Below are 576716 nucleotides of genomic sequence, written 5' to 3'. Positions count from 1 at the left end.
ACAAGTAAATTTTCCAACTTGATTTCTTAAGTTGAACATAGTGAACATAACTGTATGATTACTAATGGCTTCATATATTTGCAATTGGAATTTTTCATTTCTTTTATCTGCTATTCTTGAACCATATACACTATATACATGTATATACTGTGAATTTCAGTCAGAGTATCTTAATGTTTTATTTTACAATATGTTGTCTCTTATCTCAACCCCTAAAATCCCAAACTCCAAATGGCTGCCATAATGACCATTTCTAAGATATAAATTTGATTTTCTCATGGTCTTGCTTAAAATCTTGCAATGGCTTTTTACTGGTTCCAAGACAAAAATCCCAGATTGTTAGATGACATAAAAGAAAAGTCTGAGGCCATTTTCTAGAAAGACCACCAACCCTACATATCAGCCACATAGGACTTAACTAGAGTATGTTCAAAATGATGACCTAAAATCAAAGTAAAAGTACAGTTCTAGTCACCATATTAAATTTAAGGAGTTAAGAAGGTTCTATTTGAAGAGATTTCCTGGAGAAGTGTTCACACATGAATGGCAAAATAAATAAATGCCAATAAGTCAGAAAATCATGTCACTGTACTTTCAGATTTTATAAGATAGAAAAATTTGCATGAGAAGTTAAATGAATTATTTTTTAAAAAAATACAAGATTAGTCTGGAATTGTAAGAAATGCTGAATGCAGCTTATAAGGAAAATTAAACATTAAGTGACTTAGACCACACTTACACAATATAGGAAACACTGACAAAATTATGAAATATAAGACATTAAAAGTTCTTTAGTATCTAATTTAGAGGTCACAACTGAAGGCTTCAGATCAGATTTTGCCTGAAGGTAGATTTTATCTGGTTTGTACATATTTTAAAATTTTCTGAAATTTAATATCCTTAGCCTGCTCAAGATCAGATCAGATCAAATCAGTCGCTCAGTCATGTCCTACTCTTTGTGACCGCATGAATCGCAGCACGCCAGGCCTTCCTGTCCATCACCAACTCCCAGAGTTCACTCAGACTCACGTCCATCGAGTCAGTGATGCCATCCAGCCATCTCATCCTCTGTCGTCCCCTTATCCTCTTGCCCCCAATCCCTCCCAGCATCAGAGTCTTTTCCAATGAGTCAACTCTTCACATGAGGTAGCCAAAGTACTGGAGTTTCAGCTTTAGCATCATTCCTTCCAAAGAAATCCCAGAGCTGATCTCCTTCAGAATGGACTGTTTGGATCTCCTTGCAGTCCAAGGGACTCTCAAGAGTCTCCTCCAACACCGCAGTTTAAAAGCATCAATTCTTCGGCACTCAGCCTTCTTCACAGTCCAACTCTCACATCCATACATGACCACAGGAAAAACCATAGCCTTGACTAGACGAACCTTTGTTGGCAAAGTAATGTCTCTGCTTTTCAATATGCTATCTAGGTTGGTCATAACTTTCCTTCCAAGGAGTAAGCGTCTTTTAATTTCATGGCTGCAGTCACCATCTGTAGTGATTTTGGAGCCCAGAAAAATAAAGTCTGACACTGTTTCCACAGTTTCCTCATCTATTTCCCATGAAGTGATGGGACCAGGTGCCATGATCTTTGTTTTCTGAATGTTGAGCTTTAAGCCAGCTTTTTCACTCTCCACTTTCACTTTCATCAAGAGTCTTTTGAGTTCCTTTTCACTTTCTGCCATAAGGGTGGTGTCATCTGCATATCTGAGGTTATTGATATTTCTCCCAGCAATCTTGATTCCAGCTTGTGCTTCTTCCAGCCCAGTGTTTCTCATGATGTACTCTGCATATAAGTTAAATAAGCAGGGTGACAATATACAGCCTTGATGTACTCCTTTTCCTATTTGGAACCAGTCTGTTGTTCCATGTCCAGTTCTAACTCTTGCTTCCTGACCTGCATACAAATTTCTCAAGATGCAAGTCAGGTGGTCTGGTATTCCCATCTCTTTCAGAATTTCCCATAGTTTATTGTGATCCACACAGTCAAAGGCTTTGGCATAGTCAAGAAAGCAGAAATAGATGTTTTTCTGGAACTCTCTTGCTTTTTCGATGATCCAGCGGATGTTGGCAATTTGATCTCTGGTTCCTCTGCCTTTTCTAAAACCAGCTTGAACACCTGAAAGTTCACGGTTCACGTATTGCTGAAGCCTGGCTTGGAGAATTTTGAGCATTACTTTACTAGCGTGTGAGATGAGTGCAATTGTGCAGTAGTTTGAGCATTCTTTGGCATTGCCTTTCTTTGGGATTGGAATGAAAACTGACCTTTTCCAGTCCTGTGGCCACTGCTGAGTTTTCCAAATTTGTTGGCATATTGAGTGCAGCACTTTCACAGCATCATCTTTCAGGATTTGGAATAGCTCAACTGGAATTCCATCACCTCCGCTAGCTTTGATTGTAGTGATGCTTTCTAAGGCCCACTTGACTTCACATTCCAGGATGTCTGGCTCTAGGTCAGTGATCACACCATCGTGATTATCTGGGTTGTGAAGATCTTTTCTGTACAGTTCTTCTGTGTATTCTTGCCATCTCTTCTTAATATCTTCTGCTTCTGTTAGGTCCATACCATTTCTTTCCTTTATCGAGCCCATCTTTGCATAAAATGTTCCTTTGGTATCTCTGATTTTTTTGAAGAGATCCCTAGTCTTTCCTATTCTGTTGCTTTCCTCTATTTCTTTGCATTGATCACTGAAGAAGGCTTTCTTATCTCTTCTTGCTATTCTCTGGAACTCTGCATTCAGATGTTTATATCTTTCCTTTTCTCCTTTGCTTTTCACTTCTCTTCTTTTCACAGCTATTTGTAAGGCCTCCCCAGACAGCCATTTTGCTTTTTTGCATTTCTTTTCCATGGGGATGGTCTTCATCCCTGTCTCCTGTACAATGTCACGAACCTCATTCCATAGTTCATCAGGCACTCTATCTGTCAGATCTAGGCCCTTAAATCTATTTCTCACTTCCACTGTATAATCATAAGGGATTTGATTTAGGTCTTACCTGAATGGTCTAGTGGTTTTCCCTACTTTCTTCAATTTAAGTCTGAATTTGGCAATAAGGAGTTCATGAGGTCTGAGCCACAGTCAGCTCCTGGTCTTGTTTTTGCTGACTGTATAGAGCTTCTCCATCTTTGGCTGCAAAGAATATAATCAATCTGATTTCGGTGTTGACCATCTGGTGATGTCCATGTATAGAGTCTTCTCTTGTGTTGTTGGAAGAGGGTGTTTGTTATGATCAGTGCATTTTTTTGGCAAAACTGTATTAGTCTTTGCCCTGCTTCATTCCGTATTCCAAGGCCAAATTTGCCTGTTACTCCAGGTGTTCCTTGACTTCCTACTTTTGCATTCCAGTCCCCTATCATGAAAAGGACATCTTTTTTGGGTGTTAGTTCTAAAAGGTCTTGTAGGTCTTCATAGAACCGTTCAACTTCAGCTTCTTCAGCGTTACTGGTTGGGGCATAGACTTGGATTACTGTGATACTGAATGGTTTGCCTTGGAAACAAACAGAGATCATTCTGTCGTTTTTGAGATTGCATCCACGTACTGCATTTCGGACTCTTTTGTTGACCATGATGGCCACTCCATTTCTTCTGAGGGATTCCTGCCCTCAGTAGTAGATAGATATAATGGTCATCTGAGTTAAATTCACCCATTCCAGTCCATTTGAGTTCGCTGATTCCTAGAATGTCGACATTCACTCTTGCCGTCTCTTGTTTGACCACTTCCAATTTGCCTTGATTCAGGGACCTGACATTCCAGGTTCCTATGCAATATTGCTCTTTACAGCATCGGACCTTGCTTCTATCACCAGTCACATCCACAGCTGGGTATTCTTTTTGCTTTGGCTCCATCCCTTCATTCTTTCTGGAGTTATTTCTCCACTGATCTCCAGTAGCATATTGGGCACCTACTGACCTGGGGAGTTTCTCTTTCAGTATCCTGTCATTTTGCCTTTTCATACTGTTCATGGGGTTCTCAAGGCAAGAATACTGAAGTGGTTTGCCATTCCCTTCTCCAGTGGACCTCCAGTCAGGTCTCTCCACCATGACCTGCCCATCTTGGGTTGCCCCACAGACATGGCTTAGTTTCACTGAGTTAGACAAGGCTGTGGTCCTAGTGTGATTAGATTGACTAGTTTTCTGTGAGTATGGTTTCAGTGTGTTTGCCCTCTGATGCCCTCTTGCAACACCTACCATCTTACTTGGGTTTCTCTTACCTTGGACGTGGGGTATCTCTTAACGGCTGCTCCAGCAAAGCGCAGCCATTGCTCCTTACCTTGGACAAGGGGTCTCTCCTCACCGTCGCCCTTCCTGACCTTCAACGTGGGATACCTCCTCAAGTTTCATCCATAAACTGATGTCAGTCCATGAACTGTTAATTGCCTGCAACAAGTAACAATAGAAACTGAGCCTCAGCTTTTAGGAACTTTTATAGCAATTTAACAAACTGATCATATGTCTTTTAATCCAAAAAGGTAGTTTGAAATGCACTGATCTGGTTTACCACAATCTCCTCCATCTCCTATTCTTATTTTCACCCAATTTCACTTGAATGCCAGATCCCTGATGGCATCTTACATTAGGCTTTCTCTCTTACTCAATGAAATTCATTCACACATGAGTCTGCAGACCTTCAGTGGTTATGGTAAATGTATTGCCAAAATCTCAAAGATCTGCATCTTAACACATTGGATAAACTCCGTAGCAATTGTCTGATGACTTAAAATTTCTAAGCCCTAAAAAGATGTATAGTAAGACAGATCTCTAACTGAAAGCTGTTAATAATACATAACATTACAGTTATATATGCACCATGGGCTACCTCTTTCAGGCAGACAGTGAGACCAGAATTCATGAAGAAGTAAGGGGATGTGGAAAGGATTAGAAAAAAATTCATAATTGGGGAATGTTTCTCGGACAGCAAGTATAAGTCCAAAACCAATTTAATTCCTCTTTTCTTGATTTATCCATTCCTCAAACCATGTGATCACTTGATTCCAGTTGTCAAAAGTTTATTTCCCTATAATGATTTTCTTTACTACTTAGGCTTACTGAAGCAATTCATAGCTCTAAATGCTACAGTGTACAGGACAATGCTCTGATCATGTAGAGCAATTACCTTACCCATAACCAAGGCCCATTCTGGCTTACCGAGAAATCTGAGGACAGGAATCTTCCCTAATGATTTCCCAGTCTTTTCAGCTGTGTTAAATACAAGCTTCATCATTTGACTTTTCTCCCTTACCTGCCATCCTCATAATTTTTGAAGACCTCTCTGCATACACACTGATTCATCTCCAGCTTAAGTTTGAGAATGTGGACTTGAGATTCATGACTGACCATATTAGCCAGAGTAAGAAAATCAAGACTAAGAGAGAATGGATGGCTAATCCTTCAAACTTAATTCCAGATTTAAATCCATGAGTGTTTTGGAAAGGGATTGTAAATTTTAATATTGAACAGAGTTATAGGAAACATTGGTTCTCAATTCAGAATGAAGTCATCATAGGGTGAGTGTTCAGGCATAACACTTGTCTATATACTAACACACAGAAAGCACATGAGACATTTATTTAGTGAATACACGGATGTATAAATTAATCAATGAACATGCTTTAAAATTCGCTTGAAAGATTCCCCATGAGGTATGAGGAAATCACCCCTCCTCTCTCAAGCCCAGACTCTGTACCTATGTACCTCACTTCTACATGCCAGACATTTGCTGACAGCTCTCCATCAGTTATTGCAGTGCCATAATTGGGTACCACAGGCCTGCTGCATTGAGGGTAAGTGGAACTCTGTCGTGCCTGGCAGGGAGCTTTGCCTGGGAGCTGACAACTACATGGAATTGACTGACACCTTCTGCAGGTGAAGAATCTTACAATATTATCCAACTTACCAAGGCAATCAAGAGAAGGGATATGGTCAATTTAAAAAAATAACAAAGAAATTTCCCATATCTGGATTCATGTTTTTTAGATTCTTCTCCACTCATGGTCTGCCTCTAAAAAGCCATTATGTAGGAAAAACTAATTTCATTTTCATCATCAATGAAACAACCCATACCTTGAAGTAATTTTAAGCCAGGTAAATTTAGGAAAACTAAAATTAGTTGAATCAGTCCTGGCCATTAAAGGAGTAACAGATGTTATAGCCAGGCTGTCCTCACATTTTGCCAGAAAATCAAGTCATAAATTTAGACAGATTGCAAGATGTTCAGCAATATTCCAATGGAATCATTCTGATCTTAACAACTAATACTGCAGAATTGCTGAGGAGGGGCTATGCATGGAGGGGAAAAAAAAAAAAAAGATTGCTTTAGAGATGACAAAGAATTCCAGCATCAGGGTCTTTTCAAATGAGTCGATTCTTTGCAGCAGGTGGTCAAAGTATTGGAGCTTCAGCTTCAGCATCAGTCCTTCCAATGAATATTCAGGACTGATTTCCTTTAGGATGGACTGATTGGATCTCCTTGCAGTCCAAGGGGCTCTCAAGAGTCCCAGGACTTTGTCCTGGACCCTTTCCTTCTACTTACATTTCATTAGCACTTGTGCGGTGCTGTGCTTAGTCGCTCAGTTCATTAGCACTTCAGATCAGATCAGATCAGATCAGTCGCTCAGTCATGTCCAACTCTTTGTGACCCCATGAATCGCAGCACGCCAGGCCTCCCTGTCCATCACCAACTCCCGGAGTTCACTCAGACTCACATCCATCAAGTCTGTGATACCATCCAGCCATCTCATCCTCTGTCGTCCCCTTCTCCTCCTGCCCCCAATCCCTCCCAGCATCAGAGTCTTTTCCAATGAGTCAAGTCTTCGCATGAGGTAGCCAAAATACTGGAGTTTCAGCTTTAGCATCATTCCTTCCAAAGAAATCCCAGGGCTGATCTCCTTCAGAATGGACTGTTTGGATCTCCTTGCAGTCCAAGGGACTCTCAAGAGTCTTCTCCAACACCGCAGTTCAAAAGCATCAATTCTTCGGCACTCAGCCTTCTTCACAGTCCAACTCTCACATCCATACATGACCATAGGAAAAACCATAGCCTTGACTAGACGAACCTTTGTTGGCAAAGTAATGTCTCTGCTTTTCAATATGCTAACTTTCCTTCCAAGGAGTAAGCGTCTTTTAATTTCATGGCTGCAGTCACCATCTGTAGTGATTTTGGAGCCCAGAAAAATAAAGTCTGACACTGTTTCCACTGTTTCCTCATCTATTTCCCATGAAGTGATGGGACTGGATGCCATGATCTTCGTTTTCTGAATGTTGAGCTTTAAGCCAACTTTTTCACTCTCCACTTTCACTTTCATCAAGAGGCTTTTGAGTTCCTCTTCACTTTCTGCCATAAGGGTGGTGTCATCTGCATATCTGAGGTTATTGATATTTTTCCCGGCAATCTTGATTCCAGCTTGTGTTTCTTCCAGCCCAGCGTTTCTCATGATGTACTCTGCATATAAGTTAAGTAAACAGAGTGACAATATACAGCCTTGATGGACTCCTTTTCCTATTTGGAACCAGTCTGTTGTTTTATAGCTGTATATAAAGTCACATGTTTTATTAATTCCATTAGGTCACATCATAGTATACGAAATGCACTGTCTTGATGAAGACCAGAGGTTCCAGATGAAATGACATACAAAAAATGCTATCAAGGCAAGAAAATGCCCTGAAGAAAAAGTATTTCTATGACCAAGCACCTACATGTATTTATTGAATGTGTATTATGTAAGAGTAATTTGGTTACACCATTATGCAGCCCATTAAACATAGCAGCAATTCTAGAGTACATTTAACTTGCTCTTTGTATCCCTTAATTTCAGATTCCTTTTGCTCTTTTTTCAGAATTATTGAGCATTCCAAAATTCAAATGTATCAAGGAGAAGGTATCCCAGGAGAAACCAAAATCATAAATCAGAGTGAAATGCTTATGATATTCATTATCTGCTTTTTATTGTAATTTGTTGTGATTTATCATTTCAAATAAATGTTCATTTTCATATCTAATTTTCTATTTGCAGTTTTATATTCTTTTTCTTATATGGGGTCCAATCAAGTTAAGTTTCAGAGCGCAGGAAATCTGAATCTGCCACGAATGACACCAACTGCAAAGGTCCTGGTTTAGCTGGCCTGCTGGGTGGAGCATGGGTGACTTTTGGGAAGACAGGCTCAGGCCATGCTTATTTCGGGTTACAGTCCCGTAAGCCTTTATTTTAATGACACAATTCTAAAAGTTCTGAAAACCTAAAGATACAGTTATTATTTGGCATCAAAATTTATTTGGCAACAAAACCCAGCTGGAAATGATATGAAGCTATTTATAACTTTAATTTATCTCATTGAGTATGAATATTCATATATTCTGTTGTTGGAAACATGAAAATTTGAATTTTATATAATGCATAATTCCCACAATCGGGATTTTACAGAATTTATTTTCAACATTAAAAGAAAATTTTTTTTCAATTCTGAAACACATCTGGCTCCCGCAGTTGCCTCCCATAGGCAGGAACCTATGGAGTCAAGCAATCTCCTGAGGATTATGATAAAGTTTTTGACAATATTTGATGATATCTGACTAGTAGGTTCATGGCTATCCAACCCCTGCCCTGGGTTCCTAAAGATACTATTCACAAGAGAAATGGTATTTGATGATGTTTGACCAGTAGGTTCATGGATATCCAATCCCTGCCCTAAAGATACTATTCACAAGAGAAAACTGATAGAATGGAAGACAAACTGTTATCTTATTATTGAGGGTTGCTTTTGAGGGAATAACACTAACGATACCGGGATACAGAGCATGTGACTTGGGCTTGAAGTCTACCTTAGATGTACAACATCTGTAAACCCAATGTAAAGGTCAGCCACTCAGGCCCATACGATTAATATCATGGGACCATGGGCAAAACCCTCCCTGTGAAAAAATAAGATTATCTAGATATATAACATACGTAAGTTTAAATGTTTTACCTGCTTTATGGATTTGTTTGAGCTTTAAATGGCATAATACAGGTAACATACTTAAAACAGTATCAAACAAAATATATAGTAACCCCTTAGAAAAGCTAGCAATTTTTATTTTATTATAGATGTGGACAGAAAGTGATGACAAGGTCCCAAGAAGGGCCTGCATCCACTTACAGAGGCCATGGTCTCAGTGCTATATTGCTAAGTCATCAAACGGTAGCCCTAACTCAAACAGGTATTTGTAAATCAATGTTCACAGCTGATTTACTTACAATAGGCAAAAGGTGGAAAGAACCCAGATGTCCATCAATGAATGGATGGGTAAACAAATGTGATATATACACACAATGGGATTTTATTCAGCCTTAAAAAGAAATGAAATTCTGACGCCTGCTACAACATGAACAAAACTTAAAGACCTTATGTGAAATAAGCAAGGCACAAAAAGACAAATACTGCAGGATTCCACTTTGATGGAACCTAGAGTTGTCAAACTCACAGAAACGGAAAGGAGAACGGTGATTGTTAAGGGCTAAAGGGAAGAGGGAGAGGGGAACTGGTCTTTAACTGGCACAGGGTTTTAATTCGGGAAGAGAAAAAATTTCTTGAGATGGATTGTGGTGATGGCAACACAACAGTGTGAACGTACCTAATGTCACTAAAATGGACACGTCAACTGGTTAAAACGGTAAGTTTTATGTTACCTTTAACCACAATTTTTAAATAAATAAATAAAGGTTAGCCCTAGCTCTTTCCTTGACCTGCTTGTGAAGGTCCTCCAGCTTTCTGATTAAATTGGGAGAGGAAGCAGAAATCAAATTGCCAACATCTGCTGGATCATCAAAAAAGCAAGAGAGTTCCAGAAAAACAGATTTCTGCTTTATTGACTTTGCCAAAACCTTTGACTGTGTGAATCACAATAAACTGTGGAACATTCTGAAAGAGATGGGAATACCAGACCACCTGATCTGCCTCTTGAGAAATCTATATGCATGTCAGGAAGCAACAGTTAGAACTGGACATGGAACAACAGACTGGTTCCAAATAGGAAATGGAGTACTTCAAGGCTGTATATTGTCACCCTGCTTATTTAACATCATGAGAAATGCTGGGCTGGAAGAAGCACAAGCTGGAATCAAGATTGTCAGGAGAAATATCAACAACCTCAGATATGCAGATGACACGACCCTTGTGGCAGAAAGTGAAGAAGAACTAAAGAGCCTCTTGATGAAAGTGAAAGAGGAGAGTGAAAAGGTCAGCTTAAAGCTCAACATTCAGAAAACTAAAATCATGGCATCTGGTCCCATCACTTCATGGCAAATAGATGGGGAAACAGTGGACACAGTGGCTGACTTTATTTTTGGGGCTCCAAAATCACTGCAGATCGTGATTGAAGCCATGAAATTAAGACGCTTACTCATTGGAAGGAAAGTTCTGACCAACCTAGACAGCATGTTAAAAAGCAGATACATTACTTTGCCAACAAAGGTCCATCTAGTCAAAGCTATGGTTTTTCCAGTGGTTATGTATGGATGTGAGATTTGGACTATAAAGGAAGCTGAGCACCAAAGAATTGATGCTTTTGAACTGTGGTGTTGGAGAAGACTCTTGAGAGTCCCTTGGACAGCAAGGAAATCCAACCAGTCCATCCTAAAGGAGATCAGCCCTGGGTGTTCATTGGAAGGACTGATCCTGAAGCTGAAACTCCAATACTTTGGCCACCTGATACAAAGAGCTGACTCATTTGAAAAGACCCTGATGCTGGGAAAGATTGAAGGCAGGAGGAGAAGGGGATGACAGAAGATGAGATGGTTGGATGGCATCACCGACTCAATAGACACGGGTTTGGGTGAACTCCGGGAGTTGGTGATGGACAGGGAGGCCTGGCGTGCTGCGGTTCATGGGGTCAGAAAGAGTCGGACACGACTGAGCAACTGAACTGAACTGAATTACTCCTGAAATTCATGAGGAGTTCCTCATGTGTGCTCCAGAACTGTTCTGTTGAGCTGTAACAGGGTATATGTGAATTTTTTTCTGTTCTGTTCTCACTATTCACTAAGCAACAGCATCTCCTGTTGGAGTACAAAGTCATGGACCCAAGATGTCAAAACTAAATTGAGAGTAAATTATCTCCTTCTGGCTATGCCTTCCATAAAGTGTATATAAAAGTTATGATTCTTCTTTAATCATAAAGAGTGTTTAATAAAAAAAATAATAATTTTTCCAGTTTTGTTTAAGATCCGCCAGTCTTCGCTGCAAACCTCCCCACCTTGTACTCAGACACATTGAACTAATTACCACTATACTCAAAATTACTTTTCTCTTCACCTTCCATTTCATTAGTCTTGTGAATCCGATTCTCTGTTCCTTAGGATGAGACATGGCTGATATTCTGACACTAGACTGAACCATTTTGGACACGCAGTTGATTTATATGGAATGATCTTCCTGGGTTGCAGATAGCTGCTGTTCTGTGAACCTGAGTGGAGTTCTTCCTCCTACATCCCCAGCCAACCCAGGCCTCCTCCAGGACCACTCAAACCTGGCAAGGTCAGTGCATGGCACAGACCAGGTTAGTGCCCGGCACAGACAGGGCTTACACAACCTTAGTTCATTACTCTGAGCCAGCGACCATTCTGATTGACCAGTTCTGTGTCCTACCGGTTGTTAAGCATTTTGAACTTCCACTGAAAGAGATATTCCCTTAGCTGGTTCCTTGGTCTCTTAGAGATGACCCTATTAACTCATCAGGCATGCTCTATTTCATTAGCTATCAGGGGCAAGCAAATCCAAACTGCAATGAAACACTACTACCAATTGTACAGAATGGCTGAAATCAAAAATTCAGAAAATGCCAACAGCTGACAAGAATACAGAGCAACTGGAATGTCATTCATGGCCAGGTGATATTTACTAAAATTGAACGTGTACACATTGGCTCAGCCCATGGCCCAGTGTTTCGGACTGCCCTGGTGGCTCAAATGGTAAAGCGTCTGCCAAAATGCAGGAGACCCGGGTTCAGTCCCTGGGTGGGAAAGATACCCTGGAGAAGGAAATGGCAACCCACTCCAGTATTCTTGGCCTGAAGAATCCCATGGACAGAGGAGCCTGGTGGGCTACAGTCCATGGGGTCACAAGAGTCGGACACGACTTCACACACTCACTCGTGGCCCAGTAATTCTATAGTAAACCTCTCTTTCCCTACAATCCTCCTTCTCATCTTTTAACAAAGGGACATTTAATCAGGGCAACTGTCTACCTACAAGGAGGCCAGGAATACTGGTTGCACTTCCTTCTCTGATCTGCAGTAGGAGAGCATTTGGACACACACATCTTTAGCTCATTTCTCATGCCTTACAGGCCTCTCTATAATGCATCTTTCCTACATCAAAGTGGAATTTTCCACCCTTTCCTGCCTGGTTTCCTGATTTAACAAAGTTTGTAAAAATACCAGCATCCAGTGTGGATCGCTGCCAAAGCTCTTTCTTCTTATGCTCCAGTTTTTTTTTTTTTTAATCAACCAGGTTCCAATGTTCACTCTTCGCTCCTTTCTCTCTTTCTGAATGAAAAGATGAAGCAGGGATAAGCATTCACAATACCTTAAAAAGCAGAATTCACACCTTACAGGGGTACCTGGACAACTTTCTGGTGGGTAGAGGCCAGAATAAATGTGTAACTTAACTATTTTTTCTCAATACAGCTTCACCTTCTTCCTATTTGGTAAGAACCTGTCTCGGACTTTGACATTAAGTTTTCTGTCAATCTTAGCTTTCAGTAGCGAGCTATACCTTCTGTGCTGGTTGTTCGTTGTCCCTCAATCACGAGACCCCATGGACTGTAGCCCACCAGGCTCCTCTGTCCATGGGGATGGATTCTCCAGGCAAGAATACTGGAGTGGGTTGCCATGCCCTCCTCCAGGGGATCTTCCCAACCCAGGGATGGAACCCAGGTCTCCCGCATTGCAGGTGGATTTTTTACAGTCTGAGCCACCAGGGAAGCCCCTACACCTTTTTCTAGTCTCTAATAATATTTAGCAGAAATATGAGGGAAACTGCATCGAGTACTCCAAGCCAGACACCATTCAAAACCAAACACCTTTCCCTTTTTAGATTATCCCACCAAAGATCACAAATTGCTGTCTCATACACTGATACCTTCCCCCTCCCCACAACCCTAAAACCTTTCTGATCATGTTTGATATAGCTATTTGGTTTATGAAACTTTGTGTTGGATGAAAATTTTTATGGACTCAGTCTCTTTTAGAATTTGATGCGTTATGTTTCTTCTAGGATAAATCTTGAATATATTCTATCTGCCCACACAACATACTTGCATGTATTGTCCTTGTCCTCGCCCTTCACACATGTGTAATACAGCACGTTCCCATTTGAGACCCAGAGCCCTTCCCTTTCCAACTATTCTGAGACACATTTGCCAGTTGGCTGTCCACCAAGATTTAAGCTTCACTTTCACTTTTCGCTTTGCTTTGGAGAAGGAAATGGCCACCCACTCCAGTGTTCTTGCCTGGAGAATCCCAGGGACGGGGGAGCCTGGTGGGCTGCCGTCTATGGGGGCGCACAGAGTAGGACACGACTCAAGCGACTTAGCAGCAGCCGCATAGTGTTGGTTTGTTGCTGGGCAATACTTCGCATTCCTTTTTGCATCTTGATGAGGTTGTGTGACTACAGCCTCTAATGACATATGAAGAAAAGTGGTAAGTATGACTCTGGGACCAAGGAACATAAGCAGTAGGCGCACCTTCTCAATCCTTTCAAAAGTCTCCTTTCACTGGCTGAAGTAGAAAAGTCTGAGTTCCTTGCTGACGGTAGAGCTATGAGATGAAAGGGGTCTGTGTTCCAGAATCATTATGTATTGGAAAGAATCTTGCCTACCTGAACCATCTGTAATGGACCATTATGAGAAGGAGAACGAGGTTTCCATTGTTAAACATGATTTAGGAGTTTACTTGTTATAGCTACTAACTTAATTCTAAGTAAGCACTGAGGCTCACTCCATCCTTCACCTTTTGTTCTAGCCGGTATCTAGGGTGGCTTCATTAGAGTCCGTGGGTCATAGATGCCAAACACATTGTCTCAGCAGACATACGTACAGCTATCTCTTCTTCTGAAGCTTGTCCTCTATTTGATCTTATTTCCAGCTCTGTTTTCAAAACAGAAGGATCTGGCATTCCAAAGACCAGTAGCTGACAAGTCCTTTCTGATGGATATTTCTTAAATCACCACTCCTTACTCACCCCTCAGGGGATACCTCCCACCAGCCACCCCATGCCAAGGGAATGATCTTCTCCAGTATTAAAACACATTCAAATCACAGTGGCCACAACAGACTCAATTTCCACTGAGTGCCAAAAATAAGTGTCTTCCTTGCCTTGAGTAATTTGAATATCTTCCAATAACCTAGCTGTTTAGATATTCAGGGCAGCCCTTTCATCTTATGATGGTTATAAGAAGCTATAATTAATGCTCCAAAGGTATCAGTGCCATACACAAGCCTTTACATAAGTCAGTCACATCCAGATATGTCAGGCAGAACAGGACTGCTTGGACATGTTAGTCATCACAAAAGCCACTTTCACATACGTAAGTTAGAGAGCAAAGGGTAACATTGGCTTCAACTCTAAGGTATGGCCATATTCCAGCACCTTACTTTTGGAAATCTGGTCTCACCATTTGAAATCAAAGTTGGTATGCAGGAGGTGCCAGTGGAATTCTCCCACCAGCCAACTGTGCCCGTAAGGGAGGTAGGATTCGGACGCAGTCTTACAGGCATGGGCTGTCATCCAGGGCTTCTGTGCATAGCTGTCCTTCCCTACTCGTTGGCCTTCCAGAAGACACAGTGACTTCCATTAGGTAAAGTGACATGACAACAGTTTCTACAGGAACCAAGAGTCATTCGTCCCTGGAACATTTTAGCAAATGGATCAAAACAGTCTGATGGCACAACGCACGTTCTAAGGCCAAGAATAAGAATTACATGGTTTATTTTAAGACAGCAGAAGAGTTAAAAACAGATTGAAAAACATATGATATCCCCTCCAGCTCAAAGCTCTACAAACAGCAATGGCATTTGCAGAGTTCTGCATGTCTTCTCAAATGTGGTTTCAGCTCTAATGTGTGTTGACATCTTTCTCTGTGTGCAGAATTAACTGGAAGAACAACAGTTTGTGCTCTTTTTTTTTTTTTTTTTTGTCCTTTTGCTCCAGGAGGAGAAGAATAGGGAAAGAACCCAGTAATCTGTATTTACATTAAGCTGCCATATATTGTGAATGGACTCGGAGACACAGTTTTCCTTCAGTTACTCCAAATTAGCGTAATGAAAACATTCTTATCCCTTGAGTCACTAAATCAGTATAATGCAGAAGAGACAAAGTAACTGTGATGCCTCCCTATCTCCTCTGGAGCAGAGGTAAATGAAATAAACAATGAGATGATTGAGGGAATATCTTCTTTTCCTAAACAAATAAATAGTGAAGAAACTAAATGAGTGTCAAACTTCACAGAACCACGCAGAGAACTGGAGCTTCAAACTGTAATTTTAAAAATAGTGGGAAGAAAAATGAAGGAGCTCTAACATGAAACAAATTTAGAGAGAAAGAGAAAGAAATGGCAAGCCAAGAACTGTACTGATTAGGAAGTGGGCAATTTAATTTCTTCAGGAGAGTAAATCTCCAACATGAATTAGTTTGTTTCATGCTGAGTCCTGCTGGTTTTTCTTCTTCCCTCAATCACTGTTTATTTCACAAAATCAGCACTCACCTATCTTCTTTAATTATTTAATTTCAGGAGGATTTTCTCTTCACCAAGCAGTTAGCACAGCTAAACTGGGCTCTGCATGTAATGTGTAAACACATTATATTGGCCTGCCTAGGTGTGGAGATAATTTATTTCATCTTGGAGACAACAGTGCTTCAGGGCTCCATTTCCCCTCAAGTGACATCTCTCAGTGACATGCCTGAGTCTACTTCCCACCGTGTGCATCTTCGTTGGCATTTACCAAACGCACAAGTGCTGATACGAAATCAGGAAAGCATGTATTCTTCCTAACGGAGAGATGGGTCAGGGAATATAGATGATGCACATAACACACAAAATGGCACTTACAGATGAAAATGGCATCGATTCCTTTGTTACTAACATCTCTGTGGCTGTCTGAACTCTTCTGCATTCTCATTTTATGCACAAGGTCGGTGTAATCACAAGGTTTACTTGGATTCAAGGCTATAACATTAGGGAAAAAAACAAGACTGGTATCTCAATGGGCTTCTTTTGGTAGACTATTTAAATAAAGATTATTTGAAATATGGTAAGAACATTTAGAAATAAACAGCTAAATATTCTCTAAGTAGCATCATATAGTGTGTTTTTCACTTTGCCTCAAGGACAAGCAGGATGCATGTAGCCTTTTCCTTCTATCTTTATTTCAGCTTCCTTACTGCTTCTGATTAGTGACCTCAATTGAGACTCATTGCTCATTGCAAAGGCTGCTAATAGATTGTTTGAGCCTGAATATGTTAGCATGGAGTATTCCTTCTTCCCAGACAGAAGGCCAGGGTTCTTCCCCACCCCAGTCCCTTCTACCCAGAGTCCTAGATGATGACTGCCAGGTTATTCAAACTGATAATAGTGTTTCCCACCTTTTAAAATAGACTTCCCTTTATCATGTCCTTTGTAATGACATCTGAAGTCTTTATATTCAATAGCAAGCTTTTGTGCTGCCTCAATTTGAGCCAAGGCGTTTTCCAATCAAATCCCATCACAGAAGAGAGGCTCATGAAACCAAGGTTCATATAGATCTTCACAGTGAACTCTAGCCATAAGATAACCTTTTAGATTACTAGCCTACTGGGATTACATTTATATTTTTCACTCGCGTGCTCTGTCACTTTTAGAGACCTGAAAATGCTATTCATCGTTGCTAGGAGATGGGTGACTATGGCAACAGTGGGGACCGAGCCAGACGGAGTGCCTCAAGCATCGCTGGGTTTCTGCTCTTTTTTGATCGCTAAATGACTCCACGGCAGTCCTGAGCAAGGGGGCCCCAAACCACTGCCTCTTCGGCTTGTTTCAAAAGATAATGCCACCTGGTTTCTGCTCGCAGGTCGGCTGTCCCCATTTAACAAGTATCTTTCGGTGGTTAACTATACACCATGAGGTTGTCTGGAAAAGGAACAAAGCTGGATAACAAGGGAGATTATCACTATTTAACTGTGTTTTCATACTGCTATTAATTTAGCTCAGATCGAGGGCCATATGCTTCCCTTCATCATTCCACCGAACTCCTAGTGACTTCCATAGAAGTCCCATGCAAAGAACGACGGCAGCATATGGCTCTTTACTGGTATGTTCATTCCTCAAAGATTGATGGGTGTTTTAGAGCCATGAATCATTATCCTTAAGACACCCTTCAATGTCTTCAGAAAGGAGCACTTTCAGGGATCTGAAGGAGCCTCGCCACACAGCTATAATAAGTATGAAACATTCTTTTTGCTTTAAGAACTCAGAAAGGAGAAAGAATATTGACTTGTTTCTCTTACAATAGACTAAGAAGCAACAGAGTATAGTCATAAATGGTGATAGTGATATAGCTTTTATTTGGTCCTCTGTGATAACCTAGGAGAGGGTGCAATGGCGGAGGGGGGGCGGGCAGGGAGACCCAAGAGGAAGTGATATGTGTATAACTAAGGCTGATTTGTGTTGCTGGGTGGCAGAAACCAACACAACATGGTAAAGAAATGTTCCTCCAATTAAAAAATAGATTTAAAAATAATTTGCTTATTGGATCGTGGAAGTCTCAATCTATTAGCCTGACATCTTTTCTCACTCCTCAGTAAACTATCGTTCCTCATTACCCACATCAAACCCGGATTCCCGGTCCTCCTCTGCCTGTGCTTCATCAAGCCCCGCAGCACAGCTTACGCTCCTGTGCACGTCTTTCCTCTCACCAGATCAGAGGAGCTGTTTTGTTCCCTCTTCCCTCCCACTTTCACTACTTTACTCACAGATTATCTCTGTTTCTGAGTCTCCACTGCTGCCGTGTCGTAAAATGCCTTCTCCATCTCAAATGCTCATTTTGGTTCGAATATTTTCCAGGGACTCTGGCCTCAGACTAGGTGCTGCTGCTGCTGCTGCTGCTGCTGCTAAGTCGCTTCAGTCGTGTCCGACTCTGTGCGACCCCGTAGACGGCGGCCCACCAGGCTCCCCCGTCCCTGGGATTCTCCAGGCAAGAACACTGGAGTGGGTTGCCATTTCCTTCTCCAATGCGTGAAAGTGAAAAGTGAAAGTGAAGTCACTCAGTCTTCCGACTCTTAGCAACCCCATGGACTGCAGCCTACCAGGCGCCTCCATCCATGGGATTTTCCAGGCAAGAGTACTGGAGTGGGGTGCCATTGCCTTCTCCTAGGAACCACTAGAGAACAGAATGACCCAGCTCCATTTGGAAGAGTTAGAAAATAATTCATAGGGCTTAGAAAGGGTTAAGTTATAAATAAGGAGCTTAACAGTGAGCAGAGTAGGCAAAGGACATTTTTTGGAAAAGGTTGCACTTAGAATTTTAAGTCCTTTTCTGCTTCTTGTAAAATGAGCCCTCTCTTTCACCCACTTCCCTGTTCCAAAGTGCAGCTGAGGGCCTACCTCCTTCATAATGCTGTCAGTCTGGGTGTTAACCCTTGCTCATCTCATGCTTCTCTAAGCCCGGGTGGTAATTCTTTTCCATCAGCCCTCTTAGGTCTGGACTTAGGTTCTATCTCATGCCGCTCTCAGTTGTCTGAAGTGTGTAGATGTTGAGCGCAGGAGACACACCTCTTACCTCTTCTGTATCTTCTAAAAACCTACAGCTGTATCAGTAACATCACAGGTGATCTGCACATACTTCTTATTGGCAGAAAGTCTTCACACCTGTATCATATTTAAACTTTGTAAATTCTTTCATTTATGCATTCTTTTTAGGTCCTTGTAACACCCAGTGAAGTCAGCTGGCTTGCTGTTTATAATGCCCATTTTGTAGATTAAAGGAAACTATAATTCATTGGAAAGCCCAAAATCACGCTGGTGATAAATAAATGATATGTCCAAGAAAAGAATTTAAGTGCTTTCTCCACTACACAATTCTTAATTCAAAGAATGACTGATAGATGGATTAACTTCCAGGTTTTAGCAGATACACTAAGTCTCATGTCCATGCTGTCACTACAAAACCTGACATGCAATTTTTCTGTCTTCACATAAATGTCCAATCCCTTTTATCTCAGAGAGACCTGCAAAATATTTCGCTTGAGCCATTCAACCGTTTGATAGTTGAACCAAGAGCAAGAAGGCGTTTTTGAAAATGTGCATAAAGTAGTGTGGGAGCTACTCTTGTCCACATGAGATTCCTGGAAGAATCAGCTTAACAAGCCTCAGACTGACTGTAAACAGCAGGTGGGTATTTCCCAGCCATCTGTTGACTTCTCCAGTTGAGAGCCCTTGAGAAAGTCACTAACATGGTTGTGAATGGGATGAATGGACCTGCTCATTAATCAAAGACTGCAGGAAAAAAAAAAAAAACAAACACGTGATTCTCCCTGCTGAAGGCTGGGCACACTGTCAAAGCCCAGAGGGAGGGTACAAAACAGGGCAAAATGTCTCCTCTACTTTATATTTTGCTTTCCCTAAAATGCAAAGACCTTCAGCCAGTGGCCTCGGGAATATCCACTTTGAACAGAACTGTGCTTTATCTCATTGGAAGTGAAACCTGAAATCTTCCTGACATTTCCAACTCATGAGCCAGCAGGTAAACATGTTATAAAGCATTCACTGAATCTCAGAGGGCTTCATGGATTGTCCATCTGTCCTGCTCTTTCCACCCCCAGGTCCAGACGTATTTCTTCAACACTGACCACTGGGACGGAATTCAAAGGAGGTGTGCAAGTTCCACTCACCCGTCGTGCCGCTTAGACCCTTAAAGAGAGCTGCTCTGAAGTGTGTCTTCATGAACATTCTCCCTTCTTTCCCCATTTCCTTCTTTTTAAAAATTTCTATTGGAGGATAGTTTATTTACAATGTAGTGTTAGTTTCTGCTGCACAGCAAAGTGAACCAGTTATACATACACATATACCCACTTTTCATGGAACCTTTTCCCATATAGTTCATTGCAGAACATTGAGTAGAGATCCCTGAGCTATACAGTAGGTCCTTAGTAGTCACCTATTTTATGTAGAGTAGTGTGTACATGCGGAGAAGGCAATGGCACCCCACTCCAGTACTCTTGCCTGGAAAATCCCGTGGACGGAGGAGCCTGGTAGGCTGCAGGCCATGGGGTCGCACAGAGTCAGACACGACTGAAGTGACTTAGCAGCAGCAGCAGCAGTGTGTACATGTCAGTCCCAATCTAAAAGTTTACCCTCCCGCCCTTCCCCAGCTGGAACCCATAAGCTTGTTTTCTATATCCGTGACTCTGTTTATGTTTTGCAAATAAGTCCATTTGTACTGCTTTTTAGATTCCTCATATAAGTGATATCATACAATGCTTGTCTTTCTCTGTCTGGTTTACTTCACCTAATATGATAAAGTTTAGGTCCACTCATGTTTCTGCAAATGCAGTGTTTCGTTCTTTTTCATGGCTGAGTAATATTCCACTGTATATATGGGCCACATCTTCCTTATCCATTCTTCTGTCGATGGACATTTAGGTTGCTTCTGTGTCTCACATATTGCAAACAATGATCCAGTCAACATTTGGGTGCAGGTATCCTTTCAGATTATGGCTTTCTCGAGATATACGCCCAGGAGTGGAATTGCTGGACCAGGTGGTAGTTATATTTGAAACCTCCATACTGTTCTCCACAGTGGTTGTACCGATTTACACTCTCCCCAGTAGTGAAGGAGAACCGCCTTTTATCCACACCCTCTCCAGCATTTATCGTTTGGAGATTTTTCATGATGGCTATTCTGACCAGGATGAGGTGATACTTCATTGTAGTTTTGATTTTCATTTCTCTGATAATTAATGATATTGAGCATATTTTCATGTACTTCTTGGCCATCTGTATGTCTTCTTTGGAGAAATGTCTATTTAGGTCTTCTGCCCATTTTTTTAGTGGGTTGTTTGGTTTTTTTTGACACAGAGTTGCATGAGCTGTTTGTATATTTTGGAGATTAATCCCTTGTTGGCAGCTTCATTTGCAAATATTTGTCCCATTCTGTGGGTTGTCTTTTTATTTTGTTTATGGTTTCCTTTGCCGTGCAGAAGATTTTATGTTTAATTAGGTCTCATTTTTTTATTTCAATATTTTTTTATTTCATTTATTTTTCACTCATTTATTATTTCATTCACTAGAAAGTGGATCCAAAAAGATATTGCTATAATTAACATAAAGAGTGTTCTGCCTATGTTTTTCCTCTAAAAATTTTAGTGCCCAGCCTTACATTAGGTCTTGGATCATTACATTAAGTTTATTTTTGTATATGGTGTTAGGGGGTGTTCTAATTTCATTTTTTTTTAACATGTAACTTTCCAGTTTTCCCAGTCCCCATTCTTTCCTTACTTCCTTCACATTATTCTGTACAAACTGTTCTCCACCCAGTATATGGTTTTATTTTTTTATTATTTTATTTTTAAACTTTACAATATTGTATTGGTTTTGCCAAATCTCAAATTGAATCCACCACAGGTATACATGTGTTCCCCATCCTGAACCCTCTTCCCACCTCCCTCCCATACCATCCCTCTGGGTCGTCCCAATGCACCAGCCCCAAGCATCCAGTATCGTGCATCGAACCTGGACTGGCGACTCATTTCATATATGATATTATACGTATTTCAATGCCATTCTCCCAAATCATCCCACCCTCTCCCTCTCCCACAGAGTCCAAAAGACTGTTCTATACATCAGTGTCTCTTTTGCTGTCTCGTATACAGGGTTATTGTTACCATCTTTCTAAATTCCATATATATGCGTTAGTATACTGTATTGGTGTTTTTCTTTCTGGCTTACTTCACTCTGTATAATAGGCTCCAGTTTCATCCACCTCATTAGAACTGATTCAAATGTATTCTTTTTAATGGCTGAGTAATACTCCATTGTGTATATGTACCACAGCTTTCTTATCCATTCATCTGCTGATGGACATCTAGGTTGCTTCTATGTCCTGGCTACTATAAACAGTGCTGCGATTAACATTGGGGTACACGTGTCTCTTTCAATTCTGGTTTCCTCAGTGTGTATGCCCAGCATTGGGATTGCTGGATCATAAGGCCTAATAGACATTTCTCCAAAGAAGACATACAGATGGCTAACAAACACATGAAAAGATGCTCAACATCACTCATTATCAGAGAAATGCAAATCAAAACCACTATGAGGTACCATTTCACACCAGTCAGAATGGCTGCGATCCAAAAGTCTACAAGCAATAAATGCTGGAGAGGGTGTGGAGAAAAGGGAACTCTCTTACACTGTTGGTGGGAATGCAAACTAGTACAGCCACTATGGAGAACAGTGTGGAGATTCCTTAAAAAACTGGAAGTATATGGTTTTAAGAACAAGGATTTGTCATTTCTTTTATTTCTTCAAAGCCCCGTCTCCAAATCATCAGCTCCCTGCCTTACATGTAAACGGGAGGTAAATTACATTTACTAAAATTAAGGCATCAAGTTCAATTTGAAAAGGAAAAAGGAGCAAAAATTTAAAAGTACGGAAAATAATTTTACCAGTAAACAAGCAAAAAGCTATAGACTATTTTCACCTATATACTTGGCAAAGACCGTTTTCATTTTTTTCTTCCTTTGAAAAATATATTTTGTATTTTGTACTGAGACCTCTCAGTGGTTCACGCAAGAGTACCACAATTCAGGGCTGCAAGAGTCACTTTGTAAGTAAAGCACCAGAAGTTATTCAGTCCTGATCAGATTCTTAGTGACACGCTGTTCTCTGCTTCATGATCAAATACCCACCCCAGGGATCTGGCTTCTTATCCCTGACTTTGCCACAGCAGCTTTCCAAGTCGGCCCTGTCCCCATCTCTTTGGGTCCTGGTGACAACCTCTCTCTCTGTCAGTCTCTCAGCCATCCAATCCTCACCATCTGCACCGCAGCTCAGGAGAGTTTAGAGCTGACTCTGCACACAGCCTGCTCCCTCCCCATTTCAACCTATTACCTTCTACTGGCCGCGGAGACTATCAAAGCGTCCTCCTCATAACCACTTTTAAAGTGACTACCTAGTGCCTAATGAATCCTGATTTTTCTCGACTCTACTAAGCAAAAAATCACTCACATAAAATGTAATGTTTTTAAAATGCCAGAGCAATCCTGGTTTTCTCAGTAAACGTATCCCAGTTTGGGGAGGGGGAGTGTCTTCAGAGGACAGTTGAAAATCCTTTCAACCTACCTGTACAAGAGTTATTGGCAAAAAAAAATTAAGTTGCCTCATGAGCACTTCTGGAGAAGGAAATGGCTGCCCACTCCAGTGTTCTTGGAGAATCCCATGGACAGAGGAGCCTGGTGGGCGACAGTCCATGGGGTCACAAGAGTCAGACACGACTGAGCGGCTAAGCACACAAGCACTTCAGTTAGTTCTTAAAGTGTGTCTTTCTTGCACCGCCTTCTCTGCGCTTTTTTCCCATGCAGAATATGTTATTTTCTCCCTTGAACGTCTGTGGCAGTAAGAAATGAGATGAAAGACACAGGACGCATTTGTGTTACCTTGGAAATTACTGAACGTGCTTCTGCCCGAGTTCCCTTTCCTTTGAGTTTCAAGCTGTTATAAACATTACTTTCCATAGACCACTAAAGATTCTCTTTAAGGTGACCTGGGCACTTTCAAGTCAGACAAAGTCTACTTTTTAAAGATGGCCAGAATATTTCGTCTTTACATTTTGCAATACATTTTTATGAAACCAGGTTTGATTGTACCATGGATCAGTTTTTTAAATTTCATTGTCAGAGCCTCAATTTTATTTACGCCAAATTGGGAATATAAATCTTCTATAAATGAACCCTTAGAAAACCTATGTACCACATTACGTACGTTTTTCAACTTCTTTCCTCTCCACTAACACATGCACAGACAGAGGAAGCCCTGAGAAATTCATATACTCTTTTACTTTCCTATTCAATCTCTGGCCATGACAATTACAAGCAGGGAGGATTACTCAAGGACATGTAACTGCAGGGAAAACAGGAAAAGCAAAGAGCCGATATAATCTGCATATTAGATAATGAGTTAAAGTATACTTTTTGTTGCTTGTGTAGATTAATATTTCCCATTAATAATGCACTCCAAAGCATATACCTAAAAAACCTCACATTTTTAAGTTAGGAACCTTTATTGTTATTATTCACACTGATTCAATGTAACCTCTTAAACCTCGCTTTGCTTCGTAAACATGACTTTAGTAATAGTTTCTATTTACCACTTTTTTCTTTATTTCTCAAAAAAAAAAAAAACAAAAACCTTTTTAAGTGGGTAGATTCACTCAGTAAAGCATTAAAACACATTCTCAAATGAACCTACGGTTGAAAATTTGATTGAAGAAAAATGCACAGTTAGCCTCCTAACTCTTATTAAGCGTAAGTCACTCAGTCGTGTCCGACTCTCTTCGACCCCATGGACTGTAGCCCTCCAGGCTCCCCTGTCCATGAAATGCCCCAGGCAAGAATACTGGAGTGGGTTGCCATCTCCTTCTCCACCTAACCCTAATTAAACTAACCATATATTCTAGCTATAATGTAATAGCCATAACTTTAAATATTCAGCCTGCTGATGTGTCTCAATTTGGGGTTCATGATATATAATTATTCCATCTATATGATTGTGCAGGTTAACTTTGGCTGGTTTACTTCCAGTTAGTACAGAAATATTCATATCTGAAGATTTGTTAGAGAGTAAAATCTGTCAACTCTATATGAGGCAGTTCTTGGATAACCTTGTAATTCCTGCACTGTAGTCTCACTATCCTCTTATATGGACAGTTTCTGATTGCAGAAATAAATTGAAAAAAATTTTAAGGCAATTCATCTTGGCTCTGCATACTAAAAACTAGCAAGATGGGATGCGCAAAGTACATACCATCCTGTGATTAAAGGAGTTTAATTCAAAATGTTCAAAGCAAATTTTTAACAGAGCAAAATAAATCACATGTTCAAATGTCAGGTACTTTAACAACTTTTCTCTTTCCTACAGCAAGATAATGGACTTTGAAGCCAGAGAGTCATGGCTCCATCTTTTTCCTAGCTGCAGGATATGTGTGAAACTTACTTAACCTCCAGAACTTTGTTTCTTTGATGGTAAAATGAGGTGAAGAGTTTACAGAATTGCTGGCAGCTGTAAATGTGCTAAAGAAGTGTGAGGCTGCCTGGCACATTTCCTGGCATACAATACCCAATAAATGTTATTTTCCTCTTCTCATTTCCAAAATACTTCAGTGGTATGTCCCTTAATTGTAATTCTGACCTTTCATTTTACATAAGTCCCTAACGTGGAGATACTTTTACAATTTCAATACCCATCTTCTCAATAAAGTTGACTGCTAGCTCATTTTGTGATTTCAACAGTAACAGAAAGTCCTCAACCCCAAAAATACTTCTCTTAACTATGCTCATGCCTAAATCTTCTCTTGCAGAAGACAAAGGCATTTATTCCAGAACCACAGATGAATCCAAAATTATAAATCCCCCGAAGAGAGATAACAACACCATGACTTAAATTCATACCAGGTTTCGCATGACTGACAGCAGATACTTTCCTGTGATTAACGGGGGAGAGCAGAAGTGAGAACACGAGGGAGACGCGGGAACCTGGGCTGGGAATAGGGTCCACAGAGGAAGGAGAACGATTTTGAAGTTAGAGGTAAATTTGAAGACAAGTTTCAACCACGCATTTTTTCCTTCATACTAGATCCTGCAAAAGGAGACTTGATTTACAGCGCAACTTAAAAAAGAAGTTTTGGCTGATGGTGGTAGAAAATCCAGTTTAAATTATAGACTTATTTTGATCATGGTGACATTTTCTGTTTTTCCTGATCAACCCAGGGTATGTATATGATCAGAGATGTAGAGTTAGAAATATGTCAGTGTCCACAGTATGATCGACTCTGCCCATGGGTGTTGCTGGTAGGTAGAGAGCTGTGTGCGTGTTTAACATTCATAATTTAGTGTTAAGAACTGGTGTTTTTAGGCTTGTTTTCCCTATAGTTGGAGGAATAAATAAATGAACTATTGAGTCGAATGCACAGAGAAGCCAGCAAAAAGTATTAGACAGCAAGGTTTTCAAATCAATCAGTGTTTCCAACCCTTTGCCCTCTGCAGTATTTAGTGGCTCTACTGGATGCTCTGAAAGTGTTCTGGGCTCACCAGGCAGTCAAGTAAAGAAAGAATCAAAGGAAGGAAGAGTTTTGTTTTGTTGTAAGCTTCACATCAATGACTCTGTGGCATGCTTCAGCCCAAGATACATAACCCATTGCTTTCGTCAAGAGCAGTAGCCTGGTTAAAAAATATATCAGGTGACTTAAGCAAATTCTGAAAGCACTGAGCTGTCAGACTTGAGTATTTATGGTCTTTGATTGCAAACTTTCAAAGAACAAAAACCATGTCATGTATTGATATATTCCAAACCAGCACTCTATGAATACTCAGGGAATATTAAACAGTTGCATTTTATTGCAGAAGGCCTTTAAATGTCCTCTCTTACAGGCCAGGATCCTTAAGCGGTGTTGCCTATTTTGTATACATTCTGAAGCCAGTGCCATCCTTGTGTTAAAATACTCTTCCCTTTACCCTTCCACTGAAGTTTAATAAAAACCCTAGTTACCCTTCATGCTGGGAAAGATTGAAGGCGGGAGGAGAAGGGGACGACTGAGGATGAAACAGCTGGATGGGATCACCGACTCAACGGACATGAGTTTGAGTGAACTCTGGGAGTTGGTGATGGACAGGGAGGCCTGGTGTGCTGCGGTCCATGGGGTCGCAGAGTCGGACACGACTGAGTGAATGAACTGAACTGAACTGAAGTCATCCTTCAGTAGGAGGCTAAATACAGTTTCTTCTTAGAAGCTGTCCCTGGTTTTTCAGGTCACACTTACAACTTCTTTTGTAATTAAAGACAGCATGATAATTTAGTACTTTGCACTTTTATTGCCTGATATTAATTCATTTTTCTTAGCTGTGTTATCACTTCACCATAGTGAAGATCATGCTTTATTATTTTAATACCAACCCCATTCCCATGTATTCTCAGCCCACGGTATGTGATTTTTTAAAAATTGTAATAATTTGATTGACTAACTTACAAAGTTGAATAATTAAAATTCACAAATCAGCATTTTGCTGTCTGTGTCCTCCATCTCCAAATTCATACTTGAAGCCCTAACCCCCTGTATAACTGCATTTGGAGAAAGGGCCTGTGAGGTGAGAGCCGTTAACTGAGGCCACAGGATGAAGTCATAAGCCGAGAGTGCCCACGTTAGAAGAGGAAAGTACTAGAACGCTCTCCTTCTGCCAGTTAAGAACGTCAAGCTGGGAAGAGAGGTCTCATCAGAAATCGACCCTGCCAGACCCTGACCAAGACTTCCAGCCTCCAGAACGATGAGAATAAATTTCTGGGTTTAAAACACCCAGTCTGTGGTATCTTTTTCTGGACGCCCCAATAGACTTGATACATCATAAAAACAAGACAAAAGAGAAAGGCATTCAAAGCCATAAGAAATCAATTTCTTGGTTTCGATGTACAAGAAAGAAAACCTTTGTGCAATTCTGGTAGAAAACTTGGCTTTGCACTTTCAGTAATGCAGTGACAGTTTCTGAAAAAGATCAGGACTTGAAGAAATTCCTTAGAAATTTATGAAGAAAATCAAGTTAAACATTAAAAAAAACAAAGCCACTAATTATAAATAAAATCACTCCATAATGTTTATATAATTTTTAAAAAACTTTATAAAACAATTCCATAGGAAGTACCTATCAAATATTGGCATGAACTTCAAAGATCTAAGGTTGTCTTCTCGAAGGCCCAATTCCAACAGTCTCTGGTTACCAGTAGGGGGCAGCAAGGCACACGCGATCCCTCAGTGTCTGAAACTCAAGGGAGGCTTGCCAGGTTAACCAGGAAGTGTCTGGGTAAGACGCAAAAGCATCAGATATGCAACAACAACAACAAAAAACCCAACTCTTACAAGTCAGGGCTAAGCCCTAGAAAGAGGAGACAGTAGGAAGACACAATTCAAAATTTTATGTACACCAATGGAAAACTTTGGGTTGGAAATGAGAATGTTTATCCTTCTAGAAATCAGCATATACCAGCAATTTCTTAACGCTTCCACCAAAATCACTAAAATAGCACAGAAGGTTGGAGTTATCCTGCCCTGACTTCTCTCAGTTAAATCTGAGAGATTTTTCTTTCTATTCATTGACTTTAAGCCTTCATGGAAAGCAGTTCTACAACATTTTGAATAGTTTGGTGGTCTACAATGACTATTGACTGTTTTTCTCCCAGGGAAAGAGAATAATGACTTTTAATTGTGTATAACTGCAGAAAAATAGTTTGGTCTAAAAGTAGTCTAGCCTTTGGCTATCAGAATATGCCCAGAGTTAGACCCTAAAAGAAATTAAGCTAGATCTAAAAGATATCAGGCAATACGAAAATATTGAATTGTTTAATTTCTTACTAGTTTCACTATATTAACACGAGGCCCCTTTGTAGTTACCATGCATTTGATAAATGCAGAGCCAGGCTCCTCTGTCCGTGGGATTCTCCAAGCAAGAATACTGGAGTGGGTTGCCTTTTCTTCCTCCAAGGGATTTCCCGATCCAGGGATCAAAACCCCATCTCCAGTGTTTCCCGCATTGGCAGGCAGATTCTTTACCACTGTGCCACCTGGAAGCCCAAATGTAGAAAAAGTTAACAAGTATTTTGCTGGGTAGTCAAAAAGGTTTTGAGCTAATAGATCAATGTTCTCACCTCTCCACAAAGTAAAACCTTACAGCTTTTCCTACTTGAGGTAACGTTATAATGTTTTCGTGAAGAACATTCCAGTGCTGAAAAGATTATAGGGAGCCAGAAAGTACACTGGTTTGGAGCTTATTTTCTGATAAATCTATATAAACTCTGACTTCCTTGTTCTTTCTCCACTGAGAAAAATCCACATGTTAATCATTTTAGAAGGATCAACTTCCACTTAGGATGGAGATACAAAAAAGAAAAAGGAGTAAGTAGAAGAGAGGCTGAGGAGAGAAGAAGAAAAAGCAAGCCAACAAAGTACCAGCACATATCACCGCGTCCGACAGCACCAGGACTGATGCTAAATTTTCAGAAATGGAAGTTTATACATGGTCTCCCTTTTCTGGTCTCTGACTATCTTTGCATCAGAAACATGAGCAAATTCTCCTGTTGGGATTCAAGAAAGAGATTTTCCTTCAAGACTTGATTTCTGCCTGCAGTGAATTTTTATGACCAAGTTATTAACCCCTGAAAAATGGGGTTTATAATGGAAATGCTGATAGATTCCTAATGGTAGCTATGCTGGTAGGCACCTATATATTAGCCTTAATAATGTCAAATTGTGAAACTAAAGCAATTGAAAATCTACTAACTTACACTTACGGAATCTCTGCTTCAGTAGTTTTTGATATCTCCCTCATTTGAATGATATTTTCAGGCTGTTCTAAAGACTAGTGTCCTATATTTGTGAGAACGAGAGTTACGATACTATAGGGTTTTGTGAGCATCATAAACTTAAAACAGCGTATTTATTTCTGAATAGCCCGAGACTCTGTGGTCCTTTTCTATTTAGGAAATTTACCTGCATAAAAATCTTGAGTTCTGCAGCCATCAATTCTATAGCCTGAGCCCTTTCTCCTTTTCCTCCCATTTTTTATACATTTTATTCTGCTTTCTAGTGGCTCATTGAACAGCTGAGGGGGTTAACAGTGTAATTTCATGAACAGTGACTATATATATATATATATATATATATATATATATATATATCTCCTTAACTTGGATGGATAAGCAGACTCCCCTCACTGTTAGTAGAATTACAGTTGGATGCCAGATTTCCACTGGCTTGATCTCATTACATAACCTACTCCCTGCAACTGTCTTCTGTTATGGCCTGTTTTATGCGAGCTGACAGCCCGTATATAGATGTAGCAGTAAATACGTTCTGCCACTGCTTAAACAAAAATTTTCCTATCATCATGTTTATCAGGATAAATGTGTTGCCAGATATATTCTTCTTCCTGAGTTGATATTAGCAGAGCTCGGCAAATGTCATCTCTCCTTTCTCAAGGGGCTCTTCTCAAGCTCTCATTTGGCATCTTAAAAACACTGAACATGGTTGAATGGATCCAGATGCATTCTCTAACAGAAGTTATGGAAACATGGAGAACAGCTTCATTCTATCAAGTGTAAGATTATTTCAAGGCAATTCTGACACAGAGCAGGAAACTCGAAATACTTTTGCCCTGAACCAGTTGTAGCATACAGCACAAGAAGAAAAATCAAATCAGTCATTAGAGAAAATTTTGAAAACTCATACGTAAAAGCTTTTGGGATGTGGGAAGCCATTTCTCACTGATATTGTGTTTTTTAAGAACGATTTGAACAAAATCATGTAAGCATCATAGATGGAGAAATATAATGCTGGTTCTGATTTCAGAGGCCTGTGTTTAAAAGTCAAGCACAGCATATATGGAAATAGCAATAGTACCCAGGATGCAAGCAATGCATTTACACAGCTCCATTACAAACACTATACTAAACAGAATTTGTGTGGATAGAGTTTTCCCTTAGCCTTTATAAGCCACTAGGAACAATGCAAGAATTTCAAGTACGCAGCCATCTTCCCATTTAAATCACTGAAAGCCTTACCCTTTTCTGCAAACCTCTAGCTGCCGCTGACGGCTGCAAGCCCGTTGTATTTCAACTGCCATCTGGCAGTCGAGATTCAATCCATTGCTTCAGCCACAGTGGCCTGTCTCCTCTAGCTCTGGGAATTGCACTAAAGTGCATGATTTAAATGTCTTCACTGTCAAATTATTGCTGTTCAGTTCATTAAGACAAATTTTTAAAAACCATAGGGGGGAAAGTATCCCCTAAAGAGTATTATTTGTTGTAGGGAAGAGAAGTCTTGAAACTCAACAGTTGCTGAGAGACCTCAAATTAGTTTTATTCATAATGCTAGGTCTTCTAAATGTGAGGTAGCAGAACAATAATTACCAAATAAGCCAAATTTTTAATGTATAAAAGGCCCGATTCAAACTTTCGGGTAGGAAAATGCAGTGTTTTGAACAATTAGAAGTTTATTAAAATCTTTGCCTTCCTCCTCACTCCCCTCTCAAGATCGTTTCTCATTCATTTTGCAGTCATTCGCTGGGCCATTGTTCCATACCAGGCACTGGGCAAGGCAGTGGGACTAGAAACGTAACTAAGACATAGTCTTCGCCTTCTGAAGACTAGCAAGAGAGCAGGCTTTGGTTTCCGATCCGCTGTAAGTCACTACTTCTCTGTCACACACACACACACGCAGCTCAGTTGACAGTGGGAACAAGGAGAACCACGGCTGCCAGCTTTGTGTGATCACGTCTGGTTTCTGGCAGGTTTCCCTGCAAACCACGGCATACACCCCTGAGGGTGTCTACAGTTGTCCTCAACTCTTTACTCACCCGGATGCACCTGATCGATGTGACACACTCCTATCACCAGTTGTAATTCACTTTGGCAATAACTTTCAGTGGGGGTTGTTGTGGGTGTGTAGGAGATGCGGGTGGTGGGAGAGTATTTATAAAATTCTGTTTGGAAAAGGCCCAGAGCTGGTTTTGATTATACCCTTCAGCCCCCTTGAGAATCGCTCTTCCACCGTGCAGAACTGAATAGTGCAAGGTGGGTGAGTTTCCACGTGTGCCCTTGTGTGACCGAGAAAGACAACTCAGAGGCCATCCGTGAGCTTTACGAGGAGCTTTATGTATAAACTGGCCAACTTCACCTTCTCTTCACTAGGGAACACAGGCTTTCTGTTTACGAAGGGCAGATTTTCTCTCTTCCCTTCTCACATCCCTCTCCTAAGCTCTTGGCTTCAGTATTTTTCAAGGCTTCATGGCAAACAACGCAGACAATTTTCAGATATGGGGTGTGGGAATTCTTATTCTGCTTCTGAGAGAATTCCATCAGAATATCTGGTGAAGCCCAGGTCTCCCGGGTTAGTCAGAGAATGAGACTCACTCAGACATGACTACCAAATAGAAGCTTGAATAGATCAGACTGAACCCACAGAAGGCCCGAGAAAAGAAAGCAAGGGGCAGAAGATGCCAGAAGTCACCATACCTAGTTATTAAATTCTGAGGTCCCCGTTGGATTGTAGGGACAAAGGCAGAGACAGACGAAAGGAAAAAAAAATAACAAGGGAATGAAAAGCTTCCACAGAGGATACTGGTTGATAAAAGGGAATTCAGGAAATAAACCGTATCCCCATCATGTCTCCATTCTCCACAGTGAAGCCAGGAGAGCTGACCATTTCACTCCTTTTCAAGATTTTTTTTCATCTGGACCATTTTTAAAGTCTTTACCCAGGTTTTTTTACAATATGGCTTCTGTTTTATATTTTGGTGTTTTTTTTTTTTTGCCTCGAGCCATGTGGGATCTTAGCAACCCATACCCCCGGCACTGGAAGATGAAGCCTTAACCACTGGACCGCCAGGGACGTCTGTGTTTCATTCCTTCTCAATTCTTCTTTAGTTCCCATCTCTGCAGAACAGTCAGCCAGCCAGACTATTCCATGAGAGAGTGTCTAACAGTTCAGGCCTGTGTCCCACCCGCCTGCTCTGTCCCATGTCCGTTTGTACCTGGAAAGGCCCAGTTGTTGCCTTCTGCCCAGCACTGAGCTTGCGGTTCCGTGCCGTTTTCTGTCCCCAGGCTTTCACTCTTGCCGTCCCTTCTGCTGAGTGTGGTACCCACTCTCCACTTTTCCTTGTCTGGCTGATTCTAACCTACTCATTACAACTTATTATGATCATCTCCTCTGGGAAGCCCCCTCTTCCTCATATTCCCATAGCAACCCAGATACATTTATGTTTTTTCCCTTCTTTACGTACATTTAAATGGTCTGTTTCTGCATGTGTTTCTTCATCTGTACTGTGAGCTCTTTGAGGCTGAAAAGCTAAGTACAATGCCTGGGCATAATAGACTTCAAATAAGTTGGTGGTTTGGTCTTTTGTTCACTAAACTGAAAAACAAACATCAAGGGGAAGATCCTGTTTTAATATCTGGGCAAAACTTGTGGATAAGATAATGTTGAGCACATTAATGAAATTCTATGGATTTTCATTTCTAAATAGCACAAAAATACAAAACCAAATAACATCAAAGCTCAAGATTCTCAAATGTATACCCCCACACCCGTGTCTCATAACCAGAGTAGGCGGCCTGGACTGCAGGTTAAGGTGAGCTCTAGAGACTGCTCACTGACTCCATCTGCTCAACCACGGCTAGCTGAACATCCTTCGCAAGCTGCTGAGACACTTCTGCCTCAGTTTTACCTCTGTGAAGCAGGAGCAATAATTGTGTTGTCATGAGATTTAAACAAAACAATGCGTGTAAAACATTATTAAAGCTTATCACTACCACTGTTGTAGTCTTTATATTGCTTTCCCAGTGTATTTCCATCTGTTTCAATGACCGAAGATTGAATGGTAACAAATGGTAAAAATATTGAATGGTAAATGCATACATTACTGCTAATCCTCACAGCCCTGTAATGGAAGTATTGTTAGCTTCCATTTTATAGATGATGACAGAGAAACTCAGATTAAATATAATACACACAGTCTCACTACTAGTGACTGGTAGATCCAGGAACTAAAGCCAAAACAAGCCAGAGCCAAGTACAGCACTTTTTCACAACAAAAAGATGCTTTCTCAACATCTTGAAAAATGGAACTGTGTTGATTTTATAAATTCTATAGTCTCCTGTGGTGTTGGAGAAGACTCTTGAGAGTTCCTTGGACTGCAAAGAGATCCATCCAGTCCATCCTAAAGGAAATCAGTCCTGAATATTCATTGGAAGGACTGATGCTCCAATACTTTGGCCACCTGATGCAAAGAACTGACTCATTGGAAAAGACCCTGATGCTGGGAAAGATTGAAGGCAGGAGGACAAGGGGACGACAGAGGATGAGATAGTTGGATGGCATCACCAACTCGATGGACATGAGTTTGAGTAAGCTCCGGGAGTTGGTGATGGACAGGGAGGCCTGGCGTGCTGCAGTCCATGGGGTCGCAAAGAGCTGGACATGACTGATAGTCTCCTGGAGTGTATCTGTATGATTTCAACCAGTCTAGAAAATTTTTCTACCCGAAGTACCACCTTTCTCACATCCTAAAGTTTGATAGTCCTTAAACAGGCAATGACATTTATAGTCCCACCATCAGAAATTAACCAAAAAAGAGCAACTATTCCTGAGAAGTACCACATTAATGTTCACCTCTAGTGTAAATGACAAATATGAAGATCATTTTCCTGAAATCAATGTTACTAGAAAATATCAAAAGAAAAAAAGGAAATATACAAATTTACTGCTGAAGGCAGAAAAAAATGAAAATCAATTTTTAGTAGCTCTTTTTTAACCTTTTTTATTATCTCTGATGATTTGCTTAAAGCTATGAAAAGCTTTTCATAAATATGCTCAACAGCACACATATTCACTCATCCCAACTTCCGAATGTCTTGTCAGAAGATTCACAACTCATAAAGCCCAAACCTAGGTTTTAGCCCAAGGGTCCCTAGCTGCGGGGCCAGTGAGGTCAACATAAGGATTTTGCACCAGAGAAACAATATGGGGAAAGGAAGGATTAAAATATCTTAAGGACGCAAATTCAAGCTGTCCCCATAGCTCACAGACTTGCTACCAATGTTACAGACTCTTCACTAATTTTGAAATGACCCATACGTTTCCATGTTATCATCAGGTTAAAACCTAATGACCCAAAACATTAAACTATATCCACCTCCCACAACTCTTAACACTTATCTATTATTCTCCAAAATGTGGGATAAAATTTGTTTTAAACAAGGCTTTCTTGGCCATATGTAACATTCTGCTAAAGCTTAAAAAAAAATGGGAGTATAGCATTGGACTTTGGGGATTATGTGAATATTAATTGTCTGCTGCTGCTACTGCTGCTAAGTCGCTTCAGTCGTGTCCAACTCTGTGCGACCCCATAGACGGCAGCCTACTAGGCTCCCCTGTCTCTGGGATTCTCCAGGCAAGAACACTGGAATGGGTTGCCATTTCCTTCTCCAATGCATGAACGTGAAAAGTGAAAGTGAAGTCGCTCAGTCATGTCCGACCCTCAGCGACCCCATGGACTGCAGCCTACCAGGCTCCTCCGTCCATGGGATTTGCCAGGCAAGAGTACTGGAGTGGGGTGCCATTGCCTTTAGGCAGACTTTATTTTGGGGGGCTCCAAAATCACTGCAGATGGTGATTGCAGCCATGAAATTAAAAGACGTTTACTTCTTGGCAGGGAAGTTATGACCAACCTAGACAGCATATTAGAAAGCAGAGATGTTAACTTTGCCAACAAAGGTCCATCTAGTCAAGACTATGGTTTTTCCAGTAGACATGTATGGATCTGAGAGCAGGACTATAAGGAAAGCTGAGCGCCAAAGAATTGACAGTTTTGAACTGTAGTGTTGGAGAAGACTCTTGAGAATCCCTTGGACTGCAAGGAGATCCAACCAGTCCATCCTAAAGGAAATCAGTCCTGAATATTCATTGGAAGGACTGATGCTGAAGCTGAAACTCCAATACTTTGGCCACCTGATGCGAAGAACTGACTCATTGGAAAAGACCCTGATACTGGGAAAGATTGAAGGTGAGAGGAGAAGGGGACGACAGAGGATGAGATGGCTGGGTGGCATCACCGACTCATGGACATGAGTTTGAGTAAACTCTGGGAGTTGGTGATGGACAGGGAGGCCTGGCATGCTGCAGTCCATGGGGTTGCAAAGAGTTGGACATGACTGAGCGATTGAACTGAACTGAACTGAGGAAGAGAGAAGTGTCTGGGTTTCCTCTGTTAGGTGGAGCCAGTTTCCTCCCTCCAGTCAACTCCTTTGCCCCTTCTCTCCCACTCCAGCTCCAAACACTGCACTTGCTATGGTACTGCCCTCTAGGGCCCATTGACTCACTCTGAGAAACATCTCTGTTTATCCATTCATTCCACTGGAAAAACTGAGCAAATATGCCATCAGAGTTGCTGCTAACTTCTTTTCATTCTGTGTTGCTCAGAGACGTCAAAACCGAATAGGTTAAGATAGAAGCTCTTCAGCCCTTTGAAAGTCAGATGCTATCTAGGGAGCATCATTGACAGCTATGGTTTACCACTGATTCAAATATAAGATACTACTTTTCTCTGGCTTTACTACGTATCCTTAACCTAACCACAGAGAGATGTGTCAGACGCTGTCACAACCATGGTAACTACAGGCCAAGTTACAGGAAAAAGAATACTCTGGGCACACCACAATTTTTGCAGTCTTGAAATTATAATAAATAGGATTGATCCATTTTTATTAAGCATTCCTGACTCTGCTCTGAACCAGAGCAGAGTCAGGAATGCTTAATGTGCAGGAACCTAAGAAACAATGTAGCCATTTAGTAAGGGAAATGGTATCAAAACATGAGCTAGAATTTAGCCTAAATGTGAAGAACATTTAGAAGAAGCACTTACAAGGTCACAAAAGTAATCCCCCCAATTAAAAAAGAAAAACACACAGTTCAAAAAGCTATAGCAATCTGTCAATGAAAGAAGTATCAAGTAGATGTTTCCCTCATTTCCAAATATATTTAGAATGCTGAGGGAAAACCTCCTTGGATGTTTTTATTGTGCACCTGTTGTGGCCAACATCTGGCACCAGCTCTTGCAAATCCATCAATCCCACCACACTGTGTCTCCTTTCAGCTCACAAAGAGACTGTAAATAACCCACAGGGTACAGCATGAATTTTATTTTTTTTTCTCCTTCTTTCCCTCTTTTTCTTTCTTCTTGCTTTTCTTTCTGGTTTCTTTCTTTCTTTTTGATAGATGAAAGCAGCACAGAAAACAGAAGAAATCTGTTTGAACCATTCATAAACTGTATAGGAAATGTGCCTCTTAAAAAAGGAATTATAAATGCAGTTAGAGGAAGTAAGATGAGAGAATTTAAATTCTTTTTAGAGAAAATGAGTTGTCTTGCATCCGCCAATCTCCCATCATTCATTCGTTCATTCAACAAGTATATTTTAACTAACCAAAAAGCAGACATCGCTTTGCCCAAAAAGGTCCATCTAGTCAAAGCTATGGTTTTTCCACTAGTCATGTATGGATGTGAGAGTTGGACTATAAATAAGGCACAGCATTGAAGAACTGATGCTTTTGAACTGTGGTGTTAGAGGAGACTCTTGAGAGTCCCTTGGACTGCAAAGAACCCAACCAGTCCATCCTAAAGGAAATCAGTCCTGAATATTCATTGGAAAGATTAATGCTGAAGCTGAAACTCTAATACTTTGGCCACCTGATGCGAAGAACTGACTCATTGGAAAAGACCCTGATACTGGGAAACACTGAAGGCACATGGAGAAGAAGGCAACAGAGGATGAGATGGTTGGATGGCATCACTGATTCAATGGACATGAACTTGGGCAAATTCTAGGGGCGTGGTGAAGGACGGGGAAGCCGGGCTTGCTGAGGTCCACAGGGTCACAAAGAGTCGGACACAACTTGGTGACTGAACAACAGAAAAAGTACGCAGTACATAGATCATAGTACATAGTACAGCACTTTCGGTCCTATGACGAGCTACCCAGATTAAAATAGCCAATCTTTCTCTTATGCAAGAAAAGGCATGCACTCAAAGAGCTATTTTAAAGATCTGCAAGTCAGGGGTCAAGACCTGCTGCTGATCTTGTTTTTGAGACTTTTATTTATGTAAACTGGGAGGAATATTTTCAGGCATCAGCACAGGAGATAAGGAGAAACTTTCTACCAGTAATCCCAAGGAAAGAGAGAGAGATTAGATTCCATTACAAAGAACGTAGTTATCTTCCAAATTATTTTGTGTTTTAGACTTTGGGTAAGCAGCTCATTGACTAAAGTTCAGAATTCTATTTTTGTAAAAAAAAGCACTTCATTTTCACACTTGTTATACTGGATATCTTTGCACCACAGATTTTTAAAGCCACTTTTTCTCAACTCCCTAAAATTTTAATGGAAATTGTAGATAAGTGAACAGATCTGACTTTCATTAATCAGTCATTTGTGAGAACCTATTTGTACACATGTTCACACAGTTTCTAGATAGAAGTTCAGGATGTGTGGTATGGCTCTTAATTTCAAGTGAAGAAACTTGAGTTAAACTAACTGGAGCAGAAACAGAGGAATTATTAACTCATGACAAAGGAAAAAGCAGGAATGGCTGGACCAAGGGACTCACCTACTCTTCAGGACTCCTTTGCTGTCTGATCTCTGCTTCTTTCTTTGTCGGCCACTGCTAATTTCTCCTAGGTCAAGATGATATTTCCATGGCTGTAGGAGACTTGAATATTGGCAGCAAGCTCTGAGTTCAGATTAGCCCAGATTCACCATCAAAAAGAATAAATTCTTTTCCACCATTCTTGACTCTTTCTCACCCTAACCTTAGCCTGAAACTTTTCCAAGTTGAAGTATTAACCTCCAGCTCATTACTAAAGTCTGTGAGACAGTGTTGAGAAGGAAGGAAGCCTCAATTCAAACCACTTGGTGAACTGGGATTGGGGATGGGGTCAGGGGGAAGAAGAAGAGGAATGGCACCCCACTCCAGTACTCTTGCCTGGAAAATCCCATGGACGGAGGAGCCTGGTAGGCTGCAGTCCATGGGGTCGCTGAGGGTCGGACACGACTGAGCAACTTCACTTTCACTTTCATGCATTGGAGAAGGAAATGGCAACCCACTCCAGTGTTCTTGCCTGGAGAATCCCAGGGACGGGGGAGCCTCGTGGGCTGCGGTCTCTGGGGTCACACAGAGTCAGACACGACTGAAGTGACTTAGCAGCAGCAGCAGCAGCAGGAGGAGGAACTGGTCCTCCAAAGAGAGGGATGATGGATACACAAGTAATTAAAATGACTCCAGGTATGACTAGATATCTTAAAACATTTTATGCTATTGTGATTGTATTTCTCTGGGCTTCATATTATCTGTACACAGTATGTGTTCATTTAAAATTGATAAAAGAGCTCTAATTTCCCTTTATTTTTCTGTTCTGGCACAAAGTACATTATTTGTGATTGGAAATAATGGAATTCTACCTGGGTTTAATTGTATGATTCTTTGTATATTATAACATTTTGGTGAAAGGCAAAGAAAAAAAGGAAAGATATATCCATCTGAATGCAGAGTTCCAAAGAATAGCAAGGAGAGATGAGAAAGCCTTCCTAAGTGATGAATACAAAGAAATAGAGGAAACCAATAAAATGGGAAAGACTAGCGATCTCTTCAAGAAAATTAGAGATACCAAGGGAACATTTCATGCAAAGATAAGCACAATAAAGGACAGAAGCAGTATGGACCTAAAAGAAGCAGAAGATACTAAGAAGAGATGGCAAGGATACACAGAACAACTGTACAAAAAAGATCTTCATGACCCAGATAACCATGAGGGTGTGATCACTCACCTAGAGCCAGACATTATGGAATGTGAAGTCAAGTGGGCCTTAGGAAGTATCATTGCAAACAAAGCCAGTGGAGGTGATAGAATTCCAGTTGAGCTATTTCAAATCCTAAAAGATGATGCTGTGAAAGTGTTGCACTCAATATGCCAACAAACTTGGAAAACTCAGCAGTGGCCACAGGATCGGAAAAGGTCAGTTTTTATTCCAAACCCAAAGAAAAATAATGCCAAAGAATGTCCAAATTACCACACAACTTCACTCATTTCACATGCTAGCAAAGTAATGCTCAAAATTCTCCAAGCTAAGCCCCAACAGTATGTGAACTGAGAACTTCCAGATGTTCAAGCCCGATTTAGAAAAGGCAGAGGAACCAGAGAGCAAACTGGCAACATCCGTTGAATCATCAAAAAAGCCAAAGAATTCAAGAAAAAACATCTATTTCTGCTTTATGAACTATGCCAAAGCCTTTGTGTGAATAGCAACAAACTGTAGAAAATTCTTAAAGAGATGGGAATACCAGACCACCTTAACTGCCTCCTGAGAAATCTGTATGCAGGTCAGGAGGCAACAGTTAGAACTGGACATGGAACAACAGACTGGTTCCAAATTGGGAATGGAGTACGTCAAGGCTGTATGTTGTCACCCTACTTATTTAACTCATTTGCAGAGTACATCATGAGAAATGCTGGGCTGGATGAAGCACAAGCTGGAATCAAGATTGCTGGGAGAAATATCAATAACCTCAGATATGCAGATGGTACCACCCTTATGGCAGAAAGTGAAGAAGAACTAAAGAGCTTCTTGATGAAGTTGAAGGAGGAAAGTGAAAATCTCACTTAAAACTCAACACTCAGAAAATAGAAGATCATGGCATCCAGTCCCATCACTTCATGGCAAATAGATGGGGAAATAATGGAAACAGTGAGAGACTTTATTTTGGGGGGCTCCAAAATCACTGCAGATGGTGACTCCAGCCATGAAATTAAAAGACGCTTACTTCTTGAAAGAAAAGTTATGACCAACCTATACCACATATTACAAAGCAGAGACATTACTTTGCTTACAAAGGTCCATCTAGTCAAAGCTGTAGTTTTTCCAGCAGTCATGTATGGATGTGAGAGTTGGACCATAAAGAAGTCTGAGCAATGAAGAACTGATGCTTTTGAACTGTGGTGTTGGAGAAGACTCTTGAGAGTCCCTTGGACTGCAAGGAGATCCAGCCAGTCCATCCTAAAGGAAATCAATCCTGAATATTCATTGGAAGGACTGATGCTGAAGCTGAAACTCCAATACTTTGGCCACCTGATGCAAAGAATTGACTCACTGGAAAAGACCCTCATGCTGGGGAAGATTGAAGGCGAGAGGAGAAGGGGACGACAGAGGATGAGATGATTGGATGGCATCACTGACTTGATGGACATGAGTTTAAGCAAACTCCAGGAAATGGTGAAGGACAGGGAAGCCTGGCGTGCTGCAGTCCATGGGGTCTCAAAGAGTCAGACACAACCAAGAGTCTAAACAACAACAACAGTACTATACTCAGTTACTGCAGTGATATAATTGCTAAAAAAAAAAATGCTTATAAATGCCAGTAATTAAAAGAAACATATTAGAGATTTTGGCCATTTCTAGTAGAGTCTATTTCTTTAAACAGCTACAGTGAACTTAATTTTTTTTTAAGTGATTCTAATAAATTCAGACAGACCTAGTCTTATAATGCAATTTCTCTCTATATTGTTGCAATCAAAATGTCTTGCTCAAACTACACTTACTACTATGATTTAAGGCGAGAAATCATAGATAATTTGGGCTTTCTAGATGGCAGTTTCTATTCAGGATCAAATTGGAATTGGTTCAAGTGAGGGAAATTAGTTCCATTATTTTCCTTTTCTACAATGTCCTTCTGCTATTTGTTTAATGCCATGAGTTATTCATCCTCTATTTTCTTCTATTTTATTTCAAGTATATTCATATGCATAGTTTCTATTTCCCATATCTGCTATTTTTAATTTCAGAAAGTCTAGATTAGATTCTTAAATTTGAACCTTGTAGCATAAAAAAAAAATCTAGAAGGGGTCAGACAGCTGAATGTAATTAAGCTTGATTGGCCAATTCAACAGCAAAAACAAGCCAGATAAGGGGTTTAGTGGTTGTGCCAAGCAAGCAAGAAAGAATCAAATTACCTAGTAGTTGGAATGAAACCCTTGAATTTGGAAAACTAAGACTGGTGATACAATAAACTCACAAGTGGGATGTCAACATCTATTAAGATACTACAATGTGCTCTCTTTGGGCCCAGTAAGATATAATACACTAGCTAGGAAGATCATGGGAGGTGCGTTCAACTACAAATAATCAACTTACTCCATACTGACCGAGCAACTAAAGGATATTTCAGCATAGACACAGAGCCTCTGGGTCTCAGAATTCTATGTTGCTGTTTTCATGAAACCTTCACATATTGTTCCATTAAATTCAGCATGCACACTGCTAGAACTTCCCTGGTTGCATTAGTGGTAAAGAACCTGCTTGCCAACACACAAGACATAAGAGATGCAGGTTCGGTCCCTAAGTTGGGAAGATTCCCTGGAGGAGGGCATTCAACCCACTCCAGTATTTTTGCTTGGAGAATCCCACAGACAGAGGAGCCTGGTGGGTTACAGTCCATAGGGTCACAAAGAGTTGGACATGACTGAAGCGACTCAGCACAGACAGTGGTCATGTGATAATTTTAGGTGGTACACTGAACATTTTTCTCTACCATTACTCCGTTTTTGTACATTTATTCTAATGTAAACATTAGGATTGTGTATTAGGGAAAATGTAGCATTTATCACACCCACATAATTTGTTAGGACTAAGAGTGAAGAAGATATTTAAGGGGAAAAAAAGGAATTCAGAGGAAAATATTTCGTGTTCAATTGTTCATTCTACAAGAATTATTATGTTAAGCGAATGGTCAGAGCTGACCTCTTGGGGAAGGTGAGATTTGAGGAGACTTGGAAAAGGTGAGGGAGTGAACTGTGTACATATCTGGGAAAGAGTGTTCCATGTAGTGGGAAGAGTTAACAAAGAATCCCTAAATTAGGAGAGCCCAGTGTGTGTGAGGACCAATACAGAGGCCATATAGCTGGAGCTAAGAAAGGAGGCCAAAGAGATTACATGGGGCCAGATGAGAGAGGTGGTGACTGAAATTTAACATACAATCTGGGACCCTGACTGGAGTGAAAGAGGACACATTTCTTTAATAATCACGTGCGTCGTGCATGCTAAGTCACTTCAGTTGTGTCCAGCTCTTTTGGTGACCCCACGGACTGTAGCCTGCCAGGCCCCTCTGTCCATGGGATTCTCCAGGCAAGAATACTGGAGTGGGTTGCCATGCCCTAAAACAGTATGGAGGTTCCTCAGAAAACTAAAAGTAGATCTAAACCTATGATCCAGCAATCTCACTCCTGGGCATATGCCCAAGCAAAACTATAATTCAAAACAATACATGCTCCCTATGCATGTAGCAGCCAAAACGTGGAAGCAACCTAAATGTGCATAGAAAGATGAATGGATAAAGAAGACATAGTATATACATACATGGTGGAGTATTACTCAGCCATAAAAAAGAATGAAATAATGCTATTTTCAGTAACATGGACGGATAATAGAGATTATCATACTAAGTGAAGTAAGTCAGGAGGAGAAAGACAAATACCATATCATATCACTTATATGCAGAATCTAAAATATGACACAAATGAATTTATGTAGAAAACAAAAAAAGACTCACATAGAGAACCGACCTGTGGTTGCCAAAGGGGAGGGGCATGGGGGAGAGCTGCATTGGGAGTTCGGGATTAGCAAATGCAAAGTATTATATACAGAAAGGATAAACAACAAGGTCTTATTGTATAGCACAGGGAGCTATATTCAATATTCTGTGATAAAACATACTGGAATGGAGTACGAAAAAACATACCTGTGTGTATAATGGAATCACTTTGCTGTACGGCAGAAATTAACACATTGCAAGTCAACTATACTTCAGTGAAGTAAATTTAAAAAATAAATTACACCAAACCAGCATCCTTAAAGGAGATCTACCTGAGGCAAACTAGAACATAGGTTTAGTCTACTTATAGGACAGTGAGTATAAGGACTTTGGCTTTTACCCTGAGTAAAATGGAGAGCCACTGAAGACGTTTCTAAAGGACTGTCCTTGTTGCTATGTTAAGAGCAGACTATAGTGGAGCAGGAGTGAAAACAGACAGCAGGTGATAATTCAGCCAAGTTTGGGGCCACTGTTTTAGCACACGTGGCTACGTTAAATTCTCTTGACGCAGGATAATTCTGTCGGGTGTCTTGAATAGGTGATGTCAGGATAAGGTATCATCCTGAGTTTGTTCCATACCCAAGAGACCCCCACCTACCTTCTATACCACTGGGCTGGATGCTAGAACTATAATGATTAAAACCATACACCTAAACTTAGGAATTTCGACTGGAGAGATGGAACATATATTTAAATAACACACACTAAACCCCCAAAGATTATGATTTGGGAACACTCACAGCCTGATATTCTCCTCCTAAAGTTAGAGGAGGCAGGAGAAAGGACATTCTAGACAGGCTTTAGCAGATGAACTGTCTCAAACAACTCTTATACCATTTCTCTTCTGAAGCTTCTGATAACACCCCCAGAGAAAGTGTGTCTAGTTTTCAAAGCTTAAAGAAATCTTCCTGGGCAATTCCAATATCAGCCTTTAGCTTGAGACCCACTCGACATAGTGATAATGTACTGAATTACAGGATATTCTTTGGGGGGCCTGTGTTCCTCATTTCAGAATTAAAAATTAGTGTATAGTTATACCTCACTGTGAAGTATTAAATATGGAAAAACTGGGGGCAAATAAATAATAAAGTGACAAATAAAGTGGGCTGGATAAAAAGCTCAATTGTATAAGAAAACGTAACCAGATAGAGAAACAGGTTATGGGTGAGTAGATAGATGGAAGATAGATAGGTGGTTGATAGACTGCAGACCTAGGCAGATGATGCCTATGTACTAGTCAGGCCACAACAAGTTGCCACAAATTGAGTGGTTTAAGCAACACTTATTTTCTCACCGTTCTGGAGGCCGGAAGTCTAAGATCGGGGTGACTTCAGGGCTGGTTTCTGGGGAGACCTCTCTTCCTTGGCTTCCACACACTGTCTTCTCACCGGGTCCTCACATGGCATACTCTCTGTATGCGTAAGGAGAGAGATATCTCTTAATATCTCTTCCTCTTCTTAGAAGGACACCAGTCTTTCAGATTAGAACCCCATCCTGTGACCTCACTTAATCTTAATTACTCCACTAAAGTCCTTCCCTCTGAATACTGTCACATTGGGGGTTAAAGGTTCAACAGACGAATTTTGAGGGGGACACAGTATGGTCAATAACAAGATACATCTATTAATGTCTATATACCTCTCTGTATCTATAAACCTGTCTACTGAATTGCTAGATACAGGTAATCCACTAGGGAATAAGTGCTTTGAACTGCTAGGTCTAAGCTGGTTGTTGCAGCTCTTCTGATAGGTAGCAAGCCTGTCACTTCGAGAGGGAATTGATTTCACTTTGACTGCTTTTAATTAACACAAACCCAAAAGAAATAAATTTTGTGCGTGTGCTTGTCCAAGAGTTAATTTTGGGAAAAGAGCTCTGACTCAGAATGTCTGCCAAGTTATATAGCCTGACTGCACTTCAGCAGAGAGTTTCGGGCAAAAGCTTCATCTCAGAGCCCTTTCAGTTCTAGACAAGTGTGTGGAGCCTAACAAATGCACTTGCATTTATTACTGGTAAAAGCAAATGTTTGTCTCCTCATCTTTCTCCAGCATAAGATGATAATTTCAGTGACCTCTGTCCTAACCACCAAACCCTGTTCCCCATTGCTATGCAGTGTGATTGTACAGTTCACCACCTTTTTCCCAATTTGAGTCTTAGTTTTCACTTTAATTAGTTTTTGTTGTACTAGAATGAACTGAACTTGCGACCTTTAAGCTCTTATTTTAAGTTGATCTAAACCTTTTTGCATGATACATGCTATTTCTCTTTATTTCTTCAAATGAATCTTACAAACTGAATATTATCTGCATACTTAAAAGAAGAATTTTCAGGGCCTCTCTCTGAAGTTCTTCTGTCTTGCAGATAACAGTGATCCTAAAGTGTGTTCATGATGAATCTTTCCTTGAAAGGAATTTAGAGAATGTTCAAGTTGGCATGCATGTTAAGTTCTTCATTTTATAATGGAGGAAACTGTGGTCAGTAGAGATTCTACGGTCTGCTCAGAATTATTCGGTTAATTAATGTCAGAGCAAAAATCAGAACTCAGGGAAGTTAATTCCCAATCAAAACAATGTTAAATTAAGACGGTCATACTGAAAATTTTGAATCTCATGTTTTAAGAGACACTCATTTCCTAGATTAGAAATCTAGAGACCAGTGTTTCATCGTCCCTATTAATGGGTTTCCACTGAGAAGTATGTTCTTTTGCTATCTTTCTTTTACCTGCAAAATGAAATAAACAGTCTTTTCAGCCACCTTAAAGGGATATAGAAGTTCACAGTACAAGTATTATGTTCTTTGGTATGCATCTCCCCAGAGTAGAGTTGATAAGCACAATCTATATTACATTTTTTAAATGGAATGCACTGCGAAACATAGACAGTCATTCATACAAAGAGCAACGTATAACCTGTCAAGAAGTGATATCCCAACCAAATAAAAGTCAATTCACAAATAAGCGTTTCTAGAAATTGAAGTTTCAGTGGATTTAAGTCTTCAAGTGTGTGACCTGATTACTGCAATGAGTAACGTGGAAAGCATGCCGATGGCAATGACAAAAATTAACATTAACGTGGTACAATATGCCAGGCACAGTTTACATTCATTCAGCCCTCAGAAAAGCCAAATCATACAAGTGTCATTGTAATCATTTTGTAAAAAAAAACTTCTTCATAAACGGCTTGGCTGTGTGTGGGTGGGTGGGGAAGGGGGGATTTTTTTAAGATCAATGTAAAATAGAAATACTCCAAGGGGTATTTTTGGCAAGGAAACCTATCGAATAATAGGGCTTGGCTACGTGGGAAGAACATTCAGCTCCAATCAGCTTAGTGAAAATGGTGTCCTCAGCATTTAGCCTCTGTATTTTGTGTCCGCTTGCCTTTGTGGTGGTTTTTCTGGAGGGCTAGAGAGATTCAGGCCCAACTCCAGGCTTAGGTCTCATCACTTTAGGAATCACACCTTGAAGAGAACTTTCTCGTTTCACTCATCAAAGTCATAGTACTAAGTTGGAGTCTCACTGAACACATGCCGATCAAACGGGGCCCATGCCCGTGGCCATGGAGCTGGACCAGAACTCTGCCATGCCCATTCCTATCATCCTCCAGAGAAAGATTAGCTTATATCACTAGATGAAGGGAAAATGATACCAGAAAAGCCAACCTCAAAGCTGACCACCACAGAATAGAAACGGCAGTACAAATAAGCAGAGGGAGAAAGAAATCATAAAATACTGGTGAAGGAACGCCAGTAAGAAAGTCAGTTTGAGATGGTACAAAAAGCATACAGAAGAGAAAAGAAAAATTAGAGTACCATACAAGGGATGTTCTTATCATTAATGGATATTAAAATCACAGTGGGGTTTAAAAGAAATCTGGCATTGCGCTTTGCTCTCATTCCTGGATGTTACTGAAAGCCAAAGAATATATTTGATTGGGATCTGCATTAAGTAAGCTAATAGAGTGTACCATCAACTCCCAAATTCAACCCAATCCAACAACCAAAACTGTTTTTGAAGCCCTGTGTTAGATGTTAACTGATCGATTAGAAAGACAGGCACAGAACCTATTACAACTCAGAATAGACTATGATAAGTACTATAACAGAAAGCTGATAAAGCTCTTTGATGGCAGAATCTAGAGAGGCTACTGAAGAGGGACAGAAAGTGACAGGCGAAGACACCATGGAAGAAGGCCGTGAAATACTGAGGCATCTGGACGTGAGAGATCACAGGGACTGTGTTAATGGAACGAGAACAAAGGCAAAGAGGGTATAAGGAGTGTCTAGTGGTTTGCGAGTAAAACACTATAAAAGGAGATGAGTGTATAATGTAGTTGGTGACTAGAGTATGGATGTTATATTGTGGGGTGTGGCTAAAATTCTTCAGGCAAAGAGGGACACTTGCAGCAGGTCTTCAAGTATCTCAGTGTCATAGGTTGTGCAGAGTGGCTCAAGCTGTCCTATGAAAAGAATGTTCTGGCAGGAATGGTGTAAAACGTAGACTGGTGGAAACAAGCCAGAGGCGAGGAATCCCACTGAGAGGTTATGGCCAAATTTTGAGTGGAACAGTAGTGGAAAGGAGGGAAGTAATAAAGGAAAGAAATGGAAGCAAGAAGTATTTCGGAGCAGAATCAATAGGGCTTGTCAGTAATTGGTTGTGAGAACTGAAAGAGGAAGAAATAAAAAAACATTTTCAAAACTTGGAATTTAGGAGAATGGTGACACTGGTAACGAAGCTGGGTATCACAGAAGGGAAGCGGGTTTGTATGTGTGTGCCTGTGTGGGGGGTGTTAGTGGAGTGGGATGGGGGTACAGACAAAGGAAGAATAATTCCACAGCAGAGAGGAAATAAATGATGATGGGAAGTTTAATGATGCATTTAAAAAAGGCAACCTTCTACAGGATGTGAATGTTAAGATACAATTCATAGTATATTTAGACTTTTTCAAGTGTTATTTATGTCTTCTCATCACTAGCTCTGAATTGGTTCATATAAAATGAAAGTTTTAAAGTTTTAAGTGTATAAATTAAATCTACTTGTATTTCCTGACCATACCTTTTAAATGATCCCAAACCCCTGCCATCTAGATTTGCTGCTTTTCTGCATTAAATAAGCCTAAGCTTTTAAAATTCAATTCTATAATCTGCAGAAAGTTTCATTCATTTCCTTTTATTTCCCCAAAAAAACACCAGATTCTTGACTTGTACAGTAGCTACTTTCTTTTCTCTAAAGATGTTGGAGAAGTAAATATTTAGTGAATGTGCCCTATCCTCTGACACAGACTCTCTAGTCTGCTTTTAAAACACCCAGCAATTTCTTTCATCTTAAGACTAGTCAGGAGGAGAGAAATAAGTTGGATGTGATCGCTTGAAATCAAACATTTTTGAAAAATGTCAAGCACTTGTTTTTGAGTGAGATTCTAGCTGGACAGGAAAGGGCAGCAAATGACGTGACAACAACATTCTTGGGGGATGGTTTCAGTGAGTACAGTGCCCTAGCACATCTTTTTTCTTTGGCCTCTGCGTTCTCAAATCAGGAATATTCCCTGACGAGTTCATCTCAGATTTAACAAGATAAACAGCATGCACTGAGAAGAGAATGCATCGGGGAGCCTGACGTGACTCTAGGGTAACTATCAAAGCTAGAAATGCTCATTAAAGCTGTAACTTCCTTCCCCTAATTCAAGAAGTGGGGGTATTAACTGCAGACTCTCGGTGAGTGGGAATACAGCTGCAAAGACAAATCAGCCAAAAAAGAAAAAGAAAAAGAGAGCTGGGAATAAGGGAGAATATGGGATAAATGGTCAAATAAAGATGCTCTTAAAGATATTCACACTTACAAGAAGAAATTGTTCTACATGTTGCAGATCTTGCCTTCTCAATCACCTCTTCCTTTTTCATTTCATGAAGGTCTACTTTTTTTTTCCCCGCTTCTTACACGACTTTGAGTTAAGTCCTAATGACGTTTACCAATATCCAAAAAAGTCCAAATGATTGGCTTCAAAGTGAACATGCTGTATAATTCTGCCCCATCAGAGGAGGGGAAACCTGCTGAGTGGCTTCTGGGTGAGGTCTCCTTGCTGCTGAGAAGAGGAGCACCCAAAGGGAGGTCCGCATCCCACACCCCCTTTTCCTTTGAGGTGGTACCAAGTCTCAACGTGATGGCACCTAGAACTTGAGCCTTCATCTCCTCTCTACTGTCAGAGGCATAGTCAGGTGGCAGGGCAGAAACTAGGGGAGGTTGGGTCCTTGCAGATTTCATTTAATTGTTGAATTAACCGATGTAGATGTCACTGTGAAAATTTTTATACTTAATACTTCAGCATAAACATTGCGATATTATGTAAGTGTAACTTGGGTTGAGCTCCAAGCATTCTTGTCACAGATTCCTCGTCCAGGACCGGTCAATGAACGCAAGAGCGCAGGAGCAGTTGCTGGCACTCGTATCCAGAAGTCTAAATTCCAGAAGGGCTCTTACAAGAACTTCTGTTAGCTGTATCTTCCTCAGTAACCTACACTTGGCTAATTAACATACTGAATGCCAGAAAAGGGCTTTTAGTGATAAAAATAGCAGCCTGTTGACAAGCATGATGCATGTTAAAATTGGGCTCTTACTGGTGAAATTAAAAGTATTTAAAGTTATATGCTTGGGGCTGGTGCACTGGGACGGCCCAGAGGGATGGTATGGGGAGGGAGGAGGGAGGAGGGTTCGGGATGGGGAACACATGTATACCTGTGGCAGATTCATTTTGATATTTGGCAAAACTAATACAATTATGTAAAGTTTAAAAATAAAATAAAATTAGAAAAAAAAAGTATTTAAAGTTATATGGACTCGCTAAAATTATTTTAGAGATCCTTCCTTTCATAAAGAGAGAATAAGAATCTAGTAAGATTAGAAGCCTATACTCCTTAGGACTTTGCCCCCGGCTAAATTTCTAAGCAAGCTAGTTTCTGGGCTTCCTGGGTGGCTCAGTGGTAAAGAATCCGTCTGCCAAACAGGAGACCCAGGTTCCATCCCTGGGTCAGGAAGATCCCCTGGAGAAGGAAATAACAACCCACTCCAGTATTCTTGCCTGGAGAATCCCCATGGACAGAGGAGCCTGGTGGGCTACAGTCCATGGAGTCGCAAAAGAGTCAGACCTGATTTAGTGACTACACGACAACAGCAACATGCAACCAGCTGTAAGGATGGCAGAATCTTATCTCAGGAATCTTAATATTGCCTTCAGTGATTCTCTCACACAAGAAGGTGGGCTGAGGTGTTAGAGGGGTTGGTAGGGGGGACTTATCCGAGCCTGAACAACAGATTATGTAACTCCTTTCATTCGGTTGCTCATTGATAAAAGTTCAGCACTATAAATATCTGTAGGAGTGTCAGTGTATTTAGGCTGATTTTCAGCACCACTCATTTTTGAGGTTACTTGTTTTGAGTTACAGGGTATTTTATTCATTGTTTAAACCAGCTGATTCAGGATTTCCTATTACTTGCTGCTGATAGCATCCTAACCTATGTGCCCTACCAACACCACCAGCTGATTCCAGTTATCTCTGTGACTTAGGTTGTAATTTGAGGGGCAGGTGTTATAGAAAAGGCTTTTTAACTCAAAAAATGTATTATTGGAGAAAACATAATACATCTGAAAATCAAGAGATAAACTTCGAGACCCTATCACGTGACAGTCTAGGATATGTCATCCAATTTCTTTGAGCCAAAGAGGAAGCCAAAAGGGACAGCTAAAGTAGAAAATGAGAAAGGATAAGATGGACAGCCTGGGTTTAATCCTAGCTTTATCACTTACTAGCTGTGTGAACCTTCTTACGTCTCATTTTTCTTATCTATACAATGGGATAGCACTTATTTATAGAGTCATTACGAGACTTAAATAAGACATGTTCAACCCTTAGTACAATGGTCAACTCATTCCTCTTCTTTCTAAAATTTTGCAATTTTACTTTCAATGTTGTATGATTCAAAGAAAACATTAGTGAAGAAAGATAAAACTGGTCTGTTCTAAATACAGTATCAATTGCTTGTGTTGCTGCTGCTGCTGCTAAATCGCTTCAGTCGTGTCCGACTCTGTGTGACCCCATAGACGGCAGCCCACCAGGCTCCCCCGTCCCTGGGATTCTCCAGGCAAGAACACTGGAGTGAGTTGCCATTTCCTTCTCGAATGCATGAAAGTGAAAAGTGAAAGTGAAGTCGTTCAGTCGTGTCCGACTTTAGCGACCCCATGGACTGCAGCCCACCGGGCTCCTCCATCCATGGGATTTTACAGGCAAAAGTACTGGAGTGGGGTGCCATTGCCTGTTAGGCAAGGCCATTCGCTCCTTTATACAGTCAAACATTTATTGAGTGCCGACTATAAGCAAGGCACTGGGCTAAACCCAGTGGATATCTCTGAGGAATTCTCAGCTCTATAGGAAAACCAAGAATGTTTATCTTTTCCTAAAAATGAAATTTCTACTACCCAGGTATCCTCAACTTTCCCAATAGTTCTTTCTCAAAACAGGATTTTGATACAAATGTGTGTCCAACTTTGGATCCCTCACTCAATATGGAAATTAACATTCAGTTTGCCAGTGGTGAGGATGATAACTGTGACTAGTGAAAAGCCTGCAGAGACTTAAGGGAACAGGGAACCATTGCAATCACAAAGGATTTGGGTGCTACTGCCCACAATCACAGTTACTTCAGTTCAGTTCAGTTCAGTCGCTCAGTCGTGTCTGACTCTTTGCGACCCCATGAACCTCAGCATGCCAGGCTTCCCTGTTCATCACCAACTCCTGGAATCTGCCCAAACCCATGTCCATTAAGTCGGTGATGCCATCCAACCATCTCCTCTTCTGTCGTCCCCTTCTCCTCCTGCCTTCAATCTTTCTCAGCATCAGGGTCTTTTCAAATGAGTCAGTTCTTTGCATCATTTTTGACCAAAGTTTTTGGAGTTTCAGCTTCAGCATCAGTCCTTCCAATGAATATTCAGGACTGATTTCTTTTAGGATGGACTGGTTGGATCTCCTTGCAGTCCAAGGGACTCTCAAGAGTCTTCTCCAACACAGTTACTTGTAATCTGACAAAGCCTAGTAGTGAGACCTCCTGTACTAATGAAGTGAAGTGACAAATGAGGATCTAGGACTAGCTACTTCTTTAAAATTAGTGACTCTTGCTTCCTCTAGTCTTCAGAGGGCTCAGTTTAAATTTGCTTCTTGGCCAAGAAAGGCAATATTTCCCGGCTCTAACCATGAAAACACTGCTTATACTTTTAATCAGATGCATCTACTACGAGGGAGAGCCCCACGAGTTTTGGCAAGCTGAATAAAGGCCCCATGTGTTTGGAGCCCACGGTACTGCACACACTTGAAACACCATCTGTAGGCAGCTTCTTCTGCTCCAGCTTGTCAGAATGAGCGGCAGGAGAGATTCATGAGCTGAGATGCTTCGTTACATGGCAGGGACACTGCCAGTATAAGCGAACATCTGTATCAGCTGAACTTGGTAAAACTTAAACCGTCCACTGAGTCTAGACACATATCCAAGTAAGAATACCAGAGTCATTAAAGCAAGACCTGTGCCTCTAAGACTCCTAGCTGATGTCTCCCGGTCTTAGCAGTCACTGAAAGCACCAGGGTCTCTTGCGTGTAAATCTCAAACCTGTGAGCGCATCTTGGAGGTGATCCTTAGATCTTCCCATTGTCTGTGTCTTAAGGGGAAGGTGAGAAGGTGAGAATCCATGAACCTTATCCTTGCCCTCAGCATTCATCACCTTTTCCATGAATTATCTGATGAATTTTATCATGAATTTTCCAATGAATTATCTCAGCATGGACGGCATTTAGAAATCTTCCCCTGAAACAATCTCAAAAGAAAAAGTGTATATGGCAGGAGGCTTTTTGACCAAAAATTTAAACTTTTTAATCTCAAAATCCTCTACTTCTGCACAAATTGAAACAGGCTGATCTCTCAGTATGATTCCTGAGTTTAAGTTTGTTCAGAAAGCTGGCTGAAGAATTAAAAAAAAATTTGTGCATGTATCCAGGATAAACTGGACAGGTAGAATGGTAGCCAGCCAATGAATCTAGGTGGACTTATCCATGCGGCATATTGAGATGTCAGTTAATGATGGTTTCTGGGGAAACGGAGTCAGGAAGGGCCAGAGTCCAAGGTTCAAAGAGTAACTGGTGCTTCTTTAAACCGTGGTTGCCAAAGTATCAGAGTGAACTCTGGGTCCAACCAGACTAGAACTAACACCTAACAGACTCCTGACATAAGAGACAGGAGTTTCCCAGCTATGAGTGGCAATTCTGGTTGAGAGAAAGATCTGAACTAGTTACCGTAGATATAGGAAGAAAGGAGCATTCAGAGATAACCAAGATACCCAGTCTCCAAATAACTAAGTCAGCTGGTGTTAGAGCTCTCTTCCCAGTAAGTATTTGTAATGCAGACAGAGCATCTGATGAGTTAAGTATGTCACAGTGTAGACTGGGAAGAAAGCTGTGATATAGTGATCAGGTGATTAGGAGCTCATCTCAGGGACCCCTGCGTACAGAAGCAAGATAAATTCCAAAACCCCACTGGTGGGAAGCAGAAGCATTTTATTGTAGGTATTGAAAATTTTAGCCAGTATTGGCCCAGGGACTAGATGTTTCGAACATGTCTGCAGCCCTCAATGAATGCTGGTAAGCAAGATCTGGAGAGGAAGATCTGGAGAGCCCTACCATTTGGCAGGGCTTTTTTCCTGGACCTCTCCACACCCACAAGCGTACTGCCCTTGGCCTAAGTCTTCCTTTGTCTCCATGTTCTTGGTACTTGGCCACCACCCTACCTACCAGATCAAATGTATTACAATTTTCACTTTGAGCTTCCTGACTGCGTCTATCCCCACCTGAGGAAATTGTCCTTAAAAAGTTATCCGTCATTCTAATTCCAGATCTCAGCCCATAATAATTATACCGACCCCACTCTCAGCAAGAATCTAATTACCCAGTGTAATCAGTGACCTCACACAATTATCGGTCAATAGGAATAGTTAGGGTGAGGCCTTGCTGTAAGATGTCACAATCAACATTTTGTTCTCAAGTAATTAGAGAAGAATAGAAAAATCTAGAGATAACACAGTGGATTGAATAATATCTCCATGAGTCATTGGCCTGCCTCTAAAAATAACTTGCAAAAATAAGTTCTGAGCTCTATAAATGTTTATTTAGCAAATACTTGAAAAAACTCAGAAGCTTTGAGGATGAGGTCAACTCTTTGTGTGTCTCTTTCCTATTCCACGTGATCTGTTGATGATTCAACGTGCTTAACAGGGTGAGTTACTACAAAAAAAAAAAAAAAAAATATTGGTTTTAGCTTGTGGTTCATTCACACCCACTCTTAAAGAGGAGAACGTGGTGTTCCTAAAAAGAATCTCTCAACATGAGAGATTATGTTGATTGACTCCCGAGGAAAGGAGGTTGAGAAGAAGCTACAAAGAGAAATGTCCAGGTAGGAGGTTTTTGGGGGGTTTAGGGAAGAGGCAGAAACTGCACTCAGTATCTGGCAGGGCCCAGAAGAATGAATTGGTACTCCCCTTAACCCCCTAGAAGAGCTGCACCCCAGACTGAAACTGACAGCCTCATCACAGATGCATCACATGGGCAAGCAGGACAGATGAAGAGTCACAGAAGGTCATCCAGTGCTGGGGTCCCTGAGTCTAATGGGGAACAAAACTGAGAACACTCCATCTCCTCTGCTGGACTGCTTCGCACTGTCTCACTTCAGCATTGTCTTGAAGGAAAAGGAGTCATATTCATGACTGGGACTGAACTTCTAGCCATCTCTGAAGAATGGAGCTTTATAAGCGAATGTAATCTGGTTTTGAAAAACAAAGGATTGTAAAAAACGTTTCACCCAAGTTTTGAGGATGGTAAGATTTATACCCATTGCCCATGTTATAGACTAAAAATATCTTCCAACTTTGTGTGTGTATAAGGACACAAATAAACTATCCTGAAAGGTAGGCAAAGACCTGGAAAAGAATTAAGAAATGTAGGGAGTGGAATATTACTCAGCCATTAAAAAGAATGCATTTGATTCAGCTCTAATGAGGTGGATGAAACTGGAACCTATTATACAGAGTGAAGTAAGCCAGAAAGAAAAACACTAATACAGTATACTAACGAATATATATGGAATCTAGAAAGATGGTAACAATGATCCTGTATGTGAGACAGAAAAAGAGACAGAGATGTAAGAACAGTCTTTTGGACTCTGTGGGAGAAGGCGAGGGTGGGATGATTTGAGAGGATAGCGTTGAAATGTGTATATTATCATGTGTGAAGCAGATCGCCAGTCCAGGTTCGATGCATGAGACAGGGTGCTCGGGGCTGGTGCACTGGGATGACCCTGGGGGATGGGATGGGGAGGGAGGTAGGAGGGGGGCTCAGGATGGGGGGAACACATGTACACCCGTGGCTGATTCATGTCAATGTATGGCAAAAACCACTACAATATTGTAAAGTAATTAGCCTCCAATTAAAATAAATTAATTTAAAAAAAATGCAGGGGAATGCCTTCTCCATGGTGCCTTGGCAGCTTAGCAAAGATCCACAGGAGGCGTCAGAGGCCTGGAAGGAGGACTTCAGATTCACCCAGAAGGGTGTGAATGGGGGTAGCTGATGACGTATCACTTCAGGCATCTTCAACCCCGCTTTCTGTCTCCCCTGGAATGTTGCCAAGACACAGGGTCTCATTGCTCCTGATGAAGTGTGAGAGTTTCGGCCTCACCTTCTTCAGGTTATGATGGCAGCCCATCCCCTTGCTAGCTGCAGTCCAGATTGGGCTGCCCAGTGATGAGGTGCCCATGACCCCTGCTCGGTGTGCAGAAATAGACCTTGGCAACTGGCATCTGTGCCACTCTTCCTTCCCCTCTCCATGTAAGTAATGCATTCTCTAAATCTAAGAGTGGCTTGCTGTCAAATCAGTGTCAGATCAGTCAGGTCTCGGCCCTGGCCTTGTGGTGTTGTCTGGTTGACCAAAAGGGGCAAGAAAAACTAGAAGGCACGACCACAGTTTAGAAAAGGAGCATGGAAAGCTATGCGAGAAATTCACTTTATCGGAAAGTTCTTATATCAGCAGTAGGAAAAATGCAGTAAAGAAAATGGCTCTTGTTTTGAACTCCCACTGTGTCTACACTCCTGAAATGCGTAAGCCATCCCGGTGAAGTGGACACAGTAGGGTGGTCTCTCAAGTGGGTTGAAAATGGGGAATCACACCTGGAATCAGGAAGCGCCAGCAATAACCAGGACCAGAGGTCCCGACGCCTGCCTGCAAGCATCCTGGGTGTTCTCCCTGTGTCTTAACTTTTTCTTGCTTTTTCTGTTTGAGTGTTCAATGCAATAAGATAGAAAGAGACTTTGCTAAAAGCAGATTCTTCTTGTTTTCTTGTTCCTGTGTTCCGATGGGCATAATGAAGGTTCGGGTGATGACAGGAAAAGGCGTTAAAAGCCAGGGGAGAGCACAAGTTCCTAAAACTGCGCTGCTCACTTGCCCACATAAAAAGAGTCAAACCTCAAGAGAATGCCTTGGATTTGTTTTTAATATTCTCTCTGCAGAAAACCCAAAACCATGGAGGAGGCATATTCACAGTGAAAGGGCAGCACTATAATATTTAACACACTATTAATATTTGCCAAACTCATGAAACATGCCAGACTTTGTGTTATGTGCTTTACTAAAAAACAAAATCAAAAACAAAACAACAAAAAACACAAGCAAAAACCTTATTTAATCCTTATGACAATTTTGTGGGATAGTCGTTAGTAGACCCTCTTACCACATTCTTTCACATCTATTCAGTTTAGCTGGTGGCAGAGGTAAAGAAGAACACTAGAAATTTAGACAGAGAAAAACCCTAATATACACACACACACATTCATATCCATAAACATACATATATTTTGGCATTTCACTTATCTCAAGGAATAAGATATAAGAGAAATATATATACTTTCCTAGAGGAAGTGTAAATGTATACTTCTTTTCCATATGAAGTGGTATTCTTTCTTCTGAAGTATAGTCCCATATGCTTTTACATGTTGGGTGACTAATAGTGAACTTCTTTTATATTTTCGTTATTCCTTTAGAAAGATTAAGTTGTTGCCGCCACTCAGTACAGATTTGTGGCAAAGTTGCTTTCACCTGTACTGGGAAACTAACAATAATTTTTAATCCAGAAGTTACCACTGCTTCTGTACAGACCACCCCATTCCCCAGCCCACCAGCAACACTGGCTGATGGACGTTACTACGATGTGAATGGAAGCAAAAGAGAAATGAAGCCAAACAAAGCCTATGAACGTGAATTTTTCCAACCTGCCTTTGGCACCCTGCTGCTGCTAAGTAGCTTTAGTCGTGTCCGACTCTGTGCGACCCCATAGACGGCAGCCCACCAGGCTCCCCCGTCCCTGGGATTCTCCAAGCAAGAACACTGGAGTGGGTTGCCATTTCCTTCTCCAGTGCATAAAAGTGAAAAGTGAAAGTGAAGTCACTCAGTTGTGTCCAACTCCGAGCAACCCCATGGACTGCAGCCTACCAGGCTCCTCTGTCCGTGGGATTTGCCAGGCAAGAGTACTGGAGTGGGGTGCCATTGGAGAACCCTAACCTCCTTTAAATGCTCTGACATAACAACTGAATGATAAAATATCCCATCTGCCATTAAGTTGTTACAAAATTTCTTTGGTTTTACATCAAATGTCTCGACAGAAAAGCACAGGATATTCACTCATTCATTCACCCACTAGCGAATGTTTCTTGAGCCCTTGTTATATTCCAGGTTCAGCCAATTTTAAAAAAATTAAAAGGAAGAAACAAAACACTGGGAACTGTTGCTGAGTTTGGATTATTGACAGTAGGTGCAAGGCCATCTTAAGAAGCCTAAGAAATGAGAAGATAACCCCAGAAAGCTTAAGTCTCTGCTCTCAAATCCAGTGAATTTATAAGAAAACTACTATGGCTCTGGAGAAGGCAATGGCACCCTACTCCAGTACTCTTGCCTGGAAAATCCCATGGGAGGAGGAGCCTGGTGGGCTGCAGTCCATGGGGTCACTAAGAATCGGACACGACTGAGCGACTTCACTTTCACTTTTCACTTTCACGCATTGGAGAAGGAAATGGCAACCCACTCCAGTGTTCTTGCCTGGAGAATCCCAGGGACGGAGGAGCCTGGTGGGCTGCCGTCTATGGGGTCGCACAGAGTCGGACACGACTGAAGCGACTTAGCAGCAACTATGGCTCTAGACGGAAAACTCCATGTGTCATGTTCTTAGTGGGAATTCCTCCACCTTCTGTTGTTCACTGGGTATAGGAAAGGCAACATAACTTCATTAATGAATCAGGTGGCTAGAGCACTTAAATATTCTTAGGTTGGCCAAAGGACACAGGACAAATACATCGCTGCTATTCCGAATAGTTGCCAAATGTGGTGATATTCCAGATTTCCCAAGTGAAGAGAATGTATAGTTCTTCAACATATCACTAATAAAAGTGCAAAAACAAAAATGTTGGTTTATTAGTCATTGTTTAATGTGCACGTCATTGTGCAGAGCTTTGCTTTCAATCCTAACTCGTATAAAGAAGGAACGGTATCTTCTGACCCTAAACAATAAATGTAAAACACATTTTCACTAGGGACTCTATTTCTTTATATCTTTACTGAGCTGCCTGGGCAGCCTTGTGAAGATGAGTAAGACCAGAACTACCTTACATATATGACTCCTGAAACACAGGCCCATGAAGGGTCACTTACACATGTGGAAACAGGGCATTCAAAATACAAATTATCATCAGACCAACCAATCAGAGCAAGAGTCGTTAAGTGACGGTGACTTCGCCTTCAGGAACTAATGGGTTTGAAACCACACACACTTTGGTGCACTCACACATGTACCTAGAATTACTGACATTTTTCAACATATAGCTTAAAATACAAATTACTACTCTCTACTCTGATACTCAAGTTTTTAAGTTATATATACTTCTATTGTCTAACTTTGGCACTTAAGAATTGACAAGTAATAAGCAGATTTGGTTTTTTTCTTATTTAGAAGTAGAAGGGAAAAAACATAGTTCTAGTCTATTTTTAATCTTGAATATTCTTTCAGTTCAGTTCAGTTCAGCCGCTCAGTCGTGTCTGACTCTTTGCGACCCCATGGACTGCAGGAGGCCAGGCCTCTCTGTCCATCACCAACTCCCAGAGTTTACTCAAACTCATGTCCAAAGAGTTGGTGATGCCATCCAACCATCGCATCCTCTGTCGTCCCTTTCTCCGCCTGACCTCAATCTTTCCCAGCATCAGGGTCTTTTCCAGTGAGTCAGTTCTTTGCATCAGGTGGCCAAAGTATTGGAGTTTCAGCTTCAACATCAGTCTTTCCAATGAACATTCAGGACTGACTTCCTTTAGGATGGACTGGTTGGATCTCCTTGCAGTCCAGGGGACAGTCAAGAGTCTTCTCCAACACCACAGTTCAAAAGCATCAATTCTTTGGCACTCAGCTTTCTTTATAGTCCAACTCTCACATCCATATTCTTTAACAACATTAAAATAATTAATTAAGGCTGCTTGAAAAGCAAATAAAAAGGAGAGCTCTACTTTCCTTGGAATATCTGGGTCCTCATGTTGGGCAGAGTGTATGATTCTTCATGTTAAGTCTCAGAAACGAAACTATCATTTGAACTTCAAAACAAGGGTCTAATTTGTTTCTGAACTGCAGTCCAGCATTAAATATGACAGTGCCAGGCATCATATTTGATTTTGGTCTGAGTCACATTATTTAATGGAATTTAGAGATTAAGGAAGCTAGAAATTGATTCATGTACACCAGAAGCTAGAGATGTAGCAACTTGTTTCAGAAATGTGATTGCTTTAATCTTTCCTCCGAATGCCACTGTACAAAAATTGCATACACATTTAACACAGATTTAAACCAATAGTTAGGCAATATTAACAAATATTTGCTAAAAGGATTATTATTTCTGCTAAATCTGTTAAATGATCCAGCCAACTAAATGAGTAATTTTTCAGAATATTTATACGTGTCAAGCCTCGTATATAACACATACAGTACAGTACATTAATTCTCTAACATGTCTCCATAGGTCAATGGAATAATAAACCTAGTCATTCATTATAAAGATAGGACGCTGATGCAATTTTCTTGTGACTCTAAACCATATGACTTTCACCCTGAAAATACTGAATAATTTATACTTCAAAGATAAATTATCAACACATAGATTATGCTTCCTAGTGTTGTGAAATAACAATGAGGCAGTGGTCACAAAGCTGTATTTCTTGGCTTATGTTATGTTATGGATATCAAAGTAAACCCTGGGACTTCAAGAAAACTTCAGAAGGTTTTAGAACCTCTTATATCTGTGCCTCTTTCTTCTGTTCCAGTTTATTTGGTTTTCATAAGATCCTGTTTGTGAGATATCCTGAGAGCCTTTTCTGCAGAGTGCCTTTAGTTTTCTTGATCTAGTGACATGAAAATGAGATGAATATAAAGGACGTGGTGAGAGGAAGAAAAATACCATTCATTTGAGATAATATAGAATTTCTTGCTCTAACGAATTATAGGATTAATGATTTTTTGACAATAATTCCAGGACCAAAGAAATTCTTTAAGGGCTGATAGAAAAAAATTTCTGGCTGTTTCACTTGTCCTCAAGGTTCTAATTATAGTGGACAAAAATTTTTACTCTTCAGAAATAGAGAATTAACAGTTTAAATTGCCTCTAATACATCCCCTACAAATACAAATACTAGCATGAAGCAGAATCATAGAGTCCAATCCTATCACATCTTACTATGATGGAAATGAAATAGATTTCTAAACCAGTCCTTGTAATTTTAAGTATATTCTTTTGACATGTATTGTTAAACCAGCTTATAAACACTCCTTCCAAACATTTATTGAGCATCTACTATGTACCAGATACTGGTAGCCTCAGCAATGCATGGCTTACCGCTGCTGCTGCTGCTGCTGCTAAGTCGCTTCAGTCGTGTCCGACTCTGTGCGACCCCAGAGACCGCAGCCCACCGGGCTCCCCCGTCTCTGGGATTCTCCAGGCAAGAACACTGGAGTGGGTTGCCATTTCCTTCTCCAATGCATGAAAGTGAAAAGTGAAAGTGAAGTCATTCAGTCGTATCCGACTCTTCGAGACCCCATGGACTGCAGCCTACCAGGCTCCTCCGTCCATGGGATTCTCCAGGCAAGAGTACTGGAGTGGGGTGCCATTGCCTTCTCCATGGCTTACCTTACCCTAGCACTTTTCGAGTATTATAAGAATGATTCATTCTCTTACCTGCCTTTTCAAGTAGACTTACATTTCTTAGGGCTTAAAAGCAAAATCACTGTCGGCAGTCCTTGCGGGTAACAACTTCCCAAAGGAGGAGATATCTGAACAAAATTTTGAAACTCACTAATGGTAATTATACTATTAATGATAATTACAATATTAAGAAAGAGGATGGAAAGGAGACAGGGAAATCTGAAGGGATTCCTAATTGCCAGTGTTTCTTTTCCTGTTTAATCCTTATCCTAACTCTAAGAGGTAGGTAACACTACAGACCCCGTTTTACTTATTAGTAAATCAAGATGCAAAGGTCACTTGATCAAAGTCATTTGAGAAGCAGAAGTGAGTGAGTGGAGAGAGGCAGAGGAGGGGGATTGGTGTCAGTGGCCTCTCCATCAGGGCATTTAAACATGTACACCCCAGTCTTTGGAAGCCAGGGTCTGCAATGCAGACACGGATTAAAGAGTCCTTCACTTACATGTAATGGTCACATCCTGTAACATGTATAAAGAGGACAACAAGAAAGAATAAGGTAGGGTGAATAGAACAGTTAAAGAATACAGATGGGACTGCATCATGAAAACCACCAAAGAAGGAAATGATGTCAAGAAAGACTGATTGAAGTGTCAGATTCTGCAAGAGCGATGAAGCAGGGTGAAGGGGAAAGGACACGATCATTTAAGACCTAGAGGTCTATTTGTAAAGTCATGGAAGTGACTTTTTAAGCTGAGAGCTCTGGAGAAAGACAATGGAGACATGGAGTGAAAAGTTTTCTCTCAAGAAACTTGGATACAAAGGAAAGAGTGTAGAAGGAAGGGCAGTGTAAGATACAGACATTTTGTGCGTTTGAGACAGGAGATGTGTAAATATGCTTATGCACTGAGGGTAATTCAGCAACTTCCAGCAACAAGGGGGAGACATGAGATGGAGAAAGGGAGTGACTAACACAGGCCGCTGTGGGTCATGGGATCCAGAGCAAAAGGGGAGAAATTAGAAAGAGCTGAAGCCCCTGCAAAGAGACGCCTCTGACATAAATGTGGATGAGTTACGCCAAAGCTAAATAATCAAACCACATACTGGAAAGACTGCACATTTTCATGTTATAAATGACGGTGGTGGTTTAGTCGCTCAGTCGTGTCCAACTCTTGCAACCCCATGGCCTGTAGCCCTCCAGGGTCCTCTGTCCATGAGATTCTCCAGAAAAGAATACTGCAGTGGGTTGCCATTTCCTTCTCCAGGGGATCTTCCCAACTCAGGAATTGAACCCGGGTCTCCTGCATTGCAGGCAGATTCTTTACTGACTGAGCTACTTTTAGAAACAGCTAATCTCCCAACGGGCTTCCCAGATGGCATTAGTGGTAAAGAACCCGTCTACCAACACAGGAGGCTTAAGAGACCTGTGTTCGATCCCTGTGTGGGGAAGATCCCCTGGAGAAGGGCATGGCAACCCACTCCAGTATTCTTGCCTGGAGAATCCCATGGACAGAGGTGCTTGGCAGGCTACAGTCCATGGGGTCGCAAAGAGTTGGATACAACTGAAGCGACTTAGCACAGCTTACACAATCTCTTAATATATACAGGGCTTCTGGAACTCCATAAAAACATGACCAACAATCAAAAAAATTGGTATATTATATGAGCAGACAGTTCACAGGAAAGCAAATATAACTGGCTTTTACACCAATATACAAAAAGATACTTAACCTCACTTACAACAAGAAAAATACAAAGTATACAAAGAAACTGCTTTTTACCCATGAGATTGGCAAAAATGCAAAAGTTTGACAACTTTGAACTCCTGTGTTACTGTCAAAATCTTAAGAAAGGGACTTTTGCAATATATAAAAACTACAAATTCATCTACCCTTTATCAGCAATTCTACTTCCGGTAGTTTATCCTGTACTGATCTATAAAAAAGGTCTTAGCCTGTCAGAATAACTTTTCATTTTTCAGATTCTGGAACTTCTTGGAACCCAAAACCCATGTTATTTGAACCACTTCTTGCTTTTTAACAAGAATATATTCATATCATTCGCTTAAAAAAATAACATATCTACACGGTTATTTATTGCAACATTACTTATAATAGTAAAAGATTAGAATTTTCCCGTGTCCATCAATATTGAATTGATTAAATAGTTTATGATAGAGACTGTGTAGCTGTAAAAAAGGAAATTATATACATGTAATTTATTACATATGTATATTATAGGTTAGACTGTTTAAAAAAATTTTCTTCTGTAACATCTTAGAAAATCCCAGATGAAACTTTGGACGAACCCAATAGATAAAGAAACACAAAATGAAAGCAAAAGTCCTTCAATCCTGCACAACTCTTTGCAACCCCATGGACTGTAGCCCGCCAGGCTCCTCTGTTCACGGAATTCTTCAGGCAAGAATACTGGAGAGGGTAACCATTCCCTTCTCCAGGGGATCTTCCTGACCCAGGGATCGATCCCAGGTCTCCTGCATTGCAGGCAGATTCTTCACCATCTGAGCCACCAGGGAAGCCCAAAGAAACACAGGCAAAAATCTTTAAAAAGGTTACCAAGAGAGCAAGAAAGTGAACATGATTAAAGGGAGCAGATGTGAGAATTAGACTTCTCAGCGTATAGATTTTGACATCAACCTGATTTTTTAATACTACAACCATGTTATTTATTCAAAAGTAAGAAATGCTGAAAGAAAACTGAAACTAAATCTATTGTCTGCACTCCTAACCTTTTTCAAGATCTATTTAGTGAATGCAGCACCAAAGCTGTTCTCAAGCATAATGCTCCGAAATACTTTGTCCCTATTAGATATGAAGTATTCTGTATAAGGAAATAATATCAAAGTTTACAAATGATTAAAAAAATAAATAAACTATAGTAGAGCCAGTGTTTTCTCCAATACGCTCATGCACTTGATGTCCAATGTACTTTCCAGACCAGGAGAGAAAGAAGAGCGATTGCACCTGCTTGCTAGAATTTGGAAGTGATGTTCCTTTGGTCTTTAATGGCCTGCAGGGCAGGGCTTCCCTGCAGTCCAGTGACTGAGACTCCATGTTTCTATTGCAGGGGGCACGGGTTCAATCCCTGGCCCAGGACCTAAGAACCCACATGCCACGTGGTGTGGCCAAAAAATAAAAATTAAATTAATGGCTACAGGGCAGTCTGTAAACTGGATGTACAGTTGGGAATGTGACTCACATGTAAATATTACAGTCACATTGACTGTAGAATGGCAACAAGTTTAGCAAATGCTGCTTGTGTGTACCAAAAAAAAAAGAGATACTTAATCTACAAATCTCAAAATTTTGGTATCAGACTCTTACAATGTGAGAGACAATTCCTAGCAATTTCTACCATCAAAACAGGAAATACAAGTGCTGAAAGCTTAGCTGGTACTGAACCCTACATATACTGCGCTTTTGCCTGTCCACACACACCTATGCGTTCACGCTTAGTCCCTTCACTGGTATCTCACTCTTTGTGACCCCAAGGGTGGGAGCCCACCAGGCTCCTCTGTCTATGGAATTCTCCAGGCAAGAATACTGGAGTGGGTTGCCGTTTTCTTCTCCAGGGGATCTTCCTGACCCAGGGATTGACCTTGTGTGTCCTGCATTGCAGGCAGATTTTTTTACCTACTGAACCACCTAGAAGTCCTATACGTATGCATGATAAATTCTAATTTATAAATTAGGCACAGTAAGAGATTAACAACAACAATAATAATAAAGAATAATTATAACAACATACTGTAATAAAGAAAAGTTAGACGAATGTGGTCTCTTGCTCTCAAAATATCTTATTGTACTGATGTAATGCTTTTTCCACCTTAACTAAGCACTTACCAAGGCCGTGACTTTTGCAGTTTGAGGTGCGAAAGCAAAGTCAGCATGAACTTCTTTTTCCTTCTGCACAATTTCACAGGCAGAAGATTCCTTCTTACCTTAGATCTTAGTCATTTCAGCATATGAAAGAAAACATATGAAAGAAAACATTTTCTTTCCTCTCTTCATTAAGCCGAGAATGTCCACTTTTCACTTAAAGAAAGCACTTTACCACTTCTCTTTGGCATATCTGAATTGCCTGCATGGCTACTCTTGCACTTTGGGGCCATTTTTAAGTAAGTAAAAGTTACCTGATCATGCTACTTAGCACAGCTGCACAATTTAAAACTAAGGAGTCGTTTACTTCTGAAATTTCTATGTAGTATTTCCAGTATGTGGTTCACTGTGGGTAACTGGAACCACAGAAAGCAAAGCTGCAGATAAGAGGAGACCTCTATATTTACTCTTGAAAGCATAAAGTTCCACAGACCAAATAATGTTTTTAGTCTTACATCCAAATAATTCTGAGGGAGAGAAAAGGAGTCCCTTTTCATAAAAGTTGTTTGTATAGCAGTCCCAAAGAATAAGTGCTTTCAACCCTGCCGCATAATAGCTGCAGCAGACATTTTCCTCCAGAAAGTGCAAAAACATGAAACAAAAAAAAACCCCATCTCAGTATGTCTGAAGGATTAAATTCGAGGTAGCAGCCTTAATTTAGAGTTGCAAATTAACTTAGCTCTGTAGACCCAAAACCTGAAAGAAATTGAATAGTAAATAAATGAGAATTTACCCCCCAAATGGAAAAATTGATCTACAGCACCAGTTCGGATATGGGTTCCTTAAACTGTAAAAAGAAGGATTTGGACTAGATTAAGTCTACAGTTCTCATGAGTTTAAACACTCCATGTTTAAACATTCTGAATTTAAACACTTTTCCTCTTGGTTGAGCTAGGTAACAAAGCTACAGGTGACCCTAACTCATGAGACCTACAGCTCAAGTCATGCTACTTCCTGCAGTAGACAAGAAAGTATAAGGCTTAAACCTCATGCGAAGAAGAATTTTCAGAAACATATTTTTGAATGTAGGGGAGCCCTTCACAAGGCAGAGCTCTGAGAAATGAGAATCTTCTTTTTGTTCCAAGGTTTTCTAGACTTCAGAAGCATTATTGTTGTTTATTAGGTTTCTTTTCACAGCCCAAGTTGAAAAATACCATTATGAGGGGAAAAACATCAGAGTTGTCCAGCCGTGTTCCTCTACGGTGGTCTGCAACTTTTGCCTTTCCTTAATTGAATATTGAGAAATCTGAAAAAGCACAGCTGGAAGAAAATAGGTTTTTATCTCTTTATTAACTTTAGATGTTTTTCGCAGGAAGAGAAAGAGATTGTTGGCAGAAAATAATGAAAACGCAAGGGCTGTGCTGAGTACTGGAAGAACTGCTCCTGAGACGATAAAGGTGAAATGCAGATAAGGAACGTCAGCATGCAGCCTATTTGCTTTTTTATTTAAAGAAAATTGTGTTTCATTCCATTCCTATCCATCCTGGCTATGAAATAAACTGTCAACTCAGAGATCTGGAAGCTCCAGTTAAATAATGTAAACTTAATTACTTCGGTCCCTTTTAAGTATCTAATGCATGCTATAGATGATTGCACTGCCATTTTATGACTGGGAGGCACAAAATAATAAGTCCATTTTTAAGAGATGTGGCCTTAACAGAACTAGTATTTTTAATTTTAGTGTCCATAGTACTGGAGTAAAGGAAATTGCTAAAGACAACCGGCTGTAGAAATGTGTTTACATTTAGTCATCTCAAGCACTAAATCACTTAGGGTACTTCTTTTAACGTTACCTGTTAACAGAACCAGAGTTTCCTACCATAAATGAGAACTGTATAATAGCCATACTGTTAATAGATGAGAAAGGAAGTTCTTGAGCCATCTCTGTGCCGTGCAGTCCACTAAAACCACAATGTCAAATATTTCATCCATTTTAAGATATATTTTATCACACTTTAACATGTATCAAATCAAAATGCATCTTAGGGAGTGAATCCGTTTGTTAGGCAGTGTTGTATTCTTTTCTTTCAGCATAAAATAATGCTACATTTTCATGGTCAGAATGGATGGTAGGTTATTAATGATTTTGCTGTCTCATGTGGTAAGAACCATTCATAAGAGAGCATTACTTATTTCATGGAATGGACCAAACAGATAAAGAACTAAACTCAGCATATGTTTTCTCCTAGTACTTAAGGATACTAATGACAAACCGCATAATAGAGACCACAACACAACATTCTGTGGCAAGCTGAATACTGGCTTCCTATAGGTGTCCACATACTGACTCCCCAGAATTTGTACTATTTATTTTACTTATCAAAAGGAACTTTGCAGGTGTGATTAAATTAAGGATGTACTATGGGAAGACTGGGCTTCCCTGATGGCTCAGATGGTACAGAATCTGCCTGCAATGAAGAAGACAGGATTCCATCCCTGCGTCAGAAAGATCCCCTGGAGAAAGAACAGCTACCCACTCCAGTATTCTTGCCTGGAGAATTCCATGAACAGAGGAAGCTGGTGGGCTATAGTCCATAGGGTCATTAAGAATTGGACATGACTAAGCGACTAAGCACATATCACGATAGAGAAATTATCCCAGACCATCTGGGTGGGTTCAATCTAATCATAAGCGTCTTTATAACAGGGAGGCTGGAGGATTAATCATTAATACAGACACACACTTAGAGCAAGGAAGAAAAGGTTAGAGGAGAAACTAGCTCAATATTGTAAAGCAATTATCTTCCAATTAAAAAAAAATGTTTTTAAGAAAAGGTTAGAGGGATGTACCTTGAAACTGGATGAAGGGCCCATAAGCCAAAGAATGAAGCAATCCTTTAGAGGTTGGAAAGGACAAGAGAACAGATTTTCCTCTCAAGTTTTCAGCAGGAATATAGCTCTACTGACACTTTGATTATATCCTGTTAGGCTCATTTCAGATCTCTGACCTCCAGAACTGTAAGGGAAATAAATTTGTGTTGTTTTTAAGCCTCTAACCTTGTGTTTGTATAATTTTTTATAGCAACAGTAGGAAATTGATACAATCCTCCGTAAGAACTATCCTCTGAAAAATACAAACTATTTTTGCAGTCCTTCTGATTAGTCTCAAATACATGCACATATTAGTAATTTTATTGCTATTTTATAAAAGAGGCAGAGCTCAAAAAAGATTAAACAATGAATGAATAGAAGGATGAACAGATGAGTAAGTATATAATAAAGCAAAAATAGCAACATGCTAAGTGTAGGATCTGGAAAGTAGATATATGATTGCTTATTGTACATCTTTTCTTTTAATGTTTCTAAAATTTTATTGGAAGGGGGAAATGATGCATATTTGACAACCCTGAAATAGAGCTGATGTCATTCTGTTAAAAAAAAAAAAGCTTTAGCCAAGTGACTCCAAAATAAGTTTCTGCATGGCTAGTACCATGCAATTGGATTAAATTGCATCTTTTGTATTAGTGGTCATTTTCATTTATGGAGTTTTTAATATGTAAAGTAGAAAACCAAAATGAAAAACTGAGTTTTTTTTCATTAAAAATAGGTTTTCGAACTTTAAGGATGGTAAAAGAAATCACACGGAAAACGTAACAATGTGGACAGAGGAATATGCTTGCTTGCATTCTTATGTTAGCAAAAGAATTAGAAAACAACCTTAGTGTTTCCTAGTCCTAGAGAAAAATGTGAAGTAGAAATATGCCTTTAATTCTCTTCCGTGTTCCCACCAGTACCCACTCCTTGACTTCCCTCTTGTTCTCTCTCTACAAAAGGATTTGCTCTGTATCACAGCTGGAAAATGAACATGTAGCTCTTCGTCAATCCAAGTTGCTCTTTAGCAAGACGGTTTTCCTCTAACAGGCTTCTCTTAAAATTTTTAGTGCTTTCAGTACCTACATGAATGAGTTCCAGGTCCTGCGGGTTCTCTGAATTTCTGAAACAAGAAGCCAGGCTTGTTTCCAAAATCAGGTCGTGAGGTTAGAACTGAAGGCTGTATAAGGTCAGTAGTTCCTGCTATCTGGTTAATAAGTGATATCATGTAGAAACTGTGAAGTAGGCGATTGCTTCCTGATCATTTCCATGTCTTCTCATTCCCACTATGTCCGCAATCCACAGCACTACGTCTGAAAGTTTAGGAAAAGCAAAACACAATTAATAGGAGCAATAATGTACAAAACCTTTATCCCGCCTTTAAATTCAAGGACTGATTTTAATTATCAGGCTTATATGTCAACTGGTTAATTGTATTTAAACTTTTTCACATTTCTGCTACTCGTTTCATATTATCTATTATCCTCTTAAAATTGCCTATAACCTACAGTAGAGTATTTTCAGAAATTAACCAATTAAACAAAGCCACAGACCATTAAGTAACTTAATTGTTTGTTCAATGGATTTTGCCAGTTTATTTTAGATTATCCTATTTCAAAAATTCACTTACCTCTTTCCCAGCTGCAACCTCGGAAGGTGCAGAAAAGAAGAAAAAAGTTCCCGCTGTGCCAGAAACCATTAAGAAAGAGGGAATGAAAAATAGGGAAACAGAGAGGTTTAGCAACTTGTCCTAATACAGATTGTAAGGATAGAGGCAACAAGAGAGGTTCCACGGTATTGTGGTTATCACCGGACACCGAATCCAGCAATTGGGGTTCAAATCTAAGTGGAATATTTTTCCTATTTCTTGGGCTTTCCAGGTGGCACAATGGTAGAGAATCTGCCTGCCAACATAGCAAATGCAGAAGGTGTGGGTTCAGTCCCGTAGCCCGGAAGATCCCCTGGAGAAGGAAATGGTAACCCACTCCAGCATTCTTGCCAGGAAAATCCCATGGACAGTGGAACCTGGTAGGCTACAGTCCATGGGGTCGCAAAGAGTTGGACAGGACTGAGCATGCATGCAAGCACACACAAGGATGGAGGCAAGGATTTATGCGTAAGCATCAAACTCCAGTGTTCACGTCTCCTACAGTAATCTCTTTCATTTACAAGCACTCCATAACACTGATTAGCATTAGAAGTGAATTAGCCTTTCCATTGAAAACAAGATAAGCTTTATCTCTCAACTGTATTTTAAAAGAAAGGGAAGACTGGACTTTAAAAATAAAAGATATCAAAAAACCCACTGCAAATCCAGGACTTCAACCAATACAATTTACAGGAAAAAGCATGGTTTGGGTTCATTCAGGATATCAGCATAAGGGTTATTGGCTTGGAGTTTAAAATTTTTATGAAAATAATAAATAAACACAGAAGACATATTTTCATGAGACACACAGACACATTCATGCACAACTAAATTATGTTAACAAGTCTCTGAGCAGAGTATGTTACCCAGTTGTCATGTTATTTAACCTTATCAGTAAACAGTAGTGCAGTTCCATTCAGTTCAGTCACTCAGTCGTGTCCAACTCTTTGTGACCCCATGGACTGCAGCACACCACGCCTCCCTGTCTATCACCAACTCCTGGAGTCCACCCAAACCCATGTCCATTGAGTCAGTGATGCCATCCAACCATCTCATCCTCTGTCATCCCCTTCTCCTCCCACCTTCAATCTTTCCCAGCATGAGGGTCTTTTCCAATGAGTCAGCTCTTCACATCAGGTGGCCAAAGTATTGGAGTTTCAGTTTCAGCATCAGTCCTTCCAGGACTTCAGGACTGATCTCCTTTAGGATGGACTGGTTGGATCTCCTTGTAGTTCAGAGGACTCTCAAGAGTCTTCTCTAACACCACAGCTCAAAGACATGACTTCTTCATCGTGGTGGCTTCTCTTCTATGGAGCAGGTGCCAGGGCATGCAAGCCTCAGTAGCTGTGGTGCACAGGCTAGTTGCCCCACAACAGGTGGGTTCTCCCCAGACCAAGGATCAAACCCGTGGCCCCTGCACTGGCAGGGGGATTCTTTACCACTGAGCCACCAGGGAAGTCCTGTATCAAATATATTTAAATAAATGTCTCATTTTTCAAATTAATTTGCATATAATTGCTCCTGTTTTCCTTTGAGTGCACTTTAAAGCAAAACTAAAATGGTGAAAACTACCTTAGCTGGTATACATAAAAAAAAATTGTTTTCCAGATGTTTATGAGAGATATATGAGATACATATTTCACACCCCTCTTTAACTCATTCCAACATCTCCTCCACTTTTTCTGCAGGGCCTTACCAGTGCAGATACCAAAAACAAAATAGGAATATAGAAATCCTATAGAAGCCCTAAACACTGTTCTTAAATTCACAAAATGTGCATCTTATTGACTTTTTAAAATCAATGTTTCTCTCCTTAGTATCAGTGGCTCAGCACATCCGTTTAGGAGAACTGGGCCCTGATGGATAGAGTGTGGATCTCAGCAGGTTCTCCTTCTACTGGAAGCAGGGAAATTCAGGATGAGCTAATAGGATGCAGGGTGGAGTGGGGGAGCATGGAAGACAAAGGTGAGGGCGTGCAGAGAAAATAGGAAGGGTTCCTCAGCCTGCAGGGACTGATGGGATAATTTCCATCCTCAGAAGAGATCTTTGAAGATTCTCCTGCTTTCTTGTTGCCAGCAGGGTCTTCTGTTGAAATACGATAAACTCCTGTGTGTTTAAACCTCAGAAGAGCAATAGAAAAAAACAGAGACATTGGCATATTTCTTCCTAAGACACCAAACGGTAGAGAATGACAGCCCAAGTTATGGTAGAGAAAAGTGGCACGCATTGTACATGGCATGGCCTCAGATGTCCTCTCATGAATTTAGTTGTGTGGGTGGTATCGATATGCTTGTGTGAGCCAATTACATAAAGCATGATAAACGTGATCAGAGTTTATTGGTGAAGGACTTAACGGAGCAGAAGTCTTTTTTTTTTAATGTCTGAGAAGTAATTTGTCTTTTACATAAAGAATGGTGTGCGGGTCTAAAAATATTCTGAATCTTAATAAAATGAAAAATGCCTGTTTTTTTTTTTTTTTTTTCTGAGGAAACAACAAAGCTGAGGGACCGAAAAACAGGGCGTGAAATGCTGTTGCTAATTAGTTTCATGAAATGGAAGATTTTAAGCTAATATTAGATTTTAAAGCATATACATTTCCACAGATGGTATTATTAAACCCTCCAAAAATGGCACACTTTTGTTTAGGAATCTGTTTCTTGAGGTTTTTTTTATTCAGACTTGTATCCTTATGTGATTTAGGCAAAAACTGAGAAACCTTTATTAATGCCTAAAATATGGCTCATCTCACTCCAGTGACATGAACGTCAAAACAAACAAAAACAGAACAAAACAAAACCCAGACACTGCATTTTCCATCAAATAGAAATAGAGATTATCTAGTAAATGCAGTTTTTCCCCAGGAGCTTATGTGAAAGTGATTTGTATATATCTGACAGAGATCTGGGCATTTTTCATTGTGTGTGTGTGTGTGTGTGTGTGTGTGTGTACACTTATACATAGTTTAAAACAACATCGCTGTCCTGGCCGCAATGTTCTGGCCTCCAGGCAAACTGACAGACACATTACTTAGCAAGCCACATCAGGCCGTGAAAAACACAATGAGCTGCCAAATAAAGAGCAGACGTGCAGGACCACATCCTCTATTTCCCTCTCCCCTGCTGCCTTTGGGGTTCTTTAATGCTGTTCACATGAATATTCTTCCAGAAATTCCACAGGCTTTAGCTGTCTAGCTATCCAATAGTGCGTACCTGCCCACCTGCTTTCTATTAACGGAGAGTCTGCCTCCAAGCGTTCTCATGAGCCTGTCACCTTGACAAACTTCTGTGCTTCCCCTGATCCTTCTCAGGGATGGATAAATCCCCAGCTGCTCAATATACTCTGAGACAGGATAGGATGTCGTGTTTTATGCATTTCAGCGTGCTCTTAGTTAGAATATAAAAATAAGAGCAGATAGGTCAAAGCAGAAATTCTCAAAAGTTTTGGTCTCTTAAAAACCACTGGGGACTCCAAGGAGTTTTTGTTTCTGTTGACAAGGTCTATATTGTATTAGAAAGTAAAGCAGACATTTTAAAAAATTTATTTACTTATTCATCTCAAAAAATAACCATAGTAAACCCATTACAGGGTAACACTAATAATGTATTTATGAAAATATATCCTGTATTTCCACAGTGAAAGAAATGTAGTGAGAAAAAGGTCATTATTTACATTTTGGCAAATCTCTTTCATGTCTGACAGAATGGCCAGAATTAAATGAAAGTTCTGACTTCTCTTAATCAAATAACTGCCTTGTTGTAACTTAACCTCACAACCGTGGAGTCTTATACTTTGCGTGGCATCCCTCAGGTGACCTTGGATCTCATTTTGAGAAACCCTGGAATAAGGAATTTAAGAATGGAACCGCGGAGAGTACAGGGCTGTGTCTGCTAAACGTGAACAGAGAATAGAATCCTCTTGAAGCAAGAGTAATTCCAAGGACTCTCCAGTGCTTCCTTAAATTTTCTCCATCATAATATAAACTAAAAACTAGGTGGAAACCCCATTGCATAACCACTTGGATAACAATTATAATAAAATTTAAAGGTATAAGTATATATAACCAAAAAACCTCTAATTTTTTTTTTTTTTTTTTTGCAGGGGGCAAGTCACAAGACGTGGGATTCCCTGACCCAGGATTGGGCCTGTGTCCCCTGAGGTGGAAGGTCAGAGTCCTAACCACTGGATTGCCAGGGAATTTTCATCAAATTCTTAATATTGACTTAATGTGACAGATGATTTTTGCTGAAACAAAATCACCACATCTAACAAGAATACAATATTGATCTGGTAGCACACTTCTTCAGCATGTATGTACTACCATTTGCCACGTGTAGCACATTTCTCTCTCTCTCTTTTTCATTGGAACTCAGATACACAAAATTAGATGAATTATTATCTTTAGTTCAGGACACATTCTCATCATTGATCTCTTCATGTTCCCCTTTCATTTAGTTGTCTAGTTAATTTGCACCGTTTTATATGTTTGCTTAGATGCTCAGCAGCCCACCAGGTTCCTCTGTCCATGGAATTCTCCAGGCAAGAATACCGGAGTGGGTTGCCATGTAGGCAAGATCTCCAGGAGATCTGCAGGAAGATCTCCAGGGGATCTTCCCAAGCCAGGGATCGAACTCAGGTCTCCCACATTGCAGGCAGATTCTTCACCAACTGAGCCACCAGGGAAGACTTACATGTTATAAGACACAGTAAATGCACAACTCAAAAGAAAACAAGATCTTGACAATAATTTTCTCTAACAATACAGTCCTCTCATTCTATTCCCTGCTGCTGCTGCTGCTAAGTTGCTTCAGTCGTGTCCGACTCTGTGAGACCCCATAGATGGCAGCCCACCAGGCTCCCCTGTCCCTAGGATTCTCCAGGCAAGAACACTGGAGTGGGTTGCCGTTTCCTTCTCCAATGAATGAAAGTGAAAAGGGAAAGTGAAGTCACTCAGTCGTGTCTGACTCTTAGCGACCCCATGGACTGCAGCCTACCAGGCTCCTCCGTCCATGGGATTTTCCAGGCAAGAGTACTGTAATGGGTTGTCATTGCCTTCTCCGATTCTATTCCCTAGGCTCCTCCTATCCATGGCAACTTTCTAAATGCTACACTTGTCATCCTTTTTGCTTTTTAAAATATAATTTTATTTTAATACACAGTTTTATGTATGCTTTTAAAAGGTTTATGTATTTCTAAAACATACTTATTTTAATTTTATAGGTTATAACTTCATAGAAGGAGAAATATGATATTTTAATATTTGGAGACTTTGTTCCTTTATTATTAGATTGCAATATCCATCCATATGATATTACTCTGTGATACTTCACTTTGTCCATTTTAAGTACCATATAATATTTCATTGAATTAATATGTATAAAATAAGTTGTTTATTTTACCATTTTTCTTTATTCAAACTATGGCAAAACTTATAGCATATCTGATGTTACATGTTTTCTTGAGTCAAAAACATTATCTAATAAGAGAACTTTATCGAGTATTCACTAAATGTGTGGTTAGTCTCCTAGTCATGTCAGACTCTGCAATCCCATGGACTGTAGCCCACAATGCTCCTAGGTCCACGGAATTCTCTAAGCAAGAATACTGGAGTGGGTAGCCATTTCCTTCTCGAGGGGAGCTTCACAACCCAGGGATCAAACCTGGGTCCCCCACATTGCGGGCAGATTCTTTACCATCTGAGCCACTACGGAAGCCATTTACTATGTGGCAGACAATATTCCAAGATCGCTACACATATCAGCTCCTTTAAAATTCACACCAATCTTATCAGATTAGTACGATCATTCTCTGCCTTTTACAACAAGGATAATAACAATAAAAGGGTAGAGTCAATTATAAAAAAGATACTGTTCTGATTCAAACCCAGGCAGTCCAGTTCCAGAGCTGGATATCTAACTAAACCATAAGTATTTCTCCTTGGTTTACAAAAATGACTTGTGACAAACAAAAGCAAAGAAATTAATGTTAGTCCTCAATTATACCTGATCATTCTTACAATAATTATTTTAAGTTAGAATTGAAACAAAAATGAGCATTTTAATATTTGTATAGTTTTCTGGACATTCTAAAAATGTGTCTGTAGACATTTAGTTCAGTTTACTTCAGTCGCTCAGTCATGTCCGACTCTTTGCGACCCCATGGACTGCAGCATGCCAGGCCTCCCTGTCCATCACCAACTCCCAGAGTTTACTCAAACTCATGTCCATTGAGTCAGCGATGCCATCCAACCATCTCATCCTCTGATGTCCCCTTCTCCTCCTGCCTTCAATCTTTCCCAGCATCAGGGTCTTTTCAAATGAGTCAGTTTGCATCAGGTGGCCAAAGTACTGGAGCTTCAACTTCAGCATCAGTCCTTCCAATGAATATTCAGGGCTGACTTCCTTTAGGATGGACTAGTTGGATCTCCTTTCAGTCCAAGGGACTCTCAAGAGTCTTCTCCAACACCACAGTTCAAAAGCATCAACTTTTCGGTGCTCAGCTTTCTTTATAGTCCAACTCTCACATCCACACATGACTACTGGAAAAACCATTGCCTTGACTAGACGGACCTTTGTTGACAAAGTAATGTCTCTGCTTTTTAATATGCTTTCTAGGTTGGTCATAACTTTTCTTCCAAGAAGTAAGCGTCTTTTAATTTCATGGCTGCAATCACCATCTGCAGTGATTTTGGAGCCCCCCAAAATAAAGTCAGCCACTGTTTCCACTGTTTCCCCATCTATCTGCCATGAAATGATGGGACCAGATGCCATGATCTTCGTTTTCTGAATGTTGAGCTTTAAGCCAACTTTTTCACTATCCTCTTTCACTTTCAAGACGCTTTTTAGTTCTTCACTTTCTGCCATAAGGATGGTGTTATCTGCATATCTGAAGTTATTGATGTTTCTCCCAGCAATCTTGATTTCAGCTTGTGCTTCATCCAGCCCAGCATTTCTTATGATGTACTCTGCATAGAAGTTAAATAAGCAGGATGACAATATACAGCCTTGACGTACTCCTTTTCCTATTTGGAACCAGTCTGTTGTTCCATGTCCAGTTCTAACTGGTGCTTCCTGATCTGCATACAGATTTCTCAAGATGCAAGTCAGGTGGTCTGGTATTCCCATCTCTTGAAGAATTTTCCACAGTTCATTGTGATCCACACAGTCAAAGGCTTTGGCACAGTCAACAAAGCAGAAATAGATGTTTTTCTGGAACTCTCTTACTTTTGCCATGATCCAGCGGATGTTGGGAATTTGATCTCTGGGTCCTCTGCCTTTCCTAAAACCAGCCTGAACATCTGAAAGTTCATGGTTCACGTATTGCTGAAGCCTGGCTTGGAGAATTTTGAGCATTACTTTACTAGCGTGTGAGATGAGTGCAATTGTGCAGTAGTTTGAGCATTCTTTGGCATTGCCTTTCTTTGGGATTGGAATGAAAACTGACCTTTTCCAGTCCTGTGGCCACTGCTGAGTTTTCCAAATTTGCTGGCATATTGAGTGCAGCACTTTCATAGCATCATCTTTCAGGACGTGGAATAGCTCAACTGGAATTCCATCACCTCTGCTAGCTTTGTTCATGGTGATGCTTCCTAAGGCCCATTTGACTTCACATTCCAGGATGTCTGGCTCTAGGTCAGTGATCACACCATCGTGATTATCTGGGTTGTGAAGATCTTTTTTGTACAGTTCTTCTGTGTATTCTTGCCATCTCTTCTTAATATCTTCTGCTTCTATTAGGTCCATACCATTTCTGTCCTTTATCCAGCCCATCTTTGCATGAAATGTTCCCTTGGTATCTCTAATTTTCTTGAAGAGATCTCTAGTCTTTCCCATTCTGTTGTTTTCCTCTATTTCTTTGCATTGATCACTGAGGAAGCCTTTCTTATCTCTCCTTGCTATTCTTTGGAACTCTGCATTCAAATGGGTATATCTTTCCTTTTCTCCTTTGCCTTTCACTTCTAGTCTCTTCACAGCTATTTGTAAGGCTTCCTCAAACAACCATTTTGCCTTTTTACATTTCTTTTTCTTGTAGATATTAGTTTGAGAAATATTTTTGCATCTTTTTTTTTTGTAGACATTAGTCTGAGAAATAATTGTCGTGGTCCAGGCACGGGTTGGAAAAGTATTTCCAGACATGAGACCAGAATGAAAGGGAAAATAAAGTTTATTAGAGTGGGAGATGCTGTTAGAACAGTGAGCCAGCTCACTGTTGATGTTGAACAGGAGTCCTTAGTCCACTTTTATACCCAGGGTACAAGGAGTGGGATAGGAGTCTTGTTGGTAATTTGCTGATTGGATGAGACTTGTATACTGGGTTGGGGAGAGTAGGGAAAACACCTTCTCCCTATGAGGTAGGAGGGGAGACAAGTTATACTGTTCCATTAATAGTTACAACATGGGACAGGGAAGGATGATCAGGGTCTGATTTTTCCGTTCCTGCGTTCCCAGACCCTACTTGGCTTTATCTGCTCTTTCGTCCTTGGATCACCACAATAATGTTACCAGGGAATGACTGTTGAAGCTCTGCTTCTGTCCAGGACTTAAGTTAAATTTACTGTAAGTGGTAGAAATGCAACTGAAACTAGAATAATAATGAGATAATTCATTGGCTCACAGATTTGGGAAGGATGTGGAGTTTTCAGGAAGAAAAGAAAAGAAATGTTGTGGGAGAAACAGGTAAAGCCACGAGATAGAGATTTCAACATCCCTCTTTTAACAGTTGATAGAACATTTAAATACAAAGGAGAAAAAAGAAAAAAGCAGGAAAACAAACAAACAAACAAACCTGAATTTGAAGCACAATCTCCCGGTCTGAGATATTAAAAAACAGTCCACACAGCATTTCTTTACACCAAAATCAACTAGTCCATCTTCATTCTAAATGCATCTTTTACCCCCAAATCATTCAGTAACATCACAGGTGGTCATTTGAAAAATATTGGCTCACTGAGTTATGCAAATCTTTCAAATGTTGACTTCATAGACCCTCCAAAAGGGGGCACGAGACCCCCAGGATTCTAGGGACTACATTTTTGATAGTTATTGCTCTGTAAGAACAAATCTTTTGCTTCTTTAGTTCAACTAGAATTTCCCAGTTAGTTGGACAGTAACTACCACACAGTAGGTACTCCATAAATATTTGTTGGATAAAGAATGAATGGATGGATGAATGAATTATCCCTGCAGACATTTGGTTGAAATTTCTTTACCACTCTATCTTTGAGAATAAAATGTACCTGCAGTTTAAGTATTCATTTCCTATCTCCAAACTGATGAGCTCTAAATCATGCATGTTTTAACACTCCCAATAAAAACAGTAGAGAAGACTTTTAAGATTTAAGTTATCAAGCTAAATAATGGATTAATTGCAATTTACAAACCTCTGATAAAAACACTTACTGGACATTTAATAGCTAACAACTATCTGAGACCATATTAAGATAATGTATTTTGTCCTCCTTTTAAAATATTTTTTGCATGAAAAGTATGTGTATCTATCACACAGTCAATTATCTCCCACAGCATGAGACCATTCCCAACATACGCACAGGAGAGTAATAACAGAGTATTTGGTTTGTTTTAAAGCAATAGGTACACTAGAATATTCTACCTTATCGAAATACCTTTAATGTCCCAGTGTTAATGTCTTTAAGACTGTGAACTAGCAAGAGTGTGTGAATGCTCCAGTATATTGTACTGATTCAATGACTCAGAATGTTAAATGCATTGGATAATCTTTCTTTTTATTTTGTTTTCCTCCCAAATGTAGGGGGATGGGGAAGCTATGGGGATTGTTTCTTTTCTTAGCCTGAGCACCCCTGTGGAGAGGATCCAAGCGTGAAGTTTCCTTTGAAGTGAATGGAATCTCCCCACTCAGATGAGTTCTGAGGATACACAGAGGAGAACAAGAAACTGGCCGAATGAAAACAGACACTAGCATTTAAATGAGGCTAGGCTTAAAAGAAAATGTATGCGTCAAAAAAATGCCCAGATTTGAAAATTAAGACGCAATTTTTCAGCAATCCTAGGTCAAACCATCTTGTAGGTCTTTCTTAAGTCTAACACAAAGGAAACAACAGTAGCAAATATTCAAAAAAACATAATGATTAGGTTAGCAATAGGGAAACATATCGAAACAGCACAGATGCCAAGTATATAATACTGTGGATATAATAGAAGTCTGGCAACATCCATGGATTGTATGTGCCCTATATCCTGATTTTCAGTATGTCTTTAATACCAGCAGGTTGGTAAAGTAAAAAACAGAATAAAAATAACCATTACAAAATAATATTCCAGATAAGAAGTCAAGCATAAGTCTTGCTGATGTGAGTAAATCCAATGCAGGAAATATAATCTTCTTTGAATGTAAAATGTATCTGCCATCTATAAAACCAAAATAGAAATCAGAATCAGAGTCATTTCCACAGTATCCATCATCTGTCAATCCAGAGTTAGTGTCTTTGAATAATACCACTGTTCAAGACTCTGTTCAGCTGAGGTTAAGTCATGGTTTCTGATTTTGACATTTATACCTAAAAAGACAGCTAACTATGCAAGGCAATATATGCTGAGCACCAAAAATTCTTTGAGAGAAAATGATCACGGCCTGGAGAGGCTTCCTAGACAGTTCTTATGTGGTGGAGAGTGCTTAGCTGGGCAGGGTGGAATGTTGAGGTCCTCTGTTTAGAGGGAGATGCCTAAGCAGAGCCTTAGATATAAGCCAGAAGAATTAGCTTAGAAGATAGCGTTGCAGCAAGGGGGACCCCTTCCAGGGCCCAAAACTGGGCTCTTGTCTAACACTCGGGAATGAATTGTCTGAGGAGACACATGTGCTGAGAAAGCAAGAGATTTTATTGGGAAAGGGCACCCGGGCGGAGAGCAGGAAGGTAAGGGAACCCAGGAGAACTGCTCTGCCACGTAGCTTGCAGTCTCAGGTTTTATGGTGACAGGATTAGTTTCCGGGTTGTCTTTGGCCAAACATTCTGACTCAGCATCCTTCCTGGTGGTGCCTGCCTTGTTCAGCCAAGATGGACGCCAGAGAGAAGGACTCTGGGAGGTGGTTGGACACTTGGTGTCTCCTTTTGACCTTTCCCAAATTCTTCCAGTTGGGGATGGCTTATTAGTTCCATGTTCCTTAGCAGGACCTCCTGTCGTAAAACAACTCATGCACATGGTTACCATGGTGCCTGGCCAGGGTGGGCGGTTTCAGTCAGTGTGCTTCCCCTAACAACAGGAAGAAGACCAATTGGGATGAGAGCACATGGTCCTGTTAGGGCCTGCTGACAGAGGAAGATGGAAAGGAGGGCTGAGACCAGAATACAGAGGGCTCCCTGCCAGGTCTCTCAGTCAAAGAGCCATAGACTCACACAGTAAAGGGAACAGTTGTGACGATCAGGTCCAACTTACCACATCACCCTGGGTTCCTTCTTTAAGACTCCATGACAGAAGACCACCTAGCTTCTGCTTAAAGAATGATGCATAACTGATGGGCATATTGTTCTGAAAACAAGATCCTTACTTTGTTTAGGTCCTTGGTTTTTCTCTTTGTATATGTCATGAATTCGTATAATATGAACCCCCAAATTGTGTTAAAGGTGCTTTAACCATTAAAACACAATTTGGGGGTTCATATTATACAAATTAGCGATGCCACACTTCAGGGAATGCAGATGGAAATCGCCAGGGAACATATCACAGAAAAGCAGGCATTAAAGAGAAAACCACAAGCCTAAAATCGCTTGTGCCAAAAACCCACGATACCAAATCCAGATTGAATACCTGACCTAATGGCAGTTTCAACCTTCCCTGGAACTATACTCTTAAACCACCAGTCTAGAATTTTCTGGCCAGCATCAGTGAGATAATCATGTGAGCCTCTGCCCCTCAGAGGCAGAAGAGGTAATCTTCTTGACAGAACTCGCCTTTTCATCCAGAGACGGGTGAGCAGGCTGGAAACAATTCATTCTTTTCTTTTGCTAATGACATCACTGCCCCACCCTCCTTCCATAAAAACCTTCCATTTTGTGTAACTCCTCAGAGTGCCTTTGATTTATTAATAGTGCCTTTGATTTATTAATAGATTTATTCCATGTTGCCAACTCAGGCAACATGGAATAAAGTCAATGGATCGTCAAATTGCATCAGCTGGGTTTTGAAGAACGGGCAGTATTTAGGAGGCAGAGAGGAAAGGGATGGATTCTGGGCAGGGAGTTTCAGTGGCAAAAGTGAAAAAGAACATGCACTAAAGGGGAAAAAACCACAAAGATCAGTCTATTCAGCACAAAGAATTTTCACTGAGAAGTCAAAGGAACTTTGGAAAGATGTCAAGAGTTTGGACTTGTTGATGTAAACATGAAGTTCTGTAGTAAAATCAGCATCTAGGTGTGAGGACAATATGCTGAAAGTAGTATTTTAGGTGAACCAGACTAATGGTAGATTGATTTAGAGCAAAACTGAAGGCAGAAATATCAGTTAAACGTCTTTAAAGAATGTGAAAGTGAAGTCGCTCAGTCGTGTCCAACTCTCTGTGACCCCATGGACTGTAGCCTGCCAGGCTCCTCCATCCATGGAATTTTCCAGGCAAGAATTTTGGAGTGGTAGCCATTCTTTTCTCCAGGGGATCTTCCCAACCCAGGGATCAAGTCCAGATTTCCCACTTTGCAGGCAGATTCATTACCATCTGAGCCACCAGGGAAACCCCAAGAACACCGGCTGCTGCTGCTGCTGCTAAGTTGCTTCAGTCGTGTCCGACTCTGTGTGACCCCATAGACGGCAGCCCACCAGGCTCCCCCATCCCTGGGATTCTCCAGGCAAGAACACTGGAATAGGTTGCCATCCCCTTCTCCAATGCATGAAAGGAAAAGTGAAAGTGAAATCGCTCAGTCGTGTCTGACTCTGTGTGACCCCATAGACGGCAGCCCACCAGGCTCCCCTGTCCCTGGGATCCTCCAGGCAAGAACACTGGAGTGGGTAGCCATTCCCTTCTCCAGGGAATCTTCCCAATCCAGGGATTGAACCCAGGACTTCCACATTGAAGGCAAATTCTTTACCTTCTGAGCCACCAGGGAAGCCCCTTAAGACTCTTAGAAAAGTAATAAGAATGAATTAGTGCAACCACTTTGGAAAAAATGTACAGCAGCACAGGAACAGCAATTCTGCTTCTTGGTGTAGTCCCTAAAGAAACTCTTCATATATGCGTTAGAAAACCTGGATGTGAATGTGTGCTGCCATATTATTCGTATCAGTAAAATCTTGGCAATCACTCATACCTTAAGAGTTGAATCAAGGCATTGTAACATATTAAGACAAAGCAATGCAAATGAGCGAACTACAGTTCCATCAGTGGCTCAGGGGTAGAGAATCTGCCTGCCAATGCAGGAGCTGCAGGTTTGATCCCTGGGTCAGGAAGATCCCCTGGAGGAGGGCTTGGCAACCCACTCCAGTAGTCTTACCTGGAGAATCCCATGAACAGAGGAGCCTGGGGGGTTACAGTTCATAGGGTCGCAAAGAGTCGGACACAAATGATGTGACTGAGCACACGCACACACACACAAACACACACACTTTCATCATCATGTTAGAACCACCAGATCATAACACTGACTAGAAAAAAGACAATTCACAAGAGAATTTTATATATAATCTTGCTAATTATATAATACACACTTAAATGTATTTATATATTTATGTGTGTATGCATATATAAATTGTCTTATAAGAACTGTATATATTACTTTGTTAATTATACAGTTACAGATTTATATGTTTATGTGTATATACATATATAAATTGTCTTGTGAATTATTTTATTAGCATGTTTTAGTTTTATAAATTTCAAAGACATATGAACAACTATACTTTGATTGAGGAATACACACAAACGTGGAAAACCTACAAGGAATAGTAAGGGAATGGCGTAAAGTTCAGGGTATTATTCACTCCTGGGGAAGGCAGGCAGGTGAGACTGAGGACGACCACACGGGGCCTTTCTGAGATTTTGGCAAAATCCCACTTCTTAAATGGGGCATGCGTGGTATTAAAAAATAAAGCAGAAGTTTGCAAATAAAAAAAGGGTTTATCTGGGGTCTTAAGAATTGCAATTCAGGGGACAGATTCGGGCAACCCAGAAAGAATGTTCCCAGGAAGACAAAGAGTCGAGGGCTTATAAAGACAGAAAGCCGTGAGGTTGTTGAATGTTGCCTGGCTAGAATTGTTCACGGACTCTGACTTGAGTCAGAAAATATTTAAAACAGCTTAAAAAAATCACAGGTTGTTTTAACAGAGAAGTCTGATAAGTAGATCGATGGTCATCAGTTATTTTAGGGTAAGAGTTCAACAAGTATCGTGAGTTTCTGGAGGTGTTCTGATGACTCAGTCAGAAGGTCAAGTTCCATCCAAGCTGATATACACATAAATCTCACTTCCTTAGCAGCCTCCCAGATCCATTTTAGAGGACTCTGTTAGCAATACCAACTCCATTTTTATTTTCTTTCAAAATAGATGTGTTTATTTTGTCGATATTTAACTGTATAGGTCCATTTTATACATACTTTGGTAAGTTGTGATACATTTCACAAGCTGAAAATTTGAAAACAAATAAGGACTTGATCTAAGAGGGTCATATTGGGCCTATGAGGAAATACATGTGTGATGTGAAATTCTTGATCCACTCCGGTACGATCATATAACATCAGTTAATATTCAACTAGCACCACTGGTGCAGAGGACAAACGATGCAAATCAGCAACAGCGCTATTCACACAAGCCAAGACATGGAAACCACCTAACTGTCCATCGACGGAGGAACAGGGAAAGACGTGATTCATACACACAATGGGATGCTAGTCGGCCACAAAAAGGAATGAAATACGCCAGTTTCAGCAGCATGGATGCAACTAGAGAGTATCACACGAAGTAAGTCAGAAAGAGAAAGGCAAAAGTGGATATATGTGGAATTTAAAATATGACACGAACGAACCTACCTATGAAGCAGAAAAAGAATCACATACATAGACTGGTGGTTGCCAACCAGGAGGGGGTTGGGGAGGGATGGAGGTGGGGTTAGCAGATGTAAGCTTTTATACACAGACTGGATAAACAACAAGGTCCTACTCTACAGCACAGGGAACTATATTCAATACGCTATGATAGACCATAACAGAAAAGAATACGATTGATGAAAAAGAATATTATATATAGCTGAATCACCTTGCTGTACAAGAGCAATTAACATATTGTAAATTAACTGTACTTCAATTAATTCCTTTAGTTATGGAAAAAAACATCTAGTGTACTGCTTTTCTATTGCTGATGTAAAAAATTACTGCAAACTCAGCACCTTGGAAGACACAAATGTTTTATCTGTAGGTCAGAGGTCCAAAGCGGGTCTCACCAGGCCGAAACCCAAAGTGTTGGAGCGCCGTGTTCCTTTCTGGAGGCTCTCGGAAGCCTTCATATTCTTGAGCATTGATGTTGCTGGCAGACTGCAGTCTCTTGGGATTGTAGGAATGAGCACCCTAGAACAAGTTTCCTTGCTGGCTGACGGCCAGGAGTCATTCTCAGCCTCCAGACCCACGTGGCTTCCAACTCCGAAGGAGCAGTTGAGTCATTCTCCTGTCTCGTCTCTACTGAGTCTTCTTCCCTCATTGAATCTTTCTGACCAACCTTCCTGCCTTCCACTTTGAAGGACTCATATGATTAGGTTGGGAGCACCCTGATAATCCAGGAAAATCTCCCTAAGTCATTACTAACCCTAACCCCAACCTTAATCACATCTGCAACGTCCCTTTTGCCACATAAAGTAACATACTCATGGGCTCCAGGGATTAGCGTGTAAACATCTTTGAAAGACATTGTTCTGCCTACCACAATGGCATTTTTAAAAACTGCAAAAACTGAAAAAACAAGAGCGACATACTTATTAATATATACCATGGATTGATCCATATTCTATTAGGGAGCTCAGGTAGTAAAGCATCTGCCTGCAATGCGGGAGACCCGGCTTCAATCCCTGGGTCGGGAACATCCCCTGGGGAAGGAAATGGCACCCCACTTCAGTACCCTTGCCTGGAAAATTCCATGAATGGAGGAGCCTGGGGGACTACAGTCCATGGGGTCACAAAGAGTCGGACACGACTGAGCGACTTCACTTTGTACTTTGTATGGATTGGTGACTCATGGAGCAGCCATGGTAAGAAAGGATGAGAACTATCCTTTGAGAGAGTATATTTTTCTAATTTTCTTTTCTGGAAAGACAGCAAAATGCAGTAAATGAGGGACATAGCACGGTGCCTGACACATAGAAAGCATTCCACAAATAGGCTGTCTCTTGTAACTCAAATTCCTCAGTGATCAATAATCCCACCTTCCAGTGCCTTCTCTTAAGTAGTCAAACCAACAGTCCAGTCCTCCACTTGCGTGGATTGACAGGAAGGGCTGCCTTTGGCCGTGTTCCCCTTCTCGGGCGATTCGAGGACCACTTCGTGGCCTGCAGGCCATGGCCGGGGGTCCCCTTGCCTCTCCATCTGCACTGCAACCCCGGTTGCCCTGCAGGTCACACCAGCACTGTTTCCCCTTTGCTGCAGCTGTTTACACACGTCTCTGCCAGCTCCTACCTAATCAATGACCCACGCCTTTCCCTGCATTCACTAAAACTCAGCAAAGCTAAGATATGGGGATGAGAAACCAGATACAATGTAGACAGGAAAAATAAACGTGAATATTTGCTATTATGATTCACAGAGTCTACTTCCTGTACCCCAACACAGTGACACCGCCACCCCCTTAACCCCCCACCGCTGACCATCTCTCTCTCTCTGATTGCTCTGCTGCTGGGACCAACGTGGCCGCCTCTGACCAATCCCCCCAGACCTGCCTCAGGTATTCAGGCGTGCAAGGCCTCAGGTGTCCTTTCTGGAGGTTCAGGCCTTCATCTCAGGAGGATGGACTCAGCAGAGCCTCCTCCCAGCATAGCAGCCTCCTCCCACAAGGGCCAGAGTTTAGTACCCAGCTTCTCAAGCATCAAGAAAATGCTGGCATTTAAAAAGAGTTGCTTGTTGTAGCCATCAGTATTTCAGAAATATAGGGGTCTAATCTCCAAGCATCTCTTCGTGTTAATGCTTGTGCATCTTTCACAAAGTAATCTCATGTTATTCTTGAACAAAGTTTTCAGGCCTCGAGGCCAACCCCTCACTCTGTTTTGGAAAAACTGAGACCTGGAGAGGAGAAGCGATGTGCGTGTCACATAATTCGTTAGCAACATATGCACGATACTGAGAGTCAGGTGTTCTGACTTCCTGTGTGCTCCTTTGAAAACCTTTTTTTTTCTATTTATGCTGAAAAGCAAAACTTTTCCATTTTACAAAGTTTTCTTTTGCTTCTAAATATGACTGAAAAGTCTGTGTCATTCTTCACACATTGGAGGCTTTTCTTATTGAAACCAAATCTCCAATTCCATCCCACTAGGAACTTAAATAGAGATGCAAATCTACAGCTGCAAAATGAAAATAAAATACAAATATGATGGGAAAGAAAGCTATTTGTGTAGCAAATGTGTTTCATTTTCAGTTTTCAAGTCACTGAAAAGAAACAGAATGCTATTTCTGTTTAAAAGGCCATAGATTATGTCTTTTAAAAATAACACTGAACATTTTTCTAACAATAAATGTATTACATACTTATTTTGGAAAGTCCAGAAAAGTACAATATATTTTTTTTCTTATTCAACAAAATTGAGATCATACACTCAAGTGTTTTTGAAGAGTCTTTTCAGCCTACTAACGTCATCTACATGTACTAATAATTCTGTATATTTTTCACTTAAAAAAATACATGGGATATCCACTTTTTAATTAGGAAATTAAATTACTCTATCTGGTGAGGAATTCCCTAAATTAATTTCTTGTTTTAAAAAAAATCAAAGTCTATGGAGCAGTATTGGAGACATTGATTTGCAGAAATTTCTAGTGATTCAGTGGCTACCGCAGCCCTTGTCTCTGCCATATCAACTTCTCATCCTACTAGTAACTTTCCAAAAAAGGCAGTGGAGAACAGCAGTATTCACTGAGCCTCTGTGACTTGGTTGACCTTGTAAACTCTACCGTCCAGTCAAATACTATTAGCCTCTTCAACTTTCCCAGTAAATCCATTTCCTATTAATTGATTTCCTTCTTATATCCCCCCATTCCACCTCCCTCCATCATATTAAATTGTGTATGGGGAAAGTTTTTATAGCTTACATCATAATAGTACATATAAAATCTATTACCTCTTCTCTTTGGGGTCAGATTTATTTTCATTTCACAAGCATACTCAAAGTATTAACTACTTATGTGATATTACTGGTAGCATTTCAATACTCTTTTTAGAATCAAATGTTTGGTTCTTCATTAGCACTGACTCTACATAAAATTGATGATCCTGGTTGTCTTTGTAATTATTTTGTTTCTAAACCTTGGACTTTACAGAGAGAATTAATTATAACATGTATCTGTTTTTTAACTATTAAATTGGATAATGGTTTAATAGCTAAGTGTATTACTTGTAGGAACTTAAGACTTATAAGTTTCAATTTCCCACAAGTCTGTTTTCCTGCAGTGATCTATGTCTTTGATTTTAGTAACAAACCCACTAAAATGAGAGTAGGCCATGGGTTTTGTGAGCCAGCCTTGCTATCTTAGCCAGAAAGCTGGGGAAAGAGAACATAATCTGGTATGAAAAACTTAGCATGTCAAAGCAAATGAAGTTTTCTTGATTCAAAAGCAGTAAAACAAAACAAAAAACAAAACTGCACCTAATAGGTAGATGAGCTCATATTAAATAGCATATTAAACATATAAAACAAGAATGCTTTATTTTTATTTGCAAGGTGTTTACATTCTACCCTGATTGCACATAAAACTACTTAGAGAAATAAGTGAACATGTATCCTCACACCCCACTCCCAGATAGTCTTGATTATTTGGTCTGAAGCAGAGTTGCGGAGAATTTGAAGTGCCCCAGATAATTTCATTGTGCAGTCAGGATCAAGAATCACTGTACGTATTCAAGTGGGGGGATTGGGGTTGATAAACAAATACCACCATGTATAAAATAGATGAATAAGGAGAACCTACTCTGTGGCTCAGGGACTGCTCCTCAGTGCTCTGGGGTGACCGAAATGGGAAGAAAATCCAAAAGAGGGGAGATACATGCATACGTATGGCGGGTTCACTTTGCTGTAGAAACTAACGCAACATTTTAAAGAAACTATAATGAAAATTAATCAAAAACAAACCAAAGCAAAAAAGAATCGCTATGCTTAGCCACTAAGACTGAAATTTATTTTTGTCCTATGAATAAAGGGATTGTGTGAAATTAGACGGACCAGTTTCTAGGACTTCCCTGGTGGCTCAGACAGTAAAGCGTCTGCCTACAATGCGGGAGACCTGGGTTCAAGCCCTGGGTCGGGAAAATCTGGAGAAGGAAATGGCAACCCACTCCAGTATTCTTGCCCAGAAAATCCCATGGATGGAGGCGCCTGGTAGGCTACCGTTCATGGGGTCACAAAGAGTCGGACACAACTGAATGACTTCACTCACTCACTCATAATGAAAATTAATCAAAAACAAACCAAAGCAAAAAAGAATCGCTATGCTTAGCCACTAAGACTGAAATTTATTTTTGTCCTATGAATAAAGGGATTGTGTGAAATTAGATGGACCAGTTTCTAGGGAACGTGGTGCATATATGAATCATAATTAGGCCCTTTAAGTGTCAACCACAGCTCCGGCAGGGAACACCTGTAGAGCCAAGAATTAAAAATGAATGATGCCCCTTTATACCATAATGATAATCCATTCTACTCTCTGGGAAGCTATCAAAATATTCTTCTTAAAAATTATTTCAAGTCTATGTTAAAGTGCCACAAGACCAATACAATATTGTAAAGTTTAAAAATAAAATAAATAAAAAAAAAATAATAAAGTGCCACAAGATAGAGTAAGATATTCAAGAAGGCTCTGTGTACCTAACCTGGCAGAGCTTGCTGCAAAATATTTTGGCATTTTATTTATGTGTGCATCAGGCAGTGAAAGGCAATGGCACCCCACTCCAGTACTCTTGCCTGGAAAATCCCATGAACGGATGAACTTGGTAGGCTTCAGTCCATGAGGTCGCTAAGAGTCGGACACGACTGAGCGACTTCACTTTCACTTTTCACTTTCATGCATTGGAGAAGGAAATGGCAACCCACCTCAGTGTTCTTGCCTGGAGAATCCCAGGGACTGGGGAGCCTGGTGGGCTGCTGTCTGTGGGGTCGCACAGAGTCGGACACGACTGAAGCAACTTAGCAGCAGCAGCAGCAGGCAGTGAAAGAAGGGAGAGTGGGAGTTGGCCTGAGAAAACAGAGAAGGGTTTCACATTTGCATTCCATCAATGAAGTTTGACTAAAAACCAAGCTACTGGAGGTCATGGAATTCCAGCTGAGCCATTTCAAATCCTAAAACATGATGCTGTTAAAGTGCTGCACTCAATATGTCAGCAAATTTGGAAAATTCAGCAGTGGCCACAGGACTGGAAAAGGTCAGTTTTCATTCCAATCCCAAAGAAGGGCAACACCAAAGAATGTTCAAACTACTGCACAACTGCACTCATTTCACAGGTAAGGTTATGCTCAAAATCCTTTAAGCTAGACTTCAGCAGTACATGAACTGAGAACTTCCAGATGTACAAGCTGGATTTAGAAAAAGCAAAGGAACCAGAGATCAAATCGTCAACATCTGTTGGATTATAGATAAAGCAAGAGAATTCCAGAAAAACATCTACTTCTGCTTCATTGACTATGCCAAAGCATTTGACTGTGTGGATCACAACCAACTGTGGAAAATTCTTTAAGAGACTAGAATGCCAGACCACCTTACTTGTCTCCTGAGAAATCTTTATGCAGGTTAAGAAGCAACAGTTAGAACCTTACATTTTCTTGGGCTCCGAAATCACTGCAGACAGTGACTGCAGCCACGAAATCAAAAGACACTTGCTCCTTGGAAGGAAAGCTATGGCAAACCTAGAAAGGGTATTATAAAGCAGAGACATTTTGCTAATGAAGGTCCAGACAGTCAAAGCCATGGTTTTTCCAAGAGACATGTCCCATGTAAAAGTTGGACCATAAAGAAGGCTGTTGCTACTGCTACTGCTAAGTCACTCAGTCGTGTCAGACTCTGTGCGACCCTTGGTGGGGCAGCCCATCAGGCTCCCCCGTCCCTGGGATTCTCCAGGCAAGAACACTGGAGTGGGTTGCCATTTCCTTCTCCAATGCATGAAAGTGAAAAGTGAAAGTGAAGTCGCTCAGTCGTGTCCGACTCTTAGGGACATCATGGGGCAGCCTACTAGGCTCCTCCGTCCATGGGATTTTTCAGGCAAGAGTACTGGAGTGGGGTGCCATTGCCTTCTCCAAAGAAGGCTGAGAGCCAAAGACTTCATGCTTTTGCACTGTGGTGCTTGAGAAGACTCTTGAGAGTCCTGTGGACAGCAAGGATATCAAACCAGTCAGTCCTAAAGGAGATCAACCTTGAATATTCATTGGAAGGACTGATGTTGAAGCTGAAGCTCCAATACTTTGACCATCTGATATGAAGAACCAACTCACCGGAAAAGACCCTGATGCTGGGAAAGATTGAGGGCAGGAGGAGAAGGGGACGACAGAGATGGTTGGATGGCATCACTGACTCAATGGACATGAATTTAAGCAAACTCTGGGAGATAGTAAAGGACAGGGATGCCTGGCATGCAGCAGGTCATGGGGGTCTCAAAGAGTCAGACATGACTTAGGGACTGAACAACAACAAACTACTTCTTTTGCACTTTTTACATCTTGAGATCTGTTTGATGCATAAATTTCTTAAAAGTCTGTGTGTGGTGGTCAGTTGCCTCACTTGTGTCCGACTCTTTGTGACCCCATGAAACGTACATAGTCCAGTAGGCTCCTCTGTCCATGGAATCTTCTGCTAAGAATACTGGAGTGGGTTGCCATGCCCTCTTCCAGGGGATTTTCTGGACCCAATCTCCTGCATTCTAGGTCAGTTCTTTTGCTGCTGAGCCACCCCTTAGAAGTCTAGCCTCATTCAAATGATAATTTATGTACTTAGAATGCCATTTCTAGCCTTGGTCTTCTGCATACTTCACAGCTGGTCAGAGTGTGGTGACCCCTTTGTTTTCAAAGGAAACTTCATGTTCACATTCCCTCTACAGGGGTTAGTAGAGGAAGACAAGAAAACAGTCCGCTGGTATTTCTGGCAGTTAATGGGGAAAAAAAAAGTTTCCTCCTATGTATATCACAATAGGTAATTTAATTAGTACACAGAGAGGAAAGGGTTTGCTACTTCATACTCCTATAGTTTTTTCTTAACACCATGAAATTAAAGGCATGCCAGTGTTCATGGTATTCCTGATTACTTTCAAATAAGCAATGCAGTATATTATTTCTTTTATGTGCTTTTATAGCACATGCTGTGCAAGATAATTGACTCCATGACTGATGTCTGTATTTCAGAGGAAAATTTACTTGTGAAAGAACAAACATATATTACTAATTTAACATGAGGCTATTCATTAAGTGGCCCACAAGGTGCTTTTTGACGACTTTCAAATTGAAATTAATATTTTTTCTCTTGTCATTCTGAATGTGCATAAGCAAAGTTGACTGCTTGATACAACCAATTTGAAGCTTGTTATACCATTTGGATGTACCTTTCTGTTCTCAATAAAAGTTGGGAACTCTTAGATTTTATTGGAAGCGCTGTGTAATGAGGAAGGGTGCATTTTTATTTCTTTTCAGGGAAACCTACAGGCCAGCACATTCCTGCAACTGCCCAGGTTGAGTTTTGACCACTGGACCCAACTTTACAATGAAATGACTCCCGGAAAAGTCTAAAACTAAGGAGTATGAGAAAGATTCTCCATGGATCTTCATTTACTCTGTTACTTGTGCCCAAAATTCTAAGACACTGTCTTTTCCAAGACCAGCAGTTGTAGGCACCAGCATCTGAAGACCCTGACTCTTTGCTGTGAGGGGGGCTGCCTCGGAGAACCGGCAGGGTTCGGTGGCCAATACTGCTGTGAAGGTCAACTGAGGAAGCGGGAGGTTTATGGACAAATGTCCATCTGCACCAACTTTTAACACAGCCTGAGACCAATTCTGCTGCAGACAAATGAACTTGCTCAGCTTCTTTTTTTTTTTTTTTCCCTACCAGAATTTTTCCCAGGGGAAAACAGGACTCTTTATCCCCACTAGCTGCCTGGACATTTTTCACAAGATTGTATGTATTCTTTATATAAAATTACGATAACTACTACATACAGGGGGATTACCATATTCAGAAAGGATGTACATGGCATAAGGTTCCATTTCAGAGAGGATGTTTCTTCTAGTGAGAAGAGAAAGAACAACTTTATACAGGTCTCTTTGAGCCTCTTGAACTTTCAAAAGCTTACCCTTTTGGACACTACAGGAAACAAGAGAAGGAAAGGAGATTTTACAATTAAATAGGAAGCAGTCTTTCCAAAAAAAAACAAAACTGGGACACTAAGGATCAGTTTTACGATGATGCTTCTAGAGCGCAAAAGTGGACCCCAGGCAAGCGGTTCCCGGAGGCTGGGACAAAGGAGTCTTCTCCTCACTTTTGAAGTGGGGCTGGCAGCTGGCTCACTAAGTACATGCCAGGCTTCAGCGATCAGTGGCTGGACTGTGTACAACCAGCAACGCCCTGAGGCTGGAACCCTCTGGCATCCAGACTTGGTGGTGGCTTCCTCGGGCACACTGGCTCCCTATGAGCGCGGCTGAAGCCGTGGCAGGGTCTAGTAGGACCTCAAGGGTGTCAGAGAAGGCTGCCCAGAGGTAACACTGGTGCTGTTGTCCCAAACGTCCTCCTACATTTTAAAGTAAAAATGTGGTCAACCCATTGGACAGGAAAATGACCTTGACATTACAAATGCACTGAACTTAAGAATAACAACCACTACAAACTTAGGACTCCAGTCCCTCCCCATTTCCTTCTTTTCTCACCTAGATTGACTTATTTAAGGCGGGGGTGGGGGGGGTGGGGAATCCCAACTCCTTGCTTCAGTTAATAACTCAGGGCAGAGGAGACAAAAAAGTGTCTTCAGTTCAGTCGCTCAGTTGTGTCTGACTCTTTGCGACACCATGGACTGCAGCACGCCAGACCTCCCTGTCCATCACCAACTCCCGGAGTTTACCCAAACTCATGTCCATCGAGTCGGTGATGCCATCCAACCATCTCATCCTCTGTCATCCCCTTCTCCTCCTGCCTTCAATATTTCCCAGCATCAGGGTCTTTTCCGAGTCAGTTCTTCGCATCAGGTGGCCAAAGGATTGGAATTTCAGCTTCAGCATCAGTCCTTCCAATGAACACCCAGGACTGATCTCCTTTAGAATGGACTGGTTGGATCTCCTTGCAGTCCAAGGGACTCTCAAGAGTCTTCTCCAACACCACAGTTCAAAAGCATCAATTCTCCGGCTCTCAGCTTTCTTTATAGTCCGGGAGGCAAAGGCAATGGCAAAGTGCGGCTCTTGAGTTAAAGGCGTCTGTTAATTTGTGTGTGTCTCTGGTGGGTGGGGAGTCAGTAATGCACAGCGTCTGGCTGCTGCTGCTACTGCTGCTAAGTCGCTTCAGTCGTGTCCGACTCTGTGCGACCCCACAGACGGCAGCCCACCAAGCTACCCCATCCCTGGGATTCTCCAGGCAAGAACACTGGAGTGGGTTGCCATTTCCTTCTCCAATGCATGAAAGTGAAAAGTGAAAGTGAAGTCGCTCAGTCGTGTCCGACTCTTCGCGAGGCTACTTGGATATAAACCCTTCCGACTGGAACATTCCAGATCCCTGGCGCCCAGTTTTGTCCTGCTTTGGTGGAGGGTGGGGCGGAGGGAAAGGGGTTGATTCCTGGGTTCCGTGTCTGCAGTTTAGGGGCGAACGTGGTCATAGAGTGCGCGCTTGGCGTCGTGCGGGATGAAAAGAGTTTCGGAAAAAAAAAAAAAAAAAGGATGGACAGAAGTGGGAAGCCACGCTAGGCAAGGGCTCCCCGCTAAGGCCAGGGGTGCGGGGAGGGACTGCGCGAACCAGGTGGCCAGGCACGTGCACGGGAAAGGAGACTGCACTTTTCCCGCAGGGTCCACCCGGTGGCCCCGGTTCGCCGGTTCCGCGCGCTTTCTTGGCAAGAGTCCCTAACCCGGGGCGGGAGGAGGAGGGCGAGGGGGTCCTGAACTCTTTCGGGAACAGTCGTCCCAGCCCGGAGCCGGGCGAAAGGAGCCAGTCGGACATTTTCCGCGGCCTCGCTCCGGGCAGCCGGCCCGGCCACCTCGCCTGGCGGCTCCTTGGGCCTCCGGAGCCTCTCGGTCGCGGCCTTGACCCCTCTTCGTGCCCCGGGCGGGAGCCCCGGGTGGCCGCCGCCTCCGGGCCCCGCGTAAGTGCGAACCCCCGGGACGGAGGCCCCCGCGGGGAGACCCCAGGGACGCGGCGCGCGACCGCGCGGGGACCGCGTTCCGCAACCCTCTGCGCGCGGGAGGACAGGCGCGGGGCGGGCCCGGGAGCCGCTCCCCGGAGCGGAGTGCGCGCGGCGGGCGGAGTCACCGGGAGCCCCCGCCGCCCCCGCCGCCGCCGCGCGCTCGGCCTGTCCCCGCCCCGGGTGCCGGAGCCTCGCGACGAACTCCGCCCGCCGCTCGCGCTTCCGTCCCGGGCTGCGCCCGCCGCCGCGCAGGTGGGTGCCGCGGCCGCCGACGGGCGCGCGGGGCGCGGGCGCGGGTGGGGGCGTGGGAGGGGGCCCGGGAAGTTACGCGGATGCCCGCGGGCGCCCGGAGCCCGCTGTCTCGGCTGCCCGCGCGCGCAGGCGTGGGTTTCCACCCGGGCTGCTCGGGGGTCGAGGGGGGGACCTGGCACCGCGCCCAGGGAGGGTCTCGGGGACCGAGCGCGCCTCGCAACCCCTGCGAGCCCCCCCAACTTCTCCGCCCAGCCCTCGGCACCCCTGTGAGCCGAGGCCGTGGGCGAAGGGTCACCCTCCTATCCGGGGCTCCTCACCTTCGTGCTTCTCCTGGCGCCCTCGCCCCTCTGTGGGTGAGATAGTTCTTTCGCCCTTTTCTGCCCCCCCACCCCCCCAACTTGGAGAGCTCTCCCTGCTGGTGAAAAAGGCTCCCCGGTTCCCGGATCGCCACTCCCCCTCCACCCGTCCCTCGCCCCGGACTGGCTTCGGGTGGAAGCGCGGGGCTCAGCCCAGTGGCTGCCCGAGGTGCCCGGGTGTGGGCGAGAGCCGGGAAGCGGTGGAAATTCCCTGCACTCTGGTCTTTCGTCCTTGCCCAGCTCCGCACGCCTTCCTGCCCGTTTTCTGCCAGCCGGAGAGGATAACACACCCGCGAAGGGTGATTGCAGAGGCGGGATGGAAAGTAACCACAGCTCGGATACTTGGAAACTAGGCAATGAAGCCTGCTTCTAAGTCTCCTTCCCATCAAGGTGGCCTTGGGACGCGACCTTTTCTGGACATCCTGTGCTCTCATCTGTAAAACGTGGGTCCACTTTGTCCACTGCTGAGGGTCGGTGTGAGGATCCAGTTGGATGATCTAGGTGTGTTACTTGATTTTGAGCCACGGTCTCTGGTCTCCTGAATGTCCTGTGTTCCAGTTATCTGAGTTCAGGTCCTTCAGCTAAGACAAGATTGATTATATGTCCCTGACTGCTCTGGGTAAAAACTCGTGTTTCTGGGTCTGATATTTAGTGTTCCGAATTGAAATCATCTCTTCCTCACCCAAAGGTGCAGAGCTATGGATCTTACATATTTCCTCTGTGGTCATAGGATTTCAAATAACAGAAGGTTGTTATTGGCACACGTCTTTGGAAATAAGTTCTGTGCTGGCTTAGGCTGCTTGACAGTCTTTAAAACCTCTTTTTTCCATCTTAGGTGCAAATTTAAATTTGATTTTAATTTTAACAGTTCAGGAAGTAGACCTATTTTAGTAAAGTAAGTTCAGAATTTAGCTCAAACAACTTACATGTGCACTATCATTTGTAAAATTTCTGTTTAAAATCACAGGCACAGGAAGCATTGTTAGCACCATTCTTATTTATGAAGAAAGCAGTTAAAAGGCCTAAGAAGCCAGCTTTAGACTTGAGGTTCAATAGCTATGGCCCGTTGTTCATGAATTCCTGATTTAATAGGCGTTTCATGAGTTCCTGTATTGTGCAGTGCATTGTGCTTTTAAGTATAGCCATGCCAAAACCTTGATTGTGTGGATGACAACAAACTGTGGAAATTCTTAAAGAGACGGGAATATCAGACCACCTGACCTTCCTCCTGAGAAATCTGTATGCAGGTCAGGAATCAAAAGTTAGAACTGGACATGGAACAACACATTGGTTCCAAATCAGGAATGGAGTACGTCAAGGCTGTATATCGTCACCCTCCTTATTTAACTTATATGCAGAGTACGTCATGCAAAATGCTGGGCTGGATGAAGCACAAGCTGTAATCAAGATTGCTGGGAGAAATATCAATAACCTCGGATACACAGATGATACCACCCTTATGGCAGAAAGTGAAGAAGAACTAAAGAGCCTCTTGATGGAACTGAACTGGAAGAAGAGAGTGAAAAAGTTGCTTAAAGCTCAACAGTCAGAAAAGTAAGATCCTGGCATCCAATCCCATCAGTTCATGGCAAATAGATGGGGAAACAATGGAAACAGTGTCAGACTTTATTTTTTGGGCTCCAAAATCACTGCAGATGGTGACTGCAACCATGAAATTAAAAGATGCTTACTCCTTGGAAGGAAAGTTATGACCAACCTAGATAGCATATTGAAAAGCAGAGACATTACTTTGCCAACAAAAGTCCCTGTAGTCAAAGCTATGGTTTTTCCAGTAGTCATGTATGGATATGAGAGTTGGCCCATAAAGAAAGCTGAGCACCAAAGAATTGATGCTTTTGAACTGTGGTGTTGGAGAAGACTCTTGAGAGTCCCTTGGACAGCAGGGAGATCCAAGCAGTCCATCCTAAAGGAAATAATTCTGAATATTAATTGGAAGGACTGATGCTGAAGCTGAAACTCCAGTACTTTGGCCACCTGATTCGAAGAACTGATTCATTGGAAAAGACCTTGATGCTGGGAAGGATCAAAGGCGGGAGGAGAAGGGGATGACAGAGGATGAGATGGTTGGATGGCATCACCGACTCAGTGGACATGAGTCTGAATAAACTGTGGGATTTGGTAATGGACAGGGAGGCCTGGCGTGCTGCAGTCCATGGGGTTGCAAAGAGTCGGACACAACTAGTAACTGAACTAACTGATAGAATATATTCCTTGCCCTAGAGAAACTTTCAATCTAACTTAAATACTAATACTTTTATTTCATATTTTATATAAATATCATATATTCTAATAACTACATATGGCAGTGTAGTCAAGAATACATTACTGAAGGCCCTTTAAGACCACTTTTTGGTGAGTATACTCAATAGATTGGAAGCAATAAAGTTAAGCCAGTGTTTTCTGAAATAAAATTTCAAGTGCCTCTACATCATCAAATGGGAGCCATCCTCAGAAATAAAATCTATATTTTTAGAATGAAAGCTCAGAAAAGCATCCATATATGTATACGTAGGAATAAATGTTAAAAACTCTTAAAATGCCTTTCTCTTCTCAGGAGCTCTTCCCAACCCAGGTATCGAACCCAGGTCTCCCACATTGCTGGCAGATTCTTTACCAACTGAGCCACGGGGGATGCCCATTAAAAACTGTAGAAATTTCAGTTCTAACTTTAGTCAGTTAGTGAATCTATGATGTCCATATACAATTTTTTCTCAAGTTCTTGAGAAAAGAAATTATAATGCCTAGGAAAAAAATATAGAGATTGAAATAAGTTGAAACTTGAACACTTTGTGGCCTGGTGGGCCCTGGATTGGTTCTAGAATTTGGCTTAAAAAGTTACAAGATTTGGAAAAAAAAAAAGGTTGCAAGATTCTTAGTGAGACATTTTTAAAGAAACCATTTAAAGAAGGTTTGACTTGGTGCAAAGAAGGGGCAGGAATTCCACCTGGAAAAACCAGATGGACCATCACGTTGTATTTGGTGTGACTTGGTGACATTTCTGATTCTTTTCCTGCTCCTTGGAAGAATTCATCCATCTGCAGGATATGTGTAGAATTTCATAGACATGACCTACCAGTACTTGGCTTTGAGTGGAGAAGGAAATGGCAACCCACTCCAGTATTCTTCCTGGAGAGTCCTATGGACAGAGGAGCCTGGTGGGCTACAGTCCATAGGGTCACAAAGAGTCCGACACGAATGAGCGACTAAGCCACCACCACCGCTTGCCTTTGAGAGCTTGGGCTCAGCTCACACAGGGAGGCAAGGTGGGTTTCTGGGCAGCCTGAGGAATATGAAGTTAACTTTATGCTTTACGCTTGGCCTTATTGCTCAGTACCTTTATTTTCCTATTTGTGACCTGAGGTTAAAGATTGTGTCACTGCCCTGGATCTGTGTGATTTGGTGTAATGGTCATAAAGCCAGAAAGCTTCTTGTGCATGTAAGAACTTTCTCTTGCCTTTTAACTCCTTCAGCCAGTAAAAGCTGATTGTGAAAAGCATGTACAAATAGCCAAAGAGAAGGGCTGTCTGCATTATGTTGCTAGTTGGTGGCCTGTGCTCTCAAGTCTCTTGAGAGTTCAGTTCAGTTCAGTCGCTTAGTCGTGTCCAACTCTTTGCAACCCCATGGACCACAGCACGCCAGGCCTCCCTGTCCGTCACCAACTCCTGGAGTTCACCCAAACTCATGTGCATTGAGTCGGTGATGCCATCCCACCATCTCATCCTCTGTCATCCCCTTCTCCTCCCACCTCCAGGAGAGAAGTTGGCATCATCTTATCTCTACAGTTTACTGTGCTGATGTAGAGAATAAGAGCTGCTTCTTAGCCAAGGTTGAACAGCTAATGCCAGGAGCAGAACTATACTTTCAACAGCCTGAAAATAGTTCTCTGGTTTGTCCTTACCACACGTGGTCTCTTATCATCCAGGGCGCATCAAAAATCTCACATTTATAAATTGTGTATGGTTAAGAATTTTGGCTTTGGGGTTTTGATGGGCGTGGGTTTGAGTCCCACCAGGCATTTACCAGTCTTGTAACCCTGGGTCAGTTACTTAATCTCCTAAGTTACTAGTTTCCTCATCTGCCAGATAGTAATAAAGGAAGTACTTAGCTCAAAGGGCTACTGTAAGGATTAAATGAACTAATCAATGTGAAGTGCTTATTAGCACATTGCCTGTTACTTGTTTCATCCCTATTACGCAGGTAGTTATTTCAGTTTTCTGGGGGGAGGAGAATGACAATTCAGAGGTCCAAAGTTTTAAAATAAATAAGTGCATAAAAATATGAATACATCGCCACCTTCAGTATTTTGAATTAGCCATTCCCAATGGCTTTATTAATTTATTTAACAAGGGTTTATTGAGCTCCTACTATGCATTGGGCCTTCGTAGGCACTGGCATGCAATGGGATACAAGCCAGTTAGTGTCACTCTCTTAGGACCTAAAAGTCTGGGGCAGGGTACAGACTTGTAAACAGAAAATCACAGTCTTGGGTGATTGGTGTGTGGAGTAATACAGAGACCCACAGACGACAGACAGGATGATAGTGGAGGCCTCAGTGGATGGGTGTCATACAGTGGATCGCCTGATCCTAACTGGGGTTGGTGGTGGTCCGGGAAGACTTCCTGTCTTCATCTGGAGAGTGAGTGATAGTCCGAGACTGAAGAAGTTGGAGGACTGAAGAGTGTCCCAGACCAAGGCGAACACAGCCTGATGCTTGGAACCGAAGTCAGGTGGATAATGTACAAGCGTAAAGAGGGGAGAGCTGGAGCGGCGTGGCAGCCAGAGAACCCAGGCTTCGTCTAAAGGGATCAGTAGAAACTCAACTGCAGCCCAGCGTTGTCAGGTTGGGACGCAGCCAACTGTTGCCAGACGCCCTGATTTTTAAAGAGGAGCTTAATATTCATATTTCATAAATGTGAAATGGCCGAAATGTTTTTAAAACTTATCGTGGGGGCCATAACAGACGCATTTTGTAGTTGGTATTCAACCCGGGGCCACCCCTGTTTGGCCTGCCTTTTAGGGAATGAGAGAAGTTTAGTGCGGCTAAAGGAAAGCATCTTAGAAGAGGCGATGGAAGAGCCCGTAGGTAGGGGCAGACCTGCTTCCTTCAGGGCCTCGTGGCGCTGGCTGAGGAGGGCTGGCTTCATCCGGAGCGCGGCGGATGACCCCGAAGGCTGGACCGAGAGCGCTGATGAGGTTTGTGTTTACGAGGTGCATTCGGGCTGTTTCTGCGTGTGTGCGCGTGCGCGCATGTTCCATCACTCATTCAGGTCTGATTCTCTGCGACCCTATGGACGATAGCCCGTCCATGGGATTTCCTAGGCAAGAAGATGAGTGGGTTGTCATTTCCTACTCCAGGGGATTTTCCTGACCGAGGGATCGAACCCACGTCTCCTGTGTCTCCTGCGTTGGCAGGCAGATTCTTTTTTACCACTGTGCCACCTGGGAAACCCCTATTCCAGCTACTGTATGGAAAAATGCCTGGGAAGAGGCTGTAGTGATAACTGTTTCTAAAGCTGTCACAATGGTGCTATTAAGAAATCCGTCTTGGGGCTGGTGCTCTGGGACGACCCAGAGGGATGGTACCGGGAGGGAGGAGGAAGGAGGGTTCAGGTTGGGGAACACGTGTATACCTGTGGTGGATTCATGTTGATATATGGCAAAACCAATACAATATTGTAAGTTAAAAAATAAAATAAAATATATATATATATAAAAAAGAAATCCGTCTAGAAGCAAATACTCAAGCAGGATTGGAGAGAGATGGGTAGATTGCAGAGATGTGTTTGAACTTCCACTGTTGGGAAATAGCTCTCCCTTAGTCCCTCAGGTGTCCGCACATCTTGTGAGCAGAGGCGCTGACTATTTTCATTCCAGACTATCTTTTCAGGGGCTTTGGTACAGCATATAGCTATGGAAAATAGAAGTAGTCTTTGTCTATGGAGCAAAGCATAGGTCAGTTTACTGTGCGTTGTAAAAGATTTGGTACACTCTAAGCTCAGGAACCCCCTCTCTAGTGCAAATCATTGGGTAGATAGGTATTGCCTGCCCTCTGCCCGTCATACTGTGGGAATTGGGTTTCATAGAATGGCATAACTATGCTAATACTCCTGCTACTGGTTTTTTTGTTTTTTTTTTTTTGAGTAATGTACTCCTTTGTCTCTGATCTAGTAATCTCATTCCTTGTGCCAGCATCCATGAAACTGTGGCACGCTTATTTGTTAGTACTAGTCGTGGAGCTTAGCCATGGGTCACATTGTTTAGACTTGTTTCGATTAATTAAAATGAAAAAGTGTTACTTCCTCAGTCACTCTAGCCACATGGCAAATGCTTAATAGCCACAGTGATGAGTGGCTACTGTAGCAGGCAGAGCAGATAATAGAACATTTCCATCGTTGCAGAAAGGTCTGTTGGATGTCGCTGGGTTAAAGCTTCAGACTTTTTGTATTCTTGGATGAGTAGAGGCCAACGCTGTTGACTATGGCAGCATACAGATGATGCCTGTTAGATGGTGTTAGATTCATAGAGGTTCCTTTGTACAAAGGAAATATTTCCGCATGAATAATTTGTACAGTATTTAGTTCGTACCTGCTGGGGAAAAAATGTAGAGAATTGTCTGCCGTGTCGGCTTGGAGACTGGGCAGACTGGGGCCATGTGGCTATTCAAGTTCTACATACAGGTGGCATTCCTCAAAATCACACATGACCATGAGCTAGAGGTCTGGGCTGAAAGGAGCTGGAGCCTCTGAACGCTGCCTTCAGCTCCACCTCCCAGCCGTGCCTAACGGGCAAGGACAAGAGTCGCACGTTGGCAGTGAGGTTCCGGAACCCAGCCGGTCCAGCAGCCCCCAGACAGCGCCCGCTGTCACCCAGCTGTGCCACCTGCATGCAAGGAAAGAATGGGGGGACAGGGAGATTTCCACGTGGCTCCTGTTCAGGGAGTTTATGAGGACGGCCTCAGGAAAAGAAGAAACTGGACTCCAAAAAAAAAAAAACCCAACCCACAAAAACACAGAAGTGTACATCACAGCCTTGAATGACACAGCGGAGGTCGGGGAGAACTCCAGGACCCAAGAAAAGCAGCAGATCCGCGCCGCTATCAGATGCGGGCAGCTCGTGTTGAGGAGGGTGTGGACCACAAGCTCTGGAAGAGAAAGCACAACTTTCTTCCTGTCCTTCTGTAATTCTGTCCGTCTAGCCAACAGCTGCAGCAGCCACAGGGGACACATCTTGACCCGTACTGAGGGTGCCATTGACTGCTGGTGCTGCGGTTACAATGTGAGCAGAACAAGAGACGGGTAGGAATTCTAAAGAGTACAGGTGGAGACCCTTATGGAAGAATCAGGCTACCATCTGCTGTTTCTATGGGTAGAAATGACTTTTCAAAAACTTCAGATATTGTGAATTTCACGTACCTGTGCTGGAAGAAATTTGCTTCACGATGGTCGTTATTTGTAGCACAGTCAAATTTCACTTATATGAAGACTAATTCATGTTTTTTTAAAAAAATCAAAGTTTTAGACTGTTTTAAAGATTGATCTTATTGAGTGCTTATATTCATGACCCAGAACCTGCTAAGGATGCCCCCTTGTAGAACTCCTTTGAAGAAAGTTTTCATAAAGAGGAAATGTTAATTTTGAAGTAGAAAGATGATCATTTGCATGTAATTGGAGAAGGCGATGGCACCCCACTCCAGTACTCTTGCCTGGAAAATCCCATGGATGGAGGAGTCTGGTGGGCTGCAGTCCAGGGGGTCGAGAAGAGTCGGACATGACTGAGCGACTTCACTTTCACTTTTCCCTTTCATGCATTGGAGAAGGAAATGGCAACCCACTCCAGTGTTCTTGCCTGGAGAATCCCAAGGACTGGGGAGCCTGGTGGGCTGCCATCTATGGTGTCCAACAGAGTCGGACACGACTGAAGCGACTTAGCAGCAGTAGCAGCAGCAGCAGGAGAAGGAGACGGCAACCCACTCCAGTATTCTTGCCTGGAGAATCCCAGGGACTGGGGAGCCTGGTGGGCTGCCATCTATGGGGTCGCACAGAGTCGGACACGACTGAAGCAACTTAGCAGCAGTAGCAGGAGGCTTCTATAGTGCTTAAAGAAAACTTGCATGAGTTATACATTTACCTCTTGCTTGCCCTACTAATTTCCACAGATAATCCTTCTCCAGTTGCAGTAACTTCTGGGAGAGTCAAGGTCAGCTGCTATCAGGGTTTGTACTAATGTACAGTCCCTTCATAAAGGTTTCAGTTAGGGAGGTTTTACTCCATTTAGTGTTTTAATGCTACTTTGCTAAATTTTTTTTTTTTAATTGTGAGTTAAAAATATTTTATTTTGGTAGGAGTGGAAAAGGTTGGTGACTCCCCTGGCCACATTCTCCCCTCCTCTGCCCCCCAAAATATGGCCACATCAGTCGTCAGTATGCTTTCCTTTTTCTCTTCTGGCTTCTTTGCCACGGTTCCTAACCCGAGCTTCAGGCTTGCGTTGACTCGTGCCTCCCCTCTCTTTATACAGACAGTGTGGCATTATAAATCATTGTCTGTTGTATTTCTGAAGATCAGAATTTCACCAGTTTCATGCTGTCCCTTCTCAGGCTGGGTGTGGTAAATCATCTTTGGAAAACTGGCTCCAGTAGCGAAACAAACCAGGAAACATGCTGTTTATTGCATGAGTCACTGATGGATTCACGTGAAAGGAAATGATACCAGATTGCTTTTCACCCACGTCACTGTTAACATCTTATTTTAAAATCGGCCTGAAATAAGGAAATCAAAATAAAGCTGTCAGCTCTTTGTTGCCCTAGAGAATTTAGAGGGATCTGGATTCTGACGTTAGGTGATTATAACAGTAACCCTGAGGTCACATATTCGGCTTCATCTTTTAACCTGTGACTTCCTGTCATGCTCAGAACTTTTGAGGGTATGCATTTTGTCAAGTTGCACACCAATAATTTTAATCAGGAGCAAAGTAGGTTCATTCTATTATAAACCATTTCCTCCATGGCCAAGTTGCCTGACTTAGCTATTCAGTTCAGTTCAGTTCAGTTCAGTTGCTCAGTCGTGTCCAACTCCAATTTTTGACCCCATGAATCGCAGCACGCCAGGCCTCACTGTCTATCACCAACTCCTGGAGTTCACTCAGACTCATGTCCATCGAGTCAGTATGCCATCCAGCCATCTCATCCTCTGTTGTCCCCTTCTCCTCCTGCCCCCAATCCCTCCCAGCATCAGAGTCTTTTCCAATGAGTCAACTCTTCGCATGAGGTGGCCAAAGTACTGGAGTTTCAGCTTTAGCATCATTCCTTCCAAAGAAATCCCAGGGCTGATCTCCTTCAGAATGGACTGGTTGGATCTCCTTGCAGTCCAAGGGACTCTCAAGAGTCTTCTCCAACACCACAGTTCAAAAGCATCAATTCTTCGGTTCTCAGCTTTCTTCACAGTCAAACTCTCGCATCCATACATGACCACAGGAAAAACCATAGCCTTGACTAGACGAACCTTTGTTGGCAAAGTAATGTCTCTGCTTTTCAATATGCTATCTAGGTTGGTCATAACTTTCCTTCCAAGGAGTAAGTGTCTTTTAACTTCATGGCTGCAGTCACCATCTGCAGTGATTTTGGAGCCCAACTTAGCTATTACTGCATGCCTAATCGACCACAGTGAAATGTCTTTAAAACATTTTCCAGGGGACTAAGGACTTTGGGGAGAATTTTTATAAGGGAAAATGCCAAGGAGGAGAGTCTAAAGGGTTTCTTTGCAGAGATAAATGTCTCCAGAGAGACTGATGAGTCAAGGAGTCTGTTAATAGGATATGTAAAGGTAACCTTTCACCTAGTTACTGCTATTACCTAAGTCATAACTACGTAGTTTTAGCAAATTGTTTGAACTCGTTCCAGTTACTTAATAAAACAGAGCATATTGGTCCCATTCTTTTCTAGTCTGCAGTCAGCCCCACTTCAAAGTTTGCATTGCCCTGGACTTTCCCTGTCTCCTTCTGTTTTAATAGCAGCTTGTCATCCTGTTAGAGTTTCCCACTAATTTCTTTGTCTTCGGCTTTCGTTAAGTGTTTGTGGAAAGTTTTTACATCTGTGTATTCAATATTAACTTCTAGCTTTTTGTTCCTGGTAGGGTAGGCTTCCCCGGTAGCTCAGCGGTAAAGAACCTGCCTGCAATGCAGGAACCACAGGAGACGCAGGTTCCATCCCAGGGATGGGAAGATCCCCCGGAGGAGGGCATGGCAACACACTCCAGTGTTCTTGCCTGGAGAATCCCATGGACAGAGGAGCCCGGTGGGGCTACAGTCCATAGGGTTGTGAAGAGTCGGACACCACTGAAACGATTTGGCACACACGCACACATCACTTATTCAACATCACTTATTCTGTGCCAGCCATGTTCCCAGGGCTACTCTTGACCCTAGAGATCCGAGAGGGAGCAAACCATTCATGATCTGTGGCTGTCGTGGAGTGTAGAGTCCAAGATGAAGACAGTCATTAACTTTTTAAAAAGAAAGCAATTAATAATTGCGTGATTACAAACAGAGGTAAATGCTCTGAATACCGCGGTAGGTTTTGTGGGTTTGTATAACAGGAACCCAAGGAAGTGATGTTTGCATGATAACAGAAGCATGAGTAGGAGAACGTGAGAAAAAGTGGGGAAAAGAGTGTTGCACACAGCAGAGGGAAGTTAGTGCGGAGGCCCCGCAACAGAAGGGAGTAGACTGGAATCAAGGAACTGAGGACTTAGAATTCAGAGGGGAATGGAGTGAGGTGAGGCTGGACACTCAGGCTGGGGCCAGTTAGGAGTTTGGTATTTATCCCAAGGACCATGGAGAGTATTGAAACAGGAGTTGCTGACCCCATGAGATTTTTGTTTTGGTAGGGTCATCTGTGGGGGAGTGAGTTGGACTGGGGGCCCAGGGTGGCGGTGGGGAGTGGTGGGTGGCTTCTGCACTAATCCAAGTGGATTGACAAGAGGCGCTAAGCCTGCTGTATGTACTGGGAGGTGGCAGTGGCAATGGATTAGAAGTGTTTCAGGGGATAAAGCAATTATACTTGGGAAGAAGATGGGATTTTCTTTTATTCATTCAACAAATATTTAGTGAGTTTTAAACTTTATGCCAAGCTTTGGGATGATAACTATGACCAAGATACACAAGATCCCTGTACTCATGGAGTTTGCATATTAATGGGCATGGTGGCTAATCAGTAAATCTAAAAATATATAATAAATATAAATAATAGTATAATAAATATAAATTAAATATATAAATATAATAAATATATAAATATTCAGTTCAGTTCAGTCACTCAGTCATGTCTGACTCTTTGCAACCCCATGGAATTCAGCACGCCAGGCCTCCCTGTCCATCACCAACTCCCGGAGTTCAACCAAACTCATGTCCATCGAGTCGGTGATGCCATCCCACCATCTCATCCTCTGTAATCCCCTTCTCCTCCTGCCCCAATCCCTCCCAGCATCAGGGTCTTTTCCAGTGAGTCAGTTCTTCGCATCAGGTGGCCCAAGTATTGGAGTTTCAGCTTCACATCAGTCCTTCCAATGAACAGTCAGGACTGATCTCCTTTAGAATGGACTAGTTGGATCTCCTTGCAGTCCAAGGCACTCTCAAGAGTCTTCTCCAACACCACAGTTCAAAAGCATCAATTCTTCAGTGCTCAGCTTTCTTCACAGTCCAACTCTCACATCCATACATGACCACTGGAAAAATAATAGCCTTGACTATACAGACCTTTGTTGGCAAAGTAATGTCTCTGCTTTTTTATAAATAAATAAATATATATGTATACATTATTATATATATAATTTCAGATATGTCCTGTAATGAAAAGTGAAGCTGTGTAAGGAACTTGAGAGTGACTGAGTAGGGCCCCTCATATAGGATAGTCAAGAAGGACCTCTTTGAAGATGTGGCGTCTGAACTAAGACCCAAATGAAATGGGAGAACTCACAATGCACAAACCCTCTTCCAAACAGAGGGAAGAGCAAGCACAAGGTCCTGAGATTGGCATGGGAACCCCTCTCCCCCAGAGATTGCCAAGGAGGCCAGGGTGTGTAGAAATACAGGCAGAAAGAAGAAAGATGTCAAGGATGCCTTGCCAGTGCTTGAAACATAGTGTCTAAATAGATTCATTACATTCTCTTCGGTCATAACCAGCTTTTCAAAACCGCACAACTCCAGGTTGCTTAGCCACTCACCCGAATTTAATACTGCTCCTGGGACAGCTTCCTTCTTCACACCTTGCTAAAACCTGATAGTGATGTCTGCATGTCCATTCTCTTGATGGTGACCCTTCTATGAGCTCAGTGGAAGAGCCTGTCTCTTACGTTAAGCCCATTTCAGCTCTCCCTGGACTTCTCAGTCAGTCAGTTGAAGGCCTTCCTCGTGTTCGTTGAGACCTTCCATTTACTTTACTGTTTATTTCCTTGGTGTTTCATGTGTCCACCGTGGTGCTGTGCTGTGCTTAGTTGCTCAGTCGTGTCCACCTGTTTGCGACCCTGTGAACTGTAGCCCACCAGGCTCTTCTGTCCATGGGATTCTCCAGGAAAGAATACTGGAGTGGGTGTCCATGCCGTCCTCCAGGGGATCTTCCCAACCCAGGGATGGAACTCAGGTCTCCTGCATTGCAGGCAAGTTCTTTACCAGCTGATCCACCAGGGAGGCCCATGCACTGTGGGCTTAGTCGCTCAGTCACCTCTGACTCTTTGCAATCCCCACGGTACCTCTTTCCTATTAGTCTCTTTCCATCTCTTCCTTCAAGGCCAAGTTCACAAGTTATGTGTTACCTTTTCTACCAGTTTCTTCTGATCTGCTCCACCTGGCCTGGGTCACGGAGGTCCTCAGCCTACTCAGTCTGCGTGAAGTCATTCTTTTTCTTCCTGGGGTCACTTGGAAAGGCACCACTTCAAAGTGCCACCGTCGTTCCAAATGAAAATACTTAGGATTATATTCTTCCCTACTAGAGAAAAATTGATGTGAACGGCAGCTCTGCCCTGGTGTTCATGTAACACTGGCCAGAACATTTAGCTAGCCGAGGTTTAGTTTCCTTGTCTGCTCACCTATTTCTTCCCCAGCATGGTTGTATGGAGGAAGGGAAGTAAAACATGGAAAATGTGTTTTAAACAAATGCAGGACCTCTTTAACATTTCAGAAGGACGTATTTCCTACCCTCGTCTCCAGGTTTTTCACATCAGTTTGCACCAGGGTGGAATCGTGTGTGCTGCAAGGGTTCAGGGAGCGCCCAGCCACACCCTGCAAGCTGGGGACAACTCAGTCCACGGCCTGTGTGTTCATCTCCTGGGGCTGCTCCAACAAAACCCTACAAGCTAATGGCTTAAACCTCAGGAATTGACTGTCTCAGACTTCCAGAGGCTCTGAGATCAGTGTATTGGCAGGGCTGCTTTCCTCTAGGAGTGTGAGGGAGAGCCCCTCCGCCTTCTTCTCTCTGAACTTTTGGTAGCTCCAGGCGTCCCCTGGCTTGTCGATAGAATTCTCCCTTTGTCTTCACCTGGCCTTTCTTCTGTATGGCACTGTGTTTCCTGTGTTTATTGAGGACACAGTCATTGGATGATAGCCCACTCTTGTGACCTAATCGTAGCTTGATCACCCGCATAGACCCTGTTTCCAAATAAGGTCACATTCACATGTACTAGGAGTTAAGACTTGAACATTTTTTTAGGGCTACGATTCAATTCATATTGACCTGATTCAATACACACTTGAGAAAGGGAAGCCACAGACTTGCTGAACTAGCTCTGTATTACTGGAATGACTCATAGAGGAGCTGCATTAGGTATGTTAGAGCGAGTTTCCTGTATGATACAGGGCAAAATAAGTACTTGGTGAAAAACTAGGTGTGAAATGCTTATTTTAGAGTACTGCAAGTCCTGTTCATTTCAAATTGGTATAACTTAGAGCACAGAGGGCCCGCCAAGAGAAGGAACAAAAGAACCCAATAACCTTTCTTCTGAATTATCATAGTACATCGGTTGTTGTACTGATGTGAATGAAAAAACTGTGCAGTCCGTGTGTGTATTCATATCACCTTTATGTGAACTTTTTTGTGTGGCAAATTTTATTGCTTCTATTGATTTTTTTTTTTTTTGGCCCAGACTGCTTCTCTTTGACTTTCTGGAAGGACACATGTGGTCCTATGACAAACTTATCCCTTCTCTGCTAAACACCCAAAAGAGTCTGCTATTTTTCTCTTATTGGGTGCTCCAGCCCTGCTAATACAACTCATTCCTCTCTTAGACTTAAAAAATAATCACCAGTATTTTTTTTCATCAGTGTTTTTGGTTGTTGCTGTTTTCTTATTTTTTGATAGTGCATGGGACAGTTTGATGCCTTGTTAATCATGGGACAATTTGATGCATTGTTAATCTGTTGATGTTGGAGGATACTTAAGTGCACCCTAGTAGAGTTTCACAGAATTTGACATTACGGTGTTATATTTTGTTTGGTGAACATGTTAATCTTCATAGCCTTTCTTATTCTGGCATGTAAGACAGCCTTTACCTTAGGAACATTGAGGAAGGTTCCTGAAGTTGGTGTGGTAGGATTTTCCTGTACTACTTGGCTGACCAATTTAAAACTAACCATTTTTTATTTCCTAACAGTTTGGCACAGAAGTTTCTTATAGTAAGTTAGTGAGCCTTGGTGAATACTTGACTTTGACCTAGAAAAGTGGCTGTTTTTTGGTCAACTGGAAGAACACAGCTCCCGTGTTCTAAAAAAACATCTGACATACAAAGTTTTTAATTGTTGCATTCCATTAATTTGCTTCATTCTTACTGTTGCATTGAGATTTTCACTAAAGGAAAAGACAGCCATAAGTTGTTAATTTTGCTTATGTAAAAAAAAATAAAGACAATGAATTGTAGAAATACATTCCCTCTTGATGTATTATCAAGAAGGTGTCAAGTAGGAGAAAAAAAATACTTTGATCTTGCTCTTCCACATGCAAGAAGATACCTTCTTTCTGCAACAACAGAAGGGTTAAAGGATATGAACAGGGTAAAATAAAAGAAGATTAAATTTATTGCTACCTTAATCTTCATCGTCTGCAAATCTTGATTCTTCCTTGTTCTTTTTTTAAAAAATAATATCATCTATTTATGTATTTTCGGCTGTGCTGGGTCTTCCTGGCTGTGTGGGCTTTTCTGCAGCTGCGGGGCACAGCCTTCTCATCGCAGTGGCTTTTCTTGTCGTGGAGCAGGCGTTCTAGGGCACACGGGCTGCAGTAGTTGAGGTTCCTGGATCAGTACCTGTGGCCCCGGTCTCTAGAGAACAGGCTCAGTACTTGTGGAGCCGGGCTAAGGCATGCGGGACCCTCCCGGGACCAGGGGTCGAACCTGTATCGCCCGCACTGGCTGGACACCTCTTTACCCCAGAGTCACCAGGGAAGCCCCCTTCCTTGTTCTTAAGTAAATGACGTTTTTGACAAATGTTTTCCCTCAAAAACATAAATACCAGAAGGTCAAAATAGTTACTGAAGTGATAAGATCAACCAAAAATATGTTGAAGAGAGAATGTGTCAGAAAATTTCATGGCTTGAGGAGTGACGTAGATGGTGGTGCTGGGGGCGGGGAGAGTTAGGGCAGGATATTTTAAAAGGTATATTTATTCCTGGAGTCAGGAAAAAACCTTGTTTCTGACTGTTTCAATTTTTTTTTTTTTTTTGCTATTTCTGGTTTTGCAATCTTCCATTGTTCCAAGTTAAAATATTTATGTGTGTGTTCTTTCTCCCTAAAACATGACCTTCAGGCCACACCTGGGACTGTCTGTGTTTTGTGTAATTTCAGCATCCAGTGGGGTTTTTGACCCTGGGGTGCTTAGCCAGTAGGCTCCAGCACAGTTGTTCATCTCCTGGTACCATTTACCCTACTTGGTGAACTCCTTACACATTTCCTGAGACGCAAATACAAATATATACATATATTTATATACATCAGTTCAGTTCAGTTCAGTCACTCAGTCGTGTCAGTTCAGACGCCATGGACTGCAGCACACCAGGCCTCCCTGTCCATCACCAACTCCCAGAGTTCACTCAAACTCATGTCCATTGAGTCGGTGATGCCATCCAGCCATCTCATCCCCTGTTGTCCCCTTCTCCACCTGACCTCAATCTTTTCCAGCATCAGGGTCTTTTCCAATGAGTCAGTTCTTCGCATCAGGTGGCCAAAGTACTGGAGTTTCAGCTTCAGCATCAGTCCTTCCAGTGAACACTCAGGACTGATCTCCTTACTTATATACTTATAAATAAGTGTGTGTGTGTGTGTGTATATATATATATATATATATATACACAATATACTTGAAAGCTACAGGGGCTTTTTTGAAGAGGTTAAGTATATGGACTTAAGAGTCAGCCTTGGGCTTAAGCCCCAGGTGTGACATCACCAGCTGTGTGATTCTGGAGAAGTGACTCACTCTGCCTCATTTCATCATCTCTGAAATCAGATCATAATAACAGTAAACTGGCCCTTTGGTCTTTATTATGGACCAGACGCTGTTCTAAGCATATCACGTATTTTTAACGGCCGAGTCTCACAGCAACCCTTTGAGGTAACTTCTGTTATCTCCACTTGCAAGTAAGGAAAATGAGATAATTTGCCCAAGGTTGCGTAGTATTAAGTACTGGGGCAAGGGAATCTGTAGACTGCCTTAGGGGCCTTGTGTCACCTGGAAAGCGACGGGATGACCGTGTAATGCCCTTAGATCGGAGCCTGGCACAGAGCAAGCACTCGGACAGCTGCCCCTCCCTACTTCTGCCGTACCTGTTAGGGTGGCTGCTCTCACACCTGTTCTTACTGCCGTGCAGGCCACGGGGCTGCCTGTGCGGCTGGGCAGCACCCGTCGTTGGTTAGTGTTGCGTTCGTTTCAGGGGTACAGCATGGTGATAGATTCTTTTTCAGATTCTTCTCCACTGTGGAGGCAAGCCCACCTGCACTTGCGCTCCCCTGGGGGCTCAGACTGTAAAGAATCTGCCTGGCATGCAGGAGACCTGAGTTCCACCCTCGAGTTGGGAAGATCCCCTGGAGAAGGGAAAGGCAACTCCAGTGTTCTTGGCTGGAGAGTTCCATGAGCAGCAGAGCTTGGCTGGCTGCAGTCCATGGGGTCGCAAAGAGTCGGACATGGACTGCGTGAGTAACACTTTCACTTTCCATTACAGGTTTTTACAAGATGCTGAGCGTGGCTCCCTGTGCTGTACGTGGGTCCTTGGTGTTTGTTTTATATGTACTAGTGTGTGTATGTTAATCCCAAACTCCTGATTTATCCCCCTTTCCCTTTCCCCTTTGGTGACCCTAAATTTGTTTTCTGTGTCTGTGAATCTATTTCTGTATTGTAAGTACGTTTATTTGTATCATTTACTGCTCTTCATATTGTCTACTCTGATTCATACCTAACTGCATCTTAATAGTAGTTAATAATTTTCCTAAATACTCTCTACAGACTCTGAAAAAATGGCACTAATAATCTCTCTCTCATGTTTTTTCTACCAATGAAGTCATGCTTAGATTGGTTCTCAAAGGGAACCAATATTTATATTTGTTTTTAAACCTAACATTTTAGCAGGGCCATATAATAAAGTATTTTGGAACATTTCAAAGTTGCAGCTATGCAGGGCCAAAAAAAAAAAAACACCAAAACTGTAGGGCTTTGGTTAAACGTTTTTGGGAGTTATAAACTGCTGGTGGCTATTTAGATTTTCTCCAAAAAAAGTTAGGCCCTGTTACAATGTAAAACATTTATTTTTTGGTACACTGTGTACTTGATTCTAGGGTTTAAGGTTTGAGGGTGGTTGAGAACTATTATCACCTTATAACATTTTTTTCTGAAAATTATCTATTTCATCATTCTATTATAATACTCATTTGAAAAATGAAAATAAGCCGATTTGCCAGTTGGGAATGAACTTGAAAATCTTTGCCATTTTTGCTCCATTCTGGACAGGAGAAGGGCTTCCCAGGTGGTGCTAGTGGTAAAAAAAACAGGCCACCAACGCAGGAGACGGTAAGAGATGCGGGTTTGATCCCGGGGTCCGGAGGATCCCCTTGAGGAGGGCAGGGCAGCCCACTCCAGTATTCTTGCCTGAGGAATCCCATGGACAGAGGCGCCTGCGGGCTGTAGTGCATGGGGTCACAAAGAGTCGGACATGACTGAACTGACTTAACACACACAAGCGGGAGGAACACAGAAGATGAGGAGAAAACAGGGTCACTGTTTACAGCGTGGCCTTCCTGGGGTGTAGGCTCACCAGCTGTGTACCAAGCAGTTTTTCATCCGTGTGGCGTACTTGGTGCTGCTGATGTCTCTGTCTCCTTCCCGCAAGCGCTGCATATGTGCACCATGATGCCTCGTGGCTTAGTCTAGAGTTTCCAAATGGGGGACATGGAGGAGGAGAGGCTCGGGAGAGGCCGTTTAGCACCCTGAGAAGAGGACATTGACGTTGACACTGCTGTCAGCTAAATTTTGAAGCCTTTCAAAAAGAAGAGTACACTGTATGCCCCCGATTTTATAGAGAGAAGCTTAACACCAGTTGAAAAACTTAACATTCCAGAAAGGTTTATGATCCAAGTGGCTGGAGGACCCCTCAGAGGCTGCAGTGCCCTGGATCATCTGTGGCTGGATTTAAGAGAAGCAATGTTTGTGTGTTCTTATTCTGGTAAACTAGGGACACCGATATCATCATGATTGTTTCCACTGATTGAGGTACTTTCGTGTGGAGGAGAAGAAAAACAGCTTCCTAGTGTTAGACGTTACGGGCAGGTCTTGGCCTGGCCTCTCACTGGCTACGTGACCTTTGGGCAGATGACTGAGCATCCCAGGGCCTCAGCTTTAGCATCGTTAAAACCGGAGATATGCTGGGACCTATTTCAGAGAGTGTGGTGACTCTAATTATTCTTTGAGTGATGTCTATAAAGTGTTATATGCCTAAAAATGCATGAAAGCAGCAGCAGAAATGCATGCATTCTGTATGCAACTGCATACAAACATGCAGCAGATTGCATGCGTGTCTGGCACGTGGTTAACTGCCCAGTCACTGTTGGGTGTGTTGATTCGATGTTATGTGCTTTCCCTGGAGTACCTCTGATGCATTCTATAACCCCACAGTGTAAACCATTATCCCAGTTTTACAGAAGAGAAAATCGAGGCTCAGAGATGACCGCTTTGCTTTGAATGTGACGGCTTGTGAGAATGGTCTTTCTGTTGCCACCCCCTCGCCTGATGGTTGTGCTCTGCTGTTAGCTATTAACACCTGATTTGTGAGACAGAGTGGAAGTGGGTTGTGATCTGTTTTTTTTTTTTTTTTTTCTCCTCAAAATTGTGTGCTAGGATGCTTTTGATGTTCACGTGATACACACAGTGTCCTCAAACTTTGGAAATAGTTCCTTTTCCAAGGGAAACATCCTCAGTTTGACTTAATTGTGTCTGTCATAATGTTACATACATAGATGCCAATGCAGAATAAATGTCAGGTTATAGCACTTATGCAGGAGAAGGCAATGGCACTCCACTCCAGTACTCTTGCCTGGAAAATCCCATGGATGGAGGAGCCTGGTGGGCTGCAGTCCAGGGGGTCACTAAGAGTTGGACACGACTGAGCGACTTCACTTTCACTTTTCACTTTCATGCACTGGAGAAGGAAATGGCAACCCACTCCAGTGTTCTTGCCTGGAGAATCCCAGGGACGGGGGAGCCTGGTGGGCTGCCGTCTATGGGGTCGCACAGAGTCGGACACGACTGAAGCGACTTAGCAGCAGCAGCAGCATAGCACTTATGAAGTTATAAAAGAAAACAAATTTACAAATTAAATGCCAACAGAACTATACAATCAATAAAAATTCAAGTAATTACATTAATTTATGCGACAGATGTGCTGTTTTGCTGAAAGTAAGCTTTCGATTTTGGGCTTATCCATACTCAGGATGGATTTTGTTTGATCTGTGCCTACTTTTCACTTTATGATATTAGGTAAGTGTTAGTCACTCAGTGGTGTCCGACTCTTTGTGACCCCATGAACAGTAGCCCACCAGGCTCCTCTGTCCATGGGATTTCTCAGGCAAGAATACTGGAGTGGGCTGCCATTTCCTTCTCCCGGGGGTCTTCCCAACCCAAGGATCCAACGCAGGTTGCCTGCATTACAGGCAGATTCTTTACCGTCTGAGCCACCAGGGAAGCCCTATTGCTCATATTGTAAACCTTTGAATATCTGTAATTTCATATAGTTTAACCTAAAAAATGTCTTTTAAAATAAATATATAACTTGGTAGTAATCACTTTAAGGTGTTATTTGTTAGTTCAGAATAATAGAACTTTAGGAATACCAGTTTTAACGGTTGTTACTTGATGAAACACGAGAAGCTGTTTTATTCTCTTTGGTTCAGTTTTTAAGTGTAGACTGCGCCTTAGTCTTAGCTCTGAGCTTAGGGTCTGGAATCAGACTTCCTGGGTTCATCTTGCTGCAACAGTTTGTTTTACATAAAAATTGCTGTGAGTTTTACATTTCTTTCTGATAAACTAACACTGCTGGGTTAACAGGTATGGAGATGCAAAGTCCTTGCTTTGTGTTGTATTTCCTTGCCATTTACACTCAGCATGCAGAAGAGAGCCCAGTCTCCCACACCCCATATCAGGAATTATAAAACATTCCCCATGAAGCGCCAGGAGGGTAAATACTTTAAGCTTTGCTGACCACATGCACACATACACTCTCTGAAGCAGCTATGTAGCCCTGCTGTAAGAGCAAGAAGGCAGCCTTAGGTAATACATAAAACTTTACGGATGGACGCTGACATTTAAACTTCATCCAGTTTTCACGTGTCTCAAAATATCACTCTCTAAAGTTTTTTCCAACAATTAAAAAACGTGAAAACCATGCATTCTTAGCTTGAAAGCTGAACAGAAGCAACAGCAGGCATTTGACTTGGTAATTTGGTGAAATGTGAGGCATTTTGTGTTACTTTAAGAATTTTTTTCAACTTTTTAATTGTAGTAAAACACACACATCACAAAGTTTACCATCTTAACCATTTTCAAGTATAAAGTTCAGTAGTCATAATATAACAGATGTCCAAAACTTTTTTATCTTGCGAAACTCTACCCACTCAACCAGTTCCCGCTTCCTCCTCCCCCCCGCCTGGGTAACCACCATTCTCCTCTGTGTTTCTATGAATTTGACTACATACCTGATATAAATAGCCTCATCCAGTGTTTGTCTTTCTGTAACTGGCTTATTTCACTTAACATAACGTCACTTAGAACTTTTTGCACACAGGCTTTCCTTTTTTTAGGTGTCTTGCTAATTCTGGATCAAATAGAAATGTTTTAAATCTAGTCTGATCTGTTGGGATTGTGAATGTTCTTTATGTTTTGTAGCTTTGGGTTTATCTTAGAGCACACATACATTTTGTAGGAAAACAAAACAAAACAAAACAATGCTTCGAGAATGTCTGTGTTGGACATTCAGGTTGTTCCTGCTGATATCTTAGGGTAGGACCCTTAAACTGGTGAACAATCTTATTCTGACTCATTTATTGAACAGTTATTTACCAGGTCCCCTGAGGCCTGAGTTCGATTTCCTGGGTCTGGAAGATCCCCTGGAGAAGGAAACAACAACCCACTCCAGTAGTCTTGCCTGGAAAATCCCATGGACAGAGGAGCCTGGCAGCTGCATACAGTCAGTAGGATCGCAAAGAGACGTCACTAAACAATGACACTTTCTCCGTGCCAAATTCGATTATCCTCTGTTGTATTAATAGAAATTTGGTTTGCTCCAGTATATCCTTTTTATTGAATACTCAGTTGCCATAACGTACTGCTGTTTGAACAATTAGTTATTCCAGTTTAAAAAAACTACAATCTATTAGAGCAGAAATTTTCTGCAGACTGAAAATTTATAAGAAATAACAAAGCAGTGTTTAACATTTTTTAAGATGAACAAAATGCTTAAAACACACGTGAAGAGTTTAAACCTACACTATTACGTTCACTTTTCACTTTCATGCATTGGAGAAGGAAATGGCAACCCACTCCAGTGTTCTTGCCTGGAGAATTCCAGGGATGAGCGAGCCTGGTGGGCTGCCGTCTATGGGGTCTCACAGAGTCAGACACGACTGAAATGACTTAGCAGCAGCAGCAGCAGCAGCATTATGTGCCAAAATTGCCATTATTTGAAAAAAAAAAAATCAGTGAACAAATTAAATAGCTTTGAAAAAGTTATCATTTAAAAATATTTAAATGTGATACAAATTTACTGCCTGACGTTAAGAAACTGAACATAAAAGAAGGAAAAAAATCAACCAGAGTCAATTACTGTTGGCATTTGAGTGTATATCCTAACAAATAGGTGAGCGGATAATAGAGAACAGAATCATATTCTGTTTGCTGTTTTATAATCTGTCATCTGTTTACTCACTGTTTGCATTCTAATCTAATTTGTGGCTCTATGTCTGTTCCCCCTTTTTCTTCATTTTAAGTGACCTGGTAAAAAAATAACTAAATTTTCTTATTTTTTCTTTTTCAGTCATTTCTTTAGTTTCTATCTTTTTGACCCTCCACCTAACTTAGTTTTTAATACACCTGGTTGTGTGTGTGTGTGTGTGTGTAGGCCTTTGTAGTGCAAAGTATAGCTGAAGTTTAAGCTCCTCCTCAGTTTTCTTAAAACAATTTAGATAACAGCCTATTTCTCCCTGTTAGTTTATGACTTCTCTTTTATCATATGCGAGTACAAAGCATTCCTGGGAAGTTTAGAAGTTTATTCTTCCCCTTTGATGTGTTTATCTATACTTTATAGATACTGCCCTGATCTTATTTTTGTAGCTTGAAAATAGATTCATATCCTTTTTCTTTCAGTTAGCTTTCCTTTTATTTATTATTCCTGATCATCTCTTCTTACCCAGTGCTGTGTATCAGTTATCTGGGCAGCTGTGGCAGAATATACGTGGTCTTTACAAATTGCAGTTCAGTGAGTCTAAGGAGGGACACAGCGGGTGTAGTCCGAGAAAACTCTGGTGGGTTCTTACACGGGTCCATATGTAAGAGGCCCTGTTCAGTGGCATTAGAACTGTTCTACTCAACCTTGATACTTTTAATGGAGTTGCATTAAACTTAGCAATTAATTTTGGGAGAAATAACATTTTTGCCGTCTTTATGCTTCTCATACTGGCTAACAGTATGTATTTCCCATTGTTCCATGGCTGCTTTTATAGTTCTCAGCAAAAATTTTTCTCCTTTTCTTTGTTTGTATTCCACACATTTCTTTTTTTCTTTTTTTTTAAATTTTATTTTATTTTTAAACTTTAAAATATTGTATTAGTTTTGCCAAATATCGAAATGAATCCGCCACAGGTATACATGTGTTCCCCGTCCTGAACCCTCCTCCCTCCCCATACCATCCCTCTGGGTCATCCCAGTGCACCAGCCCCAAGCATCCAGTATCGTGCATCGAACCTGGACTGGTGACTCGTTTCATACATGATATTATACATGTTTCAATGCCATTCTCCAAAATCTTCCCACCCTCTCCCTCTCCCACAGAGTCCATAAGACTATTCTATACATCAGTGTCTCTTTTGCTGTCTCGTACACAGGGTTATTGTTACCATCTTTCTAAATTCCATATATATGCGTTAGTATACTGTATTGGTGTTTTTCTTTCTGGCTTACTTCACTCTGTATAATAGGCTCCAGTTTCATCCACCTCATTAGAACTGATTCAAATGTATTCTTTTTAATGGCTGAGTTTTGAGGATTATGCCAGTGTTACTTGTTTCTTTCTTTATTTTTTTTTTAAAATGTGTATCGGCTCTGTTTCTGTCTTGCTCCATCATATTTCTAATTTGTTTTTGTGAGTATGCAGAAAAGTTTTGGGGGGAGGAAAGCAGGAACCGTATACTGTAACGTCTTTATGTGGGGCTTCATCTTAATTGAAATGGATCTTTTTCAGAATTAACATGTAGCAATAAAAATTGAAATATGAAGATGGAAAAGGTGAAGCAACATATGAATTGACTTATAATCTAGAGAGAAAGGGGATTTTATATTGATTGGAGACTGTTCTAGTCACTTTTTCACTGAGACCTTCTTGACTAGTCTATCTAAATTCGTAAACCTTCACCTCTAATTCTTGATTGCTGTACCTGGCTCTCATTTTTTCCCATAGAACTTATTAGTGTCTAACATATTGTATAATTTACTTTAAAAATTTCCCTTTATTGTCTACCTCACTAAAATCAAAGCTTTCCTGGGCTGGGATTTTTAGCACAGTGCCTAGAGATACATTTTAGTTGAATGAATAAAATGTTAGATGGAGAAAAATCAAGTATTTAAGTGAAAGTTTCTGAAAATAGTGGCTTACGTGTGTGAGTAAGGGTGAGAAATCTGATTCTACCAGAGAATTTAACAGTTAGTCCAAATTTGGCTTTTTCTTCCCAGAAGAAATCTGTGGGTAAAAAGCACGTTAAGAAAAGAGCTTTGCAGCTAAGAGGTGAGAGATTTATATTTGAACATGTGAGGAACGGGGATGCCGCTGTTCATTCCCAGGGCCCCGCTTACCATGTGGAAGTCTTTTCTTTTTCTCTCCGAAATGGAGAGGATGTCGGCTTCACCTCTTCTTTTACTTTTTCTGCAAAATAGAGGTCACTGAAGTGATCTTTCTCCATTTTTATAGGTGAAAATAAAAGAGGGGAAAAGTTGTTTTGCTAGATTAGAGACTCGTATGGGATGGTTGTTTATGTCTTCTGTGGTGCTGTAAATGCAAGGTCATCTGCCAGATTTCTGTCTGCCCTCGAAAGACCTGCAGTCATTTATTCTGCGGGCAAAAGTGTGTTAATTATGACACAGCATTTGAATGGCATTGTGCCATTTAGGTGTGAGCAGACTGGGCATCTTCTTAAATATGTACAGATATTACGTAGTCTCTATTTAAGTATAATACAGATATAAAATATACATATTTAGATATAGATTATGTATATACCGCACTGTAATATAAAAGGCAATACAGATCAAGTAGCTTGTAACAAAGTGATATTTCAGTATGTGAAGTGCTTAGTTCTGATTACACAAGAAGATGGGACGAAGTATTCAGAAGCCCCTGGGGGACGCCCCCACTAGATTGAGTAAGTTCAGAGGAGAAAGCCTGCATCACAGAAAATTAAAAAAGAGACTTGGGAGGAGGACTGCCTTTCAGCTACTCAGTTCCCCACATGAGTTTTGTGGTTGCTGTTTAAAATCTGATCTGTCTTCCCCTTTAAAACTTGCGTATCGCTCTCCTGCAGTCTCCTTGATTTTACCCTGTACTTGTGTTTGTGTGTTTATATTTGTTCTGTCTCCTTTTTTAAGGTAGTGGCATTGTCAAAGGCAGGCGGTTTGCCTCATGCTTTATAATTCCCTAGGGCACTCTGTACAATGTTTCAGCTGTACAAGAAGCACTCAATTAATGTTTGCCTCACAAGTAAACAAGAGGGAACATTAAGGTTTCAGGAAGGAGATTGTTATATTACCAAAAATCATATTAAGGAGTCAGAGTAATCAAAACAGGCATTTGGTCTCCGTGGTATTTAGAGTGAAGTGAAAACTGGACCCCACATGAATGGATAAAATGAGTTATGGGACTGCTCAAGTAGCTTACTGCTATTGTTTCCTTCCAAAGCCTGGTCTGTGGCGTTTGGTGCCAGGAAAATTCTAGACCTGTGGTGATTTAATGTTGCCAAATTAGAAACCTCTGAAATGAGTCATTCTCGTTTTTCTTCATTTTGGTTTTACATGGAAAATTATATAGACAAACAGCCCAGTGAATGAAGCTTAGTTTTCCTATGGGTGGACGATGGCAGTTTTCTCAGTTAGTCCTTGGTATGGTCCCCATGGTAGCATTTTGTCTGCTGATGCTGTACGGGTCAGGCTTATGTTGTGTGTTTGGAGGGAGTATTTTGTGTGAATGTGAAATCAGGCAGTCCCTAGAACTCACATGTATTGAGAGCGTGGATCTAAGATCAGAGCAGAAGAGAATTACCTGTTGTGGAAATGCCCTGTTCTTGCCATCGGAAGACCCTGGGCTCCTCTCTGTGCCTCCAGCTTGACTTCCATAAAGTGAAGGGGTTGAATCAGTTAATCTGTAAAGCAAGTATTCATTGGATCCTATTGGATCCAATGCCTCTTTTTTATACCATGTATTTTTTTTTTTAGTTTTTTTTTAATTTTTATGTATTTATTTTATTTTAATTGGAGGCTAATTACTTTACAATATTGTATTGGTTTTTGCCATACATTGACATGAACCAGCCATGGGTATACATATGTCCTCCATCCTGAACCCCCTCCCACCTCCCTCCCCATCCCATCCCTTGGGGTCATCCCAGTGCACCGGCCCTGAGCGCCCTGTCTCATGCATCGAACCTGGATGGCGATCTACTTCACATATGATAATATACATGTTTCAATATAGCATGTATTTTTTAGTGCCCTCTTTATTACACTGGAATGAAATTCATATATAATATAACCTGCCTACATGCATAATTAAAATACATGTTTATATCAAATCTCTAACCATAACATAAAAGAGCAATACAGATCAAGCAGTTTATAATAAAATAATATGTATTTTAATATGCAAATATTTAATTATTACATGGGAAGACATAATGAAGCGTTCAGAAGCTTGCACCTATATGCAGAATAACAGTGTATAAGAAGGTTACAAATGCAGGAGGGTCTTGATGTGCTGCCCAGTCAAGTACTGGCAATGGCGCTGCTGGTTGGTGATGCTATTTTTGCAGAATGACGAGCAACTCTTGGAGAAGCTCCACATCAGACAAAATAACCATCTTATCTTGATTTACACAATTTCATTTCTAAACACAGAAGTTTTAAAAGTATGCAAAAAATTCTTTGTATGCAAAATGGAATTGGGTTCTAGGCTTGGATAATCATAAACAGGCATATCACTTGCATGGTTCATGGGACATTTGTAAGTTGCACAGAACGTGGTACGGTATTTCATCAAGAACTAATAACGCGCCTCGCATGATGTGGCTATGGACTCCTGTCTGCTCGGGCTGATAGCTCTCTCCCCACACCAGCCCGGATGACCAGGTTTCCAAACTGCTCTCTTGGCTGCAGTGCTGGTTCCATGGAAAGCCATTGCTCTGTTGTTGCTTAGTCGCTCAGTCATGTCCGACTCTTGTGACCTCAAGGACTATAGCCCTCCAGGCTTCTCTGTCCATGGGATTCTCCAGTCCAGAATACTGGAGTGGGCTGCCATTTCCTTCTCCAGGAAATCTTTCCAACCCAGGGATCAAATCTACATCTCCTGCATTGCAGGTGGATCCTTTACCACTGAGCCGCCAGGAATTCTCAACACCCGCACTTTCAGTGTTTTGAGTCAGTGAATCCTTTGTTGTGGGATCTGTCTTTTGCACTGCAGGATGTTTAGCAGCATCCCTGGCTTCTACTTTGCCAGTGCACTCACTTAATTGTTACAGCCAAAAATGGCTCCAGACATTACCACATGTCTTCTGGGGGAGGAAACTTCCCCAGATTGAGAAACACTTCTCTGAGGTCTTAACCAGCTCCAAAAGATGTGAATTTGGGACACTGTACTATTCATTAATATGGATAAAACCATTGCATACCACAGTAATTAGTTCAGTTCAGTTCAGTCGCTCAGTCATCTCCGACTCTTTGCAACCCCATGGACCACAGCACGCCAGGCCATGCTATCCATCACTACCAACTCCCAGAGTTTACTCAAACTCATGTCCATTGAGTCAGTGATACCATCCAGCCATCTCATCCTCTGTCGTCCCCTTCTCCTCCCATCTTCAGTCTTTCCCAGCATCAGAGTCTTTTCCAATGAGTCAGTTTTTCTCATCAGGTGGCCAAAGTATTGGAGCTTCAGCTACAGCATCAGTCCTTCCAATGAATATTCAGGACTGATTTCCTTTACCACAGTAATAGGCATTATTAATTTTTCTGCCCAGCTGTGCTAGTACTGGATACTTTAGCTAATGCCTCATTCTTGTGTTTCTGGTCATTTAACATTGGGGTTATTTTACAGCCTGGCGTTGCAGGGATGGGAAGAATTTACAGTATAGGAGGATAAATTTTGAAGTATGAGAGCCTAGGGAAAGAGAATTTCAAGAAAAACTGCCAGAGGAAGGTCCTTTTATAAGCAGAAGTTCACTGAAATTACTTTCCGACAAGTTTGACATGAATGTTAAAGGTTACAAGACAGAATTTTAGGTGTGCAAGAAATGTTAGAAATTCAATGGATACCTTCTCATTTTACAGATGAGAAAAGAGCTGAATGCTAAAGTGCAGTCACAGCTTGACCGTGAACCAGGACTTTAATCCATGTCTTGGATGTCCCCCTGACATTATGATGCCTCTCAGCCAGGCTGTATTTGTAAAATAATTTTAGCTTTCTGTAAGCACGAACTCTTGGTAGGAAATAAAAGACAAGATAATGGTTTTCTTTAAACTCTTGATCTCTAATGCAGGCCAGGAAACATAAGTGAGAAGGTTAGCTATTATATAGTGAGTCTTGCATTCACACATTGAGCCCAGAAATGTTTTCAGTACTAATGTAATTGCAATATTTTTTATGGTGTTTTTGTGGACTAGGCATTGTTCTGAGAATTGTATCTTCTAATGCTTACAACAGCCATATCACATAGACACTGTTACTGTTATCTAGCATACGTGGATGAGGTGCGAAGAGTCTCGGAAGCTGGTCCAAGGTCATAGGGCTCATCAGTGGCTGAGCTGGGGTCTGAAGCCATGCGATGTGTTGCCCATGTCCACGCTACCTTCTCGACTTGTCTGCTACCTACTCGAGTCTACTCGCTTTAAGCCTTCAGCATGGAACTGACGAAGGATGGGTTGCTGTTATAGCTTGCTTGTGAAATTGACATTCTTAAGAGCTAAACATGCAGAGAATTTCAAACCTGAACACTTTCAGAACCCAGTATATTTTCCTCCAAGACTGAATCACTCCTCACTCATCTCCAACATTGACGCCAAAGGTGAACGTGCTCTTTATAGGATGTAAAAGCTTCTTTCATCGTGTCGGTATCTGAAGCACAGTAACGCAGACCTTTGGCATGAAGTTCATAGCAGAAAGGGGCAGGATCTGAAATGAAAGGATTATATAAAGTCGTTTTTTTTATTTGTTTCACCCTCTGTGACTCCCCCGAGGAGGGAGAGAAGATTTTGAAATCCTTTATTGCAAAATGAGTTTGAAGTAGACACAAATAATATATATGATTGACAGCTATACAGAAGAAAGGTAAAAAAAAACAACCCAGGCCTTATTTTAGCAAGACGCTTGAAGGAAAAACATCTATATTGAGAAGTGGATGCAAACCTTTCAAACATAATATTTAAAAATGAAAATAGCATCGCAGGGTTTAGAAATATTTCCAAAGTCAATATTAGGTTTTTAAGTTCCAGGTAGTAGAAAAGGCAGAATCAATTAAATTTTATATTCCCAGGGCTTGCTGTCTTTCTCTCATTTTATTTTTTTACTGGTGATATTGGCAGAGGCAACACTATGACTTCTTTTTTCCACTTAACTCTTATTTTTAAGAAGCTGCTCTTGTGAAAAAAGCATTTCTTTTTAAAGTTTTCTTTCTTTCTTTCTGTTATTCTCATCATATTGGTTGGTTGTAGCTGGAACTCAAATGTGCCTTCATTTCCAAGTTTTTATTTCCTCGTTGGTAGCACCACTTTAACACATTCTCACAGATGGAGACTTGGCAGGACAGCTGTGCATCAGGGTGTGTTTGTGTGGGGAGTGTGAGGGCAGGAAGGGATGAGGCTCAGATAAAAAGCAAGAAGGCTTCTCATTCAGTGTAATCTTAGCTGATGTCATGTATTACTCAGTTCATCCATTTGCCTTATATAATGAATATTTAAATTTGTTGTCATGATCAGGATTGGTTACATGTTTTATAGGACCCAGTTTGAAATGAATATGTGAGTAGGCTTGCCAGATTTAGAAAATCAAAATAGAGGACACTTGTTAAATGCGGCTTTATTTCAGCCTTATTGAGGCATAATTGACAAATAAAAATTATATGTAAGGCATTTAACCTGATGTTTCCCTGTATGTATTGTGAAATGGTCACCACAGTCAAGTTAGTTAATGTATCCATCACTACATCTTGCTGAGTATGGCGAGAACATTTACGATCTACCCTCTTAACAAATTTCAAGTGTACAATACTCTTTGCAAACCAGAATTACTGGGAAGATCGGAGAAAAAAATCAGTGCCTGTATGTAATTGGTTTGGAGCGTGGCAGGGCACTTTGCAAAACTTTCCCAAGTAATTTTAAGGCCCAGGATCAGCTGAGAAGCTAAAGTGTGGTTGCTGGCTTAGTAGCATTAGCACCACTCAGGAGCCTGTAGGAAATGCAGCTTCCTGGACCCCCTCCCAGTCCTGTTGAATTGGAAAGTTGGTGGGATCTCCCTAGCAATATCTGTTTGTTTTCACAAGCCCTTTAGATAAATCTCAGTTCGGTTCAGTTCAGTTCAGTAGCTTAGTCCTGTCCGACTCTTTGCAACCCTCTGAATCCCAGCACGCCAGGCCTCCCGGTCCATCACCAACGCCCGGAGTCCACCCAAACCCATGTGCATCGGGTCAGTGATGCCATCCAGCCATCTCATCCTCTGTCGTCCCCTTCTCCTCCTGCCCCCAATCCCTCCCAGCATCAGAGTCTTTTCCAATGAGTCAACTCTTCACATGAGGTGACCAAAGTACTGTACTTGCAGCTTTAGCATCATTCCTTCCAAAGAAATCCCAGGGCACATCTCCTTTAGAATGGACTGGTTGGATCTCCTTGCAGTCCAAGGGACTCTCAAGAGTCTTCTCCAACACCACAGTTCAAGAGCATCAATTCTTCAGCACTCTAATATACTTTAAATTTGGAGCTTTTGCGATACACAACTGGAAATTGTTAAAAGCATATTAAAAAATTGTTTTAAAAGAAAAAGACACATGTATACCTGTGGCGGATTCATTTTGATATTTGGCAAAACTAATACAATTATGTAAAGTTTAAAAATAAAATAAAATTAGAAAAAAAAAAAAAGATACTTCTGCTACTGTCTTCCATAGAGGCTGTATCAGTTTACATTCCCAACAGCAGTGCAAGAGTGTTCCCTTTTCTCCACACCTTCTTCAGCATTTATTGTTTGTAGACTTTTTGATGAGGACTATTCTGACAGGTGTGAGAAGGTGATATCTCACTGTACTTTTGACAGGAGACAGGGAATCAAGACCATCCTCATGGAAAAAAAATGCAAAAAAGCAAAATGGCTGTCTGAGGAGGCCTTACAAATAGCTGTGAAAAGAAGAGAAGCAAAAAGCAAAGGAGAAAAGGAAAGATATAAGCATCTGAATGCAGAGTTCCAAAGAATAGCAAGAAGAGATAAGAAGGCCTTCCTCAGCGATCAATGCAAAGAAATAGAGGAAAACAACAGAATGGGAAAGACTAGAGATCTCTTCAAGTAAATTAGAGATACCAAGGGAACATTTCATGCAAAGATGGGCTCGATAAAGGACAGAAATGGTATGGACCTGACAGAAGCAGAAAATATTAAGAAGAGGAGGCAAGAATACACAGAAGAACTGTACAAAAAAAGATCTTCACGACCCAGATAATCACGATGGTGTGATCACTCACCTACAGCCAGACATACTGGAATGCGAAGTCAAGTGGGCTTAGAAAGCATCATTATGAACAAAGCTAGTGGAGGTGATGGAATTCCAGTTGAGCTATTCCAAATCCTGAAAGATGATGGTGTGAAAGTTCTGCACTCAATATGCCAGCAAATTTGGACAACTCAGCAGTGGCCACAGGACTGGAAAAGGTCAGTTTTCATTCCAATCCCAAAGAAAGGCAATGCCAAAGAATGCTCAAACTACTGCACAATTGCACTCATCTCACACGCTGATAAAGTAATGCTCAAAATTCTCCAAGCCAGGCTTCAGCAATATGTGAACCGTGAACTTCCTAATGTTCAAGCTGGTTTAGAAAAGGCAGAAGAACCAGAGATCAAATTGCCAACATCCGCTGGATCATGGAAAAAGCAAGAGAGTTCCAGAAAAACATCTATTTCTGCTTTCTTGACTATGCCAAAGCCTTTGACTGTGTGGATCACAATAACTGTGGAAAATTCTGAAAGACATGGGAATAGCAGACCACCTGACCTGCCTCTCAAGAAACCTATATGCAGGTCAGGAAGCAACAGTTAGAACTGGACATGGAACAACAGACTGGTTCCAAATAGGAAAAGGAGTCCATCAAAGCTGTATATTGTCACTGTGTTATTTAACTTCTATGCAGAGTACATCATGAGAAACACTGGGCTGGAAGAAGCACAAGCTGGAATCAAGATTGCTGGGAGAAATATCAATAACCTCAGATATGCAGATGATACCACACTTATGGCAGAAAGTGAAGAGGAACTAAAAAGCCTCTTGATGAAAGTGAGAGTGGAGAGTGAAAAAGTTGGCTTAAAGCTCAACATTCAGAAAACGAAGATCATGGCATCCGGTCCCATTACTTCATGGGAAATAGATGGGGAAACATTAGAAACAGTGTCAGACTTTATTTTTTTGGGGCTCCAAAATCACTGCAGTTGGTGATTGCAGCCATGAAATTAAAAGATGCTTACTCCTTGGAAGGAAAGTTATGACCGACCTAGATAGCATATTAAAAAGTAGAGATATTACTTTGCCAACAAAGTCCGTCTAGTCAAGGGTATGATTTTTCCAGTGGTCATGTTTGGATGTGAGAGTTGGACTGTGAAGAAAGCTGAGCACCGAAGAATTGATGCTTTTGAACTGTGGTGTTGGAGAAGACTCTTGAGAGTCCCTTGGACTGCAAGGAGATCCAATCAGTCCATCCTAAAGGAGATCAGTCCTGGGTGTTCATTGGAAGGACTGATGCTAAAGCTGAAATTCCAATACTTTGGCCACCTCATGTGAAGAGTTGACTCATTGGAAAAGACCCTAATGCTGGGAGGGATTGAGGGCAGGAGAAGGGGACAACAGAGGATGAGATGGCTGAATGGTATCACTGACTTGATGGAGGTGAGTCTGAGTGAACTTTGGGAGTTGGTGATGGACAGGGAAGCCTGGAGTGCTGCGATTCATGGGGTCGCAAAGAGTCAGACACGACTGAGTGACTGAACTGAACTGAATAATGAGGGATGTTGAGCATCTTTTCATGTGTTTGTTAGCCATCTGTATGTTCAATAAAAAAATTAATTAAAAAAGGAAGATACTTCTCCTAGATATCTGGGGAACTTAAAAAACAAACCAGAGGATAAGGCAAGCTGTTAGAAGCTGCTACCTTTCCAGGATCATGGGGGTGGGAAGATGGGGTTAAGAACTACAGCACTGAATATAGGAATGAAAGTGTAAGTCACTGAGTCGTGTCCGACTCTTTGTGACCCTATGGACTATATAGCCCATGGAATTCTCCAGGCCAGAATACTGGAGGGGGTAGCCTTTCCCTTCTCAGGGGGATCTTCCCAACCCAGGGATTGAATCCAGGTCTCCTGCACTGCAGGCAGATTCTTTACTAGCTGAGTCACCAGGGAACCCCATTGGAATTAAGGGATCAGCAGTCATTTCAGAGACACAACTGGTGGAATTTTGTGATTGACTAGTTGAATTGAGGTTGAAAGAGAGAACTTGGTCAAAGAGAATATGTTACTTTCTGAGTGGATTAAACCATGCCATTAAATGAGGCAGGAATATCTTTAGACAGTGTAAGCTTGGGGAAATGATAAAACTATTGAATACGAGGTGCTCTTAATCATTCAGGAAACATTTTGCCCAGTTGAAAATTTGGTTCTAGAGCTTTGGAAGCAAATGGAGATGAGGGTGTGGGATTGGGAATTTTCACTATGGTATTTATGTTTTAAAATCATTCTAATGATTATATATGCATTTATTTTTAAACACCTGCGTTTCATTTCAGATGGAGCCAAGGGTGATGAATTTTAAACAAATCTATAATCTCTTATATTTGGATCATTTGTATGAAGTTGTTTTCGGTAGGTAATAGAATCTGTAGAATACGTTAGCAAAATTATAGTAAAAGTCAATTTTTTATAAGCTTACTATTCCATTCTTGTGTCAAGTGTACACCAAACACATTCATTTTCACAGAAAGAATTGAGGTGGGAAAAACAACAAGAATACATTTCTTATTGCAGCTGTTAAAAGAGGCAGTTTTCTGTCATGATTAAGCCTATAGGTTCTGGAACAGAGTTCCATTCACTTAGAGGAGGTTTCACTTGGGACACGTTACGTAAATTCTGTGTGCTTAGCTTTCCTCATCTGCAAAATGGTTAGCTTGATATTGCCCATCTTATAGGGTTTTTCTGTAAGAGTTGAATGAGTAAGAGTGAAAGTTCTTTGTAAAAAGTACTTTGAGAAGCGGTTCACAGTTAGTAATCTATAAATGTAAGCTCTTATTAATATTGAAAACAATTTTTCTCAGTGTCAGTCTTATTTTCTAAATTGTTGTTATTGATAATTTCTGGTCGTATGTGATTTTTTTTTCAGATTTTTGAACTTTTGAACATTGAAGGGAAAGATTACAAACCAGTAGATTTCTAGGAATTTAATTCTGAAACATTCATGGAGAAAATATAGATATGTACCAAAAATATAGTATACTTTCTAAACATATAGAAGTTAAACTGTACCTTTTCATTTAGAAATGAGCTAGATTTTTGACTCTAAGTTGAGGGCTGGCGCAATGAGGGTCCATATTCTTTACAATTTTAAATTGTGCTTCATTAATAACACATTCTGAGCATAGCCAGGAGCAAGTCAATAATTTACTCTGAACAGGAATAAGTAAGTTACTACTCTTTTGATGCATAATATAAAGGTCAAGAATATATTGTAACAGTCTCTGCATCAAAAATTATATGAAGGAAAGCTACCAAGCAATGTGTGATTTTAATTAGTAATAACAATGGTAATTCCCAGCTGACACATTTGACCCTTGCAGTACAATGAGAGGAAGGTAGTGCCTCTGCAAGCATCTGAGATTTGTAAATTAATTCTGTGTCTAACCACTCTTGAATTGTAATGATCTGAATTTCACTTAAAATCTTCCCTTACTTGAGAAATCATTACGCTGGTGTCAAGGCCGAGGAGAAATGCTTCATCTTTGACATTTTACTTATCCTCCTCGAAACAGCGATACAGTCCACATTTTCAACCTGTGGGTTTGGGAGCTGGCAGCAGAGGGTTGGATGTAGTTCAGGATACTGTGTCTGCGTGCTAATTCGCTTCAGTTCGTGTCTTGACTCTGTGCGACCCCATGGACTGCAGCCCACCAGGCTCCTCTGTCCATGGGATTCTCCAGGCACCAATGCTGGAATGGATTGCCGTGCCCTCCTCCAGGAGATCGTCCCAACTCAGGGACTGAACCCACATCTCTCTTGTTTCCTGTGTTGGCAGGTGAGTTCTTTGCCGCTAGAGCCACGAGGGAAGCCTGTACTCTGTCTCGGCCCGGGCAGATCCATAGAGATCTTTAATTTAGGCCTATGTTCAGGAAAGTTCTAAACATAGCTGACCGTCTCCTCTGCTACTTGGAGTTCTTATGTTCTAGGAATGGCCCATGGTTGGGACAAACTTCCTAGACTCAGTAAAAGACATTGAAAATATGCCACTTTATGGTCTAAAGACCCCAACCAGCTTTACTCCTGGAAGGGAACTATTGTGCAGTTTTCAGCAAGGAAGCCCATATTTCATGATACTCTTGGGGGCAGGGGGCAGTAACTCTTTTTGAGGTGTGGATTCCTTGATGAATGAATGGAAATGTCTTTACACAGGTAAATACCCATCTTGGATATTCTCAAGAAATACTGGATATTTCCAGTATCAATTTACAGCTCCCTATCTAAGAAATTGTACTTCTCTGTCTTGATTTAACAGGATTTATTAAATGATAACGTGTATAGGCATTTCAGGGCTCCTAGTGTCCTTGTTGACAGTAGACAAAATAGATACATTAGTTTTTTATTTAAGAAATAAAATTGGATCACATCTGTGAAAAACCTTTTGCTCCTTCTCACTAGAAAAATACCTGAGGGAAATCCTGTTTCCGTTAATCTGTACTTCCACAGTTCTGATTGCCTTGAAACAAATCACTGGACCCTAGTAACAGAAATTATATGTTTGATGTCGTAGATGAGAAACGAACAGATTGGAAGTAATTTTCTTTTATAATTTAATCACATAATTCAGCCTACACTGAATTGTTTGTTAACTAAATGTGGCAATTTATGTGTTAAAAATAAAAATTTATAAGAAGGAACTACCCACATACTTCACTTAAAGGGTAATTACCTTTCATATACTCCATAACTCACTAGCTTTGATGAAGGTGGCAGTGAGTTATTACGGTCTTTGCTTTGTCAGAAAGACTTTAATAACTTCATCATGCTACTGGTGTCTTAAAGTTATGGATCGTACGCAAGGTCTAATAACTCTCATTCTTTTTGATAGGAACTACATTTCTCTTTTCAAGTGGTCAGTTATTCACAGTTAGGATTTCAAAAACGGTGACTTTGCATCTCTGGATTATTCCTCTACTCATAGTAGCAGTGAAATGCCTTGTTTGTGTTTATATAATTTTTAAAAACTACTCACATGTTAATGTGAGTGGAATCCCCACATACTAATTTTTTTTAGATAAGGTGGAATTCATTTGTAACACTACTGAGTAACAGATGATAATGTCTGTGTTATGGGCCAGTTGTGTTACATTTGGTTTTTATGATGGAATGAAATCAAATACTGTGTTCAGAGGCTCATCGTTTTACCTGAAGCATACTGCTTTGTTTTCATTGCATTTGGCTGGAATTCTTCCAATTAAGTGATTGTTATTTTCACACTAGAATCGTGAGCATTGTGGTGGCATTATTAAAGTAAGTATGTGCTCTCAGGAAGTGTGAGGTGAGAATGTGTTAATAGTGGGAGGGGAACATACCAATTACAAGAACAGAACAGTTTGGTGGTTAAGTGCCCTGATGGGGGACACTCAAGGGCAGAAGCTGGAAGGTGTGGGAAACAGGAAGAATATTTATAGATGTCTTTACTAAAGAGTGATGCACTTTGCTAGAGGGAACTCGGCTAACCCTGGCATTATGGGGAGATTCACCTTCCCGTCATAGGTATGAAAAGTACTTTTATTTTTAACTTGGGCTTTTAAAGCATACAGTGAAAGGGAATAAAAGAGCTGTTTTGCCATTAAAGTTCAGAGACTGAATTTGATGGTCTTGATTTTTAAAAAATTAAGACATATGTTTATTGCAAGTTGGATTTTTAAAAGCAAAACTTGTCTAGCAGTTCCACTTCTGGGTATATTCTCAAAGTTTGAAAGCAAGCATTTGAGTGGATATTTGTACACCGATGTTCATAACAGTGATGTTCACAAAGCTAAAAGATGTAAGTAACCCAAATGTCCATTGATGGGTGAATGGATAAATAAAGTGTGGTATATACATGCAATGAAATATTACTCAGCATTAAAAAGGAATGAATTTCTGACACATGCTACAGCATGGATGAATCTTGAAGGCATTATGCTAATGAAATAAGCCAGACGGAAAAGGACAAATATGGTATGATTCCACTTACACGAGATACCTGGAATAGTCTTAATAAAGATAGAAAATAGGATGGTGGTTGCCAAAAGTGGGTGAGTGTGGTGGAGAATGGGGAAAATTATGTAAAGGGTACAGAGTCTCAGTTTTCGAAGGTGAAAAAGTTCTGAAGATGAATGGTGATGATGGTTGCATGACAATATATTTAATGCAGCTGAACTGTGTACCTAAAAATAGTTTAAAATGGTACATTTATATTATGTATATTTTCAGTTCCATTCAGTCACTCAGTCATGTCCTACTCTTTGCGACTCCATGAACCGCAGCACGCCAGGCCTCCCTGTCCATCACCAACTCCCGGAGTCCACCCAAACCCATGTCCATTGAGTCGGTGATGCCATCCAACCATCTCATCCTCTGTCGTCCCCTTCTCCTCTTGCCCTCAATCTTTCTCAGCATCAGGGTCTTTTCAAATGAGTCAGCTCTTCACATGAGGTGGCCAAAGTATTGGAGTCTCAGCTTCAACATCAGTCCTTCCAATGAACACCCAAGACCGATCTCCTTTAGGATGGACTGGTTGGGTCTCCTTGCAGTCCAAGGGACTCTCAAGAGTCTTCTGCAACACCACAGTTCAAAAGCATCAATTCTTTGGTGCTCAGCTTTCTTTATAGTCCAACTCTCACTTGTATATTTTACTGCACTAAAAAAAGCCAAACTTACTAAAAATGATAATATAAAGTAATGAAATGCTCCCAGTTACAGAACAAACTAATGAGACAAATGTAAGGGTTAGCTAGTTATTTGTATTCATAAATATTCATTAGTCATCTGTAGACTAAATTTGGGGAAAAGAGAGTGCCTTATCTTGTGTACGATCTGGGGACTGATTTGCCCATATTTAAAAATACTGTCTTTCAGTACTTGATGTCATTCTTGGAACATGGAAGATGCTCAATAAATACTTGTTGATTGATATTTGTTTATTCGGGAAATTATAGCATCACGTGCAGAATAATGAACTTAACTGTTACCCATTAAGTCTACTTACAAGCTCAGTGAACCGGTAGCAAGTAATAACCTTTAAAATACAGGCAATCGAAAATTAGATTATGGGAACTAGTGTGTCTTACTTATTATAAAATATGCCACAAATTTTTGCTGTTGATATAAAAACAATTTTGATAATTGTCTCGAGAAATGGACAGATTTTTGCTTGAAAAACTGCTGAGGAATCAGTAGGGCTAGTATCTGGGTTTTATATCTGTACAAAGATCACGGTGGATCTCGTATTTTGCTGTGACAGGATCTTCTTCATTTAAGCCTCTGCTGAGGTCTTATTTGACTCTTATCCTGGGATCCAAGTAGTGGGGTAGAAAGAGTATTGAAATAGAATGGGATTAGATTACCTGGGTCTTCCCAGGTGTCTCAGTGGTAAGGAGTCTGCCTCCCAATGCAGGAGATATAAGAGATGCCGGTTCAATCCCTGGGTCAGGAAGATCGCCTAGAGGAGGAAATGGCAACCCACTCCAGTATTTTTGCTTAGAAAATCCCATGGACAGAGGAGCCTGGAAGGTTACAGTCCCTGAGGGGGTTGCAAAAAGTTGGGCACGACTGAGCGTGCATGCATATGCATAGATTATCCATCATTGCTCAGTTGCCTGCATTCGCGAGGTTGAGAAGTTGATGCCACTCTATTCGTTTCTGTGGGTAGGGTTTATTTTAAGCCTCTTATAGTAACATTATTTTCATTATTCTGAGCAGCTTTATTCTAGTTATTCAAAACTGATCATCACCAGTATAAAAGGCTATCCAGTTTTATTTTTGTGAGTGACTATATTCCCCTTTGCCTTTGACTGTGTAGATCACAATAAACTGTGGAAAATTCTGAAAGAGATGGGAATACCAGACCACCTGATCTGCCTCTTAAGAAATCTGTATGCAGGTCAGGAAGCAACAGTTAGAACTGGACATGGCACAACAGACTGGTTCCAAATAGGAAAAGGAGTCCGTCAAGGCTGTATATTGTCACCCTGCTTATTTAACTTATATGCAGAGTACATCATGAGAAATGCTGGACTGGAAGAAGCACAAGCTGGAATCAAGATTGCCAGGAGAAATATCAATAACCTCAGATATGCAGATGACACCACTCTTATGGAAGAAAGTGAAGAGGAACTAAAAAGCTTCTTGATGAAAGTGAGAGTGGAGAGTGAAAAAGTTGGCTTAAAGCTCAACATTCAGAAAACGAAGATCATGGCATCCAGTCCCATCACTTCATGGGAAATAGATGGGGATACAGTGGAAACAGTGTCAGACTTTATTTTTTTGGGCTCCAAAATCACTGCAGTTGGTGATTGCAGCCATGAAATTAAAAGACGCTTACTCCTTGGAAGGAAAGTTATGACTGACCTAGATGGCATATTCAAAAGCAGAGACATTACTTTGTCAACAAAGGTTCGTCTAGTCAAGGCTATGGTTTTTCCTGTGGTCATGTGTGGGTGTGAGAGTTGGACTGTGAAGAAGGCTGAGCGCCGAAGAATTGATGCTTTTGAACTGTGGTGTTGGAGAAGACTCTTGAGAGTCCCTTGGACTGCAAGGAGATCCAACCAGTCCATTCTGAAGAGATCAGCCCTGAGATTTCTTTGAAGGGAATGATGCTGAAGCTGAAACTCCAGTACTTTGGCCACCTCATTCGAAGAGCTGACTCATTGGAAAAGACTCTGATGCTGGGAGGGATTGGGGGCAGGAGGAGAAGGGGACGCCAGAGGATGAGATGGCTGGATGGCATCACTGACTCGATGGACTTGAGTCTGAGTGAACTCCGGGAGTTGGTGATGGACAGGGAGGCCTGGTGTGCTGTGATTCATGGGGTCGAGAAGAGTCGGACAGGACTGAGCAACTGAACTGAACTGATATTCCCCTTCCCCCGTTGTTTCCTGAATTATATTTGTTCAAAAAAAGCACGAAGGTGACAGTATTTTAGAAACTACGCATTATTGGGAGTTCCCTTGTAGTCTAGGATTTGGGGCTTTTACTGCTATGGCTCTGGGTTCAATATCTGGTCGGGAAACTGGGATTTCTACAATCCAGCTGGTGCAGTCAAAAATGAAAAAGTTACCCATTATTCTACCACGTAGAGTTAGGCATTGATACCATTTGTTTGCATGTCAGCAGTTCTACTGTTCTGTCCATGCATATATGCACATACACGAACAAGCAGAGATACAAAGCTGAGAGGCATAAAATTAGGATTGTAACGATTATTCTGTTTCATAACCTGCATATTTTTTCACTGAGCATTAAATGGTAACATTTTCTCATGTCACTAAATATTCTTTCACAGCTGCTTTCTAAGTAGCTGCATTCGCTTTTATTTTATGCCTGCACCAGCCCTCTATTACTAGGATTTTAGAATATTGTTCTTTTTCTTGCTATTATACGTGACACTGTGATGAAAATACTTTTAATCTTTTGCCTATCCCTATTTTAAAAAATAAATCCCTAGGTGTAAAATTTAGTAGAAAGATATGAACGTTTAAAAAGGCGTTTGATATATATGCACCGAATTGTCCTTCAGAAAGACTGTGCAGCTTTATACTGCTCTATAAGCCATGATATTAGTATAAACTATACATGATATATGGTCTGTATCAGACCACCTATTGCCCATCCTGGAATTAGTTATTTTTAAATAACACCAATTTGAGACATGAATAATTATTATCATTTATTTTAATTCGCATTGGTGGTGAGTATTTGTATATGATTGTTTAGCAGATGTATTTCTACATGTCATGATTAACCTGGTATGTTCCTTTTTTCTGTTTGTGAGATGTATTTATGTGTAAAAGATATTATTAACCTGGTTGTAAATTTTGTTATTTCCCCCCCAATGGATTTCTTTGTTTTTCAACACTTTGCCAAGTATTACCAAGACAAAGAAAAAAAAGCCTTTTGGGTAGATGACATAATTCTGTTTGGGGGCTGTTGCTGAATGCCAGATAGGTTAAGTAAATGACCTTTCTTCAACCTCGGGTGAGAAAAACTTACCCTGTCAGTCAGTTTTAAATCACCCTTAAAATATGCAACCAGATAACTTCAGATAACTTGTCTTTATGTAGGATATGCTAGGAGTCTCTTGAGGGAAAGTACAGCTGTAGTCAACATTTCCATTTGGGTGTTCTCCATTAAGCCAAGTATTGCTGAAACCCAGCAACAGTTGACATTTTTACTGAGCAATGTGCAAACATTGAGAGAAGTTTTTCCCATCCTCATAAGGAAGATAATAATAAACTAATTATTGAGAATTTCTTGCAGCAAAGTATTTGAGCAACTCTCTGGCCCTATTTTCCATGAATGAAGATTATAACCATATGTTGTTTGGGAGTTATAATTTCTGTTTCAACATACTATTATGGGATTTAAGAAATTCACTTCAGATGTATCAAAGTTAACATTGGTGTGTGTATATCTGTGGGTTTGTGTGTATGTTAAAGGATATGTGAGGTGGCAGAAGTAATGCCAAGATCACAACTTTGAGAAAACCCTTCAAGGTCAATGAAATCTGTGTTGACATAAATTGCTCTCCAATTCAACAGTGATAAAAGACACGTGAAAAGACTATACGGTTACTTTCAAAACAAGCATTTACCAAGTTCCAGAAAATGCATGGATTTCTATAAAAACATTTGACAATTGCAAGAGCCTTTTTATCAGTTTACCAAACAATTGACTATTAAGATCTCTTTGCTTGCCTAAGCTTTCAACAACATATCATATATGGTCACCCATTTGCCACCGATTGGTGTTATGAAGAGTTGGAGGGGGCAACGTACTATTATAATTTTATGGCAGATTTAGTTTTGGTAATTTGAGATCTCTTTGAAATACACTCAAAGTGCTCCCTATCTAAAGGAGCTCTACAAACCATAATTTTGTCCAGTGAAGGATTTGTAACATATAGTTACCACTGGTTTATTCTTCTTGCAAATCAGAGTTTTTGAGGTTTTTGGTAGTCTCATGCTGGCTGAAAAATTGATTGTGAGCAGGAAATGTTCTTTGTTTAGCCATCCTAGAAAAAAAAGTGGTACCACAAAAGTCTCTGGTGGCAGATAAGAGTGCTGCCAAGTGGAACCATATGTTGTTTGGTGATTATAATTTATATTTCAACATAGTATTATGGAATTTAGGAAATTCATTTCAGATATGTCAAAGTTAACATTGATGCGTGTATATATGTGGATTTGTGTATATGTTAAAAGATATGGGAGGTGGAAGTTATATGGAAATCAATTTATTTTCTCTAAAAAGAAAGCTCCCTCTTTGCATCATGGTCAGGAGTCTTAGTCTTCATAGGAACTGAATACATATACTTTTTTTTCTTTCTACACTAAAATAGTGTCTTAGACTTCTTTCTCCTTTCTTCCTTTTAAAATTATGTAAGTTAAAATTATGTAAGATACCTTCTGTGAACTTGTACATTTTTTCTGGAATACCTGCTTCTTTGCTTTTAAAATTCCTAGAAGAAACACATAGATAACATATTTAAATATCTATATGAATTAAATCTAAAGTGTCTAGGTGTTTCTGTTTTTAATGTTTAAATGAAAGCTTTTCATAAATGGAAATGTAAAAAATTTTGAAATTATTGGGAAATATTTTAAAAAGTTGGTTAGTGCGGTATTTTAGGTATATCATGGGGATTTCCCTAGTGGCTCATATGGTAAACAATCTGCCTGTAATGCAGGAGACCTTGGTTCAAGCCCTGGGTCAGGAAAATCCCCTGGAGAAGGGAATGGCAGCCCACTCCAGTGTTCTTGCCTGGAGAAGTCCATGGACAGAGAAGCCTGGCAGGCTACAGTCCACGAGGTCAGAAAGAGTGGGACACGACTTTTGACTGATACTTCAGGTATATTATATACACATATATACCTCACTATATTAAGTATGTAAGTAAGTACTGGCTTTATTTTAAAGCTCATTTTGATTAAGTGATATAATAGTATCCTTTCTCATTTAAAAAATCGAACTACTAAAAGATTTTAAAAGAATTTTGAAAATATTAAATGAGTTAAGTAATTACAGCAACACCTTTATCTTAGATTTCTATACAGAATTAATTTATCAATTTTGTAAAGTGATTAGAGTTAGAGAAGATGATTTTTACATTTAGAACTTAAAAATTAAGCAATATGTTATATGGAATATGTTGTATTATATTTACCTAAAAATTTCTGATTTAACACATTAAATGCACATTTCTTTCTTTTAAAAAATTCATTAAGCATATTCATATACCCACTGATCTCTTCACTGGGGAACTTTAAATAAAGTTCATTATTTATTTACTACTTTTCAATTTAGGATATACTTGAAGTGATTTATTTATCCTTGGCCAGTTGCCACTTGAGACTCTTTCTGTTTTATGAAACTAACTTAAATGATCATTTAAGCAGGAATTACTGGTATTCAGTTCCGTTGCTCAGTTGTGTCTGACTCTTTGCGACCCCATGAACCACAGCACGCCAGGCCTCCCTGTCCATTACCAACTCCCGGAGTTCACCCAGACCCATGTCCATTGAGTCAGTGATGCCATCCAACCATCTCAACCTCTGTATTAGTTATGTTTTGTTTTATTTCTAGTATATGGAGGATCATGCAGCCCTGAGACGACCAGGTTCCATGGAGGTGGTGGGGAGGCCGTCATCTTGGAGAAGGCTGGGCAGGGCCAGCCTGGAGTGGAGGTGGGATTTGGGCAGATGGAAATGTTTTCCTGGAATGAATTGGCAGAAATACGTTCTTACCAATTTAAATACATTTTTGACCAATTGAAGGGAGGCATTACTAAACTAAGGGCTGAGTAAAGCATTTCACACATCCTGTAAGGAGTGATTAAATCAGAGGAGCTTTGCTACTTTAAAATCAGAGAGAAGATATAAATGTAGACTTTCAGGAAAAGTTTAATTTTTGTATAAAACTGAAGACATTTTGATAAAATATGAAATTTAGTAAAATTTACAATTTTTAGTGTTACTTCCCACCAAAAAATTGTGTATGAGTTTTTTCTTCTTTTTTAACTCTTCACCTGTTTATTCAAACATCAGGTACTATAGAGCAGAGGTCCTAACCTCCAGGTTCTGGACTGGTACCACCTGCCACATCAGCGTTGGCTTTAGATTAGAAGTTAAATGCACACTATTTACAGTAGCTAGGACATGGAAGCAAGCTAGATGTCCACAGGCAGATGAATGGATAAGGAGGTTGTCGTATATATACATGATGGAATATTACTCAACTGTAAAAAGGAACACACTTGAGTCAGTTCTCATAAGGTGGATGAACCTGGAGCCTATTATACAGAGTGACGTAAGTCAGAAAGAGAAAGACAAATACTGTATATTAATGCATATATATGGAATTTAGAATGACAGTACCAACAATCCTACTTGTAAGGCAGCAAAGAAGATGCAGATGTAAAGAACGGACTTTTGGACTCAGTAGGAGAAGGTGAGGGTGGAATGATTTGAGAGAATAGCATTGAAACATATACATTGCCATAAATAAAATAGATGACCAGTGCAAGTTTGATGCATGAAGCAGGGCACGCAAAGCTGGTGCTCTGGGACAACCCAGAGGGATGGGGAGGGGAGGGAGGTGGGAGGGGGTTCCTGTGGCTGATTCATGTTGATGTGTGGCAGAAACCACCACAATATTGTAAAGTAATTATCCTCCAGTTTAAATAAATTAATTTAAAAAGAGAAATGCAGAATAAATGTAAGGTGTTGTATCATCCCCAAACCACCCTCTCCACGCCTGAGGTGTGGAAAAACTGTCTCCCACCAAATCAGTCCCTGGTGCCAAAAAGGTGGGGGACCACTGACGTAGGGGATAGAAACCCAATTGTATATGAGTTGAAAGCAAAAAAAAAAAAAAAATTGAAGATCATTTTCATGCATTGGAGAAGGAAATGGCAACCCACTCCAGTGTTCTTGCCTGGAGAATCCCAGGGACGGGGGAGCCTGGTGGACTGCCATCTATGGGGTCGCACAAAGTCGGACACGACTGAAGCGACTTAGCAGCAGCAGCAGCTTTAAAATTACATACCTATTGATCATATAAAATGTAAACATAAACACTCTGCTCTTATGGTTTTTTTTGGTTGGTAACCATGTGCTTCAAAATCTGGCACCATCCTTCCTGGGATTTACAAGGCCTAGTTCCAGTGTGGTGTTTATTTAGGCTTTGCGGCTCGTCTCAAAATTAAACAACTGTTTATCTGGTTCCTTCAAACACTGACAAGCCAAAGAAGATACAGAAAAATGGTTGGAACAGAAGAAAGCTTATCCTGCTCTGATGCTTCCTCTGTTTCCTCTTTTTTGCTGCCCTTTTTTTGTCTTCACATACTTGAAAGCACTCAGAACTTACCGAGATTTTGTGGGAACCAAGTGAGACGAGGGAAAAAGGTTACAACTGCTGTCTGACCCCTAATGCTGTGGTGCTCAGTTTTTTGAGTACTGCTAGCAGTTTCGAGTTAAAAGTGCTTATCAGAGCAGCTCTTGACCTCCTTAATTCGTGTGTACAGACTGTTAGTGTTGTTACTCTCTGCTTTGTATCAGGCTTGCTAGCTAATTTCCTTGTTTATTAGCTAAGTGATTTTCTTAATGGCTATCCTTTTGACAAACAAAGAAATCTTCACTGCTCCGAGAGGGAAAACTGAGTTTGAAAACTCATGTTGAAAGGGAGAAGGAACATCTGTATTCATGCTGCTGCTGTGTTGATGTGGGGGAAAATCTGGTGACTGACCTTGATTCTTGACTGAAGTCACAAAAATATGCATGATTTGGCCCTTTTCCATAAGACAAATAGCAACAGTCTCCAGTTAAAGCAGGGATTCAATTTCCTTTGTTTTGAGTGTGGAAAAGGGAATTGTTTCCAAACCTTAATATCAGCGGGCTTAGTGAATTTTTTTTTCCTGAAATAGTTTAGATACTCCATTTCAACAGAAGCATTTTGTTTGAATTCATATTTTATTAACTAGGAGTTATTTTGTTTAATTTATACCTGAAGATTTAGAGGCCGGCAGTGTCGTTTTTAAGGGAGAAACGTCTTTTTAATAAGTAATTAAACAAAACCCAAAAACCCGGGAGCATCAACAGAAACTCCTGAAGTCTGAGAATGGATTTCAGAATAGGGCCCCTGGAAGGGACACTGGCAATTATACTGTGGAGCCAGCCTAAGATTTGTGCAAACAGATTTAGATTGGCTCGAGTCCATGAGAACCTCTAGAACTAGCCGTCTGTGACTCCACTGACCCTTTAGGAGTTCAGTCATCAAGGGTTGCCCTGGATCCATATTAGGAACCACATTTGTAGGTGAATAGTCTGGGACTCTTACAGACCCATCTCTGCCCCTACACCCAAGAATCTGAATCTGTCATGGCACCAGAATGTGTATCTCAGGGCTTGGACAGTGAGATTGGGTATTTGCAGCTCCACACAGCAGAAGTCCGTCTTTTAAGTAAGGCAAGAAAATGTGAGCTTCCCAGTTTTTAAGTAGGAGACATCTTTGCTATCGCACACCAGGTTCTGATTCTGCTACCTTTTTATTTTTGTTCATTGAGAAAATAGCGAAAGAAAAAGCATCTCTCCATCCTCGCATTTGACGCTCCTTGTACGTTTGCCCCTTGAGTTTCTTTCCCTTAGTTTCCCCATCCTATTCAGGACCTCGCCGCTTATAAACTGTGTTTCCCTCACTGGAAAGTAGCCACCTGCTATCTATACAACGAATCTTTTAAGTAACTGGGCGATTTTAAACAAATAACCTCCTTCCATGAGGCTTACTAAGAAGACCTTACATATTTTAGTTACCAAGGGACTTCTCTGCATATTTTCAGAATCTCTAAAACAAACAATAATAAAAAAAAAAAGACTACCCCCCAAAGAGACTTTTGATGCACATATGCACAATTACTGTTAAGGAGACAATCTAGTGGGCAGGGCGGATTCCATTGCTGTGTTAAACTCATGGTAAGTAAGGTTTTGCCTAGTTGTGTGCAGATCTGATTTCTGGAAACGTCTTCTTACTTGTAAGATGGCAGTAGGATGTTACCTCCATCATAAAGTTGTTATGAGAATTAAATGCATTAAGACGCATCAAGCACTTAGCTTCAGATCAGTTCAGTCGCTTAGTCGTGTCCGACTTTTTGTGACCCCATGAACCACAGCACGCCAGGCCTCCCTGTCCATCACCCACTCCCGGAGTTCACCCAAACTCATGTGCATTGAGTCAGTGCCTGGTTGTATGAAGTGCCAAGTGACCAGTTATCTAATAATTCCTTATAGAATCTATTAGTAGAAAACCGATAGAAAGCCATTCACTTCATTGCCAAGTTTCAAAAGGTTAAATGGGATAGACTTGTGAACTCTATTTACTGTCCAGTAGCACAGGGCCTCTTGTGTGGCTTCTTCTACCCAAACAGACTTACAGAATGTATTAAAGACTCAAAGGGACTGTTGGATCGGTCCCCAGAAGACTGTTGAATGGTAGGCGAGACTTCCTAAGTATCCCTAGAATCACATTGAGTCTGTTCCTTTCATCGGAAGTGGAGAGAGAAATATAATGTAGGATATTCTGTGTATTCTTTTCTCTCATAGTAGACACGGTACTTTGTTTCTCTAATGTGAATGTTCTAAATTATATGGCCATTATTAAATCTGTGTTCAAATTAATTTCTGACATGGTAAGTGTATTTCTTTTTGAGATATCACATTTTTAGACATTTAGAATATGACCTCACCCATTTTACTTTGGAAATACCATATGTGAAATAATTTTGAAGGGCATTTTATTTCCTAGGATGTATTTTCAGCAGGTGGCTAATGGCTTTTGACCTGCTGTAGCAGCATACAGAACTGAATGTCAGACAGAGTGTGTTTTAAAAGCTCCATTTTCATTTTACATAATGAAGCACAGTAATTCTTTTTGAGATTGCCTTGCCTATTTTTCTAAGTGGTTATTGATGGAGATGTGTCAGTTGGGTAGGAGAGAGAAGAAAAAATTGTGATGTTTCAGCATGTAGATTTGAAGACTATTTAAATATATGCAGATTGGTAAAAATGCAAGTATTTTCATTAATAATATCAGATCTAATATCGTTACACGTTAAAAGCCATATAAAGTACATGGTGTCCACCTTCCACCTTTCCCGTATCTTTGAGCCATTGCTATGAAAAGTCACACATTTTAATCCACTCAATTTTCCCTTTGTAATTTCCATTTTCTCTTGAAACATATACAGTTTATTCCATGGGCTGTTTTCATATGCCTTTAAGAATTATCCATACTAAATAATAATTCGCAGCTCTTACGCGAAAGCAGACTATGGCCGAGATTGCTCAGGGTACCCAGGCTGGCAATTTTAGGTCATTGTCAAGGTTAGTTTCAAATTCAGTATTGACACAGGCTTTTATACAATCACAGTCTTTGCAGTCCTACGCCACATCATTTATACATTGAATAACTCTCCAGTTTATACTTAGATGGTTTTTTGAGGTGAAGATGTGTATGCAGCTTGGTTAATGCCCAGAGGCCTTGTGGAGGGGGTGACTGTGAGAAAATGGCAATATCAAGAGTTATATTTCCCGTACTGAACATATTAGAGCTGGCATTTTGCCACCGAACTATATGATAAGGGAGGAATATGGTTTGTGTACTTTGCATTTAAGACTTAATTTCTGAGGCTGAGTTCTAATTTATTTATTCCCTTAGGTAATTACTGATTTTCAAGATGCAAAAGAAGTATATTATTGGATTTTTTTTAATGATTAAACTTGTATCATACATGTCCTTTCTTTAAATTTAGGCACTAAAAATCCTTGCACATCAAAGTAGCTGTGCTTCTCATTTGCGGCTAGAGAGTTAATCATCTTTCAATAATGCTTTGAAGTTGGCTTTTCTTCCTCTTCTTTTTTTCTTAGCCCAGCATGAGTTCATGAATAAAACTAACCACTCTGATAGGTATAGCATATTATTGCTCTTGCCTATGGGTCTTGCTAATAAAAATTCAAATTCTGGTTAGTTTGCTGGAATCAAATCAAGGTGGTACATGGCATACTTTTCTCCTTTATGAAGCCTTCTTGCAGAAAATAGAAGCGGGCTGGGGGGAAAGAAAGCATGGGGTGGAGGAAAAGGACAAAGCAATTCAGGGTTAAATATATTTTAGCTTTTCTGTCTGTGTTGTGATAAGTCTGGAGGTTTTTACTTCTCATTGTCCTGGAATCCTTAAAAATAAAATTCCTATTTAGGACTAACCTCTGAAAAATTGCTATTCTTTAGTTAATGTATATGAATCTGCTGTTGTGTGGGTGAGGTACCAATAACAACAGAGGCACTAACTTAATTTGATAATCTGTATGTGTGTATTTTTACATGCAGCTAGATGGGATGCCTGTCAGCTGAAAAATAGAGTAGGTGATGACTACTAGGTAGGTGATTGCTAAAATAATCTGAAATTCTGGCGGTTGCTAAAATCGTCAGCTTGCTTATAAGATGACCTCATCACTAAAGCAAATAGGGTTTGGCATTTTAACGAATGTTTTCCACCAACATCAGTACAGAAAAGAATTGTGCCTGGATGCTTCCTTCAGAAAATGGCATGAGAATTTAGAAACTAGAGAACATACCGGAACCAGAGTGATGACAGTACAAGACATCCCATCCCAGAATCAAGCCCCGTTGGGAAGACCTTCAAGTACAGTTGTTGTTCTGTTGCTTAGTCGCCAAGCTGTGTCCGACTCTGCGAACCTGTGTAGCTTGTCCGGCTCCTCTGTCCATGGGATTTCCCAGGCAAGAATACTGGAGTAGATTGCCATTTCCTTCTCCAGGGGAAGGATCCTTGGTGAAGGACCCCTGCATGCGTCTCCTGCATTGGCAGAAAGATTCTTTACCACTGTGCCACCTTAGTGGAGTGCAAATAAGGAGCGTATATAGCAAATTACTTGTATATGTGACAGTAGATAGGAGTGTGGTCTCAGGTAGAGACACCCAAGTTTGGTTCCCAGTTCTGACTATTTGGGTACTTTGGGCAAACAAGTTATTCTTTCTGAGCATCAGATTTCTTACCTGTGAAACAGGGGTGGTGATGGTATCTAATCATATTATTATGCTGAGAAATAACAAATACTTGAAACAAAATAAAAATATTTAAATAAAGAAAAATACTTAAGAATATATTTCAGTTCATTTCAGTTCAGTTCAGTCGCTCAGTCGTGTCCGACTCTTTGGGACCCCATGAATCGCAGCATGCCAGGCCTCCCTGTCCATCACCAACTCCCGGAGTTCACTCAGACTCACGTCCATCGAGTCAGTGATGCCATCCAGCCATCTCATCCTCTGTCGTCCCCTTCTCCTCCTGCCCCCAATCCCTTCCAGCATCAGAGTCTTTTCCAATGAGTCAACTCTTCACATGCGGTGGCCAAAGTACTGGAGTTTCAGCTTTAGCATCATTCCTTCCGAAGAACACCCAGGGCTGATCTCCTTTAGAATGGACTGGTTGGATCTCCTTGCAGTCCAAGGGACTCTCAAGTCTTCTCCAACACCACAGTTCAAAAGCATCAAGTCTTCGGCGCTCAGCTTTCTTCACAGTCCAACTCTCACATCCATACATGCAGAATATATTTACAAATATTTAAAACTTACAACAAAGAAGTGTAATTCCAAAGCCTCAGAAATCTGTCACATTTATGTATTTTGCAAATAGTGGGACACATTGTTACACAGGCCACAGCTGGCCTCAGAATTCTGCCTAACTTGAAACAGCAGGAAGCTTCTCCTATTTTGTAGAAGTTGGTACTCAGCATGCAACATCTGCGTTCTCCCTGAGCCAATCCAGCGCTACCTGTCTTCCTTCTTTTTTCTGTCTTTGCTAACAGTCTCCCTAATGCAAATATCAATTCAATTACTTAGAAAAGTGGGAATGGAGAGATTCCTACTTGCTTATCCATAATTATAATTTTCAGACACCGTGGTGAGTACTTTGCAGAAGATTGTGTTGACGTCCAGATTTATATTTCTAGATCTAGTCTCTACCCCAAGCTCCATTCATTAGTTACTTTATTACTTTGACTCCATTTATGAACAGATGTCCACATTTGTTGGTCACTGTTCAGGCTCCTTCAATCACACTGGGCTTCCTCATGTTCCTTCAACATTCTGAGCTCATTTTTGTCTTGGGACCTTTGTTCTTGGTGGTCTCTGAGTCTGGAAGGACCTGTGATTTTATTTTATGCATCCTTCTCCTTGTTCAAAGGCCATTTCTACTGAGATGGAGGTGACAATTCTAAGTCATTCTCCCATCTAGTCAGTTTCTTATCCTGTCATCCTATGATATGTTTCTTCAGAGTCTTTTCGCATATATATCAGGTTATGTTGTTCATTTAATGGCTTGTTGTTTTCTCTCCTGACCCAGAATGCAAGCTCCTTGAATTCAGCGCCCTTGCGTGGTTCAGTCAGCACTCTATCCTGGTACCTGCCTCTGCGCCTGGCTCACAGGAGTGCTCGGAAAAACATTGAGAGGTATGGTTATTCTCTCCTTTATTTCATGGTTGAGAGACTCAATGCCCAGGAAGTTTCAGTATCAATAGCTTGCCCAAGACCACAGGGGTTAGAGGTGCCTGAGCTGGGATTTAGACTCGGTGCTATGCTCTAGAATCCTGCGCCACAATGACTGCTTTTCCTCCGCTGAAGGTCGGAAATGTCAGTTGGAGGCATGGGGCCCTTTTGGTTCCTGGAACTTCCTTTGAATCCCAGGGCCAGTGGTTATTGTTTTTTCTACAGCTTTGTCAGAGACACGTTGGTCCTAATGACTTTATATTCTAGTATCCTGAGCTTATCTTCTCTTCCCTTTTCCTCCTTGACTCAGTGCCCAAGACATGGCTGGTTAATATTTTATAAGAATGCATTCAATCCTTTACTGCTTGGGAAAACCAATGAAACACCAGATTTTAAAGACGCTCCCTAAGGGCTGGAATCCATGGGTTTGAATGCAGATGGAATTTTCCACCGGGCCAGTGTCCGTCTTTTTTATTTCCATGCTTTTTTTTGAGCATTTTTTTTTCTTAACTTGACAATGGTTACAGCTATATGTTTCTTTTTCTGAGTTTGTGCTAGCAACACAGGTAATGCTTTGGTTGTACTTGGCCCCTACTGAATAAACAGTTCCACCTCCATGCCTTTCTGCCCCATTGCCAGACCCCCTTGCAAGATGGGTGCGGAAGCTGGGCTATTTATGTTGTCTTAACCAGATATTCTATAGAATAAACAGGCAGTCTTGCAATGTATATCGTTCAAAAGTATAAATGTGTTTCAGCTTTTGGAGGAAAGAGGAAAAAAGAAAAATCAAACCAGGACAGTTGATTAAAAAGGGATAATCCCCTGCATTTCATAAGTGACACCCAGCAGATTATAAAGGGGGCAGTTACTGGTGCTCTTTATGCTAGGACCTTATAAAGGGGCAGTTACTGGCGCTCTTTACGCTAGGACCTTATAAAGGGGGCAGTTACTGGTGCTCTTTACGCTAGGACCTTATAAAGGGGGCAGTTACTGGTGCTCTTTACGCTAGGACCTTATAAAGGGGGCAGTTACTGGTGCTCTTTACGCTAGGACCTTTGGTGTATGTTGCTGTATTTAACCTTTTGGAAGCTATTGACATCATTTGGGAACTTCAGGTAAACGTGCCTTAATCAGTTGAACAGAAGGGACCTTAGCTTTGTGGAACTGACCGGTTGATTAGTTTAAATCCAAACACACACACACAGGCCTGCCTGGTTGCTCTTTTGACACCCTGGCACAAAAGGATTTCATTCGGGGGCCTTGTAACCCGCATCCTGCATCAGACCCTTTCAGCTCTGCTGGTCTTCTTAGGCTGCAGGCATCATCTTTAACCCCTCTTATGCTTCCTTTTGTTTCATGAAAACAGTATCTGTGCTTGGATTCATACAAACACGTTACTTTTTCCTCACAGTTCTCTATTTATATGCCAGGGAAGAAGGTCTTTTCAAGTTCCACTAATTGAGAGACAAAAATGGGAACTTATCTCCAACTGGCTTCTTTAGAAAAACTGTATTAGAATTTAATCCAGTGCTTCCTTTGGGAATTAGAATCAAAATTAGAATCATGAAATGGTGAAATAAATTCTCGATATTAGAGTAAGCCATCATCTGTAATTCCTTTGACTTTCAGATTCAAAACACTGGAGGATTTTATAATCAGTGTTTAGTTTTGGGAAAACATTTAAGTTAATGGGCTCATGGGTGAGTTTAGTGGTGGTATAGAGCTCTAGTCCTGGGTGTTTAAATGAAAGCAAAGTTTAAATTCTTTAAGGATAAAACTTTGAATAATTTCAGGCTATTACATGGACTGATGAAAGTACCCATCCATTGGACACTCACTTGAGCTTGCTCATAGAAGAGGGCAGATGTTTGTGTGGCAGAAATGAAAGTATTGCTATAGAATGTTAGACTGGAAAAGATCAACACCCTCATTTTCAACAACAAAAATCTAAGGTCCCCATTTAATTATTCAAGCTCATACTTGGCCAATTTCTGCTTCCTCATCACCCAGTCGCAGCACTGTCCTTGAATACAAATGAAGCCTTTCAAAGAAGGTGGTATAATCTGATTCTCTCTGGTTTTGTTCATTATTATTAATTGTAATAACTTTTTAATTGAGAGGCTTTTGATGTGCCAGTACTTTATACATTATCTTTATAACTACAGCATGAGGTCGTATTACTGTTCTTCTCTTTTTGACAATGAAAATCTGATATTTAGAAAAGTCAAGGATTTCAGAATAACTGAGCCAGTGAGATAAGATACTTTTTTTTTCCCTTAGAAAAAATAGGTTTGTCACTGGATATAGGGAAGAGAATTGGGTAATAAGAAACATTTCTTCCAAGCCTCATGAGTTGCCTTGAAAATATTATGTTGATGTGAATGACTCTGCCATGGATCATTGGTAAGGAAGAAAAATTAAGGCCATCTGGCCTCAATTCTTTGGAAATAGTGGATTTGCTGGGAGGCAGTATGAGAGCACCCCCTTTCTGGCTGTAGTCAGAAGCAGTAGATATCCAGGTGAGGAGCCTATTGAGGTACCAGAGGACCTAGAAGCTCTGTGGTTCAAGATGAATCACTGCATCATTTTGAGACTCTTTTTATTTTCATTTCTGAAGGTAAAATTCCAGTTCCTGCCTTACCTACCACACTGGCAAACTGGATGCTGTGGCTGACTGGTCAAGGCTTTAGAAATCCTGGCCACATATCCCCTTAAAAGTGGCACTTTTAACTTCCATTTGCTTCTAAATGGGCACTTGCCAACACGAATTTATTTTAGTTTAAAAAATAAGTTAAGCTCCGAGTCTTGTTGAACCCTATCAACAACCCGACTCGATGGACATGAGTTGGAGTAAGCTCCGGGAGCTGGTGGTGGACAGGGAGGCTGGCGTGCTGCAGTCCTTGGGGTCGCAAAGAGTCGGACACAACTGAGCGACTGAACTGAACTGAACTGATACTTCAGTTTAAGGATTAAAGTGGTTTGTCGATGAGATTTACAATACTTTTGACAGTCAAGGGTAGATTTCTTTCGTGTGTCTCTCCTGTGAAAACGGTATTTTTACCTTCGAACTTTTGTTTTAAGTCTGAAAAATTGTAATATTATCTGGATGTCTGTGAAGCCTTCGGTTCCACTGGGAAATAAGAAGTGACATTTAGGACAGATGAAAAATTGGTGTGGTTCTCCAGCAAGAAGCTGCCAGGGTTTGGTGGAGCTAGCGCTGTTACTTGGCATTTCGGCCCGGCTCCCTGCCCTGTGTCGTGAGTGGCCTAGTGTGGGTATGTACTTCATATGGCCTGTCTGGGCGTTCCTGGGGAATCCAAGGAAAGGAGGTAGTTATCAATTTGAGAGAGAGTTTCTGATCTTCTCTAAGAAGGCGGTGAGACTGCATGGAGAGATTTAGTGGAGTGGCAAGAGGAAATAGAATCCTCATGAGAACATGACATAATAGGTTGTTTTTGTAGAATAAGAGGAGAATGAAAGCTCAGTAAAGCCTGGATTTAGGGAATGAACGTTGGCGACACGAGGCCCCTTTTCCCTAAAGTAAGCATCTTTAATAAGATATAAAACCTGGCCACCTGGGACCGTTTGTCTTACCGACACTTGATTTCCTGCCTGAGGTCTTCCATATTCCCATCAGCCTCTCTAGTGGTTGGAGACCTCTTGGCTTTCTCTTATTTTTGGATAGGCACTTTTTTTTAATGATGTATAAATTATTTAATTAAATTAAACATAATAAAAAGAACCAGTGCAATAAAAAAATCAAATTAATTAATAGAGACAGTTAAAAAACAATTACAGTATTAAGATCAAATTTGAGAACAATCAAAAGTAACTTTGGGTTAACGGGCCACGGGGTCGGTGAGTGCTCAGCGCAGGAGCTGTGACCCAGGGCTCCTTGCTTAGTCTCAGCATTCAGCATGGGAGGGACTTGGAGATACTCCTTTCTAAACTCTACCTTAAAAGAATAAACCTAACAGGCTAGCTTTCCTGTTGCATTCTTACTCTCTAGCCATCCCATCTCCGGAGCGATCCATCCATACCTCCTCCCTTTGGTGTGCGTGTAGTAAACAACCTGTATTTGCCTTTCCCAGCCTCAGTTTGTTTAGACAGGTGGATCTTCTCCCAGGAAGAGTTGCCTGAAACACCTAGGAGGTAGTCTGGCTAGTGGGTTAGGGTTTAGGCTACTGCGGCTGTCATTGGCCTTCCCTGAGGGCAGGTAGATCAGGACTGCAAGTTCAGAACACATTTAGATGAATTTCCATCTTTTTCAGTTACACTAGTAATTCATATCCATCATTAGAAAAACTTTTAAAAGTTTAAAATTATGTAATATAAAAGTTGGAGGACTCTCTCAGTCTGTAATTGAAACTATCAGAAGTAACCACTCCTAGAAATTGGGTGTATATCTTTTAGGCATTTTTCAATGCATTTTCAAATAAGTTAGTACATTTACTTAAAAATTTGAATCATATGTATTATGTATACATATATATGTAGAGGTATATATACCTGTGTGTGTGCTCAGCACTCAGTCTTTCCAACTCTTTGTGACCCAATAGACTGTAGCCCACCAGGCTCCTCTATCCATGGGATTTCCCAGGCAAGAATACTGTATGTGTATGTATGTGTATACATATATACTACTACTACTACTAAGTCACTTCAGTCGTGTCCAACTCTGCTCGACCCCATAGACGGCAGCCCACCAGGCTCCTCTGTCCCTGGGATTCTCCAGGCAAGAACACTGGAGTGGGTTGCCATTTCCTTCTCCAATGCATGAAAGTGAAAAGTGAAAGTGAAGTCGCTCAGTCGTGTCCAACCCTCAGCGACCCCGTGGACTGCAGCCTTCCAGGCTCCTCTGTCCATGGGATTTTCCAGGCAAGAATACTGTATGTGTATGTATGTGTATGCATATATAGACACACACTATTTTCATGAATTTCAAGGTAAACTTTGCATGTTTTGCTTCTCAAACTCGGTATCTCAGACAGAACAAGTGAGGATGGAAGTAATTCATTTTGTTGGAAAGTCTTTTCACTTTGCCTACATTAAGCAAAAACTGAATTATTATGTTTTTCATGAGAGTTGACTTACTATTCTTCTTCTGGAACTCTCTCCAACCTCTACAGTAGTGAAGAGTCCAACTTGTTAGTTAGGTTAAAATTCTTTACATTTTTCCAGATTGTAAATTGGTGCTGTGGTATTTCATTTTGCTATTTTTGTAAGCAGTATTATTGCTATACATTTGTACAGTATTTACTCACGAGGGAAGCATTAAAAGCCAGGCTTAGCTTCTTCTGAATCGAAATAGAGATAATAATAGTTTATTTGTAATAGTTTTAAAGAAGCTGAAGTTGAACGGTTCTATGAAGACCTACAAGACCTTTTAGAACTAACACCCAAAAATCCCAATAATGAAAAATCCTTTTCATTATAGGGGACTGGAATACAAAAGTAGGAAGTCTAGAAACACCTGGAGTAACAGGCAAATTTGGCCTTGGAGTACGGAATGAAGCAGGGCAAGGCTAATAGAGTTTTACCAAGAGAACGCACTGTGATAGCGAACACCCTTTTCCAACAACACAAGAGAAGAAATGGTCAACACCGAAATCAGATTGATTTTATTCTTTGCAGCCAAAGATGGAGAAGCTCTATACAGTACAGTCAGCAAAAACAAGACCAGGAGCTGACTGTGGCTCAGACCATGAACTCCTTATTGCCAAATTCAGACTTAAATTGAAGAAAGTAGGGAAAACCACTAGACCATTCAGGTATGACCTAAATCAAATCCCTTATGATTATACAGTGGAAGTGAGAAATAGATTTAAGGGCCTAGATCTGATAGATAGAGTGCCTGATGAACTATAGACGGAGGTTCATGACATTGTACAGGAGACAGGGATCAAGACCATCCCCAAGAAAAAGAAATGCAAAAAAGCAAAATGGCTGTCTGAGGAGGCCTTACAAATAGCTGTGAAAAGAAGAGAAGTGAAAAGCAAAGGAGAAAAGGAAAGATATAAGCATCTGAATCCAGAGTTCCAAAGAATAGCAAGGAGAGATAAGAAAGGCTTCCTCAGTGATCAATGCAAAGAAATAGAGGAAAACAACAGAATGGGAAAGACTAGAGATCTCTTCAAGAAAATTAGAGATACCAAGGGAACATTTCATGCAAAGATGGGCTTGATAAAGGACAGAAATGGTATGGACCTAATAGAAGCAGAAGATATTAAGAAGAGGTGGCAAGAATACACAGAAGAACTGTACAAAAAAGATCTTCACGACCCAGATAATCATGATGGTGTGATCACTGACCTAGAGCCAGACATCCTGGAATGTGAAGTCAAGTGGGTCTTAGGAAGCATCACTACAAACAAAGCTAGTGGAGGTGATGGAATCCCAGTTGAGCTATTCCAAATCCTGAAAGATGATGGTGTGAAAGTTCTGCACTCAATATGCCAGCAAATTTGGAAAACTCAGCAGTGGCCACAGGACTGAAAGAGGTCAGTTTTCATTCCAATCCCAAAGAAAGGCAATGCCAAAGAATGCTCAAACTACTGCACAATTGCACTCATCTCACATGCTAGTAAAGTAATGCTCAAAATTCTCCAAGCCAGGCTTCAGCAATATGTGAACTGTGAACTTCCAGATGTTCAAGGTGGATTTAGAAAAGGCCGAGGAACCAGATATCAAATTGCCAACATCCGCTGGATCAAGGAAAAAGCAAGAGAGTTCCAGAAAAACATCTATTTCTGCTTTCTTGACTATGCCAAAGCCTTTGACTGTGTGGATCACAAGAAACTGTGGAAAATTCTTCAAGAGATGGGAATACCAGACCACCTGACCTGCCTCTTGAGAAACCTATATGCAGGTCAGGAAGCAACAGTTAGAACTGGACATGGAACAACAGACTGGTTCCATATAGGAAAAGGAATACGTCAAGGCTGTATATTGTCACTGTGTTATTTAACTTCTATGCAGAATATATCATGAGAAACGCTGGGCTGGAAGAAGCACAAGCTGGAATCAAGATTGCTGGGAGAAATATCAATAACCTCAGATATGCAGATAACACCACCCTTATGGCAGAAAGTGAAGAGGAACTAAAGAGCCTCTTGATGAAAGTGAAAGAGGAGAGTGAAAACGTTGGCCTAAAGCTCAACATTCAGGAAACTAAGATCATGGCATCTGGTCCCATTACTTCATGGGAAATAGATGGGAAAGAGTGGAAACAGTGTCAGACTTTATTTTGGGGGGCTCCAAAATCACTGCAGATGGTGATTGCAGCCATGAAATTAAAAGATGCTTACTCCTTGGAAGGAAAGTTATGACCAACCTAGATAGCATATTCAAAAGCAGAGACAGTACTTTGGCAACAAAGGTCCATCTAGTCAAGGCTATGGTTTTTCCAGTGGTCATGTATGGATGTGAGAGTTGGACTGTGAAGAAAGCTGAGCACCGAAGAATTGATACTTTTGAACTGTGGTGTTGGAGAAGACTCTTGAGAGTCCCTTGGACTGCAAGGAGATCCAACCAGTCCATCCTAAAGGTGATCAGTCCTGGGTTTTTATTGGAAGGACTGATACTAAAGCTGAAACTCCAGTACTTTGACTGCCTCATGCGAAAAGTTGACTCATTGGAAAAGACTCCGATGCTGGGAGGGATTGGGGGCAGGAGGAGAAGGGGACGACAGAGGATGAGATGGCTGGATGGCATCACTGACTCGATGGACGTGAGTCTGTGAACTCCGGGAGTTGGTGATGGACAGGGAGGCCTGGCGTGCTGCGATTCATGGGTCGCAAAGAGTAGGACACGATTGAGTGACTGAACTGAACTGAATTGAGACCTGAGTCTACAGTGCAGAATGACAACCTTCATTTTTCTTGTGTTAGGAATATCTTAAGGAGGATCCTGAAGTTACTTGATTATCCTTGCAATTACAGTATTTGTAGTAGAAAAATTAGACTATGGTATTGTTTAAAAACATGTCAATCTAATACTCATAGAGAAGAGAACAATAGTTTTTACAGTCCAGATGTAAATTATATACTTATTAAAACAGTGCCCTGATCAAATAAGCATGATATATCATTACAGACTCAGTTTGATGTTGAAACACTGTTATTTTAAGCTATTGCTTTAAACTTGGTATTTTGAAGAAGGGTTGTATTCTTGTGAACAAGGAGACAGATGCAGGCAGGGACGAGTAGTTCAAAGGGAAGATTTAAATTATGTATAGGTGTAGGGGTGGTTAGAAGTAATTCTGCCTGTGATAGAAAACTTAATCAGGAAGACTCTGGAGCAGGGAGACAGCAGATTTCTTCTGACTTTATCTGGGTGTCCTAATTGGATCTTTCGCTGTGGGTGTTTTCTGGAGAAGTGATGTATTGGCGGGGATTTAGTGGAGCTTGGAAATGAATGGACTGGGCAGCTGCCGCCTCCTGGAGAAGTAAATAGAGAGCCTGGGTTCTCATTGTTATCAGGACTCTGACCTCTGAAGGCGCAGATGTGAGCTTTCTTTTCAAAGGGAGTCAAGTATTCCCCTTCAAGGAAAAGGATGTTTGTAACGTAATAATATCAATGCTTGTTAAGTGAGAGACCCATCTATGAATACTTATGCCGTTGCTACCTGGGAGGATTATTTATTGACCTGTGACTCCAGCAGAGCTTCAGCTGTGAGGCGAATATTGCTCATGGGGTCATGGCATGGCATTTGTCATTCAAAAGTCACACTGCGGTGAAGAGATCCCGAATTCGTTGAGAGTCCCCTGGCTCCGTGTCTCACGCGCCGCTTCTGTGACAGCCTTCATCCCCTGCTTAGCAAACCCAAGCCTGGTAGCTCGAGCCCCAGGAAGTTGTTAAAGCAATTAAAGGCTTCTGTCTCCCAGCACATCGCTTGGTTACCATAGTATCCTCTGCCTCCAAGTCTCTCCTGATGATGTCAGTATGCATACAGGGGTTGTTCAGAGCATCTGCGTGGGGATGAGTCACCCCGCAATAAAGCCCCTCACCCGGCGCTCGGTTTCCAGTTCGATTTCAGATGTCCCTAGGCATGGAAGGTAAGTGCCTCGGTGTGCGTGCCGGAGAATCACCAGATGCCTGTGTTCTTCTCTTTCAGGTCTCTTTCAGGTGTGTGCGTGGGGTCTTGCTTTCTAAGATATGCACTGACCGAGCTCATGGTGCACGGTAGCCTTGCAGCCAGTCACCTAGAGTAGACTTACAGTTTGTACTTTGAGTGTGTGTACACATGTGTGTGTGTGTGTGTGCACATACACATGGGTGGGCTCATAAAAATAACTGAATGCACAGTGTAATGCTGGCTGGCTACTCTCCTTGGTAGGCAGCAGTAGCAGACACAGTAGAGCTTTTTGCTTCAAACGATTCAAAATATATACATTTCTTTAAATATTTTGACAGGTGTCACAGGACAAATGCGGCTTGCTCGGAGTGTGAATTATGTTATTTTTTACTGATACTTCATATGTTTTATCCTGTTTTGAATAGCATTAACATTTGAAAGGTCTAAGAGGTTATGAGAAGATATTATTAGAAAGAAGGACCAAGTTACATTGAGAATTTGCATGTTAAAGAAATTAAAACTGAAATTGTAAAACAAAGGTTTGATTACAGGGAGGGTATATGAAGTTTAAAGTTTATTGATAGCTATCGTTTCAGACTAATTTCATACTTTGAGTGTTTTTCAAGATATCTTGCAATTTCATAATAAATGACAATGCTCCTATTATTGTGACAAAGGAAATCAGTGCTTCATAAAAGTTCTCCTTCAACACATATCCGTGCTTGTTAAGGATAAGCAAACTGTGTTCAGCTTTATGAAAAGAATACTGTGGAACCACTTACAGCATTCAAATAGAGGAGCCATGAATGAAGATGTCCCTTGGAAAGTTCGTTTTCTGTTTCAAGTTTTCTGCCACAATGTGCCCATCGGTACATACTTTAAGAGATGGATTTCTCTCTGCTGCTTATGTCTGAATCCCTCCATCCTGAGAGTTCTGTCCATGTGAAATGTTAGCTGTGCATTTATTTCCTCCTCTTGGTTCCCACAGTGTATTCCGTGACGAATGTAATAATGTGTTCAAATGAAGGTCATAAGTAAAGGCAGTTTCTGATTCATTAATGGATAGCTTTGCAGGAGAATAAAGCAAAGTGGAGTGTGTAGGTTGAAGACTCTCCTGTTGTTTTAGGTAGCTGAGTCTTTATTCTATGTAGGAGGTAGACAGGTGGCTCTTTTGAGAGATCAGTAAACGGTTTAGATTGCCCATTTCTAGAGAAACGTTGATTAAAACTGGCAGTTTTTCTTTCCTTTGCTTTTGGAGTCCTCTGAACTAGACCCTGCTCTCTCCCTTTGCGTTGTTTTGTGTGATGTGTTAGTGGACAGAGGATGTTCTTCATTCTCCTTTCTTTAAAGAATCAGTGAAAGACATGGTTGTAAGAGTATCAAATAAGGTTAAGGATTAAAAACTAAGTTACTTTAAGGGTTTAATCTATCATCTCAAATATCATAAACGCTTACTTATGAATTCTTTTCTACCCTAAAATGTGTTAAAATGCTTTGATTTTTAATTTCTTTATTGTTTTGAATATTTAATGCTACTTATGTATTTGATGCTACTTATATATTCTTAGACACGTTACCAAACTCTTTCTGGTATAGGAATCAGTGCAACTTCCCTTGTAACTCTGTCGGTAAAGACTCTGCCTGCAATGCAGGAGACCCAGGTTCGATTCCTAGATGGAGACGATCCCCTGGAGAAGGAAATGGCAACCCATTCCATATTCTTGCCTGGAGAATCCCAAGGACAGAGGAGCCTGGCAGGCTACAGTCCATGGGGTCACAAGAGTCGAACACAACTTAGCGACTAAACCAACACCATGTATTTGAAAATTTGCTAGTCAATTTAAAAAATTCCTGAAAAGTGGAAAGAAATTTATGATACTATCTGTTTTAGATTATGGTTGTTAAATAGTAAAGAAATTAAGCTAATTGAAACTGCTTCTATATCTTTTAAAACCTTTTCACTGAAACACTTTCATAATGTTTGTGTTGGAAAGAAGACTTATATTCTGGGCTATGTTACATCAGGCTTTTGCTCTTGTATTAATGTTTTGGATAATGTAATCTATCAAGTAGCTAACTCTTTGTAATAAGAAAAATACTTCTGCAGTTTTGAATCCTTAAAATATGCATGTATTGAATATATATCCATCCTCCTGCTGATAACCAGTACAAGTAGCATTTTATATAGAGTGCACTGTAAAGATTACAGGCTCCTTCTTGCTACCATTGGGAAGTGGTTCCAAGCAGTTTTGGGCAGGGGTAATTTTAAAAATTGGTTTAGCAGAGTTTTCATTTTATTTTTATGTCGTGATAAGCATGTTTTAAGTTTTACACGTAGTTGAACTTGTTCCTGCTGATATATGGAAATGCCAGTTCTGTACACTTTCCCAATGTGAGACGACAAAACACGCAGAAAAAGGATCACTTTGGCTTCCAGTAGAGTGAAAGTGTTAGTCACTCAGTCGTGTCCAACTCTGCGAACCCGTGGGCTGCAGCCCACCAGGCTCCTCTGTCCATGGAATTCTCCAGGCAAGAGTACTGGAGTGGATTGTCATGCCCTTTTCCAGGGGATCTTCCCGACCCAGGGAGCGAATCCGGGTCTTCTGTGTTGCACACAGATTCTTAGCATCTGAGCCACAGGGAAACCAGGAATGAGAGCAAGCTGTCTGAAGTACACGGCCCTGGAAACGAGCAATTTGTCCAGTGAGAGGAGAGGAGCTCAAGTTGTAAGAGGTTGGTTTAAGTGCTTAGCCTGATTTTTTGTGTTCGTTTAATATCTGAGCCAGGGCTGGGCCTGGATTCCTGCACTTAAGCAGGTTGGTTTTCATTTACAGTGTCTCATGCGCCCCAGCTGGAGGAATACTTTTTCCTAGTCCACTTTTCCTTTCTCTCACAAAAGGAGTGATAAAAATAGTATAATAACTAGGAAAATGTATCATTTTTCTCCTGTTGCTATAAAAAATTACTGCCAACTTGGTGAATAATATTTGTTGTCTTAGAGCTCTGTGGGTTAGAAGTCAACGAGGTCTCGATGGGCTAAGAAAAGGAAGGCTTGGGGCTGTGTTCCCTTCTGGAGGTTCTAGGGGAGAATCCATTTCTTTGTGTTTTTCAGCTTCTAGGGACCACCTGCATCCCTTGGCTTATGGCCACCCTCCTTAAATCTCACCAGCCAGAAAGTACAGACTGAATTCTTATGTGGCTGTCTCTCTGGTTCTCTGAGCCCAAGGAGGGCCCTTCGTTTTAAGGGACTCATGTGAGGAGACATGGCCCAGCTGCATAGCGCAGGATAATCAGCTCATTTTAGGGTAAGAGCCTTGTCCTTAATCACATCCCTGTCATGTAGGGTGACATACTCACAGGTTCCAGGCATTAGGATTCCAGGCATTAAATGGTCCTCTTTGAGGACCATTTTTCTGCACTGCCCCCTCAGAGACTGCAGAATATATGGCTGATTTATCAACGTTAAGGGCTTCCCTGGTGGGTCAGCTGGTAAGGAATCCACCTGCAACGAGGGAGACCTGGGTTTGATCCCTGGGTTGGGAGGTTCATAAATCAGAAATTTTGTACTTAAACTCGTGATTGCCAACACAGGCCATGAAATCTTGACCTCATGCAGTCATCCCCAAGAATATTAAAATGCCTCATGATCATTAAGGAGGGAAAGTCACATTAGGAAGAAATGTTTTGCCAAGTCAAACGTTCAAGAATCTGAGGGACAGATGTGAGCCTTATAAAGTGACACTGTTCTCAGCTTATTTTAGTGAGAGGCTCACATCAGATGAAGTTAATTAAAACAACTGATTTGGGACTGTGAAAATTCCGTGAGTTAACTCCTGTGTGAATGAGCCGGGGTTTGTTTAGAAGCTGAAGAAGGTAATAGCTAGGCCACTAGAGACCAAAATGTGAGATCTGGTATCCCTGAGTTTTGAATAACACTGTCGTTCATTGATCCAGCATTAAGCCATCTGACTCACAGGACCCAGCAAATGAGCCTGGCTGGCGTGCCCTGCTTGATTTCCTAGGAAAGACACAATCTGTCACCCTAATCAATATTGCTCGACTTGAGGCCAGCAAAATAGTTTCTGTAGTTGTTTATGTCCTGTATTTATCTAGAGTTTTAGCCAATTCCTGGCATATGAACCCATCTGTACTAAGCACAAGATAATTTATATCTAGTCGTGGGTTTTAAACCTTCTTTGATGAGCACTAGTGGTCAGAGACGCAGAGGATAACATTCTCAAGCACGTCACTTTGAGACCGGAAACCTGAAATTACATCTTGCCGTGGTTCTCTCAAAGAAAGGAGATGGAAAGAAAACCAATCGTTCTCCTTCTTAGTTTTGGAATAACTTTCTGGAGGAAAACCAAACAGTATCTTAAGACCCTTATTTAGAAGAAAAGGACTTGTGGGTCACCACACATTTCTTTGCAAGAGGTAATTATTTTGACATTGATTCTTTTTGGTTGTAGAGAGGTAAAACTAACTTAGGCTTCTACATGAAAGCGAAATCTGATTTTATGTCATCATGGGCTTTGTCAATCAAAATATCATTAAAGGAAAACTGTTATGTGACAGTGAACTTAAGAATTAAAATCAATGTTATACAGTTTGACAAATGATGTAAATAAACCCAAAATATAAATAAATAAAGCCCAGCACCTTTAAACCTTTAAAAAATGCATACAGAATATTCAAATTAATGCTGAATTTTACCAGCTAAATTAGATAAGTAGAGATGAAATCTCTGTTTCTTTAAAGAAAAAAAAAATAACTACTTCACAGAGCAGCTGCCTTCTCTGTGATAGAAGAGACTGTTTAATCTTTAAATCATTTTGAACTGGCTCGGTTGCTTTACCGATCCTTTAACTTTGTTAAAAATTATCTTTAAAGTTTATCTTTGAAAAAAATCAGAGATAAAGGAACTAATGGAGATGAGAGTTTTGAGGTTCTGAATTGTATTTGGTCAGTGGGTGGTGGATAAGATGGAAGGAGACTTCAGAATCAGAAACTTCAAAGGTTGTTATGATTTCTCATTGACTGTTTTGAACACTAGCTCAGGGCTTTATGTCTCGGGGGATTTTCCCGGTAACAGGAGTAAAGGCAATCAGCAAATAAGTGATGGAACTGGGAGATCTCCCTAAGTCTTTCCTGCTCTAAAGGCTTTGCAGATCAGAGTAGTGCAGTCTCTGTTCATTTTCCACACTGACCTTGCATTCCCTTGTTTTCCTTTAGTTTTTGGGTATTTTTTTTTAATTGCTTTAAATTGACTTCCATCTTTAAAATGGGTCAAACGTGCAAAAAGAAAAGCAATGATTGGAATTATTTCAGGCGAAAATCATGCTCTTTTAATTTGTGGAATGTCTCTGTTTCTGCCTGTTTCTGCTTTGGATGTGAGGTCTCTATAACAGGACCAGTTTTTTTCATTAACTCCTCTAAAATAGTCAGCTTTGGAGTGAGGATTAATAGAAAGAAAGGGTATCAGTTTTGCATGCAGAATCTGCGGCAGGGGGCAAATAGAAAGAAGGGCAGCAGTCCTTGAAATGGCACCAGGGGACCGATGCTGTCTTCTGCATGGGGGTGGAGGATGGGGGGGGGGATGTGTTACCATGGCCACTGCAGTGTGGGACCAGCCAGGAGGTGAGGAGGCTTCATGAGAGTTGTGCCCCCGGCCTGGTGCTTCCCGTCTGTCCTAGAGAGCTTTCTCCACGAAGGGTGCGAGAGAGGGGAGGTACCCGGAGACCCGTCAGACAGCCTTCAGGATTCATAAGTTTAGGAATGAGCTCACCAGCCCAAAGAAGAAAAGAAAGTGAAGTCACTCAGTTGTGTCCAACTCTTTGCGACCTCATGGACTGTAGCCCACCAGGCTCCTCCATCCATGGAATTTTCCAGGCAAGAGTACTGGAGTGGGTTGCCATTTCCTTCTTCAGGGGATCTTCCTGACCCAGGGATTGAACCTGGGTACCACCAGCCCAAAGGCTTCTATACATTCAGACCTTCCATAACAAATATGTATCATAGTTTAGAGGAATGTGACTTATCATTGGAATATCAGAGCACGCCAGGAGTCAGGCATGGTTTCCCTTACTGGCAAAGGTCAGCCTTGTCCTCTTCAATCAGAATGCAGTCTCAGTAATTACTATTGAATGCCCTCTCGTCTGTGATGGTGCAGCAAGCGCAATGCAGAATTCATCAAAGGGCAGCGTGACCTCAAATTCCAAGGAGTTGCCGGTAAAGGACAGAATAACACATAATGAGAATAGCTTTCTTATCACTTCATAATTATTGTTTTATTTTCATGTTAATTTTTGCCAAGTGGCAAATTCCAGTTTGCCAGGTTGGGACTTAATAAATTCATTTTATTTGCATTTTACTAAAACGTAAACTTTTCTGAAATTGTATATATGAACTGATACATTTACTTGATGGCAGACGTATTGTTATCCTGCTAAGTTTTGTACTCCCTTACTTATCTTTTAGTCCCGTTTGCCTGACTTTAAAACACTTACCTTTCTCTTACATTCTATCATAAAATGTCTTTTTCGTACGCACCCACATACGCGGCACACACACCCAGAGTTACTCTACAGTGGACGAGTCCTGACCTAGTCCTTCTCTTTACTCTTGTTTCCATCTTCCTTCAGCCTCTCGATAACGTTTGTTTTAAGCACCTCAAATCTGGTTTCTTGAAACCCTGCTGAGTATAAAGCGTCGTGTGCCCAGCGAGGCCCCTGCCCCTCCCTTGCCCCTCTGCGGTCCCTTGCCTGTACAGTTGTCGGTGTTTCCTTCTGATGGGTAGGAGGTTGGTAAAATTAAAGGGCACAGTGGGCAGAGGGAAGGGATGTGGTTGCTTATGGCCAGAAATTGAAGTTAGAATTTCTGTATCAGGAAAAAGGGGAATGGAAGCAGAGCACTGAGATTGTGCTGGGAAATCGGAGCCTTGTTAGGTCCATCGGACCAAGAAAAGCAGCAGCAGCAGCAGAATTGTTTTGTGTTTTATTAGGCCTTTTATGGTGAGCAAAATAGTTTGCAATATGTACACACAGAAACCTCTGCACTGAGTTACCAGTTTACCCTTGTCAACAAACGAAAATTTAAGTTTACAAACCTCAGAACTTGACATTTCTTGGACATCACTACAATTATTGATTCTCTGGTCATCATTTCTCTATCTTGGGTGCTAAATTTTTCAAATAAGTCCCTATATTCTATTTAGAAACAGACTGTGTTTTCTAAATAAATCTTAGAGAGGAAGATGTTCTTATGCCAAGATTCAAATATACTGAACTTGATAATTATCTAGAATTCAGTTCAGTTCCATTCAGTTCAGTCACTCAGTTGAGTCTGACTCTTTGGGACCCAATGAACTGCAGCATGCCAGGCCTCCCTGTCCATCACCAACTCCCGGAGTTTACTCAAACTCATGTCCATTGAGTCGGTGATGCCATCCAACTATCTTATCCTCTGTCCTCCCCTTCTCCTCCTGCCCTCAATCTTTCCTAGCATCAGGGTCTTTTCAAATGAGTCATCTCTTCCCATCAGGTGGCCAAAGTATTGGAGTTTCAGCTTCAAGATCAGTCCTTCCAATGAACACCCAGGACTGATTTCCTTTAGGATGGGCTGGTTGCATCTCCTTGGAGTCCAAGGGATTCTCAACAGTCTTCACCAACACCACAGTTCAAAAGCATCAATTCTTTGGCATTTAGCTTTCTTTATAGTCCAATTCTCACATCCATACATGACTACTGGAAAAAACCATAGCCTTGACTAGACAGACCTTTGTTGGCAAAGTAATGTCTCTGCTTTTGAATATGCTATCTAGGTTGGTCATAACTTTCCTTCCAAGGAGTAAGCATCTTTTAATTTCATGGCTGCAGTCACCATCTGCAGTGATTTTGGAGCCCCAGAAAAATAAAGTCTTCCACTGTTTCCCCATCTATTTGCTGTGAAGTGGTGGGACCAGATGCCATGATCTTAGTTTTCTGAATGTTGAGCTTTAAGCCAACTTTTTCACTCTCCTCTTTGACTTTCATCAAGAGGCTCTTTAGTTCTTCACTTTCAGCCATAAGTGTAGGTGTCATCTGCACATCTGAGGTTATTGATATTTCTCCTGGCAATCTTGATTCCAGCTTGTGCTTCTTCCAGCCCAGCGTTTCTCATGATGTACTCTGCATATAAGTTAAATAACACAATGACAATATACAGCCTTGACAGACTCCTTTTCCTATTTGGAACCAGTCTGTTTTTCCATGTCCAGTTCTAACTGTTGCTTCCTGACCTGCATACAGATTTCTCAAGAGGTAGGTCAGGTGGTCTAGTATTCCCATCTCTTTCAGAATTTTCCACAGTTTATTGTGATCCACACAGTCAAAGGCTTTGGCATAGTCAAGAAAGCAGGAATAGATGTTTTTCTGGAACTCTCTTGCTTTTTCCATGATCCAGCAGATGTTGCCAATTTGATCTCTGGTTCCTCTGCCTTTTCTAAAACCAGCTTGAACATCTGGAAGTTCACGGTTCACGTATTGCTGAAGCCTGACTTGGAGAATTTTGAGCATTACTTTACTAGGGTGTGCTGCTGCTGCTGCTAACTTGCTTCAGTCTTGTTTGACTCTGTGTGACCCCATAGATGGCAGCCCACTAGGCTCCCCTGTCCCTGGGGTTCTCCAGGCAAGAACACTGGAGTGGGTTGCTGTTTCCTTCTCCAATGCATGAAAGTGAAAATTGAAAGTGAAGTCGCTCAGTCATGTCCGACTCCTAGCGACCCCATGGACTTGCTGCCTACAAGGCTCCTCCATCCATGGGATTTTCCAGGCAAGAGTACTGGAGTGGGGTGCCATTGCCTTCTCCTTTACTAGCATGTGAGATGAGTGCAAGTGTGTGGTAGTTTGAGCATTACCTTCTAACATGTTAGTTCTGTGATGATTTTTCCAGGTAGGTTGAACTGCTGTTGAAAGACTGATTGTGCAAAACTAGAGCTTGGAATTTGTCCAGACTTAGTAAAATGTTGAAAATTTGAAGAATAACTGATTTTTCTAGTCAGGATATTTTTCACTGCATCAATCTGCTGTATTGATCTGGTTTGCAATCTATGGTCTTCTGTGTTATATAGATATTTCACTGTTTTATCTGTCTGAAGTTTCAATATTTGGATTTTTTTCATCTTTACAGTAATGTCAAAGATATGTAGGGTTTAGTGGTTTTTAAACTTGGGATTTGGCAAAAAAGTAAAGATCATTCTTGATGAAAGCTTTCACTGAGTTACAAAGAGATGTGTACTTTGCCTCCTTGACAGCCAGTAATTATCAGATTTCAGTTACTTTTCCGAGGTGTTTATCCTGAGTTGAAGGCTTCCCCTATTGATGACCTGAATCATGAATTAACTCTCATGGTCATCCAGTCGTTTACTTCAGCAGTCAGTCTGCTAGTCTGCATAAAATTGCTGTTACTGCTGGACATATATATTTTTTTTGTCACAAAAGTAATATGGAGCTCAGAGAATTAAGGTGTTCCCCGCCTCCAGGGACTTAAATTAGAGTGGGAGAGATGAGAACACAAGGAGTATGCAATCAGACTGATTCAAACACCCCTATTTTTTGCCCCCCCTTCACAGCAAAACTGCTCATCTAGGAGTGCAGTTCATCTCCTAACTTGTCTTCAGCGCACTTCTTTCAAAACCCACCTCTCCAATAAAACTGCTTTGGTCAGGATCATGAGAGGCTTTAGTCATAACCGGGGTCGGTTCTCAGTCCTCTCATCTGGGGCTTGTAGGTATCATTTGAAGCAGGTGGCCTTTTTCTACTCCTTCAAGCACCGTCTCTTCTGGTTTTGCTTCAGCTTAACTTGCAGTTCTTTCCAGTCTGCTGGTTCTTCATCTTACTGACTCTGAAAGTGGGTATATTCTAACTGAAGTCCCTGGTCCTGGTCTCTTCTCTGTTGAAACTCACTCTTCCCATGAGAGTGGGCAACTCATCCGGTCTCTTTCTTGGCTTTAAGCTCCATAATACGCTGACAGTTTCCAGATTTACATTTCTCATCTGAACCTCTCTCTTGGACTCGAAACAGCAAATTTCCACTTGGGATTATCTAATAGGCATCTTAAATATAACATGTCCCAAACTCCTGATGATTCCCTATGTCCAGCCTACAGTCTTTACCGTATCAGTTATCTGACAAATACTCTGTTACCATTTTGAGATATGCCTTTCCAGGTGTATGTGGGCGTGTATTTTTTATTCCTCACTACCACTCATGAGATAGTTTTGTGTGCATTGTTTTCTTTCTCTGACTCCATCTCACCCCCTTTACTATGAACATGCTTTTATATACCCTCATATATTCTTTGGAAATCTAGTTTTCAGTAGCTACTTGGTTGTACCGTCATTTACTAACTAACATTTTCGGTGAATATTGCATTGCCTTCCATGACTTACTATTAAAATTTAAACTATGACTTGTATACCTGTTACATTTAGTATCCCTGTTACAAAAAAGAAAGAAAAAACAACTTCATCATTTCAGTTCTGCACTATCCCATCATGGTCGCCACAGACCGCATGTAGCTGTTGAGTGCTCAAGCGTGGCTGGCTCAATAACCTGTACTATATAAAATGTAAAATATAGATTTCAAAGACTTAGTTTGAAAAAAAAAATCTTAATAATTTTTTTGTATTACTTGTTGAAATATTTTCTTTTATTGGACTAAATAAGATATACTTTAAAAATTGACTTCATCTTTGTCTTTTAACTTTTTAAAATGTGACTATCAGAAAATTAAAAATAATATGTGTGACTCATATTATGTTTCTTTGGACCAATGCTGTTTTAGTCACTCAGCTCAAAAACTTTGGAGTCATCCTGTCTTCTTCTCTTCCTTGTGTACTCCATATTCTGTTAGTGCTACATTCAGAATATATCCAGACTCTGACCACTTTTCACCCCCCTACTACGTCCATTCAAGTCCAAGCCATCATTAGATTTTGCTTAGATTCTTGAAATAGCCGTTGACTTGGCTCCAGGCTCCTGCTGTCTGATCTCAATATAGTGGCCAAAGTGACTTTTGAACCACATGTCAGGTCATGTCTCTCCTCTCCTCAAAACCTTCCAATGGCTTCTCATCTTATTCACAGTAAAAGTCAAGTCCTAACAAAGCTAATGCCCATCTACCCCTTGGACTTATTTCTACATAATTCTTCCTGTCATAAGCCAAACACATACCCCACTTGGATCTTATATTTCCGCTTCCCAACCTGGAGTGCTCTTCCCCCAGGCAGCTGCCAGGGCCTGTGCTTTTATTTCCTCCAGGTTTTTGCTTCTCTGTGAAACATGTGCTGAATCCCTTGTTTAGAATTAGGAGCCTACTTTGCTCAACAGCACACCAACAATCCCTAACTCCTTTTCTTGCTTTTTCCTTCTTCTTTGCATTTGTTAATATCTAACAATATATATTTCACTTTGTTGTAGTTTAGTTGCTAAGTTGTGCCTGAATCCTTGCAACCTCAGGAACTACAGCATGCCAGCCTCCCCCATCCTCCAATATCTGTCAGAGTTTGCTCAAATTCGTACCCATTGAGGTGGTGATGTTATCTAGCCATCTCATCCTCCATTGCCTCTTTCTCCTTTTTCCTTCAGTCTTTGCCAACAATAGCATCTTTTCCAGTGAGTCGGCTCTTCACATTAGGTGGCCTAAGTATTAGAGCTTCAGCTTTAGCCTCAGTCCTTCCAATGAATATTCAGGGTTGATTTCCTTTAGGATGGACTGTTTTAATCTCCTTGGTGTCCAAGGGACTCAAGAGTCTTCTTTAGCACCCGAACTTGAAAGCATCACTTCTTGGGCACTCAGCCTTCTTTATGGTCCAACTCTTACATCTGTACATGACTATTGGAAAACCCATAGTTTTGACTATACAGACCTTTGGCAGCGAAGTGATCTCTTTGCTTTTTAATATGCTGTCTAGGTTTGTCATAGCTTTCCTTCCAGGGAGCAAGCGTCTTTTAATTTCATGGCTGCAGTTACTATCTACAGTGATTTTGGAGCCACCCAAAAATAAAGTCTGTCACTGCTTCCACTTTCTCCTCTTCTATTTGCCATGAAAGATACCATGATCTTAGTTTTTTAATCGAATTTGTTTTCTGTCTTTCTCTATCGGAGCATAATTTCTCTGAGGGCAAGAACCTTTGTTTTATTCACTGCTATATCTATAGCTTTAAAAACAATGCTTAGCACATATTAGGTGATAGTATGTATGGTGTGTGTAATAACTACTTGTTACTATGTATAGGTATGTATCTATAGTATAGTAACTACTTGTTGAATAGATGAGTAATTGAATTTATTAGTACTACAAGCATTGTAGTGATTTGATGAGAATAAGGATGGGCGTTTGGGGGCATAAGACCACTACTTCTTCCTAAACTGAAATTAACTAGAAGGAGAAAAGACTGGATGGTCGGGGTAGGGCGTTGTTGAAGAGGGACTTAAATCCTGGGCCAAGGAGTCTATATTTACTTCAGTGGAAAATAAAGTGCCATTGAAATTCTTTAAACTGCAGATTGAAGTTTACTCTCGTAGCTGAGAGAATAGACAGATTGACAGACAGTTAATAACAGTGCATGAAAGAATCATTGATCAGATTGTGGCGAGAGTGTCGAATGGATAATGCAGTCATGCAGTTGAGAGAAGGAAAGATCCCACCTCTCCCTCACCCTTCCCCTGTCTCCTCTCTTCTCTCCACTGCCGAACTGCTACCTACTTCTTTGCTTCTCACTCAGTTATACTGCTGCCCACTTCTGCACTTTCCATCCTCTCATTCACTCTTTTCAACCCGATCCAAACCTAAAACTGTTGGGTAAAAAGTCACTAATCACCATCAAATGACTCAACATAAAATGCCCTTTTCAGACCGTATCCCAAATAACCTCTTGGGAGCATTTGACCCTGTCGATAACCATTCCCAAGAGGTGGGTGTCGTGAGGAACCTGATGAACTGTGAAGCGTCCCTGCCTTTCCACATGCTGGCCCTGCTTGCTGTATTCTTCCCCTCTCTTTATTTGTCCCAGTGAAAGCCCACATATCCCGCTCAGAGTCTCCCCCCCTAAATCCCAACAAGATTAATTCTTGCCTCCTCTCTGCCACCAGTCATGCCCCTTGTTCATATATCTTATGTATGACTTTGTGTGGCATTCAGTTACTTACGGGGTTGGATGCTTGGTAAGACCCTAAGATCCTGTAGGGCAGGGATTGCTTTATTCACCTTTATACTCCAACTCTCAACATATAATAAGCACTTGATAAACACTTATAGGAAGAATGAATTAATTTTGTTATGATGCACATTTAGGGTTCAGTTCAGTGCAGTCGCTCACCTGTGTGTGACTCTTTGCAACCCCATGGACTGCAGCATGCCAGGCCTCCCTGTCCATCACCAACTCCCGGAGTTTACTCAAACTCATGTCCATTGAGTCGGTGATGCCATTCAACCATCTCCCCCTGCCATCAATCCTTCCCAGCATCAGGGTCTTTTCCAATGAGTCAGTTCTTCACATCAGGGGAACAAAGTGTTGGAGTTTCAGCTTCAGCATCAGTCCTTCGAATGAACACTCAGGACTGATCTCCTTTAGGATGGACTGGTTGGATCTCCTTGCAGTCCAAGGGACTCTCAAGGGTCTTCTCCAACACCACAGTTCAAAAGCATCAATTCTTTGGCACTCAGCTTAATGTTCCATCTCTCACATCCATACATAACTACTGGGAAAACCATAGCTTTGACTAGACGGACCTTTGTCAGCAAAGTGATGTCTCTGCTTTTCAATATGCTGTCTAGGTTAGTCAGAGCTTTTATTCCAAGGAGCAAGCGTCGTTTAATTTCATGGCTGCAATCACCATCTGCAGTGATTTCGGAGCCCCAAAAAATAAAGTGTGCCACTGTTTCCATTGTTTCCCCATCTATTTGCCATGAAGTGATGGGACCAGATGCCATGATCTTAGTTTTCTAAATGTTGAGCTTTAGTCCAACTTTTTCACTCTCATCTTTCACTTTCACCAAGAGGCTGGTCAGTTCCTTTTTGCTTTCTTCCAATAAGGGTGGTGTCATCTGCATATCTGAGGTTATTGATATTTCTCCCAGCAATCTTGATTCCAGCTTGTGCTTCATCCAGCCCAGCCTTTCTCATAATGTACTCTGCATATAAGTTAAATAAGGGTGACAATGTATAGCCTTGACGTACTCCTTTCCCATTTTGGAGCCAGTCTCTTCTTCCATGTCCAGTTCTAACTGTTGCTTCTTGATCTGCATACAGATTTCTCAGGAGCCAAGTAAGGTGATCTGGTATTCCCATCTCTTTATGAATTTTCCACAGTGTGTTGTGATCCACACAGTCAAAGGCTTTGGCGTAGTCAATAAAGCAGAAGTAGATTTTTTTTTTTTTTTGGAACTCTCTTGCTTTTTCCATGATCCAGAGGATGTTGGCAATTTGATCTCTGGTTCCTCTGCCTTTTCTAAATCCAGCTTGAACATCTGGAAGTTCTCGGTTCACGTACTGTTGAAGATTCACCTGGAGAATTTTGAGCATTACTTTACTAGTGTGTCAGAGAAGGCATGGCACCCCACTCCAGTACTCTTGCCTGGAGAATCCCATGGGTGGATGAGCCTGGTAGGCTGCAGTCCATGGGGTTGCAAAGAGTTGGAGACAACTGAGCAACTTGACTTTCACTTTTATGCATTGGAGAAGGAAATGGCAACCCACCCCAGTGTTCTTGCCTGGAGAATCCCAGGGATGGGGGAGCCTGGTGGGCTGCCATCTATGGGGTGGCCCAGAGTCCGACACAACTGAATCGACTTAGCAGCAGCAGCAGTTACTAGCGTGTGAGATGAGTGTGATTGTGCGGTAGCTTGAGCATGCTTTGGCATTGCCTTTCTTTGGGATTGAAATGAAAACTGATTTTCCAGTCCTGTGGCCACTGCTCTTTTCCCAGTTTGCTGGCATTTTGAGTGCAGCACTTTCACAACATCATGTTTTAGGATTTGAAATGGCTCAACTGAATTCCATCACCTCTGCTAGCTTAGTTCATAGTGATGCTTCACATTACAGGATGTCTGGATCTAGGTGAGTGATCACACCAACATGGTTATCTGGGTCATGAAGATCTTTTTTGTATAGTTCTTCTGTGTATTCTTGCCACCTCTTCTTAATATCTTCTTCTTCTATTAGGTCCGTACCATTTCTGTCCTTTATTGAGCTCATCTTTGCATGAAATGGTCCCTTGGTATCTCTAATTTTCTTAAAGAGATTTCTAGTCTTTCCCATATTATTGTTTTTAGTCTTTCCCATTCTGTTTAGTGCTCATAAATCTTGATATCATCAACATTTGTGTATATTCATAGCTTTTCTCAAGTTTCAAAACATAACTAAAACTTTGAACTTGGTATGAATCTCTGAACTTACTCAGTAATCCTTCCTGCCAGAAATTTGTTGCTGGTGAGAGAGTGAAGACAAAGGAGAGCTTTATTCCTTTCTGCTCACTTGCACGTCCCAGTCATAAGTTCAGTTCAGTTTAGTCGCTCAGACGTGTCCAGCTTCTCCCTAAGCCTCCAGAGCAGAAGCGCCAACTTTGTTATGTTTGTTCTCTTATATTTTCCGTTTCAGTGATGAAATAAGGTGAGTCTTAGAATAAACTCGTTTATGATAACAATAGCAAACAGAAAAACAAAGTAGACCAGCAGTGAAACAACCCAGTATCATTTGGGAGAAAAGGGAACAGGGTGGCCCTTGCTAGAAAAGTTCTGAAGTTTTTTATTCCTTTTAGTGAAATAAGTGTTTATAATGATATACGAATGTATTAATAATATAGTACTGTGTGATTATCGAGTAAAATATAAAATTGCATATTTATAAATTTGTAAATTTTTTAACTGTATTAAATTTGTGTGGGATTTCTATTGTGCTTAGTCACTCAGTCATGTCTGACTCTTTGCAATCCCATGTAGCCCACCAGGCTCCTCTCTCCCTGGAGATTCTCCAGGCAAGAATTCTAGAGTGCTTAGCCATTCTCTTTTCCAGGGGATCGTCCCAATTCAGGGATCAAACCCAGGTCTCCCACATTGCAAGCAGATACTTTACCATCTGAGCCACCAGGGAAGCCATATATTTAGTTGTCTAAAATATTTAGGTGCCCACAATATTTGAATAATATTTTTTTAATTTTATTTTATTTTTAAACTTTACATAATTGTATTAGTTTTGCCAAACATCAAAATGAATCCGCCACAGGTATACACGTGTTCCCCATCCTGAACCCTCCTCCCTCCTCCCTCCCCATACCATCCCTCTGGGTCGTCCCAGTGCACCAGCCCCAAGCATTCAGTATCGTGCATCGAACCTGGACTGGCAACTCGTTTCCTACATGATATTTTACATGTTTCAATGTCATTCTCCCAAACCCTCCCACCCTCTACCTCTCCCACAGAGTCCAGAATAATATTTTAACTTTAAATTTTCGCATCTTCACTTTTGTGTATATAATCCTTTAATATACTAGAACTGCCTTCAAGAAACAGTATACATAGAACTGTGGCAAAATAATATTTTGAAGAGAATATTCATGTTGTTACTAGATTTTATTCTAAATTGACAGTACTCTTTTTTGATTTGTTTTGTTTTCTGGCCAGTACTGTATATGGAAATTTCTCCTTTCACTTATGAAAGAAAGTACGTGTTCTGTCTCTTGTACTCTGAAAATGTGCAGCTCTGGCAGTTACCCTGGATGGTTTTGCTGGAGTAATTAAAACACAGATGGAGCTCATTTCTTTCCCAAGTGTTTGATTGGCAGATACTTTGTGATCAACACTCCTTTCAGCTGAACACGTCGGCACCATCTGCCTTCAGTTGACTTAGTGACTGGTCGCAGCAGAGTTTCCTAATCATCACATGGGCCACTTTAAATAGCGTGTATTTCTCTTGCTGAAGGCATCAGATGATTTATGAAAAAATTACATACAATATATAAGAATTTTCATGAAGTTGGTGTGCAACTTAATGAAATACTCATAAATATTTTTTGAATCTACTATTCCCTTGCTCTGATTAAAATATTTAAAGCGTAAAATAAATCACTCATCTTAAAAAGTTGACATTTCTAGACAAAGATAGCTTATTGTTAGAGATTATTTCAGATCGGGGTCCTGTGTTTTGAGCCATCAGTGCAAGTACTAATTACAAATAAAACATACTGTATTATGCTGTCCCCAAACCCAACACAATAGCACAGAAGGGTTTGCTAACTTTAAACATTTTTTATATTTATTACTTTTGGAAATAGTTCTTTATTACTGTTGGAAATTACTTCTTTATTTAAATATCAGGATAAGAATTAGATAGAAATTTAGGTTCATTCAGTTTTGTTGCAAGTAAGTGGATGCGGGTTGATTATTTTGTGGAAGAGCATACATTCAAGATATGGAAAGAATGGCTTTTTAACAAAAAGAAAGAGATAATTATTTTATTTATCCTAGAAATATGTTTTGAAAGGTGTACTTGTGCAAACATATAATCTAGAGTTATGAGGAATATACATTTATTATGCATAAAACATGAATTATCTATATAATTAATTAATGGAAAACTTTTCTGTCCAAATGGATACATAGTTATGACTGCTGCTGCTAAGTCACTTCAGTCATGTCCGACTGTGCGACCTCATAGACGGCAGCCCACCAGGCTCCCCCGTCCCTGGGTTTCTCCAGGCAAGAACACTGGAGTGGGTTGCCGTTTCCTTCTCCAATGCAGGAAAGTGAAAAGTGAAAGTGAAGTCGCTCAGTCGTGTCCGACTCTTAGTGTGGACTGCAGCCCACCAGGCTCCTCCGTCCATGGGATTTTCCAGGCAAGAGTACTGGAGGGGGGTGCCATTGCCTTGACTGCCAAGATGCAAAACATGCTATGGAGTACTTACTCGGGAAACTGAATGAATACGACTGTTCCTTCCAGAATGCTGGAACAAAGAATGAAGGAATGAGATTGAGAAACATTCTGAAGAACCCTGGAGTACACTCACTGCCTTCGGTTTCTTTGGAAACACAGCTATGGTAAAGGGCAGGAGCAAGTTGGGACTTTGGCAAGAATTTTAAGATAAATTTATGAAACTTATCACTCCACGTGAAGTGAAAAATAGGATGAATTTTGAAGGTGAACCAACAGCAAAGAAGGAAAATAATTACGAATGTGTAGAAATGTATCATCTCCTAGTGCCAGAAATCCTTAAAGATAAACTTTGAATTAGCTTCTTATTTTGTTTGAATATGTAATCACCTCTATTCAAGCTTGGAACTTTTCAAGGTAAGGAGTGGGGTTGGGAAGAAAGAGTTTTAACTTTATTTGAAATGCATTTCAGTTTATTGGGTAAATATTTATCCTAGATGTCTACATTCTCCCGAGGGGAAGGATATGACTAATTTTGATACAACGGACTAGGATGTGTCCCATAAACAGGGCACTGCAGAAGTTCCAGTAAGGGAGTTCCCAAATCGAGAGGAACCCCCTGACCACCAGCACATAAATACATACGCTCATTCACTTGGTTCTCCTGCTCTAACTTTCTGTGTCTTCTTCCCCAACCTGTTTCTTCTTCCTGTGCCAGTTTTATTGTGTCAACATTTGCTGTATAGTTTTGCATTTGTATACACCCTTTTTATGGAGAAGGAAATGGCAACCCACTCCAGTGTTCTTGCCTCGAGAATCCCAGGGACAGGGGAGCCTTGTGGGCTGCCGTCTCTGGGGTTACACAGAGTCGGACATGACTGAAGTGACTTAGCAGCAGCAGCAGCACACCCTTCTTATATTATGATTGTATAATAAGAATAGAATTGATGCTTTTGAACTGTGGTGTTGGAGAACACTCTTGAGAGTCCCTTGGACTGCAAGGAGATCCAACCAGTCCATCCTAAAGAACATCAGTCCTGGGTGTTCATTGGAAGGACTGATGTTGAAGCTGAAACTCCAACACTTTGTTCCCCTGATGTGAAGAACTGACTCATTGGAAAAGACCCTGATGCTGGGAAAGATTGAAGGCGGGAGGAGAAGGGGACGACAGAGGATGAGATGGTTGGATGGCATCACTGACCCAATGGACATGGGTTTGGGTGGACTCCGGGAGTTGGTGATGGACAGGGAGGCCTGGGGTGCTGCGGTTCATGGGGTCAAAAAGAGTTGGACACGACTGAGCGACTTTCACTTCACTTCACTACTGTGTGTCTGATGCTTTTCGAAATACATTCTCATTTCCTCCTCAGCTTATTTTGCAAATGAGGAAACTACCTAAAATAACTCACTTAAATCAGTAGAAGGATTGGGGTTCCTCTAGACAGACTGACTCCAGATGAGTGCGGTTCCAGTGCTGTTTCAACCCATGCGGCTCCTAGAATTGCCCCGAGTGTAAAGAGTTGAGTGTCCCCTCTACCCTCAACCATGCTGGATTAAACCCAAGAAAGGGGCCACAGAGGCTGAGAAAGACAGCCTCCAGGGAAGACATTAAAGTAAAAAGAGGGTCAAGGAGCTGAGAAGGGCAGTTACAGTCCAGAGAGTCTGGGTGGGGAGAGCCTGTTTATACTCTACTTCCCTGGCACAGCTCCCACTGTTGGTACACAGACTGCCTGCCAGGCTTGCCCATCAGCTCCTACCACCTCGTGCCACTCTGTGCCCCTCTAACCTGTGTCTGTGGGCTTCCCTGGTGGCTCAGAGGGTAAAGCGTCTGCCTGCAATGTGGCAGACCCGGGTTCAATCCCTGGGTCAGGAAGATCCCCTGGAGAAGGCAGTGGCACCCCACTCCAGCACTCTTGCCTGGAAAATCCCATGGATGGAGGAGCCTGGCAGGTTATAGTCCTTGGGGTTGCAAAGAGTCGGACACGACTGAGCAGCTTTACTTTCTTTTACTTTTCACCTTTGTCTATTCTGAAGGCCAACGGGCAGCTGAGAGACAGGTAAGGAAGAATATTCCCAAGTGGAACACAAGTTTCCCTTCATTAATTTTTTTTTCCAATAAAAGGATTTCTGAACACCCGGACTAGGTATGGGATGAGGTGTGCAAAACTGAACCTCCTCCTTCAAATACGATAGAAGGCGCACAGGTCTGAGAGGGCATTTCCTTGTCTCAGTCCCAGGTCTTACATTAACTTTGCTGGTTTCTTTATTTCCTTGTGTGAAAGGAGGGAACGGGGTTAAAAGTTCTAGCTGCTGCTACTGCTACTAAGTCGCTTCAGTCGTGGCCGACTCTGTGCGACCCCATAGACGGCAGCCCACCAGGCTCCCCCGTCCCTGGGATTCTCCAGGCAAGAATTCTGGAGTGGGTCGCCATTTCCTTCTTAAATGCATGAAAATGAAAAGTGAAAGTGAAGTCAATCAGTCGTGTCCAACTCTTAGCAACCCCATGGACCGCAGCCTACCAGGCTCCTCCGTCCATGGGATTTTTCCAGGCAAGAGTACTGGAGTGGGGTGCCATTGCCTTCTCCAAAGTTCTAGAGTCCCCACCAATTCTGAAAAAAAAGTCTGGTGATAAGGGGCTAATTGTCTGAGCAGACATGAGAAATGCATGTAAACAGTTAAATATAGGGAAGAGCCGACATCTGTTGAAAGAAATAACAATAGAGGCTGCCCATGTGGATGTGGAAATAGACTGGAGTGGAAGTTGCTTCCTGACATGGTGGTTACTCATCAAACTGTATATCTAAGGTGTGCATTAAAAATAAAGTACACTCAAAAATAAAGCAAAGCAAAAAAACATATAATGATACATAAGGGCTAAAAGTTTTTGAGGGGTGCTACATTAGGAAGCTGGTCTAAGCCCAGTAACTGAGGCTGGTTTATATGTGTAAACTGTTATTTTGCTTCCTTAAATATTTTTGTTTCATGAAATACGTTTGAGATTTCTTGATTTTTCTTTTTCCGTTTAAAAGTCTTTTAAAAATTGCATCACATTTTTCTTTGTCCTTCCTTTTTTCTTTTTTTAAAATTAGCTGCTGCCATTTCTTCAAATGACCCTTCTTAGTTTCTCTCTTTTTTATTTTTTATTTTATTTTATTTTTTTTCTCTCTTTTTTAAAATCTGGCAGTGACTGTGTGAAGCTTACATATCTAGACAGTTCTTGGCACATAGTTAACACTTCATAAATATTAGTTACACAGAACCGTTGAGTTTATTTCACTATTTGCGCTTCAGCATGCTACATGTTTTTCTGTTTAATCAATTAAAACTCCATCTACTTTTTTATCCTTTTTGTATAGAGATATGTTAGTATACTTTTGAGTATTCATTAAAAATTTTCATTGGTTCTTTCTTATTTAAAATTCTTGTCTTTGTTAAAAATCTTGAACGGTTATTTTACTGCCTCCTGTCACCCTGGTGGTCAGCTAATTTATCCAGGGATGCAGAGAGCAAATTAAGAGTGATGGGGCTTGAAACGGACTCTTTTGTTATATCCTGTCGAAAAGTTAAAAGAGTGATTGGCCATGAATGATCTGCTGTGTTAGGTGACACCAGTATTAGAATGTAATATAATCAAAATGCATTACACTAAAATGTCCTGCATTAAACAAGATGGAAAGATTGAAGGAAGGGGAAGAGACGTAAGAAGTTGGAATAATGCTCATCTTAAAAAATGAAATATTTGGACTTCCCTAATTGTCCAGCAGCTAAGACTCCGTGCTCCCAATGCAGGGGGCCTAGGTTCGATCCCTAGTGAGGAAATTATTCATAGATCCCACATGCTGTAACTTAAGAGTTCTCATGCCCCAACCGAGACCTGGCATAGTCAAATAAATAAATGTTTTTAAAACATGAAGTATTAAGTTTGTTAAGAAATGTGAGATAAGGGAGGGCTGATCATTTTCTGCACTGCTGTGATGTCCCTTCCGTTCTATACTATCCCAATGCCATTGACATAGTTGACCAATCACGGTTTTGCTTGTTTGAATTCATTTTGGGCCATTCTGATTTAGTGTTGATTATTTTTGGCATTCTTTTTCTCCTCAGTCCCCTAAATTCTTAAAAGTTCATTCTCAGTGTTGCTTACTTCCAAATTTGAAAGGCACACTGACCCTAGCGAGTGAGGGTAAGAACAGAAACTGAAGCAGTGGTCTGCTGTGCTGTGCTTAGTCGCTCAGTCACGTCTGACTTTTTGCGACCTCATGGACTCCTGCCAGGCTCCTCTGTCCAGGGGATTCTCCAGGCAAGAATAGGAGTGGGTTGCCATGCCCTTCTCCAGTGGGTTGCTCTGCCCTCCTCCAGGGGATCTTCCCAATCCAGGGATTGAACCCAGGTCTTCCACATTGCTGGCGGATTCTTTACCATTTGAGCCACCAGGAAAGCCCAAGAATACTGGAGTGGGTAGCCTATCTCTTCTCCAGGGGATCTTCCTGACCTAGGAGTTGAACTGGGTTCTCCTGCACTGCATGCAGATTTTTTTTTTTACCTGCTGAGCTACCAGGGAAGCCCAAAACAGTGGCATAGGTATGAGGAATTGGGATGTGGCAGAAAAAACTGAGGTGGGCAGGGTGGACCGTGGTTTGGTCCTAGAAGGCAGTGCCTGACTTCCCATTCTCCAGCAGGTAAAGGTAGGCTGGATCCATTTCCTTAGGCAGGCAAGAACGAGGAGGATTGAGGCTCAGTAACTTATAACCCTGGCTCCCAGGAGAGCTAACTCCAAGCTGCCCAAAGGGCATAGTGGTTTAATTTGTACTGGTTTTGATAATTAGGGGTATTTAACCTAAGAGTGTTGATAGAGCACAAATAGGCAATGGTAGTAGCAGTGTCTCTGAGAAGGCAATGGCACCCCACTCCAGTACTCTTGCCTGGAGAATCCCAGTAGGCAGGAGCCTGGTAGGCTGCAGTCCATGGGGTCGCTAAGAGTCGGACACGACTGAGCGACTTCACTTTCCCTTTTCACTTTCACGCATTGGAGAAAGCAATGGCAACCCACTCCAGTGTTCTCGCCTGGAGGATCCCAGAGATGGGGGAGCCTGGTGGGCTGCCATCTATGGGGTCGCACAGAGTCAGACAGGACTGAAGCAACTTAGCAGCAGCAGCAGCAGTCAGATCAGATCAGTCACTCAGTTGTGTCCGACTCTTTGTGACCCCATGAATCCCAGCACACCAGGCCTCCCTGTCCATCACCAACTCCCAGAGTTCACTGAGACTCACGTCCATCGAGTCAGTGATGCCATCCAGCCATCTCATCCTCTGTCATCCCCTTCTCCTCCTGCCCCCAATCCCTCCCAGCATCAGAGTCTTTTCCAATGAGTCAATTCTTCGCATGATGTGGCCAAAGTACTGGAGTTTCAGCTTTAGCATCATTCCTTCCAAAGAAATCCCAGGGCTGATCTCCTTCAGAATGGACTGGTTGGATCTCCTTGCAGTCCAAGGGACTCTCAAGAGTCTTCTCCAACACCACAGTTCAAAAGCATCAATTCTTCGGCACTCAGCCTTCTTCACAGTCCAACTCTCACATCCATACATGACCACAGGAAAAACCATAGCCTTGACTAGATGAACCTTTGTTGGCAAAGTAATGTCTCTGCTTTTTAATATGCTATCTAGGTTGGTCATAACTTTCCTTCCAAGGAGTCAGCGTCTTTTAATTTCATGGCTGCAGTCACCATCTGTAGTGATTTTGGAGCTCAGAAAAATAAAGTCTGACACTGTTTCCACTGTTTCCCCATCTATTTCCCATGAAATGGTGGGACCGGATGCCATGATCTTCATTTTCTGAATGTTGAGCTTTAAGCCAACTTTTTCACTCTCCACTTTCACTTTCATCAAGAGGCTTTTTAGTTCCTCTTCACTTTCTGCCATAAGGGTGGTGTCATCTGCATATCTGAGGTTAGTGATATTTCTCCCGGCAATCTTGATTCCAGCTTGTGCTTCTTCCAGTCCAGCGTTTCTCATGATGTACTCTGCATATAAGTTAAATAAACAGGGTGACAATATACAGCCTTGACGAACTCCTTTTCCTATTTGGAACCAGTCTGTTGTTCCATGTCCAGTTCTAACTGTTGCTTCCTGACCTGCATACAAATTTCTCAAGAGGCAGATCAGGTGGTCTGGTATTCCCATCTCTTTCAGAATTTCCCACAGTTTATGGTGATCCACACAGTCAAAGGCTTTGGCATAGTCAAGAAAGCAGAAATAGATGTTTTTCTGGAACTCTCTTGCTTTTTCCATGAGCAGCAGCACTAGCGGTGTCTAAAGTTATGGGAATAAAGGGATGGGATTAGAAAACTTTATAAAGAAGATAAACATGTTGCCAGCGTTCCTTGTACAATATCATTTCAAATTCTGGATTCTTTATAGTATAGTTTGATGGGAGGCCAGATTAGATTCTAAGCCTCAAGATTAATGAATTCCCAAATGGACATTAACACCAAGTTCTCTCAAATGAAGAGAAACAGAGCATCACTTACATTTTTAAAGAATCCTGGACTATTAAAATCTAAATGCCAATGTTAGATTACAAAACTGCAATATATTATAAATGTTTACATTAAATTCGTTAGACTCCTGTTAACATGGTTACAAAGTATTGCCTGGATATGTAACGGAATTTGAGGATAACACTAGAAATCCAAATTTATGGTTTCCTCCTAGCCAATTGCTTGCTCTTTTTCCACTGCCAATCTTACAAAATTTCTGAATAATTAATATTTAAAATTTTCCAAATAGATGTGATAGAAGTTATTTTTATAGAATTGTACAATATTTAGAACCAAAACGTCCTCAAAAGTTATCTCTTTGAAATAGAAAAATTGAAGAAGAGAAGAATTGAATGAAGGTTAGAGTCACAGAAAAGACAGAGAAAATATTTTTAAAAAGCTACTCAGAATTCCTAGATCCTCCACATTTAAAAATTTTATCACCAAAACGGAGAATTTTAACAGTATCACAGTTTGTTATAGGCATGAATAAAATAACAATGTTTGGTTAGCAATGCTGAATTGAAATAGAGTTACAAATTGCTATAAAGTCTTACTACACTCGAAGGAAGAAAAGTTACAAGAGAATTAAAATAATTTTTTAAAACAAAGTAGGGATGAATGGTACATTACACCCCCAATATTAAAAAGTACTAATCTGAGGTTAAAATATTTTTTCTCCTTAATAGGTTTCATTTTGAGTATCTGATTGTCATGTTGACCTTGGGTGGGAAGTAATTAGACACGCAAGACTGAGCAACTGGATGGTTCAGCCTTCTTGCATCTGTGACTTGCTTCCTGGAAGGAACACTGGAACAGATGTCAAACTACAGTCAGGGTGAGCAATTAAAATCAAGTAATCTTAGGGCACCCTGGACTAAGATTTATAGAGTTTGGATCCTCTCTTTCCCATGGGCCTGTTTTCCGAAAAATGGGTATGAAGGATGAAATGGAAAATAACCTAGAAGGAATCTCTGAACTCTGGTGGGCCTGAGGTGAAGTTTACTATAAACCCTAAGATCCCATGCTTACTCACTTTTAATGGACCTGTCCTCACATTTAATTTGTAAAGCAGTTTCTGGCCTAAAGGGACTGACTGTATCTCAGATAAGACTCTGACCATGCAAAAGATATCAGTTCCACCTCCTTCTCTCTTAAAGAGGAATGAGCTTTCATTATTATCTCTTTTTTGTGTGTGTTTCTAGTTTACTAAGCCTTAAGTTAATTTTACTTAACAGTTATTTTATTGTGGTTAGGAGCACTGGAAACATTTAAAATGACATTTGGTTTGTTAAAACCCCACAAAGCTAGCAGATGGTTGAGGGAAGCAGCACTCAGGATGCCACTTGATCCTTAATTCAAGACCATACTGGATGCTGCATCTGGAAGAAGAGCTGTGCCAAGAACATTGCTGTCGAATGAGAGACTCTGTTATTCATAAATATTTAGGAAAAATCAGAAGCAAGTGTTCATGAGCATAGTTCATTTCAGGCCAGTTCAGTCGCTCAGTCGTGTCCGACTCTTTGCCACCCATGGACTGCAGCACGCCAGGCCTCCCTGTCCATCACCAGTTCCCAGAGTTTACTCAAACTCATGTCCACTGAGTCAGTGATGCCATCCAGCCATCTCATCCTCTGTCGTCCCTTTCTCCTCCTGCCTTCAATTTTCCCAGCATCAGGGTCTTTTCTAATGAGTCAGTTCTTTGCATCAGGTGGCCAAAGTATTGGAGCTTCAGCTTCAGCATCAGTCCTTCCAATGAGTATTCCGGACTGATTTCATTTTGGATGGACAGGTTGGATCTCCTTATACTCCAGGGGACACTCAAGAGTCTTCTCCAGCACCACAGTTCAAAAGCATCAATTCTTTGGTGCTCAGCTTTCTTTATAATCCAACTCTCACATCCATACATGACTACTGGAAAAACCATAGCCTTTACTATATGAACCTGTGTTGGCAAAGTAATATCTCTGCTTTTTAATATGCTCTCTAGGTTGGTCTAGCTTGGTATATGAAATGAAACAGATATCCCATTGGAGGAGGATTCTGCAAACACTTCTAAATCTGTAGTATTTGGCCCTGATGGTAAAAAAAAAAAAAAAAAAAAAATCTGCCTGCAATGCAGGAGACCTGGGTTCAATCCCTGGGTTGAGAAGTTCCCCTGGAGAAGGGCATGGCAACCCACTCCAGTCTTCTTCACTGGAGAATTCCGTGGACAGAGGAGCCTGAAGTATACAGTCCATGGGGTCTCAAAAGAGTCAGACACAACTGAGCGACTAAGCGTAGCACAGTATTTATTCATGTAACATTTTAATAAACCTATGGAGAATAGGCTTTTATAATGTAAATTTTATAGCTCTGTTGCTTTATTTTATTCATTCTGTGTACAAATGGAACTTTTCATTTGTAATAGTCCCTGAAATAGTCATTATGTGTTTAAACCCCTCACACCAAATGTAGACTCTCCAAGTTTTTGTCTTTAAATATTTCCCCAATGCTTACAATATTAAAAAGCTGAGTATAATTAATTGGTAGCATGTATAATTGTGATATCTGGCATCTGGTGACTTTTCCTGTTATTCTTTTTGTTCTTTTATTATAACCACTTCATTTGTGAAATTTTTTATGCTTCCTGCTTAATACTTGCTAAGAATTATTTTTTCCCCCAGTGAGGTAAAGAAAGAGGCTTCAGAGCAATGTTAAATACAGGTGACAGCGTTTCCTAATTAGTTTTATGAGCGCAGAAATAAATCACTTAAAAATTCATGAGCTCCTTTGACCTCATTTTTTTCATCTTAAGGAATGTAAACTTTCTGGAGTAAGGATTCTCTCTATACGTTTTTGTGTTTTAACCCATGTAGTTAGCATATTGTTGCAAGATCTAAAGACCCATGTCTAGATGCCAAATTAGACTTCAGGAGACCCTGAAGGACACTGAATGGTCAGGAAATAGGAAGTCATCCACTCCTGAGGTCGGTCCCCAGTTTGAGGACCGGCCTGTGAGGATGTTCTAAGATGGAAGAGACTTGCAGCTGGAGAGGAAATGCATTTTTACTGAGCATCGGTGCTCAGTGGCAGACCTGCTGACTCCTGACCTGTAATATGTCAGCCTTGTGTGGAAATGACCAGAAAGAAAAAGAACCTTAATTTAAGCCATTTTCATATATGTGCATTGATTGGCTTATAGTTTTATTCTCATCATCAAATATTTCCTTTCAGAACTCCTTAGAAGAAATTTTGGGTACATGTGTGGTTTCGGATTCTCTAATAATCCTTTCCTTCAGGATTTCAAGTTTTAGATCTATGCTTGGGGTGGGAAAGTAAATGTTGCCCAAATCAAATAAACTGTGGAAAATTCTGAAAGAGATGGGAATACCAGATCACCTGACCTGCCTCTTGAGAAACCTGTATGCAGGTCAGGAAGCAACAGTTAGAACTGGACATGGAAAAACAGACTGGTTCCAAATAGGAAAAGGAGTCCGTCAAGGCTCCTTTTGTCATCCTGCTTATTTAATTATATGCAGAGTACATCATGAGAAACACTGGACTGGAAGAAGCACAAGCTGGAATCAAGATTGCCGGGAGAAATATCAATAACCTCAGATATGCAGATGACACCACCCTTATGGCAGAAAGTGAAGAAGAACTAAAGAGCCTCTTGATGAAGGTGGAAGAGGAGAGTGAAAAAGTTGGCTTAAAGCTCAACATTCAGAAAACGAAGATCATGGCATCCGGTCCCATCACTTCATGGGAAATAGATGGGGAAACAGTGGAAACAGTGGCTGACTTTATTTTTCTGGGCTCCAAAATCACTGTAGATGGTGATTGCAGCCATAAAATTAAAAAATGCTTACTCCTTGGAAGGAAAGTTATGACCAACCTAGATAGCATATTCAAAAGCAGAGACATTACTTTGCCAACAAACGTCCATCTAGTCAAGGCTATGGTTTTTCCAGTGGTCATGTATGGATGTGAAAATTGGACTGTGAAGAAAGTTGAATGCCAAAGAATTGATACATTTGAACTGTGGTGTTGGAGAAGACTCTTGAGAGTCCCTTGGACTACAAGGAGATCCAACCAGTCCATTCTGAAGGAGATCAGCCCTGGGTATTTTTTGGAAGGAATGATGCTAAAGCTGAAACTCCAGTACTTTGGCCACCTCATGCGAAGAGTTAACTCATTGGAAAAGGCTCTGATGCTGGGAGGGATTGGGGGCAGGAGGAGAAGGGGATGACAGAGGATGAGATGGTTGGATGGCATCACCGACTCGATGAACGTGGGTTTGGGTGAACTCTGGGACTTGGTGATGGACAGAGAGACCTGGCCTGCTGTGATTCATGGGTCGCAAAGAGTGGGACACGATGAGCGACTGAACTGATCTGAACTGAGGGATTTAAAATAATGACACAGAATTTTGTTTAAAGTTATTTTAAGTCTATCCCAATAGATATTTATTTTTACTTGAAAACCTGGTACTCTTCATACTTTCCCATAAATTAAAATAACTTTTAAGCTGTTTGTATGTAGAATGAGAAATTTGCTTCCTAAACAAATAATGTCCCCTCGATATGTAGTGTTTTAACTTTCTGATATAAAGGACTAAGAAGGAATGGGTGTCTAGGATACTCTGAGGTTTTTTTTTTTTTTTTTTAATTTTGAGAGGAAAAAAACCTCTGAGGGCCCTGTGGGTTGCTCATGCTCTCTCTAGAGAACGAATTTGAGATGCACCAGCGATTGCTTTTGGAGAAGACAATGGCACCCCACTCCAGTACTCTTGGCTGGAAAATCCCACGGATGGAGGAGCCTGGTAGGCTGCAGTCCATGGGGTCGCTAAGAGTTGGACAGGACTGAGCGACTTCACCTTCATTTTTCACTTTCATGCATTGGAGAAGGAAATGGCAACCCACTCCAGTGTTCTTGCCTGGAGAATCCCAGGGACGGGGGAGCCTGGTGGGCTGCCGTCTATGGGGTCGCAGAGTCAGACACGACTGAAGCGACTTAGCAGCAGCAGCAGCGATTGCTTTACCTCTTACATTCCATTTAAAGAGTCAGCCTCAAACCTTTTTCCTCAGGTAGTGGGGTTAGCAGGCCGTTGGGACTGCAATCCTTGAGGATACAAATTTGTTTCTAAATGTTCTAGCTAGTAATCCTATGCTCCTGGACAAGTTGTACCGTGTAACTGACACTCTTGGAATGGAAAACATAGACCTCGGACCTCTTTCTGTCAGCCTGATTAGAAACTCCAAAGGCTTCAGCCAGAAGTATTCTGTCTTGAAATACTTCAGCTGCTCCTCGTCTTTTTTATTTGATGTTGGTGTCATTGAGGGAACGTGATGGTACCTGAATTTAAGAGTACAGTAATGGTGCTTTCCTAAGCCAGTCAACAGTACATGAAAAATTCTCCTTTTAATGTCCTTAATTTTTTTTACTACTTTTAAAATAAAAATATGCTAAGAGATATTTTCAGTTTAAGTGTATCCCTTGATAATTAAAAATGTTCTGAGGCAATTTGTTTGGTTGGAATTCATTACAAAAGGCGTGAAGGTCAAGAATCAGTCTGTTCTTTTCTTTTCTGTCCTCTTTCAACAAGCTAGCTGTTAATCCCTGGAATGATGATATAGGCAGGTTGAAACATTATGAGCCTTAGAAAATAAAAACAGATAAAATATTAGTAAACTTGTTTTCTGGCACCGTCCTGATCATATTCTATTACTCTTATTCTCTTATTTTAAATTATATCCTAATATCAATAATGAGCAGTTTGAATAAATATTACTAATTTTAGAAAATGTCTATGAATTTGAAACATCCCGAGTCTGTTTTTGTGAAGCACACTTTTCTATAGCTAGGATTTAATGGAATGTAAAATATAGATTACATATCTTTTGAAGGTCACTATGAGTTTAATATCAAAACTGCTCAAAGTACACTGAATAATTTAGAAAAACTTCTCAGTTTTTTTTCCTAAAATGTTATATTTATTGCCCTTCTTGGATGTATTTTACTGACTCTACATTTACCTTGTCTTGATGATGTCTGGTCATAACTTTGAATGCCGGTTGTGTCTGTGCTGTGGAAACCACAGAGTGCAGCCTAGAGAACACTGATCTCAGCACTGGAGCTCTGATTTACTATCCACTCTTTGACTGTCTGCTGCTGCTGCTGCTAAGTCACTTCAGTCGTGTCCGACTCTGTGCGACCCCATAGACGGCAGCCCACCAGGCTCCCCCGTCCCTGGGATTCTCCAAGCAAGAACATTGGAGTGGGTTGCCATTTCCTTCTCCAGTGCATGAAGGTGAAAAGTGAAAGTGAAGTCGCTCTGTCGTGTCCGACTCTTAGCGACCCCGTGGACTGCAGCCTACCAGGCTCCTCCGTCCATGGGATTTTCCAGGCAAGAGTACTGGAGTAGAGTGCCATTGCCTTCTCCACTCTGACTGTCTAGGGTAAGTTAATACTCAGCCTTTCTGAGCCTCAGTTTTCTCATCTGTGAAATGGGGCTAGAAATACCCTTCTTACGGTGGTGGTGAGGATTCCATGAGATTAAATCGTGTCTAATGATGTCTGGCATATGGAAAGCTCTCAGTAAGTTCAGTTCCCTAGTTCATGGTGGATGAAAATAAAAATGCATATGGTTGGGTTTGGGCTTCAGCTGTGACCTCAGCTGTTGACTGTTGTTCATGTCTTTGTTTGCTTTTTACTTTAAAAAAAAAGTGATTGAAGCTATGTAATTTCCAACGTAGATATGACTTTCACCCTAGGCTTAAAACATGTATGAGTAAATCAACTGCATTTACAGATAATAAACTCTTACCTCATAGAGTTATTTTAGAGACTCCAAGATATACAACAGTTCAGAGACCATAGCACATGCTATGTTTTTACTAAAGGAAAGATCTTTGTGATAGAGGTTGGGTACTCCAAACTTGGCTAAAAGTCATGTGTACAAAGCATTTTCCAGGTATTCCAATTTAGGTTGATCCTTATGTATTTCATTAGAAAAAACTAAGCTTTAAATGATTACTATTAATAATCAAATTAGCTGGACTTAGAAAATATATTTGAGAATATATTCATATAAACAGCTGCTCCTTTTGGATCTTTACTATGTAGTATTTAAAAAGCAAAAAATTAGCGGTTAAGAGTTTTTAGCTTTTAGAAAATTGTACTTGTGAGAAATAATTCTGAATATACCATATCTTTTATTCAAATGTAGACAGATTGTTCATGTACATTTTACCTTTAGAAATCTCAGAATCCAGAGAAGAGTAATTAGTCCTTCTTTCTGGGCTCTGGCATTGTACAGCTCAATATTCTGCAATATGTATAAATTTCTTTTTATATATCTAGCAATATATATATAAATTTCTTTCAGTCTACTCAATCAATATTTCTGTGTATAATCAGAGCTTATATCTAGCTGGCATGCGGTGGTGTGACTGTCATAGCTCTGTGGCTGGCTTTCTTCTGATTGATCAGTACCTATGTCGTAGCTGTTGTACAATGTTTTGAATATTACTCCTGCCCGGAACTATTTATACCTACATCCCTGTTTTCTCATGTAAGACTAATATAATCTTGTTCTGCATTCTTTCTTCATCTTTTACTCCAGGAAGGTTGAAGTCACTAGAGTGAGAGGGTTTTTAGCTTTTGGCCAGATCTTTCTGTTGAAGAGCTGCAGTATCTGCTGGCTTATGGCTTAATTTGTCACTGTACTGAACTTCAGGACCTTATACAGGGTATGGCTTGCCAGCTCTGAAATGTGTTATTAGGCCACCTTCATCATGGTTTATTGACTTTTTCAGAGTATTTTTAGATACAGACTCATAACTACTCATCTGTCCTTCTCCATGACTCGCCTATTACCGGAAATTCCTCTGATGAGAAGACACGTTGGAAAGTCCATCATTAAGCTTGAGTGGCAGAGGTCTTTGTAGGGGATTTGCTAATGCTAGAAATCAGGTTCACGTCATAAGGAACGTTTAAATCATCCTAGGTCACATCCTAACTGGTCATTTGATACCATCAAATGCCAAGGTTGCTAAGATTGTGGCCCAGTCTACTGCCCCTGTTGTCTATTTTACTGAATGATATTCTCCTTCTGTTAATTAAGAATATTGTAGTACATGGCAACTTAAGGATTTTTGCTTTGAAAAAGATGGAGGCTGAGGCTAAAAGAGTCTCACAGATTTAATAGGAACAGTGCTTTTAACAGAGCTTCCCAGGTGGGCTAGTGGTAAAGGACCCATCTGCCAATGCAGGAGACGTGAGACACAGGTTCGATCTCTGGGTCAGGAAGATCCTGTGGAGGAGGGCATGGCAACCCACTCCAGTATTTTTGACTGGAGAATCTCATGGACAGAGGAGCCTGATGGACTATTCTTTGTGACCAACTAAAGTCCATAGGGTCGCAAAGAGCTGTACACGACTGAGCGACTGAACTGAACTGAACTGATAGTCCATAGGCTTGCAAAGAGTCGGACACAACTGAAGTAACTTAGCAGGCAGGCAGGTGCTTTTAACAGATTAGATCTCTGACTCTGACGTTTTGGTAGTCTGAGAGGGTTTGCAAAGTAACTCAGATGCAAGTAACTCTCTTGATTTATAGTTTAGAGAAAGTTCAGCACAGGTAACTTACTAGCCCAGGGATGGATAAGTTTCAACTTCCATGTCAGATATAATCAGTTGGGATTTGGACTTTTGGAAGTGATAGGCTTGATATTCTTCAATTTGTCAAGGTCACATAACTGATCTGTGGTAGAGTCTGGACTGAAATCTAGTTCTTTGGTTTCTAATCTCGTTTTCATTTCTCCTAGTCATTTTATTATAAACCTCATGAAAACCTTTATATTGAATACATTTTTATAACCTTGTAATCCATTGTGTAGGCATGAAAAGTTAAGACTCTGACATTTTTATTATATGCAAAGAGAGTGAAAATTATCTTGTTAAAAATATCATGGTTATTATTCAATTTGGAAAATGCAGAATTAATGTGAGAAAGAAAAATACAGTTTCATATGCACATCTTTTTAAGCATGACCCTTCATTATTAAGCTCTTTTTTTTTTTTTTTTTTTTTACAAAGTGTGCCATCAGCTTTTTAAAGGACACATTTCAACAAGGATTAAATTTTTGGGGAATTAGCTGAATTATTTATAAGTACAGGCATACCTCAGAGATACTGCGGATTCAGTTCCAGACCACCACAGTAAAGTGACTATCACAATAAAGGGAGTCACACAATCTTTTTTGTTTCCCAGTACAGAAAAAGATGTTTATATTTCACTGTAGTCTATTAAGTGTGCGATAGCATTATGTCTTTAAAAAGTACATACTTAATTAAAAAAATACTTTATTGCTAAAATATGGTAACTGTTATCTGAGTCTTCAATGAGTCTTGATCTTTTTGCAATGGTAACTTAAAGATCACTGATTGAGTGAAGAAAGTCAGAAAGAGAAAACAAATGTTTATTAATGCATACCTATAGAATGCAGAAAAACGGTACTGAGGAACCTATTTGCTGGGGAGGAATAGAGATACGGACATAGACAGCAGACCTGTAGGCACAGCCTGGGGAGGAGAGGATGGGATGAACTGAAGTGAGGAGCACCGAAACACACGTTACCATCTGTAAAATAGGTAGCTAGTGGGAATTTTCTTCATAACATAAGGAGCTCAGTCTGTTGCTCTGTGACAACCTAGAGGGGTAGGATGGGGTGGAGGTGGGAGCTAGGTTCAAGAAGGAGGGGACATGTATACCTATGGCTGATTCATGCTGATGTATGGCAGAAACCAACACAGCATTGTAAAGCAAGTATCCTCCAATTAAAAATAAATTTTAAACAATTGACAAGGATATCAATTTAAATTTGAATTAAAGTTTTAAAGACCCTTCTCGCATCTTAAGTAATAATAAAAATATGAGTTTGATATGCTAAAGAAGATCACTGATCATAGATCATCATAACAAATACAATAATTAATAATGAAAAGCTTGAAATATTACAAGAATGATTGAAATGTGACACAGACATGCAAAGTGAGCAAATGCTGTTGGAAAAATGGTGCCGATAGGTTTTGCTGGATACAGGGTTGCCACAAGCTTTCAATTTATACAAAATTATCTGCAAATCATGGTAAAACAAGGTAAGCCTATAATTGCCAAAGCATGCACAGATATATGTGTGTGGATAGAAATATATTTATCAACACAGAAGAGAAATGTTCGTATTGTGATGATATGCATGATACAACTGTATTTCATACCATGTTTATCCCTGTGCACGTGGTTTGTGTGTCTCCCTGGATAACATTGTTGGCACACAGCAAATACCTAACGAAAATGATAACTCTTTTCCCATATCGTACTTCCCTTAAGTAGAAAAAATTTACTGCAGTGCTCACGTGGTAGAATTCTTAAAGTCTGTTAAGATGCTAAGTGAATTTCATGGCATTCTGCTACGGCATTTATCCTTCTTAAAATAGAACTAGTCTCTCTTCCTCACTGCCTCCCTCTCATGCACACTATACCTTCCTCCAGCCATTTCCCTTTCCTGAGACATGCTCTGTTTTCAGCTTATCACTTTAGTAACCACAGGTACCAAAGTCCTACATCCCATTGAAACCCAGGCTTTAAAGATTATCTGCAGTGGCTCCCTCTCTTTTGCGGTTCTCTGTAGCTTGAAAAATTGGGGAATGTCCAAATTAAACCATGATCACGACTTTCCAAACTTTTCTGTGTCCTGGCATTTGAGTTCTACTTTGTGTCTAGCCCTGTGTTAATTATTTCAGGGATATACAGTAATTCCTTTTGAACATGAATACTAAGATATTATTGGAGCTGCTAAGTCGCTTCAGTCGTGTCCGACTCTGTGTGACCCCATGGACTGCAGCCTACCAGGCTTCTCCGTCCGTGGGATTCTCCAGGCAAGAACACTGGAGTGGGGTGCCATTTCCTTCTCCAATTACTGGAGCTAGCATCCTCTTAAGGCAGGCTTGACACTAACCCTTGCTCACACCTAGGACAAGGTCAAGCTAATCCAGTGTATTTTCAGGGGCTTTCCTGTTCTCTTTGTTTCCAAATATTATCTCCATTTTCTTTATTCTTATATACTGCCCTTTTTTCTGTAATTATACGCCAGCTTTCTTGTACAAACCGGTTGGAGTGCTAAGTCATGGGAAACTCAATCACATAAAAGTGTGTAAGCCGCACAACTGGACATATAACCAACTCTAGACAGGCAGGAGGCAGAACAGGTACAGGACTGGGGCGTAGGCTTTGCGTCAGTCAGGCCTGACGTGAAGCCTTTTCTTTGAGACACTGTGTCACTGAACAAGTTAAAGTTACATCACTTCACTTAGACCACTGTTTCCTCATCTGTACAATGGAGGTAATACTGTCCCATTAACTGTATTGTCAGATTAAAACAAAAGCCTATGAAAAAATTGAGCTACTTGCTTAGTTTTTAGTCAGTGAGAATATCAGTTAGTGTAACAACAAAATGGCAGCCCAGTGGACAACAGGAGGAGGCGGGAAGATGAAGAAAGGAGCAGGTGAGGACTCTGAAGGCAGATGTGACGGGATCGTGATGAGGCCTCTGAAGGCAGATGTGATGGGATCGTACCTTTACGCGAAGTCCTTCCTGTTCACCTGCTGTTAGCGGAGGGAGCCTAGCAGCTCTGCCTGTTATTACACCCTGCTGGCGCCTGCAGCTTCGCTTCCCATTATTGATAAACATTTTAGCTTGTTTTTCTTTGATGATATTATAAACAGGGACTCATCCTTGTCAAATTATTTATTAATTGACGGTTTCTTCCCTCAAGGACCTCTTGGGTAGAAATAATATGGACACACAGGAAATGAAGCACAGAGCTTGTTCTCGAAAGATTGTCAGGGCTACAGGCTGCTGGGGAAGGGAATGAACACGTTGTGGAGGTCAAACCTTGTACGAATGACAACTCTTCTTTTCTTGATGTGGCCATTGAAATAAAATGGCATAAAAGTATGTTTGACATAAGGATTCAGATAGTTTAATCCTGGAACAGCTACTATAGAAGTCATAATTTTGTCAGATCTTGTTTGTGAGATTTTGGTTTCATAGAAAAGATTGTGTGTGTTTTTTTTTTTTTTAATATTTGACTTATTTGCCATCAGTACTTGAAAGGCAGCTAGAGACTTGGCTTCTTCACATTCCAATGAGTGGAGCCCAGAACTACCAAGGTAAAGGCTTCCTGCTCTGGTCCCTCAGAAACCCACATTTTCTGGCAGTAGTTTCTGCACTGAGCTATTTGTGATCATCTACTAAGCACTTACAATACAATGGCCAAAGTACAGTATTTGTATGTGTAGGTGTTCATGGGACCAAAATGAAGAGGTACTGGTATGTCCTTATTTTCATGACAATTCTGATTCCATAGAGAAGAGAATCAAAGGCATATATAACTAATTTAATTACTGAATGTGTTTCACATTAAAGACTTCTTATTTTTGTTTTTGAAATTTTTGGTCAAAGATGGATTTGAAATTTATTCTCTAATTTCACATCGAGCATTTGGTTAAATAAAAGATTTTTTGAATATGTGGAAATTCTCCTGAGTTTAATCAACTTACTGATTCACTAGGCATGTGATGATTTTTTAAAAAGAGAAAAATCTCATTTCCATTCTGCATTATTTAGGCAATCTTTTCCCCTTCTTTTAGGAGCATTTGGCTTGAACCTGAGTTTAATAGAGTTTGCTATATCATAGAGTTACCGATGTCCTGCTATGTCCTGTGCTAAGTTTTAGAGGTATAATATTGAGTGAAACACAAAAAATCCCTGCTTGCATAGAGCTTATAGTCAGAAATTAAGCCCTGTTACTAAAATACTGCAATGAGACACTAAGTATTTTGGAGCAGTAAAGGGAGATGGGGAGGCTAGAAGCACAGGGAGGTTGCAGTTTGAGATGTGGAGGTCAGCGAAGACCTCGCAGAGAGGGTGACAGCTGAACAAAGATCTGCAGGTGAGCAAGAGAGGAAACCACTTGATTCCACGTGTGTGTGAAAGTCCCTCAGTCGTGTCCGACTCTTTGTGACCCCGTGGACTATACAGCCCATGGAATTCTCCAGGCCAGAATACTGGGGTGGGTAGCCTTTCCCTTCTCCAGGGGATCTTCTCAACCCAGGGATCGAACCTAGGTCTCCTGCATTGCAGGTGGATTCTTTACCAGCTGAGCCACCAGGGAAGCCCGCTTAGCTCTGTGCAGCGAGAATATTCTAGGCAGAGGAAGCAGCAAGTGCAGAGACCCTGAGTGTGACAGAACAGCAAGGGGCCAGCAAGTGTGGAGGCTAGCGGAGGAGACCCTGGTTTTGTAGGGCCCTGCATGCCAGTGGAAGCGTGCTGGCTCTTTCTCTGGCCCAAATGAGAGGCTCTGGGGGGTGGTAGGCGGAGGAGTGCTATGGACTGCTTTAGCTTCAAAGGCTTACTGTGATTGCTGTGTGTTGAGAACAGATTGCAAGGTGGCAAGGGCAAAAGCAGTGAGATGAGTTATGAGGCAATTACAGTAACCGGGCACCAGAAGATGGTATCCGTCTACTCACCGTGCATTTCCTGCTGTGGGTATTGTGTACAGACATTAGGGCAAGAGGCCATTTTGGTTACTTTTCAGTCTGTATTTTTTTTCCCCCCTTGTGGTTCAGATCTTACATAGAAGGGAAGGAGAGAAATCAATGACTTCTTTTTTTTTTTTTTGGCCATTACTGGTAGTAATATAAATCTTGCATGTTTATGGTAACTGATCGTTTTCAAGCCATCCTTATGAGTCTTGTGCTCACTGTGGCCTGTTGAATGGAAGCCAGTTTCCAGGTGTATTAGACATGTCAGGGTCACCCAGCTGTCCCTTCTCTTTGGGGGTGTGCATATTGACTTCAGTGAATATATACAAGCCAAGCAATGACCAGTAATCATCTATTCTAGCAGGATGGGACTCGGGTACACTTAATGAAATTCACTCTGCTGCTGCCTCGTTAAAGAGTATACCTGTCATTGGTGGTGGCTGGGTTGTCAAGCTAAAAAAAGCTTTTTTGTTATTGGAAATGAATCTATAAGTTATTCAAAGGAGATTCTTTATCAATGAGAACACTGATTTTAATTTTCTCCTTTTAAGTGTATCTTTTCTTTTAATAGGATTCACATCTCTAAAGATGAAGTAGAAGTAAAAGTGTACTCAAACTGGAAGAATATCCCCCCCAGTGCAGGGGGAATTATTATGCCAAAAGATATTTAATTTTTGCTGACTAGCAATACCGGTACAGTGTTTCCTTGTATATGTCAAAATACTTCAAGCGAAGATGGTTTTATTATATGAAATTTAAGTAATGAGGCTCATGACATTTTACTTTAACCCACATTGGATACAATTAAAATATTCAAGTTATATCAAAGAAAATGGCATATATAACTTTCCTGTAATTTAAATTTAAAATTTGTTTTAAGTGTTTCAGAGAAGATGGGAGATTGTAGAAATTGCTATATGTTACAATAGTTGAGAAAGCAGAGTGTGTATTTTGTATTCAGAAATATATCATGTACCAGCTGTTGTAAAATTTGAATGGAAAGAAAACTATATGGGCAAATATACCTTTGTAGTCAAAGGGAGTAACATATCACTTGAATTGTGTTCTTGAATTACCATTTGTCTACAAGATTGAATTTTTGAATGTAACAGCAGTAAAATGCAAAAAAGGCAGGTTAATACAGCAATGTTTATGGAAAAAACTTAAGTGCTCAGGATAGGAATTTGAACTTATGGTTCACACAATAGTTCTCTGTTCCTTTCTAACAAATATGATTACTGAACAGATTAATAGTTTATGTTGAAAACCCTACTTTTTGAATGAGCTCTCAATCATAATATTCCCCATTAAAGATGTATTTATTTTTATTTTTTTCCGTTGAAATAGCAGTACGTGTAAAGTACAGTTGATGTTCTGGCTTTCAATCTGACAAGCTTTTGCAATATGTAGACTATGTGGCAGCATAGTGCTTTCAAAATATTCTTTTTAAACTTTTGGTCGGGAATGATTTCTAGGGCAGCTGAGGGATTGGTACCATGGGGAACATTTGAGATGCTTGTTTATTGTTATTATTCTCTATTCCTGCTCATTTTTTTTTGTGGGCCCCACTTCCTGCCCTCTTCTGTACTTTTCCTTTCTCTTTTCTTGCTGATTTAATTCCTCCTCTCAACTATATTATCGAGTGCCTACCATATGCCGAGCATTATTCTGCTGCTAAGTCACTTCAGTCGTGTTCGACTCTGTGCGACCCCATAGACGGCAGCCCACCAGGCCCCGCCGTCCCTGGGATTCTCCAGGCAAGAACACTGGAGTGGGTTGCCGTTTCCTCCTCCAGTGCATGAAAGTGAAAAGTGAAAAGTGAAAGTGAAGTTGCTCAGTGGTGTCCGACTCTTAGCGACCCCATGGACTGCAGCCTACCAGGCTCCTCCGTCCATGGGATTTTCCAGGCAAGAGTACTGGAGTGGGGTGCCATTGCCTTCTCCCAAGCATTATTCTAGGAGCTAGAAATACACCTCTCCACTCTCTAAAAACTTACTGTCTCGTGAGGAGGCTGAACAGTGTACAACCTAAATGAGGGAATGTGTTCATTGTGAATAGCTCAAGGCTTGGAGTGGTGACAGAGCAGTGCAATATTGTAGTGTGTGTGTGTGTGTGTGTGTGTGTGTGCGCATGTGTGTGTGCATGCACGCGTGTTCATTCATGTCCAACTCTTTGTGACCCCACGGACTGTAGCCCGCCAGGCTCCTCTGTCCATGGGATTTCCCAGACAAGAATACTGGAGTGGGTTGCCATTTCCTTCTGCAGTTGTACTGGGGGTGCTGGGGCAGCACAAAGAGGGCCACTGACTCCACACGGAAGCTGAATCCTGAATGATAAGGAAGAGCAAGCTATTTTTTCCTTCTTGTGTTCTTTTTTTCCTTCACTCTGGCCCATAGATAGAAGGGGAAACAATGGAAACAGTGACAAACTTTATTTTCTTGGGCTCCAAAACCACTGCAGATGGTGACTGCAGCCATGAAATTAAAAGATGCTTCCTCCTTGGAAGAAAAGCCATGACAAACCTAGACAGCATATTAAGAAGCAGAGACATTACTTCGCCAACAAAGGTCTGTCTAGTCAAGGCTGTGGTTTATCCAACAGTCATGTATGGATGGGAGAGTTGGACTGTAAAGAAGCTGAGTGCCGAAGAATTGATGCTTTTGAACTGTGGTGTTGGAGAAGACTCTTGAGAGTCCCTTGGACTGCAAGGAGATCCAACCAGTCCATCCTAAAGGAGATCAGTCCTGGGTGTTTATTGGAAGGACTGATGCTAAAGTGGAAGCTCCAACACTTTGGCCACCTGGTGCAAAGAACTGACTCATTAGAAAAGACCCTGATGCTGGGAAAGATTGAGGGCAGGAGGAGAAGGGGACGACAGAGGATGAGATGGTTGGATGGCATCACCGACTTGATGGACATGAGTTTGAGTAAACGCCGGGAATTGGTGATAGACAGGGAGGCCTGGTGTGTTGCAGTTCATGGGGTTGCAGAGAGTTGGACACGACTGAGCAACTGAACTGAACTGAACTGGCCCCCAGACTCACAATAGCATGGCCGGATCCACAGCTCTCCATGTACCCAGAGTTGAGGCCAGTGGCAAGCCAGCCCTCTTCTCTCTCCTCAGGGATATGCTGTGGATACAGATGACTGACTGCCCTTCCTTTGTACACCTTCACGTTCTTACTCCCTGTTAAGAATTCACTAATTTTGTCCTCTCCTTCCACCAGCCCCTTGCTCAATCCCCCTAGCCAACCACACAGCATGTTGAATTTGCCTCTGTCGTAGGCCTTCTCACACTGCCTTGTAATATTTGTTTTCCAACCCTTTCCAAAATGCCATCGACTCTTGCCCCATTAAAAACCTGGTAAGCATCATTTCTGTTCATCTTTGTTTTTCCAGAGGCTTACACAGTGTCTGCAACAAATAACTTTCAAAAAGTGTTGTGTTTTTTAACCAAATTAATAGTTTAATTTTATAGTGCTTGCTCTTATAACTTTAACCCACATATATACGCCTTTCCTTCCTAATACCTAGGTGATTAAAGGAAAACAAAATGTAAGGGGCTAATTTAAGTAACTTAATGTATTCTTGTCAATTACATAAAATGTAAATGTGGTACCTTAATAACTAGTTTCCTGTCTTTTGCTATTTATATTTTCCTCAAAGAGAGTAGGATGCTGAACCACACTTAGAGTTAATCAGAACAAACATTAGAGACATGTGGAAAACAGCATAATTATGATGCACTTTTAGACTCTACAAGTGAAATTAGATAAGTCATTTGAAGATTTGTATGATTCATTATAATGCAGTTGATTATGTGGCTTACCTTAAGTTATAATGTAACACTGAGAAGAATGCCATGACCTGAAGAAATACTTTATGTGGATAATGTCATCATGCATTTACAACAATCAGTATAGATATTTTCATAGAAAAATTTTGAAGTATTTTAAAGCAACATTTAAAAAGAAAATATGTTTTGAATATTTAGTTGACTGTGCTTTTGTTTGTCTACTCCTAAGAGGGAAAGAAATGAATCACAAGTTCATTCTTATTTGCCATCTTTTTCGTTACTTTGAAAAAGTACATGCGTATCATCAGTTTACAGACTAGCAGTGGTTGCCTTTAAACAACATGGCGTTTTCCCAGTGTTTCTGGTAAAGTCTTATTACATCTGCATTTCATTTCACTATTTTTAGCCATACAAGTCTTAAAGACTATTGTGTTCTTTGGACCTGAATTGCTCCCTGAAAGAGGGGAAACATAGACAACACAAAGGCTTAGGTTTGTTTTTTTGTGAAAATTGCTGCATTTAAAGACCATTTTCATATTGTTCTTTCTAAAATGTCAGTTATTATTACTAGATACTAAAAAGTTGAATTCAAATGAATGTAATAGAAAAAAAGGGAAGGAAGTATATGAATATGATTTAATAATTTCCTAACTTAAACACCTAAGGTTTTGGTTGAAAATAATTCTTATTATTTAAAAGAGAAACATAGCACTGTTGTAATTGTACTCTCAAAGTAAATGTCTGGTTTTCTTTTGTTTTTATTTTGTTGTCACTTCAAAGAAAATGTTTGCTTAATAATGAATTTCTGTCTGTAAATAAGAGCAGTAAAGAAGAAGAAAATAGTTTGGAGAGGCAGAGACTTGGAGTTTTTACCTCCTATTCTAATTCTATAGTGATAGGACATATATCATGAGTGTCCTTTATTTGTGATTTAAAAATCTTGATTAAGATGGAATACTTTCTGATTTTTTACCTTTAAGTATTCTTTAATATGAAAAGTTGACAGTGATGGATTGACTAATATGTAATAAATATAGAATCAGAGGTCTGGAATAATCCTTGAAATAATCACCTTCAACTCCTTGAATCTCAGAAGAAGTACACCTGAGAATTTGAATTCCTGAAGATCTTTAAAGAAAATTCCGTTACCTTTTAATTGTGATACGTATCATACATACAGATGCACACAGAGGGCTTGAACTGTTTAAAGAATAGCTATAAACACCTATGGAACCACCATGCAGGCCAAGAAATGGAACTTTGCTAATATCCCAGATATCTGCTCCACGTGAAATGTCACTCACTTTCTATCAAAACTTCCCTGGTGGCTCAGACAGTAAAGCGTCTGTCTATAGTGCGGGAGACCCAGGTTCGATCCCTGGGTTGGGAAGATCCCCTGGAGAAGGAAATGGCAATCCACTCCAGGACTATTGCCTGGAAAATCCCATGGACAGAGGAGCCTGGTAGGCTACAGTCCATGGGGTTGAAAAGAGTCGGACATGACTGAGCGACCTCACTTTCACTTTCTATCAAAACGAGTTCCAGTTGTTTTCAGAGTTTATATTCAAGAATTCCATGTAGAATCATTGGGTTTTTTTTCCCTGTCCCCACTTTCAGAGATTTATCACTGAAAAGAGTTAAATGCCATAGAAAGCCTGTCTAGGCAAAAGGTATTTCCATTCCTGGTTCTTTTGAAATGCATGTAGTGGCTAAAAGTAAAACTGGGTCAGTCAGTAATTGTGCTGGTTGATGCATTTGGTTGGATAAGCTGGGAGAGAGCCTCTGTTTTTCAGTCTTTAAAATGCAGAGACTGAAGATGAAAAGCTACAGATGTTTGGGTGAATGGGGTGGAGAAGAGAGTCTTGGATTGACATGAATTAAATCCAAATTTCATGGTGATTTAACAAATCCTGTAGAACTACTATCAGTTGTTGAAATAGCAGAGAGGAAGACAGTTATATACTAGAAGGCAGTTTTCAATTAATCAGACATCAGACAAATGATGTCATAGTAACGCAATCAGGGTGTTTAGAAGGAAAAAATGCCCACTGCCATTCTTGACTAGACACTAGATCTTTAAATATACAGCTCAGTAGCTCAGTGCTCTGCCCATAAAGCATGTTGCTTTTGACAAATACTGCATTGTGTTCAAAACTTATTTCTTATTCTGCTTTCTTACACTGGGCCATTTGTTTGGTTTTCTTTTACTGTATTTTGAATTATTAATCACTGAGCAGATACTTTATTCCCGTAAAAGGAATTATAAACATCATCGAAATGGTGCTAAGGATGAAAGAGCAGATGGGTGCTGGTTTTGCAGTTAAAAAAAATTATTCCCTCAGGGAGAGCTGTTGGCAAAGTATAACAGTCTGTAATTAGATTACTGGAACAGAAAGAAAAAAGGAAGGAAAGAAGTAAATTAGTCATATGCAGGTCTATGAAAATTTTTCTACCAAGAGGAAAAAACATGGCTTTTAAATATATGCATTTATTAAAATTACAGTGTAACGAGTACTTCCCCTGTTAAATTTAAAATTATATCACTCCCACATCATTCTTTGTTTTCACTCTCCCTTGTTAACTTCTCTGACTGTGTAGCAGATCTATTTAATAATCATTGCTGCCAGGATAAAGCTGTCATCAGCCAGCAAGGTGACAATTCACTAAGAGAGATGTTTTGGCATTCCAAGACTTAGAGGACATTAAATATGGTATAAGACAGAACACGTCTTCTTTCTTTTGACCTATAAAACATAGATGCTATTGTGAAAAATAATGCTTCACAAAAATCTTCAGCCAGGAGTTCTGGATAATATCCATCCTCAAGGTTTGTACTGTATTTTATTGCTGTATTTTTTGCCTCCTGTTCTTTACGTTTGGAAAAGAGAACCAGGGGAATTCACTGGACCATATATCAATTTTGAAACAACTTATTTGGCTTCACAGGGTGCTGAACGGGGTGCTCCGTTTTACTGTTGGAGTTTAGTTGCTAACATGTTCAATAAAGGGTCAGGGGCTTTGTCTTCACTTTGTCATCACATGGGGCGAGGAACAAGAACTAATCAGTACTTTTTCCTGGTTCCCTCCCTGGATGTCTTACAACCCCATCTGTGTATGTCTCCTTTACTCTTCTTGGGTGAGGTCTTTGGTTGTTAAATTCTCCCCCATCTCATACACAATCTGTTAGCATATCCTATTGCTTCTACCTTCAAAATATATCAAGGTTTCAACCATTTGTTATTTTAGCCATTCGGCTCTACCACCTGGACTGCAGCAGAAAGCAATAATTTTATATACTTTCCTTGTCTAAGCAAGAAGGGTGTAAACCCTTCCTTGGCCCTTCCTATGGATCCATTCTCAATAAAGGGGCCATTCAGTTCAGTTCGGTTGCTCAGTCGTGTCCAACTCTTTGAGACCCCATGGACTGCAGCACGCCAGGCCTCCCTGTCCATCACCAACTCTCGGAGTTTACTCAAACTCATGTCCATTGAGTCGGTGATGCCATCCAGCCATCTCATCCTCTGTCGTCCCCTTCTCCTCCCACCTTCAGTCTTTCCCAGCATCAGGGTCTTTTCAAATGTCAGTTCTTTGAATCAGGTAGCCAAAGGATTGGAGCTTCAGCTTCAGCATCAGTCCTTCCAATGAATATTCAGAACTGATTTCCTTTAGGATCGACTGGTTGGATCTCCTTGCAGTCCAAGGGACTCTCAAGAGTCTTCTCCAACACCACAGTTCAAAAGCATCAATTCTTTGGTACTCAGCTTTCTTCACAGTCTAACTCTCAAATCCATACATGACTACTGGAAAAACCATAGCTTTGACTAAATGGACCTTAGTGGCCTTAGATGGACCTTAGGGGTCATAGTGAGTCTTTTAAAATGGAAATCCAGTCATGCCATTCTTCCCAGACCCTGTGGTGACTCTCCATTTGACCCAGGGAACAAACCAAGGTCCTTGCAGAGTGGGTGACCTATGGGGACCTACAATACCTTCTCCATACCTACCGGACTTGCTCCCCTTTCTTCTTTGACTGCAGTCACCTCCTTGTAGCTGCTTAGCTCCAGCTCTTTTATCTACCTGGAGACACCTGCAGATATCCGCCATGTGCATTCCTTGCCTGCCTTTGAGTCTCAAACTGATGCCCCCCTTACCACCTGCAGTTTCCTCCTCACCCAGCGGTCCCTCTCTCCATTACCCTTCTTCCCATTTTCTTTTTCCCAAGGAGGAGAGTCACCTTTTCACACACCGTGTTAGTGACTTTTTTGTGTCCAAGTCCATTTTCCTGCTGGACTGTAAGCTGCACGAGGTCCAAGATCTTTGCCACTGAGAGATTTTTGTTGTTGTTGTTTAGTTGCTAAGTATTGCCAGATGCTTTTGCAACCCCATGGACTGTAGCCTGCCCAGCTCCTCTGTCCATGGAGTTTTTCAGGCAAGAATACTAGAGTGGGTTGCCATTTCCTTCTCCAGGGGATCTTCCTGACCTAGGGATCAGACCCGCATCTCTTGCATTTGCAGGCGGATTCTTTACCACTGAGCCTCCTGGGAAGCCCATGGTATATTGTAAACCCCTATAAATTGTTTTTTGAATAAATGAACATATATAGAATAAGTGATGTCCTTCCCACTTCTGATTACTTTTCTCCCTTCCAGAGCCTCACAGCCACCCTTATCTGTAACTGGACAAATGAATCTACCATCTTAGATGTAGCATCCTAAACCACATACTCACTGAAACTTAGAAAGTGAACCTCAAGCATAAGTATCTTTTAACTATTTTAAGTGATCATGACAGCCTTGTTTCTGTCTGTCAGAAATATCCACAGATCCTTCATTATCCCTTTTAGCTCCAAAAACGAATTGCTAAAGGACAAGAGACATTTCCAGTTTAGACTTAATAGCCTTCTTGATTTGTGTGCAACTCCACTCCAGCACTCTTGCCTGGAAAATCCCATGGACAGAGGAGCTTGGTAGGCTACAGTCCAAGGGGTAGCGAAGAGTCGGACACGACTGACGCAACTCAGCAGCAGCAGCAGTGTAATACACGTCTCCTTTAAATTATAGATGGGAATGAGGAATGAGAATCTCAGAATAAATGCAAAATAGTATAAGAAAATAGATTATAATCCTCTTGTTTCAGTCCAGTTGGGCTGCTACATTGTAATACCATTGATTATGTGGCTTATAAACAACAGAAATTTGTTTCTCACTGTTCTGGAGGCCAGAAGTCCAAGATCAAGGCTCCAGTAGATTTGATGAGAACCAACTTCCTGATTTATAGATGGCCCGCCCCACATTGCAGCTCACCTGGAGGAAGGGGGGAGGGAGTTCTCTAGTGCGACTCTTTTATAAAAGAGCACCAATCCCATTCTGGGGGGCTCTGCTTTCAGTTCAGTTCAGTCGCTCAGTTGTGTCCAACTCTTTGTGACCCCACGTACTGCAACACGCCAGGCCTCCCTGTCCATCAGCAACTCCCGGAGTTTACTCAAACTCATGTCCATCGAGTCTGTGATGCCATCCAACCATCTCATCCTCTGTCGTCCCCCTCTCCTCCTGCGCTCAATCTTTCCCAGCATCAGGGTCTTTTCAAATGACTCAGTTCTTCCCATCAGGTGGCCAAAGTATTGGAGCTTCAGCTTCAGCATCAGTCCTTCCAATGAACACCCAGGACTGATCTCCTTTAGTATGGACTGGTTGGATCTCCTTGAAGTCCAAGGGACTCTCAAGAGTCTTCTCCAACAGCACAGTTTGAAAGCACCAATTCTTCGGCACTCAGCTTTCTTTATAGTCCAACTCCCATATCCATACATGACTACTGGAAAAACCATAGCCTTGACTAGACAGACCTTTGTTGGCAAAGTAATATCCCTGCTTTTTAATATGCTGTCTAGGTTGGTCATGACTTTTCTTCCAAGGAGCTAGCATCCTTTTATTTCATGGCTGTGATCACCATCAGCAGTGATTTTGGAGCCCTAAAAAATATAGTCTGACACTGTTTCCACTGTTTCCCCATCTATTTCCCATGAAGTGATGGAACCAGATGCCATGATCTTAGTTTTCTGAATGTTGAGTTTTAAGCCAACTTTTCACTCTCCTCTTTCAGTTTCATCAAGAGGCTCTTTAGTTCTTCTTTGCTTTCTGCCATAAGGGTGGTGTTATCTGCATATCTGAAGTTATTGATATTTCTCCTGGCAATCTTGATTTCAGCTTGTGCTTCCTCCAGCCCAGCGTTTCTCATGATGTACACTGCATATAAATTAAATAAGCAAGGTGACAATATACAACCTTGACGTACTCCTTTCCCTATTTGGAACAGTCTGTTGTTCCATGTCCAGTTCTAACTATTGCTTCCTGACCTGCATACAGATTTCTCAAGAGGCAGGTTAGGTGGTCTGGCATTCCCATCTCTTTCAGAATTTTCCACAGTTTATGGTGATCCACACAGTCAAAAGCTTTGGCGGAGTCTAGAAAGCAGAAGTAGATGTTTTTCTGGAACTCTGTTGCTTTTTCGATTTTTCGGTGATGTTGGCAATTTGATCTCTGGTTTCTCTGCCTTTTCTAACTCCAGCTTGAACATATGGAAGTTATTTACCTAAGGCCTCACCTCCAAATACCATTACATTGGAGATTCGGATTAAAACATGAATTTTGAGGGAGAAACGTGCTTTCTGTGTATAGTACCTTTCTATTTCATAGATTTGAAAATAAGATGGCAGGATTAAAGAATGAAAGTTGTTAGGAGAGAGTTTGACATTAAGTAATGACCCCAAAAATATGGAAAACTGGCCATTATGGCAATATTTTTAAGAAAGCAGCAGTTCTGTATATCATGGCATAGTTAAGTGTTATTATTTGGGTCAATATACTAGAAGATTTTAAGTGAATTTGCATGATAACATTTGAAGACTGTAAGGATTCTAAATGAGTAAAGATCTCATAAATTAATGAAAAGATATAGCTCTACAGAAAATATAGTGGACGTATATGTTAGTATCCATGGGGATCCTGAGCCAGTGCCCCATGGATTCTGAGGGACGACTGGATATTCTTTGTGTTCAGATGTGTTGATATTGATGGATAAAACAAAGTCTAGAGAAAATAAATATTTTGTTGGAAATTTTAGACATAAAATATATTGACTTGAACATAGTGAATTTTTAAAACTGACAATTGAAGAAGAAATTTCTATATACAGTCGTTTAATACCAGGGGCCTTTGATCTTACTGGGCAGCGGTAGTGCTGTGTAATTTGGGATTGGGTTCAGCTGCATGTAGCAAAATATATGAACTGTCTTGAGTAAGACAGAACTTAATTGTTACCACAAATGAAAGAATGTTGGGGATAGAGTGGTATGGCTCTTCCTTCTGTTTATCAAGGCCCCAGGCTCCTTCTGGCTTAGCATTCTTTAATCTTTACATTATAAACCCTGTCATTTTGGTCCAGAACAACTGTTAAGCCTCCAGTCAGCATATGCTGCTTCTAACCAGCAAGAGTGGAAAAGGGGCAAAAAAGGACAGACAATCAGCAATCTGCCACATGGCTTTACCCATCTGTGGTTGAGGCTGGGGCATGCTGTCCTTTCCTTGAGCATCAATATGGCAACTAAAAATTAGACTCTTGTGATGAAGGTGGCAGGGAGAAATGGATATTGTAAGGTTAGTGGTCTTTGTTACAGGAGGACATTTTCACTAAATAATTAAACTGGTTTAATTGGTGGAAAGTTAGAAGAAACACCTTCTTTGCTTGATTTTACCTTGTCCTTTTCAGTATAGGAATAGTGTGTCACTGAGCTGTTTTTTTAATTTGTTTTTTAATTGAAGGATAATTGCTTTATAGAATTTTGTTATTTTCTGCCAAATATCAACGTGATCAGTCTTGGGTATACATACGCCCCCTCCCTCTTAAACCTCCCTCTCATCTCCCTCCCCAGCCCACCCCACCAGGTTGTTTCAGAGAACCTTGTCTGAGACAATTTTGTCATTGTGAATAGTAAACAAACTAGGATAGAAATAAGAAATAACACACATAATAAGCTTCATTAAAATTCAGTTATTTAGAGTGAAATTACCTAATTCTTTCAGGCAACTCATGCTAGCAAATTGTACTTAGCATAATTGCAAGGTTAATACTATCTCTTTTTTCCGGATTAAATGGCTTCAATTTGCATTTATTGTGGCAGTTGTCCTCTGTACTTGGCGTAATAACACACTACTTATTTATATATTCCATGGCCCAGAATCGAGCCTTGTTTTTTCACTCTCCACCTGCTCACTGTCAACTCTTGCACACGCACACACACACACACACACTCATGTTGTTTCTCTACTTTGTAGCATAAGGATCATTATTTCCTCTTTTTTTTTCTTTTTAATCAGAGGTCAATACTTACCAGAACATCCACAGTCTGTGGTCCTTCTGTACTTTGAAGGTTGTATCAACTTTGTTTTGTGTCCATAAAGACTTAAAGAGCTTCAGAGGCTAAGAGAGAGAGTTTTAATGCTTAAAGTATGTTTAGAGAGTGTTCTCAACTATTTCTCTCAATCTTCATTTCATAACTTTACCAAGGAATATAAATGAACAGTTGAAAAAATATAGGTCATGTGCTACAAGTATTTATAAATTGTTCATAATCAGAAACTCACTGGGATTGTGTTTTTGAACCTGAAAATATAGACTTATTAATTTGTCTTGAAAAATAAACAGAAATAATAGTATCCAATAAAATATTAACAAATAAGACAAGGAGAACTTGAACTGTCAGATATCTAAAGTTAAAATCTGACATTAGAAAGGAGATTTAAGTCAATGAAAAAGAATAAACATCTGGAAAATATGTTTAAATCTATATAGGTACATAGCATGTGTCAAAACTGTCTAGAAAGGATTTCATTCAGTTATAATTGAGTAATTATTTGTGATAAATAAAACTTGCCTCCTAATGCATGCAATACAGAAAAATATATTTCTGATGGATTCAAAAGTTACTGACAGAAATTAAATCACAATTCAACTAACCTCAGGATGGAGGAAGGACTTAAAAATGAGAGGAAAAACATGAAGGCTAAAATATTGATAATTTGATTTCACAAAATACGACTGAAATTTTTCTATATGTATATATACATGTACATAAATGCATAGAAAGGAGACTGAAGCAAATTTGTTAATAGGAATTACTTTATTTAAGTAAACGGGATTGATGTGGAATGTTGGGTCATGTGGTCTTTCACAGTTTACTCCAAGTATTGCTATGTTAAGTCAACAACAGTGTAATGAATTAATGCATTATTTATTAAATCAAAACAATTACAAACATCAGAAAAAGAAAGCAATTAATTCACAGGCTTGTTGAATGACTTTTATGAGTCAGACTCTGAGCCAGACATAATTTCCACATCGGATCTGCACAATGTTACCAGGTTTTTAAGTAGCTCTGGTTTCTAGAACTGTGGTTGCTTACATTTGATATGTATATTTAGTGTAATGACTTTATTTTTTTCTCTTTGCAAAGATACTATTAAGTCGAGGGTGCATCTCAAAATGAATGATCCAAGCAAATAGGCATTCAAAATCAGTAAAATTAAAGATCTACACCTCACAGCTTATACAAAAATTAACTCAAAATGGATCACAGAGTTAAATACAAAACATAAATCTATTACACTTGGAAAGAAACATAGGAGAAAATCTTTAGCACCTAGGGCTAGGCCAAAAGTTCTTAGACTTGACATTAAAATCAGCATGCATAAAAGAAAAAAATTGATACATTAGACTTCATCAAATCGAAAGACTTTTACTCCACACAAGTCCCTGTGAAGATGTAAAGACATACTAGAGACTGGAAGAAAATATCCGTAAACCACATTATCTGATAAGCTCTCACAGTTGACCAAAGCTTACAAAATTGTTTGTGGTAAAACCAAGCAAGCCAGTTAGAGAATGGACAAAAAGGTGTGAATGGACATTTCACTGAAAAAGATAGATACCCAATTACCACATGAAGAGATACTTAACAGCACCACCCACTTGGGAAATGCAAATTAAAAGCACAATGATAATTTTTTAAAAAAAGAATAAAAATTCCTACCTTTTGAAAAAAAAAAAAAAAAGCACCATGAGATAATATTACATACCTATCGCACTGGTTAGGACTGAAAATTACTGATAACACCAAATGTTGGCAGAGATGTAGACAACCGGATCCCTCACACACTGCTAGTGCAAATGCACAGAGGCGTAGCCACTCTGGAAGAGAGCAGGCCATTTGCTCAGCACTATCTTGTGACCCTGGCATTACATTCTTGAACATTTATTCCAGAGAAATGGAAATTTATGTTCGCGCAAAACCCTGTACATGCCTATTCATGGCAGCATTATTTGCAGAAGCCTGAAACGGAAAACAACGCAGATGTCCTTCACAAAGTGAATAGTTGTACAAACTGTGGTACATCTCTACTATGAATTAAGACTCAGCAGTTCCAAAGAATGAACTGTTGATACTTGAAACAGTTTGGATGAGTCCCAAGGGAATTATGCTAAAAGTGAAAAGCCCATCTCAGAAAATTACCCGCTATAAGATTCTGCTTTTATAACATGCTTGAAATAACAGACTTACAAGAGAGAGAGAACAGATTTCCTTGTTGTACTATCAGATTAGAGTTCTGCAAGATGTTATTGTCAGGGGAAACGAGGTGAAGGGTATATGGAAATTTCGTATATGTGAGTCTACAATGATCTTTAAAAAAAAAAGACGAAAACCTAATGGTTTCTTAGCTAAGGCAAGAGGGACAAAGGGTCCCACGGCCTGTGAGTCACAGAGCTTAGATCTGAACTCAGGTCTCTCTGACTTTCAAGTTTGTCTGTGTTTCCACGGCACCTATCATCTTCCTGGAAAGTCCCACTCAGGGTAAATGGCAGTAATTTTTACCTGCAGGCTTTGGAAGCTACTTCTCCAGACTAGCAAACAACAATTGAGATCAGATCTTAGGTTGTAGTCAAACTTCTCAACCGTGTTTTACAAAAAATTTCTGGCAGTGCCTCTCAACACAAGACCACCTGGAGATCTTGATAAAATGCAGATTCTAATTCGGTCAGGCTTGGGTGGGCCCTGAGCCTGCCCATTTCTAATAAGCTCCCAGGCGATGCTTGAACTGTGATCCATGTTGTGATCCATGGACCACGCGCTGAGCAGCAGGGATGAAAGGAGCTTCCATCATACCTATTTGTCACTAAAAGGTTGCTGGACAACAAACAGTATTTCAGATGGGGTTAGGATGCTGCATTCCAGCGGCATAGGAGTGAGAGAGGAAAGAATCCATTGTCTGGGTGTAGCCTAAGCCCTGGGATCTCATCCATAAATGAAGACAGTTGACAGGCGTTTTGCATGGGAAGAGAAAAACTCGAGTCAAAGTCACCCAAAGCGGTGCTTTGTGGTCAGCTGCAAGAATGACAGCTGTTTATTGTGCATGTGATGTCTACTTCTTTCATTCACGTGGAAGAGAAATTACTGATAAGGTAGGCAGTTTATTGTGTCCACAGCCTAGACTGTCATCCGACCTGACAGCTCCATTTCCATCCGTTTAAGTATTTGGGGATTTGATTTGTCCTGTTATCTAAACTAATTAAGATCAGAACAGCCACAGCTTCCGTTTATTCAGGGGTACGCAGGTTTCCCTTTTGTATGACTGAATAGAAGAAAAACATTGTACCAAAGAGGTTTCGATGCCCTTCTTTCAAAGTCGTCCTTTAATTATTAATGCTTTCATCAGGCTTTATGAAAGGTGCCATGTTTCCTGAAGTAACTAAAGCTTGATAGGGCTTTATGTTATGATGGGAAATTAATAAATGAGTGATGAGAATGGGGGAAATGAAGTGTGAAATTGCGTGGTATTTCACAGGGTGAGCTGCTTTTGTGATCTGTATTGTATCATGTCCTGAGTCCCATTTGGTGGAGGATTTGCTCCTGGATCAACGAGCCCTTGGGCTGTCATTGTTTCTTTAGAACAACAGGCGTGAAGGGTGGAACACCGTCCAGCCGTGCCTCTGGCCAAACTCTCCTTTCTCAGGGGGTTGTGCTGCCTTGCTTCTTAAAGCCAAGTGGTTGCCGTTTGCCTTTTCCTTCCCTTTGAATCGTCTCTGAGGGTGGAACGAAAGTCACACAAAGCTCTCCTTGAGAAGCTCACTTTCTCACTGGCCTCCGACCTCCAGTCTGGCCCCCAGCATCCTCCTTGTAGCCTCCACTATCACAGCCGGAATGATCTCCTACAACACATCTCTGATCCCATTAGCTACAGGATAAGGCCTAAACAGCTTGCATGGACTACATGTCCTTAGCATCCTCTTTTCAGCCTCATCCCCACCGCTTCCCCTTCCAGCGTTCCTGGCTGTCCTTGTAGCTTTCTCCTGCCTCAAGATCGACCTGTAAGCTGCTTCCTCTGCTTGGGATGCTTCCTCTCCATTGGCCACCTGGTGAACACCTGAGGTTTTAGCTCAGTTATCACTTCTTCCATGAAGCTGCCTTAGTCAGAGCTGTTTGGTTTCAGGGGATAGGAACCCACTAAAATGATCACAAATAAAAACATTTACAGAAACGAAAGAGCAGGCCATTCCATGGACGTTCCCGAATAAGGCAGTCAATATAGCTAGGATTTGGGGGGTTCAAGGAGGACAGTCAGGAACCAAGCATGCCTATGCGGTGCTGCCTAGCCTCCTCCCTGTCTCTGCTCCATTCTTTTGATTTGCAAAATGATGTTTCAGCTTCTCTACCCTGTGTCGCTTTGGGTCTGATGCTACGTGAATTCCAACTCAGCTAACTTCTCCTTTTCCCAATTTCAAATTTCCAGGGAGATTTGGATAGGCCCCGGTAGATCAAGGGGCCAATTAGCTATGGCTTGGGAGTGGGGTCCCATCTCACATGGGGCTCATCTTTCAAAGGCGAAAGGTTGTGTTTGGTTTTGCTACTCTGATTCCACCACGAGTAGAAACCTCCTTCTGCCAAGTCCCACTTTATTGAGCTTCTACATACAATTTTGCTCATCCTTCACTCAAAAGGTGCAAGGTTCCCAGATTGAAGGGCACAGCATCTCATTTCATATGAAGAAACCCTTCTCCAGATTCTGAGGTGGTTTTCCCTCTCAAGGTTTCCTTGCCGAGTAAGAAGAGCAAGTTGGAATCCCTGCTTTCACTGGGATTATTGTAAAATCTTTTTTTTTTTTCCCCCTTTTGGTTGGTGCAGGGAGCTCAATTCTTTGTTTATTTGGGGGAAACTTGCAATAAAATTTAAAGGGAAATTGGTTTTTTTTTTTATCCCTTGTGCTGTGAAATTTATCTACTTGAGTAAGCTAAAGATAGTAAAATTACATTTGGGCTAATATCATTCTGTTCTCTAAACTACTTTCTAAGACTATTGCAGTGAGAGTGCCTCAGATGATAAGGGGCCAGATTTTTCTAGGAAAACTTATTTAAGTAGAAATCCTAAAGAAACTCAATTAAAGCTGAAATCAGTTGGAGAATTATGGAGTTTTTTTTTTTTCTTTCTTTAAATACATACCACATCCTATAAATTCTCTTGTGATGCCCTATTTTAAGAATTTATCTTAGAGAATACCAGTTCTGTAATAGGGAGAAGAAAACACAGGGAAGCTTTTTATTGATTGTTACCAATGAAAAATACCATTTTTGAGGGGCCTACTCCAAATAGCCTGCATGATCCTGTCAACAAACCTCTTATTTCATGCTGGGATTTGCATAATATATAGAGTGATTTCCCGCTGTGGGTGTCAAAAGAAAGCTATATTGGAAAAAAAGAAGAATGGGATAGATTTTTTTGAATTATCATCTCTCTCTCTCCACACAAGCTTTTCTCCTTCTTTTTAAATCTTTTAACCAGGAGCCATACAACTTGATTATGCTTTACTTTTCCTGCTACAAGAAGATAATACTGATATCTGTTATGGTTGCTTCTTATGATTATTTTGGGGAATCATGTGAATATACTTTATAAGCTGTAGCATTTTAGAAAGATGGAGCACTTTTGAGGCCTTGTATGTGCAGTGACGGGAACAAGGGTGCCTAACACATGGGTCCCGCCCTGAAGGGTTAACCCTCAGCCTGGGAGTCAGACAGGTCCAAGCTCCTTGCTGGGACATCCTGAGTCAAAAGATTTGGAGTAGGGATTGCTACTGTTTTAAGCACCCCACCCCCTTCCCCAATTAGTACTGGGCAAACTTGGGATATACTGACCAAAGATTTTACTTTCATTTTCTTCATTTGTGAAATGGGGGATGAAACAAAATATGCCTCTAGCCAGTAGATCATGACAGGGTATGAGTAAGGCAATATTCCTGAAAGTGCCCACATGGAACTTGGAGCTCAATGTGTAAGGTCTCCTTCCTTTCAATAAAATGAAGAGGGCATTGATCAGATCCCAAGGGAAGTACTGGAGAAGGAAATGGCAACCCACTCCAGTATTCTTGCCTAGAGAATCCCGTGGACAGAGGAGCCTGGTGGGCTGCTGTCCATGGGGTCGCACAGAGTCGGACATGACTGAAGCCACTTAGCATGCAGGCATGCATTGGAGATGGAAATGGCAACCCACTCCAGTGTTCTTGCCTGGAGGATCCCAGGGACAGAGGAGCCTGGTGGGCTGCTGTCTATGGGGTCGCACAGGGTCGGGCAAGACTGAAGCGACTTAGCAGCAGCAGCAGCAGCAGCAAGGGAAGTACAAATAAAGTGTCCTGGGTGTTCAGAGCAGTAGGAAGAGGACTTGCATTTGAGATGAGGAGAGGCGTCCCCTCTGCTGGTCCGTCCATGAGGAGTGGAGCATATGGTGGGTTTAGGGGGCTGACGCTGGCATTCTGTAGAACTTGGTCCTACAAGACTTGGTTTCAATTCCCAGCTTTTTCATTTAATAGCCAAGTAACCTGGAAACACATCAGTTAGCCATGTATGCATCCGTTTTCTCATTTAAATAATAAGGATGATAAACCTAACTGATAGGATGTTGTCAGACAATAAAACACTCATCCATCCATCCATTCAACAAATGTTTCTGAGGACCTGCTCTCTGTTTGGCATTGTTCTGGATGCTGTGGATATAGCAGCAAATTAAAGAAGCAGCAGAGTATCACCATGTGGTCAGTGCTCAAGAAATGAGAGCCGTTGTTATACTGTAATGAAAGTCTTGCAGTCCTGTAGTCTAATGTGTATGTTATAACTATGACAGAGGTATACATTTCTAGAGCTTTCGTTGTTTGACTGGAGCCACAGAATCATCACCAACTCAATGGACCTGAGTTTGAGCAAACTCCAGGAGATAGTGGAGGACAGAGGAGCCTGGAGGACTGCAGTCCATCGGGTCATAAAGAGTCAGGCATGACTTAGGGACCCCACAGCAACAAGAACAACAGAATGAAAGTCATGGGCCTTAGTTGGAAGGGATCCCAGGGCTCTTAGAGGATATTGTTGATGTTTCCCATTGTTTATACATTTGGTAGCTGTTCACACAGTGTGTGCCATTATTTGATTTTCTAGGCCATGGCTTTTAAATTGATCTTCACCCAACCTGCAACAGAAAAGATGTATTCTAGGGTCTTCACCAAAGTTACTAAATCTGAATCTAACTATGTCCACTAAATGTGGACCCTGGAATCTGCATTTTAAATTTTGGGTGATTCTAGAATTGTAACAACGTTGTGTTAGGAAGACCCGGGCTTCCCTGGGGGCTCAGAGGTTAAAGCGTCTGCCTGGAATGCAGGAGACCCGGGTTCGATCCCTGGGTCTGGAAGATCCCCTGGAGAAGGAAATGGCAACCCACTCCAGTACTCTTGCCTGGAGAATCCCATGGAGGGAGGAGCCTGGTAGGCTACAGTCCATGGGGTCACAAAGAGTCAGACAGGACTGAGCGACTTCACTTTTACTTTAGGAAAACCCAAATGGAGCTTCCCTGATAGCTCAGTTGGTAAAGAATCTGCCTGCAATGTGGGAGACCTGGGTTCAATTCCTGGGTTGGGAAGATCCCCTGGAGAAGGGAAAGGCTACCCACTCCAGTATTCTGCTCTGGAGAATTCCACGGACTGTATAGTCCATGGGATCACAAAAGGTCAGATATGACTGAGCAACTTTCATTTTCACTTTTCACTTTCAAAGTGACCTCAATCCTGAAGACTTTCTGCTATCAACAGCTTCCTGATTTTGCATCTGACCTGGCCCATCTAGACCTGAGCAGAGAGGCTTCAGAGGGAACAATGACCTGGAGAGCAGAGGTTCTTCAACCTGAAAAACTTTAAAGGCATGCATTTCTTGTCCTACTCCCAGAGTTTAACTGAGACGGTCTGGACTCAAGCATTAATATAAGATCTAAGTCAGAGGATTCTTGGACTAAGCAAGGTTTTGGATTTGCTTACCTAGTCTAATTTTGCTTCAAAAACATCCTCCAAGATATTCCCATCTCCTAGTTTGCTTTTCAACCTTTCAAAAATGCTTTGGAGTAGCTCACCAGGTTTTGATACTGCAAGATTGCTATGTAATGTGAGCTCAGCTGTATCCGACTCTTTGCAACCCCCTGGAAGGTAGCCCTGCCAGACTCCTCTGTCCATGGATTCTCCAGCTGTGAATCCTGGAGTGGGTTGCCATTTTCTTCTTCAGGGGATCTTTCTGACCAGGAATCAAACCTGCAACCTCCTGCACTGGCAGGCGGATTGATGCTACAGTATATTGGACTTTTTCGAGCAGTTTTTTTTCTGATTCATCTTCATGGGACTAGGTTTTTGAATATGCAGGGCCCTTTCATGGTTACTGTCTTCCTTTGTCCTCCCAGAATCCCTTTGAGGTAAAGAGGGCAAGGATAGATTTTGTTGTTCTCCTTTAAAAACTTGTAATCAGAGTGGGTCCTGGAAAATTCTGTATCACAGACTTGAATTAGCATGCTTCAAGGGGAAATTAAAGAATGTTTCTTGACCACTAGTTGAATCCACAGTTACGGAATTCTCAGGTCTACTGCTATTACTAAAGCTAAAGGGATGTGAAAAATCTACCACTTTCCTACTCTCAATTAAGTTATAGTTTCATCAAAATACAGTCTAATTGTATTCTGGGTAACAGGGGCTCCCATTGCAATTCTGAACAACTAGTTAAAGCACACATATTTAAAATCTCTAAACATTCCTACAAGTTCAGTGGATTTAGATAAGCAAAAATCTAAAAAGGGGTGTATGGAAATATTTTACCAAAGATTAAGTGTTTTTTGTTTATGCCTCACTAATCGAAAGCATTGTTCTATTTTCAAATATCCAGTTACACCTTTATACTTAGGTTGATGCAATTAAACAGAAACTAGCCCTTTTCCATTGAAAGAGATAGTGTATATGCCAAGGTCAGAAGCAGTGGTGCTTTACTGATACTTTACCTACAAAAGCTGCCCTGAAAGACCCAACAACAAAAATAAGTGGTGCTGCGTTTTACCATTGTCATACTATTTAGAGTTAAACATTTAGTTGTTTTCCTAAGAAAGATGAGTATTGAAAACATTATTTTAAGTTTTTATTTGTTATTAAAAAGTATTCCTTCCTGCCTTCTGCTTTCTTTTGGCAGATGACATGAAAGAAAAGTACCAAAATTGTGGATGTTCTGGTGCCTTTCCGCTGAATTTTTAAAATTCTACCTCCCCTAGTCCTATTTTTGACCTCTAATTCCTGAGTTCTTAAACGCAGTGTCCTCCCTAGAAATATTGAAGCTGAGTCATAAATTTCAAGTTGTGTAGTCTGAAAATGGCCATCAGATAATATAGCTGTAATAAAAAACAAACAAACGAAAAAACTATCCATTGATTCTACAATACAAACTTCAGAGAGTAAGAGTCAACGTGTTTTATTGACTTGTACAGATGGCAGAATCCGGAAGAGCAAGCACCGATTCGATTCTGGTGGGCTGTGTGTCGGGGGCTCTTGTCAGAAGACCGGGTGGGAGAGGAGCTCGTTGCAGAGGCGGTTTCTGCCTTTCATCAGAGTGGCCCTGGGGAAGGTGTCTGAGGGACCAGTGGCGCACGGTTCCCAACAAAGGTCCTCTGCCACCACTGCCCTTCGTCACCCCTTATCTGGGGCTCCTGCCACAAGATCACATACAAATCTCAGCTGCTCGTGGTGCCTTGTGAAGTCATCCTAACCTTCAGAGACCTCCCCTTCTCTCAGCACTTGCTGCTTATTATTTCCACACACAGCGTTCAGTGTGTGTGCCTTTGGTTATGATTTCCTCTTCAATTATGTTATTCGTGGATGGCTCAGTGGTATACTTCTAGACTCTTATCCAGGACGCCAACAAAATGCTTTTCTTAGAAAGAGGTTATGTTGAGGGGACGTCCCTGGCATTTCCAGCGGCTAGGACTTCACCTTTCAATCCAGGGGGTGTGAGTTCAATCCCTGACCCAGGAGCGATGATCCTATATATCTCGCAGTCAAAAAAAAAAAAAAAAAAACATAGACAGTATGGTAACAAATTTAATAAAGCCTTTTAAAATGGCCCACGTTAAAAAAAAAATCTTAAAAGACATTATGTTGGGAGTCAAAGAAACACCTGACTGGTAGACAGGAGATGTGTTACCCCAGTTCTGCTCTGAATTTGGAGAAGGAACTCTTGAGCGAAGCATTTAACCTAGCTTCATTTCTTTCCTCGGCTGTGAAATGAGGAAACTGAACTAGATAATCTCCACGTAATCTACTTTGAAATTGTATTTCTGGGACTTCAGTTTCAACGCAGCAGGTCGAGAACATGATTTTTCATCTTCTTGGCCTCCCCAAATCCCTCCAAAAAAGATGGTAAAAGAGTTTTAAAAGTTATATACCCCTGGGAAGATAAAGGGAAGGGAGAGACTCCACAGTGAGTGAGAGATTAATACATTTTGAGAAAGTGGAGAGGAGAGGATTGATAACAAGCTTAGTATAAGAGAAGCTGTTTCATTTAAGTGCCCTGGAGAGGCAAGACCTGTGAGAAGCAAGCTGATCAACTTCAGCCACCACATGAAGGGCTCAAGCCTTAGTGATTGCAGTGCCATGGAGAGTAGGGATACCACATGGGGCTAAAATCGGGGCTTTAATGTGAGAGTTTGCTCCAGGCTCCTCTCCCTGCCTGGCTCCCAGAACATTGACAATGTATTTCATTCTCCCAGAAGATGGGTGACTCTGCTCTAGAAAATTGAAAACCTCCAGGGTTGATGGGGAGTTAGGGACATGTCTCACTGGAAAGGAAGAATTTTAAAGAAAAGAAATAAAAGGAAGTCAGCTAGAACAGTGTAGAAAGGAATAGAAAGTAGAAAAAGCTAAAACTAGAAAGTAAGAGAAATTGAAAATTGAGGAAATCTCTAAAAGGACAAAAACAGACAATAGAAAGGAAATGGTAGGAAAATTTGAGGGGCGTTCCATCAGGTCCAATATCCAAATAGAGGAATTCTTAAAAAAGAGAGAGAGAGAGAGAGAAATCAGATAATTGAAGAAAAGAGATGATCAAAGAATATTTAAGAATATGTATCAATAGAGTAGTTCATAAGTCTTCAGGTTAAAATGACCTAGCAAGATGAATGAGGAGCACCCAGGAAAATGAATGAGAAAAAGACTCATTATACTAGGGAACATTAATAACATTTCAGAACAGAAAGGTAAAGAGAAAAATTCTAAAGCTTCCAGACTGGGAAGTTATTTACAGAGATTATTAATGTTAATAAAGTATGAAAGATCAGAATGGTACCTGATTTCTCAACAATAAGATTATAAGAAAGAAGATAGAGAAGTAGTATCTTTTAAATTTTTAGAAAAAATAATTTTCATCTTGTTAATCTATATTCAGCCAAACACAATGAAGGATGAAGCTAAAATAAAGATACTCCAACCATGCTGTATTTTCTGCACTGCATAAAAATCCAAAGGTATACGAGAAAGTTAACAATCATAAAATAATTACTTGGTTCAGTGGAGGAGAGTGTTTATATAGCTTTAGCAATTTAAATATTGATTTTACCAAAAATTATGACATGTGTGGAATGAGAAGGGGGCTATAATATCCCCTTCAATCCGTATCTTCGAAAGTAGAAAGTCAATAGATAACGAATAGATGTCTCTGTGAATTGGTAAATGAGAACATCAGCACATTTGGAAAAATGAAGATAAATACCAGAATAGTCTGCTAAAAGAGTCCCAAAGTGTTATAGCTGATGAGTAGGACTTGTGGTGGTTGGGCGGAAGATTGCTGTTATATTGCAGGTTTTTAGTACCATTTGGGGAGAAGACAATGGCACCCCACTCCAGTACTCTTGCCTGGAAAATTCCATGGACGGAGCAGCGTGGTAGGCTGCAGTCCATGGGATTACTGAGAGTGGGACACGACTGAGCGACTTCACTTTCACTTTTCACTTTCATGCATTGGAGAAGGAAATGGCAACCCGATTCAGTGTTCTTGCCTGGAGGATCCCAGGGATGGTGGAGCCTGGTGGGCTGCCGTCTATGGGATCGCACAGAGTCGGACACGACTGAAGCGACTTAGCAGCAGCAGCAGTACCATTTGACTCTTAACTATGTGTGCTTACTACTTTGATTTGAAATTTCTTCTTAAAAAGTTTATATTCTTTTCCTAAAACTTGATGTATATCCCAGTTTGGTATATAAGATTTTTCTTAAACTTTACCGTGAGACCCTGGAGAACTGCGTGATGTATTTCTTCGTATCCCTTGTTCACATTCATTTCCTTAATATGCATTATGTCCTGTTGAAATAGGTAGGATGATGCTTCAGTCTCGCTGATTTCTTTTAAGATTTGTCCTTATGTATTTTTGCCTGCGCTGGGTCTCTGTTGCTGTGCACAGGCCACTCCCTAGTTGCGGTGCACAGACTTCTCGTAGTGGCGACTTCTCTTCCTGTGGAGCCCAGGCGCTAGTGCACCCAGGCTTCAGTCGTTGTGTACAGGGGCGTAGTTGTCTCTTGGCCTGTGGGATCTTCCTGCACCACGGATTGAACCTGTGTCCTCTGCATTAGAGGTGGATTCTTAACTATTGGACCACCGGGGAAGCCCTGGATATGACTAAAAAGTAAAAAAGAGCTTTTTACCCAAGTGGAAATGAACATAACGCCTTGAGTAGAAGTAGACATTGGAGTGTATGTTGAAATTCACAACCTTTGTTCTCTGTAACTCATATAAATTTCTTCATTGCCCCCCATCCTGCTGGGTAGCTGGGAAGTAACTAAATTTGCCCATGAGAGTTATGTGATTCTTCTGCTTTAACATTGTCTTTTCATGTACATCTTTGGGCAAAAAAGATGAGCTTGAGCTTCTAAACTCAAGTCCCTATGAAGGGGACTGTTCCTTCTTTTGCTTTCTGCCTTCTTCAGGGAGTGTCTGGATTCAGATGGATGGAAATAGTCTCTCCAAACATCACAGGTCACTGAGTAGAAGGCATAAGGGTAACATAGAAGGAAAATAGGGAAACAGTGTGGTTGAATTAGCAAATGGCTTTCGAAATCTCAGTTTGCATTGATTGACATAACTCACTTCTGTTTTTTCATTGGTTCAAGGAAGACACAGGGCCATTGGGTGCACGGTACTTTTGTACTACCCAGCTTGGGCAAGTGAGCTGTGTTTCACAGCAGATACTGTGCCCTACACAAATCATACTCATGCAAAATTTTGATACGAAGAATAGAGAAAAAAAGAAATGTATGGGTAGAAAGAAAAGCAAGTGTAACCATTGAATACCATTAGTTCTCAGATTCAAATAAATTAGTTTGTGGGGAAAATGTGAGGGGACAGAAAGCTCAAAATCTTTGATTTCATTTGGGGAAAGCAAAAAGCAGAATAATGTGCTGACTGCATTGGCGTGGAGCAGTTGGAACGTGGGACTGAGAGAAATTGAATCAATGTGTGGGGAGAATTAATTCCCAGTCATCAGATGCTCTCTCCAGTTAGTTTAGGAAATACTACTTTCTGTGCATAAAAGTGTGACTTCCTCTCCTTAGAATTTTTCTATCATTTTCTTAATGCTCACTTTCTCATTAGGAGGAAAATTCAGAAGGTTTCAGGAGTGAGTAAAATGCTTAGGTTGTGTGCATATGTATTTTGATTATGTATTAGAACACATTGCATAATTAAACTTAAATATTTTAATGGTATCTCATTTGCTATATCCTTGGAGGATAATTGTAACTCAGAAAAGAATTTCCCCTCTAGTGTGTTCTGTTTTTACATAACAAAGGCTGCCTTAATGAACCTTTATCTCATTACAATGTAATACCAATGGTAGTGATTTAAATATCAAAATGAAAGGGAAGATTTATCACAGTTTTATTCTGTTTTAGGCAAATTAATACTACTTAGTCCACTTGTTTGCTAATTTAATTTTATTTATTTTTTCTTGTTTTAAAAAATTTTTATTGAAGTATAGTTGATTTACAACGTTGTGTTTCTACTATACAGCGAGGTGAATCTGCTGTACTTACACATATATCCAGTCCTTTTTGACATTCGATTAAGATAAAACTTGCTGATAAAAGTTGATTGCAAACAATTTTTTGATATTTTATTAAAAGAAGATGATATAATTACAAAGTTTCAGAAGTAAAAATAGACCATCTTAAAGTCTAAATCAGAATGAAACAGTCAATAGTATGTTTTTAAAATATCTTAAAATAACTCTGTGGTCTTATTCAAAACAAAGAGCATATGTGAGTACTCTACTATTATTTATGGAGGAAAAAGTTTTGTTGTTTTTTTTGACCTTTATTGATCAAAGAATTTACAGCATATTTTTTTATTATATTGGTGGCTCAGATGGTAAAGAATCTACCTGTGATGCAGGAGACCTGGGTTCAGTCCCTTAGTTGGGAAGATCCCCTGGAGAAGGAAATGGCAACCAACTCCAGTGTTCTTGCCTGGAGAATCCCAGGGACAGAGGAGCCTGGTGGGGTACAGTCCTTGGAGTCACAGAGTCAGATATGACTGAGCGACTAACACTTCTTCACTTCACTTGTATTTAACAATACCATTCTTTCATCCCTGCCATTCAACTTTTCTTTAATCATAGATGAAGAAATCGTGAAATAAAACACAACATCCACCATGCCAAAAGAGCAGTAATTAGTCCAGTATTTTGCTAGATGTGAGCCAGGGTGACCCGTCTAGAAGCTGCCTTCCCGGTTGGTATCCATCCCTGAATGCACCGAGTGCTCGTGTGTTGACCGTTATGATACTGAAAACGACCAGCCAGTCAAGCATGGGCCATTAATCTTGAATGCGTTGATAGAGACATAAATTTCCCCCAATCATTTTGAAAGATAAAACAGTCAGTTTCCTTAAGGATGTTTTGAAGTACTTCCAGGCTGGTTATGGGATCCACTGATGATTTTATAATTTTATTTTATCAAAGGAATTTTAGAAGGTTTAGTGATGACCTTGATGTATTTTTAAGTAACAATGAATATGATCACTACTAAATCTACACCTTTGTACTTTTATAAATAGTATATTTAAAGGCTTCTGGTCCTGTTTTTTCCTATTTTTACCAAATCTTTAGGAATATGTCACTTCAAAAGAGGCAACAGTCCTTTGGTAGAATTACTGGACTGGAAGTACATTGTTTGCTTTATCCACAGAATTTTGCATGTTGTCATGAAATTCTTGTATCATGATCCAAGTTTTTGTATCTTTATGACTTCTTCACTGTTTGAGAGATGTAATCTTATGATAATAGAAAGTTGTCAAAATGTGAAAGAAAATTTTTTAAAATTAATGCATATATACTGACTTAAAAATTCCATTTCAAAAGCTAAACAAATTGCATTTCAAAAGAATCACCTTTCAATAAGGTAATTCACATAATCTCTATTTAGAAATAAATATTAAATTCAGCCAAATCAAGTAAATAGCAGTAAAATTGATTACTCATTTAGCAGTTAGTACTTGTGTAATACTAAGTAGTCATATAGCGTATTTCATCTTTAAAATGCTTTAGCAGCAATAAGTTAAATTTCTTGTCCATACTAATAAGAATCTGTTTGTCTCATTTAAGTCCCGGGCACCAGGTTGGGTCTGCCATTTTATATTTGTTTGTTCTCAGAAAATGTCTAACTGCTTCTGGAATATAAATAACCTGTTATTTACCTCCACTGCCTGGTTTCTTTGGGCTGTTGGTTCTATAGATCTGCCTCTGTGTCATTTCCTTAATTCCTGCTACACAAACTCGAGCCATGACATAAAACACCCATCAGTGCCAGAGTTCAGTAAATATTTCCTAATAATCTTGATGTAACAGTGGTAATTCCCTTGAAATATAAATTGTTATTCCTGATTAGTGGTGTACATTTCAAATGATTTAGGTTAAGAGTTTAGTTCTGTTTTTGCTGAATGACAGAGCTGCTGTTTTTGCTCTTACTTTCAGTATTACAAAAAGTAAATCTGGGGCTTTTAGCTCTGTTTTTTGTTGTTGGTGTTGTTGTTGTTCCTTATCTATGGCTCAGTGGCACAGAATCTGCCTTCTAGTACAAGAGATGCAGGTTTGATCCCTGGATCGAGAAGATGCCTTGGAAAAGGAAATGGCAACCTACTCCAGTATTCTTGCCTGGAGAATCCCAGAGGCAGCGGAGCCTTGTGGGCTGCCGTCTATGGGATCACACAGAGTCGGACACGATGGAAGCAACTTAGCAGCAGCAGCAGCAGCCAGTATTTTTGCCTGGGAAATTAATGGACAAAGAGGCAGGGGCTACAGTCAATAGGGCTGCAAAGAGTTTGGCATGACTGAGCATGCATTCTTTCTGTTTTTTTTCATTTTTTGTAACTCTTCAATGATAATTGTTACTAAAAATTCAACTTTTTGTTATGATATAATGCAAGGTTAGGGCATATAATTTCAGTAATGGCGACAGAGGCGAATAAAATCAACTGGGCTTGCTTGGGCCTCACTTCCTTGGAGTGACACTCCTGGGATGGCACCCAGTGTGTCTCTCATGCCCAGAGGATCAGGGCCTCATCTTTTTTTCAGCTCTTATTTCATTTCCAGGATGTAGTGCAGATCACTGTGGGAAACCTTGTAAAGAAGATTAAAAACTGAGGAAGAGCAAGCTACTCTGTAAGCACCTTGTTAAAATAAACCACTGCTTCCTAACCTCAAGACAGCAAGAAACAGTTTAATAGCAGTGAAATAAATTCACCACCTGTTTGTGCAGCAGTATCAAAGACTTCTAGCAAACATAAGAATGCTTTGATCCTTTTCAGCCAGAAGAAAATTATGAAGCTCAGCATTGATAGTTTATGAGGAGTTTGGGGACACTGATCAAAGAAAACTGTTATTATTATAGATAAGAAATTAAAATATCTGAATATAAGCTACTTCAGTACATCATACTTCTTTCAATGGTGAATTTCATATTTAGAAATTCAAATAGTCTTATGATTAAGCTGTATTTTACTGTGGCTTCTATACCCCAAAATAAAAGACATTAAAATGTTTTTAAGCAATTGTGTTTCTTTTGTTAATGGCTTTCAAATTATATAGTTGAGATGGATTGAGGGGGCAATGTATAGTGTATATTTTATAGAAGCCCTCTAGATTACTATAAGCTCAACTGAGCAGAATTATATAAATGAGAGAAGGTTTTGACATTTTTTCATGATCTTTAAGAAAAATTAATATAAGTTTTTCGATTATAGAATAGTATTATATGATTATAGATTCCACTTTAAGTATTATAATTGTATAGCTGAGAGGCTTAAAGGCAAAGATAACAAAACTTTTATAATAGCAAGGGGTAATTTATTGTAAGGATTTGAACATTTGAAGTGGAAAACATAAGAATCATTTGAAAATTTGACTCTGCTATGGGAGAAAAAATGCTTCTGTGTAAATAGCACAAGAAGCAAAAAAGTTAAGTGTTATTTAGGAATGAAAACGTAGAATTTCCTGTAGATTTTTAATGTATCAAGAACGAGAATCCTTATTTTGTAACTGCATGTTTTGGATCTGTGCCAGGTTCATGTACAGTTAATAACCCCTGCCTCTGAAGTCATAGGGAGGCATTTAGCAAAATATGCATTGAAGTGCTGCAGGAATAACTGTGGCTAAGGATGTGGAGGCATAAACAGGAAAAAAAAGATCCCTACAAAAAGAGGACATCTCATTTTTAAAATTTATGTTGATTAGTTGCAAGAAAAACCGAAGGAAAGACTGCTCTGTACCTTCTGACCACATCCCTCTAAGCCCAGTGCCTGGGACTGAATATTTGCACTTAAATGTGACACTCTCCCACCCTTCATTCTACAGCAACTTCCTCTTAAAAGCAGGAGAGAATAATAATGCAAAGGCCCACAAAGGAAGCATTACAAAAGCAACAGAAAGATCTTTCAATTTTTACATTGGCCAATGATTCATAGTTTACTGGAAAAAAAAAAAAAAGACTTTTGAAATCTGGTAATGTCTTGGATATTTCAAACTAGTTCCTTAAAACCTTCACTGAAGAGGAGGGTTTATTAGTTTTTGAATTGGCATGTTATGGAGACAGTCCAGGCCCTCGTCTCTTGCTGTGAGTTAGGACAGAAATCCCCACCTTGCTCAGTGACTGCAGGACCAGGTTCCTGGTCTCCCCACCCGAACAGGAATGTTGAAAGGAGAACTGTTTTGTGCTCTGCTTCTTACGCTGAATTCTTTGTCGCGTTCTGAGCTTATAAATAAATAAGATATCTGGTGGGCAAATGAGCCTTGTGAAAGGAGCCCCTCTAACCGCTCTGACATCGTGGGTTATGCTCTCCTGTGCTGCATGGTAGTCTCTCGAAAACTTCCAAAGTGCATCCTTAGAATCAAAGGATGCAGGCTGCTGGGAACACAGGGATCTGTTTTCTCTTACATTAAAATATGCCAGCGCTGAATTTAGATACATGTGCTATGAAGTAACACTTGAATTAGTCAAAGCTGAGAAACTTAATTAAGAATAATGTCTCTTGTTTTTTCCCCCATGGAAATATTTACAGGCCTGAGCAATTGGATGACTAATGGACGTATTTATAGGGCATCTGGTACAGATCATGGCAACCAAGAAATAAATAAATAAATAGAATTTGTTGCTGTTGGCCAGTTCTTATTGCAGTAGAATCATATGCTGAATGGTACCCTTGAGCTTGTTTAACATATATATTCTAATAGGTACGCAGCCAATTTTGACTTGCTGGAGAAGGATACTTCAAATTGGCTCACATCTTAGAAGAGATGAATTCCAAACAAACCCACAGGCAGAGAATGCCATTCAGTTTGGTGTGCCTTGTTAATGAAGCTGTTGCTGTTTAGTTGCTAAGTTGTGTCGGACTCTGCGACCCCATGGACTGCAGCCCGCCAGGCTCCTCTGTCCATGGGATTCTCCAGGCAAGAATCCTGGAGGGGTTGCCGAGAGGGCCTTAAAAAGAAAAATGAAGAGAACCTTAATAAAGAAGGAAAAAGAAAAAGACAATTTAAAAAAAAGAAGGAAAAAGAAAGCAAAAAGAAAGGAAGAAGAGAAGCAGTAACTTGGTATATCCAAGTGTGGCAAGTGTTACGCCATGTGAGGGTGAGTTGATTTTCTTACGTGAAGAAAGGGTATACCTCTGGGGTCACAACACAGATGACTCTAGGGTAGTTAGTAATGTTAATGAGAAAAAGTGGCCAGGTGTTAAAAAAAAAAACAAAAAACAAATAGGCAATAAGATTGCACCTCAGGGTTGAGTGGCAGTTAAAACAGCTACTCTTGGCCTTAGGATCTGAGAATAAGGAGGGCGCCGTGGGGACCGTGGAGAAGGAGCCTCAGATCGCTGACCCTGCTGGGAACGGAAGACACGCTGGATTCGTCTAATTGTTCCCATGTGGAAGCGTGGGTCCAGGGATGCCAGATTTTCACAACTCTTCAAGAGACACGCTTTATGTGGAATCTTTTCATTTTGAAATGTTTACTCAGAATTCAAATTCAGGGGAAGAGTTAGGAAAAATTTGCTCAAGCCAAACCAAACCTCTTTGAGCACCAGATTTGGACCCTTGTCACAGATCTTCCGTTTGTCCTTTCTGAGTTGGCTAAATGAAGTATGTTTGTAAAGTTGTAGAGGAAATGTTCCTGCTTCCTAACATCTGAATTAAAAAAAAAAAAAGGCTAGGTAACATTTATAGCTGAATGGCTGCAACTGTGGCGTCAGATTGCCTGTGTATATATTTTGGCTGTGTACCCTGGACAAGTTTACCAGTTCTCTCCATCTCTAGTTTTCACTTTAGCAAAATGGGAATGATAATGGTACAGATTTAACAGAGCTTCTGTCAGGATTCAGATAAGCTCATCTTTATATAGTGCTTATTTGTACAGTGCCTGGCATATAGTAATGGCTCAATAATCATTATTATTATGATGATGTCACAATAAAATGATATTCAGAGGATGTCCTTTCTGCTGTACTTGAAGAAAGCATCCTCTAGGAATGTGGAGAGTTCGTTTTATGTTAAAGAATATGAATTAACTCTGACATAAATCACAGCAAGATCCTCTATGACCCACCTCCCAGAGTAATGGAAATAAAAACAAAAATAAACAAATGGGACCTAATTAAACTTAAGAAGCTTTTGCACAATGAAGGAAACTATAAGCAAGGTGAAAAGGCAGCCTTCAGAATGGGAGAAAATAATAGCAAATGAAACAACTGACAGTTGACCTCTAAAATATATAAGTAGTTCATGCAACTCAATACCAGAAAAATGAACAGCCCAATCAAAAAGTGGGCCAAAGAACTAAACAGCCATTTCTCCAAAGAAGACAAACAGATGGCTAATAAACACATGAAAAGATGCTTAACATCACTTGTTATCAGAGAAATGCAAATGAAAGCCGCAATGATGTACCATCTTATGCTGGTCAGAATGCCTGCTATCAAAAAGTCTACAAACAGTAAATGCTGGAGAGAGTGCAGAGAAAAGGGAACCCTCTTACACTGTTGATGGGAATGCAACCTAGTACAGCCACTATGGAGAACAGTGTGGAGATTCCTTAAGAAACTGGAAATAGAATTGCCATATGATCCAGCAATCCCACAGCTGGGCATACACACCAAGGAAACCAGAATTGAAAGAGACACATGTACCCCAATGTTCATCACAGCACTGTTTATAATAGCCAGGACATGGAAGCAACCTAGATGTCCATCAGCAGATGAATGGATAAGAAAGCTGTGGTACATATACACAATGGAATATTACTCAGCTATTAAAAAAATGCATTTAAAGTCAGTTCTAATGAAGTGGATGGAACTGGAGCCTATTATACAGAGTGAAGTAAGTCAGAAAGAAAAACACCAATATTTGACTGTGTGGATCACAATAAACTGTGGAAAATTCTTCAAGAGATGGGAATACCAGACCACCTGATCTGCCTCTTGAGAAATCTGTATGCAGGTCAGGAAGCAACAGTTAGGACTGGACATGGAACAACAGACTGGTTCCAAATAGGAAAAGGAATATGTCAAGGCTGTATATTGTCACCCTGTTCATTTAACTTATATGCAGAGTACATCATGAGAAACGCTGGACTGGAAGAAACACAAGCTGGAATCAAGATTGCCGGGAGAAATATCAATAACCTCAGATATGCAGATGACACCACCCTTATGGCAGAAGGTGAAGAGGAACTCAAAAGCCTCTTGATGAAAGTGAAAGTGGAGAGTGAAAAAGCTGGCTTAAAGCTCAACATTCAGAAAACGAAGATCATGGCATCAGGTCCCACCACTTCATGGGAAATAGATGGGGAAACAGTGGAAACAGTGTCAGACTTTATTTTTCTGGGCTCTAAAATCACTACAGATGGTGACTGCAGCCATGAAATTAAAAGACGCTTACTCCTTGGAAGGAAAGTTATGACCAACCTAGATAGCATATTCAAAAGCAGAGACATTACTTTGCCAACAAAGGTTTGTCAAGGCTATGGTTTTTCCTGTGGTCATGTATGGATATGAGAGTTGGACTGTGAAGAAGGCTGAGTGCCAAAGAATTGATGCTTTTGAACTGTGGTGTTGGAGCAGACTCTTGAGAGTCCCTTGGACTGCAAGGAGATCCAACCAGTCCATTCTGAAGGAGATCAGCCCTGGGATTTCTTTGGAAGGAATGATGCTAAAGCTGAAACTCCAATCCTTTGGCCACCTCATGGGAAGAGTTGACTCATTGGAAAAGACTCTGATGCTGGGAGGGATTGGGGGCAGGAGGAGAAGGGGAAGACAGAGGATGAGATGGCTGGATGGCATCACTGACTCGATGGACGTGAGTCTCAGTGAACTCCGGGAGTTGGTGATGGACAGGGAGGCCTGGCATGCTGCGATTCATGGGGTTGCAAAGAGTTGGACACGACTGAGCAACTGATCTGATCTGATCTAATGGAATTTAGAAAGACGGTAATGATGACCCTGTACGTGAGACAGTGAAAGAGACACAGATGTAAAGAACAGACTTTTGGACTCTCTAAGAGAAGGCAAGGGTGGGATGATTTGAGAGAATAGCATTGAAACATGTATATTATCATATGTCTAGATGACCAGTGCAAGTTCAATGCATGAAGCAGGGCACCCAAGGCCGGTGCTCTGGGACAACCCAGAGGGATGGGGAGGTGAGGTAGGTGGAAGGGGGTTCAGGATGGGGGGACACATGTGCACCTGTGGCTGATTCATGTCGGTGTATGGCAGAAACCACCACAATATTACAATATTGTAAAGTAATTAGCTTCCAATTAAAATAAATAATTCAATTTTTTTTAAAAAGATGTGAGTTAAGAAGATAGATTCTGGAGTCTCCCAGCCAGGATTTGAATCCTTGTTCTACTGCAGTATAACCAGAGCAAGTTAATTAATTTTCCTAAAGCTTTAGATCTTTTATCTATAAAACGGGAATAATAATTGGTACTTAAAAGTTATAAGAATTCAGGGAGATAATATGCATAAGGTCAATGCCTAGTGTGTAATCGATAAATGTTACTTTCTGTTATGATTATTCTTTTCCCATTCTTTAGAAGTTCCATATTTGTAAGCACATTTAAAATCAGTTTATTAAAAAATTATTGTATGAAAGGAAATGTATCATTTTTAAAAAATTGAGGTGTAGTTGATTTACAATGATTCAGGTGTAATTATATCATTTTATTTAAAATTAAGCTTTATCTTAATGAACCATTTTATAGCAGTGGTTTTCAACCAGGGTGATTTTTGATTTGAGCTTCCAGAAGACATTTGGCAATGTCTGGAGACATTTTTGGTTGTCAATACTGCAGGAAGTGCCACTGGAATCTAGTGGGTAGAGTCCTGAAATGCTGCTAAATGTCTCAGAATGCACACGACAGTCCCCTGCCACAGTTATTCATTCTGAAATGTTGCTAATGCTGAGCTTGAGAAACTGCATTACAGCTGTAACTACCATAAACTTTAGTTTGTAAAGTTCTTGCCAAGCAAAAGGAGTGCTAGTTGTATTTCAAAATATGGCCTAAACTCAGCAATTGACACATAAATTGAAATCTGTAGAATTACATTCAATATTTTAAATATAAATTTGTATGTGTATAAATATCCCTATTTTCTTCTGGTTACAAAAATGATATATCTTGTGAAATTTAAAGAATGCAAAAGCATATAAATGGATAGTGAACAACCCCTCCCTGCCTTTTTTTTTTTAAGTATGGTTAAAAAAAAAAACACCTATGGTTGAAAACCATCAGAAATCTAATTGAGATATATTACTTCAGAATTTTATTTTACATTTTTTATTTTGTATTGGGGTATAAATGATTAACAATGTTCTGATAGTTTCAGGTGAACAGTGAAGGGACTGAGCCATACGTATACATGTATCCATTCTCCCCCGAAGTCCCCTCCTATCCAGGCTGCCACGGAGCACTGAGCAGAGAGTTCCATGTGCTGTACTGGAGGCCCTTGTTGGTTATCCATTTTAGATACAGTGATGTGTACATGTCCATCCCAGACTCCCTAACTATCCCTTCCCCCTCTTTAAGTCTACTTCAGCATTTTAAATACATGTGTATACTGTTCTATAATTAGATTTTTTTAAGGTAATATTTTACTTTTCTCTTCCTGAAAAATTCAGTCCTACAGCTGTTATGTGGAGCAGGCAAAGTAGGCACTCACGACAAGAGACCTGGCATGGGGTATAGAGTTCACCTGAAGTAAGGAGGAAATCAGTGTGTTGGGCTTGATGGCCTGGCATGGAGTGCCATGGCCCAACAGGCTGAGGCGGGCACCCATAAGTGTAGGCAGTCCAGTGTAAGGTATCAGCAAAGGCCAAGTGGAATGAAAAACACAAGGAGCTAGCCTAAAGGGGTCTCAACTGAGGTAATTCAGGCATCAAAGTAAGTGATGTAAATAAAGTTAGTAACAGATTAAAACCCATTGCATAAAATAGGAAACTTTGTGTCCAATATGATATAATAAATGAATGAATATAATGAAAGTCTGATGAGAAATGGAATATTTGTAAGTCAAAAAATAACCTCTCCGTCAAAAAAGTATTAATTCAAAAGGGAAAAATGGTAACTTGATAGTGGAAAAGCCTGGAAGCCATCACCTTAATTATATGATCAAAGTTAACATCATCGGTAATGGGACAAATCAAAATTGCAAGCCACCTACTAAGATGCTCATCTCCTAGTATTCATGTCCTGGAGTAGTCTTCGTCCACACTGAGGTTGGCTGACTTGTAGAATGGATAGCATATTACAGAAGTGGTGGTATGTGCCTTCTGATGCTAAGTCTCAACAAGTATTGCTTACTTTGGGAGAAGTCATTGTAAAGGCACTCTAGTAGCCTTGAGAGAGGGCCACATGGTGAGGAGATGTTTTTACCATCATGCAAGCAAATCCCCTCCAGCCCCACTCAAGCCTTCAGATGACTGCAATCTGTGCTGACATCTTGCTTGCATCCTCATGAGAGAATTACCCAGCTAAGCTACTTCTTCACCCAATGCACAGAAACTTTGCAAAAGAATGCTTATTGTTTTCAATGATTAAGGTTTGGGGTAATTTGATATGCCACAATGGGCAACTAATATAGATGCAGTGAGAAGAGTAGAAGAGTATAGCGTCACTTCCGGGATATTCCTGCCAGAGATGCACAACCTGAATCTAGTCCTAAGAAGCAGAAAACACTAATTGAGAGACCTTTTGCAAAATAACTAGCCTGCAGTCCTCAGTAGAGTCACACACACAAAAGTTAAAGACAGAAACCGTCCTGGAGTGAGGGAGACTGTATAGAGACTTGACAACGTTACATGCAATGCTTGATTCTGAACTTGATTCTTTTGCTATAAGGGATATTATTGGGACAGTTGACAAAGTTTGGAGACAGAGGAGTAGCTGATAGTAATATGTCACTGTGAATATTTTGATGACTATTGTGGTTATACAGAGGATGTACTTTAGGAAATGTAGACATTAAAGAATTCAGGGGTGATGAGGCATCAGGTTAGCAATTGATTACTCCCAAATGGTTAAATAAAAAAAAAGCTTTTTGTACTACATTTGCAACATTTCTGTAAGTCTGAGATTGCTTAAACACTTTTTATTATGTAGAAAGAAAACAGTATCATAGAATGTGACCTTGCCTATAAAAAATAGATCCATCTGTCCTTTTCAAAGGGATGTTACAACCCACCCCTCAAATTTTACCAATGTCCTATTGATGGACATTTAAATTGATTCCCGTTCTTTGCTATTATAAACATCCAGTTATCTGTTATTATAAACAATGCTAGTAAATATCCTTATAAATATGTTTGTGCCCTTGGTTCAATTTTTGCCCAAGAATAAATCCCTGGAGTTGAATTCCTAAGTGAATGGATATGCATACTTTAATCAGTTTAATCATAACTCATTGTAGGAAACCACATAAAATCTCCTTAAAAGAAAATGAAATTTATAATTTGGTCATTATTTTCATTTGTTCTTCCCCCCACTAGAAAGTAATCTCTGTTGGACTGGAAACTTTATTTGTCTTGATTATCACCAGTCCTAGCATTAAGATAGTCCTAGGCTGAGCGACTTCACTTTCACTTTTCACTTTCATGCATTGGAGAAGGAAATGGCAACCCACTCCAGTATTCTTGCCCGGAGGATCCCAGGGACGGGGGAGCCTGGTGGGCTGCCGTCTATGGGGTCACACAGAGTCGGACACAACTGATGCGACTTAGCAGCAGCAGCAGGCATTAAATAAATGTTAATATTTGTTCCAACAATAGCAAACATTTATTGTGTGTCTGGCATTATTCTAAGGACATAAATTCATTTATTCCTTGTAACAAGCCTATGAGATAAATGGTAGGAGTATTCCCATTTTGCAGATGAGGAAACTGAGGCAAACAGAGGCTAAATACTTGCCCAGTTTCACAGGGCTAGTCAACAGTGGAGGCAAGAGTCCAGGTCGTGTTTCTGCAGTTTACAAGTTGCTGTTGTTGTTGAGTCATTAGGTTGTATCTGACTCTCTGTGACCCCATGGACTGCAGCACGCCAGTCCCCTGTCCTTCACTGTCTCCCAGAGTTAGCTCGAATTCCTGTCTATTGAGTCAATGATACTATCTGTTAGAGGCTGTTGGCCTCTATGCTGTAATGGTTCTCTCTAGTTGATAAATGAATCAATACGTGAGTGGCCAATATATTTATTTGATTCTTTGAACAATTACTCATTTAAACTATCTTTTTGGATTTTCTTTTCTTCATTTCAAATAAAACTGGAAAAGAATGGACTGCTTACTTTGTAAAAGCCAAATTAGCCTTATGGTCCTCTATACTAGGCTGTACTTACCACATAACAGTACTGTTCCTGGAATTAATATTTGTAGAAGTATAAACTATACATCATTCTTACGAAGAATTTATTTATAATGTGCAAACAGAATATTTGCTTTGTATTACAAATAAGATAGTAAATCTGGGTCTGCAGCTTAAGTCTAGGAGGCAGAACCTTTACTACTTGCTTGTCAAATATTCCCTGCTCCCCATTGGAGCTCTGTGCACTGTGTGTGGAAACACTCCCCATCTCCCATGGCAGAAACCCAACCTCACTCCAAGCGCTTGCTCAGAACCACCCTCTTCCACCGAAGACTGTTTTACCTATCTCTTTTCTCCTACCATCCTTTTGAAGGTTGAATTGATCTTTCCTTCCTCAAAATTCCCTGAGTCTCTATTATAGTAGGGCTTCTCTGGTGGCTCAGATGGTAAAGCATCTGCCTGCAACTCAGGCCACCCAGCTTCAATGCCTGGGTTGGGAAGAGCCCCTGGGGAAGGGAATGGCAACTCACTCCAGTATTCTCACCTGGAGAATTCCATGGACAGAAGAGCATGAGGGGATAGAGTCCATGGGGTTGCAAAGAGGTAGATACAACTGAGCGACAAACACTTTCACTTTTATACTACTCTCACAGGGACTATATTCTAACTATACCTTATATTACTAGTCTCAAGTCCACATCTCCCTTCATATCAGTTCAGTCGCTCAGGCGTGTTTCACTCTTTGCAACCCCATGGACTGCAGCACGCCAGGCCTCCCTATCCATCACCAACTCCCAGAGTTTACTCAAACTCATGTCCATTGAGTCAGTGATGCCACCCAACCATCTAACCCTCTGTTGTCCCCTTCTCCTCCCGCCCTCAATCTTTCCCAGCATCAGGGTCTTTTCCAATGAGTCAGTTCTTTGCATCAGGTGGCCAAAGCATTGGAGTTTCAGCTTCAGCATCAGTCCTTCCAATGAACATTCAGAATTGATTTCCTTTAGGATGGACTGGTTGGGTCTCCTTGCAGTCCAAAGGACTCTCAAGAGTCTTCTCCAATATCCCAGTTCAAAAGCATCAATTTTTCAGTGCTCAGCTTTCTTTATGGTCCAAATCTTACATCCATACATGATGACTGGAAAAACCTTTGACTGGACAGACCTTTGTCAGCAAAGTAACATCTCTGCTTTTTAATATGCTGTCTAGGTTGGTCATAGCTTTTCTTACAAGGAGCAAGTGTGGTTTAATTTCATGGCTGCAGTCACCATCTGCAGTGATTTTGGAGCCCAAGAAAATAAAGGCTGTCACTGTTTCCATTGTTTTCCCATCTAAATGCCATGAAGTGATGGGACCAGATGCCATGATCTTCATTTTCTGAATGTTGAGCTTTAAGCCAACTTTTCACTTTCAGCAAGAGGCTTTTGAGTTCCTCTTCACTTTCTGCCATAAGGGTGGTGTCATCTGCATATCTGAGGTTATTGATATTTCTCTCAGCAATCTTGATTCCAGCTTGTGCTTCATCCAGCCTGGCATTTCGCATGATGTATTCTGCATATATGTTAAATAAGCTGGGGGACAATATACAGCCTTGACATACTCTTTTCCCAATTTTGAACCAGTCCATTGTTCCATGTCCAGTTCTAACTGTTGTTTCTTGACCTGCATACACATTTCTCAGGAGACAAGTCAGGTGGTCTGGTATTCCCATCTCTTGAAGAATTTTCCAGTTTGTTGTCATCCATACAGTCAAAGGCTTTAGCATAATCAATGAAGCAGAAGTAGATGTAATTCTGGAATTCTCTTGCCTTTTCTGTGATCCAACGGATGTTGGCAACTTGATTTTTGGTTCCTCTGCCTTTCGTAAATACAGCTTGAACATTTGCAAGTCCTCGGTTCATATACTGTTGAAGCCTGGCTTGAAGAATTTTGAGCATTGTTTACTAGCGTGTGACAACAGAGGATGAGATGGTTGGATGACATCACTGATTCAATGGACATGAGTTTGAGTAAACTCTGGGAGTTGGAGATGGACAGGGAGGCCTGGCGTGCTGCAGTATATGGGGTCACAGAGGGTTGGACACAATTGAGGTACTGAACTGAACTGAACTGACCTAAGTGCAATTGTGCAGTAGTTTGAAGATTTTTTGGCACTGCCTTTCTTTGAGATTGGAATGAAAACCAACCTTTTCCAGTCCTGTGGCCACTGCTGAGTTTTCCAAATTTGCTGGTATATTGAGCACAGCACTTTCACAGAATCATCTTTTAGGGTTTGAAATAGCTCAGCTGGAATTACATCACCTTCACTAGTTTTGTTCGTGATACTTCCTAAGGCCCACTTGACTTCACATTCCAGGATGTCTGGCTCTAGGTGAGTGATCACACCATTGTGGTTATCTAGGTCATTAAAATCTTTTGTGTATAGTTCTTCTGTGTATTCTTGCCATCTCTTCTAATATCCTCTGCTTCTTTTAGGTCCATACCATTTTTGTCCTTTATTGTGCCCATCTTTGCATGAAATGTTCCCTTGATATCTAATTTTCTTCAAGAGATCTCTGGTCTTTCCCATTGTATTATTTTCTTCTATTTCTTTGCACTGATCACTGAGGAAGGCTTTCTTATCTCTCTTTGCTATTCTTTGGAACTCTGCATTCAGATGCTTATATCTTTCCTTTTCTCCTTTGCCTTTCGCTTCTCTTTTCTCAGCTATTTGTAAGGCCTCCTCAGACAACCATTTTGCTTTTTTGCATTTTTTCTTGGGGTTGGTTTTGATCACTGCCACCTGTACAATGTTATGAAACTCCGTCCATAGTTCTTCAGGCACTCTATCAGATCTAATCCCTTGAATCTGTTTGTCACTTCCACTGTATAATTGTCAGGGATTTGATTTAGGTCATACCTGAATGGTCTAGTAGTTTTCCCTATTTTCTTCAATTTAAGTCTGAATTTTTTTTTTATTTAATTTTTAAACTTTACATAATTGTATTAGTTTTGCCAAATATCAAAATGAATCCACCACAGGTATACATGTGTTCCCCATCCTGAACCCTCCTCCCTCCTCCCTCCCCATACCATCCCTCTGGGTCGTCCCAGTGCACTAGCCCCAAGCGTCCAGTATCGTGCATCGAACCTGGACTGGCATCTCGTTTCATACATGATATTTTACATGTTTCAATGCCATTCTCCCAAATCTTCCCACCCTCTCCCTCTAATAAGGAGTTCATGATCTGAGCCACAGTCAGCTCCTGGTCTTGTTTTTGCTGACTTTATAGAGCTTCTTCATCTTCGGCTGCAAGGAATATAATCAGTCTGACTTTGGTATTGACCATCTGGTGATATTCATATGTAGAGTCATCACTTCTGTTGTAGGAAGAGGGTGTTTGCTATGACCAGTGCATGCTCTTGGGAAAACTCTGTTAGCCTTTGCCCTGCTTTATTTTGTACTCCAAAGACAAACTTAACCTGTTACTCCATGTATCTCTTGACTTCTTACTTTTTATTCCAGTCCCTTTTGATGAAGAAGACATCTTTTTTGGGTGTTAGTTCTAGAAAGGTCTTGTAGTTCAACATAGAACCATTCAACTGCAGCTTCTTCAGTGTTACTGGTCAGGGCATAGACATGGATTACAGTGATATTGAATGGTTTGTCTTGGAAATGATCAGAGATCATTTTATCTTTTTGAGATTGCACCCAAGTACTGCATTTTGGACTCTTTTGTTGACTGTAAGGGCTACTCCATTCTTCTAAGAGATTCTTGCCTGCAGTAGTAAATATAGTGGTCACCTGAATTAAATCCACCCATTCCCATCCATTTTAGTTCACTGATTCCTACAATGTCGATGTTCAGTCTTGCCATCTCCTGTTTGCTGTTGCTGCTGCTAAGTCACTTTAGTCGTGTCCAACTTTATTCGACTCCATAGATGGCAGCCCACCAGGCTCCCCCATCCCTGGGATCCTCCAGGCAAGAACACTGGAGTGGGTTGCCATTTCGTTCTCCAAGGGAAGAAGCTTCTCCTGTTTGACCACTTCCAATTTACCTTGAGTCATGGACGTAACATTCCAGGTTCCTATGCACTGTTGTTCTTTACAATGTCTGACTACTTCCATCACCAGTCACATCCACAACTGGGTGTTGCTTTTGCTTTGGCTCTGTCTCTTCATTCTTTCTGGAGTTATTTCTCCACTGATATCCAGTAGCATATTGGGCACCTTCCAACCTGGGGAGTTCATCTTTCAGTGTCATATCTTTTTGCCTTTTCATAGCATTCATGGGGTTCTCAAGGCAAGAATACTGAAGTGAATCATCTCCGTTAATAGAATATTCTCCTTTAGTTTTATTCATTTTTGAAAACCCCAACATATAATGTTTTGTACAAAAAGTGAAATTAAAGCATTTTTTTGATTGTTGTTTAGTCGCTAAGTCACGTCCATCTCTTTTGAGACCTGATAGACTGTAGCCCACTAGGCTCCTCTGTCCATGAGATATCCCAGGCAAGAATACTGGAGTAGATTGCCATTTTCTTTTCCAAGGGGTCTTCTGGACCCAGTGACACACCCAAGTCTCCTGCATTGGCAGGCAAGTTCTTTTCCAGTGAGCCACCTGGGAAGCCCCATGTTTTGATTAGAGAATGAATTATATCAAGGAACTCTATTTTGAATTTTTTTAATCCTAAAAAAGAATACTAGAATTTGAATATTGTGTATACATATATATATGTTGTTGTTGATGATACATGCATACACACACATACATTTGACAATCATCAGGCATTGTAAAATAACAAATGGAAAGATTAGACATGATGTTTTTCATATGATGATTTCTATTTTATCTTTAGTTTACAAAGTGTCAAGAACGAAGAAGCATAATTAGCTTTCATTTCTATAAGACCTTTTTTTCCATTCATGGCTGCCAATACCAACTTTGCTTTTACCCACAACTTCAGTTCCTTTTCTTTCAGTGGGTGGTTCAGGGACATCAAAGGTAATAAAATCAAAGAGATAAGTGGAATGTTTTTTCAAACACTAGTAGTTAAGGATGTGTTCCTGTTAAAGAATGTTAATACTAAATTTGTTTTCAAGTGTTTGTATAATTCCATATCTCCCTGCCAACTAGAAGAAGGACTGTCCTTGAATCCTGTTCTGCAGGCAATAGAAAAAATATAATCCCTTCTTCACATATATTTAAAGAGGAAAAGAACTTGGGGAATGTTAAACATTGTCATTTTATAGGATTATATTTTGTTGTAAACAAAAGCAGTTGCATAGCCTTCAGGCAGTTATTTCTCTTCTCGCACAAGGAGTTCTTTCCTTTACCCACAGGATTCGGACAAAGCTAAAGGCTTTTGTTCTGAAAGCTCACATAGCAAGCCAAAGAGAAAGTTCAAACAAATATCATCAGTCTTTTAAAAATGTCATTGCTTATGTAAATTAACTGTGGTCCTTGGTTGCTGGGGAGCCTCAAGCATCCTTGCATAGGTTGGATAGTCAATCATGTTTTATTTATAGTTTACATAACCTATGTTTCTTCTAGAAAGCAATGACCGTGAACTCTTCTAATTTCAAGTTTAGGTCATACTTTCTGTTTGTCTTAGTTTAGTTTTTGTTTGATTTTTTGTTTGTTTTGTTTAGATTAGATTCACTCTCTTGTGATTTCCAGGGAATGATTTAGATGCTAATTTATTTGGAGCACTTCTATATGATCTTACTGATTTTTTTTTACCGTTATTCATCTGGCCAGTGGATTTATTTGTGACTCAGAACTTTAAGAAATCTTTTCCTTTATTTTCCTATAAAGTATTTTTATATTGTGAATGATACATTTTAAAATAACACCTTGCTAAAATATACATACTTGATACACAGTCTGAAATATATTCAGAGTAAGAGTAAAGTCAAAACACACACCTTTTAAAATTTAGCCTAATTGAGTCTTCTTCACAAAATGTTGAGATGTTGCATTAGTTCTGTATGGCCTGATGTTTATATTAATGTTAAGTTTTAGATCATACCCTCTGTATATAAAATTCATGTGGGGGTCAGCTGAGATTCTCCTTACTGCTTCTAATTGCATTGCACTGTAAGTCTCCAAACTTTATTCAGGAATGAATATCTTTTGGGAGGCATGCCTTCTAAGTAAGGAATTACTTTTTGTATGTTAGATGCAGGAGTTTTAAATAGGTGCTTACATTTCATATTTGGTATTAGCTATAGATTTTTTATTTGTTTTAAAAATGATTCTGAGAACTTCAGTGATTACTTCTGTGACGATCATTTTTGGCAGGGGCTATCTTTCTCCTCAGATCTGTGATGTGTGTGTGTGTGTGTGTGTGTGTGTGTGTGTGTGTGTGTGTGTGTGTGTATGGAGAAAGAAATGGCAACCCAGTCCAGTGTTCTTGCCTGGAGAATCCCAGGGACGGGGGAGCCTGGTAGGCTACCGTCTATGGGGTCACACAGAGTCGGACACGACTGAAGTGACTTAGGGTAGCGTAGCGTATGTGTGAATATATATATATGAACATGCCTTTGTTCTCAAAGTCTTTTTCTATCTGATTACTCTCATATATAAACTCTGCTTTTGTTTCTTTCTTTTTTCTTTTCTTTTGCCTTAGCCTGTCATTTGTATGAAAAACTTTGTTACATTCAAGAACCAAGAAGCATAATTAGCTTTCATGTCTATAAGACCTTTTTCTCCATTCATGGCTGCCAATAGCAACTTTGCTTTTACCCACAACTTCAGTTCCCTTTTTTTTAATGGGTGGTTCAGGGGCATCAAAGGTAATACAATGAAAGAGGTATTAAGTGCAGATATTAAAACCAGCAGAGGTATCAAGTGCATTTTCCATTCTAGAAGGGAGTGACATAGCAAGTGAGGAGAAGAAATCCGGAGGCAGGGGCGAATGTGAGGGGAAAGTGGGGGAAAGAAGTCGCAGAGAAAAGGAGAAGAGCGGGCGTGAGAGAGGAGAAAGCAGGAAAAGGCAGAACTGGGGGGCTAGAGAGGTTTGTGAAATCTGAGGGGGGCGGGGCGGGGAGGTCAACAGACCCGCATTTTCACCAGGCGTGGGCTCAAGCTTGCGGAGCGACGAACGGATGAAAGCACCTCAGCTGGGATTTGCTGAGGGGACGCATGCCGTCATGTGTTTAGTCATCCATTATCTGCTTCTATTTTCTGCAGGTTCCGGACGATGACTGACGCGGGTTTGTGTGGGAGCCCTCCCCGCCCCTGTCCCGCCCGAGCGATAAGCATCCCGCGCGTCTAGCCCGCCGCCCCCCGCCGCCGGCTCTGAGGGGAGGCGCGCTTCCGCTCGCGGACCTGACAGAAGTCCCGGCTTCCCGCGGGCGCTGAGCGCGCGCGGCGCTGCTGTGTGGCCGCCGCGGGGACGCCCGCCGCGCCCCGGGCCATGAAGTAGCGGCTGCCGGCGGCGCCGCGGCCCGGTCCTCCCGGCGCTCCTCCCGCCCGCCCGGCGCCGCGCCTCTCGGTCCTCCCGGCCGGGCCGGAGCGCCGAGGACATGGCTGGCTTTCGGAGCCTGCTAGTTCTTCTCCTCGTGTTTCCCAGTGGCTGTGTGGGCTTCCGAAGCCCACTTTCTGTCTTTAAGAGGTGGGTGTTTGTTTTTTTGTTTGTTTTTGTTTATTTCTAAACAGGCGACGTGTGGTTTGGATGCTTTCTGTGCATGCTGTTGAAAAAAAAAAAACGGAAGAGTGTTGGAGAAATATACGTATTTGATTCACTTGGCCGCAATCCTTGGGAATTTTAACACAGTTAAACTTCTTGTAAAAGTTCCCCCTTACAGACAAAATAAAAAGCCCCCTCGCCTCCACCCCCCGTCCTGTATAGCCAAGCTGTCCTGGCTTTCAGAACTCCCAATTAGAAGTTGTGATTTCCAACACTCATCACTCCCTCTTGGGGAGACAATCTGAGAAAGTACAATATCGTCGTTTAGACTGGAATGCCTTCCCGTTTGTAATAGCCTGAAGAAAAAGATATAAAGGTAGGTAACTGGTGAGGAGAAGCAGATAACAGACTGTAAGAGCTCACAAGGAAGCATTGAGCTGTATACACTCTTCATAATTACCATGTTAAATATTTATGCACTTGCGCATTTGTAATTCACATCACAGACTCCCCGCCACCCCCCAACTCACCCCCACCCCGCCATCATAAAACTCTGCCTTCTAGCGATGTTATTGTTGGTTTTTTGGTTTCTGACTAGTAATATCGGACACTCATAAAGGAGTCACAAAAATTTTTACTGGCTTGTAGTAATATTTCTGCCTTGAGAGGATTGACAGGCCTATGATAATTGTAATTGATTAATACTGTACTTTCATTAACAGAAACGTATATTTTGACAGGTTTATATTGAATCAAGTTTTGAACGTAGCCTGCTTGGTTGCTTTGATTATGTTTTGCTCACAAGTTGGGTGCATGCTGCTCTTGGACTATATGATGCAATTCTGAGAATGGTATAGAATATTATGTGGTAATTACATCTTTTCATTGTGTCTAAGTCAACAATATTTAGTCTTAAAGTCATAGAATTCCTTTTTTTCCCTCTTCCCATGTCCAGTTAAAATCCCATTATGTTCAAGGATATTGAAATTGTCTTCTTTTTTTAAGGTTTAAAGAAACTACCAGATCATTTTCCAATGAATGTCTTGGTACCACCAGACCAGTAATTCCTATCGATTCATCAGATTTTGCGTTGGATATTCGCATGCCTGGGGTCACACCCAAACAGGTGAGAGGAATTGTGTATTTAATTATTTGTGTGTTTTATATAGAGTCTAATTAAAACAAAGAAACTGCATTTACAGCAGGAGTAACTTCTTTGAAAAGTAGGCATTTTTTTTCAAGACTCCTCAAATAGGGCTAGAATAAATAAGTATTGTAAAGAGGACTAAATTTTTTTAAGGTAAATCTTTCAGTTAAATTTCTTTTTAAAAATTTTACCTGTATTATTTGTGTTTTGAAATGGAACCTTGAAAATTTAAGTCTCAATGGAGTAATCGCCTTGGTAATGCAGCATGTATTAAAATATGAAAAATTATTCTAATAAAGGGAAATGATATTGAGCAGCTGCATCTAAGAGATTAAGTTGTTTAAATACCCCTCTATAGCAGCCACAAGTTGAGAAATGAAAGCGTGTGTTTACTGCCAAGAATTTGGAAAATACATATTCCACACTTTTAAAAGTTAAAAAAAAAAAAAAGCTGTTCATACAGGTGGCTGATTGTGAGTTTTCTTTAGCTTAATCTGCTTGTCATAAGAGAGATATTTGACGAAGTAGAAGCAAAACTACCATGGTGACTTACAGAGCATTTTGAGTAGAACTGGACTGTGACTGTCGCTTTCCCTGTTTTAGATATACAGAGGATTCTCAAATCACTGCTGTCATGTGTGCAAAGTGTTTCAGTAGGCATGAAAAGGCCAGAATTAATTACACTTTTCATCCAGGCAGTGCCAGGATTTATGTGTGTCATTAAAAGGTAGTCTTCGTTTGTAAAGGGCTGCAGAGAAAGGGGAAGACCTGGGTGTTGTAGAGCTGCCATGGCTGATGACTCATTGCTGCAGATAACATTCTGGTTTTTTAAATTTTCTTTCTATTTTAAAGTACAGAGAAAATAAAAGTATTCTACAGATTGGGGAGAATTCTTTTGAAATTGATGTTCGGAAGCTCTAAGAAAATACAGGATGTCTTTTTTGGACTGAGGATTAACGTTCGTTTATTTGAATACCTGTGTATGGTTTAAGTATCTGTAAATAACTGCTGTTGTCAAATTGGCCCTCACCCTTCACCCCTGCCCATCCACAAATGACCAGGCAGGTGACTTTTCTGTATGTTTAGTTATTAGCATCCTGGCCTTTAATTTGGTACGGTCTTTATTTAGTTAGTACTTAATAAAAAGAGATATCATCAGATTGGGAATAGGAGAGAATGGTGATAGTTACTCACTTATGAAGTGTGCTTCTTCATGTCTGTTCTCACTTTCAAAAGTGATTTTCCCCCTATATTTGCTTAAAATGACTTTATAATACTTTTTAAAAAATACTCACTAATTAGTCTTTAAGCAGTATTTTCCTACAGAAATATCATTATTTTCTCAAATAATCATTTGTTGTAGTTCATTATTATTCTGTGTTTTTTTTTTCCTTCTCATTATTTTACAGTAAAAACATTTAAATTATTTATCAGTAATAAAAATAGGTAACTGTTTGGGGTGAACATTCTCAGAAAGAGTTCCTAGAGGAATTGATTATAAAAGAATGAAAAGGAACTCGATTTGCATAAGATAAAATGTGTTATCTCAGGTTTTATAATCTTACAATTATCAAAAGAACTGGAAAAAAGAACATATATTAATAAGTAGAGTACAGCTTGTTATTTTGCACTGTCTGCATTCTGCTTTGCTGTCTGTGTGCAGTGAACATTTGCTGGTTGCCTTTCCAGCATACCATCCCTCATTGCTTCTTCTCTGAAACCATATCCTACCTACCCAGGATCCAGAGATGGAGCACCTGGACTAGGATTAGCAGATCACTGCATTCCAGTTCCCCTTCCACGGTAACTGATTCAGAAGAAGGTGTGGGACCTAGACCAATCCAGTGAAATCTTAGGACTTTGGCTGGGAATGCATTTTTTTGTTGCATGTAAGCAAAAGGCGTCTATCTAGTCTTAGGGTCTGCTGAGTTCTTGAGAGGAGCCAGATCTAGAGTAAAACTAACATCATAGATGGCAATGCAGGTTCTCGGTGACATTGCTACTTACGGAGTTATCCCTTGTGTTAGCCTTTTTCATTTCAACCAGACTGAGTTGGATTTTCTGTGACTTGTAACTGAAACCGCCTAGCTGGGCAACTGATTTGATTGTTCTGTTTGGTCAGCTCAGAACCGGTTGTTGACTGTTTCTTCTACTTTTCCTGGCCCTCTCTGTTGACCACGTGTCACAAGTATTTACTGACTTGATCTGGCTGATATATATATATAGGTCATATGCCTCATACACTTTCATGCGTGCGTGCATGTTAAGTTGTTCCAGACATATCCGACTCTTTGTGACCCTGTGAACTGTAGCCCTCCTCTGTTGATGGCATTCTCCACGCAAGAACACTGGAGTGGGTTGCCATTTCCTTTTCATGGGATCTTTCTGACCCAGGGATCGAGCCCTTATCTCTTATGTCTCCTGCATTCGCAGGCAATGGTAAAGATACCACTAGTGCCAGAAATGATAATTATACCCCTATTGAGTATACCCAAGGAGAGATGGAAACAGAAATGCTTTTCTCCTGAACTTTGTGTTCTTAGTGAGAAAGATCTAGAACTGTGATGAGTACTTTTGGTGAAAGAAGTATTCTTTTCTTAAAATGCAAATGAAACTTAAGTTTAATACAGATCCTTAAGAGGAAAGAGATAAGAAGGCGAAGAAAGAAAAAAAAAAGAAAAACTACTAGAGGATGGAAATAAACTATGAAAAGGAATAAGAATAATTGGCCAAAATACATGGAGAAAATGATAAAGGACAAAAATAAAAGGAGAAAGAAATCAAGAATAACCATAATATGAAGACTAGAACATTAAAAGAATCATATAAGAAAAAAAGGAGTAAGAAAAACATGGAAACAAAGAAGGGCCTTGAAAAGTTAAAATATGTGTGTTTTTGTTTTTAATGGCAGAAGATCAAGAAGAGCAACAAATGTTAAGGAAAGAAGGAACTGAGAAGCTAGAAATTGAGTTGGTAACTAGGCAGACCAGGTTGGTTGAAGAGATATATTCACCCAACAGATTTTTTTTTAATAAAGTAAATCTTAAGTTTTGGCAATAACAAATGATGCATCAATTAATCTGATTTGAGTGTTTTCCTTGGGGAACTTTAGATTGTTAGGCAGGTTTGGATAGAGAAACAAGCAGATATTGAGTAGAGATGGAAGGAACTGTAGCTATAATACAGGTAGTACACTAATTAGTTCTGTTGATGCAATACAGATCTAGATCGGTGTCTTACCAAAGAATATCCAGTCATGTCAGACCTCTGAGATGCAGTCCATTCAGCCATCCCATAGACTTCAGAGCAGCCTTAACAGGCTTAAAAATAGCTTAAAAGGCTTAAAAATTGCTCCCGTATAAACCAGCTTCAGAGAATCTAAGTAGTTTATTTCTATGTCAATTTTATATTCAAAGTGGGCTCGCTATTTCTTTTTTATAACTTAAAATTAAAAAAAATTTTTCTTTCTTCTTTAATAAATTTCTTGTTAATCAGTGTTTTTCAGGCATTGGCAAGATGAGGGAGACGAGCAACCAACTTTTAAGTAGCCTAGAACAGAAGTAAAGTGGGGCTTCCCTGATAGCTCACTTGGTAAAGAATCCACCTGCAATGCAGGAGATCCCGGTTCGATTCCTGGGTTGGGACAATCCTCTGCAGAAGAGAATGGCTACCCACTCTAGTATTCTTGTCTAGACAACTCTATGGACAGAGGAGCCTGGGGGGCTACAGTTCGTGGTGTCGCAAAGAGTCAGACACAACTGAGCAACTAACACTTTAAAGTAGAATCTGGTGTCTGATGTCACTGACTTCAAATTCCAGATCCTTGAAGTGGAGATATTTTGAGACTCTTTTTTAGCACATTTTCTTCTTCATTTGATTTTCTTTCTACCCAGGGACGCTGTGGGTTTTTGCTGTCACCAGCTCTCATATCAACCAACAAAACAGTTTGATAAACTGCCAGCTCATGATCACTGTAAGGTGCTATCATCAATTTGATGTGTTAACTCTCCCATGGAGGTTTGATTATAAAATAAATAAAGCATAATTACAGTGATTTTACATCAAGTATAGAATCTCAATCTAAGCCAAATCTAGTTGGCTAAAATGTAGGCTTTGGAACCAGGCTGACAACATTTTTGTTACAGCTCTTGCAGTATCAGTTCATGAATTTTCTTAACTAGCTGGCCCTGCCTCTTCTTCTATAGACACAATAATAATAGTACCTACCTAGGATAATTCTGGAGAAGGCAATGGCACCCCACTCCAGTACTCTTTTCTGGAAAACACCATGGGCGGAGGAGCCTGGTAGGCTGCAGTCCATGGTGTCGCTAAGAGTCGGGCACGACTGAGTGACTTCACTTTCACTTTTCACTTTCATGCATTGGAGAAGGAAATGGCAACCCACTCCAGTGTTCTTGATTGGAGAATCCCAGGGACGAGGGAGCCTGGTGGACTACTGTCTATGGGGTCGCTCAGAGTTGGACACGACTGAAGTGACTTAGCAGGCAGGCAGGCAGGATAATTCTGAAGACTGAGCAAGGTCATACCAGCGGCATTGTTTAGTTGCCCTGTATATGCTAAGTTCTCCCAAAATATGAATTCATTGTCATTTTGTGAAAGAACCTTAAGAGGAGAAAGAAATTACCAGCCCTTATACTTTTAGTAATTATTTCATAGGGTAGATAAGACATCATAATAATAGGAAAGGTGGCCAGTGAAGAAAAATAGATGGTTTGAACCTGGGTGAGAGAAATGTGGGGAAAATAAGCAAAGAAGTAAATCTTTCGGTGTGCTTATTCTTGAGTAATTTCCATTAAAAATGGCCCTTATGATCAGAGAATGAACACTGAGAACGGATGTTTTTCTCAAAGTTCTCATATATCTTTTATGCTTAGAAAAGAAGTTATCAAAAGCAGTTCATCAGTATGAAACTTGAATTTTTTTCTGTATTTATTTGAAGTCAGCCTGTATTTCTTCACTCTGCTGAGAACTTTGTACATTGACCTTACTAAAAAATTACTCTTGTCTAAGTCCTTTCAGATCCTGTGTTTACATAGCATTTTATTTAATTGTTGTTTGTGCCACATATGTTCTCTGCAGTCTTGGTTTAAGGATTCACAAATGTAAATTAATATGTAAAAAAATATAATTTTACAAAAATTATTTTCTCTTGAACCTAATAACTCTAAATCATGTGATAATTGAATTTCTTTCTATCAGGATGTGTTAGGCTGTCATTTTCTTCCCTTATTTTGGGAGTGATTTGAGAACTATGAAGGAAAACACTTTTTCCTTTCTGAACCGCTTGCAAATTCTGGTCTCATTCTGCGCTTATCTTTTGAAGAGTCACAGATCATGCTTGAAAATCAGAAGATGGTCTTCCTCTGTGCTCCTGAGCACAAATATCTATCACCAGGAATGAAAGAAAACCGAAGAGTTCTGAATTTAAAAATCAGACACCCTAGAGCAACAAGTTGAAAAACTTGAAATTAGAGCCTTAAATTTTCACTTGTTTCAAAATAATGGTGAAAGAATGTAGTCACTCAAATGAAACCAGAATGAAGAAAATACTTCCTACAAAAATGTTCTCAAGAGCTTCTCAAAATCCTTCTCTTTGTTTTTGCTTTTTTTCTCCCCCGTGAACAACCATTACAAAATGTTTACTAATATATTTTAACTTTTTAATTTTCTAACGGAAGAAGGGAAAAATGTCCCTTGCTGCCACAAGGCATGTGCAATCACATGATAAGAACCTAGCTCTTATACGCTTTTCTTACTGTACTAGTTTAGGAAATCAGTTTTAAAATATCAAGCTGTTATCATAACATCACTTATAAACAGCATTTTCTAAGGATTTGTGTTTATCAAAGAGGTAATACATAATGCAAGGTAAATGCAGAATTGTGGTGCTTTCATTTTCTTATGTTGAGAATGCTGATTAAACTTTTTCATGTAAAGTCATTTAGTTGTACAGAAGTTTGGCTTATGACTGACTTGGGGGTATATTGTAATTTAAATCTAGCTATTTTAAATTCAGTCATTATAGGGGAAAAGTTTCCCCAGCCAGAGCTTAAAATTCAGGACAAGGTAGGAAAGGAGCCCAGAAAAATGAAGCTTTACTGGAGTAATTTTTAGTTCTTTGGGGTTTGTAATTTACTTGTCTCCTTTCTAGTTATTATTATGTAATATTTGCATTAAAGAAAATAAAAACTCTTGTTTTCTTTTGAGCACAAAAATAAAAGGAAGGGAGACACCCCACCCTTCTATGTTTCCAGTTTCCCTCACAGGTCAGTTTGACTTTCAGATGAAGCCTTATTACACAAAAGGAGAAAATTAGCGTCAGCCTCTGGGCATCAGCCTTAGGTTAGCTGTTCTCCTCATTGTAGAGAATGGATCCGAAGCAGCTGGGCAGCACCCAGGGGCAATTCCCACCGGACTTGAGAGCTTGAACTTGCAACTCCGCCGTGGGTTTCCTGACCACCTCTGAGCGTTTGGCAGTCACGTTCCTTTCTGCCTTCTGTAGTCCTCTGACCTGCCTGCCACTACACAGCATCCTCTTCTGACTCAGTCTGTACACTAGAACAGACATGGCTGATGGGATTTAACTGAGAGAAGCTGTCTGGACAATATTAAGAATTGTGAGGCCAAAGTTGTGAAACACCTCCAGTAGCCCGTCCTGCACTACAGTGAAGAAAAGACCATGGGTGAAAACTGGTTGCATTAAGTCATTGTCTTACAATGAACAGTATTCTTGGTTTTTAGTGTTTCTTTTTCCTCTGTTCTTCATTATTTCTCTCTTGATGAAAATCTAGAAGCATGGTGATCTTGCTATTGAAGAAGGGAAATCAAGAAATATCCAAATTCTGGACTAGTATGTGTTTTTTATTTAGAAACACTTAGGCAATGTGTATAAAATGCCAAGATTTGGAAAAAGAGCAGCAAAAGAGATTAAAATGGTATGCCCTTTCCCTTCCCCAAACTGAGGAAGAACTATTACTTCTTTCACCAATAGAGAAGCTAATGGCAAAGAAAATTTAGTGATTATTAGAAAGGAAGGTCACCAGGCCCTTGTTTTGTTTTCTTAGCTGTGTCATATTGTTTTTTTCCTCTTTCTTTTTTGGAAGTTCAGGATTGGTATCATGTAGGATGCTATTTGTCAAATTCTTAAGTTGTATTTGGACTTCCCTGGTAGCTCAGATGGTGAAGCGTCTGCCTACAATGTGGGAGACCTGGGTTCAATCCCTGGGTCAGGAAGGTCTCCTGGAGAAGAAATGGCAACCCACTGCAGGATTCCTGCCTGGAAAATCCCATGGACAGAGGAGCCTGGTAGGCTACAGTCCATGGGGTTGCAAAGAGTCGGACACGACTGAGCGACTTCACTTTTCACTTCACTTAAGTTGTATTTATTTATATAATTCACCCCTTACTTTATTAGCAAGGCTCAATTATACAAATAAATAGAATACCAAAAATGGCTCTTGTAAACAGCTGAAGTCTCATGTAGTTCACTGCTAATTATGTAAGTTTAAAGTATGATGCTTCCTCCTTATTTTTACTAAAACCTATTTAATATCCATTTAGGGAAGATTGAACTATTAATGAGGTTTGCTACTGTGAAAATAATCTAAACGTCACATATCTGAGTTCAGTCTTGTAAATAAATAAATATATATATACACACACATATAGAGAGAGACCATTTTTTTCCTTTTTTTTATTAAAAATGAGAAACAGAAAGGAGACTTCTATTTTCAGTTAATGTTTGATATTTTCAAATTAAAAGGATACCTAAAGAGGATATTAGGAAAAATAGCTACGGTATGAGTCTCCCTTATAATCACCTATTTTCTTAATAAGATGTAGAGTCCCTTTTTTTTTTTTTTTCTTGGTTAATTGTTTAAAGGAGCAAACATTTACTCAGTGCTCATTATGTAACACTACTGTATTAGTCATTTCACAAGCATTGTCTTACTAATTCTCATAAAAACTTTGTGTTCAGGGTACAAATATTCCAATTCTTTTATATGAGAAATTGAAACTCAAGGAGGTTAAATAAGCTGTCCATATCCAAATAGCCTGTAAATTAAAGAACAAGGATTTAAATACAGTTTTACTGGAACCTGAGATGCGTGCTTATTCCATAATTCTCTGCTGCCGATCTGTTAATGGCCTATGTGTTTCTCAGAAAATGTTACTACTATGTATTTTTCTATGTGCATTCATGTGTACACACACACGTATTTTTTTATTACACATATGTTATAAAATAAAAGCTTTCTTTAGTTAAAAAAAATCAAAATATAAATTATTGGCTCCATCCTAAATTGTTCAATAACTTTAAAAATTTTTTCTCATGTCTGTCTAGAAAGAAATGATGCTAATCTGAATTCTGATAAAATTCTGAGAAAATATTCCTGATAAAGGCTATTAGAAGACATATTGTAGTCAACCTAGTTCAGTTTAACACAATTTTGAATTATCCCTGTCTAAATCTAAGCCAGAGATTAGAAAATTATTTCTTAAAGTGTCAGATAGTAAATATTTTCAGCTTGCCAGTCAGCCATAAGGTCCCAGTTGTAACCTCTGTAGTTAGAAAGCAGCCGCAGACAATATGTAAATGAATAACTTGGCTTTGTTCCAATAAAAAACTTTATTTACTGAAGCAGGCAGCTACCCATAGACTCTTGTCCCTTGATCCCCGATCGAAACCACTACATATGCCATTTAGGCTAATAAATGGATTTAACCTTCGACATCTCATTAACTGTGTCTTCTGATTTACAGAACATGGAGAATAAAAATACCCATGTATGGTTAACAGCACTATGATCTTTGTTCCTTAGGTAGCTATTCAGTTTTTATAAGTAAATGGTCACACAAGAGTTCTTTTATTTGAAATACTGTGTATCATACTTCTCCATCTCGCTAAGTGGCAATTCCTGTCTTACAGTTTCTCTAGACCAAATAGACTGGGGTCTTTCTTGGCTCCTCTTACTCACACCACTTAAATCATGTGCCAGAAAATCCTGTTGGTTCTGCCTTCCAAATATGTCCAAAATCCAGCCCTTTGTCCCCACGCCTACCTTTCCCACCCTGGCCCCTGCCCTAGCCTCTCATTCCTGGATCTTGAGGAGATCTCTCCTAACTGACCCGCCTTGCGCTCTTACATCCTGAGAGCCCGTGCTCCTTCCTGCAGCCACAAGGATCCTATTAAAACAGAAATCAGACCACATTACCCTTCTCCAAATACCCTTTTAAGAGCTTCCCATACCCCTCACATTTAAAAACAAGACTTTATTTTGTTGTTCAGTGGCTCAGTCGTGTCGGACTCTGCGACCCTGTGGACTGCAGCACGCCAGGCTTCCCTGTCCATCACCATCTCCCAGAACTTGCTCACACTCATGTCCATTGAGTTGGTGATGGCATCCAACCACCTCATCCTGTCGTCCTCTTCTCCTCTTGCTTTCAGTCTTTCCCAGCATCAAGAAATCTTTTCCAATAAGTCCGCTCTTTGCAGCAGGTGGCCAAAGTATTGGAGGTTCAGCTTCAGCATCAGTCCCTCCAATGAGTATTTAGGGTTGATTTCCTTTAGGATGGACTGGTTTGATCCCTTTGCAATCCAAGGGACTCTCAAGAGTCTTCTCCAACACCACTTTAATTGTATTTAAGTTCAAAAGCATCAGTTCTTTATGGCAACCTCCAAAGGGCCCCTGATAGCTCAGTTGGTAAAGAATCCACCTGCAATGCAGGAGACCCTGGTTTGATTCCTGGGTCGGGAAGATCCCCTGGAGAAGGGAAAGGTTATCCACTCCAGTATTCTGGCCTGGAGAAGTCCGTGGACTGGACTGTATAGTCCATGGGGTTGCAAAGAGTCAGACACGACTGAGCAACTTTCACTTTCCAAAGTTATTTCTCCTGCAGTCTTTTTCCACTCCTTTGTCTCTTATCCCTTATTTCTCTTATAAATTATTACGGGGATAAGACATATAACAGAAATAAGGGATGAAAGACTAGAGCTAGATCAGAACTCTAGCACTGCAGCTTGCAGCTTGCAAGATCTTAGGCGAGCTGCTTATCTTTTAATGAGCTTCAATTTCCTCATCTGTAAAATGGGGATAATAACAGTTCTCACCTGACAGGATTGTAGTTAAGTGAATTATATGTAAAGCCTAATACCACTCAGGAAATTACTAGTTACTGTTGTTTTTGCCCTAAATTACATTTACAGAAGATGAGTTAAGGCATGTTATCAAGTAATTACAGCAAGGCACCAAAGTACCTTAGAAGAGTTGAGACAAAGAATTACAGAGGATCAAGTTGAGCATGAAGAAGGTGATTGCAACAATACTTCAGTCAGGACAACAATTAAAATTTTCCAAAGTATATTATATAAGCACGTTGTGTGCTAGGTCGCTTCAGTCATGTCTGACTCTTTGCAACCCTATGGACAAGAATACTGGAGTGGGTTGCCATGCCCTCCTCCGGGGGATCTTCCTGACCCAGGAATGGAGTCCACATCTCTTCCATTTCCTGCATTTCAGGCGGGTTCTTTACACGGCACCACCTGGGAAGCCCTATACACGCAGATAAGAGTCTGCATTTTTTTCTTTCTTCTTTAGGAAATCTCTGTGGAGGCAGTAGTATTTGGAGAATGTAGTTCATGAGTAGAGAGATTTGGAAACAAACATTTGGAATCTCTATAAAAAGCACCATCCTAGAAATAGTGCTATAAACAGACGATATAATCAGAACCTCAACTTTTGTAATTTTGTCTTTAAAAGAATCTGGTAGGTACGATTTACTAAGAGAAGAGTTACGTACCTTTAGGCACCAAAACCATCACTATCAATCATGTAAAACAAATATTCAAAATGAAGTTGATCAAAATACATTTATAAAGCAATGTTTGATATATCAAATAGACTCCAAAGAGGAAATGTGTAAAGAAGTTGAATATTTTAGTCAATAGAATAATTTAATATATTTAACACATAGTAAATGTAATTTAACATATATATATATAAAATTTTACATTGTAGAAAGAGAATATACATTTCTGAATGTATATAAAATATCCTAAAAATCACATAGCTAGACATTAAGAAACTTCAGCTTACTACAGTAGAGTTTTATAGCTCTTATCCTCTCTGATGATAACCAATAAAATTAGAAATAGACCATGGGGAGATGCTTTGGAAAACAGCAACTTAGAAATTAAGGACCATTATTCTATACAATCCATGAAAAAAGGAGAAAAACAAAACTGAAATTATAAATTATCTATAAAGTGTTGGCAAGGCAAATACTTTAATAACAAAACCCATGAGACCCAGCTAAAGCAGTATGCAGAGAAAAACTGATGGCCTTAAATTCTTTTATAATGAAAAAGTAGCATAAAAGTAAGTTTAAATAGATAATTCAACTTAAAAAGTGAAGAAAGCAGCAGTTAAATCAGCAAAAAGAAAGATTAAAGATAGAAGCTGAAATTTATAAAATAGGTCAAATAATAATATAAATGAAATAAGAAACCATTTATTTGAATATCCATTAAAATGGATAAGCTCATGGCAAGCCTAACTAAAGACTAAAAACTACAAAAATTATATATTGTTAGAAAGTATAAAGAAAACATTTTAGATATTATCATTTGTACCTGTGTTGGTATATTTTATAATCTTGAGGAAATGGTGATTTCCTAGAAAATAATTAGCTATCCAAATTGACCTAAAAAGATATTTAAAAAACTGAACAGACCACTAAGTATAGAAGACGCTAGGAAGGTTAAAAAAAAAAAAATATATATATATATACACACACACACACACACACACGTGTACATACAAACTTTTAAAGGTAAGAATTATTTAACCAAGAATAGACTGAGAATGAGTAAAAACATGACAGAAAAAAGACTAATATGCCAAATATATAAAGCGGTCCCACAGACTACTGAGAAGGCAAGCCACCCAAAAGCAATGAAGGATATTAGCTTTAAATTAACAGAATGGAAAAGGCTTACTTAAACCCTGTTAATCATCATAAAAAAGAATCATAAAAAACTAAAGAGAAAAAAATAAAATACCCTATTTTTAACCCATTAACGTGGCAAAATATATTAAAGAGAGCTATAATGGAGCTTATAAGGATGAAAAGACATGGGCAGGCTCATACATTGTTGGTGGAGAATGCATTGCCACAGTCTTTTTAATAAAATTATCTGGCATTGTCTTTTAAAGTAAAAATATTTGTATCTTAAAATTGTGGGAGATCATTCTATAGAATATTATGCAATAAAGGGAAGTATTAGGCACTCAGTCATGTCTGACTCTTTGCGACCCCATGGACTATAGCCCTCCAGGCTCCTCTGTCCATGGGATTCTCCAGGTAAGAATACTAGAGTGGGTAACCATTCTCTTCTCCAGGGGATCTTCCTGACCCAGGGATCAAACCCATGTCTTCCGCATTGTGGGCAGATTCTTTACTGTCTGAGCCACCAGGGAAGCCCTTAGAATATTATGCATTAAGTGTAAAACTAAGATGGGTCTGTTGTCTTGCCTTAGAAGAACTTTCATTGTGCATTAAGTGAGAGAAGCAAACTGCAGAGTCATGTGCAGAGTGTGACCCAATCTTAATAAATTAAATAACAAAATGTCTATATTTATGGGTCTGTTTGGATATACATTTTTGTACAAGCATGGAGGAAGTTGGAAAAAGGCACTTTAAGCTTGTAAACTCTGGTTCCCTTGGAGAGGCAGTGGAGGAGTATGACAACAGATTTTTTAGTGTATATCCAAATTATCTTATCATTGAAAGAATGTCTATTTTATAGTTGCTAAAATTTAACAAAGAAGCAAACAATATCACCAGGAAAAAGAATGCCAACAAAAAGAATCATCTACTTTCTTGGTATAAACCCCTAATGTTCTAGAAATCTCTAGAGGGGTTTTCCACACAATGCCTCTGATTGATAAAATTTTAATTCCTATTTCTCTGCTTTGCAACAGTGCTATTAAGAGAGCCTGATTAATGAATGAATTTAGAAAATTTGGTACACGTTTAGAAACAAATAGAGCCAGATTTGTAGGGGGTCATTCTTCTATTATAGTCAGTCTGAAGATATTTGCGGAAGGCAACCATGCATATCTTTCCACATTAGCAAGAAAAGTGATGTTCTTTGCACTTATTAGCCCCCAGAAAAATCCTCTTTCTTTCACTTATTTTCAGATTTATGTAGTCTGAATTAATATTTCAATAACCCTATTCAAGAGGAACATTTGGAGCTATTCCACATGAATGTTGTATTCTTTAAGCAGAAGTGCAGAACATACTCTTTCTAGGCACAGATTGCTTTTCACAGATAATGTATTCTACTTAATCATGTATAAAGGGACAAATCTGATTTACACATTTAAGGCATGGCTCTGTCTTAGCATGCAAAAGTCACCCCCCCCCCAACAACCTCAGAGCATTTTTAAAGAGGAATGTATATAAAAACAGGGAGTACATTGCCTCTATATACTGCATCATCCTCCCAACTCAGCTAATCCAGTAGTAAATGAAAACATTTGCCATGGCAACATCGATTTACAAAGGGCAAATGATGTTTCTGTAAGATTAGAATATTTCCTCTCATGGATCTCAGAGGTACACACAGTTAACACTTTAACACCCTTATTTAATAATTTTATGTAAGACTGAAAAAACTTTAATAGATTATTTTTAAATATTTTAATTCAGAAATAGAATCCAAAACAGAACAACAAACTCTTAACAAAAGCTGAAGTCAAATTCAAGGCAGGCAGAAAAATACCACTACAATATTTTAGTCTTTATGGAAATAAATGTTTTTCATTTTGTGATAAGCTGTACTGAACTATGGTTAATCATTTGCTTCCAGCTGAATTATCCTTTTGCTATGAGGATGCAAATTCTGTTTACCTTACTGTTTCTACAATTGATATTGTTAGCTATAATATTTAGCTTCCCCATTTTGGGTATGTTAAAATACTACATTCATCTCCTTAATGTATTTTTCATAGATGCTAAGGCAGTATTCACAGATATTTTACTGTTGTGGTTTCATCTACTTGCCTTGGACTTTAAAGGCAGACACAGTAGATGCAAGAAAGAAGATACATTGGTAGCCTGGGCAAATGCAAGAAAGAAGTGATTGTAGTGTGGTCAAACAAGTTTAGAAGTTAACAAATAGTTTCTGTATTGTTTTTCTGCAGTCATAACCGCTCTGTAATACAAAATGGGGAAAATTGTGCTCAAGGGTGAGGAAATTAAGTTCCTGCCCTGAATATTTCAGAGTTGAGAGTAAAAAATTTACCTTACTCAACATGAATTCTTTGACTCTGCTAGAGGTATATACTGTTCTATTTTCTACCTAGAGTTTAGTTGACCAGCACAGTAAGCTTGGGTCTAGAAGTCCACGGCTGTTGGGCATAAGGAAACTTTTAGTCCTTCAATCAATTGTAGCAGGAGTCAGTTGAAATAAATAAGGTACTTCACACCGTTCCTGCCCACAGTATTCTCTTTCACTTCTGTTTGTGGTAACCTGAAGACCTTCTACAATAGCCAAAGAAATCTGAAGTGCCACTGAAGCAAATAAAAGCCAAATCTAGCACTCTTTTAACGCTTCCAAGTCTGCTGCCATTGGAAGACTCCATGTTATTTATTTCCTCACTTCGCACAACATGTATTCCCCAAGATTTAAAAAAAAAAACATGTCAGTTGTCCAAAAAAAGTTGACAAATATATGAATCCAAGCTCGTTTTCTTCCATTTTTAAAATAAAATGTCTAAAACCTATGTATTATGGTTAAGAACTTTATAGAGGACAGAGATTTGCAAACCTGTGAATCACTATGTTATGAAGGAGGACATAAGTTGAATGATCTAGAGTCTTCGTTGTGATGTCAATTCAAGAAATCATTGATTTAGAATGAGTTTTTTAAAGTATATTTGAAGCTACTAGTGAAATCCAGGAGTATTGAAAATATATAATTATTAGTAGAGTTAACTCAGGCATATATAAAATTTTATAGAAATTTTGCTCAAATATTGAAATGTAAACAAGATTGAAATGATTTTTCCAACTCTTCCTTTTCTAAATATCTGTCTGCCAGACCATTTTCTGAAATCGTTTTTAAACATAAAAGTTTTATAAAATGATCTAACCAACGTTTTATTATATATTATAAAATAATCATTGTAATACCCATGTACAGCAGTCACGATAATGTACCTAACCTATTGTGTAGTGCAAATGAATAAACTAGCCTTGTTAGCCAGCCATTATTTATAGTATTACTTTTGTGGGCCTAGGGGAGAAATCTGAATTCCATCTGAGTATTAATCACTAGAGGAACAAATCTCTATTTCAGGACTCTTCATTGAAACATCATCTCCACCTCTATCATTCTTGAGATATACTGTCAAGTTCCTTACGAGGAAAGACTTACCTGTCTTGTTCATCATTCTGTTCCCTGAGCCTAAAAATGATGCTGTGTTCCAATAAAGATTATTTGATTATTTTTTTTAGAAAGGAGGGAAATTATCTTCATATCAAGAATTTTCCTGTTCTGCCCCAGTATTCCTAAGCATGTGCTTGGACACACACACACACATATATACCAGTGACTGTAGTATTTTTTGTGTCTCTGTGTGGATCATGACTTAGGAGTCCCCCGCTGCCATGCTTTTCATATGGAAGAAATATTCTGAAGTTCAATGTTTTTATTTTAACTACTACCTAACTTTTTATTCCTGCATGATATTTTCATTTCTATCAGCTTATTTGAGATATAATTTACTTAAAAATTCACCAATTTTAAATCTACAACTTGATGAATGCTGGCAAATAATATGCAGTTGTGTAAGTGCCGTGAAGACATGATAAAGACGTTTGTTTCACCCCAGACATCCCCTCATGTCCCATCATTCCCCCTCACATGCCTTTCCTCATCCCCATCCTGTATCCCCTGGCAACTGCTGATGGTTCCATCACTGGTTTAGCCTTTTATAGATACACATGTAGATGTAACACAACAGTGTGTTTGGTGTCTGGCTTCTTTCGCTTAGCATGCTGCTTTTGTGATTCATCCAAGACATTGTGTTTATCAGTAGCTCATTTTTATTGCAAGTCGTAGCTGTGGGGAAGTCTGGACTCTAGTTCAGGCAAGACTGGCTCTAGACCTTGTGCTCTTAAACCACTCCATTCTCTTATTGCTGTTTTTCATTCCATGCGATTTTCTTAATCATCTCTGGTCATGCTGTTCTCCTATTCAGAAATCTTCAACAACTCCTTATTCTGATCAAATACATTTCCTAGTTCATTTTTTATTTTAATTCTCTACCCTGTGGTCCCCATCTGAATCACTTTTCTTCATATTTCCTGCTTTACTTTTTTCTGAGTTCCCTATTTTCTACCACACTCAGCCTGTTTATTATTCCCACCAATAGATGCCTTTGAATCCCCTGACATTATTCTTTCTGCTTATTGTAATTTCTTTGCCCTGCATCTTTCACCTATTTTTTTTTTAGTGTAATTTCCATTTTATTGTCCTTTCATAGAAACCAATATTTCTTTCAGTCTTTAAGGACTTGGATCCTTACATGGGCTTTGGTGGAGGACATGGGGCTGCACCTAGAGGTCTAAATTTGGGTGCAGGTGTTTGATCCTTCCGGGCTTCCCAAGAGTGATTCCTGACTACCTTGCTGTGAATGGCACAACTCAGGCAGTAATGTAGTTTCACATACAGCTTGGGAAGCACATGGGCATCAAAAACACTCTCTTCAGAAATGTCCCTGACGGCTGCGGCCTCTACGATGTTCCTAATGAGGAACTTCTTAATGGCCTTATCCTTGGGCACGCATCGGGCACAGCTGGTGCATCGAATAGGCTGCACGTGGCTGTGGCCCTTTTTGGCATGACCATTGTTCCTTCTTTTCTTGGTCATCTTGGAAGTGCGGAGGCGAGAGAGGCCTTCTTCACCTAGTGAAATCTTGCCTCATTAAAGTACAGAATCTGGGTCCCTTTCCCCGTGAACCTGACTAATCTCCTCAGAGAGATCTGATCTAGTGCTACAATAATTTACACTGTTCTTATAAACCTATTGTATTGTCACTTGCCGTGATTCATTCCCATGTTTTAAATCTGTCCTGCTTAAAGAAAGACTCTCTGAAACTAATGACTGCATCTTATTCAATCTTGGTGCATATTTTTGTCAGTTAATGCTCATGCTGAGCAAACAAATATAATCTACATTGAAATGAAGCCAGCTCATACCTCTCCTACAGACAAGATATTATTTTCACAGTGTTTTATACCATGTCTTGCACATGAAAGGTACCCAGTGAATATTTGTTGATTGGTAGATCTTCCTTGAATCTGTACCTATTTTCTTCTGCTCCTGGGGACACATAGGAAAGCAAGTAGAGTGATGACCCCTATGATATACTAAGGGTCGTCTGCCTAGCTAAGTCTATATCCCAATTCCTTGCAGAGTGCCTAGTAAATATTTATCAAGAATGGGTTGTGTTCTTTAGTCAAGGCTCAGAGCACATTGGCAGGTACAGATTGATTCAGTAGTTAAATATCTCATCTCCTTGCTTAAAATGGTTGGAACCACATTAGACTGTTTTACCTCCTTAATGGTCTGTATTCTAGGTGTCTACAATTCTTTTCATTTCTTCTTTTGCAATGTCTTCCAGATTTTTGCCTTTTTGTCCTGAGCCAGTGGCTTTCTTTATTCCCTGTCCTTCTCCATTCCTGGGTCCTTGCTGTGTCCTTGCTGTGCTTGCTCTCCCCTCCCTGTTTGCCCTGGGTAACGCCTTCCCAGCTTTCAGATCTCAACCTAAGCCTTGTTCTCTTGGAGAACCTTTCCTAACCATCCCCTCTGTCTCTCCTCCCCTCTCCTGCCTTTCAGAGAGCTGTCATAGCTCCCACAGCTCCTCCTGCCTCTGTTTCAGAATATCCTTCACAATTGCGATTTTTGCCTTTGCTCAGCTCATTATTCCATTCATACCTTTCTTTCCTCATCAGACTGAAGACTTTGTAAGAGAAGGAAACACATCTGTCTTTGCTTATCATTGTATCCTCCAGGTCTTGTCCAGGTCACTAACAGAAGCCTCAGCATCCATTTGTGGGATACATGGACTGTGAACGTATGGCTGGAGAATGAGTGGATCTCCACTGCCACTCCCCCATTAACAGCTGTTGTTGTTTAGTCCCTACGTTGTGTCTGCCTCTTTTATGACCTCATGGACTATAGCCCGCCAGGCTCCTCTTATCATGGAGTTTCCAAGGCAATAGTACTGGATCGGTTTGCCATTTTCTACCCCGGGGGATTTTCCCAACCCAGGGATCAAACCTGCGTCTCCTGCATTGCAGATGGATTCTTTTACTAGTGAGCCACCAGGGAAGCCCCTTCATGTTACGGACTTTACCTGATTTGATAGCAGCCATCTCCGGGTTTGGTTCCAGACTCCACTGGGATCCCCCTCCTGCTATATCCTCATTGCTCCTCCTCAGTTTCATCAAAGTGTTTTTCCTAAATGACGACACTCATGGTTTTATGCCCCATATCTCAACTCATTCACCTTGACCAATATCACATCTAAACAGATCAAATCTAAGTTCTCATCATCACCCAAGCTCTTTTATTATCTGGCTTAATTCAGATTTATCTGACTTCCTTTTTCACAATTCCCTAAATTGTCACCTTTGTGCCTGTTTGTCCATTCACCAGCTTATTTCTGCTTCCACCATGCTTACTCCCCTCTCTGGGTTTTGTTCAAAGACAATTTTTCAGCTCAGGTCTTTTTCTTACCTTTGTTTATCTGACGTCTTCCCCTTTGGAGAGACTCGACTTCTTTGCTCAGGGCCTCTCAGATGCTAAGAGAAAACTTGGTCATTTCGTTTTGTTTCTGAGCTTCCGTTTGATCATTTTTTAACATGTTAAGAAATGCCAAAGCATCTGCATTGTATACTACATGCTCCACTGGCCTCTCTCAGTGTACTTTCCAGTCCAGCCTCCTCCGGGCGACTGACCTTTATGGGTGCCACCCAAAGGCTCTGTTGCTCTCTGGCTTCTGGCAGCCTTCAGTCAGTGGGAGGAACTGGCAAAAGATGGGAAAGCAATAGGATGACATCAGAGTATTTATTTTCTTGGTTCCTTTTCTTTATTTGATATTTATTTTTCTTTATTTATTTGTTTGGCTATGTCTGGTCTTAGTGGTGGCATATAGGATCTAGTTCCCTGACCAAGGATGGAACTGAGACCCCCTGCTTTGAGAGCGTGGAGTCTTAGCCACTGGACCACCAGGAAAGTCCCCAGTTCCTTTCTGTTGAGCAACAGCTTGACAGTGACTGGCGTTCTCTCTCTACATCATAGCTATGTCATCTCCTACGGTAACAATTTCTGGATTTGGAAACTCTCCTTCTTCTTCACTCATACGTCTTTGAGTGGCAACAGCTTCGGTTCAGTTCAGTTCAGTTCAGTCAGTCAGTCGTGTCTGACTCTTTGTGACCCTATGAATCGCAGCATGCCAGGCCTCCCTGTCTATCACCAACTCCTGGAGTTCACCCAAACTCATGTGCATTGAGTCAATGATACCATCCAGCCATCTCATCCTGTGTCATCCCCTTCTCTTCCTGCCCTCAATCCCTCCCAGCATCAGGGTCTTTACCAATGAGTCAACTCTTCACATAAGGTGGCCAAAGTATTGGAGTTTCAGCCTCAGCATCAGTCCTTCCAATGAACACCCAGGACTGATCTCCTTTAGAATGGACTGGTTGGGTCTCCTTGCAGTCCAAGGGACTCTCAAGAGCCTTCTCCAGCACCACAGTTCAAAAGCATCAATTCTTTGGTGCTCAGCTGTCTTCACAGTCCAACTCTCACATCCATACATGACCACTGGAAAAACCATAGCCTTGACTAGACGGACCTTTGTTGGCAAAGTAATATCTCTGCTTTTGAATATGCTATCTAGGTTGGTCATAACTATCCTTCCAAGGAGTAAGCGTCTTTTAATTTCATGGCTACAGTCACCATCTGCAGTGATTTTGGAGCCCAGAAAAATAAAGTCTGACACTGTTTTCCACTGTTTCCCCATCTATTTCCCATGAAGTGATAGGACCAGATGCCATGATCTTAGTTTTCTGAATGTTGAGCTTTAAGCCAACTTTTTCACTCTCCTCTTTCACGTTCATCAAGCTTCAGTTCAGTTCAGTCATTCAGTCGTGTCCGACTCTTTACGACCCCATGAATCGCAAATGATCTTTATAAATTCCTAGGGTATTTCAACCTACCTTAAATACTTCTCTTCACCCAGCCAGCGGCTGTGTCCTTGGTTCTTTGGCTCCTCAGTTGCCCTCTTTATTTGTACCTTCTGTTTCCTAAGGGGATCCTGACTGATATATCTTAAATAGTAAACACAGAAAAGGAATACTTCCATTATAGAAATGATGCCATGCCACCTGCCCTATACGGTGCCATTCACAAGAAAATGGCAAGATCTGTAAAATATTTTAAGTGTGTGCATTACAAGTGTTAAAATCTACGCATGAGTTAAAAAATGTAAGATAAGTGTCCCTTTATTATCTTGTCAGTATCCCCCACTTTCTGCTTAATCTTGTTAGGAGAGAAGAACCTCTCAGTATTAGGCCCAGCCAAGGGACCCACCTGGGACCAGATCATCCTTTCTTTGAACTCTTATCACTCAGTTCAGTTCAGTTCAGTTCAGTTGCTCAGTCGTGTCCCACTCTTTGCGACCCTATGGACTGCTGCATGCCAGGCCTCCCTGTCCATCACCAACTCCCAGAGTTTACGCAACACTTCACCATTTCCTAGTGGTGAGCTTTGTTTCCTTCATTAGATTCTAATAAAAGAGCTTTTCCTTTCATATTTTATCTCCTAGGAGCAAAATATATAGAATCAGTTTGCTGGCTGTTACATTAATTGGTTGGTAGGTTGGTATCAACGATTCTTGGGGACAGACTGTATCTTCTAGTTTTAAGCATTTTAATGGAAAATTTCTAATATATACAAAATTGTTGAGCTTGTGTAATGAATCCCCACGTACCCATCAATGATTATCAGCACATGGTCATTCTTGTTTTATCCATAGTCCTCTACTTGATTCCTCCCCAGCACACACACACACACACACACACACACACTGAATTATTTTCAGGTATCTCCTAGACATCATTTCATTTCATAGTACTTTGTTATGTATTTTCAGAAGGTGAATACTTCATTTTTAAATGTAATCACAATCACCATTATTACCATTATATCATCAAGTATCTAGTCAGATTCAAGTTTCTTTGATGGTTTATATATTTTTTTTTAATTTTATTTTTAAACTTTACATAATTGTATTAGTTTTGCCAAATATCAAAATGAATCCGCCACAGGTATACATGTGTTCCCCATCCTGAACCCTCCTCCCTCCTCCCTCCCCATACCATCCCTCTGATGGTTTATATTTTTAAATGTAGTTTTGTTTGCATCAGAATTCAAATGTGGTCCACATGGTAAATCTTAATCCTGTCTCTTTTAGGAATCTTGAGATTCCATCTGTCTCTTTTTTTTCCTTTAGGGTACTTGTCCTAAAGGGTTTCCTGCATTCTAGGATTTGCTGACTGCATCACTCAAGTCTCATATAACATGTCCCTCTGACCTTTGTTTGCTTATACTGATACAGCCAAAGGCTTGAGCAGATTTAGGTTAGGGTTTTGGCAAGAATATTTCATAGGTGATGTTATATAGTACCAACAGAAAGCATATAATGTCTGATTGTCTCTCTTCTTACGATGTTATTCTTATTAAGTTAGGAATTGTGAGATTGATTAATTCACTGTAGAGTTACCTATCAACTTTTCATCTATTATTTTAGCAGCCGTGGATATTTATCATTGCCTGGGTGCATTAGAAGTCACGTATCATGAGTATTCTAATTCTGTCATTCCTCTGGAATTTGTCATTGGAAATATTTCTATAAAAAGGAAGTTTCCCCTGTAAACTATTTGATCACTCTTGAATTCAGTTTATATTGTTTATAGTTTATATTCTATAAACTGCTGGATACAGAAGATTAAGTTTTCCTTTCGCATCAACTAAGGGCCACTGACTATATAAACCTAATTATACATTGATGATAATTTAGGGTTACTTAGTTTTATTGTACTTATCATGCTGTATGTTTATATGAGTATGTGTATCTGAGAAAATATAATAAAACAAAGCTGAATTTCATTGTAAAACATTGAATTTACTTTTTCATTTGTGTTAAGTTTCCAAACTGACTTAAAGAAGGATGCACTGAAGTGCTGTATTTGTGTTTATAGTGTAAAATAAACTAATGATAAGTAAAAACATATTTGGAAAATGTACATTTGCAGTTTCTACAGCTATTTGGTTCATTATAATAATAAGTCCATTAGCTTTATGACAGGTGTTCACCCCAGGGAGTTTCAGTGCAAAGAGAAGTCAACCTTTGTAGCATCATTCCTTGTCTTGAATTATTAATATTGTCTGTCAATGGAAGTTGGAAAATTACAGTGGTTAAATTGGGTTCAAAAAAGCATAAATAAAATTCTTGAAGGGAAAAAATGAGTCAATGCTCTGGAGCTATTTTTGTAGAAATAGGTCCTTTATGAAAGGTTATTAGTGATGTAGCATGGCAAAATTCAACAAACTAATTCAGCCAACACTCACTGCAGACCTAGTGCTAATGCCAGGTGGTCTTTGGGAATACAAATAAGAATAAGTCAGGGTTTCAGGTCTGAAACATAGTCCAAGAGCAGGAGACAGACCAGCAAACAAGGAGCCTTATTGTAATGGCCTGATGTTGAAATAGATGTTAATGAAGTCAAAAGGAAAAGCAGAGAACATTCCAAAGAATATTTTTATATTTGATTATATAGTTCCTCTTAGAAGTTCAAGGCAAGGATGCAAATATGTTGTAATGTTTTCTTTATGAGTTGGAAGTCTAAGGAAAATGAATAAGTCACGGAATTGCTATAAGGGAGGTGGAGAGAAGCAGAATGGCTTGATCGTTATATTTAAATATATGACTTCATCCATAAACATAAGTACCCTCTGCTGGTTATACCTGTTATTCTGAAGAAAGGAGTTCAGTTTTCAGAAGGCACAGTTGCCTTTATTTAATTTAGATTTGAACTGGCTTTCCATGTCTCATTTCCCTCGAGATCGTCAGGCATGCCGAACTGGGAATTTGTATTTTATCCATTTGTGATCCCTATATCTAAATGCCTTGTCGCATCTAGTTAAGAGATGTAGCAGAAAATGTCTAATTGAAAATGCAGTTTTTGACCTAGTTATTTTATTAGACAGGAAGACGGGTTTCCAAATATTCTGAACCATTGTAGATTAATATGTTGAAATGGACCAAGTCGCCCAAATATAATCTACTTCTAGTTAAATTTAGAATTTTGAAGGCTTTGTTTTTGCTTTCAGAAATATGTTTGTCAGGACATATTGGTTGCCTACCCCACATACATCTCCTCCCTTTTTTGCTAATAGAACCCCAGTTTTGTTCCAGCATTGGCCTCCCCTAGCCCAGAAAATGAATCTTGATTAGGCTTCCCTTGGAACTGATTGGTTTAGAGACGGACATGTGACACAGTTCTGGCCGTTTAGATGTGAAGGGGATTCTACTAGAGGTGAAGTCCTTTGGGGAAAGTTTTGCTTTTGAAAAGGACCTTAAGGAAGAGACTCTCCCTCTGCTGGCCTTTGGGAATGGCTTCATGAGACTATGATACTGGAAGCTGCTGTAACCATCTTGTGACCATGAGGAAAGAATTCTACAGATAAAAAGCAAAATATTGAATATGGCAAGGCTGGAAGATGGAAAGAACCTAGTTCCTTGATGATACTGTTGAGCTGCTGCATGAGATAACCATTCTTACATCTATCCTACTTCTGGACTTATTACGTGAAATCCTACATCTCTGTTAGCTTAAGCCATTTTCTTCTGTCATTTGCAGATTTATTCTTAGTGATGATTCGCATTTGATTAGACCTCCTACATATGACTGAGGTGGCGTATATTTGATTTACTGTGGCCTTTGTAATATATCCTGATGACTGTATGCTCAGTTCACTCTAAGGGAAAAAGGGTTTTCTCGTGTGTGTTGCCGTCTTGCTTTCCTAAAAATCTTTGTACCAATTTTAAGTGCCACAATAAAATGAAAAAAACTAATCATCATTCAGGCCAAAAATTCTGCTAATAGGTGCCATGATTGCATAAAAATATTTGAGCTTTATAAGATGCTTTGCATATGTTACATCTTTTCTTCAAGAAACCTATCAGTCAATCTTAACATTTTGCTGATACCAGTTATCAATGCATAACAAAAAGTAAAAATACAACTAATACATTAATTTATAAATTATTACTTGCCTATGTGTGAAGCAGTCTCAGTTTGCACTCTAGTCTTCAAGTATGCAAAGAAAATAGGATTTTAATTTTTAAAGTTGATCTTACCTTCTTCAACCCCTGAGCCTCTGGGTAGCAAGGGAAGAAAGCCTTAATAGTATCAATTGAAGGTATCCCACTCTCTTTGGGGTCAAGACAATCCACTCAACTTTTGATTAGGCTGTTTCCCCTCCTCCCTTTTTTATTTGTGAGGGTAATATCTTGAGTGTAAAGAAAAGAGGTGATCTTGTATGAATGGCATTGGACAGTGAGAGATCCCAGATTAACAGGGCCTATGGACTCTGTTCCTTTTATTGGTATGAGCTCTGCCACCTCATCTGTGACTATGAAATCAATTTCTCCTTAACCAGACACTTTCTTTTATCTCCTCCTTCTGCCTGGAAGGGCAGTCTTCTATGTCATGTTTTATCTCTGTCTTAGCGTTAGCCCTGCCCCATTTCTTGGGGCCATGATAACAGAATGGCTGCTAGGGAACCAGATGTGGTTTATTTAGAAGAGAAGTGTGAATCAGTTAGTCAGTTGAGTCACTCTGTCATGTCTGACGCTTTGCAACCCCGTGGACCACAGCATGCTAGGCCTCCCTATCCATCACCAACTCCCGGAGTTTACTCAAACTCAGGTGCATTGAGTCAGTGATGCCATCCAGCCATCTCATCCTCTGTCTGTCTTCTCCTCCTGCCTTCAATCTTTCCCAGCATCAGGGTTTTCACAAATGAGTCAGTTCTTCACATGAGGTGGCCAAAATATTGGAGTTTCAGCTTCAGCCTCAGTCCCTCCAATGAATATTCAGGACTGATTTCCTTTAGGATGGACTGGTTGGATCTTCTTGCAGTCCAAGGGACTCTCAAAAGTCTTCTCCAACACCACAGTTCAAAAGCATCAATTCTTCAGTGCTCAGCTTTCTTTATAGTCCAACTCTCACATCCATACATGACTACTGGAAAAACTATAGCTTTGACTAGACGGACCTTTGTTGGCAAAGTAATGGTTCTGCTTTTTGCAGAGTGTGAATACAACAGTTTAATATTTTAATTTAATTTTTTTCAGAATATCAATCTCCTTCCAAATATGGAATGCCTGAAGGCCAGAAGCCTTGCCCAGAACTTGTAGCATTTATACAGTTATGTTAAAGTCTATAGGATTGTTACTAAAAGTTGCCTGTTTTAATATTATAATATTTACTCTTTTCTAACTCTCTGAACAGTATGTACTTTCATGGTATATGACCTCATTAGTGCTTAATACGTTGTGAGAAATTAAAATCAGTGTGTGCTAGAAGGGTATGTCAGGCACTCAATTCTTAGGTGTCTGTTGACACCACTGGTCTGCAAAATCAGAGTAATTTCAAAACTTGGAAATCAGCAGGCAGAGGGAGTCTCTGCATGGTGGCACTATATTCTGTTGGAGCTTATATAACACCAGTATTGCTTCAAAGAATTTTTCCTTATATTGTTTGATTTTGAATATTCGGCATTTTTGAAATTGACTCATTGGCCCATCATTTTTTCCATCAGCCTTTCTAAATCTTTGTCTGTTTTTTTCTGTCAGTGTTCTTTTCTTCTTTCCTATTTCCCAAGTCACCCTGGGCTCTGTGACTATCACTGAAGGAGTTGGTAGGGAAACTCTGAGGCAACTCTGCCACCCACTGTCCCTGCAGGCATTTCTTTCCTGGGAGGCAGTGTAGAAGACAGCTCTGGAGGGACTGTGGGTAACTGGATAGCAAATGTGGCTGGTGCCTTGAGAGGACCTTGGGCCATGAGGCCAGAGTCTCCACAGTCATAAGCCTCATAGAGGGAGCTACAGGGAGGAGCTGGGCTCCTCAAATAAATCAGGAATATTAACACAAGGTAAGTAGATGCCCGTATGTTAGTGTTGTCCAGTAGCCATCCCCAGGAGAACACTGTCAACATGGATTTTGGTTGGTGACATTGTCAACGGCACCCTCCTTGAGACATTCTCTCCTCCTGACTTCTCTGATGTAATGGTGGTTTAGTCACTAAGTCGTTTCTGACTCTTGCGACCCCATGGACTGTAGCCCTCCAGGCTCCTCTGTCCACGGGATTCTCCAGGAAAGAATACTGGAGTAGGTAGCCGTTCCCTTCTCCAGGGGATCTTCCAGACCCAGGAATTGAACCCTGGTCCCCTGCATGGCAGGCAGATATAATACCTCTGTGATTTTTGTCTAAACTCCCTGGCTGCTCTTTCTTTTGCTGGCTGTTTCACAGCTCCATCCTTTCTCTTTCCTGTTTCACTCTCTCCTCTCATAAAGCAGCTTCTTTGATACCCCCTGTCCAACTTGCATGTCACATAAATTTATATCTCTTGGCCAACCTTTCCTTCAAATTCCATTTGACCCAGGTGCTCATTTGACATTTACATGTAGGTTTTTTCAAAAGCTTCTTAAGCTTTATATGTGCAGTGACAAATTCATCATCTTCCAAACTGGTCCTCTTGTGTTTTATGTGTTAACGAATGCTACCACCATTCAGCTACTCAAACCAGTATATTGAGTTACGCAAACCAGGAATCATCCTCAACACTGCCGCCTTCCTTCTATTCAGATCCACTCCCAAGTCATGTCTATTTCACCTTTTGAATATCTCCAGAATCTGTCCTGTTTTTTCCATCTCTACCATTATAATTTGTTTTCAAGCTCCTATCATCAGTTTTCTGAAAAACTATGTAACTTTTTACTGGCCTCATCTAATTAATTCTCACCTCCATATCAGTTCCCCACAAAAAAAAAATTGTCATTGGCTTTCTGTTGCCATCAAGACCAGTGCATTTTCTTGGCAAAACTCTATTAGTCTTTGCCCTGCTTCATTCTGTATTCCAAGGCCAAATTTGCCTGTTACTCCAGGTGTTTCTTGACTTCCTACTTTTGCATTCCAGTCCCCTATAATGAAAAGGACATCTTTTTAGGGTGTTAGTTCTAAAAGGTCTTGTAGGTCTTCATAGAACCGTTCAACTTCAGTTTCTTCAGCATTACTGGTTGGGGCATGGACTTGGATTACTGTGATATTGAATAGTTTGTCTTGGAAATGAACAGAGATCATTCTGTCGTTTTTGAGATTGCATCCAAGTACTGCATTTCGGACTCTTTTGTTGACCATGATGGCCACTCCATTTCTTCTGAGGGATTCCTGCCCGCAGTAGTAGATATAATGGTCATCTGAGTTAAATTCACCCATTCCAGTCCATTTCAGTTCACTGATTCCTAGAATGTCAACATTCACTCTTGCCATCTCTTGTTTGACCACTTCCAGTTTGCCTTGATTCATGGACCTGACATTCCAGATTCCTATGCAATATTGCTCTTTACAGCATCGGACCTTGCTTCTGTCATCAGTCACATCCACAGCTGGGTATTCTTTTTGCTTTGGCTCCATCCCTTCATTCTTTCTGGAGTTATTTCTCCACTGATCTCCAGTAGCATATTGGGCCCCTACTGACCTGGGGAGTTTCTCTTTTAGTATCCTATCATTTTGCCTTTTCATACTGTTCATGGGGTTCTCAAGGCAAGAATACTGAAGTGGTTTGCCATTCCCTTCTCCAGTGGACCACATTCTGTCAAATCTCTCCACCATGACCTGCCCATCTTGGATTGCCCCACGGGCATGGCTTAGTTTCATTGAGTTAGACAAGGCTGTGGTCCTAGTGTGATTAGATTGACTAGTTTTCTGTGAGTATGGTTTCAGTGTGTTTGCCCTCTGATGCCCTCTTGCAACACCTACCGTCTTACTTGGGTTTCTCTTACCTTGGGCGTGGGGTATCTCTTAACGGCTGCTCCAGCAAAGTGCAGCCATTGCTCCTTACCTTGGATGAGGGGTATCTCCTCACCGCCGCCCTTCCTGACCTTCAACGTGGGATAGCTCCTCTAGGCTCTCCTGTGCCTGCGCAGGAGAAGAGGAGCGCAGCCACGGCTCCTCTTCGAAACACCCTCTTCCAACAACACAAGAGAAGACTCTATACATGGACATCACCAGATGGTCAACACCAAAATCAGATTGATTATATTCTTTGCAGCCAAAGATGGAGAAGCTCTATACAGTCAGCAAAAACAAGACCAGGAGCTGATTGTGGCTCAGACCATGAACTCCTTATTGCTGAATTCAGACTTAAATGGAAGAAAGTAGGGAAAACCACTAGACCATTCAGGTATGACCTAAATCAAATCCCTTATGATTATACAGTGGAAGTGAGAAATAGATTTAAGGGCCTAGATTTGATAAATAGAGTGCCTGATGAACTATGGAATGAGGTTTGTGACATTGTACAGGAGACAGGGATCAAGACCATTCCCATAGAAAAGAAATGCAAAAAAGCAAAATGGCTGTCTGGGGAGGCCTTACAAATAGTTGTGAAAAGAAGAGAAGCGAAAAGCAAAGGAGAAAAGGAAAGATATAAACATCTGAATGCAGAGTTCCAAAGAATCGCAAGAAGAGATAAGAAAGCCTTCCTCAGTGATCAATGCAAAGAAATAGAGGAAAACAACAGAATGGGAAAGACTAGGGATCTCTTCAAGAAAATCAGAGATACCAAAGGAACATTTCATGCAAAGATGGGCTCGATAAAGGACAGAAATGGTATGGACCTAACAGAAGCAGAAGATATTAAGAAGAGATGGCAAGAATACACAGAAAAACTGTACAAAAAAATATCTTCACGACCCAGATAATCACAATGGTGTGATCACTGACCTAGAGCCAGACATCCTGGGATGTGAAGTCAAGTGGGCCTTAGAAAGCATCACTACGAACAAAGCTAGTGGAGGTGATGGAATTCCAGTTGAGCTATTCCAAATCCTGAAAGATGATGGTGTGAAAGTTCTGCACTCAATATGCCAGCAAATTTGGAAAACTCAGCAGTGGCCACAGTACTGGAAAAGGTCAGTTTTCATTCCAATCCCAAAGAAAGGCAATGCCAAAGAATGCTCAGACTGCCGCACAATTGCACTCATCTCACATGCTAGTAAAGTAATGCTCAAAATTCTCCAAGCCAGGCTTCAGCAATATGTGAACTGTGAACTTCCTGATGTTCAGGCTGGTTTTCGAAAAGGCAGAGGAACCAGAGATCAAATTGCCAACATCCGCTGGATCATGGAAAAAGCAAGAGAGTTCCAGAAAAACATCTATTTCTGCTTTCTTGACTATGCCAAAGCCTTTGACTGTGTGGATCACAATAAACTGTGGAAAATTGTGAAAGAGATGGGAATACCAGACCACCTGATCTGCCTCTTGAGAAATTTGTATGCAGGTCAAGAAGCAACAGTTAGAACTGGACATGGAACAACAGACTGGTTCCAAACAGGAAAAGGAGTTCGTCAAGGCTGTATATTGTCACCCTGTTTATTTAACTTATATGCAGTGTACATTATGAGAAACGCTGGACTGGAAGAAACGCAAGCTGGAATCAAGATTGCCGGGAGAAATATCAATAACCTCAGATATGCAGATGACACCACCCTTATGGCAGAAAGTGAAGAGGAACTCAAAAGCCTCTTGATGAAAGTGGAAGTAGAGAGTGAAAAAGTTGGCTTAAAGCTCAACATTCAGAAAATGAAGATCATGGCATCCGGTCTCACCACTTCATGGGAAATAGATGGGGAAACAGTGGAAACAGTGGCAGACTTTATTTTTGGGGGCTCCAAAATCACTACAGATGGTGACTGCAGCCATGAAATTAAAAGACGCTTACTCCTTGGAAGGAAAGTTATGACCAACCTAGATAGCATACTGGAAAGCAGAGACATTACTTTGCCAACAAAGGTTCGTCTAGTCAAGGCTATGGTTTTTCCAGTGGTCATGTGTGGATGTGAGATTGGACTGTGAAGACAGCTGAGCACCAAAGAATTGATGCTTTTGAACTGTGGTGCTGGAGAAGACTCTTGAGAGTCCCTTGGACTGCAAGGAGACCCAAGCAGTCCATTCTAAAGGAGACCAGTCCTGAGTGTTCATTGGAAGGACTGATGCTGAGGCTGAAACTCCAATACTCAAGCTGAAACTCCAGTACTTTGGCCACCTCATGCGCAGAGTTGACTCATTGGAAAAGACTCTGATGCTGGGAGGGATTGGGGGCAGGAGGAGAAGGGGAAGACAGAGGATGAGATGGCTGGATGGCATCACTGACTCGATGGACGTGAGTCTGAGTGAACTCCGGGAGTTGGTGATGGACAGGGAGGCCTGGCGTGCTGCGATTCATGGGATCGCAAAGAGTTGGACACGACTGAGCGACTGATCTGATCTGCCGTCAAGAAGAGCAAAACAACCAGAGTCCTGAACATGGACTACGAAGTGTTGCAACGTATGCCACAGCTACTCTTCCAGTCTAAGTTAAAACATGTCCCCCTTTTCTATATGTATGGGTTTTTGTTTTCTCAGCATGCCTGCTGCTGCTAAGTCACTTCATTTGTGTCTGACTCTGTGCGACCACATAGACAGGAGCCCACCAGGCTCCCCTGTCCCTGGGATTCTCCCAGCAAGAACACTGGAGTGGGTTGCCATTTCCTTTTCCAATGCAGGAAAGCGAAAAGTGAAAGTGAAGTCGCTCGGTCATGTCCGGCCCTCATCGACCCCATGGACTGCAGCCTACCAGGCTCCTCCATCCATGGGATTTACCAGGCAAGAGTACTCGAGTGGATTGCCATTGCCTTGAGCTTTCTCCAATTACAGGGCCTTTGAAAATGCCGTTTCCTATGCCTAGAACAATTGCCACCTCCCTTCACTGAAGATCCTTTCCTTGGAATTCCTGGCTCTTACAGTGACCTGCACTTCTCTCACGTGTCATTTAAAACAGTATACGTATAATAATACTTATTTGTGTGATTTGTGTTTGTTCTACGAGTAGCCTCTAAACTGTGGGAGGGCTGGAACCACGTGTACTTCTCACAGTTTTATGAGTTTAGCACAATGTCTAGTTCCTGGGAGTTGCTCAGCATATATATTTGTTGGACAGATGAGGAGAAGGATGGAAGAATGGATTTCTACACAGACATTAAAAGAGTTTAAAGGCTCAGTTCAGTTCAGTTCAGTCACTCAGTCATGTCTGACTCTTTGTGACCCCATGGACTGTAGCACCCCAGGCCTCCCTGTCCATCACCAACTCCTGGAGTTTACTCAAACTCATGTCCATTGAGTCGGTGGTGCCATCCAACCATCTCATCCTCTGTCATCCCCTTCTCCTCCTGCCTTCAATCTTTCCCAGCATCAGGGTCTTTTCAAATGAGTCAGCTCTTTTCATCAGGTGGCCAAATTGTTGGAGTTTCAGCTTCAACATCAGTCTTTCCAATGAACACCCAGGACTGATCTCCTTTAGGATGGACTGGTTGGATCTCCTTGCAGTCCGAAGGACTCTCAAGAGTCTTCTCTAACACCACAGTTCAAAAACATCAATTCCTCGGCACTCAGCTTTCTTCACAGTCCAATTCTCACATCCATACATGACTACTGGAAAAGATAAGCAAATGTTAATGAGATAACTACGGTAAGATATATGAGAGCAGACCCCAAAAGAACAGAAATTGTGAATACCACTTTGGTATCTGATGGAAACTGTGGATACCACTTTGGTGATTCATTTTAAACTTTAGGAGAGTAGAATACAACTCATTTAATAAATGAGCTGATAGAGCCGTCCAAGTCTAGAGCTTCTCTTTCACCTCTCTCTCTTGTCCCCAGATCAGATGTAAACCACTAAGTAAGAAATCCGGTGTTTGGGGGATAGTGATTGGGAAGCCCTTTTTTGTTCTGCAGCATCTCCAAACAGATTGGATAGAGTCAGTTTCCAATCATCTGTGCCAAAGGGGAGAAACATGCCGGGGAGCAGTTAGGTTGGCAAAAGGTTCAGAAAATGGACTGCTTTCGTATTACAGGAAATGCAGTGAAAAGCACGAACCACTGGCTTTAAGCTGGGGGGAGACGAGTGGTAAGGTCCGCAGCAACGCCTGTTCAGAGCAGGAGTTTCCTCTCACATAACCCCCCTGGCAACCAGGAAGCCAACCAGGATGCAGCCATTGTCACCACCTGTTGTGCTTGGGAGATTAATTATAGCCCATTATTAGTGTTCTCCCTTTGCTTCCTCTTAAATGAAAGCGTGTGAGCGCTCCAAGACAGATGTTCCCTCACCAAAATATTTTTTTTTTCCTTCCTCGTTTGCTTGCACAGATTTGTAATTCCCACAGAAAAGCTCTTGCCAGGAAAGAAGCTTCCATTGGAACTACTTGGCATTGAGAATCTTGTCATCGTCAGCCCAGTGTGATTATAGTTTAAAAATGCAAATGGGATTCTGGGATGAATCAACTGAAGGATAAAATTCATAAGAAAAAGTGATGCTGTATAAAACCCTAATTAGGTGGCCTCTGTAATATAGGTTTCAGTTCAGCCTTTCTTTGTGAGTTTATTGCCAGCCAGTCAAAGAGGAAGGTACATACAGAATTCAACCAATATTTATTTATAAAGCTTCCAGTATGTGCCAGGTGTTATTCTAAATACTTAGGATGCTGCTGCTAAGTCACGTCAGTCGTGTCTGACTCTGTGCGACCCCATAGACGGCAGCCCACCAGGCTCTGCCGTCCCTGGGATTCTCCAGGCAAGAACACTGGAGTGGGTTGCCATTGCCTTCTCCACTTAGGATGCTAGCAGACATTATTACAAGATTGTGTTGTAAATTGTTGTGAAATTGAAAGTCTCTCAGTCGTGTCTGACACTTTGCAACCCCATGGACCATACAGTCCATGGAATTCTCCAGTCCAGATTACTGGAATGGGGAGCCTTTCCCTTCTCCAGGGGATCTTCCCGACCCAGAGATCGAACCCAGGTCTCCTGCACTGCAGGCGGATCCTTCACCAGCAGAGCCACCAGAGAAGCCCTTTACAAAAAGATTGTGTTGTAGGTTGAGACAAACATCCAAAAAGATGGTGAGGATGGAGCATAGCTTAGATGGTAAGTAACAAAGTAGAGAATTTTGGAAAGCAGTCTCTTTTTAGTCATTTGGGAGTGTTTTAACATAAACTCTGGTTATTCTGCCAGAGCCTAATAAGTAGAGAACATATATCTTATTTATATGGTAAGAGAAAGACATTAGGAAAAGGAAAATTAGAATAGCCTGCATTCAAAAGTGAGAGTTTAAGGGATTTTATATGTAATTAAGTGTCTTTAAATTCTGATGTCAGAGAGGTAGATTTTTTTAAGCCTGAATTTTTGACACCAGAAAAATTATACTTGCTTTGCCCACTTTTCTTTTGCCCGAGCTTTCTTTTATTCTAGGAAAACGTTGAAAGTACAAACACCACTGAGTCAGTATAAACTTACTTTGCATGTAATTAAAATTGCTTTAGAAAATAGCAGTTTGATTCTATTATCTGTCTGGATCAATTAAAAAGAGGCTTTGAAAAGTATTTTCCAATTGCTTTCTCTTTCTCTCGTAACTAAAATTCTTGTCTAACAGGCCTGATCACTTTCTGTACTTTACTCTTCTTGGTCTGGCAGCTCTGGTGTCAGCCCCTGAGGTTTTCTCTACTACTTTGCAGAATTCAAGCTATTTGAATGCTAATAGGTACTATGTAAGAATGTAGGGCTTAATGGGTCCTATGTGGCTTATCTCAATCAGATTTAAACTGTGCATGGTCTGAGTTAGGAGGGATACTACCTACTCTGTGAGTAATCACTCTAAGGCAGAGAGTCACTGTTGCCACCATGAGATGGTTGCCCTGCTTTGGTTATCGTTTCAAAGGATACCTGAGGAAAGTTACCAGACACCTAGTTCACAGTATAACATTTCTAAGGCCCACTAACAGAGAACAACCAACTTGCAAATAGCCACAGATACAAGCAGAAGGGCCATATTCAGGTAAAGCTCGGTCTTGTTGTCTGTTTCTACATTTGTTTGTATCATCACAATGCATAGTCTCCTTTAGAAAGGTAGTCTGCAGGGATTCTTTAAGCCTGAACAATAAAAGGCATGTGAGGATATTATCCAAACAGGATCAAATGATTGTGCTCAACACTCGAATCTGAATGGTACCTCTGGTTTCCCAAAACAAAAATTACTGATTTTATGTGAATAGTTTTCATGTGCAATAGTATACAGGTGGTTTTGTCTGTCCCATATTAATTTACATAAGGAGTCAATTTTATTAACTACTTGTTCTGTAGAATTCACTGCATCTCTGTCTCACAAATGACTAAATCAAAATAAAGAACATTTGGTTCTTAAATGTCGTAAGCAAAGTGTACTGATCTCTATTGTCTACATGAGACTTCTTGGCTTAAGATGGGTAATAATAGAATATAATGGGAGTTCTTTAGTAATAAGTGTTTTCCTTCTGTTTCATTTCTACTACACTACTGTCTTTTGTCAGGAAAACGTGCTTTTCCTGGATAGTTTCCAACAGCAGCAGTAAAGAGGCATCAGCAATATCATATCCCTCCCGATTCAGATTTGGCTGATGTGCCATAAAAGATAGCAAGAGGAGACATGGCTACGTACACTCACGTTATCTCTCCCTTCTTGTGCCTCGGAGCCTTATGCGAGCAGTCTGAATCCGCAGTATTTTACAGATAGTCCCCTGGCACCGAGCGCAGATACAGCGTTCTTCCCACAGAGAGAAAAAGAGGACTCGTGATGATGATGTATGGAAAATTGTGAACGGTTGCCCTGGCAGTTTAGGTTGAGTTATAGAAGCATCCTTTCTAGGACAGTGTGTTCAAATGAAAAAAACGATTATAATGGGCAGTTAGGTGCTGTATTTGTGTCTCCAGAATGTTAGAAAGTGTTGGAGAGAAACATTGATCTGAATTACGTGTCGGTTTTCAAATTGCTTTACCTTACGAAAACAAAATCATGACAAAATTAAATAATTGCGGCTGTAGTTCGCCGCAGTTCATCAACTAGCTCTCATGAAATGTTTGCAGGTACTCTTGAAAATTTAGAGGACTTGGGCTAAAACTTCTTAAATTTTATCTCTTTGATTTCTTTACTTATCCCATGAATCAAATGAACAACGACATTGTGTCTGAGAACTGACATTGCCTTTTCAAACATTAGAGAGATTTGAAAAACAACCTTTTTGGTAGCTTCTTTCTATAGTGGAAAGCGAAGTGCTTTAGCAAACTGGGGTCAAATTCTATTTCGTAAGTTTCTTAAGAATTATTGCTTTTTAATTGCAAGTGACCTTCTTGAACTTCAGTTTTCTCATCTTCATTTATTTACTTGCTGGCCATGCTGCATGTCTCGTGGGATCTTAGTTTCCTTACTGTAGATCGAACCCAGGCCCTTGGCAGTGAAAGTACCGAGTCCTAACCACTGGACCACCACAGAATTCCCTCCATCTTTACAGTAATGTCTATAATGCCTATCTGGTGATGTTATCATGATAAATCATTATGATGTAAGGTTCTATTAATAGAGTGAAGTTAGAAGGCTCAATAAATGTTCTACCTTTTACAAGGTATCATATGCTAAGTACTGATCATATGTTTAAATCAGTTGAATTTTTTGTAATGTTGAATGATCGAGATTGTGGGGTCGTATTTACCTAATCAGAATACTGTTAAATATCGTTTTTGGTGTTCATTCTGAAAAATATCACAATTGGTTACTTATATCACTGATATAATAATTTTATTTCTTTGAGAGATGTATCAATACAGGTTTGTTTTTTTTAATATTGTTGCCTCACGAGGGTTGCTTTAAAAAAAAAAGTTTCTCATCAGAGGGTTGGTTGTAGTTAACTATGTGATTACATGTCAGTATGGTCTTAAACTGACCACTCAATACTTACAGCCTGGAATTTAAAGTACTATCCATTCTTGGTGACCTGCTATAGAAATTAACCTATATTGATGAAACAGTATTTTGTAATCACCTAAATAATCTTTCTCATCCCCTTATAATAAGCTTATAATAGTTTGGCAAAGGCCATTATCTAATCCATTCTTAAACAAATTACATATCTTATAAAAAAGTTACTCATTTATTTAAGAAGAGTCTTAAATTTTATTTAAAATATAGGACTTGCTACTGCTGCTGCTAAGTCACTTCAGTTGTGTCTGACTCTGTGCAGCCCCATAGACAGCAGCCCACCAGGCTCCTCCGTCCATGGGATTTTCCAGGCAAGAGTACTGGAGTTGGGTGCCATTGCCTTCTCCGAAAATATAGGACTTAGTCTCATAGAAAAACGGAGATACGAAGGTTGAAAGACTCCCCAGAATCACAGTTTAACAGGGTTAAAACTTCATGGCAAGCAACTGACAAGAAAGATGCATAGTTATTTCTAATCATCTGGAAGACATAGATTTGAAGATTTTTAATCCTAATTCTGACCCTAATTACTTGGCTTTATGTGGATCGATAACCTTTCTGTGAAAGTCTTCATTTCTATAAAAAAGATGCAGTGCCTATTAAACCTCCTCACAGCATAATTGTGAGAAGAAAATAAAGTAACACAAAAGCGTGCTTACTTTTTTACTCAGCCGCCCTAAGGGAGACAGACCTTGAAGATCTGGCTTCTCCCATTGAACTATGTAAGTGACCCCTAGGAACATTTCTTCAAAGAACTTGAGCTTTCAACTTAATTCTAGGAACCAAACTGTGGCACCAGAATACTTCAGAACAAAATCACTGGTACTTTTTATAGTTGCAGAGAAAAGAATAATTACTTTTCTGTTATTCTTTGTTCTATTGAGCTGTGATCGTCAGAGCTTTCAGCTGAAGGCTAATTATTGATCTGATACACATTGTAATTTTTAATGTGCTCATTTTTTTAAAAAGAAGAGTCTTACCTTTTTTCTAACAGAATTATTCTCTATCTTGAAAATGGGGCATATGATGATGCATGGTAGACCATTGACACAGTGTCTACTATAGACTCTCCAAAAATAATTTTGTAGGGTACTGTTTATTCTGTGGAAGACCTTTGTCATCTTTTCTCTCTTTTTAAAAAAAAAAACCTGGCTTTAACACAATAGAAAAGAAACATTTGAAATCTGAACACATTCTTATTATTAGGGAAGTTATAAGCAAGAAATAAAAATCTATATAAGAAAGACATTCTCGAGCTATTCTGTCATTTAAAATTATGCAGCTGATGATAAGGATGATAAGAGCAAGAATTACATGTGGTTCTCATCCATTCTGAGTATAAATAGTAGTTCTATTTATTCTGTATCAGTCCATCCTAAAGGAAATCAGTCCTGAATATTCATTGGAAGGACTGATGCTGAAGCTGAAACTACAATACTTTGACCGCCTGATGCGAAGAACTGACTCATTTGGAAAGACCCTGATGCTGGGAAAGATTGAAGGTGGGAGGAGAAGGGGACAACAGAGGATGAGATGGTTGGATGGCATCACTGACTCAATGGACATGGGTTTGACTAAAGTCTGGGAGATGGTGATGGACAGTGAGGCCTGGCGTGCTGCAGTCCATGGGGTCACAAAGAGTCGGACACAACTGAGCGACTGTACTGAACTGAACTGACTGAACCATTATTAGTTACATCTAATTAGTTTGTTTTTTAGTTTTTTGTTTTTAATCGAAAGAACCAACTTGCTGAATTTGACATACATGTCTACGCCTGTAACTTGTCTATTCCAAAAACAGCTTGAGGGTGGCTTATGATAAAATCAAAGGTAAAATAAAACCCCCAAATTAGAAGTTCAAATTTAAAAGAACTTCTCTCTGGTTTGCTTTTCATTGGAACCTTTGGTTCCTTTCTTGTTATAAGTGTTTACTTAGCGATTTTAAATTTACTTTTGATTGGCATTCACTTCTAAGTCATTGATTGTTCGTATGGCTTTGAGTGACCTGTAGTGCCTAAGGCACTCTGCTTGTGTTCAGATCCCAGCTCTTCACTTGTTAATGTACATGGTCACTGGTTAAAGTGGGAAGAATAGTTTTGCTTTGTTTTTCAGTAAAAAACTTGGAAATAAGGAAGGAGGTCCAGCGTGAGTTGAGTTCGCCTTCGCTGAAATGAAAAGGAAAGGCCCTGAGGGGGCTGAGGTGGTTAGTCCAGGAGACTAGGCCATCTGGATTTGTTGATTGGCACTTCTCCAGAGGAAAAGCAAACTGGTCCGATCGTTATGACAGGAGGCAGTGATGTAAATTAGAGTAAGGCAGCCAGTGGCCGAGAACTAGGGCAGAACTATCTCCTTGATGTGAGAAGACAGTTCTGGGTGGAAGATTTACAATGCACAGAGGCAGAGGAAGGATTCACAGTTGCCAGCCTTCTAAAGTGACTGCACTAAGAGGGGTTCAGGAGCCGATCTGCACACTGCTAGGTCTTGGCTAGAGTGATTGGGAGTTACCTAGACCTTGGTCTGCCTCATCTGTTAAATGAAGATAATAGTAGTACTTGTATCGTGGGAATGTTTGAAGGATCGAAGGAGTTGTACAGTACATGTAAAGTGCTTCGAGCAGTGCTTGCTCATAAAGCTGTCAACAGATGCTAGTTACTACTCCTACTATCTTTAAAGGAGTATGTCTGTATCGTATTAGGGCTTCCCGGGTGGCACTCAGGGTAAAGAATCCACCTGCCAACGCAGCGGACCTGGGTTTGATCCCTGGGTCGGGAAGATTCCGTGGAGGAGGAAATTGCAACCCACTTCAGTAATCTTGCTTGGAAAAATCCCATGGACAGAGGAGCTCTGGCGGGCTACAGTCCATGGGGGTCGCACAGAGCCAGAAACAACTGAGCACACACACACACCTATCATATTGGACTGTTTTTGTTATTAAATGGTATAATACACATAAAACATTGAGAACCATGCCTGGCACATAATAAGAATTCAGTAACTATTGGCTGGAAATAGTAGCAGCAGCAGCTATGTGTGTGTGTTAGTTGCTCAGTCGTGTCCTACTCTTTGAAATCCCGTGGACTGTAGTCCGCCAGGCTCCTCTGTCCATGGAATTCTCCAGGCAAGAATACTGTAGTGGGTTGCCATTCTCTTCTCCAGGGGATCTTCCCAACCCAGGGATCGAACCCAGGTCTCCCGCATTGTGGGCAGATTCATTAGCATCCGAGCCACCAGGAAAGCCCAACAGCAGTGATAGTAGCCACGAATATCTTTCAGTCCTGAAATACTCATAGCTCAGGATGATCAAATAGAAGGGAATCGTGAATTTATTACTATTTCTGTTAGAACAGAATAGGTCTGTTTTGTAACATTAGAAATTCAAAGATAGGAAAATATTCATGAGTAATCTTGTACGTGATTGTAAGATCTATAAGCATTATTAATATTTTGCTAGTATATTTCTTAAGTTCTGGATACAGAAGCTACATCTCCAGCATTTATGTGGCTTAACCTTCTTGCTGTGCAACCTTCGACATCTCCCAGCCTGTTTCCTTCTAACCAAAATAAAAGTGAACCTAAGTAATTATAAAGCCCGTTAAGAAATGAAACAGATTGTTCAACTAGAAGAAATAGTGTATACAAAAGTAATGATAAAGACTGAATGATATTTATGTAATTTTTATAATTTTAAGATATTTCTTTGATGTGTATTTGAATCTCCTTGCAAGGCAGAAATGAAAAAAGAGGTTCAAATTTCACAGTTGTGGTGCTGACCAGTAGGTTTAAAGAAACTCAGATGATCTGTGTCGATGTTTGTGGAGTCTCTTGATTCCACCACTGTGCAGTAATAATCCATAAAGTATGAGTTATTAAATGGGTTCAGTCTCTATTTGTATTGGGTATATTACCAATCACAGCACATACTTCACTGCATATGGATTTTCATTAAGAAAGTGAATGCACATATCAACAGATCCCCATTATCCTTACTTTGCAGTTTTTATCAATAAAATCTTATTGTCAGTATACTTAATAGTGGAAAATAGCAACTTAGATAAGAGACTGAAAACTGGAAAAGAAAGAATAACTTTAATTAACGTTGATTTCTTCAGTGCTCTACATAAAAATTTTAAAGAGAGAACAACCAAATATATGTATTAAAACCACCCTTTATTCACTATGTCTTTGAAATTAATATTTTAATTCTGTTAAATTAATAATTTAATAAAGTAATTCTGGAAATTAAATATTTAATTATGCATATAGCAAAGATGGTCAAAACTAACTCCTACATTTTAAAATCAAATGCATTGAAATATTTTACTATTTCTGTAGACTGTTTAAAATGTTGCCTTTTAACTGTGACAGTACTAGAAATATTACTCAAATTTATTTTAACAAATAGGATTTAGCATCATTTTACAAATCAGATTATATATGGAATTTTCTAAATAAGCATTTAGAAGAGAGTCATAGAAAAATGTTTCGAGTACCTAAGTTCTAGACTTAGCCCTTGCATTCACCTGGCACCCAACATTTGACAGATAACCTCACCTCAGATGGACCAGTAGTCCTTTTTCAGTCACAGAGCCCACGCTTTTACAAGTTATTTCTTCGTCGTTAGCAGCAGTTTAATTTGAATTTTGTGTCTTTCTTTCTTCACAGTCTGATACGTACTTCTGCATGTCAGTGCGTTTGCCAATGGATGAGGAAGCCTTCGTGAGTAAGTATTAATTGGATGGTGCAGAGGGGTGGGCCATGGAAGGAAAGGCAGCTATTTGAGATCAGTGAAAGGTTCTCTTTGATGGTTATGAGCGCGTTAATCTTCTACTGTCAGTTTCTGAAACACATTGATAATGCCTAATGCAGGAATACTACTAGTGAGCCACTGAGAGACAAGCTTACTAACTGTATCTGGAGAGACTCGTGAGGAATAGTAGTTAAGGGGCTGCATGCAGATGTCAGTGGCCGCAAGCACCATGTGGCCCATTTATAGAGGACTGGCTTTCTGTCTGGCTGGATGCTTCATTCCGCTCCACTCAGTGGACCCTCTGTTTACCTGCTGGTTCATGCTATAAATCGACTGCACTTAGATCAGCACTGGGGGATGTAAGATTTTACCTGTCTGACAGGTGGATGGGTAGGAAGGCATGGAAGTAGAGAATAAGAGAAGGAAGAGCAGGAGGGAGGGAGAGGGGGAGGACAGACTCTGCCGTCTATAGAGTCAGAGGACACTTAAATGACAGCTCCTTCCCCAGCTGAGCCTTTCAATCAGACGGGAAATGTGACAGAGCACCATCTGTTTTCATCTGGGTAGTTTTAATTTAAACATGCTTTATGACAGACTTTCAACTGTTTGGGGAAGATGTGTGATTGGCAAATTATTCATGGATTTGCTCCCCTTGCCTTACTTTTCTGTTTTGAAAAGTTGATTTCGAAGAGAAAGTGCTGGTAATGAGAGTTTGTACTTTGGTGCCTTGAGACTAACCTCCAACTGGGCTGTCTGAAATGGCAATTATGTGAATCACAAAACGTGTATAGTAGCCTTGGGGCCATCGGAGGATGAACTTTCATGAGGCGTTCTTCACAGAAAAATATATTACAGATCTTCAAATCCAGAACAATGTGCATCAGGTTTTTTTCACATATTTTGGTGGCAGTCACAACAGAAAATACAGCCTGTACCAACACTCTCTAAACAAAACTTGCTCCATAGTTAATTCCTAGAAATAAGTCAGACCTTGGAAAGCTGAGCATTGCCTGACTGACATTCCTTTGTGTAATCATTGAATATTATTAGGAAGAAAGTTAGAAAGTTGGTGCTTCTAGATCCTGAACTTTAAAAGGGACAAAAGTAATTCTTAAGTTTCGAATTGTCATGCTTTGAGTAACACTAAAAGTGGTTTAGGATATAAATTCATAATTAAAGTACTAACAGTAAAGCTTTCTTCAATCATATCCACATATTTGACAGCCTAGGAGAAAATAATGTTTGCTAATAAAAAGAAACTGTACCTGAAGTTTTTTTTCCTAATTTTGTATTTTCTTTGTCCGAGTTTGGGGTAGACTTGATTGCTCCTGTTTTTGAAGAGAAGGCCACTCTACACACCTGTGTAAATATGTTAGTCGTGTTTCAGAGCAGTACTATGGGTCTCACATTAACAGGTTCCTGGTTTGTTTCTGGAGGTAGTGGTAAATGATGTCAGAGCTGGTGACTCGAAGGCCTATAAATATATATCCTGGAATGTGTGATTGCGCTCCTAGTAGAAATGTGTTTACTTTCACGTAACTTAAAGTTGAAAGTACAAGTCAGTATATTCAGTCAAGAAAAATATTCACAGGAAACACATAAAGGGCCATATTAGAACCAGGGTATTAAATGTTTGTCCATTTTTCTTAGGCAACTTGAAGGATCGTATAAGAATTATAACTACCAGGTTGGCCAGAAAGTTCTTTCGGGTTTTTCCATCAGGTGTTAATGAAAACCCCAAATGAACTTTTTGGCCAACGCAATATCTTCAGTATTTCTTCTTTATTGCTGGGAGGACTGCATGAAGACTAATCATTTTGTCACCTGTTCAAAACATGATTATCTTCAGTGTTAATCCTTTAATTTACCACCCCCAGGAGATTTTTGGTTGCCATTGTTTACATAATTCAGCAACCACAGAAGTTTAGGTGTAGGCAAAATAGAACTGGAAAACCGAAAACCAAAGAGAAGTACCAATTCTTTACATATTTGCATGTGTAATCTCATTAATTCTTAGGATGACACTGTTAGTTGTTGTGTTTTTACAGAGAAACGGAAATAGGAACATCTGTGTCTGTGGTTTAATCAGGTCCTAGGACAGTAGTGGTCCTATTAAAGGAATACTTGTTCTTAGAGTCAACCCACCACCAGCCATCGTTTACTGAGGACTTGCCAGACACTAAGATACTGAAAACTAAGCATATTTAAGCTATTTTACGGAAGAAGCAAGAGGTCAGAGAGCTTAAGGAACATGCCCAAGCTTTTTACTGTGTGTGTGCTGCTTCCCTGAATGCCATTCAAATCGTAACAGATGTAGGTGTGGGGATGATGACATAGGGACTAGAGGGGAGAAGTTAGCAAATGCATAGAAGAAGCTGAAATACAGCAGAAGCGCATTGCTATCTTCCTCACACGAGAAACAAGTATTCTGTAATTCCTTACTGGGAACACTCTGGGCAGTTCTGCAAGAAAGGTAAACTGCAAACTGTCTTACAAAATAAAACCCAATACACATGAAGATGTAAAGATTTGCAGAAGGAAAAGGGCTTATATGTTGGAAGGGTAATTAAACATAATGTATCCTAATTCCCAAAGTGAAAGGTAATACTTGTGAGGTAACCAAGGCTTTTCCATGAATGAAACTTTGGCCTTTTTGTGGGTTGTCTGAAATTCTGGGTCTCAGGGCACCTTATCATAAGATTAAATGTGGTTAAAAATGAAGATTTGCAAAGACCTGTAAAACTTTGTTCATTTAAGACACTTAAAAAGATTTTATATTTATATATTTAATATATTTATATTTTATTTTTATATATTATATATTTAAAATATTTTTAATATGAAATAATATTTTGTATTTAAATTTTTATATTTATATATATATATATTATATTTTGTTTTCATTGTGCTGTAAAAATGTTTGAATGCTACAGGGCAGCAATAGAGACACCAACATAGATAATGGACTTGTGGACACAGTAGGGGAAGGAGAGGGTGGGACAAGCTGGGAGAGCAGCCTTGACATATATACATGACCACGTGTAAAACAGCCAGCCAGCGGGGAGCTGCCGTGTAACACAGGGAGCCCAACCCAGTGCTCTGCGATGACCTAGAGGGGTGGGATAGGGGGAGGAGTGTGCGAGGGAGCCTCAAGAGGGAGGGTTTATATGTATACATATAGCTGATTCATGTTGTACAGCAGAAACTAGCACCTAATTATAAAGCAATTATAGTCCAATTTAAAAATAAATTAAAAAAAAATTAAAAGCCAGCAGGCATGGTAAGGACTCAGAAGCTGCTTGCCTATTACATGAGTGGATACTAAAAAAAAGTGTTCTGTTTGCACATTTTCTAAGGCAATATATTGAATAGTAGACAGTTTACTCTTTTGTCTTAAATTGTAATTGTTTGAATATAAGGGAATAATTGTTTTTTTAAGAAAAACCACTTGTTCATAAATCAGCAAATTTTTAAAAATCCTATTATGTGCCAGTTATTGGGCTAGCCCTGGGGATGTGGTATGTTACAAATTCAAGGAAATCACAACTTGGCAGGATTCTAGGAGACAAGAATACAAATGTTGCAACATAGGAAAAGGACTTTCTCCCTTGCTTTTTAAATTTCTGAAGAAATTCCCAAAAGGCAGACTGTTTATGAGGACTAAAACAAACTCTTCTGATAGTGGTAAAACCCCAAATTACATTTGAGTAATTTTTAATTCTGGCTTTATGCTTATGCAACTAATTATGTAACATGTAAATAAACATATATCTTAATTTTGAGAGGATACCATCACAGTTGTCATGGAATTTTATGTGCATATGTCTGTAATATGTACATACAAGCCTATCCAACATGCTTGATGTGTTTATATGTTGGCGTTGAGTTACTAAATATGAATAAAAGTAGATGTTTGAGAAAATACTCTAATGAAGATAAGTATAATTTTTATATTTTTAAGAAAATCATAGCTTCCTCTAGAACATTACTTTTGTTTTTGTTTTTTAATAAAGAGCCACAGAATTGGAACAGGCGAGGGTATTAGAAAATCTACATTTGACCACTGAACTGTGATGCTGTCTAAAAGGTGTTTTATAGACACTCAGAAGAATTGGCTCTGACAGCAGCCCACTCAGCCAAGAAATTTGACTGTCATCTTCATCCACTTGCTTTCCCTCACATGGATGACCAGTAAATAAATGTGTCTTTTCCTTAGTGAATGATGGCAGGTCCCTATCTATCAAATTGCACTATACAAATGAGATAGAAGCATCGAATTTAGAAATAGACAAAAATTCATCTAATGATGCATTGCTTTTCGTTTGGGCTTTTCTGTTGAATGCAGAACACAGCAGAATTGTACAGTTAGATTCGGGTATTTCCAAACGTGAGCTTTCTTAAACAAAGCACATGTTAAGGTGATATTGGGGTACTTCAAAAACTGTGGGCACAGTCTAATTTTGATCGTGTTTATGGGTCAGCTACATAGTGTGACTGTAGAGACCAAGGTCTGGCAGGATACAGTGCTCATTTACCCGTATCTTATGGCCTTGACAGCCATAAATATTGAATAGAAGGGTGTGTGTGTGAGTGTCTGTCCCCATGCAATTACTCTGTCACCTTTCTGCTCCCAATTAGTTGACTACGCATGCCCTCCCTTCTCTCTTCACCTAGGGTTGTCTCCAACATGAATAATTTAGTCTCTGTCTTCCACACGACCATCGGGTACCTTCCAGCAGGCACCCTTGGAGGCTATTCTCATTTCTTAGTGCAGGCCACTTGGAGAGAGCTGAAATAGCACAAATAAGATGCAGTGTACTGGCGGTCTGTGATGACTAGATAAAATCTCATTCGCTTGCTGCTCATCATGAACAAGAAACTGTTGCTATATACTCTGTCTCAGCTCTGTATTTCTCGAATGTCTTCTATCATCTGCTCCAAATACCCACGTTTCCAACATGACAACCCCCAAACCTCCAGAGTTTTGTCAGGTAATAAAAAAAAAAATTAGGAAGAGTAGGAACCATTTCATTATATTTTATGAAACTGAGAGTTAGAAATGTCTTCAATTGATGCATCTGGAGGTCTCCAAAAAGTAACTGACAGGTTGACAAAGCTGTTTTAATGCCATAGTGTCAAAATGCCACCCCTCCTCACTCCCCAGAAAATGGCCAATTCTTAAAGCCCAGGGTTGAATCAGGTTTGCTGTATAAAACGTCCTTCAGTGTCTGCAGCTTCTTGGCATTTTGACAGTTGTTCGAAGTAGCCATTTCAACTATTGCAGTGGGGACAATTTCAGTGGCCGGCTCTGAAAAGACCAATGTGAACTATTGCAGTCAGAAAAAAAAAATCTCATGAGAGAAATGGCAAGGTTTGATCTGGATCTGGGAGGATGGTCTGTTTGGATCTGCAGAGGGAGGAGAATGTTCTAGCTGCCAACCATATGAGCGCTTAATTTTTGGAGCATATTGGGCTCACACGTGAGCCTCACCTCTTGCAGGCTGCACGGCCATGGGCAGTCACTCAGCCTCTCTTTCCTTCAGCCTCATCTGTTAAGGGAGGAAGGACCAGACTCACAAGGCCATTGTGAACCATAAGTGAGCCATGCACAAGGTAGAAAGTGAAAGTGTTGATCACTCAGTTGTGTCCTGCTCTTTGCGACTCCATGGATGTGAGAGTTGGACTATATAGAAAGTTGGAGTGCCGAAAAATTGATGCTTTAGAACTGCAGTGTTGGAGAAGATTCTTGAGAGTCCCTTGGACTGCAAGGAGATCCAACCAGTCCATCCTAAAGGAAATCAGTCCTGAATATTCATTGGAAGGACTGATGCTGAAGCTGAAACTCCAATACTTTGGCCACCTGATGTGAAGAACTGACTCACTGGAAAAGACCCTGATGCTGGGAAAGATTGAAGGTAGGAGGAGAAGGGGACGACAGAGGATGAGATGGCTGGATGGCATCACCGACTCAATGGACTTGAGTTTGAGTAAACTCTGGGAGTTGGTGATGGACAGGGAGGCCTGGCATGCTGTGGTCCATGGGGTTGCAAAGAGTAGGACATGACTGAGCTCTAAACTGAACTAAACTGGACTGTTGCCCACCAGGCTCCCCTGTCCATAGGATTTCAAGAACACTGGAGTGGGTTGCCATTCCCATCTCTGGGGGATCTTCCCGACCCAGTGATCAAACCCAGGTCTTCTGCATTGCAAGGAGATTCTATTTTTTTGTGTGTGTTTGTTTGTTTTGTTTTGTTTTTGGCTGTGTTATTTATTTATTTTTATTTTATTTTTAAACTTTATATAATTGTATTAGTTTTGCCAAATATCAAAATGAATCCGCCACAGGTATACATGTGTTCCCCATCCTGGACCCTCCTCCCTCCTCCCTCCCCATACCATCCCTCTGGGTCGTCCCAGTGCTGCAGCCCCAAGCATCCAGTATCGTGCATCGAACCTGGACTGGCAAGCTACCGGTGAAGCCCGCAGGGTAAGCCTTCAGTCAGGGTTAGTGGGTGTGGTTAGTAGGTGAGAAGGGCAGCCAGTGAGAGCTCAGACTGGATGTTGGAGGTTGTCTTGTTGGAATCATGGCGAGGTGTCAGAGACTGCTGGAGGATTCTGGAAAGGCAATAAGGGGACTGTGGGTTTGCTTTTCTGGGAAATTAATAGGGGGATGTTATAGAGATGACATTACAAAAACAGGGCTTAATGAAGCTTATGCTGTTTTATCTTGCATAGCCTGACTGATAAAGTCTATTTATTGATTGTTTAGTTGGTTCTGGCATATACCGGAAAGTTTCCTTTTAAAAGGTATATCATCTAGAAGTTTAATTCTTTTTGGTGCTGAAATTCCTTTATTCGGCAGTAAGGATTGTTTCACTTGAAATTTGCACTCGATTTATAGGCCCTCTCAGGTGTCTTATTTCTTGGTTAATTTGGCAACAGTCGCTTAAAGTCCTCATAAAACATGTTAAGGATTCTTTCTGAATTGTACATCATGGTCCAAGCTAGCGAGAGCTAACGACAACTTTTCTATTAAACTTTCTGATTAAAAATGTTCAAGCAGAGGTCTTTATTTTAGTGTAGAATTGCTTTATGGTTTGTGGGAAGCTGGCAGGAGATAATGTAATATGCCATTGCTGTGGGTCTTCAGCAAGCTGCCAAATGGACTCCGCTGCTGTGAGCTTTACAATTATCTGAACCTTTCTCGCCCAACTGCAAGATTATGAACATTAAAGCTGATCATATCCTACACTTAAATTACCATTTTTGCATTATCTTCAGTTCCTATGAATAGTTCTTGAAATATAATCTTTATTTTTTTTTGGAAAGCAAATGTTTATGGGAATGATATTAAGGGCCAGGAATTTTAATTATGACAACTTTTATACATTATTATTTCTTGAACCTTATGCCTATTTTTCTCAATATTGAAAATGGCTTGAAAGCAGTAGGATTATTAGAAAACTGACTCTGTTGCAGACGTGAATCACCAGGGGCCCCATTTGTATGCTTGCTTCAGACCTGTGCCCTAAAATGAATTTAGGTGATACAGCTAATTTTGTCTGATGTAATATAGCATTCCAGTGATCTCAGTGATTAAATCAGTGATCTGATTTAATAAAACAATTCTAAAGGGTCAACTGATTTTTGCCTTCAAAAGGTTTTATAAATTTGTTTTAAAAGAAATCTTGTTTTTACTGTTTACCCTGTACATTTGAAAGAGCTAGATAATCCAAGTTAACTAAAATAAGTTAACTAAACTCTTGAGGATGCTCACATAATAGAACATAGTCAGCCACTAAAAGTGTTGACTGCTGTCGGGATCACCTCTCATTCACCTGTGAAATTTTGCAAAGATGTGCTTGCCTGGAACGGCCTCTGTAGATTCAAAAAAAGCTACTGATAGGGTAAGAGGCAGAGCTGATCCAGGGTTGACCATGAGTGCCTGTATTTTAAATCAGCTCCATAGGGTAATTCTGAAGCATAGCACTAGTGAAAAGTACTGTTGACGAAAAATTGTTTAATAGCATGTAGAAATTTCCACAGTATGTGAAATAAGCTGTTTACTGTGTATAGTATGATTCCACTGGGAGAAAAAAAGAAACAAAGTTAACAGTTTTCTCCGATGATATATACAGGCAATAATTTAGGAATGCCTAATCTCTGGAGATTCAGACTTGCATTTGCAAGTCAGTTCTTTATTTGACAGGTTAATTATCCATGTCTATAGTACTTTTTAAACATGGATAAGTGGAGTCCCTTGGACTGCAAAGAGATCAAACCAGTCCATCCTAAAGGAAATCAGTCCTGAATGTTCATTGGAAGGGCAGATGCTGAAGCTGAAACTCCAATACTTTGGCCACGTGATGCGAAGAACTGACTCAATGGAAGAGACCCTAATGCTGGAAAAGATTGAAGGCAGGAGAAGAAGGGGACGACAGAGGATGAGATGGTTGGATGGTATCACTGATTCAATGCACACAAGTTTGAGTAAACTCCAGGAGTTGGTGATGGACAGGGAGGCCTGGCATGCCTCAATCCATGGGGTTGCAGAGTCTGACACAACTGAGCGACTGAACTGAACTAACTGACTGATAATATTTCCTTACTGCCTTCCTTTGCTCCCATTTCCAGTGGCCTTTGGGAGTAGGTTATATGTGTACATTGTTATCTTCTAAATTGCATATTGCTTCACTTGGCTATGTGGGTTCTTTGAAATATTTCCACATCCTGAGTCTGGCAAATACATCAGAATTTGACATGCAGACCTGGATATCCTCTTTGGAAAGGAAAAATGGAGAGAAAGCCAAATACTAGATGAAATTCTCTCCTAGATCACATTTTTAGAAAATGTCATGGCCCTGATTGTAGTCTGATGTGAGCTAAAAGAGGCCATAAATCCTGAACGAGCTCATGCAATTAGAACAAATTTTGCTTAGAACTCCAGAAAATAGGCCTAGTTCTCTCTGCTCGGGATGCCCACACATGTACTTTCAAGTCTTTCCTTTCAGATGGCTCTATTCTCCCGGAAATCCTCCAGCCTATGCACTTTCAGCATCATCACATTTCCTTTAATTAATGTTCTTGAGTCACTATTTCTGGAGTCTCAGGCCTTTGAAAAACGTATTTGTTTTCTAGCCCTTACTGACACTTCCTTGCCTGTAAAATTTTCCCTGGTCTTATCCATCAGGCGGTCTGAACTGCTCACACCTACTGGGACCGAAGAACCACTTCCGCTTAAGCAGCTGTCATCTTATTATTGAGTTAGAAGAGCCAGCGGCACTTCTAATCTTACCAGGTGTAATCGTCCCCTGCATTCGCACAAGGCTGTGTTTTGCCTTTTGGTCACCATCTCAGGGCCGCCTTTGTTTATTCTGCCTGTCAGAATCACACACTTAAAGGTGCAGTTGTTTTCATTATTATCTGCTACCTCTCTTTCCCTTGATCCTTTATTTCTTTCCGTGTATGTTCGGAGAAAAAGAAAGAAGGGGGAATTTAAGATGTGATTTTTAACTGTTTTTCCATAGTCTATTTTGTGCAGTGTTGAAATCTCTAGCATAGTTGTCTGTGTATCCTATGCTCATGGACCTTATTCCCTCGGGGTGGAGGGTCTTCTCTTGCAAAGTCAGGACTCATAAGTAGGAGTGGGACAAACCCGGTGAATGAACCTGTCAGCCTGATCTTTTCCCAGGTGACCTCTGCCCAGTACTTGCAGCAGGCCCTTCAATGAAATCGTCCAACTCTTGCCTTATTTTTGCTGTTTTACGGCATCTACTGTTTGATTTACATTTACACTTGGATATGCCATTCCTTTTGCTGGATGTGTGTTTCAACTTGGAGTGAGTTTTGCTTTGAGTTTTAATTATATGAATAGTTTGACAGTATATTCTTTCTTCAGGAGATGAGGGAGATGGCTAGTTGTTTGTTTCCACTCTGTACCAATAATTTACTTAGCATTTAAATTAGATCCTGAGTTTCTGGAGAATGTATAAGTCAGTGAGAATCAGTTTTTATGAGGGGAAACTCTGAGGGATTTTCTTTTGCTAGCACTAACAGATATTGATTTGTTTCTCATTATAGAAACTGAAATTAAACACATATCTAGGAAGAGTTCAGTGTGGGACAAATGAGTGGTTCTGAAAATAGTATGTCAGACAAGGAAAAAAAATTAGAAAATGGCTCGAGAAGTTGTACTTTGAATAATGTTTGCCCTTTACAAAGGACAGTGAGAAGATCCTCTTCATAAGCAGCAGCCCCGCACAAAACTCCTGGCTTTCCTTGCTAATGAAAAGCCGCAGAGACTGTGTGTTGTTGTCTTCATGATCTGTTCTCCCAGCAGGTCTCCTCTCTGTCCCTACCTGAATCTTTTGCTTCATATTTCATTTTATAAATTTAAAGAGAGCCCACTCTTCTTCCAAAAAGGTTTTTGCTTTGTTTCACAACAGTACACACACTGCATTACTATAAGAGAAAACACAGTTGGGGTCTTCTGCACAGCTCCTAAGAGCTCAGACCTTTCCCTAAAACTGTCCTGAACCTTTTCTGTGGTTCCTGCTGTCACCTCTGGTGCTTTTGTCTATCCCCATGGCTTCAGGGCTCAGTTTTTGAGTGGTTTCCAAACATGTCGTTCCCTGACCTCTTCCTTGAATAAGAGACATGTAATCCCAATCTTCTCCTGGATCATTCCACCTGAATTTTTAGCTGAGACCTCGAACTCACATATTTATGTAACAGTATAATCCTTGATAAAATGCATGTGGCCGTGTTGGTTTATTACCAGAATTTCCAGAATGACTCAGTCATAAAGAAAGCTGTTCATATAATCCACCCATAACCAAAGAATCTAAGGGGACTGGGAACCATGTCATCATCTACATCGATTCTGAAAAAGCAGAGCAGTCAGCCTCTTGTTTGACAACCCATCATAGACTGGCCTAGGGATAGATACTGAAAACAAACAAACAGTGGGAGGTAGGTTTAGTCAGACTAAAGAGTTATAGTAACGCAGAGAATGATAGAAATCATTTGACAAAAAGTAATATAAAATAACAAATTGCATCATATACCAAAATAAGTATAAGGTGAGTAGAAGACAAAGGCCAGTTATTCCCCAAGGTTTTTAAAATTTGCCTCTTTCGAAGACCGATCCCCTGGGAGAATTCTGGAAGGGAGGAAGGAAACCCTGCACTCAGCTTGAGAGTGAGCCTACGGGGGTGGAATCCCTCTTGCGTTTCTCTTGTTAATTTAGGCTTGGTGGTGGTATGATTTTCTGTGGTTCATGTGAACTGTTGTAATTTCTAATTGCTTCTTTCCTTCCGCAGTATACTCAGTCTCCTAGGCTTGCTGCATTCTTTGGTAATAGGAAACACAGCCTCAGGTTACATCAAGTCCATCTCCCTGCTGTCCTGTCTCGGTTATCTTTTTAGATAGTGGTATGAGAAGATGTGATTTTTAGGCTTTAAATTCTTGTTTCCAGGGCAGTGAATGAAAGGCTCTGTATTTCCCATGGAAGCCGTGAGTCAGGGTGGCTCATGGTGGGCACCTTGCATTTCCTGACCAAGCACACCATGCGTGCCATCGTGCTCTTGTTGATGCAGAGCAACTCTTATTTTATAAATATGCATGTCTCAGATACACGGTTCCGCAGTAAGTGGTATTTTATTAATTTCGTAAGATAGAGAAAAAGAGCTAGAAGATGAAGCTTTGCATACACCCAAGAGTGTTTAGCATTTGTATCTGTAAAGATGACTTGAAAACTGCCCACTAGGGCAGCATTTTGAATGTGGATGAAAGGAGATAAGCCAACCCCAAAGCAGGAAAGAGCTCATGCTGGGCATGATCATACTAAATAACTTATCCCTGATTCCTCTGTGTTAGCTCTGAGCTGACTTGTTTATTTTAATGGCCTTCAACCACTGTTCTTGGGACAAGATGAGACATAGCACTGTGTCATTTTCAATACACGATGCTTTAACAAGTGCACGGTGTTCATTCTGGACATTTTTATTCTTCTGTGTTTTTGGAAAGATATACTTTGCCACTTTTCTTTTCTAGTAACTTGCTTTTCCATGCCACAATCCGGTGACTATTGTTATTTTAAGAAGGTAATAAATTTGTGTTATGAATCCTTTTCCTCGTGCTTTGACCGCTCACTGTTTCAGTGCAGTGTGTGCAGTGTTGAGTGGTCTCAGAACTTTACCAAGATCTGCAAGGAAATACACTGTGAATATGTAGCCTAGAGCTTTCATTTTGTACCCACATGATCTCTCATCACTTTAAAAGAGAGCTTTAGTAAGTGCGTGTGAGTATATCTGTAGTTTCAGCATCTTGTTTTCTCTTTTATTAACTAATAGTTTACTATCCTACTGGATTAAATTATCCATTCATGTTCATCTTAAGGAGTAAATAATGTATATAACCAGAGCATTCTATCATAAGAGCATCAAGACATCTGTATTAGACAGCTTTTCAAAATATTGAATGCTGGGGTCTCTTGTGACACTTGTACACAGAAGTAAAACTTATATTCAGGATCATGTATCATTTTCTCTTAACAGTTGACTTCAAACCCCGTGCCAGCATGGATACTGTCCATCATATGTTACTGTTTGGATGCAATATGCCAGCGTCCACTGGAAATTACTGGTAAGGGATGGATGGGGTCATAGTACAAAGGGGTGGAGAAAATGTATTTTTTGTTAGGACAAAGTGCATCTTTGCAAATATTTTACAGCTGATTAATAATTAGGCAGAATATTTCTTTTTTAGAAAAGAGTTGTTCCTTTGCATCTCACGGTTATCATGGTTTGATTTTCACAGTTGTTCATTCTGCTGTGGCACAGCCATCAGTCTTTGTCACTGACTTAATGAATATATGCTCATTGTCAGAGATAATGTGTCAAGGTGGAGACAGCTTGTAGAGAAACACTGAAACCGAGATGATGGATACCCTGATGTTTATTTTTTTAAGTTCATGATTCAACCCAAAGAGTACCATGGATCTGTTCGTTGAGTCCTCTTATCCCATTTGCTGTGCTAGTTGGCCTGTATACACCATTTAAAATGAAAACGAAAATTTTGTGTAAGTGTCTCTTCAAGCAAGTATTACTCTGCTCCAGAGATGAGGAGTCTGAAGCTCAAAGAGTCAGTGACTTGCGCAAGGTAACACGGCTGGCTGGAGTCACACCAGGACTGAACCCTGGGTTTTCTGGTTCCAAATCCAAAGTTATTTCTGTTTTACCACACTGCCTCCCATTTATTCAAGTAACTGTTGCAGTTTTAGAATCTATTTTAATCACTGTAGTGAATCTTAATATCTTGTCATGAACAATCAATAAGCATCTATTAAATGTCTGTTATATGCCAACACTGCAGCAGGTGCTGGGGGATGTTCTCAGATAAACAGATATATTTTCCACCCCCAGAAACTTACAGCATAATTGTGGTGAAATCTTCCCTTTCATTTTATCCTCTGGGAGTTCATGAAGATCAGTGATCTTTGAAAATAGCCATGCATTTTTAGCCTCATATTTTGCACCTCTAGCCGAAATCACCCTTGCGTATTTAGCAGACCAGAATGACTGGTGTGTCCTACTTTGCGTTTGGAAAGGGACCGCTCTGTGCTCCTGTCCCTGCATAGTCACGGAGACTGATAGACCTTTCTCTGCGCACCCTAATAGTCATCAGGCTGGTTCAAGGCACGCAGCAGCTGCTTTCTAGCCACTTTTATAATAAACAATTGTAATATGTGTTTGGAACTGTTAAAAGCACAGGGCAATTAGTGGAAATCTCCCTGGACCAAGTTCCATCAAAGCGTTTGTTAATAGGCTTAAGTTATTTGAGGAAAGGAGTGTATTGTAGGAAGCCGGCTCACAGGACTGGGTGTGTGGAAAAATGGAGTCAGCAAATCACAGTTAATACCCTGTGACGTCAACATTCCAGATTTTGCTCTTTAGTAAATTTTTGTAAATAAAATCCTGGGGATTAAAAGATTATTCTGTGACAGCTTTTCCTGAATCTTGTTCAGCAAATCACATATTCTGGTTTTTATGTTTTAAAAATATTTCTTGTGAAATGAGTGATATTTACCTTTGAATTAGAATTAGTGAAAATAGCTAGAGGGTATGTAAGTTTTTAAAATCTGCTTTAGCTTCACCATAATTCAAGGGAATGAGTGAAAAAATAAAATAGCACTGAAATGTTATCATGGCTTTAATTACTAAGAAAAAGTATATAAAGTGAACGAAGCCTGATTCACCATTTTCATGTTTAGGGAATATCAAAAGAAACATATTATTCTGACTCTTTTAAAATATTAATATCCTTAAATGTACTATTTCAAAATTAAGTTTATAAAATATATTTTCCAAAAGACTTCAAGGTTGGGGGAAAAAATTCAAATAAAAATGTATGTGAAAGTGAAAACAGCCATTTTGAGATAAATAATTGCTGTCGTATTTTTTTTGTTTGTTTTTTTTGCTAAAATTATTACTTGAAAGGCATCATATAGAGTAAACGTGTAATGAACTATCTAGATTCCGTTGGTAAATTATTTATTCCATGTGGGCTGGCCTTGATTTTTTCACTGTAGCAAGGGACTGACACTAGATCGTTGACAGAACTCCTCTGTGCTCTAAAATTTCATAATTCTATGAATATAAATTGCATGCAAATACTGAGTCAGATTGGAAAGGCATCATTGTCAGGAGTTGGAGACGTGACTGAGTTGTACCAGTTGACTCATCTCAAGCAGGCCGCCACTGCGTTTTGCCATTGAGTTGCATCACTGAGTGATTAGAATTCTTAACCACATTATACCCACATGGTTTCAAATGGACTTTTAAAATCTGTCTTGCAGCCCATATTCCCTGTGAACCTCTAGGTTAGTTATAAATGACTTTCTAACCGTATACAATGGACAATAATTGATGCTTTTAGCCAGCTCAAAGTGTTCATCTAGCATTTAAAAGTAGAATTTTTTTTTCACTTCATAAATGTAGGATCTGTTCAATATGCAAGCTAGGAAATGTACACTAAGTAAAACTGTTTAGTGACTCTGGCTTTCACAGTCTAGCCTTATTCTCCATTTAAAAATGAGGTAGACTTTTTATCCCCCAATATTTGGCAAAATCCATGCATCTTTTGGGCTTCCCTGGTTACTCAGATGGTAAAGAATCTGCCTGCAATGCAGGAGACCCCCGGTTTGACCCCTGAGTTGGGAAAATCCCCTGGAGAAGAGAATGGCAACCCACTCCAGTATTTTTGCCTGGAGAATCCCATGGTCAGAAGAGTCTGGCGGGCTACAGTCCGTGGGGTCGAAAAGAATCGGACGTGGCTGAGCGACTAACACTACCATTTAGCGCATTAGAGCTCACAGCTGGGCCTTTCAGTCGCTTCACAGAAACATCCCCTACACCCTACCCCTGATGCCCCTAAGGCTCAGACAGTCAGCACATATTTTCCAACTGCTTAGCTTCTTATCCTCCCACCTGAATTATAATTCTAATAACAAAAATCTATCAGTGGCAAAAGCCTTGCATTGTTTTTCTACATTGTCTGAGTCATGGAATTTATCACACTCATTTTACAGTTGCAAATCTATTCTTCAGTTGCTCCAAGATATAGACAGTACTTAAATGAAGATTCCCAAACTTTCACATATATTTTTGGTTGTGATACCAGCAGTGGTTTTTTTTAATTTTGTTTTAATTGGAGGCTAATTACTTTACAATATTGTATTGGTTTTGCCATACATCAACATGAATCTGCCACGGGTGTACACGTGTTCCCAATCCTGATCCCCCCTCCCACCTCCCTCCCCATACCATCCCTCTGGGTCATCCTGAGAGAGTCATTTCCTAGGCAGGTTGATAGGGAGTCTAAGGGTCCCCAAGGAGAGAGGGGTCTGGAATTCTCAAGGAGGAAAAAAGGACAAACTTTTTTTCTTTCTCCACATTCCTTAGGATTATATACCAATAATGTATCCTGCCTAAGGACAGTCTTTGGATTCAACCTTCTGTTATTTTAAAATGTTAATTATGGGAGTATACCTGGTCTTTACAAGGATGTATCTTGGCCTGAGGACAGTGTTATCTTAAAATGTAAATTATGGGAGTAGGTCGGAGGAGGTCTTTACAACCTCCAGACATTCTTTGGATTATATAACCTCATTGTTAACACTAGCAAGCGGGTACTCTTTCTGCCCCCTTCTGATGCCTATGTCAGAAGCTTTCTCTATCTCCTTTATACTTCAATAAAACTTTATTACACAAAAGCTCTGAGCGATCAAGCCTCGTCTCTGGCCCCGGATTGAATTCTTCTCTTCCGGGGGCCAAGAATCCCGGTGTATTCGCGTGATTCAACAACAACCTTTCAATCCCAGTGGGATGATTTGGGAGAATGGCATTGAAACATGTATAATATCATGTAAGAAATGAATCACCAGTCCAGGTTCGATGCAGGATACAGGATGCTTGGGGCTGGTGCACTGGGATGATACCAGCAGTGGTTTTTGATGTGTAAGAATATCAAGAACTCATTCACACTCTGAGGAAATCATTTTGAGAATACAAAACTGTTTTATTGAAAGAAGATAAAGTGAAGAGGATATTTAATACCATGATGAGATTAAAAATCCACCTTTTAAGGCAAGACAAGGAAAATGTAAACGATTGTTTTCTCTGCCCTCTGGTCTCCCCCCTCCACTCTAGTGTGCATTGTGCATCTGACTGTGTAGTAATCAGACCTCCCCAGTTGAAATTGGGATTAAAATACCTGGTCAGGGATAAAGACCAGTTTTTCTTCTCCTGGCAGCTGTCATGTGCTTTAGAAAATAACTTTCCTTTCTCAGTCCCGTCAGGGCTCACGATGACCCACAACCCACCGTATACCTGCAGACATCTTTGATGAGCTTTATGTCCAGTGCCAATATATCATTTCCCTTAAAGACAGAGATTGGTATAGAACTCATGGTCAGACAATCTGGGAGGTGCTGGGGCTATACCTAACAGAAATCCTGAAATACTTACTTACGAACCTTATCTATGTCACTAGCAATATTATTTGTGTTCCGCCTGTTTTACAAGGTAATTGTTCATTACCCTTCCAGATATGTGCCTGAGCCTCAGATAAAATTAATGATGATTAGGTGACTTGAAACCATTCATCAAATATATAGACCTGTAAGATCAATGATTGTAGTAGTGTCACTCTAGATATGGGAAGAAGCGACAAGAGAAAACCGTTTCCTAGACTGTAACAGACTAGGAAGACAGATGGGCCAGAGGCTGTCTACTGTGGGTTACAGGGTGAGCCCCAGTAATAGCACATCGAGAAAATGTTTTCAAGAAAATGTTTCCTGTTATCAAGAAAATGTTTTCCTGGTCTGGGAATGAGCATTCTGAGCATCATGGGACAAACCGGTCACAGAATGCCTTCCAAACCTTGGTGCAAATCGGGCCTGAAAAAGAAGGCCTTGTAAAATAAAGAATATTGCCCACCATCCAGTTCTACGGGAATCAAGTCATTGGCCATTGCAGTCACTCCCCTGCAGTACACCCGGAAAGGAATTCAGGGTGAAGGTCAGGATGCAGCCCCTTGTGCTCTGGGAAAACTGGCACAACTGGCCCTCAGATAGACATGGGGCGGGGTGGGGGCGGGGGGCGGTGGCTAGATTTTATGACTCAGTTTCTCGCATCCTCCCATACTTAGAAAAGCACGTACAGCATTAACCAAGATGTCTGTTCCTCACGACTAGCAGCAACTTGTCCTGAGTTGGGTGCTTGGTTGCACACACTCCCTGCACCAAAAGCGCATATGTACTGAGCTCCCCACCTACCGTTCCCAGACAGTTCTAGAGACTGCTTCCTGGGTTATAAACCTCAGTTTGGCTCCAAGAAAATTTTCCATTGATTTCTTAGGGTCACTACTTTTTCAACTTGTAAAAATAATTTATTTTTACTGTTTGGGAAAAATATTTTGTTCCATTTAGATTGGTTAATTTCATTAATTTAAAAATGTGTTTCTTTATTCTGTTGCATATAAAATTACATAAAGAGAAACAATGTGAAAAGGAGTGCTAGGATTGAGTCCAGCTGGAGGGGTTATAGCAAAAATTAGTGTTTACAGTGTCTTAGACCACCTTCTTTTACCTTGAGCCCTGTTAAACTGTTTAATTTCCTCATGGTTCTAAATTTCATAAAGAACTCCAGTTTTTCTATTATATTTCTTTCAGTTTTATGCATTACATTTCTCTTTATTTTATTTTAAGTTTATTTTTAATTGGAAGATAATTGCTTTACATTGTTGTATTCAGGCTTCCCTGGTGGCTCAGATGGTAAAGAATCTGCCTGCCATGCAGGAGACCTGGGTTTGATCCCTGGGTTAAGATTCCCTGGAAAAAGGAATGGTTACCCACTCTAGTATTCTTGCCTGGAGAATTCCATGGACAGAGAAGCTTGGTGGGCCACAGTCTACGGGGTTGCAAAGAGTCAGACACGACTAAGTGACTAACACTTTCACTTTTCTTTAGGGTTAGGATGAATTGAGAGAGGAACACTGAAACATGTGCATTACCATATGTAAAATAGATAGCTAATAGGAAGTTGCTGATAACACAGGGAGTTCAGCCTGGTGCTCTGTGACACCCTAGAGGGGTGGGATGGGGGGAGAGGTGGAAGGGAGGTTCAAAGAGGGAGGGGACAAATGTATATTTATGGCTGATTCACACTGTTGTATGGTGGATTCCCTGTGATTCGTTTTTTTTGTTGATACCCAAAACATCAAGTTCAGATTTTGTCTCTTCTGTTTGTTAGCTAGGATTTCCCCCTGTTTTTACGCTAGTGTTTTATTTTCACTGCCAGCAAGTTGGCAAATAGGTATGTGTGTAAGAGAGTAAACATCTTCCCCCTGAAATTATGAAGTCATAATTCACCCCCAGTCTTCAGGCAGCACTTTTAATATGAAGGCGAAGAGCCATTCTGATGATGTTTCACTGTGGTGCTGCCCTCCTTTGCTCTCTGTAATTGCCTCTTTCTACTGTTCATTAAAATATATTTACAGTTGTATTAAGTTTACGTGAAAACAGTAGACACAGCATGAAGCAGTTTTCATTATGTAGTCATTTTAATTTTGAATTTTTTTTTCTCTTCTGCACATATTCCAGTCTTTTGTGTCTCATTCCAAATTAGCAGCTCACACTGGTAATGTGCCTAGTTAATTATATGCATGTGCATTTAAATTGCATACATTGATGTGAACCTTTTAATATACTGTGGGGTGGTCCCTTTATAGTTAGGGTGGGCCTGGTGCTCAGTTGTAAATTAACATACCTCCTGAGGATGCACATAACCAGCTGATGGAAAAGCAGCCGCTCTGCTGGCCCATGGCAGGAAGGCAGCAGTACCTGTCAGAGGGAACTCTCATCCCTTCCTTCCTAGACTTTTAAAGGAGGGGACAGCTGCATCTAGGGACCAAGGGGGAGTAATGGCACCAGGATTGGAGCAAGCAGAGCAAGAGCTCGATTTGCTGGCTTGAGTCAAAGTGTAGCAGTTTGTACTTGCAGGCTTAAGTCAAAGTGTAGCGGTTCCAAGTTCCCCAGATTTTTTGGCTGATTTGGAGCCATAACTGAGCAGACTGTCTGGAGCTTTTCAGTTCAGTTCAGTCGCTCAGTTGTGTCTAACTCTTTGCGACCCCATGAATTGCAGCGCGTCAGCCCTCCCTGTCCATCACCAACTCCCGGAGTTCACCCAAGCTTATGCCCATCAAGTCCATGATGCCATCCAGCCATCTCATCCTCTCTCATCCCCTTCTCCTCCTGCCCCTAATCCCTCCCAGCATCAGTCTTTTCCAAGGAGTCAACTCTTCGCATAAGGTGGCCAAAGTACTGGAGTTTCAGCTTTAGCATCAGTCCTTCCAAAGAACACCCAGGGCTGATCTCCTTTAGAATGGACTGGTTGGATGTCCTTGCAGTCCAAGGGACTCTCAAGAGTCTTCTCCAACACCACAGTTCAAAAGCTTCAATTCTTCAGCGCTCAGCTTTCTTCACAGTCCAACTTTCACATCCAAACATGACCACTGGAAAAAACCATAGCCTTGACTAGACAGATCTTTCTTGTCAAAGTAATGTCTCTGCTTTTGAATATGCTATCTAGGTTGGTCATAACTTTTCTTCCAAGGAGTCTGGGGCTTTTAGAGGTCAGTAAGTGAAAATGAGGTCAGAAAATGAGGTGCTGAAAACTAGGTAGTTTAGATATTAAAAGATGTATTCCCACTCTCCATGAAAATATGGTAAATTTTAGATCTTGGAAATTCTATGTATCTGGATTGCCATCTAGTCAAAGCCATGGTTTTTCCAGGAGTCATGTATGGATGTGTGAGTTGGACTGTAAAGAAAGCTGAGCACTGAAGAATGGATGCTTTCGAACTGTGGTGTTGGAGAAGACTCTTGAGAGTCCCTTGGACAGAAAGGAGATCCAACCTGTCCATCCTAAAGGAAGTCAGTCCGGAATATTCATTGGACAAATTGATGCTGAAGCTGAAACTCCAGTACTTTGGCCACCTGATGTGAAGAGCTGACTCAATTGAAAAGACCCTGGTGCTGGGAAAGATTGAATGGGTGAGGAGAAGGGGATGACAAAGGATGAGATGGTTGGATGGCGTCACCGACTCAATGGACATGAGTTGGAGTAAGCTCTGGGAGTTCATGATGGACAGGGAAGCCTGGCATGCTGCAGTCCATGGGGTCGCAAAGAGTCGGACCCCATGACTGAGCAACTGAACTGAACTGATTCAATGAATACATTTCTTTATTCTATTTTTACTCTAATAGTCATTTAAAAAAATAATAAGTGGTTAGCTACATGAGTTTCATACTTTGAAAATCATAATGTTTTCTTCATATTATTATTTTGGCATTTAGAATAATTTTGGAGCATGTTCTGTTTGTAATGTGAGGTTGTATCGTCATACACTTTCTGTTCTGCTGAGCACAGGGCTGGCGTGCTGCAGTAATCCATGGGGTCGCAAAGACCCGGACATGACTGAGCAACTGAACTGAATTCAACTGAGCCCAGGACTTAGGGCTCAAGACAGTTTGTGATTGCAGATCCCAAGTGTGTTCACAATATTGGGCTATTAAAGTAAATGGGCTTCTTCTGCATTGTGCCTTGTACTTTGACATGATCATCTATGTTGAATTAAAATGATTGTTTTCAGTCTTAGGAATTAACATTGGATTTGAAAACTCTTTCTAATGACGCTTATGACCAGCTACACTTTACAAATCTAAGGATGTTTCTACAGGTTGTTGAATCTTTTTTGGAAAGAAGAATTCCGGCTGGTTAAATGAGGCTGTTTCCAACTGTTCTAACTTGGACTCATTCTCAAGCTGAAGCGGCAGTGCTTTACCATCCTATGAAGCTTTAGCTTAAATTCCTTTCAACTGCTTCTATTTATTAACCACCTGCTGTGTTTTTTTTTAATGCCACTATCTCCACAGGGTTACAGATGCTGATGAGGGGAGAAAGAAAAGTAGCTAAAACACAAATATACATATAGAGAAGCCTATATGTGAGACACCCTGCTTGGTTACTCATTTAAATGACTGGTTTCTTTTTTAGGGGGATGTTACTTCCCAGATAAGTATGCAGCTTCGTTGCCTCCCTTATGATGATAATGATTTTTGGTTGAGAGTGGTATTTGCATGTGCTGACATTAGGCACCCTCTCCACACCCTGGCTACCTGTCATCTAGAGGCTATACGGCAAGAGTCTCCAGGTGTCTCTTGCAGCCCCTCTTTGTTTCTTCTGCCATAGTGAAGCTTCTAAAGTTTAACATACATAATATATTGTCAGTATAAATAAAAATAACAATCTTCAAAATCTGTGCCATCCTTGTTCTAAGCACTATAAAATGTGTCTTTGATTGTAGCAGCAAAGTTAGACATAAATTGCTGCTGCTGCTGCTGCTGCTAAGTCACTTCAGTCGTGTCCAACTCTGTGCGACCCCATAGACGGCAGCCCACCAGGCTCCCCCGTCCCTGGGATTCTCCAGGCAAGAACACTGGAGCAGGTTGCCATTTCCTTCTCCAATGCATGAAAGTGAAAAGTGAAAGTGAAGTCGCTCTGTCGTGTCCAGCTCTTCGCGACCTCATGGACTGCAGCCTACCAGGCTCCTCCGTCCATGGGATTTTCCAGGCAAGAGTACTGGAGTGGGTTGCCATTGCCTTCTCCAGACATAAGTTAGTGCTAAGCTAAAATTAATTGTATCCATTTTCTTTTTCTACTTTAAGATTGTAATAGATTCATGTTATATTGCATGTCCGAATAGTATAAAGAATCTTCATTAAAATATAGTTGGCATCTTGCTCTAAGTTCTAGTCACCAATGATCATATTCCTCGGCTACCTTTTAGGTGCCTGTGTTAGAGGTGTTGATAGGAGTTCCTTAGCAACTGGTCACTTCTTAGTGGACTAGTATCAGTTTTAATAAAATGGAATGGCATGGTTGTAACCATCTTGATAGTTTCAACAGAAACTAACATTACGTCGTTTTAAACATTATTATGTTTTCACAAGATGATTGTTTATGGTCACTAGGATAGCAGTGTTATGTTGTTGTTCAGACGCTCAGTTGTCTGACTCTTTGCGACCCCATGGCCTGCAGCACGCCAGGCTTCCTTGTCTTTCACTATCTCCTGGAGCTTGCTCAAATTCATGTCCATTGAGTCAGTGATGTCTTCCAACCATCTCATCCTCTGTCATCCCCTTCTCCTCCTGCCCTCAATCTTTCCCAACATCAGGGTCTTTTCCAATGAGTCAGCTACTTCGGCTCTCCATCAGGTAGCCAAAGTATTGGAGCTTCAGCCTCAACATCAGTCCCTCCAATGGAAACTCAGGATTGATTTTCTTCAGGATAGACTGGTTCAATCTCCTTGCAGTCCAAGGGACTCTCAAGTGTCTTCTCCAACACCACAGTTCAAAAGCATCAATTCTTTGGTGCTCAGCCTTCTTTATGGTCCAACTCTCACATCCATACATGACTCCTAGAAAAAACCGTAGCTTTGACTAGACAGACCTTTGTTGGCAGAGTAATGTCTCTGCTTTTAATATGCTATTTAGGTTTGTTATAGCTTTTCTTCCAAGGAGCAAGCATCTTTTAATTTCATGGCTGCAGTCACCATCTGCAGTGATTTTGGAGTCCAAGAAAATAAAACACAGTACAGTAACATTTAATATAGAGCTGTAACTTTGAAATCAGAGCATCTTGGGTACAAATCTCAATTCTACTACTTGCTAGATGTAATAAGCAATGGTCTGTTTTCTCATCTATAAAATGGGGCTACTAATCCTGTCTGCTTGGGCCAGCAGGAAGAGTAAGGGAGGGGGTGTAAGTAATATGGTTGGTTCAGTGCCTGGCACATAAAAGTACTTAAAAAGTGGTAACTATTATCTTTATTCATTTACTAATATGATATTTGTTAACCACTCACTATGTATCAAGGGCATTCTTAGGCACTGAGAATTTGGTGTGAACAAAACACTTACACTTCTGCTGTTGTAGACTGCCTCTCTGATCTGATGATGGAGAGGGGTAGTGTCAGAGTGGGGAGTGACGGTGATGCCTGGATATTATGGTGCTGTTTTTCAGACTGGTTCCTTTTAAATATCGCTTCTATTTAGCTTTTGCATTAAAATAAAAGTGTTAGTTGCTCAGTTGTGTCCAACTCTTTGCAACCCCATGGACCATAGCCTGCCAGGCTCCTCTGTCCATTGGATTCTCCAGGCAAGAATACTGGTTCTCTGTCCACGGAATTCTCTAGGCAAGAGTACTGGAGTGGGTTGCCATTTCCTTCTCCAGGGGGTCTTCCCGTCCAAGGGTTGAATCCAGGTCTCCCTATTGCAGGCGGACTCTTTACCTTCTGAGAGTTATCCTTCCTATTGGGCTTCCCAGGTGGCGCTAGTGGTAAAGAACCCACCTGCCAGTGCAGGATAGGTAAGAGACTCCGGTTCAATCCCTGGGTCAGGAAGATCCCCCAGAGGAGGGCATGGCAACCCATTCCAGTAATCTTGCCTGGAGAATCCCATAGACAGAGGAGCCCTTGGGCTACAGTCCATAGGGTCACAAACAATCAGACACAATGAGCAGGCATGCAGGCATCCTTCTAATTACTATGTTAATGTATACCCTGCATTACCATCTGAGCCACCTGAGGAATTCCCATTGATGTATACCCATTGCACTGAAATTCACATAGGATTTGTCTAAATTGGGAAATGTGTGCTGTAGGTTTATAAAGCAGTTGATGAAATTGAATTCCTGATTCATGCTGGATGCAGTTTTGAAAAGTAAGGGCATACCATATATGTCATTGATTTTATAAGTGTTTCTTAAAGAAGCTTTCTAACTTTGGATTAATTTTCCTGTGATTCTCTTTAATACTTAATACATTAAAATTGAAATTGAAGACCATACAGACTTAACTTTAGGGCATGACAATTTTGTTAAAAAAATTTTTTTCAGACAAAGGTAGAAATGATTTATCAGTTCTGATTTTCCCTAAATAACCGTGGATTTTAACTAGCGTTTAACAGATAGAACCAGAGGAGTACTTTAACAGTCATTTGTGCTTTATTTGTATAATTCAAGATGACAGGCTAGCACATTTTAGAGCTTGGCATAGTCTGGAAATATTCATGCCATCTAAATGGTTTCCCCATGGATTAGAGGTGAAAAAGTTCTACAGCAAAGATCCAGGAATCCAGAATAGTTTTATTTTCAAATGTTAATTCTTATCATTTTTGCTATGAATACTAAAAAACCACTAGGGAGCTATGAGAATCTTTTCACAATTAATTGGTCTAATCTAGAGGAGCCTTTAGGAGAAGCCCCTAGAATTATAAGAATAAGAAACCTGGTCAATGAGGCCTGAAATTACAACAGCCATTGATCAAGGGTTACATTGCTTCCTAGCCTTAATACCTTTCTTCTTCTTAATAAGAATCGTAAAAATTCTCACTATTTTTATAGGACCCTTTTTGGAAAGTCCGCATATGCAATACTATCTTTATCTTGGTCATTTGATTAATATGTAGAGAAAGTTTGATAACTGTTTCCATTTAAAATGAGAAACATAAATTTGACCATGAAGAGGTGCAGAGTTTATCCAAACATTCTTTGTTACTCTTTTATGTTATCCGTTGTAGGACTCATTTCTCTTGGCCTCTTGTTTTTCCTCTTCACTTAGTCCTCTCACACATTAAGTTTTAGAATGAATTTCACTATCCCTGAGCCCTCCAGTGAGACATTATTTACTCAACCTTGAATTATATATAATTTTTAAAAAATCATAAAACAGGATTTTAAACTCAAAGTTTGCTTTTGAAGCTCTTCTTTTACTAGATCTGAAAAGACCATAAAATATAAAATCATCATCGTTTTGCAAACAAGTCAGAAGAACTTATTTTATCTAAAATTGATGTCAGAATTACATACTCAAATTGCAACTTAGTTCAGGTTATAGTAATTATCAAAGCTGATCTTCATATAATACCATGAAGTCTCTGCGTGTAAGTCAGTCTCATAACTAGAGATATAAAGGAGGGTGACAGACAGAGCTTTGAGTCATGATGTGGCTGTGTGACCTTTTTATAGTTACTTAAACCACTTCATGGGAAATAGATGGGGAAACAGTGGAAACAGTGTCAGACTTTATTTTTCTGGGCTCCAAAATCACTACAGATGGTGACTGCAGCCATGAAATTAAAAGACGCTTACTCCTTGGAAGGAAAGTTATGACCAACCTAGATAGCATATTCAAAAGCAGAGACATTACTTTGCCAACAAAGGTTCGTCTAGTCAAAGCTATGGTTTTTCCTGTGGTCATGTATGGATGTGAGAGTTGGACTGTGAAGAAGGCTGAGCGCCGAAGAATTGATGCTTTTGAACTGTGGTGTTGGAGAATACTCTTGAGAGTCCCTTGGACTGCAAGGAGATCCAACCAGTCCATTCTGAAGGAGATCAGCCCTGGGATTTCTTTGGAAGGAATGATGCTAAAGCTGAAACTCTAGTACTTTGGTCACCTCATGCGAAGAGTTGAGTCATTGGAAAAGACTCTGATGCTGGGAGGGATTGGGGGCAGGAGGAGAAGGGGACGACAGAGGATGAGATGGCTGGATGGCATCACTGACTCGATGGACGTGAGTCTCAGTGAACTCCGGAAGTTGGTGATGGACAGGGAGGCCTGGCTTGCTGCGATTCATGGGGTTGCAAAGAGTCAGACACGACTGAGCAACTGATCTGATCTGATCTGAGACTCTCTGAGCTTATTCAGCTGTAATGTATAACCTACCTGGAATGTTCTTGTGAGAGTATGAGCTGCTTGGTACAAAATACCAGGCAGATGATAATTCAAAATTTTTTTTTCATATTTTAGTTAACTTTTCAACTAAAGATTTTTTAAATATTGTACTTGACAATACAGTAAAACTTAGGCCAATTCAATTATCTATGTGTTTGTATATAAAAAGTTAAAAATTGACTTAGAAGTGAACTTGTCCAGACATTTTGTGAATATTTACTAAATGCCTTGCAGGGCTGCAGGTGCTGGGAGTACACGGTAACAGAGAGGAGCAAAACCTCAAAGTCTACACAGTCTAGTTGGAGAGGAGATAAGTAAGCTGATACTTAGGAGACCTGCTCTCCTTAAAGAATGCAAGTTGGCGGGATTCACATCAGAGGAAGTGTCCTTGAGAAGGAATAGTTTAATTGAATCTTGAATAAGAAAATGAGTACAAGATTATCAGGCAGAGAGTTGGGGAAGGGGTTTTCCCAGAAGAGAGAACAGTCGGGGAGAGAGATTAGAAACTGGCAGAAACTTGGCATGACTGAAAAGGGTTTGTTTTTTGTTTTCTGGTGATATAATAAGGGCCCAGATCATAAAAACCTCCTGTGTTATGCTACAATGTTTAATTTTTATTTTGGTGTTATTTTGGGGAAGCATGTGAAAGAATTTATGCCAGCAAATGACTTTAATCAAACACATAGCTTAGAAAACTTTGACTTCTCTTAGAAAACTTTACTAAACCAGTGTTTTCTGGTATATTTCATTCTAGTTCTTTCTAGTTGTACACTGACTTGACTTTCATATCAGAGGAAACAATTATCTTGTTTAACCTGAGACTGGCATCACATGGATGTTAGGCACTTGCATATTTATGACCTTTCTTGAAAGCTGTGAAAATCGCCATGCAGATCTTCAAACTTTAGTAGCTCCCAGCAGTGAAATACCAAGTACACCACATCTGACAATCTCATTTCTTAATATATTGTAGCGTGAGGCCACGGAGGGAAATTCTGCTCTTGGGTACCATCCAACACCCCAAGCCTTTTAGCACAGTTGGCACAAGGCTGTCACAGACACTTGTTCCAATGCACGTCCCACGCGGTGAGGCTGCTTCATCATAAGTATATTGTTCTTGACAGTGAGCAGTAAGAAACCACTGGTGGACGTGTTTTACACTGCTCGTCACCCAGTTTCTTTCTGCAGCCTGATTTAGAGATGCAAGAACGTTTGCTCAACGTAGCCTTATGGAGGCCTCCTGGTTCTGTGGCCTTGATTGAGACAAGTAACAGTAGTTTGTCTGCACGTCCTGCCTGTCGTCTGCCCCCACTTCTGGCTGTAAGCAGGAAGCATGTTAGGAATCTCAGCCACTGAGGATGGCGTGAGTGTTCTCTGGGATTCTAGGCTTAGTTTCTAACCTGTTTAGAAAACCTTCACTTCCCTTCCAGGCCATAGGCAGTGCAGTTTTTCTCCTGTGTGAGCCAGCCTCCCAGCCAAGAAGCGGTCTTTTTCCTCGTCCTTGTCCTTGACAGTCCTCGGATCTGCCTAAATTCCTGACTCTGACCTTGCTTGGTGCCGGTTTCTCAAGACACAAATCTATAAAAGCAACATCAAAGTATCACGTAACAGTGTTTTGAGCAAGTCAAATTATATAACAGAACCAACAAAGAGGTGTCGTGTCATGGGGAAAAAATGTGTGGTTTGGAGTCAGACAGCCTGCCATTTGTGAAATTGGATCTCCCAGATAGATACTAACGTGCTGGTCGCTGCACTGGGGGTCTTACACGCGTCACCGCCACAGCGCATCAGGGAGGTTTTCACGCAGAAACCGGGCCTTGAGGGCGGATGCGCGTGTCCCGGGTACGTGCCTTTTACCGGGAGGTTGTGGGGTTCAGCTCCAGATATGTCTTTCTGCCTGTGCTTCTTTGACCATGCAACGCTGTCTCTCAACAGTGTCTTGAGATAAAATGAATGTTTTATTAAATAATGCATTACCCTGGTGTAGTGCTTTGAGGTTTATGAAGTGCTTTCATTTATGTATCATTTGATTTACAGAACAATTCTGGGGTAAGTATAACGATCCCTGTTTCACAAGACAGAAAACTGAGAATCTGTAAGGTTAAGTGATTTGAAGCAATTTATAAATGGCAAAACCAGTATTCATAAACTTTGGAAAAAGCCACAAGAACTCTGTCAGTGGGATGTACTTGCATTGTTCCCCCTGCTAAGGGTGGACATTGTGTCCTGTTGGTTACTGTGGCCAAAGGCCTATTAATTACACTGATCCCCAAATGGGAAGTGCGTATGTTGCTTTAGTCCAGTTCCAGATTTCCACTGTGCTAACTTTGGTTTACACACTCTTCATGTAATGCTTACTTTTCTACCTGAGTACGTAGAGTACATTCCAAGGGTGGACATACTGAATATATTTATCTGCCTCACAGGATTGTTTCATATTGGTCGACTAACAAACAAATTTCCCTTTATATGTGTTTGTTTTCACATATAAAACTGTTCTTTGCTCCAGTCTTCATTACGATCTTAAAGCTGATATGGCTATAATGATGGTGTATTGATGGTGTATAATGATGCTGTATTGGACTTTTCTTGACCTCAGTTTCAAATACCTTCCCCTCCCTGCCCCTCCCATGGGGAGAGATCTATGCATTTTAGTAGTTGAGTCTTTACTTACAGTTACTTTATTTTCTTCTTCAGGTTTTGTGATGAAGGCACCTGTACAGATAAAGCCAATATTCTCTATGCCTGGGCAAGAAATGCTCCCCCAACGAGACTCCCCAAAGGTATACCTGAGGCCTCTTGGATAGTCTTATATTAAGCTGCTTAGTTTTTGATTCCAAAGTAATTTTTATTATATGTTCCTTCCAACAGCTGTTGGCCATGTTCTAGGTTGTAATTTCACACTAAAAAAGTACCCTTACTACCTGCTTTGTATTGAATAGGTTTCATTTAGGTAGTTATTCTTCCTCTGCCTCTCTTTGGTAAGTAATTTGCTCACACGACAGTTTAGATAGAATTAGAAAATAGCTGAGTATACCTCAAATCACCTTTGGCCTGAGGCACATTGGTTCTTGACAGCAGGAGCATTCCACAAGCCAAGAGAGCCAGGAATTAAGTAAATCGCCATTTCAGCAAACAGATTTTTTTTTCTTTAATAGTTCTGGAGCCTGGCTATTTAATGTGATGCCAAACCTCAGCTGGCTCTCTGAGTTCCCCTCTAAACTGTTCGTAGCTTCCAAGATGTGAGAGAATGACCAGAGTCCCCTTTATTACTGGGATCTCTCTTAGGATCAGAGTGAACGTGCGGTCCTGATACCAGAAGGACTGCCATGGTTCAGGGATGGAGGGGTGGCATCTTGCAGTGCCTCCCTAACTGCTGCCTGCACTAATTTTTAAATTTTTTAATCTTTTTAGACAGCTTTAAAAGTTACCTTGTATTTATAGTTAGTACAAAATATTGCCTAAATTCCTCATGTCATGTAAGACTTGAGCCTTGAGCCTCTCTGGAGCCCTACATTTTGATGTCTGTTTTGCTTTACTTCAAATGAGTGCTAGAATCTTCTCTAGTGTTTTTTCAGGCTGCTGCTGCTACTGCTAAGTCGCTTCAGTTGTGTCTGACTCTGTGCGACCCCATAGACGGCAGCCCACCAGGCTCCCCCATCCCTGGGATTCTCCAGGCAAGAATACTGGAGTGGGTTGCCATTTCCCTCTCCAATGCATGAAAGTGAAAAGTGAAAGTGAAGTCGCTCAGTCGTGTCCGACTCTTAGCGACCCCATGGACTGCAGCCCACTAGGCTCCTCTGTCCATGGGATTTTCCAGGCAAGAGTACTGGAGTGGGGTGCCATTGCCTTCTCTGTTTTCCAGGCAGCCACTACCAAACAAGTTCAGAAACTAACAGGAAGGTTTGTCATAGATTTGTTGATGTTTTTAAGATACATTAGCAGAGAAGGTAAGACATTTTTTTCTCCATCTGTAAATATTTTCTCTGCCGAGTTTTTTTTTTTTTTTTTTTTAGCTTACTAGCAAACTCTGCTAGTAAGACTCTTAGGAACCCTTCAGATTCCAATAATTTATTGACATTGTAATCTAGTAAGTAGTTGGTTTCTTCAGTGGTATTTTTGCAGATATCTGTTTTCACATGGGAAAAAAAAAACAATTCCCCTGAGATGATCTTAAGTCTAATTTCCTATATTCAATCAAAGTAAAAATGGATATGTAAGTAAGTGAAAGTCGCTCAGTCCTGTCCAACTCTTTGTGACCCCATGGATGTAGCCCACCAGGCTTCTCTGTCCTTGGAATTCTCCAGGCCAGAACACTGGAGTGGGTAGCTGTTCCCTTCTCTAGGGGGTCTTCCCAACCTAGGAATCGAACTGGGGTCTCCTGCATTGCAGTCTGTTTCTTTACCGGCTGAGCTACCAGGGAAGCCCAAAAATGGATACAAGTATACACAAAACAAAGTGAAAGCATAGGTTTATGTGTGTCTGTTATGTAATCAACAAGGACAGAATTTCATTTTCTTTACTTTGTTCTGTTTCTTGAAAAATGAATGAGTTGTCCTCTTAAAGTATAGTGATTACTCTAGTTCTGAAGTAGAGACTACAAATAGAATTCCATCAAAGTTTTGAGGAGAAATAATAGGTTATATCAGAGATTTTCATTGAACAGCCAGTTTATTGTTATTTTAATATAATTGCATATGTTACATACTATTTTCTTTCCATTTGGATTTCATAGATCAGCAACCTTTGATTAGCTCTATTTTAGAGTTCCATTTCTAAAATACGAGTTTGTCTTCTTTTGAAAATCTTCAGGTGTTGGATTCAGAGTTGGAGGAGAGACTGGAAGCAAATACTTTGTACTCCAAGTACACTATGGGGATATTAGTGCTTTTAGAGGTAAGTTTTGAAATGTTGAAACTAAGCTCAACTTTCATTACTATATTGTTTAAACTATATGCACTAACTATTACCTATGTAATAAAATGAAGAATTAACTATACCCTCTGCCCAATAGGAAACAGCTGCTTGTGTGTCCTGGAATTTGGGACTATTGAAGTGAAAAGTGTTAGTCAGTCACTCAGTCGTGTTTGACTCTTTGCCGCCCCGTGGACTGGGGACCTCCAGGCTGGAATAGTGGAGTTGGGTTGCCATTTCCTTCTCCAGGGGATCTTCCCAACCCAGGTCTCCTGCATTGCAGGCAGAGTCTTTACCATTTGAGCCACCAGACATGAGTTTTCTTTTGAAAGTTACAGTCTCTTACACACATTTTCTCTTATTCATCCTACTGTGCTTTCTCTTACGCTAACTTTAGGGTTCTCTTCCTTTACAGAGTATTTATCTTATCCACTGTCTCCTATTAAGAGGTTCCATCTAAGCAGCAGCATCAGAACGAATAGAGACTAGTAATTAATTTCTCTTCCTAGAAGCAAATCACTGGAGAGTCACTGGGTTTCGTGATGGCAGGGAAGTTCTCCGACACACGGGTTCACGTCAGTGCTGTCTGTAATCCACACTTGCCTCTTATCTGTTGTCAACTGAGCTGATGTTCAGACCCCTCCCCCTCCACAGAGGCTTCTGAATATTGCCTGGGACTCTTGTTGGCCTACCCGTATGACTAGGCACTTTGCTGAAGTGCTCCTTTTCTTACTATAGAATCTTTAACATGAGGATGGGGCCCTGTTGCCAAGGCACCCAAGACTGTAATTATCACTCCTGCTGCTGCATTTAATCAGCTCCAGCTGCATTCCAGGTTCACACTTTGGTGTTCACAGGAGTACAAACATTAAGCAGTCTTCTGGGCACGTGAGCCTTCCCCTTTGCCTTGCTGACATACGTGTTTTCTCGAGTTCTCTAATTCAACACTGTATTTCTACTAACTAACCTAATACATTCTGCTCTGTAGATACATTAGCTTTCTATCCATCAATGAAGTGTAGAAGCACATGTCCATCTCTGCCTGTGAAACATCCCCAGGGCCTTTGCTGAGCGAGCACCCCGTGGTGAGGGTGTCCACAGGTTCTCAGCATCAGGGCTGGGACAATAAATACAGTCTTCCTCTGGAAAAGGATCTATATGCTTCAGTTAAAATTTTTAGAAAGAATAAATTTATAGAATAAGAAAATTATAATAAGTATTGCCATCAGATGTATTATCGATTAAACAAGCTCCTATGAACCAGCTCAGGAGCCTAACTCCCAAGTAAAACCTGTTTTATATTTAAAGTATGCTGTGAGTTGTATATAAATAGCTTTCCATTTTTGGAACAGAACCTAAAATCTTAAGTTGTTAATTATAGCACTGAGACAAGGTTTTGTTGAAAACAGAGGAATAAATAATGTTCGTGTTTGAGGAACAAAGACACAAATTATCTGCTCTGAAATTTGCCATGTGGGTATCGGGGGAACAGGCTGATTCTAAGACTGCTGACTTCCAAAGCATTGACAAGACTATTATTTTCCCAAAGAAATGGGGAAGGCTTTCCCCAGTCACCACAACTAAAATAGCTGGTCATACCTCACAGCCTCCAACCCCCAAATCTATCCTCTGTAGAACCCTAGACTTCAACCTAATTCCTCCTAGCTTCGTAGTACTTCCTTACAGATACTGCACTGATACCCCCAGGGCAAAGGGAAAATACATCATATACTAGTTTTCAAAACATACTACTGTAATAATTTAACTTATTACTGATGAAGAATTAATTTCGTTTTGTAATTTATGTTTAATTTGGGGTCATGAAAAAGTACTGATGTTTAATTTATAAATATATCATCTTTATTTACTATAAGGGACTGGAAACTTTTATACTAGTTTTTCATTTTTCATTTTTCTGAGAAACGTTTTTCAAAGAGATAGTACATATAAGGGAGGAAGATTGATCCTATAACTTACAGATCTTATAATAATGTAATAGAAATGTAAACCCAAAATGTCACCCATGTAATTCATTCAGTAGCACAGATACCATCTTGTGCCTTAAGCTATACATGGATGGCTTAGAATAGGAAGTAAACAACATGAGAAGATCAAATCGCACTGAAACAACACGGGGGCATTTTGCATTTATACTTAATTGAGTATGAGTGGAGATTGAATTATAAAACCCAGGGCTGCCAGGGTTTAGATGAATATGCTACAGTTCGGGGAGCTCTGTGAATTAGTGCAGTGTTTTGGAAGGCAGCTTTATCATATTATATACATTTTATATAAAACATTAAAATCTCGCTCTAGGCTTCTGTCCTCAACTAAAGGAAGGGTTTTGTTGGAATTTTTTAGTTTTGTTTTCTAAGGAGCTACCTACCCACAGTTATTTATATACCATTATCTAGTGATATGAAAACCTGGAAAGTTAACGAAAGTCCCTTAATAGGGGACTAATCAAATAAATGGTATAACAACAAAAATAGCAACTCATAAATTTTTATACAGACTACATAAAGCCATAGATATGCTTGTATGTTTTCAAGGGTTATAAGGAACACGGAATAAAAGGAAGCAGTCAGTAAGCTGAAAGACAGGATTGTGTGATTTTTTCCCCCTTTACAATGTTATAATTCTCTTCAGTTTTTAAATTCTCCTAATATAAACACTATGTTAAGTACCTGCCAGTTAGTGCACTATACTTCTACTCATACCCTCCTAATAAAAAAGTGTTAAAGTAAATCTCTATGTGCTTGAGTAACTATAAGAAGTGACTTATACTTTAAAAAGATTCTATATGGTGATCTCACAGTTATTGCCAGATGAATCTAGAAGTGGAATTATAGCATCATATCTTTTAATAATTAAAAATGAATTATATATGTTCTATATATGTGTACATATATACATAATCATCTTAGTGAAGATTCGAACTTTATGTTAAAACTATTAATGATATTTTTTTAGAATGTAAATTATAAATCAAAAGCAGATTAGCACCACAAGGAAATCACTGCACTCTGCTGAAAAGTGAGAAAATGTTTGGTTTAAGCGTATGAGCATTTTTCTACACAAGGAACGTTTTAGAGACTTGGGAAGCCTAAGACGTCTCTTTAATCATGCATCAACAGTGAAGGTAAAATGTCTTCTGATGTTTATTGGAGAACATACCCTGAAGCCAGCTGGGTGCGTCTTGGACTGGGATGTCTAGTAGTGAGGAAAGATTGATCTGTGGGTGGCCTGAAATACTTGTTTTGGTTTGGCTTTTTGTTTTAGAAGTAGAGCAGAATGTGAAGCTGTAAAAGCGACAGTTAAAAGGGCCCAACTTTATTAGATGCCACGCCAGTCTTACGTCAGATCTGGGCTAGTGCGGCTGTGCTGATCTTCTTGCTCAGAGGAGTCTAGTACATTCTCGCAGGAGAGACAAGCACAGGAGCAGGGTGTTTTTAGGCAGAAGTAGAAATGCGTCCCAGACACAGGGGCTGTGGGGTGACCAGCGGGCAGGTCTGCCTGGCAGGGCAGGGGGATGGTGTCTGGGAAAGCCTTCTTAGAAGATGGAGCCTTTGCAAGGATTCACACTGCGGATGGGGACTGCAGCCATGAAATTAAAAGACGCTTGCTCCTTGGAAGGAAGGTTATGACCAACCTAGACAGCATATTCAAAAGCAGAGACATTACTTTGCCAACAAAGGTCCGTCTAGTCAAGGCTATGGTTTTTCCAGTGGTCATGTATGGATGTGAGAGTTGGACTGTGAAGAAAGCTGAGCGCCGAAGAATTGATGCTTTTGAACTGTGGTGTTGGAGAAGACTCTTGAGAGTCCCTTGGACTGCAAGGAGATCCAACCAGTCCATTCTAAAGGAGATCAGTCCTGGGTGTTCATTGGAAGGGCTGATGCTAAAACTGAAACTCCAATACTTTGGCCTCCTGATGCGAAGAGCTGACTCATTGGAAAAGACCCTGATGCTGAGAAAGATTGAAGGTGGGAGGAGAAGGGGACAACAGAGGATGACATGGTTGGATGGCATCACTGATTCAATGGACATGAAGTTGAGTAAACTCTGGGAGTTGGTGATGGACAGGGAGGCCTGGCGTGCTGTGGTCCATGGGTCTCAAAGAGTTGCACATGACTGAGCAACTGAACTGAACTGAACTGACATGGTAATCGGGAGCCTACAGTCAGGTGGGGGCTGGGAGGAGACATGTTCCAGATGGAGTAAAAGTGTGTGCATGGATTTGGGGTGAGGAGCCTCAGGCCCACCAGGAACTCTTGGCAACAGCCTTACCGGAGTGTGAAATGCCAAGGGACAGGTGGCAAGAAATGAGGAGAGAGCTGACAGGTGGGGACCGGACCACACAGATCCTGTTAGGACTGTTCTGAAACCACTCAGTGTGCTTCCCAGCGGTAACCTGATCAGATTTTCACTTGGGTCCTGGGCTTGAGTACATGACAAAGCCCCCAGCCTTACGAAGAAAGATTGGGGTGTTAGGAGGCCAGGGCGGGCTTGGATGGGACTCTGGAAGGCCAGAATGAGTTTGTTTTTTTATTTTAATGAAGCTTTAATTTTTTTTTTAGAAAGTAATGTTCTGTAGAAAACAGAATGTAACCCCATTAGAACTCACCATAGTCTTTGGTTACATGATCAAACTCTAAGTCCAGATGGCCTGGCAACGGCACTTGCTCATTTTATTATCCTCACCAAGTTTCTAAACCTCTCTGCTTTCCTCGTCTGTAAAGTGGGATCATAGCTTCTGACTGAGGCTATCTGGTAAGCACTCGGTGTTGGCCGCTCTCATAGTTTCTATAACAGGCTTTAAGGTGATAAAAATTCCCCTAAATGCCACCTTTTGTCCTAGTCACCCATAATATAGAGAATATGTTGGTTACCCTTCAAGGGTGTCAGAATTTCTTGTTATATTTAGACACAGAACCGTGTTTATGTTTGTCGCAGTGCCAGTGGAGGTTTCCTAGCTGGGCCCTGCTTCCTGCCTTTTTTGTTGTTCAGAGCTCAGTCGTACAGAGGTAATCTACAAGACTGAGTCCCCTGCCCTTAAGGAAATTAGAATAGCGGAAACTAGAGATTCCTCCTGGTCCTCTTTCTTTAGTTTTTTCATTGCCAAATTTTTTCTAAATAACGTCTTATTCCAACAGAGAAAATTCTCCTGAGATTATTGCAGAAACTCACCACTTTTCTTCTGGATGTTTTGGCCCAAGGGAATCTTAAGAGACCTGGGCCTCTTCTTTGCAGAGTTTCTGGCATTAGCTTACTAGTCTCCAACAATAACTCTTCATTTCTCAAATCAGAAAACTCTTGCACTGACCAGCTCAAGTTGGAGCTGATATAAAAAGGAGGCAAGAATTTCTTTTCCCAAGTGCATAAGCTCTGACTGTCTTTGACTTGGCAGAATTTCCAAGCTATAAACTATTCATCCCTAAGTGCTTGGTGCCTATAAGAAAACTGACAGGTATTATCAGGGATAGAGACCACACACATACACACACACATACACACACACATCCAGAGCTTGCTTCTGCCCCTTCCTTACAACCCTCAGTGCACCTAGGTTTTAGCATTTTCCTGGGAGCACAGCAGAAAGGTTCATTTTTCTTAGAGTGAGTGTTTAATGCTTATTTTCTAAATGAGGGTAATGAAGCCTAGGGCTCCTGTTTTCAATGCTCCATTATATAAGAGTGAGCTCTGAGAAGTTTCATCTCCAAATTACTGAGGTTATATTAATAAAAATCACAAAATCCTAGCTGGAACCCTTAAAGAACAAAGCATTTTCGGTAGCCAAGCTTTCCAGAAAAATAAGATATTAACACTGTAAGTACCATAACCTTGAAATATTTTGGACAGAAATCTTTCCCAAATATATTATGGGTCTCACGAAAGTGAAACAGGTGGCAGATATTATGTACCTGATGCTCTGCCCAACACAGAGCAGACTGGCAATAAATGTTAGTTTATTCTTATCCTTTTGGTGGGTATCATAATTTGGGGCTGTCATTCTGGATATCAACTACTGTACAATAATTTCCTCCCACATTTTAGTAGTAGATACAGATTTTTCATGTTACTGGGCTTCTTGCCTTCTTCTGTCTGTTTCTATTTGATGTAGTTTCCTCAGCTGTCAAGCTACCGCTTCCAACTCGTTTTAATTCAGACAGAGCAGCGCATGGAGGTGAAGATGAATGAGAACGAAAGTCTGCCCTCATCCAGTGGGGGCAAATGAAAATAAAACAGTAACTGTGATCCCCGGAGCCCATACAGTCAGTGCAGTAAGAGAGGGGGGTGAGAAGCAAACAAGACCACACTTCGTTCAGAAAAAGATTCCGTGTTCCCAGATTGATCTCCTCTGGGCATCCTTTCTCTTGCGTTCTAAATTGACAATGTGGAATATCGGCAGCCAAGTTTTATATAATTGTCAATTTAGAGTAAACAGACTCTGAGTTGAAACCCTTAGAGGGCGTTCTTTGAATAAAATCATAGGAACACCAGTGCCTGGACTTGGTAGCCTTCAGATTTGATTTCTTCTTGCCCTCTTGTGTTGTTGCATCCTGGCTGTGATCCGTTGCCGTGTGGCTTCCCTGGTGAGTCAGGTGGTAAAGAATCCACCTGCAGTGCGGGAGACCCAGATTCGATCCCTGGGTTGGGAAGATCCCCTGGAGAAGGGAATGGTTACCCACTCCAGTATTCTTGATAAAGAATTCCATGGACAGAGGAGCCTGGCACGGTACAGTCCCTAGGGTCGCAAAGAGTTGGATACAACTGCACGACCAACACTTGCACTTTTCTGCGTAGCTTAGTTCTAGACAAGTGGGTGTTACTAGACACAGGTGTTAGTAGACATGGATCATGCGTTCATGAAGTGCACACTCCGTACTCACATATGTGCACAAACAGGGGCTTCCTTTTCACCACAGCTGAGGCAGTAGCAGAGTGCGCATGAGGTAAAGGGGACAGTGGCAGGGAGAAGGGAAAACAGGACTCTGGAGGAATTCTGATTCCACAGTGACTCCTGCCGCTTATCTGCCTCTTACAAAACTACTGCCAGCAAGCTGTTGGAAAAAGCTTTGAAATTGTGAGCCCAGGAAAAATCCCTTGCTAATGCATTTTTGAACAAGGCAGAGCATAGATCGGTGGCAGGGCAGCTGCACTTCAAATTATGTCATTGCAGTAGAACGCTTTTGAACCATGGTATTGGAGAAGTCTCTTGAGAGGCTTGAACTGCAAGGAGATCCCACCAGTCCATCCTAAAGGAAATCAGTCCTGAATGTTCATTGGAAGGACTGATGCTGAAGCTGAAACTCCAAAACTTTGGCCACCTGATGCGAAGAACTGACTCATTGGAAAAGACCCTGATGCTGGGAAAGATTGAAGGCAGGAGGAGAAGGGGACGACAGAGGATGAGATGGTTGGATGGCATCACCAACTCAATGGACATGGGTTTGAGTAAACTCTGGGAATTGGTGATGGACAGGGAGGCCTGGCAATGACACCCCACTCCAGTACTCTTGCCTGGAAAATCCCATGGACGGAGGAGCCTGGTGGGCTTGTGGTGCATGGGGTCGCTAGGCATTGGACATGACTGAGTGACTTCACTTTCACTTTTCAGTTTCATGCATTGGAGAAGGAAATGGCAACCCACTCCAGTGTTCTTGCCTGGAGAATCCCAGGGACGGTGGAGCCTGGTGGGCTGCCGTCTATGGGGTCGCACAGAGTCGGACATGACTGAAGCGACTTAGCAGCAGCAGCAGCAGCAGGGAGGCCTGGCGTGCTGCAGTCCATGGGGTCACAAAGAGTTGGACACGACTGAGTGACTGAACTGAACTGAGTAGAAAGCAGGCTACTCTGGCTTCAGTGGAAGCACTGAGATGCTCTCGACTCCTGTTTCCTGGTTGTGGAACTGGTGGGACTCTGGTGGAAGGCCGCTCCCCGGGCTTCCTGCACTGTCTTCTCTCTCAATCTGTTGAAGCAGCTTCCTCTTGTGTGCTTTCCAGCGAGACACACCACGCCTGCTTTTACTCTCTCCCCTGCAGAGTGAGGGATACTGTGGCTGAGGGTATTTAAACCCACGTATTTTCAAGAGTTCCGGGTGACTTTCCACGTGTAAGAATCTCCCTTGAAATTCTGAATGGGGAGAGGGTGATTAAAGCTTCCCCTCCCCAGGGAGAAGCCTGAAAACCGTTGTCTCTATACTGAAGGAGACGGAGAAGACCCCTTTCTAGCATTCAGCCTGGCTTTCTCTAAATAGGACCCTGATGTGCACACGTTCCAGCAGTCCTGATCCCTTATGGCATACAGGAGGTTAGTTCTCAACATGATCTTTTTCCCCAGGGCGCACATGTTTCCAAGTTCAACTCCAGGAACGGCCGCACCCGTGGTTCCGGGAAGGGTTCTCTTGACTTCAGTTTCCCTTTTCTCTCTCAACCCTGGGATTCCCATGCCATTCAGCAAGTCTCCTTTCTTCCTTCCCACCTCCCGTTTTCTATTTCTCTAATATTCTTTGAGGTAGGGGCCCAAACTTTCATTCACATGCTTTGGGAAACATGCCGTTTGGAATTAAGAACATTAAACCCTTTTGAAAGATATTCAAGCGCAGAAATCATATATTACATTATGTCACCTTTGGGTGTCTGAGACCCTGTCCCTAGTCAAATATGCTAAGATTCCTTTAGCACAGTGTTCAGGTGGTCACACTGTGAGGGTTAAAGACAGATGTAATAAGTAGCATCACATTCGTTCTGATCAGATTTTGCTACCAAACATTAGCCAGAAAAACTTTAGGCTTCCAGAGCTTTTCAGGCCTCGGAATTGCAAAAAGTTCCAGTAGGGGAAAAAGGGGTATTTCCCTGGTGGCTCAGATGGTAAAGCGTCTGCCTACAATGCAAGAGACCTTGGTTCGATCCCTGGGTCAGGAAGATCCCCTGGAGAAGGAAATGGCAACCCACTCCAGTACTCTCGCCTGGAAGATCCCATGGACAGAGAGCCTGGCAGGTACAGTCCATGGGGTCACAAAGAGTTGGACACAACTGAGCGACTTTACTTACTTTCCAGGGGAACAAGAAGCCTCAATTAGTTAAAAGACTAACAAGAATTGAAGGACTCTGGATATATCTGAATATTTATTTTGTCATTAAAATAATCTCTCCCAAACTTTATTTTTCATTTTTTGAAAAATACAGAAGACCATTAAAAAGAAAAGTAAAAACTCACAATACCTATTTAAAAAATATATATAATATGAAGTGACATTTGCACATATCTATATACTAAAAAGCCATTGAATTATAGACTTAAAGGGGTCAATTGTAAGGTATGTACATTATATCTCAGTAAAACTATTGAAGAGAAGGTATATAGATGAAAAAGAAAAAAATCTACAATACCTTCTTCAATCCCATCTCCCTTTCTACCCCCAGCCCTCCCCCCAGGTAACTGCCATTTATATCTGCCGGTTTTCCATATGCTTGTCCCTTTTACATTTCTGTATACACACAGAAACCCCAGATATGTATATCTGCACTGTTTTTCTTTTTTTGGACAAAATTCAGATCACACTCTCCACAGATCTGCATTTGCTGTTGTTTTTAATTTAACAATGTATCCTGGGCATATTTCTACGGCAGCACATGTAAGGTTCTTTCATTATTTATCAGATCAGATCAGATCAGTCGCTCAGTTGTGTCCAACTCTTTGCGACCCCATGAATCACAGCACACCAGGCCTCCCTGTCCATCACCAACTCCTGGAGTTCACTCAGACTCAATTCCATCGAGTCAGTGATGCCATCCAGCCATCTCATCCTCTGTCTTCCCCTTCTCCTCCTGTCCCCAATCCCTCCCAGCATCAGAGTCTTTTCCAATGAGTCAACTCTTTGCATGAGGTGGCCAAAGTACTGGAGTTTCAGCTTTAGCATCATTCCTTCCAAAGAAATCCCAGGGCTGATCTCCTTCAGAATGGACTGGTTGGATCTCCTTGCAGTCCAAGGGACTCTCAAGAGTCTTCTCCAACACCACAGTTCAAAACCATCAATTCTTTGGCCCTCAGCTTTCTTTACAGTCCAACTCTCACATCCATACATGACCACTGGAAAAACATGATTGCTACTGCAGGGTAGATTTCTAAAAATGGGATTTTAGGGTTATAGAGTATTGAAACCTTAAGAGATTCCACCAAATTACCCAACAGAAGGATTTTTCCAATTTACAGTCCATAGTGAATGAGCAGTCCATGGTGAATATCCTTACCTGCACTCAGTTCAGTTCACTCAGTTGTGTCCGACTCTTTGCAACTCCATGGACTGCAGCATACCCGGCTTCCCTGTCCATCACCAACTCCCAGAGCTTGCTCAAACTCACATCCATCGAGTCAGTGATGCCATCCAACCATCTCACCCTCTGTCATCCCCTTCTCCTCCTGCCTTCAGTCTTTCCCAGAATCAGGGTCTTTTCCAATGTGTCAGTTCTTCGCATCAGGTGGCCAAAGTATTGGAGCATCAGCTTCAGCATCAGTCCTTCCAATGAATATTCAGGACTGATTTCCCTTAGGATGGACCGGTTTGATTTCCTTGCAGTCCGAGGGGCTAACCTGGCACTAGATGTTTTCATAGTTGAAACATTTTACCCAGTGTTTACTTAAATCAAGGAACTCTTTTTAATGTTCCATTAAAACAATTAGAATTAGCGAAATGTTCTTAATAGAATTACCTCTTAAAGTACATAGTAGTCTGTGTCAGAATTTCTCAGAATCTTATCTGTCAACTACTTGTGCCAGAATCTCCTCGGGGTGCTTTTTAAAATGAAAATTCCTAGTTTCAACCAGACCTACTGAATCAAATGCACAAGAAGTCGAGGACTGGCAGTTGTGTCCTGAAACTGTCTCATATTGACCAGAAAGAGCCAGTAGTTAATTTTCAGCTGTTTCGTGAGCTCATTGTTAAGTGCGCATGTGTGCTTAGCTGCTCAGCCGTGTCAGGCTCTTGGACACAACAGGCTCCTCTGTTCATGGGATTCTCCAGGCAAGAATACTGGAGTGGGTTACCCTTCCCTTCTCCAGGTGACCTCCTAACCCAGGGATCGAATCCAGGTCTCCTGCATTGTAGGTGGAGTCTTTACCAGCTGAGCCACCAAGGAAGTCCATTGTTAAGTATAGCTGTGATGAAAAACAAAGGCAATAAATACTCAAAGATCATCATCCTCTAATTATCTTACTACATTTTACTATTATCTTCACTCTGGTTGGTATTTATGTCTATTGATCTGTACGGTGGAAATGCTATAGAATGATGCACGAATGGCTCATCTTTTCCCAGCCCAGTGTTCAGTAATGTCCCATTGATAGCTTGAAATCAGTCATGGTGGGAAATTTTACACCATTGAAATTGACAAGCGCTACAAATCAGTGCTTCATAAATTATTTTGTTGTTTAGATTTAAGAAAATAATGAAAACTATGTTAGTAGTGCAGATTATTGTGAATAGCCAAAATACTTTACAAAATATTTTTTCAATTCAAAAACTACTATCCAACACTGCAAAGATTTTGCTCACTTTGCTGATTAGCAAGTGGTTTGAGCCTATCTCTTTGTTATTTCAATAAAGCAGGATATCAACAAACATTCTTATCTGAAGGACTCACTCATCATTTATAACCATAGGTGAGCTAAGAAAAGTTCAGCAAAAATTAAGGAAATAATTCTGTGAAATTCATCTGGTTATATGGAATTTATGATAAATAGTATTATTTATTTTATTATTTTTATAAGTTGTGTCCTACACATCTTTTATGTTAATAAAAATTATAATAAATGTGTATTTACCCACACATGTATATTTTTTTCAGACAGCCTGTGTGTTATCAGCACACCCCTGAGCTCAGCATTCTGAAATTTTAATGAGCTCCCCAGTTGACTTTTATGCAAACTACAGTTTGACAACTGAGTCTCAGATTTTCCTAGAGGATTAAATTTTCTTCTAGGTTTTGTTTTTTTTTTCCCCCCTGTACTCCAGGTATGTCAGGGAAATCTCCTGAGGCTTGGGCCATGAGCAGAATAATTTGCATTTATCACAATAAGTATAATTAAATCTCAATTCTCTTAAGAAAAGGGGAGCTCTGAAAGAAGGAAATGCATTTAATTACCGTCTGGTTTTTCTACTACTTTTTTATTTCACTTAGAAATTTGAAAGAGAGTTTATGTTTATTCTTAACATTTTCACAAAATTTGGTGTTTGGATTTTAAGATTCTATTCTAGTAATATAGAGAAGGCACTTTGAGTGCATGTATGACTTTCTTGGAGACACCCCTTCCTATATAGGGATGCAAATGTTCCTTCTTGACACTTAATCAAGATAAACGTTTTCAAAAAGTGAACAAAAATAATTATATCTTTCCATTTTTTACATTTTTTTAAATTTTTAAGTGGAATATATGGGGTGACAGAGACTAGAAAGTAAGAGAATGGCAGAGACCATGAGACCAACTGTGAGAGATAAATGATTGGCAGGAAGGTACTGTTCAACCTGCATGAAATTCCGTAGCCTTTTAGGCATTTTCAAAAGGGATGAGATTGGAACACGGCTGAAAGGCATTGTGGAAAAGGAAACCATGACTTTCACTTTCTTCCATTAAGGGTAAAAACCATAGATCTTATGTCTCATGTACTAATTCATTTTTAAAACATTTGCTTTTAACACCACAGACTTAGCCTTTGGGATGGTAGAAGTGTGACTGGAAGAGACGTCTCCATCTAGCTCAGCCCCTCCAGTTTACAGAAATGGAAATCAATACTCAGAAAGGTTAAGTGACTTGCCTGAGGTGGTATAGCTACTAGTCCAGTGGTATTAAAAACTAGAAGAATTTAATTTGTGTTGAATTTCTAATTTGTAGTTTGTCAAAGTTCATGTCCTGACTATATAAAACAAATAATGGAGTCAGTCCTTCTTCAAGTCCTTTGAACCACTAGGAACAAAGAGGACATGAACTTTAACCAACTACAAATTAGAAATTCCACACAAATCATCCTTGCCCAATAGAATAAATATGATTAGAGGCTGGAGTGTTCACCTCATCTCATGTATTCCTTCTCATTCTGATATATGAAGGAATCCACTTCCCTTATGGAGGGATAATTCTACACCAGGTTGCTTGATAATCCCTCTGATTTCAGAAGAATTATAATAGGATGTTCTTCATGTTCTTCTGAAACCTTCATTATACTCAAGCAGCTTGTTGTGAATCACAGGAATGATTTTAGGACTGTTCGATACCTCTCAAATGATCCAGATGAAGTCTTTTTTCCTGCAGTATTTTTTTTTTGGCTTTTGTTAGTCTCATCACATAAATGTAAGCTCCCTGATTCTCTAGCTTCCTGAATTTCAATTTTGTTATTCATCTTCAGTTTGGAAGACTAATGGTCCTTATTCATCTCATTCATTCTGTGGAACACCTGTTTATTTTAATACCTAAATATGGTCATTAAGTTTCAAGACTTGCGTTTTCATTCATTCGGTTATGAGAAGATGCAGAAAGCCCTGCAGTATTATTGCTTTTTAAAGAATGTATTCAGAGTGTTCTTTATTCCTTAAAATGTGTTTTTTAAAGCAGTGTAACATTGAACAATGTAATATTTAGCTTAAGTGATGTCTTTTAGGAAAAAAAATTTCCCTAATACTATTTAAGCTTTCATATTTTGCCTTTATTTTCTAGTTGTTTCCAAGACAGGCCTATACTTTGCCTTCACGTACCACTTTGCAGCTCGTGCTGTTTTAATCACCCATAATTATTAACACCTTTTTGAAGCAGGTCAGGGGTACATAGTCACTAATTAATTTCATTTAAATTAATACCAGATAACCTTTCATTTTTAACCAAAATAAATTAAGAGGAGAAATAAAGTTACTTGCCCATGGGCTCACACCGGAATTAGGAGACTCGAGGCATTTTTCCGCGCACTCCATGAACGCTCAGGCTGGTGTCCACGGCCTCCCTTACTGGTCCCCTCATCGCCTCGGCACGTTCATGTTTGTTTACTGTGTTACAGGAATTCTGGTAAGAGGTGGCAGTCGTGAGACAGAAGTGCTAGCATCTGTACATTCCATTTCCTGCTTTCTATTAATTCCTTTCTTATGGTGGTTGACGGTCTTGCTTATAAAATGCAAGAGATACCCTAAATAAGTACATTACCAAAAAGACATTTAATGAAAGCTATTCAAATATTGCTTTAATAACATTTACAAAATAATCCTGTTAGAAAAATAAAAGTCCAACCTTCCGTAGGCCTGGAAGAGACCCTTCTCACCTCCCTCTTTCTGCCAACTGAAACATTCCTCTCCTCTTCATCCAATTTGGAAACCCTTCATCCTGCTCCTTATTTCTTCTCATTCTAAATGAATTCTTCTTCTGTCCCTCTTTGGAAATTTTCCAGAGTCTGTCTTCCTGTAGGGATGTCACCCTCCCCCACACTTTTCTAGCTCCATTTCTTTGCAAGTATTATTTACTCTTCTTTTTCCAACCGAAGTGTAACACATCACCTATAATGGCAGAAACAGGCATAAAATCTAAGTAGTAACTGCAGATCCTTCCAAACAAAACCTTTATCTTACAGTGTGAAGATTTGCTCACGGGCTCAGGAAATTTGGACTGATAATTTGGGTCACTGAAGGGTTTCAGTGTTTGCCCTACTAGTTCTTAACTCACAAAAGCTTTATAAAATTATTTTAATAATCCCCATGCCACAGTACAACTTGAAGATATTGAATGATTAAAAATTAACACTGAATCAAACATATAAGCTATAATATTCAACATATATTTCCTAATTAATACCCCAGACTAAATGCATGCATAATTATATGTAAATTTGGGTTTTTTAATTGAAGAACCAAAATACAATGCACAATGTAGTATTTTAAGTTGAGGAAGATAATTGTGTTGCAAATACAGCCACTGATTTTAGGTTGAAGTTCACAAAAACGTATATTCCAACTAAATTACAGCATTTGGGCCACATCAGCTTCCTGTTTGCGAAAGAAAACAGGATGGTGTTGCTGCTAGGTTACCCTCTCTCTGTTTATCATTTATGAGCACTTAGAGGTTTCGGTTAAATAAAGAAGGGAGAACACATTATTGCAGAAAGTAATTGAGAATTCCATAGAAGGTGAAAGATAAGCCTTTTATGTATATAAAAACATACCCTCAAGACAATTCAAAAATGCATAATGGAGCACTTTATATGAGACATGTGATTTTAGCTTTATATCTCAACTTAAGTTTCTTTGATTAAAACTCTTAAAGTTCCTTTTCATTCCATAACTTATTCTTCCTTTCTGTGGTTCCTAGACTTGTGCAGTTACATTCTGCCCTCAGTGGGAAGAACAGATAATTGAGAGATTGCAAAAAAAAAAAAAAATTTAAGATTTCCACTCTAAAGATGAATATATATTAAAAACTGACATATGCATATGAAGTAAAAAGAGTTTGATAGGACTTTTCACTGAGAGAAAGGGGAAATAATAAAATAACTATTAGTAACCAGGTATTGGAGAAGGCAATGGCACCCCACTCCAGTACTCTTGCCTGGAAAATCCCATGGACAGAGGAGCCTCGTAGGCAGCAGTCCATGGGGTCGCTAGGAGTCGGACACGACTGAGCGACTTCACTTTCACTTTTCACTTTCATGCATTGGAGAAGGCAATGGCACCCCACTCCGGTACTCTTGCCTGGAAAACCCCATGGATGGAGGAGCCTGGTGGGCTGCAGTCCATGGGGTCGCTAGGAGTCAGACACGACTGAGCAACTTCACTTTCACTTTTCACTTGCATGCACTGGAGAAGGAAATGGCAAGCCACTCCAGTGTTCTTGCCTGGAGAATCCCAGGGACAGGGGAGCCTGGTGGGCTGCCGTCTATTGGGTCGCACAGAGTTGGACACGACTGAAGCAACTTAGCAGCAGCAGCAACCAGGTATACGGCTTCCCAGGTGGCACAGTGATAAAGGAGACCTGCCTGCCAATTCAGGAGATGCAAGAGTCGCGGGTTCGATCCCTGGGGTCAGGAAGATCCCCTGGAGGAGGAAATGGCAACCCACTCCAGTATTCTTGCCTGAAAATCGCATGGACAGAAGAACCTGGGGGGCTACAGTCCATGGGGTCGCAAAGAGTCTCACACGACTGAGCGACTGAACACACACAACCAGGTATCATATTTAAAAACTGCCAACCAAAGCCCATGAAGCTAGTGGACAGGCTAAAGTGCTAAAAGACAGCATCTTTGGAAAGACAAGTGCATGTTTAATTATGCTGTGTACACCAAGTAAAGATTTAAAACTTAATGCCTTGGGAAGGGGCCACAAGTAGAGAGCTTTTTGCTTCTTGATCTGAATGGAATGTGTTAGTTTTCTTAAAATTCTCAGGCTATACCTTATGATTTGTGCCCTATTCTGTATACTATAGTTCAACAAAAAGTTCAAAAAACAATCAATCATTTTAAAAACTCCATGCTATGTTTTTTAAAATTCTGTTTTTACTTAGGATTGGGGGGTTTCGTCTTTTAATTTTACTCTCTTAGAAGTATGATTCTAGAGCAGGCTCATCATTCTGAGAGAAGAACCAGTGTGAACCCTAAGCTTCACCGTGGAGTCTTTCCTCTGCATTCATAAGAGATGGAAAGAGGAACGTGCTCCGACATTTGTCCTGCCGTAACATCCTCTGCACACACAGCGATTATAAAAGCTCGCTGATGAGCCTGCCTGCCTGCCTTCCATTTGATCTCTTTTGGGAACAGCACAAGCCATCATTCGTGAAAGTCATCTTCTTGCAGGATGGATAAATGCATTTTCTCTTCCTTGCCACAGGACAAATGGAAGCTAGTAATTTCTAGTCCCACGGCAGTGAATACAAAATCAAAGGAGGCTGACTCACTGCAGTGACAGCTTCAAAAGGAATTCCTTTTTGAAGATTTTTTTTTATTTTTGTAGTGCTGGTTTATTTAGCACCGAAGCTTGTCTCTAAGCCAGCTTTTTGCAGCCTCCAGGAACACCTCTGTGCAGTTTCTGTCATGTATTAACAGTGCCCCCATTTCGGCTATATTTGCCCACCAGATACACGTTTGCCGTGACAGCTTAAGATGTTAGTGCTTTTTGAGTGGAGTCAATTTTATATCAATGTATCTGTAACTGGAGAGTCCTAAGATGATGAAAATATGCTCTCAGTGAATTCTCTAGGAGAAATCTCGTGACTGAGATCTTATTTTGCAGAAACTCTTAACAAAAAAACTTTGATATATGCCTGTTTGGGTTAGTTTGGAGAATCATCATTTTACCGAGTACTGTTAAGTGACTGCAGGACCTGCGTTTATAGTCCGGGAGTACCAAAAACAACAATAAAGGAGTTGTGTCTTATCTTCATTAAAACCAGGGTTCCATTCAACGTGCCTGGGCTCAGAATGAACATAGGACCCCGGTCTGCTGTGCCCGCCGTGGCTTCCTCTTTGCCTCTGATTCTTGTGTCATCTCTGCTGCAGCAGGCTTTCAGATGCACAGAAATAACCCTTTTTATATAACAGCACAGTCCAACTGTATGGAAATAACTTTAAAAAATAAAATATGGCTCAACCGACAGAAATGACAGCAGTCTACTCCAGTGCCAAGGAAGCTGGCTGTGTTGCATCTACTAGGAGACCTCACTCTCCACTCTCCTAAGGGATTCTCCAAGTAATTTTGAGTATATGAAATGTTCCCTGACTGTTGAAATGAATCCCCAAGTAATCTATTCCTCGCCACCTTTGGGAGCCATGATTTAATCTCAGCAAAACAAAACATCATCTGTCCCATTCATTTAACGGTGTTAATTCAGAACAAAGAACCATAAGGTAAAGATCAAGCCAGCATTCAAATTGTTATTAAGAAATCTGTGAACATACATTATTGAAAAATTATTGGTGTGTCTTATACCCCTAAATCATTTTTTTTCTGTTAATTCAACACAGGCAGAAAAACAGAAAGAGATCGTTAAATTCTGTTCAGAATACTCTGAGAGGGTGGAAGGGTATGAGACAATTTACTGTTTGCTCACACATTTCCTAAAATATGTTTTTGATATTAAAGATCTTAGTTCTTTGTTTTTCATAAGACTTGACTGTGGTTCCAGGCATGCTTTTTAGTACTTCCATGAGGAAAGGATCCATCATCTAAAACTGTGGTGGGGATAGTAGATAATGGGTGTGCTTTATCCTTTACCTTCTGAGGAGAGTGCAGTGAATTGAAATCCATGCTATGACTGTCTTTCTGAAGGACTTTTCCAATTAGTGGGATGTTGTAACAACACATTGGTTCCCTTAGGATCAATGATTAACCTATTTTTTTTTTATTGAAGCAGGAAGCATCCAGGACAAGATGAGCTCATGAAATATATCTCTTGAGGGAAAGATTAGGAGAAGGCAGCAGACTTTTAAGGACCTAAGATGTAATAGGTTATTATCATGCATTATTCCACATCCTTACTACTTAGCTATGAATCCAAGTAGGAGCTAAAAGCTATTATTAGAAAAGCAAGCTAAATAGTGTGGAATGGATAACCTCATATCCCATGCATCCACCTCCCATTAAGAGAAATGAACTTCCTACCTAAGTGGGTATCCTTAAGTACCACTGGTTATGTATCCATCCTTGCTTAATTCTTGTATCTTAGTTTCAGGACGTTTCATAGATAAAATTCCTTGGAAGTCTCTAAGAAATGGAATTCTTTTTTTTTTTTAAGTAAATAATGTTTACTAAATATTGACTTTTGAGAATTAGTATCGATTAGTGTCGATACCCAGATGTATCACCAGTTAGCTGAATTACTTTGGTCAAGATTGAATCTCAGTTGCTACTTTTCCCCTGTCTATAAAGTGCAAGAGTTGAACTCCATCATCTCCAGGGTGCCTTCCTCTTCTGAAATTCAATGAGTCTATATATTTGATAAAATACCTTGCTGTGGTTATACATCTCTGCCTAAGCAGAGAACAATTTCCCAAAAAGAGAAGCTGAAACCCTTGTGGAGCAATCATCCAGTTTTCATCTGACTCAAGATTAGATTCTGACTGAATGTTATTTTCAGTTTTCATCCAAAGCCTGGAAATACTTGTTTCTTTCATTATCAGATGATTCTTTAGAAGTCTTAACCAATGGACCACCAGTACTTCTATGGCTTGATGTGCTTCTAAGACATTAGTAGACTTGATTTTACTTGATTTTCTTTTTAAAAATGACTCTAACATTTTCACTGTTAATATCTTCACCATTACAAAAAGTTCCAGTATCTACATATGACATTATAATGGACTGTAATGACATAAAATGAAATATATCTCCCAATGTCATCTAGTCCTTATTTAGTGAATGAAGTTTAATCACTGTTTCTTTAAATCAATCAAGCTAAAAGTATTTCTTAATGAAAGAGAACAGCAGTCATGAAAGATCCCTTTAACAGGGATATCTTACGTTCAATCTTCTGTAAATACAAAACATTAATAGCTGAAAGTCAGGTGTTCACCAGTGTACCTTGGAGAGAGCATGCACCCACAGCCCAGTACAGTAAAAGAACAATTTGTTTTTGAAAAAGACTGAAATAAGTAAAGATACCTGGAAAGAAGAGCTGTCAACATTTTTACATGATAATGGCTATACAGGACAAGTGAATAAATGTAAATGAAAAGAACAATTTCAAAATCAGTATAAAAATTGCCTTAATCCTGCTGAACTAACTTCCTCTAGTCCAGAACTTAGAAAGAAACAGGTTATCTTGAGTCTGGTCAAGGGAATCTATATTACTAAAAGTCGTGGAAGGACTTTGAAATAGTGCATTGTCAACTTCTTCAAGGTCCTGTAGTCCCAACACAAGAATCTCATTTTAGCCAGACCATGATGTTTTTGTCTCACTGACATTCCACGGTATCACTGATGACTCTGTTCTGTGTCTCCCTAGTTTGTACCTTTCTGAATCAGCATCTCTGTTTCTATTTTCAAAATACCTATTTTGTGCAATGTCTTTAGCATACCATTCCAATTCTAATTCTCTTTGCTTATTTGATTCCCATCCCCCCCCCCCCGCTTTGTTCATTCCTGTTAAGTTGGAAAAATGTGATGTGCTTCAGTTTCTTCAGTTAAAGAAATTCCTGACCAATAGCTTTGAAAATATATTTCTTAAAAGTAAAATATCCATGTTCTGCAATTTTTTAGAATCTACCAATAAAAAAGAATGATCGTCATAGTAACTTATATTTATTGGCTATTTTCTGTGATCCAAATAGAGTGCACATTCTTTACGTAGGTGTCTCATTTATAGTCTGAAGTTTCTTAGTGGTGTCAGTATTGATCATGAGTACTAGTCTACCAGATATTAAATACATAACTTTTTAGATCCTACTCCTTTTAAACAAAGGAACTCAGAGAGGACCTAGTGGAAACTGGTGATGATTTTGTAAGGTGCTATAGTCAAACATCTGTGTGTGAATGAACTGTAAAGATTAATTCTAAACTTTCCACCCAACAAACCTTACATATTGTACATTGGAAATGTGCAACATTTATGTTGAAATGTAAGTCAAGAGAATAGTCCTCACTTCCTGTTCTACCTTTCATTCAGACATTCAATCCTGTGATTTCAGGCCATTTCAGTTATTTCACCCATCACTGTTCAATCGTTACTTAAGCTGTGGTGTTCCGTTTCTCTGGTCTTCTGGCATGCTTCAATTTTTCCATCTATTCCTCGCCTCTCTTCTGTTTACTTTCATCCTAGTCACAGAATTACATTTCTCGACTAGCTTTTTCAACCAGCATATGATTTCGATACTCAAGTTCATTTTCTGTACCTTTCTTAACTATCTCAGTCCTGACTGCATTTTTTTCATCGTGCGTGGTAAAATATTAGCAGAAGCACTGATGTGTTTCTTTATGATAATAAACCTTTAAAGCGTCATCCGTTTTAAGAGACAGACTTCATTTATAGCCTAGTGAATTGAAATGAATTAATTCTTATGAGGCTTCCTAACTTGTGGCTGAAGTGCCGTGTTACAATAGAAGGGCAAGCAAAGTCAGAGCCCACTGGAAATCATCAGTAAAATATGCAAAACCAGTGGAAGTTTCTGAGTTCAGAAGTAAGATCAGTGTGGAGGTTATGGAAATAATATTGCATAACTGTGGCTAGGATCATGTTGGAGTTAAAAGGTCATAATCTCCACACCAAACGCTAGGCTGAAATATGCTTCTCTCCAAAGCTGCCACTTGCCATAGGAATAGCTATGGATCCTGGAGCTCTCCAGACCTCCAGACAACCTTCCTTGTTTGAGGGAGTTCAGGTTACTCTTGCTGAAACTTCTCAATGTATGTATATGTAAACACATGGGTTCCTTAGGTCAAACTGTAGAAAGTCAAACTGGAAGAAATCATAGTGATTTACAATAAGAAAATTTGATTTTGAAATAATGAATATATTTTCATAGCCAATATAAAAAATGTATATGAATATGCTTTATAAGTATTTTCTTTACTTTGTGATAACTCTTAGCATGTTGCTCAACTAAAATATCACCATTAAAATATTTATCCATTACTAAGTTAAAGAATTTCCTCAAGTTACTCAGCTGGTCTTGTGATTGTTACTCCATGGATAAATACTGATATATATATCTAAAGTGTGATGTTTCTATCTAAAGCATAAAGCATAATATCTAAACACTCATACACATAGGCACACATGCACACAGCAGTTTTTTTAGAATGCCTTATTTTTTGCTGACTCAGCGGTTCAAATTCACAAGGTAAATTTGATGGAAACAAATTCTTTCATCCATGACTAAGGAACTCTATTTAGTGTGATTTTTTTAAGTGTGTTTCTTCACCAGTTTTCCTTCTGTATATTTTGATTTCTGAAGCTTTTTGTTAAACAGGTAAGATTTTCACTTTGTATATTCACTAGCCTTCTAACCATATAAGATTTTGTTGTTGTTTAGTCCCTGAGTTGTGTCCAACTCTTTTCTGACCCAATGGACTGTAGCCTGCCAGGCTCCTCTGTCCATGGGATTTCCCAGGCAAGAATACTGGAGTAGGTTGCCATTTCCTGCTCTAGGGGATCTTCACAACCCAGAGATCAAACCCACGTCTCCTGCATTGGCAGGTGGATTCTTTACCACTGAGCTACCTAGGAAGCTCTATACAAGATGTACATTCTGTAAAACAAAACTTAAGAGTCTCGAGATTCAATTTTCCCTTAAGTCATTGTAATACCTAAGTCAGAAGTTCAGTATGTTTTTCTCCAGAATGTGTTGAGCTTCTCATATTACTACTTGAATTTTTAGCTGATTAGTTATTTGTGTGTAGTTACTTTGTGTGATATCCTTGATGGTCTTACAGAATATGACATTGATTGATCACTTTTAAATCTCTGTAGGGAAGCAAATAGCAATTATATAGAAATTATTTAATTTGCTATCTTCTAATTTGGTGAAAATTTTGATGTGTGCTTAGAAAATGTCTTCAAATTAAAAGTTATTTTTGACTTACTTTCATGCTTTTGAGTAAAAATCTACTGTTTAGACAATTCTAATCAAGAACTTTATCTAAGAGGATGATCAGTTACTGGCAATAGCTGGCATGTTACTGTTAATAACATTCCTACTACTTTTAATTTGGTGACATATTTCAGCTTTAATGATAAATTATTTAATAGTTGCCGTAATGTGTTAATTAACTTATTTATTTTTCTCACGGAGTTTTTTTGAAGTCGTGGTAAAGAATATTAGCCAAGTTGAACATCAAAATGTGATTAACTTGATTCTTTGAAAGCAAGAGTATAATATAAAACCAAGAAGACAGTTCTCATTGCACTTAGAACCTTTTGCTTGGTTGGACATTAGGGGAGTGGGAGAAATTCTCACCTGGTATTATTAATTAAAATAAAAAATTACAAAACCCGACCATTCAGTAATTAATGAGTCATCTGTAAGTGCCAGATAATGTGCTAGGTGGACACGTTCTATGATCCTGTCCTCCATTGCTTAAAATCTTCCAGCGGCTTCTTGGGAGACGGAAAATGAAACCCAGAATCTTAAGATACTCTGCATGGCCTAGGCAGTCTCCTGCCTCTTGGCCACGGTATCCTGCCTGGACCTCAGTAGGTAAAACAGCTACCCAGGGTCATATGATCCTGTTGAGTTCACGGCGTTATTTTATCATGTTTATGTGCTTGGTATTTTGTTTCTCCTTGTCCCTCCTACCCCATTTCCCTGTGTCTCCACTCCCACAAGAGCGGAAACACCATGAGAGCAGGAGATCTGGACCTGCTGCTTTTCACTGTATCCCAATTGTGAAGAATATAGCAAAGCTCAGTGAATATTCACTGAATGAACAGATGATTACCATTTCTCGAAATACCCTTAGACAATAGATAGTTTTTTATACTTAGATAGTTTTTTATACACAGGATAAATGTTTTCTGAAAACAATTCAGCTATTTAGGTGAGTCTCTGGAGTGTAGAATTCATTTGGTATAAATGAATGATACACTTTCCACCATTCTCTTTTGATCAGTGGAGATACTTAGGTAATTCTGGGTGAATCCAATGGCTAATCATTTTGAAAGTAGTACAGAGTAGGTGTATCTACTAAGTCTCAATCAGTGCACTTAGGGAAACTTGTTCTCAACAATAACAATTTTAATAAATTAAACAATAATATTCAAATCTCCTTTCTATTTCTAAAGCATAGGCAAAAATTAAGATAAACCTGTTGTATTCATTCTTTTGTTTATTACTGTTTTCTCATCTATTTAAAATTCAGTTGAAATTTTTTAAAAAAGAATTCAATGAAATTATTATGAAAATAGGATCTCACTGAAATTGATTTAGGAGAGTGGACAAAGTCTCTTTGTAAATTGACACTAATGTAATGTTAAATGTAAAATTAAATATAAAATGTTCATCATTGCATTTATTTCTGTACTATTTTTGTGAAGATCAAGCTTAATACTATACAGTGAAATTTCCTTTGTGTTTTACTACTGAAGTATTAAATATGACTTTTTATACTTTGTCTAAACTTTATCTATGGTAAATCAACATGTCTATGTTACTAGTTAAGTTACCTGTTATTGTACATTTTTATGTGAGGTTACCTTGGCTTTTCTTATGAGAATTACAGATGAAAGGAAAATTTTTTCTTAAAAAAACTATATGCTGTTATTAGTATACTTCACTTCCTAATTTCTAATATAAATCTATCATTCTTGTACACACTCAATAGTTATATTAAAATCAACTCAAAGTTGAGATATAAGGTTTTATAATTCCTTAGAACAAAATTCTTAGAAAGAATTTAACGTATACAGGAATGGAAGGAATGAGTAAGTCTGAGTTACTATTCATGGTGTCTGTGGTTAAAGATCAGCAAGTTCAAAAGAGATAAGAATTTGGATGGGTGATTTACATTTCTGTCTTCTTTCTACCTGAGAAAGACAAAGGAAGAAAGAAGAGAGAGGATGTGTAAGAGGTCTCTGAAATGTCCTTGGCAAAGGTACAGAGATACTCAAACACTTTCCACTGAAGTTAGGGTATAAAAAGAATGAACATCAGGTTCCTATTTAGAAGGCAGGATTGAGTGAGGCTTAGAAACCAAGTAGGGTGATTCCTATACATAAATTTGAGACATTACAGACTAAAAAATGGTAATACCTTGAAAGCCCAAATTATGGACTAATTCAGTTTTTGAAAAGTAGAAAAGCTAACTCTTTGGATCCCAGTAGAACAAAACCAATTCAGTTCATGAGCTTTTCTGGATGTTTCAACAATACAGATAGTTTATAGAGAGTGGGCATAGTTTTCTTTTGTGAGCTTATGACTAGAATTTTAGTGTGTCTGCTAGGAAGCAGATAACCAGTCAGTTTGGTGAGTCAAGAAAAAGCTACAGACTACTTGAAATGATAGTTCTCTTGTTGCTCTGTGATACATTGGAATTAAATGGATTTTATGAGTATGAAAGTACTCTGTAAACTGTAAAACACCATACAAGCGAAATATATAGGGTTTTTAAATTTAGTATTGAGTTATTAATTAACATTTTTAGTTTGAAATTCATTATTCATATTTAAGATGTGTATTTTTTGTGTGTATTTTCAGATAATCACAAGGACTGCTCTGGTGTTTCCTTACACCTCACACGCCTGCCGTAAGTACCTCGGTTATCCTAGCTGAGTGACAGCTTTTAAGATCTTCAAGACCTTAAAAGTGGGAAATGCACTATGCTAGTTATCTACTGCTGTATAACAAATTATTCTAAATGTAGTGGCTTAAAACAGCAAGCATTTATTGTCCGGGTTGCCTGTGGCTAAGGAATTTGGGCACAGCTTAGCTGGGTGCTGGTTGTCTGACACAAAGGCCACGGTGAGAATATCGGCCAGGGTCTCAGCCATCTGGAGACTCGACCGGGGCGGATTCGCTTGCAGGCTCTCTCACGCAACTGTTGACAGGATTCGGTTCCTTGCTGGCCATGGGCTGGAGGACGCCTCGTTTCCTCCTCATGTGGGCTGTAAACAGGGCAGCTCCCAACATGGCTGCTGCTGTCTGCCCATCACCGTCAGCAAGGGAGAATGCAAGAGGGTGTCCAAGGTGGAAGCCAGAGCACTTCTGTATCCTCATCTCAGAAGTTACGAATGTGTGTCGAATAGGTCAAGAAAGTGGTGACCACAGGTCTTCCTACTCTGAATCCAATGTGCAAAAGAAAAATTATTGTTGCTATATTCTATTTGTTAGAGATAACAAATTACTGGGTCAGGTTACTTGGTCCAGCCTGCATCAAGGGAAGACGATTGAACGAGGGCAAGGATGTCAGAGCTGTGGGTCATTGGGAGCTGTATCGTTCAGGGTCCTCCAGAGAAAGTGAACCAATAGAATGTATGAGAGAGAGAATGAAAGAGAAAGAGAAACTGAAATGTACCTTAAGGGATTGGCCCACACAGTTGTGAGATCTGGCAAGTCTAAAATATTCAAGGCAGGATGGAAGGTAGGAAATCCTGGCAGGAACTGATGTTGCAATCTTGGGTCCAAAGGCATAATTCCTTCCTCTTCCGAGGACCTCAGTCTTTTCTCTTAAGACACTAATCCACATTTTGGACCATAATCTGCTTTACCCAAAGTCAGTGGTTTAAATATTAATTACATCTTCACAAATACCTTTATAACAACGTCTGGGCTAATGCTTGACCAAATATCTTGGCACTACAGCCTAGCTGACTTGACATATAACCACTTGACATATTAACCACTACAGGAGCCATTTAGAGATTGGGCTTCCCAGAGGGCACTAATGGTAAAGAACTCTCCTGGCCAATGTAGGAGACTTATGAGATGCCAGTTCTACCCCTGGGTCAGGAAGATCCTCTGGAGGAGAGTATGGCAGCCCACTCCAATATTCTTGCCTGGAGAATCTCATGGACAGAGGAGCCTGGCAGGCTACGGTCCATGGGGTCACAAAGAGTCAGACACGACTGAACTGACTTAGCACACATGCACATGTAGAAACATTCACCATGCCACAAAAATGTGTATTCAGCTATTTGCCCAAGAAAATAAGTTATTCTCAGGAAAAATATATATATTCTACCTCATTCCCCATATATTAGTTTAATTTCCACATGAATCGTATTTTATAGGTCAATGCATGGAAGTATACCTTATTTTTCCAAGGCAATTGTTTTGACGTTTTCCAATAGTTGAAATGAATGTTATTATTTTGTGCAGACAGCCTTTAATTGCTGGCATGTACCTTATGATGTCTGTTGACACTGTTATACCACCAGGAGGGAAAGGTGAGTAATGATCTTTTAGAATTTACCATTACCTCATTACCTAATCTTTAAGGATGGATTTACAGAACATCTTTTATAAACACTTGAAATGACCAATATTTTTGAGTCCCTGAAAAATAAACCAGTTCTTTATTATCCTCAGAGTTAAAATAGGTTTTTGTGTTATTCCAAGCCAGCAGTTTATTATATTCCAGTTTTATGCCAAGAATTGAGGTCCATAGGGAGATAGTGAGTGATATAAATTTAAATATGATTCTTGAATATTTTACAAATAAATCATCCATTCTTCAGATGCCAAAAAAAATTCTTATCATACAGTGGCATAAACTTATAGAGGATATCAGATTAAGAATCAAAAGCTAGCAAATCCAGTCTGAACATAGATTTGTAAAATGGGTATAATATCTGATTTCTCCTAAATTTCCAAAAAAAAAAAAGAACTGTTAGAATGAGTATAATATTATTTATTGCTGTAAATATCTTATCCTTTGGTGGGAGTGTCATATTATTCATTTGTTCTTACTGGGGATCTGTTAAAGTCAATAAGTATGATCTTGTTACTTTTCACTGTCTAATTTTAAAAAGGCATTTATTGAAAACTCAACTATGTGTTAGTCTATAAGGAAAGAAAAGTATATGAAATGTTTCCTTCTCAACAGGAACTGTCAATCTCATTATCTTAGGTATTTGCAATAAATTTTTCAAAAATCCTTCTGTTCTAAAAATAAAAACCAATATTTAAGCTTTTTCAGCTGCACAAATTTCATGATGAAGGTATAAAATTAAGCCTGGGTTTTCACTGACAATGTATGTTGATTTGACTCTAGTCATTTTATGAGTGAAACAGAATATAAGGGATTCTTAACTCATTTTAGTAAGAAGCTGGCCCATAATTAGTGCTTAATACCTCTGAGTACATGAGTTTGTGTATACTCAAAAACCCCATGCTTAACTGCTTGTGGATACTCTGTACATACTTTTAGTCAAGAATAATGTTATTTTCCAGTTGAATAATGACTTTTTTCTGTGTTTTCATTTCTAACAGTGGTGAATTCTGATATTTCATGCCATTATAAAAAGTATCCAATGCATGTCTTTGCCTACAGAGTTCACACTCACCATTTAGGTAAGAACTTTACATATTAAATGATATGCCACTGTGCTTGCTAATGCTGTAAATGTAAACTGTAGATTATATCTGACCTGAAATCTGTTTCATCTGTTTCAGTGGAAGAGGTTTTGTGCAGTATCTTAAAATTCTGCATGTGTTTTCATCATATTGTTTTCATTAAAGTGCCGAGCATTTGGGTTTCTGAAAATATTTATATTTTATTTTGCAATAAGAAAACAAATAATGCCTTTTATCTTTTTAATACCCTATACAATTATAATTTGTGTTCATTACAGGCAAGGTAGTCAGTGGATACAGAGTAAGAAATGGACAGTGGACCCTGATTGGACGCCAAAGCCCCCAACTGCCACAGGTGTGTGGAATCTAGTACAATTTTGAGAGAAAAAAAATATTAATCAGCAGGTGGTAATTTATAAAGCCCTTATAGAGCCCTTGTGAATTTCTCTAGAATCTAAAAATCTCTAAATCTACCTTTACTCTATGTCTAAGCTGTGTTTAACTTCTTTTTTTTTTGTTTGTTTCCAATTTGATGGGTTCCTTATCAGTTTTCTGAGTATTTCTAAGCAGGGTGGTGAAGTGTGTCTGCGACTGTGTGTGTATTCATCCTCTCAACCCAGGGTAGCCAGGCCTCATGTTACTAAGCATGAGCTTCTGGGTGTTGTTGATAATTTTAATGAATCGTTGTGTTTGTCTCTTTGCAGGCCTTCTACCCAGTAGAGCGCCCAGTGGATGTGAGTTTTGGTGACATCCTGGCAGCAAGATGTGTGTTCACTGGGGAAGGGAGGACAGAAGTCACACACATTGGGTATGACTCCACAGATTCCATTATTTAAAAATACTTTATTAGGACGAGGCGTGGTTATAAGTGACAGTTATCTTCATGAATGAATGGCATTTTTCCCCTATTATAAACAATTACAACAAACCCTAGCATTTTATGCTTTCAGGACTGATTGAGTTGGTCAAACTGCAGAACATGTGCTTAGTTTTTCATAATTCCTATCTTCCTGCTTATTCAAGACCTTTAGGATCACACCTCTGCATATTATAGTTGCCACAGGAGTGTGTATTACCTCCTGTACATCTTAATAAAGAAAAATGTATTGATTATAATTTTTTTCTCAAGTGTCCTTTTGTCCTGTGCTCAAATTTAGGGGAATATATAGGTTCTGCATGTAATGGTGGCCATTAATTACTCAGAACCAGGATTTTTTTCCCTACCTGTTAAAACCTTTATGTATTCATTATGAGAATGTTCAACTTTTAAGTAAGCTTCAAAATACTGAGCTGCTTTGAAATAAGTATATTTTATAACACCAAGTACATTTTTCAAAGCACTATGAACTCTTTCAAAAAGGGTTTGCCTAAATTAAAAATGAAAGATAAAGCCTCTTATCATGTCTTTTGGTTAGAAAAGAACCAAGGAGCCTCCTTTCCATTTTAAACTAGGTTATAAAATATTTACTGACACCACCTAGAAGAGGAGCTTTAAACCATTTATCTTTTGATCAAAGAGGAGTTACAGAGAGTAGACATCTGAAAATATGCATTAGATGCACAGATGATCCTTATGATGACAACGTGAGCTGTTGGTTGTTAGGGGATACATAAAAGGTACTAAGGCAGGTGAATGAAAAAAAAAGCATTTGAGATGGTAGAATAGGATCTTTTTTATGTCAGCCTAAGAGGGTTTTTTATTAATAAGCATCAATTTTGAGACTAATGATAAATAGAAAAAAGTTATCGATTTATATTAAACAAGGAAATTTTAACAGACTTGCTTTTAGATGAATTTGCTAAATTTAAGACAGAGATGTGAGGAAAGCAGTACAATTACTGAGTTGCATAAAATGGTAACAAAAGGATTGACAAAATCGATATAATTAAATTTGAAAAAGTCTAATCATTCACTTTACTAACAATCTTTAAATATATGAAGTGTAGTGTCTCTGGAACTTTATTTAAATGCCATTCGTTATTTTATTAACCTTTGAAATAAACAAAGGAGTAAAACAAGTCCCTTTCAACACATTCTTTGTATTAGTTTTCAAGTTCAAGTGTGAAATAAGTAGAATTTTTTTTTTTTGCTTAGAGGTACCTTTACAATGTGGGAGGGTTTGTAACTTCCGCCAGATTCTATCTTTTGAGTATCCTCTGTGTAGCAATATCAGCCATGGAAATTAATGACTTGTTATAGTACCAGGATGAGAGGCCAAAGTGATCTCTAGGGGCCTCTTTCAGTTTCATGAGTCCGAAATAATTCTAGTCTTTTTTTAAAATGCGCATTTTGCTTTAAAATAATACCCTAAAATGACTATACCAATCTATCTTTTTGTAAATGTCCTGTGGGCTAAAGGAAACACCACTTTGTAATATAAATGAAGTAGAAAGAAATTATAGGAAATTAACTTATGGGTCAATCTATATTCTGAATATTTAATTTATACTAAGAAAGCAGGAAATTTTGGATAAATTTAAATATGAATTAAATCCTCATAATAATGCATAGCATTCCTATAGCACTTAGTATGCATTTCAGTAATAACAACAATGCATCCATTTTGTAAAATAAAGAATACCACCTCCATAGGGTACTATAGTATCACAATTGAGAATGTAACCAATAAAAAGGGAAAACTAGTTTATTTATGATGTATTTTAAATTAAACATGTGTTGTGTGTGCTCAGTCATATCCAACTGTTTGCGACCTCATGAACTGTAGCCCACCAAGCTTCTCTGTCCATGGAATTTTTCAGGCAAGCATACTAGAGCAGGTTGCCATTTTCTACTCCAGGGGATCTTCTCAACCTAAGAATCAAACCCATGTCTCTTGCATCTCCTGCATTGGCAGGTGGATTCTTTACCACTATGCCCCTTGGGAAGCCCATTTTAAGTAAATGATACTCTGTAAATCTCTCTTTCTTCTCTGTTCCCATCTAACCCCCAACCCACACATACACAAACATCACTCCCACTGGCACAGGTTTGTGCCCTGAGCCTAAAGCCTAACTTAAACGCAAGTCTCACTTATCCAGAGGTCTTATGGGGCCAGAAGATGTCCCCTCCATGCACTGGAAGAACCGTGGGCTCCCAATTTTTAACCTGCTTGTTCTGTAGCCACCTGGAAACTAGGTTTACAGGAAAATTGTACCATCTAGTGGCCTTACCAGTAAGATTTTCAGTTGAGTGATTCTTCTGCCCGGTCCTAGTTTAACTCTGCATTAAGCTAGAAATTTTAGAACTGGAGAAAGCTTAAAGTGAAGTCGCTAAGTCATGTCCAACCCTCAGCGACCCCATTGACTGCAGCCTTCCAGGCTCCTCCATCCATGGGATTTTCCAGGCAAGAGTACTGGCTGGAGTGGGGTGCCATTGCCTTCTCCGAAGAAAGCTTAGGTAGAACAATCAGAGTTAACTAATAAGAAATAGTTAAAAAATTCAGGACAGTTTTTAACCAGAGGTTCAACTCAAAATACAACCATTAGAAACAAGTGAATTTAAGATAAAATATATCAATAAACTTAATGATAACATTTTAACCCAGATACATATTTCTTTTTAAATATTAAATATGAGTAATATATCTTAGGCAAATTTCTCTAATGTATATATTAACAATGTAGTACTAATTAACTTACACAGAGCAATATTTTGTGCCTGACACTGCATTGTATATTTTATATTCAACATGAGGCTTCTCTTAGTTCATTTCAAATGTTTAGTCAAGTGTAAACATCCAAAACAAGAATTTAATTGAGTGAGCCAAATAAGCTAATTAAGTCAGCTAATTTGCCTAAAAGTATAAAATTTAGGATTAATTCTTGAGAATTGGTAGGTAATATTTACCAATTTGATCAATTTTGTTGGTCATATGTTTCATTTGGAAACAGTTATTTCATATACATTTGAGAAGGTCTAATAAATATTTGTAGTTACCAAGCACAACACTTTAATCAGCATTTAAAGTATATTATATGCAAATAAAGTTATATGGTCAATAGCCCCTTAATATACAAGTTTTAGGGCTTCCCAGTTGGTGCTAGTGGTAAAGAATCTGCCTGCCAATGCAGGAGACAAGAGAGATACGGGTTGGCTCCCTGGGTCAGGAAGATCCCCTGGAGAAGGAAATGGCAACCCGCTCCAGTATTTTTGCCTGGAAAATCCCATGGACAGAGGAGCCTGGCGGGCTACAGTCCACAGGTCACAAAGCGTCAGACATGACTGAGCCCACATGTATTCGTAGTAGTGTACAAAGTTTTAAAGCACCAGGAAACCTTTTAAGAAACAATTCAGAGCTTTGCAAAATAACTTCTTTAAAGTTTTCATATTTCTTTCCAAAATGAGTCTTTTACCATCTTGGCTGCTTTTAAGTCTAGCATGGCACATGAAGATACGTGTAGGGCTAGGGATGAGGGAATCGCCAGAGTGGTGTATCACTGTCTGAAATGTAGTCACGGTGTTCTGCAGTATTTGGGTTTTTATAAAGGATGCATTTCAGAATACTTGATACTTTCTTAAAGGTCTACTACATATCTTTATAATATGAAATGATATGTTTTTATAAAACCCTGATAGATGGATAGATGAAAGAAAGAGAAACAGACATAAATATTCATGAGAAATGCTGTAAATTGTTCATTATATGGACCTGACTCAGCAGTATAATGTATGGGGTAACAGGTTATGCCACCTGTAATAAATTATAGGCATCTGTTAAGACAAATGACTTATTCTTCATTCAACAGATACTTACTGAGGACCTACTATTTTCAGGCTAACCACACGCTGTCAGAATTAAAGCTAGCTGGTGTAAAAGAAGTAATTGTCATGTACGCACCTTATTATGCATGAAGAGGAGAGAAAAGTAGCCCTGTAGTTTGGGGATCTAGGTGATACCAGCCGTCATCATTCAGGGAATCAACAGTGGCGATAAGGACTGTTGAAAGGGCCATTTGGTGGGGCCAGAGGAGCAGTCAGAACACGGTCCTCCTCCACCGTGGAGGAGGAGGAGGTTGACAGAGTCGAATTGCATATGTTATTCTCTATGGAAAAGAAGGTGGATGTGTTACAATTCTTCCTTAGGAACGTAGAAAGCAACTTGGTTTAAAGTCAGATCTTTTGAGTAGAAAAAAGATGAATATTGAATAATATAGGCAAACTGTGTTGGCTGATACTAAGGATCATTTGAATCCTAACATGTTTAAGATATTATAGTTTCTCGGATTGGAGCTCAAAGTTCCTTTGACTACAAGTTCAATTATTGATGGAAAGAAAGTATGGCTTTTCTTTTCCTTCAGCTGTTCAATGAAATTTTCTTTGTGATGATTCTTATTTAATCAGCTCAATACTGTATCATAGAGTCAGTGCCTCAAATGAGCTATATTTGGTGAACGGATGAGGCGGTTTCACAAAATCACACGTGTTTAGAGATGAACATGGGCATGACATTCCCAAGAGGACAAAATATAGAAGGATCCTTCCATGGGTTAATTTCAAGTTTCATTTATTATTATATACATCTATGCAGTTTTTTCCTTTCCCTAATTTGGGAAGGTTTCATTTCACTTTCCTGCTCTGCACCATGATTTCAGGGTTTTCTGAACCAGGGCCACATCTTAAATTCCTTTCCCCTCATTTCTCTGTCTTAGTCTATATACCCTTTTCCTCATTTTGAATGGGGGAGGGCAGATACTATAGTGAGAGGCTCCACCTTATTACTTTGGCTCCAGCCCTTCCTTTTATAGCACATAATTTTCTGACCAACTCCTAAGCTGCTAAAATATAATTCTTAGCAATGGTGTTTTGACACATGAAGATACGTGTAGGGAACAGGTGTCTGTTTGGGATTGCACGTCACCGTTTGCTTATATTTCATGGGAGACGCATTTACCCTGACAGGTATCAGATTCGGAGGGTGAAAAGCCAAATTATTTTCAAAGCATAAACAGAGCTTCCCATGACCATTCCTGTGGTCTCTCAGGGGCTCTCCATTTTCAGAGCTTAGAGAAACCACATCCCTGTTTGGAAAAGATTTTTCTTCTTTTTTTTTTTCCTTCCCTTGCTGATGTCATTACTGTTGCTATGGAGAGGAAATAAGTGCTCCGTGACATTGCTGGAAAAGTCAACACTGACGTGTTTCTGTACAGCAAATAGTCCATTTCAGAGCTTGCTTTTTATTAGCAGAGGCTTGCTAAAAATTGTCAGAACCAGTACCAAAAAGGAAATGTTCTTTTGCTGGAACCATCTTGGTTTATAAAAGTTTTGCAATGGTGTACCTAAACATTTCCTTCCGAATAATAGAAAAGAGTATGAAACACATAATAACCCATGTGAATTGAGGAAGAAGAAAACATGTTTTATCAACTATTAGGCATGGTTTATATTATTTGAAACGTTTTTTCTTGGAAATGACCACCCCACTGTTTAAAAGTCTATTTTTAACCTTGAGTTATTCAGTTATCCAGCACTACCCCATTCAGATCTGAGCTCTTAGAAGAGATTAGGCCTGCTTTCACTTTGTATCATTCCTCAGGCATTCTTGTCTTCCCTACTATAGAAATCAAGGTGCCAAGACAGATATCAGAGATACGTTTATGATGTCCTAGTATCAACACATGATTCTTGATTCATCTCACCCTCAGGAACAAGGCAGTAACCAAAAGCGAGATCCCAGACTCTCGTGGTTAAATGGAAAAAGCCATTTTCATATAAGCTTGTAAATAATATGTGATATTTCTGTTGAACTGTTCTGAATTTTATTGTTATAAGTAAATAATTAAATTTTCCCATGAGAAAAATACTTTGCTTTATCAATGAGTTTTAACAAATAGAAAAAGGACTAAAAAATAAAAGGATTTAGAAGAGAAAAGAAAGCCTCTCGTTGCAACTAAATGTCATTTCCATCTGTAGTATTTGGTGGTATCCATGGAGTGACGGCAAAAGGATTCTCCATTTTTAAGTGGAAAAATGCCATTGACAGTATGCTCTTGATGTTGAAAACTGTGATGGGTTTTAATGAAAGCTATAAAATAAATGCACAATATGTCCACCTTTGAATCTACTGCTGGCAGACTGACCAGTTGCATTTTTCTTGCATGAAGAATGTGTTTATGTGAATGACTAATCTGTCGTATCTGTGGGGTTTTTTTTGTTTGGTTGGTTGTTTTCTTTCTGTTTTGTTTTTGCCTGCAGTGGCACGTCTAGTGATGAAATGTGCAACTTATACATTATGTATTACATGGAAGCCAAGCATGCAGTTTCTTTCATGACCTGTACACAGAATGTAGCTCCAGATATATTCAGAACCATACCACCAGAGGCCAATATTCCAATTCCTGTGAAATCCGATATGGTTATGATGCATGGACATCACAAAGGTAAAACTGATGCTTAATTTAAAGCAACATATGTTTTTATGTTTTTCATTTTCTTATGTGTTTTGCTTGACTGTATGATTAGATTAATACTTCAAATCACCCTCCTCCTGTCAGGCAGTTGCACGTGTTCACGTAATCTGATTCTCTCTTTCCCCCTTTTCTCCTCTCTCTCCCCTCCTGACATGTCCCTATCAAAACAGTTAAAATGAAAACTCTCAACTAGTGATGAAACAGATTCGTTTGGGACCAAGTCTGTAAATAAAGATCTTTCTTCATGTAGTTCATGTTTCTAGTTTCCTCATTTCATTCTTCCCATGACTAGTAATGAATTATACAATTTATGAATTTATATACCATGTTCTAAAGAGTGCCACCGTTTGTAAATGGAAATGGTTATCATCTCTGATCATACCTTACATTATCTGTTTAATGAGTCTCTTCAAGCTAAGAACAATTCTTGATTTATGAGGCATTACTAGCCTTAGTCTTTTTGAGCACCTTCTCAGAATTGTTCTTTAACTTACTGTTCATCTGCAAAATGGTCATGATTGTCATTTCTTCAGTTTAAAATTGCAAAACCCATACTTTTTTATTGGATGAAGTATGATGAGACTTGACTGAGTATTACAAGTTTGGTCTTAATGCCAGAAAAACTTCTTATTTCTTTCTACAGGAAATTTTATAAAAGAAGTTAACATAGCAAGCAGGTCATTTATGAAAATTCCAACATATTTTAAAAATGTACTATTAAATGTTCTGAAAATATCCTAAGTTCAATTTAAAAAATAATACAAGCAGTTTTATTAGTGCATCTTCAAAATTCTATATCATGTCTATATCACTGCAATGGTAGTTGACTCTGGTGTTAAGCCAGAGTCTGGCGCTTGGTAGTCATGATAGAGTTTTTGTGAATCAAGAGGGCATTTCTACCATATGAATTCTTAATACTATTGTTTTTATGAAACATAGGATCCTGAAAATATTTTTATGTTGATAGTATATTTCCAAAAAACTATTTACAGTGTGTGATATATACTGCAAATTTACTCTCAGCTCTTTTGATCCCTTCTAGAAACAGAGAACAAAGACAAGACTTCTTTACTACAGCAGCCCAAACGAGAAGAAGAAGGAGTGTTAGAACAGGGTATGTATGCTTCCTGCTATAACTAGGCATATAAAAGTATTCACTATCCAAATAGGCAAACAAAATTTAAAGTTATTGAGATATTTTAGGTCTTTCTTTATCAGCCTAATGCATCCATATTACTGATTTTATATAATGTATAATTCAGGAGAAAATAATCAACTGTTAGACTTTGGCTTTGACAATTCATTAATGTAATTTAGTCCCATTAAGTTTTTCTGTCTTTGTTTTATCTTATTTAATATTGTCACTTTTATGTAGAGTACAATAAGTACAAATATAATCATTAGAAACAATTAGTGGGCTGCTTTTGAAACCTAATGACCTTTAACATTTAAATTCTTATACATTTTGTATGGTGTGTTCATTTGCTATATTTGAGGTTCAAGAAAAAAAGAAATTGAGTTAAACTGTATCTTGCCTGTCTTTTAAGTCATTCTTCTCTGCCAGGTAAGGTAGGAGGGGTTATCATCTTAAGCAATTGTTTTGTGTTAAGTTGCCATCTGATGAGTTAAGAAGGCTCCATTCTTCCTCTGTTCTATTTACTTAACGTGGTAATATTTCATGTTGTTAAGTCGTATATTGCATGTGCTGGCACTGAAAATTTATTCTCCCGAATCTTGCTTTCTTGCAGTTGTTTAGAAGATAGTACTTTGTGTTAGGCTGAAGTATGTTATCAAGTCGTTTTTGGCCTAGATGTAATATATTTTAAAACATTAGTTCAATGTTAATGCAAACACACTTCTAATGACAATATAAAGTATACAGGAAATAGGATTTTTCTATTAGCAGTTATAGAAATTTGTGACTCTTTGCATATTAAGAACTTCTATAGGAATTATTCAAAATGTATTTTATTAGGTCTAGGTCAAAGATACACTTATAATAAATGCACTATACGCTAATAATATTACACAAATAGCATTTGCAAAATTAAAAACAGGCTTTTTAAAGAAAAAAATGCATTCTGAAAGGGGGGTAGGGTAAACTGTAACATAAAAATTTTGAAATTATACAGGGTATGTTTCATAACATCTCATTCTAGCAAAGTGACCTAAAAACTTAGCTCAAAGTTGTTTCTATTTTGTATTAAATTAAAAAAAGAAGATGACTCTATACTAAAATAATTTATGGTAAATGGTTCATACTGAACTATTGAGTATGACTTAAAATAACCAAGTTTATCAATGCTGTGTATATATTTTGTAAGGAAATCAATAATTATAGCCTAAACATAGTAGCTTTAAGTGTTTACTCTGACTGTCCAGAAATTTAATCAGACTTACAATGAATTATTTTGGCAATGTACACATTGTTTGAACTGTATGTCTTTGAAAGAATTGGAGTCATCTTAGAACATATTTCCGAACAGCTCAAACTACCGCACAATTGCACTCATCTCACACGCTAGTAAAGTAATGCTCAAAATTCTCCAAGCCAGGCTTCAGCAATATGTGAACCATGAACTTCCTGATGTTCAAGCTGGTTTTAGAAAAGGCAGAGGAACCAGAGATCAAATTGCCAACATCCGCTGGATCATGGAAAAAGCAAGAGAGTTCCAGAAAAACATCTATTTCTGCTTTATTGACTATGCCAAAGCCTTTGACTGTGTGGATCACAATAAACTGTGGAAAATTATGAAAGGGATGGGAATACCAGACCACCTGATCTGCCTCTTGAGAAATTTGTATGCAGGTCAGGAAGCAACAGTTAGAACTGGACATGGAACAACAGACTGGTTCCAAATAGGAAAAGGAGTTCGTCAAGGCTATATATTGTCACCCTGCTTATTTAACTTATATGCAGAGTACATCATGAGAAACGCTGGACTGGAAGAAACACAAGCTGGAGTCAAGCTTGCCAGGAGAAATATCACTAACCTCAGATATGCAGATGACACCACCCTTATGGCAGAAAGTGAAGAGGAACTCAAAAGCCTCTTGATGAAAGTGAAAGAGGAGAGTGAAAAAGTTGGCTTAAAGCTCAACATTCAGAAAACGAAGATCATGGCATCCAGTCCCATCACTTCATGGGAAATAGATGGGGAAACAGTGGAAACAGTGTCAGACTTTATTTTTCTGGGCTCCAAAATCACTACAGACGGTGACTGCAGCCATGAAATTAAAAGACGCTGACTCCTTGGAAGGAAAGTTATGACCAACCTAGATAGCATATTCAAAAGCAGAGACATTACTTTGCCAACAAAGGTTCATCTAGTCAAAGCTATGGTTTTTCCTGTGGTCATGTATGGATATGAGCCTTGTGAAGAAGGCTGAGCACCGAAGAATTGATGCTTTTGAACTGTGGTGGTGGAGAATACTCTTGAGAGTCCCTTGGACTGCAAGGAGACCCAACCAGTCCATTCTGAAGGAGATCAGCCCTGGGATTTCTTTGGAAGGAATGATGCTAAAGCTGAAACTCCAGTACTTTGGCTACCTCATGCGAAGAGTTGACTCATTGGAAAAGACTCTGATGCTGGGAGGGATTGGGGGCAGGAGGAGAAGGGGACGACAGAGGATGAAATGGCTGGATGGCATCACTGACTCAATGGACATGAATCTCAGTGAACTCTGGGAGTTGGTGATGGACAGGGAGGCCTGGCGTGCTGGGATTCATGGGGTCGCAAAGAGTCGGACACGACTGAGTGACTGATCTGATCTGATCTGAAGGAATGAAACTCCCATTTAGTCCATTCAGCTTGTATAATATTTCAGTGGAAACTGAGGCTGGACTATGTTTTTTTTTTGAAGTTGAGTTGATCAAGTAAGACTTTGAAACCTCTGAAAGATTAGAAACCTAGAGGTCTTATTAGCAGAGTAACCTTAAATATTAGATTTAACCAATTCTTTTCAAACAGTAAGATTTCAGGAGGTGCCATATATGTCTAAAAACCAAATGCTATGATATACTTTTATATATTGCTGTTTGTTTACCCTTTTGTGTTTGATAGCATATACATATAATTTTAAGAAGTTTAAATATATGCTTATATATTTATATTGGGCTATATACCCAGTATAGTCTTAATGGTTTCAGAGAAGAATTCTAAGGATACATAAATTATTTTCCTCTAGTTGCCATTTTATTCTACTTATGAATAAAAATGCTATTAAGTTACTTAACTTGGGAGGAAGAAACCATTAGGCTGACTCAGTTTTCATACTGCAGGGAAAAAAGCTATGGTATTTATATGTTGAAATTAGTGGGTCCATCAGAATGTCACGTCCAGGATTATGTGAAGACAAATACTTCACCAAAAGCCATTTCAGTGGCCAATGTAGCCTCTCTATTCTTCTGCTGGTCTTTGGGGGATCACCAGCCTGGAATTTAAAGAGAAATACAGAAATATTTCAAATGTGTATTTGTACACATCATCCATTTGATTCACTAATGAGATCAATCTATCTCCTTGCAATACACAGGGCAAATCTACTCATTACTGAGAGAGTGTCCTATTTTTCTCAGAGATGTTTGTTTGCACAAATATCTATTTGTATTCATTCCCTGAGGTGTTAAATTAACCAAGTAGCTGATAGGAGGGCTCTAATAATTCAAATAAATTACACCATGTAGGCTGATTTTAAAAGAAAGTCCTCAGACTTAACCCTTTGCCTTATTTTGGTGTTCTGGCCAGAACAATTTATGTTCAAATACTCCTCCTAGTTGTATTGATTCTTTGAATATTTTAAATCTCTGATAAATAAAAGTCCTAAATTATTTCAGTTGTGCTAGCCATAAACTAACAGACAGCATTAATGTTGGTCACATGGATATAAAACTGCCATTAGAAATAGAACAGTTAAGGAGCAGGAAAGAAAAGACCCAAAACATTAGAGGACATGTACCCAAAGGTAATCTCTGAACCCTTCAATGGCTAAATAATAGAGAAAGCCCTACCTGGATAGTGCAAACAATTTTTTTTTCTGCTTCCTGTCTTGGCAAAGCAGACAGAAAGATAAAGGTCATGATATATAATATTAAATGCTATGTTGGAAAGAAGGGATGACCTTTATTGAGGTAGTAAAAAAAAAAAAAGAGGTGGGGGGTGGTGAGACAGAGAAATACTCATATGCCATAGGCTGAAAAAAAGAACTGTACCCATGCCAGAAATGGACAGGAAGTGGTAAGTACCCCCAGCATGGAGAGAAAACAAAAAAATCAAAGCAAACCAATAATCTTTTTAACACAGGTTTATCTAATACTCTGTTTCCCCAGGAAAAATATAATATTTTGTTTTCTTTGAAATTCTAATCACTAAGAATGCTAGCTATTAATTTTTGCCTGAATATTCATCCTGGTTGGAAATTAACTAACAAGGCTGCAAGTTTGAAAGTGACATAAAAGTTGTGTGAATCCATGTAGAGTTGCCCAGCCTGCTGCAGGATCCTTGTCTGCCTTTGTTTTCTCTTGAACAGAATTTTGACCAAAGGCAAATGTATCTTAGACTCTGTCTCAAAAGGTATAATTATGGAAACACCAGAGGAACCTCATTATATGCACATCTTTATCTATCAGGTTGTCCTGGATTATGCAACAGTGGAAAACATTTTAATGAGGCTTTAATTAAATCTGCAGGGATTTTTTTTTTTAATAATGTTATTTGGCTCGGGGCTGGTGCACTGGGATGACCCAGAGGGATGGTATGGGGAGGGAATTGGAGGGGGTTTCAGGATGGGGAACACGTGTACACCCATGGCGGATTCATGTTAATGTATGGCAAAACCAATACAATATTGTAAAGTAATTAGCATCCAATTAAAATAAATAAATTTATATTAAAGAAATAAAAAATAAAAATAAAATAATTAAAAAAAAACAACAATGGAGATGTAAGGGATCCTTAAGGGTACTTTCAAGTATACCTAAAATTTATATGTCAACTTTAGATTTGCCACACTCAATAAGTTTTTATTCCTATCTATATACATTTGAATGATATTACTACATACATGGAAAATACAGTTATAGACACTTCTGTAGATATGTTCATTCCATGTGATAGTCCTTGTGAAAAGTATGGACAAATAATGCTTCAATTTTACTGGCTCTGCAAATGTAGTAGAAGTATGATCTCAGTCAAGTTACTTTACGTATCTGCACTGCAGTTTCCTTATTATAAAATGGCAGTAAATAACTGACTAAAACCTCAAAGTATAGTCAATCAAATAAAATTGTGTGTGCAAAAAAATGTAGATTAAAAAAAATTAAATAAAAATCATATTCATTATAGAAGATATGGAAATTATAGAAAGGTATAAAGAAGTAAATAAAAATCATCCATAATCCCTAGAAATATGGATGTATATGTATACCCTGTATGTGAATTCTGTATTATACATATGTACATACATTATTTTTGAAATATTTAGATCATATGTATGCAGATTTTTATATCTTCTTTTTAAAATACTGTATCTTGTGTATTTCTTCCAACTATAAAAATTATTGGCATGCGTGACTTTCAGTGGTTGCATAATATATGTATATTCATGCCCATAGTGCTTTAAAAATAGCCATTTTGTTTATAAGTAAGCTTATGTGAATGAGTGAATGCAGAAATGCACTAATAGATATTCAGAACAAACGAAAATGTCACCATGCCTTGAAAATGTTGTTAGTGAAGAATTCCCTGTGTATGTAATAAGGACAATGAGCTAAACAATAAAACCCAATTAGACAGTGATTCTGGGTGGAGGAAATGAATCCTAGATTATACAGAATGAGAAAGGTGTTGAGATTTTCCAGAGCAGACACATACAAATGTATTCCTTCCTTGTGTGTTCCGGTTGGCACTTTTAGAAAACATGTTTTTTCCTCTTTTTTTCTTATGCTTTATGATTCTTTTCATAAACGTTGTCTATACCAAAGGTACAACCTGAACCTTCTGGTAATATTGTCTAGGCAAGGAATGTGGGCTGAAATTAAGAGGCATGCCAGCTGTTAAGAATTCTGAATTTTGAGTGTTTCTTTTCTTTAAAATTCAAAACATAGATCTAATATTGAAACTTATATTGATTGTATTGGGAAGATTTTAGGCCTTAAAAAAAAACTGAAGGCAGAATTGAAAGTCAAATCTACAATAGTGGTGTGTCCTTGTTATTGTACATTATTCTCTGGACAGCATTTCTTTTTCAGCAGAAAGAGCTTTTAGTGTGTTTTATTCAGTTTGCTCCAAACTCTTCTCATTGTAGTCTTCATGCCCTCATATAATCAATCTTTCTACTCAAAGGTCAGCATGAGCTTCTGTATTCCCAAGGCAGGAGGAATATGACAAAAATACAATTTGTAGAGGGAAATCACTCCATGGCCTCAGATAGTTAAAGGTCTTCAGACACCTTCTGTGAAACAGAATAATTTCACAGTGGTTTTATGCTAACAAAAATGAATTACCATTGGCATGTTTTATCAAACAAGCAGAATCAAGGGAACAAGGTTGCAAGTTAAAAAGACAATAGTGTGCTGTGAAGCTTATTAAAGTAACAGTTGATAAACCATTTATGAGAAGAGTGACATACAGGCTGGGCTTAGTGGTTAAAATTTAATTCCTTTGTTGTTCAAAATAGGACCCTCCTTTCATTCTGTAATAAAGTCCCAATGACTTTAGTAGCATCTTCTTAGGTAATTCCAAGCATTCTCAATGCACTTTGCTATTTTAAGGAAAAAATAAGTCTTGTTTCTCTTTCCAGTCACTAAAAATTTATCGGTTTGATATATGAGCAGCTCACAAATTTTTATTTATTGAACTCATCTATCAAATGCAATTTTAAATACCCCCCAAGGCTCTGGGAAGCTGAGTGAATGCTCTTTTGAATTGGTTTCCTGATAACAGAATAAACAGATGTGGATGATCGTTTGTCACCTAGTTGGTGTTTCCAATATAGATCAGTGTGTATGGCAGTCACAAAAGTCATTTCCTGACTTCTTTTCTTATATTTGTCTTATTTTCCTAACCAAACAAAAACAAGGTAAAAAGCCCCTTTCTGCTTCTGATCATTTCCCAATTAGATGAATCCTATAGAAGGAAAAAGTAATAAAGTTGACTTGACTTGTGATCCTTGAGCTAGTTGCCATGATCTTGTGTTTTATGTCTCTGAGGCTAGTAGGATAGATATTGTGGGTTCAGCTCAGTTGCTCAGTCGCATCCGACTCTTTACAACCCCATGAACTGCAGCACACCAGGCCTCCCTGTCCATCACCAGCTCCTGGAGTTCATCCAAACCCATGTCCATTGACTCGGTGATGCCATCCAACCATCTCATCCTCCATCGTCCCCTTCTTCTCCTGCCTTCAATCTTTCCCAGCATCAGGGTCTTTTCAAAAGAGTCAGCTCTTCACATCAGGTGGCCAAAGTATTAGAATTTCAGCTTCAACATCAGTCCTTCCAATGAATACTGAGGACTGATCTCCTTTAGGATGGTATGGTTGGATCCCCTTGCAGTCCAAGGGACTCTCCAACAGCACAGTTCAAAGGCATCAATTCTTCAGCACTCAGCTTTCTTTATAGTCTAACTCTCACATCCATACATGACTACTGAAAAAACCATAGCCTTGACTAGATGGACCTTTGTTGACAAAGTAATGTCTCTGCTTTTTCATATGCTGTCTAGGTTGGTCATAACTTTCCTTCCAAGGAGTAAGCGTCTTTTAATTTCATGGCTGCAGTCACCATCTGTGGGTTAGTAATAAGTAAACAGTCAGTAAGCCAAATCACCTTTAACCAGAAGGGAAAGTGTCAGCTCTACCTGAGTCATAAACCAAGATATGAAACTCTGAAAAGAAATGCTTTCATTTATCATTCCTTGTATCCCTCTTATTACAGTTGTTGTTGCATGGTTATAATCTCATTAGCTTAGTTACTTGGCATATTTTGTTAAATTGCTAATGAATATCCTGTTTATTCTCCATGTACCATAGAAATCACAGAGCAATAAGCAGCAACAAGAACTGTTTGTTTTAGGTAATGAAGTACTAGTGATTTCTGTGGAAAATGGGAGTTTATATTCTGAAAGATTACCAAAAGGTTTTGATCATTTTAAAAATAATAAAATGCCTGCCAGAATTAAGATTCTATGTGTCTAAAAGTAGGGGTACTTATTTTTTAATCCAGTAATCTTAAAATATTTTTTAAGTATGGGGTAGTTTTTCAAAGGATGTTTCCCTCTCATTTACTTTGATCTCACCGTATTTCTGAAAGTAAACCAGAGAAATTTCTGTACTGCTGGAAGGGAATAGTGAGTGGTCCCAACTAAATAGAAGAATGTCTGTTGAGCTGTGAGATAGTTAATGCAAGCAAACAGTAACAGACTTGGAGTTTAATGGCAGTGCTTTAGGTTTTCTTGCATTATGCTGCATAGTTTCCTGATGCGGTAGCTGCTCCTTCTCTTGTGTTTCCCAAATACCAAACCCGCTTAGCCAAATGACTTACAGACCTAGAGCATTTCTGCATTTCTTAAGATAAGAATCAAAGTTTGAAGTGTGGAGAAGAAAGAAATGGAACTCATTGCAGTCTAAAATCATCAAGGAAGTATTTTTTATCTTTACTAATGCAGTACCCAAGAGTGGCATTTTTAAAACATTATTCATTCCATAATCATTTATTGAATATCTGCTGTGATGGGAACAGTACTAACTACTGGAAATATAATAATGAATAAGAAATGAGAGGGTTTTTTTTTAATATAAAATCATATTTGTAGCTTGCCACTTGTCCCTTCTCAGATAATTTAAATGTACAAAAAAGTTTTTTAGAATACCTTAGAGAATTTTATTATACATGTAAGGTATATTGCCAGTGGTAAGTGAAAATTCTTAAAAAGAATAGAAAATAGAAAACTCATACTTTCTGAAACCAAAAACCAGTCATTATTCTTTAGGCCAGCATTGTGCAAATCACTGCCATATATGTATGTATTGATTCTATTATTAGAGTCTTACACAGTTGTAAGAAAAAGACAAGCTAGGATAGGACAGAAAATAAACTTCTTCAATTAGAGAATAAATCCTGAGTACCTGTTCTCAGAAGACTACTACTTTAGAAAGAAAAAGATTAATATGGTGAGAATGACAGGTCTGAGGTGAGTTCACAGAGAAGAGTTCTGGCTGCTGCAGAACAGACAGGGAACCTGGACCCAGTGCCCTTAGAAGGCAGGCCCCTCGGCCAGGCTGCCTCCTTCAGACCCGGTTCAGCATCCTCAGCGGTGCGCCTTAGTACCGTGCCACTGCTTTCCTCATCTGAAATGACTACTTCATGGAGGCCAAATGCATTCTGTAGTATGAAGGACCCCGTAAAGTGACCTGCTCATGCAAAGCTCTCAAAAAATATTAGCTGTTATTACTATTACTGTCTTTGCAGTTTATAAAGTACTTCCTCATATGTTATCTCTGTCAGGAGTAAATAGGATAATTATACATCCCAGTTTTTCTAGGACCAGTTTATGGCTAGAATAAATATTAATAGTACCCCTTTCTTTCTCAAATGTGTCCCAGTTGGAAATTAAATTATACGGTCCCCTTAGCAGTAGGACCCAGAGTAGAGTTAGGAAATACTGTCCCAGAACACACTGGTTGACAGAGCTGAGGAAAAGGAGTCATGCCTGGGGAGTATCAAGGGGAGGCAGGCTACCTTCAATCACAAGTCATTTGCACAAAGATAGAGCATTTTTAATACCAAGTCCAAACAGATTTTTCTGTCGAAGGCAGGGTTGAGGATTTGCCCTGAAGAATAAGGGGTAGAGTCTTTCAACATGACAGTTACAGGGTGATAAGCATCTCAGATGAGTAATTGTGGTAGGGAGGGAAAAGGTGATGTTGACATAAAGCATCAATGAATCACATGACTTCGTGATTCACTGGTGAGAGGACAATGAATTTAGTTTTCTGGATTGATTGTCCTAAAACATGGTTTAATACTGAGACACTATTTTTTTTAAAGTATGGGGAGAAGAGGAAGAGTTCTGGTTTGGTCCTGTTGAGTTCAAAGTCACATTGAAGTGGGTATTCAAGCGAAGTGGAAATTTCTGGATGACAGTTTTATATACCACTAGGATCTCAGTACTAGTCAGAGTCATTTGTCAAATGTAGCAGCTTAAGCTTTGTGAGTGTCCGAGACTACTTAACAGAAAGAGGTCTTCAGTTCAGTTCAGTCGCTCAGTCGTGTCCAAGTCTTTGCGACCCCATGGACTAGAGCACGCCAGGCCTCCCTGTCCATCACCAGCTCCCGGAGTTTACCCAAACTCCTGTCCATCGAGTCGGTGATGCCATCCAACCATCTCATCCTCTGTCATCCACTTCTCCTCCTGCCTTCAATCTTTCCCAGCATCAGGGTCTTTTCAAATGAGTCAGCTCTTCACATCAAGTGGCCAAAGTATTGGAGTTTCAGCTTCAGCATCAGTCCTTCCAGTGAACATTCAGAATTGATTTCCTTTATGATTCACTGGTTGGATCTCCTTGCAGTCCAAGGGACTCTCAAGAGTCTTCTCAAACACCACACTACAAAAGCATCTATTTTTCAGCACTCAGCTTTCTTTATAGCTCAACTCACATCCATACATGACTACAGAAAAACCATAGTTTTGACCATACAGACCTTTGTTGGTAAAGTAATGTCTCTGCTTTTTACTATGCTGTCTAGTTTAGTCATAGCTATTCTTCCAAGGAGCAAGCTTCTTTTAATTTCATGGCTGCAGTCACCATCTGCAGTGATTTTGGAGCCCAAGAAAATAAAATCTGTCACTGTTTCCATTGTATTGTTTCCCCATCTATTTGCCACAAAGTGATGGGACCAGATGCCATGATCTTAGTTTTTCAAATGTGGCGTTTTAAGCCAGCTTTTTCACTTTCCTCTTTCACTTTCATCAAGAGGTCTTTAGTTCTTCTTCACTTTCTGCCATCAGGGTGGTGTCATCTGCGTATCTGAGGTTATTGATATTTCTCCCAGCAACCTTGTATCCAGTTTGTGCTTCATCCAGCCCAGCATTTTGCATGATGTACTCTGCATATAAGTTAAATAAGCAAGGTGACAATATATAGCCTTGATGCACTCCTTTCCTGATTTGGAACCAGTCTGTTGTTCCATGTCCAGTTCTGTTGCTTCTTGACCTGCATAGAGATTTCTCAGGAGGCAGGTCAGGTGGTCTGGTATTCCCTTCTCTGGAAGAATTTTCCACAATTTGTTGTGATCCACACAGTCAAAGGCTTTGGTGTAGTCAATAAAGCCCGGGGTCAAAAACACCAGCGTTTCCATATATTGAACAAAATAAGAGGAAGCAAAGATGACAGGTGAAGACCTGGAAAGAACGTATTAGAAGGAGAGTTTCTGAAGGGACTTTAAAAGTGCTATGTGCCACCAGTAGTCAGGATGAAGAGTCTATTGGCTTTGGCAACTAGGAGCTCTTAGGTGACTCTTGCCGTACAAGAGTTAAGTAGGGAGTAAAAGCAGATACCTTCAGTTTAGGAAGAAAGAGGATGTGAGGAAGGATGAAGCAGCACATCATCCCACACTGTCCAATATGGTAGACACTAACCACGTGTGGTTATTGAAATTTGAATATAAATGAATTAAAAGTAAGCTAACAAAAATTAAGGCTTCCCTGGTAGCTCAGTTGGTAAAGAATCCACCTGCAATGCAGGAGACCCCAGTTCGATTCCTGGGTTGGAAAATCCCCTGGAGAAGGGAAAGGCTACCCACTGCAGTATTCTTGGGCTTCCTTAATGACTCATCTGGTAAAGAATCTGCCTGCAATGCCGGAGACCTGGGTTCAATCCCTGGGTTGGGAAGATCCTCTGGAGAAGGGAAAGGCTACCCACTCCTGTATTCTGGCCTGGAGAATTCCATGGGCTCTATAGTCCATGGGGTCTCACTCCTGTATTCTGGTCTGGAGAGTTCCATGGGCTCTATAGTCCATGGGGTCGCACTCCTGTGTTCTGGCCTGGAGAATTCCATGGGCTGTATAGTCCATGGGGTCGCACTCCTGTATTCTGGCCTGGAGAGTTCCATGGACTCTATAGTCCATGGGGTCACAAAGAGTTGGACACGACTCAGCAACGCTCACTTCAGTCATATTAGCTGCGCTACAAGCCCTCCATCGCCCCTTGCATCCAGGAGCCATCCTATTGGGAACACAGGTAAAGACTGTTTCCATTATCACAGAAAGGTGTTGCAGATGGTGCTGGAACTTGTTCCAGAAAGAGGGAAAATGGAAAAACTTGAAAGACATAGTGTGTCAAAAGAGGTCTCTTCTCATCTCCATGACCACTCAAGATAAACACACACGGAGTGTGTGTGTCTATAGCCTGAGTCAGATCTTTGGCAGAGAAGTCATGTCAGAGAAGGAAAGAAAGAGCAGATAGGAAAGGCTCTCAAAGGCTCAGAGAGGGCTCGTACCCAGAACACTGGAGTGGAGATGGTTCTTTCTCCAGAAATAGACTGAGAAGCAAAAGAAAGAACAGATACAACCTTTTTTGGTAAAATCAGGAAGCAAATCATAAATGTAGCCTTGATGACTTGTTGAGAAAATAGAGGGCGTAAACGTAAAAGGGGACTTTTTTCCATATGACAGTCCCAGTACTTCAATAAGAAATGGAATTAATTTTTAAAAATTTTAGGTAAGCCGTAGATTGAAGCAGATGCATGTTGCAACTTGAGTTTATATGTTTGTCATTAATAATTATAATAAGTACAGTTTAGTGATGTCTACTTTATGATATCCACTGGACTGGGCATTTTACATTAACTATCTTCGTTAAATCCACAAAACAATTTTAAAGGTAGCTGTTGTTTTCTGTTTGTAAAGGTTAAGTAACTGGCTTAAAGGCACAGAGTAGCTATTAAGTGTCAGGGGTTGGATTCGAACACTAGTGGGAAACGCAGACCAGACCCTGAGTAACAGCAATACAGAACAGGAGCAGAGGGCTGTGGCTGCACGTCGCAGCCGCCCCTCGTCTAGCTGTCCAGGCAGGCTTCTTGGGTACAAGTGATGCCTAAGGAGCATCTGAAGGTTGAGGCCCTGGGGAGAGAAAATGTCTGGGAAGGAGAAACAACATCTTCTTAGATTGACATTCAAGGAAGTAAAGTCCAATATGGCTATAATATAAACTGAAAAAAAAAAAAGAGAATATTGAGAGATGACGCTGGGGTAGAGACCATCCAACGTCCTCCATTTATAGTCTATTCCATCTGCTGTACTCAAGGTTAGATAGACTTCATGAGTCAAGATCTTCATATGACTAAGAAAATGGTTAGCATTTCCAGATTTCATATATTTCAGACACCAGAAGAGAAAAAGGCTGGGGAAAGGCTGGGCAGGAGCGGGACGGGGGGAACACCTTCCTGGTTTATGTGTAAGACTGTAAGAGATAGCCATCTAGCGGTCTCCTGCATGTAATCTCGAGAAGTGAGTTGCTACTCTGAAGCAGTGTTGTCACAAGGCCAGTGCATTTGTGTGCAGCCAAGCCTATATTACATTGCTAACTTTTTATTTTCCTAACCCAGTGATCATTGTAAATGACCATTCCAAAGGAACCAAGTGCTCTGCATTTGGTACTTTATCAAAGCTTTTAGATTTTTGCTGACAACCCTGAATAACCATGCTTAGTTCTAAGCCTGTGTTCCTTCGTCAGCGTTAGCCTAATGTCATGGATTCAGGTTTTAAAATCGCGTTCTTTATCTGTCCCTGAAATCATCTTGTTTTTAGTCACTATATAAAATGTTTCATTGCACAATAGCATATTGAGCTACTTATGTTTAGTGTGTGGGGCAGGAGAATTTCTCAGTAATAGATTTACTTCTCTTCTGTGAGGCAGGATGCCACTGTGGCCTACCACACTCAGGTGCATTGTGATTTGCTTTGTTCATTTTACTGATATTTGTCCTAATACGTGGTAATTATTTTCTGATTGAAGATCTCACCTGGGAGAAGCTGCTTTCATGAGCAAGAATTGAAAGCCTACTTTGAATCATTAAACCAAGATTATTTGCAAATATGCACTGATATATTTTAATAATATATTCTTTAGTGGAATGTATCCCAGTTAAACCAGTTATTATTTTTGTTTTCTGATAATCATAAAAAGAGATTTTATAAATGTTGTCTGATGATGCTATAAATGTAATTAAAGCTTAAGCAAAAGGACTCCACAATCATAAGTTTCATTAACAGTACTTAATATAGGGTGAGGAAAAGGAAGAACTGTGGGTTACCTTGGGGTTTGGGTTAGAAAAGCTTTATGATTTCATTGAAAATAGAAATGTTTCCTATTCACACAGTTGACTGAATGGATTGAATGGACTTGAAGCCATAATTGTAAATGATGAAGATTAAAATGCTTCATGAACCTTGCATAGTTGTATTTTGAATCTGTCATAATATTTTATAAATAATTGTTTTCATGAAGCTATATTATCGTATCCACATTTACTTCTTAGTACAGGAAGACATGAAATAATATTGCAGTGATGAATCATTCCAATGATACTAGTTTGTTCAAAATCTTCTCTTTTGCTAGAAACTGATTTCAAAATACTCTTTTGTCACAAAATTATTTTTCAGGAACTTGTTCATTTCTTGTTTAAAATGGACGACTAGAGCTACTTAGAGCAGCAGCAGCACAGCTAACAAAATGATAATAAAACTTTGGTTTTCCAGTTGCCACGTGGATGTTATATTTTTTGTGTTTCATAGCACCTGCTCAAAAATATACATTTTATTTTTGTATATTATACTTTAATAGGCTTTTAAAGACAACTTCAAAGGGTTTGCCTGTGCATACAGCTGTTTTCTGATATAACTGTTGATAATATTTTATTTTGAAAGACTGATGAATTCTGACTTTTAAATCAATCCAACAGCCTTGTGAAAACCATTATTGAAATATCCCATGCAGTCACATATGCATGATTTTATTTCTACTATTTGCTAATAGAGGTTATTTAGTGTTATTAGCTGCTGAGATAACAGAAGGAAATGGGTGGTTTATGAAATGAAATGTGAAGCATTATTATTTTTTCATTGTTCTGGAAAATCGTTTTTTTTTTTTTCTCCCCATGCTCCAACATCTGAGAGCAACCTTCTCTCTCACTTATTATCAGGAATCAAGAGATGATATTTTTAAGGCACAACATTTTGTAAATTTTGAAGTCTTATCAACTCCCCACCCCTTCTCTCTTCTCTTTTTTCCACAGGTGATTTCTATTCACTACTTTCCAAGCTGCTAGGAGAAAGGGAAGATGTTGTTCATGTGCATAAATATAATCCTACAGAAAAGGCAGAATCAGAGTCTGACCTGGTAGCTGAGATTGCAAACGTAGTCCAAAAGAAGGATCTTGGTCGGTCCGATACCAGAGAGAGTGCAGAACAGGAGAGGGGCAATGCTATTCTTGTCAGAGACAGAATTCACAAATTCCACAGACTAGTGTCTACCTTGAGGCCTGCAGAGAGCAGAGTTCTGTCGGTACAGCAGCCCCTACCTGGTGAAGGCACCTGGGAACCAGAACACACAGGAGGTGCGTTTAGGTGCTTCTTTTAAAGAATAAAATGTGAGACACTGCGCTCCACATTAGCAAAATCTGAAGGGAATAAAAATTAGTGGGTGAGAAAACTCACCAATGAAAAGGACTTACCATTAGGAAAACATGATTCTATTTGGATTATCAGATATCACTTTTGTTCGAGTTTTTGTTTTGGTCCAATCCTACATTCATTCCATTTCTGTTCAGTTGATGAGCCAGAACTACCAGGACCCAAACTCTCTGGATCATATGGGGAAGGGCGGCATATGGAATTCAGGAGAACCAATCCTTAACCGCATCAACATTGGGACTAAACCAAAAATTCAAACCTAATATATAAAGTTCCACTGTGTGAAATGGTTATACACCACTTCCTTTAAGGTAATTTAATTCCTCTCAGAGGAATCTTACACTTCCAACATTCTCATCCAATTGACTTGTAAAATGTAACCCTTATTATGACTTTGATTTCTTAAGTTCCATTATCAATTATCATCTTAATTGAAAAGCTGAATGGTTATATCTGAAGGGACCTCCAGCAAGTCAGTAACTATCAGATTCATCTTCTAACCAGGATTGGCTTCTGTAATTAGAGGACAATACCTTATTCCCTTCAGGTTTCTGTACCAGCGAGCTATGGATGCCTCATCTTTGTCTTTAATTGTGTTGTGGCTTCTGTGATATTGATCGTGTTTCATGTTACTTGCTAATGTGGAAGGCCAGATCATACAGCATGTGGAGATAATCTCCAGAAAAGTAGCGGGTGTGCATGCATGGCAGCGGTCCATGCGTGGGCTGGAATGGCACAGGCTGTCAGCATGATGTTTTCAAATACAGCTTTGCAGGAAGCCATAAATTATTCAACACCCAACTGATTTTTATTTATAATTGAAAAACAAATTAGCATGCAGTGCCATTTTCTCACACACAGGTTTCAAGCATTGTCCATTAGGACTGGCCTAATAGTCTCTATGAGGTGTTAACTGGAACCCAGATTTTTAACCTCTTCATATTTAAATAGGGTCAGCCCTGCTCTAACTCCTTCTAAATTTACCTAATAAAACTGTTTCCAAAGAGGTGGCCCCTGAACCTCCCCTCACATTAGAATCACCTAGGATGGTTATGAAAAATCTAGACTTCTGAATCCTACTGAAGAACAACTGAGTTGATATCTCTGAGCACAGTGTCTAGGAATCTGCAGTTTATGATGCCCTTATCTATTTCATAGACAGACTGGATTGTCTGTCTGAACCTCTGTATATAAAAGGGCTTCTTTGGTGAGAATACAATTCTGTTCAAGTTTGAAATGTTAGAGTTCCAGCATGCTTTATTCCATGACTTATCTTTTCTGAATTTTTTTTTATTGAGGCGACATTGGTTTATAACATTATATGTTTCATGTGTACAGCCTTATATTTCTATCTCTGTGTATTTCTATCTTTGTGTATTTCTATCTCTGTATACCCTACAGTGTGCTCGCCACCAAAAATTTAGTTTCTAGTTGTCTGTGACTTGCCTTTGTTACTCTTCAGTTTGAAATAATACCATGATCATTTATAGACATCCTAAGTGTCAGTGTGAAAGTCATAATTTGACTTAAGGAATTATATTCCTAAGACCTACTAAGTTTTTCTAAGAAGGAAATACTTAAAACACTCAAAATACAGTTACTGGCCAAGTCTCCACATTCCTTTCGAGGTGGTAAAAATGGGAGTGCCCAGAATAAAAATGTTTCTTCAAGACCCGGTTCAGGAAGTTCCTTTCATTCTAAGTATGTGGGTGAATGTCATTGAAATAAAGCAATGAGTTAGAGAAACATACAATACAAACTCTAGTTACAGGAAGAAAATGTGCATGTATTTCCTTTCTGAAATGACTTATTTTAGTGTTATTTCACTACTCTGATTCCAAATTTTTATAAAATTAAATGCAAAATAGCAAAGCCCACATTTAGATAAGCTATTTCTAAAAATCTTTTCAATTTTCTTTCACTTTTTACTATAGCACAATGTAATATCTGACTTTAATTGAAGAAAACACTTAGTAAATGGTATACTATGTTAATAATTATGATTATAGTTGCTATCATTAGTGTCATGTTGGAGTAAGATTTCAAAAATTTAAACACCAAAGTAGTAGAACTGAATATTAATTATTTTAGCCTAAGCAGCATCCATGAGAGAATTTTCTTACAATATGTAGGAAAGCTGCAAAAGTCGACACTCTTAAGTTGATTAACAAAATATAACTTAGCAGTGTTCGATCATAATGAGAATTTGTGGCTCTTCAAATAACTGGTCACGTACATTGATCTGCTTTGATGTTTCTCTATAATGTGTGATGTACAGTGTGGCAGTGTGCAACCTAGTAAGTTGGGAAGCAGATACACTCCTGTTTACTCTTAGTACACTTTGGTTTCTACCATTAGTTTGATGTCTGTATTAAGACAGCATTCATAGAGGAGAAAGAAAATCACAGTCTCTTTTCTGGTTGCCTTCAGGAAACTAGACTCTTTGAAAAATAATTTTTAAACTATCAATAGCTATTCTCTTCCCTGTTGAATTTAACTGGACTACTATTTGCTAGCATATGGAAGCCTGATTTGACATATGCTGTACACCTTTGGACATCAGCAAATACATCTGCATTTGTGTGATACCTCCCACAAGATGAGAGAATGTGTAGTCTTTAAATATTGTTATGGTGCATTTAAATTTTACTTAATTTCTACGGACAATTTTTTCTTGACTCAGAAGCCATACTTTTAACATATTTCTGTCATGCTGGCTCTAGGTTCAAGTCTTATAGAATTCCCAGAGTGAAATAAAGCATTCACTAGGCTGAATTTTCCGGAGAAGGCAATGGCACCCCACTCCAGTACTTTTGCCTAAAAAATCCCATGGACGGAGAAGCCTGGTAGGCTGCAGTCCATGGGGTCGCTAGAGTCGGACACAACTGAGCGACTTCACTTTCACTTTTCACTTTCATGCATTGGAGAAGGAAATGGCAACCCACTCCAGTGTTCTTGCCTGGAGAATCCCAGGGACGGGAAGCCTGGTGGGCTGCCGTCTATGGGTCACACAGAGTCACACAGGACTGAAGCGACTTAGCAGCAGCAGGCTGAATTTTCATCTCTGGAGGAAAGGAGAATAATGAAAACAAAAATCTATGATAAAATCATTTATAGAGGAAGAAACCCATTTATAGAAGCATAGAAAGGATACATGCCATGTATCCAAAATGCCACAGTTCAGTCAACCAGCATTCAAACCCAGGCAGATTTGCTCAGTCTCGGTTTTTAATTACTTTATTACTCTGTCTCACAATAAAATAATAGATAGGCTGTTTTTTTTTTTCCAACCTTCCCATCATCTTATCTACAGTTGTAATAACTCTAGGTGTAGAATGCCTTTGGTCATACTTTCTCAATCAATATCAAAACAATTTGACTAAGGTGAAGATTCACTTGCAGTTAAATTTTTAAAAGAAAAGGAAGTCCGCTAATACTTCTGAGCCCCTGGTTATGTCTTAACTCTCTTACTCACTTCACTCCCACTAAATAAGACAGTATAATTAATTCTTGTTTTCTTTCTCACTTAAGTATAAATATTTCTTTTAGTCTTAGTTAATTATAGTTATTGTTGGCACTTCTGATGAATAACAATCCCTGACCAAAATAAGGCATCTTTTCATCACTAAATGCAAATCTACTTGTGTAGAAAAAGCAACAATTTTATTTCGTTCTTGTTGAAATCTACTGATTTCTGTAGGATCTTCTCCTTAAGATTAAATATAAAGAGCCTTGTTACAGTAAAGTTAAGTCATAGCCTAGGTTTGACATTATATTTTTTCTCAAATTTTTTTGTCTAATTCTGTTAGTCCTATGTACACAGATAAAGGAATGCCCTTTTAAATGCTTGTTAATAATTTCATATGAAAGCAGCATTGATTGCTAACATTAATCTTTCTGGGTAAGATATAATTCATTAATCTGCTTAGTGATTTATTGATACAGTTTTAGTTTTAATGTTAAATTTTTTTCTGAAAGTAACTTTTTTAAAATATATGATAGAATATGAGGCTGTCCATTTACCTTTATTTATAATGAATGCAAAGATTTTTCTGAAATAACCCTGTCATTTGATATCTGACTTTAGCTCAGCTGACACTTGGAGTTGGGAATGGCTTGCCCAAGGTCATATGTAAGAAATCTGTATTTAATTTTCAAATTAGGACTGTCAGTTTACAACATTAGTCATATATGCTAATGAATTACTTCTTAAGTAAAGTCTAAGAGGAATCTGAACTGGAATTTCTAACTTTTCCATGATTAAAAATGTCAAGTTTAACTTAGAACCCAAATACATTTTATCAGACAGTTTTTTAATAAGGATTTGAAATATTTTTGAGGGTTAGAAAATAATCACCCTTGCTATTGATGGCCAGAGTCTTTTATAAATACAGAAAATAATCTGGGGTTCTGTCCAAGTATCCTATAATTCTCTTATAAAGATGGGCAGGGCTTGTGAAAGCATTAATATTTATTCCATATGCATACACCGCTAGTCCTCCATGACTGCTTTGATTCTTGATCACTTCATCTTAAAGAGAACAGCCTTTAACTGCGTAATAATGAAAAAAGATGATGACACTGGAAGCAGAAACATCAATTCACAGAGCTAGTGTTCACAGAAGAAAATGTGAACTCAGTTTTCCTTTAACTGTTTGGGAATTTGTAATTAACACAGAGACCTAGGTTTTCAGGTCCTGAAAGTTTTGAGGTCTTAGCTAGGTAATCTTAACATATGTGCAGTGATGTTTTTAATGAAATTTAAAGTAACTTAATATAATTTCTCTGAATGTTCTTGCCATGCACAAAACAGTTCTTCTTTGCACTGACTCAGTACTGAAAGAGCCACGTTTCTCACATTGTTCATCCTCATATATTTCCTCATGTATCACCTTTACTGTTTTGAAAATTTACCAAAAGTGTATAAATGTGCCCTAGATAGTTATCCTGCTTTTTCATCTTGAAAGTTTCCAACCGAAGGGAATTCTTGTAAGTGACAGAATAGGTTGTTAACAACCTATCAGTCAGTGCTTTTTGCAGATTTTGAGAGTTTACCAATCTAAGGTCAGTGACAATATGGGATTATTCACAGCTAGATTGAAGTTCTTTACACAGTATTTCATGTATTTTATGAAATCCTCATTTGAACCCAGAATAGTATATTTATTTAGGACAGCGCATATTTTCTATCAGAAGGAGCATCTCTAAATCTTCATGAGCGCCTCGCTTCCAGTCCTTGTTGTAGACCACGGATAAAAAAGGTCCAGGAAACATGAGATTTGTTGATTGCCATCAATGAAAATAATTAGCCAATTAACATTTTTTTATTGAGTCTCTTCACGGTGTCTTCAGCACAATGCTAGGCGTGAAAAGACGTGGTGCCGGTGAGCTATAAGATGCTAAGGGTGTTTAAATGCTAGTGGACAACATAAGCAAGTAGAAAGTGGAGCATAGAGTTCAGTTTAGTGCATTTATTAGGCCAGTACCATGGGCCAGGCCCTAGCAAAACTTAGTGACAAAACAGGGAATAAGACAGGATCTCTGCCCTCACAGAATTTCACCTAGTTGAAGTGGTGTTGGGCTCTGAGAAGCCGATGAAAGCAATTAAATATCTCAGTTGTTATGAGGTTCAAGGTTCAAGATCCAGAATCTTCAGGAGCTGCTGACTGCATGCAGAATGGCCACCAAAAAGGACCAGCTGTAACTGAGATGAGAATGAATGAAGTGCAGCTTGAGATTCATGCCACTTTAAAATGACTTAAAATAGTTTCTTTGGGGAATCCATCTATACATCTCTAATTATCATCCGTAGACCCTGTTTCCTGAGTTCACTTTCAAAAACACACTTTTATCCATGCCACCCCGTGCTTGAAAGCCATCGGTGGCCCTGCAGTTTGCTTCCTTTTCTCCTTATCACAAACGTGTAGATGATTAGTGCTGTTCATCCAAGCAGCCCCACTCATTTCCACTGCTGTGCCAATTTAGGCATGCCAGCTGTAAGTCTGCCCCCTTCTCCCCAGCTCAGGAAGACAGCAAAATACACAGGATTAAAAATTATATTCTCACGTGCTCTAGTATGTTTCAAAGGTAAATTATTCCCAAGCTCTGGGCTTTACTCCTATTAATAAAGTACTTGCAGCATACCTCAGAATTAATCATAGTATAGATCAAGACACCACAGCGTAGAGCTACTCTCATTCATTGTTAAATCCATACTCTTCCTTGTGCTTGACAATATATCTTCCAGTCTACACTAGGTCTTGGGGTCTGTTTAATCCTGCTTCTCACTTCCATACCCCACCTGACGTACACAGATGTCTTTAAAGATATACAGATTACTTAAAGATCTTGAAACACATTCTGCAGTTATAAACATCCTCCCTCTCCATCTTTCTGACTACCCGCTTCTGTATTTGATAAACCTTGAAGAGAGAATCCCTACCCTCTCCCAGCCAAGCCTCAGAAAAGATGATGGGCCCTTTCCCGTGTTCCGGCACCACACTGTGTTATAAGTATTTGCTTTCTGTTGTTTTTTTTTTTCCCTCATTTTATCCTATGAGTCCCTCCAGGCTCCAAGCCATGCTGTACTTGTGTTCCCAGAATCTCGCATAATACCTTACGTAGACAGTCCACTTAGGGGTTATTTGTTGAAGATGTATCAGCAAAGGTTATAGGCAAAACTGTTCTAGTCATCGTATTGATTGTGATATATTTTGTTAATTTTTATTAAAAAAAAATTAAACCTACAAAGGTAAGAACATCTGGAGTGGAAAGGTACTGTTTCCTTTTTCTGTAGTTAAGAGAATGACTTTAAAGTGTTTATTCTCACACTGGCATCCTCTCAAGTTTTCAGAAGTTGATTATATGAGTCCTGGGTGTCCCTTTCTTCCTCCAGTCTTGAATGTTTATCTTTGAGAATCACTGCATGTTGCCACATCCTCCAGTGTACGGGCAGGAGAGGGACTCCAGTTGCTTTTTTACTTCTCAGTGTCTCTCCTGAAGCATTTCAGAGAGAAGGAAATGTTGCCATTGATACAGAGGATTTCACAGTATCTTCTTAACTTTCTATCCTGTTAGTAGAGCTCCTCTGTACTCATACCTCTTTACTCATGAGCATTTTTATAAAAGGGATTAGCACAATTGAACTTAGGTATTCTCTTAAGTATAAACGCATTCTAAACAGAAGTGAGAGTAATTGATACATCATTCAGTCATAGAATGTCTGTTATTTTTTCCTTTCTCATGTTAGGAAACAGTGAAATATAAACCGTGAAAAAGTATCTCTCCATTCCCATTGTTACAGGAACACTGAGGCTGGGCGAAATGAAACTGGAATCTTACATAGTTCCTGTACAGGGGATCATCAATGATGGTTTCTTATAGGGTCTAATATATATTGAACACCCACAGTTTACAGAAGTTAGGTGAGAGAGAGAGAGAGACAGCTGCGCACACACACAGACACACACACACAGAGGCTTATTGCCCAAGAATGCTATTCATTTAAAGGCTTTGCGTTAAAATGATATTATCCATATTACCATATTTTCCAAAGATACTAGTTAAAGGTACGAATCTTGAAGAAGGTAGTCTCCAATTTGCTCCTTAATGACTGAAGGATAAACTGGTTTTATAAGGCATCTTATCAACAGGAAAAGAGCATTTAGTCCCCAAACAGGTTCACAGTCACTTACTTATTCATGGCCCAGGAGGCTACACTTTGGCATGTGCATGCGGTATATGTTACGTAGAGCACGCTTGTTTTTGTTTGTTTGTTTGTTTTTTGCATCTAGTGACATTACTGCATGATTCTTACAATCATTGTGAATCTTCGTGGAGTTATACTGACTTTCTTTTTTACACTAAATGTATGGGTTTCTCTTTCAGATTTCCATGTAGAAGAGGCACTGGATTGGCCTGGAGTATACTTGTTACCAGGCCAGGTTTCTGGGGTGGCTCTGGACCCTCAGAATAATCTCGTGATTTTCCACCGAGGTGACCACGTCTGGGATGGAAAGTAAGTAATCATTTTTCCTTCAAGAAGTAAATGAAATTAAAAACAGCATGCGTCGCTTCCCATTAAACTAAGAATAATGGTGAGAGTACTATGAAGGTTCTTTTTGAACATAATGTTTGTGAACACAACGTGTTCTTTTAATATATGATTGTGATACACAGGAAAGAGGAGGTCTTGTGCATTTGGAAACAATTAAGATGGTTTCACAAGCTAGTTTATGGAAGGAGGGCAAGAAGTCTGTGATTCTGCCTACTTCCCTGGTGGCTCAGATGGTAAAGCGTCTGTCTGCAATGCAGGAGACCTGGGTTCAGTCTCTGGGTTGGGAAGATCCCCTGGAGAAGGAAATGGCAAACCACTCCAGTACTCTTGCCTGGAAAATCCCATGGACAGTGGGGCCTGGTAGGCTACAGACCATGGGGTCGCAAAGAGTCAAAGACAACTGAGCGACTTCACTTTCACTTTCTGCCTACTTAGCATTTTGCTCTCGTTTCCTTGAAGCCACCTCCACACTCCTAAGGAGAGAAATATTAAAGAAATTAGGACAGTACATGGCTGAGGCATTTCAAGACTTCAGAAGAAGTGCATCATGGTAAATGATCAACTCAGAAAAGTTACTGGTTGACTGCAGTAAAGCACTTCCTTATCTCCCTGTGCTGGGTATTGAACCGTCTTGAGGCCACTGGACTCTCGCTTTCCCTGAGGCCACTCCGTGGCAGTGATAACAGTGCCTCCTGGGGAATTCTGTGGTTGGAGCCGCGTGGCCACCATATGTATAGAAATAGTACCTTGCCCTCACATGTTCCTGTAGATCATTTCTTTTACACAGACGCTCTCTTTTTAAGAGCACTGGAGACTTAATAACACCGAAACTCACGCTCCTGCTTTTCCCTTGGGGTTTCTCTTTCCAACCTTTTATTCTGTCTTCCAGTATCTTATAGGGATTTTTGGTTTAAAAAATGTCTAACATTTATTGAGTTGTTTGCTGTGCCTCTGTGACTGTTCTAAATGTTTGCGTGAATTACCTCCCAGCAGTTAGGCACGGTTAGTACCATCACGATTCACATTTTACAGGTGAAGAAATCCAGAGAAGATGAGTGTTTTGCCCCACGTCTCACAGGTAGCCCAGCACAGGTGGGCTTCAGTTGCTGTCCGTCTGACTCAGCGTTGGCACACTTACCCACTTTGTCCTACTCGCTTCCTTTTAGAGGATTGTGAACACATTTACGGGATTGTATTTTTCAACGCTGGCTCCAAAGTTTATCAGTGTATCTTAATTCTCCTAAGTATTGAATATCCATTTATTCATCTGTTTTATCACAAATTTTCATATAAAGGTGGATTTTTAACTATCTTGTGAGTTAAATGTAATGAATCTTCTTCTTATTTCAAGTGTACAGCTAAAGGGTTTCATTTGGAAAACTGAGGATCCACACACACAGTTCAACTGTTTTTTCCCTCCATTTTCAGAGATGCTGATGAAACTTAGGCTAAACCTGTGCTGTACATACACATGGACGCAGTTTTCTTGGTGCAGCTGAAGATGAATTCAGTCAGCATTTCAGGGTAGATCGATAGCTTTGATACTGTTTAATTATCCTTTGCAGTTGTCACACTTGAGAATGGAATCTAAGAAAGAGATCACTTCAGAGTTCAAAGCCATCAAGCTCAACATCTCTATTTCTACATCTCTGTTACATCATCTTAGTCATTATTGAACATCTAATGATATTTTAACAAGTGCTTTCAAAAGCAAACTATTACTATTCACTGTAGCATATTCTTCATTTTAATGAATATTACTATATTTTCTGCATGGATTTCTAGCCACATTTTATCAGACGAGAAAATTACAGCATCATTTTCTTCCACTGATACTGTTTCAGCTGGCTAAAGCTAAATTGGACGAAGTCCAGTTTTCCATTTTAATGTGATATTCATTCCAAGTAAACAGCAGAGGCTGGAATAGTTTAATAGGGGGAAAAAAGGGATCAGTACAGGCCAGCCTGGGGTAAATGACCCAAGACTGAAACAAGAGCCACATAAGAACATTTTCTGGGACATACATGGCTGTCCCAGCAGAAGACCTGATTTTTCTGGCTTCGTGCTTTCATCTAGATAACCTGCCAGTATCCTGGTAAATAGATTCCAGTTCCATCGCCAAAGCCCTGGTGCGTTTACCCTGATGAATGGCTCTGACAAAGCGGTCTTGTTAAAAATTAAAACTTCAGAACAGGGGCGCTAATTTATACCATTAAGTCTGTTTCTTCTTTCTCCTTTGTCTTTATCGTTCAGGTGTAAGAATATTTGTCATCCCTCTCCTTTTGCCTCTCTTGTATTTCCTGTTGGCCTCTAGCAGCCTTTGCCACCCATGAAAATTCTCTTCGGGCACTCCAATCTCTGCTTTAAACACTGTCTGCTTTGTTACTCACAAAGAGATTTAGAAGTGGATTACTCTGCTAGTTGTTTTGTAGGTAAATAGATTTGGATGTGCTGATCCTGCTCGTTGAACAGTTGTGCGTGACCATCCTTCCTGTATGTGCAAGTGAATTATATAAAATGGGCGAAGTAATTTTCTTCTCACTCATTGAATATCCAAAGATCGTACAAACAAAAAGACAGCACTTCCCTGAGGAATTTCTTACGTGCTGGTGAGAGACAATGGAAATTGAAACATGGGGAGGAAATTGCGTTCTTATTGCTACCACGGTTTGTTTAGAAAGATGAGAAATTCTGTATTAATTTTCCTCAGAATCCCATCCTGAGTCTTCTCATGTGCACAAAACTGTAAGTTCCATAAGGTCAGTCAGTCAGTCCAGTCGCTCAATCACGTCCGACTCTTTGTGACCCCATGGACTGCAGCACGCCAGGCCTCCCTGTCCGTCACCAGCTCCTGGAGCTTACTCATACTCATGTCCATTGAGTCGGTGATGCCATCCAACCATCTCATCCTGTGTCGTCCCCTTCTCCTCCTGCCTTTAGTCTTTCCAAATGAGGGTCTTTTTCAAATGAGTCAGTTCTTCGCATCAAGTGACCAAAGTACTGAGGTTTCAGCTTCAGCATCAGTCCTTCCAATGAACATTTAGGACTGATCTCCTTTAGGATGGACTAGTTGGATCTCCTTGCAGTCCAAGGGACACTCAAGAGTCTTCTCCAACACCACAGTTCAAAAGCATCAATTCTTCAGCACTCAGCTTTCTTTATAGTCCAACTCTCACATCCATACATGACCACTGGAAAAACCATAGCCTTGACTAGATAGACCTTTGTTGGCCAAGTTTTTGTCTCTGCTTTTTAATATGCTGTCTAGTTTGATCATAGCTTTTCTTCCAAGGAGCAAGCATCTTTTAATTTCATGGCTGCAGTCACCGTCTGCAGTGATTTTAGAGCCAAAAAATAAATAAATAAATAAAGTCTGTCACTATTTCCATTGTTTCCCCTTCTATTTGCCATGAAATGATGGGACCAGATGCCATGATCTTCGTTTTCTGAATGTTGAGCTTTAAGCCAACTTCTTCACTCTCCTCTTTCACTTTCATCAAGAGGCTCTTTAGTTCTTCTTTGCTTTCTGCCATAAGGGTGGTGTCATCTGCATATCTGAGGTTATTGATATTTCTCCCAGCAATCTTGATTCTAGTTTGTGCTTCATGCAGTCCAGCATTTCGCATGATGCACTCTGCATAGAAGATAAGTAAGCAGGGTAACCGTATACAGCCTTGACATACTCTTCTATTGTTAAACACTGTTTTTTGAAGAAAGCCTTATTGTCTCTTACAGATATCCTTTGAAACTCTGCATTTAATTGGGTTACCTTTCCCTCTCCCCCTTGCTTTTTGCTTCTCTTTGTTCTTCCACTATTTGTAAAGCCTCCTCAGATAACCACCCTGCCTTCTTGTTTTTCCTTTTATTTGGAATGGTTTTGTTCGCCACCTCCTGTACAATACTATGGACCTCTGTCCATAGTTCTTCAGGTACACTGTTATCTAAATCTAGTCTCTTGAATCTTTGTCACCTCCACTACAAATTCATACGGGATTTAAGTCATACTGGCTGGCCTAGTGTTTTTCCCAGTTTTCTTTAGTTTAAGCCTGAATTTTGCTATGAGAAGGTGATGATCTGAGCCACAGTCAGCTCCAGGTCTTGTTCTTGTTGACTGTATGCAGCTTCTCCATTTTCGGCTACAGAGAATGTAATCGGTTTGATTTCGGTATTGGTCATTTGGTGATGTCCATGTGTAAAGTCATCTCTTATGTTGTTGAAAAAGAGTATTTACTATGACTAGTGCATTCTCTTGGCAGAATTCAGTTACCCTTTGCCCTGCTTCATTTTGTACTCCCAGGCCAAACTTGCCTGTTACTCTGGGTATATCTTAACTTCCTACTTTTGCCTTCCAATCCCCGATGATGACTATAACATCTTTTTTAGGTATCAGTTCTAGAAGGTCTTCTAGGTCTTCATAGAACCACTCAACTTTAGATTCTTCAGCATTAGTGGTTGGGGCATAGACTTGGATTACTGTCATGTTGACGGTTGCCTTGGAAGTGAAACGAGATCATCCTGTTATTTTTGAGGGTGCACCCATGTACTATATTTCAGACACTTTTGTTGATTATGAGGGCTTCTCTATTTCTTGTAAGGGATTCTTGCCCACAGTAGTAGATAAATAATCAGTTCAATTCAGTTGCTCAGTCATGTCCAACTGTTTGCAACCCCATGGACTGCAGCATGCCAGGCCTCCCTATCCATCACCAGCTCCCAGAGTTTACTCAAACTCATGACCATTGAGGTGGTGATGCCATCCAACCATCTCATCCTCTGTTGTCCCCTTCTCCTCCTGCCTTTAGTCTTTCCCAGCATCAGGGTCTTTTCAAATGAGTCAGTTCTTCGTATCAAGTGACCAAACTATTGGAGTTTCAGCTTCAGCATCAGTCCTTCCAATGAATATTCAGGACTGATTTCCTTTAGGGTGGATTGGTTGGATCTCCTTGCAGTCCAAGGGACTCTCAAGAGTCTTCTCTAACACCACAGTTCAAAAGTATCAATTCTTTGGCACTCAGGTTTCTTTATAGTCCACCTCTCACATCCATACATGACTACTGAAGAAGCGATAGCCTTGAGTAGATGGACCTTTCTTGGCAAAGTAATGTCTCTACTTTTTAATATGCTGTCTAGGTTGGTCATAAATTTTCTTCCGAGGAGGAAGCGTCTTTTAATTTCATGGCTGCAATCACCATCTGCAGTGCTTTTGGAGCCCAGAAAAATAAAGTTTGACACTGTTTCCACTGTTTCCCCCTCTATTTGCCATGAAGTGATGGGACCAGATGCCATGATCTTCGTTTTCTGAATGTTGAGTTTTAAGCCAACTTTTTCACTCTCTTCTTTCAACTTCATCAAGAGGCTCTTTAGTTCTTCTTCACTTTCTGCATAAGGGTGGTGTCATCTGCATATCTGAGGTTAGTGATATTTCTCCCAGCAATCTTGATCCCAGCTTGTGCTTCATCCAGCCCAGCATTTCTCATGATGTACTCTGCATAGAAGTTAAATAAGCAGGGTGACAATATACAACCTTGACGTACTCCTTTCTTGATTTGGAACCAGTCTGTTGTTCCATGTCCAGTTCTAACTGTTGCTTCTTCCTGATCTGCATACAGATTTCTCAAGAGGCAGATCAGGTGGTCTGGTATTTCCATTTCTTTAAGAATTTTCCACAGTCTGTTGTGATCCACACAGTCAAAGGCTTTGGCATAGTCAATAAAGCAGAAGTCAAGAACTCTCTTGCTTTTTCGATGATTAGTGGTCTTCTGCATTAAATTCACCCATTCCTGTCCATTTTAGTTCACTGATTCCTAGGATGTCTATGTTGATTCTTACCATTTCCTGCTTGACCATGTCTGATTTTCCTTGATTCATGGACCTAACATTCCAGTTCCTATACAGTCCTGTTTTTTGTAGCATCAGATTTTACTTTCATCACCAGACACATCCACAACTGAGCATCATATCCACTTCGGCCCAGCTGCTTCATTCATTCTCCTCCACTCTTCCCCAGTAGCATATTGGACCCCTTCAGACCTGCGGGACTCATCTTTTGGTGTCATATCTTTTTGGCCTTTTATACAGCTCATGAGGTTCTCACGGCAAGTATACTGGGGTGGTTTGCCATTCCCTCCTCCAGAAGGAGGAGTTATTACTATTTAGTAATAATCCCTAATTAATAGTCCATACCCAAAGCTTTTTTGATATCACATCAATTTTCTTTGCTTCCCTGGTGGCTCAGCTGATAAAGAATCTGCCTGCAATGTGGGAGACCTGGGTTCAATCCCTGGGTTGGGAAGATCTCCTGGAGAAGGGAACAGCTACCCACTCCAGTGTTCTGGCCTGGAGAATTCCATGGACTCCATGGGGTCACAAAGAGTCGGACACGACTGTGCAGCTCTCACCTTCCGTTCTCTTTATGAGTACTGTTCCTCGTCTTTCCTGCCCAACAGCCTTGATCAGCCCTTACTCTTCTACTTAATTATGCTAAATAAGCATGGCAACAAGAATAATAATAACAGTAAACTGTTATCTCCTTTCTCAATTTGATTTCTGTTTTCCTCCTTGTCAGTCCCTTACTTCCATATAGCTGCTCTATATATGTGTGCTAATAACTCAGTCATGTGCAACTCTTTGCAACCTTGTGAATTGTAGCCCACCAGGCTCCTCTGTTCATGGGATTCTCCAGGCAAGAATACTAGAATGAGTTACTATTCCCTTCTCCAGAGGGTCATCCCAACCCAGGGATCGAACCCTAGTCTCCTGCATTGCAGGAGGGTTGTTTACTGTCTGAGCCATCGGGTAAGCCCATGGCTACTGTAAGAGACTTCTTCTAGCTGAAAGGAAGTTTCAGGGTGTAATGAAACTTTAACAAGCCTCTTGTCTGCCCTAATGTTAGGGCAGCATGACAACGAGGGCTCTTTAAAGTTTAAATGCCTCCCAGCAGGAGCTGGGTAGCTCCTGCCTCAGTAACCTTTGTTCCTTGGGTGTCTATCTTAAAATCACCACCATGGTCAGAGGCTTGCTTCCTGGCCTCTCTTTTATTTATCTCAGCTATAGTTGAAGTTCTCCTCTGCAGGCCTCATGTCCCATACCCTCTTCAGTAAATCATGGGTTTTATCCCTTATTTTTAGGCACTAGAAGGTATTTCTATTATACCATCTGTCACTCTTCACATGGAGTTGAAAGGGATTTTGAAAGTTGTGTCACTTGGAATTCCATCTGTAGCCAATGAAGGAGAAAACCCAATGCATACGAGCTTAGAAAAAGAAGAAATTTATTAGTTTGTATAAATAAAAACTTTCAGGGTATGGTAGCTCAGATGATAGCACCAGGGTCTATTTAACACATCTTCTCCTGGTTAGTTCCATTCTTAGGCTCAGATTGATCTTCCTCCCTATTTGCAACTTCAGAATACCAGAAGAGACCATCTGTGTCCTTGATAGGTCAACAAGAAATCCTTAAATTGAATCATTTAGTGTTCTCCTACCTGACTTTAGGTAGGTAGCAGAACATTTTTCTTTCATCCTGAACTGTGGGCAAAGGAATGAAATTCACTCTTTGGCTTAGCCTAAGCTTTTTGTTTTATCTCTGTAATGTGAGAGTAGAGTTGATATTATCAAAAGCAAGTGGGGGTTTGACAGAAAAACAACAAAATGCTGTAAAACAATTATCCTTCAATTTAAAAAAAAAAGTGGACTGAGAGTGAGGCTTAGAATTTTGGGTCAACTAGAGAAAAATAGGTTTCATTGGCACAAAATGGGGCAGTAGACATTGAGCACCCAGAGTAGCAGAGGTCCACCAGAGAGCGCAGCTCCAGGCTCCTGCCAGGACGTCTCCAGGCAAAATCTTCCACCGTCATCTGAATTCTTTCAGATGCTTGAATTCTTTCAGAGGCCAGAAATTCCCTAGAATGAGATATACTTCCCAATTATGGGACTCATCTAGATGTCATTCGGTTCTTCATCACATTAACCTCAAATCTGTGTCCTATAACTTCACCTTCATGACAGCCAAATGCAGAGTAAATTCACTTCCATTTATTCGTGTCAGTTATTTGCATATTTGAAGAAAGTCTTATCTTCTCCAGACTAAATATCCCATAGGCCCTGAGCCAGTCTTCATGTTAACATGATATTTTTATCTGAAGGTGCTCTGGTTTCTCAGTCTTCTAGTGTTTGGTTGAGAAGTAGCCACAGTGCTTCATGTATTACCTGATGAGCAGCACAGTTAACTTTCCTTGATGTGTATTCTAGATATCTATTAGTGATTGGCATTCACTTTTCTTCAGCAGTCATATCACCTTGTTACTTTGTGTTGAATGTGTAATCTACTGATGTCTCTAATTATATTTCATAAAATTGTGCACAAGTTTTTACTGGAAATTCGTATTTATACAGTGAACACTGAATTCAGCATTTTATTCCAATTATATTTCATGTTGCTAGATTTAGCATTGCTTCCATTTTTACAGATACTATTTTATTCTTAATTAACCAGAGAATGAGCTGTCCCTTCCAGCCTGGTATTAGGTCTGTTTGGTGAATTTGCCTTTCATATCTTCATACATATTGTTTATAAAGTTTGAATAGTTGACTGCTTGGTTTAACAAGTTTTGTCCTTAGAGATGTGGGCTTCTGGGAATCTCCCATTTGCCCCCCAGATAATTCATTCAGAAACCATCTCCTCAACAATGTTTTATGGAATCTTGCCAAGTTTTTTTTGTTTCAAAAGTCTGCTTCCTAACTTGCATAAAAAGCAGTTCAAGATTTGCCTCACTAGTCACCTGAAGTTTCAATTAAGATATCTGCTTGAGGTTCTGCTTCTGTATCTGCAAATTCTTTCATACCTTTAGAATTAATTAGACCTGGAAAATTGAACTTATTACCTTCACATCCAAGGGAAAATTGTAAGGAGTCCTACAAAGAGAACGTCCGTAGTCTGCCCTTCTGTCTTATATTGCCGTTTGCTGTTGTGCTCAAGCCAGTTTTTCAGTTTTATGCCACTTTCTCCGATTCTTCTTGGCTATGTGACTATTCTTCTGTCTCTTCTACATCTACAAATTAAATTTGATAACTGGAGGGGAGACTCTCCCAGTCCAGTAGGTTAATCCTAATAAGAAAAAAACATATGTTTTTGTGGACAGGACACCCAGGTTTCAAACTTGGTTTCTGTTTCCTAGCTCTGAGGCCCGTATCAAGACATTTGAGTTCAGTGCCTCTGTTCTCTAGTCCAAAAAAATGAAGGCTTTAAAATCTTCCTCCTTCTCTTGAGTAACAAAAGTCACTTTGTTAAGTAACACGTTCCCAGTGGCCTTACTGACCAAACAGAGCCTGGTGCTGTGATACCTAGTCTTTTGATATTTTCATCCTTATTTGGGATGTCTCTAATGCTGGGTCCATCAGGGCATAAGTGGTCACGCTGAGTTCTTTGTCTGCCCACCCTTTTTCCTCCTCATAGGGAATTTTTGCAATGTGTGTAAGAAGTAAATGTTTTAAACATAGTGTTAAATTATATTCCATTTAAAGTCTTTAGTCTTCGTATAGTATGTCTTTGCTTTCCTAACATTGAAGGTATGTTTCCCTTTATTTTCTCACTTGAAAACCTGTGGTCCTTTCTCCAACCTCTTAATTTATATAATTACAACATTATATTTTACTTCTGTCTTCAGTTGCTCTTATTTATTTTGCATTTCCCTTAATTTTGATTGATGGCACAGAAGTTTATTTTCTCTGTATTCTAAATTCTTTTGCGTATGAATATAGCAATGCATTTCTTTTCAGCCTTATCTAAACTGTTTGATTAGCTGCTAATGTGCAAAATCATTAATGGGGGATTCAAACTGCTAAAATAAAGAACTGATGAATACCAGCCCGCAGGCCTCCATTCAGCCTTTTCCACTGAGTGCTTTTTCAGAGAAGCAAGCAGAGATCAGCAGTGCTCCAGGCACTGTGTGAAATGTGCAGGGTGTTATTATATTCTGTAAAAAGTTAAACGTGGTTGAAATAAAGACCTCTCTGCAGCATATAATGCAGGGTAGCTGCTTTGGAACACTAAATAAGCAGTTTGCTACAGCAACAGTGTATCCAGCTCTATAATCTGACATCCATTTGTGAACTGTTCAAGGGTTACTTTTCTTTGAATTACAAGAGAGTTTATAAATTACTTTATTTGGCAGATTTAATGTGAGTATGTGTGTTGTGTGTGTGTGTGTGTGTGACTTTTCCCATTTCAGAATAAAAAAAAAAAAAATGAACCATCAATTCCTTTTATTACTTGCCCTGTGTATCTACCAGGGGCCAGCTATTAGTTGTATGAAGCTCCAGCTATCCCAAGTGAAAGGATTAAGACTCATCAACCAATCTATTGAGTGACAGTGACTGAATATCCCTTGATGCTGCCAGTTTAAACATACAGACATCTGGTAAAGGGTATCACAGAAGATTTTCAATGAAATAGTTGAATCTATGGTGTTGTGGTTAATTCCTTTAAAGCTCTGGTGTCCCCAAGAATTCTAGAATGTTATTATTTGTTATTTATGTTACTGAAATAAATGAAAATACTCAAATGATGCTAATATCAGTAAATTTAAAAACTTGCCTAGTCACTGAGATCCTTAAGGGATATGGGGGAAATATAGTAATATTATTATTAATAACCACAGAACTGCATTCCATAGGAAGAGTGGTTAGTTTGAAGCATTACAAAGAATGTCCTCTGTACATGCTAATGACATGGGGCTCATTTGTAATAATTAAAAAACCCTAAAAGATAAATGATATTACTAGTTGTTACATTGTGTATATATAAGATACTAAGAAAAAAAACTTGATAATTTAAGAGATCTGATATTTTCATACATCTAATATTTAATTATAAAAATCTGATTTATTTACTCCAAAATCTGATTTATTTACTCCATGGCTTACTTATATTGTTCCTTATTTTTCTTTTGGCTCTTTCATTTGCTATTTCACATTTGTTATAACATCACCAAAAAATGAATAATAAAAGAGTATGATCCTCAAATTAGTTAATTTTGCATTTTTCCCACCACTAGAAATTTGACATTTCTAGATTGTGAATATAGATGCCCACACACAATTTGGGTTTGTGACAGCAGAACATCAACTACTTGATACATTTTTTTCTGTATTCATGAACAGTGTAGAACAGTTCCATTGATAAAGGATATTTTATGACATGTGCATTAGCTACATGTCATTTGATACGACTCACATAAGCAGTGAGTCTGGGTTTATTTATATTTTTCCTTGACATAGCTTGTTCTCTTGGAAGCCAAGCCCAGCATTACGGGTCCTTGACTTTGAGCTTACATGACTACCAGAGAATAATTTAAACTAGAATTTACATTTTTAGATACTTAAGTGTCTGGAAAAATAAACTAGAGCTATAAAAAAGCATAATTTAAGATAGAGGAATTCAGCATATGCCCCTGAAGGTGTTGGGTGGGGGAAATCTCCATCAATAAGTTGTAAGAATGTTATTTCCTAAAATAGTGGGACCAGAGATTGAAGACTGATGGTGAGTATTTAAGTGAATGACAAGACAGACCAAAGAATACTGCAACCTATTGCTTGGGGAAATCACGAACAAGTAAATATGTCAGGCTTCTCTTACAGTTTGCCATTTTGCAGATAAGAGATGTGGAATTAGGTATGCCAGGTTGCAGTTTTATCAGGATATACAGCAGGCAGTTGGACTGTCACTGTCATTAGCTGTCATTAGTGGGCCAGAACGCTGCATGTCACGTGGACAGCACTTGGTATGAATTGTGAGGACGTGGTAACTTTCCCTAGTACTGACTCCTAGGTGGAGAAGTAATACAGTAGTGTATTCCACGCCCAAGTAAATAAACTGTAAGAATAAATGAAAATTTTAGGAAATACCAAATGGAAAAGGGTGTCTAAATATAATCAGTGGATTTTCCCAATATCAGTATCCCGGTTATGATATTGTAGTATAGTTGTTCAGAAAGGTACCACTGAGGAAACCAGGCAAAGTGTACATAGAATCTCTCTCTGAGCCACCAGGGAAGCCCTATTATTTGTGTGTGTGTGTGTGTGTGTGAAGTCATGTCCAGCTCTCTGCAACCCCTGGAGGACTGTAGCCCTCCAGGCTCTTCTGGAGAATACCAGGTTCTCCAGTATTCTGGAGAATACTCCAAGAATACTGAAATGGGTTGCCATTCCCTTCTCTAGGGATTATGTCTTGTGACTGCATGTAAATCTACAGTTATCTCAAATTTCTATTAAAAAAGTGAAAACAAATTTTAACTCCTTAAAGTCAGAGAAAACATAATTCTCACGTTGTTTAGATTACCATTATGCCATTAAAAATCGTGAAATGTTTCTGAATAATGAGGAATATGACTTCAGCCTTAAATAATGAATGAAGGGACTTCATCCTGCTATGTGCGTGCATACATGCTGAGTCACTTCAGTCTTGTCCAACTCTTTGCAAACCTATGGACTGTAGTCCACAGGCTCCTCTGTCCATGGGATTCTCCAGGTGAGAATACTGGAGTGGGTTGCCATGCCTTCCTCCAGGGGATCTTTCCAACCCAGGGATTGAACCCCTGTCTCCTGTACTTCCTGCATTGCAGGTGGATTGTTACCACTGAGCCACCAGGGAAGCCCTCATGTTACTACATATGAATGTAAAACTGTAGCATACTATGAGTGTTAGACATGCTGCACTTAAGTTATCCAGTATCCTAGACAAGTTGGAAAAAATTACCATTGATGGTTGAATTCAATAGCTTTGTTTTCTATGAGAATGGTTATGATTTTTAGTACAGAACGTCACATCAAAAAGAGACACATGTATATGAAATCTAGAAAAATGGTACTGATGAACTTATTTGCAGGGCAGCAGTGTAAACACAGACACAGAGACCAGACTGTGGGTGCCGCGGGGGGGCAGAGAGGATGGGACAAATTGAGGGAATAACATTGAAACATAGACATTGCCTGTGCTCAGTCCCTGTTATGTCCGACCCTTTGCAACCCCATGGCTGTAGCCCACCAGGCTCCTCTGTCCATGGGATTCTCCAGGCTAGAACACTGGAGTGGATTGCCTTGCCTTTCCTTATGGGATCTTCCCAACCCAGGGATTGAACCCAGGTCTCCCGCATTGCGGGCAGATTCTTTACAGCCTGAGCCACCAGGGAAGCCCAAGAATCCTGGAGTAGGTAGCCTATCCCTTCTTCAGGGAATCTTCCTGACCCAGGAATCGAACTAGGGTCTCCTGCTTTGCAGGCGGATTCTTTTCCAGCTGAGCTACCCAGGAAGCCCAAACTTACACATTACCATATGTAAAACATATGGCCAGAGGGACTTGCTGTGTGTCACAGGGAGCTCAACTCCATGCTCGGAGACAGCCTGGAGGGGTGGGATAGGGTGGGAGGTGGGAGGGAGGAGGTTTAAGAGGGAGCGGACATACGTATACCTATGGCAGATTCATTTTGATGTACGGCAGAAACCAACACAACATTGTAAAGCAATTATCCTCCAATTAAAAGTAAATAAAAATACATTCAGATAGAGGATAAACTGTTTGGTGTTTCCTAGTACTAAGAAAGAGTTACTTGTGTTTGCTCATTATTGGTGTCTCCTGATTTATTAATATCTTGCATATTCTTACATTGATTCTAACTAATAAAATTGTATGTTTTAATTTAATAATGATGTCATAATTGTCTTATAAAATATGCTTTGTTGGTGATGTTACTTCCATTTCATCAACTTATGTATTTTTTTTCTGCTATGTGGTTTTAACTACACATAATAGCATATGTAAGCAGTATTACTTAAGTTTTAGTTGACAAAGCTGAATCAATATTTTTTATTCAATTGAATGCATCATTAATAAGAACTACTTCAGGGACTTATTATTATCTTTCAGGGAAAGTATACCCAAAGACTGTGACAGTCAAGAAGCTCAAATAGTTATATGGTGTTTATTTTTAATGGCAAAAGAATATAATTTTGAAATTTTTGTTCTCCTACTGGGTCTCTGCATAAGTTCCATAAAAATACCAACCAACTAATCAATAGGAGTATGATAGAATTGAGCAGTCTGTCGCCTTCCAAATTAAAAATGTTTCTCCATAAATACTTAATGTTGTTCAGATTCTCTTTTTGCTTATATGGTTGAACTACAAAGCATTAGTAGTTTCTTTTTCACAACCTTGTCTTATTTTATAAAGGAAATTGTATTTATAGGAACATTTATTGATCTATACAGTGACTTCATCTGGCAAAATATATATATATATTTTATATTTTTATGCTCCCCACCCACAAACATGTCTCAACTATGTGCTAATCAGTTAGTTCTTTGCTCTTGAAATGTAAGTTGGCCTGTTGGTGCTTCATATATTTTTCTCTCTGTCACATAAGCTTAGATTGGAAGAACTTGTCTTTGTGATATATCACAAATAATTTTCGAATAGGAATCTAAATAGGTACAATGTCTGTGATAATTATCAATTTAAAGAACGATACTACTAATTCAGGTAGAAATATAAATATATATAAATGTTCACAATATTTTATAATAGCCTGGAAAGTATAGAGTTAAAAAGCAGAAACTGTCATTCATTTTAGTGTTTTTATTAATTATTACATAGATGTCCATTTTGTACTTACAGAAAAACTGTTATATGGAGAAGGTTTTATGTCTCAAACACATTTTTGTTTCAAGAATCAGTTTTATATTTTTGAAATATTTTGGATGTTCTGTTCTGTGTCCTTGTAATGTGTGTTTGCATGTTGTACCTGCAGCAAGTAAAATAGCAAACACAGTTTTGATCACTATGCTTCATCCTTCCGTTCACACTTTCCTTACCATTACACAGAAAGTTAAGTTATACCTCCATTTGTATTTTGAAAGAAAATAGTTACTGAATTTAAACATTTTGAGGAGCTTTTGAGAAAAAATTAGCTTCTTTAAGAGTTCTGGGCAGTGTTTCTCCACGTCTCATGGGCCGTGACTCACCTGGAGATCTGGAGAAAGTGTGGATTCAGATTTGGCGGGTTGGAAACCTTGCCTTCCCCCCTGACCTTGTCTTGTTCCTCAGGCGATGGTATTATATCTGTGATCCAAGATACTGAAGCATGAAGGGCAAAGAGTGCAGTCAGACACGTCTGAGCCCTTCTCTTGATTCCATGTTTAAAACCTCAAGTGAATGGGCTGCGTTTCTCAAGGTCGCTGATGTTTCTGATTGGCTTATTCCCATTCTAATGCCTTGTTTTTTTTTTTACTAGCTCTTTTGATAGCAAGTTTGTTTACCAGCAAAGAGGTCTTGGACCAATTGAAGAAGACACTATTCTTGTCATAGATCCAAATAATGCTGCAGTACTCCAGTCCAGTGGAAAAAATCTGTGAGTTAAATTGCATATGTTGTTATTAATGCTTGTGCTATTTGGTACAAAGTGTATCATTGGGTCTGGCCTTAGAAAGAGTATATTGTACAGCAGTGGTGAGAAAACACAGCTTAAGAAAGCAGGGGACTGATAGAGCCATCCTTTCATTTTCTAAAGAGGTGGTTTTAAACCCTCACTGAACATTAGAGTCATCTGGGAAGCTTCCAAAATTGAGATTCATATTTAGTCTGGGATGGGGCCCAGGTATCAAAATAGTAGTGTGAAAGCTCCCTCGGTGATTCTAATGGTAGTCAAGCGTCAGAGAAAATTGATACACATGGCTAATGAAGTGAGTTGCTGCTCAGCTAGATCTGAAGATTAAAAAAAATTTCTTAAGCGGAGAAGTTACATAACCAAACTCAGCAGCTAGTCACCATTAAGAAAAAAGGCTTCTCTCTTCCCATCTCAAAGTGAAGATTAAACAAATGTCATTTTCAACTTTCCATGGCATGCATAGTTAATTTGGCTTTGAAAGCTGCCCATTATTTGGTCTTATTCCTAGATTTGGCTTCTGGCAGCCAAAAAAAAGTTGGCTGATATTCATGGTCTTTGAAAGAAAGGGGCACCTGCTGACAGAGTGTCCTCGACCTTTGTGGCCTGGCAGCTTCGGGAGCTATACCCTACTTTATCTGCTTAGGCACAGGGAGAGCCAGCTTCTTTAAAAGGCTGGGAGCCATCCACTTTGAATACAGCTTATTATGGAGATGCTAACAGTTAGCTTTTTATAGGATCCTGAGATGGTGAGTCAAGGGCCGAGTTCTAATACCAGCCCCACCACTCATTGTGTTTGAACCTGTCTCTCCAGTACTCTGGCTATCAGTCCGAAGTGTTCTCATTCCAGATAGGCGTTAAAGAGGAAGGCAGAGCTGCTGCTACATCAGCGTGGCCGACAGTGGTGTGTCTGTGTTAAAAGCAAGTCATAACCCTCACATTCGGTGACCAAAAGGGAGATCTAGTTCAGTGTAGCAGTCAAGATCAAGGTGTTACCTTCTTGGCTCCTGAAAACAAAAATCTGTGATGCCAACACTTTGTACAGGCTAGAAGCTGACACATGTAGCTTGTGGATTGTCGGATTTGATCCCAAAAACATTAAGACATTGTCCATGTGTTTGTTAGTTCTGTCCTAGTTCCTTAAGCCTGTGAGTCTCTGTTTACATTAGTTTATGATTCTCTTATCCAGGTCATCCCAACTGACTTATTAGATAGGTTAACCTTCTCTTACTATTATCTAGCATACCACTTAACTTTGCTTAGCTGGTCACAGCCTGTCTGCTGGAAGGTGTTTTCTTTGCGTTTTACTGTCTTTAGTATTAATAATCACTCTTAAAGCTTTTCAGCCATATATTTAATATTAATACAATGCTATATTATTTTGCAGCATACTTGAAGTATTCAAACCATATAAATCCACATTTATATTTCTCTATATACTTTGTTTTATACACATTTCTTTATGATTTTAGAACTTGTTTTCAAATTGATATTATTTAATATACCATACTTTATAATAAATATTTGTAATTGATATGTATGCTTCATTTACATACTGTTAGAAGATTAGATACCAATTACATTTTTTCACAAGGCAGTCTCTATTAAAATGGGTATTTTGATTTGACAATTCATTTTGGCCTTTTCTAGAGTCATGCAGGTATACATTTATCAGTATATAAATTTATATTGCTGTTACAAATTAATTAGCAGAAAACTTTCTTCTCATGTGTACTTTGGGAGTAATTATATAATTAGGATGGTTATTTGTATTTTGCAGGTTTTACTTGCCACATGGCTTGAGTATAGATAAAGATGGAAATTATTGGGTCACAGACGTGGCGCTTCATCAGGTAATCTTCCATTTGGCATTTCAAATAGAAATTCCATTTGGTTATTCAAATAGAAGTTGGGCTTCCTCAGTGGCTCAGCAGTAAACAGGCTGCCTGCAACGCAGAAGATGCAAGAGACTCAGGTTTGATCCCTGGATCAGGAAGATCCCCTGGAGGAGGGCATGGCAACCCACTCCAGTGTTCTTGCCTGGAGACTCCCATGGACAGAGGAGCCTGGAGAGCTACAGTCCATGGGATCTACTGAGTGCGTACCCACGCGCATAGAAGTTAATGAGGCTGTGCTTTCAGAATGCTCTGGAGTTGTCTGGGTCTTCTTCTGTGACCCAGAAAGTTTATAACAAAAGAATGGAACGGCCAGGTCTGAAATGGTTCATTTAGCACTCAGTGCTCAGGAAAACTTGCCCATAAATGATCCAGTCACCCTCCCGTGTGGGGCTGGCAGGAACCTTAGGGCAAGAGGTGAAACTTCCCCCTACCGAATGTCTAGCTCCCCCGGCCTCCTTCTGAGCTTTCCGTATTTCTTTCCTCTGTCCCCAGGTCTTAGTTCTGTTTTATTACTTTATGTGTTTTATGTATTTTTCATACGCCACCTTAATCTTCCATAAATCGAGACAAGGTCTCTAGTGCATACATGTTTATATGTAAAACAGCAGTTTTTTTGTTCTTTTTAAAGGAAGTTAATATTTCCGTCAGAGTGTAGTCATAATGTTTTATCCTTAAAGGATAAGCTCATGTTTAATACCCGTTTGATGAATAGGTGGGAAAGAACTAGGAAAACTAGGATAAGAAACTAGAACTCAGAAGGCACCGCTAGCCTTCAAGCATCATCTCAGTGAGCCGTTTATTGCCCTTGTATTGGCTGGGGCACACCGAACTGGTAGCTGAGGAAGAGGAAGTGGGGGAGGGTGGAACAGGGCATCCACGTGCTAGTCTCTGCTCGCCACCAGTGACCTGAAGAAACTTGGGCAGGTCCCTTAATCTCTGTGAGTCTCACTCAACAAATGAAGGAAGCAGACCAGATCATTTCCAGAGTCCCATCCAGTTCTGAAAAGTACCTGCTTGTAAATAGGTCTCTTGAGAGCTGACCCTCGAATTGCCTGAGTCAGGTAGGTGGGCGTCAATAAATAACCATGCAAAGTGAGTGAGGCTTTCGTTCTCTTTTTGAAAAGGTGTTCAAACTAGATCCAAAGAGTAAAGAAGGCCCTCTGCTAACCCTGGGAAGGAGCATGCAACCAGGCAGTGACCAGAATCACTTCTGTCAGCCCACCGATGTGGCTGTGGATCCAGACACCGGAACCATCTATGTGTCAGATGGCTACTGCAACAGTCGCCTTGTGCAGTTTTCACCAAGTGGAAAATTCATCACACAGTGGGGAGAAGGTACTCAGTTAGACTCTTTATCTCGGCTTCTCATTCTTGGCCAGCATCACAAGGAACAAGAGGCTGGCCATCCCTCCTTTGGGAGGGAATGAGCATGGCCATCCCATTCTTTGGGATGTAATTGTCCCTTGAGTGAGGAAAACAGGGCTTCCAAATGCATCCACCTGGTTGTACACTATCTCTTTCTCACTCACACACACACACACACACACACTCTTAAGGAGGAAAGGAATGCTTCTACCCAAAAGCTTTAAACTTTATCCAAACAGGGAGAAAATCTGTCATGTATTCATGGGCAAAGATACTAACTGCTTTACCTTATTTTTCCCCTGGTTCCAGATATTTAGTGGCTTACTATAGTGAATTTTGAAGTTTAGGAGACTTCAAAGTTTGGGTGATTTTACACATTGTAAGTCTGAGTTTTTTCTTCATTCTGTAGCGTCTCTAGAGAGCAGTCCTAAACCAGGCCAGTTCAGAGTTCCTCACAGCTTGGCCCTGGTGCCTCCCCTGGGCCAGCTGTGTGTGGCAGACCGGGAAAACGGTCGGATCCAGTGTTTCAAAACCGACACCAAAGAATTTGTGCGCGAGATTAAGCACCCATCGTTTGGAAGAAATGTGTTTGCAATTTCATACATACCAGGTATTTCATTTTTATTTTCTGTGTTTTTTCATACTGCTTTCCATCCTTAAAAAGTGTCTGTATGATCTTCATATGCTCTTACGGTAAACCATTTTAAGCTCAAGCACCACTGTTCTTTATACAGAAATAATGAACTCAAAAGATTTAGCAGCTGTTTGTGATGGATTAAAAAAGCATTCCCTTATATTTTTATTTTTTGTTAATTTTGATCATTTGCTCTAGTTATTAAATGATTAATATTTTGTCTTCATACATCATCAACAGATGGTGTATGTTGATAAAGTCAGTATTCAAAATACTTCTGCTTCACATTTTTTTAAAGAGTGATGGCCAATTTTTTAAAGATAAATAGGTGAAGTAAGTAGGGGCTTATGTGTCAGGAGAAATGATCAGTGAAATCTGTAGTTTTTTCTCATTTTCAAAATAGATTTTCTTGACTTAAAGAAAACCAGAAAAATAATTCAAACTTACAAAATAGGGTTTATTTAATTCATATTTTAAAAACAGCATTTCTTTATATCATGAATGCTGAACAATTGAAAATATATTTCTAGAATTTATATATGATTTTTGCAATACATTCAATAAATACATCTATACATGTATTAAAGATGCATTACTACATAGTTATCACAATAATATTTCTATTTCTCATGCTATTGAAGTTGCATATGGCTGCTCTCAGGGTTTCCTTGGTGGCTCAGGTAGTGAAGAATCTGTCTGCAATGCAGGAAACGAGTTCAATCCCTGGGTCAGGAAGATTCCTAGAGAAGGAAATGGCAACCCACTCCAGCATTCTTGCCTGGAGAATTCCATGGACAGAGGAGTCTGGCCGGCTACTGCTCATGGGTTCTCAAAGAGTTGGACACAACTGAACAACTAACACACACATGGCTAATATCTTCTCGGGCAGCCCCCAGTTTATGTAAGACACGGAATAAAGGGACGCAAGGGACTGAAACAGGAACACATTGGCTTCCCTAAGGAATAAGTAATTAAAAAGTAATAAAAGACTCATTAATGTTAATGAAAGATAAATTCTCGTGTTGGTTTTTACCTCCTATTTAAAGAATAAGTTTGGCAAGACCATTTACTTAATCAACAAAGGACCATATAGTCAAAGCTATGGTCTTTCCATTAGTCACATATGGATGTGAGAGTTGGACCATAAAGAAGGCTGAGCACTGAAGAATTGATGCTTTTGAACTGTGGTGTTGGAGAATACTCTTGCGAGTCTCTTGGATTGCAAGGAGATCAAACCAGTCTATCCTGAAGAAAATCAATCCTGAGTATCCATTGGAGGGACTGATGCTGAGGCTGAAGCTCCAGTACTTTGGCCACCTGTGACGCGAAGAACTGACTCACTGGAAAACACCCTGATGGTAGGAGAGATTGAAGGCAGGAAGAGAAAGGGATGATAGAGGATGAGATTGTTGGATGGCATCACCAACTCAATGGACATGAGTTTGAGAAAGCTCCGGGAGATGGTGAAGGACAGGGAAGCCTGGAGTACTACAGTCCATGGGGTCACAGAGTTGGACATGACTGAGAGACTGAGCAACAACAAATTTACTTAAGAAAGAGGGTGATCAAGTTCATAGTGAATAAAAATAAATCAAATATGAGAAGAAAAACATTAGGAGAAAAGAGGAAATCTGGTTAAAAAGAGAATCTCAGCAAAAGACAAAGTGCATTATAATTGGAATTCTCTCTACAATGTTACACAGTAGTAACTGATGTTAATAGTGGTGATATTTTTTAGTATAATGTGGTAAAGAACCCTATCCTGAAATCCTTAAATAAGATGAAAAAACTTCCAATACAGGTTTAGTATTCTGTATATTTTATTGTTTTAATTCTTTAAAATATAATATTCAATCATCTGCAGTACTAATCAAAGCATCACAGTTTCCATTTTTTTGGATAAACACTACTAAACTAAGAAATATGATTTACTGCAAAGAGTATTCATTGAATTAGTATAAACATTGGTCTAATTTTTTTAGTTAGAAAAAAATGTCTTTGATAATCTGAAATATGCATCTCACATTTCCAAGGGGTAGTTGTTTAAAATCAGATCATTCTTCTATTTATACTATAACTTCACTTTCTTTGCCTATTTTTCTCTGATTCTACTTGTAGCTATCATAGATGTTAACATATTTTTTTAAAAGATCTGATACCCTAAAATGATTGCTTTCAATAACCTGACTTTTCCCATAACCTGTTTAGTATATCTACATATATATTCCTCTACCTGTGTCATCTCCTCTATAACTGTGGATTACTGATTTCATAACTGGATTACTGATTTCTACTGGCTTCCTCAGTGGGACAGGCCTTGCGGTTCTTGGTTTTCCTATTACAAGGTTAGCCTCCTAACCTGTCTGTTCCTGATCTTATTACTCAGAGACATCTACTAAGTATTCTGTTTTCCACGTTTGTTGCCAAATGTAGGGTTGACCCTATGTTTCTTGTTTGTGCCCTATGCACACATGTGTTTAAAAGCCAGTCTTACGCATATTTTAAAGGAAGGTTAACTGGATATGTTGTCACAGGTTTGCTCTTTGCGGTGAATGGAAAGCCTTACTTTGAGGACCAAGAACCCGTGCAAGGATTTGTGATGAACTTTTCCAGCGGGGAAATTATCGATGTCTTCAAGCCAGTGCGCAAGGTATTCCCATTCGTTAACTATGTATCAGTTTTCTTGAGGATAAAACTAAAATGTGAATCTTGGAACTCAATTTATACTTCAGTCATTTTTTTTAAATTTAAAGGTGACGTGGTAGTTTTCTGGCTAGGTGGATGGGAATGCTGTATACTGTGTTTTATTTAGAAACAATGTCCTTGTCTATTCCTAGCTGAATTTCACAGATGCAAGTTAACACTATATGCAGTTCTAAGGTTCTTAGTAGATTTTTGTACATGATAGCAGGCTTAAATTCACTGCAGTTAGAATATCGAAAATGTAAGATATTTTACATTTTAGATATTCCTGGTTTCATCCAAGTAGAAAAGATACCACAATATGATCAACTGTAATTTTATAGTCCTCTTAGATTCAATAGAAATGCTGCTTGCTTTTTTAATGTTATTTTAATGTTACTATACTGAGCAACAAGACTTGAAAATAGCACTCCTGGAATCAAGTTCTAGAGACTTGATTTCAGTAAAAGACGCACGTCTAGTTCTGGCCTCACAGTGGTATCCCACGGTTTACTCTCACCGTGCTTTATACCAACACGGCAACCATGCTGTGCTGTGCCCATTGCCCTCTGTCTCCTCAGTTAACTTCTCCGCAGAATAACCGTCAGAATGATCAGAATACTCACATGCACCACCTGAATGTGCTTGGGGTACATCAATTTTAGCCAAAATGCTGCAAATAAGAGCTATTTTTCAAAATTTGTAAAGATTTATCAGCTTCAGTGGGTCAAAATGCAACTTATCATAAGCCACTGGATAAACATCTCCAGACTCAATTTCTTACAGTATTCTCTAAGACACCAAATTTGCTAGCTCAAAAAAAAAAAAAAAAAAAACCACTTTACAATGCCACTGTTAGAACACTGACAGCCTGTCTGGGATTTACTAAGCTTCATTCTAAAGGTATTTATTAAGCACCTATCTGTGTCACAGGCATTATACTAGATACTACGGCTATGATAGTGAACAGGACAGGGCACAGCCTTTCCTTCAAATGGAGTTTTAGCAAAACTTACAGGATCCACGTTGAACCAAACTAAATCTGAAGTAAAGATTCCAGGACCAATTTCTTTGTTTCTTTTTTTTTTTTTTTTTAGTTTCTTTTGATAAATTGATATAACAAGCAAGACTTTTCATGGAAGTATTTCACCTAAAAAGCAATAAACAATCAAATGCCCAATCATAATAGCCCTTCAGAAACAAATTCAGCAGATTGAGAATAGATGTTTTATTTCAGTAGTGTTTCAGCTCTTTATTGATTATCTGATCTTCATTGCTTTGCCACTTGGAGCTTCTTCATATCTGTTGATAAAGAAAGTGAGGGATACTTCACTTCCTGTCAGAACTTCACTTTGTTTTCAAACAGTGTTTGCTTGATTGTTCTTTAACTAATAAAATACTGTGTCAATCAGGATATGAACTTTTAATTCAAATGTGCATCTAGAGAGCAACACTTAAGTGCTAAGCTAGAGGTTAGATTCTAAATAAGCTTTACTGTCATAAAAATATAAGCATCCCTGAATGAAGGTTTCAGGAAGCCTTGTGCCTGAACATCAGTATTCATCAGACATCCCATGATGAGTAAGTCACAATATATGGGTCAGTACAGCAAACTTGAAAAGAGACTCTGACTCCAAGGTGAAATTTGCTTTTCCTTTCAACAAACAAGACTTGATATTACACCAAAACATAGAAATGTATTCTGTGTTGACTCAGTAAGCTGAAACCCATCTGTGAATCTCTCAGACTTTTCATTTAATTAGATTATCATCACAAAGATTAAGGAGAATAATATGGTATAATATTATTACTTACTCTTATGTAAGAAGTGATTTTTTCTTCAAAAGTCAAGTTTTACATACTGTGTCTGTGCCGCTGTTTGCTCTTGTCCACTGCTTGTGCCTTTATGTAGTTCAGATCTCCCTCTTCCATGACGTTCTTTAGGAATGTTTATGTTGGAATATTACAATCCCCATCTTTATCCCTGTGCAGCCGAACTGAGATGGTAGGACAGTAGAGAAGATGAGTCTATCAAACGGTGTCAAAGAGTTCTGAGGGCAAAAGATATATCGTTGCTCTCCACATTCTTCCTCCCATAATCACAGCAAAGACTGGTCCTACCATCTGCTTTCACACACACCCTTCAGGCTGGAATTTTTTTTGTCTTCTTTATTTGCAAGGCTGCTCATGTGGAAAAGGAAGGAAATAATCCCCACTGCGCAATACCAAAAAAAAAAAAAAAAAAGAAAGAAGGGAACAGTAACCCCAGATTCATGTTATTTCTCTGACCCTAACTATGGAGATTAAAATCACAGTATTTGACAGTATTTGAGCCTGAGGTTCACACAAGGGAAGTTACCTATCCAAAGCCACACAGGAAGTAGCACACCTGGATCTTAAACACAGATGTTTTATACTTTAAACTGTGTTTAATATTGAGGCCAGGGGACATATTAAATCATAACATGAACCAATTTCTTAGAGAATGATTTTACTTAATATTAAGTAAGTTTCAACTTATCTTGTTTAAAGCACACGTAGTTAGGCTATGGAGAACACAAATTCCTTATGAATTATTAAAACAAAATACAAGCTGTTGAGGGCAGATTGCTCTGGGCTGTGTCACCAGATGCCCAGGAGGATGCTAGCATTCTTTCCTCTATAATTTTATTTTGTTAGGGAGAAGTACCTCAAGCGAAGATGTCAAAGCGTAGAGTAGATCTTTAAATCTTTTCGACTCTGAAGTCGTAAAACTTAGCCCTAAATCTGACAACATGTTGTTTCAGTTGACACAGAGCAGTGAAACAATGCATTTAAAAGATGACAGTTGAGTGCCTGTGACTGCAGTAGGAATAGAGGTCTCAAAGTCCCATTCACTAAGCTTCCCCTGAACCCCTCCTGTGGCCCCAAAATATTTCCATTGAACTCTTGTTACCCTGGATCAGTGTGAGAACCACAGACAGAGGTTCACTGTTGTTATAGACTTGAACTGATGGCCCTTCCAATGAATAGTTCAAACATTGCCCCCCACCTTTGTTCCTCCACCTATTATAATGTTTTTCTCATCAGAAAATGTGAAGCACTTTACAACCATATTGTTGTCGTTCACTCCTAAGTCACGTCCAACTCTTTGTGACCCTATGGACTGCAGCGCACCAGGCTTCCCTGTTTTTCACTGTCTCCTGGAATTTGCTCAAACTCATGTCTATCGGTGATGCCATCCAACCATCTCATCCTCTGTCGTCCCCTTCTCCTCCCACCTTCAATCTTTCCAGCATCAGAGTCTTTTCCAACAAGTCAGTTCTTCACATCAGGTGGCCAAAGTACTGGAGCTTCATCGTCAGTCCTTCCAATGAATATTCAGGGTTGATTTCCTTTAGGATGGACTGGTTTGATCTCCTTGTTTGCAAACCGGTTTTTAAAACGTGTTTTTGTAGAGAAGAGGAACTCCCTGTGATTGTCCAGCCTTTTTGCCACCAATCAGGTGAACTCCAAATGAAGATGAACGTTTCCTGACTGGCTGAGGGGATTGCACCAAGGCAGCATTTGGATTCCTGGCTCTCTGTCCTTCTCCTGCTCTTTTGTCGAGCTTATTTGATAGTCTGAAGGAATATGCCTCCTTGGCATGGCTGTCTCATATTTTTATTTTCAATGTGATAAGTTGTTGCTGATTTTAAAAGACAGTAGTTTCACCAAAGCATGTATTCTGGCCCTTTCTCCGTGAGCTACGAACAGAAGCTTGCCTCCTTAGCGCCCTTTACACTCATCAAACCAAAGTGGACAGAGGCTGACTGATAAGCCCACAGTCAGGATAATGTTCCTGTTCATACTCACCGATCATCTCTTTAGAATGGTGTACTCATTCTAAGCAGGCCTCCTGGCCTCAAAGGTGAAAATACCATCCACCTCCTGCCAACTGGTGGACACGTGGCACCTTTGAAAGCTTCAGTAGACAGATGGAAATGTCAGCCGCCCAGCATTTTCAGCCTGCTTTTCCAGGAACTAGCCTGGTGACCCTGAGAAAGTCACATAAGAGAGCTGCCCTTTCTGCTGTGTCCTCGTGAGTGAGATGACAGGATGTTGAAATGAAAATGTGTGGTGCAGAAAGATATCATAAAACACCAGTTTAGCTGCAGTAGGCACAAAAGCCAGCAAATACTGGAGGGAACACTCCATTTGTTTCCTTTGCTGACTGAAAATATGGTCAACACTGGGCTTCAGAGTAGGAGTACGCCATATTACTGCAGAGCTCTTAATATGCATTTCAGAAATAATGGGAATGCCCTGAATCTTTAAAATGATACCTCTTATCTGTAACACATAAATACTTTTTAAGGAAGTGTATGATAACTTGATGGGAATTAAAACAAAAACAAAAACTAATTGCCTGGTCCTTTTTAATTGTCTAAATTAAGCCAGCAAATTTGACAGTGGTCAAAGTTAGAAAAAATATGAGGGCAAAAGGGAAAAGGGAAAGTCACTTAGTTGTGTCCAACTCTTTGCGACCTCATGGACTATACAGTCCATGGAATTCTCCAGGCCAGAATACTGGAGTGGGTAGCCTTTCCCTTCTCCAGGGGATCTTCCTGACCCAGGGATCGAACCCAGGTCTCCTCCATTGCAGGCGGATTCTTTACCAGCTGAGCCACAAGGGAAAACCAAGAACACTGGAGTGGGTAGCCTTTCCCTTCTCCAGCAAATCTTCCAAAACCAGGTCTCCTGCATTGCAGGCAGATTCTTTACTAACTGAGCTATGAAGAAAGCCCAAAGGCAAAAATAAATAAAAATAGATAAATATAAACAATTAGATAAATGGCATAAAACCAACTAAACAACACTGTAAAAAAGTAACCTCCTTGTAAATGCTCGCTGTTTATAAGACCTGAAGTCAGTGCTGAGGCTCCCAGGGCGTTTCCCACCTTATAGAATTAGGTCTGGCGGAGGCGGCGTCCAGTGCGTGAATGGATGACACAAATCTTTCGTGTTGAGCTGCTTCCATCACTGTTTCTTTGGTTGAGTCACATGCTTATGGTTCCCTTGTGTGCTCTGCTCTGCCTTTTCGCCACTTCATGAGGAACCGGGCACGGGCTCGCCCTTACCGTGTGCTTCTTGTTCTGGCAGCACTTCGACATGCCCCACGACATTGCTGCGTCCGAGGACGGGACCGTGTATGTCGGAGACGCTCACACCAACACCGTGTGGAAGTTCACCTCGACCGAAAGTACGGCTTTTACAGCGTGATTGTCCACACTTTTCACTCAGGTTTATTGCTTAAAAACATGTGAAAAGAAATGTGCTTGTCCTTCTCTTTTTATGGTTAGTAGCGTAAGAATTCAAGGTTTGATTCAGTTCACTTCAGTTCAGTTCAGTTGCTCAGTCGTGTCCGACTCTTTGCAACCCCAAGGTATGATTGGCAGTTGTTAAAAGACCTCTTTGGTAGTCATTTCAGGGATTAAATGTCTTTAAAGTGGAAAGCAACTTTTTTTTTTTTCTGCTGGAAGTTATACCCTTGTTTCCACAGATATTCCACAGGAAATTCTTGATGCCTGAAGAAATGTCTATTATGTTGAAAGCCCACATTAATTCCCACTTAGCTCTACAGGGAGGAGCTGGCTCTGGCAAAGCAGAGAGGCTGAGGGAGGCATCACTTCACAAGTGGCTGTTCGGCTCTCAGTAGCTGCAGAGCATCTCAGAAGACCAGTATCTGAGTCAGACATGTTTCATCCCAAACAGGAGGCACTCTGCATTTTCCCTTCAAAATTCAGGTTGTTCAAAATACTGAACTGTCTTTTCATGAACTCACAAATCATGTCTGGGAACAGAAGAGCGTCTCTATCAGGATCAGGCCCAGCTAGTTTGGGGATTTCTAATTGTACTTTGGACATTTCTAATTCTTAAAGGGTATTCTAAACTAGCCTCTAAACTAGCCTTTTTCTACTAAAAAACTTAAGCTTTCTAACTTGAACAATACCAAATGCTTAAGAGGCCACAAAACTCAGTGTCCAGAGATGCTTTTAAAATATGTCAGGGTACAAACAGGAAGAGAAGATGAGGTTAAGGAGAAGAATTGAGGATAATAAATTTGAGGTATTGGGAGTTACAACAGGTTTCTTTAAATAGAGAAAAAATAAAGACCGGTGGGCTTGATGAAGGTAAGAAATACTACTTACAATAAGGAAAAATGCAAATTATAACAAGGAAAAAATACAAGATATAACAAAGAAAAGTAAAATAATGAGTCCAAAAACTTTAATCGTATAGCATACAGGTCTTGGGCAAGAATCCCTTAGAAGAAATGGAGTAGCCCTCATAGTCAAAAAAAGAGTCTGAAATGCAGTACTTGGATGCAATCTCAAAAACGACAAAATGATCTCCATTCATTTCCAAGGCAAACCATTCAGTATCATGGTAATTGAAGTCTATGCCCCAAACAGTAACACTGAAGAAGCTGAAGTTGGACAGTTCTATGAAGACCTACAAGACCTTCTAGAACTAACACCCAAAAAAGATGTCCTTTTCATTATAGGGACTAGATTCCCTAGAATGTGAAAGTAGGGAGTCAAGAGACCCCTGGAGTAATAGGCAGCTTTGGCCTTGGAATACAGAATGAAGTAGGGCAAAGGCTGACAGAGTTTTGCCAAGAGAATGCACTAGTCATAGCAAACACCCTCTTCCAACAATACAAGAAAAGACTCTACATGTGTTCATCACCAGATGTTCAACACCAAAATCAGATTGATTATATTCTCTGCAGCCAAAGAGGGAGAAGCTCTATACAGTCAGCGAAAACAAGATCAGGAGCTGACTGTGGCTCAGATCATGAACTCCTTATTGTCAAATTCAGACTTAAATTGAAAAAAGTGGGGAAAACCACAAGATCATTCAGGTATGACCTAAGTCAAACCCCTTACAATTATACAGTGGAAGTGAGAAATAGATTCAAGGGATTAGATCTGATTGACAGAATGCCTGAAGAACTATGGATGGAGGTTTGTGACTGTACAGGATGTGGTGATCAAGACCATCCCCAAGAAAAAGAAATAGAAAAAGGCAAAATGCTTGTCTGAGGAGACCTTACAAATACCTGTGAATAGAAGAGAAGCAAAAAGCAAAGGAGAAAAGGAAAGATATATTCATCTGAATTTAGAGTTCCAGAGAATAGCAAGGAGAGATAAGAAAGTCTTCCTCAGTGATCAATGCCAAGAAATAGAGGAAAACAATAGAATGGGAAAGACCAGAGATCTCTTCAAGAAGATTAGAGATACCAAGGGAACATTTTATGCAAAGATGGGCACAATAAAGGACAAAAAGGGTATGGACCAAACAGAAGATATTAAGAAGAGGTGGCAAGAATACACGGAAAAACTGTACAAAAAGATCTTCATGACCCAGATAATCATGATGGTGTGATCACTCACCTAGAGCCAGACATCCGGGATTTCAAAGTCAAGTGGGCCTTAGGAAGCATCACTACGAACAAAGCTAGTGGACATGATAGAATTCCAGTTGAGCTATTTCAAGTCCTAAAACATGATGCTGTAAAAGTGCTGCACTCAATATGCCAGCAAATTTGGAAAACTCAGCAGTGGCCACAGAACTGGAAAAGGTCAGTTTTCATTCCAATCCCAAAGAAAGGCAATGCCAAAGAATGTTCAAACTATCACATCAGGTGCCCAAAGTATTGGAGTTTCAGCTCATCTCACACACTGGCGAAGTAATGCACAAAATTGTCCAAGGCAGGATTCAACAGTACGTAAACAGTGAACTTTCATATGTTCAAGCTGGTTTTAGAAAAGGCAGAGGAACCAGAAATCAAATTGCCAACATCTGGTGGATCATTGAAAAAGCAAGAGAGTTCCAGAAAACATCTACTTCTGCTTTATTGACTACGCCAAAGCCTTTGACCATGTGGATCACAACAAACTGTGGAAAATTCTGAAAGAGATAGGAGTACCAGAGCACCTTACCTGCCTCCTGAGAAATCTGTATGCAGGTCAAGAAGCAACAGTTAGAACTGGACATGGAACAACAGACTGGTTCCAAATAGGGAAAGGAGTACTTCAAGGCTGTATATTGTCACCCTGATTATTTAACTTGTATGCAGAGTACATCATGCAAAATGCTAGAATGGATGAAGCACAAGCTGGAATCAAGATTGCCAGGAGAAATATCAATAACCTCAGATATGCAGATGACACCACCCTTATGGCAGAAAGTGAAGAGGAACTAAAAAGCCTCTTGATGAAAGTGAAAGTGGAGAGTGAAAAATTTTGTTGGCTTAAAGCTCAACATTCAGAAAACGAAGATCAAGGCATCTGGTCCCATCACTTCATGGCAATTAGATGGGAAAACAATGGAAACAGTGACAGATTTTATTTTGTTGGGCTCCAAAATCACTTCAGACAGTGGCTGCAGCCGTGAAGTTAAAAGATGCTTGCTCCTTGGAAGAAAAGCTGTGACCAACCTAGACAGCATATTAAAAAGCAGAGACATTACTTGGCCAACAAAGGTCCATCTAGTCAAACCTATGGTTTTTCCAATAGTCATGTGTGGGTGTGAGAGTTGGACTATAAGGAAAGCTGAGCACCAAAGAATTGATGCTTTTGAACTGTGGTGTTAGAGAAGACGCTTGAGAATCCCTTAGACTGCAAGGAGATCAAACAAGTCCATCCTAAAGAAGATCAGTCCTGAATGTTCATTGGAAGAACTGATGCTGAAGCTGAAACTCCAACACTTTGGCCACCTGATGCAAAGAAATGACTCATTTGAAAAGACCCTGATGCTGGGAATGATTGAAGGCAGGAGGAGAAGGGGATGATGGAGGATGAAATGGTTGGATGGCTCCATGGACATGAGTTTGAGCAAGCTCCAGGAGTTGGTGATGGACAGGGAGGCCTGACGTGCTACAGTGCATGGGGTTGCAGAGAGTCAGACACGAATGAGCGACTGAACTGAACTGAATTGAGTCCTAGTGAGGGCTGAGTGCACAGAGGTGCCTGAGGACTGACGCCCTTCGGCAGTAGCTGCAGACTTCCCTGTAAGCATGCCTGTCCCACCACCTGTCTCCACAAAGAGAAACCAGAGGGTTTGGGCAGATAAGAAAGCAAGGAGAGATGGATAATTCTCAGTTGCATGACTGAAGTCAGGCTTTTCAGAATAAAAATAAATCATTAAATACCCTTAAAGATGGAAAAAAAAACTTCAGAAGTCTAACTAGTATCTTCATTTTACACATAGGAACATGATACTTGAACTCATTAAGACTTCTGTCTAAGCCTCTTTATTCCAGTATTCCAGTTCCACTCCAGGGGTTGGTACTAAACAGAGATGCATATCCGAGTCACCCGGGGAAGGTTTTCAGAGCACACATGGCCAGACCTCACTCACAATCTGCAGGAAAAAGAGGGGTTATAATATGAGTATCTTGGAAAGACTTCCCAAGTTAGTTTGAAATATCCCCTGATTGAGAAGCACTGCAGTACAGCATTCAGCTTTGAAAGAGAAGCCTTCTGCATAGTCCAGAAGGCAACCAAATAATAAATCTGGAAAACAGTACCTTGGGAACAGTAACACTGCCATGGGAGGCTGAACAAGAGTCTTGTGTATTTATGTTGTAGTATTTAACTAGGCAGATCAGTTTGTCAACTAGAAGACTGATAATCAAATGTGACAGATCCAGTAATCAGTCTGAGATGTCCACATGAAAACAGCTCCTTGATATTTCAGAAATAATACAGGATTGTAGACTTCACATGGAAGATCTCATTTTATGTACAAAGATCTTAGAGATATTATTTCAGCTTTCCCTAGGAGGATTTTATCCAGGATTCTAGGACCTGGCACCTAATTAGTGATTTATAATATTAAACTCTTTTCTAGTATAAAAATGTATTCAATGAATTAAAGAAATTTTTCTGCTGAAAAAAAATGAATATCAAAATTAAGGTTTCAAATTTTTGTGGGGGGGAATTCTGATTTTTCTCTCTACTTGCTGTGCTGTTACAGAAATGGAACATCGATCAGTTAAGAAGGCTGGCATTGAGGTTCAGGAAATCAAAGGTTGGTCAGATTCCTCTTATGCCTGTGAAACCCAGGGCGGTTTGTGTTTAATTCATTTATGGTTCTTGATTGTACTTAAAATTTTTCAGGTAAAAATATAATACAACCCGGTAATCATTTATGGTTCTTGATTGTACTTAAAATTTTTCAGGTAAAAATATAATACAACCCAGTAAATTATCTATTAACTTCTACTATGTACTTGAGCCTTTAAGCCTACATGTTGCCACTGCTTTTTCTGATAGACTGGAATAGTAATAATGAGCTCAAATTCAGTGATTTCAAGTGATGAAAAGTGATTGGGGGTGTAAGAAATCTATAACATGTGGGCCAGAGACATTTAGAGAGGAAAAAAGTCAGTTGGTCACTTCTGGAAGTATTTTAACCTCAGCAAATTAGAAAAATAACATCCAGCACACTGGGAAAGGTCTTCCTTTATGGGCTCTAATCGTTAGAGTGAAAAATATCTTTGATGAGTTAATAATATAGGGGTCTGAAAAGATTAGCTGCTCCCTAAGCTGTAGTCTTACTACCATTCAGTCCCCAGCATTTACTGTGGGCCATCCATGTGTAAGATACAGCAGGTTTAAGGTAAACGAAACTGTGCCTGACTTCAAGACGCTTATAGCCTGTTAGGACTCTACGTGTACGCATACATACACATATGCATATGCGGAAGTGTTAGTTGCTCAGTCATGTCCCACTCTGTTGGACCCCATGGACCGTAGCCCACCAGGCTCCTCTGTCCGTGGGATTCTCCAGGCAAGAATACTCCAGTGGGTAGCCTTTCCCTTCGTCAGGGGATCTTCGCGACCCAGGGATCAAACCCAGGTCTCCTGCATTGCAGGCAGATTCTTTCCTATCTGAGCCTCTCTCTCTCTTTGGTGTATATTGTAAGGCGTGGGGAAATAGAATGTGGGTACTGGTAAAACTACTGGATTCATTTGGAATCCCGGTCAAATTATTTTCTCCCTTTCTTAGGTTCAGTTTATATGTATACATTTTCACTATTTGCAGGGGTTTGACATGGTCATGTGTAGTTAAGAACTCACTAGAGGTGTTCCTAATGTTTAAGTAGCCAAGTGGCTCATTTCTTAGTTACTTTACAAATTATTCTCCTAGATATTAAGACTTAACCGTAGGCTTCTTGTTTTCCTTTCTCATGAAAGCAGGTGGAAAAGACATGAAAAGAAGCTAGAAGCAAGAGGGAGTTTAGGGATTTTATATAGGCAGATAAGAAAATATAGCCGGCTCAAGGTTGAAAGGGGTAAGCCAATATTATAAAATAAGTAAATAGCAACTCTTTGGCATTTGTAGAGATTATACCCAGGTGACACTACTGAGTGACATTCATACAACACTCATATTGAAGAAGTTCCTATTTTCTGCTTTTGTTATATATAGAATTATTGATAAGTTCTGTCTGCCCTGAAATAGAGGTGTTGGAAAAGATACTATCTAAAGCCATCACTTATGGAGCACAAAAAGGGGCTATACAAAAATTAGGTTTAATCCTTACACCAACCAAGTGATAATTGCTCTTATCCTCATTTTACATATGCGAGGAAATAGAGGAACAGAATTAATACTAAGATATTAAATGGTAAAACCAGAATTTAAACCAGTCTGGCACAAAAGCTATGTTCTGAACCACTGTTACTGTCCTATTGAGGAGAAATGAGTACCACCAATTCATTCCCCTTAAGTTCTTCCAAGAATTACAGATTGGTGATAGTTGTAGTTTATTCTGAAATTGCTGGATTTCAAAGTAGCCTCACACCATTTCTGTTTAAATCAGTCAGTTCAGTTGCTCAGTCGTGTCCAACTCTTTGTGACCCCATGGACTGCAGCACGCCAGGCTTCCCTGTCCATCACCAACTCCCAGACCTTGATCCAAACTCATGTCCATCAAGTTGGTAATACCATCCAGTCATCTCATCCTCTATTGTCCCTTTCTCCTCCTGTCTTCAATCTTTCTTAGCATCCAGGATCTTTTCTAATGAGTCAGTTCTTCACATCAGGTGCCCAAAGGCCAAAGTATTGGAGTATCAGCTTCAGCATCAGTCCTTCCAATGAATATTCAGGACTGATTTCCTTTAGGATGGACTGGTTGGATCTCCTTGCAGTCCAAGGGACTCTCAACAGTCTTCTCCAATACTGCAGTACAAGAGCATCAATTCTTAGGTGCTGAGCTTTCTTTATGGTCCAGCTATCACATGCATACATGACTATTGGAAAAACCATAACTTTGACTATACAGAGCTTTGTTGGCAAAGTGATGTCTCTGCTTTTTAATATGCTGTCTAGGTTGGTCATAACTTTTCTTCCAGGTGGCAAGCATCTTTTAATCTTATGACTGCAATCGCCATCTGCAGTGATTTTGGAGCCCTAGAAAATAAAGGCTGTCACTGTATTGTTTCCCCATCTATTTGCCATGAAGTGATGGGACCAGATGCATGATCTTCATTTACTGAATGTTGAGTTTTAAGCCAACTTTTTCACTCTCCTCTTTCACTTTCATCAAGAGGCTCTTTAGTTCTTCTTTACTTTCTGCCATAATGATGGTGTCATCTGAACTTGTCCCGGCAATTTTTATTCCAGCTCATGCTTCACCCAGCCCAGCATTCTGCCTAATGTACTCTGCATATAAGTTAAATAAGCAGGGTGACAATATACAGCCTTGACATACTCCTTTCCCAATGTGGAGCAAGTCCATTGTTCCATGTCCAGTTCCAACTGTTGCTTCTTGACCTGCATACAGATTTCTTAGGAGGCAGGTAAGGTGGTCTGGTATTCCCATCTCTTGTAGGATTTTCCACAGTTTGTTGTGATCTACACAGTCAAAGGCTTTAGTATAGTCAATGAAGCAGAAGTAGATGTTTTTCTGGAATTCTCTTGCTTTTTTTATGATCCAGTGGATGTTGGCAATTTGATCTCTGGTTCCTCTGCCTTTTGTAAATCCATCGTGAACATCTGGAAGTTCATGGTTCATGTACTGTTGAAGCCTAGGTTGGAGAATTTTGAGAATTACTTTGCTAACATGCAAGATGAGTGCAATTGTGTGGTAGTTTGAACATTCTTTGGCATTGCCTTTCTTTGGGATTAGAATGAAAACTGACCTTTTCCAGTCCTGTGGCCACTGCTGAAGTTTTCCAAATTTGCTGGCATATTGAGTGCAGCACTTTCACAGCATCATCTTTTAGGATTTGAAATAGCTCAGCTTGAATTCCATCACCTCCACTAACTTTGTTTGTAGTGTTGCTTCCTGAGGCCTACTTGACTTTGCACTCCAAGATGTCTGGCTCTTGGTGAGTGATTATACCATTGTGGTTATCTGGGTCATTAAGATCTTTTTTGTGTAGTTCTTCTACATGTACTTGCCTCCTCTTCTTAATATCTTCTGCTTCTCTTAGGTCCATACTGTTTCTGTCTTTTATTGTAAAATGTTCCCCTGGTATCTCTAATTTTCTTGAAGAGATCTCTAGTCTTTCCCATCCTATTGTTTTCCTCTATTTCCTGGCATTGATCACTTAGGAGGGGTTTCTTACCTCTTCTTGCTATTCTTTGGAAGTCTGCATTCAGATGAATAAATCTTTCCTTTTATCTTTTGCCTTTCACTTCTCTTCTTTTCTCAGCTATTTGTAAGGCCTCCTCAGATAATCATTTTGCCTTTTTCTATTTCTTTTTCTTGGGGATGATCTTGACCACTGCCTCCTGGACAATATCACAAACCTCCATCCATAGTTCTTCAGGCACTCTGTCTATCAGATCTAATCCCTTGAATCTATTTCTCACTTCCACTGTATAATTGTAAGGGATTTGATTTAGGTCATACCTGAATGGTCTAGTGGTTTTCCCTACTTTCTTCAATTTAAGTCTGAATTTGGCAATAAGGAGTTCATGATCTGAGCCACAGTCAGCTCCTGATCTCGTTTTTGCTGACTGGATAGAGTGTCTCCGTTTTCGGTTGCAAAGAGTATAATCAGTATGATTTCGGTGTTGACTATCTGGTGATGTCCATGTGTAGCGTCTTTTGTGTTGTTGAAAGAGTGTGTTTGCTATGACCAATGCATTCTCTTGGCAAAACTGTTAGCCTTTGCCTTGCTTCATTTTGTACTCCAAGGCCAAACTGGCTGTTACTCAGGTATATTTCTTGACTCCCTACTTTTGCATTCCATTCCCCTGTGCTGAAAAAGACGTCTTTTTTCACGTCAGTTCTAGAAGGTCTTGTAGGTCATCAAATAACTGTTCAACTTCAGCTTCTTCGACATTAGTGGTGGGGGCATAGACTTGGATTACTGTGATATTGAATGGTTTGCCTCGGAAGTGAACAGAAGTCATTCTGTTTTTGAAATTGTTCCCAAGTATGGCATTTTGGAGTATTTTCTTGACTATGAGGGCTACTCCATTTCTTCTAAGGGGTTTTTGCCCATAGTAGTAGATATAATGGTCATCTGAGTTAAATTCACCCATTCCAGTCCATTTTAGTTCACTCATTCCTAAAATGTCAATGTTAACTCTTGCCGTCTCCTGTTTGACCACTTCCAATTTACCTTTAAATAGTTCCCACCAAAACTCTGAGACTATACTGGTTGGCCTGTTGTGAACAGCCCAGCCACCCTGTCTCACCCTGGTTGGCCAGTCACAGTGACCAGTGCTCACCCACTGATCACGTTCTCTCTCCCTCTGCACACCACAGAGTCCATCTGGCCATGGAACTTCCCAGCAGTTCAAATAGTAAACTCAATTGAAATCTTTTGTCATGACAGTCCTATTTTAATAGTTAGGAATACCCAAACCCAAATGAGCTTGTTCTAGTCCTCTTTGAACCCATATGAGTCTTACTAAACTTTTTTTTAAAAAAAGATTATTTTCTTACTATAAAAGGAATATAAATCATGCTGGATCTCCAAGAGTTTTGTCTTTTATCACAACCTATAAGCTTGGTTTCAACCAGCTCTTACAAAAGAGAGAGAGAAACATCTTCCCAGATTAACAACCCTGTAGATACATGGTAATTCCACTAACCTTTCATGACACTCATCCCCACTGAATGGTTACACAACTGATCAGTAATAGCAGTTTCTAAACCAGTATTGTGTTCTCAGACAGTTTCAGGGATAAGAGAATTTGTGATGCTAAGAAACTTAGGAAAGGGATTGAAACTTTCAAATGAAGTTACTAAGGATAAAACAGACACACCAATATCCCTCCAAAAGCATAGCCTTCACCCCTCCCCCACCCCACAGTGAAAGATGATGATGGTGAATCTGTCTTAGGAAAATAGAAATAAATTCTCTAATGCCATTGGCATCTTAGACCTCATGGAGAGTAACACATTGTAGAGGAACCACAGTTCAGTAAACAAACCCAGAAAGGTGTAGAGGAATACCTCGTTTTGTTGCACTTTGCTTTTTACACTTGTGTTTTTCACAAGTGAAAGTTTATGCAGCCCTGCATTGAGCAAGTCTGTCGGCACCATTTTCCAACAGCATTTGCTCACTTCCTGTCTCTGTGTCACATTTCGGTAATTCCTGAAATATTTCAAACTTTTTCAATGTTATTTGTTATGGTGACCTGTGATCACCATCTTTGATGTTACTGACTTGCTGAAGGCTCAGATAATAGCATTTGTTGCAAGAAACTTTTTTTTTTAATTAAAGCATGTACATTTTTTAAGAATGCTATTGTATGCTTAATAGACTATTGTATAGTATAAACATAACTTTCATATGCAATGGGAACCAAAAACATTTATGTGACTTGCTTAATTGCAGTATGTGCTTTAGCAATGGTCTAAAACTGAACCTCAGTGGCTCCAAAATAAGCCCGAAATCTCACTGATGCTGTATGGACTTTCCATGCCTTCTCACATGTTACTTGCCAGTATGCCATCTAAAACCTTCACCTTCCGTTCCATCTGTGATGAATGGGGTAGTAATTGTTACGTTGCTGTATTTAGAATGCCTCTCCTTCCTGTCCCAGTTATTTCCATTCCAAAGGTCTCTGGGCTTCTCCCCTTCTGTAAAGGGGAGAGATGCACACGTGCTTGTGTGTGTGAGCTCACACGAGAGTGCACCTCCCTTTCTAAATGCATTGCTTTAAAGAAGAAAGAGAACACCTCTTATGCATCAGTCTTCAGGATTATTTTTATTTCCAGGTATCTGCAGAATGCTGGGAAAGCTTGTTTGAAGACATTTTTGTTGTCAATTTAATCTATCTGGCATCTTGTATGACAGGAAAATGTCAATGAGGAACCCCCACCTTCCAGTAGCACCAGGTCCTGGCTAATCTTAGAGCTTCTCCATTCCATCTTCATCAAGGATGCTCTGAATTACTTGGGGGGGACGGGGGGCGGGGGGGTGGCGTTAGTGAAAGAATTTAGGATAAAGAGTAAAAGTGACAGAATTTAGATTTTTCTTTATGCTTTGAGTGAAATTCTTAGACTCTTAAGTGATAACTATTTTTTAGGCTTTTTACTCCCCTTATAAAATCATCTAAGAGCAGCATATTGCTTTTTTTACTTAGGAAATTAAAATTTTTTTATCCTCATTCTTTAAAATGTAGAGCATCATTTAAAATCTAAACATACATCACCTGGTTCCAAAAGTTAGAATGTTCCAGTATTTTTAGTAGATGACATGCAGAGTACAGAAGGTGTGGATATCAAGGATTTCTAAAGTACAGTGTGTGTATCTTAGCAAGTTCACTACCTTATTCTGAGCACACTTTCTGTGAATGGTAAAACGATTCTTTTAGTCTGTCACATACATCATAGTTCTTTCCTTTTACTGGAGCTCTGTCCTAGCTCAGGTTTACAAATGAAATTAGATACAAGTTGGCACAGCCAACATCCAAGGTGTAGGTAGACGCGCTAAGTGACAGGTAGAAAGTGCTATGTAATTGCTCTGATTATAGTCACTTTGAAATAGGCACAAACCCTTCTTCCAAGGCAGCAATTTCCTGTCCTCCAATCTCCACCTCTTTGGCCTGTATTTTGTAATCCTATCATCACTTTATTGTTGTTTTTTGCTTAAACATAGAACAATTTGTATACCTTTTCAACAATAATGAAGAAAAAGACAAAACAGCTAGTAGGCAGGAAAAATAAGAATCATACTCTTATTCCTCTTGGAAACTGAGACTTAGATTAAGTTTGAAGCATTTAGATCTATGAACCAATCCCTTTCCTCCTTTCCCACTCAAGTTTGAAGACCCACTTCCATGGATAAAAGAAGAGAAAGAAAGGTGTCCCCTTAATGACAGTGCAGGGAAGGGAAGGAGAACTCTGAGGCCATCTGTGAAGTGGTGATCACAATAGCGCCCACTCATTGGCTTGGTGTGATGATTAAATGAGAACAGTGCCTGAAACAGTGTGTGTGCGCTGTAGATATCATTGAGACCGGGCAGGAAGCCTGCTCTGAATATTGAGGCAAAAAGCTGGAACCTAGAAGCGTGTATCGTAAACGGTGTTTACAATGTCTTAAGTAATTTGAGAAATGCTTCCTTGGAGAAGTATTTCCAATATGTCTACACATATTAAACTTTGATCATGTTAAAACACTAATCCTTGCCACTTTGTCAAAATTACCATGAGGCCATCTGATGCAATTTGTATCATAGGGCAAAAGGGCACACCAAGAAGCTGAAGTTCAGAAACCCTGTGAGCCTTTGGGCAAACACAGTTGTAACTTCTGGCTTCACATACAGGGTTCTGGGCAGACACATGTATGTGTTTCTTGGGGGCAAGAACATCTCAAGGCTCAACCTCATTCTACGTCAGTAGTTGTTAAGATTCCTGTAGTCGCTGACTTAGTTTTGTTGTTACCAGTTACCCAAGTAGTACTTTAGGCCTGATATCTACCCAGTATCTGCCAATATCACAGAACAGTTGTGTAAGTTATTTTCCTCAACAACAAACGGACATACAGTGCATCCAGGTACACTTACAACTTGCTGGAAACTGTAGAAAAGAACCTGGAAAGGACCCAGTTACCTTTTTCCATTTCTTAATTCTAGAATTAATGCATACAACTATGCATGTGAGGTACCAGTGATTCATTGAACATGAAAGAGGCTCATAAACCAAAATCACAAGGAAATCAGTACTTATGAAGCACCTTACGATAAACATTTATGCTCAATAATTTCATGAAGGACGTTGTTGTCATCATCACAGTTATACAGAGGAGGTGTCTAAGGCCCACATCACTTAAGTAACTTGCCCAAAGTTACACAAGCTGGCTATATAGGAGAATTGGGATTCAAGCTCAGATTCATCTGACTCCAGTATGCACACCAATTCTGGTCCCTTACACCATGTCGCCTGTTCATTTTAACTTTGAAAAAATGCAAAAGGAGGATACATCTTCTGTGGAATTATACCTAAAGAGGAAACAAAGGGTAGAACCAAATAAAACCAATTTAAAGGTGAAAAATCATTCCATGGGAATTTGCCAGTCACAGGTACCAGCTCAGTAGCTGCAGATATTGAAGCCTGACCCCCACATGCATTGAGCTCAACAAGTTCTTCGTGAGCAGCTGTTAATCTGACTGGGCAGGGGCGGGTGGGAGGGTTACAGAGTCTTTGAGTCAGTTGAATATTGTCAACTCTTCTTTCCCTGAAGAATCCGAGGCAGTTGTTGAAACCAAAATGGAGAACAAGCCCGCCTCCTCAGAATTGCAGAAGATACAAGAGAAACAGAAGCTGGTCAAAGAGCCGGGCTCCGGAGTGCCGGCTGTTCTCATTACAACCCTTCTGGTTATTCCTGTGGTTGTCCTGCTGGCCATTGCCTTATTTATTCGGTGGAAAAAATCAAGGGCCTTTGGAGGCAAGTAAAATGAGCCCCTTGAATTTGGAACCTCCCTGAAAAAGAGTGTTTGGCCTGATTATCAAAGTTTGGTTGTGATCTTTTTTTCAGTGTTTTGTTTTTTTTTAAGTGTTCTATACCTCTTTCAGTGTGATTGTCTGTGTTCCAAATATTGTCTATAGTTAGTATCAAAGTGGAAAAATGTACCTGGAGCTTCAGAATTTGGATAGTTAGATAAAAGCCCAACCTCTATTACTACTTTTTAGCATTGGCATAAAGCCATTAGATGTCTCCATATGAAACTGTGTAGATGAGTAGAATCCGTATAAATTAGCTGAAGCATCAGGAAGGAGGAGATCCCTGCTGTTAGAAACAGGCCCAGTCCTCAAAACGCCTGGGTCAATTTTTTAGAAGTTGTCTATTTTTCCCTAGTCCTGGCTCTAGCTCCTAGCTCCGTCACCTTGGGCAAGTTACTTAACCTGTCTAAGCCAGAGTTTTTTCATCTGTAAAGTGGGGGTAAAATACCCACAAGGTTGTGTAGGGATTAAATGAAATAATGTACATACAGCATTTATCACAGAACCTGGCACCTATAAGTGCTCAATTAATAATACCAATGATTATAAGGAATAATCATTAGTAATAAACTAATAAAAAGTCATAAAAGATACTTGTCTTAAACCTCACCTCTCTCAGGAAACCAACTATTTCCATAGAAAACCATTTGACAGTTTTAAAAGAGTAGAGTGAAAGAGGGGAGAGTACAATACTGGTGTCAGTGTTTTATTAAATCATCATCATAGTATCAGACTGAGTAGCTGAGTTCCTGTCAAGGTATCCCCATAAATAATCCAACTCGTGATTCTCACCTCTCAGAAACAGTCCCTTGGCGGGGTCCCCAGGTCCTGAGGCAGGAGGCTACAGCTGCATCTGGGAAGGTATCCATGGACCAGAATGGTGGACAGCATTTGATCAAGAAACAGCATCTGATCCGATTTCAGGCCAAGGCGACTGGCAGGGATTCAGTGCCCACGGCAAAGCCCTGACACAGAAAAGGACACAGAAAACAAAACCAAAGGATTTAAATTAATAATTTGTGAAAGGGAGTTTTTCTAGGACTTCTTGCTTTTCACCTGCAGTCAATAAAGCTCTTCAAAAATACAGCTAACTCTTCCCAACAAGGGCTGAGCAGAGGCAAAGATCAGTAGACGTAGTCATTGTCTTCATGGAATTAGATGGAAGCTTCAAAAGAGCAAGAATTCTGTGTGTTTGCTTATTTCCTGATATATCTCCAGCACAAATAACAGTTCCTGGCCCTGAGGATTTGATAAATAGTCACTGGGAAAAGGATGGAATAAATAAATGGAGCTCACAGAATAGATAAGACATAAAAAAGAAATGACACATAAAGGTATTAATAGAGGATGGTACATACAGTGATAAATATATGGAGTATCAGAAATACACAAGGCCTGGGGACGGTTATAGCAGGAATATTGCTTATCAGTCCACTTAAAGGAGAAGTGGCTGGGGTGTCCAGAAGGCTTGGTATCTACTGCTTTGGTGTTAGCACATGTGTGTGGTGCTGTTACCAGAATATTGTTCACAGGAGTATGTTGGGAAGACTGAGGGACCCAGGTCGAACCATATGAAATTGCCATTCACGTTCAGTCATGTTTTATTTTAAAAAATTACAGCTTTATATGGTTCAGTTGAATACATTTAATTCTGTTTTAATCCTAAAAGTATACCAGCCTCTCACCTTTTTTCCATTCATGTTCAATCATGTTTTATTTAAGAAATTACAGCTTTATATGGTTCAGTCTAATACATTTAATTCTAAAAGTATACCAGCCTCTCACCTCTTTTCAACATTTGTTCCTGAAAGATCTTATCCAGTCTATGAGGGTTTTAATAACCCTCGTGAAAGGCCTTCCAGTTACTCAGCCCACACGTATAGCTTGTCGGCTTCACACCAGACACTGTGCTGGGCACAGGGGATGCAAAACTAGGACCGTCCCGCATCCTTGTGCAGTTTGCAGTCTTCACTTGTCGGCTTGCTAACCGTCTTATCAAACTCCCCCTCCCTTCTTGCTTGTTTCTCTCCCCACCTCCCCTCTACCTTTGCTCTGTGCTCCACCATGCCGCCCCTACTCCTGTGAGAGGCTTCGTGGGAGCACCCTGAGCCTTATCTTCCTGACCATAGTCCTGAAGGGAGTGTTGGAAGCAGGGCAGAGAGCACAGTAAAGACAACACAGCACGCAGAAAAACCAAGTCCGTCTGGAGTTCAGCCTCCGCCTAAGGAAAAAAAGTTTTTCATGGAACAAGAATTTGGGTCACCGTGTATGGCTGCAGATACTCAGGGTTTCAGAAGTTTTTTGCCTTCAGTCTTATATAAAAAGCAAATGCTGTACATTTGGATCCAAAGCTTCCTCAATCAGGATGTGAACTGTTCTAAATAGAAAGCCTAAAACCTCAGACCAATATTCATAAATTGTAGTAACCAAAGCCTCCAAGGTTTTACAAATTATGGGTAATTTTTAATTTTGTCCTAATAAAGGTAACTAATATTTACGGAACATTTCCTGTGTATATACCAAGCACTGCTTGTAAGCACGTCACGTGCTTACGGAGAGGTGGGGACCGTCATTGGTCCCATCTTTTCTTCAGAAGAGAAAACAGGCTCAGAGAAGTAATTTGAGATTGCACAGCCTATAAGAGACCCAGGTAGGAGTCAAACCCAGCTCTGGCCCTGGTGTGCATGACAATGACACGTTGCCTTTTGCCCCCTTAGAATTCTAAGAATACACACAGACAGGAGCCAGGCCTTGTTATTAATCATTTAGGAATTAATTCCTTATTTTGTGTTGAAAGCTGGACCCACGGACTGAGGAGGGTGACTGGGACTTATTTTGAAACATGCCCTCTTTCTCTAGCAGATTCTGAACGTAAACTTGAGGCCAGTTCGGGAAGAGTTCTGGGAAGACTTAGAGGTATGCGTGTGACCTTTTAGAATCCTTCCCATTTGATTCACAGTCAACAAGCTCATGTCTTTTAAAAAGGAAGGAGATACTTTGTATTTTCTCTCTGGAAATTAGGCTCCTTGTGTGTAACACAGCATCCCTGGCAAATGCCAAATGCAAACCATGCACCAACCAAAAGTGTGTGACGACGCCGGCAGGTTGCCCAGCTTCGTTCTCCCACCTTGCCATTCTGTGTCATCGACTTCTCCTCCCTGCCTGTTTATGTCGCCCCATTTGTCTTCAGCGAATTTTCTGTCACTCCTGTCGGTGTGTCAGTGCGTGTCGTAGTGAAGATGACCTTTTCATAAAGTCACCGTAATGAAGAGCTGCTCAAGGGGACGTCCATTCCCGAGAGCCTGGAAAAAGCAGGAGCTGAAATAATCCTGCAGAAATACACAATCCTGGGGAGATTTGGGGGTTTTTGTTTGTTTGTTTTTTCCTTATTTATGTTAATGAACCTGTGGAGTCGTATCTTTCTGACTCCGTCGGATCAGTGTCTCTGTCATTTTTTCCCCTGTCTCTAATACCTGCCCTTTCCCATCCCCAGAAGAATTTACAAGGAAACTGAAAATCATTTGTGCAGACCTTACCTCAATCCTCTGTCCCTGTTTGCTTTCTCCAGGAAAGGGAGGCGGAGGCCTAAACCTGGGCAACTTCTTCGCCAGCCGGAAGGGCTACAGCCGGAAGGGGTTCGACCGCCTCAGCACGGAAGGAAGTGACCAGGAGAAAGATGAGGACGCAAGCGAGTCCGAAGAAGAGTACTCGGCCCCACCGCCCGCCCCTGCCCCTTCCTCCTGAGAAACTGGGTTTTCTTTTAGGCTGACGAGACTTACCAAGGATGCCAGCTTCCTTTCCCCTTGAGCACGTTGAGCGTTTTGCATATTTAACTGTAAACTGTACCCATCTGTGTGGGACCGTACACCTTTTATTTACTTCCTTTGGGATTAGTTGGCTTCTGTTCCTAGTTGAGGAGTTTCCTGAAAGTTCATTCATCGTGCCATTGTCTTTATATGAACATAGGCTAGAGAAGTGATCCTCTTCTTCCGTCACACTAGTCACTTAGGGATGGAAGGTTTGCTCATCTGCATTTCTGAGACTTTTCTGTAGTTTGTAAATAACTCCATTCTCTGCTTGAACACAGTATTCTCCCAGTAGCACTTCCATTGCCAGTGTCTTTCTTTGGTGCCTTTCCTGTTCAGCATTCTCAGCCTGTGGCAGTGAAGAGAAACTTTGTGCTACATGACAACAAAGCTGCTAAATCTCCTATTTTTTTAAAATCACTAACATTATATTGCAACAAGGGAAAGAAAAAAGTCTCTATTTAAATTGTTTTTTTTTTAATTTCCTTCCTCAGTTGGTGTGTTTTGGGGATGTCTTATTTTTAGATGGTTACACTGTTAGATCACTATTTTCAGAATCTGAATGTAATTTGTGTAATAAAGTGTTTTCAGAGCATTAGCTGTCAGAGTGTATTTTGCAGTTTTTGCATATTTGCCGGGCTTGTATACAAGTTTTGTAATAATTACACAAACCTAAGCTATAGTGAAACCTATGAAACCTATTCAATGTTTCAAAAGAAGTGCATTGTATTAAAATTAAGAAGTCATTTTATTATGTAGCACATATAAGTTAAAAACCAGCCCAAGAGTTTACATATATGTGAAAACCAGGCTTTCTTTAAAAATTCAAAGAGGATTTTTGCTTGTATAACAATCAGAAGGTAAATAATAAAAGGTGATTGTAGCTAAGAGAAACCTGTGTCTCAAATTACATATACAAATTAATCCATCAGTGTAGGTTACTACTAATGGTTTTCTTTTTAAAGAATTAATTTCACTCCAAATATCCATGTATTTTGTAGGAATACTCCATCTTACAGTGACTACAAATTACTTTTAAAACATATTTTTCATAATCTGTCAGTGCAGTTTAGTAAGGACCTGATAGCGTTTCTTTTTATACTAATCAGACTCTAGAACCCTTTCTTCAGAATGCCTACTTGCAATTCAGGCGTCTCAGTAGTGGCATATTAGAGATTAAAACAATCTAACTTGCAAAAAAAAAAAAAAACAAATGGAATTGTCTTCTAGCTAAGTTATTTGTAATATCTAACAACCTAGATTCTTTTCCCTCATAATTGACACCCAGTTGATCTAACTGAAAGATTTCTTTCCTTGTCGAGTGAAAACACTTTTGCTCCCTCTGACCACTCTTTTATGCCCCTTTCACCACATTAGTAAATGTAGACTCACAACAGCACTATCCTGACATATTGGGTAGCCAAGATGTTCCTAACGTTTTTTCCATAAGCTCTTATTGATAGACCCAGCAAACCTATTGGCCAATCCAGTTTGGGTGCCTGTTCTCTATATCTTACATATTTGTATTTCAACATGAGTGTTAGTACAGTGCCCAAGACGCGTAAGTTGACTTTGATGCTGTTCAAGTTTTCTTACATTGAGGAAATTAGTTGACTTGCACTAAAGCCATCTTTTCTTGTGCACTATTTGATCATCATATGTGTTAACTACATATCTTTTAATGTTATGTATGTCCAGTTTTGTTCCTGAACGGCTTTACAGTGGCTCATGGATGGGAAAAAAAAAAAAAATAGATCAAAATGGTAAGTTATAAGAAAGCGGGAAAGAAAAAAGGGAAAAAAATTAAAATGGAAAAATTTATACAAGAATAATTCTTATTATAGTTGTTCATTAGAAGAATTTGGCTCTAAACTTTCTAGCAGCTCATTAAAACTGGATTAGTTACATGATTCATGAGCCAATTAAACTTTTAGAGTTGCTAATAATAAGATCAGAAATATTTGTTCCCAAGTAGCTTCTGAAAGATAGCACCTTGTTGGGTCATTAACGTCTTCAACAATATCCAAAGAGTAGACAAAAACATTTTTCAGGTCTCTTACGTGCTGGTGCATGCTAAGTCTCTTCAGCATGTCTCACTCTTTGCGACCCTATGGACTGTGGCCCGCCAGGCTCCTCTGTCCGTGGGATTCTCCGGGCAAGAATACTGCAGTGGGTTGCCATGCCTTCCTCCAAGGGATCTTCCCAAGCCAGGGCTCGAACACGCGTCTCTGTCTGCTGCATTGGTAGGCAAGGTCTTTGCCACTAGCACCACTTGGGAAGCCCGAAATGAAAGTGGTGCTGAACTGAGAGTCTTGCTTCTGGTAGAAAAACAATCCTGTGCTGCATAGGGGACCGTGAGCAGCCCAGCTGAGTGTATAGTCAGGGCAGGCAAGATGGCCGTCCCCTCGCTCTCTGTGCGTCACCAGCTCGAGCACCTCACGGACCCCCTGACACCCTTGCCCCAGGCCCAGCTGATGCTTGTTGTAATCAAAGAGGCCGTGTGGGCGTGCCCCTCTGCTGGTTTCCCTGGTAACTGACGTTATTCCCTGCTATAATTGGCAACCGCCCAGTTGCACCCAGAGTGAAGCCTGGCCGGCCGCCATGTTTCGTCTGACGTTTGCTGAGGTGTCTCTCCAGAACCTTCCTTGCTTCAGACATGTAAGCTCCCTTGTCCATTAAACCAGCAGTCCCCAACATTTTTGGCACCAGGGACCAGTTTCGTGGAAGACAGTTTTTCCACAGACTCGGGGAGAGGTGGGACGGTGGTTTCGGTTTCAACCGCTGGTCATGTCCTGCCATTTGGCCGGGTTCCTCACAGGCCACTGACCGATACCCGTCCTTGGCCCGTGGTTAGGAGACCCCTGTATTGAGCCATTGACATGTGCCTGGGGCCTTACATATGTCCCTTATTATAACACATGGAATTATATGCCGAATATAAGCAAACAGCCTTATAAAAAGGAAAACTGAGAAAAGAGAAAGCCTGCATGCCCATCCTGTCCTGGAACACCACACCTATTCTACCAACCTGGCTTAATTAGAGGGCAGACTAGAAATGAATGAACTCTGCTGACTTCAGGCACTCTCCACTGACTTTTGTCCTGAGCTGAACTTCAGTTATTTAGTTAGAGATTGCACTATCTGGGAAGTGCCTAAAGGAAGTGATTCCTTCACAGTAGAATCACTGGGGAATTTAAGAAAAAATTGAACGCTACCTCCAGAGATTCAGATTTGATTGGCTTACTATAGTATGTTGCTATGGGTCATATTTTTTAATTTCTCCAGGTAATTCTAATGTGCAGCCAGAATTGAAAAGCACTGTCTTTAAGAATGACTGTTTTATCGATACTTTGCCAGTTGCTTTAAGTGGATAGCTATATTTTCATATAAATTATAGTTTGCAGATGTTTGGCGAAAGAAGATGTGGTCTGAGGTGTTTTGATATGACCATTAGTACTAAGATCTGAATGCCTCGATTTTTAAATGTTTTAAATTGGATAACTAGAATAGGCATAATGACTTATTAATAAGGCCAAGGGAAGCAACTAGGCTTGATTGTTTTTCTTTACAATAAATTATCCAGAGAATATTATTTGGGGGAGCTAAAAGAATAGCTTTGTCATTCGTTGAGTTGGCCCTGAATGATCATATGCATAAAATCTTTCATTCTAAGCTTTCTTCTTAGTTTATTAAATCAGCATATTCTTTTTCAAAGTTCTCATGCATCTTTAAAGTCTCACTCAGATGTTACATAAATAGTTAAGTAGCTGAAGGACAAAAGAAGCCACAGGCTTGGTATTTGAACTTATTCCCCAGACTGTCACCTACCTAGTAGCTCCAAGTTGATTTAAGTCAAATTTGATGTAGTCTACATAGAGTACTTCTCAGACATCAGTGAATCTGAGAACCAACCAGGTACTTATTTTAAGAGGACTGACTGCTGGTCCCATTCCCAGACTTTCTGATTCACTCTATTAGGTGCAGCCTAGACAGCTGCATTTTTAAAAAGCACTCCTGGTGATTTGGATCCAGGTGTTCCATGGACTATCTCCAAGAAATACAGTCCTCCAGAGAGTAGCTGAGCTGTAAAACAAAGTATTAGGTACACAGAACCATTTTCTCAAATAATGTGGTCTCTGTAGAATGATGGTTAGGCCCAGAAGTCATCCACCCCAGTCCCTCAAACCTAGACCGCAGAAAGCTCAGTTGCAAATTATCTTCAGGGCCAGAACTTATCTACCAGAAGCTTCTTTCTGTCATTCCCTAACACTGATTATCCCAGCATGGGCAATAACTTAGATGTACAGAAAGGCTTCTAGGGGCCTTCTTAGAACCTTATTTAAAACAACATGAAGTCTTCAGCAGGTTGCTCTGCTAGACTTTGTGTATTTGGTTGTGTGTGGGTTTTTTGTTTTTTGTTTGCAGCAGTGAGGAACGTGGGGACAGGTGCAATCACATTTAAAGGAGGCAAGAATCAACCAAACCCATTTGGTGTGTTTTTTAACATCATAATTTAATTAAGGGAGCATATTCATTGTAGAGAATATATTGATGATGGTAAATATGATTCCTCAGTACAGCCTTAAAGTGGTTGAAACACCAAAGCACAAAGGTGTCAATTATATATCCAAACTACAGGTACAAAACAAGTGCGTGTACTTTCCGTGCTCCGAAACTGAGCACACGCTGTACTGTCACAGGGAAGGGGTTTAGCAGTGAAGACCTGGCAAAGAAGTTGTACGGTTTGGTATACCAAAGTTAACACATGAAACAGGAGTTTATCAAAACAAGTTTGACAATAGCAAAGAGGACCCTTTTCATTTCTGAGCAAAAATGCATTTCATTATTCAATATGCTGCTGCTGCTGCTGCTGCCAAGTCGCTTCAGTCGTGTCCGACTCTGTGTGACCCCATAGACGGCGCCCACCAGGCTCCCCCAACCCTGGGATTCTCCAGGCAAGAACACTGGAGTGGGTTGCCATTTCCTTCTCCAATGCATGAAAGTGAAAAGTGAAAGTGAAGTCGCTCAGTCAGGTCCGACTCTTAACGACCCCATGGACTGCAGCCCACCAGGCTCCTCCATCCATGGGATTTTCCAAGCAAGAGTACTGGAGTGGGGTCCCATTGCTTTCTCCCCATTATTCAATATATACTCTATTAAATGAAAACACCAGTCACTTGAGAATTCTCCACTCATCGATATTTCCTCTATTATACTGCAACCTTCTCCATATCTTTTGAAAAAAAAAATATTGTGTGGGAACTGTGGGATAAGCATGTGTGTGGATGGAACGGCACAATCGCACTGGTTCTCACAACTCACTTCCAGATAAGGAGAACATGATATTCATTAGCATGGCCCAGTCTTAGCCAATATGCAGTTGGGAAAGACACAAATTAAGATCAGAAAGATCTGAAATTCCAGATTCTAGAATTTATGATTTTTTTTATGCCATTGTATTAATCAGACTTCTTTTCTTTGATCCTTTTTTTGGAGTATAGCTCATCTACAGTGTTGTGTTAGTTTCTCCTGTATAGCAAAGAAATCAGCCACATATCCACATAATGTCCCTCTGCTTTAGATTCCTCACCCATTATAGAGAAGAGCTCTTCGAGCCGCACAGCAGACCCCCGTTAGTCATCTGCTCTCACACGCAGTAGAGTGCATATGTAGGTCCAGTCTGCCAGTCTGCCACACGCTTCTCTGTGCATTCCCCCCACCCACTCCCTGCAACCACAAGTCTGCCCTCCACGTCTGTGACTCTGCCTCTGCTCTGCAAGCAAAGTCTAGTCATACTTCTTCAGTCATGAATTACAGCTCAATTCAAATAGCCAGCAACATATAAATGGTATACACATGGCTATACATAAAATAGATAACGAAAAAGGACCTACAGTGTAGCGAACCAAACTCAGTATTTTGTAAAAACCTATAAGGGAAAGTAATGTGGAAAAAACACATGTATCACTTTGATGTATACCTGCAACTAACACAATATTGTAGATCATGCATGCATGCATGCTCAGTCAGTCGTGTCCAATTCTTTGTGACCCTGTGGATTGTGTCCACCAGGCTCCTCTGTCCATGGGATTATCCTGGCAAGAATACTGGAGTTGGTTACCATTTCCTTCTCCAGGGGATCTTCCCTACCCAGGGACCATACCCACATCTCCTGCAGCTCCTGCATTGTCAGGCAGATTCTTTACCACTGAGCCACCTTGGATCAAAACAACTGTACTTCAATTCGGTTCAGTTCAGTCGCTCAGTCATGTCAGACTCTGCGACCCCGTAAACCGCAGCACGCCAGGCCTCCCTGTCCGTCACCAACTCCCAGAGTTTACTCAAACTCATGTGCAGTAAGTCAGTGATGCCATCCAACCATCTCATCCTCTGTCATCCCCTTCTCCCACCTTCAATCTTTCCCAGGATCAGGGTCTTTTCAAATGAGTCAATTTAAAAAACTCAAAAAAACACCTAAGAAATAGGCTGAAGAATAACTCATGTTTATTAAGAATTAATAATGAATATAATAATCAAGAATTAATGTGTCAAGAAAAAGGATTATTACTGATCGATTCAGGTAACAAAAAAGCCCAAGCATGGCTAGATGCCAAGACTCAGCTGGTGCCATCAGGATCCTGTCTCCCTGCATCCCTCACGGGGACCCCCTTGGTTCGGCTCCCTTCCTTCTAGGACTCACTCTCATGCAGACCCTCCATGTATGTGGTAATGAAAGTGGCGATCAGCAGCTCTGAGTCCGAACCCCACCAGCAGTGAGTCTGAGACAGATAGCTTCAATTTCTCAAGAGTTTCAACACATTGACTGACTGGCCTGATTTGCTTCATGCATCAACCTCAGAACCAGTCACTCTGGACAAAGAAAGTGTGGTGCATCAAATCTAGATAAGGTCACGTCCCGCAGTGACCACACTGTTTACTTATAAGGGATTCGTTTCCCGAAGAAAATTTCGGATACTATTGCTAGTTGAATCGGGTAGATTCTGGGAAGAAAAAAAAATAGATAATCATTATTATTATCTTAAGACCATAACCACTTAAAACATATTTATCAGACCAAGGGGTTTCCTGAAATAGCTGTGTGTGTGGTGGTTAAACTATTACATCAAAAAGGGACATTGAGTGATTAAGTCTACACCAACGTATTCATGAAGACAGTCTCAAAGGCTCACAAACAATATTGAATACAAGAAAAATCTTCAACATTGGCTTGTCACAATAATGATGACAATAAAAAATATACACAGGACCAAGATTAGAGATTTGAGGTCTAAAATCCATATTTATATGATGATTGCTACTCAACCAAGGTTTATGGAAACAGCTTCCAATCAATAAGAGAGATGGTTTCTTTAGTTATAAAAAAATGAATTATTGGTGTTCACTCAGTCCTTTTCATTCTGAAACAAACAAAGCAAATCATGATGTTCTTTTTGTCCCCACTTTTTCCTCCAAAAATGTCAAAGCTACAGAAATACTGAAGCCTGTTACAAGGAACATCTACATACCCTTCACTCAGACTCACCAGTGGGTAACATTTTGCCATACTTGTTTTCCCTTTCTCACTTGTACATGCATGCTCATGTTTGCCTGCACACACACACACACACACACACACACACACACACACACACACACCCCAATAAAACTTCTGCTAAACCATTTGAAAAAAAGTCGAGATCATAACCTTTAAACATTTCAACCATATCACCTAAGAACCAGGCATCCTTCTCCATAACCACAAAAGCACTATTACAATCAAGAATTTAACAGATTCCCTAATATCAACCAACATGTAGTCCACATTCAAACCCCCAATGTCCCCTAAATGCCCCACAGAGCTTTCTGGTTTTGATCCAGGATCCTATTAAGATTCAGATAATATTCATTTGTTATATCTCTGCTGTCTCCTTTAAAGTGACTTTTCTTTACATTTTTTTCTTCCAAAACATGGATATTTTTTAAAGTCCAGGCCAATTGTCTTTAGAAAGTGTTTCTGAGAGAAAACACTTTAAGACATGTGAAGACGGTGTACCCCAACAGCTTTTAGCCAATGGTAAACCTCCAATACAAGAACATTGAATTTAGAAAATTTACAGAAATAGAGCATTTTATATATTACACTGGTAAATATGTATTTTATTATTTATATACATTTGGTAAAAGGTAAACATAATAAATATTAGTTATAAAAAAGAGCAATGGGTTTAAATTAATAAATATTTTTTAAAAATAATATAATTCCAGAGTAACAAGAATCTAAGTTCCAAAACACAAAGGTTCTTTTGACAGCTGAAAGTATGCTCTGAAAACAAAGGCTGCAAAACACTGCATTGGTCCCAGAGTTCCTGCGGTAAAAGAACCTGGATTACAGACCAAAGCTGAGAAAACATTTTTAGTGAAGTTTTCAAGAACTAGGCATCCTGTGTACATATACATGTATTAGGAAGTTCACTTGTATATGTACATAGTTACACTCTTTACTGTGTTACTTTCCTTAAAATAACTGGTGTAGCCCTTTTATTATTTAGATAAATTAGAATAAATATGTACCTTTCAAGTAAATAAATTGATGATCAACCTATAGATGATGGGTTTCCAAGGTGGCCTTAGTGGTAAAGAACCCGCCTGCCAGCGAAGGAGACTTAGGAGACGCGGGTTAGTTTCCTGGGTCGGGAAGATCCATGGCAACCAGCTCCAGTAGTCTTGCCTGGAGAATCCCCATGGGTAAATGAGCCTGGCAGGCTACAGTCCAGGGGGTCGCAAAGACTCGGACACGACGGAAGCAACTAGATGTAGATGATTGGTTGATAGATTGACAGTCATAGCTGGAAGGAGTGAAAGAGAAATAGAAGGAAAGAAAGATGAAAGAGATCCCCGTTTATAGATTCCTCATAAAGATCGCTTCAGGGTAATTGTTACCAGTGCAGTGAATGGCTGACATCTGGTGGTAAAACTTAGCAAAAACTCTGCATGGATTTTTGCCCTCAGAAAAGCGGTGCTTTTTAGTGAATGATGGCTCTGTCTTCAAGAAGAATAATTTTAAGTGCTCCTAGTGACCTACTTTGTATGACTACATCATACTGTATGATCAGGCCTCTCAAGATGGTTGTTCTCTCGCTCTCTCTGCGTCCCCTGCTGGACCAGGGCCTGCTTCATCTATACCCTGCTCGTCAGTGGGATTGCCCCTTGCCCTAGCTAGTAGTCGCTCTAATCCTTGGGCAAGAATGGCTCCACCTTCTAGCTTATTAAAGGGAAATGTCTGCCCTTATGATGCTCATTAACCTGGGGGGCCACGAGGTACACACCCCAGCTGCTGGTTTCCTTAGTAACTGATGAGCCAACCTGACATCAGTTCCCCTATAAATGGTAACCTTCTTCTTCCCAGGTAGCATTGATTGCTGCTATATCCTGCCGGCCATTGACCATCCACAGTAGGGAGACTGGTACAGAATCTTTTGTTTTAGACAAGTAGGAGCCTCCTGGCTGGACAACCACAAGGCTTGCAGGCCTGAGGGGTGTAGCCCAACACCCCAGTGGACAAGCCTGCCAGGAGGCTGGGGGAGACTCCTGTGAGCTCCAGGATGTCAGGAAATAAGGATGGAGAATGGAAAGTTACAGGGGTAATTCCAAGGCGGCTGCCCGCTAGCTTGTGGGGCCCTGTGACAGATATATCTGCTATGAGAAATGTCTTTCTCTTCCATTATGTTGGTGACATCCTGTTAACCTCAGAGCCTCACACACAAGGCTCATCTGACTGCAGTGCAATGCCTGGCGAATACAAACAAAATCCAAGGACCTGGATTATCTACAAAATATAGACACAGCCCAAATCCACCACCCCTAACAATTACAGACACAGGTTCCAGAAATATTAATTCAGGGACAGGCTTGTGTGCTGGATGTGACCAGTTTTCCTGAAGGGTTTGGTTGAGATCTGCGCCAAAAGCAAAATAATAAAAAGAGTACTCTTGGACTTCTGATCTGAGCCCTGGAAGGGGACAAAGCAAGCATCTAGTGTCTTGAACAACAGGTCTATGCACTCTGCACTGTGATATAACAGGTAGAAGACATAAAAAGCCGAGGGTGGGATGATTTGAAAGAATAGCATTGAAATGTGTATATTATCATGTGTGAAGTGGATCACCAGTCCAGGTTCTATGCATGAGACAGGGCGCTCAGGACCAGTGCACTGGGATGACCCAGAGGGATGGGATGGGGAGGAAGGTGGGAGGGGGGTTCAGGATGGGGAACACATGTACACCCATGGCTGATTTATGTCAATGTATGGCGAAAACCACTACAACATTGTAAAGTAATGAGCCTCCAATTTAAATAAATATATTAATTTAAACTAAAAAACCTGTGAATGTGTTAAAAAAAAAAAGCCTACCTGAGTCCCGGAGAAAGGCCAAAAATGAATATTCAGGGTCTATAACAATTATATGCTACATAGGGGACCCCCAGGGACATCAACAGTAGGCAAAGAACCCATTTCACAGGCCATGAAGATCAGGAGTGAGCTGACAAAAAAAGCCGTACGCTGGCATTTCCAGCTGCCCCAGAACCCTGCTGCTGCTGGGTAATCGAAAGGGTGAATAGACTTAACAAGCGAGGCAGAAATCTGCTCTCTATACATGTGGACCAGGAGGCCATGTGAACTAGAACTGAAGATGCTGGAGCAGTCATCCCAGTGCCAACACCATATTAACCCAGGGACAACTCGTCAACACGAGTCAAGTTCAACTGGCGGCCACCGAAGGACCACGGCCAGCTACTGGTCGGGACAGTAACTCACTTTTGCCCTTGCCACTGGGTCTACCGTGGGGAATAAAAACAGTGAAATATCTCTGGGATGCCAGGTAAGTCCTAGTGGTTTGGGTACACTGCCCTCAGGGGAATGGGATTAGAAAGGGATTTCCAGATTTCCCCTGTGTTCTACCAGCCTCACCAAAGACTGCTGACGTAGTCTGTCTGGGCCCTTATGGAGAAGGACGCTATTATGTGAACTCTGTGGTCCGTCGTCAGACCACCTGTCCAGGATTCAGCAGGGGTTGTGGGCTCCGAGGATGGACAGGCCGGATGGTCCTGCAGGGCGGGATGAACACCACACAGGGGTAGTATGATCTTACCACGTGTGTTTTGCTTAATGGCCATGCTCTCCCTGTATGGGTTTCACCCCTAGCCTGCGAGTGTGGGGAATTTGTTCTGATTGAGCAACAATGTGGCCTCACTGTCAAATGAGTTTGACTACAGGGTTTACATTGAGGATCCCTTGCTGCTACTGCTGCTGCTAAGTCACTTCAGTCGTGTCCGACTCTGTGAGGCCCCATAGACGGCAGCCCACCAGGCTCCCCTGTCCCTGGGATTCTCCAGGCAAGAACACAGGAGTGGGTTGCCATTGCCTTGTCCAGAGGATCCGTTGACATCCTCTGAACGTCTACAGAAAAGTGACCTGATAAGCAGCTGGCGCTTGAACTCAATACTCTTCAGCTGCTGTTGTCTGTGCTGAGTTTGTGGTAATTGGTAGAAGGGTACCTCTGCATAGGGCTTCCCTCGTGTCTCCGTGGTAAAGAAACTGCCTGCCGATGCAGAAGACATGGGTTCGATCCCTGGGCCAGGAAGATCCCCTGGAGAAGGACATGGCAACCCACTCCAGTGTTCTTGCCTGGAGAATCCCATGGGCAGAGGAGCCTTGCAGGCTATGGCCCATAGGGTCTCAAAACAGAAACAACTTAGCAACTGAGCATACACACGTAACTCTACATAACTGACCCCAAGGGCATCTTGGAAGAGGGCTGGATCAGCATTGTAAGGTTCATGCAGAGTTTGTGTGGTGGCGTGTACGGTCAGGTCACTCAGGACAGCTGTGCTCTTGCATTTACAAACCCCGCTGATCCACCCGTTCCTACACAGATGAGTCTGCTTGTCCCCTGTCCCAGCTTGTGACTGTTCTAACCCTTAGGCCAGATGGCTCCACCTGCTAGCTTATTGAAGAGAAACAGCTGCCCTTGTGACCTTTGCTAACCTAAGGGTCCGTGAAGACATGCCTCTAGCTGCCTGTTTCCCTGGTAACCAACGAGCTAAACTGACATCCATTGCCCTTTACCTGGTAGCCTCCTTCTCCCCCAAGTAGTGAAGATTGCTGCCATGTCCTGCCTGCTGTACACCATGGGGAGGTTGCTCCAGGACCTTTGCTTCAGATGAGTAAGATCTCCCATCCAATAAACCATTGAGGTCACAGTCACTACCTCTGGGTTCTTTCTTTGGTCTTGAGGCCGTGCAACTATAAGCCTTGCAAGCCTGCAGGGCACAGCCTAACACATGCCCGGCAGCTGTCTCAAAATATCTGGAACATCAGGGGTCACACATTGATACTGACAGGATCGATGGCGACCATTCTCCAACTCATGCTCTAAGCAGAAAAAAGAAAATCCTGAAGTTGCTTAGCTATTTTTCACATGCACACTTAAGAAGGAAAAATAAACATACATAATGTCATTCAAAAAATGACTGAACATTTATCTACTGCCATTTAAAAAAAAAGAATGACGCGACTGCCATCACCAGGCTGGACCCACTCGGACCGTACGTTTGACCGTGGGCGCGCAAAGCAAACCTTTACCGCCAAGTGAGGGGGAAGCGTGGAGCAAGAAAGCTCCTGGGCTCTGGGGATACTTGGCAGCTGTGAGGAAGGATTACAGAGGGGTGGGCATGGCTTCCTTGGCAGCAGAAGTGGAAAGAGGAGGAGGAATAGAGAGTGCAGGGGTCCCTGTCTGCTGCTCTCTGCTGCCCCCTCTGACAGCGGGGTTTCAAGTTGTTTAAAGTTTACATGTACACGTATCACATGACTAAACCCACAGCTCTGAATACTAAAAGCTTTTGTATTGTCACCTTAAATGAGTGAATTGTATGGTTTGTAAACTGCCGGGGACCAGCCCCGGCTGATCCAGGGTATTCGAAGGAGAGACGGCATAGGCGAGGATCAGGAAACAACTGCTTAATTAAACTTTAATTAAAGATATAAAGAGTAATAGAATGAGGATAGCTCAGTGAAGAAATTCAGTGGAGAAAAGAGGCTAAAATAAGGATAGCTTAGTAGGAAAATTCAGTGAAGAAAAGAGGCTGAATAATTCAGCCTGAAGGTGAGAGAAAGAACGACATGGGGAGACCAAGTTTCGGTGAACAAGGCCCGCACTTTATTTTCCAAAGTAGTTTTTATACCTTAAGTTATGCATAGAGGATAATGGGGGAAGGGGTAGAGTCTTGCAGCAAGTCAGGCTTTCTTCCTGCAAACTTATCATATGCAAAAGCTTAGGTGATTTGCATCATCTTCTGGCCTGGAGGCCTGTTAACATTTTAAGACCTTTTCTTCAGAAAACTTATTTTTCTCTAAAGGTGATTGGTCAGGAGCCACCCTCCAAAAGCATTAGATAAAGTTGCATTCCTACAGAGCAAAGGTGTGGTGGGCTATAACAAGAAAAAGAATTAACTCAAGGGTCCCAGGTTACAAACATTAAAGCTACTACTTACACCAACTATATTAATCAATACACTGCCAGGGACACAGCAGGTAAGGGATATGGAAACTTAGCAGCAAACATTGGCCCAACAAGTGAAAATCCCTTCACCAATACAATTTCTAATCAATCTTTTAACTACTCAAAAGAATCTGTGTTTAGACAGTTTAGAACATCTCCTGCCTCTCACAGTTGGGAGGCTCTGAACAATCACATGTGGCCGGAAAAACCTATTCAGGCAGGCTAGAGGACTTCCAAGGGAGTTTGTAGGTTAAACACTGTCACACCCAGGAATTATTAACTGGAGCTGTAAGCTAACTCTTTTTTTCAGAGAGAGGTAGTGGGGGACAGCCCCCCATAAAGTCAGAGGTGTAGGTGATAGCACAAAGCAGAAAGTAGGCAGACTCTGGTTTTGGGGGTATATGCTCGAGAATTTCCAGGGGGACTCCTGAAGCTCGATCCGCCTTTGCGTATGCGGAACCTCCTTCCTCATGACCTTTGTCATGGGCGGAGTTCCTCACACTGGCTCCCGGCAGTGATAGAATTCCAGTTGAGCTATTCCAGATCCTGAAAGATGATGCTGTGGAAAGTGCTGCACTCAATATGCAATATGCACTCAATATGCAATATGCCGGCTCCCGGCAGTAAACTATCTCAACAAAACTCCTAAGAAAAAAAGAAGTGAAAGTCACTGAGTCATGCCCGACTGTTTGCGACCCCATGGATTGTACCGTCCATGGAATTCTCCAGGCCTGAATACTGGAGAATTCCCTTCTCCAGGGGATCTTTCCCACCCAGGGATCGAACCCAGGTCTCCCACATTGCAGGCGGATTCTTCACCAGCTGAGCCACAAGGGAAGCCCAAGAATACTGGAGTGGGTAGCCTATCCCTTCTCCAGGGCATTTTCCCAGCCCAGGAATCAAACCGGGGTCTCGTGCATTACAGGTGGATTCTTTACCAACTGAGCTATCGGGGAGGCCCTTCCTAAGAAAAAACCATCCCATAATCTCAAGTCAGGTAAACCATTGTCCAACGCCAAGGCCCGAAAACTCCCATAAAGATCTGGGCCACGTGAAAATGCATTCTTGGCTTCCCCAGCCACATCATGGAGTCTTCAAATGCTGAATTGCTCCTACTCACAGCAGGAGAATGGCTGAGTAATTTCCTAACTGCACACGCGGGGGAAACGCCTCTGGGTGGGCTGCCTAGGCCAGTTCTGAACCCTTCCTCAAGGTGGTCTGCACCTTGCCTTTCTCGCTTAGGAGGCGGCTCACAGATCCGGGGTGACTTTTATTTGGAAGTCTGTGTCCCACAGCAGAATCTCCCAGCCTGATGGTGCCCTTTTACGGTGATTAACCCCCTCCCATCCCACCAGCAGGAAGATCTACTTCCTTCTTTAGTTTTTTCAGTTCAAGGAGACTCAGTCTGTGAGATTGAAACCCTAAAGTCCAGGCGTCTTCCTGGGGAGACATGTGAAGCTAATGATGGAAAGAGCCAAAGAGGTTTGAGGGGAGAACAGAAAATGCTTCGCTTCCTGCTGTTTCACTGCCTCCCATACCCACTCTGTCTTCTCAGGTGCTGCATGACCTTCCAGTCATTTGTCGCAGTTGAGATGAAACCCTTTCACCACTGCAGCCAGACACAGCGTCTTACTCTGAGTGAACAGAAATGTCTTATTGCTTCAGTAAAGCCCTGAATCCCAGTGAAATTGATCATTCAGGTATCTTAGAAAAATTAGGTATGATGCCAAGACTTTTAGAATCTATGCACTGATAGGAACTCAAAGGACGATTACAATTGAGGACTAATAAAGTTTGTGAGGCGGAATAGAAGATACTGCAAAGAATCTAATCTTTATTCTGTGTGTGTGTGTGTAGTGGAGGGGAGTTCTTTCTCCAGTTTTCAAATGCAAATTGATGTGGAAATAGGAAGGTGATATTGGAACAAACATTCTGTGGAAATTACATCAGGTTGTGAATTCCTTAGGAAAGACAGAGTACTATGTGATGGCAAAATAATAAGCAGCTGCAGAAACTAACACTCTGCCTCACTCAGTTTTCAGTGGCAGACGAGAATGAGATGCTTGAGAATTTGCCTGCTTTATTCGTAGTCCCTTAAACATGGTCTTCAGTTCAGTTCAGTCGCTCAGTCATGTCCGACTCTTTGTGACTCCAGGAACCACAGCACGCCAGGCCTCCCTGTCCATCACCAACTCCCGGAGTTTACCAAACCCATGTCCATCGATTCAGTGATGCCATCCAACCATCTGATCCTCTGTCATCCCCTTCTCCTCCTGCCCTCAATCCCTCCCAGCATCAGGGTCTTTTCCAATGAGTCAGCTCTTCGCATCAGGTGGCCAAAGTGTTGGAGTTTCAGCTTCAGCATCAGTCCTTCCAATGAACACCCAGGACTGATCTCCTTTAGGATGGACTGGTTGGATCTCCTTGCAGTCCAAGGGACTCTCAAGAGTCTTCTCCAACACCACAGTTCAAAAGCATCAATTCTTCAATGCTCAGCTTTCTTTATAGTGCAACTCTAATATCCATACAGGACCACTGGAAAAACCATAGCCTTGACTAGACAGACCTTTGTTGGCAAAGTAATGTCTCTGCTTTTTAATATGCTGTCTAGGTTGGTCATGGCTTTCCTTCCAAGGAACAAACGTCTTTTAATTTCATGGCTGCAGTCACCATCTGCAGTGATTTTGGAGCCCCCAAAAATAAAGTCATCCACTGTTTCCACTGTTTCTCCATCTATTTGCCATGAAGTGATGGGACTAGATTCCATGATCTTAGTTTTCAGAATGTTGAGCTTTAAGCCAACTTTTTCACTCTCCTCTTTCACTTTCATCAACATGGTGTTAGCATCAGCTATATCCATCAAAGGGAGAAGGGAGGTGAATGCTCAGCTGCCATCATTCATGAAACTAGGAGCCTTGCTTAAACATCTGTTTGCTCTGCCAGGTAATGTAAATAATGCCATAGAGTATGTAATCAATCACCCGATGCTTTTGATCGCTGCCTTAGCAATAATTAACAAGGAGTGTGGTGGGTCAACAGCAAGTGAAACTCTCTGATGCAAAGATAATGTCTTGGCTTCCCCCAAAGGACACATATTACAAGTTTTCTTTTGAAGAGTTCTGACGGTGCATAAATGAATACTGAATTCCTGTCCCCTGAACTTCAGGCTCTTATATCCAAATGTCTACCCGATAGATCCATTTGCATGTTTATCTCAAACACAACCTGTTCAAAACTGAACTTACTTTGTCTTTCCCAAACCTGCTCCTCCAGGTCGCCCTCATCTCAGCGGCAACTCCATCCTTCTGGTTGTACAAACCCAGAAAGTTTAGATCATCACAGACTCCTGTCTTCCTTAAATACTTACATTCAGTGTCAACAAATTCCAGGTAATCTAGCTTTAAAATATAACACATACTATAAGGCATTTCTCACCACATCCATTGCTACCAAAGCTGTTGTCATCTCTCACTTGAATTATTGCAGCAGTCTCCTAACCAGTCCTCCATCGCCCTTTCTCAGTCCATTCTAATTCCAGCTTCCAAAGTGATTGCCTGAAACACGTGTCAGATCGGGTCACTTTTGTTAGATGCTTTCAGTGAGCAACCATGTTATTCAAACTACAAAGCAGACTCCATACAGTGACCTACAAGTCGTGAGACAATTTATTCTACCCCTTTGCCTCTCTGACCTCTTATTATACTTCCTCTTACTCTGTTCTAAGTATCCTTACTCAGAACTTATCCTCTTACTATCCCTCAAAACACAAACTATCCCAAACACAAACACCTCAGCATCTTTGCACTTGCTGGCTCTTCTCCTCTGGAATGCTCCCCCACACCCCAGAGGCATTGCCTCCCTTTCTCACTTTCTTCAAAACTTCACCCATGTCTCTCTTTCTTTTTCACATTGATTTTTCTGCTCCATGTTGTGTTCCTGACTTCCTCCATGCTTTTTTATGTTAGCCTGTAATTTGTTCATTTTCACTGCTATGAAGTATTTCATTGTATGAGTATGCCACAATCCACTTATTCATTCTGTTGATAGATACTTCTTGTTTCCAGTGTTTTGCTATTGCAAATATTCCTCCTTGAACGCAGCTCCTGATGCAAAATTACTGGATTGTAGGCCTGCGCATCTTCAGCTTTGTTATATAATACTAAATTGTTTTTCCAAAATAGCTAGATCAATTTATAGACTCACCAATAATGTATAATTGTATTGTCTGTCCTCATCCATGGCAGTATTTTAAACTATCCCAATCTTGTAGGTTTTAAATCATCTTTAATAATGGTTCTAATTTGCATTTTTTTCTGGCTATTAATAATGTTGAACTTCTTTTAATGTATTTATTGACTGTATCTAGATTTCAACAAAGATCCATCTAGTCAAAGCTTTGGTTTTTCCAGTAGTCATGGATAGATGTGAGAGTTGGACTATAAAGAAAGCTGAGCGCCAAAGAATTGATGCTTTTGAACTGTGGTGTTGGAGAAGACTCTTGAGAGTCCCTTGGACTGCAAGGAGATCCAACCAGTCCATCCTAAAGGAGATCAGTCCTGGGTGTTCATTGGAAGGACTGATGCTGAAGCTGAAACTCCAACACTTTGGCCACCTGATGCGAAGAGCTGACTCATTGTAAAAGACCCTGATGCTGGGAAAGACTGAAGGCAGGAGGAGAAGGGGACAACAGAGGATGAGATGGTTGGATGGCATCACCGACTCAATAGACGTGGATTTGGGTGAACTCCGGGAGTTGGTGATGGACAGGGTGGCCTAGGTGTGCTGCAGTCCATGGGGTCACAAAGAGTTGGACATGACTGAGCGACTGAGCTGAACTGATACTTTATCAGGATAAGGGAATGCCCTTCTGAGTTTGCCATGAATTTGTTTCACATGGTTGTTAACATTGAGCAAATACTTTCTCTGTATCTACTAGATAAAGGGTCTACAAACTATGACTCACAGGCTGAATTCAGTCCACAAGTTTTTTGCAGGGTGAGGGGTACATAAAATGTTACTGTAAAACAGATACACCCTTTTGTTTAGTATGTATATATGACTGCTTCTCCTACAATGGAAGGATTTTGTGATTCCAACAGAATGTATAGCCTGCAAAGCTGAAAAATATTTACTATCTAGCTAAGTCCTTTACAGAAAATGTTTGCCACCTAACTAGATGATTAAGTGACCTTTTTTTTTTTTTTTTTTTTAACATCTGATCATGTGGTTTTGCTGATGCTTCTCAAATCGCTCACTCACATCTGTTCTCTGCCCTCTCAGCGCTGGTCCCCAGGAGGCTGAGCTTTACTGCTTTTATCCCAACCCCAAGCTCCCTGCCACTGACTTCCCTTGGGGGGCGGGGTGGGCATCAACACACGAGAGGCACTAGCCTGAGATGGGAGGGTGGTCTTCTCCAGGGGTCAGTTCTGACAGTGATCGTCGCAGTTCTGACTTGTACAGTTCTGGCAGAGGTTGCCTTTCTCTATGATGACCACCACTGATGGTTCAATTCTCTTTCCTGAATTCATCTCTCACTGGGCACTTCCACTCTGTGCCCCCTCAGGCCTAGAGGCTTCTGGCTATTTCTGGTTACCAGATGTCCCACTGTTCATTGTGGGTTCTGTTCATCTTTAAAAAATTCCTTAAATTTTCTTCCGTTAACACGTTGGGTGTATTTCTTCTATTTTTTGGCCAGCTCTCTTAGAAATGCAGCTGTTAGTTAAATCAAACTTGCATTTTGGGAATCCACTCAGTTTGGTCAGGATGTGTATTTTTATAGGTCACTGGAGTCAGTTTGCTAATTTATTTTTACATCTTTGTATTCGTGTTCACAAGAGAATGACCTGTTATTTTCCTTTCTCATCCCGTCTTTTTCAGATTTTAAGATTATGCCACCCTCATGCCAAAGACATAAGGAGCAGTACTTCTGTTTCTATCCCATAAAATAATTTGCATAAGATTAAAATTATATATTCCTTAAATTTTGTTATAAATGTTTGGTAAAATCACATGGCTTATTTTTGCTTGGTCAATATGTTTATTATTGTCTTTATCTGAAATATCTTCATAGAAAATTGTGGTTTTCTGTATTAACTCTCAGCAGCCTGTTTCTGAGCTCTAAAGAAGGTTGCCTTCTTCTGAGCTACCCAATCTTTCTTCTGGGCAAGTGACATTTCGGGATGGTTCCGCTTCTTTTCTGCTTCTTTCCTAGGCTTCTTCTCATCCACTGGTTTCTCTTGTACTGCAGCATGAGCTTTCTTGTACGCCTCCTCCATCATGTCTGGAGTTACAGAGTCCTTTCGGTATTGAGAGAATGGTTCCTTACAAGGATCCTCATCGTCTTCAGTCAGGCTATGCATGTCATTTGCCATGTTTTACTCCATGGTGAGCTTTCAGTGAACCTCAGCACTGAGTTCTTTGCTTCCTGAATCGTAACCAGGGAATCGTGTGGTACTGTGAGGGACAGAGAAGCCTCCCTCGACAGCTCCCTTGAGGGTCCCCAACTTTATTTCCAGTGGTAGACCTGGCAAGTCTTGCATCCAAATAACAGGTGAAGGCACCTGGCTGACCACCAGGGCTTTCTACACTGTATTCATCTACAGTCACCTTGACTTGGCCTTCATAAATCTTGCTGATACGAAACCTATTAAGAAGCCTGAAGGCCAGTGTAATATGCTGCAGGGTTATTTGTCAGACCAACCATCACGCCTTATTTTGGGAGTTCGTGAGCATAAGCTGCATATATCTCCTTTTAGACTGGTATAAGTAATCTGTCAAATGATACCTTGGTTGGTTACATGAACTGTCATTCTGTATTTGAGTGTGTTGTACTTATTTTTATCTTGGATTACCAATCATTTCTTAGTCGTCAGTTTTGCCCTCTTGCCGTCCTCTAAATTTCAGTGGTATCTCTTGAAGTAGGCTTTATTCTTGACAACTTCAACAAACCCCAGGCTGTGGAACAGAGCCTGGGGTTTGCGGCTTGCCAAAGAGCTGGCTTATTTCTTCTTGAACCACATTTGCAGGTTAAATTTTTCTAGAATTTATCAACTTTATAAAGATTTTGAAGTTATCAGGATTAAGTTACAATATCATTTGTCTTTTAAATATCTGCATTATGTGGCATTCTGACCCTTTTAATATTTTGTATTTATAAATTGTTTACTTTTTAAATTAGAACTTGCTAGATTTGTCTCAATTTATTAGTGTCTTCAAAAAAGCAACTTGTGGTTCAGTTCATCCTGTCATTATAAACATTTCTATTTCATTAATTTCTATCATGTTCATGATTTCATACCTTGTTTTCTTTAGGCTTGGTCACTTGTTCTTTTTATACCACATTAAATTGGATGCTAGCTCATTATTTTGTAAACTTTAAGTATGTCAGTTCAGTTCAGTTGCTCAGTCGTGTCCGACTCTTAGCAACCCCATGAACCGCACGCAGCACGCCAGGCCTCCCTGTTCATCACCAACTCCCAGAGTTTACTCAAACTCATGCCCACTGAGTTGGTGATGCCATCCAACCATCTCATCCTCTATTGTCCCCTTCTCCTGCCCTCAATCCTTCCCAGCATCAGGGTCTTCTCCAATGAGGCAGCTCTTCCCATCAGGGGGCCAAAGCACTGGAGTTTCAGCTTCAGCATCAGTCCTTCCAATGAATATTCAGGACTGATCTCCTTTTGGATGGACTGGGTGGATCTCCTTGCAGTCCAAGGGACTCTCAAGAGTCTTCTCCAACACCACAGTTCAAAAGCATCAATTCTAAGTAAGTATATAGGTCATAAATTTTCATCTAAGCACAATTTAAGCTGTATCCCATGACCTTTTAAAAACAACTTTATTAAGATATAACTCACATATCATACAATTCACCTAAGTGAGTAACTCAATAGTTTTTTATAGATTACATTATTAATCTGTCTAAATTATGGCAAAATAGAGCTAAGATGAAAGTTGCCATTTTCACCATTTACAGTTCAGTGACGTTGATGGCGCTCTCAGTGTGGTGTGGTCATCACCACTATTCCCAAAACATCGTCATTACTTCAGCCAGAAACTTTGCAGCCATTAAGCATTAACTCCCATTTCCTCTCCCCTAAGCCCTGGTAAACACTTAATCTACTTTCTACCTCTATGGATTTGCCTGTTTTGGATATTTCATATAGGTGGAATCATGTATGCAGGTTAGGAAGCAACAGTTAGAACTGGACATGGAAAAACAGATTGGTTCCAAATAGGAAAAGGAGTACGTCAAGGCTGTATATTGTCACCCTGCTTATTTAACTTATATGCACAGTACATCATGAGAAACGCTGGGCTGGAAGAAGCACAAGCTGGAGTCAAGATTGCCGGGAGAAATATCAATAACCTCAGATATGCAGATGACACCACCCTTATGGCAGAAAGTGAAGAGGAACTCAAAAGCCTCTTGATGAAAGTGAAAGAGGAGAGTGAAAAAGTTGGCTTAAAGCTCAACATTCAGAAAATGAAGATCATGGTGTCTGGTCCCATCACTTCATGGCAAACAGATGGGGAAACAGTGGAAACAGTGTCAGACTTTATTTTTCTGGGCTCCAAAATCACTGTGGATGGTGATTGCAGCCATGAAATTAAAAGATGCTTGCTCCTTGGAAGGAAAGTTATGACCAACCCAGACAGCATATTCAAAAGCAGAGACATTACTTTGCCAACAAAGGTCTGTCCAGTCAAGGCTATGGTTTTTCTAGTGGTCATATGGATGTGAGAGTTGGACTGTGAAGAAGGCTGAATGCCAAAGAACTGATGCTTTTGAACTGTGGTGTTGGAGAAGACTCTTGAGAGTCCCTTGGACTGCATGGAGATCCAACAAGTCCATCCTAAAGGAGATCAGTCCTGGGTATTCATTGGAAGGACTGATGTTGAAGCTGAGACTCCAATACTTTGGCCACCTGATGCAAAGAGCTGACTCATTTGAAAAGACCCTGATGCTGGGAAAGATTGAGGGCAGGAGAAGGGGATGACAGAGGATGAGACGGTTGGATGGCATCACTGAGGGACCTGAGTCTGAGTGAACTCCAGGAGTTAGTGATGGACAGGGAGGCCTGACATGCTGCAATTCATGGGGTTGCAAAGAGTTGGACACGACTGAGCGACTGAACTTAACTGATGCAATATTTTTCCTTTTATATTTGACATATTTCACTTAGCATAATTTCTTCAAGGGGTAATCATGTGGTAGCATTATTCAGAACTTCATTCCTTTTGAAGGCTGAATAATATTCCATTGCATGTATATACCATATTTTCTTTACTCATTCACCTGTCAGTGGACACTTGGATTGTTTCTACCTTTTGACTATTGGATAATACTACAGTAAACATTGGCATGCAATTATCTGTTCCTGTTTTCAGTTCCTTTGGGTATATACCCAGGAGCGGAATTGCTGGGTCATATGATAAGTCTGTGTTTAGGTTTCTGAGGAAGAAACAGAGTTTCCCGTAGTGGCTGAACCGTTTTATACTTTTACATTCCTACCAGTAATGTACAAGGGCTGCAATTTCTCTACATTGTGTCATCAACACTCGTTATTTTCTATTTCTTTTTAAAAACTATCACAGCCATTCTAATGAGTGTGACGTGGTATCTCATTTGCATATCTTTGAGAAAATGTATAATCAAATCTTTTGCCCATTTTTAAATTGGGTTCTTTTTGTGTATTGAGTTATAGGAGTTTTTATATATTCTGGAGATTATGGTTTTTTAATATTGCATAAAAACAAGTCATTACCTTTTTAACTAACTACCTCAGGTATTAACTGCCTCAGGTAAAATGGGTGATTATTAACATAGTTAGTCATCAGTGAGGATTCAGTGGAAGTCCTGTTCTCAAACTTGAGGCGGATTTGCTGCTGACTTGCTTCTAGCTATGACTAAGTCACATAACCACCACTATGATGGTTTCATCACTGTTTATTTACCACGTAATTTTTTTAATGAATTGTATATATATGTATGTGTATATATATATATTTATATATGTAAGGATGGAATTCTAAAGGGAAAGAGTAAAAGCACTGAAACCCAGAGACTATAGATTACATGTTACAATGCAGTAGGAAAGCATGCTGGAAGAACCATTCCAGTGAGTACTTTTCCCTTCACTTCTACTTCAAAATAATTCACAGGAAGGAGTGAAGTCGGGCTCCGTTCCCTTTAGTTTCTCTTCTGTTCTTCATTTCATGGGACCTCTTATCAGAACAGAAGCTCTACTGGGATGTGGAGGTAAGGAGTGAGCGAAGGTGTCACTGGCTATCTGGTCTCCTCTAGCTACCTGCCGGCCCAAGGAGATGGCTCTGCTCACTCTGCTCTTGGCAAGGACCTGCACAGCGCGGACAATGAGATGCTCAGACGAGGCAAGTCCACTGCACCGAGCGACCTTACTTCTTAACGAGTTCTGCGTGAGTGCACAAAGGAGGTGGTGTTGGGGGTGAGGAAGAAGTTGGGTGAGGAGGACAGGGAGGGGTCAGAGGAAGCGGGAGAATCCGGCAATCCGGTCCTCACACTCTGGGCAAGCTACCAATTTAGATACTTTTTCATTTGATGGCACTGAATTGACCTTTGCCTGTTTAATTGTAACACTGCACAAAGCTGGCATTGCCCTCTCAATCACAAATTCATCTGTGGAAAATAAAAGTTTGGAAAAAAAATTTGCTTCTTAAATGCTTATTTTGGTGTTTAATTACTCATCAACATGATTAGAAACTCCAACTGGAAATGGCCCAGTCCTTTCCAGACCTCTGAACAAAACCTTATTAGAACTTTCTATACAGTCAAAAATAAGTGGAAGAGGCTTAAGGTAAGGGTCCCAAACAAGATGTCTATGCAAAAGGCTATCATTGAGATTTTAAGATTGGATATAAGTAAAGAAATGTATTCATTAAGAACTACAGGTCACTGTTTCACTATCCTATTGGACTTCAAGGTGTAGGAAGGCGGAGAGATTTCTCATTGATATATCCTTAGTGCCAGAACAGCACACGGACATAATACATATCTTTTTTGAGGGTATGAATGAATCTCATAACTAGTAAGTTTTGTTTTGTAAACCTTAATGAGTTACCTTTTTAAAAGATGGTGATATAAGAAAAATTTTATACTAGAAATGTTTATTATGATATTTAAAAATAACGTTTCAAGTGAGGAAATTACTTTCATTCCAAAAGTTTTCTTTAGTATACTCAGCATTTCCTGCTACATCACGTTTTCAAGTGTTCATAAAAAACACCACAAGGTGGCATACAAAGCCTCATGAAGACAGTGCTATTGTTTTTGGTCAGAATTTTACTCTCTGCTTACAGAACAACTCCCTTAAATCCTGGTAAGAGGGACTCACTCTGGGCTCTTGGCTTAAGGGCTGTGCTCCATTCCCCTTGACAGTGTCTCTCCACTAGAGTGAGAAGCTCACAGGGCTCAGCGATGTGCCCCTTTCCCCCTTGGAGAACCTCTTCAAAGGCCTCCCTCTGGGGGGTGGACAGAGGCAGAGATCACACTGCAAAGGCTTGGGCCGGTCCGAGGCTGCATCTGCAGGGGCTCAAATGGAGGAGAGGCGCAGCAGGGGAGGGTGGAAAGGGAGGATGAGACAAAGGATGCTCGGAGGCCAGCTATCCCTGCTTTGCTACTTACTCATGTCAGGCTGAAGGAGTCTAAGAATTCGAGGAAGCTTGAGGCATATTTGCTGACGTAGGAACAGCTTATTAGCTTGACTTATCACTTCTAAATATTTAGGTATATGGTATGTAAAAATCTATTTTCTCTCTTGACAGGGCCCTGTAAACATTAGGATAAGATTATGTGTATGTATCTAATTTGTAGGTATTTCCTGTGTATTTGTTTATTTAATATCTATATTTGGAATCTACATTCAAATTCTGAGGTTTCAATAATAAAATCAGCATTTTTATTTGAACAGCTTATATTCACTATCAGGAAATAAAGTAACTTTCAGTATAAATGGCCTTTAATAAAATCTGGAAAAAAGATGAGTTTTGGCAGTCATTGCAGCAATCCACCAATACCCTAGTTTTCCTCCTTCCGAGGCATATAATAGGACTGAATTAGGCATGGCTACGTGGCTAGGTTCAATGGCACCCCACTCCAATACTCTTGCCTGGAAAATCCCATGGATGGAGGAGCCTGGTGGGCTGCAGTCCATGGGGTTGCTAAAAGTTGGACACAACCGAGTGACTTCACTTTCACTTTTCACTTTCATGCATTGGAGAAAGAAATGGCAACCCACTCCAGTGTTCTTGCCTGGAGAATCCCAGGGACAGGGGAGCCTGGTGGGCTTCCATCTGTGGGGTCACACAGAGTCGGACATGACTGAAGCGATTTAGCAGCAGCAGCAGCAGGTGGCTAGGTTTTGTTTTTTAAACTTTTGTTTAGACTCTTACACAGAACGATTGTATTGAGATATAACTCATAAAATTCAGCATTTTAAAGTATACAATTCAGTGGATCTTAATATTTTCAGTTACATATCGATCACCCATTAACTTTAGAACACTGCTATCACTACAAAAAGAAACCTGTGCCCACTAGCAGTACGTGACTAGGTTTGACCATTGTGATGAGAGTAAGAAGGATGCCCAAGTCTTTTCACAGCCAGTGTTCAGTTCACCATGCTCTCTCCTTGCCATGGTGATGGGGGTATTCCAGAAGTCAGTATCTTTCGGCCTGCATCCTGGAGTGAGGACGAAAATGGAGCCTTAATGAACCAAGAGGGTGGCTAAGAAGTAAAAGTCTTGTTTTAAGCCACTAAGAATTTGGGGTGATTTGTAGACAGAGTGTAGTGGAACCCAACATGATCAGTGCACACAGGATGAAGGTCTGTGTGAGAAAGTATTTAGCGGAGGCAGAATTCTAAAAGAAAAAAAAGGTTTAGAAACTGTAATTTAAAATGACTCACTACTAATTACCCTGTTACAGTGGAAAAAGATTTACTCAGATATTGAAAAAAAAGTTCACTTCATTTGAGTTAAGAAAAGGAAACTTGACCACTTACATTTACCAAACAGAGTTCAGTATGACTCCATCATCAACTTTGTTCTGCTAATGGGAGAAGGACAAGAATCACTACTTGAGACAACTATGTTTTCTTAAGGCTTCTTTCTGGAATTCTATGTGGAATCTATTTGGTCGGTAATATAAGATGAAGTCTTTGATTTCTTTCCTCTAATCATTTTTCCTTTTCAGTTCAGTTCAGTCGCTCAGTCATGTCTTTTTGTGACCTCATGGACTGCAGCACGCCAGGCCTCCCCGTCCATCACCAACTCCCAGAGTTTACTCAAACTCATGTCCATTGACTCAGTGATGCCATCCAACTATCTCATCCTCTGTCATCCCCTTCTCCTCCCACCTTCAATCCTTCCCAGCATCAGGGTCTTTTCCAATGAGTCGGTTCTTTGTATCAGGTGGCCACAGTATTGGAGTTTCAGCTTCAGCATCAGTCCTTCCCATGAGCACCCAGGACTGATCTCCTTTAGGATGGACTAGTTGGATCTCCTTGCAGACCAAGGGACTCTCAAGAGGCTTCTCCAACACTACAGTTCAAAAGCATCCATTCTTCAGTGCTCAGCTTTCTTTATAGTCCAACTCTCACATTCATACATGACTACTGGAAAAAGCATAGCTTTGACTAGATGGACCTTTGTTGGCAAAGTAATGTCTCTGCTTTTTAATATGCTGTCTAGGTTGGTCATAACTTTTCTTCCAAGGAGCAAGCGTCTTTTCATTTCATGGCTGCAGTCACCATCTGCAGTGATTTTGGAGCCCAAAAAAATAAAGTCTGACACTGTTTCCACTGTTTCCCCATCTATTTGCCATGAAGTGATGGGACCAGATGCTATGATCTTAGTTTTCTGAATGTTGACTTTTAAGCCAACTTTTTCACTCTCCTCTTTCATCAAGGGGCTTTTTAGTGCTTCTTTGCTTTCTGCCATAAGGGTGGTGTTATCTGCATACTTGAGGTTATTGATATTTCTCCTGGAAATCTTGATTCCAGCTTGCGCTTTATCCAGCCCAGTGTTTCTCATGATATACTCTGCATATAAGTTAAATAAGTACAGTCACAATAAACAGCCTTGACGTACTCCTTTCCCGATTTGGAACCAGTCTGTTGTTCCATGTCCAGTTCTAACTATTGCTTCCTGACCTGCATACAGATTTCTCAGGAAGCAGGCCAGGTGGTCTGGTATTCCCATCTCTTTCAGAATTTTCCACAGTTTGTTTGATCCACACAGTCAAAGGCTTTAGTGTAGTCAATAAAGCATAAGTAAGTGTTTCTCTGGAACTCTCTTGCTTTTCCAATGATCCAGCTGCTGCTGCTGCTAATATATAGATGGCTTGTATGATCTGTAATATATAGATCATATATGATTTATAATCTATAATATAGATCATACAAGCCACATACACAACAAATTGCCAACCTCTGCTGGATCATTGGAGAAGGCAATAGCACCCCACTCCAGTGTTCTTGCCTGGAGAATCCCAGGGATGGAGGAGCCTGGTGGGCCGCCGTCTATGGGGTTGTACAGAGTCGGACACGACTGAAGCGACTTAGCAGCAGCAGCAGCAGCTGGATCATTGGATCCAGCAGCAGTAGCAGCAACTATTATAGAAATTATAGTTTAAAATCTTTAATATCAGTTATTTTATAATTTACTTTTTTAAGACTGCAGAAAAAAATTTATTCATGGATGCTTTTGACTTTAATATATACTATGGAAATGCACACATTTTCAATCCAATATATAGTTTCAGATCCTAATCCTTAGCCTGTCTATAAGGTGAACTTACCAATACACTGTAGGAGCCCATTAAGTAACTACAATATTTTTAGATGTTTCAATGACACAGGAATAGGTTTCATTTAACACATTCAATAAATATTTATTAATGCGGTTCTAGGTAGTTCAAACAGTTTTTAAAAGGGGGGAATATTTTAAAAAAAATTGAAACTGAAAACATGGTAACAATACCAAAGTTTTGAGTTGGAATTTAGTTTACTTCCTAAGAAGCAAGCATGCTTTGCCTGTTGTATTTGTAGAAGAAAAAATAATATCCATATATTACATGCTTCCTTTGCCTAAATATATATATATCCATATATATATACAAAAGAAGAACAACTTCAGATAAATAATTACAAAATAAACCTTCAGGATTTAGTCATTAAGAGTTTGTCAAGATACTTTTTCTATGTAATCTTTTTGAATGGAAAAGATAAGATTCAAGGTGATGTATTCTCTAAATAGCACTTTAAATGAATTTTTGTGTTTATTAAGTTAAGTACTCAAGGACTTGGTTTGAAGAGTCCAAGAGACTAAAAGTCTGCTTTTCAAGAGCATTATGATCTTCCATCAATGGAGAGATTTTGGCATTTCTGTATTCTAATAGTTCACGATCCTTGCTTGACGTCAGTAACTCACTGTCGTCTACTCCAATAGCCGCATCTTCCACCAGAATACTTGCTTGGTATGCTCCAACTGGCAGCTCGGGCATTCCAACATAGTCATGATCCGCCACCACTGAACCGTGTAAGAGATGGAGACTATCTGAAAGAAGGAACACAAGTTTGCCTTTTAGAACTATAATTAAACCACATTCAAATGAAATAATATAAAATAAGGAATAAAATCCCAAGTAATACAAATTAACTATCAAGATTAATTTCTGATGGGTTCTCGTATCTCCTAAATAAGTACACGTCGAAGAATGAATAAAATGATATATGAATCTGACGGCTCATACATACAGAATTCAGGAGAGATCAAGGAAAGCCAGACTTTTTTAAAAAAATAGGAGTAATATAAAGGGATGGGTTTTTTTTTTACAAGTTAAAAATTTTTTTTATTGTGGTACAATTGATTTACAATGTTGTGTTAGTTTCAGGTGCACAGCGAAGTGAATCTGTTATATACATATACATACACCCAACTTGTTTGGGGTTCTTTTCCCTATAGGCCATTACAGAGTATTCTCTTGATATGTCTTTGGTAGGTGTAAGTGAGGGGGTGGAAAGGGCTGAGAATCATGGTATAGGTTAAAAACAAAAGTTCTAAACTATATTTTTGATGTTGATGATATCCTTAATATATATCTCAAAGCATTTCTGGATGCATTTATGGGGTCCTGAAAGATACACTAACAAATGGAATTGTTAAATCCTTATATTTACAACTTTAGGTAATTCTTTAATCTTTATAGAATTCATATTAGGACAATAACATCAAATTGTCACACTATGAAGTGATTAAACTACAATGAAGATAAAGTTCCTAGAATCAGGTTTATATAAGAGGTATACGAAAGTAGGCAGGCTACAATGGATCAGGTGAATTAGCTTACTTAGGTCTAATTTAATATTAAAATGCTCATGAACTTTCGAGGTATAGCTAAATCCATACTAAAATACTGACAAGGAATTTTCCTTCTCAGTATTTTATTCTATTTTCAGCAAATTTATCTTCACTGTAAGGGAAAAAAAATGTTTAAAATGAGGGTTAAACAGATGGCAAAGCAGCAGAATCTTTATAAACAAAGGTTAATGTAGATAAAAGAATTCCACCCTACATAGTATTTTAATTCATTACAACAAGGAACTATTCTACTACCACTGATTAGCTTCCTGGACCCCTGTCATCTCTTTTTGAATTTTCTCCCAAAACATTAACAGAATCTCTTAAAGATTTTAATAGCTTAAAGAACCCTCAAATTTTAAGTTCAAGAAAGAGCAAAAGGAACATTAATAGCTCATTTAGACTAAAGATCAATGAAAGTTTCTCAAAGCAGATAAATGTGCTAATATATCCCAGAACATGATTCCACAATACTTATCCTCATACTAATATTGGAAGGACTGATGCTGAAGCTGAAACTCCAATACTTTGGCTACCTGATGCGAAAAGCTGACCATTTGAAAAGACCCTGATGCTGAGAAAGATTGAAGGCGGAGGAGAAGGGGATGACAGAGGATGAGATGGTTACATGGCATCACCGACTCAATGGACATGAGTTTGAGTAAACTCTGGGGAGTTGGCAATGGACAGGGAGGCCTGGCGTGCTGCAGTCCATGGCGTTGCAAAGAGTCAGACACGACTAAGTGACTGAACTGAACTGAACTGAATATGTGAAAAGCTAACTGAATCTATTCCAACCCTGTAAGTCACACATTTATGAACTTTAAATTTACAAACATCAAAAGATCAAACAAAGCTATGCTCTTTCCTAACAGGTGGCATAAGTAGACTTGGGCTTGTATGGACATTTAGTTTTGCCCATTTACTTCTTCATTAGGGAAAGTGTACCTGGTATTTTAGTTTTAAGAGGTTTTCTAAGTTTAACCTCACCAATTCTTATTAATGCAAAAGCAGTAATTACATTGAAAATGCTGTTAAGATACACATAGTTATGATGGAAATAAAAGTATGGATAATTGAAGGTGATAACAAAATGATTTTTCTATGTTAGTAGGCAATGAAATGCTGAACAAGAGAACAATTCTGAAAGATAAAAAAAAATCAGGCAACCCAGGAGATGTGCTATGCTCAACAGTAGCAGGAAAGAGGAAAAAAGGATCAGTGAAATTGAAACACCTTTAGAATGTGTTCTAGAGGTTCAACATCAAAGTTTGCTTTTAGTCTGTTAATATCAGAGAAAGCTAGGTAGTCACTTGGAAGGTTAGGCGGGGTAAGAATGACACCTGCTGATGACACCTGTCTAATAAGTCTTGGAGGGTTTCTGAGCCCCGGGCACAACGCCACCAGGTACGAGTGAGGGCGGTTACTATAAGCATGTTAAGTATTTCCTAACTGGATCTCTGCAGAGATCTTTGACGAAGGAAGTTTTCTGTCTCAAAATGTTTTTCCATACAGATAAAGCAGGTCTACTATAGAAAAATATGTCCAGTAAACATGTATCAACAGGGAAACTATGGATAGATGCAAAGTTTTTAGAAGTTATCCCTTTGATTTCCTGAAAATGCATTCAAAGACCTTGAGTGTAAGCATCTCCTAGTTACACAGACTTTGAAACAAAAGGACTTGACCAACCTCACTTGTTTGTAAAAGACAAGATCTTCCAAATGTAAGTAACCAATCTACATCTGATGTATACACACACTTTCTTAAGTAAGCTTTAAAGTAACTTAGTGAGACAAAACTGCAGCTAATCAGGATTATATTCAGCAAAGTCTACAAAAGTTACTCTATATGGAATGGAAAACTACTCTGGAGATTTCAAGTTGCCTTTGTACAGAAAAAATAATTCTCATTCATTTGGAAAGGTCAAATATGTTTCCATCCTACTTTGTTCTAAACCTAGTACAGCCAACAGAAATGTTCTTTAACTTCAAAAAAGATTACCAAAGATTTACCAGAAAGAGATTTTTGAGGCCTTACATGAATGCTGAAATAATACTATTTTAGATATATTGGATTATTATAAAATATATAACAAATTATTTTCACCTACTTTTTTTAACATGGTTACTAGAAAATTTTAAATTATATATTACATAGTTTTTTCATTATATATCTATTAGTACTAATCTAGAATAATCCTGAGTTACAGATAAAGAAAAGAACAAGATAAGTTTTTGCCCCCATTATAAACAGAGATAAACAAAACCATATTAAAGGACTAGTCTACTCAGTCACATTACATGACAGAATTTACCTAATTTTTATTTTCTCATTCTATTGATTTAGTTACTAATATAAATGCTTGATGAAAGCATTATTTCAGTTTTGACCAGACTGACTAAGTCTTTAGTTTCTCAGAAGGAGAGGTATTTTCAAGACATGTCAAGAAGGTATTATCAGCAGTTTTGACATACTTTTTCTTATTTAGTCTTAGAGTAAAAAACAAAGTGAGGTAAGAATATTAAAATTTCCCTAAGGAGAAAAATTAAAACCACGTATTAAAACCAAGGCCTCAGAAAAGTCTCAGTGATTTGGATTAACTTATTTTTTCAAATAGAAAAAATATAAGGTTTCATGACAATTTTCTCATTCTGAAATGAAGTGTCTTGACTAATCCTATACATGGTCTGATATCCTAAAACTAGCATGATGTGTTGCCATACTAGGGCTTTTCTCATGATAAAATAAATAACTGTAGTTTGATACTACTTAATTATTGTAGTAGATAAACCAGTACTAACAGAGAACTGAATGATTCTTATTTTGAGATGACATAACTAAGAAGTCAAAGGGAGGCGCTGTGCAGGAACTACAGTTGGTGTTCATACCCCAGGGTTTGCACCACGGATGTGGAGGTGGGGAAGAACAGGGCCATTTCATACAAGGGACCTGGGCACATGTGGATTTTGGTATCCACAGGGGTCCTGGAACTGATTCCCTGTGGATACCAACAGATGACTGTGCATTAACAATAAAGTCAAACTTTATTTAATATAGGGACTAAGCTCTGTTTTCTATTATGAGTGCAGACCATAACTGTGTTAGGCAGAATGCTGCTGCTGCTGCTACGTTGCTTCATTCGTGTCCGACTCTGTGTGACCCTATGGACACCAGGCTCCTCTGTCCACGGGATTCTCTAGGCGAGAATACTGGAGTGGGTTGCCATTTCCTTCTCCTGTTAGGCAGAATAGTGGACCCCTAATGGTAGCTATGTACTAATTCATTTACCTTGTGATTACGTTACCTAACATGGTAAAGGAGGATTAGGGTAGTGATGGAATTAAGGTTGCTAACCAACTGACCAATCAACCTTAAAGTAGAGAGGATATCTTGGATTATCAGGATGGGCCCAAGCACAGGTGACCTGAAACACAGAGGATGAAGGAAGAATAGGAGGCTGGAGTGATATAATGTGAGAAGAACTCTACCCCACTGCTGGCTTTTAAGACAGGAAGAGGACCACAAGTCAAGTGATCTGAGCAGCCTCTAGAAGGTGGAAAATGCACAAAACACCCTCTTGAGCCTCCAGAAAAGAACACAGCCCTGCCATGCCTTACTGTAGCCCACTGAGATCTATACCAGATTTCTAAGTACAGAACTGTGAGACAGTAAGTGTTTTAAGCCACTAAATTTGTGGTAAATTGTTATGGCAGCAATGGGAAACTTATTAAAGAATAAAAACCATTTCTCAAACTGTGAGGGGCAATCAGACCAGGGCCTTTAGGGGAGGCAGACACATACTGATCACGATAATTCCCAATCAAAACAAAATTACTCAAAATCTATGTCACATACAATAATGGGGAGTCAATAACATTTTTCCACTCAAAGGAAAACATTATGACTATGAACAGACACGATGGTATGGCATAAAATTTGTTAAAATAGTCTTGAAAAGGTGCCTGGAACTGAACTAGACAGACAGACACACAGGCCTGCTTAAAACAGCAATGAGAAACACTGCCAGCCTAGTACTGAATGTGCCCCCTCTCGGTATGGATGAGAAGTTGGCAACAGAAGCATGTCTGTTCCGGCTGGTGAGCTTTACTGCAGTTACGACATCTCGAGGCTGGTAAGAGCAACAGTGCAGACAAATTCATAGTCCTTTTGGCTACACTATGTTCAAATTTACGTCAAAAGAATGGGATGACTACTCAGAGGCATTATATTTACTTTAAATTTAATTCAAAGACTTTAAAATCAGCTTTTGAGGTGAAGATTTTCAGGAAAATATGTGCTACCAAAGGAAAAGGTGATAGCAATCACACTTGTTTTGAATTTCTACAAATAAGAGAAATACACAAAAACCGATCAGAGTAAACAAGAACCAGACTTCAGCTGGATTAGTACTTCTTTTGATTAATAAGAAAAACAATTTTACCCATCAATCTCAGGTTCCTTATATGTACACTAGAACTAATTTTGCAATTTCCCTTGTATTACTGGAAGAAGAATCTGTAGAGAATTTAAGCATGAAGCAAAAATTGTATTGCTAGTTTAGAAATTGTTCTATTCAGCTGGATTCTGAAATATTCAGTTGTAGCAGAATGTTAGGTCTCCTTAAGAAATGCTTTGGCAAGAGCAAGTTACAAAATGGTGAGACAGATCCTGATGCAGTAACATTTTAAACACAGGTTTTGCATTAATTTAGGAAGGTTAACACATTAGAAGGAATCAAGTCCTGAACACCAAGGATTGAAGGGAAAATCGGAAGAAAGGACAACCTGCACCTTATAATCTTTTGTTCCTACTTAACTGGCAGAAGGAAGAAATCATAAAGGGTAGCTTAGAACTGAGAAGGCACAAGGAATAAAAGTGCTTCCTCTAACAGAGAATGAAGGTGCTGGGAGCTTTCTGAGTTGGAATGGTCCAAGATAAGTTTACTAGAGCAACTGGTTCTGTCACAAGCAGAAAGAAAGGTACTAAGAGCTTCTAACATGAGAGTTGTGACCCAGATCAGAAACAGTTGAGCAGCCTCAAGGGCTTCATATCCTAAGAAAGAGGGTCATCTATTATCATTATTTTTTAATTATTATTTATTATTTACTTAAGACTGTTAAATAACACAGTTGTTTATACTGTTTTAAAAGGCACTAAATTGTATCTTTATTAATTGGTACTCAGATTCAAAAAATTTTGAATTATTTTATCTTTCTTTACAGAAAAAACAAAAGTAACTAGCTAAGATACCAATTTATTCCCTTTCAGTTACCTACCTCAAAGAAAGTCTAGAAAGCAGATACTATAGGACAAAATAAAAGCTTCAATAAAGTAGGATTTAAACTGAAAGCCATATCAATTAGCTCTAGTCCATGAAAGAAAGTATTAGAGAAGATCAGGATATCTTAACTATTCAGATTCACATTGTGGAGCAAGTAGCATCATCTAGGGTGCTGTTCACCTCTTATAATAGCGCATCATTCTCAGAACCTCTCACTCACCTTCCCCTGCATTTACCATGGCCGTTTTAAGATGCAACATTAAAAATCAATCACATTTTTAAATGTCCCCTAATATATTTATCTCACAACAGAATTCCAGATAGTGTTTGTTTTGGCATTATTTATCTTAGCTACTATCATGTCATGCTAAGAGTGACAAAATATTCTGAAAGTGCAAATAATGAACACATAATTCTTCCCTCTATGAAAGATGTCCAGTGTCCTGCACATGAACGGTGGGGAGAAGTGTGTGGAAAGTACACTAGAAATCAAAATAAAATCTCTTACAAACCTGACAGCTTCAGAAACCATATGTTAATTAAAACAACACTCTTTGGGCTCCAACATTGTACAAAATTTTATAAGAATGAAAAGGGAAAATAAAACCTAACCAAAGGAAAAGCAGGGAGGAGAAGGAGAGATTTCTTATAATTTAACTTCTCTATTCATTCAAAGAAAGTACAAACGTAGAAAGGTGACAGATGTTTACCTTGTTCACCCGATTCTCTGACATAGGGCTTCAGGTGGGACATCTTGATAGGTCGTTTAAGTCTAGCCCCAGAGCTGTCTCGCAGAACAGCGCCCCCGTTCTCCGTAATGTAGTCTATGACACAAGGGCCGACCCATTCAGACCGGAAGCGACCATCCTTCCACCAGTTTTTCCTCTGCCTTAACACTTCATGACCCACTTTCAGATGAAATGGATTTAGTTGCTTCGGTTTCTTTTTAACAATGATTTTGCTTTTATTTAATTCATGACAATTGTTGTTCTCCATCTGCAAGTATTAAAAAAAAAAGGATGAAACAGCTATAGTTTCTTGAAGGCAAATACAGATAATATTATAATAAAAATATTACTGAGATGCTACTGAAAGCTACGGAAGAATCCCACTTAATTTTTTAAAATAGTATTTCAAAATCAGTATTACCCCAACTTTATAAAGAAATATGAGAGGAAGTAACAGGCCCAAGTTAAACAACTGGGAAGCAAGACCAGGGGTTTGAATTCAGCTGCACCTTCATTCCAAAACACATGGTCCTATTAATGTCTCTCAGAATTTCATAGCTAATAAACACAGTTTAATCAAGACATGCAGAATTCAATAGAAAAAATTTGGTTTCAGTGTGTATCATATGTATGTGTGTGTGTATATATACTGAAAAAACTTTTTTGTATCATTTTATAGACTTTATAGTTTTTTTTCTATTAGAATCACCTGGCCCACTGAAGTTGTCTTATTCTCCATTATTTTATCAGCTTCTTTAATTGCATCTAGAATTTTGGCAAACATACTTGTATTATCACCATCCACTTCACGAATATCTGAAGATTCAGGCATGTAAGGATTTCGATTAAACATTTGAAAATATGGTGTATTTTTAGTAGGTTCCTATCAAGAAAAATAAACAATCTGTAATAAAACATGCAGCCAAGAGATAATCATAACTCAAAAGTACTGAATTATAAATAGATACATACCAAGTGAGTGACGTTGAAGGCAAATGAAACAGCTGGCAGGTGGTCATCCCAGTCGTTTGGGTAGTCCACACAATGTTTGGAAAGAAAGGTTTTGATAGTGCTAGGTGTACTTTCAGCTGGATTAATTGTTTGGGAGGCATGAGAAATAACAATTTGCTTTGTGCCAAACAATTCACATAGCTCTACATTGATCTGAAAAATACATAAAAACAACAGTGACTTTAAAAGTCTGTATTTTATTTTTCCCTTGATGGAAAGGTTTCAAAAGAATTTAAATCTTGCCTTTTCCTTGACCATTTGTTTGCTGTGTCAGTGGCTAAGTCGTGTCCAACTCTTCTGCCATCCCATGGACCATAGCCCCACTAGGCTCCTCTGTCCATGGATTTCTCAGGCAAGAATACTGGAGTGGGTTGCCATTTCCCTTCTCCAGGGGATCTTCCCGATCCATGGATCAAACCTGCATTTACCGCCGAGCCTGGGAAGCCCATTCCATGAAGGGTAGTTTGGTGAAAACTGGACAATATCTAGAAACTAGATTACTGTCAGGAAAGCAAAAAATGAGTGAGGGGCCACTATGGACTCCCACATGTTGCAGATTCTCACTTTTCTCCCAAGATACATTTCCATACCATGTGCAACACACAGTCTTCTGCTTTGTTGATTCAGGAGGCTATTATCAATTTATACATATTAGTAAAAGCTTCATTTCTTTCTTATTGGATGGAAAAAATAAACAAAAGCTCTAATATTGTCATTCCTTATTTTGCAGATGACTGCTACCTTAGTCAAGGTAGGCAAGTTACAAAACCCAATCAAGGCTCAGGGGTTCAACTCAGAAATTTTACTACTTGCTAGGACAAGGCCAGCTACAGGCCAGGGTGTCTCTCCAAAGCAACTGGCCTCCCCCAGGTACCTCAACAATCCCGGATAAGAGAAAATCCACTATCGCTTAGGGTCACACCTGAAATATTCAGTTGATTCTCCAGAGAAAGAATAAGACTGGAAGAATGAAGAATTGAGCATGAGGTTTTCAATACTTTGAGTTGAAAGTGTCACACGTTCATTCATTTAGTTTCTCTGGCCAAAAGTGCTACTTGGGTTTACTCACCTGCAAGAGGCTAGGACAGCCTATTTGGAAGGCTAGGAGAACTAGTTATTGCTGAGCACCAATCAGAAAACAACCGATGGTTATGCATATTTTAATCACTAAGCTAATAATGATAACACATACTGAAACACAAACTGATAATAACATAATATAATGATAACACAAACTGAAAAATTTAAAAAACAAATCTGTAACCTCATTGCTCTTAAAAACCCCATACAACTTGTATGGTTAACCATACAAATTTTTGTTTTAGCTTCTTTACATTTTTTTTTAATTTTCTAAAAAAAATTTTTTTAATGTATTTATTTTTAATTGGAGAATAACTGCTTTACAGTGTTGTGTTGGTTTCTGCCATACATCAGCATGAATCAGCCGTGAGTATACATATGTCCCCGCCCTCCTGAAACTCCTTCCCACGTCCCAGCCCATCCCACCCCTCACGGGTGTGAGTGCCCCAGGCTGAGCTCCCTGCGTCACACAGCAAATTCCCACTGTGTCTTACGTGTGGCAATGTGTGTGTTTCACGTGTGGCAGTGTGTTGTTTCAGTGCTACTCTTATCAATCAATCCCGCTCTCTCCCTCCCCTGCTGTGTCTACAAATCTGTCCTCGATGTCTCTGTCTCTACTGCTGCCCTACAGACAGATTCATCAATACCACTTTCTAGATTCCATATATTTTTTACATAGTTATACACACAAAATATGTATGTATAATATATGTAATAAAATCTTTTACCCAGATTTTTAATCTAACCAGAAAACATATGCATGCATGTGTGTGCAGCCTACCAGGCTCCTCCGTCCATGGGATTTTCCAGGCAAGATTATTGGAGTGGGGTGCCATCGCATTCTCTGATCTATAGTCGACTTGATATTTTTGTTATTATTACTATTTTTCTTGATATGGATAAACAAAAAATGAGTGCCTTACTCATTACTATTCGGTTTGAATCTTTTTTCATATTTTTATTCCCTCTTGTGAATTACATTTCTGTCACTGACTCAGTTTTTTGTTTGAATCTTTTATAATAAAGGCAGTAACACTTTCCTGCATGAATCTGCATTATTTTTGTTGGCCTGTTTCTTGGCCTTTATGTTTTGGCTATTTTCAGTTCAGTCGCTCAGTCGTGTCCGACTCTTTGCAACCCCATGAATCGCAGCACGCCAGGCCTCACTGTCCATCACCATCTCCCGGAGTTCACCCAGACTCACAGCCATTGAGTCAGTGATGCCATCCAGCCATCTCATCCTCTGTTGTCCCCTTCTCCTCCTGCCCCCAATCCCTCCCAGCATCAGAGTCTTTTCCAATGAGTCAACTCTTTGCATGAGGTGGCCAAAGTACTGGAATTTCAGCTTTAGCATCATTCCTTCCAAAGAAATCCCAGGGCTGATCTCCTTCAGAATGGACTGGTTGGATCTCCTTGCAGTCCAAGGGACTCTCAAGTCTTCTCCAACACCACAGTTCAAAAGCATCAATTCTTCAGTGCTCAGCCTTCTTCACAGTCCAACTCTCACATCCATACATGACCACAGGAAAAACCATAGCCTTGACTAGACGAACCTTTGTTGGCAAAGTAATGTCTCTGCTTTTCAATATACTATCTAGGTTGGTCATCACTTTCCTTCCAAGGAGCAAGCGTCTTTTAATTTCATGGCTGCAGTCACCATCTGCAGTGATTTTGGAGCCCAGAAAAATAAAGTCTGACACTGTTTCCACTGTTTCCCCATCTATTTCCCATGAAGTGATGGGACCGGATGCCATGATCTTCATTTTCTGAATGTTGAGCTTTAAGCCAACTTTTTCACTCTCCACTTTCACTTTCATCAAGAGGCTTTTGAGTTCCTCTTCACTTTCTGCCATAAGGGTGGCGTCATCTGCATATCTGAGGTTAGTGATATTTCTCCCGGCAATCTTGATTCCAGCTTGTGTTTCTTCCAGTCCAGCGTTTCTCATGATGTACTGTGCATATAAGTTAAATAAGCAGGGTGACAATATACAGCCTTGATGGACTCCTTTTCCTATCTGGAACCAGTCTGTTGTTCCATGCTTCCTGACCTGCATACAGATTTCTCAAGAGGCAGGTCAGGTGGTCTGGTATTCCCATCTCTTTCTTAATTGTCCACAGTTTATTGTGATCCACACAGTCAAAGGCTTTGGCATAGTCAATAAAGCAGAAACAGATGTTTTTGTGGAACTCTCTTGCTTTTTCCATGATCCAGCGGATGTTGGCAATTTGATCTCTGGTTCCTCTGCCTTTTCTAAAACCAGCTTGAACATCAGGAAATCAGGAAGTTCACGGTTCACATATTGCTGAAGCCTGGCTTGGAGAATTTGGAGCATTACTTTACTAGTGTGTGCTGCTGCTCAGTCACTTCAGTCGTGTCCGACTCTGTGCGACCCCATAGACGGCAGCCCACCAGGCTTCCCTGTCCCTGAGATTCTCCAGGCAAGAACACTGGAGTGGGTTGCCATTTCCTTTTCCAATGCATGATAGTGAAAAGTGAAAGTGAAGTGGCTCAGTCGTGTCCAACCCTCATCGACCCCATGGACTGGAGCCTACCAGGCTCCTCCATCCATGGGATTTTCCAGGCAAGAGTGCTGGAGTGGGGTGCCATTGAGATGCATGCAATTGTGTGGTAGTTTGAGCATTCTTTCGCATTGCCTTTCTTTGGGATTGGAATGAAAACTGACCACATACAAATTTTACCACATACAAATTTCTAATTTTTAAACAGCCCAAATTTGGTGATTTTTCCATTCAAATTTATGCCTCTGTTCCCTAAGCCTGGAATGTCAAGTCAGTCTCTGGAGTTTTTTTTTTTTTTTAAGTTAATTGAATTTTTGTTTGTTTCAATTAAAAAACACAAAAATTTTAATTTATCTGAAAATAATTTTGGTATGCAGTAATCCTAAAATCATATTATAGAAATAAATAGAAATAATTAGAAAATTTTTATTTATGCTATTAACTAAATTAAATGTATTAAATAATCCTTCCCCAACTCCACTCTCTTGTGATACCAGCTCTATCATTTTGAACATAATTACCGAACTCTGTGCCAAATGGCCCCCTTGGCATCTGTTGGACACCTTAGAAACTACTAGCTTAAGGTAGTTTACGGTTTCAACATTAGATTAGGTAAGACTACATTTCTCTCGATAATGATGTATCTCTATAGAAGTGTTCTTTGATAGGTGCCATGATTTCCTAGTAGCTCAGACAGTAAAGAATCTGCCTGTAATCCGGGAGACCTAGGTTCAATCCCTGGGGTAGGAAGATCCCATGGAGAAGGGAATGGCAACCCACTGCAGTATTCTTGCCTGGAGAATCCCATGAACGGAAGAGCCTGGCAGGCTATCGTCCAAGGGGTCACAAAGAGTTGGACACGACTAAGTGACTTTTGCTCTACGCTCTATGATAAAAAGCAACAATTGTATAAAAATCATTGTGAAACAGGAAATGATTACAGTGTTTAATCTGATTCCAAGGTTTGAAAAACTGAGCAGAGGTCAACAGGCATATATATCCCATTAGTAACTAACTGAAGCTATTTAAGAATGAAATGAAAATAGTTTTCTTTCAATTTATGACTATTATTCTCTTAAATGGCTAAGTGATTAGGACATAAACACTAAGTTGTTTGGACCTGTGTAGGAAGAGTTAACACAGCAGAACTAAGGCTGCTATCCTGTGAAAGTCCTGCTTACAAAGTTAGCCCTTGGCTGATGACTAGGAACCTGGATTCTGTGAGGGTTTCTACCATTCCCTAACGGATTAAGGATGGCTCATGGTGCCTAAACTGTTTTACAAAGAAGGTGGTTTATGCTGAAAACTTCTTTAGAGACTCTAGAATTTTGGGTGCCAATGTGATCGGCTTCCATTTAAAATCCCAGGCACCAAGTCTGTAATAAGCTTCCCAAGTAGACAACAATTTACATGTGTTGCTACAACTCTTCACTGGGAGAATTAACCATGTCCTGTGAGACTCCACTGGGAGAGAATGTCTTACAAGTTTGTTCCTGGTTTTCCCCTGGACTTATCCCCATGAGCCTTTTCTCTGTTAATCTTGCTTTGTATCCTTTAATTATATAAATCTTAGGCATGAGTATGTCCATCTGCAGAGTCCTCCTAGTGAATTATTAATATAAAACCTGGAGATCACCTTAGGAACCCCCTGACCCAAGCCCTAACTATTTAATAAGTATAACTTTAGGTATTTCTTCTGGATTGAGATATCAAAGGTGCTGTGAACTTAGTCTGGTTATTTATACCAGTCTTTTGTCAATTGTAAAAATTTAATAATATACCTCTAAATATAGTAGTATATTCCTTTGTTAGATTTTTTGTATATATTACTGTCTGCTTATTCTTTAAGGTTAACTTTAATTTGGATAAAAAGGCCAGGGCAAGGGAAAATGCTTCCTCCTATTTAATGCTGATTAGAAATCCATTAATCATATAAATTAATTTTGATTTTAGAAAAATTGATATTATAATATTGAATATTCTCATTCATGAAATGATGTATAATACTTCTCCATTTAGTCAATTCTCCCTCTACATGTCAATCACAGAATTTTTAAGCTAGTAGCAAAAAAAGACTATTTGGTCCCATCTCATTTTAGTTTGAAGAAAACTAAAGATAAGTTTCAATTATTTAGTGGCATAGTAAGTACTGATACTAAAATAGTGGTCTCTTAATTTCCAGTTCAACTACTTTTGTACTATACAATATTTAACCTTTATACCTGTAGGAATTTATCTAAACTTATTAAGCATCATATAATAAGCTGTGTTGTACACTGAAAAGTGAGTAAAATATGCTCCTAGATCTAAGTAGTTTATTTGTCTTACCTGATGAATGAATTCATCTCTTTGGTCCATTATTATTTTCTGAGGAGGCCCATATAAGAAAAATATGTTGATAATAGCTTTAGAAATTTCTGATGCTGAAACATCACAAAGAGGCAAAATCACAACCCATTTTGTGAACAAATCTGTCATGATTATAGCATATACATGACTTCTGTTGCTTGTATGAAATGGGCCCATCAGATCAACAGTAACTATACTCCATGGATTCTCCACTTTGAGAAGGTGCTGTTTAGGTGCTAGAATAACTGTATTTTTTGCCACTTGGCAATGCTGACAAGCATATACCTATAAAACAGGCATATAATAAAGAAAAGATAGACAAGTGTTAATATATCCAATATAAAAAAAGCAGTATTATAAATCTGAACTTTGTAACGGTTGATATAGGTACTTTATATTTTAAGGGAGAAACTTTTGGACTGTACTCAGAATAAAATGAAACCTATTCAGAATAATCAAATATTTGCTATTAATTAATTGCTATTAATTAATTGAAATCAACTATTCAATGACCATGTTAATGGGTCTTATTCACATGGAACATAATTCTGGTTTACAATCAATAAATACTTATTAAATGAATAGATCTCAAAACATATTTGCTACAATTTTACATCAGTATGTGAGTATATAATTTCTATAAGCAAAAAATATTTTTCTTTTAAAGATACCACTCTAATAAGTTCATTCATTCATCTACTGCAGTAATATTTATTAAAATATAACTTTATTCAAGCAATATTTTTAGATGCCAGAAATTCCTCTAGGTCCTAGGAAAAGAGTACGAACAAAAATCCAGCCCATGCTGTCATGGTGTTTTCACTGTAGTGAGATGAGAAGATATAAATTGACCGACTTGTGGAAGATGCCATTGTTCAACATATTTCCGGAACTCTATTTTGGAAACTACTTTCAAATCAAGGCCTGAACAAAAATTTTAAAATGATTTTACTGAAATATAGTTACTTTTGATTAAATTTTTATTTTCTAACTTAAACTAGTTCTCATCACAAATAACCTTACATCCAAAATTCATTTCTCAATGATAAAGATTTGACAAAGACTTCACTGAATATTGGAAAAGGAGTGTGTGGCATGTTCTAAAGGTGAATACAAACACTGAGGTCTTTGGAATACCTTCACAGACTCACAAATGATACTTGGTTAAATTAAATATGTTAATTTTTTATGCCTGAAATGACAGTCTTTTAATGCACTATCACAATTATTAAAGGATCCTCACACATAAACCAAGGAATTTCTACCATTTGCTACAGACAGCACATGAGCACACGAGTAGGGATCAGCTGACCTAGCAGCAAGAATCCCTGAATTTTCTATCAGAAGAAGCTGAAGGTCCTAATGGGTTATAACGTTACAAAACTCAGAAGAACTTCATTATCTTCACAACTTCATTTTTTGGTTGGGGGTTTCTGTCATACTTGACATTTTCTATGTCAAGACAGTAACAGGCACAAAAGATGAGAAACATACTGGGCTTGATTTATCACAAACATATTCTCTTCTCAAGAAAAGACTGTATGAATGTCATTAAAAATGTAGTGACTTATTTTTAGTCAAAGAAACTTCAGCCCCATTTAAATTCTGCCACACAAAATAGTTCAATGATGAAAATCTGTGCCCAAGATAATCTAAATGTAGTAAATTCAAATATTTAAATAATGTTTTGTTCTAGTTCAAATTATATTTCAGTGATTTTAAAGAAGACTTTTGAAGGGAAATAAAACTCTCTTCAAATGTTCTGCACAAAAAACTACCCATACAAAAAGTACTTGAGAAGTGACCATACAAAAAGTACTTAATGAGAAGTGATATCTAGAGTTAATCTAAAGCAGTAATGAATTTTGAATGTATACCATAAAGACATTATTCAAAATATTCTAAAGACATAAGCCATACCCACTGTTTGACATCATTGGTCACAGAAGTCCAATAGTAACTGGATTCCACTAGAGTAAGGGTTCTGGATATGCCATGATGGGCTCCAGTGTCATTTTCATGGCATTCTCTTAGGACTTTCTTTTTTTCTTCTTCTGAAACAACTACCAAGCGATCCTGTTTTCTGTCTTTTCCGACATAAAACAGCTTCTTTTCTAGAATAAAAAACACCAAAATGATATCATTGCAATTTTTAGACATCTATATAGTTTTAAGATAATCACAGCCTTATCTTCAAACCATGAGGGTTTTTGTTTTGGTTAAATCTTTCTCCCTCTAAGATAGAATATTTGTGATGATGCTACCATACAATCTGAAACATCTTCCACTGTTATACTTACTGGATATGTAGATCTAGCTGCTATAGTTTTGTAGCTATCAAATCAAGTAGAGCTAACTTGTTCACCAAAGCACATGGTAATATGGTAGTATAAAATCATCTTCCTATGGGAGTAATCAAACTAGAAAAACACTTGCAGCAGGCACCTCCTAAAAATGGCATGAATTAGCAAATAAATTATGTACAGATAAGCAACTTCTGGAATAGAATTTTCCAAAAGAGCATTTCATCAGAGCTGTACTTTTGTAAGCCACCACCTCTCTTAAGTTTTTCTGGATTTGAGTAGGAAATAGGGTTAGTAAAGCCAAGAAAGTAGCAGAACTTTAATCTTCAGGACAGTTCTGCTTTCCTTTGGAGACACCTAAAAATAGTCTATGAGCAATGTAATCAAGGCATGAAGAGAACTGCCACTTCTCCAGTGTGGATGAATATTCAAACTCAAAAAGACGCCATTGTTAGTGTGCTTAGCTAAGAATATGCTGAGTGGAACATTCCTTACTTGAATTAGAAAGTAAGCAGCTTAAGGCCAGGAGCCTAATCTATTTCATTCATCAGTGTATTCCCAAGGCCTAAAATGTGACTGGCACATAGTAGGAACTCAGTAAACAATTGGTGCATAAATCATTAAGTGAACGAATGAACGAATACTCTTTAGTGTAAAATGTAATAGGTGTGTAAGAGACATGACAGATGCAGGTTCAGTCCCTGGGTGGGAAGACTGCCTGCAGGACATGGCAACCCACTCCAGTATTCTTGCCTGGAGAGTCCCATGGACACAGAAGCCTGGCGGGCTACAATCTACGGGATCGCAGAGTGGGACGTGACTAAAGCAACTTAGCATTCTTCAATTAAAGGGAGCTACTGGAAGGGATGTACACAGGGAGAAATAAGCAGGTATTTATTTATAATTTTAGAATTTTCTTGACCTGCTTTGAGAAAAGCCTGATTCTGTACCTACAGGCAAAATTCCCGTTAATAACACCAACATTCATTTAGCCATCTGGTGACTGTACTTTTTGCTTATATATCTCAAACTTCTCTTCCCTTTTGGAGGAGGAGGACAAAGAGGGGAGAATGATCATAATCTTTCAAGATAAATATTCCACTGCCTTTCAAACATTTAATTCACTCAGGGAGATTAGGAGTTCAAAGATAAATATGATCCTGAAACCATTTAACAGCAGGGAGAGGGAGGAATCACGGAAGTAATAGAGTAAATAAGTTAACTTTGTCAACATTTTCACATTAGGCATCCAGTCAGTTCTTCACTGAGGGTGACGTGAGTGCCCGCAAGTGCACCACCGAAGTAGGCCTCGCCAAGGAACAAGAGCGGCGTTAATTCAGGCAAGTGCTGGTTTTTTCATGCTATCATTTTCTGTCTATGATTTAAAATGCCCCTTTCATGCTTACTAGCCTTCAGTTAGCTTCAACGTGATTTTTATTTTGCTTTCGACTGAACGCCATTATCAATTTAAGCAACAACCAATTGCTACAGAAATCCTCAGGACTCCACAAAGAACTCCACATGGGGAAGCACCTATATAAAAGTCTATACTAAAAACAGGGGGTATTTTACCTTTGAAGACAAATTTTTTTGCTGCTCTTCTTATGCCACTTCTCTCACTAGGCAGTGTAGTTGGATGATATTCACCAGTTCGTTTATAATATGCAATCTGTTTAAGATGAAGGTCACCATTTTTTCCACTACGAACCATCAGGAACCTAGGCAAAAGGTATTTAAAGATACAATTTAAGTGATAAGCTAATTCAGTTGCTATTTCAGTTCAGGCTTGTGTCATATTTGTGCTTATCCATGAATTGAACTTTCCTGGAATATTATCAGTGACAAGAAATAACTGCAGTACAGAAAAGGAACAGTATGATGTATATGAACTAGAATATCCAGATGCTGTTTTTGAGATACAACATGACACATTATCTTGTCTCTTTCCAAGTGAAAAGAAATACTTAAAAATTTTCCCATACTAGGAAAAAAGGAACAAGTACACTTCAAAAAGTTTTGCTTCAAGTCTCTTATTACACATCACGTGAAAAGTTACTTATATAGGACGGTTCTCTTATGTGACATTTAAATAAATGATAGGTGATAAAAGGAAAAATGTAGTTTTATGTTACTTCTAAATATATTCATGGTCACAAAAATCTAATCATTTATGAAAAAGATCCATTTTTAAAATGTTCAGATGATAAATGACAAAGAAGATTTTAGCTATGCTAGATTTCATACACTATTCTGAACTACATGGAAGCTAATTTTTCTTGAACAGAAAAGATTTTTGTTCTGTGTATACTTTCTCTGTGTTATAAAAAGTCTGGCTGTACTGGCCAAAACAAAACTTCTCTATTTTAGACCCTAAGCATTACGAAAAACCATTACATTAAAAGAAAAACATCTTTTCTTTCATATTTTCAGTTGAAACAAACTATTCTGTGCTGGTTATTCCATCTGTCACCACCTAACTGATCCAGATATATTTTTGACCTTACTCTCCCTGCTGCTGTACCCTAACAGACTGGCCCTTACAGACTGCATTTACAGTTTTTTGGTTGGCCTTGTCCAGCAGGAGGTATGAGCAGTCAAATCAGGCAGCAGAAGACGTCAGGATATTTATTTCCCAGGTCCTTCCTTGGTTTAAGCTGCAACCCTCTACAACCATAGCTCCTTACCAGGAAGCCCATCTTCTGTGTCTCTAGCTCTCACTGGAAGTCTGTACCATTTCCTCTCTTGACACTTCAGCCCTAGAGGTGGTAGCTATTTTCTGCTGTCGCTAGTCTCCAGGAGCCACGTTGCCTTCTTTGACCCTTCCCATCAGGTGTGTAAACAGGAGCTTTATTAAATTTTCTTTAAAATCCCACCAGAGTATATCTTCTGTTTCCCACTAGAAATGTTAACTGATGCAAAGACTTAACATTTTGAATTTTCAAAATTAATATGAACGTTTACTGACCACCAGAAGATCTAAGGATAAGGATAAAAGAAGATATTTCTGCAGAGAGAAGGTCAGAACAAAGCAGAACAGACTAGGCCTATGAACTAGGTCTTAAATAGCCTATTAAGTCTCTTTGCCAATGAAACAGCACTTTGCACATTTAATAACCATCTTTCTGATCTTTTCACAACTCTGGAATATCAGTATGTTTCTAACATCCCTTAACCTTAGATTAGTATAAAGTGTAGGCTATTTTAAAAGCAAACGTTCTGTAAGACTAATTCTCTCCTATCATAACTAAAAGACAGGTTAATTATTTCTATAAAACAGTTTATTCTAATTAAATTCTTAATATATAATTTTTCCATTTTGTAATAAATGGTTACAAACAAAAATCAAACAAATGTACCTTATTACAATTTCTAAAACATCTCAAAAATAAATGGATCAGACTTTAAAACCATTTATAAAACTACAGTAAATACAACAGTGAAGTCTTGGCATAAGACAAACAGGCCATGGAAATAGAATATAGAGTCCAGAATTAAATCCACATGTATACAGTCAATTACTTTACAACAAGGGCATTGATTCAATGGGAGAAGAGATGGTCTTTTCAATAAATGATGCTGAAGCAATTGGATATTTGTATCAGAAAAAAATTAATATCAACCATCTACCAACATCTACAAAATTCCAGATAAATCACAAACCTAAATATGAAAAGTAAAGTATAAAGCTTCTGGACAAAAACATAGAAAAAGATCTTCAAAACCTTGGGAAAAGATAAAGATTTCTGAAACAGGAACAAAAAGTCCTATTCATAAAAGAAAAAAATTATAACAAGTTAGATTTTATTAAAATCAAAATCTGTTCATCGAAAGACCATTAAGAAAGGGAAAAGATAATCCACTGACTGGGAGAGGATAACTTTAATATATACATCTAACAAAGGACTCATACCCAGCAAATACAATGAATTATGACAAAATCAAAAGGCAAAGGATAAAAATATAAAAAAACAGGGAAATACCTCACATGAGATTTCAAAAAAAGTGAATGCTCAAAGGGATAATAAGCAAGTGAAAATGTCCTCAAACATCATTACTCCCAGGGCAATGCAAACTAAAGCCAAAATGATTTACAACTATACACTACCAAAAAGGCTAAATTTAAAAACATAGACAGCAGGTGTTGGGAGGATACTCTCACACATGGTTTGTGTAAGTGTAAAAGGCTACAGTCACTTTGGAAAACTGACAGCTTCTTCTAAAGCTAAGCATACCCTAAGGACTTGGCAATTCTATTTTTAAGTTTACATCCTAGTGAAATGAGTGTATGACCATCAAAAGATGTGTACAGAAGTTTTCCTAGATGAAGCTGGCAACAGGAAGCATGTCGAGAGGGTCTGCCCCGTGCGCACTCAGCCCTTGCTGTAGACACGTCTGGTGTTCTCCGGTTCCGCGTGCTCTAAACCTCAGTGCTTTTCCAGCTGACGGTGGGGAAGCGCTGCTCCGCAACCTCAATCTGCGACAGGAGACCCCTCGATGCTTTTACTTTCATGTCATCCATCCTGTCTACAGCCTTTCCTCTGCCAAAGGATTCTGTACCAAACTTCCATCCTTCATCAATTTTCAATTTAGGAAGCTGTGTGTGGTTTCAAGTAGGGAGTATAGACTGTCAGTCTACCAATCTATTTGCCTGTCATTCCAGTTTTGTATTAATTCTCCTTCACTCTTAAAAAAACAACCAAGAAACAAGCAAAAATCATTTTCCTATCTTACATTTCTCTCTAAGATACACTGACACAAGCTCTTCCAAGTCTAAGAGCCAGAAGGACCTGCTTTTTCTTAGTTTAAATCATTATGGTCTATATTCTGTAAAATGTATCATATACTATAAATGACCCCGCATTCCCCATGTGACCCCATGGGGTCATTCCCCCAATGACCCCATGTTTTCCCTTGTTGACTTTTGGGACCACCAATATTCTAAATCATCTAAAAGAAAACTTTAATAAAACATCCCAGTTTAGCCACTGAGAGCACAGTACCTGCAGAAAGATGTTTATTTTGTTTAAAATGTAAAATTCTCTGTTGCCTTCTTTTCAGAGACCAGTAAACGTTGCAAATTTCCTGAAGGACATTAAAAGAAATGGGGGGAAGAAGTCTCATCAGGCCTCTAAAAAGCCTGCAGGAGTAAAAGACCAAACTCTCAGACCTCAAAGGAAATACAGATCTTAAAACACAGAGGTTTATACTAGGGAAGCAAGGATTCTTCCACACAAGCAAATTAATCCATGTGATTCACCAAACTGAAACAGGAGGATGTGAGTAATTGTAACTGGTAGGAAAAAACTCGGAGAAGGCAATGGCACCCCACTCCAGTACTCTTGCTTGGAAAATCCCATGGATGGAGGAGCCTGTTAGGCTGCAGTCCATGGGGTCGCTAAGAGTCGGACAAGATTGAGCGACTTCACTTTTCACTTTTCACTTTCATGCATTGGAGAAGGAAATGGCAGCCCACTCCAGTGTTCTTGCCTGGAGAATCCCAGGGACGGGGGAGCCTGGTGGGCTGCCGTCTATGGGGTCGCACAGAGTCGGAAACGACTGAAGTGACTTAGCATAGGAAAAAACTGGCCATGAGGAAACACGAATGTCTGCAAAAAGCACAGTGATGTCTGTATTTTGCCCTTACAGTTAAAAACCTCTCTGAGTTCCCACAATACCCCTCCCCCTTTCCCTTCTCCAGGGTGTCTTAGTCCATTTGGGTTGCTGTAGCAATGTATCATAGACTAGATATCTGACTTAATAATAACAAACACTTGTTTCTCCTAGTTTTAGAGGCTGGGAAGTTCAAGAACAAGTGGTAGATTCCCTGTCTGGTGAGCTTGCTTCCTGCTTCATAAATGGCATCTTTGCTATATCCTCACATGGTAGAAGGGGTTCAGGAGCTCTCAGAGTTCTCTTCTAGAAAGACACTTATTCCATTCCTGAGAGGTCTACCCTCAGGATCTAATCACCTACCAAAGGCACCACCTACTAATACCATCTCATTAGGGCTTAGAACTTTAACATATGAATTTTGGAGGAATAAAATATTCAGTATATAGTGTTGAGGTAACTCTAGTTTCTTACTAACGGTATGCATGCACCTCTGGTCAGTGTTACACTTCTGAAACCTGGGAATCAGATTAAACACTGTCACCTTCTTTTCTTCCTCCATACTGGTTTTCATGCAGTATTTGCATTATTACCACAGCCAACATCCAAAACCCAGTTTTGCAAAGATGTAGAAGAAAGGAAAGTAGTGTGACCTAATGTTGAAACTGTCAACTAGTAGTCCACAAGACATCTGATAGATGTTGAATACAGCTGTGCTTCCTTTGAAGGTTTAAAACACTTCATGGTACCCTGTGAATTTACTATGATGTCCTGGAAAGCCTTGGCACAGAGTTTGACAACTGTGAGTTAGGCATCTAATAAGTAAACACAAATTAGATTTATTAAATTTTCAGAGATTAAGAAAAGGTTGTAGACTAATAACACTGATATTATAAGTCACTTAGAGGTACAGTAATGCTCAAAATTCTCCAAGCCAGGCTTCAGCAATACGTGAACTGTGAACTTCCTGATGTTCAAGCTGGTTTTAGAAAAGGCAGAGGAACCAGAGATCAAATTGCCAACATCCACTGGATTATGGAAAAAGCAAGAGAGTTCCAGAAAAACATCTATTTCTGCTTTCTTGACTATGCCAAAGCCTTTGACTGTGTGGATCACAATAAACTGTGGAAAATTCTGAAAGACATGGGAATACCAGACCACCTGACCTACCTCTTGAGAAAACTATATGCAGGTCAGGAAGCAACAGTTAGAACTGGACATGGAACAACAGACTGGTTCCAAATAGGAAAAGGAGTCCATCAAGGCTGTATATTATCACCCTGCTTATTTAACTTATATGCAGAGTACATCATGAGAAACACTGGACTGGAAGAAACACAAGCTGGAATCAAGATTGCCAGGAGAAATATCAATAACCTCAGATATGCAGATGACACCACCCTTATGGCAGAAAGTGAAGAGGAACTCAAAAGCCTCTTGATGAAAGTGAAAGTGGAGAGTGAAAAAGTTGGCTTAAGGCTCAACGTTCAGAAAACGAAGATCATGGCATCCGGTCCCATCACTTCATGGGAAATGGATGAGGAAACAGTGGAAACAGTGTCAGACTTTGTTTTTTTGGGCTCCAAGATCACTGCGGATGGTGACTGCAGCCATGAAATTAGAAGACGCTTGCCCCTTGGAAGGAAAGTGATGACCAACCTAGATAGTATATTCAAAAGCAGAGACATTACTTTGCCAACAAAGGTCCGTCTAGTCAAGGCTATGGTTTTTCCTGTGGTCATGTATGGATGTGAGAGTTGGACTGTGAAGAAGGCTGAGCGCCAAAGAATTGATGCTTTTGAACTGTGGTGTTGGAGAAGACTCTTGAGAGTCCCTTGGACTGCAACAGATCCAACCAGTCCATTCTGAAGGAGATCAGCCCTGGGATTTCTTTGGAGGGAATGATGCTAAAGCTGAAACTCCAGTACTTTGGCCACCTCATGCGAAGAGTTGACTCATTGGAAAAGACTCTGATGCTGGGAGGGATTGGGGGCAGGAGGAGAAGGGGACGACAGAGGATGAGATGGCTGGATGGCATCACTGACTCGATGGACGTGAGTCTGGGTGAACTCCGGGAGTTGGTGATGGACAGGGAGGCTTGGCGTGCTGGGATTCATGGGGTCGCGAAGAGTCGGACACGATGAAGCAACTGGACTGAACTGAACTGAACTGAACTAGAGGTACAGGCTAAAAGTTTCCAGCATTTCTTTAACTGGAACTAAAGAAACCTGGCAGAAAACAAGTTAATACTAAGTTCTCTACGTGTATAACAAAAAGCACTTATCAGGTCATTTTCTTGCATCTCTTTCCTACTGCTGCTGATGCTGCTGCTGCTAAGTCGCTTCAGTCGTGTCCGACTCTGTTCGACCCCACAGACAGCAGCCCACCAAGCTCCGCAGTCCCTGGGATTCTCCAGGCAAGGACACTGGAGTGGGTTGCCATTTCCTTCTCCAATCTCTTTCCTAAGCACTTCCTAAATACAGAAAATAAGGCAGGTGGTAATTTCGCAGAAGAAAAAGGCATTCCATTTCATTTTCTCTTAGTAAAATTAATTTTTACACTTCTTTAACACATCATTCTTGATGACATGTATTTCTAATTTCCAAAATGTTCAGGAAATAAGACTCTCTAATTTGAAAGACCAATTATTATTAACAGGAGAGTCAGTTTATTTCATTATTTCTATTCTGTTTCATTATTCTATTGTTTCTATTCTTTCACACAATTATAGAAAAGGATAGTAAAATATATTTAATCTTCAAGTAGGGAAAGAGAAAAGATTTTTGAAAAATTAAATATACCACATCACACAATGAAAAATTAGATCTCGACTAAAAATACTTTAAAACAGCACTCAAAGAAACCCCATACAATATCCCATTTTCCAGATAAGAAAAAAAGACCTCAAGGGGTTAATTTAGATTGAAATTGACTGGTAAATTATAATATTCAACAATGGAAGTAAATAGCATTAAAGAATTCTTCTACAGGCTTCTGCCTGGTGGAAAAAAAGATCACTCCCCACCCTAACAATGAAAAAAGCTGTATAAACTTACTAAGATGTCAATTCTCCCCAAATTGATTTACAGAATCAATGCAATGCAAACAGAAACCCAACAAGCTCTTTTGTAGAAATCGACAAGCTGATTCTAAAATTGACATGTTAGTCCAGTGGTGCTGGGGGTATGTCAAATTCCTGGTCAGGGAACTAAGATCCTGCATGCCTTGTGGCACAGGACAAAAATAATAATAATAAAAAAAAATCAATATGGAAAACCAGATGACTCACAATAGCTAAAACAAGTTTGGAAAACAAGAACATAGTTGAAAATTTGTATATTACCTTGTTTCAAGACTTACTTATTGCAATTGTAATCAAGACCCAGTGGTACTGGCAAAATGATAGCCATCAATCTATGGAACAGAATAGTATCCAGAGATACAGCTACAGAGAAATGGTATGTACTGATTTTTTTACATAGGTGCCAAGGTAACTCAACAGAGAAAGAGTAATGTTTACAACAAATGATGCTGAAGCAACTAACTAAACATCCACATTAAAAAAGATGAATCTCAACAAACACCTTGCACCATACAAAGAAATTAAAATTATTCACGATGGTTTACAGATCTAAATGTAAAAACTAAAGGTTGAGAATTTCTAGAAGACAGTAAAAGAGAAAATTTTTGTAAGCTTAAGTTAGACAATGACTTCAGATAGCAAACATAAAGAACCACCCGTAAAAGAAAAAAATTAAACTTATGTTCTTTTTAAAATACTGTTAAGAAAACAGAGTAATCACAGCTGGGAGAAAATATTTGCGATACACATATATAATTAAAAAAAGTGGGTCCAGAATCTATAAAGAACTGTCAAAGCCCAATAATAAGAAAGCAAACAATCCGAATTTTAAAGTGTGCAAAAGATGTGAACAGACACTTCGTCAAAGAAGATATGGTTAGCAGATAACATGTAAAGACATTCAACACCATTATGCAATGAAAAACACAAATTAAAACCAAAAGTTTTTGCTGCTGTTCAGGTGTTAAGTCGTGTCTGACTCTTTGTGACCCCATGGACTGCAGTCTGCCAGGCGCCTCAGTCTATGGGGTTTTTCCAGGCAAGAATATTGGAGTGGGTTGCCATTTCCTTCTGCAGGGGGTCTTCCCAGACAAGAGATCGAACCTGCATCTCCTGCACTTGCAGATGTATTCTTTACCACTGAGCCACCTGGGAAGCTCTCAATCACAATAAGATACCACTACAAATCCATCAAAATGGCAAAAAAAAAAAATCTGCCAATACTAAGTACTACCAAGCATGCAAAGCACTGCTGGTAAGAATAAAAAATGGTGTAAACATGTTGGAAAACAGCTTTAACTTAAGAGAAATGAAAGTACATGTCCACACAAAAATCTGTATGTGAATATTTCTAGAATGTTTATTCGTAACAGCCAAAACCTAAAAACAATCTAAATGCTCTTCAACAAGTGAATGGATAAACAAATTGTGGTAGATCCACGTAGCGGAATACTCCTCAGCAAAAAGGAACTACAAATATATTTAATAGGGACGAACCTCAAAATTATTGGACTAAGTGAAACCCAGACACAAAAGGCTACAAACATACTACATGCTGCTCTTTTTATGCCAAAACTATATAGATGGGAAACAATTTTTTAAAATTAATTTTTAAAAATAACCACAAAAGCAAATTTTAAAAACAGCTGCAAACATGTATATGGTACTACACTGTGATGATCCTCACAACATCCTAAGGGGTAGGTAGTAATTCTGCATACATTTTAGAGATAAAAAAACGTAGCTTCAGAGAGATTGTCCACTTTCCTCAAGGCAATAGAGTGAGCCCATCCATTGACATTTAAACCTTGGTCTCTGTTGTTTCAAATTTCATGTTTTTCCAACCTCAACCCCTCTCCCCCACTAATTTAATTATTTCTCATCCTCAGCTTTCATAACATTGATACTTGGTTCAGGCTTCTGTTAGAAAAGCTACAAGGCGACTTTTATAGGGACACAGTGGCTATTCAACTATTTGTAAATGAACAAGAATTACTTGCATTTCCTGACAGGAGAAGTAGCATTAATATAAAAAGAGCACAGGTTTCAAAGGTGACAATTACTTCACTTCAGAAAGGGCCTATCTAAAAAGGTAAGGCTTTTAGGAGTCAAAATTTCTAGCATGCAACGGTTACCTAAGTCTCAGTATCCATGTGTGACAAAACAGAAATATTACTTATCCTTTCTTTTTCACAATTATAAAGACCAATGAGATAATGGATTTGAAATGCTCTTTGCATACGGTACAGCAATATATAATTACTGTTAAAATGTTTAAGTATTTATCATCCATAATATTTAATACTGTTCTGTCAGTAAAGACAGACGACAAGAAGAAACAGAAATGCATAAGAAAGAAAAATTAGTTCACAAAAAGTAGAGCCTTCTGAGTGGCAGTGTTCGTCACTCAGTCCTGTCCGCCTCTTTGCAACGCCATGGGCTGTAGCCCACCAGTGTCCTCTGACCACGGGATTCTCCCAGCAGAATGCTGGAGTGGGTAGCTAGTCCCTTCTCCAGTTCTTCCCAACCCAGGAATGGAACCCGGGTCTCCTGCATTGCAGGTAGATTCTTTACTGTCTGAGTCACCAAGGAAGTCCAAGAGGAAGGCTAAAAGTTTCCTGTGCATGTTTGCTATTTACTTATTGATGAAACTTAAAAGAACTAATAATTTTTCCCTTCTCGAAAGTACATTCACTACTTGGTCCCTAGAAACCATCCCAGCAGTTAATTTGAGAAAATGGCTTTAAGCTGTAATACTCAGAACAAATATAAACAAAATGTCTGTTTGCAAATATTATTAAGGAAAGAAATCGTTTACAAGGGAGAATTAGGTGGCTTGAGTTATAAACATGAAGATTACATTACACCTTTTTTTTTGGATATGCTCATATTTTCAAGAATTCTTTGACAAATAATTGCTTGTGTGTTGAAATACCTAGGAGTAAGAAAAGGCAATAAAGCTGTCTGATTACAATTCCTAATTGATGAACTGTCAGGGTCAAATCTGATTATTTTTTACACTTTGTCCCTGGTAAAACATTAAATGAAACCAGTGAATACTTCTTTTAAGTGCAAATACTTATTACTTAATTCCGTTAATAATTTTATCTTGTGGGCAACACAGGCAGTTAAGTACCACTTTAAATAAAATTAGGATTTAACTGTGTTTCACCTAGGGCAAAACCCATCAGGACCACCTAATTTAAGCCTCTAAAAGGTTATAATATGCACGAGTTTCAACTTTAAAACTTAAAATATGTAATATTTCAATGAGCATTTTACTTGGGATCATTAATTTTATTCCTGCATTATTCTATTTTAATCTCTGAAAAATCGGAAGACCACAATTTTATGTAACGAAAACGACTGGGAAATCCAATTACACAAGACACTTCCCTATAATATGCTTCGCTTCAGCGTGCAAATTTCACTTAAAAACGCCTTCATCTCCGTATGCAAATGAAGCCACGTGTGAGAAATGAAATTTTTTAAAAACTATTTTCCCATTTTGGTTCAGACACAGTAATTTAAAAGAAAACCCACAGAGGTGTAATTTTCTTTTAAAACAAAAGGACAAGATTCTCCTGTTAGCTCGCATTGCTCTCCCCGCAGATTTTTGATCTGCGGCAAAACCGGGAAATATCTGCTGAAACGACAACCAGGATAAGGGGGGTTGGGGGGAAGAGAATCCTTTCCTTTCAGCCAAATGCCACACTCAACTTCCGAGTTTGCTCCCAGTTTCAGATGCCACTTTGTGCGTTCCCAGAGCGTTCTGGTTACTTGTTAACTAACTCTGGGGCAAGGTCCAGCTAAATTTAGCGTAAGCAAGAAAATGACCCGTTAAGTAAAACTCAGGGTTCAATCTGGTTATATATATATATTTTTTTTACACTTTGTCCCTGGTAAAACATTAAATGAAACCAGTGAATACTCCTGTTAATACTTATTACTTAATTCCTCCAATAATTTTATCTAGGGTAGGCGCCTCCCTCAGCCCGACAACGGAACTCGCCCCTTGGCCGCTCGGCGGGCGGCGGCAGCGTAACGCCCCAAACAGGGCCCTCCCGCCCCAAGGGCGCCTGCGCAATCTCCATAAAGCCAATTAAACCCTTCTTTAAACTGGTCGCCTCTCCCGGCTTTGAAATTAGTCAGGTCTCGCCTCATTTTAAAACGATCAGCAGCTGTGAGAGCACACTAAGACGACCACTCACCGAAGTGGTCCAAAAGGCTACCGTCAAGATTTAAGCTTCCTCTCGCGACTTTTGTGGTGCTGCCGGAAGCGGAACTATCCGCGTGGTGGTTTACAAAGGGCGTGTTTCTGCCGGGGGGGGCGGGTGTCTCGGAGACGCGGTCAGAAAAGGTTAGGCGCGGATCGTTTGGCTCTTGCCGGAAATCGTTCCGCCCGGGGAGGTTTCTGTGTGAGACCCGGAGAGGGAGGGGAAGAGGCGTGACCGGGCTTCGCGAAGTGCGGTAGTACCTTCGGTACCTCTTTGTGGGCCATTCAGCTGCTGCTGAGGAGAGGAGACCCACGTTCCCGCTAGCAGCTGGAGTCTTCTTTGACGAGCGCCTCAATCCTGACCGCCCCCCAACCCCCGCTCCCCCGGGATTAAAGGGGGGCATGGAGCCCCTGAATGGACTCGGACATCTGCAGTTCGCGTGATGACCGCAGCCGTGGCAGGTGCGGGGAGCAGGGGGGGCGGGGCGAGAACTGAGGAGAGTCGAGATGCGGAGCCTAGTCCCCAGAGGTTTGCGGCCGCCGCAGGGCAGCTGTTTCAAAGCTCTGGCTGCCGCTCCTCCGCGGGGCGTGTGGCCAGAGAGAAAGGCGGCCCGGGTGTGGAGGAGTGGCCGTCACAGCCTGGAAGGGATCCTTCGGCGTCTTCATTTTTCCTCCGCGACTTCCTCCTCCTCCATTCCTTCCCTCTTCTGGGCTTTTGAGATAACGGAGGTCTCACCTTAGCTCGAAGGGCACTAGCGAGGGTCTGGCGGTTTCGTTCCACCAGAGTCGGCAATCTCGAGTATGGGGAGGGGAGGTAGAGAACGGCTGTTTTCCCTTTCCCTCCTCAGTCTTCGTCCCTCTGCCCCTCGCCTTCTCCCTCCACCCCTCTTGAGGAGACCAAAGCCCCGTCCTCCTCCGCAGAGGAGGCTGCGGGTCCCTGTCGCGCCGAACCGGTTGGGAGAGGGTGGCGACCCCGCGCGCTTCCGAGGGAGAAGGGGCGGAGGCTGGGGACCCCGGACCAGGTTCTGCGCGGCTTCCTGGCGCCTGCGACCTTTGCAGTCCGCGCAGAACGCAGCCTCGGCGTCCGCGTGCGGGGAAGCTTAGCTGTGCAAGTAGGAAGCCTCCCTGCTGACCTTAGCTCTGCAGTGGGACAGGGTTTTGCTTCGCTGCTGAAAATTCCGCGTGAAAAATAAAGGTTTGGTTTCAAGCCAATTAAAAAAAGATAGCTGCAATTCACTGAGTTCTTGAGTGTCCCAAGTGCTTTACGTCTTTTCTTGTGAACTTCTCTGAACGATTCCATGAGATGAATTAGACTGTTATTCTCATTTGACAGAGGTAGGAACTAAGGCTCATCTCTAAGCCTCACTTAACTTGCCCTAGTAAATTTTTGCTGCTAGTAAACGTTCGAACCTGTATTGAAAAGCCGGCTTTTCAGACTTCAACAATCTGAATTTTTTTAAACTATTACATTACCTTTGTCCTACCAGTATGCGTCGTGGCTTCCAGTTTCTTCACTAATGTTCTCAGTAGCTGAAAGTATTGCTAAGAAAAATATTTGAGATTTCTATTTGTGTCTGACGACAGACACAAGCTGTTTTCATGGAGCTTTACTATTCTGAGGCAGAATTAAATAATTCAGAAGCCAAAATAATTTACTTGGCCTTGTTTAAAGCAAGTGATTAAATGGTTGGGCAGAAGGTGCAGATTGTATCAAATCAAAGCTTGCTGTAAAACTCCTGACTTGCAGGGTAGTTGTTGTGAGGGTGTTAAATTTAGCAATTGGTGGAACACTTATTTATTGGTGGAACATTAATTTCACACAAATAAATGCTATGTAAAAGTACTGGGACTATATAGATGACATCTTTGTTCTTTAAAAGCATCCATTCAACTACATTTGAACAGTGCGGTAGAACCATTGATTTTCTTACGTGGAAATGATATTGTGGTTATGTAATGATTTCTTTGGAAGGAATGATGCTAAAGCTGAAACTGCAGTACTTTGGCCACCTCATGCGAAGAGTTGACTCATTGGAAAAGACTCTGATGCTGGGAGGGATTGGGGGCAGGAGGAGAAGGGGACGACAGGGGATGAGATGGCTGGATGGCATCACTGACTCGATGGACGTGAGTCTGAGTGAACTCCGGGAGTTGGTGATGGCCAGGGAGGCCTGGCGTGCTGCGATTCGTGGAGTCGCAAAGAGTCGGACACGATTGAGTGACTGAAGTGAACTGAAGAGCATGCCCTTGCTTTTAGGAGATGCATACTAAAGTATTTAGAGGTGACATGTGTTGATGTCAACAGCTTAGATGGTAGAGCCGTTGTTGAGTCCAGTGGTGGGTATATAGGAGTTTATAGTAAGCTGTTCTTTCAATTTCTCTGAATATTTGAAAATTTTCACAAAAAGCTGGGGAAGAAAATCATAACTCTAGTGGAAACATTAACATAGATCCAGAATGCTATGGAGCATAAAGGATGGGAGAGGGTGCTGATGTGTATTTGAGGGTTGGCAGGGGTGTGACTCAGAAAAGGCAGTGGCACCCCACTCCTGTACTCTTGCCTGGAAAATCCCATGGACGGAGGAGCCTGGTGGGCTACAGTCCATGGGGTCGCTGAGAGTCGGACACAACTGAGCGACTTCACTTTCACTTTTCACTCTTATGGATTGGAGAAGGAAATGGCAACCCACTCCAGTGTTCTTGCCTTGAGAACCCCAGGGACAGGGAAGCCTGGTGAGCTGCCGTCTATGGGGTCGCACAGAGTCCGACACGATGAAGCGACTTAGCAGCAGCAGCAGCAGCAGCAGGGGTGTGACTTCCAGGCTCTTAGTTTAGTGGTTTAACAAGCCCTCCAAGTGATTGCAACGCAATATAGAGTTTGAGAACCAATGCTTTTGAGTGTGGATACTTCAGTAGCACGTACTAATTTCAAATTTAGAAGTCAGCCTTAAGAGGTATTTGTGTTTTGCACAAAATAAACAGATTACCAAATCTGGCTGTACATTGATTTGCTAAAATATAGATTATCTGGTTAAGAAATGCTTCTGCAGAAGATTTGTGGTAGATCTAGTAACGGTGGTTTTTACAGATATTCCCAGGTAATTCTGATGTAGCCAGTCCTTTATGGGACTATTGCTATAGAAAGAGTCTTAAAAATGGGAAAGGCTCTACTCTGATATTTGTATAATATAATGTCTTTAAAGTCAAACAGTTACATGTTTTGGGATTTATGACAGAGGATGTAGGTTGATTGAAATACTCTATAATGCGGAAATGCATATGCTATATTTGGTTTATCAGGGGTTCAGGTGAAATAGCAATTCATTTAGAATGTCTTGGATCTCCTGTCATGCCCATGCGATCTCATCTTGTGCTTCATTTTACCTTCCACTGGGTAGGGGGAACAAAAAATAGATTTATTTCATACTTTTAGTTTTATAAGTATTTATTAAGTATGTGTAATAAGGACTATGGAGTCCTGATTTTCCCCTAAAGTGTTTATGACGGTCTTTGGACCTGGATTTGATTTGTTTTTACAACTCTTATTGATTGTGTGATTACAGTTGAATTTCTTGAACTTTCTATGCTTCATGTGAACCTCATTTATAATGATGGACATTTATGTACTGCAAGCATTTATCAAATGAGGAAAATATCTCTAATCCTAGGATTGCTGAGAATAATTGCTAAATCACAAAGTCATAACTGCTTCCAAACTTTCTTTCTTGTTAGAGCATGCATAGAAAATGATAGTGTTTGTGCAATGTTTCCAGGAAAAACTGAAGAGAGCAGTGTTGGAGGCAACTGGCCAGGGGGTTCCAGGTGCCAAAAATGCTGAGGCAATTTTTTGGGCATATGCTTGAAGTATTGATTCATGATGAGGCTATGTGTTGGGAGGCTCTGGGTTAACAAATTACTTACCAGATAGCAATGTTGAATAAATGTTCATTCTCTTGAAGCTTATCACGGGATATACGTAACCAAAACAGTTAAATAATGCCAAGGTTGCAGGTGACCAAAGGTCAAAGTGAATGATTCAGAGAAAAAATCTTGGCAATTGTTAAGGAAAGGTTTGTTAGGTACTTGATGTTTGATGTGCCAAGCATCAAGAAGACAAGGCTCTGCTTCATCACTTCTGTTTTTAGCAGATCATCAGATTTCCTATAATAATAGCATGCTCTCATACGGTGCAAACACATGTTTTGCTTACTGTGTGCTTCCATTGTCCTACACTCCCCCTTCTTTTTTTGAGTTGTACACTGGTTCTCAAAGTCAGCTGCACATTAGAATCTGAGGAGCCATAAAAGTGCCTGGGCCCTTCTCCCAAATGTTTGGATAAAATTGGTATGGAATATTGCCTGAGCAGTGGGATATAAGACCTTTTAAAATATAACTTAATCTGTCAAACGACTTGAAAGATAGGTACAATTTACTGAGGCTCTGAGAGGTTAATTAACTTGCTCAAGGTCACACAGCTGCTGGAATTAAGATTCACCATCAAGTCTTTTTGGCTCCAGAATCCACACTTTTAACCACTAGCCGGTTCAGTCCATTTCTGGTATTTGTAAGTATCGTTGATATATCAAAAGAGAAACACAAAAGAAGGCCTTTGCCTACCTTTATAGCAAAACCCTTCTAAAGAATTGTCAGTATATCTTGCCTCTACGTCTCCCATTCTCTTAAATCCAGTCACATTTAATAAAATTGAAAACTGTCACTGTGGTTTCTCAGTCCTCTGTATGCATCCTAGTTACTTTTCCAACTGTATTTCCTGCCATTTTTTCTTTATTTTCTTGCTCTGCTCCAGCTGCAATGGTCTCCTTACTTTTCCTTGGTCATGGGAAATACGCCAAGTATTTATCTGTTTTAGGACCTTTATAGTTTGTTTCTTACCTGGAATGCTCTTATCATATAACTCCATGACTGGTTTCCTCATTTAATTCAGATTTCTACTCAAATATTACTGAGGTCTTCCTAACATACATTTATTTGTTGATTTGTGTGTTGTCTCTCTCCAAATGAGTGAATGAGACATTCAGACCTAAACTCATAATAAGATGGGGGACATACATTTATATACTTGAAGCAATGTTGAAGACAATTTAAGCGAAGAGAAGGGGACAAATAAATCATTAATTAATACTCTTGGAAGAAATGTACAGGATACACATTTTTCTCCAAAAGCATATTTCTACTCACACATAATACATGTATAAAGTAGCTCAAACATTTGGGAAAATATATTGTAAAGGGACTAGTAGTAAATACAACCCAGTAATTCCATAACTAAAAACTACATTTAGTAGTTCCGCCACTGGGTCATGGTATTATTGATCTCTAAAATTTCATTTTTATGTACTCTAGACTTTTCATGATGGACACTAATTAATTTTGAAAATTAATTTTCAACTCTGCCTGTAGAACAGGATTTTTATTGCTTCATTAGAGTAGCTAAATTAGGAAAAAAGTACAATTTTAAAGTAATGCCATAAAGTGTGTACATATATACATACTCGGAGGAGGCAATGGCACCCCACTTCAGTACTTTTGTCTGGAAAATCCCATGGATGGAGGAGCCTGGTAGGCTGCAATCCAAGGGGTCGCTAGAGTTGGACACGACTGAGCGACTTCACTTTCACTTTTCACTTTCATGCATTGGAGAAGGCAATGGCAACCCACTCCAGTCTTCTTGCCTGGAGAATCCCAGGGACAGGGGAGCCTGGTGGGCTGCCGTCTATGGGGTCGCACAGAGTCGGACACGACTAAAGCGACACAGCAGCAGCAGCATATACATGCTTGCATACATGTATGTATATATAAGTGAACATGCTTTTATATGTACTGATAAAAAGCTCTCTTTGTTGCCTCCTCAGGTGAATAGAGACCTTATTGCATATTTCTATTGTCCAGCTTTGTTGGTGCACTTACCACATTAAAACAGAAAATGTTCATCTACTTGGCTGTCTTCCTTCTAGACCTTAAGCTCCTTAAGAAAAAGGTTCATGTTTACTTTGTATTGCCACATCTAATACTGTACCTTCTCTACAATAGGTTAAAAGTTATTTGTTGAATAGATTTACATCCATAAATAATGGGCAATATTCATTCTGTTCAGTTTTCATGTTACGTTAGTAAGGAGCGTAGTTTGTAGAGTGCCTGTGGAAGCAAAAGTTTGAGTGCTTAGTCTATACCAAACATTTACTTACTGTTCACAAAAGTACAGGGTTTTATGATACTCCCTTTTTTTATAGATGAAGAAACTGACTTAGAGAAACTAGCATAATCTGTCATTTAATGAAAGATTTAAATAGGTATATCTTGACTCTAAAATGCATGCCCTTTCTGTTAGTAAATATTAGACTAGTTTTAGATGGATAGGAGGAGTAAAAAAGTAAAAAGAAACCAAAAATGTTTGCCTTTTGATAGAAAAGAAAACTGAGATCAACTTACCTCCAAGTTTTACAGTTGGAAACTTTCTTTTGTTTGTTTTCAGCACACATCTTTTATACATGAAACAGTGCAAGGGAAATAGGAATAAAAAGCACTGATATATAAAGTGAATTATTTCAGCTTTTATTCTTTAATCACAAACTTTAAAATTTCATAACAATGTAGTTACAGTTTTAAAGGTGGATAAAGGCAAATCTGGCTAGGTAAACTAGTTTTAATGTTTCATAGGGAATCACCAATTAAACTGGAATTAGACCTTTAGGAATAGGACTTTTGGCATTATGGTTTGCAATTCTAGCTTATCATTCAACTGTTAAGAATATTTAATCCAGTAATTTCATCTTGGTAGTTTTTAGTTTTAACATAACCAAGGAACCGAGTACATGTAAACAGCTTTGCTAAGGAATATTTTGTGGTTATATCACTGTTATGATAGTTCTTAAACTGATGTTCATGGGCATCAGTTCTTGTGGAAAAGTTTGGATGTTCTGTCAATCACATGCAGTTGCTTGCAGAATTTAGTGTACATGTGCATTTTTTTCTGAGAAGATTCATAGATTTTAGTAGATTTGCCAAAGATCTTTATTTTTTTAGGCTTTATTTTTTACTTTAAACTTTTATAAATTGAGGTATAGTTGACATAATATGTAAGTTAGGTCTTCCCCTTTGACTCAGTGGTAAAGAATCCAGTGCAGGAGACGGAGGCTTGATCCCTGTGTGGGAAGATTCTATGGAGAAGGAAATGACAACCCACTCCAGTATCCTTCCCTGGGAAATCCCATGGACAGAGGAATATGGTGGATTACAGTCAATGGGGTTGCAGAAGAGTTGGACATGACTTAGTGATTAACCAACAATTATGTAAGTTCAGTTCAGTTCAGTTCAGTCGCTCAGTCGTGTCCGACTCTTTGCGACCCCATGAACTGCAGCACTCCAGGCCTCCCTGTCCATTACCAACTCCCTGAGACCACCCAAGTATACAATACAGTGATTCACAATTTTTAAAGGTTGTATTTCATTTATAGTTATTATACAGTATTGCAAAAGAGTTTTTGGCGCTAAAAGTTTAAGAGCTGCTGTTATAATGAAATCTTGTTTTCGTTCTAATATTGTTTTGTTGATTTATATATGAGACCAAAATGCAGAATGGTTATGGTTCCCAAAAAACCTGTTTGCAGATTGAACTTTTACAAATTGAAGCCTTTTAGAAATTTATTTAATGTAATTTTAGATTGTTATATAGTTGTCAGTCGTTTTTAAGCCTGCATTATATTTCATCTGTTTTTTGCCATGCTCTTCAGATATTACTACACTGTGTCCAGAGGGATTTGTCTTTTTATGATTTTGTTATAATTTGAGTAATTTTCTCTTAATTCATTAGGCATTTTTAGACTTGAGGAATTTAGTGTAGTCTTTTTTTTAATCTTGTTATCTTGTATCATCTTTGTCAAATATTCAGTATGTATATTGAAGATGAGAGTATAAATTTCTCAAATTTATGAGAGAAAGTGTCTTTTCATTTGTAAATCAAGTTATTGGTAATGATTTTACAAATGTCAAAGTTATTTTTACTTGAGTATTTTTGAAGTACAGTCTCCAAAATTAAGTTTTTCATTGCCTTTTAGGTAAAAGGATTGCCATATCAACTCACTGAAGAAGTAGCCTCACTATCTTTGTCTTTTAAACTGCATCAACAATGAAGTAATGATATCTGAGAACAAATGAACACTTGCCAACTAACTGTCATCACACGTTCAAGTGATTGTATAAGCAGAAACAAGCTGCAACAGACCCATGTGTCAGTTAGTATAGAGAGAATGCTTTTTTCAGGTACTGTGTATTTAGAAACAGTTTTAGCATAGCACGTTTAAATTATATTTATGTCAAATGAAATAAAAATGAGTGAAGCCCCCAGATTCTTTGTTGGACCTGAAGATACAGAAATAAACGCTGGAAATTATCGACACTTCTTCCACCATGCAGATGAAGATGAGGAGGAGGAAGATGAGTCTGTAAGTGTTTGCTTGAAGACCAATAAGCTTTTTACTGATCACTGTGAAGGGGAATTGATACCATTGTCTTAAACAGGGAAGACTTTTTTTTCCCTCAACATTGAATTTGGAAATTTTTAAACTGACAAAACGTACTGTGTTTCATTAGTAACACTATTGACTCTATAGTGCTTCAGGAAGACAATTAGAGGTCACATTTCTAAGTTGTTTCATAATGACTATTTTAGTATCTTTCAGTGGTATGCCTTGTATAACACAGGGCTGGGGAGAAAAAGTGACAAGGAGAGAGAGTAATCAGGGCCATAAGTGAAAAGAGTTCCGGAGAAGGCAATGGCACCCCACTTCTGTACTCTTGCCTGGAAAATCCTATGGACGGAGGAGCCTGGTGGGCTGCAGTCCATGGGGTTGCTAAGAGTTGGACATGACTGAGCAACTTCACTTTCACTTTTCACTTTCATGCATTGGAGAAGGAGATGGCAACCCACTCCAGTGTTCTTGCCTGGAGAATCCCAGGGACGGGGGAGCCTGGTGGGCTGCCTTCTATGGGGTCGCACAGAGTCGGACACGACTGATGTGACTTAGCAGGAGCAGCAGAAGTACATAACAAATATATCAAGAATAAAGGTCCTAAAGAAGACAGCTTAACCCAGTTCATTAAGTTTGCCATGTTGTCAACACAGTGGTGCTTATTAACCTGAAGATATCCCTATTAACTATTCAGAAGTCTAAACTGTGTAGCTAGGAGAAACTACCTCAAGAATCTATGGGAGTTTGTATGTGTATAAACCATACCAAATCTTAAACATTTATTATGTTTATTTTGCTATAGTTAGCTCAACATTTTTATTGCTCATCATTTTTGTCTCTTGACATGTATAGAACTGATTTAAAATACAAACTTAAAATATGTTTTTCTTATATTCCCAATTGAAAAGAGAATTTCATTTTGAAACAAAAATGTGTTATACTTGATTTAAGTAGTAAAAATGTACTAAAAATAGTTATTAGATGATTTCAAATATTGTCATAGTTATTTAATAACAGCTTTCACGTGCAGTTACACATATTTGAAATGCAAAATCAGGCTGTCACCCGTTTAAAATCTATCCCACCCCACATCTCACCCCTAGGAAAAAAGCGATGATTTTCAAACTTCATATCAGCTAAAACTTCTTCATCTAAAGTCTCATGTAGAAGTCCAGTAACATAAAAGGAGAGCTTCTCTGACTGACTTAGACTGGAAAGTACTATTGATTCTGCCTCTGCTGCCCTTACCTCTTTGTTAGAGTTCTTCTGAGCACATTGAGAATAGCACTGGTAAATCATGTCGAGTCTTCTTCCATATAAGGACTTTTATTTCTCCTATGTTTAGAACTGCACTTGTCTGTCTTCTCTTCTGCCTTTTATGTTTTGGCAATATCAGATTATTTCCCACATACTCCATCTTGTCCTGTGCCTCTCTACTATTTTAAGTACTCCTTGACCTCTATGAAATGTCTCTCCTTTTTGGATACCTTGTGAATGATTTTTTATTCTTCAAAACCTCAGATTTCATGTTGTTTGTTCTTTGCCCTCTCCTTGGCTCTTTTTCCTGTGAGGAACTTGAATGTTTCTTCATCAGTACTACTTCTATACTTTGACGTCTATACTTCTATTATCATCATGAACTGTATTACTGTGTTCCCTGTTAGATTCAAAGCGCTTGAAGACAGGTAGTTCCTATATACGTAACGCTTCAGTGTTTAGCATAGTTCTTGGAAGACTGGTATTAATTAAACTGAGTTCACATTGGTGGTGCATAGTTGTTACTTCTGAGGAGCTTGATTTGGTTCATTTGACCAGTAGGTTGAAGAAATGATATGTTCTGGATTGTTCTGTTTTTAAGATATCAAAGATGTTAGGTTGAGTACTCTTGTTGACTGGGGAAGTCTACATTAGGAACATCATAATGCGATGTGTCAAGGCTTTTGATCAGGAAAGAACTGAAGAAGAACATAAAAGTGAATGATCAGAGAGTGAAAGCAGATCCTAGGGAGGTTAGGATTTACAGTCTTTGGTAACATCAAATCCAGTACCAATTTTGAACTCTAAATTTCATGAGAGGGGCAATAAACAAACAGTGCTAAGCATGAAGAACAATTCATGTGTTATCCAGTGTTACTTATAATAAGAAAGTCTAGTGAAATACTTTTGAGCCCAGATTATAATGTCATATGAAATACAGAAGAGAGAAGACCTGAAATAGAATGCAAAGCAAAGACCTTAGGGTGAATCTTGAATAATTATAGAACCTCATAAGTTGTTTCTGTATTCTGCATTTTAAATTTCAGGCTGAATCATGGCATTTGAGCTGTCGCAAGGGTGCTTGAGATGAGCAACCCTGTAAACTAGTTATGTTGAGTATGAAGATTTGGGTGTCAAGAGCATAGACACCTCTGTTTAGCAGTGTGGCTTTCTCTAGAATTTCCTTTTAAGTTTTTATTGGTGATCAACATACATTCAATCTACAAAAGTAGTTTAACACCGCATAGCTTTGTAATGAGAACTTCTTATTTTAGGGAAGAGAGTTCTTTATCTCTCTCCCATTGTCCTTTTTATTTTAGGCCTTGCTCTGTTTTGGTGTGAAGAAGGCAAATAAATGCCTGAGCCACTTAAAAAAGTATTTAAGTTTGAAAACTAAATGAAAATTGTAGTGGTGTTCTGAAACTCAAAAAAAAATTTTCCAGACCTTTGTATAAACCTATTTTTTTGTAACAACAATATAATCTTGAAAAAGGTCCGTTTGGTTAATTTGTCACTTCTATTGATTCATTGCATGCTTTATCTACTGCTGAGAGAGATTTAAAATAGCTGTACTTTGGAGATGTTATCAAGTCAACCTTATTTTTGTTTTCTTTTTGTTTTAGCCTCCGGAAAGGCAGATTGTGGTTGGAATATGTTCCATGGCAAAGAAATCCAAATCCAAACCAATGAAGGAAATTCTCGAACGGATCTCCTTATTTAAATATATCACAGTAGTAGTATTTGAAGAGGATGTTATTTTGAATGAACCAGTGGAAAACTGGCCTTTGTGTGATTGTCTTATTTCTTTTCATTCTAAAGGTATTAAAAAAACAGGGAGGGAAACCTCTTCATTCTCTGACTATAAAACTAATAGATAAAATAGAAAAATAAAATTAAACTCACCTAGTCTCACAGATAAGTGATATTAACATTTTGATATATTTCCAGTCTTTTTTCTGTGTTTATTTTTTAAAAACACATTTAATGTTATAATGTATTTGTAATTGTATATTTAATTTTTAACCTAATTACATCAAGCAGGTTTCTCCTTTTATCTCATTCGTCAAAAAAGCTAGTTTTTCATGGTATGATCATGTATCATCCTGTGGATGTAATATATTATGCTTAACCAATATCCTAAAAGTAAGATGGTTTTTCAGTTTTTACTATTAAAAATAGGGTTGTGATGAACTTTTGAATGTATATTTTTGTTTGCAACTCTTAAGTTTCTTGGAATAAATTACTGATTTTTGAGTATTATAAACCAATATGTTTTACCATACAGAAAATGATCTATCATTTCTCCTATACTTATTCATACTTTATCTCTTAAGAACATAATATTTGAATTTTTATTTTGTTTGCTGTTTTTTATAAATCACACTGAAATAGCAATTAAGCTTAGGTATTACTTCATAGTTTGGGCTTCCCTGGTGGCTCTGATGGTAAATAATCCACCTGCAATGCCAGAGACCTGGGTCCGATCCCTGGGTTGGGAAGATCTCCTGGAGAAGGGAATGGCAACCCACTCTAGTACTCTGGCCTGGAGAATCCCATGGACAGAGGAGCCTGGTGGGCTACAGTCCATCAGTCACAGAGTCAGACAAAGTGCACTAATCAAAAGTTATTAAGTGTATATCTGAAAATTTATAACCGAAGAATCTGAGTTTTCACTTAGAACTCTAAAATATATGCACTCATATAATAAATGTATTCACATTAAATCATTTTTGTTACCAAACTATGTGACCTCCAGTTGTGTTAAAGTTTCACTGTAAGTAGGTGTTTAAAAAGCATTGCCTTTAGCAATAAGGGGATGCAGCAGGTTAAAACTGTATTCCCGTAGAGGAGATATGTATCGATTTTCATTATTTCATGTAGAAGCCAAAGCCCTGGTCTTCTTTACAGACTGAAGGTACTCATTTCAGAGAATCTTAAAAGTTTGCTTAACCTGGAGGGTAAGGTGTTCTTCTCTTACTATCACATGGTTCTTCATATTTATTAAGTAAAAATTAGTTATTTGCTTATAAAATCTAGCTGCTACCTAAGGTCATATCCTGTATGCTGTCTCTTTAACAGCAGCAAAAGCAGGGTAATGACTATATAGGGTTTTCTTATTTCCTGAATTCTGTTAGAAGGCTTCAAACCATAGACATTGTGATATCTTTACATTAAGTGATGAATTCTTAGTCATAATACTGGAAGGGTCTGTGATTTGTGGCCAAGTGATTCTTGGTATAGAGTATTTAAATGTTAATTTAGAAATAAATTTTTTTTTAACTAACCATAGTTTTGTTTTTTTTTAACTGCAGGTTTAACACTTCCTCTCTTAACTATTCTGATAATGCTACAAAATTGTGTCTTCACAGATACACTGCAGCACACTATAGTTAAATACTATGTGTGCCTGCTGACTGTTACCCTTTTCCTTAGAAAAGATGTATATTAAAATATTGTTACTTAGGGAATAATAAGTTAACATTTATTGAATATTTATTATGCCAGATACTGTAATAAATGTTTCATATGGACTATTTTATTTGATTTCCCAAAGACCTTTCTAGGTAAGACTGTTAAAATATTCCTTTACAGCTGGGAATTGGAGACTTAGAGATGTGAAATAAACTTGCCCAAGGTCACACAGCTAATGAAAGATAGAGTTAGGATTTGAACCCTAGTTTATGCTTTTAAGTTCTCATATCCTGCCATTCTTAATCATACATGTTGATGAATAGAATCGGAGTCTTTTAGTGTCAATACAGAAAGTGAAATATAACCATTAAAATAATTTAAAATCTCTTATTATATCTGCTTTTTGATTTTTCATTGTAATTAGTAATTTTACCAAAGTCTAGAAATTTTAAGAACTTAATTTCTGGTGTGTTAACATTGACCTAGTATCAATAACAGCAAGTATGTTCTCATATATTTTATATTTAGAGCATGTCTGTTGAATATAAATTAATTTTTTCTTTTGCTGTTTTTAAAGATGCCTCAGTTTTTGAATTATCAGCTAATTTGTGTGTATAGCATCAAAATATCTTTAGTGAGGAGTCACATAAACTTTTTAAAAAAGACCACCAGATGATTGTAATGCAATTGTGTTATTTATGTATAGATTTCTGTTTGTGTATGAGGTAGTCTTACCTTCTGTCAGCTGACTTTGAAGCATCAACTAAACATATCAGTACTCTAAATGGAGTTACATAACTACTGGCTTGCTGTGCCTTACCAATCAAATTAAGAACAAATAAGATTTATTTAATAGTACAAGATAAATCAAGTTTTATGTGTTTATTATTCTATGTCTTATAAAAAACAGCTATATGCATAATGAAATTAGTCTTTTATGGGATGTGGCATAAATTAAAGTTGATTAAGTTAGAGATGTCAACTTATCTTGCGATTGTACAGAATATGTTAATAATATGTATTCTTAGGATTTCCACTGGACAAAGCAGTTGCCTATGCCAAACTCAGGAATCCATTTGTAATCAATGACTTGAATATGCAGTATCTCATACAAGATAGGTGAGTGGTTAAGTTGGCTGAAGTAAGGGAGGAAAATCAACATTTATTTAGTATCTACCTAAGCTGGCATGGTACCAGTGCTTTTATGTGTGTGTGTGTGTGTGTGTGTGTATATATATATATATATGTAAATTTGTGATATCTTTGAAATAATACTTAGTAATAAATATTTGTATCCAGTTTTATAGATGAAGAAACTATGGTAAAGTGGAACCATTTTGAGAAATATGTTCCTATGTATCTTAGCAATTCATTTAACAGATCAAAAGCATAGATATTTAAGAGAAATTGTAAAACACAAATGCATATATTGCATTTAATTGATGCTATTAATGGCTACCCTTATAATTTCACTAGCTTTCTATTTTATTCTGTGTTAGCATTACAGTAAGAGGTTATATATAAGAAAATGCTATATAAAGTATAAGGTCTTATAGTTTTTTTCTATTTTTTTTCCTTTCTTAGCAATATTATTAATATCTGAAATTTTATAACATTTTTCCAAGGTTTTCATATTAATAGATGTCTATATATTACAAATGTAAATTTATGTGGGAGTGCATATGTGTCTCCATTCATTTTGAGAAATTTAGAAAATAAAATGAAGAAAGGCATTTAATTTAACCCTGCCACTGCATCTACCATATTTTTTCAGAAATTTAGAAAGCAATATATACATGCACTCACATTTTACAGAATTAGAATCAGTGTTCTCTTTAAAGACCATAAACATTTTTCCATGTCATTAAATATTTTTTGAATATAAGATTTTTAATACTTTAGGTGATATTTTGTCACTGTGATATAGCAACTTTAATTAGCTGTTTCTGTTTTATACATTTACATTCCCTCTTTTAAAAATTAGTATTTTAATATGCCACAGAAAGTTTTGTGCATACACTTTTATTCTAATATTACTGAATATTTCCTTGGAATACATTTCTTCAGTATTTTAAATGACATTTGTTTACTTATAAAGAAAGACTATATACATGACTTTTTTAGTGGTAGAAAAGTAGTAATATACTTTATGAATAGTACAGTAATATACTTATCATGAAACATTAGCAAAACAATAAGGGTATTCTCTTTTTCCTTCAGGAGAGAAGTGTATAGTATTCTTCAAGCTGAAGGTATTTTGCTTCCTCGTTATGCAATTTTGAACCGTGACCCAAATAATCCTAAAGGTAAGAGTAAGAGATTTTAAACAATCTCTCTTTTAAAAGTCTCTTACCAAAGACTTCTGAGCCACTCTCCTCTATAATTAAATAGAATTTAAACAGCTTATGCATTCTATTCAATTTTTTTTAAATGATCCAAATAGGCAATTAAATTTCAATTAAAATGGGACATTATGAGCTAGAAGGCTAACTATAACTAGGAGGTGTATATCATATATTTATTGGGTGTGTATTTGATATATCTGAGAATCATAAGGAAGAATTTTTACATAATAAATTTGTATTGATTGGGGTAAGTGAGTGTATAACAGTTGAATTAAGTCTTAGAAACTTCATGCTAGTATGCCACAACTAAACTTCTAATGAGTAAGAATTTTGAAATATTAATATTTTAAAGCACCTTTTGCTTCATTTTCCTGCTTATTTACAGCATAGCATGTAAGTTACACATAGTGTAAAAGGGCAAGGTAAATGCTTATTTGTTTTAATATTGAATGTTCTGATAACAGTATTTTGGGGGAATTTTAGTGACCATATTGTACATTAGAGCAATTTTGATTAAAACCCAGATACCAGCATTATAGCAGGTCCATTAGGTTTTTGAAGAATATAGTTCCTTGTGTCATCATAGATAATAAATGCTGGTATACATCTGCATAAATATTTTTAATTAAAATCAAATCAAGGACTCCCCTGGTAGTCCATTGGTAAATAATCTCCCTGCCAACGCAGGAGTCAAGGGCTTGATCCCGGGTACGGGAAGGTTCCACGTGCCACAGAGCGACTAAGCCTGTGTGCCCCAACTCCTGAGCCCAGACACTGCAGCTGCCGAAGCCCACACACCCGGAGCCGTGCTCCGCCACAGGAGAAGCCCCCTGAGAGAGGAGGCCCGCGTGTGGCCGAAGACCCGGCGCAGCCACACACACACAAATCAGTGCATCATCCACAGTTCGGTTTCTCTGTAACCTCTGTTCTAGAGAACAAGTCCTCAATAATAATATTGTGGTTATATCTAGGTACTAAGCAGTATGTAACGTTTTTCTTGCAATTATGTTTGATTTATAGAATGCAATCTGATTGAAGGGGAAGATCATGTAGAAGTAAATGGGGAAGTTTTCCAAAAGCCATTTGTAGAAAAGCCAGTCAGTGCAGAAGATCACAATGTTTACATTTATTATCCAACCTCTGCTGGTGGTGGAAGTCAAAGACTTTTTCGAAAGGTAAACTTTTGTTAGCCTAGTGACTACTGTTCTTTATACATTGTTGCATAAATTTTACTAAAAGTAATCAAGTATTTAGTAAAACTATGTTTAAGAATGTATCATTGAGAGATAAATTAATGTCATCATTAGAGAAACAAGGCATCATTTTAGTTATTAAATTTACGTACAAAATACCAAGAAAGTTACTAGATCTTCTTTCTGCCTTCCATTTATGAATCTATCATATGAGAATTTCAGGTAAAGATCAGCATTTTTTTAGAAAAATGGCCTACAAATGAATAGTTCCTAGAAAAAATAATACATGAAAGTATGCTCAAAATTGCACCCATAATAAAAAAAGTAAATCAAGTCCAAAAGATAATGACATTAAATTACTTTTTGAATCAGCAAGATCAAAAAGATTGAGGTAGTTGGGAAACGAGCATAAGCCCAGACGTTGTTATCGCAATATTTCTTCTGAAATATAACTTAGCAGTATGTCGGTATTAAACCCTGGAGAAGGAGATGGCAACCCACTCCAGTATTCTTGCCTGGAGAATCCCATGGACGGAGGAGACTGGGGGGCCACAGTCCACGGGGTCGCAAAACTTCACTCACTCACTCACTCAGTATTAAAAGTGCACATGTGAGTTCGAGCGGGAGCGGAGAGCGGACCCCAGAGAGCCATGAGCTGCCCCACCGCCGGCCTAGTTACCATCACACCCTGGGAGGAGCCGCAGCTGCCGCAGCCGGCCCAAGTCACCATCACCGCAACTATGAGCAGCGAGGCCGAGACCAGCCACCGCCCCCCCGCGCGCTGCGCCTCCCAGGTCCTCAGCGCTGCTGACACCAAGCCCAGCAGGACGGGCAGCGGCGCAGGGAGTGGCAGCCTGGGCGGCCTCACATTGGCGGCGCCTGCCAGCGGGGACAAGAAGGTCATCGCAACGAAGGTTTTGGGAACAGTAAAATGGTTCAATGTAAGAAACGGATATGGTTTCATCAACAGGAATGACACCAAGGAAGATGTATTTGTACACCAGACTGCCATAAAGAAGAATAACCCCAGGAAGTACCTTCGCAGTGTAGGAGATGGAGAGACTGGAGTTTGATGTTGTTGAAGGAGGAAAGGGTGCGGAGGCAGCAAATGTTACAGGACCTGGTGGAGTTCCAGTTCAAGGCAGTAAATACGCAGCAGACCGTAACCATTATAGACGCTATCCACGTCGCAGGGGTCCTCCATGCAATTACCAGCAGAATTACCAGAATAGTGAGAGTGGGGAAAAGAATGAGGTATCAGAGAGCGCTCCCAAAGGCCAGGCCCAACAGCGCCGGCCCTACCTACCGCAGGCAGAGGTTCCCACCTTACTACATGCGGAGACCCTATGGGCGTCGACCACAGTACTCCAGCCCTCCTGTGCGGGGAGAAGTGATGGAGGGTGCTGACAACCAGGGTGCAGGAGAACAAGGTAGACCAGTGAGACAGAATATGTATCGGGGCTACAGACCACGTATTTCATAGGGGCCCAGAGAGGACAGCAATGAAGAAGATAAGGAAAACCAAGGAGATGAGACCCAAGGTCAGCAGCCACCTCAACGTCGGTACCGCTGTAACTTCAATTACCGACGCAGACGCCCAGAAAACCCTAAACCACAAGATGGCAAAGAGACAAAAGCAGCCGATCCACCAGCGGAGATTTCGTCCGCTCCCGAGGCTGAGCAGGGCGGGGCTGAGTAAATGCCGGTTTACCATCTCTACCATCATCCGGTTTAGTCATCCAAGAAGAAGAAATGAACATGAAATTCCAGCAATAAGAAATGAACAAAAGATTGGAGCTGAAGACCTTAAGTGCTTGCTTTTTGCCTGTTGACCAGATAACTAGAACTATCTGCATTATTTATGCAGCATGGGGTTTTTATTATTTTTAACTAAAGACGTCTCTTTTTGGTAATGACAAACGTGTTTAAAAAAAAAAAAAAGCCTGTTTTTTCTCAATACACCTTTAAAGGTTTTTAAATTGTTTCATATCTGGTCAAGTTGAGATTTTTAAGAACCTCATTTTTAATTTGTAATAAAAGTTTACAGCTTGATTTAAAAAAAAAAAGTCAAACTGCAAGCACCTGTTAATAAAGGTCTTTAAAAAAAAAAAAAGTGCACATGTACTCATAAGCAGTCATGGAAATGCAAAGCAGCAACACACCGAGGTAGTGTTCTACGTCCATTAGGATGGCAAATATTAAGTCTGACAATACCGAGTTGTAGATAATTATAGATAAGTGGGCGCACCTACACATTGCTGGAGAGACTCTAATTAATTAAAAATGGTTTTTAAAAGGTTTTGGCATTATTTTGTAAGTTGAATGTGAGCGTATTCTATCACTAGTGGTTTCACTTTGAGTATATGCCATAGAACACTCCTGCACATACTTGTCACAGGAATATTTAAAAGAACATTTGAAGCAACATTGCTTTACTAGCTAAACCTTAGAAAACAGCCTAGATATATATTATAGGCAAATGAATGAATTACTGAATATTTATACAGAGGAAAATTCTATAGTAATGACAAAGCAGAGTTACCTTCAGCAATATGGTTAAATCTTAGAAACACTGTTCTAAGTGTTCATTGTATTTCTATGCTATTTAAGTTATAGCAGGAAATAATGTAGTGTCAACTACATAATGTGTTGTTAAATATTTGTAGACTAAAAACAATTTTTGGAATATCAATGATAGAAATAAATGGTAAAAGAGAATATTTTATAAAGAGGAGAATAATTTGGTTTTACATTGAGAGACTTCTTTTATTTTCAGATTGGCAGTAGGAGTAGTGTTTACTCCCCAGAAAGCAATGTACGAAAAACAGGCTCATATATATATGAAGAGTTTATGCCTACAGATGGTACTGATGTTAAGGTAGGATTGCTTAAAGTATATTTTAAGTTTGTATTTTGAGTTTACCAGTGCTATCAGAAAAAGAGTTTACAATAGCTGCTGCTGTTGTTGTTGTTGTTTAGTTGTTAAGTCATGTCCGGCTCTTTTGCAACTCCATGGACTGTAGCCTGCCAGGCATTTCTGTCAGTGGGATTTTCCAGGGAAGAACACTGGAGTAGGTTGCCATTTCCTGCATGGCAGGCAGACACTTTACCGCTGAGCTATATGGGAAGTCCATTTAGTTGGCTATCTCTGACCTCTATTTTGTTTCTCTTTCTTTATAACTAGAGATTCTTAATCTATTTACATTATGAATGTCTTTGGCAATCTAAGCCTATGGAGCCTTCTTATAGAATAATATTCCTCCTTGCTTAGAATAAACCACAGAGGATTACAGTGGAGACAAATTTTATTGAAATAAAGTTAATCAAAATATTTAAAAATCAATCCAAAATATGGTGGGTTAGAGTCTAATAACCACCACAGTTTCTAAGCATCAATCAGTGTAAAAAGTGTTTAGACAGCTTTGACAACTGTAATGTGATTACAAAAAAATAGGTGTGATTTCTGTTGGTGACAAATAAGGTCTTAATTGCTTTACCTTTAGTGACTCTGTGTCTAACTTGTCGTACAGTCGCTAAGTTGTGTCCAGCTCTCGGCGACACTATGGACTGCAGCACACCAGGCTCCTCTGTCCTTTACCATTTCCTGGAACTTACTCAAATTCATGTCCATTGAGTTGGTGATGCCATGTAACCATCTCAAATTCTGCTGCCTCCTTCTACACTTGCCTTCAGTCTTTCCTAGCATCAGCGTGTTTTCTAATGAGTCAGTTCTTTGCAGCAGGTGGCCAAAGTATTGGCATTCCAGCTTCAGCTGCTGCTGCTGCTGCTAAGTCGCTTCAGGCGTGTCCCACTCCGTGCGACCCCATAGACAGCAGCCCACCAGGCTCCTCTGTCCCTGGGATTCTCCAGGCAAGAACACTGGAGTGGGTTGTCATTTCCTTCTCCAATGCATGCAAGTGAAAAGTGAAAGTGAAGTCGCTCAGTCGTGCCCAACTCTTCACGACCCCATGGACTGCAGCTCACCAGGCTCCTCCGTCCATGGGATTTTCCAGACAAGAGTACTGGAGTGGGGTGCCATTGCCTTCTCCGTTCAGCTTTAGCATCAGTCCTCAAATGAATATGCAGGACTGATTTCATTTAGGATGGACCGGTTTGATCTCCTTGCTATCTAGGGACTCTCAATTCTTCAGTGTGCAGCCGCCTTTATGATCCAGCTCTCACATCCATACATGGCTCCTGGAAAAACCATAGCTTTGACTACATGGACCTTTGTCGGCAAATTGATGTATCTGCTCTTTAATACACTGTCTAGGTTTGTCATAGCTTTCTTTGCAAGGAGCAAGCATCTTTAATTTCATGGCTGCAGTCACTGTCCACAGTGATTTTGGAGCCCAAGAAAATAAAGTCTGTCTCTGTTTCCACGTTTTTCCCCTTTTATTTGCCACAGAGTGATGGGATTGGATGCCATGATTTTAGTTTTTTGAATGTTGAGTTTTCAGCCAACTGTTTCACTCTTCCTCTTTCACTTTCATCAAGAGGCTCTTTAGTTCCTTTCTGCTATTATCTGCTTATCTGAGGTTGTTGAAATTTCTCTCAGCAGTCTTGATTCCAGCTTGTGATTCATCCAGCCCAGCATTCTGAATGATGTACTGTGCGTATAAGTTAAATAAGCAGGGTGACAATACTTTTTGAGTGTTACCTTGCTACAATGTGGACTTCCCTGATAGCTCAGTTGGTAAAGAGTACACCTGCAATGAAGGAGACCAGCTTCAATTCCTGAGTCAGGAAGATCCACTGGAGAAGGGATAGGCTACCCATTCCAGTTTTCTTTGGCTTCCCTTGTGACTCAGCTGGTAAAGAATCCACCTATAATGTGGGGGGAAACCTGGGTTTGTTCCCTGGGTTAGGAAGGTCCCCTGAAGAAGGGAAAGGCTACCCACTCCAGTATTCTGGCCTGGAGAATTCCATGGACTGAATAGTCCCTGGGGTCTCAGAGAGTCAGACACGACTGATCAACTTTCACTTTGCTCGCATGTGAAATGAGTGCAGTTGTATGATAGTTTGGACATTCTTTGGCATTGCACTTTTTGGGATTGGAATGAAAACTGACCTTTTTTCAGTCCTGTGGCCACTGCTAAGTGTTCCAAATTTGCTGACATACTGAGTGTAGCACTTTAACAGCATCATCTTTTAGGATTTTAAATAGCTCTGCTGGAATTCCATCACCTCCACTAGCTTTGTTGGTAATAATGTTTCCAAAGGCTCACTTGACTTCACACTGCAGGATGTTGGGCTCTAGGTGAGTGACCACACCATATGGTTATCCAGGTCATTAAGACCTTTTTTGTATTGTTCTGTGTATTCTTGCCTCTTCTTAATCTCTTCTTCTGTTAGGTTCTTAGGCTTTTTGTCCTCTCATGTTTCCATCCTTACATGAAATGTTCCCTAAATATCTCTGTTTTATTCGAGACATCTCCAGTCTTTCCCATTCTGTTGTTTCCCCGTTTCTTTGCATTGTTCATTTAAGAAGACCTTCTCATCTTTGCTTTGTATTCTGTGGAACTCTGCATTTAGTTGAGTGTATCTTTCCCTTTTTCCCTTGCCTTTTGCTTCTCTGAGTCTAATAGAGAGTTTTTTCTTAGGTGTAAACTGAATCATGAGCCTCCTCTTAAAAATTCTCTTGTGGATCCTCATTGACCGCAAGGTAGTAATCAGACTTTTAAGGCTGGCATGCAAGGTACTTCATGGCCTGCCCTCTGTACTACAAACCTTATTTCTTACAGTAGAAACCATAGCAAATAATGTACTCTCACCTGAATATGGCATGCTGTTCCGTTCCTCTGCCCTTTGCGTTTATTACCTTTGCCTAGAGTGCCTTTCCCTGTCTGCTTTTGAATTCTTGTTGCCCTTATTAATCTTCCTTCCATGCTTAGATCTTTATTTTGGCAGTTACTTTCTTCTATAATTTTTTTAGTCATTTATACCTTTTGTCAAACTAAAACAGTTTGAGAAGGATCGCAGCATTATGCATTCTAGTATTCCCTTATAATGTTTAGTATAATTATTTTTTAGAGAGAACAGAACCTCATTTTACCAGTTTTGCTGTATAATTACTTATAACCTCTTCCAATGTTGAGAATTTTCACACGTGAAATAGAACAATGTGTCAAAAAATACTGCCTAGAAACAGAGGTGTTTTTTATTTGAATTTGTTGCTTGCCGTTATATATTTACATATATATCTTTTCAAAGTAATGTGTATATTTTAACATTTCTGAAAGGTTTACACAGTGGGTCCAGATTATGCCCATGCTGAAGCTCGAAAATCTCCTGCACTTGATGGCAAGGTGGAACGAGATAGTGAAGGAAAAGAAGTAAGATACCCTGTTATTCTCAATGCACGAGAGAAATTAATTGCTTGGAAAGTCTGCCTTGCTTTTAAGGTAGGATGTTATGCAAGCCATGTAGACTCGTAAAAATTTGAATTTTCTTTTTTGAGTGAAAGAGATGTTGTTTGGGCTTATAATAGGAAAGAAAAGTAGAGAGAATGAACTGGTATATCTGAATAGTTTTTTTGAACTTTACAAAAGATTCTTGCCATTAATAAGAATATATGATAAATGAAAGCCTTTCCTTCTTATTCTTTCTTCATTATATAGAAGGAAACTGACAGTTTATTCAGAAACTACAATTAGAGAAGAAAACAACTGAAATGGTAGAGTTATAGGAGTATTTTTTTAATATACTCCTATAACAGAACTAGTTGTAAGTATTTACTCATAGAATTGATACGATTTTTTTTTTTTTTAAGGAAGTCTTCCACCTTTCACAGTTGATCATTTGGTCTGTTAAATATAGTAAAATATATTCGTGAAAACTACTAATAAAAACTTTTTACTTAGATATTTGACTTGTTCTCTCAATCTCTATTATTAAGGTTTGATATACTGTGCAGTAAAGATTAAAACAGAAGTAGTACAACTTGCATCTCATAGAGGATAAACTTTACCTTGTTGAAGCCTTGTCTTGGATATGTAACTTAAAACTAGTGTATATTGCTAGTTATTAAATAATAAATTCTTTGTGTCTTAATAATTTGAAGTCTCTCATGGAAGGAATCGTAACCTAAAGTATGTTTTAATAGTTTTATATGGTTTTTATATGATCTGTTTTAACTTTGTAATGCCAGGATTCCAAAAGCCATGACTTAAAATCATATTATACTAATACATGATGGTTTGAACATAAAACCTAGAAGATCAGAAAATTCCTAGAGCCTAAGCAGGAAATTTATACCTTTTTAACTGTTATCTCCCAAATAAAGTAAATTTGTTTCAGGGGCTCACAACTGTGTAGTTGTCAGAATTTAAAAGATTCATAAGAATAATTGGACATTTCTTCTGGGCTGTGTTTTCAAAGCTTTCTCCTCTTTTTTTTTCTTTTTGGTTTTTTTTTTTTTTTAATTAAAGAAGTTAGAATTTCTGCTAGCATAAAATTTATCAAAGACTTTAAAACTTTTTTACTTTTGTATTTTAATTAAAAATTAATTGAAAAGCTTCTTGAGTTCTTGGCCTCTCTAGTCTCTTAAGCATTATTGTTCTATATTTACTTCATAGAAGAATTTAAATAATCATGTGGCATATGCTGTATATTTTAAGAGTATTCAAGTTACAAATAAGTAGCTTCCTTGTTTTTTGCTTATTTTGAAGTAAAGGGCACTTATAAAATTTGTATTCTAATAAGACTGGAAAACTCAGTCTTAAATGAAATTTTAAAATGTATAATTTATTTTAAATAGCAAACAGTTTGTGGCTTTGATTTGCTACGGGCCAATGGACAGTCCTATGTCTGTGATGTCAATGGCTTCAGTTTTGTGAAAAATTCCATGAAGTATTATGATGATTGTGCAAAAATACTTGGGTAAGGTTTTTTTCCTTTATATTTCTTCCTCTTTACTTTTGTTAGTGCATACTCGGTATTCAGAAACCAAATAATTGTAAACATCAAATGAACAGGGCTTTATAAGCACTCTAGAGTAAAAAATCCGTGTTCATAAAATGACATCCCCAAATCCTGAATTACACTTCAGGTTATGTAAGACAAATTAATTTATGAACAGTGTAAACTTTTAAAGGTATTTAACCTCATAGATGTAGAAACGCTGTATAACAATGATTTACACAGGGATGGTTGATCATTCATCGAAACAGCTGATTTATTAGATTACCTTGTTTCTCAAGTTTTTGTTAGGTAATTATAGTATTTTATGGTACAGAATTTACATTCGTGAAATAAGTAACGAGAATAAAATAGAAGTAATTGGAATTTAGAAATCTTGAATGATTCAACTTTCTACAAGCATATGTTACTCAAAATAATCTCATGAGATTATCAAGTGAGCATAAAAGAAATTATTGTGTACAGAAATGCCATTTTTGTATTCTTTGACTTATTTTCATACATCTTGATTTAGAAGACTTGAAAGACAATTTATGACGTTATTTATTTATTTTATTTTTGGCCGTGCTGGCTCTTCTTTGCTATGTGCAGGCTTTCTCTAGTTAGGGAGGGAGGGGCTCCTCTGTGTGGCTCTGCGCAGGGTTCTCACTGGTGGCTTCTCTTGCTGCAGAGCAGAGACTAGGCACACAGGCTCAGTAGTTGTGGCACACGGGTTTAGCTGTGCTGGGGGGAGCAGTCGACCAGACCAGGGATCAAACCCACGTGGGGTCAGGGAAGTCCTGACAAAGACTGTTTTTAACCATTTCAAAGTATATACGACAAAATACTTATGCCAAAGCCATAAAAAACTTAAAACTTTAAAATATATCTTAATCATTGGAGTCAGCAATTATAGTATATTTCAAAGGTTTGTGAACTTACCCTTAAAGTAAAATTTAGCAGGTCTCAGTTAAATTTTAGCATGAATAAATGCTAAATTTAAGCAAAACAAAAAATGTCCTGTAATTACGTAAAATTTTCATTGTTAACCTTTTTAGCAAACTGTAATAGAAATCTGTTAAAAATGAGCAATGGTATTTAAAATAGCTTTCAGTTCAGTTCAGTCACTCTGTCGTGTCCGACTCTTTGCGACCCCATGAACTGCAGCACGCCAGGCCTCCCTGGCCATCACCAACTCCCGGAGTTCACTGAGACTCACGTCCATCGAGTCAGTGATGCCATCCAGCCATCTCATCCTCTGTCGTCCCCTTCTCCTCCTGCCCCCAATCCCTCCCAGCATCAGAGTCTTTTCCAGTGAGTCAACTCTTCGCATGAGGTGGCCAAAGTACTGGAGTTTCAGCTTTAGCATCATTCCTTCCAAAGAAATCCCAGGGCTGATCTCCTTCAGAATGGACTGGTTGGATCTCCTTGCAGTCCAAGGGACTCTCAAGAGTCTTCTCCAACACCACAATTCAAAAGCATCAATTCTTCGGCGCTCAGCCTTCTTCACAGTCCAACTCTCACATCCATACATGACCACAGGAAAAACCCTAGCCTTGACTAGACGGATCTTTGTTGACAAAGTAATGTCTCTGCTTTTGAATATGCTATCTAGGTTGGTCATAACTTTTCTTCCAAGGAGGAAGCGTCTTTTAATTTCATGGCTGCAGTCACCATCTGCAGTGATTTTGGAACCCAAAAAAATAAAGACTGACACTGTTTCCACTGTTTCCCCATCTATTTCCCATGAAGTGATAGGACCGGATGCCGTGAACTTTGTTTTCTGAATGTTGAGCTTTAAGCCAACTTTTTCACTCTCCACTTTCACTTTCATCAAGAGGCTTTTTAGTTCCTCTTCACTTTCTGCCATAAGGGTGGTGTCATCTGCATATCTGAGGTTATTGATATTTCTCCCAGCAATCTTGATTCCAGCTTGTGTTTCTTCCAGTCCAGCGTTTCTCATGATGTACTCTGCATAGAAGTTAAATAAGCAGGGTGACAATATACAGCCTTGACGAACTCCTTTTCCTATTTGGAACCAGTCTGTTGTTCCATGTCCAGTTCTAACTGTTGCTTCCTGACCTGCATATAGGTTTCTCAAGAGGTAGGTCAGGTGGTCTGGTATTCCCATCTTTTTCAGAATTTTCCACAGTTTATTGTGATCCACACAGTCAAAGGCTTTGGCATAGTCAATAAAGCTGAAATAGATGTTTTTCTGGAACTCTCTTGCTTTTTCCATGATCAGCAGATGTTGCCAATTTGATCTCTGGTTCCTCTGCCCTTTCTAAAACCAGCTGGAACATCAGGAAGTTCATGGTTCACGTATTGCTGAAGCCTGGCTTGGAAAATTTTCAGCATTACTTTACTAGCATGTGAGATGAGTGCAAATGTGCGGTAGTTTGAGCATTCTTTGGCATTGCCTTTCTTTGAGATTGGAATGAAAACTGACCTTTTCCAGTCCTGTGGTCACTGCTGAGTTTTCCACATTTGCTGGCATATTGAGTGCAGCACTTTCACAGCATCATCTTTCAGGATTTGAAATAGCTCAACTGGAATTCCATCACCTCCACTAGCTTTGTTTGTAGTGATGCTTTCTAAGGCCCACTTGACTTCACATTCCAGGATGTCTGGCTCTAGGTCAGTGATCACACCATCGTGATTATCTGGGTCATGAAGATCTTTTTTGTACAGTTCTTCTGTGTATTCTTGCCACCTCTTAATATCTTCTGCTTCTGTTAGGTCCATACCATTTCTGTCCTTTATCGAGCCCATCTTTGCATGAAATGTTCCTTTGGTATCTCTGATTTTCTTGACGAGGTCTCTAGTCTTTCCCATTGTGTTGTTTTCCTCTATTTCTTTGCACTGATCGCTGAGGAAGGCTTTCTTATCTCTTCTTGCTATTCTTTGGAACTCTGCATTCATGTGCTTATATCTTTCCTTTTCTTCTTTGCTTTTCACTTCTCTTCTTTCCACAGCTATTTGTAAGGCCTCCCCAGCCATTTTGAGTTTTTGCATTTCTTTTCCATGGGGATGATCTTGATCCCTGTCTCCTTATAGGTGATCAATAAAAGCTGGTAAGAAATACTCAGTGTCCACAGAGATAATCTTGGATTTTAGAATCTGTGGAAGTAAATAGGCAACTCTAGTGACATGAAAGTGAAAGTCACTCAGTTGCAACCGCATAAACTAGCCTGCCAGGCTCCTCTGTCCATGGAATTCTCCAGGCCAGAATACTGGAGTGGGTAGCTGTTCCCTTCTCCAGGGGGTCTTCCCAGCCCAGGGATCAAACCCTCGTCTCCTACATTGAAAGTGAATTGTTTACCATCTGAGCCACCAAGGAACTTACTTGAATCCAAGGTGATTTATATTTTTAAAAAGGAAATAAGTAAATTCCAAATTCATGATATCCCATTGCTGTGTTCTATATACCAGTTTAGCACTGCTAATCTAATTTTTTTATCAGGATTGATTTTTTTCTTAGTTTACTTTTTATGTACTGTATTCACATAATTACTAGATAGTTTGACTTTAACTTCTATGATTTTCTTATGTCATTAACACCCAGGTTTGTCTTAAAATGAACTAGTTTAAGTTTTCTTTTTTTGTCTTGAAGGAATATTGTAATGCGAGAGCTTGCTCCACAATTTCATATCCCCTGGTCAATACCCTTAGAAGCTGAAGATATCCCGATTGTACCAACTACATCTGGAACTATGTAAGTTTGAGTATTTTCATTCAGAAATTCCTTGTGTTTCCCTGTTGGCCTGTGCTATCACAATAAAGATTACATATATGAATAATATTTAATAATTTACTTTGTATATTTTCATATGATTCACTTTCCAGATGGAAAAATAGATTATAAGCTTTTACATGGGCTATTTAGAATGAAAGAGTTTCCCAGGTGATTCAGTGGTAAAGAATCCTCCTGCCAACGCAAGGCGATGCAGGATCCCTTGAGTTAGATCCCTTGGTCGAGAAGATTCCCTAGAGGAGGAAATGGCAACCCACTCCAGTATACTTGCCAGGAGAATCCCATGGACAGAGGAACCTAGCAGGCGCCGGTCCATAGAGTCACGAAGAATTGCACACGGCCAAGCAACTGAGCACTCACACATGCATTTAGACTAAAGATCTTTTCTGTTGTTAAAATCCCGAAAAATTTTTGGATAATTATAGAACTGTTGAATTGAGCCATAAGAATAAAGGAGGTGCCAGCAGATATATTACTTAAAGGTTCATGGTCAGTGGTTTACAGTTTTGGTGCTCTTAGCATGTAAAGGAAAAATACATAGTTAGATCTTGAAGTAAATTACTTAGACCAGTATTGCCAAAGTGTTTTATAAAATTTCTAGTGAAATTTACTACCTAAAATTCACTTGTTATTCATGTGAGCTAGGAGCTTTATGTTAGCATGTTAAATATTCTGAGGATACCTGATTGGGGCAGAAGAGAGGACAAAAATACTTAATTTTGTTTTTATACCAGTATTTCCAAACTTATTTAATACAAAGTATATTTTCGGTAACTTACTCTAGAGAGTTGTGTTCTGTGTCTCATAATTTGACAAATGGTAGTTTAAACCCTCCTTTGTGGCTCAGCTGGTAAAGAATCCGCCTGCAACGTGGGAGACCTGGATTGGGAAGATCCCCTGGAGAAGGGAAAGGATACCCATTCCAGTATTCTGGCCTGGAGAATTCCATGGGGTCACAAAAAGTCAGATACCACTGAGCGACTTTCACTTCCTTTCATTCTTACTAAGACAGTTTTATCTTCCAGTATTTTAAGTTTGAAATACTTTTCTTCATACATGGGCGAAATAAATATAGCAGCTTTATTTTGTTTGATTTAATGACATCTGTCTGTATAATGATCTACCACACTGGGCAGGTAATTAATGAAGTTAGGGAATTATAGTCCATTTGCTTGTATCCAAAGTTAGTATAGTCATCTCTGAAGAAGAAGCAAGCTTGATATTACTCCCCCTCCAGCATCTTAAATTCTTTTTAGGATTGACTTCATAAAATTAAAGCTAGTTGTTACAAGCGCTGTTCTTAATGGGAACGATCTTGAAGTGGTAAAAGATAGTTCCAAATAAACAATTAGATGTGTTAATCTTAGTTATATAACAAATCTTTGTTAGAAAATTGAGAATGTTGTTTCTTTTTTAACTTAAGGATGGAACTTAGATGTGTCATAGCCGTCATTCGTCATGGGGATCGAACACCAAAGCAAAAAATGAAAATGGAAGTGAGGCATCAAAAGTATGTTTAAAGAGGAATAATTTAATTCACAGGATGTGATAATTCAAGATTTCTGATGGTTTCTTATCTATTTTGATTAATACATCATGAGGAAAGACTGCCACTATTTCTTGACCAGTAATATTTAAACCACTGGAAAAAATAAAATTGAAACAAAATCCATCTTAAATTGTGTGTATCAGTATCAGAAAATTACTGTAGCAATATCCATAAATGGTCATCATCCTGACTTAGCTTTTATTTAGTGTTGTAAAGATGAAAATTAATAAAATGGAAGTTTATTACTTTATTCAGTTAATCTAGTGATTATTAGCTTAATATGGTTTAAGAAAATACGAAGTTTTATCAGTCAAGTAAAAGAGTAATACTGTAGAGTGAAAGTGAGCACACACATGTGAAGTCCATAGACCCCAAGTCCATTATCTGTCACTAATTATTATCTTAGTCCCTTATCTATCATTTATTATAGTTACTTGTTTTATAGAGATAATATTATTGCAAATGCCTAACAGTATTCTGTCTCGTTTATAAGATTCTTTGATCTCTTTGAAAAGTGTGATGGATATAAATCTGGGAAATTAAAACTCAAAAAACCGAAACAATTACAGGCAAGTGCAGTTGATTTCTTGTTGGGTTTTAAACTACTAATGGCAAAATTACATAAAAATTCAGTTCTTTATTCCTTTTACAGGAAGTGCTGGATATTGCACGACAACTTCTTATGGAACTGGGACAAAATAATGATTCTGAAATTGAAGAAAACAAATCAAAACTTGAACAACTTAAGACTGTGTTAGAGATGTAAGTATCCTTTTGAAACCCTTAATTTTGATAACTATAGTGCTCTTTTTTTTAAAATATGTGTGACTTTTCATGTTAATTTCCTTCACAGTTCGATATATTTTGCTTTTTCTCACTGTAAATCAGGTGAAATTAGTGAAAGTCTAATAAGTTTTTATTTTTACCAGTGAGAAAAGAGATCGTTACATTGAAGGTTCTGTTTTATAATGGTGTTAATTTTGATGAGACCATCAAAAGAGAACATCACATTTGGATTGTTGGTGAAGTACTACATAGGATGAAGGCCACATTCTTAGGTTAACCATAGACTCAGTGCTGTTTAAATGAAAAATAACTTCACATTATGTGTTAATCAGGTGAAATTGGTGCCACCAATATGCCTCTTACAAGATTTATTTCTTTGACCACTCAAAATAAAAAAAAAGAAATCATTATTTTCATTTTTAAAGACAAGGTAGAGTTTAGTTTTTCTTTAGGAGGTTGTATTGCGTGCTTATTAAATATTGTCTGTTGTATTTGCCATTTTATTTTTCAGGTATGGCCATTTTTCTGGAATAAATCGTAAGGTCCAGTTAACCTATCTCCCTCATGGTTGTCCTAAGACATCTAGTGAAGAAGAGGGTATGTCACTATTAATGCTTATTAGTTTTTAATTATATGTAGGAACTTGCTACTCATTGTTGATTACCTTTTTAATCTACTGTCAAATAGTTTAGGGGTTGGCATGCTGAATAGAGGAAAAATAATGTATAGCTTTGGTTAACTATGTCTTCTATCCTTAAAAAGTCTTTTACCTTTTCTCCTTTAGGTAAAGGATACCTTTTATTATTTTAAAAACTGCTTAAGAGTGCTCTTTTATTCTTTAGAGAGCTTATTTCTTTATAACTAATCATTACTTAATGGGTCCCTAACCCATACAGGGTAAAAAGGAAGAAAACTCAAGAAGTAGGAAAAGAATATTTGAAAAAATACACCATCACCATGTTTCTAAAGCAGATATTTTTTTCCACTCAATAAATCAGAATAAGCATTTTAAATGAGTCTAAGAGCAGTGAGCATAAAAATCCATAAGTTTATTTACTTTTCAAAAGAAAAATGGTCAAGGGTTGGGGAGCCATTTTATGGAGAAATAGAAATGCCCAGTGTAATAATAATCAGTCTTGCCCTGTCACACTGGCAGAATGTTTTCTTGTTTTATTCTTTTTTCAAATGGTAATAAGGAATGCTGATGAAAATGCAGTGTGACAGAATTTTATCCACTGGTAGGACTGTAAATTGACAATAATTCTTTGAAAAGTAATTTGGCAGTACATACCAAAAACTTCATAAGACTTCCCTGGTGATCCAGTGGTTAAGCCTCCACACTTCCACTGTAGGTGGCGTGGATTCCATCCCTCGTCAGTGACCTGAGATCCTGCACGTTGCGTGGTGCAGCTGGAGGGTGGGGTGCAGGGGAAACTTCAAAAATTTTTTACATACTTTGACCTTAAGTATACCTAGGAGAATCTATCCCAATGGGATAGTCAGATCTTGAGGGAAAGATCTTCTATAGGGATAATTACAGTGGCCCACTATTTATAGGAGCAAAACTTGAAGTAAAGATTAAATGCAAGCAGAAATTTGACTATGTTGATCTTTATTCTGAAAGTTCATATATTGCTCTCTTGTCATACCACATGATTAGTAACAATGCAGATTAATTTTCTATATTTTGATGTTTATATCAAAAGCATTCCATAACGATAATTAAAAAGTCAATTAATTGCCTTTATTATAAGTGAATGTTGGCTTGCATGGTGAAGCACATACAATTACTGACTAGCCCCAGGGTAAAGGATGCTTTTCTATCACTTTTAGTGAATCATTAAATTCCTTAGTGTTTATTGTGGTACTTTTAAAATGACCTTTGTTTCTGGAACCCAACACAGATGTTAGGACATAATAAAGAGTAGGTCAAAATTCAGAATAGAAACTCGGACGTCCTCTGTGTCTGAGAAAATACTTTGTTCTGGAACATGCAGATTCCACAACTCCAAATTTAAAAAGCTGTTCTTGGCTATATTTTATTGTATATCTCACTCGTAAATGTAAATTATAATAAATATTAAGCTCTGTTGTCTTGTATTTCCTTAAAAGTTATACAAATCACTGGTTACTAATCATAAAAATGTATATATCTTCTTCCCTTCAGATAAAATTACCTTTCATGTGGCAGCACTGCAAAGACAAGCTCTGAACTTGTCATCAGGGAGCTCTTAACCTAGCATATCTAGTATAACTAAAAACATGCAGCAAATACTGTTGGCTCTCATACCATTTTCAGAGCAGGGAAGGGAGACGTTTCCTTTCAGAAAACTGGGAAAGAGCCTTCTTTCTAGAGTATGGAAGAGATCTTGAAATTTTAGTAAGATTTTAATAAGTGAAACGAGTGCTATTCCTAGTAGAAGCAACAGCCTACAAAGGATAGATATGTTTAAGGAACAAAGTAATCTACATAAGGCCCGCATTCCACTGCAGAAGAGACAAAAAGAAAAAAAGTAATCATGAAATATATCTGTTTAAAAGAAGAAAACTTGACATTTGCTTTATCCATTCACATGTGTCTTAGACAGCCGACGAGAAGAGCCATCCTTGCTTCTGGTTCTAAAGTGGGGAGGAGAACTAACCCCTGCAGGCAGGGTCCAAGCCGAAGAACTCGGAAGAGCTTTCAGGTGTATGTATCCTGGAGGTCAAGGTAAATTTTGGCGTTTGTTTACTTCAGTTAAATTCATACATCATTTTTCCAGATCCTCCTTTTGAGATGTTATTAAGTATAGAAATACAGTGAGATAAAAATATAGCTTAAGTGATTTGAGGATTTATTTTCAGGAGATTATGCAGGATTTCCTGGTTGTGGTTTACTTAGATTACATAGTACCTACCGACATGACCTTAAAATATACGCCTCTGATGAAGGACGAGTTCAGATGACTGCAGCTGCTTTTGCAAAGGTATAAATAAATGTTTTTAGAATTATTAAAATTTCATCTGATATAGCATTTTAAAAGATTTTTACTGAGGTAATATTCTAAATTCGAGACTTCAGACTAAAACCCTGAAATGACCATGACAATTTGTATTAATAAAGCTTGTTATAAAGTAAGCGTATGCCCTGTGAAATTCTGCATGTAACAAAATAAAAATTAAGATGCTTTCTATTTTGCATTCTAATTCTTAAATCTCTTTTGGCTTTTATTTAATGTGTTTAGGGTCTGTTAGCTCTAGAAGGAGAACTTACACCCATTCTTGTTCAGATGGTGAAAAGTGCAAACATGAATGGCCTTTTGGATAGTGATAGTGATTCTTTGAGCAGTTGTCAGCAACGTGTAAAGGCAAGACTTCATGAAATACTTCAGAGAGACAGAGATTTTACTGCAGAAGATTATGAAAAGGTGGGTCTTAGCAAATTCCTACACTGTCAAATATGCACACGAGAAAATGCATAAAACATAAACTCAGAGCTTGTATTACAAATGCAAAAGGACATATAATCCCTATACAGGGGGACAGAATGTTGGAAGAACTCTAGCCTCTGTGTGCCTCTTCCCAGTTGTAGTTCCTTCTTATCTGCTAGAAATAACCAGTATCCTAGCTCTTTATAGTCATATCCAGAATGCTTATTCAGATGAGTACACGTTTGTAGCTCCCGTAGTCTTGGTTTGTATTTTTTAAGCTTCCTGTAATGGGATTTTTTTTTAATGTCTGACGTCTTTTTCTCAATATTATGTTTGTGAAATTCATCCATATTTTTGAGAATTTCCATAGTTGATTAATTTTCATTTCTATGTAGTATTGTTTTCAGAGGTTGGCTAACTTTTCTGTGAAAGGCCAGATAGTAAATATTTTTATACCTTGCTGATCACATATAGTTACTTGTTGCATTATTCTTTACTTTTTTTTAAACTACCTTTTAAAAATTGTAAAAACCATTTCTTAGCTCATAGGCTATTACAGGTTATGTTTGGCCTACAGGCCATAGTTTGTTGATCTGTATTCTATTTTATGAATATGCTCCAATTTATTATTTTTTATTTTTTTATTTTATTTTATTTTATTTTTTATGCTCCAATTTATATATGCTTTACAATATTGTTACAGTTTGCGGCTGTTACAGGTAATGCTGCCATGAATATTCATATATACCTCCTCATGTAGATGAGCATGTTTCTCTTGGTGTATTATATTCTAGGAGGACAAGTGCTGCACCCCGCAGTCTACTTACATTTCAGTATCAGTATATGATGTCAGACAGTTTTCCAGAGTCACTAAGCAATTTATACCTCCACCAGAAGGCCATGAAAATTGTCATTGCCCTACATAGTCTCTAGTCTCAGTATTTTTGGACTATTCAATTTTGACTTTCTGAAGGTGGATGTATGGTAGTACCTTACTTTGGTTTTAATATTCACTGACCATTTAGGTACCTTCTTTCATGAAGCCTACTCCTCAATTCGTCCTTTTTTACTACTAGTTGCCTGTGTTTTGCTTAATGAATAATAGAATTTCTTTGTATATTTTGGATATGAGCGCTTTGTTATGCATATTCTAAGTTCTACCATCTACACTGAGCCTTAATGATTTCCTTTGATAAAGTTCAGTTCAGTCCAGTTGCTCAGTCATGTCTGACTCATTACAACCCCATGAACCCCAGCACACCAGGCCTCCCTGTCCATCACCAACTCCCGGAGTTCACTCAAACCCATGTCCATCGAGTCAGTGATGCCATCCAGCCATCTCATCCTCTGTCGTCCCCTTCTCCTCCTGCCCCGAATCCCTCCCAGCATCAGGGTCTTTTACAATGAGTCAACTCTTTGTTGAGTCAACTATTGGAGTTTCAGCTTTAGCATCAGTCCTTCCAATGAACAGTCAGGACTGATCTCCTTTAGGACGGACTGGTTGGATGTCCTTGCAGTCCAAGGGACTCTCAAGAGTCTTCTCCAACACCACAGTTCAAAAGCATCAATTCTTCGGCGCTCAGCTTTCTTCACGGTCCATCTCTCACATCCATACATGACCACTGGAAAAACCATAGCCTTGACTAGACAGACCTTTGTTGGCAAAGTAATATCTCTGCTTTTCAATATACTATCTAGGTTGGTCATAACTTTCCTTCCAAGGAGTAAGCGTCTTTTAATTTCATGGCTGCAATCACCATCGGCAGTGATTTTGGAGCCCAGAAAAATAAGGTCAGCCACTGTTTCCACTGTTTCCCCATCTGTTTGCCATGAAGTGATGGGACCAGATATCATAATCTTAATATTCTGAATGTTGAGCATTAAGCCAACTTTTTCACTCTCCTCTTTCACTCTCATCAAGAGGCTTTTTAGTTCCTCTTCACTTTCTGCCAAAAGGGTGATGTCATCTGCATATCTGAGGTTATTGATATTTCTCCCAGCAATCTTGATTCCAGCTTGTGCTCATCCAGCCCAGCGTTTCTCATGATGTACTCTGCATATAAGTTAAACAAGCAGGGTGACAATATACAGCCTTGACATACTCCTTTTCCTATCTGGAACCACTCTGTTGTTCCATGTCCAGTTCTAACTGTTGCTTCCTGACCTGCATATAGGTTTCTCAAGATGCAGGTCAGGTGTTCTGGTATTCCCATCTCTTTCAGAATTTTCCACAGTTTATTGTGATCCACACAGTCAAAGGCTTTGGCATAGTCAATAAAGCAGAAATAGATGTTTTTCTGGAACTCTCTTGCTTTTTCCATGATCCACCAGATGTTGACACTTTGATCTCTGGTTCCTCTGCCTTTTCTAAAACCAGCTTGAACATCTGGAAGTTCACGGTTCATGTATTGCTGAAGCCTGGCTTGGAAAATTTTCAGCATTACTTTACTAGCATGTGAGATGAGTGTAAATGTGCGGTAGTTTGAGCAGTCTTTGGCATTGCCTTTCTTTGGGATTGGAATGAAAACTGACCTTTTCCAGTCCTGTGGTCACTGCTGAGTTTTCCACATTTGCTGGCATATTGAGTGCAGCACTTTCACAGCATCATCTTTCAGGATTTGAAATAGCTCAACTGGAATTCCATCACCTCCACTAGCTTTGTTTGTAGTGATGCTTTCTAAGGCCCACTTGACTTCACAGTCTAGGATGTCTGGCTGTAGGTGAGTGATCAAACCATCGTGATTATCTGGGTTGTGAAGATCTTTTTTGTACAGTTCTTCTGTGTATTCTTGCCATCTCTTTTAATATCTTCTGCTTCTGTTAGGTCCATACCATTTCTGTCTTTTGTCGAACCCATCTTTGCATGAAATATTCCCTTGGTATCTAATTTTCTTGATGAGGTCTTTAGTATTTCCCATTCTGTTGTTTTCCTCTATTTCTTTGCATTGATCACTGAGGAAGGCTTTCTTATCTCTCCTTGCTATTCTTTGGAACTCTGCATTCAGATGCTTATATCTTTCCCTTTCTCCTTTGCTTTTCATTTCTCTTCTTTTCACAGCTATTTGTAAGGCCTCCTCAGACAGCCATTTTGCTTTTTTTGCATTTCTTTTCCATGGGGATGGTCTTGATCCCTGTCTCCGTCCATAGTTCATCAGGCACTCTGTCTATCAGATCTAGTCCCTGAAATCTATTTCTCACTTCCACTGTATAATCATAAAGGATTTGATTTAGGTCATCCCTGAATGGTATAGTGATTTTCCCCACTTTGTTCAATTTAAGTCTGAATTTGGCAATAAGGAGTTCATGATATGAGCCAAAGTCCGCTCCCGGTCTTGTTTCTGCTGACAGTATAGAGCTTCTCCATCTTTAGCTACAAAGAATATAATCAGTCTAATTTCAGTGTTGACCATCTGCTGTTGTCCATGTGTAGAGTCTTCTCTTGTGTTGTTGGAATAGGGTGTTTGCTTTGACCAGTGAGTTCTCTTGGCAAAATTCTGTTAGCCTTTGCTTCAATTTGTACTCCAAGGCCAAACTTGCTTGTTACTCCAGGTGTTTCTTGACTTCCTATTTTACATTCCAGTCCCCTGTAATGAAAAGGACATATTTTTGTGTGTTAGTTCTACAAGGTCTTGTAAGTCATCATAGAACCATTCTGTTTCAGCTTCTTCAGCGTTACTGGTTGGGGCATAGAGTTAGATTACCATGATTTTGCATGGTTTGCCTTGGAAATGAACAGAGATCATTCTGTCGTTTTTGAGATTGCATCCAAGTCCTGCATTTTCCACTCTTTTGTTGACTATGATGGCTCCTCCATTTCTTCTAAGGGATTCTCACCCACAGTCGTAGATATAATGGTCACCTGAGTTGAATACATCCATTCCAGTCCATTTTAATTCACTGATTCCTAAAATGCCGTTGTTTGCTCTTGCCGTCTCCTTTTTGACCACTTCCAATTTGCCTTGATTTATGGACCTAACATTCCAGGTGCCTATGCAGTATTGTTCTTCACATTATTAGACTTTACTTCCATCACCAGTCACATCCACCCGGGTGTTCTTTTCACTTTGTCTCCATCTCTTCATTCTTCTTGGAGTTATTTCTCCACTGATCTCCAGTAGTATATTGACACCTACCGACCTGGGGAGTTCATCTCTCAGTTTCCTATCTTTTTGCCTTTTCTTACTGTTCATGGGGTTCTCAAGGCAAGAATACTGAAGTGGTCTGCCATTCCCTCTCCAGTGGACCACGTTTTGTCAGAACTCTCCACCATGACTCATGACACCATGTAGAGCTTGGGTGGCCCCACGTGGCATAACTCATAGTCTTATTGAGTTAGACAAGGTCTAACTTTGGTCCGTGTGATCAGTTTAGTTAGTTTTCTGTGATTGTGGTTTTCATTCTGTCTGCTCTTTGATGAATAAGGATAAGAGACTTACAGAAGCTTCCTGATGGGAGAGGTTGACTGTGGGGGAAACTGCGTCTTGTTCTGATCTGCAGAGCCATGCTCAGTAAATCTTTAATCCAGTTTTCTGTTGATGTGTGCATTGTTTGGCCACTCATGGGCAAATCTGGCTGAGTCTCCCACCGTCCTCCAAAGTTAAATTCCCTGGGGCTTCTCAGTCCCTGTGCCGGATTCCCAGGTTTGGAAATCTGTTGTGGCTCCTAGAACTTTCTTAACAGTGGAAGTATTTCTTTGGTATAATTGTTCTGTGATTTGGGGGTCATCTGCTCGTTAGCCCTCTGGTGGGGCTAGTGATGACCTCCTCCAAGAGGGCTTATGCCACACGCTGGGTCACCCTGGTCTGCTGCAGCCAGAGCCCCTGTCCCCGCGACAGGCCACTGCTGACCCGTCCCTCCGCAGGAGACACTCAGACACTCAAAGGCAGGTCTGGCTCAGCCTCTGTGGGTTCAGTGCATTTTAATTTATTATTTATAATACCTTTTTCTAACAAGGGGGTCATAGGATATGTCCATATATGGTCTTCATAAATTTTGTTTTTTCATGCTCATTTATCTGCCATACAGCTAAAAATTGACTTTTGTGTTTGCCATTAGATAAGGATATCAAAGTTGATATTTACCCCCAACTATATGTATATCCAGGTGTCTCAACACCACTGACTGAAAAGACTATCCTTTTCCTACTACCCTGTAGGATCAGCTTTATCATATGTGTGTAGTTTCTGGAACATAATTCTTTGTTGGCTTTTGTACCATTGAATGAGATCTCCCAAATCCTACATGGGTCCTTCTTCAAGTTTTCTTGACTTTTTGTGTATTTCCATATGAATTTTAAAATAAGCTGGCCAAAAGTCTCATTGGGGTATTGGTTTAGATTGAATTAGATCTTTAGTTTGTGGAAAAACATATTTTTAAAAAAATATTTGTGTTATAAATGGTACCTCTAAAACGGTTACTGTCTGTTGCTGCTATGTACAAAGTTTTTTTAATATTGACTTTATATATGTCAACTGTGTTAAACTTATTTATTAACTTGGTAATTTATTTCAGTTTTTAAAAAAACTTTCCAAAGGATATCCACAGGTTTTTGTCTTCCTTTCCAATCTTTATGCTTTCAATTCTTTTTTCTTGCTTTACTTTAATTGCTAGCACCATCAAATCCATATTAAATTGAGTGGCTTTTCTGGGTTTGTTCATATTCTCAAAGGGAAAGCCTTTTTAACACTGTACATTAAGTATGATCTCTGTAGATTTTTGTTAAAAGTTTTTGTCATGACAAGTTTTTACATTTTATATTCTCTTCCTGTCTGTTAAATATATGATTTTGAAAAGAGTCTACCTTGGTTCCCAAAATAAAGTCATTTCAAAAATACCTATCTCACTGGTTTGGATTTACTAATATTTTTGGTTAGGAGTTTTACATTTATGTTTATGAGTCGAATTGACCTTTATTTTTTATCCCTGTTGTCTTTGTCTGCTGTCAATATCAAGATTTTGCTGTTTTCATAAAATCGGGAGTCCTCCTTGCGGGGAATAATTCATGTATATATGTTTCATTAGATGTTTGGTAAATTTTGCTGATAAATCCCATGGGCATTTTCTTTATAGGAAAGCTTGTACTTATGGTTCCTAGAGTAATTTAGTAATTTTTATTTAATATATCTTGTGTCTATATTTTTACATTCATCTAGAAATTTGTTTATACAGTCCTCTTCAAGTTCTTTGTAATGTCTGCAGGACCGGCAGAGATATTCCTTTTTGTTTCATAATATTGTACAGTCTTTCTCCCGCCTTTTTTTTCTTAATCACTTTTGCCATTGTTGATCACCTTTATTAGTCCTGTTAAAGAACTGTCTTTCAGACTTATTGGTTCACTAAATTATATACTTGTTTTCAGTTTTATTAATTTTTATTGTTTAATTTATTCCTTCCACTACAGTTTTATTTTGCTCTAATTCTTAAAAACTAATGTCCCTAGAAGGATGCTTATTAAATCATGAATGTTACGTCTGTTCTAAAACACACACTCTATGCCATAAATTTCCCTTTATACACTGTTTTGACTGTATTCATAAATTGAGATTTATGCCATTTGGGGCATTTTCTAATGGTGATTTGCTTGATCATAGGTTATTTAGAAGTATACTTTTATAATTTCCAAAACTATACATTTTTAAGTTATATTTTTGTTATTTCTAACTTTATATCATTTTGCTAAAAACAGATAGTCTTCCTGATATTTTTTTGGTCTGTTTTTTCTTTCTTTACTGTTGTATGTTAAATTTCCCACCTGTAATTATGGATTTTTCTTCTCTTTGTAGTCTCTTAATCTTTGTTTTATGTGTTTTGATGCCATGCTATTAACTGCATACAAATTAAGAGTGGTATGTTTCAATGAATATTTTTTTGCCGCAAAATACTTTGAGATTAATATAGCTGCAAAAAAAATTTTTTTTAACTTGGTGTTTGTATAATACCCTTCATATCTCTTTTAGTCTTTCTGAAACTATTTTTAGATGAATCTCTTAAAATCTGCATGTAGTTTTTTTTTAGTTTGTTATGAAAATATTTGTTTAGGGCAATTATTTCATTTGTATTATAAAATACTCTAATTTATGTATGAATCTATTCTCGTTTTAAGTGCTTTATATTTATACTGCCTGCTTTTATTTTTCTCTCCTTTCTTGCTTCATTGGAATTGGTACTTTTTATTTATTTATTTCCCTGGTAGTTTTAATATTGTGCTTAATTTTATTATTTGTTTTGTCATTATCCCAGAGGTAACAGTAGGCTTTAATGACATCTACCAATTGAATGTTTACATCATGCTCTTACCCTCTTCCTGGACAAGGCAAGGACTCTAGAACTAGAGTGTTTTTCAAACTTATACTTGAGTCATCTAAGGTCTTATTGAAAATGCAGACTACAGTTTATAACTTTTTTGAACCCCAAATGCAGAGTTTACCAGAGTTCCACCTCTGGAAATCCTGGACTTCACTTTTGTCCAAGCTTCAGTCGTTATATTGACCCAAATTAACTAGTTCACCATAACAAAAAGTGGAATTCCACTTTACATTTTTTGTATTTATAGACACTTATTTAGGGTTAAATTGCCAAGCAAAGTTTCAACAATGAAAATTGAAACTGTTTTGTCATTAATGGCTTTTGTTGACTTGGAAGAAATCTCATCACAAAGGTATTTACGTGGTGGTTAAGAGCTCAGGTCTCTAGCCAGGTTACCCGCTTCTTTATGCCACTGTTTACATATTGGTGGTTTGATCTTGGGAAAGGTGCTTTAATCTCTCTTAAGTACCTCATCTGGAAAAAGCGATGCTAATCATAGTCTTAGGGTTATTACTTGTCAATATGTGTCAAATGGTTAAACCATATTTTCAAATACCAAGTGAGTCAGTAAAATATCACTATGTTAGAATAAAATCTCTTTGTAAATTAGAGCACTTTTGTTAGATTTTCCGTGTGGATAATCTAAATGTTAGCTAAGGCTTAGGATTTTTTTAACATGGAATTTTTAGTTTTTTATTTTCTCATTTATATCTGGGGATTGAATTTGTAGTTTGAATTTAATCTCCAACTACTAGAAAATTTTGTATATTGTCATTTTGGTCAATTGGGCATAACCAGATATAAAAATGTATACTCTATTCATTTATAGCTTACTCCATCTGGAAGCATTTCTCTTATCAAATCAATGCATTTAATTAAAAATCCTGTAAAGACCTGTGACACGGTTTATTCCCTGATACAAAGTTTGACTTCTCAAATCAGACATCGAATGGAAGATCCCAAATCATCAGGTAAATATTTTGTTTTCCTTGGGTCAGAAAATAAAAATCACTATCCCATTGCTGTAAACATTTTAAAATAAGACGCATCAATCATAAAAAAGCTTTAATGCTATCAGTTCAGTTCAGTTCAGTCGCTCAGTCGTGTCCGACTCTTTGTGACCCCATGGACTGCAGCATGCCAAGCCTCTCTGTCCACCACCAACTCCCAGAGTTTCCCAAAACTTATGTCCATTGAGTCAGTGATGCCATCCAACCATCTCATCCTCTGTTGCCCCTTCTCCCTCCCTCCCTCAATCTTTCCCAGCATCAGGGTCTTTTCAAATAAGTCAGTTCTTCGCATCAGGTACCCAAAGTATTGGCATTTCAGATTCAGCATCAGTCCTTCCAATGAATATTCAGGACTGATTTCCTTTAGGATGGACTGGTTGGATGTCCTTGCAGTCCAAGGGACTCTCAAGAGTCTTCTTCAACACCACAGTTCAAAAGCATCAGTTCTTCAGCACTCAGCTTTCTTTATAGTTCAACTCTCACATCCATACATGACTACTGGAAAAACCATAGCCTTGACTAGATGGACTTTTGTTGACAAAGTAATGTCTCTGCTTTTTAATATGCTGTCCAGTTTGGTCATAACTTTTCCTTCCAAGGAGTAAGCTTTTTTCTTTTAATTTCATGGCTGTAGTCACCATCTGCAGTGATTTTGGAGCCCAAAAAATAAAGTCTGCCACTGTTTCCCCATCTATTTGCCATGAAGTGATGGGACCGGATGCCATGATCTTAGTTTTCTGAATGTTGAGCTTTAAGCCAACTTTTTTACTCTCCTCCTTCACTTTCATCAAGAGGCTCTTTAGTTCTTCTTCACTTTCTGCCATAAGTGTGGTTTCATCTGCGTATCTGAGGTTATTGATATTTCTCCCGGCAATCTTGATTCCAGCTTGTGCTTCATCCAGTCCAGCGTTTCTCATGATGTACTCTGCATAGAAGTTAAATAAGCAGGGTGACAATATACAGCCTTGACGTACTCCTTTTCCTATTTGGAACCAGTCTGTTGTTCCATGTCCAGTTCTAACTGTTGCTTCCTGACCTGCATACACATTTCTCAAGAGGCAGGTCAGGTGTTGTGGTGTTCCCATCTCTTTCAGAATTTTCCACAGTTTATTGCTATATCTAAGTATTATTTGAGTTAATGTATATCCAGCAAAAGAATAATAGCAAAGTTGTAGTTGCTTTTAACTATGGTAGCATGAGAAAGATAATAAAACATTGTTAGTTGATTAATTATGTAACATTACCATACAGTTGGGGCTTCCCTGGTGGCTCAGTGGTAAAGAATCTGGCTGCCAATGCAAGAGACAGGTTCAGTCCTTGGGTGGGGAAGATCCTCTGAAGAAGGAAATAGCAACCCACTTCAGTATTCTTGCCTAGGAAAGCCCATGGATAGAGGAGCCTAGCGGGCTATAGTCCAAGAGGTCATAAAGAGTTGGACACAACTGAGTGCCTAACAACAAACAAAAAACCATACAGTCGAGCAGCAAACAGGCAGCATAATAAGAAGGCGAAAGCAGTAGGAAGGTGATCTGTGCTCTGGTGCTGAGAGTGGCTTAGTTAATAATGTGGGAAACTGATGTATATAACGTATGGAAAAAGGTCTTTTATAAAAGCAGTTCCTAACCCATGTATTTATACCTTTATTCAAATCTACAAAATATATGGTTGCTAATAGTATATGCCTATAATGATATTTCCTAGCTTGTTAACAAGTTTAATATACTAAAATTGTTATGCTGTTTTAGATATTCAGCTTTATCATAGTGAGACCTTAGAGCTCATGCTCCGTAGATGGTCCAAGTTGGAGAAAGACTTTAAGACAAAAAATGGAAGATATGATATTAGCAAGATCCCTGACATATATGACTGTATAAAATATGATGTCCAGCATAATGGTTCCTTGAAATTAGAAGACACAATGGAATTGTATAGGCTTTCAAAGGCATTAGCAGATATAGTTATCCCTCAGGTAAGTAATTTCTACATATCAATTTTCTGGTACTGTTATATAGATATTTTTAAAATATCTATCCACTGTTAGGAGAGAGTTGGTTTCTGTGTCCTAGTAAACCTATAACTTTAAAAAGGAAATTGAGTCGTTATGAGTTTACAAAAACTTCTTGTATTAAATCACTGTTTGATTTTTTAATCATTTGTAATGACCTTTTAAAGTTTAAGAATTGATACTCTTAATTAAAGAATAATTAAAAATAATTAAAGACAAACAACTGAAAATATGGAATAAATCACATTTATTGATCGTTTATTGTGCACATGCCAGTGCTGTGCTATGGGAAAGTGCGCAGAGTGGGGGAAAAAGATCGTTGTGTCTCTGTATTAATTTTGGAAGTTTTGGTTTTTTTTTTACTTTATGTGAAAGTATTTTTAAAAGAATAGAGGTCAAGATGTAAATAGTTATTTGTATGGTGTGGTAGAGGGGTCTTTTCATTATAGGAGAGTAAAAATAAAGGTATACTAAAACTCAGATAACTGAAATTAGTTAGACATAGATTCAGATTGATAATAACAAGTCAAGTGACAAAACAAGTTGAGATAAGAAATGTGTTAGAAGAAAATAGTGACAGATGCCGTTTGGAGATCTTTTATCACCTTCATTGCTCAAAGATTATTTGGATATTGTAAAAGGGAGATTGGAGTAAATCACACATTTCCAACTGTGAACCGAAGTTAAAAAACAGGAAAATGAAATACAACTGATTCTTGAACAACGTGGGTTTGAACTGTAGTGCATCCACCTACATGTGGATTTTTTTCAATAGTAAATACTACAGTACTGCACGATCCACAGATCCATGATTGGTTGCATCTGCTGTGGATGCAGAGCCACAGATAAGCTGCATTTAAGTTTTCAGTGGCATGGAGGGTTGGCACTCGTAACCTCCACGTTGTTCAGGAGTCACTGTACATAAAAAGTGTAAGGATTGTATATTTTTAAAAAGCCTCACTTAAAGATACTTATATATAGAAAACAATAGGGAGGTTCTTTAATAACTAAAACTGGAGCTACTGTATGATCCAGCAATCCCTTTCCCTGCCATAGGTCCAGAAAAGATAAAAACTCTTTTTTCAAAAAGACGCATGTACCCCAGTGTTCTTAGGAGTGCTGTTTATAATACCCAAGACATAGAAACAACTCAAGTGCCCATCAGCATATGATTCATTTTGGACATGGTGTATACATGTATACTTGCATGTGGAATACTACTCAGCCATAAAAACAAAATATTGCTGTTTGTAGCAACATGGATGGACCTAGAGAACATTGTACTAAGTGAATTAAGTCAGAGAAAGACAAATGTTATATCACTTACATGTGGAATCTAAAAAATAACACAAATGAATCAATATTAAAAGTGGAAGCAGACTCATATACATAGAAAACAAGCTTACAGTTACCAAAAAGGAAGGAGAGAGGGGAAGGAATAAATAAAAAGTATGGAATATAAGCTACTATGCATAAAATAGATAAGTAACACAATTTACTGTATAGCATAGGATACTATATTCAGTATCTTGTAATAACCTATAGTGGAAAATAATCTGAAAAAATATATATATAAAACTGAATCACTTTGTTTCAATCACAGTTGAAACTAACATAGTACTGTAAATCCACTACAATTACAACTGCAGTTTCCCTTTTCTAATATTCACAGAATGTCCATGAAAAACTATAGAGACTTTGAAAAATTGGGAATTCAGACTTCACAACTAAGTATGTGTGTACCTGTTAAAGTTTAGCTTATCCTTTCAGTATGAAAGAGCAACTTTTTTTCTTTTTGGTCAGTATATATAATGTAGATAATTATAAATACATTGTATAAGTCAGTGATTTGAAAATAAATTCATTTCAAAAGAGGGTAAAAATATCTCATACTTCAAGAATATGCCTTTGGGACTCATTTTAAGAAACACAGACTTAGAAAACAAGAATTGACTCTCTGACAGCATCTTTCATTTGTTAAATAAAAGTTTTATTCTGCAAAACAGATTTTATTTTATACAATAAAAAGTTGTATTTTTATAACATTTTAAGATTGATATCAAAATGAACACACTAAATTCTGCAGAACTCGGTTTTAGCTACATGATATACATAGAAGATTATAGGACTAACACTGATTTGATTATATCTCTTTCAGTAAAGTTAAATCAGCATCTATCTTTGTTATGAAATTCAAGAGAAAATTTATTCAGATTTTACTTGCTAAAAAATTTGAGAAGAATGGTTACTCTTAATTCTGATAAGCATGTAATTAGTTTGCACTGGAAGCATACATAAGACTGATTTTTTTTTTCATTGTATTGAATTGCTTTTACATTATTCCAGGCTCAGTGCATTTTAGTTGTACTTACTCTTAAAATGAAGATTATTTTAAAGTATACTTTTAACAGATAAGCTGTAAATATGTGACCCTCTAAAATATTTTTTGTAGCTGTATACATTTGTCAAGGTAGGCTTTCAGTATATTTTAATGTCTCACCTACTTGGTGGCTAAATAGATACACTAATGATTTATTAGCATAATCATGTCTTGTACATGGCTTCTTTAATCTCAAGCCTCTTCTTTCTCAATTATGTATACTAAGAATTCTAGAATTGGGGATGGAAAGTTTGTTTCTAAGACTTGGGCTCAAAAGAAAACTTACATATTAATGAGTTTCAGATGATAATTTTTTCTCCTTCCATGGTGTATGTGTTTTAGGTACATTACTTACATAGACGAAGAAAATTTTCACCATGTCCTTGAAATTTAAATATTTATAATGAATTTTTAAAGCTTTGTAATTAAAAGAAACACTATAAGATTTGAAATGGTTAAGAAAAATTAGAGATATTTACTCCCTAACTATTTGGTTTGACATTACTTATTATGACAGAAACTTGGGACTTCCTCTTTTTTAATGGACATTTGAATTCAGTTACTTAAATTTTGTTACTAAAGTCTTCATAAATCTAAAATCATAGACAAGAGATAGACATTTTCAATCACTGAACAAATAACTAAAGTTGTAAACATATCTAATTATAGTGAAGCTGTAGTTTGTAATGAAACAAATGAGAAATGTACATGTTTACTTGACAAAGATATTTCAAGCTTAGAGACTTGATGACTCAGTCAAATAATGTATTAGTTTGGCTTAGATTGAGAGAGTATCAGTATTTTTGTAAGAAAAATGTATATGTATTCTGCTATGCCTCAAAAAAAGTCTGTTTTCACTCTTACATTGCATTAATTGTTATAACTATGCTTTGCGAATTATGTAATTCTAATCACATTGTTGTTGCTCAGTTGCTAAGTCATGTCCGACTCTTCGCAACCCTATGGACTGCAGCATGCCAGACTTACCTGTTCTTCACTGCCTCCCAGAGTTTGCTCAGATTCATGTCCATTAAGTCACTGATGCTATCTAACCATCTCATCCTCTGCCACCCTCTCCTTTTGCCTTCAGTCTTTCCCAGCATCAGGGTCTTTTCTTACATATGATAAACATGATTTATTACTTTTAGTTACTTTAACAGTTAATAGTTGTGATTATGGTATGTATTTTTGCTATGGTAGAATCAGCTTTTCAGCCTCAGTCCTCTAAAAATGATACTTAAAAATTGGAAATACCCTGGCAATCTAGTGGTTAGGACTCGGCACTTGCACTGCTGAGGGCTTGGGTTCAGTCCCTGATTGGGGAACTAATATCCTGCAAGCTGTGTGGCACGGCCAAAAAAAAAAGAAGGTCCTTTAAAAATAGTCACAATGGGATGTGACATCAATGGGATGGCCATGTGACATGGCCATGTAATATGCTCCCTTTGTCTATCCCCTTCAGTCTACAACCAGTAAAATATAAACAACTCAACAAAGGTGCCTCTGCATGACACACCAGGGCACCACAAAATTCTGTCCATCTTATACCTGAAAGTAGCTGGGCTAGAAAACAGAGGACATGCCTGTGTTCCCAGACCCCGGTCCTAGTTAGCTGAGCCTTCAGCCTCAGAGAACGCAGTAGCTTTAGGAGTGGTGGCACACACAACTCCAGCGTCTCAGCTGCAGTGGCACCCATGGCCGCAAGGAACTGGGTGTTAGTGGTCGTGGGGCCTGTGACCCCATCCTTCCAGCCATGGAGGTCCTCCCACTACGGAGGTGAGAGCTGCAGCTCTCACCACCCCAGCAGTGGCAGTGCCCATGAATACTAACAGCCTTGGACATGACAGGGGTACCTGTGACCCTGGCTCCCTTCCCCCACCTTATTTGTCTCCTCGTAGTGGCGACGCCTGAAACCTATTAGACCCTGGACGCAGTGGAGGGGCTCCGTTTCCTGGCGGCCTAGGCAGAGATACTGGCAGCACCCATAGAAACAAGGCACCAGTAACCTTGGAGGTTACAGTAGCAACAAGGACACCGGGTGACCACACCTAGCAGATGCAGTGGAGTGTCAGACGTTCCTCAGATACAACCAGTGGCTTAAGAAAAACCAAAAGCTTATGCCGTAGTGCCACCTACTAGAGAAGAGATCAGGATTGCAAGGAGAAATATCAATAACCTCAGATATGCAGATGACACTACCCTTATGGCAGAAAGTGAAGAAGAACTAAAGAGCCTCTTGATGAAGCTTCAACGGGAGAGTGAAAAAGCTGGCTTAAAACTCAACATTCATAAAACTAAGATCATGGCATCTGGTCCCATCACTTCCTGCAAATAGAAGGGGAAACAATGGAAACAGTGACAGACTTTATTTTCTTGGGCTCCAGAAATCACTGCAGATTGTGACTGCAGCCATGAAATTAAAAGATGCTTGCTCCTTGGAAGAAAAGCTATGACAAACCTAGACAGCATATTAAAAAGCAGAGACATTACTTTGCCAACAAAGGTCCATCTAGTCAAAGCTATGGTTTTTCCAGTAGTCATGTATGGATGTGAGAGTTGGGCCAGAAAGAAGGCTGAGCGCAGAAGAACTGATGCTTTTGAACTGTGGTGTTGGAGAAGACTCATGAGGGTCCCTTGGACCGCAAGGAGATCCAACCAGTCCGTCCTAAAGGATATCAGTCCTGAATATTCATTGGAAGGACTGATGCTGAAGCTGAAGCTCCAATACTTTGGCCACCTGATGTGAAGACCCGACTCATTAGAAAAAACACTGATGCTGGGAAACACTGATGCTGGTGGGAGGAGAAGGGGACGACAGAGGATAAGGTTGTTGGATGGCGTCACCGACTTGGACATGAGTTTGAGCAAGCTCCAGGAGATGGTGAAGGACAGGGAAATCTGGCGTGCTGCAGTCCATAGGGTTACAAAGAGTTGGACAGGACTGAGTGACTGAGCAACAACTGAAGAAGAGAACAAAAACTAACAAATGGGACTGCTGCTGCTGCTGCTGCTAAGTTGCTTCAGTCGTGTCCAACTCTGTGACCCCATAGACGGCAGCCCACCATATTCCGCTGTCCCTGGGATTCTCCAGGCAAGAACACTGGAGTGGGTTGCCATTTCCTTCTCCTTTCTTCTGCATGAAAGTGAAAGGTGAAAGTGAAGTCACTTAGTCGTGTCCTATCCTCAGCGACCCCATGGACTGCAGCCTACCAGGCTCCTCTGTCCATGGGATTTTCCAGGCAAGAGTACTGGAGTGGGTTGCCATTGCCTTCTCCAAACAAATGGGACTACATCAAACTAAAAAGCTTCTGTACATTAAATATTGAAAAAGTACCAAATGACAAAAGATGTTTGCAAATCATATATTCAATTTGAAGGTAATATTCAAAATATATGAAGAACTCCCACAACTCAACAAAAAACCAAATAACCCAATTAAACAGTAAGCTGAAAAGCTAAGAATTGTTCCAGAGAGGACATACAGACTGCCAAGAGACTCATGAAAAGATGTTCATCATCACTAATTATTAGGAAAATGCCGATCAAAAACAGAAGGAGAGATCATCTCAGGCCTGTTCGAATGGCTGTTACTAAAAAGGCAAGAAGTAACAAGTACTGGAAAGGATATGGAGAAAAGGGAACTCTGGTACCTTGTTGGTGGGAATGTAAACTGGTGCAGCCACTATGGAAAACAGTTTGGAGCTTCCTCAGAAAGTTAAGAATAGTACTTGTGTATGATCTAGCTATTCCACTGCTGGGTATTTGTCTAAAAACTATGAAGAGAGTAATTTGAATAGATACATACAACCCTGTGTTCGTGGTGGCATTATTTACAATAGCCAAGACATGGAAATTGCCCATTGATGAATGAATGGATGAAGGAGGGTATATAATACAGTGGAATACTACCCAGCTGTAAAAAATATCTGTATCATCTTGCCATTTGTGGCAACAGGGATGGACCTTGAGAATATTGCATTAAATAAGTCCTTCAGATAAAAATTGATACTATATGATTCTACATAAATGTGAAATATTAAAATTTTTTAAATAAGTGAGCAAACTGACCAAAAGAAACACATATTCATAGAGAAAAGAGTAATAATTACTAAAAGGGAAAGGAGGTGAATTGAGTAAAGAGGGTCATTTGTATGGTAATGGGTGGAAGCTAAGCTTTTGGTGTTGAGCGTACTGTAGTTTATACAGAAGCTGTATGCATGAAACATGTTATAAACCAACATTACCTCAATAGATTACATAGTAAAAATAGCCTCAATGGTATGATGGAAGATAAGGATATTTAAAGATTATAATATTTGATATAGCTGAATTATCCTTTGGAAATGTTTAAAATACTTCAGCATTTGCAAAGTTGTTAGAATTTATAATATTTTATATGTATTTTTATATGTACATTTTAATAAATATAATTAAAATAAAAGATTAGTATTAATATTCTCTTAATTAAGATGGTGACTGAACTGAAGTGAGCAACTGAACTGAATTGAGATGGCACACATTTGTTGAAGTTGGAAGATCATTTTGTTATTTGTAGATAATGAAACAGAGTTCTTTATAATAGTATTTGCAATATAAATTCCAGTGATACTTACTAAATGTGTCACATAATAAACTTTCAAATATCTTCAGCTGTATTTTAGTCAGTTCTTTTTATGGTAGAAATATTAGAAGAGAACTTGGGCATCTAACAGTTAATTAAGTCTGACAGGACTGAAGCGACTTACATGCATGCATGCATTGGAGAAGGAAATGGCAACCCACTCCAGTATTCTTGCCTGGAGAATCCCAGGAATGGAGGAGCCTGGTTGGCTGCCTTCTATGGGGTCGCACAGAGTCGGACATGACTGAAGTGACTTAGCAGCAGCAACTGGTTGTGGCAACTTGCTTTTTCAGCTCCACAAGATATGTCACTGTTTTGAAGGGAAAGAAGTCTTTACTATAAAAATAATATATCTTGTTGTAAAATTAGAAAATAAATGGCCAAAAAAAATCAATATGGCATTACCAATTAGACAAAAACATTTCACAGTTGCAGAAAATTCTGAAAGGCCTTTCCCTTAAATTCATGGACTTTTTTTTTTTTTTTTCTAAATTCATATATATAACAAATATGTTCTTCACAAAAATGGAACCAGGAAAGCGTACTGTTTTACAACCTGATTTTTTTTTTCTTGGCCTTATGAAGTTTTTTCCAAATCAGTAAAGCTGAATATACTTCAATATAAAGCTGAGTATATTCAATATATTCAAGTATATTGAATATACTCAATATACTTCCTAATAGCTGATGAAATAATACTATTTAGCCAATTTCTCACATTTGGAAATGTGGATTCCTTTAATTTCTTACACTTTGCTTATGTGTATGTCTTTATGTGCAGTCAAGACGACTTCTTTAGCTCAAGATCTCCTTTACCAGCTTTCTTCCAGGCTCTCAGTGTATGAGATTGACTATTTACTTGTACCTTGACCAATAATGACACAAAAATATCCTTGGATGATTTTAAATTTCAGCATTTTCCTTTTGTTTACACATACATACGCAGTTACATACACATTTCATATTTTTCATGCCCAATTTCTTTATGTTGGTGAGATTACCGAACCAACCAAGCTTTTGTGTTTAAAGATAAACGACCCAAGAAGTTCCATTTTCATACATCTTCCATATGTAATCAATCAACCTTTTTTTTTATTAGGCAGTTTTGAGATTTGTTGTCCATATTAATTTTTTGCCACCTGGGAGGTATGTAATGTAACCTTTAAATGCAGGTGTCCCAGAAAAATCTTGGGGAGAGAATGTATGCCTGTTTCTTCCCTACTTATGTCTACTCTTCCTTCTTTCTCTGTCCCTGCTTCCCTCTGCCTTCACCCCATTTCTGCCTTCTTCCCTCTTAAACCTTCTCTTCCTATTTATACACTCATCACAGATTTTTTTCTTCAGTTCAGTGGCTCAGTCATGTCCAACTCTTTGCGACCCCATGGACTGGAGCACGCCAAGCCTCCGTGTCCATCACCAGCTCCTGGAGTTACTCAAACTCGTGTCCATTGAGTCGGTGATGCCATCCAACCATCTCATCCTCTTTCGTCCCCTTCTCCTCCCGCCTTCAATCTTTCCCAGCATCAGGGTCTTTTCAAATGAGTCGGTTCTTCACATCAGGTGGCCAAAGTATTAGAGCTTCAGCATCAGTCCTTCCAATGAATACTCAGGATTGATTTTCTTCAGGATGGACCAGTTGGATCTCCTTGCTGTCCAAGGGACTCTCAAGAGTCTTCTCCAACACCACAGCTCAAAAGCTTCAATTCTTCGGCACTCAGCTTTCCTTATGGTCCGGTTACCATTTATGAAGACAGAGACATGAGCAGTGGAAGATAGATCATTGAATTAAAGATCCCACCTCCAGTTGGAACCCTCATCTGTCCCCCGGCTGACCACAGAGTGTCCCCCTACCTACTCTCCAGAGCATCATTCCTTCGTATCTGCTGCCAGAGCCACAGTTGCATTCATTCCAAGGACTAACTTTACAAAATTCCACACCTGGAGTGACCTCTAGTCACCCAGCATCCATTTTATGTCTCCAAATTGTGTAGGACTGCAATCTTTTGATCAGTTTCTGAGAAAATGCAATGAAGCGTTTCACTCTTTTAATTTAAAGCCACTAATAAAATACGTAGTTGGTCAGCCCAACAGTTTCTTACCTGCCACCAGTACCAGTGACAGTTTCTTGTCATTCCCTGGGCAAGTTGTATCCTAGCCAGTGTTCAGTCTTACTCCCCCAAATTAATGAAATACTTTTCTCCAGGATTTTGGTGAAGGGTGGGCTGTGTCTAATTTTGCTAATGCATCTCCCAGATTTCAGAGAACTACCAGCTTTGCCATGAGTCAAAGCTTAAAGATCTATTTCTGCTGTTTTTCTCAAACCAAAGCTCATTGGAAAAATAATGTATAGTGTTACTTGTTTTATTATAGCAATTTCCTAATTAAAGCAGTTAATTAATGCAAAAAAAGTTTTTCATGTCAGATCATTTTCTCATCTATCCTTGTAAACTGTAATTTTTATTTCTATTATAATTACTGTTATCTTAACAGTTTTGGTTATAATTTCTCATAAATTTAATTAACTTATAATGGCAATATAGCTCATTAAATTTGATAATTTAGTGGCATTTTTGGCTCACCAGTCGTTAAAACTTTGTATTGACCAAAGACAAATAATTTGTTAACCTTTTTAATCATTAACATTCAAATAGACAAAAATTTCATGGTTTCAATTTGTATTTCTTTATGTTTGTTGACTATTTGTTCTATGCTTTACTAGTTGTGCACTTAATCCATCTTTCTTTTAGGGTTGTTTCTACATTTAAAACCTTATTATCATCATGGTTGCATTCATCATTCATCCTCTCCTCTTTAGAAATTATTTGTTTTTCAGTTCCACAAAAAAATATTCTTCTAATTACACTTAATAGTGTGGGGACTAATATACTTGAAGTTGTAGAAATGTAAATTAATAATTGTGTAATGTTCAAAAAAGCCTTGATAAAAATATTTGTCACTCACTAAAATTCTTAAATTTAGTAATACCTTTATTGGAATTCTTTATGATTATACCCTTTTTCTAATAGTGTGTATTTTCTGCTCAGGAATATGGTATAACTAAAGCTGAAAAACTGGAGATTGCCAAAGGCTACTGTACTCCTCTAGTTAGAAAAATTCGCTCAGATCTTCAAAGGACACAAGATGATGACACTGTAAATAAACTCCATCCTGTGTAAGAGACTGTACTGGTATTTAAGTCTATAGGCATCTGTTTTTGCATACTTGAAATCTAAATTTTTGTTGTTCCTATGACTAAGGCAGGAGTGTATCACTTTTTACACTGTGGAAATACAGATTACCTAGATGTTCCGAATAGTGAACTTTTCAACCAGTATTCTTTTTGGCTCCAAACTGGAGGAAAAAACTGAGGGTCACAGGGAAAGGGGATGTGTGTTACCATTCACATGCGATCATCAGTGATCATCCTCATTCAGCAGCATTAACATCTGTGAGCTCCTTTAGTGCTGTGATCTCTTTCAGTGTTAATAAAGGTGCTTAAATGACCTTCTTACAGTGAACTTGACTAATATTAACTCTTCTTTGGCTAATCTCAGTGGTCTCAGTTAGTTTCAGTTATCTTCATGTTAGAGAAATGTCTACTAAGAACACCTCAGTTGTGATGGAAAGAGTGATAGATTCACTTACTAGAAGATTAAATTCCATTTTACAAAATAATTTCAGTACTTAATGAGTCTTAACTGTGTGGTTATGTTTTAACACTGTCTGCTCCTGACTTTTAGGTATTCCAGAGGTGTTCTGTCACCTGAACGTCATGTCCGTACCAGATTGTATTTCACCAGTGAAAGTCACGTACATTCTTTACTGTCTATTCTTCGCTATGGTGCTTTATGCGATGTAAGTAGAATAAGTTACATCAATCTACTTAACAAGTATGTGTTACTGAATTTGTAATCAGATCACTGACATCATTTTTTATTGTACAGTTTTTAATAATTCATTATTTGTCATCATTTGTCAAGAGTCTACTGTTTACCAAGCATTGTGCTAGATGTTGGAGATAATGACATGTTTTCTTCCTTCTGGAGGAAATCCCTTTAAGCCAACAATAATACAAATTATTGTAAGTGATCTACAAGCTGGTGACAGTAAGATGAAGAGAATCTGATGAATTCGCATTATTTAGGGATTAGAATCGACAGGATTTGGTGTTTGGACATTGTGACTCTTACTGTAACATAATGAATCAATACCAAAGCTTACTGGCTTAAAACAAGTACGGACATTTTTGGTTTTTTTTTCTCTGTCCTGCTTTAAATGCTTGACTTGGGTCATTTAGGCAGTTTTGCATTGTGTCTCTCATGAGATTGCAGCTCAGACAGTGGCTGGAGCTCAAATCACCTCACAGCTTTCTTTTCATATCTAGTTCTTGATGTGCTGACTGTCAGGTGGGGGCTTGGCTGGGGTTATGGACCAGAATACATACCATGGCCTCTTCGTGTGACCTCAGAATACAGCATATTCCTCAGAAGATAGCAGCTGAGTTCCAGAAGTGCACTGAGAAAACAAGAGCAAGCATAAAGTATTTTTATGATCTAACTTACCAGGTTATGTCCTTTCACTCTTACTGAGCATTTTTGGTTGAAGTGGTCACAGAGGTCCATCCAGGTTCAAGGGAGGGAGGATAGACTCATAGTACTAGATGAGTGGAATATCACTTGTCACTCACTATAAGATGAGTCCTTGGGATTGGAAATATTTTGGTGGCCATTTGAAAAACGGGGTCTGTCACGGTATGTTAGCATACAATCCATATTTCTCCCACGTGCAGATTTCACTTAATCTCCTCTACAATATTCCTCCAAGCTTATCTATTATAGCATAAACTTGACCTCCAGGATCTCATTATCTAAATTGTTCAGATATGGGTGGGACTCTTTGGGTAGAACCCTTTGAGTGCCCAGGAGAACTCAGTCTCATTTCAGAGACCTATGAAATGAAGACACCAATTATCTGTCATACATTTGACATACAGCATCGAGAAGCATAGGATAACTGCCTTAGGCAACCTTTTCAAAAAGAGGGGAAAACAGAAGGTACACCATGGTCGTCACTGCTCCATGGCAGTTTTGAAGTGTGCCTAGGTACTTAATGCCCGTTCCTTAATCAGGGCTCTGGCATACTACTAGGAGTTGTTTTTAATGGTTCATGGCTTTATACTTTTGATTCTTGATGGCTTCATCTAGGTCATCCTTCCTTTTCCATAAAAAGTAGCTCATGCTTGCAGCTAAGTAGTTTTTTTAACCTGCTTCCTGCCCAAAGAAGTTTGGAGATCCAGAGTCTTTTTACTTTTAGTTCAAGATGGTATAATTTTAAAAAACAAAAAGGAATATATAATTTACTCTATTAATTCACACCCACAGATCTCTTAAGAATAAGTTAATTTATACATTGGACTCCCTCTTTGGCTGCTGAGAGAGTACTCAGCAGTCTTTATTGTTTAATAGGGAGTATCTGAGAGATATGCTGATAAGATCCTGAGAAAGTCATTGTGTCTTTGAAAAATCTGTGAGCCTTAAGTCTTTCTGAAGTCTTAGCAAGTGTTTTTACCATCATACCCATGTTTTCATGACAGATTCTTGTGTTTCCATTCTTCCTAAAAGCCACTTTTGAATTATAGCATTGTTGACTCTCTGGAGAGGCTGGAAATAAGAAACAGTTTTATTTCTGATTCCTGCAAGTCTTGGATCCTTTTTAATTAACCATTTCCTATAGCTTATCTCCCTCTCCTCAATGTTTATCAGAGGTAACGAGAAGAATCTTGGTGGTGTTTTCAGAATTTTTTCTGGAAATCTTAGTAGCTAGCTCATTGAATTACACTGTCTACAGGCTATAGTATTTCTATATTTTATGCCACTATGTAGAACGCATTTTTTATCCTATAGTTTCCAATAAGGTTTTTTTAACCCTCCTATGATCCCTCACCAACAGTCTCCTCAGTGTCCTTTAGGCTTTCATTAACACTCTTTTTGAGGCATCTTAACTTTCCTTACCACTCTCCTTGAGGCCCTTCCTGTGCTTACAGATATGCAAAGTAAGAAAGGAGAGTCAAGGAAGGTTCCCATATTACCAACATAGGATCATTTACAAAATTATCCATCATTCACTGAGAAGAGTAACATTTGCAGAAATATCAGGTGTTAGAAGGAAAGCAATGAGTTTAGTTTTAGACAGCTTGAGTTTGAGGCGCTAGTTCTCAAGAGAACTCAATCTCATTTCAAAGACCTATGAAATGAAGACATGAATTATCTGTCTGTCATAGGTTCAACATACAATAGTGAGATAAGTGAAGATAAATCAAGTGGAGATGACCAGTAGCATGTTTATATGTAAGGCTAGAGGTATGGGTTGAAGGCGCAAGAGTTGGGAAGCCAACACATTAATGATGCCTGAGGCAGTAGCTGTAGATAAGATTCCCTTGAAGTCAGTATTTGAAAAAGTGAGGAAAATGACATTTTAGAGATTAGCAGTGGAAGTGCTAACCAAGCAGATTTAGAAATTATAAAACCCCTTTCTCAGTACACTCAAACCACAGATTATCTAGAATACACTGTCACTTCTATTATATATCAAAAATATCTTTCAGCCATCTCTAAGGTACCAAAAAATAAGAATTAAAAAAAATTTATATATATATATATATATATATATAGGTATATACATTTATGCACATCTATAAAAAAGTAATCCTTAAAAGAAAATGAATTCAACTTTGTATTCTTTTGTACTTATTAAAATAAAGGACAGTGAAATGTACATGAAGATTTGGAATATGTCTCTTGATTCTTAATATCTCTTATCATTGGCCTTGATGAATAATTATTCACAGAGTTACCCTAAGGCTGTGTAAGTGTTCTGTTCCCATCAAATTTTCTAATTCATCTGTTCTTTCCCCCTTGTTTTTATTTCTTTTTTTATTCCTTAATGGAGTAACAAAGGAGCATCCCTTGATTACATATACAGATTATGTGGGCTCAATCGCTCAGTCATGTCTAACTCTGTGACCCATGGACTATAGCCTGCCAGGCTCCTCTGCCCATGGGATTTTCTAGGCCAGAACACTGGAGCGGGTTGTCATTTCCTACTCCAGGGCACCTTCCCAACCTAGGGATCAAACCCACGTCTCACATCTCCTGCCTTGGCAGACGGATTGTTTACCACTGAGCCACCTGGGAAGCCCATGTGGTTTAGTGGAGCTTTAATAAAAGAAATAGAGAAAAAATGACTCTTAGTTAGCAAAGGCAAGAGCTTATATATCCGTTAATAATGATGGAATTGTTTTTGGTGGGGAGAGATAGGTTTCTTTTGTGGTCACCCTTGAACCTTGTACTTAGTTATAAGATAGGAAGAACAAAGGATATGGGAATGGATAGGAAGCCTATGGTTGGAGAATAAAAGTGAATGATGGATAAAATTGTAGCAGATAAGATTGGAGAACCATTCCAGGATTGGGAAGCCCTTGAAATGTTTTAAGCAAGGAATTGAACGGCTTTGGTTGCTGTGTAGGCATTAGATAGGTAGAAGTAGATTTGAGGAAACCAGTTAGGAGGCTGTCTCACAGTGATCTAAAGAGTGTGGTGGCTGTAGTATATATTGCGTTCAGCTACATTTCTAAAACAAAAGCTGAACAACTCCACTGTCAAAAATCTGGGCTTCTGGGGTTTAAAAAAATTAAAGTAAAAATTAAGCTCTTATACCAAAATGATGTCCTATTTTCTAATTTTAAAACTTTAAAAAATTTATTTGAACTATAATTAATTATCCCAGCTCATATTATCCTAATAAGAGCCTGTAGCTAATATAATTAAAACCTTGTATGGTCTCTTCCCAGTTGAGATTTTTCAATGTAAACTTGGTAAAATCTGTCTCTCCATAGTAGATTTTTTTTTAAAGATTTATTGAGGAAATAAAATTATAAGTAAGATTTCAAGGAATATATTTAATGATCCTTAATTGTTTAAAAAAGATTTTTATGAATTCTTGCATATTAATTGTGTTTAGGAAGATGGTATAAAATATTTTGTTTTATCTTTTCATTAGATCAGACCTAGCAAAGTCTATATCTGTACCACTGAATTAGATATTACATGGTGTTCTTATTAATAATACCATATCACAGAATCTAATAGATCTTTTCAATCTTGAAAATTTTCAATATTTAACTTAAGCCCATCACTTACAATAATTTACATCTAGTGGTATTCAGTAATGCTATGCTAATTTGTTTTTCTTATAAATTTTGAAAGAAAATATACATACATCTTTGAACATATCCCCTCCTCAAACATAGGCAGATACACACAAACACATGCAGTTTTTACTGTGGAGTGTTGCTTAAGTTGGGAGCAGCTGCTCTATAGCATTTAAACGTATTAATAGCCATTTGTTGAAACTTAAGTATACATGTAATTACACAAATGACATATAATATTGCTTTAACTTTACTTTCCAAAAATTTGGAATGCTTCCTCAGAGACGGATGATGTCCAAATTTAAAAAGGAAATACGTGTTGAATTTTAAAAAATCAGCATGTGGTCTTGACTTTTGGCTTTTGCGTGTCAAATTTTATTTTTTCTTAAAACACAGTCTATATTAAAGCTGAAACTCTTACATACTCTCAGTGTATATATAAAACCCTTATATACAAAAAAATTGTTGGATGCTTTTATATATTTGTAATGTTTATGACATGAGATGAAGGACATTATCTCTGATGTACACAAGGTGTCAATAGACCTTGTTGATTATTGACTGTAGATTTTGAACTTTGAGTAGTTTTCCCTTTTGAGATAGAATTTTCTACTTTGAATGCTTGTAATACGTGTTCTGTAAGGTCCCTTTCAGTTCTGACGCTCTTTAATTACATGTTTAAAGACCATTGATTCTCTAAATGATGGTGGAGTGATTTTAGGAATGAAGCAGATGGTTTTAAGAATCTGCCTGTACTTTCTCCTGCTAATTGTTTTAAAATATCTACAGTTTAAAAAACTACAGTGGAATGAGAGATATTTAATTATAGTCATTACTTTCATGGGATAGTGTTCTGTTTTATGAAACATGACACTATATTAGTTACATTGGAACTTAAGGTTAACAACTGCCCCTTACCCTCAAAATTCAATTAATAGGTATCATATCTCAAGATAGTCTTTATTTTTACTTTCTATGAGTTACTAAAAAAAAAAAAATACCACTAGAGTTTCTAATACTACTGATAAGAGAATTAAAATTATTTAAGCTTAGGTGATTTATTAAATTTAAATTAATGAAGTTATTTTGAAAGATTGTGCGTGGAAGTATTTCATTTGTGTAATGTCAGTCAGGATTAAACGAACTGTCATAATGAAAATAAAATGATTTTCAAGTAATATGAGAAAATGCTTACTATATACCTTTGTTCAGGAATCAAAGGATGAACAGTGGAAACGAGCTATGGATTATTTAAATGTTGTCAATGAACTCAACTACATGACTCAGATTGTTATCATGCTCTATGAGGACCCTAACAAGGTAACAGAGTTCTTGATTTGCATGTGTTGTTCAGTCGCCAAGTCGTCTCCAACGTTTTGAAACGCCATGAACTGCAGAACACCAGGCTTCCCCTGTCCTTCACTATCTCCCTGAGTTTGCTCAAACTTGTGTCCATTGAGTCGGTGACGCCATCCAACCATCTCATCTTCTGTCGTCCCCTTCTCCTCCTGTCCTCGATCTTTCCCAGCATCAGGGTCTTTTCCACTGAGTCAGTGCTTCACATCAGGTGGCCAAAGTATTGGAGCTTCAGCAGCAGTCCTTCCTGTGATTGTTCAGAGTTGATTTCCTTTATGATTAACTGGTTTGATCTCCTTTCTGTCCAAGGGACTCTCAAGAGTCCTTTCCAGCACAACAGTTCAAAAGTGTCCATTATTCCATGCTCAGCCTTATTTATGGTCCAGCTCTCACATCCATACATGACTACTGGAAAAACCATAGCTTTGAGTATATAGACTTTGTCGGCAATGTGGTATCTCTGCTTTTTAATACACCATCTAGGTTTGTCATAGCTATTCTTCCAAGGAGCAAGCATCTTTTTAATTTCACGGCTGCAGTCACTGTATGTGTTGATTTTGGAGCACAAGAAAATGAAATGACACTGTTTCTACTTTTTCCCCATCCATTTGCCATGAAGTGAGAGAACCGAATGTCATGATCTTTGTTTTTTGAATGTTGAGTTTTAAGACAGCTTTTTTACTCTCCTCTTCTACCTTCATCGAGAGGTTCTTTAGTTCCTCTTCAGTTTCTTCCATCTGCATATCTGAGGTTGTTGATATTTTTTCTGGCAGTCTTGATTCCAGCTTGTGATTCATCCAGCCCAGCATTTCATATGATGTACTCTTCATATAAGTTAAATAAGCAGGGTGACAATATACAGCCTTGATGTACCCATTTCCCAATTGGGAACCAGTCTGTTGTTCCATGTCTGATTCTGACTGTTGCTTCTTGACCTGCATACAGGTTCTTAGGAGGCAGGTAATGTGGTCTGGTATTCCCATCTCTTTCAGAATTTTCCACAGTTTGTTGTGATCCACATAATCAAAGGCTTTAGCGTAGTCAATGAAGCAGGATTAGCTGTTTTTTTTAATTCCCTATGATCCAGTGTATGTTGGCAATTTGATCTCTTTGGCCTTTTTTAAATCCTGCTGTACATCTGCAAGTTCTCAGTTCACATACTGCTGAAGCCTAGCTTGAAGGATTTTGAGCATTATCTTGCTCACATGTGAAATGAGTGCAGTTGTGTGGTAGTTTGAGCATTCTTTGGCATTGTCTTTCTTTGGGATTGGAATGAAAACTGACCTTTTCCAGTTGTGTGTGGGCACTGCTGAGTTTTCCAAATTTGCTGGCATAATGAGTGCAACACTTTAACAGCATCATCCTTTAGGATTTGAGATAGCTCAGATGGAATTCCATCACCTCCACTAGCTTTGTTCATAGTGATGCTTCCTAAGGCCCTCTTGACTTCACGCTCTGGGATGTCTGACTCTAGGTGAAAGACCACACCATCATGGTTATCTGGGACATTAAGAGCTTTTTTGTACAATTCTTCTGTTTATTCTTGCATGTGTTACCAGAGGTAAATCAATAATTTAAAGTTTCTCATTTTGAAGATGTTCTATAATATTTTTTTAGGATCTTTCCTCTGAAGAACGCTTTCATGTTGAGTTACATTTTAGTCCAGGAGCCAAAGGATGTGAAGAAGACAAAAACTTACCCTCTGGCTATGGATATAGACCAGCTTCAAGGGAGGTAACAAAGATGAAATTCTCACTCCATAGTTACTACAGTCCTAAATTTAAATGTGACTTCTTTAAGAATTTTCTGTTACATACTGTAATTCTTATCTCAACTACTAAATAGCATGGTTTAAACTTCTTGAGGTATGGTTTGGATGGATACACATTTTTAAGCATATGAGAATTTTATATTTTATCCTTTTTCTAGATTTTTTTGGGGGGATTTTTAAGATCATTATTTAGAATGGATAACTGTAGTTTCTGTTTTTGGCTGTTGTTTTACTTGAGGACAGTCCATGCTTTACTAAACACTTGGAGTTAATTACCGCATTTTAATTCTTATAACCTTACAAAGTTAAATATGTATTCAGCTTTAAACTTTTTTTTACTAAGCTATGATACATATTGGTAAACATTCCTAAATCATAAGCGTGTAGTTTAATGGTACATCACAAAATAAACACAGTTGTAAAACAACTAGCCAGGTCATAGAATAATATCATTTGAGAAGAAATAATTGTGTCCTTCAATATCATAACCTCCCTGCTTTCTCCCCAGAGATAACTACTATCTTGACTTCTGGCACATAGATTAATTTTGTCTACTTTTGGACTTTATATAAAGTGAACTCACAAAATATGTGCTTTTTTAAGGATGGGAAGTAGATTTGGCTTCTTTCATTATGTGTTTGAAATTCATCTGTTCTTCATTTCTGTTGCCATGTAGTTATTACATTAAGTAAATATGGTGCAGTTTGTTAATCCATTTCACTGTGATGATCATTTGGTTTGTTTGCAGTTCAGGGTTTGAAGATGGATGCTTTTATGAACATTCTTTTTCAGGTCTTTTTCTGAGCATATGTATGCATTTCTTTTGGATATAAAATTGCTGGGTTATAGGGTATGCATATGTTCAGTTTTTAAAAATACAGTCAAATAACTTTCCAAAGCTACTGCCATGTCTTTATCAGCACTTGGTATGATTAGTGTTTTTAATGAGTTGTTTGGGGGATTGTGGCTTAAATTTACATTATCCTTACAACCAGTAAGGACTAGTACTTTTTCTTATATTCATTGGCCACTTGAGTATGTTTTTTGTGAAGTGCTACTGGCTAGGACCAGTAGAGTGCTGAGTAGAAGTATTGATAGCAAGCATTCTTGTTCATTCTCAGACTAAAGCAGAAAGTATTTGGGAATTTTTACTGAAATTAGATGACCTCTGCAGGTCATGTTGAGAGACATAACACTTCTTCTAGTTTTCTCTGGACATAACACTTCTTCAGAATTGAATCTTCTAGTCCTAGGACTTGGTATATATATCTCTCTGAATTTAGTTGGCTATTCTTTATATCTTTTTGATAAAATTAAGATTGTTTTAATATCTTTTATTTGTCAGGTTAACTCCTAAATTCTTTTTTAATGTTGTCATAAATGACTCATTTAAATTTTATTTTGTTTGCTATTTTCAATTGAATTTTAACTCAATTTTTGTATAAAGATTTTTTAACTGGCAACCTTCCTGTATGCTGTTTATTCATTCTGATAATTTATCCAGTCATTTTAATTTTCTATGTATATGATCATATCTCTGAATGATGACAGATGTCCAGTAAAATGTTGAGTAGATTTCGTGATGATAGGCATTCTTCTCTTTCAGTGATTTATTATTAACTGTGATGATTTTTTCTAGTTTTTTAGATATCCCTTACCTGGGTTGAAGTTTATTTTTTATACCCCTTAGTTTAATGAAGGTTTTTACATACTTTGGCTTCTTTTAGCCAGCGTTTATTTGTGAGGTTCACTGATGTAATTGGTTTTAGTTTGCCCATTCTTACTGCTTTAAAATATATGTTTCACTGTATGACCATGCCCCAATTTATCCATTCTATTTAGATGAATATTTAATATAATCTTTTTAAACTTACCTGTTTTCTGTACTATACTGTGAGACTCTTATATTTTGGGGACAGTATCTTATTCATCTGAGTCTTGACACATGGTAGTACTCAGTAAATATTGAGTGAGTCATCAAATGGTTATTATTTTGATTGTGCAGTCATCACATTTGTTAGAAATATTTGGAATAGAATTTGAATTTTCTATAACCAGATATTGTTTCAGTTTGTGCTTGAGTTGATGACATTACTGGTAACAAAACTGACCTCTGTTTTTTTTTTTAACTGTCATTTATTTATGAATATGGCTTATTTATTTGGGCATTGGATGAAATTTTATTAAGCATTTTGTTTTATATGGCTTTTTAATTGTTATTTTATTATTTCATTTATCCAGAGAGTATATGTATTTCTTGAAGTTAGGAACTCTGTCATCTGTCTTACAATACCCAGAAAAATTCTAGATTTTCATAAGAATTCATATATCAATCCATTTGAATAAATAAACGTGTGTGTGTGTGTGTGTGTATATATACTTCAAGTGACCATACCAATTGGTGGTTTAATTTGTTCATCTAAAAAGAGTGATTTGTTTTATCTGAATTTTTTTATGTTATATTCTTTCTGCATAGAATGAAGGCAGGAGAGCTTTTAAAATTGATAGTGATGATGAACCACATACTTCCAAAAAAGATGAGGTTGATCGAGCTGTGATATTGTTTAAGCCTATGGTATCAGAGCCAATTCATATACACAGGAAGTCTCCACTTCCAAGATCTAGGAAGATGGCTACAAATGAAGTAAGTATATTTGTCAGAGCATGTTTTTTTAATGAAGTAAACTAACTATATTTTAATAAAACAGAAAAGAAAATACAGCTTTAATTATTAAGCTTGGGAACCTACCAGATTTTTAACTGTCAACTTTATCAATTTTTCAAATAAATTTTTTAAAATTAGAGGCAGAAAATACAAAGATCACTTTTTTAGAATTTGGAGTTTTATAGATTTCATAACAAAGTTCAATATAAGTAGTAAAATAAGGCCTTTTTACAAACTGATCCATTTTTTTCCTTGTCACTTTAGGTTAGTCTAGTAAAGAACTTTTTAAAAAAATCTGATTTAATGAATCAGGAATAATTTTTGGTTAAAAGTAGTGAGGAATTTCCAGAGACACTTCAGCAGCAGCTGATTCCAGTAACACTGTAGGTTAAGATATGACATTCTAAATCGTTAACCTGATTGTAAAAGTCAGAATAGGAATTTGAAAATTGGATGCTGCAGTTGAAAACTTTACCTTTGTATTTAGATCTATAATTAAATAACTTGGGCTAATTCATATGCTCAATAACAAAATAACATTTAAATAGCTACTAAAATAACATTTAAAAGGAAAGTTGAGCAGTTGGAATGAAGTTTGTTAAGTAAATCTTTAATATCTATATACATTTTTATTCTTTAAATACCTTCATTGTGGGTGATTTATATTTTCTATAGGATGATTCAGCACTGATCTGAAATCATTGCTTATGTTTTCTAAATTCTCAAGCAAAAGTATAAAGATAGGAAGCACCATCAACTTTTAAGCTAAAATATTTTTTGATGATCAAACACACCAAATCTTAAGTTAGGTATACTATCTAACAGTTGGTAAGTAAGAACATATACACCAAAAAAAAGAATTATGCTCATTTCTCTCGCCTCAAATTATACAAGTATATGTTCTTTTGATTCTCCCAGTTCAACAATTATGCATAGGAAAAGCTTCTAAATAAAATACATTGTTTTATAATGGAAAGTGTGTACTAGTTAGGGTTTCCCGTGAATGGGATATTTTAAGTTAATTATAAAAGGGGATGATTAACAATTGTAGAATTTGAGGTTATTTGTTCTATTATAGCTTAATTTAAGAATGAGAAACCTGGGGTTAATTTTAGAAAATTGGGAAATGACATTTATTAATATAACCTAAAATATCATTTGTGTGAGGGCAGTGATTTTGATGATTTTGAACAAAGCAATCTGTAATTTATCAGGTTGTTTATAATTTCACCATTAAACCTTTTTCTACACTCCGAAAAAATTCTGTAACATTGATACAGTAAATGTATTCCTTGACTACATTTTCCAACAGAACTATATTTGTGAAATCGTCAACAAAATCATTGCCCTTTGTTAACTCTTAAAACACAGAACACGTTGCTAAACTTTTTTCTCATAAATATTTAAATAGTTGCTTTCAAGAGATTATTTCTATGCCATGCTAAACTTTTACTTCCATAAGGGAAATTATTCAAGTAAAACCTTGAAGACTTTTTCCAGCGTCCATCATCTCCATGGATATCAGAAGTTTGTACTTCCCAAAGACACACAGAGAAAAAGACTATTCTCTTCATTTTGTGCAAGTAGATTTTACTGTGTCCTCACTGTCTGAAATCTGAACATGCAAACATATAATCTGAGAATGTTTGCTGCATGTTTTGTCTACTGAACTCTACAAATAATCTTTGGAAGGCATAAATAAATAGATAGCATATAAGTGTAGACGAGTGCAATTTGAATCCTCCATCTCATGATCTCTAATTTTTTTTGTCTGGCAAACGAATTATCCTTTATACATTATATACACTGAAGTCTCTTTAACCCTTTGAAGGATTCTTTAGTGCTTTGGGTTGAAAAGTTTACCCAGTATAAACCTCTTAAATATCTAAAATTAAGCAGAATACATTCAAATTTTTAACATTGCCAAGATAAAAAATTGTTAAAATCTTTCCAGTTCTAAGAGAGAAGGGACAACTATTAAGCAGTATAAATATTTTGCATTTTAAGATAAGAAAGTAATTCTCATAATTGTTATTACTCACAATTAGATTTATAAGTGAGTCCTATCAATTTCTCAAATATTAAAATATTTGGCTCCCAAATTACTGTTTAATAGTTTTTTTAAAAAATTGATAAGCACAAACAAACTGTATTTTTTTTTCTTTCTGATCATTTGGCTCTGTTGTATCTAACTTTGCATGCTCTGCTTTTTTTTTTTTTTTTTTTTTTTGCCCCTTTTCTCACTTCTAGGAAGAGAGCCCCCTGAGTGTGTCTAGCCCAGAGGGTACTGGTACCTGGCTGCATTACACCAGTGGTGTGGGCACTGGGCGTCGAAGACGCAGATCAGGGGAACAAATCACTTCTTCCCCTGTCTCCCCCAAATCATTGGCTTTCACATCCAGTATTTTTGGCTCATGGCAACAGGTTTTTAAACTTTACTTCATTAAACATTTTTCCTCCCCGCATTCAGAGCAACAAACAGCTGTCTTGGAGGACATCTAATCCCTTATATTTTACATCAGAGTAAATCCTTCCGTTTTTTAATTTTGAATTCATTTTAAAACACTTGTGATGTCTGACAATATTTTGAGGGAAAGAAACCACTTAAATTGCTTATGTTTAGCATTTTTACTGGAGGGGGTTAAATATCCAGGATTTTAAAATTAGTCAATAAAATTTACATTCCTGGAACTTTAGCTTGTTAATAAAATTTTTTTAAAAGGAAAGAAAAATTTTTTAATTTAATTGTCCTTTAAAATATTCAGAAATAAAGTTATATAATTTTATAGTAAGGAAATTTAATAACGTTTTCCTCCATAATTAAAAAATAGATTCCATTTGGAATTTGCTGAGAACCTAAAAATTTTTTTAAAAATATCCAGATTTATGTGGCCCTGTGTTAATTAGCAGGATACATCGAATACTGGTGATTCTCTCCCTCACTTTGTATTATCTGAAAGTATTATCTTAATTATGTACAATATGGTTTTTTTTTTTAGCTGTATAATATCTTAATGCTTTCTTTAAGATAAAAGGGGACAATGTATATGTGCCCATCAACAATATGCCCCAACAAAAGGAGTCAAAATAAATGACTTCAGAAGGACTTTTTGTGGTGACGTTTGGAAACTTAAAATACTGTGGGTTTTGGGGGTTTTTCACAATGGAAGGTCTGCTGTTACACATGACTTTTCCAAGAACTTCAGCAATTTCCTTTTGGAAATACAATGCATTGATTATAGGAAAAGGGATTATGGTATCCATTAAGGCTGTGAATATTCAAAGGTTACTCTGATAAAGCCTGTGCATGGATCAGTAATTGTATGGTGATCTCAACAGTCTCTGTCTGTCTTTTCTTTTGTTTGTGATTGTTTTTTCCCCCTTCAAATACAGGAGCTGTTTAAGAGTGGGCATTTGGCTTCTTTTAAGAGAGAGTGAAATTATATCAGTCTATAATAATTGTTTCTTTTCATCTGTCTTGTTTCATACGTGATATTTATTCTGAATGCCTGCTTCGCACCACTTCATTGCAAGGACCTCATATGAAATGGACTCCCTTCACAAGGGGATCTTGCATGATCTTTCATATCTTGTGTATTTCTACTAATATTTATCATACAGCTTATTAACCTTTGTCTGTCTGAAACAGGCTGCAAATGAAATATGGACTTTTTAGTTTATTTTACTGTTTTACTTCATTTATTTTGCTTTCCTTGTGCAGGTTGTATCTGAAAATGCTAACTACTTGCGAACACCAAGAACTCTTGTAGAACAGAAGCAGAACCCTACTGTAGGTATGTGGTCTGAAGGAAATTGTATTCCAAACCTTAAACTCAATATTTTGCACACATGTAAAACTCTTCAGAGGTGAAAGCATGACCAAATGCTATGCTTTAGTTTTTATTTAACATACACTAATTCAGAAATGTTGAGTTGTAAAGCTGGAAATACACAGTAAAGTTTTGATGAAATGAACAAGAAATGACATTAATTTTGTTTTATAATGCTTTTGAATGCCCATAACATAAACTGCTCAGTTTAATTGCCAGTGCTCATTTTTAATCTTGTATTCTATAAGTTAAAATCCCAGCATGTTTTAATTTAGGACGGAAACTTCATTTTTCCCAGTTGATAAAGTTGAAAATAGGCTACTGCATACAAAAAGAACTACTTTTCTGGTTAAAAAATTTTTCAAGTGGAGAATATTTCACTTAAAATTAATTTACCTAGTTATTTACCTGTCTAGGTATACTAGTGATCTTTTTGGTCATCTGTTAAGGAAAGCCAAAGCAAAACTAATGTTTAGTGGCAGTGTTGATTTCTTTATTGACCTATAGAACATAATTGGTTCTTAGCTAACACTCAAGCAAAGCAATGTTGAAGAAAACCTTTCTAAATTTATTTTGGTTTTAAAATCATTATTGATTTTAAAACTACATCGGATAATGACATTTTCTGTAAATAATTGTCTAAATCAGTTTAATAACAACAAATTTCATGTTTTAACTATGTATGTACTATTATTTCTATTCTAAGTATATGAACGGTCCCTTGATACCTACATACTTGAAAAAATCTTTCTTTAATTATACATATGTTACAGCGATACCTTTTGATATCCCCACGGTATTTTGCCAGATACACACACAGACACACACACACACACATTACTCCTTTCTTTACATATTGTAATGTATATGATAAAAATTTACTTAATCCTTACCTAATGGTAAAAGCTTTCCTTGGTTGTAAAGACTTTTACTACAAGTTAAGCATCAAATTGGGCTTCTTATTAATTAAGATCTTAAGTTATTTAAATATTAGAAATTTAGAGTGATTTAGGCCGAATGACCACATTGTGAAAGGAAATGTTTCACCTGGTCTTCTTGCAAATAAGTAAACTTTGATTTGCTTTATTTCATAACAGATATTGATAACTCACATTCAGGGGCATCAGGAAAGCTTCTTCATTCACAGATATACATTCAAAAATATTGATTTAATATGATTTAATTTGTGCTAGGAGAGGTTTTTTAATGTTGCCTGCTCATACAAATTGATTGACAAAATTCCTTATCATCCTAAATTAATTTTTATGATAGTGTTTTTTAATACTTTTAATATGTATATGTCTAATTATTGTGTGGGTATATTATTTTCCTCAAAGAACATTTTCTCCAGTGTAAATGCCTCCATCTGTACATATGATAAATGGTGGTGGTGACTGTATTAAGTTGACATAATAAGTGAATTGTGAGCCTGTTGAGGGCACTGCCAGATATGTGTGGTAAGAGCCATGTTGCATGCTGCATGAATTCCCAATGTGAACAGAAGAACACCCGTTGCTGTATGTATTTTCTCTAACTCCCATCAGGGTCTCACTGTGCGAGCCTGTTTAGCACCTCGGTGCTCGGGGGTTCTTCAAGCGCACCTAACCTACAGGATTATGCTCGTACTCATCGTAAAAAGCTGACCTCTTCTGGCTGCATAGATGGTATGTGCACACATGCACACACAGAATCATACCTGCACCCATGCACACACCCATGAGCATATACTTCTCAAAGGCAAGCCTAAGGCCACTGACGGATGCACATGGAATCCCATCACCCTTTGCCTAAGTGACTATCAGTGTGCTCTGTTATCCACTACTTAGGTCCATGTTTCATCAAGCAGTTAATTATAGTTAGACTTACAGTACTTGTTCAATGAGTATTTCATTGAAATATGAAATTTAGAACTATATCATGTATATTCTTTTAAATAGTTAATAAGCCATTTTATAAAGAATAAATTTATTTCATCTTTTAAGCATTTTTTTTATTCTTAACCCTTATTTTACTTCTAAATAAATAAAGTGAATGGGATGTTTATAAGAAAACATATTGGCATTATTTTTGTAAGAATAAACATAAGATGAGAATATTTTAGGATCCCTAGGTGAAGGAAATCTTCTCACTGTTGTTAATACACCTTGAGTTTTTTCAGAAAGTCTCTTGAGGCTCATCAAAGCGTGCCCCTTTTGTTAATAGGAGTACTTAATAGCCCTTTTGAAATTAGCTTTTCTAAAACTTTTTCTCATGTATCCACAAGTTTATTTTAGTTAGTAAAACATGGATTTACCAGAATTGCCAGCTCATCCTGCTTTTCTTTCTTTTGTATATTTTATTGAACACTTTGCCTCTATCATCAAGCCATTTTACTTCTTTTAACCAGTATTTGGCTTATTTCCCTCTCTCATTGTCCCTTCTGCATGTCACCTAATTCTAACCTCCTTATATATTTGTTTTTCCTCCTCTTTTTTTAAGTGTCCTTCTTTTGGTAGCTGTTACGAATTTCAGGTACCTGTTTTTCTCTTTCTCAGACGCCACACGCGGTTCTGCTGTTAAAAGGTTTTCTATCTCATTTGCTCGACACCCAACCAATGGTACGTTTTGCTTTTATTTTAAAAGATAATCCCCTGCTTCATCCTTTTTTATTTTTCTTTGATTCTAACATGTGGGATATACAGTATCATACATTGCTCAATCCTTAATTTCAATTGGCATACAATTCTAACTTATTGTTCACCCCAAATATTGATACTGTCTAACTCCCTTTTTCAGCTGTAATTTATGCAATAATTTAGCACTACTCATCAAACTTTTAAATGACCACAATGATGAGTTTTAATACTTAATTAGCATCTAAAATTTCCTTCTGATTTCTCAAGTGATCAATCTACATAATTTTAAAAATGTAACAATAAATAGTATTTATTTTCTTTTTAATTCTTAATAATTTAATGATCTTCTGAATTTCTCTTCTGATCACATGATTGTTTCATTGAGCTATTTATCTAAAATACAGGATCATACCTGTCAAATAGCCAAATGAGATGTGTCCTTGAAAAGTTCTTGGGAACCAGGGGATGCAGGTTTCACTGTGTAACATTATTGATCCCTGATTGTCTAAACAAACCCCAGCTTTGTCTGGAGCACGCTGAAAACATTTTTCAGCATTTACTTAGTCCTCCTATGGCAGTGTGGTTTGCCTCTGTCAAGCAAACAGTTTTGGGAAAGGTACCTTGCTTTTTGTTAGAATTTCGAGGGCTACTCACAGGAAGATTAGGCTAAAAATCTAGACAACCAGTTCAATTAAATTCAGTATTTGAGCCTGAAGAGGAAAATTTTGTGGCCATTACTTACACACTGAATTTTGCACTATTACAGCTTTCTTACATAGAGTTTTTTTCTTGTGGGACAAGGGAATATTTACTAATCATTTAAAAATAACTCAGAATCAAAGAATTTCAAAGAAAGCCTACATTTTTTCACTTTTATTCTGAGTGAAGTTGTTTTTAATCCCTGCAACTTTTTTTTTTCTTTTTAATTGTAAGTAAGTCTTTCAAAAATTCAAGTCAGGTTTTTCAAAAACTTTTATGAAGCTCAAGGATTGAACACAAGCTTGTTGTCATTTCCCTCCTTCTGAATCTTTTTAAGAGGACACCTAAGTAACTGCTCTAATACTTCTTGAAGGTGGAGTATCAAGATCCAATTCTCAACAAGTGAAAATTTAGCCTTAAAGCTAAATGTTCTTTTCCTCCATTGTATCTGTTTATATGCGTCTTTTTGAAGAAAAAGATCCTTATTTGATACAGCTACAGCTTCTAAAGAACCAACATATGTAAGAACTTCTTAGAAGAAAACTGAAGTCACAAGAAAAACCAAAAATCACAAAATTCTGAAGAAGAGACATTGAAGGTTTAAGACTGACTGTAGTTTTTGTGCAGAGTGCTTATGTGTTATTGTGCCAGTATTGCAAATTTTATATAGGAGAAATATTTGCTTATTGAAGCTTTAAAAAAAAAAAAAGCCTTTGTTAAGTTTAACAGAAAATAATTTTATATTCTTTTAATTTAGGCTTTTTTTTAAAAAAAAATATGGATTTTCCCACACATTGTGACTTGATGCTTATAAAATGCATCCCTTTCAACTCTAGAAATATTTCTCTTGGGTTTTCAATTTTTTTTTTTTTTGCTGTGTTGTCTTACCTGTCCTATGAATTGTCATTTGACTCTTTCTTTTACTTTTTATTTTCCTTAACTTTCGTGTTTTTTCCATCTTAACACATATCATGGACTTAACCCCTCGCCTTCATCTTTAGTCCAAGGAACATGGTGAGACAAGTATCTTCTGACAGTGCTTTACCTTATTTTCTGGGCCTCTGTGCAGAACACCTACACCTCTATAGGTGCTGGTCCGTTGCCTCTGTGGAGTTTCTAGGCTCCAGTGGTATGTTTCTATAGTTTCTAAACATGACAGCAAGGTGGCTTTTTAAATTGCTGCGCTAACCCTTTCATTGTGCATTAAAGAAAAAGTTCACTATAGATAGATGGAAAAAGATATAGTCCAAAGGGACTCGATTATATTGTCATTTGCCTGTTACAAAATTTAACAAGCAAATGCAGGAAAATAGTTCTACAAAAAACTAATAAACATTCTGAGGAAAGGATTTTTTAAAAAGCCACAGTGTTTAATGCAAGGAAAGGGTTTGCGCCTTTTTGCATGAATCTTGTAATTAAAAAAAAAAAAAGTAGTACTTGTGCAAGCCTAATTTCTTTAGTGCTTAACTTAGGTGCTTTAGCTGCTATTATGGTATTATAGTTTTGTTTTAAGTATATGTAATGTTCTGTCATGCTTTGGTTTACCCCTGGAAATCAAACATAGCAGTTTTGTAAATCCTTTGGTTGTTTTCATTGAAAAATTAGATTCTCTTTTAACTAGAGTTTCCCTATTCCAACTAAGAATTAGACAATTCTTAGGTCAGTATTTTCTCCCAAAATTAAGTATAAGTCAGTGTTAAAATGAGCACATGTCTATTGACGCAGAAAGTTTTCCAATCAACTTAAGTTTAATTAATTTTTAAGTTAAAAATATTAGACTTTATATAGAAACTAAATATTAAAAGCATTTCTTTTTGGAGGAGAATTAGTTTAAATTCTTGACAAATTAGATGCAGAAAGATTTGGTATTTTAATTGTATCTAAAAATAATTTTAAAAGCCATTCAGTTGGATAAAATGTAAATACGCAATATTTATTAAAAAGTAAATAACCTATGTCCTATTTGTTTAAAGAAGCTGTATATTTAAGTGCTTTCGTTTCATGGATGGTATTGATACATACCTGCATGGTTTGTTTCATGAAATTTTTGTATGTGTGCCATTGTTGAATGCAGAAATATTTGTATTTTGTATGGCTTTTTACTTGGCCTGACTTCACTCAGCTAGCAGTTTCCAACAATAGAATTAATTGTGTTAATTCAATCAAGGTAGGTGAAATATGTTTTGAAATTTTAATTTCAGCGTAAATGAATGGATGTTGTTTTGGGGTCACACTAGAGGTATTGTTGGCCTTGGTATGACTAGAAAAGTATTTAAAATCACTCTTCATAAGCAATTACTTAATTGTTTTTCACCAAGAAGTTACCTTTAGCATTCCAGCATCAGGGACACATTATGGCATCAGCTTATTCATCTATCAAATAGACCTGATTTTAAAAAGTAAAAACCGTGAAAACACTGTATTTTTTGTTGTTTGTTTTTTATTATTACCCCAGGTTTTTAAAGTATTACTCTTAGATTTTCCAAATACAGAATGAAATCGTGTGCATGCTGTATCTTGTTATTATATTTAAAATGAAGTCTTTGTTACATCTTGTTCCGGCCCCATACCGCATAGCATCTGGTGTCATGACTTCAGAGATCTTGTGTGTTTGCATGTGGCCGATTGAAAAGACCTAAACTGTCCAGTTCTAAGCAATGATCTTCTTTTTTAATTAATGAATTTTAAGATATCCAACTATTGGTTTTGGTTTTGTTTTTGTTTTTTCCCCTCAGGTTTTGAATTGTATTCGATGGTGCCATCTATTTGTCCTCTAGAAACTCTTCATAATGCCCTGTCCTTAAAGCAGGTGGATGAATTTCTTGCTTCCATTGCTTCTCCATCAAGTGAAGTTCCACGGAAGACCCCTGAAACTTGTAGGAAAATTATTATTATTATTTGATTTTTAGACAGTAGATTTTATCTGAATATGAAATAATTATGAAAATATAAATTCAAGTAGTGATAGTAAGTAGAATTTTAGGGGAGAAAGGGGTATACAAGAACATTGTTTGAAATTCTTTGGTATAATGTGCAGTGTACCACTTGTCTTGACTCTTTCCCCAAATTTTTTCTCTTACCAAAAGGAGGAAGAAATCTAAGACCCAGAAGTAGAAATCAGCAATATATAATACAAAATCATAGTCTTATTTTCTACTGTCATTGTATATAATAAGCTTTTTTTAAAAGACGGGAATTAGTCTGCATTAATGCCCACGTGTTCATCCATTCAATACTTTTGACTCAGAGCTCTTAACTCAGAGCAAATTAGGGCAACAGTTTTTCAAATTGTGTTCTGTAGGAAATATTCTGAAGAGGTTAATTCCTTTGTGTAAAGTAAAGGGATTTGTGGCTAAGCCAGTTTTGGAAACTTTATTATAAGAAAAACTCCATACCCACATTTTCCAAAACTTATTTGTTGAGAAAACATTTTGGTAACACATTTAAATATTGTATAAAATTATTCTCAGGAACTTCAGTTTGGGAAATGTTCAAGGCTTCCTTTTTAAGTATAAGAAGTCAGCTGGCTGTTGTCATTTTCAACACTGTAGGATACTTTGACACACTGGAATTCCAGTTTAGGAAGCATTCGTTTTGGGAGAGAATGCTCTGCTCAGAGTTAAGAGTCTTACTAGTCTTAGTCATATGTCTGAAAAAGTGGGCTACTGTCCATGGGGTCTCAAAGAGTCAGAAATGACTGAGAGACTAAGCACATACCAAGTAGTATTTCGTAAGAATACTGTAAATGTGTTTTTCCAAAGAATAAAATTGGGGGTCTTGGGATGAAAGCCACCGTCATGTGTTGCTGTGACTCTCTTCCCTTTCCTGGGCCACCACATCGTGTGATTCTACAGAGGTCTGTTCAGTATATTCTGTCCACATAGTGCCCCCTGCATTTTTGCTTTTCTCTTCCACGTCTGGTGGCAGAGGTCAGCTTTCAACTGCAGAGGTATCTTGGTGTGAATGTTTTAAAATATTTCACTTTAGAAGTGGTTTGGAGAAGTCGGTTTCCATTTTAAAATGTGCATATGAATTTGTCTGATGCTGAGAATTGATAATAATCCATATGAAATAATCTGCAAGATGTACAGTCAAAGTGAGGAAACTGAAGGACATTTTTCCTTTTCCTTTCTCTGTTAGCTAATAGAAAGGCCATTACTGTTCCTCGGTATACAAGAGAGAATCTGAATAAATAAATTCTCATTTTTTTCTTCTACCTGACTTTATACTCCATGCTTCCTTGGGGCAGGGATTTATAATCTTAAAATAGGGATTAAAGAAAGACTATAATTAGTAAATAAGTGTTTGCTGCTGTTGCTGCTAAGTCGCTTCAGTCGTGTCCGACTCTGTGCGACCCCATAGACAGCAGCCCACCAGGCTCCCCCGTCCCTGGGATTCTCCAGGCAAGAACACCGGAGTGGGTTGCCATTTCCTTCTCCAATGCAAGAAAGTGAAAAGTGAAAGTGAAGTCGCTCAGTCGTGTCCAACTCTTAGCAACCCCATGGACTGCAGCCTACCAGGCTCCTCCGTCCATGGGATTTTCCAGGCAAGAGTACTGGAGTGGGGTGCCATTTAGGGTAAGCATTAAAACTGTTTTGAATTTAGAAGATCTTCAATCAGTGACTTAAAGCTAAAACTAAATGAGAAAATAAATACAGTTAATGCAGTTCATCAAACTGGATAAACCTTAGATTTTATTTAGTTCATTGGTGTTCAGACTATATTCCCAAGAGCTTTAGGAAGTTTCATGAGGAAGAGAAAGAAGCTGAATTATTAGGCCTTCCTTTGATCGACTTTATGTAAGATTTCATTTTAGAGAAGTTTACTGTATTAATGGAGAGACTTAAAGACACCATTCAGGAAATCAACCAGTTGGTGGTCAAGCAAGACTAAAACCCAGGTCTCCTAAAGTGTGTGGCTTTGTTCATTCTCTTTGAATATTAAAGAAAATAGGGTGCCCGTTAGGGCTTCGCAGGTGGCGCAGTGGTAAAGAATCTGCCTGCCAATGCAGGAGATGCAAGAGACGCAGGTTCAATATCATCAGGAAGATCTCCTGGAGTGGGAAATAGCAACCCACTCCAGTATTCCTCCTGCCTTACACCAAGGCACTGACCCTCAATTTCAAAATACTAATTGGTTAAGTTAGAGGTTGGAAGTTATAATAGAAGATGTAAGCAGAAAAAAGCTAAGTAATGATGTGCTGCTTTATGAGATATTTTAAGCAACTTTCTTTAATCAGTTCAGTTCAGTCACTCAGTCGTGTCCGACTCTCTGCGACCCCATAGACTGCAGCACACCAGGCCTCCCTGTTCATCGCCAAATCCCGGAGTTCACTCAAACTCCTGTCCATTGTCACTTGTATATTATTTCACTAGCGACTACTTTGATATTCTGCCAGTGTGAACTTTATATTCATTCCGCGTAGTTATCAACCACTGCAGGCACATTTGCCACGTCTGTTCCACACACTGATTTTTCAGAGACACACTCTTGACTGTGATCAGGCCCTCTTCCAAAAATTGACAAATCTGCCTTTTGTTACCTCCGCCATCATTTGTTTGGGACCCCAAAAGCTCATGCCAGTAGCACCCCCTACTGCAGCCTGTCCTATTCCAGAGGTCTTCATACTTGAGAAATGTACCTACTTGTACTTTTCACACTTTTCAATCTCCCCACCTTAATTAGAAAGAAGAAAGAGTCTTTAACATTTTCTTGCATGAAAATAAATCTCATCTGGGTACTATATTAATAGGAAGACAGTCTGACTCAATTATTCATAATCTGATTAGTTTAAATTTGATAGACTTGCCTCAGAAAATTATTGAATTACTTTGTTTGATTTTTCTTTTTCAGCCTCTTTAACTTCACGTTCCAGTCCAATAATGAGAAGAAAAGTATCTTTAAATACATATACACCTGCAAAGATCCTCCCAACACCACCAGCTAGCATCAAGAGTACTAAAGCAAGCAGCAAACCAGGTTAGGCGTATGTGTGAATTTGTGGATTCCGTATAGCAGTTAGAGGAGTAGTAATAGCTTGCTTTGTAGGTGTAAAAAATCTGTTTCTAAGTAGGATGATTACAGTCTAGGAAATCTGTTACTGTAGCCTATTGATATGTTTGAGGTATTTTTTCTTTTGTTAATTATCCCCCCTCCCCTAACGTATGTTAAAATATATTTGATACTCACAGTTTTCTAAACTGATTTATGGACTGTCTTCTCTTGTTTTTCTGTTCAGCCAGGATTCTACCTGAATCTTTTTACTATTTCTTATATTTCTTATTTGTTCAGTTCAGTTCAGTCAGTCAGTCGTGTCTGACTCTTTGCGACCCCATGATTGACAGCACGCCAGGCCTCCCTGTCCATCACCATCTCCCGGAGTTCACTCAGACTCACATCCATCAAGTCGGTGATGCCATCCAGCCATCTCATCCTCTGTCATCCCCTTTTCCTCCTGCCCCCAGTGCCTTCCAACATCAGAGTTTTCCAGTGAGTCAACTCTTTGCATCAGGTGGCCAAAGTACTGGAGTTTCAGCTTTAGCATCATTCCTTCCAAAGAAATCCCAGGGCTGATCTCCTTTAGAATGGACTGGTTGGATCTCCTTGCAGTCCAAGGGACTCTCAAGAGTCTTCTCCAACACCACAGTTCAAAAGCATCAATTCTTCGGCACTCAGCTTTCTTCACTCCAACTCTCACATCCATACATGACCACTGGAAAAACCATAGCCTTGACTAAACGGACCTTTGTTGGCAAAGTAATGTCTCTGCTTTTGAATATGCTATCTAGGTTGGTCATAACTTTCCTTCTAAGGAGTAAGCGTCTTTTAATTTCATGGCTGCAGTCACCATCTGTAGTGATTTTGGAGCCCCCAGAAATAAAGTCTGACACTATTTCCCCATCTATTTCCCATGAAGCGATGGGACCGGATGCCATGATCTTCGTTTTCTGAATGTTGAGCTTTAAGCCAACTTTTTCACTCTCCTCTTTCACTTTCATCAAGAGACTTTTTAGCTCCTCTTCACTTTATGCCATAAAGGTGGTGTCATCTGCATATCTGAGGTTAGTGATATTTCTCCCGGCAATCTTGATTCTTATTTGTTACTATATCTGAAAATAATCTTTATTTTACCTTCATTCTTGAAAGGTAGTTTTGCTGGACAGAGAATCTCTAAAGTTTTTTCTTTCAGCATTTTAAGGATATTGTCCTACTTTTTTCTCATTCCCCTTGTTTCTGATGAGAAGTCCTTGTTAATTTGAAGACTAGTTCTTATGTATGCAGTGGGATTTCTTTTCTCTGCCAACTTTCAGTGTTTTTGCTCTATCTTTGGGTCTCAGAAGTTTGACTGTGGCATGCTTTGGACTTTTTTTTTTGGTAATAAAATCCTGGTTGATAGTCACTTTTACTTGTCATCTGCATTCTGCTATTAAACCATCCAGTGAATTTTTATTTCAGGTATTTATTCTTTAGTTTTAGGCATTTGTTTTGATTCTTTATAGTCTTTTCCTTCAGAGATTTCCTGTATTTTTATTCATTATACGAATATTTTCCTTTGTTCTTGAGTGTAGTTAAAATAGTTGCTTTAAAATTCCTGTCTATTAGTCAGGTGTGTTCTCAGGATTGATCTCTTATGAACTTACCCATTCCCAAGAAGGAAGTCTTTTTTCATGTTTTTCATATATTGAATAATTTTGGATTGTATTCTAGATCAACTCTGGACTCTGTTGTTTCTCTTATGTTTCTACAAAGAGTGTTGGGTTGTTTGGGGTTTTTTTTTAAAGCAAAGTATTAACCTTGGCTGAACCTAGATTGTGATACTATGTCCCCCTGACATAACTGACAGCTCACATTTCATTTTACTGGCTTTAGCCTGAACTGGACTTATTTGGAGCTTATTCTGCTGAACTCGTACATTGGATCAGTGTTTACACAAAGAATTGGAATTTCCTACCTGGCTTTCCAGCCACAACTGTTGCCTCAGTACTTGTCTTCTGGTGCTTCATACTGGAAAGACTGAGTTTTATGTTGCAGTTTTAGGCATTCTACATGGTGCACACTGGACCCTGTCCTTAAGCCAAAGCTTTTTTTTTTTCTTTTAAAGGACAGGGAAACTAATTCCATGTTGTTGCCTTCTTCCAAGTATTGATTCTTTTCTAGTATATCACTGCCTTTGTTCCCTCTTCAGTGTCTTCAGATAATTTTTTTTTTTCATGTTTTATTCTGAGCTTATACTTGTTATCTGCAGGAAGATTCATCTGCAGGAGCTTACCCATCCATACAGAAGTGTAACTTGGCTTAGAATAATTTTTTGATAACTCATTGGGGCTTAAGGTTGGTTTGGATATAAAAGGATGATTCCTGAGTCAAGAATGTTTCTAGTTTTCTAATCTTTCAGCTTTTTAGACAGTGGTAAGATAGGTAATACCAAAGAAAATAGATGTTGGTAGGGAAATTGATGAGTTCAGTTTTAAACATGTTAAGTTTATATTTCCTATCCAGTATCTCTATAGAGGTTTCTAGTAGGATATACAGATCTTGAGGTAAGGGAGAAGACCTGGGCCAGAAGTATAAATTTGAAGGCTGTGAGCATAGTCGTAGGACACAACGGAAGCGACTTAGCAGCAGCAGGAGCATAGTCATTGTGGCTTCCTAGGTGGCGCTGGTGGTAAAGGACCCACCTGCCAATGCAGGAGACGTCAGAGACGCGAGTTCAATCCCTGGGTCAGGAAGATCCCCTGGAGGAGGGCATGGCAATCCACTCCAGTGTTCTTGCCTAGAGAATCCCACAGACAGAGGAGCCTGGTGGTCTGCAGTCCAGGGAGTCACAAAGAAATTAGTTTCCCATGAAGAATGTAGGGAAAAAGAAGTTTTGTGTTATTTGATCTTTTGTTGATTGTTTTTTATTATTTGAAATTGGATTGCTTGTGAAAATCTAAGCCGTAATTTTTCTTTTTTTTTGTATAGCTCCCAGCGGACCTTCTAATACAGCTGTTCCTAATACCTCATCGCGGAAAAAGGGCGTGACTAGCAAAACAGAAATGCATGAACACAAAAAAAATACTTCGAAAAAAAAATGAAATCTTCTAAGCAGAAGTTGGAACTCCTTGTAAAAATCACATGTTCAGTAGAAAAAAAAAGGCATGTAATAAACCTTGACTGAAAAATATCAAAGCAAGTAATTTGTGTCTCCTTGTACAGCTCTGTGTTCATTTAAAGATAGATTAAATCAAGAGAATTCTTTGTATATATTCAGGTAAAGAATTTTTGTCATGATCTGGAAATGTTTGAAAACAATGTTTATTAGCATTTTATGAGTAGCAAAACTTACAGTGATAAAGGTCTGTTGTTAATGTGATATTTGCCATGTGCCCGCAGTAAAGAAAAGGAACGTGAAAGCCTACCCGTCTCACACAGAGGTGATGGTTACTGAAGAGTCTGGGAGGTGGTGTCTGTACATTTTCATTTTCACGGGGTTGCATCTTGGCTGTAAAGTCCTGTAGCTTGAAATCTGGTGTCTGTACTGGAGACTTCTTAAAAAGCATATTTCCAAAGAGATTTCACTGACCACAGTTTAGAGTAGAAACTTTCTTCCCCCAATTGTTATAATTACATATATGCTGCAATATTTAATCACTGGAGTATTGGCGTATGGGTTATTTTTTCAGTCTGTGCTTTGAATTTTTTATTGTTTTATTTAAAATATGTGCATCTGGGATAACTATACCTTTATGCACATAAATTTGTACATTAATTTGTAGAAAATATTTTCTTTATATATTTCTTCACCATAAGGTGCTTTTGTTCATAAGGAAAATTTTTGTTTCATATATTGGCAAGAAAGACATCTTTAGAGTTTCTGTTTAAGAGATATAGTTGACAAGTTTATAATTGTTAGTTATTTTCAGAATTCGTTTTAGATCTGAAAAACTGAGTTCCAAAATGAACCTCATCAGTGTAAGGAGAATATCTGAATTCTGCTGTCAGTAGATATTATTTGTGGCACCTATTTTTACCATTTCCATTCTTATCTTTAGAATATCAGTTGATCTCACTAAGATAATTTAAAGATTGATCATTTGAAATAAATGCTTATTTCAAATTATTCGATTTTGGAGGGACATTAAGATTATTGTATTGTGATTTCATCTATGATCTGAAAAATATTTATTATCCTTGGTGCTTATTTTCCCCTGATGCACAAATAATTATAAACCAGTTCAAATGACTTAAACTATAAACCAAACAGTACATCTTGATAAGAATTCATCCATTGCTAGTCAGGTAACTTAAGTTGCTAAAGCTTTAGTTTGAGACTTAGGTTTAGAAAAATTATTGAATTCTTGTATGAATGCATCTATTAAAATTCTTCGTAGAAACTCTCCTAACCTTAAATCATCATATATGAACTGACTTTTAGAAATTAAGCATTTATTACAAGTTCATTTTAAAAGGTACCAGATGCAAAAGTCACAAATACATACAATTATATAAGTTAGTATGTCAGTACTTGACATGAATGTAAATGTATTATGGAGACATGTTTTGTAAACAGTTGAATGTACCCAAGCTTTCTGTATGTGAAAATGTGGTTAATGTGCTCATTGTCGGAGTAAAGAAACTGCTTTTATTTTTTCAGTGGAATTGAATTAAAATATTTTATTTCTGGAATCAGAGGATGACTTAAATGGCAAATTATTTTTTTACTCGTTTCTTTGTCCCTTTACTTTGAGCTTTCAGAGTAGAAAGAATGAAGGAAACTATTTTAGTATTCAACAATGCTCATCTTAGATATTAGATAAAATTTCGTCGTATTAGCCATAGCTGTTGCAATATCTTCCCTAGAAATTAACTAGGAAGTTCAGTACAAGTCACGTTTTCCCATGGTTACACAAGAACTAGGATTTCACTGAAGTCACCGAACTTGGTAATACTGCTGTATAAACAGGACAGTTTTATTTACAAGGATCTTAGATTCATTTTCCAAAACAAACAAAAAGTCTTCTACATCAGAGCAAGAAATTATAGTTAATCACCATTCAGTGGCAGTTTGACTGAAGCATCTGTTTCTCACTGTTTCTCTCCCTGTAAAGTGTGCTTTTTGTTTGTTTTAAATACTAGAAGATATTTCTTCTCACATCCTAATCCTCCAGCCAGCAAAGAGATGGGAAGGCGCAGCCTGAGGTACTGTCTCTTTATCCTGGCATGTTAGTCTCCATAGTGTGTTATTCAATCTTTTCACCCTTAAAAACCATATGTGTGAACTCAGACCCAGTTTTTGCCCTTGAAGTCCAGAGCCAGCAAGTCCTGCTGCCATGGTCCTAATGAGTTCTTGCGGTCCACTCTTAACAACCAGCAGATGTTCTGGGGGTGTTCTCGAAGTCCATTCTTCAGTTTTCTTATTTATTCTTATTTTTCTTATTCATTATTTTTCTTATTCATTTTTCTTATTTAGAAGTAGAAGGGAAAAAACATAGTTCTACTTTATTTTTAATCTTGAATATTTTTTCAGTTCAGTTCAGTTGCTCAGTCGTGTCCGACTGCGAGCACGCCAGGCCTCCCTGTCCATCACCAACTCCCAGAGTTCACTCAGACTCATGTCCATCGAGTCAGTGATGCCATCCAGCCATCTCATCCTCTGTCGTCCCCTTGTCCTCCTGCCCCCAATCCCTCCCAGCATCAGGGTCTTTTCCAATGAGTCAACTCTTTGCATGAGGTGCCCAAAGTACTGGAGTTTCAGCTTTAGCATCATTCTTAACCACCAGCAAATGTTCTAGGCGTATTGTACAGTCTCGGGTTATGGGGAAGAAGTGTGCTAAATACTTTACATCCTGTTTTCTTTGAGTAGCAAATGGAGGCAGCAGGAGAGCATAAGTGGACGGAGAACGTGTGACATTATACTTTTTATACATATACCTAGAGCATGAGGGCAGTAGATGGCATTATGAGAGAAAAGTAAAGTCTTTGTATACATATACCTAGAGCATGAGGGCGGAGAAGGCAATGGCACCCCACTCCAGTACTCTTGCCTGGAAAATCCCATGGATGGAGGAGCCTGGTAGGCTGCAGTCCATGAGGTCGCTGGAAGTCAGACACGACTGAGCGACTTCACTTTCACTTTTCACTTTCATGCATTGGAGAAGGAAATGGCAACCCCTTCCAGTGTTCTTGCCTGGAGAATCCCAGGGACGGGGGAGCCTGTTGGACTGCCGTCTGTGGGGTTGCACAGAGTCGGACACGACTGAAGTGACTTAGTTTAGCAGAGCATGAGGACAGTAGATGGCATTATGAGAGAAAAATGAAGTGATAGTTCTTCAAGAACTGTCTTGTTTAGACAAAGTCTTTTTTTTTTTTTTTTAATTCAGGTCACCCAGATTTTTCTCCAGGTTCTGCTGACTGATCTACCTTATACTTCCACTATTTAATTCCACACCAGTTTGAACAGAGAATTCACTTTTTTGTCTTGTGTAATGCACTTGTGTACAAAGTTCTCAGTCTTCTGCGCTTATCGCGGTTTGCCTTGCACAGAGCATTCGTGACTTTTTGTGAGTTTACCCTTGCCTTACTATCTGGAGAGTGAAGGCTGCTGTCATCCTTGGTCAGGTTGGGCTGACTTCTGTGCGGGCCCAGCAGTGCCCTCTCTGGCCCCTCTCTATTTCTTTGTACTTGCTCTTACCACAAACAGCAGCGTTCTTGCCCATGGGAACAATTTTCACACTCCTGGAGTCCCTTGTGATATGAGTCTAAGACTAAACTGCTGTCCCTTTGTATGGAGTCCTGGGTATCAAACTATTGCCACGTCAAGTTTTCTTTATATAGGTCAGTTTTTGTGGAAGGTCTAGACACTTCAGAGAACGGAGGGCTATATAAAATGTATATATTTTATACTATATATGAATTATATCGGGATTAAAGATACTTACATTTTCTATAGCCTTTTTGGTCCATATGCTTAGTCATGATTTGAGAGAGAGGTAAGTTAAACATTCTACTTACAGGTTATTGTCAAGTTCTCCTTTTATTTTCTTTGGTTTTTTACTTTTTTCCTGTACCATATGTGGCTATGTTTTCTGTACAATATGTTGCTTATGAACTCAGAATTGTCAGATTTCCATTGTGAGTTTTACCTTGATCTTTATATTTTTATATTATTTTTTTCCTCACTGGATGCTTTTGAAATTCCAGATATTACGAATATGACCTATTTTATTTTGGCTTGCACTTGCCTGATACACCTTTATTTATCATTTTATTTTTGATATTGTGTTGATTGATTTAGGGATTTTATTTTAATATACAGTACTATGTAGTAGATTTTGCTTTGTGATTCTATTTTAGTGTCTTATTTCATGTATTAGAATAGTCTAGTTGTATTCATTTATATGTAGTATATCTTTGCTCTTAAGTTATGCTTTCTGGTATTATTGCTTAGTTTATCTTTTTGTAGAGGGATACTTTTCATTGCAAGTAAGAAAAACTTCAAATGAAATAAATTTAAAGTTTAAAGAAGGTACAAAGTTGGTGAGCTCCAGCCACAGTTCTATCAGGTATGTCATCAAGGACCCAGGCTCCCTCCTGGTCTCCTCCGAGTAAACTTTATCCCAGAGCTGTTTTCCTTCGTGTTCACAGGATGGCTGCGTGTTGCCGTGTTCATGTCCAGCACAACAGAAACTGAGGAAGACTCTCCTTCAGCCATGGAACTGTAAGTCTTCTACTTGAGTGTGATTGAGCTGACTTCTTTGGTCATCTGTCCACTTTCTGGATGAATAACATTCACCAGGAGAATTCTCTGACCCTAGAGCGGAGAAGGCAATGGCACCCCACTCCAGTACTCTTGCCTGGAAAATCCTATGGACGGAGGAGCCTGGTAGGCTGCAGTCCATGGGGTCGCAAAGAGTCAGACATGACTAAGCGACTTCACTTTCACTTTTCACTTTCATGCATTGGAGAAGGCAATGGCAACCCACTCCAGTGTTCTTGCCTGGAGAATCCCAGGGATGGGGGAGCCTAGTGGGGTGCTGTCTGTGGGGTCACAAAGAGTTGGACACGACTGAAGCGACTTAGCAGCAGCAGCAGCAGCAGAGCTGGTGATGGGGTCACGCTCCCCCCAAAGCCTCAGCACCACTGATATTTTGGAGCGGGTAATTCACTTTTGGAGGCAGTTACGTGCATTGTAGGATGTTTTGCAGTATTCCTGTGCCAAGCTACAAAAGTGAGACAGTAAGCCAAAATGAAAGTAACAAGTCTTTGTTTAGCATGATACGTGCGAGGCCAAAAAGGAAAGTAGGGCAGTAGAGCTTGCGCCTCACTGTTCCAGCCTCCCACTCGCTGTGGGGTGGCGCTGCGCAAGGGCCAGCCAGACGACGGTAGCACAGGTGGAGGAAACTGCTGAGAGCCTGGAGCAAAAGGTTCCTGCCACTTCATGAACCAAGGGGACCGGAGGAAAGGCTAGGAGTCAGAAACCTGAGTCCACGTGGAGAGAAGTGTCTTGGTCAAGGCCGCCCTTTGAGAGGGTCTCAGTGGAGAGACCTGAAATGTGCCTCAGCCACGGTCTCCTGAGGAGGCCTGGGAATGAGGGTGTCTGGGCAGGAATACAGATACGCCTCTGACCACGCAGGCCCAGAGGGTACTGACTGTCATTCCTTTGGGGAACTGTGTGGGAAGGGCAGCCTTTCCCCATGAATCCTGCCAGGCAAAGCCTTTGTAGTGGCCTACGATAAGGTCTGAAAGATCACACATAGGACTTGGCCTGGAGCAAGTCACCTCAGCCTGGCCTCTACCCTGAATGCCAGGAGTACCTCTTTGTGAGAGTCAAAAACCTCTCCAGATGGTATCAGATGTCCCCCGGAGGGGCAGAAGCACCTTCAGTTAAGAAATAGTGTCCTAGGGCCCATGACAGCGGGAAGGAAGGATGGATATATGAACACAATTAGGGTTCTGATAGGAAGGAGAGGGGAGGGGATGGGTAATGAATAAGTAATCGATACACACTGTGCACCATCAATTATATTATCCACGTTTGCTGTGGTTTCTTAGCTATAACTTTGAATTATACACTTTTTAGCTGCTATTGACCCCCTGCTATGAGCAATGTCCTGTTAGTGTACTTCCTTCTACCTTTTCTCCAGTGCACAGTGTTGGCTGATTTACTTGGTTCTTCCTGTGTTTAACTTGATAAATATTCTTCATGCCTTGTTACATGCTTATCAACTTACATGTTGTATTTTGAACCCCTGGCTAATCAAGATAAAACATTTCACCTTATGTTCTCTCTGCCTTCTCTTAGTTTAGCTCTCAGTCTGTGTTCCTTCTGGTGGGACCTCATTTCTGGAATGTCTTTGTTTTTTTCTCTTTCTTTTCTGAACTCTGTTACTCACATTGCATCTCCTTTGGTGGTTTGGCCAGCTAGTTTCTGATCACCTGTATATCTGGATGAACTTTTCCCTGAATTTTTTGATGTTTGATGGTATGATTGGTCCCATATTTTGTATGCACAGTGAATTCATTTTCTCTGTTGAATGATTTTATCTGCTTTTATCTCCTGTTCCTTTTCTTGGAGTGTTTACGTGAGCACCATGCAAGGTCATTCTCATCGATTACTCTTTAAATGAGGTCAGTTTCTTTCCGACTCACCTATTCAGTATTAATTCATATGGTGGATAGGGCACCATTTTGGATTAATAGTTCTTCCTGGGTTACAGTGAAGCTTCTTAGGACAGGACTATGGGTCTGAGAAGCTATTTGAGCCTTCTTTTCTGTCCAGCCAACAGGGATTGGAAACTGCAGAGCTCCTCACCTCAGAATCTTTCCTCCCTTCTGACTCATCTACTCACTGCTGACTGTGCGTACGTGGCGTGTCTGTATTTCCTCCTTTGGCTTTGCCATTCCTGTTCCTCTCTGGTACCAGGTAGTATTCAGAAAATCCCCTGCTGCTGGCACTCAGCCCATTTGCGTTTTTTCAGAGCTGGCTTTTTACCTCTCCAGTTATGCCATCTATTTTGGAGTCTTTTGGTCTAGTGATTTTGTGATCTGGAGCTGTAAGCCTCCTCTCCAGGCGTCATCCTGTTTGAGCTTGACTGCGTGTGTCATCCATTTCTCATATTTTGTGGTTGAGGTTACACTTAACTTCTAATTGTGTTGAAGACAGTTTATATTTCTGTCTTACGTTTGGGGATAAATTTTTAATTGAGAAATGATTCCTTGATTTTCAAACAGAATCGATTTTTTTCTTGCTACTGTCCTATAACAAGAAGGAAGAGGAGGAGGGAAAGGAGAAGCCCCTGTCATCTCATCACAGTTATACTTTATCAGTGAAGCTGATAATGCCAGTCCTGCCTGCAGTACAGTGTCGGCAGGGTCAAATGAAATTTGACTTATGAATTATGACTATGACTAATTTCATAAATCGTAAAAGGAAGAACAAAACTGAATTCTTGTTCACATTCTTTTGTGGTAGGAGAGTTGTATGTAGTCCAAACAAATGTTGAGCAGGCCTGTTTTCAGGGTATCTCACCATTTTTTTAGTCAAGCATGTTCTGGACAGCTCCTCGTACATCTTTATGGTTACCCTTTGTTGCTGTGGGAGCAGCCTGCCTAGTAACAATCAGATAAACGACCCCCCATCCCTGCACCACCACACCAAGTCAAGGTTATTCTGGCATCTTTCCCATTTTAAGAATAAAATATTTAAAATAAGGCAATGCAATCCTTCTTAAAAGCAGGTTTAAAAAAATACACAAAGTAATTAATCAGGCCTGCCCTCCCATCCATCCATCTTACCTGTGTGTGGTATGAAGGACACAGTTGTATGACCCTGGTGAGATAATGGTTGGGCAGTTTAGATACCTGTTTTCAAGCACTTACAAGCATGTATCTTGATGAGGAAAGTGAGCCACTTCTTTATCATTCTATGTAAGGTGCTTCAGGAGTGCTTGACACACGGAAAGATGTAAAAGGAAAACAAACAAACAGGGTGCCTTCTGAGTGTTTTGCTGCCTTTAAAACCCACAGGCCAGTCAATGCTGAATAGAAAGCTCAGTGATTTTATAAAGGTAGATAAATGAATGGACAAATGAGAAAAGGTGAGAGAGAGGTGAGGCAGAAAATAGAAGAACACAGGTCCTACTTTGATTAAAAAGCATTATTGCTGATGTAAATTGGAAACCAAATAATTTAAAACTCTTTTATTAAAACACAGAAATGCTAGTTTGTCCTGTAATGTCTAGCACAGGACTCATGACAATAATATGAGACACAAGAGTCTCGAATGTTACACCACCACAACTTTCTATTACCAATTCTTCACTGGTCATTAAGAAATTGTTTTGAAAGTCCCTTATGCCATCCCAATGGAATAGATGGAAAAGCCACAAAGAGAGAATAAACCACACAGTAGTACCCATGTTGGAAGAAAACAGTGTCTGCTCCACCCGTGGGAAATGCAGTCACTTCAAAAATGTGAAGATTGAAAGAATCACAGCTCAAGGGAAGCACCGGTCCATTCGGAAATCCTGTATGAAATGTTCAATGTCCAGATTGGAATCCGGTGACTGAAATGCCCTCATGTGATCTTTCCGCAGGCTGGGCAAGAGGATAGAGTGCCGAATAGCCAGATGCTTTAATTCCATTTTTAGCAATGAAGTTTGTGCATGTGAAACATGCATGTGGAACCACCTGGTTAGAAGGTTTTTTCCAACACTGTCAAAGCCTCTTCAGGAACAAAGCAAAGTCACCGCTCCGAAAAGTAAATAAGAGACTGGGAGAAAGGAGACCAGGTTTGGCCTCCTATGTCTGCTACTGACTGGGAGACTGCGATGCGCCGTACTTTGCTGAACCTCAGATTCTTCATCTCTGCATGCAGAGGGCTTGCCTGAGGCCCTTTCTTCTAAAACTTTGTATGAACTTGCTTTAGTATGAACTTGCTTTACCTTCCCTTCAACTTTAGTACCTTAACTATTCCCTCTAATATCACTGGCTCCCTCTTCTTTTATCATAGTTAACAAGTGTTTTTGTGAACCCTTATTTAGTTAGATAGCATAACTCAAAAAACAGTTAGTGGTACGAATTCCCATTACTACTCAGTCTTGTTCCCCAGATGCTCTTTTGAGAATTTACTGTTAATACAGTTAATGCTACAGTATTTAATAATAATTTTGAGAATTATCAACTACTGGTTCTTTAAACCAACATCCATAAGATTAATCTGTAAAACAATCATGTAGATCCTGACCTCTCACAGTTTATGATGCAATGATTCCAATAAGGAAGTTCTTTCCTTATTATCTTCTGTTTTCTATATTCTGACCAATGTGGCAATCACATATAAGTACCTGGTATCCTTTCATCATAACACTTGTTTATAAATAGCTATAACTCATTTTGACACACCAAATTATCCCTAAAAAACTAGAGTGACTCCTTAGGAATTGGGTGACCTCATCGTACTAGGTTGGGCCAAGAGGCTACTACATAAGTGAAGAGTAAGGTGTGGGAATTTGGAAGGAATTTACCTGTTCAAAATATCACCTACTTGCTAGATTTAGTGTCTGAAATGTCAACATTGGAGATCCTTTGAGGGGGGAAAAAAACATTAAGAAACCTCAATGAACTCCCCTGTGAACACATAAGATAGCCCCTTTTAAAATGCAAATATCCTTGGAAGGTTAACCCCATTAATCTGGCCATTAACCTCATAATCAAATACTTTTCTCAGTCATCTGAGAATAGTCATTTCTTCACCAAATGTTTGCTGATTATAAACCAGTTACTGTGCTGAGCCCAGATAATAACAAAGATGTTTTCTTTCTTCAAGGAATTTACTGACGACCAAGTTCTCTAATCAGAATCCTTTGGTAAAATGAGTAATTAGCTCTTCCATTCCAAACACTTAAAAATTCTGGACAAAAGAAATTAAAGCCAGAAGCTATCCAAGATATACAAACAATAGATAAACTTGAAGTCTTTTTATCCAAGGGATTCAAAGGGTACCTCGAGCTCTGATTTTTCAGGGCTAATTTATTTAGTCAATATGAGCTATAGCTAAAGGTACACTTGAGAAGATATAATAGGGGTTGCGGTTGCAAACTATATACATGGAAGTTGCTGGAACTGGGGTCCATTCATAAAGGAGAAAACAGGAAACACTCTTCACTGTTGAGAATCAGAACTGTTAGAAGGTCATTTATTATCTTGATTGAGTCCTACTGGACCATAAAGAGAAGAAAACACCAAAACATACCACGAGCACACTTTCACAATCCAGAGCACACACAGGGCTCTAACAGTAGAAAATCAAACTCCAGGGAATCTCACTGTTAAAAAACACTAGAAAATCCCATGAGAAAACCACCAGAGACACTTGGCATCCTTGGAGAAGAGACTTCTCACCTGAGGAACTACCTGGTGGTGTGATCGTGGCATCAGGGGTAGAATAAAGCTGGAGCGGGAAGAGGCCCTCAGAGGGGAAGCTCGGAAAGGCGGACGACAACTTCATAGATGTGCCTGGGCTGGTCTTCAGCGGGAGGCTTCAAGAATTTCAGAATGCTGGAGTATAAACTACTGGAGGCGGGGCTGGTTTTCATTCTAATAGAATCCCAAATAAAAAATACACTCAATGTTTTTCTGCAAGCTTTTCAAAATAAAATGATATCAAGCTAATATAACACTAAGTTAAAAATATTTGAAGTCATTTATTATCCCGTTACCCTAAGAAAGCTGTTCATTTTTCCATCATCTCTTCCAGTTATTGCATTTTATGTAGTTTTAATTACTGTGCTATAAACGCACAATTTTGTTTTTCTGGAGGTTCTTTATTTCATATTAGATGACATTTTCCCACATTCATATTACAATACTTTCCCCCCCGCCACCTTATCCAAGAGGGATACATTCTAAGACCTCCAATGGATGCCTGAAACCACGATACTGTCGAAATCTGTGCATATTGTTTTTTTTCAACATCACTACTATTGCACTTTGGGGCCATTATTAAGTAGAATAAAGGTCACTTGAACTCAAACAGTGCGATACCATGACAGTTGATCTGATAACCAAGACAGCTGCTAAGTGACTCACAGGTTTGAGGGGTGGTACATACAGGGAGGATATGGTGGACAAAGGGATGAGTCACATCCTGAGTAGGATGGAGAGGGACACCGAGAGATTTCATCACGCCGCTCAGAATGGCTTGCGGTTTAAAATTTATGAATTGTTTCTAGAATTTTCCATCTAATATTTTCAGACCTTGGTTGCAGATAACTGAAACCACAGAAAGTGAAACTGCAGATGATAGGGATGACTGTATTCTTAGTGTTAATTATAATTTTAAAATTCTGGCATTTTACTTAAAATTTTTAAAAATAATTATTAGATGACACGTTAGGTCATTTAAAATGTAGCAAAAGACTTGAGTTTCCTGCCTCTTCTTTTCCTTGACCTTTATCCATCCCTACCCCTACTCTCATTTTCTTAAGTTTTATTTTCTCCTTCCAAATTTTCTGGCTTTTTCTCATATATTTGCCTCCATATTTCTATGTAATCATCTTATACATCAGTGTTTTGATTTACCAGTTTTAGATACTATATTGACTTCTTGGACTTACTAGGTGGCTCAATGGTAAAGAATCTGCCGGCCATGTAGGAGACGTGCATTCGATCCCTGGGTCAGGAAGATACCCTGGAAAAGGAAAGGGCAACCCACTCCAGTATTCTTAACTGGAAAATTCCATGGATAGAGGAGTCTGGCGGGCTACAGTCCAGTCTGGCGGTCACAAAAGAGTTGGACATTACTTAGCAATTAAACAGCAACAAGAACAACTGACTTCTTGTTACGACAAGAACTAACTTTCTAAACTTTTTCCTTCCTACCCTCTAAAATATTTTAAAATCATTAGTCAGTATTTACAGTATTCATGGCTATGTAAACATTGCTTATTGCTGAACCAAGTAGTATATTATAATTGTTTCCTTTCTTGTACAATTTTAGCTTCTTCTTGGAATTAATTGTTTCATCGGTTTTCATTCAGTTCATATATTGCATATTCTTCAATTTCTCCAGTGGATATGTAAAGCATATTTCAGTATTATTTTCAATATACTAGATAACAAATTAGTTCCATTTTCCTCCCCTAAATACATCCTTCCTGTATCTTGTCAGTAGAATAACTTTAGAAGTTGGGCCCACAAAGCTAGTAAAAAGCAATGGCAGATATGCAGAAATCAATCCAATGTTATAATACTATTCCTAAGAATAGTGGTCCCACCAGTCAGGAAAAATTTGAAATGAATGAATGAATGATTTATAAAGTTTAGGTTTTAAAGTTAGGCAGGGAGATATTTATACTTTAAGAAGAGCCAGAGAAATACAAAATCCAGTCAAGTCATATGGGCAATTAGATGGAGGTGGCAGACTTTGTCTATGAGTAGACAGAAAAATTAGGTATGTACATTTCCAGTCTAACAGATGGCAGACTACTTAAAAACCTAGTTCTTTAGGCATCAAGTGCTTAATGCAGCAACTATAAAACGATGCTCAGTAAATCCCATCAGTGTCAAAGGCAAGAATCCAATCCTTGCCCAGGCCAAAGTCTTCTCTGAACGTGAAGACACTTTGGGATTGTTTTGTTTCACATAAAGAAACTTTGAACAAGCTGAAAGGGTGGTCACAAAAATGACGTGGAATTGTAACTTCAATATGCTGGTGGTGGGTATCAACTTTTTTCTAAATGGCAAAGAATCATCTTTTAACTTTGGGAGGATTTAGAAATAAGTAGCTCAGACTACCACACAGTTGCACTCATCTCACATGATAGTAAAGTAATGCTCAAAATTCTCCAAGCCAGGCTTCAGCAATACATGAACTGTGAACTTCCAGATGTTCAAGCTGGTTTTAGAAAAGGCAGAGGAACCAGAGATCAAATTGCCAACCTCCACTGGATCATGGAAAAAGCAAGAGAGTTCCAGAAAAATATCTATTTCTGTTTTATTGACTATGCCAATGCCTTTGACTGTGTGGATCACAATAAACTGTGGAAAATTCTGAAAGAGATGGGAATACCAGACCACCTGACCTGCCTCTTAAGAAACCTATATGCAGGTCAGGAAGCAACAGTTAGAACTGGACATGGAACAACAGACTGGTTCCAAATAGGAAAAGGAGTATGTCAGGGCTGTATATTGTCACCCTGCTTATTTAACTTATATGCAGAGTACATCATGAGAAAAAGTTGGCTTAAAACTCAACATTTAAAAAACTAATCATGGCATCCAGTCCCATCACTTCATGGCAAATGAAAGAAAGAAAGAAAGTGAAGTCACTCAGTCATGTTCAACTCTTTGCAACCCCATGGACTGTAGCCTACCAGGCTCCCCTGTTCCTGGGATTTTCCAGGCAAGAGTACTCGAGTGGGTTTCCATTTCCTTCTCCAGGGGATCTTCCCAACCCAGGGATTCAACCCAGGTCTCCTGCATTGCAGGCAGATGCTTTACCCTCTAAGCCACCAGGGAAGCCTTCATGGCAAATAGATGGGGAAATAATGGAAATAATGAGAGACTTTATTTTCTTAGGTTCCAAAACCACTGCTGATGGTGACTGCAGCCATGAAATTAAAAGACGCTTGCTCCTTGGAAGAAAAGCTATGACCAGCCCAGACAGCATATTAAAAAGCAGAGACATTCATTACTTTGCCAACATAGGTCTGTCTAGTCACGGCTATGGTTTTGCCAGTAGTCATGTATGGATGTGAGAATTGGACTATAAAGAAAGCTGAACACTGAAGAATTAATGCTTTTGAACTGTGGTGTTGGAGAAGACTCTTGAGTGTCCCTTGGACTGCAAGGATATCCAACCAGTCCATCCTAAAGGAGCTTAGTCCTGAATATTCATTGGAAGGACTGATGCTGAATCTGAAACGCCAATACTTTGGCCACCTGGTGCAAATAACTGACTCACTGGAAAAGACCCTGATTCTGGGAAAGATTGAAGGCAGGAGGAGAAGGGATGAGGTGGTTGGGTGGTATCACCAACTCAATGGACATGAGTTTGAGTAAACTCCAGTTGGTGATGAACAGGGAAGCCTGGCATGCTGCAGTCCATGGGGTCACAAAGAGTCAGACATGACTGAGCGACTGAACTGAACTGATTTTGTTAGAAAATCTTTGCATTAAATATTTAAGAAAACATGGTCAATTGAGTCAGCTTGTGATTCCAATTGTAAGATGTGTAATTGATTTAATTTGATTTTAACCTGAAATCAAACTTAATTTTTAGATGTATAAGAATTATATGAGCACCTTGGATTATTTGTCAGATGTTTAAATATTTAAAATACTTTTTAAAATGCTTAAACAAGCGTCATGGAGCAAGCTAGTTAATGGACTGAATAAAAGGATCCTTTAAAAATTGATTAAAATTTGCTAGACTTACAAATAAAATAATGTCTTAAAGTCAGCTTAAGTCCTTAGGAATTTTGAATTTCTAACTTTACTAAGTGAAACATTTTAAAAACCAAAGTGTTCTCTGAATGATCTCTCTTGTATCCCCAGGCTGCCCTTGACGGTATTACAGAACTCACATTAACAGAGTCTGCTGCCCTTGTGTTCCAGTCTGGACTGATTGCTCTCTAAGCCTGCTGCCCCTACTTACCTGTGTTAGCTTCATGTGACCCAGACTCTGTACACATGCGTTCCTCTGAATCTCAAGGCCACACCCATCACACTAAAAGGATTCAGCATTCTTTCAGGAAGGAGGAAGGGCAAACATGTCAGGGGCTGGGTAAGAAGTAGATGTCGAATAGAAGACCATTGGTTTTCTGGAAATCTTGAAATCTATTTCAAAGGCTGTCTGCCAAACAGGCTTTCCTCCAAGCCCCATCCTGTCCTTGCCTCACATAGTACTCTATGCCCCAACCCCTCAGTGTTTCTTGGTTTCTTGGAGCAGCTGGTTTGCTTTTCTTTGGTGTCTCCATCTGCGGTGCCTTGAGATGCAATTGCCTCTGCTCTCCAGTAACACGATGTGTGCCTTCTACTTTCCAAAAACCTGTTGATACCCTGATATTCCTTTCATTCATACTCTTTATGGTTTGTTATTGTTCCTTTCTTGTCATTTTAGAATGGTTTGAGAAGGAGTTATAGTTAAATTGCACGAGTTCAGCTTTCATTATTGGCTTCACCCATCATTTTTATGGTATGTATTAACGTTCAACTAGTTGAACTAGCATAATTTGTTTAAAGTCCCAATTGAAGATCACTTAAATTTCTTCTTTTTCTTTCTTGTCGGCTTGTTTTCTTCTGGTTTGGTCTTTGGTATGGTTCAACCCTTAATCTTGTATATTGCCGTCAGTGTGATAAGCAATTTATCTTTTAATCTACCCAAATTTAGATTAAAGTGAAAGTGAAATCGCTCAGTCGTGTCTGACTTTTTGCGACCCCATGGACTGTAGCCTACCAGGCTTCTCCGTTAAGGAGTAATATTTCTTTCAAAAATCAAAATACTCTGCAAAGTAAATAAGTAAAATTTAAAGTAAAAGTCTGGCTTAAAAAAGTACCAAGTAGACTCTTTGGTGTTAATATCCTTTTCCATAACCACCTTAATAAATTTAACTCCATTTTGTACCATATTCCACCCTTAAAATGTCTCTCATTTTGAAACTTTCTATGTATCAAATCAATTCTAAGTTTTATCTAAGTGTCCATACCCTCAAGGCTTCCTAGGGTGGGCATCTGAAGGTTAAACAATGCTTTTTGCACCTAATTAGGGTTTAGCAAGTGGAATTATAACAAGAACAAGTTCTTTCACTGTCTTTTGTAACCCACATGCCAAGTTATCATACCTTTCTAGAATCTTGCCAGCTTTCAGGTAATTACATTAAACTGGTATGAATGGGAGGATGGTCTCCTTGCCTCATTGTCCTACTTATATTACCGAAAGTTGATTGCCAAAACTGCACAGAACAGATTCCTAGCTTTTCTGTTTCAGTTTTCATTTTAAAGAGACTAGTTTACTACAAAATGTGTTTGAATTCAAACCTGCCCAATTTTTTATTCACTCTCCTCAAGCTACAGATGAGCCATTAAATATTTCCTTGAACATACATCTCACCTTCAATGGCACTTTTTTAAAAGAAAATTTCAAGCAAACACAGTTGATGGGAATAGTCATTAGAAGATCAGAAAGGAACATAAAATTATTTAATGACATTTTTCTGACTGTGCATTTTACCGTAAATAAAATATGCAATTAACAATGCTAAGCCTGCTTATTATTCACATGGCTTAAAGAGCTGAAGCGATTCAACCACAGGACTTTCATTTGTTTAGAGACATTCTTTTTAACTTCATCATAGATTGTTATGCCAAGGATCTTCAAAGATCCCTGGGAGGTAAGCATAGCTTGTGTTCTTACTTGACAGATAAGGAAACCAACCTCCAGAGAGTTTGCCAGAGGAAACGTAGTGAGTCAGTGACAAAACTAGAGAACGCATTCAGGTGCTACAAGGTACATTTTTGTCTCACAGAATCATCTCTCGGTGATTTTAGCTCTCTCACTGCTTATTATGCAACACTAACCTTGCTGAGTGGCTGTAGTGCTCAGGGAATATCTTTTCATTTCTGTAATTCATGATGCAATGATTAAAAATGAATTTTCATGTACACCCATGGCTGCGTCATGTGAATGTACAGCAAAAACCACCAGAATATTGTAAAGTAATTCAGTCCAGTTCAGTCGCTCAGTCGTGTCTGACTCTTTGTGACCCCATGAATCGCAGCATGCCAGGCTTCCCTGTCCATCACCGACTCCCGGAGTTCACCCAAACTCATGTGCATCAAGTCGGTGATGCCATCCAGCCATCTCATCCTCTGTCGTCCCCTTCTCCTCCTGCTCCCAATCCCTCCCAGCATCAGGGTCTTTT

The 576716-nt window shown here is 39.5% G+C and overlaps 4 protein-coding genes, 1 long non-coding RNA gene and 2 pseudogenes across 36 annotated transcripts; 4 read left to right on the top strand and 3 right to left on the bottom strand.

Annotated features, from left to right (window-relative positions):
• The first annotated feature begins 95765 nt into the window (after positions 1-95765).
• Positions 95766-420711, top strand: PAM (peptidylglycine alpha-amidating monooxygenase). 12 transcript variants are annotated; one of them, XM_027545513.1, is made up of 27 exons: positions 95766-95845; positions 148353-148459; positions 241353-241776; positions 242797-242917; positions 283873-283930; positions 296515-296602; positions 313010-313095; positions 315125-315208; positions 340380-340428; positions 342000-342067; positions 343113-343193; positions 343475-343551; positions 343901-344004; positions 350389-350573; positions 351646-351717; positions 366896-367216; positions 375180-375309; positions 390633-390749; positions 392563-392635; positions 393805-394015; positions 394455-394655; positions 397214-397329; positions 402483-402582; positions 407367-407420; positions 416048-416251; positions 419167-419223; positions 419876-420711. In XM_027545513.1, the coding sequence occupies exons 3-27, from the start codon at positions 241688-241690 to the stop codon at positions 420049-420051; spliced, it is 2922 nt and encodes a 973-aa protein (XP_027401314.1). In that variant the 5' UTR covers positions 95766-95845; positions 148353-148459; positions 241353-241687; the 3' UTR covers positions 420052-420711. The 12 variants fall into 12 exon arrangements, with proteins under 12 accessions (XP_027401314.1, XP_027401318.1, XP_027401317.1 ...); XM_027545514.1 differs by having other exon boundaries at positions 95767-95845; positions 419170-419223; XM_027545517.1 differs by lacking the exon at positions 416048-416251 and having other exon boundaries at positions 419170-419223.
• Positions 257245-262160, bottom strand: LOC113894965 (40S ribosomal protein S26-like). Its single transcript, XM_027545526.1, has one exon. It carries the CDS (start codon positions 259899-259901, stop codon positions 259554-259556), a length of 348 nt encoding a protein of 115 aa, XP_027401327.1. The 5' UTR covers positions 259902-262160; the 3' UTR covers positions 257245-259553.
• Positions 420712-439707: 18996 nt separating the features above from the next.
• Positions 439708-440496, bottom strand: LOC113896542 (annotated as a pseudogene).
• An 8084-nt stretch (positions 440497-448580) lies between these two features.
• Positions 448581-478340, bottom strand: GIN1 (gypsy retrotransposon integrase 1). Of its 2 annotated transcripts, XM_027545510.1 has the most exons (8): positions 478249-478340; positions 466918-467063; positions 464963-465156; positions 463022-463327; positions 457055-457246; positions 456792-456965; positions 456065-456350; positions 448581-449266 (listed from the first exon to the last, which is right to left on the bottom strand). In XM_027545510.1, the coding sequence occupies exons 2-8, from the start codon at positions 467054-467056 to the stop codon at positions 448992-448994; spliced, it is 1566 nt and encodes a 521-aa protein (XP_027401311.1). In that variant the 5' UTR covers positions 467057-467063; positions 478249-478340; the 3' UTR covers positions 448581-448991. The 2 variants fall into 2 exon arrangements, with proteins under 2 accessions (XP_027401311.1, XP_027401313.1); XM_027545512.1 differs by lacking the exons at positions 466918-467063; positions 478249-478340 and having other exon boundaries at positions 448583-449266; positions 464967-465053.
• A 34-nt stretch (positions 478341-478374) lies between these two features.
• On the top strand, positions 478375-561485 carry PPIP5K2 (diphosphoinositol pentakisphosphate kinase 2). Of its 17 annotated transcripts, none has more exons than XM_027545493.1 (32): positions 478592-478715; positions 486329-486715; positions 489622-489817; positions 492439-492529; positions 493631-493716; positions 494776-494930; positions 497725-497826; positions 501191-501352; positions 502708-502829; positions 506461-506562; positions 508025-508111; positions 508644-508719; positions 508803-508912; positions 509448-509533; positions 511521-511646; positions 511784-511902; positions 512161-512343; positions 520481-520622; positions 522407-522630; positions 532712-532839; positions 533408-533522; positions 539089-539196; positions 540850-540966; positions 543480-543647; positions 545919-546092; positions 547390-547462; positions 549043-549162; positions 550033-550095; positions 551882-551941; positions 553548-553688; positions 556666-556791; positions 559777-561485. In XM_027545493.1, the coding sequence occupies exons 2-32, from the start codon at positions 486584-486586 to the stop codon at positions 559887-559889; spliced, it is 3807 nt and encodes a 1268-aa protein (XP_027401294.1). In that variant the 5' UTR covers positions 478592-478715; positions 486329-486583; the 3' UTR covers positions 559890-561485. The 17 variants fall into 17 exon arrangements, with proteins under 17 accessions (XP_027401299.1, XP_027401304.1, XP_027401308.1 ...); XM_027545492.1 differs by having other exon boundaries at positions 511781-511902; XM_027545494.1 differs by lacking the exon at positions 551882-551941 and having other exon boundaries at positions 478391-478715; positions 511781-511902.
• Positions 495584-497054, top strand: LOC113894963 (annotated as a pseudogene). The gene has a single exon (XR_003511719.1). The product of XR_003511719.1 is annotated as a nuclease-sensitive element-binding protein 1 pseudogene (transcript).
• A 1005-nt stretch (positions 561486-562490) lies between the features above and the next one.
• On the top strand, positions 562491-573413 carry LOC113894960. 3 transcript variants are annotated; one of them, XR_003511718.1, is made up of 4 exons: positions 562491-564356; positions 564439-564511; positions 566573-566889; positions 568389-570470. It is a non-coding gene; the product is annotated as an uncharacterized LOC113894960 (long non-coding RNA). The 3 variants fall into 3 exon arrangements; XR_003511717.1 differs by lacking the exon at positions 566573-566889 and adding an exon at positions 573373-573413 and having other exon boundaries at positions 562494-564356; positions 568389-568703; XR_003511716.1 differs by lacking the exon at positions 566573-566889 and having other exon boundaries at positions 562499-564356.
• The last annotated feature ends 3303 nt before the right edge of the window (positions 573414-576716 follow it).

Source organism: Bos indicus x Bos taurus, chromosome 7 (assembly GCF_003369695.1).
Source record: "Bos indicus x Bos taurus breed Angus x Brahman F1 hybrid chromosome 7, Bos_hybrid_MaternalHap_v2.0, whole genome shotgun sequence".
NCBI classification, from domain to species: Eukaryota; Metazoa; Chordata; class Mammalia; order Artiodactyla; family Bovidae; genus Bos; species Bos indicus x Bos taurus.
This window is presented reverse-complemented; position numbering and strand designations above follow the sequence as displayed.

What these genes read in the sequence shown, in the direction of transcription:
- GIN1 (XM_027545510.1), bottom strand. Translation starts at nt 467,056, where the DNA reads ATGGTTCGTAGTGGAAAAAATGGTGACCTTCATCTTAAACAGATTGCA. An exon ending in CCAATGATGTCAAACAGTGG is followed by an intron (nt 463,328 to 464,962) that starts GTATGGCTTATG and finishes CCTGTTTTATAG; the next exon opens with GTATATGCTTGTCAGCATTG. An exon ending in CAGAGAATCGGGTGAACAAG is followed by an intron (nt 449,267 to 456,064) that starts GTAAACATCTGT and finishes TCCTTCTTTCAG; the next exon opens with ATAGTCTCCATCTCTTACAC.
- LOC113894965 (XM_027545526.1), bottom strand. Translation starts at nt 259,901, where the DNA reads ATGACCAAGAAAAGAAGGAACAATGGTCATGCCAAAAAGGGCCACAGC.
- PPIP5K2 (XM_027545492.1), top strand. Translation starts at nt 486,584, where the DNA reads ATGTCAAATGAAATAAAAATGAGTGAAGCCCCCAGATTCTTTGTTGGA. An exon ending in TATTTCTTTTCATTCTAAAG is followed by an intron (nt 489,818 to 492,438) that starts GTATTAAAAAAA and finishes ATGTATTCTTAG; the next exon opens with GATTTCCACTGGACAAAGCA. An exon ending in CAGATATAGTTATCCCTCAG is followed by an intron (nt 522,631 to 532,711) that starts GTAAGTAATTTC and finishes TTTTCTGCTCAG; the next exon opens with GAATATGGTATAACTAAAGC.
- PAM (XM_027545513.1), top strand. Translation starts at nt 241,688, where the DNA reads ATGGCTGGCTTTCGGAGCCTGCTAGTTCTTCTCCTCGTGTTTCCCAGT. An exon ending in GATGCATGGACATCACAAAG is followed by an intron (nt 350,574 to 351,645) that starts GTAAAACTGATG and finishes GATCCCTTCTAG; the next exon opens with AAACAGAGAACAAAGACAAG. An exon ending in CAGTCCAGTGGAAAAAATCT is followed by an intron (nt 390,750 to 392,562) that starts GTGAGTTAAATT and finishes TGTATTTTGCAG; the next exon opens with GTTTTACTTGCCACATGGCT.